The 557519-nt window shown below is 42.6% G+C and overlaps 3 protein-coding genes across 8 annotated transcripts; 1 reads left to right on the top strand and 2 right to left on the bottom strand.

Moving 5' to 3' along the window:
- Window positions 1–74017: 74017 nt before the first annotated feature.
- Window positions 74018–250462, bottom strand: prdm6 (PR domain containing 6). Its single transcript, XM_067982195.1, has 7 exons — window positions 249982–250462; window positions 243735–244039; window positions 153296–153423; window positions 132621–132745; window positions 114260–114596; window positions 104994–105170; window positions 74018–74632 (listed from the first exon to the last, which is right to left on the bottom strand). The coding sequence occupies exons 1-7, from the start codon at window positions 250460–250462 to the stop codon at window positions 74518–74520; spliced, it is 1668 nt and encodes a 555-aa protein (XP_067838296.1). The 3' UTR covers window positions 74018–74517.
- A 13491-nt stretch (window positions 250463–263953) lies between these two features.
- On the top strand, window positions 263954–297514 carry LOC137320978 (peptidyl-prolyl cis-trans isomerase C-like). Of its 3 annotated transcripts, none has more exons than XM_067983034.1 (5): window positions 263960–264173; window positions 270276–270389; window positions 277133–277226; window positions 277660–277844; window positions 296236–297514. In XM_067983034.1, exons 1-5 carry the CDS (start codon window positions 264075–264077, stop codon window positions 296365–296367), a joined length of 624 nt encoding a protein of 207 aa, XP_067839135.1. In that variant the 5' UTR covers window positions 263960–264074; the 3' UTR covers window positions 296368–297514. The 3 variants fall into 3 exon arrangements, with proteins under 3 accessions (XP_067839138.1, XP_067839135.1, XP_067839136.1); XM_067983035.1 differs by lacking the exon at window positions 263960–264173 and adding an exon at window positions 264397–264563; XM_067983037.1 differs by lacking the exon at window positions 270276–270389 and having other exon boundaries at window positions 263954–264173.
- A 5539-nt stretch (window positions 297515–303053) lies between these two features.
- Window positions 303054–549374, bottom strand: LOC137320977 (sorting nexin-24). 4 transcript variants are annotated; one of them, XM_067983030.1, is made up of 8 exons: window positions 549093–549366; window positions 496953–497003; window positions 440562–440645; window positions 437827–437931; window positions 330598–330692; window positions 324530–324562; window positions 319375–319439; window positions 303054–303601 (listed from the first exon to the last, which is right to left on the bottom strand). In XM_067983030.1, exons 1-8 carry the CDS (start codon window positions 549162–549164, stop codon window positions 303531–303533), a joined length of 576 nt encoding a protein of 191 aa, XP_067839131.1. In that variant the 5' UTR covers window positions 549165–549366; the 3' UTR covers window positions 303054–303530. The 4 variants fall into 4 exon arrangements, with proteins under 4 accessions (XP_067839131.1, XP_067839134.1, XP_067839133.1 ...); XM_067983033.1 differs by lacking the exon at window positions 496953–497003 and adding an exon at window positions 531481–531634 and having other exon boundaries at window positions 549093–549179; XM_067983032.1 differs by lacking the exon at window positions 496953–497003 and having other exon boundaries at window positions 549093–549362.
- Window positions 549375–557519: the final 8145 nt, after the last annotated feature.

Here is a 557519-nt window from a genome sequence, read left to right as displayed (position 1 = left end):
GAGACTAGTAAAGATTGGTGATAAACAAAAGAAAGAACTTGCATTTATATAGCACCATTAGTTCCTCAGGGTGTCCCAAAGGGCTTCACTGCCAATTAAGCACTCTTGAAGTGTAATCACTGTTGTAATATAGGCTGAATTGCATCAGGTTGAGACTGGAAAATGTGATCCAATTAACTGGCAAAAGAATGAGGTAGTGGACACATTGAATGTTCCTCCCTTGACCTCTTATGGCACTTGTGCATACTAGTATCATTTAGCAGAAATTCTTAAAATAGCTGAAAGTTTCAGTGCTTTAATGTGGGGTACTGAAATCCAATTAAATAATTTACCATGTTTTGACAAATAAACTGCAGTAAAACAATATGCTGGTAAGATGGACAAATAAACTCCCTGCAGATTCACATTAGTGGAAGTGAGAGCTTTTGATGTTTTTCCTGGATTTACCTTATCTATGCTATTTAATATTTTATATACTTCAATTTATTCCAACCTCTTCTGTCCATTGATGCCAGTAACTAGATTTAAGAGTTGCATATCCTGCCTTGAGGCCTTTCCAATAAAAGATGGCCACCAATCATGCTTCAGATTACAAAGCTTTTTTTGAGTGCATAGGTTGTTCCAAACTTTGCAACGTGTCTAGTCAGACAAAAAAACTGAGTTTGGGACATTGTAGTTGGTTTATGCTATCTGCTCCAGAAGCAATGATTCATATTCTACATTAACTATATTGGGGTGAAGTGTTAGAGTAGTTCACAGAACCATCTTGCAAAACTATCTTTCAGTCCCTAGCGTTAAGCTCCTTGGAGATCATATTTGGTCAGTCCTCTGATATAGGAACTTTCATTGCTGCTTTAACCAGATTGTTGGCTGACGTACTTCCTGCTTCAGATCCAGTCTTGGTTGTACGTCAACTAATCACTAACTGTTGCAAATCAGAGATTGTGCTTCCTCCTTTTCTACATGTATAGGTGTCAACATTTAACTACACCAATGTAAATTCTAAGTGTCTTCAGGTGAGAAATTGGAATTCTCTCCTTTGAAAATTTCTGAAGGCTCTGACTTTTTGATTGGGGTTATTAGGGATTGCAGAACGCAAGCTGCCATACTTTTATATGCAAGTTGACAGAATTGGAAGAATTAATTACCTACATTAGAATTTACAGCACAGAAATAGGCCGGTTTATGCTCCGCACGAGCCTTCTCCCTCCCTACTTTATCTAACCCTATCAGCATATCCTTCCCTTCCTTTCTCCCTCATGTACTTTTCTAGCTTCCCCTTAAATGTATCTGCTATTCACCTCAACTACTTGATGTGGTAGCACTTTCAATATGGTTTTCATTCTTACACTGTACGTCATCCTCCAGGTAGAAGTTCCTTTTTATTATCCTCCAACCTGGAATATAAACTTTTCATGTTTTATGTATGTTTGTTTTTCTTGTAGCAACGTAGTTTTTGTTTCTCTACTTCCACTTCCGTAACATCGCCTGTCTCCACCCCTGCCTCAGCTCATCAGCTGCTGAAACCCTCATCCATGCCATTGTTACCTCCAGACTTGACTATTCCAATGCCCTCCTGGCCGGCCTCCCATCTTCCACCCTCCATCGACTTGAGCTCATCCAAAACTCTGCTGCCCATGTCCTAACTTGCACCAACTCCCGTTCACCCATCACCCCTGTGCTCGCTGACCTACATTGGCTCCCGGTCCGGGAATGCCTTGGTTTTTTTTTAAAATCTCATCCTTGTTTTCAGATCCCTCCCATGGCTTCGTCCCTCCCTATCTTGAACTTCCTCCAGCTCGACAACCCCCCGAGATCTCTGCACTCATCCAATTCTTGCCTCTTGTGCATCTCCGATTTTAATAGCTCCACCATTGGCGGCCGTGCCTTCAGCTGCCTAGGCCCTAAGCCCTGGAATTCCCTCCCTAAACCTCTCCGCCTCTCTAGCTCTCCTTTTAAGATTCTCCTTAAAACCACCTCTTTAACCAAGCTTTTGGTTACCTGTCCTAACATCTCCCTCATGTGGCTCGGTGTCAAATTTAATTTGAAAATCGCTTCTGTGAAGCGTCTTGGGAAGTTTTACTACGTTAAAGGCACCATATAAATGCAAGTTGTTGTTGTAAACAATTTTACAACACCAAGTTATAGTCCAGCAATTTGATTTTAAATTCACAAGCTTTCGGAGGCTACCTCCTTCCTCAGGTGAACGATGTGGAAATGAAATCCTCGAAATGAAATCGCATTTATAATTCACAGAACAATGCTTGGTGATTACAGACAGTTTTTTCAACTGCCCGTTGCCAAGGCAATCAGTGTGCAGACAGACAGGTGTTACCTGCCAGGTCTCAGAATATACAAATCACCAAAAAAAACAACAAACAAAAAAAAAACAGAGATAGAGAGGTAGAAACATAGAAAAGACAGCAACTGACCCGTTATATTAAAAACAGATAACATTTGTTCGCTGGTGGGGTAACGTGTAGCGTGACATGAACCCAAGATCCCGGTTGAGGCCGTCCTCATGGGTGCGGAACTTGGCTATCAATTTCTGCTCGACGATTTTGCGTTGTCGTGTGTCTCGAAGGCCGCCTTGGAGTACGCTTACCCGAAGGTCGGTGGATGAATGTCCATGACTGCTGAAGTGTTCCCCGACTGGGAGGGAACCCTCCTGTTTGACGATTGTTGCGCGGTGTCTGTTCATCCGTTGTCGCAGCGTCTGCATGGTCTCGCCAATGTACCATGCTCTGGGGAATCCTTTCCTGCAACGTATGAGGTAGACAACGTTGGCCGAGTCACAGGAGTATGAACCATGCACCTGGTGGGTGGTGTCCTCTCGTGTGATGGTGGTATCTGTGTCGATGATCTGGCATGTCCTGCAGAGGTTACTGTGGCAGGGTTGTTCTCAATTATAGAACTGAGATGTGAACAGGCCCTTTGAGGACAAACGGGCTAGGAAAATTCTGTAACTTGTATGGTTACCATGAAGATGAAAAGTTCTCCATTCTACCTTGTTAGAAAAGTAAAAGATTTGCATGTGTTTATCAAGCACACTAAATAACCAGTCAGCCTGTTGTCAACAAAGCACAACTACTGACATATAAAGATATCTGATTATTAATTGAAACTGGTTAGTTTAACCTGTATAACTTTTTGTTAAGGCACTGTTTGGAACATCATATGTAATTTTGGGAACTATGCTTTCAAAAGTGCATCAAAGCATTGAAGAAAAGTCAGAAGAACCATTTGATTGGTTTTGGAATTAAAATTGCAAGTTAGAAGGATTAGTTGACCAAATAGAACTTGTTTTTCCATTGAGGTCAATGCCAGTGTTTAAGAGTATAAAAGCATAGTTGCAGTGGATATAATTTATTTTTAGGAACAGGAGTAGGCAATTCAACCCCTCGAGTCTGTTCCACCATTCAATTAAATCACTTTTTTTCTTTCAGTGAAAGTGCACAGAATTGAAGGTAACCTTGTGACATGGATTGGAAAAGAATGTATGTTTTCTTTGGTAAGTAACCAAAGGAAAATATCCGCAAATATCTTGTAGATTATTTTCTTTAGTTACTTACCGTCCTCAAGTGATTTAAGTAAATTTGGAGAGAATTTATTGGAAGGATGGCTGGATGAGCTGCATGGCTTTTCTTGTTCCTTACTTGGTTATGTTCTTAGACAAGTGTATTGGGATGCTGATTGCATCTGTGCAATTGAACCATTGTATTAAGGATACAAAGCAAGTCAGTAATTCAATAAACCTTCAAAAACAAAAGTACAATAAATGTAGAATGCAGAGTCTCAAACAAGAAATGACAAGGGGAAAAATAGAAAAAATAAACAAGAAAATAAAACTGGGATGGGTAAAATGAAAATTAGCAAAGGAATGAGCCTTGCAATAAAATTAAATGTTACAATAGAATTTTTTTTAAAAGATGCAATAATATGGAAGGAAAAGACATGTTAAGCAGCTAATGAGGGATATGGCAAGCCTCCTCATTTTAGATCATTTTCACAATGCTGAATGCCAACTAATGGAACTAGCATTCCGCATGGTATGGGTTGAATCTGTGCTGTGGTCAGGAGGTTGCTGGCAATATATCTGCACAATTAATGGTGAATTGTGCTACTTCACTACTCAGGAGAAGTTCCTGGATGACTAGGAAACCTTTAATTGTTAATTGACCAGCTCGAGGCATCCTCCAGGGTGCATTAAGCTAGAGTAGAGTTGGTTATATCTGGCGATAGGAGATTGGAACCAAGCTGATCCTCTGATAGACTAAATCACCCAATACCTGAGTTAGGTAGTACTCTAGACCACTCTTGATGATTGACGAGCTGTCCTAGCTCAGTGGTGAGGAATAGACCTGTTACACGGAGCAAAGGTTCTTCCACATGGCTCCAGATAGCCAATACCATTACAGGTACAGTTATCCACGCTGGATGATGAGCGGGATTGTTCATAAACCTTTGCTGTTGTCAACCTACGCCTTTGTCCTTGCAATACAGCCCATGTGGGGCAAACATAAACGACTTCTGTGGAATTTGTAGTAGTTTGGTTTAGAAATGTTATATTTTAGGGTATCTGTTTACTTTTTTCTTAACTCGATAATTTTGGCTTGTCACAAGTCACCATATGGTATAACCCTCACACTTCCACCAAATAATTTGGATTTACAGCTTTGCAGAGTTTGCCTTGAAACTCGAGCAAATAAATACTTCATTTAAAGTGTCAGACTTAGCTCAGTGATAGCACTCTTGCCTCTGAGTCAGAAGGTTGTGGGTTCAAGCCCCACTAGCACTTGAGCACATAATTCAGTGCAGTACTGAGGGAATGCTGCGCAGTTGGATGTGCCACCTTTCAGTTGAGATGTTAAATCAAGGTCCTGTCTGCCACCTAGGGTGGACGTAAAATATCCCATGACACTTTTTAAAGCAGAGCAAGGGAGTTGTCCAGTGTTTTGGTCAACATTTATTCCTCAACCAACACTACCAAATAATTTGGATATTTCGCCATTTATTTCATTGCACATTGTGGGACCTTGTGTGCAATATGACTGCATTACAACAGTAACTACACCTCAAAAATATTTAATTGGCTGGGAAGTGCCTTGGGATGACCTGAGATTGTGAAAGGTGCTAAATAAATGCAAGTTCTTCCTTTCTAATAGGCTTGAACACTCTATGTACGTGTATATAACCATTTAATTTACAATTTCAAGGAATTTCAAAAAGATTAGAGTTAGTTTTTAATCCAGGACAGTGTCATTATTCCCTTAAACTATACCTAACACATTTCTTTTATCATTAAATATCAAAGCAGCTAATGACAAAAATGAAGGAAATACAGATCAGAAGCACTCCAACACTTTTTTTTCTTTTTCTCGGAATTAACTGTATTGTAGTAGTACATCTGTTTTGCTGGTTCCAAACTTGCACTACACTAGTTGATTTCCTGTGGCGTTGCTCATGTACAATTGGGAAAAGTAAAAATTTGTGTCTTTGTTCCTGTAACAGTTTTTTTGTATATCTCCCACTCATCAATCCTTTTCATCTTTCTTTCTCCGTCCTCCACGCTGTCTCCGTCTTTCACTCTTTGGGGGTAGTTTTAACTTGAGGTGATAATGCCCTGAGGGGCAAGAACTCTACTTGCCAAAAAAAACCAGCCATGGACAACTAAAGAGGTAAAGGACAGTATAAGACATAAGGAAAGGGCATACAAAAAGGCAAAAAATGGCAAAGACCCTGGTGAATGGGAAAGATACAAAGATCAACAAAGGGTCACAAAACGGATAGTAAGAGCCACAAAAAGAGTATGAAAAGAAACTTCCAAGGGATATCAAAACCAATACAAAGAACTTTTATAGTTATATTAGGAAAAAGAGGGTGGTCAGGAGCAGTGTTGGCCCCTTAAAAACTGAAAGTGGGGATATTGTCATTGACAATGGGGAAATGGCGGACATGTTGAATAATTACTTTGCGTCAGCATTTACAGTCGAAAAAGAGGATAGCATGCTGGAAATCCTAAGAAAATTAATATTGAATCGTGGACAGGGACTTGATAAAATTAATATAAGTAAAGCAACAATTATGAAGAAAATAATAGCACTAAAGAGTGACAAATCCCCAGGACCAGATGGTTTCCATCCCAGGGTTTTAAAGGAAGTAGGTGAGCACATTGCAGATGCTCTAACTATAATCTTTCAAAGTTCTCTAGATTCAGCAACTGTCCCTCTGGATTGGAAAATTGCACATGTCACTCCGCTTTTTAAGAAAGGAGAGAGGGAAACCGAGGAATTATAGACCAGTTAGCCTAGCATCTGTTGTGGGGAAAATGCTGGAGTCTATAATTAAGGATAGGGTGACTGAACTCCTCGAGGAATTTTCAGTTAATCGGAGAGAGCCAGCATGGATTTGTGAAAGGTAGGTCATGCCTGACAAACCTGATTGAATTTTTTGAAGAGGTGACTAAAGTAGTGGACAGGAGAATGTCAATGGATGTTATTGATATGGACTTCCAGAAGGCATTTGATAAGGTCCCACATAAGAGACTGTTAGCTAAGATAGAAGCCCATGGAATCGAGGGAAAAGTACGGACTTGGTTAGGAAGTTGGCTGAGCGAAAGGCGGCAGAGAGTAGGGATAATGGGTAGGTACTCACATTGGCAGGATGTGACTAGTGGAGTCCCGCAGGGATCTGTCTTGGGGCCTCAATTATTCACAATATTTATTAACGACTTAGATGAAGGCATAGAAAGTATCATATCTAAGTTTGCCGATGACACAAAGATTGGTGGCATTGTAAGCAGTGTAGATGAAAACATAAAATTACAAAGTGATATTGATAGATTAGGTGAATGGGCAAAACTGTGGCAGGTGGAATTCAATGTAGACAAATGTGAGGTCATCCACTTTGGATCAAAAAAGGATAGAACAGGGTACTTTCTAAATGATAAAAAGTTAAAAACAGTGGATGTCCAAAGGGACCTCGGGGTTCAGGTACATAGATCATTGAAGTGTCATGAACAGGTGCAGAAAATAATAATGCTAATAGAATGCTGGCCTTTATATCTGGAGGACTGGAGTACAAGGGGGCAGAAGTCATGCTGCAGCTATACAAAACCCTGGTTAGACCGCACCTGGAGTACTATGAGCAGTTCTGAGCACCACACCTTCGGAAGGACATATTGGCCTTGGAGGGAGTGCAGCGTAGGTTTACTAGAATGATACCCAGACTTCAAGGGTTAAGTTACGAGGAGAGATTACACAAATTGGGGTTGTATTCTCTGGAGTTTCGAAGGTTAAGGGGTGATCTGATCTAAATTTATAAGATATTAAGGGGAACGGATAGGGTGGATAGAAATAAACTATTTCCACTGGTTGGGGATTTTAGGAGTAGGGGGCACAGTCTAAAAATTAAAGCCAGACCTTTCAGGAGTGAGATTAGAAAACATTTCTACACACAAAGGGTGGTGGAAGTTTGGAACTCTCTTCCGCAAACGGCAATTGATACTAGCTCAATTGCTAAATTTAAATGTGAGATAGATAGCTTTTTGGCAATCAAAGGTATTAAGGGATATGGGCCAAAGGCGGGTATAGAGTTAGATCACAGATCAGCCATGATCTTATCAAATGGCGGAGCAGGCACGAGGGGCTGAATGGCCTACTCCTGTTCCTATGTTTCCTTATGTAAACAGGGCGATATCGGATCGGCCGGCCATTATATAGTTCTCCTGATTTTCGTTTCCATTGTAAATATTGCCCCGTTTACACTCGCCTAAAGTTAACATTTCTCTCTCATTTTCTCCCATTGTTCTTATCTCTCTTTATATCTATTTATATCTATACATTTCATGTAATATATAGTGTATTTATATATTTTACTCATCACTTTTCTCTCATCCCTTATTTGGAGTCAAACTCAAGCTCTGATAGGTTCTCAGACCAATTGGGTCACCAGAAGATGACAGCTTCAAAAACATTTTCAATATTACAGATGTATGATCTATTTGAGGCACGAATCACTACCGGCAATACTTTGTTCTTAGTGAAGCTTATGATGAGGTTAAGGTTTTTTTGCATAGATGAAATTAATAACACCTTAGGATCAGATTAGGATCAGATCAGCCATGATCTTATTGAATGGCGGAGCAGGCTCAAGGGGCCTATTGGCCTACTCCTGCTCCTCTTTCTTATGTTCTTAACACAATTTATAAAAGATGTTTATTCAAAGTTTATTATTTAAATTATTTAAACATTTTTGCTGGTTATTAACCCCCAAGGACTGGATTGCTCTGCTAAACAATGGAAAATCTGGCTTCTTTCTCCTCAATGGCTGTTTCTCAATTTAATCCACTATTCCTACCGATCTGCCTCTCATTCTTTCCTCATCTGTTTTTTTTCCCCAACAAAAGGATTTTTCACTTTTTAAAAAATCTTTCCTTCTGGCTGAACTTCCTTTTGAAAAAAATTTTCTTGCACTTTCACCACTTTTTTAAAAAAAAGTTTCAAATTATTTTATGCATTTCTAATTTTCATGCTATTTCCTTCCCTTTTCTCATCCTTTTAATCTATGTTGATCTTTCTATACAATCTTTTGGCACAGTTCATTCTTGCTCCATGATTTACACAACAAGCCATGCTCTTGGACCAAGAAGCTTGAACACTACAGCACTGCAACTAAATGCATCCTAGCACTGCCAGCTTGTAGTTTGCCTCAGCCAGATGTCCTCTATGATTGTACCCAGTCACTTTATTTTCTGCCTTTTGAATAGCCTACTTCATGCCAGCTATGTAAATTCAAATAAAATGTACAAGAATTTTAGTTGTTAACTGAAAAATAAAACACTGACTGTGTCAGTCCGCATAATGCACATAATTTTCAGGCACAGCTGCTTGCTTTTGGTACCTCCAACCAGATTGGGTATCCTCTATATCTGTGATTCTTGCTATTTTAAATAAATACTGCATTTGGATATTGAGGCCAAACAGAGTTAAGATATTAAAAACAAGAAACCTCCACAGGGAATTTCAGTCTTCCAGTCCTGTTCCTTTCTATCGCCAAGGTTTTAGGCATGTAGAAACAAAATTTCATTTATAAGTTTATCATTTTTTACCCAATCAAATAGTTTCCTGGTACAATAACTGTGTATGGAATGAAGAATTGCTCTTGGATTTATATTAAATAGCTTTAATTTCCCTGAGTGGCCATATCTGAATTGTTTTCTCTGGAAATATTTTCACAGATGTTTACTTACCACATATGAAGGCTCTGTGAGCAGGAGTGGCTCTGAACCTTGGCATTCAGGGTAAAAATAAAATGGAGGGACTGTTTATTGTTCTGAAGACTGTTTTACAAGGATGGAATTTATTGGGTTGGTGATATTTTATTGGCAAAAATATTGCATGTGGTAAATTTGTTTTTCTACTAGTTTAACATTTTTTAATTTGCACATTGAAAGGCAATTTTGCTTCTCATTTATTTTAGAGGAGTTTTCGGACACAGACTGCATTAATGACTTTCAAATCAAGCTGAACAAAATTTCCTTCACTGTCTGTCGTCACCCAGTGATGTATTCTAAGTGTTCTGGTGCATAGATGAAGGAAGCCATTTCTACTAATTAGAATGGTTATTTAAAGTATCTGGATCAAATAATGATGATGTCATTACTGCAGCAAGGTTGTGCAGTTTATAAGCATCTGTGCCAATTTAATCTGACTAATGTTACCTGTTATGCTGCATTTCATTGTGTAGTCCTAAAACAAGTTGTTAGCATATCTGAGTAGATATGCTAAAAAATGAGTTTATCATTCTAATAAAAGGGTTTCAAGGCCCTGTAAGTTTTTTGGGCCAGAGTTTGCTGTCAAAATAACAGCAAGGCTAATGGCGCACTCTGTTATTTCTGGGTAAATGGTACAGCAATTTCAGGAGGAGCAGATGCGCGGTTAAATGTGAATATCCAAAAGTTGCTGTCCGAGTTGTGGCGCTCCACTGTTAGCTTTGCGGAAATGGCATCTCGCCTTTGGTCTCTTTTTTTAGGAACTTGCTGTATTTGCCCATTAATTGCCCATCAAACTCACCACAAAGTTAAGTCTGTCATTACAAACGTAAGTACCCTTTTAATGACGTGATGTGTTAATGACTGCCAATCAACCTCTCTGGCACCAAAAATTAACTGTTAAAAGTATGAAGTCGCAGTCCTTCAGGATTTGAATTTTTCAGTGAGATTTTAAAAATGTCAAATTTTATAGTTTTTTTTCTTTCTTTTCATTTGTCTCTTTTTCTCCCTCTCTTAATCCAATCTTTCCCTCTCTTTTTATTTCTCTTTCTGTACCTGAATTGACTCTGATTCACCTCTTTTAATTCATCCTTCTCCTCAGTCCTTCCTGTGTTTATTTCCTAAGCCTTCAATCTGATTGGTTAAGGAGTTGTCCTGTTCTCTCAGATCCCAGATGCCCTGTTTCCCTCGTTGTGCGGTTATCAGCTTGCATTTTCAGCAACTTTGTGGCAAAAATTTTTTGAGCTGAAGGGTGTAACCAATGGCAGACACCATGAGATGCCATACTACAGCAAATTCTGGCCCCATGATGCTTCTCCAAAAGGCAACAGAGATCAATTTAATTCGATCTCGTGTTGACTCTTTAATATTTTTATTCCGTCACATCATTCTTCTTTATTTTCCCCTATTCTTTCATTTTAAATGCTTCTGTGTAATGCAGCATTACCCATATGAGGGTATAAGCAAGAGGCCTGCCCCTAGTCCTCATTCAAATGTGCTCTTTAGCTAGCTGTCCAGAAGTGCACAAGAGAAGCTCTTTCTCATGTATTCTTCTGATAAAATTAATAACATTTATTTTTTTAAAAATCGGCAACCTTACAGTAGCACATGTGAAAACAATGTTACTTTTCAGCTTGATGCCTATTCACTTAAGGTGTGCTCATGGCAATTGATACCATGTCCATTAGTTCCTTCAAAAAAAAGCTGAACAGCGTATGTATGAAGTGTATATATGAGATGTTGGCATTATGACTCAAAAGAGGATACCCTCTTAACACTGGCATTGTCCCAAAATCTCTTCCTTTTGGGAAGCAACAATGGATAAAATACACACACACACACACACACACACACACACACGTGTGTATATATAAAATATGTATATGATGGAATACCATCGACAAGGATCCTAACATATGTTTGTTAGAATTATGTGTGGAGGTTAAACTTCACTATATTTACACAGAATGATTCTGCCAACATTGTTACAGGTAAAGAGCTTTATTATTCTACAGTGAGGGTTGCCTACATACTCCACTGGAGAACACAGCCCTTGAATATGAACCTGGATCTTAGCATTCCATAATGCAGAAAAGATGGGACTGTACCATGAATTTGATAAAGGATTAGGAAAATCCTCCACAGGTTGGGGTGAGTAGGAAACCTCAATATGTATGATACTTCAGTACTAATCCTTCCTATTAATTGTAGCTTTTTGGCTTCAGTACTAATTGTTATTGCTTTGTTGTTGCACAGCAGGGTGCAACTGGAGACAGCTGTAATGAAGACAGGTTTCTCAAATTTGATTCTGAAAATTGCTGGAAGCACAGAAAAACTTTTGTAAACAATGGGCAGGTCATACATTTTCCATAGTGTCTAATCCCTCTTCCATCAACTCTGTTTCAGCAAGTGATGGCTAATCTGCATTTAAATTTTGACATGCAAGAGCCAAGGCAGAGATTTCTTGGGAGAGAATTCAACATATGAAGCTTTGCTGCTGGTGTTCTCGACAGACTTTTTGGATTGATGCAGAATGTTGAGGTGCAGCTGCCACAGCACTTGTTTACCTGGCATAAATATGGAGATTTGGCTTAAGTTCTGTTACCTCTTGTGGTAATACTCCAGTCATCATCAACATCTTAAGTAGGCATGCAAACTTCCAAAACTTAAAACTACATGCAAAATTTTACTGTAATAAGTTAAAGATCACTTTTATCCCTTGTATAATTTTATTTTAATCTTCCATCCAGTTCAATACTGTTTCTCATAATGCTTTCCTTGCAATTTTATCTACAAAATGTAGAGTTTGCAAACTCAATTCTTTTGGATTGATAAAGAATTCTCACTTTTTGAATTTTTAAAAAAAATTGCAAACCACATTTTGTGATACTTGCCTGCGCCATCTCATAATGTCGAAATTTTGAGATCTTTCACTGAAAGAGGAAACAAAAAATCTATAAGAATTAGTGCAGTTACAATAATTTTTTGAAGAAATGAAATGCAATCCGTTGCAACATCCTCATAGACTTACTGTGCAAATTTGATTTCTGATTTCTGACTGAGTACTGCATTCCTGCTTCTGAAGTACTTGCAAGCTTGTACTGTTCCCATTTGAAATTATCTTCTGTACACTTAATAAGTTCTATGTGGTGTTAAAAAAAAATCTTTGGGACACATTAGAAACATATATGTGGTCCCCAAATTGATTAGGACTAGTATGTATGTGTGTAAATGCTTCAGCCTTGAGGCTGTCTTACAGGTTCTAAAATCATCAAGGGACAGTTACTTCTTTCTTTTTAAAATGCTAAGTGCAGTGCTTTCTGATGGCTCAATGAACAAACACAGTGCATGTTATGGGAGTTGGCCACACAGACAGGGAAGGTTCAGGTTTGTTGAGTCAGTCTGGCTCAGTGGTCGCACTCTCACTTCTGAGTCAGAAGGAAAGTGGTCAAGGTTCCTGACTCTGTTCATAGTCCTTGATTGAAAATGTATACGTTTGTGGAAATCAGGTGCGAATAGGACTAAACTTGGCTGAGATGCTCCTTATAAGTAAATGCCCTAAGGACACTCGCTGTGTGGGTCACCTGCAGTGAGCAGCCACACTAGCGAGGTATTGAACGACTGCTGGCATCCATGCCAACACAAATCACCTCCCCCCTCTCCTCCATATTGGGAGAGAAGGGGATACAATTGCTGAAAAACATTGTGATGTGTGAACATTAGATGAGTCATTAGTTTGATTATAAAATGGAGGTGTGAGTTGTAAGTAATTGATCCATGACCTCTGAGGTATAAAAATAGATGCACTAAAGTTGCATTTCATCCTAATGATGGAATATACCGAATACAAGCTTTTGTAGAGTGTGGAGATTGAGGAGAGTAGCAGATTTAATATCCTGTATGTGTTATATATTATAATAACATACTTTCTGAAGGACTTCTAAAGCAGAATGCCTGGTTGGGTTCCAGTTAACCTGGAATTGACAGTATCTTGTAAAAATGGTTTGTCACAGCTTTAACTGCTATAATGATTGAAGTAATAGTAATAAAAACAGTTGTCAGATCCTCCAGGCAACTTTGTTCATAGTTCAAAAAAAAATTGCTCGAGAAAAAGAACGAGACTCCCTCAAAGCCACACACATACAGAAAACATCAGCACATTTAAATCCAGCTCTAGGGCTATAAATTTCATTAACTGACCTGGAGCTCAATGTAAACAGTCTGAGAGACTGCTGGACCACAGACTCAGAATGTTCACTCCTGGCAGCTGCTCGATTCCATGGCATGTTCTCTATCAGCTGACAAATCACAGCACTGTCAAACGACTGCACAGAGCAGCGGTTGGCTGGAACATCAGTACTGGAACGCATGCATCTTTGCAAGAGCTTGTCACTGATTCGCTTTATCTTTTTTAAACTACTTTTTAAAAGAAATATCATTTTTAATGGTTATATGGGTACTTTTTGAATTCCAAACTGAACACGACAGAAAACCTTGCCAGTAGTAATCCAACCCTGTCTCCTGGACATTGTTTTGATTTTGTGACCTGAAATACAGCTAATAACTAAATTAGGAGCTTTATGTGTAGCCCTACATTAGTCAATGCTAGTAAATGTAGGAAAGGGACAAGAAAGTGCAAGAGTTAGATACAGCAGAGACAGTTATTGCTTTTGAGATTTTGTAATCTATGTAGGACAGCCAACAAAAACTAATAAATATATAGTTTTAAAGTAAGCTATCTTTCTTTTGTTATGCATTCTTTTTAAGTACTGTGTTTTTTTTAAAAAAAAGCTTGCATGGCTTTACTTTTTAATAATTAGCGCTGGAACAATGTATAGTGCAAGACAGGTTTATTCAACATTTGGAGGGACAATGACTTTGCCAGATTAACTTTACTTGATCTCTTTTGTTTTTTATTCCTATTATGGCCATGATTGTTAATGACCCCTTTCAATGCAGTTTCTTTCATCCCAATAATATTTCATAAGACAAAGGGCCTGAATACCGCCCAATCAAACGCATTAGTTGTAGACATTAATCTCCTTTTTATGGATTTAACAATGTTCTTAATGTGTGTATTTTTTTTCAAACATTTTACAGCAAAGTGGATATGTCTATCATCTGGCCACCGTACATGGTTCACTATCTAAGTAAATGTCAGTGTTATTCTATACAACTGTTTACATCAAAATTTTGGATAAATGAGATTTCCCTAATTAAAACATTTTGTCATGCTATGTGTTAGATTCCCAACCAGGCTTTTTAAATTATTGCTTTTTATGTTGCAAATATATCTGGTACTTAATGGCTGTTTACAGTAATAGAGGTGATCATTGACAGTTAATGCATCTAATCCCTCCAGTCCCATTTGGTTTATAAGACAAACTGCAGACTAAAGCCCTCCCTACATCTGAGTATAAGAAATCCTTTGCAGGACAAACAGAGGAATTACTTCTGATAAACAGAACAAAGCTTTAGTTTTACAGACCAGCATAGGCCCCAGGACTGGGAGGAATATTGGTATAAATCATTTGATTCTCAAACTGTGTTGTATGGCTAAATTCCATTACAGCAGACATTGAAGGCTTTCTACAATCTTTTTGTCTACAACAAAACAGGATCTTACAACTCAGTAAGATAAGATGTTTAAGGTACATATATTTTCCTTGCCTCACACTGTGCATGTGCAATTAAATGTTTAGTTTTTAAACAATTTGTCAAAGAAAGCCTTGTAGCTAATATATACAAATGTGTCTCAATATCCACAGACCTGGATAGACTTCAGACCAAATGGTTTGATTTATTTGTTTCAGTTATTTTGTTAAGTACAACATACCTCAGACTCTACAAAACCACTTTAAAATGATTGTAAACTTTAAGATAGTAAAGGATAACCTATATTGTACTTTTATCTCATTGGATTCTGCTGTTTTGATTCTTCATCTTCATCAAAGTCTGCAGCACTGCACAGTGTACTCACTTCCCCTCATTGTGATTAACGTTTAAACAGCGGAGGCATGTTCGTAGTTATCCGCTTAGAGAATGACATTTACAGCCTTGAACAACTTTCGAAACCTTTTATTCCCATCACAATGACTTTTATTTTTTTACTTTGTTTTCAGCTACTGCTGACTTGAAGCACACTTTAACTGAGGGCATCTCCAGTTAACTCAGGTAACATGGTTTTATAACCAGTGATCACAATAGTGAAATAAAAGCTAACACTCAGATCCATCCACATTTCCTCACGTATTGAAATTTGTCAAAAGGACACAGAGCATTGGCTTGTCATTTTCAGGTCATAAACAGCTTAATTGTTTGTCTCCTTAATCATGGGAGAACTAGAACCAAGATAGTCCATTAAGGGATGCGTGGAAATTGATTACGCAGTGGGGTCCCACTGGAATACAATATTTACTTAGCAGAGCCAATCAAAAGTACAAGTTAGATGAATAGTAAGAATGTGTAAATATCATATTCACTTTCTGTTTATACCATTGTTCATTTTCTTTGAGAAACCTAAGTGCAGGGTGAAGGCTGATAGTGCAGGATGCCAAGATTGAAAAGATGGGACAGAAAATGAAATAAACCAAAAAGTAGCATTGGGTGATACCGAGCTTTGGATTTTGGAATGTTGTAGATCGTGGGAGGTAAGGAGTTTTAAAGTTTGGAGATCCTGGGACATGAGTTGGCGTATAAGACGATTTATTATTTTTTGGTCGGCTGGCTGTATGATGTACAGGAAAACCCAACACAATGTTTGAGTTTCCATCCAAGTTACTGAAAAACCTACATGTGGAGTTTTTGGGTGCTTGATGTAGAGTGTATATTCACTTCCCATAAGGACACACACCACTTACCCAAGTCTGGAAAGCTTTGGTACAATTGGCCGATCCAAGGTTTCGGGACCCCGAGTGCACGCAAGGTTGCTACTTGAGTTTAACCAGCTAAAACTGTGCAGCCTACCAGCACTCTAAGCTGCTTGTTGTTTGTCCAACCAGGACCATTCTACTCACCGGGGTACTAGCTTGCAGGGTTATCTTGGTCTGAGTGAAAAGAATCTTAGCCAACCCCTCCAGGTTCCATTAATAAGCCAGGCTGGCTAGCCAATTAACCAAAGAGTACTACGTAACTGCTGGGCTGTAATATCGGTTTACCAAGCATGCTATGAAGGGTGGATGTGTTTCCGAACTGCCGTCACCAGGTTTGTCATCTTGAGGTTGCCTCAACCACAGAGGAGGAGAGAGCTAAGTGGAGAATTCCAGACGGCAGAAGCATATTAGCTGAACAAGTGATTGCCAATGGTGCAGCAGAAGGAGTGAGAGGTAAGACAAGGTCTGATTTTACAGAAGTGCGTGTGGGAAAATGAGGCAAGAAATAATCACAAAGGGTGGTGTGAGGCCATGGAGAGACTTGAAAACATGAGTCAGACTTTTGAAATTGACACACTGTTGTATAGGGAACAAGAGGAACTTGGAAGAGGTTGGTGGTGATGGGAGTGTGGTGTTGGGTGAGTTGAAGCTTTTTGGGGGGCGAAATAAGAAGGCCAGACAGGTAGCCATTGGAGAAGTTAAGCCTCGATCATGAAGACATGGACTGAGGTTTCAGCTGGGAAAGGAAAGAGATGGGGTGGCAGTGAGCAATATTGTGGAGGTGAAAGAAAGTAGTTTTGATAATTGAGCTGATGTCTGAAGGAAAGTTGAGCTTGGGATTGAGTAGGATGCTAAGGTTCTGCTGGTCCTGACTTGGCTCAAGATAGCAGTTGGGTTGCTAGAGTCAAGGCCACAGTTATGAAGGCCCTGACGGGTCCAGGGTAGGGCCATCTCTGTTTCATTGATTTGGTTCGTCTGGATCTTGAACATCAGGAATGCAATTTGAGACCGTGGCAATAACCCTTCAATCAAATTAGGAGGCGATAAGTTTTAGAGCTGGGAGCCGTGGAAGCTGACCTGGATAATGTTGCCATGGGATAGCTCGCCTCTATGGAAGAGAGTTCAGATGGAAGGGGGGGGGGAAGGCATGGGCAAGGATGGACCCCTAAGAAACATCAGAAGTGATTGTGAGTAGAGGCAGAGAAGATTTTGGAGGCAATGTAGTGTCTGGGGTGTTTCAGGAAGAGTAGAATTAGGAGAGAACAGTGCCTTGGCGATGGACTGTAGACGAAGATGGAGAGCTCAATGAAAATGCAATGGCAGTCTCGGTAGAGCCAATGAGCGATGTTGCATAAAACTAGTATTTAATTAATGTATTGTTTTCAAAGGTAGGTGGCCTTGTCTGTGTGGCAGCCTGGCTTTGAATAGTTAAGTATTCAAATTTCATTTGTTCTGTTCATTTATACATTGTATTTAAGCATTCCTATGGAATAAATCACATTAAGTGACTAGATCATAGAATAAAAATCTTAAGTCTGTGCACAATTCCTGTCCACAAAACCTTACTTTTTGACACACATTTGTGTAAACCTTCCTCTGTTGTAAATTCTATGGCCCAGAATTTGCTGAAAAAATAATGGCATGTGAACGACGCACGCCATTATTAATGTGCAAATCAGCCAGCAACTTGTGGCAAGGAAGAGATAACCCGTGAACTGCGAATCGTTAGAAGTTGATGGTCGATTTGTGCCGCTCCGCCGTTAGCTTCGCGAAAACGGCACCTCGCCCTTAGCCTCCTCGTGATTTTTATTAAGTTGCTGCATTTGCACATTAATTGCCCATTAAACTCGCCACAGAATGTCAAATCTAGTAATTAATAGTGTAACTACCCTTGACGATGTGATAATTGTTAATGACTGTCAATCAACCTCTCCACCAGAAAGTGAACAATTCAAAGTGTGGTGTCTCATTCCTTCAGGTAGTGAATTGGTGGTGGAGATTTAAAACATTTTTTTTTCTTACTTTTCCTTTCTGTCTCTTTTTTTTCTCTTTCTGTCCTGGCCAATTTTTATCCCTCAACCAACATCACTAAAACAACAGATTATCTGGTCATTATCACATTGCTGTTTGTGGGACCCTGCTGTGTGCAAATTGGCTGCCACGTTTCCTCCATTACAACAGTGACTACACTTCAAAAATACTTCATCGGCTGTAAAGCGCTTTGTGACGTCCTGAGGTCGTGAAAAACACTATATAAATGCAAGTCTTCCTTTCTCTTAATCCAATCTCTTTCCCTCTTTTTGTTTATCTTTCTGTACCTGATTTGACATTGATTACACCCTCCTTCTAAGTCCTTCCTCTATTTATTTCTCAATCCTTTAATCTTATTGGTTAAGGAGATACCCTTTGTCCCGTTCACCAAGGTCCCAGATGCCCTGTTACCCTCGCTGCGCCGTTATCAGCTCGCACTTCCAGCAACCTTGTGGGCAAAATATTTTTGAGCTGAAGGGTGCAGGAGCAAGTCTAACTAATCGGGCATGCCATGAGATGCCCTGCCCCTTCAGCAAATCCTGGGCCTGTGTCTGCATTTATAATGTAAACTTGCCACCCTGTAATTGCACAAACTGACCACTGGGTGGTGCTGCATTTTTATCTCTACGTGCCATCTGATTCTGTGAAACACGATGGACTGGGGAAGATTCTTCTAAAGTTCAGATGCTCTGGCAGATTTGTGAACATTGATTAGAAATTACACATTGGTACGATGGCTCGAGTAATAGGTCAAGGTCCCGTCATCACTATTTGTAGTTACTAACGGTGTCCAACACGGTTGTGTTCTTGCCCCAACCCTGATCAGCATAATGTTTGCTTTGGTACAGCTCAAGGTGTTCAAGAGCTGTGATAGAGGAATCTATATTCAATACCGCACAGACGATGGTATTATCAACCGTCGTCAGCTGTGAGCAAAACAAAAGCAATGCAGATAACCGTGCAACTGCTTTGCTCAAATGGCACAGCGTTTCCGCTTTACAGTCAATTTAAAGACTCAAGCCCATAACTGGTCATCCAGTCGCACCCCCTGTGTTTACAATCAATAACATACCACTTAAGGTCATGGATAAATTCTGCTACCTAGGTAGCATCCTCTCATGGAACGCCATTATCGATGATTACGTCACTCAGCGGATTGGCATGGCTAGCTCCACCTTTTGCAAACTCGAGCAGAGACTCTGGCAGGAACGAGGGTTTAATCTGCCAATAAAAGTCACTATATACCAAGTTGTTGTCCTTATCACCCTACTATATGGATTGGAGTCGTGGATTTGCATCACATCAGCAAATTGACATTTTCCACTTGCACTGTCTACTATGTATCACTGTGGCAGGACAGGCGATCTAACACTGATGTCCTCGAGCACTGCAATATAACTGAAATTGAGGCCACGATAAACAGTCCAGTTGTGTTGATCTGGACATGTTGTTCAAGTGCCTAATTATAGAATTCCTAAAACTGTCCACAGCAAGCTGTAGTCCGGATATCATTAACAGAGGTGGATACTATAAAGACACTATAGGCCACTTTAAATTCTTGCAATATTAACTTCCATACCTGGGAAGATACAGCCACAGACAAACCATCATGACATCATACATGCCAGGTCGGTTTGAATGAATTTGAGGCGCTGAGCTCCAGATCTGGCTGCCAAGCGCTTGGCACGCAAGAAAACTCATCTATCCGGCTTCCAGCGCGGTATATGTGGCCATATATATGCATTCAGAATCGGGCTCCTATCCCATTAGCACACCTAGAAGAACTGAGACTCATCTGTTAACTCAACAGGAGATGCCATAATATTCTCTACAAATTGCTCAAAATACTTTGAATTATTTACATTTTTTTCTCAATAATTGAAATTTCTAATTTTTAAAGTAAAGGTTTAAACAAAATGAAAAGAAAATTCCAGAAATGTAGTTCTATTAATGACTCGTTAGTTTTTATTTGAAGGCCTCAGCCTCTCCCAAAAGGCTGGGCTTGGACTTGATATTTTTGCCCAGAGCTTTGATGCTATCAGCTGAACTTAGATTGTGCAGTCTGAACATATACAGTGTACCTAATTTTCCAGGATGCATCAGTACTATTCAGTCAGATGCACTGAGAGAGTATTTTACTTCAGTTTATAGCAGATTTTAATCAGTTGTCTTTCAAAATTATTTCAATAACTTTATTCAGATAAAGTTTATTATGATTTTTTTTTTAACCAGAGGCTCTGTGTGCGTCTGTGAGAAAGAGAGAGGCAATTAAGTTTTCTCATTACACACCTGCACTAGCTTCTTGCTTTGTGTTTTATACATTTCAGAAAGTGTATTAAGCTGAAAAAGAGAAAGACTGGAGTCGAAGAGAAAGTGGGAGCGAGGGTCTTGTGCTTACAAAAAAACACCAGTTGACTTGAAGCCATCTAATTATCTCACCTGTATTTTGATAACAATTAGAAAAGGTAAATACAGCTATTATATAGAGAAGCAAACAGAGTATGTTTCCTATTTTTAATTTGATTTTTTTTTGAATTTTGAAAACAAACATCCTTCTTGGGGGAAGCAAATACAAAAAGTGGGTAGGAAACTGACTGAAGGGTCTTTCAGAAGTGGATGAAGGTGAATGACAGCCGAGGGGAGATATAGGAGTTGAGTGGATACTTGAAATGGGGAAGAGGTAGGAGTGAGATAGTGGGAAGGAGCACATGATTGGGAGAGTGGATAGGAAAGGAGCTGGTGAAGTCCACATTTTCCCTGCAATGTCACCCCAAACACAGCCATTGGTGACTCCTTTCTGCATACCACCATACCACCTGCCACCTTCCAATCAAAGAAAGAAAAAGATGGAAAGAAGCGCAAAATGAGACAGACAAACAGCATTACAAAGACAACAGAGACAGGTGAGAGAGACACCACATTATCTGACTTACCCTGTGCAACACCATGGGAGATTGACTACTGATATATTTATACATGTTATATATTTATACAATGGATGTTTGGACGTTTTCTGTACAATAAAATATAACCACGCCCCAGTGTGATAATTTTTTAATGAATTTTATGTTTATGAAGGATGTTAGTGCTGGGAATTGGAAAACTTTATTTAAGGTAAACAGTGTCAGCATCAAGCATTCCCAGATCAGTTATAACAGACAAATGCACAGTATAGCTCCCTATACTCTGCCACAATAATATGCCTCAGCCCCGAACTCAGAAGAGCATCCTCTATTGCACGAGTGCAACATTTTTTTGGAAAGGAAATGTATTAAGGGTTATGGTAAGAAGAGGAAGTTGAAATTATCCAAGAAGGGGCATGCTTGTTGGGCCAAATTACCTTTTACTACTTAAATTTTCTAAGCAGCCTCAATGCTTATAATTCCTATTACAATTAAATATAAAACTTTTTTTATTTAAAACAAAATTCTGATATACTAATGTTATATAATGCGTACATTATTCCATACTGTGGTATTCCCAGTTAATCCACATATAAAGGACACAAATGTGACTGTCACTGGTCCGTTATCAGATCTTCCACATATGGAGTGCACTGGATATGGCATTGCTCTGCACTGTGTACCTTCCCTCACTGAATGAATAATCTTGTTCTGTGGTTATTAAGTTCTTTGTCTGTAACCTGCAGTTTAAAGGTTTCTGCTCATAAGTGAGAGAGGACAAAGCCAGAGAATGACAATGCTTCAGTTTACAGCTTCAATACATACCCCAAATTCTTGAGACTAGTGATATTTAATCTGATAATTTTGCATATCTGAAATAAGTGTCCCTATTTCTCAGACTCCAGTGTATTCAGAATTATTTCTCTGTCATGTCTTAGATGTAAATGGGCATTTTACCTAGACTAGACTGATTACCAGTTGGTGACTGCAGTCTTTCCAGTACTGGCTGCATCTTTACTGCTAGAAATCACAGTTAGCTATTAGATGGTCAGTTGAGGTTGAGTAAAAAAAAAATGCAGACAAATTGTGACATTACTATGGTTATCTGGAAAGGAGTATCTGCTTTACTAAAACTCCCATTTGTGGTATTGCGCTCGTATCTTGCTCAGCCAATGCAACTTGGCCAATACCAATATAAAAAGTGTGTACAAATACTCCGTGTCATGAAATGGTAATAGAAAATTTTCCCCTCACCATTGCCAATACCAAAGGTTTGCAATCTAAGCATCTGTGTTGTTACAAGAATGCCAACTAGAGGAAAGGAGAGCAAACCATTTGGCAACTCACTAAGTCGTTTGTGATCACCTTCCAAAAGCCAGTAATGACGACAGAGTAGGTCATCTGTCTACACCCTGCCGGAGATTGGTGGAAAAACCTAAAGAGGAAATAATTTAAAACAAGGACATAGTATGCTGTTATAACATTTCCTATTAAACTCTCAGAAATGTTAGACAAATTAAGTATCAGTTGTAGAGTTATTCTTTTGCTTTGGAATACATATTCGGATTAAACAATGAGGAGGGAAAGAATATTTTATTTCCCTTCCTGGAAAATAATTGGAACCCATTTTCTTGAGTCAAAGGATGGGGATGGCGATGGAAAATGATTTAACTCGGCTGCAGTGAGGACAAATGACTGAACATTGGCCTCAGAGAGCTAACACCACTTTTCTGTAAATATTACTGGCTTCATAGGACACAGAAAGCAAATTATATAAACAGGCGCAAAGATTTTTTTTTAAATAATTAATTAAGGCAGTGTTCACGTGGACACTTTCCAACATTTCACTTTGCACACTATTTCTCTAAGTAATGACATGTCATACTGCAGTACCTGCTTGAGCAGTGATTTCAAAAATATGTTCAAGGAAAGACATACATTTTCAGTTTTAAACCAGATTTCACGTACAGAATTAATCTAATTTTTTTTTCCATTTAATTGTTATTTCCTAATTTGAACTAGTTTTTATAGCTCAGGAAAGCCATCCATTTATGGAATAGTTCAACTGAATTTATGCAGACCTACAGAAAGCAACACTGAATATGGCAATATGTCAGCTGTACTGTCACTCAGATGTCTCTCTGTCGTGAAGGACTATCATGGGGAACATCACAAAGACATTCTTGTGTGCCTCTTATTGGCCTGTTTGTTCAGCACTGGTGGAGTTGCAGGATAGGTCACCCACCTGTCCTCTTGTCACAGGAAGTGCATGGTCCAAAGGAGAGAACAATACAGGAAAGAGAATGTGGCAGCACAGCAGCCAGCGTACTAATGTGTCTTTAAAAAAAAAGTAGGCAATAGTTTGCCCCTTTTGATTCCCTACGAGATGAGTGAACTTGGTTCTACCACCAGTGGAATGCACTGAGCAAAGACCAGATTCTTTTCCTTAAATGAACTAATGGATAACCTGAAGATGAGTCCCTCCACATGCCCTTGTTTATCTCTTAGCAGCTGATTCAAAAATCCTGCCAGAAGTGGGTCGCCTACCTATTCTATCCTGGGGAGGGGGTAAGAAAGGGAGGCTTTTTTTTTAAAGTATCACTTATACGTAGTAGTTTTTTATGAATACTATGTATTGTGGCTGAGCTAAATTTTGTTCTGCATTAGGAACATAGGATCAGGAGTAGGCCATTCAGCCCCTCATGCCTGCTCCGCCATTTGATAAGATCATGGCTGATCTGTGATCTAACTCCATATACCTGCCTTTGGCCCATATCCCTTAATACCTTTGGTTGCCAAAAAGCTATCTATCTCAGATTTAAATTTAGCAATTGAGCTAGTATCAATTGCCATTTGCAGAAGAGAGTTCCAAACTTCTACAACCCTTTGTGTTTTCTAATCTCGCTCCTGAAAGGTCTGGCTCTAATTTTTAGACTGTGCCCCCTACTCCTAAAATCCTCAACCAGCGGAAATAGTTTCTCTCTATCCACCCTATCTGTTCCCCTTAATATCTTATAAACTTCGATCAGATCAGATCACCCCTTAACTCCAGAGAATACAACCCCAGTTACATACATATCCAATTAAAAAGTACATTTGATAAAGTGATGTACTGGGCTCTATTAACATATTAAGGAAGATCATTTAGGAAAATAATGTTGGAATGTTTTGTGCTGCCATATATGAAGAACTATTTATCAAAGAATATCAAAGTATAAATGCATCTAGTCATATGATTTGTTTACTTGACCCTGTAACTGTCAAGCATATTGTCAAATCTTCATTATATGTCACACCTTCACACAGGCTTTATGACTTGCGCAGCTAAGGAGGGGTTGATTTACAGCCAGTTGAATTTGGTACTTGACAAATTGTTTCAAACATATACATTAATACAGATATTGAAAAGAACTTGAAAGGTGTGTTGTAACAATTGAATTGCATCTCTCTTTTCTTCCTCAATCCCCTTGAACTGAGAAGGCGGGGCTGGCTTGCCCATACAGTAGCTATGAATCCTGCTCTGAGAGCAGTTGACAGAAGGCACAACCTAAGAGTGTCAATTTTTGCCTTCCTCTTTGCTCCCAAAATGATTGCCTCCCTTCTGTATGGTGTTCTCTTTAAAAGCCCGCCCGCCCTCCCTCCCAGGAACTGTTGAAACTTGCAGAGCTGAGAATACAAGTTCAAGTGAGACATAGACGAAAACTGAACTTCTCTGACCTTTTGGGTGGGAGTTAAGCACTTACAGTTAAAGTAGCAGGCTGCCACTTTAGAAAGTTAATTAGGATTGTCCCAAAATAATAAAATAGCATTGTATTTGCCTGATGGTATGTCTGAACATTGCCATCTGGATGTTCCATTTAAGTGTATAGCTTAAACTACAGACAAAGGCACAGCTTGAGCAGGCACTTATTTAGCTGGAAGAGAACAGCCTAGAACTGAGCAGCTATGAACAGGAGGGTAAAAAAAGAGACAAAAATGGTACGCAAGAAGTACTGAATTTATCACTGAAATCCCTAGGGGAGCTGACTTTGAAGAGGTTAAATAAATATTTTTATTTCTCTAAGAGCTTTTCAGCTGCATGTTTCCAATTATTCACTTACATGTAACTGAGGAGTCTGCAGGTCACTAATTGTTTTTGATGCTTTGCCTTTCCACCCTTAACATTTCTGTACAGTTTTTCCCAAAAGGAAATTCCACAACATTTCAAACATCACCATCTGTCCCCTTGTAGACCACATTCACATGTGAGTTGAATTTTATTTTATTGGAATCATTTTATGCCTAAGAGTAAAATTACAGTTCACAGATCCTCTGTTCCCATGACAGGGTTGTGCCAGATTGCTGGCAAAAGTCAAAATTCTATTTGCATTACAAATTTATTTTGTATCGCAAGGGAATTGTTCCAACAAATCATTGGTGGTTGATTCTTCATAAATTATTTACAAGTTGTATCTTAACTGTTCTTTGTACATTAGCTTAAGGATAAAATTCCAAATTGGGACAAAGCAAATGCAATTTTGGCACACATGACCACAGGCATACTGTACCCATTTGAAGCAAGTTTTCCCTTCCTGGTTTACCTCCCTGAGCTTTGCTTAATAACCACAGAATATTTGATTTTTATTTGAAAAGACAGTGTGAGGTAGGCATTTAACTCATCGTGTGGACAAATAATGTACGTAAAGATCTAAATTTCCCAGGGAGAAAATCTCCACTTTCTGTCTTCAGTCCTAATTGGAACAGGAAGTCAGGATGGCAGCTGGCCCTGGACATTGGTCCAATACCAACTTCTCGAAAAAAATTGCAATTAGAGGAATGGTAACTGAATAGTTTGATTTGGCCATTCCTCCTATTTACACCATTATTGCTGCACATTGTGCATGCTTCAATACTCATGCATCACATTTCCATGTCATTTTGGTATGAGTCCTATGGATCAATTCTATTTTCATACATAGATATAAACCAACTCCATTTCTACATGGGTCTGTACCCAAACAGCCGAAGGTAGTTCAGTGCTCTTAAACAAAACCTCTTTCAAAATTGTGTTTTCTACATTTGCATTGGAATAGGTTAGAAAGGAAATGTGTGCAGAATTTATTTATATTTGAAGGGGTATTCTCCTTTATATTCTTCTGTCATTTAGTTGGGTACTTTGAATCCCTGCGATATAATGACCACTGTTTATACTGTTGCCCATCAGCCAGCTGGAGTGCAGTTCTTGATCAATGAACCAGATGGTGCAGCTGCCTTGTCAACTCATTCTGCATCCCACCTCCCCTTCCTTTGACCCTTCATCCATCATGGCACCGCTGCAGCTGTTAAACAATTCCCTCACTTTTGCTTTTGACCCTGTCTACCCAGCGTTTCCTCCCATCTTCCACCAAAGTTACAACAGCGGATTGGGAGAACCACCGAGGAATTTCTTGGCGAATATTTTCCAGCTTTCTCCTCCGTACCCTAAAGTCAGAGTGTCATAGACTAGAGTGCACTTGGTGCATGGCTGGTATTATTCTGTCTAGTATTACTGTGTTTCCCTCTCTATATGGCTAAACCTTAAAAACTACACTACGATCATCTGAAGGACAATCCCTGATCACTATTCTCTACAACAAACCATCTCCTTAAAGCCCTTCCCCTTAACCCCTTTATCCTCACCTCCAATACAAGTGCAAGGACTTTTTCATCTCAGAGATTGAGACCATCCACGCAGCTGCCTTTGTCACCATCTTTCCCTCATTCCCACCTCCCCCCCCACCCCCCATTCCTCTGCCTGTTCTCCAGCCCTCAATAACTCCTGTCACTCTGCAGCTTCTAACCCAATTCCCCCAACCCTCTCCAAGCTCATCTCTTCCAATAGACTGTGCATCTCTTGGAGTCCACCAATTCTGTCCAATATCTAATTATATGATAGCAATAGGACTCCCTTGTCATCCGAACTAGATATTGAGTCCTTCGCACGTGCCCTTGCATGTGATTCTCCAATCTTGCGGCATATTCACTGATTAACAATTAGTGAGACAAGGCCGGGTTTAAATTTGTAAGCCGTTATATTTTAAACAGCAAGTGAGGTTGTGAAATTCACATCTATGGTTAGTGGTTGAGGCAGAAGCAATGTCAATGTTTAAGATTAGATTGGATAGCTGGATGAAGGAAAAGGGGTTGAAGGGATATGAGTGAAGAATGGATAAATGTGATTAGAACTATTTGCTCGTGTGGAGGGTAACTACCAGCATAGACTAGTTAGGCCAATAAGCCTGTTTTCGTGTTATAAGTTCGATCGAACTTATATCTATAGAGTGACAGGTGTAAAAAATCTTTCTTGCTCCAATGAACTTCAGTTCTCTCCTCCCTCGTTCCCTTTCCCGCAGGAAGTTAGGGAGAACGATTCGTGATCCCTCCCTTTGTCCAGTGGTTGACCAGAAGAACTGCCAATCGAGCCAGCTACTGCACCCCCTTTTGAAACTGGCTTTATGCCAAGCTCAATAGGAAGGGACATTCCAACCCACTACGCTGTGAACGATTGCTGAGACATCTGAGACAAAATAATTACTGCCCACATTCCCAAATCATCACGGGTCACAATTGGTATTACATGTTGGTACCAACCTTTTTCACTACGGTATTGTTCACATACGTTGTAACCTTACAATACTAGCCTCTGACTCCATCCCTCTCCCTGGCCACTGTCTGAGGCTGACTCAGACCATTCGCAACCTTGGCATCCTCTTTGACCCTGAGGTGAGCTTCTGACCACATAACTGTTCTGTTACCAAGACCGCCTACTTCCACCTCCGTAACATCACCCGTCCCTGCCTCGGCTCATCTGCTGCTAAAACCCTCATCCATGCCTTTGTCACCTCTAGACTTGACTATATTAATGCTCTCCTAGGCGGCCTCCCATCTTCCACCCTCCATAAACTTGAGCTCATCCAAACCTCTGCTGCCCATATGCTAACTCGCACCAAGTCCCGTTCACCCATCACTCGCTGACCTACATTGGCTCCCGTTTCAGCAAGGCCTTGATTTTAAAATTCTCATCCTTATTTTCAAATCCCTCCGTGGCCTCTCCCCTCTCGAGGTTTGTAACCTCCTCCAGCCCGACAACCCTCCGAGATCTCTTTGTTCTTCCAATTCTGGCCCCTTGCGCGTCCCCAATTTTCATCGCTCCACCATCTCCGGCAGTGCCTTCAGCTGCCTAGGCACTAAGCTCTCGAATTCCCACCCTTAACCTTTTCATCTTTCTACCTCTCTCGCTCTCCTCTAAGACACTGCTTAAGCTTTTGGTCACCTGTCACCTGTCCAAATAGTTCTTTATGTGGCTCAAATTTTGTTTGATAACACTCCTGTGAAGTGCCTTGGGACGTTTTACTATGTTAAAGGCACCATATAAATACAAGTTGTTGTTGTGCTAGATATTATGTCGATCCAACAGAAATCTAAAGTACAATTGTGCATTGTGGCCTATCTTTTTCTTTCTGTCGTGACTACATGATTATTATGTATGAAGGTTAATTGTTTCTGTCCTTCAATCTCTGTTATTTGCTCACAGAATTGTGATCATGTCTCTCCTGCAAAGCTTTCAGTATCGGGTTCCATCTCCGTATTCAACAGAGTATATTCCACAAACCTGCATTCGAAGGGAGGGTAGGTTAGACATGGGGCTGCAACACTGCAAAGCTGAGACCCATGCTCCCTTTGTAACTCCCCACTGGGATCACTGAATGTTGCATGTTCAAGCCATGCCACTTGATTGAGGGTATGGTTTCCAAGCATTCGGATTAGTTCCATGTTCCGTTGACAGTGCTATTGACCAGTAGCGTGAAGGGCATGACAGAGGCCCAACCAATCTGAGAAGTTAGGTTAGCCTGAGGTTTCATTGACCAACTTATGGGCCAATTAGGCAGTGGGTGGGTGGGCCTAGAACTAAAAAAAAATCACCCTCCATTACAGTCCTTGTATCTTACAAATTTCAGGAAGGAGCTGTAAACTGAAATGCCCATTGTTGAGGTCAGTGCGATTTAAAGACAAAACTACTGCTGAAAGTGTAGGGTCATGTTTGAAAAGTATCTCCCAGCCTAAAATACTTGGGTCTAGATTTATAAACAGTCACATGAAATATTTGCAGATGTCAAATCCAATTTAATATTCAACACTTGTCTGTGAGCAAAGCCACATATTAGTTTCCTTTAATAAGATTATATCTTTTATTATTCATTCATGGGATGTGGGCATCGCTGGTAAGGCCAGCATTAATTGCCCATCCCTAATTGCCCTTCAGAAGGTGGTGGTGAGCCGCCACCTTGAACTGCTGCAGTCCGTGTGGTGAAGGTTCTCCCACAGTGCTGTTAGGTAGGGAGTTCCAGGATTTTGACCCAGCGACTATGAAGGAACGGCGATATATTTCCAAGTCGGGATGGTATGTGACTTGGAGGGGAACGTGCAGGTGGTGGTGTTCCCATGTGCCTGCTGCCCTTGTCCTTCTAGGTGGTAGAGGTCGCGGATTTGGGAGGTGCTGTCAAAGAAACCTTGGCGAGTTGCTGCAGTGCATCTTGTAGATGGTACACACTGCAGCCACGGTGCACCGGTGGTGGAGGGAGTGAATGTTTAAGGTGGTGGATAGGGTGCTAATCAAGTGGGCTGCTTTGTCCTGGACGGTGTCGAGCTTCTTGAGTGTTGTTGGAGCTGCACTCATCCAGGCAAGTGGAGAGTATTCCATCACACTCCTGACTTGTGCCTTGTAGATGGTGGAAAGGCTTTGGGGAGTCAGGAGGTGAGTCACTCGCCTCAGAATACCTAGCCTCTGACCTGCTCTTGTAGCCACAATATTTATGTGTTAGTTTCTGGCCTGAGGAACTGCTGCAGAGATGTCCTGGGGCTGAGACGATTGGCCTCCAACAACCACTACTATCTTCTCTTGTGCTATGTATGACTCCAGCCACTGGAGTGTTTTCCCCCGGATTCCCACTGACGACAATTTTACTAGGGCTCCTTGATGCCACACTCAGTCAAATGCTGCCTCGATGTCAAGGGCAGTCACTCTCACCTCACCTCTGGAATTTAGTTCTTTTGTCCATGTTTGGACCAAGGCTGTAATGAGGTCTGGAGCCGAGTGGTCCTGGCAGAACCCAAACTGAACATCGGTGAGCAGGTTATTGATGAGTAATGCCAATTGATAGCACTGTCGACGACACCCTCCATCACTTTGCTGATGATTGAGAGTAGACTGGGGCGGTAATTGGCCAGATTGGATTTCTCCTGCTTTTCGTGGACAGGACATATCTGGGCAATTTTCCACTTTGTCGGGTAGATGTCGATGTTGTAGCTGTACTGGAACAGCTTGGCTAGAGGTGCAGCTAGTTCTGGAGCACAAGTTTTCAGCACAACGGTCAGAATGTTGTCGGGGCCCATAGCCTTTGCTGTATCCAGTGCACTCAACCATTTCTTGATATCACTGTAGTGAATCGAATTGGCTGAAGACTGGCTTCTGTGATGGTGGGGATCTCTTCAGCCTTGTATTTTGCACTCATGTGCTCGGCTCTGCCTTCATTGAGGATGGGGATGTTCACGAAGCCTTCTCCTCCCGTTATTTGTTTAATTGTCCATCACCGTTCACGACTGGATGTGGCAGGACTGCAGAGCTTTGATCTGATCCGTTGGTTGTGGAATCGCTTAGCTCTGTCTATAGCATGTTGCTTCTGCTGTTTAGCATGCATGTAGTCCTGAGTTGTGGCTTCACCAGGTTGGCACCTCATTTTTAGATATGCCTGGTGCTGCTCCTGGCATGCTCTTCTGTGGCGGACCATGAGGTTTCAGATTGTGGTGCAATACAATTCTGCTGCTGATGGCCCATAGCGCCTCATGGATGCCCAGTTTAGAGCTGCTAGATCTGAAAAGAATCTATCCCATTTAGCACGGTGGTAGTGCCTCACGACACATTGGACGGTGTCCTCAGTGTGAAGACGGGACTTCACTTCCAGAAGGACTGAACGGTGGTCACTCATGGACAGATGCATCTGCGACAGGTAGATTGGTGAGCTTGAGGTCAAGTAGGTTTTCTATACTGCATCTGGAATTCAGAATAGCAGTATAGCAGTCATTAAATTATTAGGCCTGCCGTCTTTCTTTAAAACTTTAATAGTGGTACTAAATAATGGTAATGTTGGTAGACTTGAAATTCAATAGCTCCAGAGTTCTGTGTTTTATTCGTTTTGGTTTTTTTAAATGTTCGACAGGCTTTCATAAAGTTTAGGGAGTGTTTTCAAACAAAATTGAAGCTAACAATTATTTTCAAGTAGCAGTAATTTAGTGACCAGAAAAGTTCAAAGCATTCACTGATGGACTGCTGATGACTACTTTAATGCCTCCATACCCTGATTTCCCTATTGCAATGGGGTGTATTTGCAAAAGTGTACTGGAGCATTTTACACGATGAGGATGCCTTGAGAGGATATTTATGCTGTCGGAAATTATGCAGCACAGGTTGTATGACTGAGAATGAAACATTCCATGAACATCTAGATGTTCACTCAAGTATTAGAATGAGCTTTGTAGTTGAGGTTGAAATCTTGAAAGCTGGGGACTGGCAGATTTCATGAACTCTATTAACAATACATTTGTATGCAGCTGTTGCTGCATGGTAGTGTACATCTTGCTGCATTGTACCCTGATATGGTCTGCTCTGAGTGTGCAGCAAGCCTCTTGTTGAATAGCATTTTGCAGAATAGGCACATCTTGCAGCAACTGAAGATGTGTTCTGAGGGCAGGTTTTCTTCAATTTTTCCTTTAAAGAGTCAGCCATGCCTGGGGAAAAATGGATGAACTTGCATTTGTGGAGCACCTTATCATATCTCGGGATGTCCTAAAATGCTTCAAGAAGTAGTCATTAATAGTCAGATGATTGCTTCTACCTGTAGATAGAAGTGATTAAAGTGGAATTTGTTAACAAGATGTACTGAAATCCTGCCCTGTATCACCTTTGATCCCCCTTTACCCCACATAATATTTGTCTTGTCATATAATCATTGGCCTGAACTGGGACATTTCAATAATTTATTTTATTTTACAGAATAAATTTTATTAATGACAAAACCAAGCTCCTTAATATAAATTAATTCCAAAGTGACTATATTCACAATAGTCTCTGGTGTCAATCACATAAGACAAAAAAAAAATGTTCAATAAAAATTTGTTTTTAAATGTGAAGGACCTTAATTGCGCCAATTCATTGACCATCCAATTTTTTTTTTATTCGTTCATGGGATGTGCGCGTCGCTGGAAAGGCTAGCATTTATTGCCCATCCCTAATTGCCCTTCAGAAGGTGGTGATGAGCCACAGCAATCCGTGTGGTGAAGGTTCTCCCACAGTGCTGTTAGGTGGGGAATTCCAGGATTTTGACCCAGTGACGATGAAGGAACGGCGATATATTTCTGAGTCAGGGTGGTGTGTAACTTGGAGGGGAACGTGCAGGTGGTGGTGTTCCCATGTGCCTGCTGCCTTTATCCTTCTAGGAGGTAGAGGTCGCGGGTTTGGGAGGTGCTGTCGAAGAAGCCTTGGCGAGTTGCTGCAGTGTATCCTGTAGATGGTACACACTGCAGCTACGGTGCGCCGGTGGTGAAGGGAGTGAATGTTTAGGGTGGTGGATGGGGTACCAATCAAGCGGGCTGCTTTTCCTGGATGGTGTCGAGCTTCTTGAGTGTTGTTGGAGCTGCTCTCATCCAGGTAAGTGGAGAGTATTCCATCACACTCCTGACTTGTGCCTTGTAGATAGTGGAAAGGCTTTGGGGAGTCAGGAGGTGAGTCACTCACCACAGAATACCCAGCCTCTGACCTGCTCTTGTAGCCATAGTATTTATGTGTTGGTCCAGTTAAGTTTCTGGTCAATGGTGACCCCCAGGATGTTGATGGGGGATTTGGCGATGGTAATGCCGTTGAATGTCAAGGGGAGGTGGTTAGATTATCTCTTGTTGGAGATGGTCATTGCCTGGCACTTATCTGGCGCGAATGTTACTTACCACTTATCAGCCCAAGCCTGGATGTTGTCCAGGTCTTGCTGCATGCGGGCTCGGACTGCTTCATTATCTGAGGGATTGTGAACAGAACTGAACACTGTGCAGTCATCAGCGAACATCCCCATTTCTGACCTTATGATGGAGAGAAGGTCATTGATGAAGCAGCTGAAAATGGTTGGGCCAAAGAAACTGCCCTGAGGAACTCCTGCAGCAATGTCCTGAGGCTGAGATGATTGGCCTCCAACAACCAATACAATCTTCCTTTGTGCTCGGTATGACTCCAGCCACTGGAGAGTTTTCCCCCTGATTCCCACTGACTTCAATTTTACTAGGGCTCCTTGATGCCACTCTCGGTCAAATGCTGCCTTGATGTCAAGGGCAGTTACTCTCACCTCACCTCTGGAATTCAGCTCTCTTGTCCATGTTTGGACCAAGGCTGCAATGAGGTCTGGAGCCAAGTGGTCCTGGCGGAATCCAAACTGAGCATCGGCGAGCAGGTTATTGGTGAGTAAGTGCCGCTTGATAGTACTGTCGACGACACCTTCCATCACTTTGCTGATGATTGAGAGTAGACTGATGGGACGGTAATTGGCCGGATTGGATTTCTCCTGCTTTTTGTGGACAGGACATACCTGGGCAACTTTCCACATTGTCGGGTAGATGCTAGTGTTGTAGCTGTACTGGAACAGTTTGGCTACACGCGCGGCTAGTTCTAGAGCACAAGTTTTTAGCACTACAGCCAGGATGTTGTCAGGGCCCATAGCCTTTATTGTATCCAGTGCACTCAGCCATTTCTTGATATCACATGGAGTGAATCGAATTGGCTGAAGACTGGCTTCTGTGATGGTGGGGATCGTGGGTGGAGGCCGAGATGGATCATCTACTCAGCACTTCTGGCTGAAGATGGTTGCAAACGCTTCAGCCTTTTCTTTTGCACTTGTGCTGGACTCTGCCGTTAATGAGGATGGGGATGTTCACAGAGCCTCCTCCTCCTGTTCGTTGTTTAATTGTCCACCACCATTCATGACTGGATGTGGCAGGACTGCAGGGCTTTGGCTTGATCCGTTGGTTGTGGAATCGCTTAGCTCTGTCCATCGCATGTTGCTTCTGCTGTTTAGCATGCATGTAGTCCTGTGTTGTAGCTTCTCCAGGTTGGCACCTCATTTTTAGGTTCTCCTGGTGCTGCTCCTGGCATGCTCTTCTACAGTCCTCATTGAACCAGGGTTGATACCCTGGCTTGTTGGTAATGGTGGAGTGAGATATATGCCAGGCCATGATGTTACAGATTGTGCTGGAATACAATTCTGCTTCTGATGGCCCACAGCGCCTCATGGATGCCCAGTTTTGAGCTGCCACATCTGTTCTGAATCTATCCCATTTAGCACGGTGGTAGTGCCACACAACACGTTGGATGGTGTCCTCAGTGCGAAGACGGAACTTTGTCTCCACAAGGACTGTGCGGTGGTCACTCCTACCAATACTGTCGTGGACAGATGCACCTGCGACAGGTAGATTGGTGAGGACGAGGTCAAGTAGGTTTTTCCCTCGTGTTGGTTCACTCACCACCTGCTGCAGTCCCAGTCCGGCAGCTATGTCTTTCAAGACTCGACCAGCTCTGTCAATAGTGGTACTACCGCGCCACTCTTGGTGATGGGCATTGAAGTCCCCCACCCAGAGTACATTCTGTGCCCTTGCTATCCTCAGTGCTTCCTCCAACATGGAGGAGGACTGATTCATCAGCTGAGGGAGAGCAGTAGGCGGTAATTAGCAGAAGGTTTACTTGGCCATGTTTGACCTGATGCCATGAGATTTCATGGGGTCCGGAGTCAATGTTGAGGACTCCCAGGGCCACTCCCTCATGACTGTATATAACTGAACTGCCACCTCTGGTGGGTCTGTCCTGCCGGTGGGACAGGACATGCCAGGGATGGAAGAGTCTGGGACATTGGCTGAAAGGTATGATTCTATGAGTATGGCTATGTCAGGCTGTTGCTTGACTCGTCTGTGGGACAGCTCTCCCAATTTTGGCACAAGTCCCCAGATGTTAGTGAGGAGGACTTTGCAGGGTCGACTGGGCTTGGTTTGCCTTTGTCGTGTCCGGTGCCTAGTGTCCGTCTGGTTTTATTCTTATTGTGACTTTGTGTAGTGAGATTGTACAACTGAATGGTTTGCGAGGCCATTTCAGAGGGTGATTAAGAATCAACCACATTGCTGTGGGTCTGGAGTCACATAGGCCAGACCAGCAGGTTTCTTTCCCTAAAGGACATTAGTGAACCAGATTGGGTTTTTACTGATACTAGTTTTTTTTAATATTTCCAGATTTCTTTTTTATTGAATTGAATTTAAATTCCCCCAGCTGCCGTAGCGGGATTTGAACTCATGACTGTGGAGTACTAGTCCAGCAACATAACCACTATGCTACTGCACCTGTATTAATTGAGACTCAAACATTGCAGGGTTACAAGAAACAGAGATAAGGAGAAAGACCACCGAGAAGAACAGTGCTGGAGAGTGGGTGAAGGCAGCTAATTCATATTTTAGTCCATTTATTGTCTTCCTGAGCTACATCCCCCCCGGCCCCCCCACCCACGGTGAGATTGCAGCCAATTGAGCTGTTCACAGGCCTCTGCTTATTGCACTCTGTATCCAGCTGCTCGGGAGTGGTCCATGAAAAACTCTGCTTTCCTATGGGAAGGGAAGCTATAAAAGCAGAGAGTCACAAAGCAGTATATTGATCTGAGCTGCTTCACCCTCCCAGACAATTTTCACACTACAAAGCAAGTGTCCCAAGACTGCTAGGTTTGAATCCTCTATCTTTCATTTTAGGAATCTGTACATTTTTTAAGTTAAACAACAAAATAAATATTATTTTTCTTTAAAAAAGAAACTTGACCTAAATTAGTTTATTTTTTGTTTCCTTTTTCTAATTTTATTTCTTCTCTACCTCCCTGCCCAAATTAGAAGCCCAATCTGCTGCTATTTGAGGGAACATGGGGGAGAGTTACCTTGTTTGAATTTTTTTTAAGTATAAAAAAAGCTGAACTAAATAAAGCAATACTTTGTCATAGTTGATTTTTAAAAAATATTGAATTCTCCTACTGGTAGATGGGACAATCAAAGCAAATATATATCTCGTACAGTAAACTTCAACTTAGCTGGAGTTACCTTTGAACAATACCCCAGAAGAGGCTTGCAACACAAAAATGCTGGTGAGACCAAGAAAACACACTGAAGAGGGATGGCAAATAGATTCACTCTAAGACCAACAAAAGGATTGTCAAAAGAGACAAAAAGATTGCTGAGATCAGAGAAAGATCATGGAGAAAAGGATTTGGAAGTGCCAAGAAAGTCCAGAGAACAAACAGTGAGAAAATATGCTACACAAGTGGACAGAAATTAATTTTCCCACATTTATTTTAAAATAAGTTAATGAAGTGGAGAGTGTACATGACACGCTCTGATGAGGGAACCATTTTCAATGATGGGGCCTTCAGGAGGAAAATGATGCCCTCTGGTAAATCCCTACTGTATATAGAAACATAGATTTCTCAGTATCTGGAAAAAGGATTCTACTGACTCCCAAAGACAATTTATGTAGGCACAAAAGGTTCAAGTAAGGGATTCAGCATTTTTATTTGAGTTATGACTTCTTATTTTTCTATATATAGAGTTGTTCTTCAGATAGCTGGATATTGTTTGCCTTTGCTGCTTTCAGGAGACATCTATGAGGATTTAAACAAGTAAATGTCAATACATTATTGAACTTCCAAGCCAAATGTATTCCCTATGATTCAGCAGAATAACAGGGAAGAAAATTGGAGCAAAGCTTTTGGCAAGCTGTGTAAATGTGTGAATGGGCACGAATGCTTGTATCTCCTTTACATACATATATCCATGGTGTTGCTCACAGTGAGTCAGAGGGTATTGTTTTATAGCACTACGGGTGTTTATGCCATGTAGGGTAACATCAGGGCTACTGATTTACAGTAGCAAATAAGTCAAATCTCATTTTATAAAATGTATTCTGGGCTCTTTTCTGGTGTTTTGGGATTAAATTTCACATCTGTCGTTATTCAATGAAAACTGTAAATGAGTGTTTATATTTTATGTATGATCCTTTACCCACATATTAAATTTTTAGAGGTATTTATGTATTTTCTGAGGAATTTAATACCAGGAGCTTAGCTCCCAGGGCTGTAATGTGAGGCCATTGAACTTCTTTCGACCAGAGTTGTCAAGGTAAGAATCCGACCTCTCACATCGCCTACTCTCTCCTCGTACCTGCACCACCTGCAGCCCCACTGCTCACAATACTCCCCTCCCTCGCTTCCCTTCACTCTCCTACCATCACTGCATTACACTTCACCTCCTTCTCCTCCTGCTCACACACTCTGCACTTCCCATGCTCACCACTGTTGCAACCCTCACTTCTCCACATCTCACATCTTACACACCAGAAATTAACTATTCGATGATGACAAGCACATTCTCTAAACACTTCACAACGATGTCACTAACACACTCCCTTCTTGCAGGAGAAGTCGGGCACAACTTGTAACAGGAGGCCATGACCGGAGGAGGTTGAGCCTGCCTGCACATCCTCTTTGCTGTGGAAAAAAACATTTGGGCCTTCATGGGCAGGGGGAGAGTTTTGGCCATGGCAAGCAGCAACCCTGAAGGCAATGTCGTGCAGGGTATCTTCACACTTTATCCTCTTTTCTTTCTTCTGTTAGTTTGCAACCATCTTCAGCCAGAAGTGCCAAGTGGGTGATCCAGCTCGGCTTCCTCACAATATCTCCACCATCACAGAAGCCAGTCTTCAGCCAATTCGATTCACTCCACATGATATCAAGAAACGGCTGAGTGCACTGGATACAATAAAGGCTATAGTGCTGAAGACTTGTGCTCCAGAACTAGCTGTACCTCTAGCCAAACTGTTCCAGTACAGCTACAACACTGGCATCTACCCGACAATGTGGAAAATTGCCCAGGTATGTCCTGTCCACAAAAAGCAGGACAAATCCAATCCGGCCAATTACCACTCCATCAGTCTACTCTCAATCATCAGTAAAGTGATGGAAGGTGTCGTCGACAGTGCTATCAAGCAGCACTTACTCACCAATAACCTGCTCACCGATGCTCAGTTTGGGTTCCGCCAGGACCACTCGGCTACAGACCTCATTACAGCCTTGGTCCAAACATGGACAAAAGAGCTGCATTCCAGAGGTGAGGTGAGAGTAACTGCCCTTGACATCGAGGCAGCATTTGACCGAGTGTGGCACCAAGGAGCCCTAGTAGAGTCATAGAGTCATAGAGTCATACAGCACGGATAGAGGCCCTTCGGCCCATCGTGTCCGCGCCGGCCATCAGCCCTGTCAACTCTAATCCCATATTCCAGCATTTGGTCCGTAGCCTTGTATGCTATGGCATTTCAAGTGCTCATCCAAATGCTTCTTGAATGTTGTGAGGGTTCCTGCCTCCACAACCCTTTCAGGCAGTGAGTTCCAGACTCCAACCACCCTCTGGGTGAAAAAGTTCTTTCTCAAATCCCCTCTAAACCTCCCGCCTTTTACCTTGAATCTATGTCCCCTTGTTATAGAACCCTCAACGAAGGGAAAAAGCTCCTTAGTATCCATCCTATCTGTGCCCCTCATAATTTTGTACACCTCAATCATGTCCCCCCTCAGCCTCCTCTGCTCCAAGGAAAACAAACCCAATCTTCCCAGTCTCTCTTCATAGCTGAAGCGCTCCAGCCCTGGTAACATCCTGGTGAATCTCCTCTGCACCCTCTCCAAAGCGATCACATCCTTCCTGTAGTGTGGCGACCAGAACTGCACACAGTACTCCAGCTGTGGCCTAACCAGTGTTTTATACAGCTCCATCATAACCTCCTTGCTCTTATATTCTATGCCTCGGCTAATAAAGGCAAGTATCCCATATGCCTTCTTTACCACCTTATCTACCTGTTCCGCCGCCTTCAGGGATCTGTGAACTTGCACACCAAGATCCCTCTGACCCTCTGTCTTGCCTAGGGTCCTCCCATTCATTGTGTATTCCCTCGCCTTGTTAGTCCCTCCAAAGTGCATCACCTCGCACTTTTCCGGGTTAAATTCCATTTGCCACTGTTCCGCCCATCTGACCAACCCATCTATATCGTCCTGCAGACTGAGGCTATCCTCCTCACTATTTACCACCCTACCAATCTTTGTATCATCAGCGAACTTACTGATCATACCTTTTACATTCATATCCAAGTCATTAATGTAGACCACAAACAGCAAGGGACCCAGCACCGATCCCTGTGGTACCCCACTGGCCACAGGCTTCCAGTCACAAAAACAACCTTCGACCATCACCCTCTGCCTTCTGCCACTAAGCCAGTTTTGTATCCAAAGTGCCAAGGCACCCTGGATTCCATGGGCTCGTACCTTCTTGACCAGTCTCCTGTGGGGGACTTTATCGAAGGCCTTACTGAAATCCATGTATACCACATCCACTGCGTTACCCTCATCCACACGCCTAGTCACCCCCTCAAAAAATTCAATCAAATTAGTCAGACATGATCTTCCCTTGACAAAGCCATGTTGACTATCCCTGATTAATCCTTGCTTCTCCAAGTGGAGACTAATTTTGTCCTTCAGAATTTTTTCCAATAATTTTCCTACCACTGATGTTAGGCTCACTGGCCTGTAGTTCCCCGGTTTTTCCCTACTCCCCTTCTTGAATAATGGTATTACATTAGCGGTTCTCCAGTCCTCTGGCACATCCCCTGTGGCCAGAGAGGTTCTGAATATATGTGTCAGAGCCCCCGCAATCTCCTCCTTTGCCTCACACAGTAGCCTGGGATACATTTCGTCCGGGCCTGGGGATTTATCCATTTTTAGGCCTGCTAAAACCGCCAATACCTCCTCCCGCTCGATGTTAATATGTTCGAGTATATCACAGTCCCCCTGCCGTATTTCTATGTCTACATCGTCCTTCTCCATAGTGAAAGCAGATGCAAAAAATTCATTTAGAACCCCTCCTACATCTGCCGGCTCCACACACAGTTCGCCATTTTTGTCCCTAATGGGCCCTATTTTTTCCCTAGTCATCCTCTTACCCTTAATATACTTATAAAACATCTTAGGATTTTCCTTTATTTTGCTCGCCAGTGTTATTTCATGGCCCCTCCTTGATCTCCTAATTTCTTTTTTAAGTATCCCCCTGCACTTTTTGTACTCCTCTAGGGCTTCCTCCGTCTTTAGCCTTTTGTATCTGCCAAAAGCCCTCCTTTTTTTCCTAATCCATTCTCGTATATCCCCTGACATCCAAGGTTCCCTGGAGTTCTTGGAACCACCCTTGACCTTTACGGGAACATGTTGCCATTGTATGGTCTCAATCTCCCTTCTGAAAGACTCCCATTGCTCCGATGCGGATTTTCCTACAAGCAGCTGATCCCAGTCCATTTTGGCCAGATCCTGCCTTATCCTATTAAAATCGGCCTTCCCCCAATTTAGAACCTTTATTTCCGGCCCCTCCCTGTCCTTTTCCATGACCACCTTAAATCTCACCGAATTATAGTCACTGTCACCAAAGTGCTCACCTACTAGCACTTCTTCCACTTGGCCGGCCACATTCCCTAGAATTAGGTCCAGTACCGCCCCCTCTCTTGTAGGACTTTCTACATGCTGGCTCAAAAAGCTCTCCCGGATGCACGTTAAGAATTTTGTACCCTCTAAGCCTTTTACACTCTGAGTATCCCAGTTAATATTGGGGAAGTTGAAATCCCCCACTATTATTACCCTATTATTTGCACAATTTTCTGAGATTTGCCTACATATCTGTTCCTCGATCTCCCCCTGACTGTTTGGGGGCCTATAGTACACTCCCATCAAAGTGCTTGCCCCCTTTTTGTTTTTAAGCTCCACCCATATGGCCTCATTAGAGGAACCTGCTAATACATCATCCCTCCTTATGGCAGTAATTGATTCTTTAATTAACATTGCGACCCCCATTGAAGTCAATGCAAATCAGGGGGAAAACTCTCCAGTGGCTGAAGTCATACCTAGCACAAAGGAAGATGGTAGTGGTTGTTGGAGGCCAATCATCTCAGCCCCAGAACATTGCTGCAGGAGTTCCTCAAGGCAGTGTCCTAGGCCCAACCATCTTCAGCTGCTTAATCAATGACCTTCCCTCCATCATAAGGTCAGAAATGGGGATGTTCGCTGATTATTGCACAGTGTTCATTTCCATTCGCAACCCCTCCGATAATGAAGCAGTCCGAGCCCGCACGCAGCAAGACCTGGACAACATCCAGGCTTGGGCTCTTAAGTAGCAAGTAACATGCGCGCCAGATAAGTGCCAGGCAATCACCATCTCCAACAAGAGAGAGTCTAACCACCTTCCCTTGACATTCATTGGCATTACCATCACCAAATCCCCCACCATCAACATCCTGGGGGTCACCATTGACCAGAAACTTAACTGCACCAGCCATATAAATACTGTGGCTATAAGAGCAGGTCAGAGGCTGGGTATTCTGCGGCGAGTGACTCACCCCCTGATTCTCCAAAGCCTTTCCACCATCTACAAGGCACAAGTCAGGAGTGTGATGGAATACTCTCCACTTGCCTGGATGAATGCAGCTCCAGCAACACTCAAGAAGCTCGACACCATCCAGGACAAAGCAGCCTGCTTGATTGGCACCCCATCCATCACCCTAAACATTCACTCCCTTCACCACCGGCGCATTGTGGCTGCAGTGTGTACCATCCACAGGATGCACTGTAGCAACTCGCCAAGGCTTCTTCAACAGCACCTCCCAAACCCGCTACCTCTACCACCTAGAAGGACAAGAGCAGCAGGCACCTCCACGTTCCCCTCCAAGTCACACACCATCCTGACTTGGAAATATATCGCCGTTCCTTCATCGTTGCTGGGTCAAAATCCTGGAACTTCCTAACACCACTGTGGGAGAACCTTCACCACACGGACTGCAGCGGTTCAAGAAGGTGGCTCACCACCACCTTCTCAAGGGCAATTAGGGTTGGGCAATAAATGCTGGCCTCACCTGCGACGCCCACATCCCATGAGCGAATTTTAAAAAATTACTTACGCTTATGAAACCGAGATTCTAATTTCTAATATCTGAGACAAAAGTACACAAATAGAGAGAAAAGCAGGGTCTATCCTTATGCCTTTTTAAAGTTAGATTTTGAAAGCAAACTAAGCTTCTTTGTAAGAGGGAGGAAGGAGGAAAACTGGTTGAGATGAGGAGGACTATGGTCTCTTAACTACCATTAGGAGGAGTAGATGGAGGATTAAGGGTGAAATACAGCACAGCAAAGAGAAGAAATTGAGTGGGTAGTTCAAAGGGGAAGAGGAAGCGGGTGTGATGAAATGATAGGAAAGAGAATAGATTGTGAGCTGGTGAATGGGTAAGAGAACAATGGAAAGAAAGTAGAGGGAGAAGTGTGAGTAATTGGGGCGGGGAAGGGATGGGAAAGGAATGGGTGAAGGCCACATTTTCTTACAACCCCCACCCCAAATGTCATCAGTGGCTCTTTTCCCCTCCATACCTCCCACCTGAAAGGAAAGAAGAAAAGGATGAAGAGAAGCAGAAGACAGCAGAGAGAGAAGTAAAAAGAAGTGTTGCAGAGAGAAAAGCAGAAGAAAAGACAGAGGCAAAAGAAAAATGACAGAGAGAAACAGCAACCCAAAGTCAGCAGAGACAGGCAAGAGAGTAACCATATTCTCCAACTTACTGTGTTCAATGCCACAGGAGATCAACTACTTGTCTAAAATAATTTGATATAAAATTGTCAATCTCACTCAAAGGGACCACAAGTTGGAAATTGGAAATGTTTCCCTGTAGTGGGAGCTGAATCTGTTTTAAGATTGACCTGGGAGTACTTTATGCTGACACACTGTACAAAGATTGTACACTGTACATTGTGTGCAAAAGCAGAAAATAATCCATTCCCTAGCACTGACATCCTTCACCTAAGTGAACACATATTTATTTCCTTCTCGCCACCCAAAAAGTGATTTAAAAAAAAAGGGACTATGACAAAGCTCAAGGTAAGTAACCACTCATCATGTCAGCTGAAGAAGGAAATGTTTTGGCAGTGGAAGAATCCCAGACTTATTTGGCAATCCTTCAAGTTAAGAAACCATAATGGCAGCAGGAAAATAAATGTTAAAACATTCAAAGCTAAATATGACTTTGTGTTCATACAACATCTTGGATCTAATACACAGAACATTTCTGCAGTTTCTATCTAGTTTTCATTTGCCATGTAAATTACATTGTCATTTGACAACAGGCTCCAAGTCAGTTAATGGCTGCTATCGAGCAGTACAGTGTGCACTTGAGAATTCTTTATTGTTTAGTTCAAATGATAAGAAATTGGTTCTGGGAGCGAGTTGTAGAGGAGGGTACTACATAACATGTAAATGCTGTATTACAGTCTGCAGTTTTCCTCAAGTATATTTTTAAACAACGAAGAGCAACAGCCTTTTGTGGACATAGTGCTAAAATTGTTTCCATCCCCTGTGACTGCAGTAAAGACTTTGTCAAAATAAGGTTGGAGCAGATCGATGTTTAAGAAGTTGTAATTGAGTACAAATGAAATATAACTAATTCATAATACATTGTCAATTCAACCTATATTGATACAATGAAGTTCTGTGCACACATTTGATCTCGGCCACTCAAATACTGATGTTGTTGCAATCAGAAAACAAACAATGCCACTTATGTTAGCTGAAGAGTAAAAGCTGGAATCTATTCTAACTAATGCCAAAACAGTCCTGAGCAAGATACTAGATCTGCATTTAACTGCAACACTCAACCAATGTTTACCATGTTTTAATGTATCTGGTTAAATGTAATAGCTGATGACTCATTCTAAACACTGAGAGAATATTATAATATCTAGTTATCACAACATGACTCCAGACTGCCAATTCAGATTTCAACAAGCTCTGTGCTTGTTTTAAGCGCATCACTGGATGTCAGGTGAAGACAAAATAATTTGGGTTAAAATCAGAATAAGAAAACAACCGATCAATTGTAAATTTATGGTAACATAGAAAAGACATGAATAAATAAGGATTTCTTATTAACAGATTATCACTGTTTTATATTTACTCTATTTCTGGCAAGAGGACTGGAAAATGTATTTTTTCTGTGAACATGTGAAAAGAAGGTTAGAAAAAATCCTCGGACGCACAAATGCTTACCCTATCCATTCGATAGTGTAACTGTGTACATCACCCTCCCCAGTCATTAGTAATGCTTACTCTGGGGGAAGGGGAAAAAAAAGGTTCAAAAAACTATGGCCAATTTCAGGTGTAGCTCAGGGAAATTGCTCCCTGAGTCCCTAAAACAATCGAACAAGCTACAGTAGATTGCTACACATGACACATCACTGGTCCCAGTGGCCATAGGAACCACAGGAAAAGAATATTTTCATCTATTGGGCCAATTTCATTGGTCACATATTCCACTTTCTCTCTTAATAGCTCTGTCTGCTGCAAATTTATCCAACACCCTCTTGAAATGTGTAACATCCTCTACTTGCACGACCTGTCTGAGTTGGCTGTTCTGCAAATTCACTGCCCACTCTTGAGTGAGCCTTTGGCTTAGTGGTCGTATTCCTGCCTCTGAGTCAGAAGGTGCAGACAGTCCCAGCGAGTGGAGACTGGAGCACTAGCTCTGAATTCTGGGTTGACATCCAGCAGTAACTTATGTCTGGCGGGTATGGGTGGCTCCCCTCTCATCGTATGGGTTGTGAGAGCCTATAAAACCCTTCCTTTATATAGGACGCTATAATGGGGAATGAGGAAATGGCAAAGCAATTAAACAAATACTTGTGTCCTTTTCCATGAAGAAAGAACCAAAATAACTTCCCAGAAATGCTAGGGAACCAAGGATCTAGTGAGAAGGAGGAATTAAAGGAAATTAGTATTAGTAAAAAAAAATAGTGCTGGAGAAATTAATGGGACTGAAAGCCGATAAATCCCCAGGGCCTGATAATCTGCATCCCAGAGTACTAAAAGCAGTAGTCATGGAAATAGTGGATGCATTGGTTGTCATCTTCCAAAATTCTATAGATTATGGAACAGTTCCTGCAGATTGGAGGGTGGTAAATGTAACCCCACTATTTTTTTTTTAAAAAGGAGGGAGAGAAAACAGGGAACTACAGATCGGTTAGCCTAACATCAGTGGTAGGGAAAATGCTAGAGTCTATTATAAAGGATGTGACACTTAGAAAACGAGACACTTAGAAAATATTAATGAGATTAGACAAAGTCAACATGGATTTATGAAAGGGAAATCATGTTTGACAAACCTACTGGAGTTTTTTGAGGATGTAACTAGTAGAATAGATAAGGGAGAACCAGTGGATGTGGTGTATTTGGATTTTCAGAAGACCTTTGATAAAGTCCCACATAAGAGGTTAGTGTGCAAAATTAAAGCACATGGGATTGGCGGTAATATACTGGCATGGATTGAGAATTGGTTAATAGACAGGAAATAGAGAGTAGGAAAAAATGGGTCTTTTTTTGGGGTGGCAGGCGGTGACTAGTGGGGTACCGCAGGGATCAGTGCTTGGGCCCCAGCTATTCACAATATATATCAATGATTTGGATGAGGGAACCAAATGTAATATTTCCAAGTTTGCTGACGACACAAAACTAGGTGGGATCATGAGTTGTGAGGAGGATACAAAGAGGCTTCAAGGCGATTTAGACAAGTTGAATGAGTGAGCAAATACATGGCAGATGCAGTATAACATGGATAAATGTGAAGTTATCCACTTCGGAAAGAAAAACAGAAAGGCAGAGTATTCTTTAAATGGTGATAGATTGGGAAATGTTGATGTACAAAGGGACTCGGGTGTCCTTGTACACCAGTCACTGAAAGCAAACATGCAGGTGCAGCAAGCAGTTAGGAAGGCAAATGTTATGTTGGCCTTCATTGCAAGTGGATTTGAGTACAGGAGCAAGGATGTCTTACTGCAATTATACAGGGCCTTGGTGAGACCACACCTTGAGTATTGTGTGCAGTTTTGGTCTCCTTACCCAAGAAAGGATATACTTTCCATAGAGGGAGTGCAGTGAAGGTTCACCAGACTGATTCCTGGGATGGCAGGACTGTCATATGAGGAGAGAATAGGTCGACTAGGCCTGTATTCACTCGAGTTTAGAAGAATGAGAGGGGATCTCATTGAAACGTATAAAATTCTGACAGGGCTAGACAGACTGGATGCAGGGAGGATGTTTCCCCTGGCTGGGGGGGTCTAGAACGAGGGGTCATAGTCTCAGGATACCATGTAGGACATTTAGTACTGAGATGAGGAGAAATTTCTTCACTCAGAGGGTGGTGAACCTGTGGAATTCTTTACCACAGAAGGCTGTGGAGGCCAATTCACTGAATATATTTAAGAAGGAGATAGATAGATTTCTAGACACAAAAGGCATCAAGGAGTATGGGGAGAGAGCGGAAATATGGTATTGAGATAGAGGATCAGCCATGATCATATTGAATGGCGGAGCAGGCTTGAAGGGCCGAATGGCCTACTCCTGCTCCTATTTTCTATGTTTCAATGACTAAGGATCCTGTCGGCTGGTATAAAGACGGTTATGGCCATGGAAGGAGCATTCATGTCAGACTGTTAATCAGTCTGTAAATCCTTCCACCACTTCATACTATTCTCCATGGGAAGAGTGTGAAGATACGACAACAACAACTGTCCACTCCATAAAGAAGTTATTTACCTTTTCTCATCTAAGTTTGAACTATGTCCCCTTACTCTAGAGCTTGTTGAACGTTGTTCTGAGATCTGGTTATCTAGTCTGCTTGGAATCTTAAATACCTCAATAAGGCCCTCCAAGCTGCCTTTTTTTCAATGTAAACATTCCTAGTATCCATAGTCTTTCCTCATAGCACAGATGTCCAATCCCATTAGTTTTTGATTTTTTTTGTACTCTCTCCTAGTCCAAGATTTTCCTTCCTGTGCTATGGTTGCCAAAACTGTACACAATGCTCAAGGTGGCACTTGTACTCTACCCCTCAAGCTATACATCCAAAGATCCTGTTTGGCTTTTTTTTTGCTGCACATTGTGCTGATGGTTTAAAGGTGCTTTCCACCAAAATACCCAGATCCCTCTTCTATTTCATTTCCTGTAGACTGTTACCATTTGTTTTGTATTTCCACTGTTGTTCCCTTCCCCAGCTTCATGACTTTGTATTTCTCTACATTCCATGACATCTCCCACTTTTTGGTCTAATCTCCCAACCTGTCCAATTAGCAGTGCAACTGATTCACTCATTTGTCACTATTTCTGATCCCTCCCAATTTGGTTCAATGCAAACTTGAAAAGCTTTGTTACTGTCCCTTCCTCCAAATTATATATTGAAAACAACAGAAGCAAGTTCTGCAGTACCCTGCTAAGAACTATGTTCATAGAATAGAATCATAGAAAGGTTATATCAAGGAAGGAGGCCATCATTTGGCCCATCGAATCCGCGCCGGCTCCATGCACGAGCAATCCAGCTAGTCCCACCCACCCCCCCTGCCCTATCCCCATAGCCCAGCACATTTTTTTGGTTTCAAGTACTTATCCAGTTCCCTTTTGAAGGCCATGATTGAATCTGCCTCCATCGCCCCCTCGGGCAGTGCATTCCAGATCCCAACCACTCACTGTGTAAAAAAGTTTTTCCTCACGTCACCTTTGATTCTTTTGCCAATCACTTTAAATCTATGCCCTCTGCTTCTTGACCCTTCTGCCAATGGGAACGTTTTCTCTCTATCTACTCTGTCTAGACACTTCATGATTTTGAATACCTTCATCAAATCTCCTACCAACCTTCTCTGTTCCAAGGAGAACAATCCCAGCTTCTCCAGTCTATCCAGGTAATTTAAGTCCCTCATCCCTGGAATCATTCTAGTAAATCTCCTCTGCACCCTCTCTAAGGTCTTCACATCCTTCCTAAAGTGTGATGCCCAGAACCGGACACAATACTCCAGTTGTGGTCAAACCAGTGTTTTATAAAGGTTATCATGACTTCCTTGCTTTTGTACTCTCTGCCTCTACTTATAAAGCCCAGAATCCCATATGCTTATTTAACCGCTTTCTCAACCTGCCCTGCCACCTTCAATGATTTGTGCACATATAGCCCCAGATCCCTCTGTTCCTCTACCCCTTTTAGAATTGTACCCTCTAGTTTATATTGCCCTTACTCATTTTTCCTACCTAAACGCATCACCTCGCATTTTTCCACGTTAAACTTCATCTGCCAAGTGTCCGCCCATGCCACCAGCCTGTCTATACCCTCTTGAAGTCTATCACTGTCCTCCTCGCTGTTCACTATACTTCCAAGTTTTATGTTATCTGCAAATTTTGAAATTGTGCTCTGTACACCCAAGTCCAAGTCATTAATATATATCAAGAAAAGCAGTGGTCCCAGCACCGACCCCTGGGGAACATCACTGCACACCTCCCTCCAATCTGAAAAACAACCGTTCACCACTACTCTCTGTTTCCTGTCATTTAGCCGATTCTGTATCCATGTTGATGCTGCTCTTTTTATAAGTGCCCTTTGCAACCTCTGACTCAACCAGTTGGTTATCCATTTCAAAAGCTTTCCTCTATTCTATGTCTCTCCACCTTTTAAAGTAAGCTCCTGTGTGGTACTGTGTCAAAGGTTTTGCTAAAGTCTATGGAGATGCATATCTACAGGGGTTTTCCCATTTGTCTGCCATAACATTGGCGGAAAAGTCGCAGAAACCCCGAAAAAATGGCATATGTACAGTTTCCATCATTTTTCCAGGGTGACCACATCTTTTCCACCAAAGTTACAGTGGATAATCAGAATCTCTGCAGAAATTCACCCCCTATATATGTTAAATCTACTAAGTACCCCTTCAACTATCTTAATTCTATCCTCAAAGAACTTTAGTACATTTGTCAAGGAAGATCCAGCACTTGTAAATGCTGCCTACTTGTGTTTCTCCTGATGCCTCATTATTCTCTCTTTCAGGTTACTTTTATTGTTTCACCCACTGTCAATGTCAACCCCACAGGTCCAGAGTTCCTTGAATTAAATTGGCACTACTTTTGCCTCTCTGCAATCCCTTGACATAATTCCCATGTTCATCAATTTGCTTAAATATTCGTTGCGATGAAACTAATTTCAGTTGCCATCTCCTTTTAATATTCTGTTATGAAATACATCAGCAGTGGGTGGCTCATTTTCATTTAGTGTCTTTAATCTGTCTGTAACCTTTTTGTGACATTTCAATGTCCTTTTTTTTCTCTTTCCCTTCAAGTTCTAATCCTGTGTGGGAAAGGCAGTTCTCAGAATAATTTGTAAACACTGACACAAAGAAGCCATTTAGGACAAATGTCATACTACTACTACGATCAAACAAAAGCAACTAAACAACAACAGAAACAAGCATAAAAGCAAATGTATTAAGGGTTACGGAACCATGGCGGGTAGATGGAATTAAGATACAGAACATCTATGATCTAATTGAATGGCAGAACACGCTCGAGGGGCTGAATGGCCTTTCCCTGTTCCTATGTTCATAAATAGTGTCTTTACCGTAGGAAAAACATCCCAGGGACGTTACAGAATCATAATCAGAAATAAATGGGCACCAAGCCAAAGGATGAGGCAACATGGTCATAGATGTAGGTTTTAAGTAGGATCTTAAAGGAAGAGAAGGAAATATTGTGGGGGGAGGACAATAATACTGTGGGGGAGGAATTCCTGGAGTGCGTACGTGATGGTTTTCTAGACCAATACGTTGAGGAACCAACTAGAGAACAGCTGATCCTAGATTGGGTATTGTGCAATGAGAAAGGATTAATTAACAATCTTCTTGTGCGGGGTCCCTTAGGGAAGAGCGACCATTACATGATAGAATTCCTCATTAAGATGGAGAGTGAAGTAATTGAATCCGAAACTAGGGTCCTGAATCAACATAAAGGAAATTACGAAAGTATGAGGTGCGAGTTGGCTATGATAGATTGGGGAACTTTACTAAAAGAGATGACGGTGGATAGGCAATGGCTAATATTTAAAGAACGTGTGCAGGAATTACAACAATTATTCACTCCAGTCTGGCGCAAAAATAAAACAGGAAAGGTGGCTCAACCGTGGCTTACAAACGAAATTAGGGATGGTATTAGATCCAAAGAGGAGACATATAAAATTGCCAGAAAAAGCAGCAAGCCTGAGGATTGGGAGCAGTTTAGAATTCAGCAAAGGAGGACAAAAAGATTGATTAAGAGGGGAAAAATAGAGTATGAGAGTAAACTTGCAGGGAACATAAAAACTGACTGCAAAAGCTTCAATAAATATGTCAAGAGAAAAAGATTAGTGAAGACAAATGTAGGTCCCTTACAGTCAGAAATGGGGGAAATTATAATGGGGAACAAAGAAATGGCAGAACAATTAAACACATACTTTGGTTCTGTCTTCACAAAGGAGGACACAAATAACCTCCCAGAAATGTTAGGGAACCAAGGGTCTAGTGAGAGGGAGGAACTGAGGGAAACCAGTATTAGTAAAAAAAAAAGTGCTAGGGAAATTAATGGGGCTAAAGGCTGACAAATCCCCAGGGCCTGATAATCTACATCCCAGAGTACTAAAGGAAGTGGCCCTGGAAATTGTGGATGCATTGGTGATCATCTTCCAAAATTCTATAGACTCTGGAACAGTTCCTACAGATTGGAGGGTGGCAAATGTAACCCCACTATTTAAAAAAGGAGGGAGAGAAAAAACAGGGAATTACAGACCAGTTAGCCTAACATCAGTAGTGGGGAAAATATTATAAAAGATGTGATAACAGAACACTTGGAAGGCATTAACGGGATTGGACAAAGTCAGCATGGGTTTATGAAAGGGAAATCATGCTTAACAAATCTACTGGAGTTTTTTGAGGATGTAACTAGTAGAATAGATAGGAGAGAACCAGTGGATGTGGTGTACTTGGATTTTCAGAAGGCTTTTGATAAGGTCCCACACAAGAGCTTAGTGTGCAAAATTAAAGCACATGGGATTGGGGCGAATATACTGGCATGGATTGAGAATTGGTTGACAGACAGGAAATAGAGAGTAGGAATAAATGGGTCTTTTTCCGGGTGGCAGGCAGTGACTAGTGGGATACCGCAGGGATCAGTGCTTGGGCCCCAGCTATTCACAATATATATCAATGATTTGGATGAGAGAACTAAATGTAACATTTCCAAGTTTGCAGATGACACAAAGCTGGGGTGGAATATGAGCTGTGAGGAGGATGCAAAGAGGCTCCAATGTGATTTAGACAAGTTGGGTGAGTGGGCAAGAACATGGCAGATGCAGTATAACGTGAATAAATGTGAGGTTATTCACTTTGGTTGTAAAAACAGAAAGGCAGATTATTATCTGAATGGTGATAGATTGGGAAAAGGGGAGGTGCAACGAGACCTGGGTGTCCTTGTACACCAGTCGCTGAAAGCGAGCATTCAGGTGCAGCAAGCAGTTAGGAAGACGAATGGTATGTTGGCGTTCATTGCAAGAGGATTTGAGTACAGGAGCAGGAATGTCTTACTGCAGTTGTACAGGGCCTTGGTGAGACCACATCTGGAGTATTGTGTGCAGTTTTGGTCTCCTTATCTGAGGAAGGATGTCCTTGTCATGGAGGGAGTGCAATGAAGGTTTACCAGACTGATTCCTGGGATGGCAGGACTGACTTATGAGGAGAGATTGGGTCGACTAGGCATTTATTCACTACAGTTTAGAAGAATGAGAGGTGATCGCATCGAAACATATAAAATTCTAACAGGACTAGACAGACTAGATGCAGGGAGGATGTTCCGAATGGCTGGGGAATCCAGAACCAGGGGTCACAGTCTCAGGATACGGGGTATGCCATTTAGAACCGAGATGAAGAGAAATTTCTTCACTCAGAGGGTAATGAACCTGTGGAATTCTCTACCACAGAAGGCAGTGGAGGCCAAGTCATTAGATATATTCAAGAAGGAGATAGATATATTTCTTAATGCAAAAGGGATCAAGGGATATGAGGAAAAAGCGGGACCAGGGTACTGAGTTAGACAATGAGCCATGATCATTTTGAATGGTGGAGTAGGCCCGATGGGCCGAATGGCCTACTCTTGCTCCTATTTTCTATGCTTCTATGTTTAAATGGTGAGGTGGGGGTGCTCACATAGGGATTTTCAGAGCATGGGGCCTAGGTAAAGGCACAGCAGGCAAAGGTGGGGCAAAGGGAAGGAAGTGCAAAAAAGCCCAGAATCAGAGGAATTGAGTTCTGTAGGTGGGTGGGGGGTGGAGGAGGGGATTACAGAGATGGGGTGGGGAGATGGCTGTGAAGGGATTTAAACACAAGGCTGAGAATTTTAAATTGGTTGCACTGGGGTATGGGAGTCAATGTAGTTCAGCAAGGACGGGATGATGGGTGAGCAATATTTTAGTGCGGGATAGGATATGGGCAGCAGAGTTTTGAATGAGCTGATGTTCATGGAGGTTGGGAGGTCAGCCAGGAGAGCATTGCAATAGTCAAGTCTGGAGGTGAAAAAATGTGGATAAGTGTTTCAGCAGCAGGTGGGCTGAGGTAGAAGTAGGCAGTCTTTGTGATGGAGAGCATATGTGGTCAGAAGCTCAGCTCGGGAACGAATAGGACGCCATGATTTTGAAAAGTCTGGTTCACCTGAAACAGTAGCCAAGGAGGCATTTGGAATCGCTGGCAAGGTTATGGAGTTTGTAGCAAGGGATGAAGATTATGGCTTTGGTCTCCCCAATGTTTATCTATCTGGAGGAAATTGCAGGTCATCCAAGACTGGATATCAGACAAGCAGTCTGACAACATGAAGGCAGTGGAAGGTGATAGAGTGTCATCAACGTAAATGTGGAAGCAGATGATGTTGCCAAGGAGTAACATGTAGATAAGCAAGAGGAGGGGGCCAAAGATAGATCCTTGGGGGACTCTGGAAATAATGGTATGGGGGTGGGAAGAGAAGCCATTGCTGGAGATGCTCTGGCTCTGATCTGATAGGTAAGAGTATAACCAAGGAAATGTGGTCCCACTGAGCTGGACAACAGAGGAGAGGCATTGATGGAGCACTGTTGTGATTGACCACGTCAAAGGCGGCAGAGAGGTTAAGGAGGATGGAGAGATAATGTACCATGGTCATGGTCACAGAGAATGTCATTTGTTACTTTGGTTAGAGCTGTGATCATTTATTATCATGTCTCTTGTGAGATCCCTCTGGGCTCACATTGATTCCTTTTTGTTTTGTTGTCTAAAATGTAGTTTTCTGCTATATGTAAATATAAAAAAGAAGCATTGTTCATCATTTCTTTTCTTGTGTAGCATAAAATCAAAAAAGAGTGATGTGATATGGTGAGCCCCATTCTCATTCATGCCATCAGAAGGAAGTACAGAGACAATGTTAAATGCTTTTCCAGTGGGAGGAGGGGAAAGTCAGTGGGTCAGAAACCCACACACATCCTTGTTCAAAAGTAGCATTGGCCAGAGGCCTTTGAGCAGGTTTCTTGTCTGTGCTGTAAACCAGGGAATAGTGTGGGGGATAGGGGATATTAAAACAAAGAATGTAAGACACAAGATTGTGACCTTTCTATGGAATGTGGTATTGAAACATCCTCTCTCCAATACAAACAATCTGGAGCAATATTTGAAGAAGGAGCATGAAATCTTTATAACACGAAATGTTGTCACAGGAACGTGCCAGATCTATAGAGACCTTTTAAATCTCAAACCCAAACCTAAAATATTAATAACAGTGCAAGGCACAGAAGTCACACAAGTTGGTATCAGTAGCTTACTGCAGTCAAACATCGCTGGATAGAAATAATTTATTCCTTAGACTCAAAGATTTAAAAATATAGGAGATTGCACACTTTTATTTAGCAAATCTAAGAAAAAGCCGCCATCAACACATTGATTATAGTGTTAAGGTCCTCATATATGAAAACTGCTATCAGATGTTGCTCACAAAAGCAACTACGTATTAGATAATGAAACAGAGTTTGTCATTACCTGTGCATTCAGGTTAGCACATTTCAATCAATAATCAAACCAATACAAACTATCATTAAAAACAGAAAATGCTGGAAATACACAGCAGGTCAGTCAGCAACTGAAAGTGAAAGATAGGGTATTGTTTCAGAGCCTTTGGATCTTTTGAGGAGTATTTGTTTTTGCAAATATGCAATGGAAAAAGAAAAAAAATGGAATCCTACATTTAGTCTTAAGAAATGCCAATCGCACTGACATTAACCAAAAGCAAAATTCTACGTATGCTGGAAATCTGAAATAAAAACAGAAAATGCTCAACATCTGTGGAGAGAGAAACAGAGCTAACATTTCAGGTCGATGACCTTTTGTCAGAATTGGAAGCAGTAAAGATTTAACAGTTTTTAAGCACGTACAGAGCCAGGGAGAGGGTAGGAAAGAACAAAAGGGAAGGTCTGAGATAAGGTGGAGAGCAGGAGTGATTAAATGACAAAAGGGATGATGGTGCAAGGCAAAGGGGGTGGTAATGGGACAAGTAAAGAAACAAAAGATGGGTCTAGAGGAGCTGTAAATGGCAAAAGCTGAACTATTACTAGCACCTGCTGTCCAAAAAAATGGGAGCAGTGGTTATGATCTTAAGTTATTGAAATCAATGTTGAGTCCGAAAGGTTGTAAAATGTCTAATTGAAAGATGAGGTGTTCTTCCTGAGAGGCTGAGGACAGGGAGATCAGAGTAAGAGTGAGGTGGCGAATTAAAATGGTAAGCGACCGGCAGGTCAGGGTCACGCTTGCAGACTGAGCAGAGATGTTCAGCGCAGTGATCACCTAATCTGCGTTTGGTCTCCCCAGTGTAGAGGAGACCGCATCGTGAGCAGCGAATACAGTATACTAAATTGAAAGAAGTACAAGTAAATCGCTGTTTCACCTGGAAGGAGTGTTTGGGCCCCAAATGGTGGGAAGGGAGGAGGTGAAAGGGCTGATGTAGCATCTCCTCTGCTCGCACAGGAAGGTGCCGTGTGAAGAGAGCGGATGTTGGGGGTGATGGAAGAGTGGACTAAGGTGTCATGGAGGAACGGTCCCTTCAGAGTGCAGGGAGGGGAGGGGAAGATGTGTTTGGTGGTGGCATCGCGCTGGAGGTGGCGGAAATGGCGGAGGATATGTTGAATGTGGAGGGTGGTGGGGTGGAAGGTGAGGACAATGGGTTCCCTATCGTAGCTCTGGGAGGGAGGGGAATGGGACGGACACGGTCGAGGGGCCTGTCAACTACAGTGGAGGGGAATCCTTGGTTGGGGAAAAAGGAAGACACATTGGAAGCACTGGTGCGAAAGGCGGTATTGTCAGAACAGATGCGACAGAGATAGAGAAACTGGGAGAATGGAATATAGTCCTTACAGGAAGCAGGGTTGGGAGGAAGTGTAATCAAGGTAGCTGTGGGAGTTGGTGGGCTTAGAATAGATATTGGTTGACAGCCTAGCCCCAGAAATGGAGATAGAGAAGTCGAGGAAGGGAAGGGAAGAGTGGGAGATGGACCTTGTGAAGGTGAGGGTGGGGTGGAAATTGGAAGCAACGTTGATTAAATTTACCAGTTCGGGGCAAGAGCAGGAAACGGCACCAATACAGTCATCAATGTACCGGAAAAATAGGTGAGGGAGGGGACCTGAGTAGGTCTGGAACAAGGAATGTACCACATATCTTATGAAAAGGTAGGCATAGCTGGGACTCAAATGGTTTCCCATAGTGACACCTTTTATTTGGAGGAAGTGAGTGGAATCAAAGGAGAAGTTGTTCAATGTAAGAACAAGTTCAGTCAGGCGGAGGATGGGGATTGGTTGGGCCTCTGTTCAAGAAAGAAGCGGAGGGTCTACAGGCCGTCCTAGTGGGGGATGGAGGTGTAGAAGGACTGGATGTCCATGGTGAAAAGGAGATGGTTAGGGCCAGGAAACTGGAAACTGCTAAACACTGGCACTAATGTTAGGAAGTGGACATTCTCCAAGTGCATCTTGTTTGCTTTGTCACCTCACTGTTCAGTGTGGGCAAAGAGTGGAAGTGGGACTGTTTGAAATATAGCTTAATTACCCAAAAATTACATACCTAGAATCATCCTAAAGGTAACTACTTGGTCAATAGTAGCATTTACCCCACAAGTTGCCTTCCCTTTTATCGAATGACGAGCCGAAGTAACACAAATAGGAAGAACAGACAGTGCAAACATTTTAGTGAGGTATGATAAGCCATCAGTTGTTTAAAAATAGCACAGTACAAATATCACAATTACAGATGAAAGAACCATGCCTTGCTCATCTTTCTATAGAAACCTACAGTACCCCCATCATAGCAGCCAACTCTGCTAAAACATACTTTGTGTTAAATGTTTATGAATGATAAGAATTGTTTGGTAACTGGAGGAAATCAAACCTTATATTTCATAAATAATCCAAATGATAACATTTGTTGGACTTTATCGGTGCAATGAGGGACACTAGGGTAGATTTCCTTATTTTCAGGGAGGTACTGGAGATCCTGCTGCAGGAGGTGCAGTAAAGGAGGGTCTCCCTCTTTGGAACAGACCTCCTGTTACACCACAAGCCCATTGTGCATAAGTGTGGAGTGACTTAATGTTGCACCCATTGCGGTTGGATGTGGGAGCAAATGTGGAAGATAATGGCAAAAAATCCAGGGGGGAAATGAGGAGAATTTTTTTTACACAGAGAGTTGTTATGATTTGGAATGCAATACCTGAAAGGGTGGTAGAAGCAGATTCAATGGCAATTTTCAAAAGGGAATTGGATATATACTTGAAAAGGAGAAATTTGCAGGGCTATGGGGAAACAGCAGAGGAGTGGGACTAATTGGATAGCTCTTTCAAAAAGCCGGCACAGACACGATGGGCGGAATGGCCTCCTTCTGTGCTGTATGCGTCTATGATTCTATATTATTAGTAGCAAAAAAAAAGTGCCAAAGTAAGCGTATTCACCTTTGCACACGTTAATACTATTAAGTCGTGGTAAATGTTCAGCTGTTGCACCATCAGAGAAAGATAGCATGCAAAGCACGGAGATAATCTTTTCACAATTTCTGCAGGATCCTTTAATGCACTAAAGCTGTGGTCACAATACTAGTGGGGCAGACTAATTTCTTACATATAACAGTTCAAAGTAGTGCTGTGAAGGAGTAGTGCTACCACAAGTAGTATGCATGCTGCTTTATAATGCCCTCGGACAAGGAGGGAAGTACTCGGGCAGTTTCTAGCATCTTCATAAATTGTTTTCACTCCCAAGCTAAAGCTGCCTACAAACACGTGGAGCAAAGCAGGACAGGCAGTAAGCCAGCTAGGTTGTAACTGTTTTACCAATTCAACTAGAATGGTCATGAATCTGCCGTGCCACCACCCAGCAAGTCTCCTCCTTTTATTATTATCCTTCCTGTCCTCTATCATTTTCTCAATTATTACTGCAGAGCCAAACTGTAAACAGCAGAAGCATGGTGCATAATATGTTTTGCAATATTACCTATTTTTGAAGGCATTGCATCAGGGATCTTATCTAATTCTTCTTCCTTTTCTCTTCCTATGGGTTCTTCCCAAGATGATTATAGAAGACAAAGTGACACCATGGAGCAATGCACATCACAGCAGGTTGCAACAAGCATTCCAGCTGTCCCAACCACTATCACAGATCCTAGGAGCCTGAAGACCCTGATAGTGAATTTAAGGAACGAGCACCAGGTGTTGCACCACTCATAACTGAGACGGCAGGAAAGGAACAGCAACGAACAAGCAAGGCAGAGAGCCCAAGGTATTCCTTTACTGTCTGGACAAGGGATTGGTATCCTACTGAGCCTGCTTTCAGACTGATATTGTTGTCGGAGCAAAAGGGCTTCCTGGCATCCTTTGATACAGCCAGGAACGTCTACGCGTGCTTATTTAGATATCTTACAGCAGCATGCTTTTCCAACAAGCCAAGAAGTCCTTGATTAGATCTAGCAAGCTACCAATCTCCCATAATTAGCAGCTATCAATCTCCCACGATGGCCAAACTAACGGGTTGCGAATATCAAGACGAGGGGGAGTCCTTGATTAGATCTGGCAAGCTATCAATTTCCCACAATAGCTAGACTGAAAAGAATGTGAACAACAAGATAGGGCAAGTTATAAAACAGTACAAGAGTTCCACATGTTGAGGCAGAGAAGGAACAGTCCTGAGGTCAACGTGCCACCCAACAGGGTCGGGTAACATCGTTTCTGTTGTAATAATCGCTTTAACTTGTTGGAATTACTGGACTGTTCTTGAGCATAAAAATTGTGCTTTGCCAGTGAGTCAGCTTGTTAACTCTTTGACTGCTCCGTGCTCTTTTAAATCTATTAATAAAATATACTCGCCACATACCATATTGGTTCGGTCTCCTTCAGAATCTCTTACAAATTGGGGAGTGCGAGCAGGAGGAGACTGTGTAGTGGGTTAAGGATTGAAAAGACGCACAGATGTATAGGGATCCCAGGGTGATCTGTTGATACCAGGGATAGGAGAACTGTGATCCAACCACCGGAGTGAGGGTTCCGATCCTCCGATTAAGTTGACCATGGAGGTGACAAAAGTTTTGAAAAGAGGCTATCGGGGATATCAGGAAAAGTGGAAATCCAGAATTATCTGTCTGCGATTAAGGGAATTGAGGAGTTCTTGCCCCTGATGGAGGGAGAGGAGCTATTTAAAACAGTGAGAGACCATGTGGATCGTTCGGTAGAGCCTAAAGTGTAAAGTCGAGGAAGTGCGGAAGCTGTTGTGCTATGCTGCTCACTTCTGTGCGGAGAGAACTGCAAATGATGTGGCCAAGGTATGGTGACATATGGGAAAATTCTCATTAGAAAATCAGATAGACTGGAACCAGGTAAAATCCTGTTGGACCGCAACGGGTCAGATGCAGTCAATGGCTGCTACTGCCTCTGGGGGTTTTAAAAAAGAGATTGTGCAGGAGGACGCCGAGCTAATAACAGCAGAGTTAATATCAGGTCTTTCACAGAAGACAAATGGAAAAGAGTTCCATTAAAAAAAAACCTGGGTTGGACACTTGAAAAGTAACAAAAGTGTTAAGAAAAAGAGAGAGAATTAAAAGCCCACAGCAATAAATAAAATTGCTGTGAGAAAGAAGTATGATAAGTGTTTTCAGCATTTTCTGTTTTATTTAAATAAGAAGAGGCTTCTGGATTTTGTTTTCAGCCCCTGAAAGTATGTGTGAACATGTGACAGTTTGCTGCTGGCTACATGATCTTGAAAGTTAACGGTGATGCTATCAACTGATAACCTGATTAGCAGAAATTGCTGCTGTTTTCTGTTTTTGGTTTTGAACTGATTTGGAGTAATTCATAGTATCATAATAGGTGCAGCACTGGAGGAGGCCATTTGGCCCATCGTGCCTGTGCCGGCTCTTTGAAAGAGCTATCCAATTCATTCCATTCCCCTGCTTTTTCCCCATTCCCCTGTGATTTTTTTCCCCTTCAAGTGTTTATCCAATTCCCTTTTGTAAGTCACTATTGAATCTGCTTCCACCACCCTTACAGGCGGTACATTCCAGATCATTACAACTCACTGTGTAAAGAAAGTTTCCTCATGTTGCCTCTGGCTCTTTTGCCAATCACCTTAAATCTGTGTCCTCTGGTTACCGACCCTTCTGCCACTGGAAGCAGTTTCTCCTTATTTACTCTGTCAAAACCCTTCATGATTTTGAACACCTCTATCAAATCTTCCCTTAACCTTCTCAGTTCTAAGGAGAACAACCCCAGCTTCTCCAGTCTCTCCACATAACTGAAGTCCCTCATCCCTGGCACCATTCTAGTAAATTTCCTCTGCACCCTCTCTAAGGCCTTGACATCCTTCCTAAATTGTGGTGTCCAGAATTGAGCAGAATATTCCAGTTAAGGCCTAACCGGTATTTTATAAAGGTTTAATATAACTTTCTTGCTTTTATACTTTATGCCTCTTTAATAAAGCCCAGGTTGAGAGGGTTGTCCTATGAGGAGAGATTGAGTAGAATGGGCCTGTACTGTCTGGAATTTAAAAGAATGAGAGGTGATCTCATTGAAACATATAAGATTCTGAGGAGGCTTGACAGGCTAGATGTTGAGAAGTTGTTTCCCCTGGCTGGAGAGTCTAGAACTAAGCAGCATAGTCTCAGGATAAGGGGTCGGCTATTTACATAAGAACATAAGAAATAGGAGCAGGAGTAGGCCAATTGGCCCCACGAGCCTGCTCCGCCATTCAATAAGATCATGGCTGATTTAAGACTGAGATGAGGAGGAATTTCTTCACGCAGACGGTTGTGAATCTTTGGAATTCTCTACCCCAGAGGGCTGTGGATGATAAGTCATTGAGTATATTCAAGGCTGAGATAGATAGATTTTTCGACTCTGGGGAATCGAGGGATATGGGGATTGGGCAGAAAATTGGAGTTGAAGTAGAAGATGAGCCATGATCTTATTGAATGGTGGAGTAGGCTTGAGGATCCATATGGCCTACTCCTGCTCCTATTCCTTATGTTCTTATGATCCCATGTGCTTTTTTAACAGCCTTCTCAACTTGTCTTGCTACCTTCAAAGATTTGTGTATGTGCACCCCCAGGTCTCTCTGTTCCTGCAGCCCCTTTAAAATTGTACCATTTAGTTTATATTGCCTCTCCTCATTCTTCCTGCCAAAATGCATCACTTCACATTTCTCTGCATTAAATTTCATCTGCCACATGTCCGCCCATTTCACCAGGCTGTCTATGCCCTTCTGAAGTCTGTTACTATTCTCCACATTGTTTACTACATTTCTGAGTTTTGTGTCATCTGCACACTTTGAAATTACACCCTCTATACCCAAGTCCAGGTCATTAATATATATCAAAAAGAGTAGTGGTCCTAATACTGACCACTGGGGAACACCATTGTATACTTCCCTCCGGTCTGAAGAACAACCATTCATTGCTAATCTCTGCTTTCTGTCCCTTAGCCAATTTTGTATCTATGCTGCCACTGTCCCTTTAATCCCATGGGCTTTAATTTTGCTAACAAGTCTATTATGTGGTACTTTATCAAATGCCTTTTGAAAGTCCAGATACACAACATCAACTGCACTACCCTCATCAACCCCCTTCATTATTTCATCAAAGAACTCAATTTTCCTTTAACAAATCCATTCCGACTTTCATTTATTAGCCCGTACTTTTCCAAATGCCAATTAATTTTATCCCGGATTATTGTCTCGAGAAGTTTCCCCACTACCAACGTTAGGCTGATTGGCCTGTGATTGCTGGGTTTCTACCTCTTCCCCTTTTTTGAACAGGGGTGTAACATTTGCAGTCTTCCGGCACCATCCCCATATCTAAGGAGGATCGGAAGATTGTGGCCAGAGCTTCCACAATTTCCACCCTTACTTCCCTCAGTAACCTAAGATGCACCTCATCTTGACCAGGTGACTTTTCTACTTTGAATACTGCCAATCTTTTAAGTTCCTCCTCTTTATCTATTTTTATCCTATCCAATATCGCTTTACTGCTAGAAGGGCAGCATCTGTTGTTTGATTAAATTATTAAATTATGAAACTGGTTTTCTGTGGATGGCCACCACAGTTAGTAATGTAAATTAAGTGGCTAGTCCCTAGGTGTGCACCTTGGGATTATCATGAAAAATTTGTCATTTTCAGAGTTTATTACCCATTACAGGAATCAATATTTTTAAGGTATATGAAAGCATGAATTTGGTTGTTGAGTGTGTTCATTTCAATTTAAGATTGTGCCCCCAGAATGTGGGAGAGTTAAGGTGGTGATGTTAGGAAAAAAAGGGTTTGAAAATTGGCTTTATACATTTTAAATTAAAGACGTGTGATGTGGATTTACTTTGACTGTTAAATACAGAGTTTTTAGTCTGAAAAGAAGCAGCTTTGGAGAATCATGTCTGGAAACTGCTATTGTGTGATTCGCTCCACCCCCACACCCAATGTTTTACACAAGTAAGAAGTAATTAACCCTTACTTCTGGTAGTCAAATTGCATTGCTGAAGTTAATTACATTTACTAGTTTTTTTTAAGAAGTTGGTTTCACATCCTTTGAGCTTCCAGCACTCCAATCTGCTGAGTCATAGCTATCCAATTGGAAAGAGCAGTCACTGTATAAACAGTTCCACTGTTCCTTAACAAAAACAATGACATTCATGATGGCCCTCTGATTCTTGTAGTTCCTAGAGTCCTGCACCACAAACTCATTCGGACAGTCCATGATATTATTAGACAATGGCAAGATAAGCACTGATAAATATCCCTTAGTGATTGACAGCCTTTGAAGGTACATGGACAAAAGAGCTGAATTCCAGAGGTGAGGTGAGAATGACTGCCCTTGATATCAAGGCAGCATTTGACCGAGTGTGGCACCAAGGAGCCCTAGTAAAATTGAAGTCAATGGGAATCAGGGGGAAAACTCTCCAGCGGCTACAGTCATACCTGGCACAAAGGAAGATGGTAGTGGTTGTTGGATGCCAATCATCTCAGCCCCAGGGCATTGCTGCAGGAGTTCCTCAGGGCAGTGTCCCAAACCCAACCATCTTCAGCTGCTTCATCAATGACCTTCCCTCCAACATAAGGTCAGAAATGGGAATGTTCGCTGATGATTGCACAGTGTTCAGTTCCATTTGCAACCCCTCAAATAATGAAGCAGTCCGAGCCCACATGCAGCAAGACTTGGACAACATCCAGGATTGGGCTCATAAGTGGCAAATAACATTCGCGCCAGACAAGTGCCAGGCAATGACCATCTCCAACAAGAGAGAGTCTAACCACCTCCCCTTGACATTCAATGGCATTACCATCGCTGAATCCCCCACCATCAACATCCTGGGGGTCACCATTGACCAGAAACTTAACTGGACCAGCCATATAAATACTGTGGCTGCAAAAGCAGGACAGAGGCTGGCTTTTCTGCAGCGAGTGACTCACCTCCTGACTCCCCAAAGCCTTTCCACCATCTACAAGGCACAAGTCAGGAGTGTGATGGAATACTCTCCACTTGCCTGGATGAATGCAGCTCCAACAACACTCAAGAAGCTCGACACCATCCAGGACAAAGCAGCCTGCTTGATTGGGACCACATCCACCACACTAAACATTCACTCCCTTCACCACCGGCGCACAGTGGCTGCAGTGTGTACTATCCACAGGATGCACTGCAGCAACTCACCAAGGCTTCTTCAACAGCACCTCCCAAACCCGCTACCTCTACCACCTAGAAGGACAAGAGCAGCAGGTACATGGGAACAACACCACCTGCACGTTCCCCTCCAAGTCACACACCATCCCGGCTTGGAAATATATCGCCGTTCCTTCATCGTCGCTGGGTCAAAGTCCTGGAGCTCCCTTCCTAACAGCACTGTGGGAGAACCTTCACCACACGGACTGCAGCAGTTCAAGAAGGCGGCTCACCACCACCTTCTCAAGGGCAATTAGGGATGGGCAATAAATGCTGGCCTTGCCAGCGTCATCCACATCCCATGAATGAATTTAAAAAAAACTAAATTCATCAGGGGTTCCTAGAACCGCCAATGGTATTGTTCTGTTTTCACAGGTGTGATACTTCTAAGCCTAGCAGTGGGTGCTGGTATTAAGAATGAGGAGGTCAGGAGCATTGTTTACAATCTAATGAATGCAGACCTGTTGGTTCTTGTGTCATCATCTCTGGCCAAGACCTGCAGGCAGATCTGGATGTGGCATTCTTTAAAAAAATATGAATACTGTAGGAAACAGTACTACTGATATCTTGGATGGCAAAACATTGACAAATTAGGGATTCCGTACTTAAAGGAATGATAGGCAGACTGGGAATATCAGAACAAGGAGTGTCCCTGGTTTTAATAAAAGAAAAGGCAGAAAGATTAGGACAGGTTAGGGATAATGGCAATAATCAATTGGAACAACAAAGACTATGAAGAACAATTGATCTCAAAGGTGATTATGTAGTGAGGGTTTCTACTTAAATCAGATTCAAAAAGGAATTAAATGGCAACAATTAAATCCCAAATTTTATATTAGACAAACAAATGAAAATCAGATGGAAATATGGTTTGGTGTGAGGTGCGAAGATTTGGATGGGTATGTTATGCCCGGAAGCCTTGCAAGCAAAGTGACATTGTTTTGTGACTGATTCCTGTGATTGTGGCAACACCATTGCTATCTGCTGATGATAAACTGATGGAAATATTTAAAGTGGAATCAATATGCTTGTTGGAGGATGATATACACAAGGAATTTGTGAATTATCTGAAGATATTAGTGAGGGAAAAAGAAGTGTTCTGGTTTGCATCAGACACTTCGTGCACAGTTCCAGGAAAAGTGGTGTCTGGCTATACGGCTGTGATGTGCTGTTAGCTTATGATTTCACCCTGGATGAAGAATCCCGCGGGGGTCCGATCACAGCGGGTCGGCTTGTTGGGCCTGGCGGAAACACTCCTGCTCCTCTTGGCCCACGAGCAGTGCAATAAAAGCACGTACTTGTTGATCTCGGCTTTCTTGTCTTTTCTTACGTGGCATCATTACGTGACAACGGATGAACGGACACCGCGCAACAATCGCCAAACAGGAGGGTTCCCTCCCAGTCGGGGAACACTTCAGCAGTCGTGGACATTCATCCACCGACCTTCGGGTAAGCGTACTCCAAGGCGGCCTTCGAGACACACGACAACGCAAAATCGTCGAGCAGAAATTGATAGCCAAGTTCCGCGCCCATGAGGACGGCCTCAACCGGGATCTTGGGTTCATGTCACGCTACACGTTACCCCACCAGCGAACAAATGTTATCTGTTTTTAATATAACGGGTCAGTTGCTGCCTTTTCTATGTTTCTACCTCTCTATCTCTTTTTTTTTTGTTTGTTGTTTTTTTGGTGATTTGTATATTCTGAGACCTGGCAGTTAACACCTGTCTGTCTGCACACTGATTGCCTTGGCAACGGGCAGTTGAAAAAACTGTCTGTAATCACCAAGCATTGTTCTGTGAATTATAAATGCGATTTCATTTCGAGGATTTCATTTTCACATCGTTCACCTGACGAAGGAGGAAGCCTCCGAAAGCTTGTGAATTTAAAATAAAATTGCTGGACTATAACTTGGTGTTGTAAAATTGTTTACAATACGTGGCATGAAGCAGAAGGCCAGGGAATCCCGGCCCCCAGGAGTTAATTGTACTATTGAATTTGAAAAGGATGTTGTTAATTCGGAGAGAGGAAGGCATTGCATTACAACAAATACCTGCAAGGTGATACCATGGGGTAACTTTAAACGTTGAGCTGGGAAGAGAGCGGTGGAGGGGTGGGGGGAATTTCCGGACAGGAAGCCCGGAAGTATGGGTTTCCCGAATGTTCTTACGATTTTGACGTAAGGACGTCTTTCAAATATTTTCTGTAGGTTACCAGCCAGATTAACAGGCTGGCTGTCAGTCGGACAGGGGAGCAGCAGAGGAGCGGATGCCAACAGGTAAGTCTGAGATGGAAGCGGGGGGGTGGTCAGTCATCACGGTCGTCAGTCATCAGAGGGTCATAGGGCTCTGGGGTCATCGGGGGGTCATGGGGCTCGGTGGTCAATGGGGCTTGGCGTTCATCGGGGGGTCATGAGGATCGGGGGTCATCGGGGGGTCATGGGGGTCGGACATAGGGGCTCGGTCATCAGGGGGTCGGAGATCGTGGGGGGCGTTGGATATGATGGGGGGGTCCGCCAATCGCGGGGGTCCGATGGCGGCAAGTAAGCTTGTTGGGCTTGGAGGAAACACTCACTCCTGCTCCTCCTGGCTCACAAGCGGTGCAATAAAGGCATTTCCCTGTTGATTTGGGCCTTCTCACCTCCTCTTATGTGGCGCAAAGCAGAAGACCTGGGAATCCTGGCCCCCAAGAGATAAAAGTAAAAATGCTGTTAAAATGGAGGCCTGCAGCCTCCTGAAAAGATTTTACTGACCGACCCGCCTCCTGAGGGTGGGTTGGTCGCCCACCCCTTAACCCGCATCTGTTAAAACCAGAAGTGGGCGGGTTGGAGTTGGGTTTTACTTTTTTACAATTTTTACCTTCCCACCCATCCCCCACCCACCCATTCTTGGGGTTAAAATTTACCCACATATGTCCGGTTTGGCAGTTAACATTTTGCCTCACACCAACCAGAATGACTAAATTGGGGACAAGATATTGGTGCCTGTTGGGGCCCACAAGTAAGCATTACCCTCTAGACAGGAGCCTTATGGGTGGTTGTAAATTTTGGTCGCCCCTCGTCTTGTTATTCACAGCCCGTTCGTCTGGCTATTGTGGGAGATTGATAGCTGCTAATTATGGGAGGTTGGCAGCTTGCTAGATCTAGTCAAGGACTTCTTGGCCTGTTGGAAAAGTATGCTGCTGTAAAATATCAAATAAACACGTTTAGGTGTTCTAAGCTATATCTTACAGTATCTTACAGGGGCTGATGAAGAATGTGCAGCAGCACACTTCTAACATCACTGCAGTCATGTGTGAGGGATTTACTTAAATGCAGAACACGATGGAATGATTCCCATCTTTAAGAGTCAGCCATAGGGGAGTCACAAAGGACTAATTGTTCACGGCAATTTTTGGAATTAAAAAAAAACTTGTGAATATATTTTCTCCTAACAGCATATATGGTTCGTATAGAAACTAAAATAGCTGAATTGTCTGCTAATTCACTGGAAAGTCAACTGTAATTGAAGCAGAACAGGGACAGCCCCCCAAAAAAAGCGTCATTAAAAAGCATCTCTTGTGATACAAACTTTCATTGAAGCTCAGGGAACAACAAGGCATCTAAGTGAAGATTCTTGGGGTAGTTGGTAAGTCAAATTAAAAGTAATAATGGGGTTGGCTTTGAAGAACCACAAATACAGTACTTTGCAGTTGAAGTGATGCAAGATGAAAGAAGACATGGCAGGGAGATCAGCAGAACCAGAACTGGATGGCACCTGCCATTATGCCTCCAGCCAGACCTGCAAGCCCCGGTATACTTGCTTGTTGACAATTATGGCACATGGACTCCATAGGCTGCAGGTCAGAACAGAGTTAGTTGAAGACCTGTGCCAGCTACTGCAAGGATGCCTGCAGCCAACCTGTACAATAGGGTCCGAAATGCCAATTGCATTCATTATCACTTTATCCTTCAACTTTTCTTTTTCTCTGCTTCCTTCCAGGCTTGCATTGGGAGCATCTGCTGTATTCGCCAAAAGTGCAGTTCACAGATGTACAAAGATGACTGATGCATAGATCAGTATAGCCAGCACTTTAATCTCCTTTCCTACTGAATAGCAACAGCAGCATGACTTGGCTGCCCAATGTCACCACATTGCTCCATTTCCCAAATACAGGGACCATTGATGACAGCCATATAGCCATCCTACAACCCATCCAGTGCGTCAATGCATTATGTAGGTAGGTTATGTTACAATGATTTTATGTGTGAATTCTTCAGAGGATGTGACTGTGCCAAGGATGTCAGTTGTAAGTTGCTGCTTAAATGTGTACCGCACTGGCATTTGGGTATGCACGGTCAACAATAAAAGCACTGTAAGGTTGCACGAGTAATTGGCATGGGCAAATGTGGAACAGGCTGATGGGCAACACTTTAGACATGAGTAACAAGTGAAATTTTGCATTGCTTATTTATTTTGTAATATATTCTGAGTAGCTGGGGTAGCTGAATCTCTTTTATTTATGTATATCTGTATGTATGTGAGAGAGAACAGAAAAACAACATGAGAGAGTTAACTTAAAGGAGGGAAATCTTGGAAGGGCTGTGCCATCAATCAAGTAAGGAAAGAGATTTCTATGTAACAAGTCCTGAATTTAGACATGGTCTACAAGCAGCAGCTCTTTGGTAACAGTAAGTACCATCGCAAAGATTTTTGATGAAGGAGGAAAGCTGCAAATTAGTGTAAACTTTTCTTAAGTTTGGAGTTTTTGGTTCTCACTATAAGAACTTATCCTGTAGCAGATGGAGGAGTTATTTGATAATTTTATTGTGGCTAACTCAATGAAATAACTTAGGTGGCAAATAAAAGTTGTTTTTAACCACACTCGGTTGACTCTTGTGCCTAATTGAGGTATAAAGAGGCACCATAGAGGCAGGAAAGGTATCAAATATAGACACACACCGTATCCATTCAACCCAAGCAGATTTATAGTGGAATGTCAAAGTACCTAATTCCTGCAATCCACGTGCATACTGGGCCATCTACCTGCTAGAAGGTACTGGTGTGTCATCTTACTTTAAGGTGTCCCGTCTTCTTCTGCATCTGTTCCTAGGCTGTGCACATATTATGCGTAACATTGACCCTGGCTGCTACCTTGCCAGGTATGGCGCACTGCTGTCTTCTAGGGAAGTTACCCTGGAATGTCAAGCAGGGCAATCCTCCACATACCCATTTCATGCAGTGGCACATCCACTTCACCAGCCATTAAAGAGCAGGTTCAGCTATTGCATTCCCATAGATAGGTTCAGCCACTACATTCCCATAGACACTCTTTCCTGCCTCCATGTTTATTTTACTTCTCCTTGAGTTTTGTCATGCATTTCTTTTGGAAATCCTGAAACAATGTCTTTCCCACAGCACACTTTATGTGCCATATCCTGTTAAATTTTGGCTGCAATCCTTCAAGGGCTGCTCACATGTGAAATTTCTACCTTCCACCTCTGGGAAGCTCCAGCTCCTGGTAAAATATGGGCTGGGAGCTTACTATAACTAAATAATTTGGTCAGACCTTGGGAAATCATGCAGATCCAGCCCATTACAATATCAGTGAGCTTTAAACCTGCTGCTCAGGGGCCTCACCATTTTAATGGCTATGTAAAAAAAAAATTGCTTTATTTTTGCTGGTGAGTTTCTGAGGAATTTAACACTTATTCACTAAGGCAGGTACAGTGCCTTTATTCTGTCTCAATAATGTCTATGGGCCAGATTTTGCTGTGAAAATAACACTGAGGCTAACTGCGCTCACTGTTATTTCTGTGCAAATCGTACAGCAACGTCCGGCGACCGCACTTGCGCTGTTAAATGGGGAAATCCGGAAGTTGCTGTCCCAGATGCCCTGCTCCTCCGTAAACTCCGTGAAGACGGCATCTCGCCGGCTGGCTCCCCATTCAAATGAATGGAACAGCGTGAAGTTCCTGCACTGACGCCATAGATACGGACTAATCTCACCTGAAAAAGTTACAGCATGTCCACTCTGATGTAAATACCCTTTTAATGGTGAGGTAAGTCTTACTGACTGCCAACAACCTCTCTGGCACTGAAAATTAACTTTAACAAATGAGTCTCATTCCTTCAGATTTTAATTGTTGTACATTTAAAAAAAATTAAATATATTTTTATTTTCTTTCTGTCTCTTTTATCTTTGTCTCTTAATTCAATCTTTCTTTCCCTCTCTTTATTTTGCTTTCTGTACCTAATTTGACATTGAATTCACTATTCTAACTTCCACTTCCTGGTTCAGTCTCTGCGTGGCTTATTAACGATGCTTCAATCTGATTGATTAAGGGGATAGACAGCTGCTTGCCCTGTTCACACAGGTCCCAGATGTCCTGTAAAGGGTGCCGTTCTTTTTGGTTTTCTAATTTAGAGGAACTTGCTGTGCAAAAGCTTATAGAAAGTCTATGGGCAAGTGCAAGTCTAATGAACAGCGAGTACTGTTCATTCACCGCTCACAGCAAAATCCAGCCCAATATTATTGAAAAATCTTCCTGAATGCATTTGACTAAACAAAGTCAGTGAGGATAATTTTAACCTTCACTGTCTGGGCAGTAATCTGGTGGAGCGAATTGCTCACCCATTGTCGAACTTGACCGATTGACATCCCATTGAAATCAGTGCGATGACAATTGAGCAGGTTCCACAATGGGCAGGTGATCCAATTTGCCAGATTTCCACCAAGGCGGTGAAGGTAAAAATTACCCCCAGTCTCTCTAGCACAAAAATATCTGTCGTTGTGTTATTGTGAATGGAAAGCCCTAAAGATATTCCATTTGAAACCAATGCAGAGAAAATATTTGTGTGATGTCTACAATGAATAATTATATTTTTGACAGTCACTTTAGCCAGGAGCGTTGTACTACTTAATTCAAAAATTGGTTCATAATTAGTCAATAAATCTAGAGATTTCCAGTTAGTGGGTCTGTTGCAACCAGATAATATAACTTCACACAGTTATGTACAGAAAGTTAGAGTTAATCGTATAAAATAAAATGAATGTACAGAGGTTACAACAGCAACAGTATGAAATAGGCGTACGATATTGAATTTCAATTGACTGATCTCAGTCACAAAATCTTTTCCACCTTTATTATTTGATTTCATAAATTCTTTCTAAAAATTGCTTTGATTGAATACCATGTTTAAGCTAATCAAGAAAGAAAAATATAAAAGAGGATTATGTGTTGATAATATTTCCCATTATATCTATGCAAAATATTAGCTATAGCTATTTTTGGCATATTGTTTTTAAAATTCTGATTAATAAACTACAACCATATTCAATACATAAAGTAAATGAATGTCATTTGTGTCTAAGTTTTTTTGCCCACTTACATTGAGAAACTTCCATATAATAATTAAGATCTCATTAAAGTAAAACTACTCTGTAAAAGGATAATGCAATACTGGTTTACAGTATTAAAATAGTTATATGAGGTTCTGTGTTAATTTGATAGACATTGGAAAAGTTTATTATTGAAGTTTTTGGGTTGATTATGCACATCATTTTTCCTGCAGGTATGACTGTGCAAAATGAGGCAGAAAGACAAGAAAAAAAGGGGGGACTGTTTGAAAAGGAAATGTTTATTGATCAATAAATCACAGTCACTCTCTGTGACTCCCAGAAAGTTATCATTCTCAGGGCCATAAAAAGACCTCTTCCATGCTGCAGCTTCTCCTCCTGGTTTACCATCTCAATCAAAGCCACTGGGCTGTCAAGTAGTCAAGAATTCAAGCCGTTAGTTATTAGACCAGTAATAGAAAAGCTTTCTCTTGGTTTGCTTATGAAGCTGTCTGTGTCACTGAGTCCACACGATGCATCCAAAATTGGGGTGGCCATCTTCAAGTCACTCAATGCTTTAGTTTTATTTGGACAGAAGTTGTATCAAAAAATAAAAAGTATTCATCTTTGAAATGGTAATGTCTAGTCCGTATGTATATATTAAATTTAGCTTTCTTTTTATTCATCTAACCTTTCTATAGAATGACATATTAAAACATATGTACATCATACAAGTCATATTAAAAACACTTGACCTTATCTTTTTTGGCACAGATTAGTACAGTGCGTTGATTTTTTTCTGTGACTTAGTTCTTAGGGAACTGCATTAAAGGCAATGAGGTTGCTTTGAGCTAGAATTCATCCTGGCCATATTTGTTTAACAGTACAAAAAAGAACCCTCTGTATATTTCAATAGAAAATGTTCAGAAAATAGTTTGAGGTAATAAAATGTACTCAGGAAAAGCAACAGTTGAATGAAAATTGATTATGAACCATTAAACAAAATTGGTCCATAATAATACTTGTTGCATCCTTATACCTCTAGCGCAGCTATCAGTGACAAAAGATGTAGTTTGTGCTATTTATATGAATGGTATACCACTGTTTTTAATTACTTCTAGATTGGTCATTGGGTAGTTCTTACATTGTCAATGCCACAATTCAGGATTAATATCCAAAGCCTAATGCTGCAATTGGCGGGCATGGATATTAGTTGGAAGTTGCATATCAGCAAGAATAATTCCACTTTTGTGGTGAGCTAAACATTGTATTTTTCACACATGACTAGTTTTATTTTTGTGTTTTTTTATTTGTAACAGCCTTACATATGACAACCATCATGCCAAGCCAGCTCCAATACCAACTTTTGAGTCGTTCAGAATGTGGTACTTTATGTGGTACATTGTGACTATGTCATGTATTTAGTACTTGTATCCAGCATAGGTATGGAACCATGATCAATTGTTAATGGGTGGCCGAGTAGTATCTAAAATTCTGATTGGTTAGCCAGTAGTCATTAATTCATGGCACAAATCAACACATTAAAAAAAAGTTCTTAACATAAAAAGCACAATGAAAAAAGTGGCATTACACAAGATAGTTCATAATTCCTGTCCACAGAAAAATGCAGAAGAGAAATGTTTGCAGAAAATAAATGTATAAAAGGTATAGCCTCAGTCATTTTCATAGTGGCTGTAATGTGGTAAGGAGGTGCCACAATAGGACAGTCAATACTTGAAAAAGAATTGAAAAGCTTTGTGGCTTTCAAAATACAGTGCTTATTTCCTACCATATGCCATCTATAGAAAATATTGTCTTTGTGTTTCCCATGCTGAATGATCAAATTTAGTCATGTAAAATTGTACTGTCACAAACATTTCTTAATTCATTTGAAGTAAACTTAAAAAAAAAATAAACAATAGTGCAGAAATACCATGGCAGCCACCCAAAGGGATAAAACACAGTGCCATTGCCTTGTGATTTAAAAAGCCCCCTGGATTTATTCCAGCACAGAGTGCTCTCAGTCATACAATATTGCTCAACAGTCATGCAGAAAAAAGATGCCTTCTGAATATCACTCCTGTGGCCAGTGCAGTGGTGGTTCAGGGACGCTGGTGTACTGCGTGTACCTTTAAGGCACATTTATCCATCTTGATTTAAAGTATTCAGAGTATAAATAACCATGGTTTTTTTTTGGTCTGTAGATTTTGCTGTGATTAAATTATTTTTTTGTTTATTGGCTGATGTGTCAAATATCAGTCCTACAGTGTGGCCAGAAGTAAATGGAAATACAAATATGCAGTATTTAATAGAATTGGGTGCTATCAATTCAATTTTTTGTCTGTAGATATATAAACATTTTCATGTGTACTTCTATACGGCCCATTGTAGTAATGTCAGAGATATCGATGAAAACTTGTACGTGAAAGAAATGGCGAAAAATGTTAATGGATAAACAACATTTGTTCTGTGCAGAGGATGTACATCTCAATGACTCTTAAACATTTATAATGTTATTCAATAGGCTAGACAATTCTTTCTGAAGGTGCTGTTATGCTGCAAGAGCAGGACAAGCATGCCAATGCCACGTGAATGAAGTGACAGAACAGTGAAGCTTCTCTCACACCAAGTGTATTATGCATTATTCGAGTTTCAGATGAAACCAGAGTGATCAGTTAGTGTGGCTCATTTTTTCCAGCCACACAAGTAGCAACCTCAGTACTGGGAGCAGATCCATACCGGTAACATGATTGACCAAACTTCATTCACATTAGGTTGACTCCGGCTGTGATAACGGAGCTCACACAATATGAAAGTGTAGTCAGACCCTCTTGTTTGGAGGGTGTGAGAGGAAATTGTTATACTACAAACTCGGTGTTGGCTTTACCCTGCAACTAGATTGTACTGGTACCAAATTGCTAGTTTAACAACAGTGTTAAACACTTTTTCATTAGTTTTACATTAATTTTAGTGCTCAAAAGTAATAGACGTGTTTATAAGAATGAATCATGCAGGATAATGTAATCAAAAGAAGCATTTCGCCATTAACCCAAACACAGGCTGAATTATTATTCAGCCAAAGAATATATGGCCAAATGTTTGTTCCAACTTACTTATGTGCCTCTGATATAGTGGCTCTGCTGGCAGACAGGTTGGCAGCTGTCCTGCAGCAGCAATACATTTTCAATTAATGTTGCTTTGATGCAGTTTTACGTTTTGAAATATCTGATCAGTAAATAGGAAAATTTGTCTGCTTTGTTTTTGAAAGGTCTGTAATACTAAACAGCACAGAGAGCTCGAATTGAACAAGGAAAAGATACTGAACATACCTTTGTTTGTATTTTACAATGAATCTGGGGCTCTTTAATTCAAAATGCAAAGTCTTGCTTTTCATGTTATCATGTAGACATTACCACTGGAAAAAAGAAAGGAAAAAGGATCCTTGTTCCTCAAGTCATGCTAAAAAGGTGCAATAAAACAATGTGCATTCTCAGTCACAATTGTGGGTTGCTGAACCCACTAATTAATAGTTTTTCTTGCTTTGGTATTAAATAACAATTAAAAGGTTCTTAGAAATGTAATATATTCTGGGCATAAGAATCTATGCAAGTCTCCCATTATTTGACTTTGTCCACTGAAATGAGTTGTACTTCTAATCATAAATAAATAATCTTTTTTTTCTGGGCTCTTTCTCTCTCTCCCATGCCAAGATCAATATCTTTTAACATCTTACTTATTTTATTACTGCTTTTGGTTTTCTGGGACTGATTGAAAGTTGCTCAGAGGAAATCTTTGGTTTTGCTTAAGTGTCCATGACATTTAATCATGACTTTCCTTGCAGTTTAATTCCAGCCAGTCAATCAGTTAATCCACTTCAATTGATTCTGTGCTCTCTGTTATTGGCTTGCACTCGTTGGGCATCCGCTGGTGTCGACTCAGCTGCGTGGCTTGTGTGAAGCTCCGATCGCACTTCTCGCACCTGTGGAGGCAATGAGAAAATTGAGACAGGGAGCTACATTTAAAGGATGATGGGCATTTTCTCATCCCGACTAATCTGAACAGACACTTAAAAGTGGCTCCAGATTTTACAAGGCTCCCGGGGTCTAATTGGTGGCTACTCCCCAGCCTTGATGCAAGTGACGGGACAAGGTCTGCTTGATTCAGAACAGAGGAATCTGTCAATAGGCAGGGAGGAAGGTGATTTCTCAAGAGATGCCTGTCCTGTTATGGCCCTGATCACTGTCAGTTCAAATAGATAAAGAACAAAAAGAGATTTTCAGGAGCATGCCATCAAAGGAGCAGGCCTGTCAGATGCTCAAGAGCCCTAGGAGAAATTGATGACAGACTGAATCTCACCTTTCACTAATTCAAAATCACATGGAAGGGGCTGTAAATGGCACATCAGGCTCAGGAAAATACTCTCAACGCTTAAATACAGAATGATGCTTTAGATATCTTGGTAGTCTTGAAATCAGAAGCATAGCTCCTTTCAGCAGCATCCAAGAATCCCTCATTGCTGGAAAATGCAATTTAATGTCAGATTTTCAGACTATTCTATCAGCTGAAAACTGCCAAAAAATCAATTTTTTTTTTAACAGATTGTACATTCCAAAGAGCTCCTAGGCAGCACTGTTTGAAAGGCAGCAGTTGTTTGTATGTAAATATTTAATAAATGTCCAATTCTTACATTCTATCACATTGTAAAAGCATATAAAAGGGTAAATGAATGTTGGAATTGGCCAGGGTTTAATGATATTTTAAAAAGCTGCACCTAATCACCTTACAGCACAAGTTAAAAGGTTTGTGCTCAAAATATGGAAACAGAATATTATTAATTGTGTGTGTTGCTAGATGCATTTTGTGTCCATTATATTCAAAGAAGGCATTTTTCACCTGTGACAATTTCTTCTCCTACAAAGGAATTGTAAACAAAATTTTATATTAAATCAAACTAGTTCCTGGTAGTGTGGAAATGGAATTTGGATTATACAGGTGCAGAATCTGACAATGGAGCTGGGCTAATAAACCAACATCATGCAATTCCAGGGAAAGGGTATTTAAAGCACCAGTGCTCCACAATCTCTTTTTTTTTACAAAAGGCTATAAGTCCCAGCAAGTCTGTCCCTTTTTCAATACCTCTCAAACCTATCATCCTCATCAACAACCCATCATCAACACATGCACCAATCCCTTCTCTATCCAGAAGCACATCTTACTGCCTTTGAAGCCAATATATACTATCAGCTTCAGTAGCTCCTGTGGTAACTTGTTCCACAGTTTTATTAACCTTTATGTAAAAATGGTTCTAATTGAATTCCATTCTTACTCCTAATTTGTTAATTTTTAAACTTGTAAGAAAAAGAATGCCTCAGTTGGAAGTGAACAGCGGTGCTGGCATTGCCCATATTTTAATATCCACAGGTGATTATGTTCTTACTGTTAGTTTCATCATGACAGGAAAACGACTTAAAAATTGTGCAAATGTAAGGAATCTTACAACACCAGGTTATAGTCCAACTGTTTTATTTGAAAATCACAAGCTTTCGGAGGCTTTCTCCTTCGTCTGGTGAGCAAGTGCTCACCTGACGAAGGAGAAAGCCTCCGAAAGCTTCTGATTTTCAAATAAAACAGTTGGACTATAACCTGGTGTTGTAAGATTCCTTACATTTGTCAACCCCAGTCCATCACCGGCATCTCCACATCATAAAAATTGTACATCCTGCTTCCCCTCCCCTCCTGAAATAAACAGAATGTAACGCAGACATATTATTCATGACGACAAATTCAGAGCTGAGTTTCCTAGTTTATGAACCCTTTATCATAGTAATCAATTTGCTTGGATTATCTTTGTCTTTAGAATCTTCAAAACCTCAATCGGGTACAAAAAAATTTAAAAGGAGTCTACCTTGTAAAACTGAGATTTTAAAGGACTGATTTTCCTGACCTTTGCTACTGGGAAACAGCCGTATCCTGGGCGCAAAGTACATGAAAGAGGATGGAGACCTGGTTCACTGGGTCTCTTCCCCTCCCCACTCCCCCTGCCAACTTTTATGTTGCCCCAGGATTTCTGGGGCTTTCCTGAGGGCACAGAGCTTGGCTTTTGTTAGGTGCAGACCTAACCAAGCCATTTAAATGAGGCAGGAGAGGGTCCTCTTAGCATAATTTTCTTCATTGAATGTCAGCTGGGCATCCAAGTGCAGGACACCAAGAAAATGTGGTGCTGCGACCTGCCCCCAGAACCTGGCATACTGGAGCGTTTGCCGGGGTCCTGGGGGCAGGCTGAAGATGGTCAAGTAGGTTCTTCAGGTGGAATCAGGATCTTTTGGATGCCGACGGAGAGGCCTGCAGCTGTACCCGACTTTACTTTCCCTTCAACTGGCACTAGGCCCTGCCAGTGGTCGTCACTTTGGATGCACTGCCCCTGTACAGTGCTGGGATGGGTGGGTGGAGGGAAAACATAAATACCCTATATTCTCCTTGATTTTGAAGCTAGGTCCATTTGTGCATATTTAAATATATGTATAAATTTTACACCAGAGCTTACAAAAGCCGCAGCATTTTTAGAGTGAAATCTATGATCAAAAAAGGGTGAAGGTAGACAACCAAAATGTTGACATATCTCATCAAATTCTGAGGAAACCTGCTATATATTTCTGGCATCTTGTGTTGTTATGATAGATCACCGTCCCATTTAAACATATGGAGCTGCGTTATTTCTTCAGAGCAAGCTGCATCAAAAGTGCATTTTTATACCAAAATAACTGAGTTTAACTCCAAAGGCTGTACTACACAGTGAAAACACTGAACAGCTGCTCTCTATCTTCTCACATATAAAAACCATCACTTCCAAAAAAAAGGATGTCATCGAGGGGCTGTAATAGAAAGGTCACAGAATAGCATCATATACAAGGAGTTACAGAGCCTCTGTGCGGAATTGTTAAGGAAAGATTCATTCTAATGGTAACAAATCCAAGAAATTCTTTATGGAATTTACTCTAAATAGCCCAAAAGATCAGTCAGAACTGGAAAGGCCTCCCCTCTCTGTGCAGTTCATGGAACTATATGTACCTCAGACTAATGGGGTGGAGCCTTGTTACTTGTCTGAAAGAACATCAAAGAGCAATAAATCCTAGCTGCACTAAACCCTCTGCCTTAGCCAAATGGTTTTTAAGAGGCAATATCAGATTGATTGGGAAGCCATAAGATTCAATAGAGTAATGAGAACAAAAGCAAATTTATTGAATCTTGTATAGGATGCACTAATAGGATAATAAACATGGCAGAAACATTCAGCCCACTTTCTGATGCCTATAGGCCTTAAAAAGAGGAAGACTCCTAATCCAGAGGAAAAACTGTAGACATCACATTTTTTATAGAATAGTAGAATCACCCTAGAATTATGCAGCGCGGAGAAAGGCTATTTGGCCCATTGAGCCTGTGCTATCTCTCTGAAAGAGCTATCCATTTAGTTCCATTACCCAGCCCTTTCCCCACATACCTTTTTATTTTCTTCTTTCAAATATTTTTGCATTTCCCTTTTAAAAGCTACAATGGATCTGCTTCCAATAATGTTTCATGTTCCATGTTCTAACAACTGCATAAATATTTCTCCTATTTGCTCCCTTTGTTCTTTTGCTGTTGAACCTAAATTTATGCTTTCAACTCGCTACCCAATGAAAAGCCTTTCTTAACCTTCCCTTTTCTAGTGAAAAAAAGCCTTCTTTTCTCTAGCCTCTAACCTGTCTATATCCCTTTGCACCCTCTTTGCGTCCTCCTCACAGCTTACTTTCCCACCTAGCGTTGTATCATCAGCAAACTTGGATACATCACACTCGGTCCCCTCATCTAAGTCAATGACATCCTTCCTTAAGGAGAGTGCCCAAAACTGGATATAATTTTGATATAAAGGTGGAAAACTGGGTGGTATATTGGGTTAGACTCTGCCCCTTCACCTCTGCGACTTGGGTTCAAATGAAAGCCCAGACGAAGAGGATGAAAGCAACCTCTGTTTGCTGGCTGCGGGGGTCCAATGTGAAATGAGTTTGGGTGGTCTCAATCCAGTTGTTACTGGACATGGCCCTACAGCACAAAACTCTGCCTAATTGGGCACTAATCACTCAGAGATGGCTGGTTTGGGAAGATGTGCGCTTCTGAGGTTGGGGCTGAGGCAGGTTGCTGGGCCAGAGTACAAAGAGCTGTATACTGTATCTTAATTGTAAACAATTTTACAACACCAAGTTATAGTCCAGCAATTTTATTTTAAATTCACAAGCTTTCGGAGGCTACCTCCTTCCTCAGGTGAACGATGTGGAATTTTATTTTAAATTCACAATTTTATTTTAAATTCACAATTTTACAACACCAAGTTATAGTCCAGCAATTTTATTTTAAATTCACAAGCTTTCGGAGGCTACCTCCTTCCTCAGGTGAACATCGTTCACCTGAGGAAGGAGGTAGCCTCCGAAAGCTTGTGAATTTAAAATAAAATTGCTGGACTATAACTTGGTGTTGTAAAATTGTTTACAATTGTCAACCCCAGTCCATCACCGGCATCTCCACATCATGACTACTGTATCTTACTGTGCTTTACCTGACCTGCGAGTGCTTGATGCTGACACTGGGTGCCTGAAATTGGAAGGTTTCTGTAGCCCAGCACTAACACTCATCATGAGCACAAAAATAAATGGATAGGGAAAAAATGAAGGACATTAAAATTAAAGTGAAGTAAATCATTAAAAAGGAGGAAAGTAGAGTTAAAATATCATGGAAGTCTTGCAATGTGAACAACTTCCCAATACTTTTATTTCTGCTCACTGAAAAGGTCAGCTTCCATTGGTAAGCTCATGCTTCCTATAAACCGAAACTTGACATTATGGGGGTAATTTTAACATTGGGTGATGGTGTAAAACGGCCGATATCAAATTAACCACCCATTATACACCACATCCGATTTTCCCGTCCACTGACTTCAATGGAAAGAAAAATCAGGCGAACATAAGAACATAAGAAATAGGAGCAGGAGTAGGTCAGTTGTATAATGGATAGCTAATTTAATATCGCTCGTTTTACACCATCGCCCAAAGTTAAAATTACCTTCTATGTGTGATGTATCTGGGATAGTGTGATACAGGACAAACAATCTAACCTTATGTGCCCGATGTTCTTGGCGGGGGGGCTATCGGGCGCGTGGGTAACGCGCCCGGTGAAATCAGTCAGCTCTCCGCGCGATCGTAGCCCAATTGGATCCACTTACCTGTTCTTCCGGGTTCCCCACTGCTGATCTGCGCGTCGGGCGGGCTGCGCATGCGCGGTAAGATGTGTCAGCTGGAGGAGCTCTATTTAAAGGGGCAGTCCTCCACTGACAGATGCTGCAACAAATAGAAAAAATTACAGCATGGAGCAGCCCAGGGGGAAGGCTGCTCCCAGTTTAATGATGCCTCACTCCAGGTATCAATACATGGGGTGAGGAGGAGGGGGAGGCCCCGGGAAGAAGCGGCCTGCCTCTGCCACCAAGAAGGCCTGGCTCGAGGTGGCAGAGGAGGTCACCTGCACCACCAACATATCGCCCACCTGCATACAATGCAGGTGGCGCTCCAATGACCTCAGTAGGTCAGCCAAAGTGAGTACACTTACTCTTTCCCCTACACTCCGTCTGCCACATCACCGCCCCCACCCCACATCTCCTTCTGCACTGCCAACACTACTCTGTCACATCATCCCTCATACCCACTCAAACCTCATCCTCATCTTACTGCACCTACTCACCTCGCCAGTACTCATCCCGCCACTACCACTCAACCCAATCCTCATACAATCTCATGGCTCTATCTCATACTCACCCTCTCGTGCATCCCTTTCACGGTCAGCCTCACTCAACCTGCCACTACCTGTGCTGCAGCCACAGGGCATGCATCACATGTGTGCAGTAGGCAGCGTAAGGCAAACATGTCGTGAGCATGAAGGGGATGCACAAGGGTGTTTGAGGGTTTGTCATGGTTGTTACTTATATTGAATTTCTGACCTACTCACATTACATATTATATTGGCACCACTACTGCCATGTCTTCGCGAATCTTGTCTGGTTTGTGCAATAATGCCCTTTCCTGAGGATCACTATGAAGACCCACAACTGATGACACCCATTGTGTCACTGCAGAGTGGGTGTAGGTGTATTTGCAGGGCTCTTTTGTGCAGACGGCTGAGAGACGTCAGCGATGTCCCCGGTGGCACCCTGGAAGGATGCGGAGGAGAAGTTGTTGAGGGCAGTGGTGACTTTGACAGCGACAGGTAAGAAGATGGTGCTCGGGCCATCCAGGAGCAGCTTGGCATGAAGGAGGCTGCAGATGTCCACGACTACATGTCGAGTGAATCTGAGCCTCCGTGTGCACTGCTGCTCAGAGAGATCCAGGAAGCTGAGCCTCGGTCTGTGGACCCTGTGGCGAGGGTAGTGCCCTCTGCGACGCATCTCTCTCTGCGTTAGCCCTCCCTCCTGCTGTACAGGTGGATGTGTCACAGCACTCTGTTGTGGAGCACCACGTGTCAGAGGTGGACGGCGTGGATGGCGAGGCTGGTGATGCTGTTCGCTCTCCGAGGAGGTCATGACTGCAGCTACGGCGGCCCCCATCCGGAAGATGTACATCTGAGGGAGTCCGCAAGGTAGGTACATGTCTCTGGACCCCGGGGTAAGTGTTGGTGACTTTGATTGTCAGGAGGAGGGTGGTGGAGGCCAAACTTTGTCCCAAGTGACTGAGTGGTCTCCTGCAATGAGTGAGGGTCTCCCCCCACCCCCCCCCATCCCACCCCCATCCCACCCCACCTGTCAAATGGACCTTTGCAGCTGCCACAGGCTGACAGCTGCAACAGGTCCATTTGAACTTGGGAGTGTTTCCCCCAGTGTGGGAAACAGTCCCAGTTTGCTTTAAATTCCCACCCCTCCTCACATAATCCCTTAATCAGGTCAGTTAATGACCTGAACAAGCAAAGTAAATAGCGTCAAGTAGCATCCCACTGGCTTTAATTGCCTGTGGGATTCCCACCAGCGGGGGCTGCGCGCACACGCTGGAGCATCAGTGGGGAACCCGGAAGTGCGCGGGTTCGAGGTGGGCTCTGGTCCCGCTCCGGGATTTCCCGATTTTCGGGGCCCCCCCGCCAGGAACGCATCCGATAGCGGGTGCTAAAATGCTGCCCTATAATGTTGGGTTACCATGGTGCCTGGTCTATGCTAACCATGTGATTCCACAATCAACAACACTAGAGGGACTCAATTATCTTACAGTATCACATTCTTATATATTAACTTATAGATAGATGGAGTGTACTACAATTATCCCACATTGTTTGTAATTTTTGATAACAGTGAGTATTTTGCATGTGTATTAAAGAAACCAATAATTATGGTTTCTTGTTAATCTATGTACTTTTTGTATTAGTATAAAAAAGGATGACAGCAGTTCTGCAAAAAATGTTATAATTCTCATTTAAAATATTAAACTTTGACAAAAAAATATAGACTCAGTAATGAACTACCAGGTGCTTATTATTAGAGAACAGCATAATTAAGAATTAGATTATACTGTTCAATGATATTGGGCTAGATTTTTATTAATTGCCACAAAAATGCTGTTCTGTCTCCCCAACAAATCACATACTTATCAACCTGTTAACATTAACCAGGTCTTCTGTGAAACCTTTTCTCTTTTTAGCCCTTCAAAACATCACAAGCCCTTTAGTTTAATTTTCAGGCTAGTCAAGTTGACATAAACCTTTGGCTTTATGGAATCAAAATGAAATTAATTCTATTTCTGAAAATCTGATGGAATGTGTCTGCTTTCTTGTACTTTGCAGCCCAGCAAGATTTGTTATCGGCTGGATTTAGAGCAAGAGCTAGAACATTAGCAATAACAATTTCAGAGTATAAACAAGGGCTGTTAGTGAGGGGAAAGGGGAAGGGAGAAGGTTAAAGTTGCTTACTGGACATTGAATATTACTGCCAGCTTAAAACTACTATTGATTTGTGAAACCTTGGTCTGAATGGGTTAACGGCACAATCATCTTCGGTACTATGGCATAATAGAGTAAAATCTTGTCAATTGAAAAACACCATCCTTGATACATCAAACCGATCTGTTCAATGAAAGGGACCCCAAGAGCATTGTTCACATAAAGATTTCTGTTTTATTCATTAGTGCATGTGTGCAATGCTGTCCCCTCTCAGGGGTTCCCAAAGTGCTGATGACATTAGTGCAATGCTGAGCGTTTATTTGAAAACTGATTAGATACTGAAGCTGTTTTTAAAACCCACTGTCTTCCATCAGGGGATCTTCAAATTCTCAAACTGCAATCTTTTTTTAAATGTAACATGGTATCTGAAACAAATGAATTAGTTCCGGTCGCAAATCAAGTATAAGGGGCAGACCAGACATGATGGCCTAGAAATCACATTGTACTGTGCCTGTTTTCTGGGTGGAAAATGGATGCAAAGAGGTCCAATTTAGGGAGCCAGCCTTCCCTGCCAAATAGCGATGGAAACACGTCCAATGCCATACCCGATCATGCACTGTAGAGGCGTCCCTGGTGGTACCCTAAAACAGCCGTTGGACCCCTTGAATAAGCTGAGGGGCTTAATGCCTGTTTTAGGGCCCAAACCGGAAATTGGTTTACACTTGCGTTCATGATTACCTGGTCTACATGCGGCCTAAGCAGCATTCCTTAAAGGGACTGCTGGAGGCTGCCATCAAAAAGGTAAGTTTAAAAAAAACTACTAACCTGAATGTGGAGCCGGGTGGAGCTTGCCTCCCTTCCAATTTCTGCCCCTCACCTTAAGGTGTCACTGGTCTCACCTTAGGTTCTTGCTGGCATCTCAGGTGGTCAATCATGCTGCGTCCAGTGACCAGCTGTGACTGGCCCCCCTCAGCTCATGGTGGCTAACAAATAAGACCAGCGGACCAGTTTGCTGTGGTCCTGCTGCTGGCCTCTTTAGGCACATGCACCCTGATTCAATTTCTAGGCCGATGTATTGATGCTACAGGATTATAGGAATGAGATAAGAAGCATCAGGTTTAAGAGTAGCCAACTGTAGATGTGCAGGTCTCCCTCCATCAGCTGGTCTCCATGGTATAAATAACCCTGGCTTTCTTATCCCGATAACACCATAGATCCCCAAAAATGTAGGCCTTTAATTGCCATCAGGACAAGGGAATCAGTTTTACTTCTGTGGATAGTTCAGTGATAGTGCTGCTAATAAAAGATCAGGGACTTGACATGAAAGGTGGTAACAGAAAAACTGAGTCCATCATGATTTTTACATTAAATGTAGCTTTGGATGGTCTAACTGGCAAGATCATTATAAAAATACATTTTGTAAGAGGATGCCACTTTTAAAATTGTTAAAAGAAGTTCAAATCGGAAATTGGCATAAACTTAATCTGTCATCCACTGCCTTTGCAGTTTATGACAATTCACTTCCCTAGCTGCATTGCACTATGTAATAATATTTCTATTAGTAGAAACTTCAGGCTGTTCTAATAATTTCTAATGACACAGGACATTCAAGACATAACTATACAGATTCAGGGTTGTGAAGGGCAAACAGAATTCAATATTTCTTTACACAGAGCATATCTTACAGCTGGAACAGGTTTCCAGGATGGGTGGTTGAGACTGGAACACTGGACTCATTTAAGAAACAATTAGAAGCTGCAACTAAAAGCTGACATGTTCAGCATTGTGAAAGGATGAGATCAAATGGGCTGAAGGGCAGACTTCATCTTATCTGAACCTATCTTATGGTCTTATCATCCTGCTGGGCTGTGATGCCCCTACCCCATAATTTAATAACTTGCCAACATTCACTGTCCAACCTCACACATGAATAATGGCCCCTGGGGGGGTGAGTTAGTTGAGGGAGGACATAATTTGTGTAACTACTCCCCAGCATAAGTCAATGTCTTCAGGAGAGAAGGGGAAAAAAATTGGAAGACAAATGTCACTTTGCACTTATACAATTATTTCATATCGATTTATTAACAATCTCCTCAGTGCCCAAAGACTAGGGCAGAATAATATTTTTGATGACTTGCATTCATTTCTAAAGTAATAATTTTATACTCTGTGTAACAGAATAGAGTGTGACCGCATTCAACTTATTGCCAGTTTTACTGCATTTTGAAACCAGAGTGACTTCCAAGTCACACTATGTCCAGTCCCCGACATGTACAACTGTTTCATTGTGAACAGGGCAAAATTGGAATGTTGATGTTATTCTATTTGCGGTATGGTTTGCAAAGGATCCTTTTGCAGTAACCACAATCCAAATTGCAATCATGCTAGTGTACTCCAGATCATGAAATGATGCAAATCATGCCAATACATTTTAGGCTGATTCATGAACATGGTAATATTTTAAAATAAATTTCACTGGACTTTTACAGCCATCATAACTTGAAGAGATCTACTTGTGGTGGAATCAGGATCAAACTGAAACTGAGTTGAAATTTTTCAGGATTCTGGTACTAGAACCAATTTGAACAGGGTAACAGTGATTGAATTTGCTGTTCCTGCTGCCAATCCTTATCAATGCTATCTTGTATCTCCCACAAAGGTTTCTTAGTCTCCTTCCATCCTAATATCGGATCACTCTTGCCTGTGTAATTGCTCTTTCTCTCCTCCACTGCATCACTCCCTCCTACTTATCTTAACTCCTGACACCACGCCCCCCACCCCAACCCAGCATCCAATAATTCTTCTTTAGCTTGCTATTTCCTAGCATCTGAACACTGCTTGTCTCCCCCAGCATCACATCACTCCTGCCAGCATCAAATGCCTCCCTGCAGCCTAGGATAATCCTGACAGCTTCTCTTACCTCCTAGTCATTTCCTGTAAGTGAACACAAATGACAAAGAAAAAGAGAGAAAAGAAATTAAAGACAAAACAGCAAATAAGAAATAAAATGGGATTTATTTGACTGAATGAATTGTTAGAATCCACATCGCAGTTTCTGATGTAATTTTGATTAACAAATAAACCATGACTCCTGCTCCTGATTAGAGTAGTGGTTATGTTACTGGACTTGTAATCCAGAGGCTTTAACTAATAATCCAAGAGAATGTGAGTACAAATCTCACGACAGCAGTTTGAGAATTTGAATTCAATTTTTTTAAAATCTGGAAATAAAAAGCTGATACCAGTAAAAGTAACCATGAAGCTGTTAGATAATCATATAAACCCAACTGATTCACTAATTTTCTTTAGGGAAGGAAACCTGCTACCCTTACCCGGTCTGGCCTACACTGACTCCAGTCCCGCACCAATGTGGTTGACTCTTAACTGTTCTTTGAAGCAGCCTAGCAAGCCACTCAGTTGTAAGGATAGGCAATACATGGCAGCCGTGCCATTGATATCCACATCCCGAGAATGAATTTAAAAAGTGTAATTACTAATATATGTGTGAACAAAATATTTGCGTTTTTTAATGTTCAATTATGAATGTCAGAAAAAATTATACATAACATTTTTACCATTAACCTTTCTTCAGTCTTTCTAACATTACATCAAAGAAAGACCAATAAAATCACACACCAACAGAATGTTAAATTACTCACGTTAATTGCTGAAATGTGATAATTGTTAAATTTGTAAAATGGAACCTTCTTCCTCCTTTAGTTTAGCAGGCAGGACATTCTGGCTGTGGATTTCTCTACCACTTCAGTCAGTGCCAATTTTAACACCCAACAGGAGCTGTGCCTTGTGGATCAGCTAAATCACTCTTGTAGTTTTACTTATCCCTCTCCAGTCACTCCAGCTCCTCACCAGGAGGGATGTTCTGCTGGCATTTGGTGCTCTATCTAGAAGCCAGTCAGATTGTGGATGGTCAACTCTCAATGTCTGTAAAGACTGCCATTTTAACCCTAGGTGCCCCAACATTATGTTTGTCCAACAATGGAACTGAAAAAAAAGATTCAGATTGATTTGTTAATAAAACTTTATGAGAAGGCTTATTGTTCAAATATTAACTGTTCGAAGCAAAATGGGGATGCAAAAAATCATGTCAGGGAGCAACCAGAGACACTCAGGACTAGTATGTCTCAGACCTGTGGAACAGCAGAAAGGGAAACTGTAATTATGGTGGCACCTCATCATGACATTTGCCCCCGTGACAGGAGGCAGCAGGTGAAGGCTGTCACTTCTTGTTCAATGAAATGATTTTCCTGTGACTCTCTTAAATGCGAATGAGATATTGCATTTCTCTGGCAATGTGCAATATTTCAAAAAGTACCATTTTTGAATTATAAAAAATGGTATAATTACTGCCACTGATTTTATCGAAAAGAATACAAATAGAGAACAGAACACAGATTGAGATATATAATAGTCTCTAGTGTGTTAGTGACTTGTTCCTGATGAAATTGTGATTATACAAGTCTTTGAGACATCGTCACTTCATTCATCAAAATATATTCAACAACAACTACTTGCGTTTATATAGCAACTTTAACATACTAAAACGTCCCAAGGCGCTTCACAGGAGCATCATCAAACAAAATTTGATACGAAGCCACATAATGATATCTTGGGCCAGATTGTGCTGTCAAAATAACGGTGATGCTAATGGCGCTTGCCGTTATTTATGCATAAATGGTATAGCAACTTCAGGCGAGGAGCAGATGTGTGGTTAAACGCAGATATCAAAAAGTTGATGTCTGAGTTGAGCTGTTCCGCCGTTAGCTTCACGAAAACGACACCTCACAGGCGATAGATATGAACTAAACTTGCCAGAGAACATTAAGTCTCATCATTATAAGTGTAAGTACCCTTTTAACGACGTGATAATTGTTAATTACTGTCAATCAACCTTTCTGGTATTGAACATTAACTATTACAAGTACGGAGTCTCATTCCTCAGGTATTAATTATTGGAGATTTTAAAATGTCAAATTAAATTTTTTAAACATTTTACTTTCCCTTTCTGTTTTTTTTTCTCTCTGTCAATCCAATCTTTCTTTCCCTTTCTTTATTTTTCTTTCCAAACCTGATTTGATCTTGAATTCACCTAATCTAATTTACAATTCCTTCTCAGTCGTTCCGCTATTTATTTCTCAATTCTTCAATCTGATTAGTTAAGGAGATACACAGTTGGTTTTCCTGCTCACATAAGTCCCAGATGCCCTGTTTCTCTCGCTGCACCATTATCAGCTCGCACTTATAGCAACTTAGTGGGCAAAAATGTTTTGAGCTGAAGGGTGCAGGGGCATATCTAACTAACGGCAGACGTCATTAGATGCCCTGCTACAGCAAAATCTGGCCCATTAGGACGGGTGACCAAAAACTTGGTCAAAGAGGTAGATTTTAAGGAGCGGCTTAAAGGAGGAGAGAGAAGTGGAAAGGTTTAGGCAGGGAATTCCAGAGTTTAGGGCCTAGACAACTGAAGGCACAGCCGCCAATGGTGGAGCAATGAAAATCGAGGATGCGGAAGAGGCCATTCAAGATATTTTCTTGTTATTGTAGTGTTCAGCCCTGCAGGATGCCATGATAGGTTAGGATTAAAAAGTGGCTGGGGTGAAATTCAATTTTGGCAGGGGTGCAAAACGGGCGGTAGTGGATCAGCCGTCCATTATATCCCGTCTGATTTTCCTTTCCATTGAAGTCAATGGAAATGAAGATGAAAATTGGGCAGGATGTATAATGGGCAGGATGTATAACAGGCAGCCAATCCACTGCCGCCTGTTTGGCGCCCTACCTAAATTGACTTTTAATCCCAATGTATTTTTGATTAGTGGTAGTATACCAAGAGCAGAGAAAGACAAAGACAAGCAGCCAGAAGTATTCCCACTGAATCACTCACCCATCACATCTGTCCTCACTGACATACGTTGGCTCCTGGACCCCAGCATCTCAAATTTAAAATTCTCATCCTTACACTTAAATCCCTCTATCGTCTCGCCCCTCCCTATCCCTGTAACCTCCTCCAGTTCTACAAAGTCCCCCAACCGAACTCTCCACCCCTCTGACTCTGGTGTCTTGTGCATCCCTCTTCTTTTTGCCCCATCATTGGCAGCTGTGGCTTCAGCCACCTAGTTCCCAAGGGAGCCTCTTTAGTTCAGTGAGTACAGGTATGATGGGCGAGTGGGACTTGGTACAGAATAGGATATGGGTAACAGAGTTTTGGATAAGCTGAAGTTTATGGAGGCTGAGGAAGGGAGGCCAGCCAGGATAGCATTGGAGTAATCAAGTCAGGAGCTGACAAAGGCATGAATGAGGCAGATTGGCTAAGATAGGAGTGGAGGCAGAGGATGTTAGAGGTGGAAGTAGATGGTCTTTCTGATGGAGAGAATATGAGGTCAAAGCTTTGCTCAGAGTCAAACAGGACACTGAGTTTACGAGCAGTCTGGTTCAGCCTGAGACAGTGCCTGGGGAGGAACGTTCAGGCCAGGAGCTCTCAATGAATATGTAATGAGGACAATCTCAAGAAATCCTGTAAGATTGACGTAGCTGCGTTAGTACCAGGATGGAAAATGTAACCTTTTAGTTGAAGTGTCCTACTCCCCGTTTTCCATTTGTTTTCTCAGAGGCAACGATCTAGGAATTCTCCAATTCTGTATCTGTAGAATTTGTTTCCTTCCATTGATTGTCAGGAAAAGAATGGAAAATTGATTTTCTTTAAATTTTTGGCAGCAACAGTGGTAGCACAGCTCCTTTGGGTTATTTTCTGTAGAATTCTTTTAGGCAATTAACTTTGTCACTTCCCAATTGTTCCCCTCATTTTGTAATGAATGGCAAGTGATTAAACCATAGCTCAGTTTGGAGGAAACAGAGCAATACAGGCAGCCTTTTTTTCAGGTGGAGGGGTGAGGAGTTGATTTATATGGCTTTAAAAGGTTGTGATGTTGTTTTCACTTTTTCTGCTACAAGCTACTAGCTTGAAAGGTAAATTGTACTCCTGGCACGGACCCTCATCTACTGGGATCACATATCAGGCCTGCTACCCACAATTTTCTATTCAATTAAGGGATGGAGAATTGTGGTGAAGCGTTCCCACGATTTCCCCACATGCACTCCCAGTAGACGAGACTCCATGCCGGGAGTGCACATTCATAAAATTTACCCTAAATGTCCAACATGCCTGAAGAATGTATGGCAGAAAATGCATACCAGAATGAAGTGCCAAGAAAATTATGAAAAATAGATATTGCTGCAAACATATCTGGTCAATAAGTAAAGAGTACATGTTGATTGAAACTCAGCTTAGTTGTAGTTCCCTTTTTACTTTTGATTGATGATTCTGGACAACAGAGTGCTGCTTTGAAAAGGCCCAGAGGTCACACACTTTAATTTGTACATATTTTACCCATAAAACAAACTTTCTGAAATGTTGCTGGATTTGGATTTTCTACTGCAGTATTAGAAAAGCCTTGCCACAGAATTCCACCTTCGTTTGCTATAGAATCCCAGGGGACTTGCTCATGCTGTGCAAGGCGATTATCTGTTTTTATTGGCCTACAAAGACCATAATTTAAAACTCCCCAACATTAAATCTGCTGAACGTAGCATTTAACATGTACAAGTCTTTTCAAAAGCTTCAGCCGATTTTCTAAAAAACATTTCTTCACAGAGATTGATATAGTTCTGGGAAAGCAAGAATTTTACAGCATCACTAACATTTGCTGTTTACTCACTTTAATTCTACGACAAGATTGAAATAAGCTAAATGATGTGTAGTTTACCCAAACAGTTATGCACAGGAAAAAAATATGCTCTTATCTATGGCATTTTTAATATAACTCAAAAAGGCTTAAGATTCATGGAGATGGAATAGAAGTTATGTAATGATGTGTTGATGACTTAAATATGAAATTGTTATCAGCGGCATAGCTGCTTAAGGCAGTAAGTAGTTGAGCTACACCAATCAAAAGGATGTCAAGTTCAATCTTGGTCTGTGCTGTTAATCACAGGACGGTGATAGATGCTACCAGTGCCGTTGGGTTATGGAGGGGATAATTGCTCAGGGTTCCTGGTTCTGATCACATACATTGCCCCCTGGAGAAAGCTGGCAGAGTTCTAGTGCTGAATAGAGCAGGATATATTCAAAGAAATAAATAACTTGCATTTATATAGCACTGTTCACATCCTCAGGATGTTCCAAACTGTTTCACAGCCAAATAATTATTTTTATTGTGTAGTCGCTGTTATATAGGCAAATACGGTAGCCAATATGCATACAGCAAGATCCCACAAATAGCAATGAGATAAATGACCAATTAATCTGTTTTTGGCGGTGTTGGTTGAAGGATATATCTTGGCCAGGAGACTGAAAAAACTCCCCTGCTCCTTTTTAAATAGTGCCATGGGATCTTTTACTAAAGCAGGTGGATGGGGCCTCCGTTTAATGTCTCTTTTGGAAGATGGCAGATGCGGTAATAGAGTACTCCCTCAGTACTGCTCTAAAGTGTCAGCATGGATTATGTGCTCAAGCTCTGCAGTGTGGCTTAAACCCACAACCTACTGACTCAGAAGCAACAGTGGATTTATCTTGAATCCCCATAGCTTTGAGTTTAACTCTGCATAACTCTTTTGGGTAATAATAGAGGTCTAAATTGAGCCATGTAACGCACATTCTGTAGGTGCTATGCTGACACCTAAGCCCTGAAAATGGTATCCGAGATGCACGCACACACTTCCAGATTAACATGCGCAGGACGCCATCTTGGTAAAGGCGTTTGCGCTCGCGCACCTAATGAACGCCGGCAGCAATTAGGGAGATTATGACATTAATCAGTGCGCACCGCTGATTTGAAGTAGCCGGTGTTGAACTCCCCGCTCCAGCTGATGCACTGTCCTTACCTCACACTGCTGAACAGGAGTTAAAGGGCATGAAGGACCCCTGACCAGCTATTCAAAGGGAGCATGCAAGAGTTACATGTTAGTTGTTGAATTAGTTATTCTGGCTGCCGGTACAATTATGGGTATTTGTGAAGTTTCCTATACTTGGAGAAAATTGCAATTATTACATAGAGTGTACTGGCCGGTCATATTCTCGACAAGTATACATTCCATTGAGAAATAAAAGCTCCATGGGAAAAATGATCCACCCATGGCTAACTAAAGAAGTTAAAGAGAGTATTAGATTGAAAGAAGAGGCCTATGATGTTGCTAAGAAGAGTAATAAGCCTGGGGATTGGGAGAGTTTAAGAAACCAACAAAGGATGATCAAAAAATTGATAAAAAGGGAGAAAATAGAATATGAAAGTAAACTGGCAAGAAATATAAAAACGGATCATAAGAGCTTCCATAAGTATGTAAAAAAGAGAGTAGCAAAAGTAAACATTGGTCCCTTAGAGGCTGAGACAGGAGAAATTATAATGGGGAATCAGGAAATGGCAGATGCATTAAACAAATATTTTGTATCTGTCTTCACAGTAGAAGACACAAAAAGCATACCAGAAATAGTGGGAAACCAAGGGGCAAATAAGAGTGAGGAACTTAAAATACTTAATATCACTAGAGAAAAAGTACTGGACAAACTAATGGGACTAAAAGCCGACAAATCCCCTGGACCTGATGGCCCACATCCTAGGGTTCTAAAAGGGGTGGCTGCAGAGATAGTGGATGCATTGGTTATGATCTTCCAAAATTCTCTAGATTCTGGAATGTTCCCAGTGGACTGGAAGGTAGCAAATGTAACACCGCTATTCAAGAAGGGAGGGAGGGAGAGAGAAAACAGGGAACTACAGGCCAGTTAGCCTGACATCAGTCGTCAGGAAAATGCTGGAATCTATTATTAAGGAAGTGGTAACAGAGAACTTAGAAAATCATAGTATGATTAGGCAGAGTCAACATGGTTTTATGAAAGGGAAATCATGTTTGACATATTTATTAGAGTTTTTTGAGGATGTGACTTGCAGAGTAGATAAGGGGGAACCAGTGGATGTAGTATATTTGGATTTTCAAAAGGCATTCGATAAGGTGCCACATAAAAGGTTGTTACACAAGGTAAGGGCTCATGGGGTTGGGGATAATATATTTGCATGGATAGAGGTTTGGTTAACGGACAGAAAACAGAGAGTAGGGATAAACGGGTCACTTTCGGGCTGGCAGGTTGTAACTAGTGGGGTGCCGCAAGGATCGGTGCTTGGGCCTCAGCTATTTACAATCTATATTAATGACTTAGATGAAGGGACCGAGTGTAATGTATCCAAGTTTGCTGATGATACAAAGCTAGGTGGGAAAGTAAGCTGTGAGGAGGATGCAAAGAGTCTGCAAAGGGATATAGACAGGTTAAGTGAGTGGGTAAGAGGGTGGCAGATGGAGTATAATGCGCGGAAATGTGAGGTTATTCACTTTGGTAGGAAGAATAGAAAAACAGAATAAGTTTTTAAATGGTGAGAAACTATTGAATGTTGGTGTTCAGAGAGATTTGGGTATCCTTGTACAAGAAACACAAAAAGTTAGTATGCAGCTACAGCAGGCAGTTAGGAAATCAAATGGCACGTTGGCCTTTATTGCAAGGGGGTTGGAGTACATGAGTAAGGAAGTCTTACTACAGTTGTACAGGGCTTTAGTGAGATCTCACCTGGAGTACTGCGTACAGTTTTGGTCTCCTTATCTAAGGAAGGATATACTTGCCTTGGAGGCAGTACAATGAAGGTTCACTAGATTAATTCCTGGGATGAGAGGGTTGCCCTATGAAGAGAGATTGAGTAGAATGGACCTATTCTCTCTGGAGTTTAGAAGAATGAGAAGTGATCTCATTGAAACATATAAGATTATTAGGGAGCTTGACAGGGTAGATGCTAAGAGATTGTTTCCCCTGGCTAGACAGTCGAGAACTAGGGGGCATAGTTGCAGGATAAGGGGTCGGTCATTCAAGACTGAGATGAGGAGGAATTTCTTCACGCAGAGGGTTGTGAATCTTTGGAATTCTCTACCCCAGAGGGCTGTGGATGCTGAGTCGTTGAATATATTCAAGGCTGACATGAATAGAATTTTGAACTCTAGGGGAATCAAGGGATATGGGGATCGGGCAGGAAAGTGGAGTTGAGGATGATGATCAGCCATGATTTGATTGAACGGCGGAGTAGGCTCGAGGGGCCATATGGCTTACTCCTGCTCCTATTTCTTATGTTTTTATGTTCTTGCAGTACTGTTAGTAGCATTTAAAATAGTGTGCTGAACAAGGTTGCTGTCAGATATGGGCGGCCTGCTCGGGCTTCCTCTGGGAATTGAACATGACTGGGAGCATGCAGAGAGGAGGGCAAGCTGTGAGAAGAGGGAGGAGGAGGAGGCACAGGGCACTCAGTAGGAGGCCATATCCAAGGGACCAATTCTCTTACCTCAACTTCAGTGACGACCAGTGCATCAGACGTCTGTGGTTCATGAAAGAGGTCGTGACTGAGATTTGTCAACTGCTGCAGCCACAACTGCAGCCTCCGACCAGGGCAAGGACAGCATTACCTTTGTCATGGTAACTGTGGCGCTTAATTTTTATGGCTCTGGCTCCTTTCAGGCTGCTACTGGCGATATAAGCAACATCTTGCAGTTTGCAGAGCATTGCAGTATAAGGAAGGTCAATGAGACTCTGTACGCACTCCGAAACAGATTCATCACATTTCCTCTTGACGGACAAGCAGCGGGAGTGAGCATGAGGGTATGCTCGCTTAGCAGGCTTCCCCATGGTGCAGGGTGCCATTGACTGCACGCATATTGCCATGTGCGCTCCACATCTGAACTCGGCCGTATTCATGAACAGAAAGGGATTCCACTCCCTCAATGTGGAGCTGGTGTGCGACCACACGCAGCGCATCATGGAGGTCATGCCCGCTATCCTGGCAACAGTCATGACTCCTTCATTCTGCAGTCGTCCAACACGTGCAAAGCAGGCGTTCTCAAGCAATGCTTCCGTTGCCTGGACCGCTCTGGAGGAGCCCTGCAGTACTCCGCTGCGAGGGCATCAAGATTTGTTGTTAAATGCTGCATGCAACACAACCTGGCCATTATGAGGGAACAGCCCTTGCCACTGCCTATCCGGCAAGAACCTGAGCCAGAGGAAGAGGCGGAGGAGGAGGAAAAGACGGAGGAGGAGGAAGTGCAGCAGAAAGTGGAGGAAGAGGCAGGGAAGCTACAAGGTAGATAGGCACTGTCTGCCAGGGCTCTGATGATCAGATGATTAATGGGCGATACCAGTAACCTCAACGACACCTCCCCATTCACCAACAGTCCCACACTCCTTACCTTTCCTCTCTCATATGACCATCAAATCATCCTCCTTATGATTACACATTGCTTCCTCCCTCAGCTCATCGCAGAAATAAGAACCACCATCAAATGCAAAGTCAATTCCAAATTTATAAATTTATACATGTAATGTTTGAAACAACATGAGACTATTCACCCTTTGTGCATTCACTTAGTGCCTGTCGTTTGTATGCTTTTACCTATCGTGGTGTTCCTACGAGGTCTTCCCAAGTGGCTGGAGCATGGGTGGTGCAAGGCTGCTGACCTTCAATTGAGAAGCGTGCAGATGGCCTTGGAGGACGGCCTCGAGCAGCTCTGGGCCGGGAGGGCCCGGCTTCAGACTGCACCATCTCGGTCTGGGCTGCAGCAGTCTGGCCTGGCTGGCTGACAGGCAACAGAAAGGGCACTGGCAGAGTGGCAGGGGCGGGAGCAGGAACGCTGTCATCCGGAGAGAGGACAACAGGTCCGACTGCCACGGCGCCACTGCCACTCTCCCGGGGCGGCACCTCAGCAATCCTCAGTGATCTACTGGAGAACAGATGGCTGAACTGCTGTGATGCCCTGGAAGCCCCTTTCAACAGTGGCATCCAGAGCCACGTTGGCAGCAGTCTGAGCTTCCAAGGCAGCAGTCAGACCTTGGATGGCAGATGTTTGTGCTGCAATGGAAGCTGTGACATCGGCCATCACATGCTACATCATGGTGGGTTCCACAGGTGTGCTGACGGAGGTGACCACCCGTTCCATGTGGGAAAGGATGGGCATCAAGCTCTGCGCAAAGTCCTGTGCCCCTTGACATTGTGCGCAGGCTTTCTGGCAGGCTTTCCAGTGCACCAAGCATTTGGCTGTGTACATCCATCAGCCTTCTTCTGTAGCTTGGCCCATCAACGTCATCTTCTGACTGCTCTACCGTTGAACTAGTGTGCGACCTTGCCCTCCGGCGAACTGGCACCTGTGGTATCTGTTCCCCCGTCCCAGTTCCTGTGCACTTGTGCCCAGTGTCTCACCACATGCAAATCTCTGCTGTATCCTAGCCTCTAAAGTACGCGCAGTGTCAGTATCTGAGTTGGTGGCTGTGAGTGTAAGATCAAGTGATGGTGTGTTTGCAATCATTACTGTCACCTCCTCTGACTGGGCCGGCTCCAGTTCCTGGGTATCTGAAATGACAAAGGGACACGGGTTGAGTTGTGGTGAGGGGAGAGGAGAAAGCAAGTAGTGCATGTTTACACCATCTGCAGCACGTGAGTCAGAGAAGATTGTGGGATGCGGGAGAAGTGGGAAGTGAGGAGGAGGATTAGGTATGCAGAGACCCTCATCATCGATACCTCCAGCACTGCTAGTGGCCACGGCTGCAGCGACGGCCCGTCCAATGATAGACAGCACTGTCTCCTCCATGAGGGTGAGGATGTGTACCCGCGCTGTCCTCTCCCAGGTCTTTCCTGCTGCCTGCTGGTGGCTGTTGTGCGCCACCTTCTCCTGCAAGAAAGAGGGAAATGTGTCAATGAATGTCCTGCAAGATGTTTGGGTGATGTGGCTGTCATGGTTGAATAGCTGCCAGTTTGTGTGACCTGTGAGTTGTGGGTGTGCGGCTTGCAAGAGTGGTACTGTGTGAGGGTAAGATGCAGCATCTGATTTGAAAAGTTGCAAACTGATGGAAAGAGTTTATTGTTAGGTGGGTGATGGGGGTGTAGCACGTGGTGCAGTTGGTAAGATATGCCATTTGACAGTTGAACTCACTGACCTTGACCACTCGTGTCAATTCATTGAACGTCTTCCTGCACTGCTCCTGTGATGCTCCTGGCATTTATTTTGTGCGCGACTTCCTCCCACAGCATGTGCTTGGAGGGCCTCCTGCCCCTCCGTGCATCCACCTCTTGCACCAAGGCCTCTAGTGCGTCGTCTGAGAACCCTTTTTGCAACCTCTCTCGCAGGCGCAGCCATTCCTCTTTCCTATAGCATAGGACGAACAAATTCAACTCTCCCTATAGCTATAATGCACCTCCCCTTTAAGAGGTACAGGCTGCCTTTAAGTAGCGCTAGCCACTCTCGATATCGGTGTGCCCTGTTGGTGCGTGTAGCCAATCAACAGCGCAGGTAGAACTGGCTGCACGGAGCAATCATTGAAATCACCAGGCACACCAATGTTATGTGTTGCCCGTGTCTCAACGACTGGGTGCGGGTTAATCGCGCAACGCGATCCTAGCGCCCATTTTCGGGGGTTAACCAATTTAACCCCCATAGTCTTTTGTGTGAAATTTTGTTAAATGCATTTTGGAAGTCTAAGTACCTCATGTTCCAGAGAATGCAGCTAGTGAAATTCGGAATTAACACCAGGTGTGTCACATTGCACAGATGAGGAGGAACAAGTGGTGTTGCTAGAGGAGAAGCAGGACCTGCCTGCCCAAGTGGCCATGTTACACCCAACATTAAATCCCTGTACTTTGAGAAATACAACAGTGTAGTGAGGTTGGGCAACCATGTCATGCTCTGTTGTTATTCAGTGAGAAAGGATAATGAATTGCTGGCTATGCTGACCAATGCCTTGGTCATATGTTTTGATATATTTGTGGGCAGCACATATACTGCAGATGATCAATAATGTAGCCTGGAAGAAGGCAGAAAAGTTAAGGGTGGTCATGACCTTGACTGCTAATGGTAGTGCTGTCCCTATGATGCAAGTTGGTGGCACAGCTTTGCAAGTGCTTCTGTGCTGGCCCAGAGCCTATGGAGGCAATTGTTGGTGATTATAATGTAGGTGTGCCAGGGCCTGCAGGTATGTGGGTGCAGGCAGTCTAGTTTAGGTGCCAACTCATCCCCGGGCATGCCTTCTTTGACGCCTTCAACCATAAACTACTTTATTTGGGGCTCTTGAAAGCAATCTCATCACTGGCCAACAGGTATGGAACTTTGTGGTTTCTCGTTCTGAGTTGCAGTGCAAGTTTGTATTGTAAGAGCCCCTTATCATTCATGAGACAAAGAAGACTTGACCCATTTAACAATTCCTTTCTGAATGGAACTTCTTTGTTTTTTCACTTAAGATGGCTAAGCAGAGCTCATAGTGCAATTCCATCCTAAACAGACAGGGAATCACACAAGGGACCATAAACATCTATTGTCATATTAAAATGAATCTCTCATACATTTTGTGCAAGAACACTAATGCCACTATAACAGGCCGGCTGGAAGATGTTGCGCTGTGCGGATCAAGTGGGGATCTGGTAAAAGGGATTCCCAACTGATTTCCTGGACCTTGCCCGTCAGCCAGAAAATTGAGCCAATTTTTCAGGACAACTAGCTTTTTCACTAACATTAGCAAATAGAGGAAAATATATCCAACCATTCCTGATGCTTGCTTCTACACTGGAAACCCCACTGTGTTTAACAATCAATCATTGGGTATTGTTAGCACATAAATAATTAAAGATGCCTATAATCAATCAACCTAGCAGTTCTTTTTCTAATAAGAGAATGAAAATAATAATTTATCTCACCTGCTCACAGACCCCCAGATGATGCTGTCTGTAATCAAATGCCAGGCAAGAGCATCTGGGGTGACCCTGTCTCTGATTTTCCTTCCCTTTCCATTATATCTGAGTACCACATGGTATTTTTCTTGAATGGTCAGAATTGGGAAGTCACTCTATGGGGAATTAAGGTTACAAATCCATGCCTTACTTCCCACTTATCTGGGTTGGTGCAGTGTGATCTATTGCACTGCACCTATGCTAAACATGCAATAGAACACAATTTCTCATTAATAGCTTAGATCACCCGAAAGATATCATCTCACTAAGCTGATCCTGCATAAATACAACTACAGCCCGATTTCATTTAGTTTTGGTCATTAAGACATAAAGGAAACATTTACATTATGTAGATGATACAGAGAAATTAATCCCTGGTGTAAAAGACTGGCTTACAAAGAAACATTGGAAAACTGGGCCACTTTAGCCTTTAAAGTAACCACTGGGAGGGGGCCCTGTAGAATATACAAGATATTAAATAGTATAGATATAATAAATCCAGTACTCTACTTCAACATATGCCAAGATAGCAGAAGACTAAAGCTGTGAAAGGACAATTTATTCCAGATGTCAGGGAGAACCTCTTCACACAAAGAGTGATCAACACTTGGAATAGTCTCCTGAGCAGGATAGTGGAGGCAGAATCATTCAAAATACCATTAGATAACATGGCAGGAGAAATGTAACCTTTTTTTGGATGAATGAGCAAGGATGGACCAAAAGTCTTCCCTCATCTGCATTTATCATTTGATATTGTACCAAGCATTTATTGTGTACATTCCAGTAATGGATGATAATCAACAGCAGGAATTCTGGCCAATTAAATGTCCCCACTGCTACCTCAACTGAGATCAGCCTAACTCAGTACAGACAGGGGACTGAATCTAGAACCTGCTATCATCTGTGTGGCTTGATATCATTATTCCTAAGCATTTACCCAGTAAACCATTAGGGAAGGCTATTTTTATATGGTCAGAGGTCAGCGCACCTGATTTGTGGTGCTCCTAATTTTCTGCTGATTAATTTTAATTACCAAGAAATCAGGTATGTTGTGAATTGAGCATGCTAAGCTCTGCTCCTCATTCTTCATCCTAGAACACACCTCACAAAACTATATATTATTAAAAATCGTATGTATTCATGTACTTTTTTTTATTGATTCTCAGATTGTAGGTGACATTGGCATGGCAAACGTACTGGTGAGCTTTCTTGAACACTCCTATTCTACTTTAGCCCTACTGGCTTGGCACCTCTGCTGCTAGACCTCCCCACCCACCCCTGCTCCTGATACTGCCCTGCTTGGTTCAGTTCTAGCACTGGCTTCTTTACAACATTCCTCTCTCCCTCACTTGCTCCCAACATTATCTAACTCCCACTCTCCCTTCTAACCTAGTTTTTGATGCCAATACTGGTGTAGGACTCTCACCAGCAGATGCAGAAGGAAAAGATATCTGTTAAAAGACTCTAGAGAATGCTACCATACAATGAGGCCTCAGGAACCATACATTGAGAGAGTGACCAGCAAGGTGAAGGGATAGTACTTAACTCATTGCAGGATAAAGAATTACAGTGCGTAAGGGCACGAGAGGGAGAAAGTGATGTGGACTGCAAAAATTATGCAGGGAGGGGGCTATGACAATAAGTGTAATACTTATCTATCTGCTCCAGAACTCTAGAGAATGTTGCCAAAGGATGAGGCTACAGAAAACACAAGATGAAAAAATGGTAACTGAAAGCACAGTGCTCAACTTATTGCAGGACATTAGGGGACAGGATAGTGAATTATAGTGCAGGAAGCAATAGAAAATCACAGGACACCAGATAGGGTTAAATGCAAGGGAGAAAATGGATATGGGGGATACAAGGCAAAGGCAGCAAGCCATTACAGTACAACGAAAATGCATAGACGAATTTCTACTGAATCTCAAGAAAGGCACCAAAACCTACAAGCCATATTTTCTCCATACTAACCAGCAGAACATGCAACTTGTAGCCCTCTACAGCTCCGTTCTCTTCCATGCCACCTCCCACCTCCCGCCATGAGGAAAGAACAAAAAGAGAAAGAAAAACAAACAAAAGACCACAGAGAGAAAAGCAACAAACACAGCAGAATTAAAAGAGACATGAACACAACATAGACAGGTAAGGGAGAGCCAGTGTCCTCCGACTTACCGTGAGTCACACCACTGAAGATCTACTAGTTACTTTAATACATGTTCTGGTTTCATTCTTGATAACAGGAAGACTTATACCCTGTCTAAAGGAGAGTTTTTTTTAATAAGTACATCACTGAATTTCATATTTTTCTTTGCCAACATGTGCAATTTATTTTCTTTATAATCACAATTTAATAAGAATTTCTGTATTGCCAATTTGTGTCCTGAACTAGTTTATTTCCAGAAGAATGATAATATTTTGATGCATGTCAAAGATTAGGGATGAAAACTATTACCACCTTAAAAGACATCAGGTAAAATTGTCACTGGCTTTGCCAATTAAAGTCCCTATTGCATCGCAACCCTTTCCTAAAGATGACAGGAATAAGGTGTTAAAAAAAAATTAAGTAGAGCCAACAAGGTCACTCGTAAGTAACGCCTTTAGATTAAAAGAAATCTATTTTCCATTCTGACCCCGAAACCTCTTCAATTAATTACAAAAATCTATTTACACAGTAACCTAGGTAAAATCAATCAGATTGTTGAAGTGTTTCCATGAATCTTCCTAAGGTTTACAGTATAGCAGTAGCAGATGTCTGCAGTGTATCGGTACTTGGAACAGGTAAGAGTGTATTAGCTGAGTTCTATAAAAGTTTATTTTTTGGATTTTGTTCCATGGAGCACAGCTAGTACTGGAGGATATAGGTAGCGACCTCAGGTCCATTTTGTCTGTACGAGCTCTACCAAATACTTTTGGGACAATGCATCATTTAAAGCTTCAGTGCCCCTATAAACATAAGGGTAAATATTCCCGGCTTGGCGTTGAACTGGTAGGACTGGAGTGCAGTGGGTTTAATGCTGGGCCAACTATGCCAAAATTTACAAAGTCAACCTAATCAATTATGCATAGCCAACTCCCGGCCTGACAGCGACAACTCGCGGGGGAGGGGGATGATTACATCTCTTAAAGCCTGCAGTTGCCATTTAAAGTGATTCCTAAATTCTTGCTGGCCACAAAGCTGGAAAGGGCGGTAAAGGATACGGAGCACTGCTTTTTGTGATGTTGTTTTGGAAGTGCTTGTGGAAGAAATTCTGCAAAAGAGGGTTACCACGTTTGGAATCCCAAGGTACTCTGCCCACAATAGCTCCATTGGTCTGATGCATATGAGGTTATGGACAGAGCCTGTGCTGTGTCCAACAGCTAAATGACAAGGGAGCTGATGAGGATAAACCTTAACAGCCTGAGAAAATATGCTACAGAGAGGCTAGCTATTATTTCATTATACCAGGTGGATGGGCAGATTATATATGCCACAAAGTGTTTCCTTTCACCCTGATAAACCCTGACTGACACTGCAAGATAAAGATTCACAAAACAGTTCTTTCCAGGCTTCACATATATGACCATACTGCATCAGGCACACCTTATTACTGCCACTTCAAACTGTAACTGCAGTCATAGTGCCATTTGGAAAGGTGAGCCAACAACACAACCTACCAACGAGATGCATGTTCATTTACTCTCACACAAGCTGGGGTGCGGGGTGGTACGTGGATCTCACTTCATGTGCTCTTCACACTTCTAACATCTCAACGCTACTTCTCTGTTTGCAGGACAAGGCAGCGCATAACAAAGGAGCAAACCCGAACAGAGGGAGGCCCTCTAATTTTAGATCTTTAAGTTAGTTTGAACAGGCCATGCTTGACATCCTGGAGTGTGAGAACATGCAGGGAGTAGGCCATGATGAAGCTGGAGGCCTCCTCAAAGCTCCGGACTAGTACCACCCTTTTCATGTTATTCTTCCTATTCACTGACTTACCCCCACCCAGTCACCCATTCAGTTGTATGCATGATTCGAGCACACCATCACATTATTAGTTAACCCTTGTTTGAAAGGGGGGTCTTTGCAGCCAGCATTTCAACATATGTTCCTCTTTTGTCAAACAAAACAAGGAGAAGCACCAGGGCATAAAACACAATATCCACATACATTCCTCACTTGTACTGAATTACATTTGATTGCACTTTATTTCAACTATGTCCAGAGAGTTTTCTCCCAAGATAAGGTATTAGCAAATGAAAGGATTTGCATCCAAGGTATTTGAATTAATGCAGAGATCAGCCTGAAGCAGCATTTCAGATGCCTGGAAGATCAAGCAGCATCCTACAATATAGCTCTGCCAGAATCTCTGGTAGCTGTATGGGCCTTATTGTACCTTTGCTCAATTGGTCTTCATGGCTGTCTCAATGGTGTCATGAGCCAAGGCTGAAGAAGGTAGCTTTGGTCTCCAAGAAGTCATCCTTGCTGCCTGCCTTCTCCATTGAATAGGAATAGGTATGCAGGAATGTCTTAAGATTAAGACGTCATGACTGCTGCATGGGAAGCAGGATTTCACCTGCATGATTCTACTTTGCTGATCACTGACCACCTGCACATCCATGGAGTGGAATCCCTTGCCGTTCATGCCAGGTCCCATGTAATAGTTTGGAATGAGCCTGAGGCAAAGCTCAAGGCTGTGGTGACATTGACTGCTCCTTGCAATGCCTTCCCAAAAGGAGGTTGTCTAAACATCACTTGCAGCAGATGTCACAACTTTGTCTCTGCCATCCTGGTGAAGTGCAGCCTGTAAGGCAATTTTCCTTGGATGTTTCCAGGTAAGTAGACCTAGCTGTGTGGATAAGGACAGGTCGGGCAATCTGCCTCTCATGCAATTGAGCCTGCCTTTCTATCCTCTTTTTCCTCCTCCAAATAATACAAAAAGAGAGGCATGCCCATTGGAATTCCTACATCCAAAATTCTGCTTGTAGCAATGATAAATCCTGCTGGCAACAAATTGGGCCAAAAGCCTCAAAAACCAACAATGATGAACAGCCCAACTGTCACAAACCCAAAGTTTAAGTCCATTTCATATGTGCTCCAAAAAAGCTCCTGTCCCTTTAAGCAACAAATTCCTCAGGCCAAAATATGTTTGACCTCGATTGCCTGTTTTATACCAATGATCTGAGGGCACAGTGCATTCCCTGCAAGATCAGGAAATCGTGCCTTTGTTAATTGTATTATTAAAATGAAGCTTTCACCCATTTTGAATGAGCACAGTATCCTGGCCTAAAAGGCTGACCAGAAGATGCTGTGTGAAACACAATAGGTGAAGATCTGCCAATGGTTTTTCCAGCCCTTGTTCGCTAATTCTCCACTGGTGCTACCGACCATGCAGAACAGAAAATTCACCCTATTATTAATCTGTTTCAAATACTTTGGAGGAATACATGTTTCATGCCAAAGTCTGTATTATGAGATCTTCTAGGTGCGAGTAACCGTTTGAGTGGAGCATGTCCATGATGTGTCCTACCCCCCCTGCTTGAAACTCACCAACACATTAGTTTTTAGTGGGGAAGAAGGGCTTCTGCAATATTAAAAATTAACTGCTACTAAGAAGTTGCAGCATAGCACATGGACCTGTATGCTAGAATTTTCCCAATTGATTGAGGCAAATTCCTGGATTGCTCAGATAAAGGATTTTTAAAGTATGTTGTTCATTGCCCGTAATGCCCATTTTTGTCTACAGATGCACATCAGTTTGAGTTATTCTGAGTCTGCTGTAATGTTACAGCTCTATTTTCAGCTCCCCAGCACCTACCCACAGATTTCCAATCTGAACAGAATAAAAATGTAAGCCACCATGCTCCCAAATTCTGGTATGGAGTTCTCGGTCACTAGGGAGTCACCCAGTGAATGCCATACCCTGTGCTCCACTTGGACCTTTATCCTGACCTGTGTTAGAAAGACTGGAAAGTATGCTAATTGGATGGATTAGCAATATTGGTTAATTGTTTCCTAAAACAATAACAAGAAACCTTGTTTGTTTTGTAAGAAGAAATAAGATTCAAGAGAAAACATGCTGCCGCTATTTCCATCGGTTACATTAAATGACTCTGGTTCACCACTGGGGAACTAGGACCTGCACCTACTACCAGCCTGAAGAGGAATTAAAAGTGCCTTCATCATCATCAGGGAATTTGGACCTGCACCCACTACCAACAGGGAACTTGGACCTGCACCATTTATTAGCAAAGATCTACACACACAATACCTGAATGGAATTCAAATGAAAATGAAATTAATTACAGTGCACAGAAATTTGCTGTGACTACAGAGAGACTGTTGTTCAGCCATAAAAAGGAAGAACCAGTAAATTATCCTTCTGCCCAAAATGGCACCATTATTAAAAGGATAGCTCAATTTAAATTAAAATGAATAAACTGGGGCAAAAGCCTTTCTCAAATATCTGAATCCATGTTTCTAGACTTATTCAAAATATCTCAAAATAAGCACTGTAACTGGCCATGATAACATTTGCTACACTGAATTCTTCAGGAGATGCTGGTGATAGTTTGGCCTAAAGCAGGTAATTGATGTAACTTGTTAAGATTACTTACTTAAATGGTTTTTCCCCTGTATGTGTCCGAATATGATTGTTCAATGTTGTAGCTCCAGCAAAAGCACGACCACAGTACCCACATTTAAAAGGTCTGTCGCTGGAGTGGGTGACAACGTGATTCCTCAATTCTGAAGGCTGGGAGAAGGATTGCGAGCAGTGTCCACATTGGTAAGGCCTGGAAGACAACCAGTCATTTGTCAATACTATTGTAGTTAGATGTGATCTGTTAAAAAAGTGTCTTCTACAGTCTATCATTTATCAAATTAAACAAAGCAGTTTTTATTGTATTAAAATTAGAAATATGTTTTTATTTATCTGGTGAAGCTTTCAATATTGTCTAATATTCAATTCCTCTTACTCATTCAGGTACTGTTCATTTGCTGTTCTCTAACTGGGCCATTAGCTGAAATTACGTACAACTCCCATATAATCAAAATAAAGCTGTCATATTCCTCTGTATCATTCAGTTAACTAATTACTGATATCACTGCTTGTCAAATCGTGTGATTCAATCACGGGCGAGGTACAGATAGCTATGCCCTCCTCACTTGCAATAACTAGGAAATGGTAAATGAAATATTTAAAGAGTAACACACTCCAAGTGACATAATAATAGTGCTAGGCATCGAGCACTAATGTATGCCACCACAATTAGTTATGGGATGCAAGTTCAAATTTCCTCTGCTAAAATTTCCAGACTCAACCTTATTTTTGGGGATAAAGACCAGCTTCCTCCCTATGAGAGGATTGGAAACTGGTGTGAGAGTCCTCACTCAGCTGCTATATCCAACTCCCACTCCCTGGCTCAGAGCAGCAATAATAGAGGCTTGAGACCAGGTCACGTGGCCTCCTTCTCACCTAAATTTTGCTCCTCCTAAGAAATTATGGGATACTATGAATTTTCATTTCTTCACACTGTCACTGGAGGGCAAGCTTACACTGGCAACATTTCAAAACTTTCATCCAAAAATTTTTAAAAAATATTTGTATAATCTCCAAATCTGGTTTAGGTACATTTCAGTAATGGAGTATTAGTACTACTCCCAGTCAATTTATATGATGCTGTGGGATGAATTATGATTAAATGTTATGATTAACTGCGGGATGCATTATGATTTTTTTTATCGTATTCTATTGCATTGGCTTTTTATATTACAGTTTACTTATAAAAGTGCTTAAGGCAATAAAGCACCTCAAGTTGACAGAATATCAATGTAAATAGGCAGTGTATACTTTAGAGAACAAGCTTTTGTCACTCTTCTGTAAACCTTGTGGACCTGGACAACACTCAATATTTGCATAAAATTGCCCATAATTTGGACGTAATCAACACTGACAGTGTCATTCGAGGAGGCCCCAGATCCTCTAACAAGGTTTGACAAGCAATGTAATGAAATACAGTATAACACTCAGCTGATAATCAAGCATAAACGTGTCATTTTAAAATATAAAGTTTGAAAGAGCTGCACTGCAATATTGCTTACTTTTGCTTAATACTGTTAAAAATATTGCATGCTACATTGTGGTGAACTTGGATAAAGCCAGCAAATGTGTCTCAGCATTGTGAGCTCAGGTAGCTTCACGTACGCCTACAGTCACTAGTTTGGTTCTAAAGAGCGTCAGGAATGTGTACGCATTTTTGATTGCCAGACTATTTCAATGATGGTAATATTATACAACATTGTTATCTATATTGCACACTGTAAATCTCCAACCATTACAACACTTAATCATATTTTTCTGCAGAGCATTGCCAGGGAGAGATTGGGAGTAAAATCCAAAACTATTTTAATGGTGCCAATTTTACATCATTATCACTATGTATTATAAAAAATACTTCAAGAATGTGGTACATAGGGGATTGGTCTAAAGAAACTGCATAATAAAAAAAGATCCAGTTCAGTACATAGCCATCTAACTTTGGTTCTTTTACTCCAACAAGGAGCCCGAGGTTTAGTGCTGCATCATGGGAGTGGAGGATCCTCTTAGTGTACATAGAGGCACTTAGAGACCAATACATATAACATTAAATAAGAATGGTGGAGACGATGAACCAGAACCTCTTCTTGGAGGAACTGTCATCTGGTCAACTAACTGTTACAAGCATGAGGCAACATGGCCAACGTGCAACATGTATTGGAAATATTTTGAGTATATTGTTTAAGCATAATTTGTCAATATATTTGCAATATACTTTGCATTGTGTTCAATACTGGATGAATGACTGCAAATTCATTATTGACATCTGTGTTTTCATCCTTTTGTTCCTACATATCTATCGTTTTGCTTTCATCTGTAAAAACACCAGCAATAGTTTGGTCTATAATAGATATACAATAAGCTACACAGTTCTATCTCTGGACGGTACTTCAATTAGCCAATAAGCAAATTTTTAAAAGCTTTAGTTAGGGAGGAGGTTTGGTTGATCCCCATCTTGTACTGGGTCCCTATACCTTGGGCTTCAGTGCTTTTAAATCAGCAGGGTATCTGAGATCGTCAGAACCTCCAGAGAAATGGGGTAAATAGTTAAACATGGCCATTAACATCATTTCTCTTGGGGCATCACCAATGTCCCATCAAAGTTGTGGCCGGAGATCAGGAGAACCCCACAAAAATTCAGGGGCCATGGTTTTTACTTGATCTTCTAGGTTTGCTATGGGATTAGAATTGCATGATCCTCTACAGTTTACTGTTGGCAATGTGCAACTCAGACAATGTTTTACCTTTTGAATTTGTGAATTCTTTCAAAGAGTGTTACACACTGGAGATTTGCATTACTTGGATTGGCTATGTTCTGCTAAATTTAGTTTGATAATGCCATTTACAAATTTTATCTTTTCATGTAAGAAATGAAGTGTTCCATTTTCCACATGTCTTATATTCCACTGCTAAATATTTTATAGGAAATTACATCAAAATCTAATTTACACTGATACTACAGGATTCTAATTTTGAACATCCTTGTTATTCAACTACTGGTTTGTCCATTTAAATTCTGAAAGTTCTGTTTTCATAAAAATGATTGAAACAAACACAGCACAAATGCAAATGTTGCCACATTAATGCAAATTCCCAAAGTGACTCAGTTGCTAGTTCTTTGTGTTTTATCCATTCACATTGAAAGCATTAGTCCCAAGCTTTCATTTTCCTGTTTATAATATTCAGACAATTATGAGAAATAGCAACTCAGATGGGAACTGAGAAAGAAAGACAAATACAGATAACTTTAAAAAATAAATATTCAATCAACATTCAATCCAGTGAGTAAAGATCTAGTTCAGCTAAATCTCATCCACACTTCAAAGCCATAAAATTTGATATTGACAAACTTTCACACCATCTTTATCCCCTGTGGAATCCAAGGTATCCAGGCAACATTCATCTTCTGTATATATCTTAAAGGGATTCTTTCACTGAATCTGAAATAAGTTATACCAGTCAGCTTACACCTAAACATTTAAAAATAATGTTTATATCTTATCTGTATCAAGAAAAATTTTTTATGTTAAGTTTCTACAGTTGTACTTTATTTCATGGCTTTTCTGTTGTCCTGGAATGGGCTGTGAATGTGACATTGGTTGGGAGTATAACAAATTCAGAATGGCAGTATATTCAGTAGCAATACTGCATTCAGAACGTTTTATCAGGAAATTACGATTTTCCAGTTTCAAATTCTAAATTTAGATCAATCCTATAAGATTTTATTTAAACTCACTCTATATAAAGGAGAAATTAAGGAGGGAAATTTTTAATGGCATCTGCCCATGTTATGGTTAAATTCATTCTTCATAGCAAATTAAAGAAACAGTTTTGTCAGTGCAGGATCAATGTAGGTGCACCAAAAATAATTTACTTTTACAGTAAGGCATAGAAGTTAGAGATGTAATTATTTTAGATTCACTGAAACAATCCCTTTAAGACACTGAATGATTGGCAGCAATATTCCTCAATGTTATTGAGCAGTTATTTCCTTCTGACAGTCCCACTGGATTGATGATTGTATATGCATTAAAAAAACAGTACTAAGCAAAATTCACAATTCATTACCTACTAGCAGTTAATTAGATCTAGATAGTGCATTACACATCAGGAATATACGAACAGGAGTAGGCCATACAGTACCTCAAGTCTGTTCCACCATTCAATTAGATCATGGCTCATCTGAACCTCAGCCCCATTTACCTGCCTTTGCTCCATAACCCTTGATCCCCATACCTAACAAAAATCTATTGATCTCAGCCATGAAAATTTCAACTGACCCAGCATCCACAGCCTTTTGAAAGAATTCCAGCTTTCCACTACCCTTTATGTGAAAAGGTGCTTCCTGATTAAACTCCTAAATGGCCTAACTCTGATTTTAAGATTATGCCCCCTTGTTCTGGGTTCCCCCACCAGAAGAAATAGTTTCTCCGTATCAACCAATCAAATCCCTTCATCATTTTGAAGACCTTGAATAGATCACCCTCAACCATCTAAACTCGAGGGAATATAAACCACATTTGTGCAACTGTTCTCATAATTTAACCCTTTAAGCCCTGGTATCAGTCTGGTGAATCTGAGCTGCACCCCCCCCCAACGCCCCACAAGGCCAATTTATCTTTCCTTAGGTTCATTGCCCAAAATTGAAAGCAATATACCAGATCAGTTCTGACAAGACTCTGTACAATTGGACTATCACTTCCTCCCCTTTGTATTCCCCTTGAGATAAAAGCCAACATTCCATTAGTCTTTTTAACTATTTTTGTACATGTGCACTAGCTTTGAGTGATTTTTGTACTTGGATACCTAAATCCCTTTGCTCCTCCAGAGCTCCTAGTCTTTTTTGGATCCAAAGCAAATGACTTCACACTTCCCCACATTGAACACCATCTAGCATACTCACGAAGTCTGTCTATGTCCCTTTGTAACTTCCTGCTCACATCTACACAACTTACGGGGCCTCCTAATATAGTGTCATCTGAAAACTTGGATTTACAACACTCAATTCCTTCATCCAAGTCATTAATATTTATGATGAAAAGCTAAGGCCCCCATACAGATCCCTGGGGAACACCACTTGTCCTATCCTGCCAATCAGAGAATGTTCCATTTATCCTACATTCCATCTCCTACCTCCCAACCAATTATCCACCCATGTCACAAGGTTACCTCCAATTCCATGTGCTTCCATTTTTGCTAATAATCTCTTGTGCAGATCCTTATCAAATGTCTTCTGCAAGTCCATATAGATAACATCCATAGACCCTCCCCTATCCACCATGCTAGTGACCGCCTCAAAAAATTCAACTAGATTAGTCAGACATAACCTCCCCTTCACAAATCCATGCTGACTCTCTTTGATCAGTTAATGCTTGACCAAATACTCAGTCTCTCTGGCTGAATTAAACGTGAGAGAATCTTTTACAGAGACAAAAGCATGACTTCCTTGAGATATGATATTAACATTTGACTAAAGATATTTTCTTCTAAAAATGATGCATCATGTAAAGCATCTAAACTATGTCAGAGGCTTAAAGGAGCAAAATTCCTTAATCAGCACTCTTGACTGCTCAATTCCTAGCACTGTGATCACTAACTGCCTCCAAATTGAAACTTAGAACTCCTGCAAACTTGCCAGAGCCTGTGTTGCCCATTCCTCTCCACCGACAATGCAACCCACACCACCGAACACACATTTCACCAGTTACTCATAGTGACTCTGATAGATGCCACAGGCTCACTTGCCTGGATGAGTGCAGCTCCAACAACACTCAAGAAGCTCGACACCATCCAGGACAAAGCAGCTTGCTTGATTGGCACCCCATCCGCCAGACTAAACATTCACTCCCTTCACCACCGGCGCACTATGGCTGCAGTGTGTACCATCTACAGGATGTATTGCAGCAACTCGCTAAGGCTTCTTCGACAGCACCTCCCAAACCCGCAACCTCTACCACCTAGAAGGACAAGAGCAGCAGGTACATGGGAACAACACCACATGCACGTTCCCCCTCAAGTCACACACCATCCCGACTTGGAAATATATCGGCGTTCCTTCATCGTCGCTGGGTCAAAATCCTGGAACTCCCTTCCTAACAGCACTGTGGGAGAACCTTCACCACACGGACTGCAGCGGTTCAAGAAGGCGGCTCACCACCACCTTCTCAAGGGCAATTGGGGATGGGCAATAAATGCTGGCCTCACCAGCGACGCCCACATCCCATGAACGAATTAAAAAAAAACTGATATGGAAGGAAGCAGGAAGATGTACCGATTTTAAAAATACCTACAAATAAAGGTGATTGACAAAGTTAATCCACACTGTTCACCATGGTAAAGCACTCACCAGGTAAAACAAATTAAAAATTAAAAATTTGGCAGTGAGAAAGGGCATCAGATGGAATTTTGTTACATAAAGGATGATAGAATTGTGTAATAAGTTAACAGAAAAGCCTATTATGAGTTCAAAAACAACAACTGGATTTGTTTCTAAAAGGAGAAAGGATTGAGACCTATGGTTAAAGGTCAGATAGATAGGATTAAGAGCAATCCAAAGGGATAGGTTGCTGAACCTCATAGCCTTTCCCTGTTCCTGAAAGTTTTCCGGTTATATTCTGCTCTGTGTAAAGTTAAAGGGAAATTATTTTAATAAACTGTCATTGTAAGCCTCCCTAGTGTAGTTAAAATAATTTTTTTTTAGCTTTACATAGAGAGCAAAATACATCCTATGTTCATATATCTCACTTAAATGTTACTGTCATATTTTGCTTGAAACTGAGCCTACTTTCAAAATGGATGCCAATTACTTAAAAACACATGATTAGTATCCTATCCAGTCATAAATCCTTGGATTGATATAGTTGAATGGTTTTACTGTTTCTTGTACATTCACGTGTGCAAAGAAAAAAACTATGAACACAGAAATAAATAAGCCATTTTTGAGAAATGTTTGATCATGAGCTGGGGCATCATGTTACACTTTAAATACACGTAAATTAAATATACATCTAACATCATTTTTAGTAAATAGTTTTAGAGTTAGAACATTTGTCTCTAACACTAACATTTTATAATGCCTTCAAATGACACTGTGAGATACTACTATAACAACAACAACTTGCATTTATATAGCACCCTTAACGTAGTAAAATGTCCCAAGGTGCTTCATAGGAGCATTATCAGACAAAATTTGGCACCAAGCTACATAAGGAGATACTAGGACAAGTGACCAAAAGCTTAGACAAAGAGGTAGATTTTAAGGAGCGTCCTAAAGGAGGAGAGAGAAGTATAGAGGCGGAGACGGTTAGGGAGGGAATTCCAAAGCTTAGGGCCTAGACAGCTGAAGGCATGGCCACCAATGGTGGGGCGAAGGAAATCGAGGATGCGCAAGAGGCCAAAATTGGAGGAATGCAGAGTTCTCAGAGGGTTGTAGGGCTGGAGGAGGTGACAGAGATAGGGAGGGATGAGGCCATGGAGGGATTTGAGCACAAGGATAAGAATTTTAAATTTGAGTTGTTGCTGGACCGGGAGCTCATGTAGGTCAGCAAGCATAGGGGTGATGGAAGAACGGGACTTGGTGCGAGTTAGGATATGGACAGCAGAGTTTCGGATGCATTCCAGTTTACAGAGGGTGGAAAATGGGAGAAGGGTTAGGAGAGCATTAGAATAGTCGAGTCTGGAGGTAACAAAGGCATGGATGAAGGTTTGAGCAGCAGATGGGCTGAGGCAGGGGCAGAGACGGGTGATATCACGGAGTTGGAAGTAGGCGGTCTTGATGATGCAGCGGGTATGGGGTTGGAAGCTCAGCTCAGGGTCAAATGGAATGCTTAACATATTCAAATAAAATTACATCCTCTTCTATTTTATTTTAATGTTAAAATGACAAAGGCAGGTATTCATACACTTGTACAGTCTAATACTCTTCATTCAAAATCACTTAATTTGAATTATCTGTTAATTCAAAGTTTTGGGGGGCACTAAATTTCTGCTTTGCTGTGCTAATTACATTGCTTAATTTGAATAACTGGTTAATTTGAATTATTTTAGCATAAAAACAACTTCAAACTATCGGGACTAAACTTTTTCCCAAATCATAATTTCAAGGTTTAATTTATTTTTACTTGTGTGGTTTGAAAAATCCAATGAATTCTTAATACAGATTCATTTATTAAAATAATACAGAATAAAAGTCATAGGGGTAAAAATTTGCATGAATTGCACCTGTTTTTTTGGGCGGACAATAAGCGCAAAGCATATCAATTTTCATTGTCTTATCTGAGCAGGAGTTGGTTCCACTGCTAAATTCATGGAGATCACTTATTAGGCAAATGCCTAAAACGAGGCACAAGGCCTCTTAAATATCTAAATTAGGGGCCTAATGTCCGTTGAAGAACCCCTCTACAAAATTTGTTCCCGATGCAGGCCTGCCCCACTCAACATTCTTCAGCGGATCCCGTGGCCGCCAACAAATGTTACGTTTTTAAAACATTTTTGTTCTTTAAAAAAACCTTTCTGTAGAGCCAGGAGAAGCATGAGTACTCCCCTGACCCTGCAGTGCTGGTGATCGCCCCTCCCGGAACTCATTCAAGGACTGCTGCTAGCGGCCCAAAATTCATTTCTCTCGTGGGGCAAGCTGCCTGTGGACGGCCTCGGGCCTCTCTGTTTGGGCGCTTGCTGCTTGTGCAGTGCGAGTCTGCTAATTTCTACCCCATAACATTTAAACTACACATGTTCCTGTTTTTCCCATAAACTGCGCCCTCATCTCGGATTTTAATAATCTCATGTACAAGTTATGTGAGATGATTGTTGACACTTCTTTTTGTGTATGGACTACGACCCCCTCCCCAAGCCACTGAGTAAAGTACTTGACACGGGAGCAGCCTCCAGACAACCAGTGAATGCTCGGAAGGTGAAAGCACTATTTACTTAACCCCAGTTTGCAAATTTTTAATAAGCATAAGGAATGTTACATGGTTATTAGGCCAGGTGTTGAAAAATGTACCACTCAAGTTAGCTGTGGTTCTCAACTTCACTTAAAGTAGCTGCACTTTAATTCTTGGACTGATTTGTCCCCTTTGTTTCAATTGGAAATAGTGCAAAAGTCTCACAGATTGTCAACAAAATTCTTCTAAAATAATATGTTTGGAGGCGCATCTGATGCTTGCGTTCCTCGTTTGAATCATAAATAAATGGGGACTGATCTCTCTACAAAAGCAGAATGTTTCAACTTTAAACTATCAGTTCAGTGTGTGATTTCATGACGTGTCTGTGTTCGATTCAGATTACCTGTCTGGGTTCTGTGGGCACACGTGCATCTGTAGAAGAATCCGCTGGGTAAAGGTCTTAAAGCACTGTCCACACTTCCATAGGTGCCAGTCACTGAATTCTCCACTTAAATGGCTGGTTGAGGTTGGACTTGCCAGTACTCGTTGGTTCTTCATATTGATGTGGTTAGTTATGGAGTCATGCGGCCCAGGTTTGTCACACAGTGATTTGCTGCATGGTGTTTGTGGAAACCTCAGGGAACGGTATACACCCGTAGGTGGCATTTTGCCAGTTTTGTTGAACGATTGTAACGTCTCATGCCTGGTCATTACGTCAGCAAGAGATGATGGGACATTCACTATGGGAATAAAAAAAGAAACATCCTTTGCTTAAAAAAGATGAAATTCGCAACTTAAGTATTGAGGCAACACAATTGCAAACAATTATATCCAAACTTTACCTTTCAAGTTATTTAGCTCTTTCAATATCTATAGGTAGGTTTTACTGTTTATTTTTAAAAGAAAGCTATTAGAGAAATATATCCTCAAATGGCTGCCCTACTCACCTCATTGGTCTGCCAGAATCAGGTAAAGGGATAGATGGGGGAGTTAACCTGTTACGTCTGTCCCTATCTACACATCACTAGGAAAACTTAAGTCAAGCAGAAAGAGGGGAAGGCCCAGCTGCAATTCTTTATCCTGGCTCAGTTCCAAGATAATAGAATGAGATAATAGACTGGCAAAGCTCTAGTCATTTTTATTTTGATTTGATGAGGTACATAATAGATAAAAATATATTTAGTAACACCTATGCTTACACATTATTTGTGATGGGAGATGTTTATTATTGATTCTATTACGAAGAATTGAATCTTCATGCTGAAGTAGCTTGTGTTGGTTTTTTTTCAGGAAAGAAACAGTTTTAGGTAAATATCAGAGCCATTTTCTTAATCAGTCTGAATTGAAAAACATGAAATTGGGTGTTTGAAACATGGCTACTAATAGTGATAGTTATGAAAAGATTCATTTACAGTCTTGACTTAATGAATAAAATGCGGTTTCATAGAGACACAGAAAATAGGTGCAGGAGTGGGCTATTCGGCCCTTCGAGCCTCCTCCGCCATTCAATATGATCATGGCTGATCTTCTATCTCAATACCATATTCCCACTTTCTCCCCATCCCCCAAGATGCCTTTTTTGCCTAGAAATCTATCTATCTCCTTCTTAAATATATTCAGTGACTTGGCCTCCACAGCCTTCTGTGGTAGAGAATTCGACAGGTTCACCACCCTCTGAGTGAAGAAATTTCTCCTCATCTCAGTTCTAAATGTCCTACACCGTATCTTGAGACTGTGACCCCTCGTTCTAGACTCCCAGCCAGGGGAAACATCCTCCCTGCATCCAGTTTGTCCCGTCCTGTCAGAATTTTTATACGTTTCAATGAGATCCCCTCTCATTCTTCTAAACTCTCGTGAAAACAGGCCCAGTCGACCCAATCTCTCCTCATACGACAGTCCTGCCATCCCAGGAATCAGTCTGGTGAACCTTCGCTGCACTCCCTCTATGGCAAGTATATCTTTTCTTAGGTAAGGAGACCAAAATTGCACACAATACTCCAGGTGTGGTCTCACCAAGGCCCTGTATAACTACAGTAAGACATCCTTGCTCCTGTACTCAAATCCTCTTGCAATAAAGGCCAACATACCATTTGCCTTCCTAACTGCTTGCTGCACCTGCATGTTTGCTTTCAGTGACTGGTGTACAAGGACACCCAGGTCCCTTTGTAAATCAACGTTTCCCAATCTATCACCATTTAAATAATACTCTGCCTTTCCGTTTTTCCTCCCGAAGTGGATAGCTTCACATTTATCCATGTTATACTGCATCTGCCATGTATTTGCCCACTCACTCAACTTGTCTAAATCGCCTTGAAGCCTCTTTGTATCCTCCTCACAACTCACAATCCTGCCTGGTTTTGTGTCATCAGCAAACTTGGAAACATTACATTTGGTTCCCTCATCCAAATCATGGATATATATTGTGAATAGCTGGGGCCCAAGCACTGATCCCTGCGGTACCCCACTAGTCACCGCCTGCCACCCCGAAAAAGACCCATTTATTCCTGCTCTCTGTTTCCTGTCTGTTAACCAATTTTCAATCCATGCCAGTATATTACCCCCAATCCCATATGCTTTAATTTTACACACTAACCTCTTAGGTTGGACCTTTTCAAAGGCCTTCTGAAAATCCAAATACACCACATTCACTGGTTCTCCCTTATCTATTCTACCAGTTACATCCTCAAAAAACTCCAGTAGGTTTGTTAAACATGATTTCCCTTTCATAAATTCATGTTGACTTTGTCTAATCCCGTTGATATTTTCTAAGTGTCCTGTTATCACTTCCTTTATAATAGACTCTAGCATTTTCCCTACTACTGATGTTAGGCTAACCGGTCTGTAGTTCCCTGTTTTCTCTCTCCCTCCTTTTTTAAATAGTGGGGTTATATTTGCCACCCTCCAATCTGCAGGAACTGTTCCATAATCTATAGAATTTTGTAAACAATTTTACAACACCAAGTTATAGTCCAACGATTTTATTTGAAATAAATTTCAAATAAAATCGTTGGACTATAACTTGGTGTTGTAAAATTGTTTACAATTGTCAACCCCAGTCCATCACCGGCATCTCCACACTATAGAATTTTGGAAGATGATAACCAACGCATCCATTATTTCCATGGCTACCTCTTTTAGTACTCTGGGATGCAGATTATCAGATCCTGGGGATTTATTGGCTTTCAGTTCCATTAATTTCTCCAACACTTTTTTTTTACTAATACTAATTTCCTTTAATTCCTCCTTCTCACTCGACCCTTGGTTCTCTAGCATGTCTGGGAAGTTATTTGTGTCCTCTTCCATGAAGAAAGAACCAAAGCATTTGTTTAATTACTCTGCCATTTTCTTGTTCCCCATTATAAATTCTCCTGTTTCTGACTGTAAGAGACCTACATTGTTCTTCACTAATCTTTTTCTTTTTACATACTTGTAGAAGCTTTTATAGTCCGTGTTTATGTTCCTTGCTAGTTTACTCTCATGCTCCATTTTTCCCCTCTTAATCAATCTCTTGGTCCTTTTATGCTGAATTCTAAACTGCTCCCAATCCTCAGGCTTGCTACTTTTTCTGGCAACTTTATATGACTCCTCTTTGGATCTAATACTGTCCTTAATATCTTTTGTTAGCCATGGTTGGGCCACTTTTCCTTTTGTATTTTTGCGCCAGAAAGGAATGTATAACTGTTGCAATTCATGCATTCATTCCTTAAATGTTAGCCATTGCCTATCCACTGTCATGCCTTTTAATGAAGCTCCCCAATCTATCATAGCCAACTCACTCCTCATACCTTCGTAGTTTCCTTTGTTTAGATTTAGGACCCTTGTTTCGGATTGGACTACTTCACTTTCCAACTTAATGAAGGATTCTATCATATTATGGTCACTCTTCCCTAAAGGACCCCGCACAACAAGATTATTAATTAACTCCTTCTCATTGCACAATACCCAATCTAGGATAGCCTGTTCCCTACTTGGCTCCTCAATGTACTGGTCTAAAGAACTATCTCGTACACAATCCAGGAATTCATCCTCCACAGTATTATTGCCAATTTGGTTTGGCCAGTCTATATGTAGATGAAAATCACCCATGATTACTGTAATTAGAGATTATTGTTACAAGAATCTCTAATTTCCTGTTTGATGCCATCCCCTATATTACCACTACTGTTTGGAGGCCTACAGACAACTCCCACCAGTGTTTTCTGCACCTTGGTACTTCTTAACTCCACCCAGACTGATTCTATATCTTGATTTTCTGAGCCAATATTCTTTCTCATTATTGCTCTGATTTCATCCTTTACTAACAACGCTGACCCACCTCCTTCTCCTTCCTAAATATCGAATACCCTTGGACATTCAGCTCCCAGCCTTGGTACCCTGCAGCCATGTCTCAGTAATCACAATTATATCGTGCAGCAAGACCTGGACAACATCCAGGCTTGGCTCATAAGTGGCAAGTAACATTCGTGCCAGATAAGTGCCAGGCAATGACCATCTCCAACAAGAGAGAGTCTAATCACCTCCCCTTGACATTCACTGACATTACCATCGCCGAATCCCCCACCATCAACATCCTGGGGGTCACCATTGACCAGAAACTTAACTGGACCAGCCATATAAATACTGTGGCTACGACAGCGGGTCAGAGGCTGGGTATTCTGCGGCGAATGACTCGCCTCCTGACTCCCCAAAGCCTTTCCACCATCTACAAGGCACAAGTTAGGAGTGTGATGGAATACTCTCCACTTGCTTGGATGAGTGCAGCTCCAACAACACTCAAGAAGCTCGACACCATCCAAGATAAAGCAGCCCGCTTGATTGGCACCCCATCCACCACCCTAAACATTCACACCCTTCACCACCGGCGCACAGTGGCTGCAGTGTGTATCATCCACAGGATGCACTGCAGCAACTCGCCAAGGCTTCTTCGACAGCAGCTCCCAAACCTGCGACCTCTACCACCTAGAAGGACATGAGCAGCAGGCACATGGGAACAACACCACCTGCACGTTCCCCTCCAAGTCACACACCATCCCGACTTGGAAATATATCGCCGTTCCTTCATCGTCGCTGGGTCAAAATCCTGGAACTCCCTTCCTAACAGCACTGTGGGAGAACAGTCACCACACGGACTGCAGCGGTTCAAGAAGGCGGCTCACCACCACCTTCTCAAGGGCAATTAGGGATGGGCAATAAATGCCGGCCTCGCCAGCGACGCCCACATCCCATGAACGAATAAATAAAAAAAAAATCGTATCCGTTTACATCTATTTGCGCTGTTAATTCGTCTACCTTATTACGAATGCTTCGTGCATTCAGATACAGTGTCTTTAGATTTGTCTTTTTAACATTTTTAGACATCTTAACATCTGTTTGTACTCTGGCCCTATTTTTCTTATTACCATTTTTTCTTACCCTATTTGTTAGTGCACTCTTTTGTTTGTATGTTCTGTCCCTTCCTGACACAACCTGGTTATCCTTACCCCAATCACTTTCCTGCACTGCTTCCTTGTCTTTTCTCTTTCGCATTCTAAATTTCTCTCCACCGGGACCCCACCCCCGCCTTATTTAGTTTAAAGCCCTATCTACCTCCCCAGTTATTCAATTCGCTAGAACTCTGGTCCCAGCATGGTTCAGGTGTAGTCCGTCCCGAAGGAACAGCTCTCTTTTTCCCCAGTACTGGTGCCAGTGCCCCACGAATTGAAACCCACTTCTCCCACACCAATCTTTGAGCCACGCATTCATCCCCCTGATCCTATTGACCCTATGCCAATTTGCTCGTGGCTCAGGTAATAATCCAGAGATTATAGTTTCTTTGACTATAATCACGATCACATGACAGTTATGGATAAGGAAGGCCACTCAGCCCATCTTAATTAATCCAGCCAGACAGATCCTATATTCCCTCCAATTCGTCAGAAGCAACATGGATACAGAATTGGCTAAGAGACAGGAAACAGAGAGTAGTGGTGGATGGTTGTTTTTCGGATTGGAGGGCAGTGTACAGTGGTGTTCCCCAGGGGTCAATGCTGGGACCACTGCTTTTCTTGATATATATTAATGACTTGGACTTGGGTGCATAGGGCACATTTTCAAAATTTACAGATGACACAAAACTTGGAAAGGTAGTAAACAGTGAGGAGGATAGTGATAGATTTCAAGAGGATATAGACAGGCTGGTGGCATGGGCGGACACATGGAAGATGAAATTTAATGCAGAAAAATGCAAAGTGATACATTTTGGTAGGAAGAATGAGGAGAGGCAATATAAACTAGAGGGCACAACTCTAAAAGTGGTACAGGAACAGAGAGATCTGGGGTATATGTGCACAAATCGTTGAAGGTGGCAGGGCAGATTGAGAAAGCGGTTAAAAAAGCATACGGGATCCTGGGCTTTATAAATAGAGTCACAGAGTACAAAAGAATGGAAGTCATGATGAACCTTTATAAAACACCAGTTCGGCCACAACCGGAGTATTGTGTCCAGTTCTGGGCACCGCACTTCAGGAAAGATGTGAAGGCCTTAGAGAGGATGCAGTAGAGATTTACTAGAATGATTCCTGGGATGAGTGATTTTGGTTACATGGACAGACTGGAAAAGCTAGAGTTGTTCTCCTTGGAACAGAGATGGTTGTGAGGAGATTGGATAGAGGTATTCAAAATCATGAAGGGTCTGGACAGAGAGAAACTGTTCCCATTGGCGGAAGGGTCAAGAACCAGAGGACATAGATTTAAGGTGATTGGCAAAAGAACCAAAGGCGACACGAGGAAAAACTTTTTTACACAACGAGTGGTTAGTATCTGGAATGCATTGCCCGAGGGAGTGGTGGAGGCAGACTCAATCATGACCTTCAAAAGGGAACTGGATAAGTACTTGAAAGGAAAAAATTTGCAGGGCTACGGGGATAGGGCGGGGGAGTGGGACTAGCTGGATTGCTCTTACATAAAGCCAGCACGGACTTGATGAGCCGAATGGCCTCCTTCCATGCTGTAACCTTTCTATGATTCACCATCCAATTGTTTCTTAAAAGATTCAGAGTTTTCGCTTCCACTACTCTTCTTGGAATTCTATTCATAGGAACATAGGAACACGAGTAGGCCATTTAACCTGTTGAGCTTGTTCCGCCATTCATTGAGATCATGGCTGATCTGTGATCTAACTTATATATTCGCCTTAGCCCCATATCCCTTAATACCTTTGGTTAACAAAAATCTATCAATCTCAGAATTAAAATTAACAATTGAGCTAGCATCAACTGCCATTTGCAAAAGAGAGTTCCAAACTTCTACCGCCCTTTACGTGTGGAAGTGTTTCCTAACTTCACTCCTGAAAGTCCTGGCTCTAATTTTTAGGCTATGTCCACTAGTCCTAGATTCCCCCATCAGTGGAAAAGGTTTCTCTCTATCTACTCTATCAATTCCTTTTTGATTATTTTCTGTACCTTTCCATGACATTTTAATGATCTATGTACATGGATCCCTAAGTCTCTTTGGACCTCCACTGTTTTGAGCTTTTGACCATTTAGAAAGTACTCTGATCTATCCTTTTTAGGTCCAAAGTGGATGATCTCACACTTGCCTACATTGATATCCATTTACCATAGTTTTGCTCATTCACGTAATCTATTAATATCTCTCTGTAATTTTATGCTTCCATCTACACTGCTTACAATGCTGCGTATCATTGTGTCACCGGCAAACTTGGATATGTCGCTCTCTATCCCGTCACCTATTTCCTTGGGGTGTCCGGCATGCTATCCTCTTCCTCTACTGTAAATACTGACGCAAAGTAATCATTTAACATGTCCGTCATTTCCTTATTTTCATTTACAGTATCACCATTATCAATTTTTAAGGGGCCCATATTACTCTTGTCCACCATCTTTTTCCTAATATAATTGTAAACATTTTTTGTGTTGATTTTGATATCCTTTGTAGCTCTTACATTGATGATGTTTGTGTGAAGAAGAATTTCATGACATCAGTCCTAAATTTACCTTTTATTAGTTTCAACCTATGCCCCCTTGTCTTCCTCTTGCAATTTAATTTAAAATAATATTCCGGATTTATCTTTTCCATATCATTTACTATCATAAATGATAGTGACTTACCTCCTGACTCCCCAAAGCCTTCCCACCATCTACAAGGCACAAGTCAGGAATGTGATGAAATACTCTCCACTTGCCTGGATGAGTGCAGCTCCAACAACACTCAAGAAGATCGACACCATCCAGGACAAAGCAGCCCGCTTGATTGGCACCCCATCCACCACCCTAAGTATTCACTCCCTTCACCACCGGCGCACAGTGGCTGCAGTGTGTGCCATCTACAGGATACACTGCAGCAACTCACCAAGGATTCTTTGACAGCACCTCCCAAACCCATGACCTCTACAACCTAGAAGGACAAGGGCATCAGGCACATGGGAACAACACCACCTGCATGTTCCCCTCCAAGTCACACACCATCCCAACTTGGAAATATATCGCCATTCTTTCATCGTCACTGGGTCAAAATCCTGGAACTCCCTACTTAACAGTACTGTGGGAGAACCTTCACCACACGGACTGCAGTGGTTCAAGAAGACGGCTCACCCTCTCAAGGGCAATTAGGGATGGGCAATAAATGCTGGCCTTGCCAGCGATGCCCACGTCCCATGAACGAATTTAAAAAAAAATAAACTTCTCAGATGCCTGCTTTCCAGACTGAAAAGCCTAACGCTGGAATTTTCTCAGGGCTTCCCCTGCTCCGTTGCCATAATTTCGATGGAAACTCCATTTACGCCAAAATACAACCAGGCCCTCTCAGGCCCAAGCTCCTAGAGGTCCCTGACCACAAGAATCTCAACAGCCCTCACCTTAGCATCAGCAACCTTCCATCTCCCACGCTGAAGCCACCAGGGAAGAACCTTGTAGAATTAGTAGAGGACCAAAAAATCATTTAACGCTATGGCTAACACCATGGTGCTAATTTTGTTTTATGACATTAGTGTAAGCCATTAAAATGTAATATCGTTTGCAATTATGAATTTGTCTGCAGAGTATTTGGGTAGTAGCTGCTGACCCTGCAGTGTTGGGTGTTTGTTTGGAGGTCCTTTATTGGAGGGTGGAAGGACTGATACAGATGTTGTTCGGGAGTGTTAATCGGGGCAGGAGGCAGGACTAGTTCAAGTGAAGTGCTGATCAATTAACTGTTGATGAAGAGCTCTGACTACAGGCTGCTGTTGGTGCCCTCTTGCTTCCGCACCATCCTCGCTGTCATCAGAATCTTCCTCATCAGGTGGCAAAAAGTCTTCATCCAATACAGGCTGTATTTGTTGTCCCTGTTACACAGCAAAGCTATAGATAATCCAATAGATGACCACGATGCAGGGTACTCTTTCTGGGCTGTATTGCAGAAAGTCCCCAGACTTGTCCAGACAGCAGAAACGTTGTTTCAGCACTCCAATTGTCTGCTTGATGATGCCTCTTGTGGACTAGTGGCTATGGTTATTTCACATTCCAGCCGGCAAGCATGGGTTTTGGAGAAGTGTCGTGAGCCAGTGTGAAGGGGCTAGCCTTTGTCACCAAGAAGCCAGCCTCTGACTTGCTGTGCTGGGTCAAAGGGTGGGGGGGGGGGGTTGGGAGTGGAGGGGAGATGGAAGACTAGCGCTGTATGAAGGCATCATGACAGCTGTCGGGAAAGCAAGCATAGACCTCTGTGATACACTGGTGGTGACCACACAAAAGCTGAACATTAAGAGAGTAAAAGCCCTTATGGTTCCTGAAAGCTGCTGGGTCGTGGTCAGGAGCCCTGATGGTTATGTGGGTGCAGGTAATGACACCCTGCACTTGGTGCAAGCTTGCAATGTGATCAAAGCCCAAAAAGGTTTCCTACTGGTTCCAGATGTTAATGGGGAAAGTAATGCACTGGTTGCTTTTGCAAACAGTGGGTCAGTCATCTGCTTGATGCAGACATGAACTGCGGATTGACTAATACGGTCTCTCACCACTTAAACCGGCCACGTTTAAATTGGGCAATTGTTTAAATCAGCCAAAAAGCGCTAACCATTTTCCATTTCCATTATAGACAATTACAGCATGTTAAGCGATCCCTGTATTTCGGGCAGAAACAGGTGTCCACTCAGTAGTTCGCATAGAATCATAGAAGTTACAACATGGAAACAGGCCCTTCGGCCCAACATGTCCATGTTGCCCAGTTTATACCACTAAGCTAGTCCCAATTGCCTGCACTTGGCCCATATCCCTCCATACCCATCTTACCCATGTAACTGTCCAAATGCATCTCGTTAAGGTACAATTCCCTTGTATACTTGTAACTGGTATCAGGTTACAGCTTGCACTACTAGGCACTGACTTCAATAACAAACATGCTCAATAAGCAAAAAGCACCTTGTTAAGATCCAAGTACCTTGTACTTAATCCCCTCTAAGAGGTGTGGGGTTACAGCTTCAATAGTGATTTGCTACAGCCTTGTTCAATAGTTATAGCGCTACCCCTTTAAACCGTCCAAATCATATAGAGGGCAAATAGCTATAAACTGTGAGGACTGTATTACTACTAATCCCTGTTGGAGCCTGAAAAGAGCCCGAAATAAAACGGTTGAGAGCTGTTGTTACTTTCACTGTTGTGGACCATGTAGTATCAGGTGTGGCAATGGGTTGCAGGTCTTGCTGTAAGAGGCTACACGGGTATCTGACAGCATTCCTAGAGATGCACAGCTTCCTTGCACGCTGCTCCTCAAAAAACTGGAGGTAGGTGACTGGGCCTGTCGATCATCTGGGTAAGTAAGGAAATTTGCAGGCTGCTTTCCTACTGTGTAGACTTCTTGCAGATCCAACTGCAGCTCCATAAGGTTCTCCCTCCTGTTGCTACTGCTGCTTCTCTTCCTCCTCTTCATTCAACTAGAAGAGAATGACCAAGATGGAATCCCATATTCTCGCTGAAAACGGGTGGTAAAGAGACCAAAATCGGGGCCACTGGATCACCAGGTAAAAGCGCTACACTCTGGTTTGATTAGGATCACCAGCTCTTTTCTAGTTTCACGAAAAGAAACAATTATTTGGCACTAAATGATGATTTTAGTGTTCTGCAGAAGTGAGCACACTCACAATCCCGGCAAGTGCAGTGCACGCACTTCATTTACAGTGAGAATGTTCCAACTCCTTGTCCACAGTGGAGTATCTGGCCTATCGTGCATACAAATTGGAAATTTGTAGTTTTCTGATATGTGCCTGTTTTGGGCCAAGTATCTTGCCACAGGTGAGAACTTGGGAAAACTACCCCAATTTGTTTGGACAATTGGGCAAACCAAACAAACCACACCCAAAGAAAGCAAATGCAATAGCACATGACTAACTTCTTTGTTTGGCCTCTGACAGTCTTTTTAGTCAAATGTAAAATATCAAAGAAATTCGGGCATAGCATAAGCATATGTCTTTTATGCGGGAATTGGCTTAATGCCGCGATTATGTATGTCTTTGGGTGCAAATTCAAAGAAGATTCCAGCCCTAGATAATTCTTCTAGCTTTGTGAGTATTATCCTTGTTGGGGAGCCTGGTGAAATGAATAAATTGAGAATGCTAGGGAGATGCATGAGTTGAAGAGGGTTCAGAGACCAATGAGTTGGGGAGGCTGGAGAGAGCACTGAGTTGAGTTGCAATTTACCTCATTTATCTGGTTACAACGGATACCAGGTACAGTAGAATGCAAATCAGTTCGCTATAAGTATGCTGCACAGGTATATACAGAACTATATACTTGGGCTAAAGATTCAAATGACAAAAGCCAGTGTACAAATGTAATAATATTCACAGTTATGCTAGTATGTCATAAAATTTTAGTTTATAAAGATTTTCACAATGTGACATCAAGGACCTCAAATTCTGCTCAGAGTCCAGGTGCAAAATGGTGGATCTTCGGTCAGGAAACTGGCAAAAGCTTCCCCGGGAATCTGCTCTGTTTGTGCTCTTATGAGATGTTCCTGTGTGGAAGGTCCTGAGTGAAAAATCCGCCTGCCTCCTCTATTCAAGGGGGAATGTTTAGGGGAGTTTCCTGCCTATCCCAAGAATTTCATCTTGTATACCCTCAGCAAGCTTCAGTAGAATTCACACCCAGGAGCTGATGTGAGTTCTTCGGAGGCCCCAGAAAAAGCCCCAAAACTCTTTCCGTCAAAAGTAATTAATTCTGGACCAGTAGCTCAGGGCAGGCATCATCAATAAGCCTGACTCCTAATATGCAAATAACCATATCTCTATAATTTGAGACACTTAAGGCCCACTCCATCACACGTCCCTTGGTGGAGTGGACCAATCAGAATTTCGGCCCCCAAATGTATAGTTCACTAACAGATTTGCATTTGGTTCCAGTTTATTTGCCTAACTAAAATTACAAAGTTTATGTAGCCTCACTTAGATATTAATGATGACTCATGTGGAATTTTTAAAAATTATATTATTGTGCAGATTTGACAATTTTTTAGGTAATGTATAAATCAAATGTTTTATTTTCTTTGGTTCTTATAGTACCCTTATAATTAGATGGAGGAGGTGGAAGTAATAAATAAGTATATGTGCCTGGGAAGTTTTATTCCTAACAAAAGGGAAAGTGAGCAAGAGGTGAAGAGGTGCATTGCTTAAGCCGTAAATGTTCTTGACAACTAAGGACCCCTCTGGAAAAGGAGAGACATATCATTGGATGTGAAAAAATGAGGCAAATGTTTAGTCAACATTTCTGTATAATACTAAGAACCGTACCTTGATGAAGCACAGAAGTAAAGGCAGGGTTTTTTGGAAAAGGCTGTAAAAGAAGGATTTGGCTATCAGGTAGTGTGGCCAATACTAGTGAGAAAGAGCAGCCTGCGAACAGTAAAAGAGTATGCTATGGCAAGATTCTAATCAGCAGGATATGTACTCTATGGTTGAAGATCAGTGCTCTTGGAAGATGATGGAATGGGTCCCAGCTGGGCAAAGACCTGATGGAATGGATCCCATCTGGGCAAAGACCACACAGAAGGCCAAATGGTTTGAATGGAAGAATAACTATGGGTCATTGCACGAAATGGCAGAGTTGACAGAGGATGGCAAGTTTGTGTGGTGTTTATGACCAGCCTGATTGTGATGACTGACTGATATAATTATGATGTTCAATTTTGAACTATATAATATAAAACATATAGTTGCACTGTAAATTAAAGATGCAAATGTTTATTGCACAGGGATGAGGAACTTCAGCAACACAGTCTAACGTGATCAGTAACAAGAGGCTGCACCAGATGGAAGGCACTGTAAACAATGCAAAATACAGAGGTGCTTCAACTCCATTTTCAATCCTGTCAAATATTAGAAGTGACTCAACATAAATGGAATCGAGTATTCTAGTATAGAAGTTTTAAACAGCAGTGACACTCACTACATGAAATCAATACAAGCCAGATCTTGCCGGAGATACCTTGTCAGGAAAGAAAAAAAACTAAATTATACAATTACACATTTAACATCTGAATCATCAGACATGCAGTCAGAATCTGTTAACTCCCTGGAACACTTAGAAACCCTGGGCTGTCTGACTTGAATACCATTAATTGGGGCAAAATGCCATATCTGAGGTTTAAATTAAATCTAATTTGAAAACACGTTCAACTGCATCTCTTTCAAAATGATAAAAGAATTGTCTAGCTGCACAGAAACTATTAAGAATATGAAATAAGTGGTAGGACTGCACACAGTAAACAGTAAAAACAGAAATACAATAAAACAATATATAAACTATAGCCTACGTCCTCAGGCCTGTCTAAATCTTTATCTTTACCAAAAATACTTGCTATGTTAGAAACATCAATGGACCTAAACGGAACGCTAAAGCATGACTTAGGTCAGTTCTAATGAATTGAAGCCAATCATAATATTATTACAGACATTGAAAGAAGTTACTAAGTATGGAATATCAGGCTGTTACAAGTGACTAAGTGTTATGGGAGGCAGAGGGGTATTTAAAGTCCCTGTACCCCACAGTGTGATACTGCTATAAAACAGCATCGTTCAAACTGTTGCTTTCAAACAGGATACATAAAATTCTACGCAAAGCTGCTATTCCTCAAATATGGGCTGAGTTAACATAAAACCAGCTTCTGGGTTGCCCATAGGACTTAGATCACTCTTCTGTACAGTATGAATTTTGTGGCAGTGAATCAGGTAAGTGAAAATATTGGTGTAAATGCTATTGGATTGCACACTCCAAAGTCATTAAGCCCATTATCTCTTCAAGGTACAATGCCAGAAGAACAATAGTTTAAACTGTCTTTGAATTTCAATGCGCAGTTTGGACATTGGCAATGGTCGCAAACAAGATCACCCTAGCTGTACCCGATCTGCTTCATTTAGTGCCTCCCAGTCTTGCACTCAATACCTGCAGTTAGCAAGTGATTTTTCTGTTAGTACTTTGAATGGACTGTTTTGGTTTTGCTTTACGTGTAAACATTAACATGACTTTTGTGTTCAGTTTGGTCACACATCTTGGTCTCCACTATTCATCTATACAATTTGTTTTACTTTTTATTTATAAAGTTGTACAAAATTTACTCGCTTTCTCAAATCATGGTACAATACAGGATAAATACTATGGCCCAGAATTTCCTGGAGATTTGCACCATTGTAATGGCACAGCTATGTCGGTAAAGTCCCAGGAAATTATGGTGTAAGTAACTTTAGCCATCATTTACGCCACTCCATAATTTCCTGAGACTTTTGCGCCACTCCCTTGCCGAAACAGTTGGGCAGCTAATTATCATAGCTCCGACCTCATTAAAATCAATGGCGAGATTGAGTTTGCTGAATTAATGCCACTGTGAGCCACAGCCACTTAGACTGTTGCAGGATGGCGCTGGAGGGCTGAGTATGTTTGGCATAATAATAGGAATCTTATGTTTGTGTACAATATGCAGATATTTCAAAAAAACTTGGGATTATTCTTAACATAAACTTCTCCCAGTGATAATGTTAAAAGTAAATAAATTAGCATTTGCAAATATTATTAGGTATAGTCGATTTCTGAATGTTTGCACAGTCTCAGGGATCAAAGGTTCTTGCCTATTAAGATTCTAAAGAATAAAATGAAGATTAATTTTGAAACAATGTATGCTAACATTGTAGTTGGTATACTAATGATACTTCCATCAGTGATAGGAATCTGACGGGTATGGGTCTGATGTCGACACGCACTGATTACAGCTTCAGACTTAAAGCCTATTTGTAAGCATGTAAAGTTATCTGTAAAGGATGATTTCATTACATTTGTGGTATCTCACATTATTTGTTATGGATTGATTTTTTCATAGCTGCATAATTTTTAAAAATTAAATTCTAATGAAATCTACTGCAACATAGGATGTATCAAATTCAGCTTGAAGTCGTAGTGCACCCACAACTAAAGGAACTATCCCGAACCTGCGTATCCATAAATTTGTATTTGTTTGTTATTGTTTATATCTACATGGAGTATAAATTGAATTAGTGGAAGCTTCATTTATTAGGAGCGGGGAGATCTTCTATTCTTTAAAATATGTTCAGAACCCTGACACCAAACTGCATGTGATGGGGAACACTGATCTCCATCTCCCTTCAGTCATTGGCTGCGCTGCTTCCAATTCGCTACTATGCTTGCTGCAGCGTATCTTAATCAATTTCCCAGCAAATTTTGGTATACATTGGGCACTGGAGGATCAGGCCGCACAATGGTCTAACTTATGCCCCTTGTGGCCAAATACACCAATCCAGGAAGTCCAAGTCCTACATTATTAATTATATGAACTTTGCTGTGAAACTTTTCTGGGGTGGGAGCCGAGATTCTGCTTGTTCCTTGGTTAGGCCTAGGGCTCACTTCTTTTTTGGGACTTGTGGAAAAGGGATGGGGGCTGTGGGGTGGGGGGTGGTGAATGCAGTGGAAATATTGTTTTCTTATAGCTACAATCAAAAACAAGTTTCTGTAGCAAAATTATCTGTCACCTGTTGGTTTTCATAGAATCATAAAAATGATAGTACAGAAAGAAGCCATTTAGCCCATCATGGGATTAAAGGGAAAGTGGCAGCATGGATACAAAATTGGCTAAAGGACAGAAAGCAGAGAGTAGTGGTGAATGATCGGTGTGCCCCAGGGGTCAATATTAGGGCTACCGCTCTTTTTGATATATATTAATGACCTGGACTTGGGTATAGAGGGTATAATTTCAAAGTTTTCAGATGACACGAAACTCGGAAATGTAGTAAACAATGTGGAGGATAGTAACAGACTTCAGGAGGACATAGACAGACTGGTGAAATGGGCAGACACATGGCAGATGAAATTTAACTCAAAGAAGTGTGAAGTGATACATTTTGGTAGGGAGAATGAGGCGAGGCAATATAAACTAAATGGTACAATTTCAAAGGGGGTGCAGGAACAGAGAGACCTGGGGGTACACATACACAAATCTTTGAAGGTGGCAGGACAAGTTGAGAAGGTTGTTAAAGAAGCGTATGGGATCCTGGGCTTTATTAATAGAGGCATAGTGTATAAAAGCAAGGAAGTTATTCTAAACCTTTATAAAACACTGGTTAGGCCTCAGCTGGTGTATTGTGCTCCATACTGGGCACCACACCTTAGGAAGGATGTCAAGGCCTTAAAGAGGGTGCCGAAGAGATTTACTAGAATGGTACCAGAGATGAGGGACTTCATTTATGTGGAGAGACTGGAGAAGCTGAGGTTGTTCTCCTTGGAACAGAGAAGGTTAAGGGGAGATTTGATGGAGGTGTTCAAAATCATGAACGGTTTTGATAGAGTAAATAAGGAGAAACTGTTTCCAGTGGCAGAAGGGTCGGTAACCAGAGGGCACAGATTTAACGTGATTGGCAAAAGTGCCAGAGGCGACATGAGGAAACATTTTTTTTTACACAGCGAGTTGTAATGATCTGGATTGCACTGGCTGACAGGGTGGTGGAAGCAGATTCAAAAGTAACTTTCAAAAGGGAATTGGATAAATACTTGAAGGGAAAAAATTTCCGGGCTATGCGGAAGAGCAGGGGAATGGGACTAATTGGATAGCTCTTTCAAAGAGCCTGCACAGGCACAATGGGCCGAATGGCCTCCTCCTGCGCTGTACCTACTATGATACTATGCCTGCGACATTGCTAGCTCTTCAACTGAACCTATCTACGCTAATCCCATTTTATGGAACAGATTTAAAAAGGTTCTTAATTTATAACCTAGAATAATAACCAAAAAGGTATACTGGAATTATTCAGGCAGTGGTTATGGAGACACTGCACCCAAACTACATGTCTTTGGAAGGATAATTGATTTTATTGGAAGTCTTGTGTTTCAGTTTTGTTTTTAATTTGGCAGTGTTAAAATTTCCAAAGCAACCACACTGTTCACAAAAAAAGTTACCCAAGTGTTAAACATTGTGCATATTGTATATTCTTAAGTTACAGAGAGAAACCCCATTTCACACATCCAGGAATGCATACTGAGGTAATTTGAAGTGAATGTTTGCAATTTTGCAATGTCCATTATGCAATTAATCCTCAACTGCACAACACAAATGTTTTCCTATAAATAATTTATTTATAGTTCATTTTCATTAGGTGCATCATTAGTGGTAACTAAATGCATGTATTTCAAATCATTAATAGCACTTTTCATGGCATAAAATGTCTATGAAGTTGAACCAATGTTTTTTTTGTAAAGAAATATCTTTCCAGTGCCTGCATCTGTCAGTAATGACCCACATGTGTAGTAACACTTTGTAAATATGCAGCAATTGCCACTTTAATGCTGTACTATATGAGGGATGTAGCAAACAAATATGATTAGTTTGAATGCTTGAATACATTTGCAATATTCACAGAATAATTTTATCTTGTGCCTATTCTTAACAGCCTCGCTGGCTCAAGCCTACTGCTTATAATGATTTGGACATGTGTGTAAGGTGGCATTAAACTACACCTAAAGGAGAGGTCTAACTTCTTTTATAAAGAAATAAGTAATTCAACAATATACCCAGAAATAAATCTACTTTCATGTATTCTGTACTACTAGCTGCCTAATTATAGAGCTATCAAGCCCCACAACCAACTTGTTCTCTTTAGCTGAGCTCCACTTAATTTCATGTATTTTTCTACACCAAGGTAGCACAAACTGGCTACAGTGATGCCATCCTACCCAGAATGCACCACAGGAAAGAGCAGTAAGGTCACTGCCAAATGCTGACAAGATGCAATGTTACAAGTTGGATTTTCCAATATTGCAATACAGGATTCAGAACACTTCACAGCGCATTTGTTTACCACTCAACGATTTGGTGCTGCATTTTCTTCCTTTGTGCAACTAATAGAATCTGGAACAATTCTTTGAATAAAGGAAACCTGATAATAATGCAGATCAACAAATACTTCAACAGAAATATTTGCAAAGCTACAAAACTACAAGCATAACTTTATGACAATCATAATTCAATACCACACCTCTCAACTGTCCCATTTAATCAGGATGTCCTGAGATTAAACTGTCCATCTAAGAAAAACAGCATTTACATGCAAGATTTTCAGCTGATTTGCCAGTTCTACAGAAAACAATGCCTCCACGGCCAAAGGCCAACCCAAACTCCACCCGTTCAACACATGCAGTGCCATATGGAGAGTTTGTTAGCAAATCTGGTGTGGCAGTGAAAGGGGTACATTCTATGTTCAGATTACTTTAAAGACACTAAAGGAATTCCTATGGTGAAATTCTTACAATTGTCATCTTGTGCGATACACTGAAAGGGGATCCCAAAGAATGATGTGTAGCTATCGTTGTACCAGACCAAAAGCTCCACTCCTCTCGGGATGTCATCACAGGCTCTGTAGAATATGCATGACCTGATAAAGAGCAAATAAGAGGTTTTGGTAAAATGCATAAATAAAGTGATATCAATTTTGCTTTACTCTGCATCTGGCAGTTCTGTACCTGGGCCAGGAATGCTTGATGTTAATATTGAGGGACAAATAGAAAGTGTCCCATTCGTGACAATGATATCACTCACCCCAATGATCAGAAAGTTTCAAAAAATAACATGAAGGAACAAAATAATGAAATGTTGATATTTAAAAATCTATTTTCACAGGAGGCCTGATGGTTCAGTGTGCTAGTGCATGACCAGGTTGTGCCAGAGAATGCTAGGACATGGGTTGAGAGAAGAGAGATTTAAAGGTGAGTTGCCCCATGCTGCTTTGGGTCATTCTCTGGTGGCCCATTGCGAGATAATATTAGAAAAGGCTTCTTTTTTTCTTGCCAGTTGTCACTGCTTACCACCCCTGCATGTACTCCTTGGTAAGATGCAATTCCATGGGCATTGGGCACTCTTCATTACCTTGCCCAAGTGGCAATAATTTAAGAACCTTGTACCTCGAGAGTAAGTGGCCTCTCAAGAGATCAAAGGGTAGAAATTCCCATTGGGAGTGGGGGTGGAACTGCAGGGTAATCCTGGCTGTGGGTGGGAGGTGGGGGAGGCGGTGGTGGGCAGAGCTGCAGGAATGCAATTTGGGGTGGAACTCGGATCTTAGAGATTCCCAAATAAACTGTGCTCCAGAAGACCCGGGTGCTTCTTCGGCCTGCTTCTGTTAGGTTGCTGACTGACCTCAGAGGCGCGTCTGGGGCTGTTTCTAGGCTACCTCAGGAATTCTGCCATGCTTTCTCCTGATAGACTTTGTGGGAGCCGAAGAAGGCCCCCATGAATGCAGGAAAGAAATATAATCGAGGAATTTCAAATAATTTTCTGGCTCTTATCTTCAGCTTGAGTCAGGCCTTAGGTCCCACCTCTAGGAATGGCAGGATGCCACTCACAGTATCACCTCCTCAGCAGGGACGGCAACCCTATTGCACCACTACGGGCATGAGCACACAACTTGAACATTCTAATAACCCTGTTCCTAGAATTTGGGACTGGGTTAGCAGAACAGAAAAGTAGTGGGTGGAAGTCCCGTCCGATCACATTTCTGTGCCCTCAAAAGGATCTGTGGAATTTTTAGGCTCAAGAGTAGGGGCCCTGGCTGATCTCCCCTTTCCTAATATCCAGGATTGCTGAGGCCAATCATAACATCCTAACCGCCAGCCCTCTGAGATCAGTTAGCTCAGCACAGACCATGGATCAAACATGGGACCTTTTGGGTCCATATGGCACAGCTTCTCACTGGAAAACTTATTGGAAAACTCTTATAGCTTGAAAATGGAGCACACTACTGGGGACATTAAGAGAGAAGTGAAAAAACAACTTTTGAAATGTGAGTTTATCCTCTTTTGGCTGAAAGAAATATGTAGCACCAACCAAGTCACATGATGAAGATTTGTTTGTGCCAATGCAATTTGTTCCTTGCTTAACACCACAGACATCGACACATATTCCCTAATAGTGAGAAATGCACTTGACCACATATTCTGTCATTGCCAAGAGGCTCTTGACAACAGGATCACGAAGATCAATACAAACAAATAGAAGAATCTCTAAGTTTCACTTGCAATTGCAAAAATTTCATTTTTTTTTTAAACTGAGCATTCTGCCATCCAGTTTGACTGGGGTGCTGCTGGCTAAGCAGAATGCTTTGGTGCATCTGACAAAAACTATGTCCTGGCTAATCCCTCTCTTTGCAAAGCCTGTGAAATTTTAATAATTCTTTCCAAAGTTTCACAGTTTCAAACAAGGCATTTCAAATGTCTGATCACTTGGGGGGAAATGGGGAAATATTTTTGACCAATTTCACCTCTCGGTTTGACTTCTTGCAACATAAACATTGCTGGACTGTTCAAAGTTCTGTATGTAAAAAGGCCTATGCTAGACATAAATGTATAGTTTCTGCTGAAAGCACAGGACTGTTTTAAAGCAATGGGTGGTCTCAGAGGCTCCTAGAAAGACTACAAATCTATAAGCATACACTGTTTCTTACAAGGGGGCAGCAGTTTCAGGCCCTGCACAAATCACTGCATGCTGAAGTACATCAAAGGCATTTTTTCCTCTCGACTAATATTTCCTTTGCTGACATGTATTTAGTATTGTGTTTGGATGACTCATAAAGATAACTGCATGATGTCCTGTCTCTGTTGTAGCAGAACTCGTGCCAATGAACATTATTGTCAGCACAAAATAAAAACAAAGTGTTGGGGATGGGGTGGTCGTGGTCGTCAATCAATCTTAAAAATTCTTTGAAGAGAATTCCATTAAGATATCACAAATCAAAACACACAGAATTCAAACCAGCTGACTTGCACTAGGAGTAGGTGTTTATGCACAACATAAGTGTTTTACCATTACCGTATTCTTATATGCTGTATGGTATTTTTGCTACACTCACTGTCAATTTATAGTCAGTCACAATTGTTGGATCAGACAATTTGTTACGTTCCAAATGCTGAATATTTTGGGAATGTCTTTTTGCACCCAAGGTGATGGATGTTACGGTTAATGTGAAGCAGCTCCCCTTTTTCCTTGTCCATATAAATTGAATATAAAAGCTTCAAAATACAAAGTATTCTCTTTCATTTGTCTCAGCACTATCAAGAAATTTTAAGAACAAAAACTCAACTGCAGCAGGTAAAAAGATACTTTGAATAACTCATAGTACATTGAAATTTTAACTATCCAGTGAATAGCTGAGCCAGAGACATGAAGGTGCCAAGTTAGAGCCCCACTCTGTGCAGAGTCATCTGCTCTCAGCCAGAGAGGCAGTAAAGGGGCTACAGCCAGGCCTTAGAATCGCAGACTGCAGAGAAGGAAATCAGCCAACATTCCTGCTTCTGATTGCTACCCAACAGTCCCTGCTAGAAGGATTCAGCTGTGATGCCCCTCCCTTTCCCCATGTTAAACAGCCTGCTGACTCCCACTGACATGGCTCATACATCAGGAATGGCTACATGTGAAGTACTAGAGGCGATCATTGCCCATTGAACCATAGCCAGCAAGGAGTTCAATATCACTATCGACATTAAGCACTCGAACAAAAAGAGTATTGTCTCACTTATAAATCCATAGGCCCAGAAAACGTGTGAGCCAGAAATCCCTGCAAGTATTCCAGGAGCGCAGCCACTGGGACCCCTCTACCACTGGACCCCATCAAAGTCATCCCTTCATGTGTAAGGGGCCTGCATTAAAAATTATTTGTTAAAAAGATTACCATTTTTCTTCAGGGACCTAAGCCATGATCCAGGCCTGGACTCCAAAGTAGTCCCTGCATCCATTCAGTTGGTACACGTTGTTTCACTGGGTGAACTAACAGCCAAGGATCCACCGGGCCCCCGAGAGGCCAGGAATATTGGAACTCTCTGTGCGTTAATGGCCTTGTTTGGGTCAGGTGGAGGCTATACCTCCAACAAAGGCTACATTAAACTCCTGGGCAAGGTCAGGACCCGATCTATCTTCTACCGCACTTCAACAAAGGCCGAGACTTTTCAGACCCCTGGTTATGATTTAATGATTGTATTCCTTTTAAACAAAAAAATGTGAGGGTTAAATTGGTGAACCCCCGAATCCGGACGCGGGTAATGAGATGCGCAATCAGCCCACGCCTGGTGGTACCTACGCAGCTAGCACATTAGATTGGTGCTGCAACTTCATTTACCTGATAGATGCGCAGCGTGGAGCCCTAGCTGCATACGTCTCTCCATTTTCTCCGTTCTCTCCAATTCTCACCAGCAGTGGGGGCCCAAATCTCGGGTGAGTTGCTCACACCTCTTAAAGGCAGCCTTCACCTCTTATTTGCAAAAATAAGATACGGAGTCTGAACGGAGATCAGACATTGCACACGTAAAACACAGATGCAGATCCTGTCCCTATGTTTACAAACTGTTGAGTTATGTTAAAACATTGAATAAAGGTTGCGCACTACTAAATCCCACATCCTTCAATCTGCCGATCTGAGTTTGTACCAGGCCGGAGAGACAGCACGCACCAAAGTTCTAGCACTAGCGGCCTTGGTGCAAGAGGGGACAGCAGGAGGGGTATCCTATATCCGCAGGGGAGCAAGAGGCCCTCCAGGCATATGCTCCCGAGGCAGCGGGAGGCAGTAGGGAACAAAGTCAATGCCAGATGCATAGTACCACAAACATGGATGCAGTGCAGGAAGAAGTTCAGTGCTTTGGCACGAGTGGTCAAGATGAGTGAGGTCAACTGTCAAGTGGCATCTCCTACCAACTGCACAACTAGCCTCATCCACTGCTCCACGCACTACACCCCCATCACCCACATACCAACAAACTCAATCAGTACTCAACTCTTCCAATCAGATGCTTCCTCTCACCCTCACACATTACCACCATTGCAAGCCGCACACTCATAAGTCACACGTCACACACACTGGCAGCTATTCAACCATGATAGGCACACCCAAATATCCTTACAGGACACTCACTGACACAAGTCCCGCTTTCTTGCAGGAGAAGGTGGCACATAACAGGAGGCAGTGAGTGGCTGTGGCATTTAGCCCCTCGAGCCTGTTCCACCATTCATGTAGATCATGGCTGACCTGTGACATAGTATTACACAGAATGTACAGCATAGAAACAGGACATTCGGCCCAACAGGTCCATGCCACACAAGCCTTCTCCCTCCCTACTTCATCTAACCCTATCAGCATATCCTTCTATTCCCTTCTCCCTCATTTGTTTATCTAGCCTCCCCTTAAACTGCATCTATGTTAGTCGCCTCATCTACTCCTCATGGTAGCAAGTTCCACATTCTAATCACTCTCTGGGTAAAGAAATTTCTCCTGAATTCCCTATTGGATTTATTAGTGACTATCTTATATTTTCAGCTCCCAGTTCTGGATTCCCTCGCAAATCTCCCTCTCTACGCCTACCCTATCAAACCCTTTCATAATCTTAAAGACCTCAAGCAGGTCACCCCTCAGTCTTCTCTTTTCGACAGAAAAGAGCCCGCAGCCTGTTCAATCTTTCCAGATAGGTATAACCTCTCAGTTCTGGTATCATCCTAGAAAATCTTTATTGTGCCTTCTCCAGCACCTCTATATCCTTTATATAACATGGAGACCAGAACTGGGCACAATACTTCAAGTGTGGTATAACCAAGGTTCTATACAAGTTTAACATAACTTCTCTGCTTTTCAATTCTATCCCTCTAGAAATGAACCCCAGTGCTTTGTTTGCTTTTTTATGGCCTTATTATCCTGTGTCACTACTTTTAATGATTTGTGTATCTATACCCCAGATCTCTCTGCTTCTCTGCCCCATTTAGACTCTTATTTTCCAAGGAGTATATGGCTTCCTTATTCTTTCAACCAAAATGTACCACCTCACACTTATTTATATAGAAAGCACACTCCTTAACTTTCCAGTTCCAGGCTCTGATCTTTCTCAGGCGGATGCTTATCTTAAGTAAAGCTTCAAGGCCTTCTTTCTAATGAATAAAATCTCTTTCTCTTTCTTTGGTACAAATTGAGCTATCTTGTCTCCTATTAACTTTTCTCATTATCAGGTGGTTACCACTTTAGAATTTCTGTATACTTGTAACTATTTTAAGATTGTACAATTTAAGAATCATACTTCCCTACTTAACAACTCCATATACCCACCCTAGCCCCATATCCCTTAATACCCTTGGTTAACAAACATCTATCAATCTCAGACTTAAAATTAACAACTGAGCTAGCATCAACTGCCAGTTTTCAAACTTCTCGCATCCTTTGCGTGTAGAAGCATTTGCTAACTTCACTCCTGCAAGTCTTGGCTCTAAATGTTAGGCTATGTCCCCTCGTCCTAGTACTCAAGTACAGGAGACCTCCAAAAACAGTTACAAATGCATTAGCAGCCAGAAGCAATATCCAGCAACTAACCTGTAAATCCTGCAGGATCCCTTTAAATAGCACTGGTGGGGGGTCCTCCAGGCTGCCTAGGACATGTTTAGCTGGTCGTGGTTAAGACCACGTGTGTTGGCTGCAGCGTTAAGTACCAAAATGGTGTCTGTGCCTTTAAATCAGTGTTGCACACTCATCTAATGCATATTCTCCTAACTTTACATGCTGCCAGCGTTCGCTCTCTGCACCTGCGCAAACCCCTTTACCAAGATGGCGTCTGGCGCACGTCACACTAGAAGCGTGCATGCGCATCCTGGAGGCCATTTTAGAATTTCAGGAGGCCATGTAGCGCTGAAACAACGGGTGCTACACATCCGAATTTCTAGCCCTGTATAATCCTTTATGGAACTACATAGATCATATAAGAAAGAATCTAAATTAGATTTTATCAAATACAATGTATTTGTCTTAATAGATCTTTTTAACCCTTCTTATAAAAGTTCTATTAAAGCTCACCTTTCTCATGAGAAACTGAATGCATGCATTAAAGTAATGCACTTAAGAGCACAAATACCCTCATGGAGAGATGGAACTTGTGTTTCTCCACACACTAACCCAAGGGTGCCAGGTACTTCCTCACAGAGACCGATGATAAATTGAATGGATGCTACCGTAGGCTGTCCTTGTGGACATCCTAATGCTGGTTGCAGATCAGGACTGGTGGAGGTTTGGCAGTCCACTTGCCTTCTCTGCTGCACAAAGCATGGGGAACAGAAAAAAAATAAAGAAGTAACTTTTAGGGTGAAAATAGTAGTGTGCTTACCACAATTGTGCTTGCAAGTGGTTTATTCTTAACTCTCACCAAGGATGAATTCATTTAATCAAGTGCAGTTTATTTTTGTGAGATGCCAAGGAGTTTATTCAGCTTTCAGCATCCCTCCTAGGATGACACTTTTTATTTTACAAGTTCAGCATTGACCTAGTTTTTCAGTTGAGGCATTAAACCGAGGCTCAATCTGTCCTCTTGGGTGAGCATTAAAGATCCCATGGCACTATTTGAAGAACAGCAACATTTATCCCTCAACTAATATCACTAAAACAGATTACCTGGTCATTTATGTCATTGCTGTTTGTGGGATCTTGCTGTGCATAAGTTGGCTGCCACATTTGCCTACTCAACCATAGTGATTACACTTCAAAAGGACTTCATTGAGTGTGAAGCAATTTGGGATGTCCTGAAGACATGAAAGGTGCTATATAAATATAAGTTCTTTCTTTTTTCTGTGAGCTAATGTTCCATCTTTGGGCTTTTAATTGCTGAAAACCTGCCTGTGGAGATCATTTTCAGACAATGAAATCCCAAATTTTTTGGCAGTTGCACCAAGCTCCAAAGTGGATAGTGGGAAAACAGGTTAAGAAGTGTTTTATAGCTTGTTTTCAGAAAAATGGAAACAAAATAAAATGAAAGTTAAAATAATAAAACAGGACAGGCAATGGAGAAGAATTAAAATATTTGACTTTTTAATTTTTATTTAAAATTGTTTCTTGGGTATTTACTTCTGTAGTTTAAGGGTAACATTGCAACAATAAAACTGTTATTTAAGTGCCTTTATTATTATAATATTAATGATTGTCTCAGTATCACTCAAAACTTTGAAACTTGGCCAGCCTGGGGAGATAGTCATTCTCCTGGACATGCCAGCAGCCGAAGGTTTAAAGATATTTCAGGATAGTTTTTTGGTTCAGGAGGTCAACACTTTTCAATCATGACTATTTAAAAGTCAAGGAGGCCTTGGTTCTATATTACTACTACCTCCCAATCACAGAGCCTGGAACTATGTTGGAGTATTAAGTCACTCAAACTTGTCATACAAAAGAAATTTCAAATATATCAAAGGGTAATTTCATGAGATTCAGCTGCTGACATGAATGTGGATCAACAATGGCCTATAACACTATTGCCCTGATTCTCCAACCAGGGCTTGTTGCTGCCAAACCTCCACATCCACAGCAGAGCCTTGTGAAATTGTCCCTCAGAAATCTGTTAATGTGAAGACTCTACTGACAAGCAAATCTTTACCCAACCATTTCCACTGAACCAAGACCATTATGTTTGACATCATGGGAGTAATTTTGTGAAGCTCTGCTACTGGTGCGAGCCTCGCAAGACCTAAGCATAAAGTTCTAACACTATAACCCCAATTATATAACCTGTGCTTACCATCAGCAAGGTTCTGTGTAAGTGGCAGAGCTTTGCAGAATTACACCTCATGTATTACTGATCCTAAATAGCAGGTAAGACCTACAGTCATTAACTCATCTCTAAAAATGTGTCCGTGGTAGTAGATAAAAATAAATCCATTTGTGCACATTATGACTGCATCTATTATGTAGCAATGGTTGGAGAGGGGAGATTTATAAAGCCTATGTAAGTAATCACTCACTATATTTCTTTGTTCACTGCACCAACAAATTCTACTCCCACAATGGAGTCATTGGAATGCTGTCCGAGAATCACATGTGCAAGGTAAAAGTCCCAGCAATCTTTCTGTCATACAATAACACAATGGAGACTTGTGAATAATTACAGGCAGCGATGTTTTCCACCATGCTTTAATATCCCTATTTTTGGATTTATTCGTACTAATGTTCTTTTTGAGGTCCCATGCATTTTCCACTGGTAGCAGTGTTTCACCACCTTGGTGTTATTGTTAATGCCAGAAACCTTACCAATCCCAATTTGTCTGCTAATGGAATCATACAATTTTAATCACAGAAGGCAGCCTTTCAGCCCATCAGGCTTGTGCTGGCTCTGTGAAAGAGCTACCCACTTAGTCCCATTCCTTCGCCCTTTCCCCATTTCCCCTTTTAAATTTTTCTTCTTCAAATATTTATCCACTTATCTTTTAAAATCTATTATAGATTCTGTTTCTACCACTGTTTCTGGTAGGGCATTCCATGTCCTAACAACGCATTGTGTAACAAAAATGCTTCTCACCACTCCCTTTGTTCTTTTGGTATTGATCTTAAATTTATGCTCTCGATTCACCGATCAGCAGAAATAGCTTTTCCCTATTTAACTTATCAAAACCCTTCATAATTTTGAACACCTCTCAGATCTCCTCATAACATTTTCTGTTCCAGGAAAAAGAGGCCTCGTTTCTCTAGTGTCTCCTTACAACTAAAGCCTTTTATCCCTGGTAAGTCTCTTCAGTACCCTCTCCATGGCCTTCACTTCCTTCCTAAAGTAGGGTGATTTTAGCTCAGCAGCTATTAACATTATGTTCTTCTCTCCCCCTCCCCCCCCCTTTATACCTGCATCGTGTGCAGGAACGACAGCAAGTTGGGCCTTGTTTGAACGGCAACGAGTTGATTTCAGAAGACCCAGCAAGTGATGTCATCGGACCAGAGGCGTCCCACGCATGCACATCATCGGACGTCCCAAAAACTGGAACCTAGGACCCAATGTCACTATTCACTTCAATTCTTTTTAACACAGTAGATTACTCAAATTAATAATAAACCATCACTTGATGCTGTTCACACTGTTTTCCTGGCTCTCTGACCCTTTTACCAGCAAACCCCATGGGCTCGAATTTACCAGGCCTGCGGGTTCCCAGCGGGTGGTCCTCCGGGAGCGTGGTCAACACGCTTGGAGAAATTAGTGGGTTGCCCGCGCGATCGTAGCAGGCAACCCACTAATAGGAATCAATTACCTGCTCCTCCGGGGTCCACGGCGCTGGCCTGCACGTCGGGCGGGCTGCGCATGCGCAGTACGATCTGTCAGCTGGAGGCTCTCTAGTTAAAAGGGCAGTCCTCCACTGACAGATGCTGCAACCAATGGGACAAATTGCAGCATGGAGCAGCCCAGGGGGAAGGCTGCTCCCAGTTTAATGATGCCTCACCCCAGGTATCATCAGATGGGGTGAGGAGGAGGGGGAGGACACAGATCTTCCCCCTGGCGGGCGGGAGGAAGCTGCCTGCCTCTGCCACCAAGAAGGCCTGGCTCGAGGTGGCAGAGGGGGTCACCTGCGCCACCAACATATCGCCCACCTGCATACAGTGCAGGAGGCGCTGCAATGACCGCAGTAGGTGAGAACACAAAGTCTTTCCCCTACACTCCGTCTGCCACAACACTGCCCCCACCCCACATCTCCTCCGGCACCGCCAACACTACTCTGTCACATCACCCCTCATACCCACTCAAACCCCATCCTCATCTTACCTCCACCTACTCACCTCGCCAGTACTCATCCTGCCACTAACACGTGACCCAATCCTCATACAATCTCATGGCTCCATCCCATACTCAACCTCTCGTGCATCTCCCTCACGGCCAGCCTCACTCAACCTGCCACCACCTGTGCTGCAGCCACAGGGCATGCATCACATATGTGCAGTAGGCAGCGTAAGGCAAACGTGTCGTGAGCATGAAGGGGGTGCACAAGGGTGTCTGAGGGTTTGTCATGGGTGTTACCTATATTGAATTTCAGAGCAACAAACAGCACACATTATATTGACACCACCACTGCCATGTCTCCGCGAATCCTGTCCGTTGTGTCCAATAATGCCCGCTCCTGGGTATCACTATGAGGACCCACCACTGATGCCACCCATCGTCTTACTGCAGAGTAGGTGCAGGTGTATTTGCAGGGCTCTTCCGCGCAGACGACTGAGAGACATCGGCGGTGTAGCCGGCTGCACCCTGGAAGGATGCGGAGAAGTTGTGGAGGGCAGTGTTGACTGACAGCGACAGGTAAGCAGTTGGTGCTGGGGCCAGCCAGGAGCAGCTCGGCATGAAAGAGCCTGCAGATCTCCACGACTACATGTCGAGCGATTCTGCGCCTCCCTGTGCACTGCTGCTCGGAGAGGTCCGGGGAGCTGCGCCTCGGTCTGTGGACCCTGCGGCGAGGGTAGTGCCCTCTGCGATGCGTCTCTCCCTGCGGTAGCCCTCCCTCCTGCTGTGCAGGTGGGCGTGCAACAACACCGTGTTGGGGGGCTCCACGTCTCTGCGGCGGACGGCGTGGACTGCGAGGCTGCTGGGGCTGGTCATGCTGTTCGTCCTCCGAGGGTGTCCACGCACCACCCATCTGGCAGGTGTTGGTCTGAGGGGTTGTGCAGGGTAGGTGGGTGGTTCCTCGCACTAGTGCTGCGGTTTCGTGTCGGTCTGTCCTCTGGCTTGGCGGGGGGTGGTGGAGGGCAGGGGTTGCCCTATGTGACGTGGTGGCCTCCTGCGTGGGTGAGGGCTCTCCCCCGTGGAGTGCACCTTGGCACCTGCCACAGGCTGCTGGCTGCAACACGCCTGGTTGGAGAGAGACTGTTTCCCCCAGTGTGGGAAATTCACTGCCTTGAACCCAAAATCCCACACTTCCTCTTTTAACAGCTGCTTCAGCTCATTAACTGACCTCAACAAGCAAGGTAAGTACTCTCAAGTGGAACCCCGCTGGCTTTAATTGCCTGCGGGATTCCCACTAGCGGGGCCTGCGCGCGCAGCCCCGCACGTCAGCGCGGTACCCGGAAGTGGGCGGGATTTCGGCGCGATCCGGTCACGTGAACGGATATCGGGATTTTCGGGGCCCCCCCGCTGGAAACCCGACGCGAAAATCGAGCCCCATGTGTGCTAGCAGCAGAAAACAACCTGAAGGAAGTAGTCTAATTAAGGAATTCAGACATGATAAAACAGAAGAGTTTCAGTCACCTGTGCTGTGAGAATAGAATACTGGCTTGAATTGCTGAGACCATGAAAATGTAATCTTAAACAGTTTGTCTAGGAAATATAATTTAAGATTAAGCTGAGCTAAATATTCAAAGTTTTGCTTGATTTACATTTTGGGACCAAGAAGAAGCTGTTCCAAGAGATTAAGTGGGATGAGTTCAGTCTATGATAAAGCAGATTGCATGGAATTTGTGGAAGGAATGAGCTAGATGGGCTAAATAATCTTTTCTCATTCTATTCTTTCTCACGATATGTATTTTTTTGGGATTATACATTGCTAACTTTATGGGCAGTGCAGAGGGAAAATGATAGTATCTTTATGATTTTGATACATTATGACATTCACACTAGAAGCTTAATGAACCATAGGAAACCGTTACAATTTGGGTGTGTTATTCCTCTGTAACATGCAGTGAAATAAATACTTATGTTGCTACTTGACAAATCATGTGCAAATATCACCCCGGGTCAAATTATGCAGTACAATATGAGTTCTGGAGAAATCTTGCGATCTGTTTGTGGGAGCTTCCTGTTCATTGCTGTCTGCCATGATGCCTGCACAGTCAAAGACAAATTGCCAAAACCAAGTCAACTGACCCACAAAATCCACCTGTATGTATTATAAAGAATAACACAGACTGGAGTGTGCTTCAAGGCAGTAGTGTAATGCACCAAGGGCCTGAAATGACATTGATAAACTACTCAGGCTTTGGTCTCCCAGTTTATGATGTTGTCCTTGATCTGTTACTGTCTCGTAACATGCTCCAATATGTGCACTGCCCTACATTTAATCTGTGCCTCAGCACATGCTCCCATCAACCAAACATTTCCTTTAGCAGAGTGCCCTTTAACTGATATGTTGTAACTTTAAAACTGAAGCAATGCTAATATGTATTTGGCCCATCTGATATTTCAATAAAGTAATCTACAACTAAACATAATTGTTTGTGAAGCAGAACAACTTTAGATGTGAAATATGCCTAGTTACTACAATGAAGTATTTTTATATTCCCCTGTACCTGGCTTTACAATATATATTACTGTGATAACATGAAACTAAAAACTTACTCTATCATCCTAAACATCTAAATCACAATAAATCAGTTACTTGCTGTGATTTAACTTACATAGTAACTTACATAGCCCAGAGGCTATGTGGCCGGGTCCTGCTCCGACTTCTTGTGTTCTTTAGATTTGTGGTTGGGATCAGATCAGCCATGATCTTATTGAATGGCGGAGCAGGCTCGAGGGGCCGATTGGCCTACTCCTGCTCCAATTTCTTATGTTCTTATGTTCTTATGTTAAAACATTGCAACAAATATTAGAAAAGTTTAACTCCTGTTGCTAGCATGCCAGTGATGTCATTGTGTACTGGCTCACTGTGATGGATAAGGTCTTTGCTACCCACTGATTTCCCTGAAAAATTGAGGACTTATATAATAGTACTTGTATCTAGTGTCAGATGTTGCTTTGGCTGCACTGAGTTTTGTATGTTAAGTAAAATTAATAGCATATGGCAGGGGCCTTGCTTACATTCCACACTTAGCTTTCCTATGGCTCAGTGGGTAAATATACCATTCAGTGTTGTACTGGGATATGCAGACCAGAAAGGTCCCAAGTTTGATCCTTGGCCTGTGTTGATTTAGCCAATCTCAACCAGGGTGTTTGTGGGGACACTACAACTGGGCAACAGAATGAAAAACATCAGGCAGAGTACCTGGTTCTGATCACTATCTGTTGACCCCTAATGGGTACTGCACACGTGGATGACAGGTGGAATGAAAATTGAACCACGCTGTGATGCTCCCACGCCCCTCCCCTTTCCCCACTGTCAAACAGCTTGCTGACACTTTCTGTCTAAGATCACACATGAACAATGGGACTGAGGTCAGCCTGCACCCTTGGAATCAGCACTAATCTGTACCTTCAGCAATCTTCCAATCCTCTTTAGATATGGGGATGGTGCTGGAGGATTGCAAATGTTACACCCCTGTTCAAAAAAGGGATGAGGGATAAACCCGGCAATTACAGGCCAGTTAGCCTAACGTCGGTGGTGGGGAAACTTTTAGAGACAATAATCTGGGACAAAATTAATTGGCACTTGGAAAAGTATGGGTTAATAAGTGAAAGTCAGCACGGATTTGTTAAAGGAAAATCGTGTTTGACTAACTTGATTGAGTTCTTTGATGAAGTAAGGGAAAGGGTTCATGAGGGTTGATGTTGTGTATTTGGACTTTCAAAAGGCATTTGATAAAGTACCACATAATAGACTTGTTAGCAAAATTACAGCCCATAGAATTAAGGAACATTGGCAGCGTGGATACAAAATTGGCTAGGGGACAGAAAGCAGAGAGCAGTTGTGAACGGTTGTTTTTCAAACTGGAGGGAAGGGGTCAGTATTAGGACCACTGCTCTTTTTGATATATATTAATGACCTGGACTTGGGTATAGAGGGTATACTTTCAAAGTTTGCAGATGACACAGAACTCGGAAATGTAGTAAACAAGGTGGAGGATAGTAACAGACTTCAGGAGGCCATAGACAGACTGGTGAAATGGACAGACACATGGCAGATGAAATTTAACATAGAGAAGTGTGAAGTGATACATTTTGGCAGGAAGAATGAGGAGAGGCAATATAAACTAAATGGTACAATTTTAAAGGGGGTGCAGGAACAGAGAGATCTGTGGGTGTACATACTCAAATCTGTGAAGGTGGCAGGATAAGTTGAGAAGGCTGTTAAAAAAGCACATGTAATCCTGGGCTTTATTAATAGAGGCATAGAGTACAAAAGCAAGAAAGTTGTGCTAAACCTTTATAAAACACTTTTAGGCCTCAGCTGGAATATTGTGTTCAATTTTGGGCACCACTCTTTAGGAAGGATTCAAGACCTAATAGAGGGTGCAGAAGAGGTTTACGAGACTGGTACCAGGGATGAGGGACCTTCAGTTATGTGGAGAGACTGGAGAAGCTGGGGTTGTTCTCCTTAGAACAGAGAAGGTTATGAGGAGTTTTGATAGAGGTGTTCAAAATCATGAATGGTTTTGACAGAGTAAATAGGGAGAAGCAGTTCCCAGGGAGAAGCAGTTCCCCCTAACCAGAGGACATAGATTTAAGGTGATCAGCAAAAGAGCAGAGGCGACATAAGGAAACATTTTTTTACGCAGCGAGTTGTAATCATCTGGAATGCACTGCCTGAAAGGGTGGTGGAAGCAGATTCAATCGTAACTCTGAAAAGGGAATTGGATAAATACTTGAAGGGAAAAAATTTACACGGCTATGGGGAAAGAGCAGGGGAATGGGACTAATTGGATAGCTCTTTCAAAGAGCCGGCATAGGGGGGAAGAAAATTGAGCAAACAGATTTCAATCCCTCTGGTTCCATGGCAACATTGATGATGTCGCCAGCTTGTTGCAGGTATGTTCAGGGGAGATTCCAGGCAATAAAAATGGCTACTAGCAGGGTCAGGGCAGCCAGACTTGCCTCTTAATTGACAAAGATTGTACCCTCACAAAAGAGAAACTCCAAAAAAAAGGAAAATCAAAAAATCATTTATGATGAACACCAAAAAAATAAGCAATCACCAAGGTTGATTGAAAAAGCACTCACATGTTATTATGTTTATACACTTTACGCTGAATCACTTAAAGAATTTTAATGATCACTTTTGGAGTTTTTGGTCAGGCTAAGTTCTTGATACAACTTACTTCAGAGTATGACTTTTTTCCCTTTCTTTTCCCAACAATTGACTCACTCTTGTTCTAAGTTGTTGACTCCCTGCTGGGCTACATTCTGCAATGCCTGTTTCTCCCAAGTAACCATTCTTCATTTGTAAGCCGGATGGGTGAATGAGGCAGGCCTTTCTACTGGGGGAAAAAAAAATCACAGCCAAGCCTAATCCTGTCCTCACCCAATGTTCAGGGCTCACTGGAGTGTGATCAAGAATAAAACCCCTGGCCAATTTTCCCCTCTCTAACCCAAGAACACTGAGGCTAGTTGTAGCACCTTTACAGCTGCCCTGACTGAGATCAGCACAGATTGGGGATCAAACCCGATACTTTCCTGATCTGAAAGTATCAGCTGCTCAGTGCCATAACTAGCTGAAAGGAAATCACTTTAATATCTGGCTGCTTTACGCATGTTAATGGTCTCCAGTGCACAATGAGATCCCTGAAGGACGAGGGGAGTGACAGTAGAGAAAGCTCATCAGTATAGCAGAATGTTCCATTGATGTTTTCACAATACTTGGCAGTACAGAAAATGTCAGAATAATTCCCAGTCAGCTAAATAAAGTAATAAGTGATGTACCTGAATTAGTAGGGAAAATAGAGGACAGCAATGCTTAGAAACTGAAGCAGATGAAGGCTCATAAGAAACCAGGCTCAGATGGAATTCAACCAAGAATAGTAAAAGAAAATAGGACAAGGTTGGTATGCTGACAGAAAGCCATGGCACTAATGGACATTCGAGGACTGGAAAATTGTTAATGTTATTCTGATCTTCAAAAAAAAAGTCAGAGGCACGATCCTTGGATTAATAAGTCTATTAACCTGATGTGTGCAGTGATAAAAGTTGGTTATAAAGGAAAGAATTCAAGAGCACTGAGCAAACAGAAAGACAAGCCAACTGGTTATGAAAGGTAATCTGTGACCAGCAAATTTATTAAAGTTATTTCAAAATGAGAGTTGTGGCATAACATTAAATATGGTAATTATTATAAACTAAAATTCTGCAGACCCTTTCAAGGAGTCAGAAGTGCAGTGAGGTGGGACTTCTGCCTGTCGCTTTGCTGTGCTGTTGACCCTGTCCCAAAACCCAGGGATGAGATCATTTGAAATCTTGGGTGAGGTGCATGTGTCTGTAGCAATGAATCAGAGGTACCTGCCCCACTAACTGTAGCCTGCCACTCCAAATAGGAACAAAGAAATTAGACATTTTTTTTAGGACCCCCCCTCAGGGAGCAAGCACAGGACCAGCCTTGTGCTTTTTATAGTCTTGGGGCCTATACCTGAGAAACACAAATACAGCTATGATTGGAAATAGTTTATGCTCAGTATAGGAATTGTTATGCATGGATCAGGAATTTGATATAGTGGTTAGTAATCTGATCCATATGTTTTCTGTGTAATGGAAGTGAATGAAATTCTACATACAATCCCTAATATTATTGTTTTTTCAACCATGTATAAAATATGCTAACTCCTGCAGGGTGGCCAATGAAACATTAGCACTGATTAAGCAGCTAAGCAATATTTAAATGACTTAGGCCATCATTTAAATCATTGCATTTGTGCAGGGAAAGCAGGCCCAGCATGGCATGAATACAAATAACAGCTTAGAACTAAAATTGTTATCAGACAGAAATTACATAGAATTTACAGCACAGAAACAAGCCATGTGACCTAACTGGACAATGCTGGTGTTTATACTACACATGAGCCTCCTCCCACTCAAATTATCTCTTCCCATCCTGCTCCTGTATCCCTCTATTTCCTTCTCTCTCATGTATGCAGCAAGCCTCCTCTTAAATGCATCAATGCTATCTGCTTCAACCACTCAGCGAGTCCCACATTCTCACCACACTCTATAAAGAAATCCCTCCTAAATTCTTTATTTGATCTGTTGATGGCTTTCTCATATTTATGCCCCCTTGCTCTGGACTCATCCAAAAATGGAAATAGTTTCTCCATGTTCACCCTATTGAATCTCATCATAATTATAAAGACCTCTATCAGGTCTCCTTTTTTCCCCCAAAGAAAAGAGTCCCAACTTGCTCCATCTTTCCTGATATTCACATTCTCTCAATTCTGATAACATCCTTGTAAGTCTTTTCTGCACTTTCCCCAGTGCTTCAATATCCATTTTGTAGTATGGAGGCCAGACTGCACACAAAGCTCCATGTGTGGTCTAACCAAGGTTCTATGTAAATTTAACATTATCTCCCGGTTTTTGTATTCTTTCCACTAGAAATGAACTTTGCACTCTTTATAGCTTATCAACTTGGATTGCTACTTTCAGTAATTTATATGTCTGTATTTCAAGATCCCTTTGTTCTTCCACCCCTCCAAGGAATAAGTAGCATTCTTATTCCTTCTACCAAATGAACCACCTCATACGTCACTATATTGAATTTCATTTGCCCATTCTGCAAGCCTGTTTCAACACCATACCTCAAATTCCTGAGTCCAAATCATTTATGTATATGGTAAACAACAGTGGTCCCAGCACGGACACCACTTCTCACTTTCTCCAGTCTGAAAAACTTCCCTTAACTTCTACCCTTTGTTTTTAGATTTGTAGCCATCGTTCAATCCATTTGGCTACCTGGACCCTGATTCCACCTTTGTCATGGGTCTCTTACCGAAAGCCTTTCTGAAAGTCCATGTATACTACATCCACTGTATTGCCTTTGTCTACTCTTTCTGTTACTTCTTCAAAAAATTAAATAAGATTGGTTAAAGATAATCTGCCCTTTAGAAATCCACACTGACTATTATATTATTATATTATCCATCTCTGGATGTTTTGTTATCTGTTCATTTAGCATTGATTTGGTATCTTTTCTGCCACTGAGATTAAGCTAACTGGTCTATAGTTCCAGGGATTAGTTCTATCTCCCTTTTTGAAGATAGGAATTACATTTGCTGTCCACTAGTCCTCTGGCAGTATTCCTTTTTCTATTGAATTTTTATGTATGGATATTAGTGCCTCTGCTATCTCCTCCCCGGGTGCAATCCCTCCAGATCCGGAGCTTTGTCCTCCTTAAGTTAGGCTATCTTCACTGCTTTAATATCCCTCTTGACTTCTACTTCTACCAATATTTCCTCTTTATTAGCCTCTTCAGTGAAAACTGAGGCAAAGTATCTATGAAGTATCCCTGCCGTATCAGTATCATTTCCTATGAGTTTATCTTGCTCATCCCATAGTAGCTCTAAAGCTATATTAATTCTCCTTTTGTTACTATACAATACTTTACTGATTCTTTTTATATTCTTTGATATTTTCATTTCATACTTCCTCTTTGCCTTTGCAATGGTATTATTTACCACTTTCCTAAGCTCATCGTATTTCTTTTTGTCATCCTTTCCCTTTTTGTTTATATACATTGCACGCGTCTTTTTCTTTAGATTCAATTTTGTCCTCACCTCTTTATTTAGGACTGGCATTCTTCACAATCAGCTTTAGGTAAGGTACCATACAGTAGACTCATGACTAAGGTCAGAGCATGTAGAGTCAGGGGACAAGTAGCAGAATGGATAGCAAGCTGGCTACAAAACAGAAAACAGACAGTAGGGGTTATAGGTAGATACTCAGACTGGCAAAAGGTGGGAAGTGATGTTGTGATGTTCCACAAGGATTGGTGCTGGGATCATGGTTGTTCACCGTTGAAAAAACATATTAGGACACTTATTGCCTCTGTCCTCCCGCTACAAAAAGGTCAAACATTTCTACATTAAGCAGTTTGCATGAATTTGGAGGCTTCATGAATAAAGTTTTTTATTTGTTCTTGGGATATGGGTGACACTGGCAAAGCCACATTTATTGCCTATCCCTAGTTTCCCTGAGAAGGTGATGGTGGGCCTTCTCCTTGAACCGCTGCGGTCTTTGTGGTGATGGTATGCCAATGATTGTGTTCGGTAGGATTCTGACCTAGCGACAATGAAGGAACGGCGATATATGTCCAAGTCAGGATGGTGTATGACTTGGAGGGCAAGCGATCCTACAACGTTACTGGAAGTTGTTCACTAAGTAAGTTTGGTGAATTGCTGTAGATCATACACACTGCAGCTATAGTGCACCAGTGGTGTAGGGGGTGAATATCGAGTCCAGTAACAGGCTCTGATCAAGTATATCAATGTAACTGAGATCATCAGCTGAGTTTTTTAAAAATTTGTTCCCGGGATGTGGGCAACGCTGGCAAGACCACATTATTTATCCATCCAAAGCTGCCCTGAGGAGGTAGTGTTGGGTCTTCTTCTTGAATTGCTGCAGTCCTTGTGGCGATGATGCTCCAACAATAGATAGGAGATTCAAGGATATTGACCCAGAAACAATGAAGAAACAGTGATCATGTCCAAGTCAGGATAGTGTGAGACTTAGAGGAGAATGTGGAGGTGACGGTGATCCCAAGACATCATTGCTCTTGTCCTTCTCAGTGATAGAGGTTGCAGGGATAGGAGGTACTGTTAAAGTAACCTTGGTGAGTTGCTGCAGTGCATCCTGTAAATCGTATATACTGCAGTGAAGTGCGCTGGTCATGGAGGGGGTGGATAGTGAGTACAGTGACAGAGGTACTGCTCAAGTGAACTGCCCTGTTCTGGATGGTAGAGAGCTTTTTGAGTGCTGTTGCGGCTGCACCCATCCAGGTAAATGGTGAGTATTCCATCTACACTTGACTTGAGCCTTGTAGATGGTGGAGAGGTTTTTAGGGGTTAAGAGGTGAGCCACTCATCACAGAATACCCAGCCTCTGCCCTGTTCTTGTAGCCATGGTGTTGATATGGCTGGTCCAGTTAAGCTTCTGGTCAATTGTGATCGCGGGTGGCCTCGGGGATTATGGTGCCATTGAAAAGTAAGGAGGAGAAGGCTGGGATTTCTCTTGTTCGAGATGGTCATTATCTGGCACTTATGTGACATGAATGTTACCTGCAGTTTGTCAGCCCATATTATCCAGGTCCTACTGAAGGCTAGCATGGGCTGCTTCATTATTGGTGGAGTTGTGAATGGAGCTGAGTGAACAGTCTCACTCCTGACCTTTGATGGAGGGAAGATCATTGATGAAGCAATAGATGTTAATGAAGCCAACTGAGGTAAATATGCATACAGTGGTTGCCTAATTTCATTTTACTTCTGAACTCAACCCAAAAGTTGGGCTAAGCATCACATTGATCGGTCAAAAATTTAAATATCCCCTACCTGTACTGGACCACTGTCATGTTCTGCTCCCCACAATGTCTTGCACATCGGATATACCTCATCCAGTTAGACTTGCTGGGGTCACTGCCATCAATGAAGTGTTGTAGGGATCCTTCCTGATCATATATCTGAGAAAGAGGTCAAAAGGTCAAACAGTTGATTGGATCATCAGTGATCACTCTCTTGCTGCCCAGGTGTATTCTCTGCTGGATGTCAGACCTAGAAATTTATAGCCATGCAATTTGTCACTGACTTGTGACATTTTGAGGAATCTCACAATTAAAAAAGACTGATGATTGTTGATTTTAACCTGCCCTTTATATCAGATTTCATTATTCCACTGATAGTCAACATGCTGAAATGATGACATTGAATTTCAAACAAAAAAGGCACCATTTTGGGCCATATTTTCTTCTGGATGTTAAAGATTTAACAAAAAGTAGATGCAAGACCAGTGGAAAATAAATGGATTTTTGGTGCATTTGAACTGCTATCTGATACCTGATTCTGTGTTAAAATGGTTTAATATAAATTAGTAAAAATTGCTTTATTGCAAACCAAACATGAGAAACCCTAGCAGAACTGTGCAAGGTTTTTCTTTACTCTGGGTGAGAATAGTGAATTGTCTAAAGGAAGGGTAAAATTTTGAATGAACAGCAGTGTTAGTACTAATTGTTTGAAAATAATTTAACTATAGAGGTGTCCAGTAACAATACAATGGTATAAATGATTCAGATATGTTTTACAAAAATGTCATTTATTACCAAAACAATTTAATGCAAATATTTTTTTAAGCAACCATGCAGTTTTTATGTACCTGGCACACTGTCAAATACAGTTGGGTTGAAGAAAATGTATAAAAGAATCACTTGCAGAAATGTGAAATGATTTAACAATTAATTGATTACAGCAAATTTATTGGTAACTTTAAATAAATTGAAAGCCAATTCTTTCTTATAAATAAATACGTCATTTTAAATAGTGAGAAATATATTAGAACGTGTCATACACCAGTCTTTTGAGCATTCAGGAATTTGCGTTCTTTTGTTATCTTTATAGAACATAGGGATTGAATTTCCGCTAGTCGCGTACTGGTTGGATTGTTTGCATAAAATTCCTTTGTGTGCCATTTTAATGCTGTCAGTAAGCCTTTTAAAATTATCAATTAACTGGTTTATTGCAAACCAAACATGAGAAACCCTAGCAGAACTCTGCAAGGTTTTTCTTTACTCTGGGTGAGAATGGTGAATTGTCTAAAGGAAGGGCAAGATTTTGAATGAGGGATTTGAGGGAGTCACACTGCATGCCTCCACCACTCCACTGGAAAGTCCATTCCAATTGTTGAGAAGGAGAATTTCCTGATAGCGGTCCTAAAGTCACCTTTTACTAGTTTGAATCTGTGTCCCCATGTCCTACTCCCACAATTTAACTCAAAGTAATATTCTGGATTTACCTTTCCCATACCATGGGTAAGATGGGTATAGAAGGATATGGGCCAAGTGCAGGCAATTGGGACGAGCTTAGTGGTATAAACTGGGCGACATGGACATGTTGGGCCGAAGGGCCTGTTTCCATGTTGTAAACTTCTATGATTCTATGATTCACCATCATAACATGATCTTCATTCAGGCTAGTTTACTACAGCACCAAGCTCCACACTCTCACTGAGTCTCTCTTTTCTTCAGCAGGCTGCAGAAAGAGAGAGTTGAGGGGCTGTTGCTTCAGTGATGTGTATATTGCACAAGAAAATTATCTTGGAGAAGGACAGAATCTTAATCATTCAGCTATAAATGTCTCAATTAATTATAGCAGCAAAATTGTGATTCATTACCAACAATAACCGCCATCACCCACAGTCGCAGTGAAATCTTTCATTTAGTATTCTTTTTAAAAACCACTGAAATGAACATTGAATCTGCAAATCTGCACTGTGAAAAGGATCACGTTCTCTCTGTTAATAGAAATGCTGCTCCTCAGGCAGCATGATACACTCCATTTATCACTCTCTTATGCAGAATATGACATGCATGTCTTTCTCCTGTAAACCCATATTTTGTTAGGATTTTCAGGCCTGAATTCAGAAGAATCCAAGGTGAACTGCACTTGAAATGAAAGTGAAGTTCGCAGCTGAATGATCAAGATTGTAAAAGACTCTGACAACAAAGATCACATCATGAAAGGTGGCCTTGTTGACATCCCATTGGGCTTTCACGATGGGTTGGCACCAAGACTAATAAGGCCCATGTTTTATGGTAAATCATGGACTCTCAGTTTGAGTTCAGCTTCAAGATTATGAACAAAACGTGGACTTACAAAACACTAACACATTCAAGGGGTTTGGATAATATTATAACCTACACAGTAGAATACAGTCCTAGCTCTCGTTTATAGTCGTCACTTCTTTATGTTATTAAGTTGTTCCATTCAAATTTTTCTGCTGGATTTTGTACCTTGTGTTACTGCCGCTAATTTCTCCTTTAATGGTAATACCAGTCATGGTTTATCGTACAACTTTGCATTGAATGACAAGGAACAGACTGTTTTACTAAAAAAAATAATATGGAGCTCCAATACAATAAGCCATCAACCTGTCAACTTAACAAAAATGTATTTACCATTCAAAAATATTAGAAATATCAAGTGTATTTCATAAAGTGCATTTCTCAGAAGTCATCTGAACTATTAAGAGTTCATCTCCTTTTCTTGTAATAATATTCAAGAATATTTCAACAGGATCCACGTACATCCTTATTGTCATATTCACAGGTTAATTCATTAAATCAGAAAAACAATGTTAGGAAAAAATCAAATGTTAAAAAAATACAGCCCAACATATTTCAATGGGAATTCCTATGAGCTGCATTAGCATCAAAAATAATTTTGAAGTTTTGCAAATTAGTCCACCAGGATGCATCCATATCAATTTTAAAAAATCAGTGTCTATTTACAGAAACAGGAATTGGAGGTTAACCACTGTTTCCCTGGTCTCTTATTTGGTTGCTGGCTTTTCTGCCCCAAATTCTTTCACACCCATATGCACTGTCTCTTCCTTATAGAATAGTTTTGCACAAAAGGCAACTTTACACCTAATAAAGAGATGTCTGTTACAGGGCTGAGTTATGAAGAATGGTTAGAAAAACATTGACTCTTTGTCCTTGAAAGGCGATGAATGAAAGGCAACCTTACAGAGTTATATGATACTAAGTAGAATAGAAAAGATTAATCCTGAGAACTTTTTTTAAATTTGTCCTTGAGATGTGGGCATCGCTGGCAAGGCCAGCATTTATTGCCCATCCCTAATTGCCCTTGAGAAGGTGGTGGTGAGCCGTCTTCTTGAACCGCTGAAGTCCGTGTGGTGAAGGTTCTCCCACAGTGCTGTTAGGTAGGGAGTTCCAGGATTTTGACCCAGCAATGATAAAGGAACGGGGATATATTTCCAAGTCGGGATGGTGTGTGACTTGGAGGGGAACGTGCAGGTGGTGTTGTTCCCATGTACCTGCTGCTCTTGTCCTTCTAGGTGGTAGAGGTCACGAGTTTGAGAGGTGCTGTCGAAGAAGCCTTGGCGAGTTGCTGCAGTGCACTACTTCAAGTTAAACCATAACAGTAGGATTGGAGGACACATTGGCAAAAGGCCATTTCACAGCTGATGTGAGGAAGTATTTCTTTATGCCAAGAGTGATCAATATCTGGAATCTCCTGCCAGGTAGAGTAGTGGGAACGACACTGGAGTCATTCAAGGTTCAGTTAGATTCCACGAGGGGAAACATCATAGGTTTCTATGGAAGGATGATCTAAATGGACTGAATGACCTCTCTGATATGAACTTATATTTTCAAAAGTTTATATACTTTAACACTCATTCCATCAAAAAATGTATAAATATATTTTTATAATCAAAGTAAAGCAAAAATTAAATGCGATACCTTGGGGAAATAGGTGGTGCCATGTTCCAGTTACAAGAATAACATATTTCTCCCAGATAAGTGTAAAAAATTATACCATAGAAAGTCTGAAGTGACTAATGTCAGAAATTTTGGATATCTCTAATAATCCAGTCAAACTCACCTATATACAAATTGTACAAGTAGAATTTTCTTTGAGGTCATGATTTAATTGAAAACTAATTGAGGATAGCATAGTTCAGTGGGATCAACGTTATGTTTGCACCTCTGGGCTCAATTCCAGCCCAGACTGATGTAATGATATTCTCTTCTATTTGCTGTCTGTAAGGGTCATGTTTGAAATTAATTTAGGTAGTCTCAACCAGTTGCCAGTGGGCATTGGCTCAAAACTGCCTGTAATTTTACCTTAAATTGGCAATCTCACTCAGAAAGGTCATAAGATGGCTGGTGTTGGCAATACAAACAGTGTCAAATGGGAGCAACAGTAGTTGCACTGCTGAGTTTGGGGCTGAGGCAAAGTGGAGGAAGCTACACCAGACTTAATGCTCACAATGTCTGCCTGAAATGGAAAATGTTCCATTCCCAAGCACTTACCTCCTTTACTTTAATAAGTAGAAAATTTCACACAAAAAAAGTCATTTAATAAAGTCTGGGTTCACCCCTCACCCCCCCCGACATACTTTAAATTAAAACGTTTACAGCCCTTATAGAGTAAATGTAGGTGGTAACATCATAGTCCATCTTTCTTAACAGAGTTATTGACTTGGACTTCTCAACACTGAAGAGAATCCATGATTTGCCTGCCCACTGTCCAGCTATGTCTAAATCTGCCAGGAGTGACTCAGTCACTATGTGCCTTTCAGATGGGGAGGTGGAGAGGGTGGTGTAATCGGCAAAGAGATCAATGCCAGTTATGATTTAAAAAACCACCATATCACCAATGAAGATGAGCAACAGAGTGAGGCCAAACTTGCTTTCCTGCTTGCCATATAAATGTTGCGATTGATGCTAAATATGCACTTATCATTACGCAATGCTTCTGTCCTCTGAGAAAGTTACATATTTAGTTTGCTACATATACCATAAGGTCAATAGCTTTCCCAGAGTCAAGTATTTGAAGGAGGTGTTTAGCTTTCTTGTACCAGATTTTGATTCAGCTGATTGGGTAGCCACTATCAATGGGATTTCAGCGCCTGATCTTGGACTTTCACCAAATATGGTGCTGAACAATTCTGTTTTATCCATACGGGTGCAGCACATGAATCCATGACTCTGTTCTTCTCAAGGTGAGGATTCTAGATTGGCCTCATTTCTGAAACAGAATTAACCACCAGACCTTCGAGCTTGTCTGATTATCGTAGAGTTTGAAGCTGATCTTAGACCTGTACCTCTGATAATAGCAGAGTCCTTTCACATTGGAACGGTGTGAGAGAGGTTTACTTATCCTATTGCATGGTCTTATCAACCTTGCTATCTACTTGGTTAATGATGCAGTACATCTCTTGTTAAACATGGCCGTGAGATGATGGCAATATTTAGCTGTTTCAATGGATATAATGCTCTGCAGCATTAAAATATGATCTGCTGTATCTCAGCCTGAATATTTTGATTGCTAATTCATAGAATAATAGAATTTTACAGTACAGAAGAAGGCCATTTGGGAAACTATTCCAATTGGTCCAGTCAATCCAACTATGCATCTGGTATTCCACTGCAGACTATTGACATATTGACTGAATAACATGCTTTCCATATGAGGAGAGCACAGCTCGGCCTGACGGAACTTGAATGAGCATATGTGTGCAATCTATGGCCTCCTGTGCTGCAAACTTCATGGTTCTATTATGCCCCACACACTTGAGAACTAGCAATATCAAAGAAGCCTTGTTGCCTGAATATGAGTTGCTTCAACTTGCTGCCAAACTGTGCACAGGGCTATAGTTACTTTAAGAGTCACAGGCAGTAATACGCTAATGGTGGCTTGCCCCTCAACTTGGGTCTCACATGATGCCATAATTCAGTGACCATGGGTACGTAATGCCGGGGCAGCCAGGGGTCTATGTTCCCTTTCAACCTCTGCCCTTATGTACTAAATGCAAACATTGGCAATGCTGTTCATCCTGTAAACTCCAGTTCAAAGTGTAGGCAGACAATGACTGGAGCACTTTCATACAAACCAGTGGGAGGCACCACCAGCGGTAGCGATTGTGCAACAAAAATGCCCAAATTAAGCTTAATAAATTTGGTATTACAATGAAAAAAAATTCTGTTTGGAAATGAGGGAGAACTCCATATTCCACATGCAGTGGCAGTTGTTGCTATTAACTCAATTTTTGCTGTTCTGCATTGGGTTTAGTGTCAATGGCAGTAGTCATTAGCCCCAAATTGGAGTGGAAACTTAGCTCCTGATCAAAAACAAATAACCATTGGAAATACAAACAATACAAGAGGTGATAATATGTGCATTCTGCCAAACTGTATTGAAGGGGCTTACAACTTAACAAAGCCAGAAGGTACCAGAAATTTCTTTGTGTATACTGTGGTTTCTTTTTTTATCTTATTATTTTCCACTAGCCATGACAATAGAATATTACAGCTTGAATTGTATCACACACTGTTGGTCAGATTATCAGCTTTCATTTGATTTTAGGTAAAAATCAACTGGCTTGTCAAGCAATATAATCAAGTACTTTAACACAGGGACTAAAGCTGGGCTCTATCATCTTTGCAGACATATGCCCTTTCACCTTTTCAAACATGTACCCTATCATCTTTGAAGACATGTTCCCAATCTCCCACTGTTGCTGGAGTCTCTAACAAGTACACTTTACCATGCCACGTAAACATTACAACGTGTTTACATTCTATCTACTCCAAAGATAGCAGAAACCCACATTTCAACAGTGGCAGTCTGCTGACATCAGCTAATGCTACATCACTCACAAAACACTGTTTTTTGAGCTCAACTCCATGTGAGGTAAGACTACTCAAAAGAAAACGGTGTGCAGATGTATGACGGGGAGAAGGTGAATAAAACAGGAGGGATCTGATGATGCTACTGACCTAGGCTTACATGATACCAAGATGATTACTCCTGTCACTTGATCCAAAATGACAGTTCCATTTCACCTGCACAGTCATCTCTATTCTTAACAATAACCAAACTACAAAATGTGCAAAGTGCCAGATGTGCCAGATCCGGTACCATATTGACATGCATAAGAACTTGCAAAAGGCTGCACTTCCAACTTAAACAGTCTGCCACTTCTGAAAATACATGACTTTGTGCAGGATATTTTTGGTAAACTACCAATAAAATAAATCAATAGAACACAATAAAAATGAAACCCATTACTCTAGAGATTTACACCTGCAGTGCTATATCTTTGTCAAAAACTCTTTGAAATTGTTTTATTATAGTGGAGATGTATTTAAGTCTGACCCTATACTAACCTCTTAAGCACTCATTATAATTGCTCTCAATTACAAGTAAAAGGTCTTTAGGTCATCATTAGTAAACATTAAAAGATAACAGATCAGTGCTAACAGCAGTGGCCAACCTATTTAATACTTAATAGCAAAATCTCAGCAAAATTAATTAAGATTACATCCCTTTGATAGAATATTCTTGTAATGTGTATTGAAGCACTAAGTACTTAACAGATATATACATTGAGTTATGAGCTGTACAGGCAGAACAACTACCCAGCACATGTTCACAATCATTGAAATAACAATCCTCAGAAAACTCAGACTGCATATCACATTCAATTCTTAGCTCAGGAATGTTTGAACAATGTTTTCTGGGATTGCATCAGATCTTGGACATTGTTTTCTGTACATTTTCCTCAGACAGTGAAAAGTGCATTTTATGCTGATTTAATTGTTAACTTAATGGGCTCGATATTAGGAGGGAGGCGGGTTAGCAGCGGGGGGTCGACTGGGCGCATGGGTAACGTGCCCAGTGAATTCGGGGTGCTCCGCACGCGATCGCAGCCGAAATGAAGGCACTTACCTTGGCTTCCGGGTTTCCCGTTCTAGACCTGAACAGCACTGCACACCGCATCATAGGCTGTCAGCAGGAGGGGCCTTATTTAAAGGGGCAGTCCTCCAATGCTCCTCCTGCAGCAAAGAACCAATTTAGGAGTATGGAGCAGGCCAGAGGCAAGGCTGCTCCAAGGTTCTCTGACCCCTCACTCCAGGTGCTGCTCAATGAGCTGAGGAGGAGAAGGGAAATTTTTTTCCCATTGGATGGGAGGAAGTGTCCTCCCTCCACCACCAAGAAGGCCTGGCTGGAGGTGGCCGAGGAGATCACCAGCAGCGGCAATGTGTCCAGAACATGGGTGCAGTGCAGGAAGCGATGTAATGACCTAACCAGGTCAGCCAAAGTGAGTATACTTACGCATTCTCCCACACTCCGCCTTCCACATCACCTCCACCACCACACAACTCCTTCTGCACTGCCACCACAACGCTCTCGCATCACTCCTCACATCCACTCAACTATCATCCTCACCTTGTCTGCACGTACTCACCGCCCCAATTCCCATTTGAACGATACCACACAACCCAATCCTCATACAATCTCATGGCTATGTCTCACATGCAACCTCCCATGCATCTCCCTCACGCTCACCCCCACCCACACCAATGCATGCAGCGGGTCACCATGCAACCATCACTCAATCACGCCTCTGTGTTTTGCCTTGATAGGAGAGGAGATGCCAGAATGCCCGGGAGAGGGCAAGGACCGGAGGGGGCCCGCCACACCAGGTAGCCTTAACAGATGCGGAGCAGCAGGCACTCGAAATAAGCCGGACGCTGGAGTGCCTGTGCATGGCGGACACCGAGAATGGGAGCGCACAAGCGGCTGGTGACAGAAATCCAACACTCAACACTCATGCTAGCAAATGATCTTAGCATCACTTGACAACTGCAGCACCTCAACATCTGTCCACATGCTTAATATTGTTTTCTGTTCTCTTGCAGGGACGTGAAGGCATCTCTGAGATAGTGTCGCGAGTAGGTGCGGGAATGTCTGCGATGGAGGAAAGGCTAGCCTCCATCGAGTGTCAAGCACGGCTCAACAATGAGTCCATTCGGGCCCTGACAACGGCCGTTTGGATTCAGAGTGAGTAACATTCTGCCGCCTTAAACAGCCTGACAGATACCTTACAGCTGGCCTTCCAAGGCTTCACACAAATCCTCCAAACTGTTGTCCAGCAGGATGGAAAGAGTGATGTAGGCCTGGGCCAGGAGAGGGATGATGGTGAAAGGGGACATGGAAGTGGGGACGCTACTCAAAGCACTCCCATGTCTCACCCGTTGCCCCCCTCTCAACCAGTACCCGCAGTGCTGCCCCCTCTCCAAGTGGCAGGTGCAGGTGGAGCAGTCTTTGGAGGGATCCTCACGGGCACCGAAACCCAGAGGGCATCCGCGCAAAGCATCTCATCGGTCAGGGCATGGACAAGAGCAACCTGCCACTACCTCTGCTGAAGCCACAGGGGTAGCACCACGTAGGGGTTCCCGTAAATGTAAGGCGAAGGTTTTGTGAGCACAAAGGGGATGCACAAGGGTGTAAGACGAAATGTCATGTTTTTGATTTATTTTGATTTGTTTTGCAAAAATTCATTAAAAATTGTTATCACCACTACTGCCATGTCTTTGAAAATCTTGTCTGGTTTGTGCAATAATGCCCTTTCCTGAGCATCACCATGAAGACCCACACCTGATGCCACCCATTGTGCCACTGCAGAGTGGGTGCAGCTGTATTTGCAAGGCTCTTTTGTGCAGACGACTGAGAGACGCCGGCGATGTCCCCAGTGGCACACTGAAAGGATGCGGAGGAGAAGTTGTTGAGGGCAGTGGTGACTTTGACAGTGACAGGTAAGAAGATGTTGCTCGGGCCAGCCGGGAGCATCTCGGCATGAAGGAGGCTGCAGATGTGTACAACTACATGTCGAGTGACTCTGAGCCTCCATGTGCACTGCTGCTCAGAGAGGTCCAGGAAGCTGAGCCTCGGTCTGTAGACCCTGTGGCGAGGGTAGTGCCTTCTGCGACACATCTCTCTCTGCGGTTGCCCTCCCTCCTGCTGTGCAGGTGGATGTGTCACAGCACTCTGTTGTGGAGCTCCACATGTCAGAGGTGGACGGCGTGGATGGCAAGGCTGGTGATGCTGTTCGTCCTCCGAGGAGGTCATGACTGCAACTACGGCGGCCCCCATCCGGAAGATGTACATTTGAGGGGGTCCGCAAGGTAGGTAAATGTGTCTGGACATCGGGGTAAGTGTGCAAGTTTGTGAATGTTATTGTTAGGAGGAGGGTGGTGGAGGCCAAACTTTGTCCAAAGTGACAGAGTGGCCTCCTGCAATGAGTGAGGGTCTCCCCCCCCCCCTCCCCACCTGTCAAATGGACCTTTGCAGCTGCCACAGGCTGGTGACTGCAACGCGTCCATTTGAACTGGGAGTGTTTCCCCCAGTAGGGGAAACAGTCTCAGTTTAGATGAATATCCCACCCCTCCTAAAATATCCTACAAATCAGGTCTGCTAACGACCTGAACTATCAAATTAATTGGTTTAAGTGGGATCCCATCAGCTCGCCCCGGGAATCCCCGATTTTCGGAGCCCCCCCCCGCCACGAACCCACCCACTCGGACGTCCAAAAATCGAGCCCAATGTGTCACAATTACACTTTCTGCTACACAAACCAAAACCCTTCACTCTGATTGTGAGTCCGTTATAAGGATGTGCATTGAAATGAATTCAAACTCAAAGTGACTTGAGTTTAACTATTCCTGGTTTACTCATAAACATCTCCATCAGTTCCTACTCCTTTTAGTCTATCCCCCACTATAAATGCTTCATCATTAGTTTCCCACCACCATGGCAGATGAAAGGACAGTCCTTGTCTCGCTTTGTTATAATTACAGTAACAATTATTACCTGGATGTTATTTTCGATAGCCTGATGTTGAGAATGCTTCTGTTTTTCCATGTGACTAATGGGGAGCCTCTGATCTCTGGTGAACTGGGGTGATGTTTGATTAGTGACTGTCTAATGAGGGGTGGAGAAATACTCTGATCCATGGCAGTGTGTGGGGTACCTCCAATCACTGATGGTCTAGTAACATGCCTAGCCTAGTGGGTGAGTGTGAATTTTCGTGATGGGGTTGGCGGACTGATTGATCTGGGGATGGGGCAAGAACGATCTTATAGAAAGAAAGGAACAACTTGCACTTATATAGTGCCTTATCATATCTTCAGGTTGTCCCAAAGTGCTTCACAATCAATTAATTACTTTTGAAATACAGTGCTCTGTTGTTATATAGGCAAACGCAACAATTCTTTGTGCACAACAAGGTCCCACGAACAGCAAATGATATAAATGACCAGTTAACATTCACCAGGACATCAAGGGTACTCCCTGCTCTTTTTCAAATAGTGTAATGGGATCTTTTAAGTCCATCTGAACCACGGGAATAGGCCGACAGGGCCTCATTTTAACAACTCATCCGAAATAAGTCACCTAAAAACTATATAGCACTCCCTCGGCCTAGATTGTGTGCTCAAGTCCTGGAGTGGGGTTTGAACTCACAACTTTCTGACTGAGAGACAAGAGGGCTACTACTGAGTCAGGTGGACACTATGCTGTATCAGTATGTGCTTAGTTGCTGCTATAGTAAACATATCCATGTTCCCATGACAAGCTTGCATACCCACTGCCACTGTAACTTTGCCTTTTGAAATACCTAAATATTAGAACCTCAGAAGCCAAAATCAAATATCCAGGAAACACAGATTCTCATCCCTGGTACTTGCTGCATGGCAGCCACGCATAATAAGAGTGAAGAAGATATAAAATTTATCTTCCCAATATTGGAGAGTCACCAAGATTCTGCTAAGTCTGACTTTCTAAATCACTCGTAGGATTGGAGATAGAGGAGGAAGTGATACAGCATCACAATAATACAGTTCAACCATTGAATAAGCCAGCCAGTGACAGAACCCGGTGCCTACATTCTGGAACAAAAGTGTGGCATTCTGAATCTGAAGAACATCAGGTGGCCATTTCAAGGAAGACATCAACTGGTAGGTAAGAAAAAAAAATCATCCATTGTACTAAAATCACCTTGAAAATAACAAGTTTGGACCTGTTATTACAGAAATTTGGACACTTCCAGATGGAGATTGACAAACATGCTAGTGATGGAGTCTTGGTGCTATGCACACGATGACATATTGCAATATCGTACAATTTTAATTATGACACATTCACTGGGAATTTCCTTGGGGGTTGTCCTGATCGCCCACCATAACTTCAGCGGACGATCGATGGAATTCTCGTTTACACTTCTATCCAATGTTTCTGCCAATTTCCCATCTAAGTTACGACAGCCAATTGGGAGAACTCTTGAAGAGATTCCTGGCAACTGTTCTCAAGCACAGATGCACGTACAACCTTATCTGACTCAAGAATATCTGGGAAAAATGGTACCTGCCATATGTGCTACGATTGTCTGCTTCTGAGGTGGTATTGTACTTGTGAAATGCTGGTGCTGTGGAAAAACTTGTGATTTTTTATATCTGGAGACAATGAAACCCCTCTTAAATGAAAGCTCTGGTTAATCTATGTGTGACACTATACTATGAGAATTATCAGCTTTCTGATAATAGTGAACTCAAGCTTTATGGCACAGAAGACATTTTGAAATGAAAGCCACTTGGTCAAAGTGGGTTCAAATTAGACATGTGTCCTTTAATTTAGAAATAGGCCTCAGATGGACCTGATCTGTTGCTTTTTCTTTCATCACGACTCTTCTTGCTGTAATCCTAAATTTACTAGAGGATTTAGCTAATTTCCCACTGAGGGAACTTTATTTTTCAATGGCTTGCACTTTTTAAAAGGGGTTAGGTCCTTTAAACGCTTGGTGTTTTTACTAGAAATATGGGACTCAACATCCCTAAGGCAGAAGATTACAGAAGCTTGATTTATGCCCGAGGGGGTCCGAAATATGAACCTGGTTCTGCCAAGATTCTGCCCTGTTTAGACTGGACCTTTAAATTCCAGTAGGGGACGGGAAAGGCAGATCTTCAATTCATCTCACTACATCAAGAGGGCAAATCAGGGTGAGTTTCTGGGCTTCCCTGGGTAATTCCTCCCTTTATACTCTTGGAAGGCCTCAGCGGAATTCATGCCAGTTGAAACTTGGCATGAGTCCCTTTGAGGCCTACTGAAGGCTCCAAACTTTCACTGGAATAAGGTCATTGATTCCTAGTGGAAGAATGGTCCCAGGGGAAGCCAAAACTTTTCTTCAGCCAAGGTGGATCTCAACGGACCTCAGGCAGAGCAGGGCGGGTTGGGTTGGGGTGAGGTGGGCGCCATTGATCTGCCTCTGTCGGTGCCGGCGGTCTATCCCAGCTATACAAATGATGCATTTTGGTCAGGGTCTTCAGCCTGGGGCTAGGGCGGGTGGTGGTTCCACTCTGCCACACTTATGCCAGTGAAGTGGGCCCCCAGAAAACTCAGGCCACTGCGTCTATAGGGATTGCAAGCAATGACCTGATCATCAAATCTTAAAACAAATTGTGATGCAGTCCACAGCAACAAAAATCATGCCTGTCTTGCAGACAAAAAATTCATTTGGTATTTAGATTTTTAATTTTGACTTTGGAAATGAAACACAGGAGATGTATATTACACATGTATAATGGGCGTCTGAATCGATATTGCTTGTTTTACACTATCACCCAAAGTCAAAATTACCTCCTGTGTCTTTGTAATTTGCTTATCAACCGTGCTTTAAAAGGACAAAAATGATTTTTGTTCCACAACAAAATGAACATAACTGTTGCAGGGTTAATAGAGGAGATAATCATGACTTAGAAAACATAACACCATATAAGCCTCTTAAAATAAACAATTGTGATCAAAAATAGAAAATGAAAACAACATTCTCCATATGAGGTCAACATGGTGGCTCCAACACTGACATATTCCTGAACACTTCTGGGAACCAAAGAGCAGAGTAATGGATCGCAGGCAGAGCTGTCAACATTAGGCAAGTCCTAGCTGTGAGATTTTCAGTTGTGAGTCAGCTGCATACCTGAAACATCTTCTCATGCCAAAAACTTAAACATGTTAAAAGCGGGAAGCTTTGCCCATCATGCAGGCTGCAGGGACAATCTGTCTGTGCTTTAATCTGAACTTGCTGTCGTATTACAGCTGATGCAGCATCGATATGATTTAGTAGCTGTTTACCTATTAATCTATGAGACATAACCTGAAAGGGAAGGCCTCACCCTGGGAAGGAAAGGTACTGGAAATCTAAGATCCAGGTTGCAGACCGGAGAACTCAGGACATGACTGTCGTGCTGTCTTCAACCTGTCTCGCCAGGCAGACTAAATAACATGCTTCTCTGTAAGGTTACCCAGGTGCCTTTCAACATCCACTGCTATCCCAACTTCAGAGCTAGTTTTTACCTCTTTTTCAATAGGTCATGCTTCCAAGTTCAGGCGCAGTAAATTTTGTGCTGATGGTTCAGAGGATTGAGCAATATTGTTCTTTCAGTGCAACCCAATGCTTTGACTTGAAATATGTGCCAGTAGGCCAGACAATGTAGCTGTTCATCACCTAGGCTCAGTGGAGGATATACTCGTTTCAAATGAGGCTTCTGTGCTCATTTCAGACCCAGACTCCAAAATGTTTGCCCTAGTCGGAGCTTGCAATGCACAAGCTCCGAATAACATTTACAGCGGTCCTTAAAGGGATTGCTGGAGGCCACTCAAAAAAGGTCAAAAACATGGAAAATATTTCATATTTTGTGGCGTCGTAAGGAGCGAGTGCATCTCCTGGCATGACAAAACAACTGTGGGCCGCTATCGGTCTGCCCTCGCTCCCCCCTTCCAATCACCTCCACTCCCGGACTTATCTCTGGGCCTTGGCACGGGACAAAACTCATAAAGCCCCGACAATCAAGCTGAGTCGGACTACCTTATTGGTGTCCGCAGCTCGTTAGATTTATTTTGATGAGGCTCAAAGCCGAACTTATTTTGGTCTTCAGGCTTCTCCATTCCAGCACATCTTTGCTGTCCATTACTGGAATCACCCTGGGTTTGGGCGCTAAGTCATTGAGTCTGAGCAGCCTGATACCAAGGAGACTGCCACCCATGGTCATGTCACCTGACACTGGGAAGAGCCATCATGACCATGCTGCTCAACAAGGAAGTCACTACTATGACTGAGAAGCCCAATGAATGGGAGAAAATACCACAACTGAGTGGCCCAACAACATGGGAAACAATGCTGCTACTGAGCAACCCAACACTAAGGGAGACAGCACTGTGACCGAAAAACCAGGCAACCAGCAAGACAGTACCATAACCAAGCAGCCAATACTAGAAGAGACAGTACTGAGAACAAGAGGCCAGAAAATGAGAGCAGCCAGCACTGTGTCTAACAACCAGGCAAGGCAGCCTGAAAACCAAATAAATAACAACTTGTATTCATAGCACCTTTAAGACAGTGAAATGACCCAAGGTGCTTCAATGTGGGGGATGGGGGAAGGCCGTGGAGCCCAAGGGCTCAAAATTCCTGGATTGAGGGAGGGCATAAATTATCATTCTCACCCAGGGGGGCAGGAATTTGGGGAGAACCTGGTTCTGCTGTGATTTTGCCCCATTTACAGTACCCCTTTAAATTCCAAGGAGGCATGGGTAAATCTTCCACATGCCACCCCCCTGTATCTGAGGGAGTTGCTGGGCTATCCCTGGAAATTCTGTCCAGTACCTCCTCATAAGGCTTCAGGAGAGCTGGTGTTAGTCCCAATGAGGCTTTTGAAAGACCCGACAGGTCTTTTACCAAGTAAAGGTAATCAATCTTCTTGGAATCAATTAATTTCCCAGAAGCCCAGCTGGCTCCATTAATATCATAGTATCATAGTAGGTACAGCACAGGAGGAGGCCATTTGGCCCATCATGCTAGTGTCGGCTTTTTGACAGAGCTATCCAATTAGTCTCATTCCCCTGCTCTTTCCCCATAGCCCTGTAAATTTTTTCTCTTCAAGTATTTATCCAATTCCCTTTTGAAAGTTACTATTGAATCTGCTTCCACCACCCTTTCAGGCAGTGTGTAAAAAATGTTTCCTCGGGCTCTTTTGCTGATCACCTTAAATCTGTGTCCACTGGTTACTAATCCTTATGCCACTGAAAACAGTTTCTCCTTATTTACTCTGTCAAAACCATTCATGATTTTGAACACCTCGATCAAATCTCCTCTTAACCTTCTCTGTTCTAAGGAGAACAATTGTAAACAATTTTACAACACCAAGTTATAGTCCAGCAATTTTATTTTAAATTCACAAGCTTTCGGAGGCTTCCTCCTTCCTCAGGTGAACGATGTCGAAAAAAAAAGGAGAACAAGGAGAACAATCACAGCTTCTCCAATGTCTCAACATAACTGAAGTCCCTCATCTCTGGTATCATTCTAGTAAATCTCTTCTGCACCCTCTCTAAGGCCTTGACATCCATCCTAAAGTGTGGTGCCCAGAATTGAACACAATATGCCAGCTGCAGCCTAACAAGTGTTTTAGAAAGGTTTAGCATAACTTCCTTGCTTTTGTACTCTATGCCCCTATTAATATAGATCAGGATCCCATAGGCATTTTTAACAGCCTTCTCAACTTGTCCTGCAACCTTCAAAGATTTGTGTACATACACCCCTAAGTTTCTCTGTTCCTGCACTCCCTTTGTTCCATTTACTTTATATTGCCTCTCCTCATTCTTCCTGCCAAAATGTATCACTTCGCAATTCTCTATGTTAAATTCCATCTGCCGTGTGTCTGCCCATTTCACCAGTCTGTCAATGTCCTCCTGAGGTCCGTTACCATCCTCCACATTATTTACATCATTTCCGAGTTTCATGTCATCTGCAAACTTTGAAATTATACCCTCTATACCCAATTCCAGGTCATTAATATAAATCAAAAAGAGCAGTAATCCCAATACTGACCCCTGGGGAACACCACTGTATACTTTCCTCCAGTCTGAAAAACAACCATTCACCACTACTCTCTGCTTTCCATCTCCTAGCCAATTTTGTATCCACACTGCCACTGTCCCTTTAATGGGCTTTAATTTTGCTCACAAATCTATTATGTGGTAGTTTATCAAATGTCTTTTGAAAGTCCATATACACAACATCAACCGCACTACGTTTCAATAAGATCTCCTCTCATTCTTCTAAACTCCAATGAGTATAGACCCAACCTGTTCAATCTTTCCTCATAAGACAACCCTTCCATACCCGGAATCAACCTAGGAGGATCTAAGGAGGATTGGAACATTGTGGCCAGAGCCTTCACAATTTCCACCCTTACTTCCCTCAGTAAACTAGGATGCATCTTATCTGTTTCGGGTGGCTTTTCTACTTTGAGAACTGCCAATCTTTTAAGTACCTCCTCTTTATCTATTTTTATCCTATCCAATATCGCTACTACCTCCTCCTTTACAGCTACAATGGCAAAATCCTCTTCTCTAGTGAAAACCGATGCGAAGTATTCATTTAGTACCTCAGCTATACAAGAAGATCTTTTTTGTCCCAAATCGGTCCCACCATTCCTTTGACTACCCTTTTACTATTTATATGTTTATAAAAGACTTTTGGGTTCCCTTTTATGTTAGCCGCTAATATATTCTCATATTCTCTCTTTGTCCCTCTTATTTCCTTTTTTAGATCTCCTCTGTACTTTCTGTATTCAGTTTGGTTCTCTACTATATTATGAACCTTACATTTGCCGTAAGTCTCCTTTTTCTATTTCAAAGTTAGGAGCCGAAGACAAGAAAAACATTGTTTTGTTGGGTCCTCCCCATGCCTCCTTTTTGCCCTCACAGTGGCATGGCACCGCTCCGATTTTCTTGGCCTCCATCAGAGGTGGCAACACTGATAAGCCCTTGCAGGCACCGGCAGCCCAGCCCGACCATGCAGATGATCCCATCCTTGGCATTTAGACAGGGTTTACATCAGTTTGTTTGAGCAGCTGGTGGACCTGTTTAGTCGCATTTGCCTTGACAAAGTGGGACTCCAGGAATTTCAGCTCCTAGGTGAATCTGGGAAAAGAGTTACAGGAGGGGACCGAAGATACGGGAGAGTCAATTTCCGTGGGAGCTCTCCCATTCATCCATCATAACTTCAGTGGAAGAGCCACAGAAACCCAAGAAAAAGGGCATAAACTGCTGAAGTTACAGCGGTGAAAACCCCCTTGGAAATTCACACCTATAGTTAAAGAGGTAGGTTTGGGTAGGCTGCAAAACACAGGAGAGATGTGGCAAAGTGGACGGATTTAAGAAAAGAATTCCAGAGTACAGAAGCATGTTAGGTGACAGCTTAAAATTCTGCCACTGATGTGGAGTGGGAAGGAGGCATGCCTGGAGTAAGGAGAACTTTAGAGAAGCCAAGCATGGCGGTGATTAAGGAATGAATGAGGATTTCAGCAGTGGTGGGCCTGAATAATGTGGAGGTGAAAATACAAACGGCAGGGGGTGGGGGGGGGGGGGGAGAAGAAATTCGACATAATTGTGTCCGTTTTACGGTCATTAAATAGGTGCAACAATGACAAATCTAGCAGTGCAACGGCCCGCGCCCAATCTGCCCGTGTGTCCGGGCAACTGCTAAATTCAGCAGGATTTTTTTTCAGGCAGCCCTATTGAAATGAAGGTCCTGCGCCCATTTTAGGACCTGCTTGTTAAATTCGTTAGAACTAGTTTGTGCTTGCGTTCTAACAAGTTTTTCATGATCTACAGCGGCCTAAGCAACAGTTCTTAAAGGGACCACTGAAGACCGCCGAAGAGACAGGTAAGTTTTTTATACTTACCTCAATGGTGTTAACAAATTTACCCCCTAGGAAGTCTTAGTGATGAACTAGATGTGAGATTTCACAGGACACTAAGGTTGCACACTATTGAGTTCAGTTGAGACAGTAGCTGGGAAGGGGGATCGAATCAGGGGCTAATATAATGGGCCGGATTTTCCTGTGAGCAGTGAACGAATAGCACATGCCCATAGACTTTTCATGGGCTTTCGCACAGCAAGTTTCTCTCATTGGGCGCTCAATCCAACACTGCGCCCTCTACAGGGCATCTGGGACCTGTGCGGACAGGGCAAGCAACTGTGTACCCCTTTAACCAATCAGATCGATGCATGTAAATAAGCCATGCGGAGACTGAACCACGAAGTGTAAGTTAGAATTGTGAATTCAATTTCAAATCAGGTACAGAAAGCAGAAAAAGAGAGGGTAAGAAAGATTGAATTAAGACATTAAAAGTAAAAAATTTTAAAATAACATTTTTAAAATGTCCAACAACAATTAATATCTGAGGGAATGAGACTCCACACTTGTTAAAGTTAATTTTCAGTGCCAGTGAGGTTGTTTGGCAGTCATTAAGACTTACCACGCCGTTTACAGGGTGCTTAGACTTAAAATGACTTGACGTACCTTTTTTTGGCGAGATTAGTTCGCATCCATCAGGTCAGTGCAGGAACTTTATGCCAGTCCATTCATTTGAATGGAGTGCCAGCCGGCACAGCTTACGGAGGAGGGTCGCATCTGGTACAGCAACTTCCGGATTTCCGCGTTTAACTGTGCATGCGCGGTCGCCAGAAGTTGCTCTACTATTTGCACAGAAATAACGCGAGCCCTTATTCTTGCAGGAAAATCCGGCCCGTTATGTTTCTGGCAGGACCTGAACAGTCCTCCCAATGTTAAGTCCTGGGGAGACAAGTGGGCTAGAGAGTAGGGGTGGGGAGGGGGAGGGGAGGAAATCAGATATTGAGACCAGAAGGCCCAGTAGGGGAAGATAATCTTCAAGACTGGGAGATGGAGGGGAAATCTGGCATTGGTCAGCTGGTATGGGGAGATAGCCACCAAGACAAAAGTGGCAACTCTAACACAAGAAAAGGCCACAAGGATCCATCAGTTATTACCCATTAAACAGAACTGAGAAACAGGTGATGATGCAGCTTGGTATGCAGGAAGCTTTTGTGATAATTCAATGCTGTAACTCCCTTCACTCAGTTGTCTACAAGAACAGAAGACCCGTAGAAGATCTTAGCTGTGAAATTACATTGTGCAATACTAATGTACAGACATTAAATGCCTTCATCTGAAATTACTCACTCTGCTATTTTAGTGAACGCGTTAAGTGCCCGTATGTTAGTATTCCATGATATAATTTCAGGGCGCTGTAAACCGGTAGTACTTCAACTATTCCTTCTTTAGTACTTCATACATGTCTGTTCAGTAAAGCAATATGTCGTTCTCAGGTGTTTCAGAAGATCACATTCCTGGAACCATCAGGCATCGCCTGCTTTGAAAGTCCAACTTGTTGGCCACCAGGTTGTAGCAGATGTTGGATTTGCTGCACAGTGAACCTTTTCCATAGTGTTTCATTTTGTATTTGTTGATTTCTAATTAAACATAAAAATCTTGCGTAGCAGACGTGCCATTCAACCATGCTTTGTTTTCAATTCTAGTAAAAATATCTTATTAGACATATCACCAGATTGCAAGGCTTCTCAAAGTTTGAAAAAAATAAAAAGCAATATTTAATTACATAAGGCATTTACTCACACATTCTGCATACCATAGCAGTGATTTTTTTAAAAATGTGTATCATTCCTCACTGTACCTAAGAAATAAAGTATATCTTTTTAGCAGCATCTTGTGTATTGTATCTATTTTTGATAATCAAATAAAACAATGTTTATTTTCTCCCCAAGGTAAGTATTGTCTCTTTAAATAAATAGGCTAACACAAATAAGTACATTGAGCCCATTAATATAGAAAACTGACACCTACTCTATAAATTTGTTGAAAGACAGCATGTACTGAGACTTTGTCAAGTAAAACCAGTTACCATCATGGCATGTCCATATAGACTGAACAGCATCATCCCCACCTTCAATATCTCACTTATCTCCAAGGCTGGCAGGGGTTATCAATAGAAGCAGGACTATCAATCAATCTGTGGACTTCTTCAGGCATGTCATGCTTGCTGATCAGAGAGACGTTTGTGGGATCAGCTTTACACTATCAGGACAGGGTCTGTGATCAGAACAAGCCACTGAACCTTTTACTATTTACTTGGAAAACTTATCCACTGGAAAAAAAGTACTGACAGTTCATTCATCGTGCAAGGTTTTGGAGCCAGATGGCATTTGACTGGCTGAGACCCACCCCTTTGATGCTGCTGAGTTTCTGGAGTCCCCTACTGTGAGTAATATGTTATTGCTCTGTATTCTACAGAAGTATTTCTGCACCCAGCTGCTAAATATAACATTTGTTATTTTTCAGTTTATTGGAAAGATGCCAGTAGAATGCTTTGTTATAAACGCATCCTTAAAACTTTCTTTGGTTGCCCACAAATGTTTTTTGATGTGTCGCAGTTGTTTTGTCTTAATTAAAGCGTATTACTAATATTAAACAATATGCTTAAAATAATCTATAAAGCAAGAAGTTAAAACTATTGCAAGTTTTAAAGCAGGAACCAATTAGGTACAAATAAGTCCCATCTCGAAATGTTAGTGTAAAATTGTACTCTATGGCCTTTAATCATTGAAAATGTTTTCTTCAACTTAACAGCAGAAGACTATTTAATACAATCCATAAAGATGGACTTAGCTTATAAAACAAACAGTGAGGCCACCAAAATGAGTTTCTAATCAGAAATGACAATGAACATAAATCTTATGGAAGACTGTCCCCATTAGCTAAATGCTGTAGAATCTATTATGCGGGCCACTTAGCTGTTACTTTTTATTTGAATAACCTTACTTCTTTACTAATTACAACACTTCTGACAGAAAATATCCTCAGATTCATTGCAAAGAAACAAATCAATGCAGAGCAATTTGTTTCAAACAACCGTGGGTGAAAGATCCCTACCAAAAATTACAGTTGACTTCGACATTGCTGTCATCACCAGTGCTGCAAATGCTAACAAAAACTGTTTGGATCACCAAAGATAGATGAGCTGTTATAAGGGAGCTTTGTATCACACATTTGGATGGTTTTGCAACTGGATTGTGTGAGTCAACAATAAGAGAGATACTGCAGGTTTGATACAAGGGATTCCATTTCAATGTTTTTTTATACTACCATCAGGACACAAAAATATAAAATAGTCAATGACACCTGAACAAAGTTATTGGTTTAATACACATATGTAGAAAGAAAAACTGTGGTTTCTGATAACTCAACACACATGGCAACAGGTGATAAAATATAAATGAAAGCAATTAGAGTATTTTTCCAAAATATGTGGTTTAATTATATACTTACATCAAACAATATTCCTTTTGTGATGACAGCTTTAATAACCCATCTGTGTCTATCTGAGGTATCAAAGTTAGACCCAGTTCTGTGGGATACTGCTTGTGAATCATTGCTCTCAAACATGCATCTTCTGTTTAAATTGTAAAGGGATGAAATTGGGCCGTTTAGCGCCCATTTTATAGGCGCCATGCGGAAACCTAAGTACCGAAAATGGCATCCGAGATGCATGTGCACACTTCCAACGGGAAATGTGCAGGACGCCATCTTGGTAAAGGGGTTTGCACGCGCACCTAATGACCGCCGGCAGCATGTAGAGTAGGAAGACGATGACGCAAATCAATGTGCCACGCTGATTCGATGCAACCCGTGAAATTTTGGAACTCCACACTCCAGCCAGCTAAACATGATGTTAAATGGCATGAAGGAACCCCCTATTTAAGCTATTTAAAGGGGTCATGAAGTACTTACAGGTTAGTTGCTGGATTATTTCTACTGGCTGCTGGTGCAATTGTATGCATTTTGGAGGTTTCCTCTACTTGGCTAAAGTTTCAATATTCTACAGAAAGTGGTCTGGCTGGTCTTGCAGTACTTTTTGTGTCATTTAAAATACTTTGCTGAAAAAAGTTGCTTCCAGACATGGGTGGCCTGGTAGGGCTTCCTCTGAGAATTGAACATAATTAGGAGAATGAAGAGAGGCCACGCAGAGCAGGACAAGCTGCTAGAAGAGGGAGGAGGGGGAGGGAAAGCAGGGCACTCAGCAAGAGGCCATATCCAAGGAGGGTCTTCAGGGACCAATCCTCTTACCTGAATTTCAGGATGACCTGTGCATCAGATGTCTTCGGTTCACTAAAGAGGTCATGACTGACATTTGTCAACTGCTGCAGCCACAACTGCAGCCTCAAATCAGAGCAAGAACAGCATTGCCGGTGGCTGTCAAGGTGACCGTGGCTCTTAATTTTTATGCTTCTGGCTCCTTTCAGGCTGCTGCTGGAGATGTAAGTAACGTCTTGCAGTTTGCAGTGCACTGCAGTATAAGGGAGGTCACTGAGGCTCTGTACGTACTGAGAAACGGATTCATCTCATTCCCTCTTCCCAGAGACAAGCAGCAGGAGCGAGCACAAGGGTTTGCTCGCATTGCAAGCTTCCCCATGGTGCAGGGTGCCATTGACTGCACACATATTGCCTGCAGCACATCATGCAGGTGAATGCTTGACATCCTGGCAGCGGTCATGGTTGCTTCATCATGTGGCAGTCCTTTATTCCACCTGTATTTCAACTAGCACAGCAAGTCAAAGGCTGGTTTATGGGTGACAAGGGTTATCCCCTCATGTCATGTCTTATGACTCCAGTCAGGAACCCACGCACACGTGCACAGCGGGCCTACAATGATAGCCATGCTGCCACAAGGAACATCATGGAGCACACCATTGGTGTCCTCAAGCAATGCTTCCACTGCCTGGACCGCTCTGGAGGAGTCCTGCAGTACTCAGCTGAGCAGATATCAACATTTGTCATTGTATGCTGCATGCTGCACAACCTCGCCATTATCAGGGAACAGCCCTTGCCACCACCTATCTGGCAAGAACTGAGCAAGAGGAAGAGGCAGAGGAAAAGGAGGAAGAGGCAGAGAAGGAAGTGGAGGAGGAGGAGCACCTACTGCAACAGGAAGTGGAGGAAGAGGAAGGGAGGCTACAACGTAGACAGTCCCTTTCTGCTAGGGCTCTGTGTGATCAGATTATCAATGAGCCATACCAGTAACCTCACCTACACCTCCCCATTTACCAACAGTCCCACATTCCTCACCTTTAATATAAACCACTATCAAATTAAAACACAAAATGCATGTTTAGAAATTAGCACATGAAATTATGCAAACAAAATGAGACTATTCACCCTTGTGCATTCCCTTAGTGCCTGTCTTTCATGTGCCTTTACCATAAGCAGCTCTGGGCTGAGCGGGCCCGGCTTCAGACTGCATCATCTCAGCCCGAGCTAGGCTGGCTGTCTGAAAGGCAACAGCAAGGGTACTGGCAGAGTGACAAGGGTGGGAGCAGGAATGCTGTCATCCTGAGAGAAGACAGCAGGTTCATGTTCCATGGAGCCACGGACACTCTCCCGGGGCGGCGCCTCAGCAATCCTGGTGATCTGTTGGTGAACAGATTGTTGGACTGCTGTGATGCCCTGGAAGCCCCTTTCAACAATAGAACCACAATAACAGCAGTCTAAGCTCACAATGCAGCAGTCAGAACTTTAATGGAAGATGTTTTTGCTGCAAAGGAAGTTGTGACATCGGCCATCAGACGCTGCATCATGGTGGGTTCCACAGATGTGCTGATGGAGATGACCACCCATTCCATGTTGGAAAGGATGTGCTCCAAGCTCTGCGCAAAGCCCTGTGCCAAGTTGGAGCTGGTCTCTTCCATGCTCCTTGAAATTGTGCACAGGATTTCTGGCAGGCTTTCCAGTGCACCAAGCATTTGGTTGTGTACGCCCATCAGCATGCCTCTGCAGCCTGGCCGATCGGAGTCATCAACTGACTCCTCTGCAGCAGTACTAGTGTGTGACCTCACCCTCTGACGAGCTTGCACCTGTGGTATCCATACCCCCCGCCCCGACTCCTGTGCACTTGTGCCCAGTCTCTCACCACGTGCAGATCCCTCCTCTAACCTAGCTTCTAAAGTATGCACAGTGTCAGTCTCTGAGCTGGTGGCTGCGAGGGTAAGATCAAGTGACGGTGTTTCTTCATCATCACTGTCGTCTTCCTCTGCCTCCTCTGACTGGGCCAGTTCCAGTTCTTGGGTATCTGAAATGACAAAGGGAAAAGGGTTGAGTTGTGGTGAGGGGAGAGGAGAAAATAAGAAGTGCGTGCTCACACCATCTGCAGCATGTGAGTCAGAAAAGATTGTGGGATGAAGGAGAAGTGGGAAGAGAGAAGGGCGAATAGCTATGCAGAGATCATCATCGATCCTTCCAGCACCGCCAGTGGCCGTGGCCTCAGTGATGACCCTTCCCAAGTTGGCCATCACTGTCTCCTCCATGGGAGTCAAGTCGTGTGGGTGCACTTGTCTTCCTCCAGTTCTTTCTTGCTGCCTCCTGTTATGCACCACCTTCTCCTGCAAGAAAGTGCATCAGTGAGTGTTCTGCAAGATGTTTGGGTGATGTGGCTGTCATGGTTGAACAGCTGCCTGTGTGTGTGACCTGTGAGTTGTGGGTGTGAGGCTTGCAACAATGGTAATGTGTGAGGGTGAGATGAAATATATGATTTGAACGGTTGAGTATTGATTGAAAGAGATTGTTGGTAGGTGGGTGGTAGGGGTGTAGTGCATTGAGCAGTGCATGACGCTAGTGGTGCAGTTAATAGGATATGCCATTTGAAGATTGAATTCACTCACCTTGACAACTCGTGTTAAATCATTGAATTTCTTCCTGCGCTCCATCCTTGAACTTGGCGCTATGCTCCTGGCATTTACCTCCTTTGCTACTTCCTCCCACTGCCTCTTAAGCATATGTCTGGAGGGCCTCTTGCCCCCCCCCCCATGTATATAAAGGATGCCCCTCCTTCTCTCCACCTCTTGCACCAAGGCTTCAAGTGCATCATCAGAGAACTTTGGTGCACGCTGTCTCGCAGACTCAAACATTCTTCAATCTATTGCAGCACAGATTCACTTCACAATTGACTTCCACCACAATGCACCTCCCCTTTAAGAGGTGCAGGCTGCCTTTAAGAAGCGTGAACTACTCGCAATATTGGGGCCACTTGCTGATGCGTGCAACCAATCAACAGTGCAGGTAGCGCTGGTTGTATGCATCTGCAGGGGGCCCTGATTAATTACGGTTAATTACATACCGCGATCCCAGGGCCCATTTTCAGGGGTTGTCCAATTTAACTCCCTATGACTTTAACAGGGACAAGATTGCAAGCACATGTTCATATGACTGCAAATTTAGACATTAGCGAACCAGCAACTATTTTTGAAAAAAGAAAATAATTAATAAGGGAGTCAGTGAAAATAAAGGGCTAGTTATTTAATATCGCCTGTAAACTGTTCTCATGTGCTAATCATAGGCAAACTTTGGATTGTTAAAAGCCATTGGGAGAATGTGCTCTTGCTGGTTTATGCATCATATTGCTGTTTTCAATTTGTGGGCAAAACAGTGAGAATTCTCGCCCACGTAGTATACTAGCCAATGAGAAGGGAGTAGCACTAATTCCTCTTAATCAACTGTGAGCTACAATGAGGATGTAGTTAAGTACCTGAAAGAACACTTGGTAGGCAAAGCTAACTGACCACTCACCAAATTTCTGTTGATTCGAACATTACTGATGAAGATAAAGTTTGATTGGCCGATTGACGAGCTACAAACACTTCTGCAAGGACTAAGGGAAGAGAAAGCACACAATTTAAGCTACTAATAGCCACTCTCCCAGGAGCACGTTGTGAACCAGACATGGGAGGATATAACTCAAAGCAGGCAGCACCAGTCAGCCACCACAGTCCTGGAACGGGGCTGGTCCACATGGAGGACCCTTGCAATATATAGCTCAGGGAGGTCTAGGTTCAAAGGCATTCCAGGTGGCTGTCAGTGAAACCCTGCAGATCCAACACTCTTTATATTTCCACAAGGGAATCACTTAGAGTGATAGGTTAGGTGTCACATATTTGAAATAAAGCACAACTACCAAAGGCAGTGACCCCACCAGCTGCCAACCAAAGATAGGGAGTGAAATTTGATTCATTTAAAAAAAAGTTCCTGTGGAGCCGGAGGAGCAGAAATGCCCCCCCCACCGCCGACTCCACAGGAGTCGCGATAATCGACATCCTTCGTAGCCCACTCCAACCCCACCCTCCTGGGAATTACCTGAGGATCACTGCCGACAAGGCAGGCAGCCCAAAATTAAAGTCTTTGCTCGGGCGAGCTTACTGTGGAGGTGCCAATAGCTGATGAAGCCCGAGGATGGATTTCCATCGATTCTCGGGCCTCTTGGTTCAGACAGCGCTAGTCACATAGCACCGTCTGGGCCTGAAAACATGCCCAGACCAAAATCCATCCTTCCATCTTCTGCTGCAAGCAATACAGAGTGCAATGGTCAGCAATTAGGAACAGTATATTAAGTCACACTCAAGATTTTGCAGTGGCTTCTCCTGCACTTATCGCTGCTGTAATGCTTCACACCAAGAGTAATTTCTACACTGATATTATTTGCTGAAGCATGCATCAAATGGGTTTTTTAAAAAAAAATTCTGGACTATTTTATAAATACATTCTCAAGAACATCACGGTTGTCGTTTCAAACTGAAATTCCAGTGCAGTACTAAGGGAGTGCTGTATTGTCGAAGGTGCCATCTTTCGGATGAGCCCTATCAGACGGACGTAAAAGATCCCATGGCACTTTTTTCGAAGAAGAGCAGGGGGAATCTCCCCGGTGTCATGGCCAATATTTATCCCCCAACATCGCTAAAACGGATTATCTGGTCATTATCTCATTGCTGTTTGTGGGACCTTGCTGCTGCGTGTCCTACACTACGACAGTGACTACACTTCAAAAGTACTTAATTGGTTGTAAAGCGCTGTGGGATGTCCGGAGCCGTGAAAGGCACTAGATATATGCAAGTTCTTTCCTTTTTAAAAATTTTTTTGAATTCATTCATGGGATGTGGGTGTCGCTGGCAAAGCCAGCATTTATTGCCCATCCCTAAGTGCCCTTGAGAAGGTGGTGGTGAGCTGCCTTCTTGAACCGCTGCAGTCCGTGTGGTGAAGGTTCTCCTACAGTGCTGTTAGGAAGGGAGTTCCAGGATTTTGACCCAGCGACGATGAAGGAACGGCGATATATTTCCAAGTCAGGATGGTGTATTGTACTTCTCTGAATCACCTTAGAACACTGTTTGATTTTACTTTAAATATGGTGAGATATGTTAGGAGATATGTGGCTAAAGATCTTTTTCTTCTTTTAATTGGTTTCTTTTTAAATTGATCTTAGATTTAAGGATGCTGGAACCCTACTCTACCGCTACCTGGTAAACAAAATTCTTTAATTAAAGTACCTGGCAAGATCCAGCTATTTCCAGAAAGCTATTCTTTTCTTCTGGAGAGACTTAAATCTCTCTTGAACATGAGGATTATAAACGATTTTCTTAAAGCCTAGGTTGTCAAACTGGATAAGATATATTGGACAGTTGCCCACAGGAATATCCAGCCAGTAAGTACTAAAGTAGATGTTTGTTTAAATTAAAATCCTGTACAAGGCCTAACTTAATCCATCCAGATTGAGGAGATATTTTTTCCAAATGAGAAATGTTGGTGATGCCAGTATGCCACAGATCAGCATCTGCTGTGAAAAATTCTTGGTGTTCCAACAGCTATGACAAGCACACTGAATCATTGTGTTTTATTTGTTGGGCTCCAGCTTGTGTATTCTGAAATAACCAAAACTAAACACTTAAAGACAACAAGACCAGGATGATATCAGAACTGAGAGGTTATACCGATCAGGAAAGATTGAACAGGCTAGGGCTCCTTTCTCTAGAAAAGGGAAGACTGAGGGGTGACCTGTTGGAGGTTATGAAAGGGTTTGATAGGGTAGATGTAAAAATGTTTCCACTTGCGGGGGAGACCAGAACTAGGGGCTATAAATATAAGATAGCCATCCAATAGGGAATTCAGGAGAAACTTCTTTACCCAGAGAGTGGTTAGAATGTGGAACTCGCTACCACAAGGAGTAGTTGAGGTGACTAACATAGATGCATTTAAGGGGAAGCTAGATAAACACATGAGGGAGAAAGGAATAGAAGGATATGTTGATAGGGTTAGATGAAGAGGGGTGGGTGGATGCTCATGTGGGGCATAAACACCGGCATGAACCTGTTGGGCCGAATGGCCTGTTTCTGCGCTGTACATTCTATGTTATTCTATGTAATTCTACAAAAAGACTTTAACATACTGTATGTTTCTCTTCATGGTCTATAGCCCTGCAATTCTGAGGCAGTGGGAGGGCAAAGAGGAGTGGATCACCCGTTGGGGTGGCACTATTTGGGTGGAAGTACCAGGTTTCTGTCCCGTGTCAATGATTAAGTCTTCGGCTCACCCTGGGGCCCCATATTCCCAGGCATGGATAATCAATCCCAGAGGAGATCGGTTACCTTAAAATTAAATCCCACGTTTCACTTCAAAGAAAATAAGAAAACGGCACATTCTATTTGCCCTATAAGGTCCCCTCACTCTGCCAGGTGCCACTCCGAGTTTCTGGCTAGCAGTTAGGGTGGGCATCTCTGTTGCACCTGAATAGTTGCAGCCTGTCTGCCCCAACTATTTAAATGATCCCATATCTGCATTTGGGACAGGGTCCACATCCTCCACTGTAGGCGGCTGGACGGCCCACTCTGAAGTACTTCCAATGGTGGAGCAGGTATCCTGGAAGTTCAGGACCATGTATTTTAGCATTAGAATGGAAATTGGTGGCTTCGCCCATGGCTCAGTGGGCATATGTACTATTTAGTATGGTGCTGAGCAATACAGATCACAAAGGTGAAAAGGTCAATCTACGGCCTGTGCTGAATTAGCCACTCTCAGCTGAGACAATAGTGAGGACAATATGATTGTTTTAGCTTTGGCAGTCTGATATGGGGAAAACAATCAACCAGGATTGCTGCTCCTATTCTCTATCCAGACTCCCACCCTCAATCCCCCAATGAACGTGCATTTCTGTGAATGTTGGGGAAGGACGGGATCAAGTCCATCTTGGATGGCCTTTAGGTTAATTAACCTATCAACAATCACTTCCAGTTGTAGCATATTTTGTGCAATTACACAACTCATCATCATTAGTGTTGATCAGTGGAGTGATGTGTCAATTGTATTATAGGAGGAGTAAATACATACAGCCAGATTCAGTTAAAGAATTATAGAAATTACAACACAGAAGGCAACCATTCACCCCATCACATAGGTGATGGTAATATTTTTGAACCCTGTCCCCGTAACTAATATCTTCTTAAATTATGTTATCTACAGGACTCTGTTGGGGTTGCTCTTACTTACTACACACATAAATGATCTGGACTTGGGAATTGAGGGAAAATTAAGCTCAGAAAAAAAGCAAACAAAATCATTTGCTTTGTATCTAGAGGCATGGAGTACAAAAGCAAGGAGACAATGTTGAACTTGTACAAGACATAGTAGAAGTACTGTGTACTTCATGTGCTATTTTTGTCACCTCGTTATAGAAATGATCTAAAAGCAATGGAAAAACTGCAATGTAGATTCACTGGAATGTAGCCAGGAATGAAAGAGTTACAATTATGAAGAGAGACTTGAGAAGTTAGGATTTTTTCAGTAGAGTTGAGAAGGTTAAGGGATGGAGGTCTTCAAGATTGTGATGGGTTATGTTTAAGTAAATAGTATGGGCCCTGAAATTACATGGCCATTCCGGTCGACTCCTGCTATAACCCAGCAGGAATGGCTACAAGCCTCAACACGCCAAGTCCCGGATTTCTGCCTGTGAGAATCCTGCAGCCTCTACACGCTCCAAACAAGACCACTAATGCAGAGGGGGCATGGCCAAGGATGGGGACTCCATATGCTGGGAGTTCCCACTTCTTTGCCTTCAAAAGGACATGGTACAAGTTTGGAGGCTGGTACATGGAGTGAAATGAGGCATGTTGGCCTCCTGATGGGTGGAAGTGGGTCCCATGGTGGGGTCTAAACTGGGATTATGGTGTGGACCAAAAGATTAGAAGAAATTTTGAAGTGGCCCCTGCCATGATATGCAACTTTCTGGGGAGGGGGGGAAAACTCCCCCACTTCTCTCATTCCCTGAATCCCTTCCCCCCACCCCACCCCCGCCCCAAACCTAAGATAATTACATTTTGTGGTAGCTTATTGGAAAAATCTACTTTTAATCTCATTTGATATCTCTGACCCTCCTTGTGCCCCTGATTCTCAATGCTTGATGATTCTCACTTTTCTGATTCTAAATGCTTGTTACCCTACATCCCTGTCCATGGAGGTGTCTTCAACTCTGCTGCCAGGGAAGAGACGATCATTTGTCCTTTATAGAACCAGCCCAATTTTTGTTCCATTAATTTCAATGGAATGAAAATTGTGCAAGTTCTACAACAGGCGGGTGATCTGCTATGCCAGATTACCACCCAGGTGGCAAAGTTAAAAATGATTTCCCATGCCTCCCTTTCTCACCAGATAAATTTGTCTCCTATTTTCCCTCTTGCCCACCTAATACACATCTCGTTCCCTTCCCCTAGTCCCCATCCTACCCAACCTCTTCCTTGTCCATCTCCCACTCACCTATCTGCCTTCTTAAACACTTGCTTCCTTCTGCTCTTGCTTTTGAGACAGTCAGGGAAAGCTACTGTGAGGTTCCACTATCCCATTCTCCCCTGTGCTGTGTTCTCACTACACGGAAAGACCAGTTTCAGACCATAGGGAGATACTCATTTGAGAGCAAGAGCAGGAGTATCAGGTGCCAGAAAGATAGGGAGACACACCAGGCTAGAATTCCATTGAAATTAATTTTAAATAAAGCTTTTCCTAGATCCCATATTTGAGGGTCAAAGCCCCACAAAACATGGTGAGGGAGAACTGCAGATTTATGTTGATGTGATGCATCAATCTAAACGTAACTCTACACAATATATTTGTGACCTTCAGGCAATGTTTTAGTACGTTTGTAATTACAATCCCACTCTTTGCAACATGTTATCTAAACATGAACAGTTCAGCTTGGAACATAAACAGGTAAATTATGAACTATAGTTGAAGTACAGTGTATAATTATGGTAAAGTGTGTCTTGAGTGCAGCTGTTTCACATGGAGCTGAAACTATTTTGAGTTATAAATGTGTTGTGTATTCCAAATAACTGGCCAATGTTAATTTAATTCTGTGTGAACATTATAACTTTGACATTATCAAAGTTATAATGTAGAAGTTGCTGTTACGTAATGCATTCATATGACATTCCTTTGTCTGCTACTTTAACGCAAGTGTTGAACCATTAATCTTTGGTAAGCATTTATTTAAGCATTTTCTAATATAGTAACAGTAATTTCTGTAATATTTATAATAGGACAGTTATACTGCTATACATATATAGAACAGGTTTCAATCCACTATTTATCCACATATGGAAGCTAGATTTTTTAACTCTCACATATTTAACCTGAATAAGATTCCCTTTCACTTGCATTTACCTTATTTTAACATTCAAGGCTCCTTCAGCGGATTCAAATGTTGACCACATATTATTCTACGTATCAGCTGATACTTTTGTGGGTTAGTAAGAACACTGTGTATTTTTCCTTTCAACAGAAATTTCATTGCGCTTTTCCCCAGAGAAATTCCACTTTAATAATAGAATATTTAACATAAAATTTGATAGCTTTGAACCAAAGCCTAGATAGAAAGGCAAAGAAAGGGGAAACTGTAGAAAGAAATATTTACCCATGTCCCTGATGCTACAGGTCAGCCCAACATAGTGACATCGTCGAGATGCCCAAGCACAGCAAATGGGTAAAGAAACAAACCTTGGTGACTAACAATCAGAAGTTACACAGATGTAAACTAGTGTTTATTGGGGTCGATTTTGATTGCCTTTGCCTGGCGTTGATGGGGCTGTAATGGCCTTGAAATAGGATCGGTGGCCTTACCGGGCTTCTGGGGCTGTGGGGAACAATCCCAGCCAATCCCAGCCACTACTCTCTCAACCTCATCTCACTCGGGGAGCACCTCATAGGTTTAGTAGATTAGGAACAACAGCAAGTAAATTAATAAAGGCTTGATGCGGTGGTAAAAAGTAGTTACAAATAATGAGTGTTATTGTTGCCACCTTTTGTTGAATGTTGAAAGTCAACCCTGTTGACCGTAGAGTTCAGAATTCATTTCTTGCTTACTTTTTGAACCTGGAAGATGGCAGGGGAAACATAGACTAATGGCTTATGAAGGGAATAGGCTGAAGTCTCTGTCAGTAAAGGATTTTGTGAAGGGAGAGAGAAGGCAGATGTGAACTGACTTTATTTGCTGTGTCAACTTTTATTCATTGAAAGCACTGGGCTATAAGTTGTCTCTTCCTTGCTCTGGCTGCTGGCTAGTCTGTTCCGTGGGCTCTTCTTCCTGTGCACACTCCTCATAATGTGGGGATGGAGAACCTTCCCTCTAACTCCCTGTCTTCATCAACATTTGTAAACAATTTTACAACACCAAGTTATAGTCCAGCAATTTTATTTTAAATTCACAAGCTTTCGGAGATTTTCTCCTTCCTCAGGCAAATGTTTCAAGAGCTCCTTGAAGCCTACGCATTTATACATATAGAACAATACATGGTGTTTACAGACTGCCCCTGCAACTGCCCGTTGCCAAGGCAATCACCGTGTTCAGACAGAGAGGTGTCACCTGCAGAACCCCCGAATACACATTCAACAAAAAAACATACAGGGAAAAAAAAAACAGAGAAAAAAAAAAACAGAGAGAGGCAGAAACATCCGGAAGGCAGAGAGAGCCAGCAAATGACCCATTATATTAAAAACAGATAACATTTGTTCGCTGGTGGGGTAACGTGTAGCGTGACATGAACCCAAGATCCCGGTTGAGGCCGTCCTCATGGGTGCGGAACTTGGCTATCAATTTCTGCTCGACGATTTTGCGTTGTCGTGTGTCTCGAAGGCCGCCTTGGAGTACGCTTACCCGAAGGTCGGTGGATGAATGTCCATGACTGCTGAAGTGTTCCCCGACTGGGAGGGAACCCTCCTGTTTGGCGATTGTTGCGCGGTGTCCGTTCATCCGTTGAACGGACACCGCGCAACAATCGCCAAACAGGAGGGTTCCCTCCCAGTCGGGGAACACTTCAGCAGTCATGGACATTCATCCACCGACCTTCGGGTAAGCGTACTCCAAGGCGGCCTTCGAGACACACGACAACGCAAAATCGTCGAGCAGAAATTGATAGCCAAGTTCCGCACCCATGAGGACGGCCTCAACCGGGATCTTGGGTTCATGTCACGCTACACGTTACCCCACCAGCGAACAAATGTTATCTGTTTTTAATATAATGGGTCATTTGCTGGCTCTCTCTGCCTTCCGGATGTTTCTGCCTCTCTCTGTTTTTTTTCCCTGTTTTTTTTCCTGTTTGTTTTTTTGTTGAATGTGTATTCGGGGGTTCTGCAGGTGACACCTCTCTGTCTGAACACGGTGATTGCCTTGGCAACGGGCAGTTGCAGGGGCAGTCTGTAAACACCATGTATTGTTCTATATGTATAAATGCGTAGGCTTCAAGGAGCTCTTGAAACATTTGCCTGAGGAAGGAGAAAATCTCCGAAAGCTTGTGAATTTAAAATAAAATTGCTGGACTATAACTTGGTGTTGTAAAATTGTTTACAATTGTCAACCCCAGTCCATCACCGGCATCTCCACTTCATCAACATTGCCTTCAGTTTCTGGAAGCAACAAGCCTTTCTTCATCACAATGTAGTACAAGCGTGCTACAGTGATTCTGGAGACTCTGGCTGTGCTGTATTACAGAGCTCCACCAAATTTATACAAGCACCTTAAACAAGTCTGCAAATGTCTATAGTCTGCTCTATCATACTTCTTGTATTGGCATGGGCCATATTTTTTAAAAAATTCATTCTTGGGATGTTGGCATCGCTGGCAAGGTCGGCATTTATTATCCATCCCTAGTTGCCCTTGAGAAGATGGTGGTGAGCCTTCTTCTTGAACCGCCACCGTCCGTGTGGTGAAGATACTTCCACAATGCTGTTAGGGAGTTCCAGGATTTTGATCCAGGGACAATGAAGGAACAGTGATATATGGTCCAAGTCAGGACGGTGTGTGACTTGGAGGGTAATTTGGAGGTGATTGTGTTCCCATGTACCTGCTGTCCTTCTAGGTGGTGTACGTCGAGGGTTTGGGAGGTGCTGCCGAAGAAGCCTTGGCAAGTTGTTGCAGTGCATCCTGTAGTACACACTGCAGCCAAAATATGCAGGTTGTGGAGAGAGTGAACGTTTCAGGTGGTAGATGGGGGTGACGATCAAGCGGACTGCTTTGTCCTGGATAGTGTTGAGCTTCGTATGCTGTTGGGACTGCAGCCATCCAGGCAAGTGGAGAGTATTCCATTACACTCCTGACATGTGCCTTGTAGGTGGTGACGAGGCTTTGGAGAATCAGAAAGTGAGCCACTCACTGCAGAATAGTCAGCCTCAGACCTCCTCTAGTAGCCACAGCATTTAGATGGCTGGTCCAGTTCAGTTTCTGGTCACTGGTGACCCCCAGGATGTTGATGGTGGGGGACTCGGCGATGCTAATGCTATTGAGTCAGGGAGAGGAGGTTATGCTTTCCCTTCTTGGAGATGGTCATTGCCTGACATTTGTGTGGTACGAATGTTACTTGCCACTTATCAGCCCAAGTCTGGATGTTGTCCAGGTCTTGCTGCTTGCGGGCATGGACTGCTTCGCTATCTGAGGAATTACAAATGGAGCTGAACATTGTGCAATCATCAGTGAATAGCCACACTTCTGAACTTATGATGGAGGGAAGATCATTGATGAAGCGGCTGAAGATAGCTGGGCCTAGGACACTGCCCTAAGCAGCCCCTGCAGCCATTTCCTGGGCTGAGATGTTTGGCCTCCAATGAGTAGAACCATCTTCCTTTGTGCCAGGTATGACTCCAGCCACAGGAGAGTTTTCCCCCTTATCCTCATTGACTTCAGTTTTACCAGGGCTTTTTGGAGCCACACTCGGTCAAATGCTGTCTTGCTGTCAAGGGCAGTCACTCTCGCCTCGTTGTTGATTGTGCATATACGGTTATAAAATAAATACCTTCTAAACAAATGTCTAAGTACCTCCAATCTAGCCTCTTCCATATCCTCATCCTCCCCCTCCTCATAACACAGGAATAGAGGATTCCCACTGTTCCCAGTCGAAAACTGCTTTTTTTTGGAGCTGACTTAAAAATAGCAGCAAAAGTCCTGACAGAACCACCAAAATAGGGGAAGATTGATAAATGGGGTTATCCACCAAAATGCATCCTGTTGGGCCTTAAAAAGGATTGGCAATTCTTTGAGAGGATAATTCTGGTGCAATTTTAGACTGGCGACTTTGAGGCAATAGCTACTATCTCCCCATTCAACTCTACCACCCTGAAACAACCTGAAAACAGACGGTAATTTAGAGGAAAATCCAGCCCATAATATTTCTACAGCAGGAGTTTACCATGCATACAAAAAGACCTCATAACAAGGTAATAAATATGAATTTGTGTTACATTAAAATATTTACAATTTTAAGCAATTTGGCATATTGATTTAGTTCTTGTCTGAATATGTAGCAAATCAGTATCAATTAATATAGAAAATAAAAGTTTTCTGTAAGAGAAAAGGTCATAGCTCCCCTTAAATAAGTGCAATGATTCCACAGTCTGTGTCACATCTGTGACAGATAGAGCTCCCTGTTACAATAACACAGCTTTAGACTGTGGGATTGATGCCAGTGACAATAGGAACAATGGGGCTGGGCCTGAGGGAGGCCAGTTATCACTGGCAGTAATTCAACCCCTCTGTACATTAGCATCCTTTCCTTTTTACTCTGAAAATGTTAGAACACAAAGCATGCTTTTGGGACAGAACTGATTTCCAGTAATCCTGTTTTTTTTTATTCGTTCATGGGATGTGGGCGTCACTGGCAAGGCCAGCATTTATTGCCCATCCCTAAGTGCCCTTGAGAAGGTGGTGGTGAGCCGCCTTCTTGAACCACTGCAGTCCATGTGGTGAAGGTTCTCCCACAGTGCTGTTAGGTAGGGAGTTCCAGGATTTTGACCCAGCGACGATGAAGGAACGGCGATATATTTCCAAGTCGGGATGGTGTTTGACTTGGAGGAGAACGTGCAGGTGGTGTTGTTCCCATGTGCCTGCTGCCCTTGCCCTTCGAGGTGGTAGAGGTTGCGGATTTGGGAGGTGCTGTCGAAGAAGCCTTGGCAAGTTGTTCAATAAGAACTTCACCAGTTAATTCTTTCCATACAGTAATATTGCAGACCAGTTGCACTACATAATTAACACTGATACAAAATGGATTTGGCTTCATACTGATACAGAGGGGTAAAAAATGGACCTCATTATGGGTCAATTTTGGGGAACAACGTTCCCGCGCCCAAAGGACACCTGAAAGATGTCCGACCTGATATTGTAAATGAGAGGCCACATGTCTCTGCTGCTAAATTCAATATCACAGAGCTGAGCAGGAGCCGGGCCTGCCCTGCTTGGGATCCTTAAGCAGTCGCTAGACGATCACCGCCAAAAGGTCAATTTTTAAAAAAATCAATGCCGTGGAGCCAAGAGGAGCAGAGGTGCTCCCCTGACTCCACAGTATCACCCTCCCCATAATGGTTCCACCCCTTCCCCCGGGACATAGCGTCCGGCCGCTGCCGGCGAGGTGAACGCTTGATATTTGTTTCTTCAAGTGGGTGAGCTGCCTATGGAGACGCAACAGTTTGCCCACTTAATATTAATGAGGCCCGAGGTCCAATTTCGGGCCTTCCAGTTCGGGCGTGCGTTGCGGCCGCATCGCCGCCATCATGCCTGAAAACAGGCGACGACAAATTTATAGCCCAGATGTTGTATTATAAGTCAGGAGTGAAGTCAGCCAGATTGAACGAGGAGATTGTCTCAACACAGCTATGGCTTCAGACTGGATGCAGCATGAGTACCTCTTCAGCTGCAATATTACTGCAGTTAGCGTAAAGCCACTTTAAAAACATCTCAGGAGTTCGGCTGGATCACCTAGAGACTTGTAAAACTGTTCTTCACTAAAATTAAAAATGTAACCATCATTTGGGAAACAGTGAATGGAGCTCTGCTCATTGATATGCACCCAGCTCTTCCTCTGGCCAGAGCTTGGAATATAACTTTGGTCTGCCAGCTCTGCATCATTTTAAGCAGGAACCAATCTATGTGTCTGTAAATTATTCAGTAATTCTGACAAACATATCAGGTGCTAGTTTACAGCTCCTTAAATGTCCCACATTTCACAGAATGCACCTTTGTTTGTGTTGCATTGCCCTCAACTACAACTACTTTTACACCATATTTTCAGTCATTTTCATAGACTGGGGACAGGCCATCAAATAACAAGACTTTACAGGTGCCTGTTTGGTTTTTTAACCAGCTCCCAAGTGACTCCTCAATAAATGCTGGACGAAGCTCAACTTTAATTCTCCATCGAAGCTCTGTTCACCACCACATACAGAAGACTGATGTATGCAGTATAAATTTATACGTAAAGTAGGGTGATTTGTACTGGTCCAATTCAGCTGAGATTGTTGTTTTGCTCAAATTCTGCTCCTTTAAGAAATATTTTGCAAGCTTTTAGCTTCACTTCTTGTCGCATCATCTTTGTGACTACTTTTCAATTTGGTTAACAATTGCATTACTTGCCCAATGACTTGGTAAATTAGTCTAGTGAGTAGCTGAGCCATACAGAAAAAGAAGGCACCATATTTGATCCCTGGTTAGTACTGAATTAACTGATCTCTGGGGCAGCATTAGGTGTACTACAATTGCCCTCAGCGCCAAGGTAGGAGCAAAAAAAAATTAGCCACAGGTTCCTGCTCCTACTTGCTATTCAGTATCCGTTGCTGAAGTATGGATGTTGAGTGAGGTGTGGTTTGAGCTTAACTGTGGTGCCCCTCATATTGAATTAGCTTGTTGACATTCACTATCAACGCTTACACACGAAGATTGGCAAAGTAACGGAAAGCGCGCCTAACAAGGAATCAACGGGGGTAACTTTCAACTTTGGCGGGGGCGTAAAACTGGAGGTATCGGATCAGCCATCCATTACATACCCCTCCCAATTTGTCTTTCCATCAATGGAAGGGAAAATCAGGCAAGGTGTATAACAGGCAGCCAATCCGATACCCCAGCCAAAGTTCAAAGTTACACCCAATAACTTCAGAAGAGGAGGGAAGTTGGAAAACTGCCAGAGGAAAAAAGGACCTCATACATTTTGACCACATAATATGAAAACTGGTATTATTATATATATAAAAGAACCCCGTTTAATTGAAAATATTATTAAAATTGAGGGAAAAGGCGGCCAGGGTTCCTGGTTTTGACTGGCATTAGTGATACCCTGTGGAATGTAAATGTGTACGGACACCAATTAAGGACAAGATTGCGCTCCCCTCCCAACCTCCCCAGTATCAAATAGACTGCCAAAATACACTGTGTGGATTCACATTCATATGATAACCACTTGGGCACCACCAGAAGATTGATCGTGCCCATGACACTGTCCCCCTGCAAACATTACCACTTCAGTATCTATAGCAAATTATGTCTCTGATCAGTGTAAAAACAGAGGATAAAATAAAGTGTTGAATTGGTCTGGGCTAACCATTGCACTAGTCAACTAATGTTACAAAATATTGTAATGCATTCCTGAAAAACTCTTAGATTGATTACTGTTGCAACTTCCTGTGTCAGATGATGTAACAGCTGCGAGGCCAGTCTGCCTGCTACAATCTGTGCTAAATCCTTATCCCATTAGAGCATTTAAATAATTCTAGTTACTTTGACAGGAAAACCATAGCAGTTCACATCACCTTTGACACTCAAGGACTATATCATCTTGTCAATATATAAACAAACAAATGGCAAGTTATATTTTCACAGATTCTTTAAATATCTGATACAATTTATCACTAGTTAAGTAATGTGACAGCAGGATCTCTGGAAAGTATTCTGCATGGTAACTGTTAACATATATGACACTAAATATTTACAAGTGGCATTAAGAGATGTAATCAGTCAGCCAAAGTGATTCTTATGTATGTCTTACTGAAGTATAACATATAGGCTTATTGGAATAAAGAGAACAGGCTGGCTATAGCAATGAGCCATATATTAGTAGACAACGCGCCCCACTGCCTACAAGCACAGCTCCTGTCAGATGATAGGGTAGTGTAATATCTTGGTGTTCAGAGAGAGGCCCATAGCTCAGACCAGGGTTACTCACTAACTTGTTTGTTGAGGGATACTATTTCCCTCTCTCTCTATCAGTTTCACCTCTCCCTCTCTCTCTCTTTGGTGGTGGACTGTGCATGGAGACCCAGAGACACATGAAGCAGCAGGTCTCTTGAGAGTAGCAGGAGTGAAGTGGAAGTGGTAAATGAGGTACATGTGGTCCCAAAGTCATTTTATGAGTATTAAAGGCCTAGACCATCCCTATCTTTTTGACATGAGGGGGTCTCTAAGATGACGAGAAACTCACTTGGGCAGATTCGAGGGGAAAGGTTGAGGATTAAAAAATAGAATGGTATCCACATCTTTTATCCACAACTGAAAGAATTATTAACATCTGTAATTGTTTGGATTATTTATCAGTGCACACATCACAAACAATAGAACAGGCAAAAATGATCTATCGCAGTTCTCAATAATGTCACAATAATCTGTATGTTCCTTCTTCCTTGTTTATTACAATTCAATATATTAATTGATTTATTTTATAGGATTCATACAGAAATCTGCTCTTGGAACATCCTGATGTTTCCATAAGCAGTTTTTCTTTTAATCAACACGCTCTGTTTCACTGAGAGTTGTCTATCCACATCGCAAGATGGATACACTGTCATCGGCTACTACTGGGATCCATTGAGCTGCTTCAAGGTAATCAATTTTGTAAATGATTGCAATAATCAGGGAAACTGCCTAATTTATAAATCCTTGCATACAGCATTTTAATTGACCTCCACAATTAATGCTGATGTTTGTGCATCTTAATGAGTTATTTTCCTAGCTGACATTTTGATACAGAATATTCTTCATTTTTTTTGGTTTAAAATTAAAATCAAAGTAATGTTTACATGGGAATCAAGAGCAGTCTGGAATTTTAATGTGCTTCTCATTAAAACATTACTCAACTAACACTGGGTGGTACTACATTCTGGCTCAGCACCAGCAATTACTAGACGAAGTGAGCTGTGAGCCAAAATGTTCACTTACTTCAGCTGAGAAAATACTGTCGATCTGATAAGTGTGCAAGATTGTGGTAGAAGTGGCCCGTACCTCATGTGTCATTTCATTTATCACTTGCACAGCAGGAGAGAGCATTTACCTAAATGTGCAAACTGGATGCTTTAAGGGCTAAACATACAGTTCTTGATTATCTGTTAAGGATACATGAAACCTGAATCACATTGGGCTTCCCTGAACTCAGTTGGTACAGGTATATTGAAAATAGTGTTGCCACCCGTCCAGATTGGATTGGACAATCCAGTTTATGAGTGGGCTCTAAAAATTTCTAAACTATGAACACTATGGCCTAGCTTCCCCCTTCGCAATTGGGGCACATCTCCAGCAGGGCAGTGTGTTCGTCTGCCCTGAGATGCCTCCCGACCCTAACCTTATTTCCAGCCCCACAGTTTATTAACATACAGGATGCAGGCTCCGCTGAGGAGTCACACCAATATTGGGGCTGTGTCTTGCTGTGGCAGGAAAAAGAGGTGGCTAGCATGCTGTCTGTTTTTGTGCTTTTAAGGTTCTCTTTTACATGATGGGGCCTGTGCTGGGCCATGCTCTGAGGGCAACTCTTCAAGTTTTCCCCCGCTGTCGACTTCTAAACACCAAGGCTAACAGGCCTGTTCAACGTTCATGAGTGAAAATGACAGGAAAGACAGCAGAGGCTATGCTTTGGTATTTACATGTCTTTGGCGTGCACTGTCCATTAATGGATAGGTGTAGTTTCTCCAGCCAGACTGGCTACCAAAAGCAGCAGGATGGCAGGAGCACAGTGGAGCATTTCCCTGAGTTGCTTTCTACTTTCATCTGCCCCAGATCCATTGAAAAATGGGTAGGGGATAGATGAAAAACATAGGCACCTAAAAGTCTGATTTTAAAATATAAATTATTTTTACCACTTACTTCATTGGCCTGGAATTTCCTGGAATGGCGCATTTGGCCACAAATGCTGTGTTAGGTCGTTGTGCGTTCTGATCTTCCAGTGGTGAATTTAAGCCCATCTTTACTAGAGAACTCATTAGAATACATCACAGCGAGGACATTGGCGATTCGGAAGCAGCGCAGCCAATGGCCAATGTTTCGATCCCTTACGCTAACCGCTAAAAAACTAAAACGATGCATCAATCTCCAGCTAGGATATTATACTGTATTAAATGAATTATTTGGGTGTTCATCCAAAGTTAAATGTTAAATGTTAAAGCATAAGTGTTTAAAGAGAGCTGGATAATCGGGGATCTGCCATGAACTGCAAGGGTGATCAGGAAACAGCCATTGGATACCTGGAGACCAAGTACCAACTTATTTCAAATCCTATGACCCTAGACAGGGTGAATGGGCCGTTAAGCTAAAACAACTATTGTTGTCTTTTAAAAAGTTATTGTCAAGGGACTTGATATTTGCAAAGGGTAAAAATTCTGCTTCGCGTCGGCCATGATCTTCAACAACAGGGTGTTCGATCGGCTCAGCTATCAGTTAGTTTGACATTTACATGGGGGACCTTGATTAAAATGTTACCATTAAGCCGAATTTAGCTCTCAAGGGGTTAAATTCACAGGACAGCAGGGCTGGAGATTAAATTAAGTTTCAGACAGAACCAGTGTGTCTCAGACAGTGAAAGTTAGTTTGGATATTTCATTGTTCATTCACACTTACACTTGTTGAGATAACAATTCATTTGAGTTCAGCAGGGATAGTTTCCAGGGGTGGTATGATGAGATTTCACATCCTGGAGTTGGAATTAACAAAAAGTAATTTAAAAAAACAATTGTTCAGGGACAGTAACAAAGGCTGCAAGAAGGCAATCTGGGTCTGAGCTAGGAATTAAGGTAGAGCAGATCAATTTTCTCCGTTAGAACTTACGCAAAAGGAAATAAAAGAAAAAGCGAATATATCGTTCACTATTCAGGATAGCATAGCATGTTTTTGTTGTTTTGTGTTGTTATGGGAAGCATTCCAGGAGAACTTTAAAAAAAGTCTGGATGACATCATCGGAATGCAAGCTCCATTTTAACCGCGGGATCGATTCCAGGCCACGTTCCCTCCGGCACGCTAATGAAAACTGGAGGAAGCAAGAATCCAGGCACGTTCTTTTACAAAAAATTAAAGGTTGCATGTGGGACAGGAGGAGCAGGAATGCTCCTCCTGGCCCCACAATGATACCTTGGGCCTTCCATATCTGGGTTTCTGCTCCCCCAATTTGTACTTGTCTTGCTGGGGACCTTTTCCGTGGGTCCCCAGCAGCAGCCTGGCCACCCACCAAATTTGACTCCCGCCCACCGGCAGTAAATGAGACCCAGGAGTTAATATCTCTCGGGCCTCATGCTCCAGGGAACTGGATGGTCACCGCCCGCTTCGGCCCCTGCAACCCTGATTCCTGCCCTGAGTTAAAATCGGCCCTACAGTCATAGGAATTACCTTATTTTGTATTAATGATTTTCCAGTGAATACGTTTACCACTTTTAGTCAAACCTTCAGCGACTGATTCTAACCAATAGTGTGCTGTCAGTACTTTACTTACTGCTCAATCTCACTAACCTGACATTTATGGTGTACTGATTGGTCTCTGTCAGTACTGCTGGTTGTAAATTCACTTTGAAAAGCTTCATGTTAACAGCCTCCAACCAGCTCCGAAGAGAGAATGTACAGGCAAGCTGACAATTGCTTGACCTTCTGCCCTTATTACAGTGAGTAAATCAGACTTTAGGCCATTAGGCTTCAGCCTGAGGCCTAAGCAAAATGCACTGACATGACAAAAGGTCAACCTCTGTCACACATATCCAACAATTTGGATAATGGAATTCTGTAACTTATCTGACAAATGTAGTAAAAACCTTAAATGCTTTCAGCTTAGAGACTTCCACAATGTTAATAGTTACAGTGAAAGTGTCTTAAATGGGATGTATCATCTTGAATTCCTATCTTACAAGACAACAAGAAAGACATTAGAAAGTGTCGCTGGAGGCATAAAGGAATTGCAGGCTGATGTTGCACACACTGCATAATCATCCAGTGGCTAACAAGGCAAATGGCTTTTTAAAAATGTCCTATTTGTTTTTTTAATGAATAAATGTACTTGAAGAACAGAAGTGCAGGATTCCACCAAGATTGAAGAGTAAAAGAAAAGACAAAATGAATCAAAAACGTGTGGTGAGGTGATACCAGGCTTGCATTTTAAAAGCCTGTGGATTGTAGGGAGAAGGGAAGACGGAGGGGAGTAAGATGTTCCAGTATTGAGGTCCCAATAAAGAATGATACGGCACCACATGTGGAAAGAAACATCAGTTTAGCTATTTTAAGTCTCTTTGCTTTTATTTTATCATATAGGTAACATTGTGGATTCACGGAACATTCAGAATGAAGAGCAATGGAAAATCAAATTTGTTGGTGAAGGGGTGAAGAAGATTATAATCCACAAGTGAGACAGCAGAAATTTGAATTTTAATTGTTACCCACTGCATAATCTGTTTATATCAATAGTAAAAATTTCAATACACGAGCTAATTTTAGATTTATTTTTAAATATTTTAGGCATCTTGAGATGGTTTAACACTGAAGACAGGTCATTTGATGAAGTCATCAGAAAATAATACCGTGCCAACATAAAGAGTTATTGTTGCTTTCTCTGTAAATGATGAAATATGTATGTATTTTATTTAATATGAACTCAGTTTTGTTTATTTCAGTAACAGTCGATCTTTAACCCATGTTATTTTGTTCTTATACCTATGGCATAATTCAAGATAAATTCCAGCACAAACAGGCTTTCTGGTCATCCTAGGTCAGGTACATGCAGCTCAGTATTAACTGCAAAATAGGCCTGACAGTAACCTTGAATACAAACACCAATCATTTGGTATCAATATTAGACCACACCCTGCAATGCTTCAGGTAATATCTGCCTTGTTAGCATTTTCATTCAGGCCTTTCATAGGGTTGCCAAGCATTTGTGGACTAACATCCAAGAAAGCCTATAAACTATTTTCATTTTGGAACCATTAATGTAAAGATCAAAAATAATCAATCTTTATTACAGCATTCTTAAGTTTGGAATCAAGCCCAACTCGACAAAAGTAATGGATGTGATCTAAAATTATTATTATTGACGACTGTGCCATTCAGCACTTGAATACACACATTAAGTAAAATATTAACAGAGAACATGCACTGATCAACCACTGGAGGCCTGTAACACAGTCACATAAAGTAAGATATCCTCCAATTTATTCACCAATATACTCCCACCTTTAGTTTTTGTTGTACATTTTTAGAAAGACATATCTATAAATGTCATAACCGCTTTACTTTAAACCACTAATAACTGCGACCCTCCACACTTCACATAGTTTCACTATGTGTGAACCACATTCTGGCCAGAGTCCATCTGCCTCAAGAGTGGAATCATATTAGTTCAAGTACAAGTAATTGTTTTTCAAACATGCACATTTTATTTAGGATGAAGTTGTAATCCATTGAGAATTACAGTAAGATGACACGCATTGATCCATTTTTATTAAGAAGCCTAGATGAAGGACCTAAACCCATTTTAGAGAACACTATGAAGATTAAAATGAGTCATCGAAAAGACAAGATAAATCAGAAAGCGGGTCTGTATGGTAGAATTCATTCCTTTACAACACAGAATGCTAGCTCACGTGATAACTTGCTAGAATAATTGTGTAAATACAACTTTTTTATTGAACTTTTTCATGAAATAAATATAGAAACTAAACAATGTAGAAAACCAATCAGTTAACCACTAATAAAAGTTGTCAGGTAAGGTTTCAATTAGTGATAATACAGAAAACAGAGTCACTCTAAGGGCAAATTCAATTGCTTAAATATTATGGACATATTTTTATAAATCAAAACTGCCAAAATATCTTAAAAAGTAGATGATGGATTGTTTGAGAAACATAATTTTACATTTACTGGGACTGTGCCATGTACATATTTGTTTCCCCCTGTGCTTTGCTATATTAGTTCCAATTTGAACTGAAGTTACTGGTTAAAATGTTTGATATGAATTATAAAGATTATGGTTGGCAGAGTGAATGCTTTAAAATGTTTTTTAAAAAAATGGGAAAATATGTTCGGGTTGTTGCAGTATAAAATGTGGCAGCGTCATTCATCATCATTTACGTTGAAGAGACATTGGAGCTGAAATAATAATACTAACCCACATTTAGAACATTACTGCATCCAGATCTGTACTTTCCAGTTCGTGGGTGAAATCATTTGGCTCGTCGTGAATAAAATACTGACGGCAGTGCTATATTAACAGGGCAGGTTCAAAGTATCTTTTTTTTTGCGAGGTGAAGAATGGGGCTGGAGATCCAGGACTTCTGAGATCTGAATGTTTGTACATGACAGCTTGGTGCACCTGTGTCTGAGGCTGATGGAAACATAAATGGCAAGAAACCGAAGTGAAATCTCCAAAATGAGCAGATTCAGGACTGCTCACTACTAACTTTAGAAAAATGCAAGAAATAAAAATTTTATTTCCTTTCATAGGAACATAAGAATTGCTAGACTGAAAAAGACTAAGGTCCACCTAGTTCACCTTCTACCATGATACAATGATAATGGAGTTTTTGACTAATCATAGCAAAAAATCTCAACAACCGATCCAGAATTGACACAAGGAAAACCCCAGCGGTGGAGAGCTTTGGGAACCATAGGTCCAAAGACACTTTTTTCCTCCCAAGCATGCTACACTTACCACATGTCACAACTCAAATTACTTGTATTCTGTATCCCAAAATGTTATTTTCTGAAAGAAATCTGTCTAATTTGCATTTACTAACTGCTTCCACCATATCCATAGAGAGTCTGTTCCATAGATTGACCACTCTTTTTCAGCTCACAGATTGACTATCAAGTAACTCTTCTTCAAGCTATTAACTGGGAAAATTTGCAATTCCGCTCCACCGCCATTAACCACAGCAGGCCAGGACTTCTGCCCCCTGAATCTGTCGGAGTTCCCAGGTTAGGATGTTTGAATAAAGTGGGCAGGCACCTTTGCCAGTATCAATGCAGCTTTAGAGGGGAGAAGATAGTGATGTTGGCCATCCACCGGACTCAAGTGCCAGCAGGTCCGGACAAAGAAATATTGGATTTATGAGAACTGGACCTTTTCCAAGAAGGACACTTTCCTTATAGCAGCCAATTGCCTCAGGATCAGGAGCCATAAGGAAACCAGCCTTTCCAAATTTAATGGGGCCCACTTAGGTCACCTGGCAAGTACTGTATACTTGCTTCCTGAAGTTGTGTAGTATGCTGGGAGTGCTAGAGGCAGAATTGGTGGGAATTCCACTGGATGGCATCATTCCATCAGTTTCTGATGTCACCAGCAAAGGGGATGGGTGAAAGATCCACCCGCCCCCACTTCCGAAAGAAATAACAGTGCAACAATAACGGGGTGGAGATCTGATGTAAACAGATCCTTCAATGGTTGTCCTGTTAATCTTGTATACCAAAAGTTATCCAACCACTGACTACTATATACCTATTTACAAGCACGACAGTAAAAATGTTATTGCACTAAGCAACTGTCAGCCTCTCAAGCAGCTAAACACTCAACTCCCAACTAGAAGGTTGGAAGTTCAAAACCCATGGCTAGTTGTCACAAAAACTTGCTCACTTGTAACTCTGATATCTAAGTTTTGTCAGTTTTTAGCTCAGAAGTCAAATGACTAAATGAAGGAACAGGGGAGGAAAAGCCAATTTCAAATGGTTTATCCCTCTCTTTGAACAATATTTTAAAGCATTTGATAATAGAGCTATATTGACAGTGATTCCAGAGAAATCCACAGAGCAACTCATCCCACTATCCTGAGTAGAGGAAGTATAAAAGGCCTTCAAAGGCAGAAAATTATTTTTTCTTATATGTACAAAATAAATTGTAACTCATTAACCTGGCAACACAGAGCAACCGTCTGCTATGAGTTTGAATCACTGCTTTGATTGTCATTTGAATTTGCCTGTTCCCTAGGAGTGAGTTTTGTTAGCTCCTGTCTGGGCCAGTAGATCAAGCAACACTCTTTCGGAGAGATGGTGAGAAGACGCAAAACTGGCAGGACCAACCCCATTTCATAGAAGCACAGGGCACTTAGGGATGGGCAATAAATGCCGGCCTTGCCAGCGACGCCCACATCCCATGAACGAATAAATTTAAAAAAAACTTATTTAGTGGCCACAGAGACATCAATGGCCCAGATCTGGCACCAGATGCAAAGCCGTAGGAAATTTAAAAGGGAAAAAGTATAGTGGAGGGGGAAGTAGTGATGGGAATATAGGTTTTAAAAGGCAATCAAGATCATTACAAAAATTCAAAGAGATAGAGTAATGTACTTAATTATAGATTCAATTTATGCCAATGGATGAAACATTAACTCTACAGTAATGAAGCAATTCAATTTGTGTCACCTCAGTGCATTGGTCTACCAACAAGTGTAAATTTGGGGGCTGAAATTTCTCAGGTGTTCCATTAGTCTGCTATAACTCTGAAGGGAGACAGCTGGTGCCCTTCAGAAAACAGTGGAGAACTACTTGCGCCAGGAGCAGGGACCCCCACTCTACTGGGTCAGTTAGAACCCATGTATCTGATGGGGCTGGTATGCCAAATGAATTGAGGTGTACCAGCCTCCAGATGGGTGAATGTTGGTCCCATCAGTGGACCCCTGAAGAAAAGAGAGTCATTTTTAAACAAATATTTTTGATCAGCTCCCTTACATAAGGTGCCAAGGAGGACATGGCGGAGGCAAAGAAGCCCCCCACCCTCGCCCCCACCCCCCATCCCCCACAAATGGTGAGCTGATGCTGTATTTTTCAGCAGTATGGGGTGGGCAGGCAGCGGAGAGAGGTACTTGCACCCACCTGCCCCATGCAAATTTGGTGCCCTCCCAATGATCCTGCAAACTTTAGCAGAGTTGGCATTGGAGGGCACCAGCAGGCCCAATCCTGGTGTAAGCAACTGGGATCCCATCCTGAGGAAATTCAGACTCTCTACTTTTTACTTATAAGTACACTACAGAGAAAAAAAAATCCTTCTGATGTTTGACCAAGGACACTAATTATTTTAACCTCCTGCTTTAAATTTTCCCAGACTTCTACTGTATTTTCGTTACATTTCTGATTTGGATTCCTCCAGTCTAAGCTTATTACATTTTGACATGAAACAGGAATGAGAACCATTTTGTGGCCAGATAATCTGTCCCTGGAGAATGGATACATTAATGTGCTAGGTAATTTCTCATTAATGTTCTAATCGCAACTACAATAAGGAAGAAAATTAGCTTGATGACATAACGTGGATTAATTATTCAGAAAGCGTTCTGTTTTCCTTATAAAAACAGTTGGAAAGGATTGCCCATAGAACTTCAGTCTGCCTAAATTATCGGATTTATTTTTAATCGCACTTTTCACTATTATTGGAAAAAAAAACTTTTGCCAAATGGAATGTTTTGTTAAAGAATACCAGGATCCTTTTCAAAAACAAATTGGGCAACTGCTGTACACACAAAAGAGCCTGGGATCCAAAATGAAATGGGCCATGAAATAACTGAAATGACTAATTATGTGGCTTTCTAACTCAGTGAACCAATGCTAAACTTGTCACCTTTCCTCTGATTCATGTCACAGGAAGAATTAACGTGGTCTGTGGTTCAGACAGTTTATCATTTCCCATGAACACTCACAGGTGACAAGACATGGTGTGAGGTAATGGAATGATATCTGATCCAGTCTGAACTGTAGTACAGTGGAGCACATGGATCAAGTACAAGACAAACAGTGCGCAAAGGCAGTCGAGGACAGACCTGTGATTATTTGTGTAGTAATGTGGCGCTAAAAGTTAAACAGCCTCTGTCATTGTCCAGAAAAAATAATGATTTAACACAAATGATAAAAATCATTTACAAATAAAAGATCTGGTTGTGTTCGGAATGTTATATTTGGATACAGTACGTATGGAATAATACACAAATGGGGAAAGTAACTGGAGATAAATGGAAATTATTAACAGAAGATAAAGTAACCGGAGAATTAGAGCAGCTATTATTTAACACTGTACATTGTTTATTATATTGATTTTTGTTCAAAATGTCATTGAGTCAGTCTTTATTTTAGTACTCTATAGGCTTACTACATTAACATTTAAAATATGAAATAAATTATAACCTAAATTAAAGCTCAAGGAATTGGCATGTCTTCAAGGGTAACTATGTGTTATTTAGAAATCAGACCCATAACAGATAAAAATCTGCAGAGTCATTACTGAATGAATTAAAAAAATCTGTTGTGAAACAGTGAAAGTGTAATGTATAATTCAGACAGGAATTTAGGACTTCAATTTTCCTATGGCAGACAGCAGGCACCTTCTTATGAAAACCAACACCACACAAATACATTTTGCACTTTTTAATTAAACGATAGGACAGAGTGATTACAGACTTTTAGCCTGGGTTTTATTCTACAAAATTTGTAACGCTTGTTGGGCTGTTGTGTTTCATTGAATATTGACTGACTTGTCTCTGGGTGGCGCACTGGGGACGATTTTAAACTGCCGGTCACCCATTTCTGGCCTGAAAAGCAGGTGGTTGGCAGCTGAAAATCAGGGGAGCAGCTCGGCCAGCCCGTTGATGCCCAAGGCTCCACCTGATGCAATTTTCAGGCAGGCCTGTAAATGGGTGAGCAGCACACCCACCTGTTTCGGGCAAGAGGCTGTTTATGCAAATCAAGATCCTGTGCCAGTCGTAGGACCCCGACTGTAATTTTCAGGTCCAAATGGGCAGAGTATGCACGAGCAGCCTAACCAGTGGTCCTTAAAGGGATCACCGCAGGCCGGTCCACAAAAGGTCCAGGGATTTTTTTTTTGGGTGGGGGAGTTTTTGTGGGGCAGGGAGGGGCAGGAACTAGCCACAAAAGTACTGAGGTCTGCTGCCAGCCCTGGCCCCACACCCCCAGCCCGGAATCAGCACCCCTCCCCCCATGGCCTGACTTGCCGGGCGGCTCAGCGTAGGAGCTGGCCGATTTCCCAACCTCCCACCACCGGTGAGCTGCGCAAGATGCCCATTTGGTGCCCATAGTTTGCCAATTATATTCCAATAAGACCCGAACCAGAAAATGTTTCAGGCCTGCCAACACCGGCTTTGGGTGGGCGGATGGGCGGCTTGGTCGCTCCTCCGACTTCACACCCATTTCAGGCAGAATTTGAAGTTCTCAGTCACTGTCCTTTCACCTCTGGGACCTGAATTTGAATGAACACCAAACTGGAATAAAGGAACTTTGGGATGTACAGGCCTATGTGTGTTCCCAGTGTCTAGGAAATATCATATCCCATGATATCCTTGATACCTCTATCAAATTTTTCACCAGGCTCCCAACTCTCTCTTTAATTTGTTGATAGTTAGCCCCCACTGCCTCCCTTGGCAATTCATTCCATACATTCACCATCCACTGTGCAAACTCGTTAAATCTAAACTGTCTTTTCACCTTCCCTCTTCTTGTGGTTGTGGTCTGTTGTTGTATGACTATGTTAAAAGCATTGTCGTTTATCTTGCCTATACCCTCTAGATCTTGAATACTTCTATAAGATCCGAGTGGTGGCCATACCTAAACTGATGGGCAAGAGGACCATGCGATATTGATCCTCTTCCGTCATCAGAAGGTGATTCACGTATTGCAGGTGCTAGTTGTGCCCCAAGAGGCATTTCACTAATCACAGGGAACAGCAAAATCGGCCGGCGCCTACAGTTCAGCACAAACGTATACGCACCTAGTGTATACCAATTACTGCCCCATTTTAAATGTAATTGCTGCCATTTTTTGAGGCACTTGACTAAGTGCTTCCTTTTTCCCATTCTTATGTATCAAACAATTTGATTTTAAATTAATTTTACAATAAATATATTGACTGCAAACTTTACATTGCTCAACATTTGCTTTTATTAACTTAAGCATATGGCTCAGATATACCTGGAGTCTTGCGCCAATAGAACGGCGTAAGTACGGCATAATGCTCATTTTCAGTGCATAAGATCGATGAAGTTTCAGTGTAAGCGACTTTCACCACTTTATTATGCTACCCTAGAATTTTCTCGCTTTTTTGTGCCACTACCACGAACCCTCTGCTAAGAGCCTCGGTTCCTGATTAACATAGCCACGCCCCCAGGGAAAAGACCGGAGAATGCGATTTTCCTGCATTTACACCAGTTTTCTAGTGTTGTCAGACTTACGCCGAGAAATCTAGGTGCAGCAGGGCCTGAGGTCACCTGACACTGGCATAATTTATGACTCTCAGCCTGGGAGGAAGCGCAAACTTTGCAGCTTCATCTTTGGAGTTCAGCAGTGATCTTTTTTCCCTGTAATTTTTAAAAATTGTTTCTTACTGACATCTGTAGCTTTCCTCACCAAAGTCCTGTGAGTCTCTGAACTTGAGATTTTTTAGACCCCCATTCCTTTCAAAGCATTCAGAAGGACAGAGGAGCAGCAATGGCCTAACCAATGGGTATTTCCCCTATTCAGCATTTTAATGGAGGAGGAAGGGGAGCAGTAATGGCAGAAGGCTGCAGTGCACTCGCTAATACGCACTCCCGCCCCTCCCCCCGAGAGCGTACAGAGTGCGATGATCGTACCAGGAACTGCTAGAGGAGCAGTGCATGTGGAGACTGCACTTCATGACAGAAGCAATTGGCAACCTGTATGAAATTCTGCAGGAAGGTTGGTAATTGGTTGGGAGGTAGGAGATGGAGATAAAGTGTACTTGCTCTGATTGGCAGGATATGACAAGTGGTGTTCCCCAGGGACCTGAATTGGGGTCTCAGCTTTTCATCATGTGTATTAATGACTTGGATGAAGTAATAAAGAGTTGTATATCCAAGTTTACAGATGACACTAAGTTAGGTGACACAATAAGTTGTGTAGATGGGAGCAGGAAGTTACAAAGGGACATAGACAGGTTAAGTGAGTGGGTAAAACTATGGCAGATGGAGTTCAATGTGGGGGAATGTGAGATCATCCACTTTGGACCCAAGAAAGACAAATCAGAATATTTTCCTAATAGTGAAAAATTAGGAACTGTGGAGGAGCAAATGGTTTTGGGTGTCCAGGTGCACAAATTGCTAAGAGCTAGTGCACATGTACAAAAAGTAATCCAAGCGGCTAATTGAATGTTGGCCTTATATTCCAATGGGGAATAGAATCCAAAAGTGAGGAAGTGATGCTTCAGTTGTATAGAGTCTTAGTGAGACTCCATCTGGAGTACTGTGTTCAGGTTTGGGCACCACACCTCAGGAAGGATATTTTGGCCTTGAAGGGAGTATAGTGCAGATTCATCAAAATTATACCAGGGCTTAAAGGGTTAAATTATGAGGCCAGATTGCATGATCTTGATTTGTATTCCTTTGAGTTTAGAAGGTTGAGAGGTAATCTAATTGAAGTGTTTAAAATGATAAAGGGATTTAATAGAGTAGATACAGAAAAACTATTTCCTCTGCTGAGGGAATCCAGAACAAGAGGGCAGAATCTAAAAATTAGAGCCAGGCCATTCAGAAGTGAAATCAGAAAGCACTTTTTCACGCAAAGGGTAGTGAAAATTTGGAATTCTCTCACCTGAAAGGGTGCTGGGTCAAATGAAATTTTCAAGACTGAGATCAACAGATTTTTATTAGATAAGGGTATCAAGGGACATGGATCAAATGGAGTTGAGGTTCAGATCAGCTATGATCCAATAGAATGGCGGAACAGGTTCGAGAGACTGAATGGCCTATTCCTGTTTCTATGTTCCTAAGACCTGAGTCCACAGTTTACCTCCCACCACACCTTATCAGTTTAGATGAAGGTCTCCGGATCTTTCTAATCATCCACCAGAGATCTTTGCAATGCCAGCCAGGGAGAATTATTTGCCTACATTCGACAGGTGACATATGCCCTTATCTGGAGGGCATCTGACTTTATCCTATATGGAACATTCCCTGCGGAGGACAGAGACAAGGCCAGTAACTTCTGCAGGCTCACTGGCTTCCCATTCTGAGTTCAATTTCCTCCAGGAGGAACTGCAGTTTTCCCTCCAAAAAATTGCTGGCCCTCTTCCTGGCTGCTCTCTCCTCTGAGCACATCTCCTCAGTGGACATTTCTGTGAAAATGGAGATGCTGTTGAGAGTCTGGAAACAACTTTAAAGTTACTTTTATCAAAAAAAATTGAAGAGAGAAAAGCATGCTGCCACTTACCTACAACTCCCAAGTCTCACTCTGAGGAATGGTGTCTGTTCTGAGCTTTTATACTGCATGCTCATGATTCCCAGAGCCCACCACTGGTTACGCCTCAAACAAGCTCCTTGTTTCATGCTGTTCGTACGTTGTGATGAATTAAAATTAGTCTCTCAGAAAAGTTTGCAGAAGTCCCCGTCGGCAGGATCGGCGTGGCAAAAGTCCAGAATTACAGCATAATTTGCTAGTTATGCCAATCCAAGAAAATCCAGGCCTGTGTGTGTAATATATTTAACATCATGCCCCACTGTGTTATCCTGCGTTCATGGTGTGCTAGTGCACTGTGTTATTTCTCTTATATTACTTCTAAGTGATGCTCTATTGAAAAAATTAGGTATAGAGGATTCTTGTCAAGTTACCTGATGACCAGCCTGTGATTTTGCTGGCCACCTACGTCCTATATGTTGCAGATTGAGATGGTCCTGCCTATGGAGCCTGCATGTATTAGATTGGTTCTCCAGTCACTTGCCTAGGGGTAGGTGTTGGTAAGATATTGGCAACAATTTAAGAGCCATTTACCTGTCCCTGTGCTTCTGCACACAAGTCACCTACTGGATACCAAGTCCTGACTGTAGCCCCGATCTCTGTTTTCAGAAGTCTTTGCACTACTTAGAGGTCTCTGATTCCCACCTCGATGCTGTCCCTAGTGTGTTTCTGGCATGTCAAAACCAACTTTTATTGCAAACATGGACTATGGACCTCAACATCTCAACATCATCAATGGCAACATTCCTGAGAGATGCTCCAACTTTGCTCATGGCCTATGTGGCTGAGACCTTCGTGTAAATACCATGAAGTTGCATGCTACTCAATGGCAGTCTGTAGAGCAGACAACCCTTGATGCACAACTTTGGCCAACTGGATAGTATAATCCATGACTCTATCCAGATTACCTTCCATCATTTAATGCAATGAAGCAAGTGGCTTGCTCAGCAGTTTATGATTGTGAGGTATCTTCCATTCCTTTGGTGATCCAGTAAGATCAGAATCGTGATCATAGCCCATGGCTATGTTGCACCTCCACAAAGCAACAATCAGTCCTCCTTCATCTGCCAGCCCCATGATCAGTCACTCACCCTGTGTTGACACGTCAAACTCAGTAATACCCTCTTAAGTGTGTGCCTGGACTATTGTTCAAACGATGTAGATAATGAGCACTGAGGTGTGTGTGATGCCCCTGTGGTAACAGCTTGCTTCTCCTAGGCTTGTGGCTTTTCTGTGAAAAAAGGTGACACAGCATGAGCAAATGGGCATTTTTATGCATATTGTTACAATGACGGTCTGCTATGTTTCGGCTAGAAGCATAAAGGCTGATTTAATTCTGACAAAAGTAAAAATTATTGTCCTGGTGAATGTATATGATTATCATTGTACAAACCAAGCATGTTACTGTCTCCACAAACTTCAGCATCACCCCACGCCCCCCCACCCCAGGCCCTGTGTGGCTTCCCAACGTGCAACTATCATAATAGCCTGCTTGCAGCAAATCATGGCATCGCCATTCCTGGCATAATGCCATCTGATAAAGGAAAAGAACCACATGCACTGCTTGAGGTATAATTTTGCAGAGAGGCAAAAATTGCACGATAGTGCATATGTTGCCACACCCAGTAATATCAAATATAAAATATTAGCAGACGATGGAAAAGCGAAGTGAATACTTTTGTCAGTTCTATCTGTACCTAAGGATAGTTAGTGAATAATCTTTCTCTGCTGCTATAAGTAGGTCTGATTTTCTGGCATTTGCAATAGTTCAGAAATTTCTCGTTACCTCTTGTTTGTGCTTCAGTTCCAACAAGGTATGAAGTAAATTTGGATTAACAATATTCTTGTATGAAATTATTTAGACAAACATGATTGACACCTGCAACCTCCTTGGATAGGCATTTGCACCAATGTAAGATAATTGTTACTCATACCCATATATAGCAATGCAAAGAACTTGACAGTCACACCTACATGTAGCACTGTGAGATTATTGACAATGATCCTATTGCTTACCTTGGGAATGTTCTTCAAATAAGACTCCTTCTTCCAGCCATCCCTCCAACGTGGCAGGTTGTGGAGACCACGTTGACCTCTCACTCGATTGCCTGATGCCTAATGGACCCTCTCTTTATAGATGGGCCGTCCTTCTCACTCATTGAGGGGATTTCTCTATTCTTTCATGCTGACTACAATTATCATCAGTAAGACGTACTTTTCGACACCTTACTGTGCTCCCTTTATCAGCACTCCAATTTGAACACCCTGCAGGTGGATTAATATTGGGGTGGAATTTCATGTGGAGACGTAATCGGGAAGTTACACCCGAAATTACACCCAGTCATGCTCCCATTTTATCGATGTCTATTTACAGCCAAATTTCCAGCCAATCTCATTGCCATACACTGAAACGTCAAAATGGACGTAAACAAGCGGAAATCAAGGCTTGAGAAAAATGACACAGAAAAATTACTTTATTTCTTGCTGCACCGAAAATTCTGGGCTTAAATTTATGTCCATTTGAACCAACATAATTGCAGGAAATTCGCAAGTATGAATCTTTAGCGTGGGGGCGAAGCCATTATAATGAGCCGTGATGCATTCCAATGCAGGGATCGAGAGCAGGCGCAAAAGAGTGAGGTGTAGAGTAATTACATAAATAACACACTTGCGTCCGATCTTTTATGCCGGGTATTTGCTTTACGCCCCGGTTACACAGGGAATTCCACTCATTATGAGCATTATTTAGACTGCAAAGTTGCTTAATAATGGAGTTAAAAGATGATTCAGCATTATTATTCTAGTTTTTGTCTGACCCACTGTTCAGTTGTGCATTAGTTGTAACCCATCTGAGCTCCAAGAATGGGCTATGAATAAACCTGTGTGTTCCTGCAAGTGCATTAACAAAAATAGATCAAAATATTAATTTTACTTTTACACACAATCAGTGTACTAAGAGCAAATTAAAACCCTAGATTGGTAGTCAGATTCAGAGAGGCCATTTGGATAGATTGGATTGGAAATGGATATTTTCATTTTAGAGCAGTATTAGGTGCTGTATTAGGGACATTGTAGGGGAAGACTAGAGATATGAGTGTAAAGAGAGTATTACTCTGCATTTCCTGTTATGGCTGACTTGAGAATGCTTGATGATGAACTAGATGCAAAAATAGGCCATTCGGCCCAACTGGTCCATGCCAGTGTTTATGCTCCACACGAACCACCTCCCACCCTATTTCATCTAACCCTATCTGCACATCCTTCTTTGATTTATATGATTTTGTTCAATGTTTAATTTATGGGTGGAACTTTGACGTGGGTGTAAAAAGCCGTCCGTTATACAACCACACTCCGCCCCCCTCCCAATTTTCCTTTCCATTGACGTCAATAGAAAATCAGATGGGGCATGTAACGAGCAGCCGATCCAATAGCACCCATTTTATGCCCCCATCAAAGTTGAAAGCTTCTTATTTGTGGCCTTCAAATACTCTGCTATGGATCATGCTATTTAAATGAGATGCGGTAGCAGTAAACCAAATCTGTCTAGGTTGGGTGGGCCCAAAATCCTAAAGTCCCCTCTGGTCTCAAACACTGATGGAAGTTATAGAGGAAGTTATACTGAATAAACGTGTATACTTTGTGGTAGTATCGGGGGGTTGACGATCCCAGGCAGCAGAGTCTCTCAGGTTAAGGCTCCCCTGTACATGGATGATGTCGCCGTTTTTTGCTCTGATCAGCAGTTAGTCCACAGACTGATGGGCATCTGCAACCGTTTCGAGCTGGCTTCAGGGCCAGAGTGAACCAAAGTACGAGTGAGGCCATGTTCTTTGGCAGGTGGGAGAACAGATCCTTTGTTCTCTTCACCATCAGGTCCGACCACCTGAAGTTGCTGGGGATTTGGTTCCGGGTGCTCCAGGCCTGCACCAAAAACTGGGAGGAGCGGGTTGCCAAGGCCAAACAAAAGCTTGGTACATGGGTGGGGTGCTCCCTCTCCATAACCGGCAGGAGCCTGTTGATATGGTGTGAGGTACTCACGGTGTTGCTCTACGTGGCCAGGGTCTGGCCCATTCCCCACAACTCCGCCCTCACAGTCACCCGAGCTATATTCCACTTTCTCTGGAGGTCCAAGGTAGAACGCGTCCGCAGGGTCACCATGTACAAGCCCCCAGACAAAGGGGGGAAGAGTGTCCCCAATGCCGCTCTGATCCTGATGGCCACCTTTGTGTGTGGTTGCCTCAGGATGTGTGTAGAGCCCCAGTATGCAAACACCAACCATCGCTACGTGCTGAGTTTCTACCTGCCCAACACACTGAGAAGGCTGGGTCTGGCCACGCTGGCCGAGCAGACGCAGGACGTCCTGTCCTAAGGAGGAACCTCTTTGACCACAAGGCCATCAGACAGTGGTCAACACGGAACGTTCTGAGAGTCCTGCAGGGAAAGGAGAGGGTGGATCCGATCCGGCAGTTCCCCGGCCAGACGGTCGATGCCATTTGGCAGAACATGTCGTTGCCAGAACTGACCAACAGACACCAGGATGCAGCCTGGATGGTGGTGAGAAGGGCCCTCTCAGTGCGGTCCTTCTAGCATGCATGGAATCTCAGCAACACCGCGAGCTGCCCTCGAGGCCACAGCGGGGAGGAGACCGTCGTCCACCTCCTGATGGACTGTCCCTTCGTGCAGATGGTGTGGAGAGAGAGGCGTTGGTATCTCTCCCGGTTCATCCCCAACAGTTCAGTAACATAGGACGCTGTGCTCTACGGACTGTTCCCTGGGACACACACCGAGACAGTTATCAACAACACCTAAGAAGCTCGACACCATCCAGGACAAAGTAGCCTGCTTGATTGGTACCCCATCCACCACCCTAAACATTCACTCCCTTCACCACCGGCGCACAGTGGCTGCAGTGTGTACCATCCACAGGATGCACTGCAGCAACTCGCCAAGGCTTCTTCGACAGCACCTCCCAAACCCGCGACTTCTACCACCTAGAAGGACAAGAGCAGCAGGCACATGGGAACAACACCACCTGCACGTTCCCCTCCAAGTCACACACCATCCCGACTTGGAAATATATCGCCGTTCCTTCATCGTCGCTGGGTCAAAATCCTGGAACTCCCTTCCTAACAGCACTGTGGGAGAACCGTCACCACACGGACTGCAGCGGTTCAAGAAGAAGGCGGCTCACCACCACCTTCTCAAGGGCAATTAGGGACGGGCAATAAATGCTGGCCTCGCCAGCGATGCCCACATCCCATGAACGAATAAATAAAACTGCGGCTGGAAGACCATTAACTCGGTGAAGGAGGCCCTTTGGTCTGCCCGAAACCTGCTGGTCTTCCAGCTGAAGGAGCTGTCTACAACTGAGTGTTGCCGGCTGGCACACTCCAAGGTCCAGGAGTATGTGCTACGGGACGCACTGAAGTGAAGTACGGCCTACGCAAAGGCCCTATGGGGAAAGGCCACCGTGTAAGGCCATCCCACCTGGTATTGTACAACTTATATTATAGGATAGGTACAGTGTTTAAATTGTAATATTGGAATCATATTGTGTATGATCCTTGCTGTATTGTTCTGAATTTCATCGTCTTGGAATTGTAGTATGTTTAAATATTTTGAAATAAAGTATATCTTGAAATTAAAAAAAATATACTTTGTGGTACTTCTTTGAACTTTTCAAAATGGATGCCAGTTATTTATAAATAAATGCCACAGGTTCAATGACCATCTCCAAAAGAGAGAGTCTAAGCACCTCCCCTTGACATTCAACGGCATTACCATCGCCGAATCCCCCACCATCAACATCCTGGGGGTCACCATTGACCAGAAACTTAACTGGACCAGCCATATAAATACTGTGGCTACAAGAGCAGGTCAGAGGCTGGGTATTCTGCGGTGAGTGACTCACCTTCTGACTCCCCAAAGCCTTTCTACCATCTACAAGGCACAAGTCAGGAGTGTGATGGAATACTCTCCACTTGCCTGGATGAGTGCAGCTCCAACAACACTCAAGAAGCTCGACACCATCCAGGACAAAGCAGCCCGTTTGATTGGCACCCCATCCACCACCCTAAACATTCACTCCCTTCACCATCGGCGCACAGTGGCTGCAGTGTGTACCATCCACAGGATGCACTTCAGCAACTCACCAAGGCTTCTTCGACAGCACCTCCCAAAACCGCGACCTCTACCACCTAGAAGGACAAGAGCTGCAGGTACATAGGAACAACACCACCTGCACGTTCCCCTCCAAATCACACACCATCCCGACTTGGAAATATATTACCGTTCCTTCATCGTCGCTGGGTCAAAATCCTGGAACTCCCTTCCTAACTGCACTGTGGGAGAACCTTCACCACATGGACTGCAGCGGTTCAAGAAGGCGGCTCACCACCACCTTCTCAAGGGCAATTAGGGATGGGCAATAAATGGTGGCCTTGCCAGCGACGCCCACATCCCATGAACGAATAAAAAAATACTCTGCCTTAACGTTGTAATGATGTGGTTTAAAACTGTTAACAAATCTGTTTACATTTTGCTCCTTTGCACTCCAGAAACAAAATAGTTAAACTTTAAACTAAAAATTAAAGGAAAAATAATATAACAAACACAGGTTATTTTCCGGCCAACAAGTATTTTAAAGAGTGGGTGTACCATATGGATTGCTGTCAGCCTGGATTGGAAGATTACACTGTAAAATGACTAAGAGTGGCAGCATGTTAACGGACTACATTACTGATCCCATGTGCAGTGTCATGAAAAGACAGAACACAGAGTTGCTCCTGCAGTTTTCTACACAGCTGTGCCAATAGGCAAGGGCATGATTGGAAAGCTGGATACTTCCCCAAAGGAAAGGGAGAGAAAGCTGACAGGCAAGTCACTGTGAACCAGAGTTGCACATCCCCCAACATCAAGAATAATATTGGGCTAAGAGCAAAACTCTTACCTAACCTCTTCACTTCAGACAGTGCATGGGTAGGACTGAGGGATGAAAATGACTTTGGAAAGAAATGGAACAAAACAGAAAGGAATTAGTTTTTTATATTATATAGTGGATCTAAATCCATCAAGTTCTGAAGGCACTGAAAATATTCTTTTGTCAACTGAATTTTTGCTTTAAATATTTTTCACAAAGATGTTGAGCTGCCACGTGAAGGTTACACCTCCGTTCTGATTTATGACAGGTGCTTTCAAAGGTATTTTTGTATATCTGGGGCCTTAGCCCCATTTATAGAGTGGGATAGTTTGTTCAGCTGAAGGTTAATAGTGATGAACCCAAAAGATGGTTTTCAAAAAGTCAGACTAAATACAATCCTGCCATTATAGTGGCAAACAGGAGTCAAATAATTTTTTGTTCATCTCCCAAATGCTACGATAAACAGGGTACTAATCTTGTTTTTTATTTCAAATTATTTTCTGATTTTCTCCCCCCCTGATGGTGCTGACTTACATGGCTGCCAACCGCCTTCTAACTCCTTACCTAAATGACCATTCCTCACTGCAAATTTAGACAGTGAACATCAGCACTGAGGGCATCATAGGCAAGACCAATCCTGAACTCACCTGAAATCCACACACATTCACATTCTGGTAGAGAGTCACTTGATAGCAATCTCCACACAAAGAAATGTCTCCGAATCTCCCTCATCACTCTCAGTGACAATTTTCCCTGACTCTCCAGCCAGAGGAAATAGTCTTTCCCTCTTCACCCTATCAAAGTCCATCATAATTTAAAAACCTCAGTTAAATCTCCTCCTAGCCATATAGTGAAAATAGCCTCAGTATCTCAAATTTCTCTTCCAGATAATAGTGTCTCATTCCTAGCATCATCCTAGTGAACCTACACTGTACTCGCTCTATAGCTTTAATGTCCTTTCGATAATGTGGTGCCCAAAACTGCACACAGTACTCTAAATGTGGCTCAACAATTGCCTTGTACAAATTTATCATTTGGTTGGAATTTGCTGCAATAGCGATAATGGTGACGAACGCCATAAGTTAGACTGCTGAGCTCCCCGATCCTCCAGTGGCAAATTTACGTCACAATTTGCTGGATAAATAATTCGAATTTGCCTCAGCGAGTACTGAGGGGGATTGGGAGCGGCACCACCAATGGTTGGTTAAGAATTCATTTTGCTTGTTGATTTCTGTGGGAATTTCAACATAATTTATTTGTTTATTTATTTATAACCAACAGCAAATTACTGAATTATTGAATAAATAATGGCATAAGAATGAAGACTATTAAGAAAATAACCGTTATTCTGTAACTCTCACAGTGTCACGAGGCTATGGCTGGGAGTTGTGGATTTTAAGAAGAGTGCTGTACATCACTCTGATTAACATCAGAAAGTGATTTCAGAAGCAACGCAGAAAACAGTCACCCTAACAGGCCATTCCACCGTGTTTCAAGGATTACCCTAGTTTGTTACGGTATCTAGCATTGCAACAAATAAGTATAAATAACATTCGCATATGCTTTACATTAAACCTTCACAAAGCTGGACCTTGCTTTGATCAATCTGAGCAAGAAAATTTAGAATTCAGATAGTAACTGTATTATCGTGCCCAAAAGTGATGTTACCAATTTTAAATGCATTCTAATTGTTACAATTCTTGTTACAATGGCCCACCAGCACCATTTTGCAACAATCACACCATTGATTTTAATGGGGGTGGAGCTATGATAATTAGGCGCTTAACTGTTTTGGCAATGGAAATGGCGGAGTGGCACAAAATCTCAGGAAATTATGGAGTGGCACAAGTAATGGCTGAAGCTACTTACACAATCAATTCCTGGGACTATTGCACCGTAAATCGGGCCCAGTGATGTAGCTGAGCCATTACAAGGGTGCAAATCTCCAGGATATTTAGGCCCATTTATCATTATCTCTTCGCTCTAGCACTCTATGTCCTTCTTTAAAACCCAACTGTTATTGTAGCTTAGATCAAATATCTCAGCGCAAACTGCGACTTAGCCTGGCACCTTGTGGTCTTTACAACTAGTAACAAACCACTTACCCATTGGGGCAACAGGAGATTTCAATCTTGGTTTTGAATCAGTCAGCTTTCCCGAGCTGTTACTGTGACTCACCAGCTAAAATACAGAATACAAGAGGAATTGTGGCTTTTTCCACCATAGTTTTGTTGACCAGGCTGCCCCATCGGTTGCGTAACAAGTCTGTAGTATCTTTTACACACAGGGTTAATAGGACATGGAATGCCCTATCAGAAACAGTGATGGAAGCAGAATTTCTAATAGCTTTTACGAGGGAAGTAGTTTACATATTTGAAAAAGAATAATTTTAAATGGTTTGGGGAAAGAACATGGGGGGGTGGAACTAAATGGGTATCTCTTTCAGAGAACCAGCACATGCACGATGGGCTGAATGGTCTCCATCTGTGCTGTAAAAGTCTATGATACAATGATTAAGACTATCCATGTGGCTACCTTTCTTCCACCTCCTGTCCTTTCTCTTTTGTCGTCAACCACCTTTCAGTCCCTGACACACCTAACCTCTGATCCCTGTTACTGCAGAATGGCATTAAGTGGACAGCTCTTTCAGAGAGCCAGCCCAGGTACAGTGGGCCAAATGGCCACCCCTGTTCTGTAAAAATCTGATTCTATTGGGGGGGGCGCTTTTAACTTCTGCCCAAAATTGGCCTGAAGCCGGCAATGGGAGACCTGCACCATTTTCAGGTTCGGGCTTCATTTGAATGTAGCCGGCGATCTGCAGACACCAATGATTGCTCCACGGCAGCCCGCCGGTTTTGGGAGGGTGGGAATTCGGTCGGCTCCTACGGTGATCCAGCCTATAGGTCAGGCCTGGGGAGTGGAGAATTGATCTCAGGATGGGGGGGGGGTGGTTGGGTGAGCACAGGCCAGCAGTGAGGCACAGTGATGCGTGCTCCTACACTGAGCCATCCTCCAAATCAGGCAGGGAGGGGCGGGGGGAAGACGGTGGTGGACCGACCTGAAGCGGAGGCAAGCACGAGCTGGAAGCGGGCCAATATTTTTGTGGAGCACTCCTGTTCATAGTATCATAGTAGGATACAGCTCAGGAGGAGGCCATTTGGCCCATCGTGACTGTGCCAGCTCTTTAAAAGAGCTATCCAATTTGTCCCATTCCCCTGCTCTTTCCCCATAGCCCTGTAAAATTTTTTTCCCATCAAGTATTTATCTAATTCCCTTTTGAAAGTTACTATTGAATCTGCTTCCACCACCCTTTCAGGCAGTGTATTCCAGATCGTTACAACTCGCTGCCAATCACCTTAAATTTGTGTCCCCTGTTTACTGACGCTTCTGCCACTAGAAACAGTTTCTTCTTATTTACTGTATCAAAACTGTTCATGATTTTGAACACCTCTATCAAATCTCCCCTTAACCTTCCCTGTTCTAAGGAGAACAACCCCAGCTTCATCAATCTCTCCATATAACTGAAGTCCCTCACCCCTGGTACCATTCTAGTAAATCTGTTCCTCCTGGCCCCACAAAACTTAGCCCTCCAAACATTCCTGGGCCTTTTGCAGAGTGGCCACCAGCAATCCCTTTAGGTCCTCTGATTGGGCTGCTTACTGTTTGGTACAAATGGCAACTGCTCTGTTCATTTGCAACAAAAACTAGCAAATGAGATCCTACAATCAGAGCAGGCCCTGGATTTACCTGTTCATGCAACCTCCCACCCGAAATAGGTGAACATGCCACTCGCCCATTTACAGGCCCACCTGAAAATTGTATCAGGCAGGACATGGGAATCCATGCGACGGCTGAGGTTACCCCTCCCCCTTCCAATTTTCAACTGCCAGCTGCTCATTTTTCAGGTGAGAAACAGGCGGCCCGCTATTGAAAGTTGCCTCCTATGCCTTGTGTCTGCGACGTATTGTGGCATTGGCTTCTTTCTTTCTGTCATGCTACATAGGGGGTTAAAAATCAGGAACGCTCATCGAAAATGGCCCAGCTTGTTTTGATACTCAATAGCCACAGAATAGATGTTTATTTATTCAGGTGACCGAGGGAGGAGCCAAGTCATTCAATTCCAATACAAATATCTTGTGGATTTTGTTTTGAATATACATATATGATAGCTCTCCTTGAATTTAATATATTAAGTTTTCTTTATTCATAGTATCTTAGTAGGTACAGCACAGGAGGAGGCCATTCATTCATTCGTACCTGTTAAATTTTGATATTCCTGTCTTGTTCTAATTGTACAGTCCATCTGACGCTATCAGACTGAGTTAGATAGGCTAAAGAGACATTATAAATGGTCAGCAGCAAATGCCACATAAACGTTAATATTCAGGAATCTTGTATCCAGTCCAGTTTACATGTTGTTCAGTGTAGCAGAAGCAACTGTTTATTATTTTCCATCTTGCACATTAAGGATAGTTAAGCCGGTAACGACAGAAATTGAACAGGGTGTCACTGAATCTGTTCACTTATTTATTTACTGTTTAATAAAATTGTTTGGAAGCTTATAACTGAAGGAATATTTATCCTATTGCCTTCCAAAGTTGAGGAAAATCTTGTGAGGTCATGTAATAGAACCAAAAAGTCAAAAAACAGCAATGAGGGTTTTCTGTTCAATCTCTGGGCTTGCTACAAATGACTCAGATATTGGTCAGGGAAAAGCACACTCTGGGTCATAAGGAAGGGTTCACCTATAGGAGTGGTCTGAGATGCTGAACCAAAGAAAAAATACCTAGAGTGAAAACCCAAAAACATAACGGGTTGGTCAGTAGAAAAAATGCCTTGTTTAAATATAAGTGTGGATGAGCTAGATCCTCAGCTCTTGCAACCTGTCCATGATTAGATTTTTCATGTTGAAACTATAGCAGGCTATAAGTTGTCCAAAGTAACCACTTAAAACTGAGTCTGAGACAAAATGGATTCACCTTAATTCATCAGCTGAAATTGGAGCTTTATTCAAAGCTCCTAGCAGCACAGTAAAGGAATCCCTGCAGTGAGCTTCTGAATATAATTTCCTCTTGGAAAAAAAATTGATGGGTCAGAGACCTGCTCACAAAGTAGGGTGAGAAAAACTAGAAACAAGTATAAGAAAAACTATTTCAACTCATTTCAAAACCAGATGATCCCTCTCCCATACCCCAGTGCCTGTTTAATAAGGAAACAGTGGGTTGATATCATACTGTGCAATATTAGTCACAAACATGTTAACACATTTGTAAGAAATTCCTTCATCTGCTATATTTACATGTGCATTAAATGGGTTAACGCTTTCATTAAATATGAAGGAATTAAATATGAAGGAATTAAATATGAAGAAATAACGCTTTCATTAAATACGCAGCAAACTACCTAGCTTTCAAGAGAACAGCGTCCACGACGCCACACAACCCTGCCACGGTAACCTCTGCAAGACATGCCAGATCATCGACACAGATACCACCATCACACGAGATGACACCACCCACCAGGTGCATGGTTCATACTCCTGTGACTCAGCCAACGTTGTCTACCTCATACGTTGCAGGAAAGGATGCCCCAGAGCATGGTACATTGGCGAGACCATGCAGACGCTGCGACAACGGATGAACGGACACCGCGCAACAATCGCCAAACAGGAGGGTTCCCTCCCAGTCGGGGAACACTTCAGCAGTCATGGACATTCATCCACCGACCTTCGGGTAAGCGTACTCCAAGGCGGCCTTCGAGACACACGACAACGCAAAATCGTCGAGCAGAAATTGATAGCCAAGTTCCGCACCCATGAGGACGGCCTCAACCGGGATCTTGGGTTCATGTCACGCTACACGTTACCCCACCAGCGAACAAATGTTATCTGTTTTTAATATAATGGGTCAATTGCTGGCTCTCTCTGCCTTCCGGATGTTTCTGCCTCTCTCTGTGTTTTTTTTTTCTCTGTTTTTTTTCCCTGTTTGTTTTTTTGTTGAATGTGTATTCGGAGGTTCTGCAGGTAACACCTCTCTGTCTGAACACGGTGATTGCCTTGGCAACGGGCAGTTGCAGGGGCAGTCTGTAAACACCATGTATTATTGTTCAATATGTATAAATGCGTAGGCTTCAAGGAGATCTTGAAACATTTGCCTGAGGAAGGAGAAAATCTCCGAAAGCTTGTGAATTTAAAATAAAATTGCTGGACTATAACTTGGTGTTGTAAAATTGTTTACAATTGTCAACCCCAGTCCATCACCGGCATCTCCACATCATTAAATATTAGACAGCATAAAATATGTGGATGCGTTAAGCTTTTGTCTGCTATTATCACCAACAGTATTGTGTGTAAGTAAACTGCCCATTTGTGTCTGTCCATTATTGCCATCTTGTTCTAACCCAGCTCTGCTCAGTAGTTATGCTGCTTGTACAGTGCCCATGTTACGCAATACCATACATCAGTATCTTGTAGAGGAATGAGATTCTCCACATGTAATTTGATCAAACGATCAGGTTTAGAAATGTTGGGTTCAAGTACTGAAGGCAGTACCTAGAAGAGCAACAACGTTGATTCCTAGCTTGACTACAATTTTTGACCGAGCCCAAATGGGGCAGAAACCTCACAGATGCAGGTTCCACCCAAATTCCAACCTCCCTGCAGGTAATCTGCCCAATTTGCACCCTCCCCCACCCCAGGAATTTCAAGTACTTGTGCTTTTCAGCTTTGAAAGAAGGTGCATGAGAGCTAATCTGATAACGATACATAAGATAGTTAATGGTATGGAAAAGGTAAATCTGGAAAACTACTGTAAAGTAAATTGTGAGAGTAGGATGGGGGGGCACGGATTCAAACTAATAAAAGGTAAATTTAGGACTGAAATCAGGAAATTCTTCACACAATAAGTGATCAATACATTGAATGGACTTCTGCATAGAGTACTGGAGACAAAAACCTTAGAATCATTTAAGAAACAATCAGATGCTACAATGGGAGGAACTTTCAGATCTTTCTGGAAGGATGAACTAAAGTGGACTGAATAGCCTTCCTCATCTGGAATTATCTTGTGAATGCGACAATGACACCAACCAACTTTAGGATGAAGATTTTAAATGATGCTTATCAAAAAAATATGTGTTTGAAATATCTTTTTATGATACAAAATGTAAGGCATTCAAAACAAGCCAGATGCCATGGGCCAAAAATCTGCAGCCCTTCAAATGCATTTCAGCTGTAAATCTAGTGGGAGTGCAGCAGAAGGGCAAGAGGTTAGGCAGGGACCTGGGTACACCGGGTCCTAGCCTTCCCCACCAGTTTCCACGGGGCCTTATTTGGGGCCGAACCTACGTCTGTTCCCAAACAAGGCCACCCACATCAGAGGGGGCGTAGACAGGGGACGGGACTTCCAGGGTGGTAGTTTCTTTGCCCCTAGCCTGGGATTCCACTGGCAGGCTGATATGCCGGCTGACATATATAAGCCCACCAAGGGCTCCAGGCCTGAGTTGTAGCCATGAGACCCTCAAAGATTTTTAAAATTGTTCAAGGTTTTTTCAGCTCCCTTATAAGCTGACGGGGCACATGCATCATGTTTCCAGGGGTCCCCAAGCCTACAGCATCCATTGGAATTACCAGCATCCCTCGACTGACAGACGACAGAGATGCATTCTAGTGGTGCCGGCCCCCTTCAGGATTATTATAATGAGGGAACCTTCTCCCGACTCTGGAAATTCCAGCAGGTTCATGAGCGGAGGATCCCAGCAGGCCAATCCCAGCACTGATGCTAGGGTCAAAGGCCCACAGATTTTTGGGGTCCATAATAGCTGCAGCAAAGAATCAAACAATTTCATCAGTTTTGAAGCTCTCATCCTATTCAGCTGATCATATAAATATATCTATTGGTGCTGACACAGCATAAATGAAATGACGGCGAAGAAACATCTTTTTATTTTTATCGTTACCCCTCTTAACCTGAAGGTAGCAACTGCCTCTGAAGTATTTCACCCCAGTGGTCATTCTTCATGTATGAGCCTGGTCAATGAGTGTTGGCAGGTTATTCAACTGTGCAGAGCATCAGAAACAATCTCCATCCTGTCTTTATGTGACAAGAATCAGGAATAGGAAACCCTGACTGGGATCAGCTATCTCAACATAAACCAGGGATTGAACTTGAGATCTTCCTTATCTGTACATCATAGCACATCACAGCAATGTGACCTTCCAATGACTGTTTTTAAATAATATACATAATTTACTATATCCATTTAATAGGATGCACTTTACTCCTTTTACTGCATATTATAGGGTTACTTGGAACAAAAAAAGACACACAAAACTGGTGAGACACTTTGATATTCTATAAGCCATTAACATTACATTTGTTTCATGGAGATCTACTCCAACAATTGAAAAATAATATATAGCCATGCATAATGGGGTAAAAACCAATGCCCTCTTTGAAGAAACTAGTATTGAAATATAAAAGAAGAACTTCTGCTCCTTTTGGGGTGAAAAGTAGGAAGTCTGGGAGTGGAGGGGTCAAAAATTGGTGTTTCTGCTTCTTCCTTGCTGCACCAGGAACTTTCAATGGTGGGAGGAGATGCTTCTTTCACTTGCAGCCCTCTATCCCATTGGCACTTTTGGGTGGGAGGGGTGGTGTTTGGCAGAATCCTGGGCTCCTCCACAAATCCTACTAGTTACACCATGTACACAGCCTGTGGTAAGTACATTGTATGAAACAGGCATACTTACTGTACAGAGCCCTATGCGGACCTACAATGCTGTATTCAAATGTCAATCAATCCAAGAGAAATCAATTGCCATTTGAATATGGGGCCCAGCAGGGAGAAAGTAGCAGCCAAGAAAAAGTGGAGTCATTGAAGCTTTTGGCCAAATTTTCTTGATTCCCACCCCATCCCCCCCACCCTAAAGGAAAGTCGCTGCTGCAAAATCCCACCAGCTCCATCTGTACTAGCACAGATGCCCATCTCCGATACGTAAATGATCCCATCCCTGGTATTTGGGATGAGGTCACAGTGAGGACAGACAGGTGGGTGGAAATTCCGGCCCACAACACTTCCAGTACACAAGGACACTGCCGGATTTTCTAGGCTACACTTCGCTCAGTGAAAATTATACAGATTTTTCCATCTCTTCATGGTGAAAGTATCTCATTCCACTGCACTCACATTTAGAATGCTTTAATCGCAATTAGTATGTTTTAGAATTCAAAATAAAACTTATAAGCTCAATGGCATTATGAGTTGAAGTGCTTACATGCTGACACATTGGGCCAGAAATCACTCCCAAAATAATGGAGGAGCTCAACAGCGCTCTCCGTTTTTAGTGACATATTGAAGGAGTAAGTTCCGGCATTAGCACATGCACAGTGAAACATGGAAATTCGGAACTTGCTCCTAGTGGTTCACCGGCGATATGACAGCTTTGAACTTAGGGGCCATCGCATGCTGCAATCATAGAAATCATTGAAAAGCGCCAACTTGCTTATCTGCCCAGCTGGAAAGTAACTAATTACACCACCAAACAGGTACGTGCAAAAATACCAGGTCTAAACTAAGTTTTAACAGTAAGTCTTAATGACTGCCAAACAACTAAAAATTAACTTTTAAAAATGTGGAGTCTCATATTACTCCTTATTTTAATAGTTTTTGGTCATTAAAATTTTTTTTTACTTTTCCCTTCTGTCTCTTTAATTCAATTCAATTACTTCTCTGGCTTTTATTTAAAAAAATAACATTTTTATTTGCAATGACATACAGAATATTAACTTTAAATGAATGAAGTCTGCTTGCCTGCTTGAGCAATGCAGGATGAATCTGTGGGCGTGTCTTCTCTTCCTGACAGATTTTGTGGGTGTGTCTTCTCCTCACAGACTTTTCCAACCGCGCGGTAACTCACACTGCTCAGAGACTGGGTTGATAGCGCACATATTTTTAAAGTTCAAATTCAAGCAATTCGACGCCACAGAACCCGCAGTAAATATTTTTGTTAATTTAATTCGCAGGAGCTGCGGTGAGTGTTGCCTTGGCGCTCTGCGCAATTTCTGGCCTAATGTGGTAGAACACAGACTTAAACCCAGGATTCAGACAAGGAGATTGAAACCTTAGCTGAAGCCATCTGGATAGATACTGAGAAAGTATGAAGTGTTCCTCCGAGAGGAGGAGAGAAAATTTGATGGAAGAATTGATTTGTGTCATACATTCACAATCCTTATTATCTGATTACAAAGTAGCACAGCAGGATCTGGGAGCAGGCTGCTGCCAATGTTTCAACAAAGATAGCTCTAGAGATATAATGCAAAATGGAACAAAAATAATAATTAATAATACCTTATTAAGACTGATTAACCAAAGTTGTTTATAGGAACTGTCAGTGTTGTGACTGTCTCTATCAGATGGGTTTGTGTCATTTTCTTTTTTAAATTCTTGGGAACGAGGATCCTGCTGTCGATTATCTTACTGAAAAAGTAGACATAAGTACAAAATGGGAAATGGCATTTTGTATATGCTATATTATTGACAGCAGGAATTTCATCCTATTAGTGTTTACAATACTCTGTTTCATTGGTAAGAGGTAATGACAGAGAATACTGGATACCTCTCAGTCAATTACAAGACAGCAATCCAATTGAGGGCTTCTGACATTATAAACCACAAGAGTGATACTCAACAGTTTACATATGTCATCATTGGGAGCCTCAGGATGGATTTCTGACTTTAATTCATTACTGATTTAGGATCCCTGTACTCTGCCCCAGCAAAGTGCCTTAACCCCAACCTCACAAAAGCCTCCCCCCATCCCTGGAAAAGTATAAATGTTTCTATTTCGCAAGCCAAATGTGCTTATGGCCTCTCTGAATGAGTGTGTCATTTTAATGCTAATATGCACCAAGCTTGGTGCAATTTTATACCGTGACCCATGGCAACTGGGAACTAGGTTGAAGCTCAATTTACATCAGAGCCTTTGAACTGGCAGAGGATTAGAAAGAGGAGATGTTACTTTGTCATTCTAGGCTACATTAAAACCAGGTCTGAAGATACTAACCATTGTGTCATCTAGCTCCTTTATAAAATATGTTTTTTATATTTGTAATGTGTGTGTGTTTTCATCATCATTGAACAAATGTGTAAGGAGAATTAGTTCTATTTTCAGTGGTCATAGCATACACCATAAGATCAGGTTATATTTTATACTCAGTTGTGGGAAAAAAATCCATGTTATGTGTTTGATATACTTTGCAATTTTTATGTGCATTTTGCTCAAAATATAACAAGTGAGCTAGGAAATTCAGTGAGTTATCACATATCTTTTCATACCTAGAACCAGGGATTGAATCCAGCCCAAGTTGAATGGCTGATGGAATGAAAATATCATCTCTACACCAGCTTTAAGGGTTTGAAGTACAATGAACGTTGGGCACTCTTAGCCCAGTTCCAAATGATCACAAGCCTGTAGCACAAAACTGCTGATACCTGGGGACTAATCGATCCAGCATCCTACATGACCTGCAGATGTCAGCACCTGACTTTCTGATATACGCTTTAGGCGTCTGAAGTTCTGTGCTAGGATCACAAATTCGTAAAATCTACCTTCGTGATCCATTCCTCAGCAGTAAGATTCCTCACCTTGTTGAACACAAAATGGACACAAAAAAAATACTAACTCCCAGTCACATCCCCATTTAGTTCTTTCTGGAGAACCATTTACTCTTTCATTAATATTGTAACACTCATATTTATTTTAATATGTAGCACATAAATACCTAAAACAGTCTTTCGTTGTACACAACATGCTTTATATAATGACTGGTATATATAATAAAGTCTTTACTGTCTTTACTGGTTCCTGCTTTTTGAACTGTTTGAGTGATCATTATGTTGTAGTACACAATATAATTGTTGACAACTGATCAAAGAGGCTTTCTTGCAAATTATCAGTATAACACAATACTTTAGTTGTAATGCATTTGTTTTAATATGGGAAGTATTTTATAGTGAAATAACTAGCTTCAGGAATATCATTCCCAAAAGGTCTATAAATTACCCATTACTCTGTACAATGGTGACTGCAAATCTGTGTGATAAATCATGACTTTCCCTCAGTTTTACATCGTTGAGGCCTAAGCCAACAAAAACAGGAGCTGGGATTTTCCTATAAATTGCATCTTTATTGCATATACCATTCATGGTAAAGCAAAGGATCGCATTTCTTGCAATAATAAAATGCCAGCAGCAGCAAAAGTGAACATATTTCAATGAGTTCCTAATGCTTTGAACATTATAATACAGTTTGAACTATTTGAAGAAAGACAACAAACAACTATCATCATTCATACATTACAAAACCCAAACATCCTTGAGAGCAGCATTTGCAGTGTTTCTTGTTTTTTATGATTAGACTTTTAGTTCTGGATGTGTAATGCTCGTATCAGGTTTATAACAATGTGTACCCATAAAGAGAAAAATTATGATTACAATCAAACATATATGTCAATCAAAGCAAAGCAAATGGAAATACGTCATTTTTAGGTCCATAAATATTTTACAAGGAGGATAACACTATGTTTAATTAACTGTTCAAATTTCACAATTAAACTTTTTTTTGTCAGTTTTCTTCCCTCTTCTTCTGCCATCTCGCCTGAAGGCAGTGACCCCTGCTGGTGCGCAGTTTCATGCGTGCCAGGTGTCCTCTAGCACTTCACCCAAATGTCCATTCCTCATGTGTGTGCCTAGACAGGGTGGGGTAGGTTTTAACATTCACCACTGGGTGGTAAACTTGCCGTTTCGTACCAGCTGCCCGTTATACACCCGTCCGATTTTCCTTTCCATTGACGTCAATGGAATCGGGTGGGGTGCATAGCAGACAGCCGATTCGCAACTCCACATTTACCATCCGACAGTGAAAGTTAAAATGTAAAATCGGTGTGTTGGAAGGCTAATCAACTGTGGGGCAATCCTATTCTCACCGTGGATCCCTATGTGCATAATTTCAAGCAGGGATCACTGGTTGCAAACAGGAACAGGAACTCTGTTGAATTATCCTCTCACTAGCCAGGGGCACTGAGGCCTATAGTAGCTCCTCTATTGCTACTCTGGCTGAAATTAGCACAAACCAAAGATCAAATCTGGGAGCTTCTGGGCTTGAAAGGTTCAGCTTCATATAGGCCAGTGCATTTGCCAACTGAGCCTTTGGGGAATTTAGTCTAAATTTAATGCAAAACACACTGGACTAAGCAGTTGCACTGTTCATGAAAAATGGTATAGTTAGAATGAAATGACAAACAGCACCAGAAACTGCCTTGCAAAAAAAATATGTTGCCTGATAGATTTAGAAATAGTTTCTACTCTCTCTGACACTGTGGTTTTACATTTTATAAATGCATCATTATAAAATGATATTATAGTCCTATATTTTTTGTGTATGACTATTGGAATCAAAAAAAACATTCTAGCAGTGGATTTCTAGGATTACAATTTAGATTTTGTGTACGTCATAGGCTTTCAGTATAACACATAAAGGAGAGAATCTCTTGTGATTGCAACTGCACAAGCACTCCAAGCAATAACTCCCACTGGAATTTGAATGTGTACATCAAACTAATCGTACACTGAAAGCAATCCATATTTGCATAACTGCACTGTCAATTTGCACAGTCTCGGTGAATGTTTTGTTTTTGCTTATACTTATTCTTAATACATTAGCACTGATTATAAATATGAATTTAGCATTTGCTAATCCAATTTCTTAACTGTAATTATAACAATTTATGCAAAGTAGTTAACTATAATGATAATTTGTCAAACTTCCAGCATTTGTTGAAGATAAATTATGCATGCCAATGTTACTGGGGAAAAAAATCCATGCAAGGACAAAGGTGATAGTGGAGGGTAGCATGGTCAACCATATCAGGTGATATTCAATGTAGATATAGATAAATATAATGTAATGCATGTGGGTACATGTAATTCCAAGCATGTGTATATAATGCTGGGGTTTGAACTAAAGTCTGTTGAGAGGAAAAGAGACCTGGATGTTATAATGCATGAGTCTTTAAAGATCCACGACCAGTGCCGAGAGACTCAGTGAAAGGAAATAAAGTATTAGGATATATAGCCAGGACGATTCAATATAAAATAAAGAGCACGATAGTGTCCTTGAACAATACCTTGGTGAGGGATAACAAGAGGACATATGCACATGTCAACCCCAGTCCATCACCGGCATCTCCACAACATGTTACATGAGCATTGAAGTAGGTTAGATGTCAGGGGATTTTTCTTTCCCCAGAGGATCACTGACCTTTGGAATCGGTTTCCAAATCATGCAGTGGGTGGAAATTCACTGCAAACGTTCAAAAAGGAGCTGGAAGAGTTCCTGAAGGAGACTGATATTGCTGCGTACAAAAGATAGGTGGGATCCAAGGCGGGCCATTTAGAAGTGAAACCACGAAGCATTTTTACACACAAAGGGTAGAGGAAATCTGGAACTTGCTCCCCCAAAAAATTATGAAAGCTCGGTCAATAGATATTTTCAAGACTGAGATCAATAGATTTTTGTTGGGTAAGGGTATCAAGGGATATGCAACTAAGGTGGGTAAGGAAGTTGAGGTACAGATCAGCCATGATCTAACTGAATGGTAGAACAGGCTCGAAGGGTATAATGGCCTACACAAGTTCCTATGTTCCTATGTTATTATATTGAGTGATAAAAGAAAGACTTGCATTTATACAGCAACTTTCAAAACCTCAGGAAGTCCCAAAGCGCTTTACAGCCAATTAAGTACTTTTTGAAGTGTAGTCACTGTTGTAATATATGAAACGCATAACCCCTCCACCCCTCAATTTGCGCTCAGCAAGCTCCCACAAACAGCAATGTGATAGTAATGTTGGTTGAGGGATAAATATTGGCCAGGACACCAGGGAGAACTCCCCTGCTCGTCTTCAAATAGTGCCATGGGATCTTTTACATCGCCCTGAGAGGGCAAACGGGGCCTTGGTTTAAGGTCTCATCTGAAAGACGTCACGCCCAGCCCTTCTTTTTCATTTCGGGTTGCGTTAATGGGGCTTACATTGATATTGCACCAAAGTTACGGTGGCCAGTTCAGAAAGCCCGCCGAGGAAATTCCCAGCATGTATTCCTTTCCTTTTAAGAATTTATTTTGTTTCTATCAATTTCTTACTTAGCACATTCGTAAAGTGTCAAAATTCACCTGGTCACAAAGGATTCACAGTGTGATTTAAATAAAAGTAGAGAGAGTACTCTTGTCAGCAGTAAGAGCATATTCCTCAGGGGCGCATTCCAGGAGCCCCAACTAAATATGGGTCCTTTATATCCAATAAGCAGCCCACCCGTTAAGGTGCTCGGACTCCCTGCCACCAATCCCATTGGAACAAGAATCCACCCACCAATGCCCACGAGTCCCGGTGTCAGAGAACAGCAGCCCAGCCTTCTCCCTTGGGGTAGGTTTTAATGATCGGGTGGGGGGGTCATACGGAAGGGTTTCTCAGAGGGTGCGGGGTTGGGGGTTTGTGAGGGGGGTGCGGAGGGGCCCCGGATGTTCTTGGTGAAAATGGGCCCAAGAATTCTTAATTCAGCTCTAATATTCCTGATAAGTTAATATAACTGTTCTACGTTACAGGAAAAGATACTACACATGCAGGATGAACAAGATAATCGTGGAGTAAAGACAACCAGTCTTTGAACATATAGCCCATTTAAATTGGCCATAGCTGTTCTCCCTCCCTCAATGAACTCAACCCCAAATTGACCAAACTTATTGCTCTAGTCAATAATCCAATGTAATCTTGGTTCGGCTAAAGCTTTTCTTAAGAATCTGGGGTTCCAATTTATTTGTAGTTTCAGAAAACTGCTATTTTACATAAAATATGAATCTGAACCTCGCCAAATTTAAGTAGGTTTAACTTTGTTGCCCAGAACAGCATCAATAGCTGGTAATATCTATCAGGAGGTGAGATATTCTGCTTCCACATAAGTACTGGGAGTACAGTAGGAATACTAATTGATGTGGCTGTATTTTCCTATAGTAATTTAGGTGGCATGTCAATCAACGCCATCAGTAGTGGTTTGCATGTTCAAGTTGATTGATCAAATTCTATGCCACTCAGAACACATTGGTGAACAGCTATCACTGAATACTGAGAGTCTGTACAAAAAATACTGACACCTTTTCCAAACATCCCATCTTCACTGAAAGCCATTCAGTTATGTTGCAAATAATCCCTCATTGAAGACTTTAGAGGACATCATAAACCACAACATCAAAGTATCTTAACCCCATTGTGAGTTTCCTGTATTATAATCATTGCCAGGAATCTGTTATGTTTTTCTTTCTATGACTGAATATTGCTTTTCTAATATGGTTCAAGAGGACAGTCTGTTTTCTGTCCAGTTTTGATTTTTGCTGTTGGCAGGTGTCATAACAAAATCAACGGACAAGAACATTCCATGCACTTAGTACTTGACAATTTCTACACTGGATAATTAATAATTGTGTTGTGATGAGACAGATTTCCCTGTTCCTGTACCTGGACACAGCACATAGAGGAATACTGAGCAGGTAGGAACACAAGCCCGTAGGGGAGCCCACCTGATTTTTTTGCCCATTAATTTAAATAGAAAGAAAACTGGACAAGCTCCTTTATGTGTACCTGGAGGAATTGTGTTCTTCCCTGACCAATTTTCTTCTATGCCCTGCACCCTGGCATATCAATATATCCAGGTGCAAGAACAGCAAAATCTGTCCCAGTTACTCTACACTTATCAGGATGTGCTGGGAAAGTACAATTGGGTGTCATCAGCACATACATGAAAACTGACCCTGAGTCAATGGATGATGTTGCTGAGGGGAAACATGTAAATGAAGAAAGGGAGGATGACAAGGAAGGAACCTTAGGGTATTCCAGATGACAGCGTGCAGCAGCGGGAGCAGATGACAATTTCTAAAGAGCTGCGCTAGCTGCAGAGGGAAAAGTAGGAGTGGGATCAAATGAAGATGGTCCAGTGGAAATAGATCACAAAGGAGAGGCAGTGAGCAGCCACGTTGAATGCAGTGGAGCGATCAAGGAAGATTTAAGGTAATAATGCACCATGGTTGCAGTAACAAAGGATGTCATTTGTGACACTGGCCAGAATAGTATCAGTACTGTCCATGAGACAGAAGCCAGAGTGAAAAGGTTCGAATAGGGAATGGTGAGAGAGTGAATACAGATGATGTGGTGATGTCTCATTCAAGAATCTTGGACATAAAACGGAAATGAGCCTAGTGAGGGCTGGGAAGCAAATGAGGGAGAAATTACAGATATAGGGTTGGGCCTAGGAACATGGAAGAAGGCAGAGGAGGATGTAATGGTTCAAGTAGCCATGCAAATACCCTTGAACTTTGAGGCAAAAAGATCCATAATCTCTCTCCATTGGGCATTAGAGGTAAGGATGGAAGGAATGGGGGAGAAGGGTTGGAGGAGACAGTTGGTCATCCTTATCCATCAGGATGATACAGGACTAGTAGGATGATTTGGCTGTGGTGGGGGAGAAGTAGTGAAGCATAAGATGGTAAATCCAGATCTGCAAGTGGGCAAGGAGGCCAGTTGTGGGTCAGGTGCCCTTAAGTCTATAACCCTCAGACCTTAGAGTACAAAAGAGAGAACTGTACCAGGTGAACAGCCAGGGTAGGACCCTGTGAGTGGCTTGATGGGAGCAAGAGGCATTAAAAGAAAACCAAGGAAGCTGTTGAACAGATGCACAGAGGAAGTTGTGATGAATGGAGGTCCAGAGAAGAGGCAGTTGGCATTTAGACAGTCTGTTTATGAGGGACTTGAGGGGAATATGTTTCTAGGGCTGGAGAATGAGAATAGTAAGGTTGGAGGTGGGTAAGAGATGTGGATGGTGAGGGCAAGGAGGAATTCAGCAGAAGTGACCTTATCAATGATTGAGGTCTCTGAGGTGATGTGATTTTGCATGTTGGTGACATCAAAGGAGTGGGTGTGGATGGGGAAGTTTCAGTACAGGGTGAGGTTAAGTAATGACATGATGACAGTGTAGTAAGAGGAATGGGGGTAGAGGGAATTCAGATGGAGGATGAAGTCATGGAGGGTGAGGAACTGCTCAGTGCAAAAGCTAAGGGAAGAGAATAGAAAGGCGATCTTGTGAGGTTTAGGAGGATGGTAGGAAATCAGTATATTAAAGGAGATATGGAAGGGTTAAAAGGAAACAAGGAAAAGATGTCAGAGGAGTAGGGAAGAGGCCAAATGGGAACAAGAGATGAAAGTCATATTGCCATCACGGCAGTATGAGCATGAAATGTGGTGGAATGTTTAATCTGGTGAGGGGGAAGGAGCTACTGTCCATGGGTCAGGTTTCAGTCAGGCCCAGACCATTAGCAGACTTTCAAGATTGAGATCGATACATTTTTATTAGGTATTGGTATCAAGGGATATGGAGCAAAGGCAGGTAAATGAAATTGAAGTACAGATCAGCCATGATCTAATTGATTGGCAGAACAGGTTCGATGGGCAGAATTGCCTACTTCTATTCCTATGACTCAGCCAACATTTGGTCATGGATGGAGAGGGCTTTGTTTGCAAGTGGGCAAATGTTCTGGAGGTTGACACAGGCGGGGCCAGGAAACAGAGGAGGACAACGGTTGGAGACCCGCCGTAGGAATCAACGAGGAGGTGCAGAAGTAGGAAAGGAAAAGAAAGGGGCGAGGGAGGAGGTCAGAAAAATTAACTCCAGTGAATGAGCTAGATGAGATATTCACTAGGGGAAGAGGATGAGGCAGTTGGGGTTGCTAATCTGAGAAAGCCAGCAATGAGTGCAGTGGTGGGAGCAGCAGAGCATGCTATAGGGTGAAGCAGAGAAATGCTGTGAAGCGACAGCAGTGGCGGTGCAGTGAAGTGAGGAACTCACTGGAGAGAACAATTTCAGCTGGCAGAGGGGTAGAGGGGCAGGGGCCTGCAACAGCAGCCAATATGTACATACAAGTGGTCACAGCGATAGTGACTCATGATTATATAAGCAAATAGCAGATGGAAATAAAATATAGATAAGGAATTAGCAGTCGGAAATCTGAGGCTAAACTGAAAGGTGGAATATCGTAGACGGACCTTAACAAAGCAAGATTCCCAACTAGTAGTCAAAAGCTGGAGAAGACAGAATCAATAGATAAGTGAATTGGACAAGCATTTCTGCATTATCAAAATAGAATTCCATTTTTTTCTAAAATCTTTGATAAACTCAGATACATCTAAAGATCTAAAGATAAATACAGAGTCTTTCGGCCAAGCTTAGTTCAACCATCTCAAAGAAAAGCATCTACAATCGTCCCATAACTGCATCTAACTCATTATGAATCATTTGAAGGTTTTTGCCTTCGTTACTTTAAGTTGAGAGAATAGAATGAGTCAGTGAACCTGCCATATCATGCAAGCTCATGGAATTACATATTATCTTACTTTTCTTTTGCATTCTTGTCCTTATTTCTAAGTTAAAAACATATATAAAACTTTTATCTGGTGATAACTGATGTCCCAGTCCAAGCCATTATTTCTACACTGTTTCTGAGGCTAAATGGCTGGCCTTGATCTCCCCTCCTTCCAATCAGCTCCGCATCTTAATTCAATCAATAAAGCATCTTTGAGATACATTGAGATACCCTCAGAGAAGCACAGCTTCTAGAGATTTTCTGCCCATTAAAAGTCAATGGATAAAAACTAAAGCAGTTTTGTGTACTTCAAAAAAACTGTTAGATGCAAACTGTTGAAGGAGCCTCCTAGTTTCCCTTTATAACTCCTGATACTTTTAAACTCTCATTCTACCAGTTAAAAATACAGGGTTACTTTGTAGGTAATAACTACAAACATTGGAAAAGCAATATAATGCCAGAATATTCTCAGATGAGGTATTTTTGGACCCTATCCTGTAGTATTTCTTTGAGTGAATAGCAAATATACTTAAATATACTGAAGACAATATTACATATAAATAACACTTTTAACAGCAATAAATATACTAGCAAAATTATGAAACTGCAGCATATGTTCAGAAGCTTAGAAAACTGAAAAAGCACTAAGAAAAAGTACTGCTCATCCATTGTATTCTGCCCTAGGGCATGTCCTAACTCAAGTCTCACACATAAGATTCTGGCACCAATTTCTAGGGAAGAGCAGCTGAAATGGTTTCCATTGCCTTCATCACAATTTTTATCTTCGGGCTACCTTCTCCTAGGTGAGCTGCAACCAAGGCTAAAGAGCCCCACCTACCGTTTACGATAGGTGAGCCACCTGCACCCATCAGACACAAGTACCTCCGCTGGATGTCAATCCAGTATTCAGAGCCAGCACTCAGGGCTCCGCTCACCGGGGCTGTATGGAGTGGGGCCGAAACCCAACCCTTCTGACTCAGAGGCGGGATTACTACCACTGAGCCAGTGGTCACTCCATTTGAACATGAATATCCCACTAGATGTGAACCCAGTAATTAGAGAACATATTCTAATCTCCACTCATCGGGACTATTTGGAGTGGGACTCGAATCCTTCCCTTTCTGACTCAGAGGCGGGAATGATATCACTAAGCCAAAGGCTCACTCCATAGTTACTGTAATGCTATATAAATAATTGGCACTAACTGTGAGCTATATATATAAACTTAACAGGGTAACTAGGGGCCAAATTTCCTCAGAGGCTCTGCCGCTCTCCCACCATAACTCCGACAGGCAGAGACCCAGTTGTGCCACTGTTTCCAGGAGTTTCCAACTTGCCTTGTAAAGGGCGAAACTTCCACCTGCTCGTTACAAGGCATCAGGAGGACTTCCTAAATTGAGGGCTCTCGCTCTGCATCAGTTAAGGCCCAACATATCTGTGGAGATCTGTGTGCTGATTGAGTTGAGGAATACCAGCCTCCAGATGGGCACATGTGGCCCCCACTGTGGTGTCCAGGCCAGGGTAGCAGCCCGGACCCCCTCAAGAAAAGTGGTTCTTTTCTTTAATTTTTACTGATTGGCCCCCTTATATAAGGGGCTGAAAAGGACATGGCTGGGGCTGAATAAATCGCCCACTCTAATGGCAGGCAGGCACCAGAATTTCCAGCCGCATGGGGCAGTCGAGTATCAGTGATGCTAACTATGCCCATCTGCCCTATCCAAATGAGGTGCCCTCCTACTGACCCTATTCTTTTAATGCCTTCATCAGCATAACCATGTATATAGCCAAACCTTGTTACTGCAAGCCTGCGGGAACCAAAAAAATCCTGAAGAGCTCCTCTATTGACCATAATAGAGTTTCAGTCAGAATCAGAGTAAAAGTTTATTATAATAAGAGGTTGCAATAATAAAACGTATAACTATAAGGCTCCATCATACAGGAATGAAATGCAATCTGAACAATTTAAACATAAAAATAAATTTTAAAACATGAGTTTGGTCTCAAGAACTCTGGGGTATGACTTTTGCTGGCACAATTTTAATTTCATTTTTTATTGAGAAACCAAGCTGAAGGGTCATGGCCCATAGTGTGGGCACCAACAAGGTTGAAAAGAGTAAAAGCGAAGGCAAGATAAGTTAGGAAGTAGTGATTGTGTGACACCAAGATTGGATCTTAAAAGATTGAAGATTGTAGAAGGAAGGAAGGACTTAGGGTGGCAAGTAGTCTGACAGTTTTGAGGTCTGAAGAAAGAATAAGTTGTAGCATTTGTTTGAAAATTTCCTACATTTTTGCTGTTAACACATATTGTGCTCCCTATGCTTAAATCCAATATCAAAATCAAACGTGGACCCAGCACATACCCCTGGGTATACCATTTCTGCCCCTTCTCTAATCTGAGCATTTACCCTAATGCTTTGTTTCCTGTCATTAACCAACTTTCTATCCATGCTGCTCCATTTACTATTACACTATAAGCCTTTATTTTTGAAGCAACCATCATGTGAGACATCTTATTGAATGCCTTTTGAAAACCCACACACAGAACATCTGTGGTTATCTCATGTACCTTAAAATGCTTAAATGAAATAATTAATTATTTCATTTAATAAATGAAAATCAGAGTCCCATGATGTACATGGAACCCCAATGGCACTTTATCCTGTTCCTGAGCAGGAGGCCGCCCCACCATGTAAAGCTGTCAGGAAGCCAGCAAAGCCACTGTAAGTAAGTGAAAAAACTTTCCTTAGTGAGGCTAGGAAGTGCAGGACTCTAGGCCTCTGCTGCCCTGGGTTCTCCCCTCACCCCAGCTGCGAGACCTCCAGAACACTCCCCCTCCTGTGACTTAACTTGCTGTTGGTACCCTGATACTTGGGGATGGCCTCTGGGCCACCCAATCTTTGTCCTTCTCTGCTGGCTACCTACCGCTTTCTGCCCAAAACAGGCTGACTGGTGGCATTCAAATGAGGCCTAGTAGTTAAAATCTGCCAGTACTCCGACTCAAACTCCCTGGTTTCCCACTGGAAGTTAAAATCGGCCTGTAAAAATTTGCTCACAACTGACTGTAGACTAACAAGTCTAAAGTTCCCTCTCTTCTTGAACAGAAGTACTACATTGGCAACCCTACAGTACAGCAGCATAATTTGCTTTTCTGAGGATTGAAAAATTATGGTCAAGGCATCTGCTACTTCCTCTCTAACTTTCTTCAGCTTTGTTATGAACTGCGCTTTTGCCTTTAAGTCCGTCCATGGGACCAAGCCCCACTCTAGACTGACACTCCAGTGCAGTTCTAAGAGAGTGTGGCATTGTCAGAAATGTTGTCCACTGAATGAGACATTATCCTGTCTGCATATTTCTTTGATTTGGGTGGATGTGAAAGATCCCACAGCACTATTCAAAGAAGTACAATGAGTTCCTTTGGTTTCCTGACAAGCACTCCTCCCTCAACCAACATAACCAAAAACATATTAATTGGTCATTTATTTCATTGTTGTTTGTGGGATCTTGCCGAGTGCATATTGGCTGCTGTGTTTGCCTACAGAGCAACAGTCAATGCATTTCAAAGTAATTCATTGTGAAGTGTTTTGAAACATTTCTAAGAGACATGATAAAGCACTATATAAGTGCAAGCTTTTTTCTTCTGCTTTCAACAGAGATGGACGAAATGGCCAACAGTCCGTATATGCTATCACTTAGCACAAAACTGAGATAAGTCACTGTGGACCAAAAAAGAGCTCAGTGGAATATTATTCAAGTATTCACTTAATGAAGCAGCCCATGCCCTGGACAACATCCAGGCTTGGGCTGATAAGTGGCAAGTAACATTCGCTCCAGACAAGTGCCAGGCAATGACCATCTCCAACAAGAGAGAGTCTAACCATCTACCCTTGACATTCAACGGCATTACCATCGCCGAATCCCCCACCATCAACATCCTGGGGATCACCATTGACCAGAAACTTAACTGGACCAGCCACATAAATACTGTGGCTACAAGATCAGGTCAGAGGCTAGGTATTCTGCAGCGAGTGACTCACCTCCTGACTCTCCAAAGTCTTTCCACCATCTACAAGGCACAAGTCAGGAGTGTGATGGAATACTCTCCACTTGCTTGGATGAGTGCAGCTCCAACAACACTCAAGAAGCTCGACACCATCCAGGACAAAGCAGCCCGCTTGATTGGTACCCCATCCACCACCCTAAACATTCACTCCCTTCACCACCGGCGCACTGTGGCTGCAGTGTGTACCATCTACAGGATGCACTGCAGCAACTCGCCAAGGCTTCTTCGACAGCACCTCCCAAAACTGCGACCTCTACCACCTAGAAGGACCAAGGCAGAAGGCACACGGGAACACCACCACCTGCATGTTCCCCTCCAAGTCACACACCTTCCCAACTTGGAAATATTTCGCCGTTCCTTCATCGTCGCTGGGTCAAAACCCTGGAACTCCCTACCTAACAACACGGTGGGAGAAACCTTCACCACATGGCCTGCAGCGGTTCAAGAAGGTGGCTCACCACCACCTTCTCGAGCGCAATTAGGGATGGGCAACAGATGCTGGCCTCGCCAGCAACGCCCACATCCCATGAACGAATAAAAAAAAGTCTTGTGGCATTTGCTAAAGCAGCAAATAGTTGCCACCAAGAAATTCTTATAAGTCTGTCGGCTACACAGTTGCAAGATTTGTTTTAATAGACTCTCTTTCTATAACACCCTTGGTTTATGTCTTGCAAATGTCTAAAAATAGCAAGCAATGTTACTACTTACCATAGTCACTACAACTGCAATTTTATGTACGCAAGAGTACACTTATTTATAAGATTGGAGTTGTAATTGAGATTGATATCCTAAAATGTTATAAATGCCTATTCAATTATCTTTTTGATAAGGAATCTTCTTAAGGGTCATACCTGTGAGAAATAAAAGCAGAAAGTACAAGGACTCAGCACCGCAGTAGGTTAAGATATACTTCATTCTCTGGGACCTCAGTTTGAATCCAGCTCAGACAGGCAGACTGATTTGCTCTATTAGCTGTAAGTATCCGAAGTGAAATGACGTTGGGCAGTCTCAATCTAGTTTCCAATGGGCACAAGAGGACAGAGAGCAAAATTACACTTAATTTGCCACAAATTGACACTAAGGGCTCAATTTTAAAAGGGCAGCGGGATGGCAGCCGGGGCGGGGGGCGGGGGGTGTGATTTGCAGGCACCAAACCCGGAAGGCAAGTAGGCGGGTTGCGATCTCAACACTAATGGGGCCAATTAAAGCCTTTTCTGGGTTTCGTGACAGGCTGGCTGCCGACAGGAGCTACAAATCTGAGAGGGGGAGGGGAGTAAGAGAGAGAGGAAGAGACCCCATCGGCCGGTGAGAGAGAGAGTGGTGGGGGTAGAAAGAGAGAGAGAGAGAGAGACCTCATCGGCCATTGTGAGAGAGAGTGGGGGGGGGTAGAAAGAGAGAGAGAGAGAGAGAGAGACCTCATCGGCCGGTGCGAGAGAGAGAGTGGGGGGGGTAGAAAGAGAGAGAGAGAGAGAGACCCCATCGGCCATTGTGAGAGAGAGTGGGGGGGGTAGAAAGAGAGAGAGAGAGAGAGACCTCATCGGCCATTGTGAGAGAGAGTGGGGGGGGTAGAAAGAGAGAGAGAGAGAGAGACCTCATCGGCCATTGTGAGAGAGAGTGGGGGGGGTAGAAAGAGAGAGAGAGAGAGAGACCTCATCGGCCATTGTGAGAGAGAGAGTGGGGGGGGAGAAAGAGAGAGAGAGAGAGAGAGAGACCCCATCGGCCATTGTGAGAGAGAGAGTGGGGGGGGAGAAAGAGAGAGAGAGAGAGAGACCTCATCGGCCGGTGAGAGAGAGAGAGTGGGGGGGGTAGAAAGAGAGAGAGAGAGAGAGACCCCATTGGCCATTGTGAGAGAGAGTGGGGTGGGTAGAAAGAGAGAGAGAGAGAGACCTCATCGGCCATTGTGAGAGAGAGAGTGGGGGGGGTAGAAAGAGAGAGAGAGAGAGAGACCCCATCGGCCATTGTGAGAGAGAGAGTGGGGGGGGAGAAAGAGAGAGAGAGAGAGAGACCTCATCGGCCGGTGAGAGAGAGAGTGGTGGGGGTAGAAAGAGAGAGAGAGAGAGACCTCATCGGCCGGTGAGAGAGAGAGTGGTGGGGGTAGAAAGAGAGAGAGAGAGACCTCATCGGCCGGTGAGAGAGAGAGTGGTGGGGGTAGAAAGAGAGAGAGAGAGAGAGACCTCATCGGCCATTGTGAGAGAGAGTGGGGGGGGTAGAAAGAGAGAGAGAGAGAGAGAGAGAGAGACCTCATCAGCCGGTGCGAGAGAGAGTGGGGGGGGTAGAAAGAGAGAGAGAGAGAGAGACCTCATCGGCCATTGTGAGAGAGAGTGGGGGGGGGGAGAAAGAGAGAAAGAGAGAGAGAGACCTCATCGGCCATTATGAGAGAGAGTGGAGGGTAGGAGACAAAGGTCGGTGGGGGGGGAAGAAGACATCGGAAAGGGGGCTGTGCAGAAGACATCAGACATCGGAAGGGGAGGGAGAAGACATCAGACATCGGAAGGGGGGATGTGCAGAAGACATCGGACATCGGAATGGGGGGAGAAGGCATCGGACACGGAGAGACATCAGACATCGGAGCGGGGGGGGGTGCAGGTGACATCATTTGCAAGGTATGTTTATTTATTTTTTTACAATAGGAAATGTAATTTTATTTAATTTATTTACTTTATTTTTCATTGATCCAGGCGTGTATCGGAAGCCATGGGAAAGCCGCCCAGGTAAGTTCAAAATCGTTTTAAGTGGCCAATATGCCAAAAATAAAGTACGTTAAGTACCTCAATGGGATACATTCGCTTGCTTAAATATCGTCCCACCAGCATTAATTGCCACTGGGACTTCCAGGTTCGGGAATGGCCCGCGCATCCAGATGACTCTGGGTCGTGCGCGTTTTTCAGCGGGTTGGAGCTGGGAATCCTGCCCGCTCTGGATTTCTCTGATTTTCTTTGCCCCCCCCACCCCAACCCGCACCCTCCCACCCTCAACTCACCCAGACTTTCATTTTAAAATTGAGCCCTAAGTTTGTCAATCTCACTCAGAGAGACTCCTATAAGAATGACTAGTGTAGGAAATGGAAAAAAACATAGTGGCGCACTCCTCTGAGGAATTAAGCACATTGGAGGAAAGTTTCCTCTGGCTACTTTGTGTTAGCAACACTGTAAACTTAGCTGAAGGATTTTCTCTGATAGTTATTTTTAGTAGAATGCTTTTACAATTTTGCCAGAAACAGAATCCATAAGCAATCTTCCCCATCATTGGGGCAGAGTAAAGAAAGCTTTACTCTGTAGAAAGCTTTACAGATGTAGAGTAAAGAAAGCTTTACTCTACATCTGGCCATTGCTACAAATGATCAGGAGATGACAGATGCTGACATTAGGTGATAAAAGTGGAAAAGGTATTCCGTTCTATAACATTACTATTTTGTACTTTAATTAGTTCAAAAATACTAATAGTACAAAGTTCAAAATAGAAAATAAAGAGCCACCCTGACAACTGGACGGTGATGAGAATATATTACTGGCTTCACAACCATATAGTCACAGGTTCAGTTCAGGATTAAGAACATAACAGAGTGTGGAGCATGAAAAGGACATTCAGCCCATTAAACCCAGCACTTCTACAGACCATATACAATCTATCATATCATAGATTCTACCTCACCTTAGGAAAAACTATGAGGAAGAATTAATGAAACTGCACTGGTTCATTTTGCAAATAGATTTCAAGATGACATAATTGAAGTTTTCAAGATTATGGAGATGATTGAAAAAATTGATCCTGGCAAAAGATTCAGATACCAGGAGAAACATTTTAAAAACATTTCATATATCCACTTACTCTATGAGGAAAAAGCTCTTCCAACTTCTCTAGTCTTGTTTGAAGATTGTTAATTTTCAAACTATGTCCTCTAGTTCTTCAATCACAGTCTAGGTTAAATACCTGCATACATCTAAATCATCCAAGTATTTTAAATACCTGAATCATAAAACATTTCCAGTGAAGGATCAAGGTTTCTGCTTCAGAAGTAAATCTATACTCAGAAAACAACACTATTGAGCTAATAACCTTTTATTTAATCTATTGTCCCAAAAGTCCTTCTTCATATTGGTCTTTGTCAAATGTCAGAATAAAGTTTGACTTGTTGATTTTTCACCTACAATACAAGTAATATTTTATGATGTTATTCCAGATATACTTTCATGTTGGAGAGTTTTTGGGGTAGCATCGGTTCCTAGACAGGAATAAGTTGAGTTTCTGTTATAATAACCACCAGTAACAGTTGGATTTCCAGGAAACACTATATTTGTTGCAGATTCAATTTTCTTTGGTCTATTTTTTCAAAATGTCAATTCCCTTAAGTTGTGTCAATAGTTCTTATGATCTGATGATATCATCACAATTATGTTAACTCAAACCCTCTGGTTTATAAACATAGCTTCTCATTTTTAAAGAATTTTTATGTATAAATGTGACACATTTATTATATAATTTACAAATGCACTATTGCTAATAGATATCAATCAGGTGGGAAGCGATTTTTGTTTATATCAAAAAGCCATTCAGTGGAGATTGTTTTTACCTGGTGATACATCGTCCAGGAAATTAATTTACAAACACAAAGGGATAACTCCTAAACAATCAAGATGCAAAGGATTATTTTTGATGAAATAGTTAGCTAATATGCAAAGAACAGTCAGGAAGACCTTATGTTAGTTACAGATTCATATGTCAGTACCAGCACTAAATACACCAACCACATATGTGAAAAGATCAACGTTTCTTATCTGCAGGCCCCATTTATATGTGAACAATACTAATGAAAATAAAAATCATATTTCTACAGTTATGACTGTAAATGATAAAGTAACATTAAAAACAATTTCAAACTGCTTGAGATACAACAACTACAAAAATACACATTACCATTTTTTTCAGTACAAAATATACTGCAAGCATAAAAAGTAGAAAATATCATGGCCAGTCACAGTATATGATGAATCGCTCCTAAGTGACCAGAACTCATTGCTGATGAATTATCTGGTCAGCCTCACAAAGAGATATAAAGGATGCATTGTGAAGGCCCATGTGATATGATTTATATATCATAAATGCGCTGATATGTTAAACCGTGAAGGAGCTAAAGAAATTCAAAAAGATGAGTTTAACTGTACATTGTATTACTTGGTAATTTGGTTCTAATATACCTGGGGGCAGTGTGATTTCCAGTCTGTTTAATGTTGTGTGATGTGACCTTTAAGGCATTTTCTCTTTGAATGTTCTCTTTAAAATAGATTTTCATGGGAAAATTGTTCCAGTAATTCGAATGTGATAGAATGTGATGTCATATCAATGAAAAAGGAAAATATATTTCATGGAAATGATTTTGTCGCATGTGGTAACATTTTATCCTATATCATGGCTGGTCATGTTGTAGCCTTTATGTAACATTTAAGTCACAAACTAATTCATGAGCTCTACAGAATATATTGATGTTCAAGTGTTTTAAGGCCAGTTGCTTCTTACCTCCCAGAGGTGACGACTGTTCCTGAGAGCTCCCAGCTGCACCTTTTCCCTGGAGATGGCAGCTCCCTGGTAAGGTCCAAGCCAGGTTCCTTGTGGGATGCGTTGTGCTGCACAGATGCCATAGCCCAGGCCTGGCACAGTGCTCGTGCACAGGCACACCTCCCGTGGCAGCTCACGCAGCCCACATGGCACATCGGGTGGCGCTGTGACTGCACTGCTGCTTGTACCCACGAGGCGACGCAGTGAGTGAAGTGGCCCATGCATTGGGCACTCGCCATTCCGATTGTCAGCACACATGTCACAGCCTGAGGAGAGAACGACAATTTAGATTAGGTGGCGAGGGAAGGAACAGCTTAGACTATGTGACAGCAGAGTAGGCATAGATTAGACTGGGTGACCAGGATGAGGTCATAGGTTAAGCTGGCAGCAAAGGGAGAAGGTTAGACTGAGAGGCAAGGGAGGGAAATAGATTAGACCAAGTTGTAAGTGAAAAGACATTAGACTGAGCAGCAAGAAGAACAGATAAGTTTCAGTGTGTTACGAAGGAAGGAGGGAGGAAGGGAGGCAGGTTAGTCCAGGCAGCAAGAAAGAAGAACTGACAAAGGAGAGGCATAGGCCACTAGACTACTACAGTGCTAATAATAATACTTAGATTTATACAATGCCTTTCATGTTGAAACATCTCAAAGTACTCCACACAATGAATTATGTTTTAAAGTGTAGTGGATGTTGTTCTGTAGGCAAACTAGATAATGAGAAAGAGGGCCAGACTTGAGCGGGTGGGAGGTAGGGGAATGGACAAGGTAACCTGGGTGCCAAGGGAGTGAAGACACTTCATTCGGTACTTAGTGTTAATGCAGAGGGACAGGTTAAACTAGACAGCAACGAAGAAGGACAGATTAGAATGACTGGTTTGGGAGAGGAGACAGGTTTGACTGAGTGGTGAAGACGATATGAGGTTAGAATGAGTGGCAATAGAAAGGGCTAATGGAAAGAGTTGTGAGGGGAGAGACAGAGGCAGTCGATTAGTGAAAGGAGTGGGCAGGAAACAGCAAGTGGCAACCCATAACTTACTCATCTTATTACAATTTACAACGAGGGTTAAAGACTTTATTTATTGTGCAGACTTCACCAGTGCAGATACAGGAAAAAATAATTTTGTAAAAGTATTTTGTAAAGGATTTGTAAAAAGGCAAAAATTGAGCCATTGTGTATTTTTGTTTTATTTTCTTCAAGCGAATTTCTTATATTTTTACTATAATCGTCCCTTACATAGTTCACTAATGGAAAGAGAAAAGGGGTAAAATAGAATGGAGAGCTAGTCCCCATTCAACATATTAGAACCTAAATGCAAACATTAAAAAGTTACAAGCATTAAAGCTTTTAAAAATTCATTCTCAAAACTTGTCTTAGCTAATTGTTCTTTAATTGATTACTTATGTATTATTTAAGTGCTTAAATTTGGATTTAAAGGTTTCTGTTAGTGACGCCCGGCTATATAAGCTGTTATCTACCTATCGTTATATAATAATTTATGTAGTAAATTTAATAAGTACCCTTTTTATACTGAGGTAGTGCAATTTGCATATTTTTCTGTTTCATTGCGCGGTGATGCCTGAAGTACTGTCCATAGTTGCAGTCAGTGTACGAACTAACCTTTAGTGTCCGTACCGGGGTGTTGTCGCTAGTGATTCTACGCATCAACGTCATGTTACCACTCCCTCCCCGAGTTATCTGCATCTTGAGTTCTACCCTGTTTAAAACTTTCTCATTTATTGTATTTCAGAGCACCTTGAGTCTCATATTTGAGTCTTTTTAATGTAATTGATGGTGGCAGTCACTAATGGGCCGATGCCTCCTGACTCGATTTTAGCTACCGTTTATTTATGTTACCCAAGTCGATTTTGTGCTTTTCGCTTGGTTTTGAAACTTATGAATGTGCACAAAACAACGGGAAAATGTTACGATCCACCGCAATGTCTCGGGGAGACATCTTAGTCCAAATAATCTTAAAGTATCGAGAAATTTGCATCACTGCAACACTTGTGTTATGAGACAACAGTATGAATTCAGCAACAGATTCGGATACAGAAAGAGGGTGTCAAATGAGTGAGAAATAATTCTGGAACGTCCCATTGCCCAACATTAAGTACCACGGAAAATGAATAATCTCATTATTATTTTAAATAAATGTTATAGATAGCCACTCGATTTAATTCAGTTCCAAAAAATAAATAATCTGGAACTGATGACATTCTTCCAAATGCGACAGTTAATTTTACTTTTGAAATACAATCTAACCGACAAATTTATAACTATTTTAATCCCGATCACTTATGAATCTCGGTGGGAATGGGATGGGACTTGTTTGTAACAAGTTGTCTGGCAAAAATATTCTTCAGACACGAACTGTGGAGACCATGGGGTATATAAATAATGCTTTATATCTATATTTTTAAAATACACATTTTATGAGTTAAGAAATTCAGGGTGTCTCAAAACATACAGTGAAAAAGGCGGTGAGGTGCGCGATGCTGGGCTAACAATTTAACGCGCTCTGCAACAAAACTTGCCATTCAATTTCGACTCTGAAGATTTGTTGGTCTGTCTGCAACGTGTCTGATGGATGGAAACTCATTGGAGTGGCCGTGTCGAGCTACTGAGGGTGTTTTTATGACTGGCGGAGGAAGAGGGATTGGAACAAATTGAAGTTTGCAGCCACCCCTGCACTCGTCGCTTTCCACTTTTTTCACAGGACAGAGCCTCTTTTCCAAACAGCTCGTCCCGTTCACATCAAACAGCACAGCGTCCACCCGACTGTTCCTTCTCAACTCAGTCAAAGTTTACAGCGACCGGGCCACTTTCAGTTTCATTTAAGCCACTGGATTGAACTGGGGTTTTCGGTTATTGTACGTGCAAGTAAAATTTCCCTTTTAAAACATATTTTTGACTTTCATTAACAAATATTGTAAAAGATTTTTTAAATAGTGTTAAATATATTTCACCAAATTTTATCCAACATTGTGAGATATTTTAAAATATTATGTTACTTTGTAACAAAGGGAGAGAGGTGGAGATAAGCTGATAAACCAATCTTTTAACTGGACTCGTTTAACATGCTACACTCAGCTTAATGTGTGCATGCTGATACCGTTCCCATCGTACTGTCCTTACACTCCTCTGTCTAAAAGCCACATACAAGAAACACTAACAAATCCCAATTTCGAAGCTGGAAGTTAAGCAGGCCTACACAGTAATCTGTCCGCTTTAATGCAATCATTGAATAGCGTTTGAAAAGACGAATGTTCAAAAAGTCCAAGCATTTCAGTAGGGCGGAACTACAATTTTGGCCAAGTCTAAAACTGCGCTGACAATATTCTGTGTATTTGGTTTATTGCGGTCAAAATGGCTTAAAAGTTATAATACATTGTACACCTTGAGATACCACCCTCGGTCATATAATTAATTATCTGCTGTTCAGGAAACCAATTACATGTTTCAATTGAATTAAATTCCACGATTGTGGGTTCTTGTATGAACTTCTTGTTAAACTTTTTAAAAGAGCCCTGCATTTTGTCACCAATCACTTGGACGTTTCCTTGTAACAATACAGAAAAATAGGAATTATCTGAACTACTCATAAAATTGTTCTAATGCCGATAGACTGTGTCACTTATATTGAAAAAAAGTTCAATCGTTTCCCATTCGTTTGCTTACAAACAAGGCGGCTTTCCGAAATACTCCCGTGACCAATTTTAAGTTCATAAAATAACACTTGGCGAAGTTCTTATATTTTACGTTTAATCATTGGTCGCCGTTATCCGCATCCACCGTTTAACTTGCAGAGCACACTACAAGTGAAATATTTGAACAACAATATCGAATATTCTTACCTATTTTAAATTGCCAACTACAGATGTCACACATGCTTTATGATTGATCTGAGCCGCCAGGAAAAATACCCAGAATAAAATACATACAACGTACGCTAGCATTTGTCTATAATATAAGATATACATCTTTCCAATTACTCCACATTAGAAAGTCATTCAATTATATAATAATTTTGTTTTGTTGTCAATATAAGATTGCATTAAAATGACAGAATAGTGTATTTGCGACCTCTGCACGCACGTATCTGCACATTGGGCACTGGTACATACCCAAATGCATAGATTCTAAAGTGTTCGTCACTTGATAAGTTCCTATCATAATATGAATATATCAGATGTGAAATATGTTGCATTAATTCTATCGTCTATACATATATATATAATATGTTCTCTGGAATTGCAATACAACCAAAAAACACAGTTGTCATGTGAGTACTTCTCCCTCACTCGGCTGTGACTTGCTGTATATTTCTACCAATACTCGGTGTGCTCCTTGTTACAAAGATGAAGACTGGGTCTGCATGGCGCCGTTGGGCAGCTGATTGGATTTTACCAGGCTGACGGAGTTTGGGGGAAGACAGATAGGATTTTTAGATAAAACTGCGGCTGGTCCCTAAGAGACCCAAACAATACCGAGATGATGAATAGCATCTCTGAGGCGATCGATCGGTGCCCTGATACAGTCGATTCGGCCAGCTTTCTCCAGAAAACTAGTGGCAATTAATTGTGTCTTGTCCGCTCATCGCTCATCTTTGTGTGGCAGTTATCGATGGAGATTAGTGCTGATGGACCATTTTATCACGTTAAATAAACATTCACCACCTTTCAACCAAAGGAAATATGGATAATAAAGCTATAGTTAGAGGTGGTAGTCACTCTTGAAGCGACGGTTTAGATTATGGAGGATATGTGCTAATTTGACATATTTGATCTTTTGGGATACTTTATTTGGAGATTTTGAAAGAATACGGATCGGGAAGTTAGGTGACGTTTATCAGTTAATTCTATAACTCCAGCATCTCTCTGTCTTACAGTGAAACCTTTCACTGGTTTCTGTTTACCTCAGCATCTGTAAAGACCTTGCCCATTCATCCAAGCTGCTCTATATATGAAATGAGTTATCTCAGCTTAGCTGTTGAAAAAATATCGATCAAACAAAAAAGTATCTATGGATTCCAGAAAACAAATGTTTTGCCTGAGTCTGTCGATGATAAAATCATATTCCTGCATCCCCGTCCCTGTCAACGAGTTTAAATGTTTAACTGTTTTTAACTAAAAAGTTACAGCACAATCAATGGGTGCCTTTCACAGCGAGTGCTTTTTAAGTCCATGCCTTTACGTTATGCCGCTCAAGACTGAACTAAAATCACGTTTAGTTTTGCAGTATGCAATGTTTTCAAATGCATATTTAAACCATCGCTGTAATTAAGATACTAATTAGACACAGCTAAAAAGTATGTGTTCATCCCCATCACTGTCGTATTGACGGCTTGCCATGTCTATCACATCTGGCTCAGCCATGTTCTACATAAAGTTGTGCATTACAGTATCAGGATTTTAAAATAGCCTCAATGCATTCTACCTTTTTTTAGTTTACTGAAGAACTCTTTTGATGTTCCAATGAGTTGATCTCTATTGCCGAAAAAAACATTTTTTGTACAGTTGGCTGAAAATACTTTAATACTGAAGATAATACTCATATTGTCCGCTTCATTGATTATAAGGAAACGTGTGTGTAATTTGAACAAAAACTAAGGATGCGATAACTACAAGCACAGCCAGTTCTATGGAACAACCTATGTTGCTTTGTAATCCTTTGTTATTGATTCCAACAAAGGAAACGTTTGATTCAGTACAGTTACAAACCAAATCAAAACAAAACCCACAATGTACCAGTGTCAGGCATTATCGTGTTCCGTGTTTTAAAAGAATGGGTTTGTGTTGTATATTTATTACATGTCATTTTACTCCATACCAGTCGCCTTTGTTATCGGGGGAGGGGGAAGTGAAAACTTTATATAAGCTTTTTGAAAATCAAAAAAAAACTTCTGTACATCTGCGACTGGGAAGAGGATAGTCTAGGAGACGTGTATTGACGCAAGAAACTGTGATCCTGCTTGTGACTAATGTTATCTCAGTGGGGAAACTACAATTGTATGTTGGGGTGAGCATTCTGCTTGGGATACTCAAATGTTATACACCTTACCTCACAATATGCTTTGCCTACACTGTCTACAATTTGAAATCTATTTCCTTTATTAAAGTTATGTTGGGGGAAAATATGCCAGAAAAGCAATATTTTTTGACATAATATATTGGTTTACTGTTGGAGAATGAGGATATGATTTACTCACGGTTATTGGGATCGGTTGTATGGTTGTTGAGAGGGATGATCTCCATTCTCTGCTGTCCGTACAGGTAATAGTCCAGATCCTCTGTTGTGAAGGAGAATCTCGCCGTTCTCTCGGTCCCGGATGAACACAACTCTTTGCTCTGATTGCCGTTGAGCGCCAAGGGCGGATCGGAGCCCGGGCGCTGCCCCAACACCGAGATCTGCGGCACAGAAACCGGGGTCAGGACGGAGAGGGACAGAGAACACGCCGAAGAAGAGGACGAGGAGGCGGATGAGGACGACGAGGTGGTGAGAAGTCCCGAGTGCTGGCGGAGGCTCTCGGTCGCCGGGCCAGCTCTATCGAGCGGCTGCAGCTGGTTGGGAATCACTGTCAGGGAGCCGACTTTCAGCTGGGTCTGAGGGAAAAGCTGCTTCCAATGTTGGATATAGGCGGGATCGACCTTCAGGAAAGCAGATCCACTGGGCTCGCTGGGTTTCATCATCTCAAAAGATTTCCAACTTTAATAATTAAAAAAAATTACCGTTAGCTAATTACTAATTATGTAATGCATAAAACAAATCTTTATAAGTTATTCAAAGTTAAGCTTTTAGGCAAATTTAGGCACTCCTAAACATTTATGATAAGCATGTTGTTTAATAATGTGATCTCATCAATGTAGAAACACATTTTAACTTAAGCGATTATGAATTGAAAGCTGTATTGCACACAGGTTGGCAACCTGGTAGAACTGAACTTAGTTGGAATCTATGTTCAGTCGACCACAATTGAAGAGACATGTCAAGTAATTACGAAAAAAATTTAAAATTTTGCAGCACGACACACAACAAAACCCAGAAAAATATAATTGTAAGAACCTGCCGCTTTTACATATGACAAATGAACATTTTGGAAATATATATATTTAGTTTTTCTTTTGCCAGTAAGCTTCTAGATACCGCGTGAATATCGTAACATGGCACCAACTATCTGTTCTCACCGGATCTTTCTTAGAAGTAAATTCATAACGTAATAACTTGCAGAAAACTTGCAGGACTCCTCGATCAGCTGCCCAACTTGGAACTGACGTCCTTCTGTACAATTACAGTACTGAATAACGCCGTGGGATACCGTTTTGACACTACTTACCTACGATGTTATTCCAATCAGACTTCGGATCGTAGAACAGGGGCTTCTTGCTTTCTTTAAATTTGTTTACTCATATCCGAAAAGCATGGTTCTTGTGTGGGATGTCGGCGTGTGTTAGATCCGAGCCACAGGATTCTGTTCATCTATGAGGTTCCTATAACGTTTACAAGCTGACTTGGAGCAGGACACGTGGTTTTTACGACAGCACAGATTAGAGAGTGGACGGGGGAGGGGGGAATGTAACATTGATCAAAACTATAAAGCAGCCACACCCCACTACATACAATCTCCATCCATGTCCACCACATGTTATCTCATTTCTGTAAAGATAACACCAAAACCTAATAACACAGCAATCATTAATAGGAGTGTCATAACGTATCTCAATGTGATAAATTGTTTATTTTTGTGATCTACAACTTGCATAATCTATTTCAACAATGTGTATATATAATATATTCCCTGAATTACTGGGGACCTACTAAACATGCTCTATTTGTTTGCTCCTATAATTGCAATTAACAGAAAAGTGCGAAGAAGTCACTTGGGTGGATCAGAAGTAGAGAAGTCAGACATGAAGGGTAAGCGAATGGCATGTTATAAAATGGTTTAGATAGCTATGGCCAGAATATAACTGGTAGAGTTTTTTAAAAAGTATATATGCTTTCCGCTTCCAGTCATTAGCCCTTACTATTACCATCGTTTGTGTTTCTGTCCCTATCTCCCTATCCTTTTTTGTCACGAATGTCTTTCTGCGCCATTTCCCTCATCTTTGACAACTTTTCTTTCCTGGTTCCACGTTTCATTGTTACTTTTTGACTATTATCCTTTCCGCATACACCGTCGTGTGCGCAATGTTTTCCAAAGCACCATTTAATTCTTTCAACGCGCGGTTGTTCCGCAGGTAATGGGAATATTCAGGTTAGAGTTTCAGTGGCTGGTCATTCATCCCACTACCCCCCACCCCCCCCACTCCCCAATCGGAGCAGATTCTGAGAAAGTAGCTGGTGTGTTTGGATTGTGTCTCTATCTAATGCGGTGCATATTCTACTAACTCCAGTGGGGCAGCGCTGGAAATGTTTTGACTGGCGTCATTTTGACAAGGTCGTCCGTCATCTAGTCCATAGATTGATAACACACAGCGAAAAGACAAACACAATCACGCGGAAAGGAATTTTGGTGCGAAATAAAGTTGACTATGAAAAATTTGCTTCACTTAAAAGAATGTATTATACCAACGTGATTCCAAAATACTTTGAACTCTGAACTTCAGATTATTAAAGCAACGACTAATGGTGCGTACTGTATTATTACACTGTGCTAGACACCACGAGTATTGAGTTCTGCAGTAGTGATCGTTATTTATGTAACACTCAAATAGCTGGTGATATATTGGCAGTTCATTGTGGACAGATCTTATAGAGTTCATGCGGTTTATTTCACATTCCTTTTATATTATAAAATAATACACTGCGCGCTAGAACCAAGCATGTGAGGCACATTTCCATGAAAATACCATTAACGACACTGGGCAAAGCCGAAACAAAGTGGGGCTTGGTAATAAACACTCTCCGAACCAGAACTTTGTAAAATTACATTGTCATGTTCATTAGGTATGTATGAGCGTCTAGATTATTGGAATAAACGGAATAGACTGAACCCAAAGAAAATAGGTATGGTCACTGGTTGCTTTGCAATATTTATTTAGTATCTGCGACTATTTACATTATTTGCGATTGATTTGGATATCGACTGTGATACTACGTACTGAGATACACATAAAGACAGGAAAGTGTAATATGTGCAGCAGCATGCTGTAGTATATATAGTTAAAGATGCAGCGTGTCGAGGTATTCATTCACTTGAGACATACTAATTACACAATAAATATTTCAACAATTGAGAGATAGGGAAAGGGCGTCAACCAAATACTTAAGAACAGTGTGTTACTCTGTAATATCATTGTCAGTCTGCTGCCCATAACATTCAGTTTTGTCACCTTAACAAATCCGATTTCAATTAAAGAAAATAAAAGAACGATATAGTGGGGGAAAATAAAAACTGTTTTCACCAGGGACTTTTTGAACTTGAGAGGCAAAGAGCAATAAAAGAGCTCACTAGCTGTCTGATTAAGAGGAGTCCTCTGGGAGAAATTGCAAAATCTTACATGTCCGTCTGTTTGTCAAAGTGCCCAACAACAGCCAGGTCAGTTTGCTAATGCATTCTGTCGATTATAGCAAAAAAATGTAAATTTATTTAAGCAAAGTCTAATTGCTGCAATGAATCGTATTCCTCGCATTTAGCAACACGCTGACATTTACTTGATTGATGAATTCTGCTAATATGCAATGTGTTTAACCGATCTGATAACTTAACGTGAAATTAATATTCAGATTATATTTCGTTTATTGTGCCTGGCTGTTTTCTGTAAACAATCATGCAAAAAGGGAAAAAAATCCAGCATTTCCAAAAATTTTCTACATTATGATTTCGGCTAAGTGTATAAGTCAAAAATAGACTGGATTTTGAAAACAATCACACCTAGTATTTCCTATAAAACTATTAGATTATGAGATGTGTGTATATGTGCGTGTATATAAAAATCTGGACCAGCGGTCGATGTGGATATTCTAAGCAAATTTGTTGGACTGAAATAAGGCGCAGTGTATTAAATGCAGAGAGCACACTCATGTTTTTCTTCATTGATTAATGACTTCTAAAATAAAACATGCGGGAATGGGAGCTGCGATCGATAAATTAACTACCGAAATTCATCATTTTCTCGCGTAAAATATCCAAAGCAAGTCACAATTTTTTGACATGTCCCACAAGGTAGAAGCGAGGCAGGGTTCGATCTGGATTGCTGGTTATTAGGAAATCTGATTCCATTTGACACCCAATTAAAAGTTTGCATTTCTTGTTAATTAATTCTCTTGATCGGGCAAGACAAATAGACGGTTCATTTTGACAGGAGTCCGATAAAGAATTCAACAGCTTTTCTTAGCCGGGGTGTCTCCTGATTATAGTTTTAAGGTCACGGCTTCATGGGTTTATAATTCATTAATACAGACATTTATTCAGGCGGGATTAATGAAGATCACACTCTCTTGCATCATCTGGACTTATTTTGGGTACAGAAAGGAAAGAGAAAGTGTAACAGATTGTAAACTTGCCAGTCAATGGTTCGGGACTATAATTACGGTCCGTATATAAATCTAATGAGCACATTGTAACGATCCACTCTAAAAGCTGACGGATTTGTAAACAATTATACAAGCATTCTGCTCTTCATTATCATTAACACTGAACTTTAAAAATAATATGGATCTTTTAAATTTTACATACATGGTTTGAATCAACACTTTTCACTAACTTTCCCATCCTTAAAAATCTGGGGGAAATACTACATGGTACTATCACTTGCATCGATAATGTTTGGCATTCAGCCAAGCATGCTTTCAAAAATAAATGAACATAAACTTGTTTTAGTAGAATTATCGGCAGCAGCTTATTTGAAATAATGTCGGGGCGGGTACTGGTGCCGTCTTCTATCCGGTTCAGTTTTTCTTTCTAAATGTGCGCTTCATATAATTCTGAAACATTTGCGCATTCATCATGCGAAATATTTTAAACTTTTTCCTGTTGATGGAAAGTTCAATACCCGTTGGAAACACTAGAAAGAATTAACTGTACGATAAGCGATCAATATTTGTGAGGGAAATGTAAGATGGAAACATTAAATACCAAAAATTATCGCAATCCATACAAGACCAGTTACAGCAGAAAAAAAATCTTTCACTAAACGTATTAGAATTTATAATGTCCAGGCGCATATTCGGGACACGGTATTGACAATAAAACAATGTAACGCCATTGTCATAAAGACACTTCACATCGGTTACATTTCAAGTAATCCCTGTTTAATTGGGAGGACTGTAATGTATTGTAGACTATAAAAATGATCAGAAAGAGCAATGCTTAAACCCACGTTCATGAATATACGTTTACTATACGGTATGAGGTTTTAAAATGAGTGATAGTCCCAAAAAATGTAGACTTGTGGCTCTTCATATATGCTACATTGCAGTTGTATTCAGAATTAATGTTAAAATGCTGCAAAACTCGTGTCACTGAATGATGTGTTACAGTAGTAACGCGATCAATAAGGACATTGGAGTAATTCGTCACCATCGAATTTATAAGCCTTTCACGTGCAACAATATCAACTGTAAATGGAATCATAATTATCGGGTGTGACTCCCCCGGTGTTTGCTTCGACTTATTTTCACACTATTACAAATCTTAGAAAGCGCGATCTAACGTAATAAATGTGTGAAATACACGAGGAGTTGTAAATATGTTTAGTAGATTGCACATTGCAGCTGGAAAATCGAATTACAGATATTTAACAAAACTGTTAACGAACTTAGTGCGTCGAAGGCTGTTGGAAGTCGTTCTTTTGAAAACACAGTGACTTATCCAGCTCCCAAACTCCGTGATTTTCGCCAGTAGTCACTGAACAAACCCAAGGGGGCGCAGCTCCTCACACTTTCATAGCCTCACCCACTCGACATCTTAAAGAGACAGCAGCACTCTCTCTCCACCTGTCCGCCTCATACTTCAAACTCCAAGAAAACGTCACCACGACACTTCCTGATCAACGTGTGTGGGATTGAATCAGTTTTATACACAAAGGCGTTTGAATGGCGATCTGTTTTGACTTGTAAGTAAAAATAGTGGGTGATTCTAAAGTCCTTTAGCTTGATGACACGACTGGGCTTTGTAGACTAGAATATTCCTCTATGAAGTTTGTTATTTTAACCGAAGTGGATATTGGCATGGCTGTGCTTCGATGGCACCCTTCTCGTTAGGGTCAGTAGAAACCTGCACAAGAGACAATATGCTGGAAACTGTAGCGTGGCCTCCATAGCCAGACAGGTTTAATTGTCTATTAAGTCCTTTAGCTTAGACTGATAGAAGTAATATCAGCAATAAATAGTTATTAAGTGAATATTTAAGTTGTTGTTGTCCTTAATGCATTTGATTTCTCCTTACACATTATCCATTAATTAATAGCATAGCCTCTGGCAACCAAATGGGCCCATTCTTGGCTCAAGTAGGCTGGATTCTATAGCTGTCTAGATCATGCAGCATTGCCTTTTCTTGTTCATTTCACTCGATGAATTAAACTCACATTTAAATGATTAATATCGCAAACAGATGGAGTGTAAGAATCAGCCACAAGCATTTTAGGAGTCCAGGGAATTACTTGGAACTGTTCAGACCGAATCTTTTCGACCACTTTAAGTAAACACGAAGTTAGTGCAGACGTGAAATGGATTGTATCTACTGGCAGTTCTGAATAAAAGTCCGCAGGCCCACTAAAGAGGCTGTAGGACTGGATAGCCACTGGGTAGCGATGTACATTGGAAACACATTGGCTAGCAGTATCTGACCGGAGCAGTTGCTGGGAGATCTTACATCCTTTCTACATCTACAACGATAAACCATATCTATCTAGTTGTCCAATGCTTATTATACTTTAGAAATTGGGTGTTCCTGCCTCCGTGGAGAGATATTTGACAAATGTGACGAATGTGTCCACTAGTAAATTCTGTTATGGTGTATATTATGAATAGACTTGTTAAACTCAACGGAAATATGTTGCTTTTGATCATTACGTTATAAATAAATAATGATATATAATTTAATTCTCTAAATAATTTGAATATCAGGAAAATCCTATGGTTATTCATTGAGGAGTATTCTTAGATGTGGTGACTGTAATCATATACAATCCTGCGTCTACTACTAATGCTGCAGGGGAGAATTTTATTGCAGATGTGTTCTCAATAGTACGTTTTAGGAAATAGGTCCATTTTACTGAAGTCAGCGTGATCACAGAGACACAGCGCGGTAGTCCATAATGGTTGGACAGTTCACTGCTGTACCAGGTGTAACACCTGAAGTTTTAAATGGAGACAGGCTATGTTTTAATAGCATGCAAAGACATTTGATATTACACACGTCACTCTAACGTGATGGTATTGCACTACAGATTGGAGGAAATTATCAACATTACGAAACAGGAAAGGGTCTGTGATGGTAGCTGGAAAAGGCATAATGTAATATGGATTCTGTAGGATATTTAAGGTTAGGATTTGAGTTGTCACAAATTACAGCGAACGTATGGTTATCATTCAGGACTTCTTAGGTACCTACAATATCAGCACAGGTTGCTTTTAATATTGTTTCTGGTTCACCCAAATACAATTTAGAATTCAATCAGGTATTACACCATCGTAGTCAGATATCTGATACATATCGAGCTGGTTTACTTTACGCGTGGCATTTCTGGACAAACAGCCATCAGGAAAGGTATCAACTATATACTACTAAACAGTTTCTTGGGTAGAAATGCCCCTTTCCGGCTGGCCGATATATATCCCACATGCGAATATCTTCTGGAACTATGTCGAAACATGTTCATCCCAACCTCCTACACGCCGTTTTTGTATTGCAGTTCAATCACGTCCACTCCGTGAAAATTAATACATTCAACTGTGGCATTTGAACGTTTCAATTTTCTTTTTTTTAAAACGAGTATCACATCCAAATTATAAATCCAATGTGCAAAGCGAAATACGGCACGTTATGTCATTAAAAAGTGAGATTAATATGGTGTGAATGTTGCCGGTTTTAGCACAGAGATCAGTGTAAGTTGAGAAGATGAAAATAGCTAGTAACATCAGTAATGAATAGAATTGCACACTTACAAATCCGGAAACACGGAAAGGTCCACGCAGCCGCAAGTTGGTGTTCAGACATAACGACTGCCATATTAAACATTGTACTACAAAGAGAACTTACTTAACTTAAGTAAGAGTTTACCGCATAAAAGGGATCCTATGAGAAATGAATATGTGCTAAGTGTAGCCATTTCCTGGCAGGTAATCTGTCCCGCCCAAGTTCCAGAAATGACAACTTGAATAGGCTCGGTGTGAAAATATCGAATAAATGTCCTTTATCACAACAGCTGAATGCCTGTAAATTGAATTTTCAGACACTAAACTCTCCCACAAATTTAACACATTTTATTGGGATCATTGCATACTATCATTTCGATTCTGACAATGTCCCGGTCTTGGGCGCGTTCTTCGTGTCAAGTTTTCGTTCCGCCTTGCCAATAAATTGAATTTAAATCTATATTTGGGGATTATATACCACAACACGATTTTGTTTCGAGTTTTAATTTATAAGGAAAAATAGGTTTCATTTATATTTATCGAGAAACCAAGGTGAAGGGCGACGGACACCGTCAAGTTTGAAAAGAAAAAAATGAAAAGAACAAAAATTACTGACGTCTTGTTTGGATTTTAAAGCTTGAAGAAGGAGGGAGAAAAGGCTGAATGATGCAAAGAGTTCCATAGTTCACGGGTCCTTGGGTCCTTGGAAAGAGTGAGTTAGAGTAGTAGATTCAGTGCTCATCTGACTTTCAACACTTTGGATGTGGGAGCGAAGAACAGCGCATAGGGTCAGATTTAGGGGGGTTAGATGGAATAACAGAGAAATGTTAAGAATACTGTGGACCTGCTTGGCTCAGATATCAGATTACTGTGTCTCTACAGAAGTCCAGTTTCCCATTGCCAAGTGTGTCATGCTGGAGCCAACCTGACCCTAAAGAGTCCCCATTTTCCTCCTTCCCAAGGAGCTCCTCTTACTTGTGATCTTCCTACTAAGGACTCAAACCTCCACTGGTTAATAGTCTAATGGTCACCCAGTGACTATCCTCTCCAGAAACGGGAATAGTATTGAAGTCTCAGAAGAGGCTTGTGAGAAACGTATAATGTGTGAGAAAAAAATGGCACCAAACTGGAAAGAGAGCTTCATAAAGTGATACATACAAATAATACTCTATAATGTAATAGTGAATTTCGAACACAGATTTAAAACAGGGGTTTGTAACATTAGGATCTCCAGCTTGAGATGGAAGTGCATAAATCAAGTGTGCAAACAGGGATAATCTAAGTAAAATCAATGACTTTGATATGAATGAGATGGAAATCCTAGACTAGTTAAAATGGCACAAAACAAATAGACATACGTTTTTTTATTTTAGAGTGCTGAGACCTTTGTGTGACACTGACCACTATTATGAGGAATTATTGGAAACTGGGTTGGCACCAGTAGATTGGAAACAAGCTAATGTACCCATATTAAGAAAGGTTGACAAATCAGACACAAACCCATTAGTCTCAATTCAATTCCATGTACAATAATGGAATCTGGAGTAAACCTAATGCTTATCTTTTCAATAATAACATAGCAATCAGCAGTTAGCATGGATTCAGAAGGAGAAGATCATGCCTATTCAACTTCTTTGAGGAAATAACAACCCAAATGGACAGTGGAAAGCCCTATGACTTGGTGTACTTAGAATTGATAGGTTAATGTTTGGGTATAGACCATTGGTTAGAACTGAAATATGATATCTAAAACTAAAGTGTCGGTAAACAAAAGTTAACACTTTTGTTTCATATATTTTTGAATGAACACAGTTATCAAAAACAATTGGAAGGGCTATAGGAAAAAGGGTCTATAATGGCACATGTATGTGTCATAGATAAAACAGAGTACACAATATTTAAATGTGCTATTTGGTAAATAAAAAGTGGAGATGCACTTCTACTTTTTGTTTACATATCATAACAATTCAGGGCACATAATGCATATAAACAGCGTCGATTATTTTCAGTAGAAATAATTCACTGGTAGACCATTTCATATGTAACTTATTTCCTTGAATGGCACATCTTTAATCGAGTTACACCGAAACTACAGCACAGAAACAGGCCATTCAGCCCAACTGGTCTATGCTGGCGTTTATGCTCCACACTAGCCTCTTCCCTCCCTATTTCATCTAACCCTATCAGCATACCATAGAATCATAGAATACAATCATAGAAAGGTTACAGCGTGGAAGGAGGCCATTCAGCCCATCGAGTCTGCGCCAGCTCTATGCAAGAGCAATCCCACCAGTACCACTCCCCTGCCATATCCCCGTAGTCCTGCAAATTTTTTCCTTTCAAGTACTTTTCCAGTTCCCTTTTGAAGGCCATGATTGAATCTGCCTCCACCACCCCCTCGGGCAGTGCATTCCAGATCCTAACCACTCACTGTGTAAAAAGGTTTTTCCTTATGTCACCTTTGGTTCTTTTTCCAATCACCTTAAATCTATGCCCTCTGGTTCTTGACCCTTCCGCCAATGGGAACAGTTTCTCACTATCTACTCTGTCTAGGCCCATCATGATTTTGAATACCTCTATCAAATCTCCTTGTAACCTTCTCTGTTCCAAGGAGAACAACCCCAGCTTCTCCAGTCTATCCATGTAACTAAAGTCCCTCATCCCTGGAATCATTCTCGTAAATCTCTTCTGCACCCTCTCTAAGGCCTTCACATCTTTCCTAAAGTGCAGTGTCCAGAACTGAACACAGTACTCCAGTTGTGGCCGAACCAGTGTTTTCTAAAGGTTCATTATGACTTCCTTGCTTTTGTACTCTATGCCTCTATTTATAAAGCCCAGGATCCCATATGCTTTTTTAATCTCTTTCTCAACCTGCCCTGCTACCTTCAATGATTTATGTACATATATCCCCAGATCTCTCTGTTCCTTTACCCCTTTTAGAATTGTGCCCTTTATTGCCTCTCCTCATTTTTCCTACCGAAATGCATCACCTCACATTTCTCTGCGTTAAATTTCATCTTCCATGTGTCTGCCCATGCCACCACCCTGTCTATATCCTCTTGAAGTCTATCACTGTGCTCCTCACTGTTCACTACCCCTCCAAGTTTAGTTTCATCTGCAAATTTTGAAATTGTGCCCTGTACACCCAAGTACAAATCATTAATATATATCAAGAAAAGCAGTGGTCCCAGCACCAACCCCTGGGAAATGCCACTGTGCACCTCCCTCAATTCCAACAAACAACCGTTCACCACTACTCTCTGTTTACTGTTACTTAGTCAATTCTATATCCATGTTGCCCTCTTTATTCGATGGGCCGCAATCTTGACGCCAAGCCTACCATGTGGCACTTTATCTATTACTTTATCCCCCATGTGATTATCTAGCTTCCCCTTAAATGTATCTATGCTATTTGCCTCAACTATTCCTTGTAATAGCACTTTCCACATTCTTACCACTCTTTGGGTAAACAAGTTTATCCTGAATTCCCTATTGGATTTATTAGTGACTACTTTATATTGATGACCTCTAGTTTTGGACTCATCCACAATTGGAAACATTTTCTCTACGTCTACCCTATCAAACCCTTTCATTATCTTAAAGACCTCTATCAGATCACCCCTCAGCCTTCTCTTTTCTAGAGAAAAGAGTCCCAACCTGTTCAGCCTTTCCTGATAAGTATATCCTTTCACTTCTGTATCATCCTTGTGAAACTTTTTTGCACCCTCTCCAATGCTTCTACACCTTTCCTATAGTGTGGAGACCAGAACTGTGCACAATACTCCAAGTGTGATCTAACTAAAGTTCGATACAAGTTTAACAGAACTTCTCTGCTTTTCAATTCTATCCCTTTAGAAATGAACCCTAGTGCTTGAACTTTTTTGTGGCCTTATTAACCTGCCTCCCTACTTTTAGTGATTTGTGGATCTGTACTCCTAGATGCCTTTGCTCCTCTATCCCATTCAGACTCTTATTATTCAAGCAGTATGTGGCCTCCTTATTCTTCCTACCAAAATGCACCACCTCATATTTAACTATATTGAAATTCATTTGCCAATTACACGCTCATTTTGCAAGTTTATTAATGACCTCTTGCATTTTGACCCATTCTTCCTTTGTATTAACTATACCCCCCCCCCAATTTGGTGCCCTCCACAAATCTTATTAGCTTGTTTTGAGTCAATTTCCAACCTAGTAATATTAATAAACCCATTTAAATTCTGATATGTTATTTCGTGCTTATTAAAAACATGGGCAGAATGTCCACGGAAATTCTCCGGAACTCCCTCATCAACTCGGGCGGAAGATCGGCGCAAATCCCGTAGCTATGCTTAAATCAAAGTTACGGCGGGAAATCGAGGATTCCCGCGGAAATTTTTAATGTTCAAATGTTTAGAACCCTTAATGCACTGCTACAATGCCATTGTCAAGTTAATGTTGCTCCCAGAATTTTCATTGGGCTATTGCAGCGATTACGTCATTGGCTCAATATCAGGCAACTTCGTGTCATTCATTTTGTCCTTATCCCATCCAAAGTAGCAGTTCACAAGAAAAGGGAGGAGCACCCGTACTTTCCCAACAAAACTTAACGTCTTAGCTTAGGATTTCGACCCACTGACAACTAAGTTTTAATAGGGACTGCACTTGTTGTCCATATGAAAAAAAAAGTAATAGTGACGATAATTCAATTAATCGTAAACTAAATAAAAGTGTATTCAAATACTCCGACCAGGTAGTTAAGTGATACAGACATAGCTGCCATTTCGAGTAGTAAACAATTTTACAACACCAAGTTATTTCGAGTAGTGTGTTAACAGATATCTGACAATTTTAACCTAACACTATCGTTTCTACAGAGCGTACACCTAATTATAACATTGGCATTCAGACATCAGCCAGCCAATATCCACTTCCATGTAACAACAGAAAATAGAAAATATAAAAATACAGTCTTACTGTGAATAAAGCGAATCTTTGGGCACTTGGTATATTCCGTTTATGTAGTCTAAATAAATGTTAGCCAAGATAATACTTCAGTTACATCATCATAACATTTTCTGAATGTATAATTGTTTTACATCTTATATTGTTTCTTTTTGTGGTTCTGTTTGTATGACGTGGTATTTCATGAGGCCCATGGTTTATTCAGTGTGGCTTTAGTTTAGAACTGATCAGTGTTTTTGATCCTTAGTGCTGTAGTTAACGCTGAAGTTATCATTGTCCCAAATAAGAATTTACAACGCCAGCAGCCAAGCGTATCAGAACCAGAATAAATTACAAAAGCAATTCTCATCTCTGACCCAATCGTCATTAAACTCACCTCTGGCAAATTAAATGGCAATTGTTGTAGTTCACGGTAACCTAGAAATAGACGCATTACCTATATCTTAGTCTACTTTCAGTTCTGAACAGCCCGAAAAGTACACAAAGTTGTATTTGTGTGTTCGGCCATCACGTGCTCCTGTTGAAATTAATCTGTAGCGTTTCGATTTCTGACATTTCATCAATCGTCTCTTTTTGAAAAAAACAGTATTATACTCTGAGTATACATTTAAGCAGAATGCACACATTTATTAAACTAATGGAATCGCTGACTATCCCAAATAGGTACTGCAGTCTTAAGTGATGACCGTGTTTTGCTATCTGCAGACTTTGCTGACAAATAATGCAATTTTTCATTCAATGGGTAAGATATGTAAAGATTTGACTTCATATCACACACGTTTCACTGCTACAATAAATGTTAATGCTAAGTAAAAACGACGTGGCCATGGTGATGGGGTGAAGTTGTCTGAACTTTATTTCTTATATTATCGGGGCTGACGATTCTGTTCTGCATTTAAAAGACTGCGTGTAATATTATTGATAGGCGCTTACGGTCGAATTGTTCCTGAGATTAATGAACACTTCCACATAAAATCATTGGGTTCGGAGGGAAAAAAGAACAAGTAAGCAGGGAATGATGTTAAACTACCCTCTATTTGTGGCGCATCGAAAAGATCATGGATTGTGAAGTGGAAAAATAAACAGATGCGAGATTTGAAGGCTAGGCGTAAACATGCTTTGCCATACATTCTTGATTTGGGTCCCGGAAAGGGCGGTTGACTCCTTTTCCACTCGCCACGTTTCTGCTGTTTTCTTACAGTAAGAGGCGGAGTCAGATTCCCTACGTGTGTTTGTTGGTGACTGTACGAGAGCCACTGAAAAGTTTATTTTCACAGGATGAAATCGCAGCTGCTTTTGTTTCTCTTTGCCGTGTTTCTTCTAGACGAAGCCACCTGTGTGATCGGGAAGAAGCGGGGGCCGAAGGTGACAGCCAAGGTAGCTACACGATGTGTTCAGTGAGTGCCGGAGTCGGGGCGCAGCCACAACCACCCCATTCCACTTCGCCGAACCTGATGCTGACGAGATTGACACCAGATCTGTCCAATAGCACGACGCGCTGAAAGGAAACCCGTTCAAAGGCCCAGGGCAACTTCCAATCAGCATCGGCAGAGGGCGGGTCTTCAGATGTCACGATCGAATGATTCGACATTATATTGTTACACTGGGGCAGCAGTTTAGTTACAATGTAGTTCCCGATAGGAGGGACAGATAGGGACAGCGGTACAGCTTCCCCGCCTTTGGAAAAAAAACATGTTATACGTGTGGGACATGAGGAAAAACACAAGAGTTGTGGATGTCGCAGACATTTGCCACGTAACACTGCAGGTCCAGACATTCTGCGACTTCGTCTGTAAAACCATTATTTAAAATATTTCCGTTAAAGCAACATAGGATTAATTTGCCCGAAATAGTCAGCCGTTATACTGGGACGGGTGTTGCTTTGAAACCCTGGCTCCTGTAATTTGCGGATATATTAATTGAATGGTTTGAGAGAAAAATAGTCAGCCGTTTTTAAAACGATACCACCCTCATTTTAAAAAAACAGGTATTTGGCAAATCAAAAGTCATGTTCAAACACCCATTGCATCACTGTTATGATTAGTCTTCCCTTTCAGACAAACATTTGCAAAATACTTCTTAATGAGCAATGTGGCGTCCTTTATGAGGCAACCGCTCACTTTAGCAATTCTTGGGTTTCGGTGCTACATGAATCTCTGTTGAGAGATCTGCCAATAGCACTGTGAAACATGTAAGAGTGGGATGGGGCAACTCTATTTTCCCTTTCTCCTTGTGGGTATCCGACCTGTGTTAAGTATTTCTTCATGGCCACGTGGTTGATATTAGGATCTCTTGGAGGAATTACAGTTACAAGCCGCCATGTGATCATTCTATGACAGCTTGTTGATGCTGTAACAAATTGCATTATGCACTGCTACTGTTATCATTCTGTGTGAAATGTTATTACTGTAGACGTTACTTGTGGAGGCTGGAGGATATCGTTGAGGTAGGGCATGATAGGGAAGGATTTGAAACTAAGGATGAGAACTTCACTGGGGCACAAAGAGATACTGAAGTTTAGAGTGGATGGAGGTGATGGGAGTATGGGACTTTGTGATGGTGAGGTTGTGGGCTGTGGCGCTGTCATTTGTAATTTACGGAGGGTTGATGCAGGAGAGCATTAGAGAAGTTGGGCTTCAAGGTCACGAAGGCGTGAACGAAGGTTTTAGCAGCAGTGGAGTAAAAGTTGTGTGGGTGGGCAATGTTGTGAAGATGTGTGACAGGACAGGTATCTAACAACTCACTGCCACCAATTAGATGTAAATTTAGGGTATTTAAATGAGCCATTTCCTCTTGCAGTGGACTTGCGACATTACCTGTAAGTGGACCCTATGCCCCCCCCCACCCCCATGAACCTGAAGCTGCAACCTTTGAGGAGACCTTCTATGTCTTAGAACTCTCATAATCCTAGATCTCTGGTGCCCTCTGTGCTTTATTGCTCTGCGAGCCCCCCAGAAGATGGTATTATGAACACACCATGCTCAAACGGGGCTCAGGTTCTTATTTAGCTAACTGAATTTATTTGCAGATATTAAACAAGTACAACATATACAAAATTGCACAAGCTTATGTACAATGAAAGCAGTAAAGGGCCTGATCTTTTAAAACTACATTTTGCTTCTGAAAGCAGCCAAGAGGCCTAATACACATTCCAGCACTTGCTTTCAGTTCTGTTTCACAAAAGAATACCCTGGATTTCATGCTTTTGTGGTTCTCTCAATCTCTGTTAGACGCTTAAATGTTCCATTGGCCTTTGACTGCAGACTTCATGGCAAGTTCCAGGTAAACATAAAATAACGTCTTTAGAAGTTACATCACGTTGAATGATCAACCTCTCAATTTTAGTACTCCTGGCTTAGTTAACACATTAATACTGTTTGAAAGTTGAAATCAAAATAATCTTCTTAGAGCCATGTGACCATCTTAGACCACCCCAGCCTTAGCTTTATATTTGTACAGAGTACAACGTACTAATTTATATTTACTAGAGATCATCTCATGACATTCTCAGTTTGTTGGAGGGATTCAGAAATAGATGCTTAGAATTTCCGTAGGGGTTTTGTTTCGAGCTCCTGCAGTAACTTTGGTGGAATCCCTGGAGAAAAGGCATAAACAACTGTTAACATTGTTTCTCTGGCATTCTGCTAAGGTTATGGGGGGAGATTGGAATACCATGCAGAAATTCATATTGTTTTGCTTTTGTTCTATGTGTGTTGTCAGTGTCATTTTGCATTGATGTGTATGTAATGTGTTAATTTTGTGTCTGCCTGAACTAGGACTCTGCGTGTGAATGATGCATTTTTTAAGTGGATCTGTCTCTTTCAGCTATCTCTGTATTTCTGTAATTGTCTGGTTATATTTCTTGTAGATATCTTTTTTTGACTTAATGTTTCAGTGAACATATGAAAATGACGGAGAAGGAAAGGCCAACTGCTCCATCTAGCCCATGGACCAGTTGATCTCTTCCCGGTGAATCTGTGTCCCGGTTTCTGTTTCTGCACAGTCTGACTCAATGCTTTATTTGTGTGCTTGTATATGTGTTTTTGTATATGTGTTTTTGTATATGCTCTGATCTTTTGTAGAATGTGTACTTTTGTGGCTGCTGTTAGGGGCAAAGAAATAGTAGGGGAAGTAAAGCATGAAATTATTTTTAAATTATGGCCAGCGGAAGAGATGGAGTGAACAGAAAGTGAGGAAGAAGGTTGCAAGGTAGTGAGGTAAAGAAAAAGTATAGGGAATGCGGCTCAACAATATTTTGAAATTATGACTGATAGAGGGGATGGATTAAAAGGGAAGCGGGGAAAGAGGTAACAGGCTGACAGGTGGAGCGTAATTGGTGCTGGAGCAATTGGGATAGGTGGGAGTAGGCCCAATTGAGGGGAACAAGAGAGGAAAGTGTGTAATGGAAAGTGTGGGGGGAGATTGAGTGCCAGGAAACAGAATGGCCAGAGGTGAGGGACCCAGAGAATGGCTGGGGCCAATGGCTTGGTAACAGCAGGACTAAAGTGTGTGTCAGCCATGGCTCAGTGGTAGCACTCTCGCCTCTGAGTCAGAAGGGTGTAGGTTCATAGTCCCACTCCAGAGATTTGAGCATAAAATCCAGGCTGACACTCCCAGTGCTGCACTATCAGAGATGCCGTCTTTCGGATGAGACATTAAACCGAGGTCCTGCCTGCCCTCTCAGGTGGACATAAAAGATCCTATGGCACTATTTCGAAGAAGAGCAGAGGAGCTTTCCTCAGTGCCCTGGCCAATATTTATCCCTCAGCCAACATCACTAAAACAGAATATCTGGTCATTATCACATTGATGTTTGTGGGATCTTGCTGTTTGCAAATTGGCTGCCTTGTTTCCTATATTACAACAGTGACTACACTTTGAAAGTACTTCATTGGATGTAAAGTGCTTTGGTAGGTCATGAAAGCTGCTTTATAAATTCAAGTCTTTCCTTTTTAAAGTAGAGTAAAATAAATGTTTAAAGCTATATATAAAGTAATAGCTTTACATATTCAGTGGCCCAGAATTTGCTGTAGCTGGTCAACGAATGGCGCCCGCCGTTTGTTAGACTTGCCCTTGCTCATTTAATTTCCAAGAGATTTTGCACTGGAAGTTGCTGGAAGTGTGAGATGGAAATAGGGCGTCTGAGTGAACAGGGCAAGCAACTGTGTATCTCCTTAACCAATCAGATTGAAGGATTGTTAAATGAACAACGCAGAGTCTGAACAAGGAAGTGTAAGTTAGAATAGTGAATTCAATGTCAACTCAAGTACAGAAAGAGAAATAAAGAGAGGGAAAGATGGATTGGATTAAAAAAGAGAGAAAAAAGAGATAGAAAGAAAAAGTAAAAAAAAATTTTAATTTTAATTTTAAAAAAATCTCCAACAACAATTAAAACTTGAAGAAATGAGACTCCACATTTGAAACAGTTAATTTTCAGTGCTGGAGAGGTGGTTTGGCAGTAATTAACACTTATCACGCTATTAAAAAGGGCACTTAAGACTGAAATGGACAAACCTTGACTTTCTGTGGTGAGTTTAGTTTGCATTTACCACTCAAATACAGCAACTTCACGCTGTTCAATTTATTTCAATGGTGAGTCAGACAGTGAGGTGTGGTTTTCGCGAAGCTAATGGCTGAGCATCGTATCTCAGAAAGCAACTTCCGGATTTTCGCATTTAACGGTGCATCTGCCCCTCACCTGAAGTTGCTGTGTGATTTGCGCATAAATAACAGTGAGCGCCATCAGTCTCACTGTTATTTTGACAGCAAATTCTGGACCAATGTAGAAGGAAGCAGAAAAACAAGATGGCAGATTGAGTTAGGAGACCGACTTTGGAAATATGCTGCAAAGAGTCACATAATGGCTAAAGCTTGTAATCGTAATAGTTGACAGAGCAAAACTTAATTTACAATGGGGAAAAACTGACAAAAAACAGTGCCCAAAAATTGTGACAATAGGAAGTAAAGTTTATGGACAAGAAGTGCCTATCCTATGTAAGCCTACGTTAAGATTTTTAATGTATAGATAATGCACTGGATGGGTTGGGGGGGGGGGTGGGGGTTAAACTGAGCTTGGGGCCGAGCAAGACGCTGAGGTTCAGCATCTGGTGATTCAGCCTGAGGAGGCTGACAGAATCAAGGCCAGAGGCATTTAAGTGCTGGCAGGAGCTGAAAAGGTTTGTTTTGGCTCATCCGGGTCTTTATATCAGCCAGGCGGTTGGAGTGTAGCAACAGCCTTTGGAACTTGTAGAGGAGGCTGAGAAGTACTGAGTGTTGTCTGTGTATATGTGGAAGTTGACTGAATATTTCCAGTTGGTGACATGTAAGTGATGAAGAGGATCGTGGATGGACACCTAGGATACACCAGAGAGGCTGTGCAAGCAGAAGACACACTAGTGGAAGCATTGTAATGCCTGCATTGCAACCAGTATGACTGGAACCAGGAAACGGTCATACCGTGAAGGAATACTGCAGAAGAGAGTCATTCGAGGAAGCTGAAGCGGTTAACTGTGTTGAAGGCAATAGGGAGGCTGTGGAAGATAAGGAACGATAGTGAGCCATAGTCACAGTCAAACAGAACACCATTTGTGATCTATTATCTTCGCCATAAGGTTGTCCAGATCTATATTTAGATTTCCTAAAAGCTCACCAATTATCTGTTCAGTTGTAACATTGATATTCCAATTTCAGCCCTTACTAAAGTAGATAAAACGTTCACACAATTCTCCAGCCTCCAAATGATGATTCAGAGTAGAGTCAGCAAACATGTCAATGTAGAAAATTAGTAAAAGCTCAACAATGGCTTAAAAAGCTGATACAGCCCCCAAAAAGCTGACAATTTAAAGTCCTGAGCATCAGCTAAAGATGTGTGTAACAAGGAATTAAACAGAAAGTGCAGTGGGACACAACTTTTAATTTAACCTGTCAGTTTGTCTTTAACTGAAGGAAAAATACATGGCCTAGGCTTTTGCTGCCCCCTTAATTGGGGCACATCTCTGGTAATGTGGGACTTCGGCCTGCCCCTGATCCAGGTTGTATTTCCAGGTGAGCGTCATTAACATTCAAAAGGTGTGCTCCCCAGCTTGCCTTGCCACTGTGGTAGAAAGAGGCAACCACAAATCATACATCTTGATATACCTCTCTATATAAAATTCTTTGTTTTCAGTTTTTATGGATTTTTACTTATATGTTTTTTTTAAAAAAAACCGTGTTACTACATTCTACAATTCAAAGTTGCTTAATTTCAATCATTGGTTAATTATATAAAAAAGCCTCCTGTGCTATTATATTAAAATTGTTTAATTCATACTACTGGATAATTTGAGCAAAAATGACTTCAAATTAACAGGTGTAGACTGTATTTGCCTGTGTAGCATTTTTGAGGGGTGTTTCAGGCAGATGGAAATATTGTAATTCAGACCATACTCATCTCATTAGTTTGTAAGGTACAACTCTGATGAAGGTTTTCTACAATTTTAGGTATTCTTCGATATTCAAATTGGTGGTAAAGATGTAGGAAGGATTGTCATCGGTTTATTTGGTAAAGTTGTTCCATTGACTGTAGACAACTTTATCATCCTAGCGACAGGCGAGGTAAGATGGTGTTATGTTGCCATGAGTAACTAACTATTTATAATACAAATAATAAATACAATTTATTTCAGTATTTTATTTAGTACTCGTCACTTTTCCCAAATCTTTGAGCCAGTCTGATATTCCTCCTACCTATTTTGTCCAAATCTTGGTAATGTTGCAGAATTGTGTGTATGAATTGTTGTGACAATTTTTAAATGGCTAAATGCATCTAAATTTATATTTATTCAGACTTTACATCAATTCAAAACAGTTTTCATGTTGCAGAATCTGTAGTATCACTGTGGTTTAAGTCATGTAGTCCAAGAGTTAATTCACGGATGTGAGACCACCTTTAAGAGGTATTCTCACACTGCTTCTGCTTCATGCAAGTTGTGGTAGAAACATAGAAAATAGGAGCAGGAGTTGGCCATTCGGCCCTTCGAGCCTGCTCCGCCATTCAATATGATCATGGCTGATCCTCTACCTCAATACCATATTCCCGCTCTCTCCCCATACCCCTTGATGCCTCTGTGTCTAGAAATCTATCCAGCTCCTTCTTAAATATATTCAGTGACTTGGCCTCCACAGCCTTCTGTGGTAGAGAATTCTACAGGTTCACCACCCTCTGAGTGAAGAAATTTCTGCTCATCTCAGTTCTAAATGTCCTACCCCATATCCTGAGACTGTTACCCCCTTGTTCTGGACACCCCAGCAAGGGGAAACATCCTCCCTGCATTCTGTCAGTCTAGCCCTGTCAGAATTTTATATGTTTCAATGAGATCCCCTCTCATTCTTCTAAACTCGAGTGAATACAGGCCGAGTTGACCCAATCTCTCCTCATACGACAGTCCTGCCATCCCAGGAATCAGTCTGGTGAACCTTCGCTGCACTCCCTCTATGGCAAGTATATCCTTTCTTAGGTAAGGAGACCAAAACAGCACACAATACTCCAGTTGTGGTCTCACCAAGGCCCTGTATAACTGCAGTAAGACATCTGTGCTCCTGTACTCAAATCCTCTTGCAATGAAGGCCAACATACCATTTGCCTTCCTAACTGCTTGCTGCACCTGCATGTTTGCTTTCAGTGACTGGTGTACAAGGACACCCAGGTCCCTTTGTACATCAACATTCCCCAATCTATCACCATTTAAATAATACTCTGCCTTTCTATTTTTCCTTCCGAAGTGGATGACTTCACATTTATCCACATTATACTGCATCTGCCATATATTTGCCCACTCACTTAACTTGTCTAAATCACCTTGAAGCCGCTTTGCATCCTCCTCACAACTCACAATGCTATAATTAATACTTTAACGGCATCCAGGTGGTCACATGGACACCTTCAAGTATCTAATCTTAGAAAAGAGCCAGCCGCCAGCCATCAGCATCAAACTTGATGTCAAACTGCAGCGTAAATTTTACCCCCCCAATCACAATAAACAATGGACTGTATCCCAGTAGTTAATAATTGCATTAGATACACAAGGAAACAGATTGGAGTAAAGTATTGTTTTAAGCTTCTGTAATTCTTTTTCATTATTTTTAAGTACTGGTTTGTCATGTATTGTCTCCTCATTGCACATATAATTCCACCTAAGAGAACGGGCTGTTCCCATGCTTTCACCAATGCACTAGGAAATACGCAAAGAGTCACTGGGATGTTTGGCCCTCCTGTTTTCCCTCCCTCCCTCTCTGTGAAGAAGTGCCTGGCCTCCTCTTTGCTTTCCCATATGGCACAGCTGAGACTAGTGAGGAGTGTAAGAAATTGAGCAAACCTATGTCCTACTACTCTGACATATCACATCAGAGCAGTTTATACCTCATTTTAATTCTTTCTTTCCCTCTTTAAGTCCCCCTTCATAACATACCATCATGTAGCCTCCAGAATGAGCAGGTGACCTTTTCTCGGGTCTCTGCAAGTGGTGCTCACGAGCTGATTGCTAAGTGGTACATGCTAATGTGCTGGGTGACTCTCCCTGATTTATTATTTTTTCTCCTTGCTTCATCTCCCTCTCGTCCACAGGCAAAACTGAAAAATCTCTGTGGAAAAGTGTACCTGGTCTCAGTCTCAGGAACATACAAGATAATAAAATAGCTTACTTTAACTGTTTATCTTGTAGAATTGAGTCCGATAAACTAATGCAAATTGACAAGAAATTGTTATGCTTGGATCAGGTATCTATTTATTCAGGCCTTAGTGTATATGCTAAAAATCAAAGCCCTGACTCTAATCTAGATGAGATTCTTAGTTCAGTACAGGTTGCCAATGTTGGTATTTGAAGATTTTTTGTGAATATTTTCAAAAGGCATTTAATACATGGAAACATAGAAAATAGGAGCAGGAGTAGGTCATTTGGCTCTTCGAGCTTGCTCTGCCATTCAATATGATCATGGCTGATCCTCTATCTCAATACCATATTCCCGCTTTCTCCCCATACCCCTTAATGCCTTCTGTGTCTAGGAATCTATCTATCTCCTTCTTAAATATATTCAGTGACTTGGCCTCCACAGCCTTCTGTGGTAGAGAATTCCACAGGTTCACCACCTTCTGAGTGAAGAAGGAAGATAAAAGGACATTGATGAAAAGAAAATATGCACATTCTTCCTATTGTAAAATATTTGATGGGCCTATTTTTGCTTTCTCCTCAAGCGTAATTTACTTTTATGTGGTTACAGCAGGACTTTTAGAAAGTTTCGCAATAATCAAAATCTCAATGTCTAAAGAACTGTACCATAAATATATATTATGAAACATCCTACCATTCTTTCTGAACTCAAAAAAAATTAAACAAGTATCCTTTGAATCCCCCACCCACTTTAAATTGGACTCCTAATTTGAATTTCCTGTTTTATTTATCTAGCCTTTGCTCATATTTTTAACCTTCAGTTTATTTATTTTTTGCAGTCACATATCACTAGTACTAGATCTAACCATACATGCAAGTAACCAGTGGATGATTCCAAACTAAACAATTTGTCAATATAATGAAAGTAAAGTTTAGTGCAGTAATGATGTTGTGTCACTAGGGCCTAAATTTTAACAATGAGGCAGGGGGTCAATAAGCGGGTGGGAAACCCGGAAATTCTTTTCGTGTGTGTTCCCGAATGATCGCGACTCAATTGAAGCCACTTAATTCAAGTTCTGGGTTTCATGTCCTCAAGCAGCGCAGCTGGTGTACTGTACTCCCACATGATGTAATTTAAAGCCCACTATTTAAAGGGCCAATGCAACAATGCATTTTGAAGGAGAAAGGAGTAAAAAAGCAGAATGGAATGTCATAGAGGAAAGGCAGCACCCAGGTTCTCAGACACCGCCCTGGAGATACTACTGGCTGCTGTGAGAAGCAGGAGGGTGGTGTTATACGCACCTGACAGGAGAAAGAAACTGGATTCTGCCACGAAGAAGACATGGCTGGGGGTGACAGAACAGGTCAGGAGCACAGTGCCCCGGTCTTGGCTGCAGTGCAGCAAGCGATTTAATGACAATGATGCCTGCGACCACTTGCCGACTCAATCTCAGCCTTCGTAGGCACTACTCCTCAGAGAAGTCCAGGAAGCTTAGCCTCTGCTTGTAGACCCTCTCACGATGGTAGTGCCTCCTGCAACCTTGGCCCCTCCGTTAGTCTCTTCTCTGCACTTCTGCAGGTCCTTGTGGCACACCTCTGTCTTGTGGAGATGCAACTCCCAGAACTGCACACCGTGCCTGCCGCAGATGCTGATGTGCCTCCTCCTCAGATGTACTCCTGAATGCATCCACTGTGCCCCCAATCCTGATGTTGTCAGTTTGAGGGGATCCAAAATGTAGGTAAATATGTGCGAACACAAGAATTCTGAGTGTGAACGAAGAAATCTCAGTCTAAACACAAAGGTTTGTCTGAGAAAACTGATTGTCCTGCTGCACAAACTCACCTTTTCTTCACGTGTCAATCACTGGTTTCAAGGTCCAAATGGCTGCCGGCTGCTACTCGCTCAGTTTCCATGCCGTGTTTCAGAGGCCACGGGAGACACGTTCAGGTAGAGTTAAAATCGTTTGTCTGCCTCAAATGGTTAGGCTCTGAAATGCACTGCCCGAGGGGATGGTGGAGGCAGATTCAAACATGGCCTTCAAAAGGGAACTGGATAAATACTTGAAAGGAAAGAATTGGCAGGGCTACAGGGAGTGGGACTAGCTGGATTGCTTTTGCACAGAACTGGTGTGGACTCGATGGGCTGAATGGCCTCCTTCCGTGCTGTGACCTATGATTCTATGATTCAACACACTATTGTGACGTGAGGTGAGAGTGACTGCCCTTGACATCAAGGCAGCATTTGGCCGAGTGTGGCACCAAGGAGCTCTAGTAAAATTGAAGTCAATGGGAATCAGGGGGAAAACTCTCCAGTGGCTGGAGTCATACCTAGCACAAAGGAAGATGGTAGTGGTTGTTGGAGGCTAATCATCTCAGCCCCAGGACATTGCTGCAGGAGTTCCTCAGGGCAGTGTCCTTGGCCCAACCATCTTCAGCTGCTTCATCAATGACCTTCCCTCCATCATAAGGTCAGAAATGGGGATGTTCACTGATGATTGCACAGTGTTCAGTTCCATTCGCAACCCCTCAGATAATGAAGCAGTACGTACCCGCATGCAGCATGACGTGGACAACATCCAGGCTTGGGCTGATAAGTGGCAAGTAACATTCGCGCCAGACAAGTACCAAGCAATGACCATCTCCAACAATCAAGAGTCTAACCACCTCCCCTTGACATTCAACGGCATTAACATCGCCGAATCCCCCACCATCAACATCCTGGAGGTCACCATTGACCAAAAACTTAACTGGACCAGCCATATAAATACTGTGGCTACAAAAGCAGGTCAGAGGCTGGGTATTCTGCGGCGAGTGACACACCTCCTGACTCCCCAAAGCCTTTCCACCATTTAAAAGGCACAAGTCAGGAGTGTGATGGAATGCTCTCCACTTGCCTGGATGAGTGCAGCTCCAACAACACTCAAGAAGCTTGACACCATCCAGAACAAAGCAGCCCACTTGACTGGCACCCCATCCACCACCCCAAGCATTCACGCCCTTCACCACCGGCGCACAGTGGCTGCAGTGTGTACCATCCACAGGATGCACTGCAGCAACTCGCCAAGGATCTTCGACAGCACCTCCCGAACCTGCGACCTCTACCACCTAGAAGGACAAGAGCAGCAAGCACATGGGAACATCACCACCTGCACGTTCCCCTCCAAGTCACACACCATCCCAACTTGGAAATATGTTGTCGTTCCTTCACCGTCGCTGGGTCAAAATCCTGGAACTCCCTTCCTAACAGCACTGTGGGAGAACCTTCACCACACGGACTGCAGCGGTTCAAGAAGGCGGCTCACCACCACCTTCTCAAGGGCAATTAGGGATGGGCAATAAATGCAGGCCTCGCCAGCGACGTCCACAATCCATGAACGAATAATAAAAAAAATAAATGAATTCCCTTAACTACTTCAAATATCTTAATTGCCCCTTTGAATGTCATCCTGCCAGCTTTAAATGCCAGCGGGACTTCCAGGTTTCTGAAGCGCGCGCGCACCCCCAGATGCATTTGGGTGAAACGCGGAAGTGGGCAGGTATGAGACAGGATTCGTTCCCGCTTCAAACTTTTAAAATTTTTACTGCCCCTCCCGCCCCCAACCCACCTGTCCGTTGGGGTTAAAATTTACCCCTAGGTGTCACTAGCACCTGTTTAAAAACTGTACCATATTTACAAAGGATGCTAAGGACATCTAGAGCAGGTCATTATTACTGCATAATCTTACCCCTCTCCCACCCCATTCCCATTCCGCCCTTTGAATCCAGAAAGGTCTTCTAGATTCATAAATCTAGATTAAGAATGATAGTTTAAAGAAAAACCTTGCAGTTATATATTCCCCTTCATGACTCCAAGACACCCCAATGTGCTTCACAGCCACTGACGTACTTTTGAAGTATTGCACTGTTGTAATATAGGGAAACACGGCACCTAATTTGCGCGCGAGGTCCTGCAAACATCAATGAGATGAATTACCAGATAATCTTATTGAGCTGGTGTGGACTCGATGGGTCGAATGGCCTCCTTCTGTGCTGTGACCTTTCTATGATTCTATGATTCAATACACTATAAATGAATTCCCTTAACTACTTAAAGTACCTTAATTGCCCCTTTGAATGTCATCCCGCCAGCTTTAAATGCCAGTGGGATTAATCTTACTGATGTTGGCCAGGACACTGGGAGAACTCCCCTGATCATCTTCGAATTGTGTGATGAGATCTTTTACATCCACTTGAGAGGACAGACAGGACCTTGGGCATCTTATAGGGAAACGTAATCCTATTTTTTTTATAAAGTGACATATTTTCATAGTTTATTCTAAAATGGGATCCTTGGCCAAGGGTTCTGAACCACATTCGGCCAAGAAGAAATCCAGCTTGTAATTTTGTATGTGGGCAACTGTATTCTCCTTCCTACAGTTGATGACTGACTACATTTAGATTAGTTCTTTAATTTTCCATGGAATTTTTATTCCTAAAGAGAAAATATCTAAATCAGTGTTTTATAAAATTAATGCTCATCATTTTCATTCATGTGCAAATTTCATATATTGATAAAGCTTTTCATTAAGTTTTCTATTTTGGACACTGCAGGTGTTCTATTTCCCTTCAAGTTGGATTAAGATCATACCTGAACTCAAATTAATGGATTAAAGGGTTCCTTAGTATTTTATTGAAAAATATTTATTTTTTCAGAGAGGGTTTGGTTACAAAGGCAGCACGTTTCATCGTGTGATCAAGGATTTCATAATACAGGGCGGAGACATTACTTCAGGAGATGGGAGAGGAGGTAATGATTGTCTTTGAATTTTAAGTTTTCTTTGTAAAATATACTGCAAATACTTTTCAGTTTTTGTTATAACTTTTTAATGTTTACAGTGATGTTTTACATGAGAAATTGGTTTTATTTTATCAGAAAAACTGGAGTAGGGATTGTGATTTTTTTTGGTTTGCCATGTCCCAGAAGTTCTTAAAATCAAAACAAGTACCATTTTTTACTGATACTTTAACTTTTCTTGTCATATCCACTTACTGTATCTGCTAATCATTTTGTTTGACTTACATGGTGCCATTGAAAGAATATAGGACTAGTGGTCAGAGCTCAAACTAGAGACCTTTAAACAGATATTGCTATATCGTTACCTTTCTGTAAATAAAAGTGAAATACTGTCAGATTAATGCACATTGTGTAATGCACTTTACACTGCTCTTTGACGTTCTAGGGATAAGCATCTATGGAGAGACTTTTCCAGATGAAAACTTCAAGCTGAAACACTATGGAATTGGATGGGTCAGCATGGCCAATGCAGGACCAGACACTAATGGCTCCCAGTTTTGTATTTCATTGACAAAACCAAAATGGCTAGATGGAAAGCATGTGGTGTTTGGCAAGGTCATAGCTGGAATGGTAACGAACCGTTTACTTCTCTGAGTGACCAATTATTATACTGCATATAATTGTTTCCTAAAACCTTTTCTCTTTAGAAACAGTTGGTACATGTCCAAGTAGATACTATCCCATTAAACTGAGGACAGGCTAGCCAACTGAGCAGCAAGACAAAAGGTGATGGCCACAAACTTTCCAGCTATCTTCAGTTTTAGACTAACTACATCCATATCAATAACTGCTATCCAATCAGACGTTTAAGATCTTTTCTTTTCATTTTATTTGTAAATTTCTAAAGTATATTACTTATACAATGACCTAATAATTATAGGGAATCAAATCATCACATCAAGTCATCTTCGATGAAGTTCAACTATCTTCTATTAAATAATAAGGACTCTTTATACTTACTCACATGTTCTACATACACATTAAAGTTACATCCAGTACTCTCTTTGATGGCTTGCATGTGGACATGAAATAGAGGATTGTTTATATATTCAGGGAAGAAATGGCCTGCTCTCCATAAGTGGGAGTTCATAAACTATTTAGTCCCGTGCAACAACAGACAGCATTGAAACTCCCAGCAGCTGAGAGCAGGCTATGTTTTTATCTGAACATGGCCACAATACTTGTAAAAAAAATCCAGAAAAGAGCATGAGCATGAAGTGGCAGATAATTATGTGGCTTGAGCACAGCAATGCGGAGCTGAAAGATCAGGAAACAAAGTTGTTTTTCTGGTGCTTTATTGCGATTTTTTTGAGCGATTTAAAAAAAAATTATCCTCACTAAAGCCTGCATTGTATTTTCTGTTTCTTTGAATGCATTTTTATGGTATCAATCCAAGTTACATTTAAAAAACTGAAAAGCTTCCATGATTGCATGTTCTTAAACATGCTGTGCCTAATGTGCATGAATGATTGTTAGGTGGCTTGATTCTTTAATTTTCATACTTAAAAGAAATATATAGTGTGAGTTTGGCGCTTTCCTCGGGCCCCAGTTGTTTACACTAATTTCCACTGGTTAACACCCATTTTTACTTTCTGGCGTTTGTTCATCAGATTGGCAGGAAATTTGGATGTGAATAGATATCGACAAAATGGGCGCATGAATGGGCATAATTTAGGGTGTAACTTCCCGATTACATCCCCACAGGAAATTACAACCCTCTGTTGTCAACATCTATGATAAAGATAGAGACACATGGTAGAATAATAAAGTGAAAAATTAGTCATGATAATATGGTAGCTGTGGGGACTAGACACCCGGTTTTGCAGCCGGGGCCTGGAATGGTATACTGCCTCCCTGGAGCAGGTTAAGGGACATAATGGATCAGGTCAAAAAACTTCTCGAAAGGGATGGAAACCAGCCAGAAATTGTGGTTTACTTAGGAATGAATGATATCGCAAAAAATAAGATGGAGGTCTTGCAGAAAGAGGTTATGAGTATACGAAAAAGTCAGGAGCAGCTGGTTCATCGAGACTATCCTATCCCAGCATGGTGTAACTTCCATACACCATTACTCCCTCCCCATGCAATCTCCTAGGAGCCGGGAGGAAAAAGCTTAGGCCAATTTAGGAAATTCCTCTCCAACTCCCCCCGCCCCTCCGAGGGTGATCAAACAAGCTACAGAAAACCGCAATGACTGAGTGGCACAACCCCCAGTGGCCTACTTACCTTCTGTGTGTAGGTATGTTTGCACTCAGAAATTCGTTCAATTTCCTTTTGAATGCTTGCACTCATTGCATGTGCCAGCAACTTATTCCAGAAGTCAACAACTCTGCAAAAAGAAGTACCTCCTAGTATCTAACCTAATTCAATGCCTTTGTATCGTATACATGTGTCGCTGGTGCTCCCTAACCTATCTAGCTCTAATCCTTCATTATGTCGGTGAGCGGGGGGAAAGAGCGAGACCAGAGCGGGGATATAAACAGCGCGGAGAGAGCGAGAGTTCAGTCGGTGAGCGGCGGGAGAGAGCGAGACCAGAGCGGGGATATAAACAGCGCGGAGAGAGCGAGAGTTCAGTCGGTGAGCGGCGGGAGAGAGCGAGACCAGAGCGGGGATATAAACAGCGCGGAGAGAGCGAGAGTTCAGTCGGTGAGCGGCGGGAGAGAGCGAGACCAGAGTGGGGATATAAACAGCGCGGAGAGAGTGGGAGTTCAGTCGGTGAGCGGGGGGAAAGAGCGAGACCAGAGCTGGGATAAAAACAGCGCGGAGAAAGCGAGAGTTCAGTCAGTGAGCAGGGGGAAAGAGCGAGACCAGAGCGGGGATATAAACAGCGCGGAGAGAGCGAGAGTTCAGTCAGTGAGCGGGGGGAAAGAGCGAGACCAGAGCGGGGATATAAACAGCGCGGAGAGAGTGAGAGTTCAGTCGGTGAGTGGCGGGAAAGAGCGAGACCAGAGCGGGGATATAAACAGCGCGGAGAGAGCGAGAGTTCAGTCGGTGAGTGGGGAGAGAGTGAGACCAGAGCGGGGATATAAACAGCGCGGAGAGAGCGAGAGTTCAGTCAGTGAGAAGCGGGAAAGAGCGAGACCAGTGCGGGGATATAAACAGCGCGGAGAGAGCGAGAATTCAGTCGGTGAGCGGGGGGAGAGAGCGAGACCAGAGCGGGGATATAAACAGCGCGGAGAAAGCGAGAGTTCAGTCAGTGAGCGGGGGGAAAGAGCGAGACCAGAGCGGGGATATAAACAGCGCAGAGAGAGCGAGAGTTCAGTCAGTGAGTGGGGAGAGAGAGTGAGACCAGAGCGGGGATATAAACAGCGCGGAGAGAGCGAGAGTTCAGTCGGTGAGCGGCGGGAGAGAGCGAGACCAGAGCGGGGATATAAACAGCGCGGAGAGAGCGAGAGTTCAGTCAGTGAGCGGGGGGAGAGAGCGAGACCAGAGCGGGGATATAAACAGCGCGGAGAGAGCGAGAGTTCAGTCGGTGAGCGGCGGGAGAGAGCGAGACCAGAGCGGGGATATAAACAGCGCGGAGAGAGCGAGAGTTCAGTCGGTGAGCGGCGGGAGAGAGCGAGACCAGAGCGGGGATATAAACAGCGCGGAGAGAGCGAGAGTTCAGTCGGTGAGCGGCGGGAGAGAGCGAGACCAGAGCGGGGATATAAACAGCGCGGAGAGAGCGAGAGTTCAGTCGGTGAGCGGCGGGAGAGAGCGAGACCAGAGCGGGGATAAAAACAGCGCGGAGAGAGCAAGAGTTCAGTCGGTGAGCGGCGGGAGAGAGCGAGACCAGAGCTTACTCTGAGAGCGAGACTCTGAGACCAGCAGCAGTTCGAGGTGACGTCACCAGTCAGAAAGTGACGCGGCACAGGGGAAGCAGCTGATTGGTGAGTAGGTTCAGGTGAGTATTTCTACCGTTTTACTGTAAGTAAAGTAATAAGAAAGGGAAGGTCTGCAGGTTTTATAGCAGGTAGTGTGTTTTTTTTAGTGAACCTAGGTCCCTAGTATAGTTAACATTTTCTAATTTCAACGTAATTTAAAAGGGGTAACTAAGCTAAGGCAAGTCATGGCAGCAGACCTCGCACCAGTGATATGCCCCTCCTGCAAGATGTGGGAAGTCATGGACACTACCAGTGTCCCTGCCGACCATGTGTGCAGGAAGTGTGTCCACCTGCAGCTACTGACCGATCGTATCTCGGAGCTGGAGCTGCGGGTGGATTCACTGTGGAGCATCCGCGATGCAGAGAAACTCGTGGATAGCACGTTTAGCGAGTTGGTCACACCGCAGGTAAAGGGTATACAGGCAGGAAGTGAATGGGTGACCACCAGGAAGAGTAAGAGGTGCAGGCAGGTAGTGCAGGGGTCCCCTGTGGCCATCCCCCTCTCAAACAGATATGCCACTTTGGATGCTGTTGGGGGGGATGACTTATCAGGGGAAGGCAGCAGCAGCCAAATTCCTGGCACCACGGATGGCTCTGCTGCACAGGCTGGGAGGAAAAAGAGTGGAAGAGCTATAGTGATAGGGGACTCAATTGTAAGGGGAATAGACAGGCGTTTCTGCGGCCGCAACCGAGACTCCAGGATGGTGTGTTGCCTCCCTGGTGCAAGGATCAAGGACGTCTCGGAGCGGCTACAGAACATTTTGGAGGGGGAGGGCGAACAGCCAGCTGTCGTGGTGCACATAGGCACCAACGATATAGGTAAAAAAGGGGATGAGGTCCTAAAAGCAGAATATAGGGAGTTAGGAGGTAAATTAAAAAATAGGACCTCAAAGGTAGTAATTTCAGGATTGCTGCCAGTGCCACGTGCTAGTCAGAGTAGAAATAGGAGGATATTTCAAATGAATACGTGGCTAGAGGAATGGTGCAAGGGGGAGGGATTCAAATTCCTGGGACACTGGAAACGGTTCTGGGGGAGGTGGGACCAGTACAAACCGGACGGTCTGCACCTGGGCAGGGCCGGGACCGCTGTCCTAGGAGGAGTGTTTGCTAGTGCTGTTGGGGAGGGTTTAAACTAAAGTGGCAGGGGGTTGGGAACCTGAGCAGGGAGACAGAGGAAAGCGTAACAGGAAGGGACAGAAGGTATGGAGTAATAGGTAAAGTGTTAAAAAAGGAAAAAGCAGGAACTAAGTGTCACAAAACAGATTTGAAAGTTCTTTATCTGAATGCACGTAGCATTCGTAATAAAATGGACGAGTTAACGGCACAAATAACTACGTATGGGTATGATCTTGTGGCCATTACAGAAACATGGTTGCAGGGTGACAACGACTGGGAATTAAATATGCCAGGGTATTTAACAATAAGGAGGGACAGGCAGGAAGGAAGGGGAGTTGGGGTGGCTATGTTAATAAAGGAAGGAATCACTGTAATACAGATAAATGATATTGGGACAAAGCATCAAGATAATGAAACAGTTTGGGTAGAGATAAGGAATAATAAGGGGAAAAAACACTAGTGGGCTTAGTATATAGGCCTCCTAATAGTTGCAACTCTGCTGGAGGAAGTATTAATCAGGAAATAGTCGGGGCAGCTATAATTATGGGGGATTTTAACTATCATATTAACTGGACAAATCAAATTGGGCAGAGCAGCCTTGAGGAAGAGTTCATTGAGTGCATCAGGGATGGATTTCTTGAGCAGTATGTAACTGATCCTACAAGGGGGCAGGCAACCTTGGACCTGGTCCTGTGCAATGAGTCAGGATTAATTAATAATGTCCTAGTTAAGGATCCCCTTGGAATGAGTGACCACAACATGGTTGAATTCCATATCCAATTAGAGGGTGAGAAGGTTGATTCTCAAACAAGCGTACTGAGCTTGAATAAAGGAGACTATGATGGTATGAGAGCGGAATTGATTAAAGTGGACTGGGAAAATAGATTAAAGGGTAAGACGGTACATCAGCAGTGGTGTTCATTTAAGGAGTTATTTTACAACTTTCAAAATAAATATATTCCACTGAGGAAAAAAGGGTGTAAAAGAAATGACAGCCATCCGTGGCTAAGTAAAGAAATCAAGGATAGTATCCGACTAAAAACAAGGACGTATAAGGTAGCCAAACTTAGTGGGAGGATAGAAGATTGGGAAGTTTTCAAAAGACAGCAAAAAGTAACTAAAGGATTGATTAAGAAAGGGAAGTTAGATTATGAAAAGAAATTAGCAAAAAATATAAAAACAGAAAGCAAGAGTTTCTATAGTTATATAAAAAGAAAAAGGGTGGCTAAGGCAAACGTAGGTCCCTTAGAGGATGAGACCGGGAAATTAATGGTGGGAAACATGGAGATGGCAAAAATGCTGAACAAATATTTTGGTTCAGTCTTTACGGTAGAGGACACTAAGAATATCCCAACACTGGACAAACAGGGGGCTCTCGGGGGGGAGGAGCTAAATACGATTAAAATCACTCAGGAGATGGTACTCAGTAAAATAATGGGACTCAAAGCGGATAAATCCCCTGGACCTGATGGCTTACATCCTAGGGTCTTGAGGGAAGTGGCAGTAGGGATTGTGGATGCTTTGGTGATAGTTTTCCAAAATTCCCTGGACTCAGGAGAGGTCCCGGCAGATTGGAAAACTGCTAATGTAACACAGTTATTTAAAAAGGGTAGTAGGCAGAAGGCTGGAAATTATAGGCCAGTTAGCCTAACATCAGTGGTGGGTAAAATTTTGGAGTCTATTATTAAGGAGACAGTAACGGAACATTTGGATAAACATAATTTAATAGGACAAAGTCAGCATGGCTTTACGAAGGGGAAGTCATGTCTGACAAATTTGCTTGAGTTCTTTGAGGATATAACGTACAGGGTGGATAAAGGGGAACCAGTGGACATAGTGTATTTAGACTTCCAGAAGGAATTCGACAAGGTGCCACATAAAAGATTATTGCTTAAGATAAAAAATCACGGGATTGGGGGTAATATTCTGGCATGGGTGGAGGATTGGTTATCGAACAGGAGGCAGAGAGTTGGGATAAATGGTTCATTCTCGGACTGGCAACCAGTAACCAGTGGTGTTCCACAGGGGTCGGTGCTGGGTCCCCAACTCTTCACAATCTATATTAACGATTTGGAGGAGGGGACCGAGTGCAACATATCAAAATTTGCAGATGATACAAAGATGGGAGGGAAAGTAGAGAGTGAGGAGGACATAAAAAACCTACACGGGGATATAGACAGGCTGGGTGAGTGGGCGGAGATTTGGCAGATGCAATATAATATTGGAAAATGTGAGGTTATGCACTTTGGCAGGAAAAATCAGAGAGCAAGTTATTATCTTAATGGCGAGAAACTGGAAAGTACTGCAGTACAAAGGGATCTGGGGGTCCTAGTGCAAGAAAATCAAAAAGTTAGTATGCAGGTGCAGCAGGTGATCAAGAAAGCCAACAGAATGTTGGCTTTTATTGCTAGGGGGATGGAATATAAAAACAGGGAGGTATTGCTGCAGTTATATAAGGTATTGGTGAGACCGCACCTGGAATACTACATACAGTTTTGGTGTTCACACCTAAGAAAAGACATACTTGCTCTCGAGGCAGTACAAAGAAGGTTCACTCGGTTAATCCCAGGGATGAGGGGGTGGACATATGAGGAGAGGTTGAGTAGATTGGGACTCTACTCATTGGAGTTCAGAAGAATGAGAGGCGATCTTATTGAAACATATAAGATTGTGAAGGGGTTTGATCGGGTGGATGCAGTAAGGATGTTCCCAAAGATGGGTGAAACCAGAACTAGGGGGCATAATCTTAGAATAAGGGGCTGCTCTTTCAAAACTGAGATGAGGAGAAACTTCTTCACTCAGAGGGTGGTAGGTCTGTGGAATTTGCTGCCCCAGGAAGCTGTGGAAGCTACATCATTAGATAAATTTAAAACAGAAATAGACAGTTTCCTGGAAGTAAAGGGAATTAGGGGTTATGGGGAGCGGGCAGGAAATTGGACATGAAGCTGAGCTCGGATCGGTCAATGCCCTGTGGGTGGCGGAGAGGGCCCAGGGGCTGAGTGGCCGGGTCCTGCTCCTACTTCTTGTGTTCTTTAGATTTGTGGTTGGGATCAGATCAGCCATGATCTTATTGAATGGCGGAGCAGGCTCGAGGGGCCGATTGGTCTACTCCTGCTCCTATTTCTTATGTTCTTATGTTAAAGGCAATAATCATATCTCCTCAGAGCTTATGCTTTTCTAAACTAAAATTTCCCAGCTTGTTAGGCCTGTCCTGGAAACTGGGGGCTCTTAAACTACTTATCAATCTAAAGATCCTCCTTTGAACATTTCCCAGGGCTTCTACATCTCTATTATGTATCATAGTAGGTACAGCACAGGAGGAGGCCATTCGGCCCATCGTGCCTGTGCTGGCTCTTTGAAAGAGCTATCCAATTGGTCCCATCCCCCTGTTCTTTCCCCATAGCCCTGTAATTTTTTTCCCTTCAAGTATTTATCTAATTCCCTTTTGAAAGTCACTATTGAAACTGCTTCCACCACCCTTACAGGCAGTGCATTCCAGATCATTACAACTCGCTGCGTAAAAAAATTGTTTTCTCCACATCACCTCTGACTCTTTTGCCGATCACCTTAAATCCGTGTCCTCTGGTTACAAACCCTTCTGCCACTGAAAACAGTTTCTCCTTATTTACTCTGTCAAAACTATTCATGATCTTGAACACCTTTATCAAATCTCCCCTTGACCTTCTCTGTTCTAAGGAGAACAACTCCAGCTTTTCCAGTCTCTCCACATAATTGAAGTCCTTCACCCCTGGTACCAGTCTAGTAAATCTCTTCTGCACCCTCTTTAAGGCCTTGACATCCTTCCTAAAGTGTGGTGCCCAGAATTGAACACAATACTCCAGCTGAGGCCGAACCAGTGTTTTATAAAGGTTTAGCACAACTTCCTTGCTTTTGGACTCTATGGGCTCGATTTTTGGACGTCCGAGCCGGCGGGTTCGTGGCAGGGGGGGCTTTGAAAATCGGGGATACCCGGGGCGGGTCCGGAGCCCAGCTCCAACCCGCCCGCTTCCGGGTTCCCCAGTGACGCGCTTAGATGCGCGCGCAGCCCACGCATGCGGGACTCCCGCTGGCAATTAAAGCTGGCGGGATCCCACTTAAGGCAATTAATTTAATAGTTCAGGTCATTAGCAGACCTGACTTGTAGGATATTTTAGGAGGGGTGGGATTTTCAACTAAACTGAGAGTGTTTCCCCTACTGGGGGAAACACTCCCAGTTGAAATGGACGTGTTGCAGCCACCAGCCTGTGGCAGCTGCAAAGGTCCATTTGAAGGTTGGGGGGGGTGCGGGGGAGACCCTCACTCATTGCAGGAGGCCACTCTGTCGCTTTGGAAAAAGTTTGATCTCCACCACCCTCCTCCTAACATTAAATTCACCAACTTGCAACCTCAACCCCAGTGTGCAGACAAATTTACCTACCTTGCGGACCCCCACAAACATACATCTTCTGGATGGGGGCCGCCGTAGCTGCAGTCATGACCTCTTCGGAGGACGAACAGCCTCGCCGGCCATGCTGTCCACCTCTGACACGTGGAGCTCCACAACACAGTGCTGTGACACATCCACCTGCACAGCAGGAGGGAGGGCAACTGCAGAGAGAGATGCGTCGCAGAAGGCACTACCCTCACCACAGGGTCCACAGACCGAAGCTCAGCTTCCTGGACCTCTCTGAGCAGCAGTGCACACGGAGGCTCAGAGTCACTCGACATTCATGCCGAGCTGCTCCTGGCTGGCCCGAGCACCATCTTCTTACCTGTCACTGTCAAAGTCACCACTGCCCTCAACAACTTCTCCTCCGCATCCTTTCAGTGTGCCACCGGAGACATCGCCGGCGTCTCTCAGTCGTCTGCACAAAAGAGCCCTGCAAATACAGCTACACCCACTCTGCAGTGACACAATGGGTGGCATCAGGTGTGGGTCTTCATGGTGATCCTCAGGAAAGGGCATTATTGCGCAAAACAGACAGGATTTTCAAAGACATGGCAGTAGTGGTGATAACAATTTTTTAATGATTTTTTGCAAAACAAAGGAAAATAAATCAAAAACATGACATTTTGTCTTACACCCTTGTGCATCCCCTTTGTGCTCACAAAACCTTCGCCTTACGTTTACGGGAACCCCTACGTGGTGCTATCCCTGTGGCTTCAGCAGAGGTAATGGCAGGTTGCTCTTGTCCATGCCCTGACCAATGAGATGCTTTGCGCAGACGCCCTCTGGGTTTCGGTGACCATGAAGGCCCCTCCAAAGACTGCTCCACCTGCACCCGTGCAGGGGCAGACTCGGCCACCTGGAGAGGAGGCAGCATTGCGGGTACTGGTTGAGAGGGAGGCAACAGGTGAGATGTGGGAACGCTTTGAGTGGTGTCCCCACTTCCATGTCCCCTTTCACCATCATCCCTCTCCTGGCCCAGGCCCACTTCACTCCTTCCACCCTGCTGGACAACAGTTTGGAGGATTTGTGTGAAGCCTTGGAAGGCCAGTTGTAAGGTATCTGTCAGGTTGATTAAGGCGGCAGAATGTTGCTCACCCTGAAATCGAACGGCTGTTGTCAGGGCCTGAATGGACTCATTGTTGAGCCGTGCTTGACGCTCGATGGAGGCTAGCCTTTCCTCCATCGCAGACATTCCCGCACCTACCCGCGCACTATCTCAGAGATGCCTCCACGTCCCTGTGACAGTATTCCACTCATGCAGGAGTTGGACTCCTCCATCCTCTGCGCAATTGTGGAGAGTGCGCGTGGCAACTGTTCCAGTACCTCGGCAATGTGCTGCTGGCCCTCGGTGACTCTCCTTTTCACGGCTGGCCCCCAGGGTTCAGCATCTGGGTCCAGCTGAGCAGAGCCTGGAGAAGAGTGCTCCCACCGACGCGGATTCTCCATGGCTGCCCCTGCCACCAGGGTCTGCTCGTGCTCACGTGCGTGGTGACTCACCATGTGCAAGCCCAACTAAGTGAGGACGGGGACCCACCGAGGTGTGTGTATCTGTGCTGGTGGATGCATGGCTCAGATGTGATGATGGACCCTCAGAGGCCGGCAGGTCCTCTGAGGAATTGCCCTCCGCAGTCACGGCAGTCGCAGATGGCCCTGCAAGAGAACAGAAAGCAATATTAAGCATGTGGACAGATGTTGAGGTGCTGCAGATGCCAAGTGATGCTAAGATCATTCGCTATCATGAGTGCTGAGTGTTAGATTTCTGTCACCAGCCGTTTGTGCGCTCCCAGTCTCGACATCCGCCACTGTCAGGCACTCCAGCGTGCGGTTTATTTTGAGTTCCTGTTGCTCCGCATCTGTTAAGGCCACCTGGTGTGGCGGGCCCCCTCCGGTCCGTGCCCTCTCCCGGGCATTCTGGCATCTCTTCTCCTATCAAGGCAAAACACAGAGGCGTGATTGAGTGATGGTTGCATGGTGACCCGCTGCATGCATTGGTGTGGGTGGGGGTGAGCGTGAGGGAGATGCATGGGAGGGTGCGTGTGAGACATAGTTATGAGATTGTATGAGGATTGGGTTGCGTGGTACTGTTCGAATGGGAACTGGGGCGGTGAGTACGTGCAGACAAGGTGAGGATGATAGTTGAGTGGATGTGAGGAGTGATGCGAGAGCGTGTGGTGGCAGTGCAGAAGGAGTTGTGTGGTGGTGGAGGTGATGTGGAAGGCGGAGTGTGGGAGAATGCGTAAGTATACTCACTTTGGCTGACCTGGTTAGGTCATTAAATCTCTTCCTGCACTGCACCCAGGTTCTGGACACATTGCCGCTGCTGGTGATCTCCTCGGCCACCTCCAGCCAGGCCTTCTTGGTGGTGGAGGGAGGACACTTCCTCCCATCCAATGGGAAAAAAATTTCCCTTCTCCTCCTCACCCCATCGAGCAGCACCTGGAGTGAGGAGTCAGAGAACCTTGGAGCAGCCTTGCCTCTGGCCTGCTCCATGCTCCTAAATTGGTTCTTTGCTGCAGGAGGAGCATTGGAGGACTGCCCCTTTAAATAGGGCTCCTCCTGCTGACAGCCTGTGATGCAGGTGCGCAGTGCGCCCGTTGCGCAGGTCTAGAACGGGAAACCCGGAAGCCAAGGTAAGTGCCTTCAATTAGGCTGCGATCACGTGCGAAGCACCTTGATTTCACTGGGCGTTTTACCCACACGCCCAGTCGACCCCCTGCTGCCAACTCGCCTCCCTCCTAATATCGAGCTCTATGTGTCTATTAATAAATCCCAGGATTCCATATGCTTTTTTAACAGCCTTCTCAACTTGTTCTGCCACCTTCAAAGATTTGTGTATGTGCACCCCCAGGTCTCTCTGTTCCTGTACCCCCTTTAAAATTGTACCATTTAGTTTATATTGCCTCTCCTCATTTTTCCTACCAAATTGCATCACTTCACACTTCTCTGCGTTAAATTTCATCTGCCATGTGTCTGCCCATTTCACCAGTCTGTCTATGTCCTCCTGAAGTCTGTTACTATCCTCCACATTGCTTACTACATTTCCGAGTTTCGTGTCATCTGCAAACTTTGAAATTACACTCTCTATACCCAAGTCCAGGTCATTAATATATATCAAAAACAGCAGTGGTCCTAATACTGACCGCTGGGGAACACCACTGTATACTTCCCTCCAGTCTGAAAAATAACTGTTTACCACTACTTTCTGCTTTTTGTCCCTTAGCCAATTTTGTATCCATGCTGCCACTGTCCCTTTAATCCCATGGGCTTTAATTTTGCTAACAAGTCTGTTACGTGGTATTTTTATCAAATGCCTTTTGAAAGTCCAGATATACATTAACAGCACTACCTTCTTCAACCCTCTCTGTTACTTCGTCATAGAAATCAATCAAGTTAGTACTTCTAGATGTGCCCTGACATAGGCCTTATATAAAGAAATGATTGTGTGTCTCGTTTTATACTTAATTGACTTGGCATTACATCCTAATACCCTATTGTTTCACAATAGCCTTACGTCACTTGCCATGAATGTTCAATGACTCATGTTTGAGGAGTTAGTTTCTATTGCCTTCTATTGCCCCTTTCACATCCTCAAGATGTTTCCAAGCACTACAAAGCTAATGATTCATTTTTTGGAGTGCAGTTATTCTTGTTTTGTGGACATCACAGCAGCCAATTTACACACTACAAACAACAATGAAGTGAACGACCTGTTGATCTGTTTTGTTGGTGTTGATACCGGAACTCCCCGTTCTTCTTCAAAAAAGTGCCATCGGATCAGAGCGGGATTTGAGCTCACAACCTTCTGATTCAGGGATCTTGCACTCACAGTGCCAAGCACTGGACAAATTTTGGAGAAGCAGATTAGATATATCAATGTTTGGATTGAAAAAGGGAGTAGAAGGGAGGGTTTCAGATACCTGGGACATTGGGCCAAGTTCTGGAGCAGTGGGAAGCTCTAAAGACCAGAGGAACTGCACCTGAATCAGAATGGTACCAATGTTCTTGTAGAGAGAAATAAGATGGTGGAGGAGGATTTAAACTAGTAAGATGGAGGTGCAAACAGAGCAGAACCAGAAAAAGCAAACAAATAGAGTGTTGGAGGTAGAAAAGATACAGAAGCTGGATGTTATGGTGCAGGGCAGGGGTTGGTTGCTGATGCACACAGTGAAATAATCACAAAATAAATGATAATGTCTGGGGGTTGGAGAAATGGATGCCTCAAAGGTCTTCATATGAATTCTAGGAGTCTCAGGAATAAAATGTGAGACCTGAAGGTCTTTGATGGATTGTAAAGCTATGATATCATAAGCATTACAGAGACCTGGATTAGCATTGACACGACTTGTATAAGTGTATAGGGGTACAGATTACTTTGTAAAGATAGAAAAGACAAACTGGGAGGGTGTACAGCTTTTTATGTGAAAGGAAATGAGCTAGACTTAGTTAATAATCTAATAGTAAGGGAACATTTATCTAACAGTGATCATAATATGATTGAATTCAATGTTAGGTTTGAAAAGGAGAAATGTAACACAGTTACTAAGATTCTAGATTTTGGTAAGGTTAACTTTAACGGGATGAGACAGAGACTGTCGACAACCAACTGGTCAGAACTGTTATCGGGTAAAACTACAGATGAACAATGGGAGGTGTTCAAAAAAGAATTTAGCTTAATACAGGACCAGTATATAGTCTAAGGGGCAAGAGCTCTACTTAGCAAATAAAACAGCCATGGTCGACAAAAGAGGTGAGAGATAACATAAAACTAAAGGAAAGGGCATACAAAAGTGCAAAGAATAGTGTAGATCTAGGGGACTGGGAGAGATATAAAGAACAGCAAAGTAAAACAAAAAAATAGTAAGAGCTGCAAAAAGGGAATAAGAAACTTGCGAGGGATATCACGATTAACACAAAAAGTTTTTACAATTACATTAGAAGAAAAAGGGTAGTCAAAGGTAATATGGTCCCTTTAAAAACAGATGTGGGTAATATTGCAAATGAAAATAAAGAAATGGCAAACTTGTTGAATAATTGCTTTGTGTCAGTCTGCACAGTAGAGGAAGAAGATAATATACCTGACATTCCAGGTAAACTAATAATGAATCAATGACTGGAATTCACTAAAGTTAACATAAGGAAGATAACAGTATTAGAAAAAATAATGGCACTAAAGACTGACAAATCCTCAGAACCTGATAGTTTCCACCCCAGGGTTTTAAAAGAAGTAGGTGAGGGAATTGCAAATGCTTTAGCCATAATCTTCCAAAGCTCTCATGATTCAGCAATTGTCCCTTTAGATTAGAAAATTACAAATGTAACTCCATTATTTAAGAAAGGTGAGAGAGAGATAAACCAGGAAATTATAGACCTGTTAGTCTAACACCTGCTGTGGAGAAGTTATTGGAATCTATAATTAAGGACAGGATGACTGAGCACTTAGAGAAATTTGAGCTGATTAGAGAGAGCCAACATGGATTTGTAAAGGGTTGGTCATATCTAATTGAATTTTTTGAGGAAGTAACTAAAATAGTAGACAGAATATCTATGGATGTAGTTTATACGGACTTCCAGAAGGCATTCGATAAGGTTCCACGTAAGAGACTGTTAGCTAAAATTAAAGCTCATGGAATTTAAGACAAATTATTGACCTGGTTAGGATATTTGTTAGGCAGTAGAAGTCAGAGTAGGGATAAATGGTATGTACTCAAATTGTAAGGAAGTGACTAGTGGTGTCCCACAAGGATCTCTGCTGGGACCTCAACTATTCATTATATTTATCAATGACTTAGTTAACACAATAGAGAACCATATATCCAAGTTTGCTGATGACACAAAAATTGGTGGCATAGTAAGTAGTGTAGACAACAACAACTTGCATTTATATAGCACCTTTAACGTCGTAGTAGACGGGAGTATAAAATTACAAAGAGACATTGATAGATTAAGTGAATGGGCAAGATTGTGGCAGATGGATTTCAACGCAGGTAAGTGTGAGATAATCCATTTGGGATCAAAAAAGGATAGATCTGAGTATTTTTGAAATGGTGAAAAGCGAAGAACAGTGGAGGTCAAAAGAGATTTAGGGGTCCATCTTCACAGATCACTAAAGTGTAGTGGTCAGTTAAAAAAAATCAAAAAGGCTAATGGACTGTTAGATTTATATTTAGAGGGCTAGAATATAATGGGAAGTTTTGCTACAGCTGAACAAAGCCCTGGTTAGACCACATCTGGAGTACTGTGTACAGTTCTAGGCACCACACCTTAGGAAGGATCTATTGGCCTTGGAAGCAGTACAGCGCAGATTCAGCAGAATGTGACCAGGGCTCCAAGGGTTAAATTATGAGGAGAGAGTACATAAACTAGGCTTATATTTCCTGGAATATAGAAGGTTATGGGGTGAATTGATTGATGTTGTTAGGATTTTGAAAGATATTGATAGGGTAGAGAGAAACTTATTTAGCTGGTGGGGCAGTCTCGGACAAGGGGACATAACTTTAAAATCAGAGCCATGCCATTCAAGAGAGAAGTGAGGAAACACTTCTTCACAATGGTGGTAGAAGTGTGGAACTCTCTCCCACAAAAAGCAGTGGATGCTAGCTCAATTAATAATTTTAAATCTGTGATCGATAGATTTTTGCTATTAAGGGATATGGAGCCAAGGTGAGTAAATGGAGTTAGGATACAGATCAGCCATGATCTCAGTGAACGGCAGAACAGGCTCGAGGGGCTGAATAGCGTACTCCTATTCCTATGAAACTTGATTATAACAGACATGGACCGAGCTGATCTACATAAGTTGGAGACCTTGTGGATAGGGATGAGAGAGATACAAGGGGAAATTCTGGGTGTCTGCTACAGATTACCAGGACAGGAGGACCAAAAACTTTGTTGTCAAATAAAGGTCAGAAGCAGTTGTTACAGGTGACCTCAATTTACCAGGGATTGATTGAGAAATACGTAAAGGCTGCAATAGGAATGAAAATATGATGCGACATTGGATTATTACATAGAATAATTGGCCAAAGAACCTAAGTAAGCAGGGTGTTATTGAACCTGATATTAGTAACATCTAGCAGATGGTGGGTCAGAGTTAGAGAATACCTTGCCAGCAGTGACCACAATATGGTTGAGCTTATGGTTAGGGCTTACTATGGAAGAAAGAATAAATACAAAAGAAACATTCAACTTTAGGTAGGCAGATTTTGAAGGGATGATGAGTAAGCAAAGGAAATTGGACTGGAGAGCACCGTTAGAAGAGAAAAACATGGGAGAAAATGGATTATGTGTAGGAATACTGTACAAAGAGTATAGAGTAGCTATATACCACAAGGAAAGAAAGGAAAAGGCTGATGTGGGCAACAATAGAAATAACATGGGATTAAGGGCAAAATAAATGTTTCTAAAGTATAAAACTATGGGTAGCATTGTGGACGGAGCCAGATATAAAAAACAAGCTAAAGGAGGTTAAGAAACTAAAAAAAAGGTGAGGACGGGGTAACAGAGAATATTAAGAAATGTCAAGCATTTCTATAAATATGTTTGCAGCAAGCAGAAATAAAAGAAATGGTGGGGCCATTGAAAGATCCCCAAAATAACATTATCAGTGGCCAAGGAATAACAAACATGTCAAATGAATACTGTACTACTTTTCTGTATTCATGGAACAGACTGTAAATTTTATGGGAAGGAGGCGGTACTGAAAGAATTAGAAATTTCACATAAGGCAGTCACTAATAAGATGAGGAAATTAAAGAAAACAAGAGTCCAGGCCCGATGGGATTCATACAAGGATACTTTAAAGTGGCCTGCAAAATTGGTCATGTCCTTGCCACTATCTTCACAGAACTCTTAGAAATGGGAGTAGTGTCCAAGGATTATAAAGTGGCTAACCTGGAAATAAGTTTTCAGATGATACCAAATTGGGTTGGAGTTAAACAAGACATGACAGGCAAACCAAATACAAATGAATTTGGATAGATCAGGAAGATGGCTGAGGAGTGGAAAATGGCATTTAATGTGGACAAGTGCAAGGTAGTGAGGCTAGGGAAGAGCAAGAAACTAAATTGCTCTGTGTTACAGGGCACAACATACAGAGGGATCTGGGGGCACTGGTGAATAGCTTATTGAAACCAGCAGTGCAGTATGCAGCAGTGTTAAGGAGAGCCATCTAGATCTTGGGATGTATAGCCTGAGGAATAGAGCACAATTCCCTGGAGGTGATCATGATTTTGTAAAAGGCATCTGAATAGCAGTTGAATGACCCCACAAAATTATAAGGGGTTTTGACAGAGCAAGTTGGGAGAAACCATTTCCTCTGGCAATTGGGTCGGTAACCAGAGGTCATAGAATTAAAATAATTGGCAAAAGAACTAGAGGGGAAATTAGGAGAAATGTTTTCACATGTAGGGTTGTTAAGATCTAGAATGCGTTAACTGAAAGGGTGGTGGAATCAGATTCCATAGGAAATTTAAAAAGGCAATTGGACATGTACTTGAAGAGGACTAATTTGCAGGGTTATGGGGAAAAAGCTGGGGCGTGGGACTAAACTAGTAAGCTCTTTGAAAGAGCCGGCACAGGCATGATGGGCTGATTGGCCTCCTTTCAGTGCTGTAAGATTCTATGATTCTATCTGGTATACTGTGTACAATTCTTTTTGCCATAATACAGCAAGGACATCCAGGCATTGAAAGCAGTACAGAAAATGGTAACCAAATTGATACTTAGCTTATGGTACCTGAGCTATGCTGAGAGGTTGAAGAGCCTTCAGTTGTCTTCTCTGAAGAGAAGGCTCAGAGAAGACATTATTGAAGTATTCACAATCTTTAAGGGAATAGATAAATTGAACCTCAATGTGTTTGAGATTCCCATATACTCTATGAAAGGCTCAAGCTCAGAAGAGAAAAAGTGTAGACATTTTCAGTTTCACTACTGTATATAGAGGGCAATGCATGTGGGAATGGACTGCCCAGGGAGGCAGTATGGAAGAATTGAATTGGATAGATATGGGTGAGATATTAGTTTTTTGGGATTGGCCAGATAGCTTTTCTGGTTCTATGAACCTCTGGTAGATTTGACAAATCACGAAGCAACTAATTGAATAAAATGATCATGAGGTTACCAGCAATCAGTCAGATTGCTAGAAGGAAACACCACACCAGGGAGTAATCAGCTTGCTGGAAGATGGTTCATGTGCACACTGATTTTTTTTTAACATTGATCTTTAAGTAAAACTGTCCTCTTAAAAAAAACTTACATTGCTGCATACAGTTATAATATCTACGATCAGGCTTTTGTAAGAACTGGTGTGTTTAATAAGTATATGTCAGCTATAATACAAGGCGCTAATCACACAGTACAAATGATTCATTATTTTTCATCAGAAGATTGCACAGGTGACCTTCAGTTGAACTTCTGAAAATGGTAATCACTGGCGATAACTCAATGATTCATGGGTGTTGCATATAGAATTCTGGCAGTAACTTCAACTGTTGAAAATGTAAATTTAATAAATCTTCTAGACTATTACTAACAGTTTTTCTTATTGTGTTTCTAGCCTGTGGTGTACATGATAGAACTCCAGGAAACAAACAATGAAAATCGACCTATCCAAGACTGTGTGATAGTAAATAGCGGCAAGATAGATGTTAAAGAACCTTTTGTGGTTGAAGTAGACGATGACGAGTAACAGGATAGCACACCACAGAGTCTCTTAGGAATAACAGATGATGTGCAAAGATGACAGTTTGTGGTTACTCTGATCAAATGTTTATGTTAATGATGATATACCAAAGTGTTCTTTTCCTTTTTATGTCCGACTTCTTAAGCAAAAAATGACTTGGTATGTTTCGAAAAGTTACCGCACAATACAGAGGCCTAGAAATTGGTCCGCACAGCGCCCGTTTTTCAGCAAGTAACTTAACTGAATGTGGAGCTGGGAAGAGCAGGGGTGCTCCTTCCACCGCACGTTAAAGGAACCGATCAGCGATTTCCCTCCCCCCCCCCATCGCCACCGCTCCCCTATTTCTCCCACTCCTGACCCCCAAGCTCTACCGTTCCTGATCCATTTACCTGAGGGCCACTGCGACACTAGCAGCGGCCTCATCTTGACTCCTCTTCGCTGACAGGCTCTCATCATCTCCAATGAAATAAGGACAGAGACCCAATTTGGGGGAGCTTCGGGCCTCAGCATGCAGGCACAAGGAATTCAAAAATGGGTGCCCCCGAATTTCTGGGCCTATGTGTTTAGTATGTTTAGTACAACTATAAGCTTGCAGAAATATTTTCTACTGTTCCCAGTTGTATACACTATTCATCACTTTGTTGTAGTTAAGCTTTTATGAAAATATATTTCACAAAAACAAGTATGCTTCTTGTAAAACACCAAGATAATTAAAGTTACATTTGCAAACTAACAGATCAACTACAATGAAAAATGTTTGGTCTCAGCCAAACATTTTAAATAAAATAATTGCAAAAGTTATTTAACTGTTGGTCTCAAAACTGCTAGTTGAGTGGAAACATCTGTGGTGTATTTGACCTGGGATAAACCTGACTACTAAAGAAATTAAACTGAACTTTTGTCATCAATGTTAAACCTTTTAATGTGTTCAGGTCTGATAACACACATGTCAGAATGAGTTTCTGAATGTAATGTTAGTTAAGTGTAAATAAGTGGTCTGTCTTTGGTTTGCGATGAACTTATCTGCTGAAATTGGATTGAATTTTTGTTGTCCATGTTAGCTCTTTACTGTGATCATTCCTGACAACGCTGGTGTATGACTTTCTGAATGATAACAGAAGCCCATTTGAATAAAGGAGTATTCATTAAAATATGCACTTGTAATTCTAATTGTTTAATATTTCAGGGAAAGCCAACCCAAAAGGAACTTTCTTCCCCCAAAAGGCTGTGGATGCTGTGGTTCAAGATTGAGATAGATAAATTTTTGTTAAGTAAGGGTATTGAGGGATATGGAGCAAAGGCGGGAAAATGGAGTTACGGTGCATGTCAGCCACGGTCTAACTGAATAGCAGAACAGGCTTGAGGGGCTGAATGGCCTACTTCTGTTCCTAATGTTCCTATGTACTTTTAATGGAGGTGATGAACCACAGATTAAACTTCCAAGAAAATAATGCCTTGAAATGTCTCTTTGACTTTCTAAAAATTCAAAACCTCTAGGATATCAGTCTACTATTACAACCCTTTGAGGCCCTTTCTGCCTGTTCAGGTGGACATTTAGGATCCCATGGTACTACTTGAAGAAGAGCAGTTCTCGCATTATCCTGGCCAATATTCATCCTTCAACTAACAGCACCACAAACAGAAATAAATCTCATTTACTGTTAGTGAGGTTTACTGTATACAAATTGACTACTTTTGTTCGCTTACATAATAACAGCTCAACATTAATTCTAATGCTATGAAGTGCTTTGTGATGTGAAAGGTGCTATAAGAATGTAAGCTCTTTCTTTACAATGTACATTAGTTAACCTTGTAATATTTCAAAAATGACATTTCCAAGGTCTCGGCAGCAAAGCACTCATCATGTTTCATAAAGTATTTGGATAACTTTGTCTATACTTAAATCCATAGTCTTCAATTCCATTCTTAACCACCTATTGATCCAACTCTTTTTTTAAAAGTAGTTAATTGAAATAGCATTAACTATTTTTGATTGGCATTTATTCCACTTATCTGCTGTTATTTTGGAGAGAAATTAAATTTCTCTTAATCTCTCATCTTGCTTAAGCATTGTTAATTTTGTGCTCAGATCCCCAAGTACTGCATTTACAGTATATGTTAAATAACTTGTTTCGGAGATACAATACAATGCAAATAAGTTCAGTTCTGCTGGTGTCTCCTCGTAACAGAGAGTTTTAAGTCCTTGAATCATCCTCAATACTCTTCTCTTCATTAAACCAATGTCCTTTTGAAGGCCCACAATTTCTAAATATGCTGCACAGTTACAATAACTTGTTTTGACTTAAAATCAAATGCCTTAGAAATACATCCCAGTATTTAATTAGCCACATTGATAATTTGCTTTCATTCACTTTTAGTGACTGGTTGATGAAGTAAAACAGACAGGTAATTCACATTTTATGACAAAGTTCAGACTATATTCTTTGATCCTAGATCTGATTGGTTTGCTCAGTTTAAACTGCAGATGGCTGTAATGACATAAATACCAGGGTTTTCTGTGACAGAAAACTTCCTGCACCACACATTGTGGAGATTTTGATTTGATTATCTATGTGAATTGTACTTAACAATTTGGTTTTATAGCTCCACAGACAAATATATATTCCTTATGTATATAATGCCCCTGACCTTCTAAGTTTAACTGGATTAATATAGGAAGTATGGTTTGGTTTGATTGTTCAAGGAACCACCTATATCTAATTGGAATGTTGCATGATACATACGGTTGATTCCTGCTTGTAGCACACCTGTACTGGTGGAGTGGCCTGTTGACCATGCTGGATTTGACAGGATCAACTGATTTAATCTCAGTATGTTCCCTGCGTTGCTTGAGCCTTCCGGGGTGGGGGGGGGAGCAGATTGACTCATAGAATCAGGAGCATGCAGCCCTTAAAGAGTTGCTGCTCAGAATTAATGCGATGTGGCTACTGACAGGATGGGGGGTGTGGGCTGTAAAATTCCCCCAGCCCTTATAAAGGCTTGTTGGCCAGGGGCTGCAGTAACCTCAGATTCCCAGCTGCTGACACACAGGCAAAAGCAACTTTTGAACTGAAGTAATCTGAGTTCAGTCACTGGCCTGAGCTGGCTGGAACCGGTTTGAATTAGCTAAGTTTTGTGAAAGACAAAGGAGATGTGATAAGACAAGTCCTTATTTAGAAAAGGAGTAATGAGGTAATGCTACCTAAGTCCTTGGGACAGAGCCAATGAGGAGAAGACACAGACTAGGGGAGCACGCCTAAACCAACGGGAGAGAGACAGCACAGCTTGAAGAGATAAGATTCGGAAAAAGAATGAAGAATCTGGGGCGTGGAGCCAGAGCGAAGACTCCGGAGACCAACCATCGCGGAAGTGGAAGAACCTACGTTAGGGATGTAGAGATGACGTCGAGAGAGAGAGAGAGAACGGAACGCCTGGCCAGCGTCAGCTCTCCTTTTCGGGTATTATCCTTTATATTGTGACCACTCAGGGAGTGTCAGAGAAACCTAGTGGGTGTGCGTTTAGATCCTAGTTTGGGTATAAAACTGTATAACCTGGTGCAAACTGCATGTCTATATCTAACCAGACATATAAACTATATGTATATGATCTAACGGCGTGAATAAAGCGAATTGAGAGTTAAGAGAGAATTGACTCTTCTCTTTGTACTAAGCCAATAACCGTAACCGGTGACTTCCGGTCAACAGGCTGAAATTGGTTTTGTCTTGTCATAAAACTTTCTGTATCAGCTCAAGCAACAGAAAACAGAATCAAATATTTGTTAGCCTTTCTAAAAGCTGTATGGGGGTGGGGGCAATGGTAATCAAAAAGGAAGGCAAATTCAATGTTGAGCTAAAAAAGAGTCCATCGGCAAATGCTGAAGCCCCCAATCCTGTCTGATGGCTGGTGAAGTAAATATTTTGGTGCATGACGTGGGTGCGAGGGGGCTTGCTCTGAGTAGCACTCCAGGGCACCCTCCCCAGAGGACAGTAGTGCATCATGTTTGGTCATCGATGTCATGGCATTGAGTGGAAAAGGAGATAAAAATGCTGGGCATGCTGACTAATGAAGCAGTTACCTTTTTGATGGATGTGGGCAGCCTGGTACCTCATATTGGAGTGCTAACCAGGAATGAGCCATAGGCATAATAACTGAAGGCAGTGTTGATCTTACCAACCACTGGTAGTGCTGCCCCTTTGTGGCAAGGTTGCTGCAGGTGTCTTTGCTGCAGATGGCACGGGTCTGTCTGGTTGACCTATCGCAAGTTGAGGCAATTGTTTGGATTACTGGTATGTATCAAAGTCTACAGATTGATTTGGGGCCTGCTGACCGTCATACACTGGCATACACCTTCTACCACCTCCACTATTAAATTGAGGTGCTTTACAAATAAATTTCTAATCATGAGTGAGAAAAAAATGGCCTCCAAAAAAAATCAATTTGCAATACAAATTCCAGAAAAATGGAGAACGTGCCTAACAAAAACACTACACTATATAGACACTGTAAATAAAGAAAAAAACCTCCAAAGATTATTTAGGAACTCCTGCACCAATTGAGCTCTTTTCCCATTCCAAATAAGCTTACAGTGAAAATAGCAAACAAATACAAATACCAGGGATTTGGATTTGTTGTTTATTTAAATATTTTTGCATTAAATCTAGAGCCTTAATGAGGCTCCTGCAGGATATGGGTACAAGCACTTTGGCTCACAAATAATACAAGAACTTGTAGCCCAGAAAGATGTTGGTGCACGGTCCTCTCTCCCACTTGTGTACCTACTGTCCTGGCACATAGGACTGGAGGATCGTCATATGCTGAAATAATTTTCACAAAGACTGCACTTCAAAGCAAACAATCAGTTTAAGTTGAGGTTTGTGATTTATATATTCAAATTTAGTTTTTTTCTCTGGGTGGGGGGGAAGAGTTCAGGTTAAGGGTGCTAATTTGTTTAATGAGTCAACAGAAATGTTTATATTCTATCTGAAACATTAACCCTTTTTTTTTCTTTCAGACCATGTGTATTTGCACCATTTGATGTTTATTTCAGATTTCCAGCATCTACAGTTTGTCTTTTACATTGCTTGGAGGCATCATCAAATTTTGTAGGACTAGAATTACCCTCCTTAATTTTGTTTATAATTTCTTTATGCAGCAAAGGACCAAGAACAAGCCTCTGGGAGCAACACTAGTCACTGCTCCACAGAATGCTTTTTGTTTTATCAATTTCTGCTTTTTATTGCTAATCCAGATATAAATTGAGTTAGCTAATTTGCCATTAATTTCAAGAGTCTTCATCTTCTTCAAAAGAATCACATGTGGAACTTTACTGAATATCTTAATGTTCAAATAAATTATATCTACTGTGTAGCCCACTTATGACAATTTAGTTACTCCGTCAAAGAATTCTAATAAACTTTTCAGGCATGATCTATTGCTTTTGAAACTATACTACTATCAGTATTCATCGAAATGCTATGTCCCATAAAATGGATGTGAGCATTTTCCTGACTAGTGATGCTTACCGGATTTGTCTCCATTTGACAAGTGTTCCCTGGAGGAACTGAATTTAGGTTCTTTGTCTGGTATTTTTTTTAAATTCGTTCATGGGATGTGGGCGTTGCTGGCGAGGCCAGCATTTATTGTCCATCCCTAATTGCCCTTGAGGAGGAGGTGGTGAGCCGCCTTCTTGAACCGCTGCAGTCCGTGCGGTGAAGGTTCTCCCACAGTGCGGTTAGGAAGGGAGTTCCAGGATTTTGACCCAGCGACGATGAAAGAACGGCGATATATTTCCAAGTCGGGATGGTGTGTGACTTGGAGGGGAACATGCAGGTGGTGTTGTTCCTATGTGCCTGCTGCTCTTGTCCTTCTAGGTGGTAGAGGTCCTGGGTTTGGGAGGTGCTGTCAAAGAAACCTTGGCGAATTGCTGCAGTGCATCCTGTGGATGGTACACACTGCAGCCATGGTGCGCCAGTGGTGAAGGGAGTGAATGTTTAGGGTGGTGGGTGGGGTGCCAATCAAGCGGGCTGCTTTGTCCTGGATGGTGTCGAGCTTCTTGAGTGTTGTTGGAGCTGCACTCATCCAGGCAAGTGGAGAGTATTCCATCACGCTTTTACTTCCAATATTCCTACTGGCCATTTACACCACAACATTACAACATCTTGGTCATTTCCTGAAAAGGTCAGCAGATTTCAGAGGCCACAAAATTATTTTCTGAAGTGAGTCACTGAAAACACTCATTTTAAAATAAACGGAGAGGTGGGCAACATAGTAAAAACCTGAAACAAAAACTTAGGGCTCATGTTCTTAGCTGATGTTTTGCCCATTCTCAATCAGGCTGTTGGATATGGTTCTTTATAACATTGGGATGTTCTATCTTGGCTGAGGGGGCAGTTTGGCTCATCTACAAGAAAAGCAGCTAAGGCTGTCCCATGCAGCTTCTAGCTATCACATTAACTGCAGCTGTGGAGAAATCTGTAGTGAAGATTCCCAGTCCCATAAACAAAATTGAAAAAAAAGTCCAAAGTAAAATTTAAAGTATGCTCACACTGAAAATGAACCAATAGGATGTAAATCATTCATATATTGTTTAGTGCTGTTCAAATTTATTACATAAAACAACTGATTGAAAAAAAGATATGCTTTACTTATTCAACGAAGCTTTAACAAGATTACAAACTTAAGTATAAAGGGCTGCAGTGTAATTTACAGATAAATATTTTTTCATTTCTACATAATTAAATGCAACTAACATTTCTAGCTGAAATGTTTATTTACAATAACAGTTTTGTACTAATTAGAGTTTTTCCAATGGAAAAAAAAGCTAAGACATAAAGTGGAAACAGTTTCCAAACAATGAAGTTAATGCTCTTGACTTTAAAATTCAAAAAGTATGGTTTTTACATTATTAAATAACGGGTTCCATACTCTCATGGTTCACAATGAAATTTGTCACACATTCAATGGTAAACATTTACACATTTAATATATAGAAGTTAATGCAATGAGTTATGCAAAAGTTAAAAAGTAATTAGTGTATTAAGCTTCAAATGTACATCCTGCCAAGGAAAATCAATCAGAACTGACAGCTTCTTATAAAAAATGTGCACCTCTAATAGTTGTTACTGTTGTGGTTGGGTCTCTTGAAATGCCTTTTTGTTGTAGATTCTGCTCTACCTTAGCTGAAGGTATGGATAGTATATCCCATGTAGAACACCTTCAATAACTACATTTGGGAAGTCATCTAAGAGATCACAAGAGAAAGACAAGTCAGGTCCATAGTTAACACCATTACTATCAAAATCAAAGTTATGCTTGAGTTTTGTTTACTTCAATGTATTGGCGAGGTTGTGGGACCATTGCTCAAGATGATAACTTGAATAATCAACAAAGCAAAGCAGAGTGTTGAGCTGCATTGTCAAATCAGCACGGTGTAAGTCTGGGGCCGTCATGCTGAAGCTGTATAGTGCTCTGGTCTGGTTGCATCTTGAGTTCTAAGTTTTGTTATGGTCACAGGCACAAAGGAAATAATCCTTCACTTCTGAATAAAACACACAGTTTGATTTTTAAGACCAATCAAGGTTTATTAGCAGGCTTGTAGGCCCATTGTTCAGTCATTCATTTGAGTGCTTGAGAAATTATTTTCAAAAATAATATCCTCAATGGCTCCATTTCCTTGTCATTTGGGATTTGAAAATTATTACTGCTGTAATAATTCCTTCAGCCAATAAGAATATTGTAGCAGAAGTGAAACATTAAAAATGTCTTTGAAATTCTGCAACTGACCCAATTTATTAAATAGATTTAAAAAAATTTGGGATGACTTAGGCCATCAAGGATATCCCTCTAGTTTGATAACTCTCCGTCATTGTATCTAATTGTATTTTAAATAATCCATTATTTTGTCTTGTTTTTACTATAATAAAGATACACAGTGGAGAGAGAAAATATATAAAATTAAAACTATCACCCAGTTCTGCTCCTTCTTCACCTCCGTGGATCAGTGGCACAGTGTGGGACCAAAAAGGTCTCAGGTTCAATACCTGGCCTGTGTTGATTTAACTAAACTCTGCTAGGGTGGATCCTGGATGACACAATTTACTTCATCACCCCTGAGATAGGGAGAGTGGGGGGGGGAAATCAAACATGTGGGGCATGATTTTTACCAGGAGCCGGGAACTCAGCGGGTGGGTAGATAATCGCGTGGGAAACCCGGAAGTAAAGTCAGCGCATCGGAATCTGCGATCGCAGCTAAATTGAAGGCACTTAATTTTACTTCTGGGTTTCGCGTCTCCAAGCTGCACAGTGGGCGTACTGAGCACCCACATGACGTGATCTGAAGTCCATTTTTTAAATGCAAAAATGAATTTTGGAGGAGAAAGGAGGAAATACAGAAATGGATTCAAGGAGAGCAAAGGTAGGAGCCAGGTTCTCGGATGCTTCACTGGAAGTACTGCTGGGTGCTGTGAGAACCAGGAGGGAGGTCATTTACCCAAGTGATCGGAGGAAGAAACCTGGTTCTGCCACCAGGAAAGCATGGCTGGAGGTGGCAAAAGAGGTGAACAGCAGGAGCATGGTGCCCAGGTCTTGGCTGCAGTGCAGGAAGGGGTTTAATGACCTAACCGGGTCAGGAAAAGTGAGTACATTTGCTGATTCACCCACATCCGGTGAAATGCAACAACACCCCCATTCTCATTCTGTGTTAGCACAGCTACTCCATCTCATCATTCCTCACACCCACTTAAATTTCAGCATCAATCATCCTTCACTTTCTATGCACTTCCTCACCTCCCCATTTATTCACCGACCACTGCCACTCACCCGAATCCTGATGCAATGTGATGCATCTGTCCGATAGTCACCCTCTGATATATCTGTATTATAGTCAGCCTCACCCATAGCAATGCAATCATAGGGTGAAAACGTCACCTTCAGTCACTCACGGGTCTGTTCTTTCTCCCCTTGTAGGAGAAGAGAGCGCAAAACGCAAGGGAAAGGAGGAGGACTGGAGGTGGACCACCACAAATAGTCCAGCTCACAGGTGCAGAGGAGGAGGCCATGGAAATAAGTTGCACCGTTGCATGCCTATCCGTTGGAGATGGAGAGACTGGCAACCCACAGATGGCTGGTGACAGAACTTTAACATTTTTCACGGACATTATGAATTGATTTTATCAATGATTGAAATGTACCAGACCTCAGTATGGTCACTGGAAAGATTGTCACTTTTCCGATGAATAACTAATATCTGTTTTCTTCCAGGGCCTTCACGCCTTCAAAAGAAAGGAGCCCAGATGGAAGAAAGCGATTCCTCAGAGGATTCCATTCCTTCTGAGGGTGCACCATCACATGACATACAGCCATGCACCAGCGCAGATACTGGCACTTCGGTGGGTTCTGTTAGGCAGATAGTTGGGTTGTCACTTGGTGATTCACCACTCGCAAGCAAGCACGGGCCAACACTGGCAGCAGGGACAGCTGTGGAGAGTCTGCATGGGGCGGGGGGCACACTTCTCTCCAAGCTCTGCTGAGGTGGACACATTTGCTGAACACCGGGGGTCATTGTTGAGAATGAGAATGATTGAGGTACAGCTCCACCTTTGCGAGGTATTGGAAATGGTACCACGTCCACTTTCCACAATAGCGGATAGGATGGAGGAGTCCAACTCCATCGCTAGTGGATTGGTAGAGCAGGTCAGTGTGGGAACATCTTTGATGGAGAGAACGGTAGCCTCCACTGAGCTTCAAGCACAGCTCTCAACTGAGACCATGCAGGCCATGACAACGGCCATGCGGGCTCTGGATGGCAACATGTCTGCCTGCTTACTTTCGCTGTGGCCTTACAACGCAGCACATCTGCTCACCGGCAGAGTGGTGGGAATGATGTTGCACTGGCCTGGGAGAGGGATGATGGTGAAAGGGAACATGGAAGTGGGGATTCATCCGTTGCCCCCTCCTCAACCAGTACCAGCAATGCTGCCTCCTCTCCAGATGGCCAAGTCTGCCCCTGCACAGGTGCAGGTGGAGCAGTCTTTGTCGGGGCCCTCATGGGCTCCAAAACCCAGAGGTCGTAGGCCGAGAGCATCTCAGCAGTCAGGGCATGAATTTGAGCAACCTCTGCTGAAGCCACAGGGGATGTACCACATAGAAGCAGTAGAAAGAGATAGGGTAAGTAATTGTAATTCACCAAGACTATGCAATTTAATAATTATCACAACCACTGCCACGTTTTGGCCATTATTGAGTCCCTTTTGTGAATTTTCCCTTTCATGTGCTTCATCATGAATGTCAAGACATGATGCCATCCATTGGGCACGTGTGCAATGGGTGCATGTGTGGTTGAAGGACTGTTTTGTGCAAAGGGGTTGGTGGTGGTGCTGGTGGTTGTTCCAGGCAGCCTGAGTAATTCGAAGTCTTCAATTTACACATCTCATTATGAGAAACTTTTAGAGATGAGGAAATCCCTGGCATCACGGGCAGCAATGTGCACTGCTGCTCTGGCGCTTGGTTCCCTATCTTCATTCTCTTCCTCCTTCTCTTCTTCAACGTTGCTGTCAGATGAGGATGCTTGAAGAACACATTCGACATCTTCCACCTGTAACACTCTCTGCTGCACTATGTAGTGCAGGAGGCAGCACACGACGATTATTCTGCACACACTCGCTGGTGAGTACGGAAGGGCTCCCCCAGATCTATCCAGGCACCTGAAGTGCATCTTCAACATTCCTATGGCTCACTCAATGACAGGCCTGGTGGTGATGTGGTTCTGGTTATACTGCTGCTGTGTCTTGTTGGTGGGGTTTCTCACAGGTGTCATGAGCCACGTCTGCAGGGGGTAACGCCTATCTCCAAGGAACCAGTCGTTAAGTCTGTCTTGTTTGTGGAAGAGGGCCGGGATGTTGGACTCGCGCAAAATGAATGAATCATGGCAGCTGCCAGGGAATCTGGCACACACCTGCAGAAATCTCTTCCGATGGTCGCAAACCAACTGTACATTGATGGAGTGATATCCCTTTCGGTTTATGAACAGTCCTGACTCGTGAAGGTCCTCGGATTGCCACGTGTGTGCGATCAATTGCGCCTTGCGCCCGTGGGGAGCCAGCCAGAGTTGAAACCCACTGCTCTCGTCGCGGGGGAAGTTGACGTAGTCGGATGCCCTGGCAAACAATCCATCTGTCACCTATCGTATACACTTATGTGCAGATGACTGAGAGATCCTGGAGATGTCACCGGTGGCGCCTTGGAAGGATCCTGAGGCAAAGAAATTGAGGGCAGTTGTAACTTGAACTGCGACAGGCAATGCATGGCCACCAGATCCAGCCAGGAGCAGTTCTTCCTGAAGGAGGCTGCGACCACCTACTGACTCAATCTCAGCGTGCACAGGCACTGCTCCTCAGAGGTCCAGGAAGCTCAGCCTCTGCCTGTAGGCCCTCTCACATGGGTATTGCCTCCTGCGACGTCGGTCCCTCTTGATCCCCTCTCTGCTCTTCTCCAGGTCCTTGTGTTTAGACTGAGATTTCTTTGTTGAGACTGAGAATTCTTGTCTTCAGACAAATTTACCTACATTTTGGAGTCGCTGAAACTGACAAGATTAGGATGTCATAGGAACATAGGAACAGAAGTAGGCCATTCAGCCCCTCCTTTTTGAAAGCCACGATTGAATCTGTATCCACCACCCTTTCAGGCAGCACATTCCAGATCATAACTACTTGCTGCATAAAAAAGTTTTTTGTTCCCTCTGGTGCACCTGCAGATCCCAGAACTGCATGACATGCCTGCCGTGGATGGTGATGTGCCTCCTCCTCAGATGTACTGTGGAATATGCCCCCGACAAGGGATATGGGCCAAAGGCAGGTATATGGAGTTAGATCACAGATCAGCCATGATCTTATCAAAGGGTGCAGCAGGCACGAGGGGCTGAATGGCCTACTCCTGTTTCTATGTTCCTATGACATCCTAATCTTGTCAGTTTCAGCGACTCCAAAATGTAGGTAAATTTGTCTGAAGACAAGAATTCTCAGTCTCAACAAAGAAATCTCAGTCTAAACACAAAGAATTCCCAGCCAAATGTTTGTCTGAGAGAACTGAGTGGCCAGCTGCAATACCTCACCTTTTATTGAGATGTGGTTTAAAGGGCCAAATGAGCTTCAGCTGCAACTCACTTCAGTTTCAACAGTGTGTTTCAGAAGCCATAGGAGACACGTTCAGTTAACTCTGTTTCTGTTGCAGAATCCACAAAAAGTTAAGCACCTAAAGTGTTTCAATTACCTGAATTGACTCTTTAAATATCGGCCCAGCAGCTTTAAATGGGGACGGGACTTAGAATCAGAGTCGTTACAGCACAGAAGGAGGCCATTCGGCCCATCGAGCCTGTGCCAGCTCTTTGTAAGATCAATCCAGTTAGTCCCATTCCCCCGCTCTTTCCCCGTAGCCCTGCAAGTTTTTTCCCTTCAAATATTTATCCAATTGCTTTTTGAAAGCCATGACTGAATCTGCATCCACCACCCTTTCAGGCAGCGCATTCCAGATCATAATTACTTGCTGCGTAAAAAAGTTTTTTGTTACATCGCCTTTGGTTAGAATTATAAAATAGAATCATAGAATGGTTATAGCACAGAAGGAGGCCATTCAGCCAGTCGAGCCCGTGCCGGCTCTCTGCAAGAGCAATCCAGCTAGTCCTACTCCCCCGCTCTTTCCTCGTAGCCCTGCAAATTCTTCCCTTCAATTACTTATCCAATTCCTTTTTGAAAACCATGATTGAATCTGCTTCCACCAGCCTTTCAGGCAGTGCATTCCAGATCATAACCACTCGCTGCGTAAAAAAGTTTTTCCTCATGTCACCGTTGGTTCTTTTGTCAATCACCTTAAATCTGTGCCCTCTGGAACTCGACCCTTCCACCAATGGGAACAGTTTCTCTTTATTTACTTTATCGAAACGAGTCATGATTTTGAACACTTCTATCAAAACTCCTCTCAACCTTCTCTGCTTTAAGGAGAATAATCCCAGCTTCTCCAGTCTATCCACGTAACTGAAGTCCCTCATCCCTGGAATCATTCTAGTAAATCTTTTCTGCACCCTCTCTAAGGCCTTCACATGCTTCCTAAAGTGCATTGCCTAAAATTGGACACAATACTCCAGTTGTGGCCGAACCAGTGTTTTATAAAGGTTCAAAATAACATCCTTGCTTTTGTACTCTATGCCTATATTTATAAAGCCCAGGATCCCATGTGCTTTTTTAACTGCTTTCTCAACCTGCCCTGCCACCTTCAAAGATTTGTGCACATATACCCCCAGGTCTCTCTGTTACTGCACCCCCTCTGGAATTGTACCATTTAGTTTATATTGTCTCTCCTCGTTCTTCCTGTCAAAATGTATCACTTCGCACTTCTCTGCATTGAATTTCATCTGTAATGTGTCCGTCAATTCCACCAGTCTATGTCCTCTTGAAGTCTATTACTATCATAGAATCATAGATAGAATCATAGAAGTTTACAACATGGAAACAGGCCCTTCGACCCAACATGTCCATGTCGCCCAGTTTATACCACTAAGCTAGTCCCAATTGCCTGCACTTGGCCCATATCCCTCGATACCCATCTTACCCATGTAACTGTCCAAATGCTTTTTAAAAGACAAAATTGTACCCGCCTCTACTACTGCCTCTGGCAGCTCGTTCCAGACACTCACCACCCTTTCAGTGAAAAAATTGCCCCTCTGAACCCTTTTGTATCTCTCCCCTCTCACCTTAAATCTATGCCCCCTCGTTATAGATTTTGACTATCTACCTTATCTATGCCCCTCATTATTTTATAGACTTCTATAAGAGCACCCATAAACCTCCTACTCTCCAGGGAAAAAAGTCTCAGTCTATCCATCCTCTCCCTATAAGTCAAACCATCAAGTCCCGGTAGCATCCTAGTAAATCTTTTCTGCACTCTTTCTAGTTTAATAATATCCTTTCTATAATAGGGTGACCAGAACTGTACACAGTATTCCAAGTGTGGCCGTACTAATGTCTTGTACAACTTCAACAAGACATCCCAACTCCTGTATTCAATGTTCTGACCAATGAAACCAAGCATGCTGAATGCCTTCTTCACCACCCTATCCACCTGTGACTCCACTTTCAAGGAGCTATGAACCTGTACTCCTAGATCTCTTTGTTCTATAACTCTCCCCAACGCCCTACCATTAACGGAGTAGGTCCTGGCCCGATTCGATCTACCAAAATGCATCACCTCACATTTATCTAAATTAAACTCCATCTGCCATTTATCGGCCCACTGGACAATTTATCAAGATACCGTTGCAATCCTAGATAACCTTCTTCACTGTCCACAATGCCACCAATCTTGGTGTCATCTGCAAACTTACTAACCATGCCTCCTAAATTCTCATCCAAATCATTAATATAAGTAACAAATAACAGCGGACCCAGCACCGATCCCTGAGGCACACCGCTGGTCACAGGCCTCCAGTTTGAAAAACAACCCTCTACAACCACCCTCTGTCTTCTGTCGTCAAGCCAATTTTGTATCCAATTGGCTACCTCACCTTGGATCCCGTGAGATTTAACCTTATGTAACAACCTACCATGCGGTACCTTGTCAAAAGCTTTGCTGAAGTCCATGTAGACCACGTTTACTGCACAGCCCTCATCTATCTTCTTAGTTACCCCTTCAAAAAACTCAATCAAATTCGTGAGACATGATTTTCCACTCACAAAACCATGCTGACTGTTCCTAATCAGTCCCTGCCTCTCCAAATGCCTGTAGATCCTGTCCCTCAGAATACCCTCTAACAACTTACCCACTACAGATGTCAGGCTCACCGGTCTGTAGTTCCCAGGCTTTTCCCTGCCGCCCTTCTTAAACAAAGGCACAACATTTGCTACCCTCCAATCTTCAGGCACCTCACCTGTAGCTGTCGATGATTCAAATATCTCTGCTAGGGGACCCGCAATTTCCTCCCTAACCTCCCATAACGTCCTGGGATACATAACGTCCTGGGATACATTTCATCAGGTCCCGGAGATTTATCTACCTTGATGCGCGTTAAGACTTCCAGCACCTCCCTCTCTGTAATATGTACACTCCTCAAGACATCACTATTTATTTCCCCAAGTTCCCTAACATCCATGCCTTTCTCAACCGTAAATACCGATGTGAAATATTCATTTAGGATCTCACCCAACTCTTGTGGTTCCGCACATAGATGACCTTGTTGATCCTTAAGAGGCCCTACTCTCTCCCTAGTTACTCTTTTGCCCTTTATGTATTTGTAGAAGCTCTTTGGATTCTCCTTTGCCTTATCTGCCAAAGCAATCTCATGTCCCCTTTTTGCCCTCCTGATTTCTCGCTTAACTCTACTCCGGCAATCTCTATACTCTTCAAGGGATCCACTTGATCCCAGCTGCCTATGCATGTCATATGCCTCCTTCTTCTTTTTGACAAGGGCCTCAATCTCCCGAGTCATCCAAGGTTCCCTACTTCTACCAGCCTTGCCTTTCACTTTATAAGGAATGTGCTTACCCTGAACCCTGGTTAACACACTTTTGAAAGCCTCCCACTTACCAGATGTCCCTTTGCCTGCCAACAGACTCTCCCAATCAACTTCTGAAAGTTCCTGTCTACTACCATCAAAATTGGCCTTTCCCCAATTTAGAATTTGAACTTTTGGGTCAGACCTATCCTTCTCCATAGCTATCCGAAAACTAATGGAATTATGATCACTGGTCCCAAAGTGATCCCTCACTAACACTTCTGTCACCTGCCCTTCCTTATTTCCCAAGAGGAGGTCAAGTTTTGCCCCCTCTCTAGTTGGGCCATCCACATATTGAATGAGAAATTCCTCCTGAATACACTCAACAAATTTCTCTCCATCCAAGCCCCTAATGCTATGGCTGTCCCAGTCAATGTTGGGAAAGTTAAAGTCCCCTACTATTACCACCCTATTTTTCTTGCAGCTGTCTGTAATCTCCTTACTTATTTGCTCCTCAATTTCCCATTGACTATTTGGGGGTCTGTAGTACAATCCTATCAAAGTGATCTCTCCCTTCTTATTTTTCAGTTCTACTCATATAGACTCAGTGGGCGAACCCTTGGATATATCCCCTCTCACTACTGCCGTGATGTTCTCCCTAATCAAGAACGCAACTCCCCCTCCTCTCTTACCCCCTGCTCTATCTTTCCTATAGCATCTGTACCCTGGAACATTGAGCTGCCAGTCCTGCCCTTCCCTTAGCCATGTTTCAGTAATAGCTATAACATCCCAGTCCCATGTACCCATCCATGCCCTGAGTTCATCTGCCTTGCCCATCAGACTTCTTGCATTGAAATAAATGCAGTTTAATCTAGACTTCCCTTGGTCTTTGCCCTGCTTTCTCAGACCATCTGTCCGGTCATGTTTTGTACACTCTCCCTTCGTGCCTTTTGTTTCTGTCACCACTTTACTTCCCACTGACTTCCTGCATCGGTTCCCATCCCCCTGCCACATTAGTTTAAACCCTCCCCCTAGGACATTGGTTCCAGTCCTGCCCAGATGCAGACCGTCCAATTTGTACTGGTCCCACCTCCCCCAGAACCGGTTCCAATGGCCCAGGAATTTGAATCCCTCCCTCTTGCACCATCTCTCAAGCCACGTATCCTCCTCACTGTTTACTATACGCCCAAATTTAGTGTCATCTGCAAATTTTGAAATTGTGCCCTGTATATCCAAGTCCAAGTCATTAATATATACCGACTCTGGGGAACACCACTGTACACCTTCCTCCAGTCCGATAAACAACCATTCACCACTACTCTCTGTTTCCTGACACTTAGCCAATTTTGTATCCATGCTGCCACTGCCCCTTTTATTCCATGGGCTTCAATTTTGCTGACAAGTCTATTATCTGGGACTTTATCAAATGCCTTTTGAAAGTCCATATACACAACATCAACCACATTGCCCTCATCAACCCATTCTGTTAGCTCATCATTAACTCAATCAAGCTAGTTAAACACGATTTGCTTTTAAGAAATCCTTGCTGGCTTTCCTTTATTAATCCACACTTGTCCAAGTGATTATTAATTTTGTCCCAGATTATCATTTCTAAAAGCTTCCCCACCACCGAGGTTAAACTGACTGGCCTGTAGTTGCCGGGTCTATCCATACATCCTTTTTTGAACAAGGGTGTGACATTTGCAATTCTCCAGTCCTCTGGCACCACCCTCATATCTAAGGAGGATTGGAAGATTATGGCCAGCACCTCTGTAATTCCAGGTTTCTGTTGCGGGCGGCATCCTACCCTGCCTGCATTAAACCCGGAAGTGGGCGAGTTGGAGCCAGGATGCTGTCCCGCTCTAAAAAGCTGGTAGTTTAATCTCCCACTCACCCCCAACCCACCCGTTCTTGGGAGTTGAAATTACCCCCATGGTCACTATCTAGCAACGTCTGCTGGAGTTCCAGGATATGGATATTGGATGAAGGCAGCTCAACAATGACCCCCCACATTCCTTTTTCAGGAGAGGAGAAATAAATGGAGCAAATTAAAGGGAAAAAATTGATATCCAGCATGAAATTTTTTTAAATGACCCAATTCTTCACTGTAGGTTCAAGCGCTACTATTCAAACCATTGCCGTTACACATTCAGTGAACAGCATCACTCCTCCCCCACCTTTCCTTCTGCTTTCCTGTTATATCTTTTTCAGTCGGTAATCCTGTAAAAATTAACCTGATTTACCAGAAGAAAGAATCCAGATTGTATTTTAAACATTAAAACAATTGCATTTTTGTAACAACTTTTGAAACATTTATAAATTTTGCACACTATTTGAAACCCTCTTCTAAGGGAGCATTTTACTGCAAATTTAGCAACGCTATGAGGTGGTTTCCATTTTAAAGCGATTCTATCATAACAGTCTTACTCTGGAGGCTGGGACTTGATTGCAGTGTCACTTCAGCTTTGCAACAAAGTGGAAACCACTGCAATAAAGTTGCAGTAGAAATGCACCCTAAATTATGTTGAGAACAGAAATGTAAGTGAATCTCATTTATTTGTTTAAATTCTTGAATTGTCAGCTGACGTAATTCTTGTATTTGTACTCTTAAGTATCTTGGTTAAACACAATATTTTCACAATAGGCAATATGAAAAAGGAGGAAATATAACAAATCTGCATTTTGAGAATTCTTAATTTTAAAGGACTAGATGGGAAGAACACTTTCCATTTAGAATCCATTCTTCCAAGAAAGATGGAGTTCCATGAGCTTCAAGGAATATCCATGTACTGCAGTAGTTTGCATTCTCATCCATGTTAAGTTTAAACAATCTATAAAATTTGAAGTTCCTGCCAAGCTGCTACCGGGTACCATTATTTGGGCACTGATTACATTAAATGTTACTGGTTACACGATTAAAATGTTGACACAAAACTTCTACTCAGATTGACCACTGATCAATATTATCAATTATATTACAATTAAAAGCTTTTCTAAGTAGCAGTGTAGTTGCACCAAAAAGAAAACAAATAATAGAAAAATAAAAGAACAAAAACATAGAGCAAGCTTCAACTCAATACAGCATCATTGACCCACAATCCTCAAGTAATACTAGGCCATTGCCTAAGGAATTAATTTTCTTATTTAAAAAGTTATATATTTAATACATTGCTCATAATCCATTGATTTCTTTCATTCATTTACTTGCAACAGGCTAAAAGGATAATCTGTACAATAAGCAATTGGCAATCACATAGCCAGATGGGGATTCACTTAAACTAGATGGGAGGGAGATGGGAGCTAACACTTCAGTAAACAGATGAAACAAATCTTTACTCCCAATCAAGAGGTAAAAAAGAATAATGTTTAGGGTAAAAGGGAGAAATGCAGATATTATAAAAGATACAAAGCTTATTAGGAACAAACTGCTGGAATTAGATATGGCCAAATTGTACCACAAGTATCAGTGAAATATGGCTATCAGCAGAAAATGGACAAGGAATGGGGCTAAGAAGGTGTTGAATATTTTACTAATATAGGCCTATTAAGCTTTGTGGAGTAATGTCATTATTGGTAAGGGCTGATATAAAAACTATTAGCAGTCTAGATATAACTGAAGCAATTTATGTAGAAATTAGTAATTAGATGAGCAAGTAATAATGGGTCAATATAATCACTTTAAGTTGAGTAAATAATTAGTGAATGATTGTGGCGAGCAAGAGAAGCCACATGTGATAATGATCAATTGGATTGCTTTAGCAAAGAGCCAGCACAGACACAATGAGGGGGCTGGGGAGAGGGGGGATTTTCAACCTCCGTAAAAAACAGGCGTGAAGCCGGCGTTGGGAGGCCCAAACTTTTTTCCGGTTCAGCCTTATTTGAATGCAACCGGTGAGCTATGGGCACCAAATGGGCACTCCGCTGCAGGTTGCCAGTTGTGAGATGGTGAGGAATCGGCTGGCTCCTCCCATAAGTTGGCCCAGGGGATTGGACCTATCCCAGGTTAGGGTTCGAGCATGGTCCGGCAGTGAGCCAAAGTATTTTTGTGAAATTAGGAGGAGCACCCTTGCTCCACAGAAGTTTTAAAAAGGAATGGTTTGGGGCTTTATTCCGGAGTGGCCACCAGTGGTCCCTTTAAGGACTGCTGATTAGGCCGTTCACCATCTACTAAAAATGGGCGGAGCAAGTGGCATGCACGCTCCATCTATTTGTATGACAAAATTTAAACAGCTGTTGGCCCAAAAAAAGCAGGTGTGCTGTTCACACATTTTCAGGTCTATCTGAAAATCGCATCAGGAGGGCCCTGGGTGCCAAGGGGCATCTGAGGTTCTCCCTTCCTCCCGATTTTCATCTGCTGGCTGGCTGCCCATTTTTCAGGCAACAAACAGATGGGTGCCAGTTGAAAATTGCCCCCAATAGGCCAAATGGCCTCCTTCTGTACTGTAAACCTCTATGGTTCTATGATGGAGATTTTAATATCCAAGAGATGCAGTGGACAGACCAGGAATAACCAAAATAAAGGGTTCAAAGTACATAGGTTATAACTTTCTTGATACAACATGTGAAGCAAAGTACTAGGACCAGATTTAATATTTGGCAATTTGCTGAAATAATTTTTAAAAGTGGAACAGGGTGAATACTTGGGTGTTCTAGCGATTGCTGTAAAATTAATCAACAAGCTATAATAAAAGCTAATGCCAAAACCAATATAAATTTATACAACTTCTGGAGGAACAAACACTGAAGCTACGAGAAGTGCTCCAGAAAAGAATAATTGGAAAAAAACTGGACGGAAATTGGAAAATTTAAAGAATGTACAAAGGAAGTGCTTGTCTATGTGAAAAATATTTTATAACTGAATGTTATCACTACACACATATTGATACTCTGAATTGTGAATGAGGAAATGATTGTCATTGATGTTTAGTCCTGGACAGAACATACCTGTGACGATGAACGGTCAGAACTGTGTCAGGTTAATAGTTGCAAAGGATGTAGCAGCACATAACACGCTAAAGCTTTAAAAATATTTTCACGTATATACAGGCATGTAACATTACTAGTTTCAGTACTATATTGAAACTTTGTTTTGTAATGGCTATCTGTGATTAAGCTCATAGACCACACTTGTAGTAACCAAAAATTAATGTAAATTTTCAGAAAAATTAATTTAAAAAGACACCAGGAATCAGATTAATAATATGTCTCTCATAATGGAAGAAATCCAAGTAAGATAAATGACCTCAAGATCAATGTGATGGAAGTTCCAAACAGGCTATTCGAGCTCAATACAAACAAATCCCTTGGGGTGGATGATACATATCCAAATTTGTTGATAACACAAATATGGCATTGTAAGCAGTGTAGATGGAAGCATAAAATTACAGAGAGATATTAATAGATTAAGTGAAATCACAGCAAAACTGTGGCAAATGGAATTCAATGTAGGTAATTGTGAGGTCATCCACTTTGGACCTAAAAGGGATAGATCAGAGTACTTTCTAAATGGTGAAAAGCTCGAAAGAGTGGAGGTCCAAAGAGACTAAGGGGTCCATGTACGTAGATCATTAAAATATCGGACAGGTACAGAAAATAATCAAAAAGGTTATTGGAATTTATATCTAGAAGACCAGAATACAAGGGAGTAGAAATTATGCTACAGCTATACAAAGCCTTGGTTAGACCATACTTGGAGTACAGTGTTCAGTTCTGGGTACCATAATTTAGGAAGGATATATTGGCCTTAGAGGGAGTGCAGCATAGATTTACGAGAATGATATCTGGATTCCAAGGGTTAAATTACAAGGAGAGATTACACAAACTAGGGTTGTATTCCCTGCAATTTAGATGATTAAGGGGTGATTTGGTCGAAGTTTTCAAGATATTAAGGGGAACTGATAGGGTAGATGGAGAGAAACTATTTCCGCTGGTTGGGGAGTTTAGGACTAGGGGACATAGCCTAAGAATTAGAGCCAGGACTTTCAGGAGTGAAGTTAGGAAACACTTCTACACGCAAAGGGTGGTAGAAGTTTGGAACTCTCCTCCGCAAATGACAGTTGATGCTAGCTCAATTGTTAATTTTAAATCTGAGATTGATAGGTTTTTGTTAACCAAAGGTATTAAGGGATATGGGGCTAAGCTGGGTATGTAGAGTTAGGTCACAGATCAGCCATGATCTCACTGAATGGCGGAACAGGCTCGAGGGGCTAAATGGCCTACTCCTGTTACTATTTTCCTATATTTACTTTTAGATGCTAAGAGAGCAGAGGGATATGTTCTGTGAGGTGTTGATAGCCATCATAAAGGAGTCCAACACTGGGAAGATCCCACTGGGTTGGAAACAAGCTGACGTGGTACCATTTTCAAAAACGGTGACAAGGTAAAACCAACTGTCTATAGACTAATTCATCTTACATTAATACTCGGCAAAATAATGAATCAATTATCAGAAGTAAACTTGAGAACTACCTGTGTGATAATCACACAGTAAACGGCAACTAACATGGGGAAGAGACCTGTCCTGTTTTGAATCATAAGAACTTTGATATTTCATCTTTTTATATTCATTTTCAAACTAGGTTAAGATGGGCAAATTTAAGAATAATTTCTAACGATACTAGCTAACAGGGACTGGTTCCATCCACTTTTTTGAGATAAGGAGGATGCTTCCTGGTATGAATGCATTAACTGGCTTTACTTCAGCATTACCATCCACTTGCAGAATTGCCAAGGTTTGGAAATAAAATAAGGAATGGAGTTACAGTAATGAGCTTTACTTACTTTAAAAAAATTATACCAAGATTCCCATAATTAGGAATTTACTGCAGTGTACTACTGCCAGTGAGGTAAGTGGCCCTATAGTCAACAGTGTAAAATTATGTTGATTAAAATGGTAACTTTGCAAACTAAACTACAAAAACAAAGTTGCAAATCAATAAACTTCAACAGTACTTCCTCCTTACAAGTCCAAAGACTGATGGAGAGAATTTGAACTATTTGGTAGCAACTTTTTTCTGCTGCTGAATACTAATCAGCTGCAAAAAAACAGGCAACAACTAATGGTGCACTCCAGAAAAAGACCTAATATACAGAAAAATTAGGAAAATCACTTGACTCTCCAGTGCATAAATTTCTTACGGGAAAGCAGCTGAGGTGATTTCCCCCCAGGTCTTGGGATGACAACAATTTCTTTTGACGTTAAATGAATGAAGATCCTTATTTCTCTGTACTAGAAGATCAAAATAAAAGAAAATATACCCAAATGGGGTATACTCAAATAAAAATGAAGATCTCACTCAGCACTCAACTAGGTTACTCTGGAATTGGCATGTCAATAACAATTCAGTATAGAAACTTGAACAAATTCTTCAAGACAGTGAAGGGGGAGGGGAATGGTCACATCTCCTTTTAGAACTTTTCTGACCAAATCTTAATCTAGTGGGTTGATGTTACTCTTCAGTTTCATTTTCACATAATGTTACAGGGTTAAGGACTGAAACAGTAAAGAGCTGTTAACAGATGACAGATTTGATTACCGGTGGCTGTGGGCAAGACGTATGGATCCCTCAGGAAAAGCAGCACTGGCTGGTGGGATAGTTTGCTGGAAAGGTCAAGGGCAAGAATGTCAGTATCCTGGAACTGCAAACAGAAAATAATGTACGACATATTCCGCGCTGAATTGTTTTTAACCACAATATAATGAACTATGTAACAATAAAAAGCAGACAGGAACATTTCACTTCTGGCCCTAAAAGGGGCAATTTTGTGAACATGTTCACCATATAACGTGATGTATAAATAACATTATTTTGCTGGTTCATATTGTAGATAGTGTTTATATCTACTATAAACAACAGCAATCACTGAATCAAGCAACTTTTTAAAAATTACTTTAACAATCAAAGTTTTTTTTTAGTAAATTATTTCCACAAAATTTCTGATGTTATCCACAAGGATTCAGTTGAACCTCAGGTGTCAAAGTGTTTTTCTAAAGGATATTTTTTGATATTTCAGCTTGGATCCCTGCAACTGAATCAGGAGATTTAAAAAAAAACCCACATCCCCAGCAGTGACTGTCTTTATTCTACCAGGTTATGCAGGTGAAATCGGATTAATCTCCACTCGAATTCATACTCTCATTTTAAAAGATTTTAAACAAGGATAGTTATCTGCCTAATTAAAACATTACCTTGATCTGATCCAAGAGGGTCAAACCCCAAAGGTGCCAGATTATCTGCAAAGACTCCAGTAATAATTTAGAGATAATTATCACAAACTCATGGATCATAAGAATTCTGATGGTCACTCCTCTGCCAATCTTGCTTCCTAACTACTTTTTGCCTCAGCGAGTTGTTCAGGTGTGGGTAGAAATATCCCACCTCTAAGGAGATCCATAGCAATGATACTTAAAAGTTTTGTGGAAACTCTAAGGATTGAGAACAAGGCAAAGGGAAGAATACTTTACTAAGGTTGGTCATGATGGTTGGCATATTTTAATAATTTGATGTTTCAGATAATTTAAGTATATGAAAATGATGCATCCTCGAATATCAAAGAGCACAGAACATCCTGCAGTGGATTAATGGTAACGGTCTCCAGATAGATGTAACATTTAGGATTAATCAGTTAAATTTTCTTGATCCAAGTATTGGCCTGAAAACCCTAAACATTTATTGCCAGAGTATCTCACTTCCCTTGACATTCCCCTGTGGCCATCCACCTCTCAAACAGGTATACCGTTTTGGATGCTGTTGGGGGAGATGGCTCACCAGGGGAAGGTGACAGCGGCCAGGTTCATGGCACCGTGGCTGGCTCTGCTGCACAGGAGGGCAGGAAAAAGAGTGGCAGAGCTATAGTGATAGGGGACTCGATTGTAAGGGGAATAGACAGGCGTTTCTGCGGACGCAACCGAGACTCCAGGATGGTATGTTGCCTCCCTGGTGCAAGGGTCAGGGATGTCTCGGAGCGGCTGCAGGACATTCTGGAGGGGGAGGGTGAACAGCCAGTTGTTGTGGTGCATATAGGTACCAACGATATAGGTAAAAAACGGGATGAGGTCCTACAAGCTGAATTTAGGGAGTTAGGAGTTAAACTAAAAAGTAGGACCTCAAAGGTAGTAATCTCAGGATTGCTACCAGTTCCACGGGCTAGTCAGAGTAGGAATGACAGGATAGCTAGGATGAATACGTGGCTTGAGAGATGGTGCAAGAGGGAGAGATTCAAATTCCTGGGCCATTGGAACCGGTTCTGGGGGAGGTGGGACCAGTACAAATTGGACGGTCTGCATCTGGGCAGGACTGGAACCAATGTCCGAGGGGGAGGGTTTAAACTAATGTGGCAGGGGGATGGGAACCGATGCAGGAAGTCAGTGGGAAGTAAAGTGGTGACAGAAACAAAAGGCACTAAGGGAGAGTGTACAAAACATGACCGGACAGATGGTCTGAGAAAGCAGGGCAAAGACCAAGGGATGTCTAGATTAAACTGCATTTATTTCAACGCAAGAAGTCTGATGGGCAAGGCAGATGAACTCAGGGCATGCATGGGTACATGGGACTGGGATGTTATAGCTATTACTGAAACATGGCTAAGGGAGGGGCAGGACTGGCAGCTCAATGTTCCAGGGTACAGATGCTATAGGAAAGATAGAGCAGGAGGTAAGAGAGGAGGGGGAGTTGCGTTCTTGATTAGGGAGAACATCACGGCAGTAGTGAGAGGGGATATATCCGAGGGTTCGCCCACTGAGTCTATATGGGTAGAACTGAAAAATAAGAAGGGAGAGATCACTTTGATAGGATTGTACTACAGACCCCCAAATAGTCAATGGGAAATTGAGGAGCAAATATGTAAGGAGATTACAGACAGCTGCAAGAAAAATAGGGTGGTAATAGTAGGGGACTTTAACTTTCCCAACATTGACTGGGACAGCCATAGCATTAGGGGCTTGGATGGAGAGAAATTTGTTGAGTGTATTCAGGAGGAATTTCTCATTCAGTATGTGGATGGCCCGACTAGAGAGGGGGCAAAACTTGACCTCCTCTTGGGAAATAAGGAAGGGCAGGTGACAGAAGTGTTAGTGAGGGATCACTTTGGGACCAGTGATCATAATTCCATTAGTTTTAGGATAGCTATGGAGAAGGATAGGTCTGGCCCAAAAGTTAAAATTCTAAATTGGGGAAAGGCCAATTTTGATGGTATTAGACAGGAACTTTCAGAAGTTGATTGGGAGAGTCTGTTGGCAGGCAAAGGGACATCTGGTAAGTGGGAGGCTTTCAAAAGTGTGTTAACCAGGGTTCAGGGTAAGCACATTCCTTATAAAGTGAAGGGCAAGGCTGGTAGAAGTAGGGAACCTTGGATGACTCGGGAGATTGAGGCCCGAGTCAAAAAGAAGAAGGAGGCATATGACATGCATAGGCAGCTGGGATCAAGTGGATCCCTTGAAGAGTATAGAGATTGCCGGAGTAGAGTTAAGCGAGAAATCAGGAGGGCAAAAAGGAGACATGAGATTGCTTTGGCAGATAAGGCAAAGGAGAATCCAAAGAGCTTCTACAAATACATAAAGGGCAAAAGAGTAACTAGGGAGAGAGTAGGGCCTCTTAAAGATCAACAAGGTCATTTATGTGCGGAACTACAAGAGATGGGTGAGATCCTGAATGAATATATCACATCGGTATTTACGGTTGAGAAAGGCATGGATGTTAGGGAACTTGGGGAAATAAATAGTGATGTCTTGAGGAGTGTACATATTACAGAGAGGGAGGTGCTGGAAGTCTTAACACGCATCAAGATAGATAAATCTCCGGGACCTGATGAAATGTATCCCAGGACGTTATGGGAGGTTAGGGAGGAAATTGCGGGTCCCCTAGCAGAGATATTTGAATCATCGACAGCTACAGGTGAGGTGCCTGAAGATTGGAGGGTAGCAAATGTTGTGCCTTTGTTTAAGAAGGGCGGCAGGGAAAAGCCTGGGAACTACAGACCGGTGAGCCTGACATCTGTGGTGGGTAAGTTGTTAGAGGGTATTCTGAGGGACAGGATCTACAGGCATTTGGAGAGGCAGGGACTGATTAGGAACAGTCAGCATGGTTTTGTGAGAGGAAAATCATGTCTCACGAATTTGATTGAGTTTTTTGAAGGGGTAACCAAGAAGATAGATGAGGGCTGTGCAGTAGACGAGGTCTACATGGACTTCAGCAAAGCCTTTGACAAGGTACCGCATGGTAGGTTGTTACATAAGGTTAAATCTCACGGGATCCAAGGTGAGGTAGCCAATTGGATACAAAATTGGCTTGACGACAGAAGACAGAGGGTGGTTGTAGAGGGTTGTTTTTCAAACTGGAGGCCTGTGACCAGCGGTGTGCCTCAGGGATCGGTGCTGGGTCCGCTGTTATTTGTTACTTATATTAATGATTTGGATGAGAATTTAGGAGGCATGGTTAGTAAGTTTGCAGATGACACCAAGATTGGTGGCATTGTGGACAGTGAAGAAGGTTATCTAGGATTGCAACGGGATCTTGATAAATTGGGCCAGTGGGCCGATGAATGGCAGATGGAGTTTAATTTAGATAAATGTGAGGTGATGCATTTTGGTAGATCGAATCGGGCCAGGACCTACTCCGTTAATGGTAGGGCGTTGGGGAGAGTTATAGAACAAAGAGATCTAGGAGTACAGGTTCATAGCTCCTTGAAAGTGGAGTCACAGGTGGATAGGGTGGTGAAGAAGGCATTCAGCATGCTTGGTTTCATTGGTCAGAACATTGAATACAGGAGTTGGGATGTCTTGTTGAAGTTGTACAAGACATTAGTAAGGCCACACTTGGAATACTGTGTACAGTTCTGGTCACCCTATTATAGAAAGGATATTATTAAACTAGAAAGAGTGCAGAAAAGATTTACTAGGATGCTACCGGGACTTGATGGTTTGACTTATAGGGAGAGGTTGGATTGACTGAGACTTTTTTCCCTGGAGAGTAGGAGGTTTATGGGTGCTCTTATAGAAGTCTATAAAATAATGAGGGGCATAGATAAGGTAGATAGTCAAAATCTTTTCCCAAAGGTAGGGGAGTCTATAACGAGGGGACATAGATTTAAGGTGAGAGGGGAGAGATACAAAAGGGCCCAGAGGGGCAATTTTTTCACTGAAAGGGTGGTGAGTGTCTGGAACGAGCTGCCAGAGGCAGCAGTAGAGGCGGGTACAATTTTGTCTTTTAAAAAGCATTTGGACAGTTACATGGGTAAGATGGGTATAGAGGGATATGGGCCAAGTGCAGGAAATTGGGAATAGCGTAGTGGTATAAACTGGGCGACATGGACATGTTGGGCCGAGGGGCCTGTTTCCGTGTTGTGACTTCTATAATTCTATGAATTGATTGCCACTGGATACTTGAGACTACACAACCATACTGATGTTCACTACTTTAAAAGTTGCTTCATACTAATAAGTTGGTGGAGGAGGGCGTATTGATGAGCTTTGTGTGGCTTTGTGCTTCTGCTTCCAATCAACTGTTGCCCTTGTTCCCAAAGTAACAGATAGATTGGAGAAATGTTTTTTTTTAAATTCCTGGATATGTGATTTTTTAAAAGATCTAATATTAATTTAAACTATAGCCCAAAATGGCATTGTAAGAAGCATTAGAAAGGAAACATTTTTTTAAAAATGGGTTGTAGTCCTTTATATCCTGATAAAGGTCTTACCTGAATTCTTCAGATTCATAGTCATCAATGGAGCTAAAAATAAAAATTATTTTGACACATTAATGTTGTACTTAATATTTTGTCCACTGTATGTAATACCTATATGGTTACTGAAAAAGTTATCCAGAGATTTAATAAATTATGGTATGTCAGTTTTCCCTGCAGACTTTCAATTGTCCCACAAACACTGTCCTTTGACAAGAGGGCAGAGAGTCCAAGATACTAACATCTCCTCATAGTCAAAATTCTTTCTTGTTGATCTGCCATAACTAATTGTTGCATAGTTCCCTGGTCATCCAAGACAGCCAGAGGGGAATTGGCAAACTCCTATTCGGAGATCATCTCTTACAAAAGGTAGGTAATGTAATGCCAGAGTGATCTCCTGGACTAGCTTCGATCGCCAAAGGGGTCGGAGAGGAATTTCCCAGATTTTCTTCCCCCCAAATTGGCCTGATTTTTACCTGTTTTTTTGCCTCTCCCAGGAGATCATGTATGTGTGGGGTGGGGAGTGTATATATTGAGATACACAAGGTATCACGATTGTGTGGGACAGGCTGGATGGACCAGCGGGTCTTTTCCTGTGTGTCATTGTTTGATTGTTTGTATGAGTTTGTATTGTTTCAGGAGTTCAGTAAAGCATGATGTTGGGGACAACTACCAGCAGGCTTACAGTTTACTTTTTCCTTGATCATGTTTTTTCTTGCTTCCTTTTGTTTACTTTATCTTTACATTTTGAAAGAGAAAAAACTTATCCACACTGCTTAATTTCCATTTTTGCACTTTATTTTATTTTGTTTTCTCTACTTTTTGCCTATTTTGTCTTTCTCTTACAAAGGAGGTAAATGCCACCTCTACCCAGGTGAAACTGCCTGACAGTAATGCAAACCATCCTTTCATCTTAGTTGCAGCTCTGATCAAGAATCATAATAGGAGTGGTTATGATTTGGGCTCTCTCCCAACACTTTGGTCTTGTGTTCATGCGAAAAGGCAGTTTCCATAAGCAGACAAGATTTTCCCATGTACCCTTTACATGTGCAGGTTATTATGCCCAGACTTAATAGTTAACTGCCAACTGTGGAATATTGTTTATCAGAGGTCACATGGGGGTGCTTACCATGTTCTGTTCTTTTCTATGTCAGAATTTATTTACAAATTAATTAATACAGAAGCCAAATGGTACAGCAAGATACTAAATTAATGTACACAGTAATGTTTTGTGCAGCATTCTCACCCACTTCCTTCTGTGTCCGTCCCTGGAAAAAAACTCTTCCCCTAAGTCACTTACAGCGGCACTTTCAAACTTCCAACTTTCTAGTCTTTGGCTTCCCATTTGCCACAATACTACTGCAGTTATTGATCTGCTCAATCATATCTTTGCTCTGTCTTTGATGCCCTTGTCCTCAGTAAAACCCTTACTCTCTCCCATCCTGGTCATTCCCCCTGATACGGCCCCCATCTTCGATCCCTTAAATCCAATGAGTGCAGATTTGAACATATACAGCATACAACTGGTTTAACCATTCATTGCCAGATCTGACTGGAGTACATCAAGTACTATCCGGCACTGCTCTCCTCTGACAAAACTGCTCACTACATCAGGATTATCTTAGAACGCAAAGATAACCCCGGTTTCTTTTTTCTACTACCAAATGTCTCCTTAAACCCCTCTCCCTTGCCAGAACAGGTGCGAGGAGTTCATGGACATCATTGTCACTAAGACTGAGACCATCCATTCAACTGCTTCTGCTGCATCCCTCCCTTCCTCTTGCCAACCAGGCCAAGCTTCCTCCAAGACGCCCCCTGCCCTAGCTCTGAACTCGCATCTTTATCTAGTTTCTCTCATATCTCTCCTCATTCCCTTTCCGAGCTCATCTTGTCCATGAGACCTACTTCCTGCCCTTTCGATCCTATTCCCACTAAACTGCTGACCACTTCCACGCTAGTTGAGATTGTAAACGGTTCCCTTTCTTCAGGTACTGTCCCCCACCCTTTCAAATCTGCCGTCATCAAACCCCTCCTCAAAAAACCCATTCTTGGCTCCTCTGTTCTTTCAAACTACCGACCCATCTTCAACCTCGCTATCCTCTCCAAAGTCCTTGAATGTGTTGTCGCCTCAGAAATCGGTGCCCATTATTCCAGCAAATCCATGTTTGAACTTCTCCAATCAGGGTTGTGACCCTGCCACTGTACTGAAACGGTCCTAATAAAAGTCACAAATCATATCCTCTGTGACTGGGGTGCACTATCCCTCCTCATCTTTCTCAACCACAGCCTTCGACACTGTCGACCACACCATCTTCCTCCTATGCCTCTTCTTCATTGTCCAGCTGAGTGAGAGTGCCCTCGTCTGGTTCCACACTTACCTATCCAGCCATAGCTGAAGAATCTCCTGCAATGGCTTCTCTTCCTACCTCTGCATCATACCTCTGGAGGCCCCCAATGATTTATTCTTGGCTTCCTCCTATTTCTCATCTACATGCTGCCCCTGGGCGACATCATCTGAGGACATAACATTAGCTTCCACGTGTATGCTGACGACAACTAGCTCCACCTCACAACCACTTCTTTCCACCCCTCCCCCCCACTGCGTCTATTCTGATATCCAGTCCTGGATGAGCCACAATTCCCTCCAATTAAACATTGGGGAGACTGAAGACATTGTCTTCCGCCCCTGCCACAAACTTTGTGCCCCCGCCACCGATTCCGTCCCCCTCCCTGGCCACTGTCTCAGGCTGATCCACACTGTACAGCAACCTCAGCATCCTATTTGACCCTAAGCTGAGCTTCCGATTCCATATCCTCTCCATCACAAAGACTGTAACATCGCCTGTTCCACCCCTGCCTCAGCTTATCTGCTGTTGAAACCCTCAGCCATGCTTTTGTTACCTCCGGACTAAACTGTTCCAATGCTCTCCTGTCTCTCAGCTTCCACCCTCCATAAACTTGAGCTCCTCCAAAATTCAGCTGAATGTATCCGAACCTATACCAACTCCCGTTCACCCATTATCTCTGTACTCACTGATCTATGTTAGCTCCCGGTCCACCAACACCTCAATTTTAAAATTCTCATTCTCGTGTTTAAATCCCTTCATGGCCTTGTCCTTCCCTATCTCTGTAACCTCCTCCATCTCTACAACCCTCCCAGAATTCTTTGTTCCTCCAACTCTGGACTCTTGTGCAACCCCCACTCTCTTCACCCCACTATTGTTGGCCGTGCCTTCAGCCATCTAGGCCCTAAGCATGGGATTTTAAATTGGAAACGTTGGGGGGATGGAAGTCAATGTAGATCAGCAAAGTGATGGGTGAGCAGGACTTTGTACAGGATAGAATAAGGGCAGTTTTGGATGATCTGAAGTTTACAGAGCTTCGAGGATGGGAGGATAGCATTTGAATAGTCGAGTCTGGAGGTGACAAAGGCATGGATGGGAATTTTTAAAAATTCGTTCATGGGATGTGGACGTCGCTGGCGAGGCCGGCATTTATTGGTCATGGCAGAGAACATTGCATCTTTTAAGGGAAAACTGAATAATTCTTTGAAGCAAAAGAAGGTACACGGCTAATGATTCTGTGGAGGCATCCATTGGAAGATTTGTTTCCCCCAACCTTAACAGAGCGACCATTCCCCTGCAAGATCATGATTATGCCATTTTTTAAAAAGATGTCGGAATTATGCATTATACCTTTTTTACCACCCCCGTATCCAGAGGACTGGAGAATTGCAAATGTTACACCCTTGTTCAAAAAAGGGTGTAAAGACAAACCCAGCAACTGCAGGCCAGTCAGTTTAACCTCGGTGGTGGGGAAACTTTTAGAAACGATAATCCGGGACAAAATTAACAGTCACTTGGACAAGTGTGGATTAATTAAGGAAAGCCAGCACGGATTTGTTAAAGGCAAATCGTGTTTAACTAACTTGATTGTGTTTTTTGATGAGGTAACAGAGAGGTTCGATGAGGGCAATGTGGTTGCTGTTGTGCATATGGACTTCCAAAGGCGTTTGATAAAGTGCCGCATAATAGCCACATCAAAGTTGAAGCCCATGGAGTAAAGAGGGCAGTGGAAGCATGGATACGAAATTGGCTAAGTGACAGGAAACTGAGAGTAGTGGTGAACGGTTGTTTATTGGACTGGAGGGAGGTATACAGTGGTGTTCCCCAGGGGTCGGTACCAGGACCATTACTTTTTTTGATATATTTTAATGACTTGGACGTACAGGGCACAATTTCAAAATGTGCAGATGACACTAAACTTGGAAGGGTTGTGAACAGTGAGGAGGATAGTGATAGACTTCAAGAGGACGTAGACAGGCTAGTGGAATGGTCGGACACATGGAAGATGAAATTCAATGCAGAAAAGTGTGAAGTGATACATTTTGGTAGGAAGAATGTGGAGAGGCAATATAATCTAAAGGGTACAATTCTAAAAGGGGTGCAAGAACAGAGAGATCTGGGGCATATGTACACAAATTGTTGAAGGTGGCAGGGCAGATTGAGAAAGCGGTTGAGAAAGCATACGGGATCCTGGGCTTTATAAATAGAGGCATAGAGTACAAAAGCAAGGAGATTATGATAAACCTTTATAAAACACTGGTTCGGTCACAACTGGAGTATTGTGTCCAGTTCTGGGCACCGCACTTTAGGAAGGACGTGAAGGCCTTAGAGAGGGTGCAGAAGTGATTCCAGGGATGAAGGACTTCAGTTATGTGGATAGACTGGAGAAGCTGGAGTTGTTCTCCTTGGAGCAGAGAAGGTTGAGAGGAGATTTGATAGAGGTATTCAAAATCATGAAGGGTCTAGACAGATTAGATAGAGAGAAATGTTCCCTTTGCCGGAAGGGTCAAGAACCAGAGGACAAAGATTTAAAGAGATTACCAAAAGAACCAAAGGCGACATGAGCAAAAACTTTTTTACACAGCGAGTGATTGTGGTCTGGAATGCACTGCCTGAGGGGGTGGTGATGGCAGAATCAATCGTGGTTTTCAAAAGGGAATTGGATAAGTACTTTGCAGGGCTACGGGGATAGGGTGGGGGAGTGGGACTAGCTGGATTGCTCTTGAAGAGAGCCGGCACGGACTCAATGGACCGAATGGCCTCCTTCTGTGCTGTAACCATTCTATGATTCTATGAGGAGAGCACGGGGTAGTGGGATTAGTTTTGGATTGCCCTAGCAAAGAGCTGGCACAGAAACAATGCACAAAATGGCCTCTTTCTGCACTGTAAACTTCTACAGTTCCCCAATTCCAGTCATGTGATTTTACCTTGTTTCATAGTATGCTAAGTATGCTGTAGAGTCTGTTAATTTGATGATGTATGTAAACATATAACTTTTTAGCAGATATTGTAGTTTATTGCCTGATCTCAAGAAGTTAATGGAGAAAAAAAAACACAACTTGTTTAATTTCTAATAGCCGAAACTCAGCTGATTTCAGCCTTGTTCTCTTGCAACATACAGAGTAGATTCTGCTATATTAAAGGAACATAGGAACAGGAGTAGGCCACTCAGCCCCTCGTGCCTGCTCCGCCATTTGATAAGATCATGGCTGATCTGTGATCTAACTTCATATACCTGCCTTTGGCCCATATCCCTTAATACCTTTGGTTGCCAAAAAGCTATCTATCTATTTAAAGTTAGCAACTGAGCTAGTATCAACTGCCGTTTGCAGAAGAGAGTTCCAAACTTCTACCACCCTTTGTGTGTAGAAATGTTTTCTAATCTCACTCCTGAAAGGTCTGGCTCTAATTTTTAGATTGTGCCCCCCACTCCTAGAATCCCCAACCAGCAGAAATAGTTTCTCTCTATCCACCCTATCTGTTCCCCTTAATATCTTATAAACTTCGATCAGATCACCCCTTAACCTTCTAAACTCTAGAGAATACAACCCCAATTTGTGTAATCTCTCCTCGTAACTTAACCCTTGAAGTCCGGGTATCATCATATTATTTTCTAACCTGTTGCTACACCGAAACAAATTACATTTGTTGTCTTTGGAACTGGAAAAAAATCATACCTCCTGAGGAGATATGTGCTGTGTTGGATGCTGTACATTTTAAAGTAAGTATTCAACTTACCCACAACTTTCAACCTTTGGTAAAGAAGGAAGATGACGAATGTTAAGAAAATCTAGAAATATCTTGGGTAGTTCTTCATTCTCAATCAGAATAGCCTGTCAAAAGGCATATAAATGAATAACAGCCTTATTCAAAACTTACTGAAATGTAGCTTTCACAGTGTATTATTGCATATACGTGTGCACATGAAAACAAATGCATTTCTACATTGCTGACATTGCTGGAAACAGAGGAAGAAGAATTTAAGTTAAAATGCATGCTATAAGCTTTACAACAGAATAACTGATCCACAGAGTGAGTTTTTAAATTCATTCTTGGGATGTGGCCGTCGCTAGCAAGGAAGACATTATTGCCTATCCCTAGTTGCCCCGAGAAGGTGATGGTGGGCCTTCGTATAACTGAGTGGCTTGCTAGGGTACTTCAGAGGGCAGTTAAGAATCAAGCACGTTAGTGTGAGACTGGAGTTACACACAATCATAGAAAGGTTACAGCACGGAAGGAGGCCTTTTGGCCCATCGAGTCCGCACCGGCCCTATGCAAGAGCAATCCAGCTAGTCCCACTCCCTCGCCCTATCCCCATAGCCCTGCAAATTTTTCCTTTCATGTACTTATCCAGTTCCCTTTTGAAGGCCATGATTGAATCTACCTCCCCCACCACATATGGGCCAGATTGGGTAAGGACGGCAGATTTCCTTCCCTAAAGGACAGTAGTGAACCAGTTGGGTTTTTATAACCATCCGACAGTTTCATGGTCACTTTTACTGAAACCAGCTTTTTTAAAAAACTGAATTAAAATTCTCAAACTGCCATGGTGGTATTTGAACTCACATTCTTTGGATTACTAGTCTAGGCCTCTGGCTTACTAGTCCAGGCCTCAGGATTACTAGTCAAGACCTCTGGATTACTAGTCCATAACATAACTAAAAAAACTACTGTACCTTGCTATACATTACCCAGAGTTCTAATGGCATTACACAAGGTGAGTGAGAAGCCTGAATTTAAGAGATTAACAGAAAAGTGAAACTGAATTAGTCTTTTCTTTCCCCTTACTAATTATCTACAATAAAAACAGAAAATGCTGTTAATACTCAGCAAGTCAGGCAGCTTCTGTGGAGAGTTAAGGTTTCAGGTCGATGAACTTTCATCAATACTGGAAGAAGTAAAGATTTAACAGTTTTTAAGCAAGTACAGAGCCAGGGAAAGGGGGGGGAGGGGAGGGGAGGAAAGAACAAAAGGGAAGTTCTGTGACAAGGTGAAGAGCAGGAGTGATTAAATGACAAAAGGGATGAGGGTGTTAATGGGACAAGTAAAGAAACAAAAGATGGGTTTAGAGGAGCTGTAAATGGCAACAGCAGAACCATTACCAGCACCTGCTGTCTGAAAAAATGGGAGCAATAGTTATGATCTGAAGTTATTGAAATCAATCTGGAGTCTGGAAGGTTGTAAAGTGCCTAATCGAAAGATGAGGTGCTGTTCCTCGAGCTTTCATTGGAACAGTGTAAGAGGCTGAGGACAGAGAGGTCAGAGTGGGAGTGGGATGGAGAATTAAAATGGCAAGCAACTGGAAGTTCACGCTTGTGGACTGAGCGGAGGTGTTCAACAAAGCGACCACCCAATCTGTGTTTGGTCTCCCCAATATCAAGGTGACTGCATCATGAGCAGTGAATACAGAATACTAAATTGAAAGAAGTACAAGTAAATCTCTGTTTCACCTGGGAGGATTGTTTGGGGCCCTGGATGGTGGGAAGGGAGGAGGTGAAAGGGCACATGTTGCATCTCCTACGTTTGCACGGGAAGGTGCCGTGGGAAGGGCAGCGGGTGTTGGGGGTGATGGAAGGGTGTCGCAGAGGGAACGGTCCCTTTGGAATGCTGAAAGGGGAGGGGTGGGGGGAGATGTGTTTGGTGGTGGCATCGCACTGGAAGTGCCAGAAATGGCGGAGGATGACACGTTGAATGTGAAGGCTGGTGGGGTGGAAGGTGAGGTCAAGGGGGAACTCTATCATGGTTCTGGGAGGGAGGGGAAGGGATGAGGGCAGAAGTGCGGGAAATGGGATGGACACGGTCGAGGGCCCTGTCAACCACAGTGTGCAGGAATCTTCGGTTAAGGAAAAAGGATGACATATCGGAAGCACTGCTACGGAAGGTGGCATTGTCGGAACAGATGTGGTGGAGATGGAGAAACTGGGAGAATGGAATAGGGTCCTTACAAGAAGCGGGGTGGGAGGAAGTGTAACCTGGGTAGCTGTGGGATTCCGTGGGCTTAAAATAGATGTTGGTTGACAGCCTATCCCCAGAAATGGTGATAGAGAAGTCGAGGAAGGGAAGAGTCGGAGATGGACCATGTGAAGGCGAGGGAGGGGTAGAAATTGGAAATAAAATTGAAAAAATTTTCTAGTTTGGGGTGAGAGCAGGAAGCGGCACCGATACAATCATCAATGTACCGGAAGAAGAGGTGAGGGAGGGTGCCTGAGTAGGACTGGAACAAAGAATGTTCCATATATCCCACAAAAAGGCAGGCATGGCTAGGATTCATATGGATTCCCATAGTGACACCTTTTATTTGGAGGAAGTGAGTGGAATCAAAGGAGAAGTTGTTCAATGTAAGAACAAGTTCAGCCAGGCGAGGAGGGTGGTGAATGGGGACTGGTTGGGCCTTTAGATAATTATCTACAATGCCTTTCCTGCAGTAATAAAACAAGAACACATTTCACAGGTAAGCGTGCAGTATCTACAACAAAGTGATTTTGGACCAATAATTCATAGGCTTGCTTCACTAGTAGGTTTCATAAACTAAATCCTTTTGCATATCCCATTTGTGTCACATATTGCTGTATTATGCCAGATATAAAAATTATTGTTTCACGTCAACATGCTAATTTTTAAGCACAAATATGTTACAGGAATAACTAAGTGTTGATTAGCATGCATCTGACATTGGACAAAAAAAATCAAGCTTTAATGTGCTTATTATGCAAAGACACGAGATATAAACTTGACAGGGGAGCATGGAGAAAAGGGCAGCCATTAGCAGTGGGTAGATAACATTCCAAGTTTAAAGTCCTAGGACCAACTCTGTCTCTAAGTGTAGCAGAGCGGGAATCCCGCTGCACCTGAGACCTCTGCTATCGACTCTGCTGGAGGATCATGGGTCAGGACAGGGTCACCTCACCTGAATAACTCTAGCGGCGCATCAGTATGGGGGAAGGAGAGGTAAAAGCAGTGTTTTGAAGCCAGTTGGCAGGCCAGGCTTCATAGGCCACTGAAAACCCTTTTTTAAAAGAGGTTTGGTTAAAAGTGGGGCTTCAGGAATCTTTGGAGGTCTTTCAGGCCATGAACCTGTCCTGGAGGCCCCTGGGGGCCTCAGTACCGACAAACCACGGATCTGGACACCAGTAATTTACTGGCATCCAGGCCACTCAGTGCAAACGAGGTGGGAACAATGGGAAATCTGGTGGGGAAAGCCATCCTGCTGGTCCCGGTTTCTTGTGACATAATAGGCTTTGTATGGGGCAGATGAAACTTCCACACGCTCCAGACCCCAGCGGAAATCATCACTAGTAGTTCCTCTGGCTGGAAGCCTGGCGTTTCCAAGTCCCATCTAATTTTCCGCCACTTCTGCTGCACTCCTGTTGGTTTTACACCAAATACATGTCCCAGCCTTTGAAGAAATTTGGGGCTGATATGTGCCTAAAAACAGCGATCCACTGGCTTGCAGTATAGATGTATGGTATTTTGTAAATTGTGATTATACCCATGAATGAACAATAGTAACAATAGTAATTAGTCAAAGGTCAGTTTGACCACCAATATTCAACACTGCAGGTTCACAGATGAAGAATGGCCATTTGGGAGGGAATGTAAGGTGGGGCAGAAGGAAGCCTGTAGCCTAACATATTTCAGCACTGCGCACATTGTAAAAATGATTGCATTTTTAAAAAAATTTAAGTTTTTCCTGCCGTTGAGTAATTGGGAAGTACAAAATCTGTGGGGTTTCTTTTCCCCCAGTACTCATTGTAAATGGGTATAATAAAACAAATTCTGACAGCAGTTTTCAGGTGATAAATAAAACACCGCCTCTTGAGTGCCGGAAGTGACCGAGCGCTCAGTTATGAGGCATTAGAACACACCATGGATCACTTAGTCCAAGTATTTTAAGTTATTGCTGTACTCCTTAACCACAGTCAGTATTTATAGACTATATGCAGACAGTTTTCCAAGTATTCAAACTTGCTCAGAATGCTTTCTTAAAACTTCTGTTTAAAAGTTTTCTTTCTGTTAAGAAAAATAAAACGTACACCTCGATTCAGGCTTGGTTACAAACATGATCGTAAACTTATTGGATTTATCACAATACCACCTGGTACCAGGGTGAGGGTCTCTACAGTAGGAATATCCCCAAGATGGCATAGTTCTTAAATCTTAAACCATGCAGTGGAAATGCATTTAAAACACAAATTAAATATAGTTCAGTGTAAGTTTTTGTCATTTTATCTTGACCAAGTACCTCAGCAGTCACAGAATTGTTTTATTCCCACAATTAGTTGTAGGTTTGAGTCGTAGTGCTGCTTTTTTCTCAAACTCACTTGCTACAGTTGTGACAAGTTTAGTAAGTTCTTTGTCTGACTGCTGAATAGAGTTCCGCTTGATAGCAACGCATATAAATTGGCAGGAGGGGGAAGGGAAAAAAGTCTCCAAAAATGTGCACAGTCACGGAAGAACAGTGCAGCGTGGGAAACCTGTTTCTTCCAGCCAAAGAATGTTACATGGAGAACTCTAAGGTGCTTTTTAGAGGTTGTGGGGGGAGGGGGAGGGAGATTGATCAGAGCAGGCAGAAAATAGATAAAAATTGCAGAAGGACAATACATACTTGATATAATATACTAACGGTTGTCACAACCAATCATAATTATAAGAGACCCATTCAAAAGGTTAACTATTACTGGCAATGTTATCAGCCATTAATTACAGAGAACAATCTACCAACCACTGATGAAACTGTTAAATAAACAGAATTTGTACTAAGTATAGATCAGTGCCTACCTTTACCATTGCCAAATGTATTTACAGCCAGTAGTTCTTGCCTTTCTCGAGTTGCACTGAATCATAGAATCATAGAAGTTTACAACATGGAAACAGGCCCTTCGGCCCAACATGTCCATGTCGCCCAGTTTATACCACTAAGCTAGTCCCAATTGCCTGCACTTGGCCCATATCCCTCTATACCCATCTTACCCATGTAACTGTCCAAATGCTTTTTAAAAGACAAAATTGTACCCGCCTCTACTACTGCCTCTGGCAGCTCGTTCCTGACATTCACCACCCTTTGAGTGAAAAAATTGCCCCTCTGGACCCTTTTGTATCTCTCCCCTCTCACCTTAAATCTATGCCCCCTCGTTATAGACTCCCCTACCTTTGGGAAAAGATTTTGACTATCTACCTTATCTATGTCCCTCATTATTTTATAGACTTCTATAAGATCACCCATAAACCTCCTACTCTCCAGGGAAAAAAGTCTCAGTCTATCCAACCTCTCCCTATAAGTCAAACCATCAAGTCCCGGTAGCATCCTAGTAAATCTTTTCTGCACTCTTTCTAGTTTAATAATATCCTTTCTATAATAGGGTGACCAGAACTGTACACAGTATTCCAAGTGTGGCCGTACTAATATCTTGTACAACTTCAACAAGACATCCCAACTCCTGTATTCAATGTTCTGACCAATGAAACCAAGCATGCTGAATGCCTTCTTCACCACCCTATCCACCTGTGACTCCACTTTCAAGGAGCTATGAACCTGTACTCCTAGATCTCTTTGTTCTATAACTCTCCCCAACACCCTACCATTAACGGAGTAGGTCCTGGCCCGATTCGATCTACCAAAATGCATCACCTCACATTTATCTAAATTAAACTCCATCTGCCATTCATCGGCCCACTGGCCCAATTTATCAAGATCCCGTTGCAATCCTCGATAACCTTCTTCACTGTCCACAATGCCACCAATCTTGGTGTCATCTGCAAACTTACTAACCATGCCTCCTAAATTCTCATCCAAATTATTAATATAAATAACAAATAACAGCGGACCCAGCACCGATCTCTGAGGCACACCGCTGGTCACAGGCCTCCAGTTTGAAAAACAACCCTCTACAACCACCCTCTGTCTTCTGTCGTCAAGCCAATTTTGTATCCAATTGGCTACCTCACCTTGGATCCCGTGAGATTTAACCTTATGTAACAACCTACCATGCGGTACCTTGTCAAAGGCTTTGCTAAAGTCCATGTAGACCACGTCTACTGCACAGCCCTCATCTATCTTCTAGTTTACCCCTTCAAAAAGCTCAATCAAATTCGTGAGACATGATTTTCCCCTCACAAAACCATGCTGACTGCTCCTAATCAGTCCCTGCCTCTCCAAATGCCTGGAGCTAATAAAACAACCCTGTGCCCTTTCAGTTTATTCCTGACTAAAGAAAAAGAGTGAATGTCAAGATACCTAGTCATTTTTGTATAATGTTACGATCTGTCTCCTCATATACTCCACCATATATGTCTGATTTCTGTTGCATTTCACGGTCTCAGATAGCAATTAAGGCAAACAATCTCATTGTCTTTATTTAGAGATAACTCTCATTGCCTTTCTTTCTCCCACTATTGTTGGTTTCCTGTCATTCAACCAAGACCATCAGGTTGGAATAACTGGGCACCAATCCCAACATATCAGCCCTACAAATAAACCCACCCCATAAAATACACACTTGCAATTTCCTACTGCAGCTAAGATTCACCCGTTTTAGTTTACCTGCCCTAAAACAATCAGACACTACTATCACATTCAAAATGGTCAACAAACAGCAGAATCATTTCACCCCACATCACAATCCAATTACTCCGCACCTTCGCAAGACCTCAATAATGGCAGAATAAATAAAGTACAAGTAAATTGAATCTACTTTTAGTCATTCAGCTATCATTCATAACACATGGTATAAACAGAATGCACCGTGATAATAAAATGGAAAATAAACCAATTATGGCAGCAGGCACTTCATTCGCGTCTGCAGTACCCATTGCTTAAATAATCTAATTACTTGAAGGGATGGTATCCTGACTTACCCGCACCAAGGCACTTTTACAGTTATGATGTGGAGATGCCGGTGATGGACTGGGGTTGACAAATGTAAGGAATCTTACAACACCAGGTTATAGTCCAACAGTTTTATTTGAAAATCACAAGCTTTCGGAGGCTTTCTCCTTCGTCAGGTGAGTGTGGGATTCGGATTCCATGGAAGGTTACCGCATTTATAGTCAGAGAACAATACCTGGTGATTACAGATAATCTTTCAAACTGCCCGTTGTCAAGGCAATCAAAGTGTTCAGAGAGATGTTACCTACAGGACCATCGAATACACAAACGGCCAGAACAAAAGACAGAGAGAGAGAGAGAAACATCCGAAAGGCAGAGAAAGACAGAGAATGACCCGTTGTATTAAAAACAGATAACTTTTTTTTGCTGGTGGGGTTACGTGTAGCGTGACATGAACCCAAGATCCCGGTTGAGGCCGTCCTCATGGGTGCGGAACTTGGCTATCAATTTCTGCTCGACGATTTTGCGTTGTCGTGTGTCTCGAAGGCCGCCTTGGAGAACGCTTACCTGAAGATCGGTGGCTGAATGTCCTTGACTGCTGAAGTGTTCCCCGACTGGGAGGGAACCCTCCTGTCTGGCGATTGTTGCACGGTGTCCGTTCATCCATTGTCGCAGTGTCTGCATGGTCTCGCCAATGTACCATGCTCCGGGGCATCCTTTCCTGCAATGTATGAGGTAGACAACGTTGGCCGAATCACAGGAGTATGAATCATGTACCTGGTGGGTGGTGTCCTCTCGTGTGATGGTGGTATCTTTGTCGATGATCTGGCATGTCTTGCAGAGGTTGCCGTGACAGGGTTGTGTGGTGTCGTGGACGCTGTTCTCCTGAAAGCTGGGTAATTTGCTGCGAACGATGGTCTGTTTGAGGTTGGGTGGCTGTTTGAAGGCTAGTAGTGGAGGTGTGGGGATGGCCATAGCGAGGTGTTTGTCGTCATCGATGACATGTTGAAGGCTGCGGAGAACATGGCGTAGTTTCTCCGCTCCGGGGAAGTACTGGACGACAAAGGGTACTCTGTTGGTTGCGTCCCATGTTAGTCTTCTGAGGAGGTCTATGCGATTTTTCGCTGTGGCCCGTCGGAACTGTCGATCGACGAGTCGAGCGTCATATCCCGTTCTTACGAGGGACACTCACCTGACGAAGGAGAAAGCCTCCGAAAGCTTGTGATTTTCAAATAAAACAGTTGGACTATAACCTGGTGTTGTAAGATTCCTTACTTTTACAGTTAGTTATGGGGGATAACTTACTACCAAACTGGAAATTCCTCAAACTCCCGCATGCATCTTCTTAACTTACTACAGTCGGCAAGTTAAGGTATCCAATCAGAAGTTAGTTGGAATCACCCAATAACGCTGCCTCAATGAGTGTGAACAAAGCGTTACGCTAATGAATGCGACGTTACAAGACTAAGCTGCAAAGGTTTCGTTCAAAAAGAATTTTTTTGGCATAAAATGACCCTTCAAACCACAAAAATGCAAACAGATATATGGACCATAATATTTTAAAATGAGTAACATTTCCAAAATTCTATAAATGCCGCATCATTTTTAGAAGATTAATGATATCAAATGATTTTTATAAATTCATTAAAAAAATTGTATTATTTTTTTATTCAGGATGTAGGTATTGCTGGCAAGGCCGGAATTTTTTGCCCATCCCTAGTTGCTCTGCGAAAGTGGTGGACGGCCTGCTTCTTGAAGCTGTTTGATACAACTGAGTGGCTTGCTAGGACACTTCAGTGGGCAATTAAGAGTCAACTATGTTGGTGTAGGACTGGAGTCACACATAGGCCATACTGGGGAAGGACTGCAAGTTTCCTTCCTTAAAAGAACATTAGTGAACCAGTTGGGTTTTTACAACAATCCGACAGCTTCGTGGTCACTTTTACTAATACCAGCTTTGTATTTCCCAGATTTATATATAATGAATTCAAATTCTCAAACTGCCATTTGAACTCATGGAGCTCAATATTGCCAGGGCTGCAGGTTCACGGCGGGGGGGCTATTGGGCGCGTGGGTAACGCGCCTGGCGAAATCAGTCTGCCCCCCGCCCGCGATCGCAGCCTAATTGGATCCACTTACCTGGTCTTCCGGGTTCCCCGCTGCTGAGCTGCGCGTCGAGCGGACTGCGCATGCTCAGTAAGGTCTGTCAGCTGGGCGAGCTCTATTTAAAGGGGCAGTCCTCCACTGACTGATGCTGCAACAAATTGGAAAAAATACAGCATGGAGCAGCCCAGGGGGAAGGCTGCTCCCAGTTTAATGATGCCTCACTCCAGGTATCATTAGATTGGGTGAGGAGGAGGGGGAGGACAGAGATCTTTCCCCCGGCGGGCGGGAGGAAGCGGCCTGCCTCTGCCACCAGGATGGCCTGTTTCGAGGTGGCAGAGGAGGTCACCTGCACCACCAACGTATCGCCCACCTGCATACAGTGCAGGAGGCGGTGCAATGACCTAAGCAGGTCAGCCAAAGTGAGTACACTTAGTCATTCCCCTACATTCCGTCTGCCACATCACCGTCCTCACCCCACATCTCCTTCTGCACTGACAACACTACTCTGTCACATCACCCCTCACACCCACTCAAACCTCATCCTCATCTTACCTGCACTTACTCACCTCGCCAGTACTCATCCCGCCACTACCACTCAACCCAATCCTCATACAATCTCATGGCTCTATCTCACACTCACCCTCTCATGCATCTCTTTCACGGTCAGCCTCACTCAACCTGCCACTACCTGTGCTGCAGCCACAGGGCATGCATTATATATGTGCAGTAGGAAGCGTAAGGCAAATGTGTTGTGAGCATGAAGGGGATGCACAAGGGTGTTTGAGGGTTTGTCATGGTTTTTACTTCTATTGATTTCTGACCAACTCACATCACATATTATATTGGCACCACTACTGCCACGCCTTTGCGAATCTTGTCTGGTTTGTGCAATAATGCCCTTTCCTGAGGATCACTATGAGGACCCACACCTGATGCCACCCATTGTGTCACTGCAAAGTGGGTGTAGGTGTATTTGCAGGGCTCTTTTGTGCAGACGACTGAGAGACGTCAGCGATGTCCCCGGTGGCACACTGAAAGGATGCGGAGGAGAAGTTGTTGAGGGCAGTGGTGACTTTGACAGCGACAGGTAAGAAGATGGTGCTCGGGCCAGCCGGGAGCAGCTCGGCATGAAGGAGGCTGCAGATTTCCACGACTATATGTCGAGTGACTCTGAGCCTCCGTGTGCACTGCTGCTCGGAGAGGTCCAGGAAGCTGAGCCTCGGTCTGTGGACCCTGTGGCGAGGGTAGTGCCCCCTGCGACGCATCTCTCTCTGCGGTTGCCCTCCCTCCTGCTGCGCAGGTGGATGTGTCACAGCACTGTGTTGTGGAGCTCCACGTGTCAAGAGGTGGACGGCTTGGCTGGCGAGGCTGGTGATGCTGTTCGCCCTCCGAGGAGGTCATGACTGCAGCTACAGCGGCCCCCATCCGGAAGATGTACATCTGAGGGGGTCCGCAAGGTAGGTACATGTCTCTGGACCCTGGGGTAAGTGTGCAAGTTGTTGAATTTGATTGTCAGGAGGGGGGTGGTGGAGGCCAAACTTTGTCCAAAGTGACAGAGTGGCCTCCTGCAATGAGTGAGGGTCTTCCCCCCTACCTGTCAAATGGACCTTTGCAGCTGCTACAGGCTGATAGCTGCAACACGTCCATTTCAACTGGGAGTGTTTCCCCCAGTATGGGAAACAGTCCCAGTTGTTTCTAAAATCCCACCCCTCCTGACATATTCCCTTGATCAGGTCTGTTAATGACCTGAAATAGCTAGATTAATATTGTTAAGTGGCACCCCGCTGGCTTTAATTGCCTGCGGGAGTCCCACATGCGGGGGCTGCGCGTGCACGTCGGCGCGTCTGTGGGGAACCCGGAAGTGGGCGGGTTGGAGCCGGGCTCCCGACCCGCTCCAGGATTCCCCAATTTTCGGAGCCCCCCCCCCCCCCCGCCAGGAACGCACCCAATAGCGGGTGCTAAAATGGAGCCCATGTTCTCTGGATTGCGAGTCCAGTAACATAACCACTACATTATCAAATAAAGAGGAAAGTAGAATATAATACACAAAAGCGCACAATCACCAGGCAGTTCCACCTATGAGGCAGAATAAATTTCAAGGTCTGATTTTAACTCCAATGGGAGTGGATGACAATTCTGTGCGGGTGTGTGAGTCAGAGGCCCAACAGATTTTAACTGCTGGGCCTCAATTGACTGCCGCCGGTCAGCTGCTTGGCCGTTTATGACAGATAGCGGCAGCTGGCCGGCAGGGAAGACCTGGGGGGAGTGTTCCAAAGATCTCGCGGCTGAAGAGTGGAGGAGCCTGAGGCAGCAGAGGCACGGACTTTCCTCGTAGGTCCCGTAGGTGCAAGAATGCTCCTGTGGGAGCTACTAAGGAAAGTTTTTTCTTAAACTTACGTTGGTGGGCCCCACCAGCTTCCTGCCAGGTTCACCTGGCTGGGTGGCTGCCTGCTCAGGAGCAGATTAAAATTCCATCGGGGTCCCATGTATGTATGGGACACCGATTTGCATTTATTAATGAGGCTCCCACCAAAACCAGCGGCATTAAAATCGCAGATCGACAGGAACGGAGCGGGAAATAGAGTTGCTCTATTTTAACTACTCCCCTGCTTTATTCCCACCAATCAGGTGGAGTTAAAACTGCCCTGTCAGTCTCTGAACAGTTTGCTATCTTAAATACAAGATTTTTAAAACAATTTCCCTATATAGTATAATCCTTATGCACATTTTTGCCATCCCTAGACTCTTTTTCTCTTCCTTTGCCTGAGCACGACCGTACAATAATTCATCTAAAGCTTTGTCGTCTATATTCTGTCCCGCATCAAGTCCCACTTGCCCATCACTCCTGTCCTTGCTGACCTTCATTGGCTTCCTGCCCCACAACGGACTGAATTCAAAATCTTTAACCTCATTTACAAATCTCTAAATGGCCTTGCCCTTCCACACTTCTGAAATCAACAACTTGCATTTATATAACACCTTTACTGTAGAAAAACATCCTACTGTGCTTCACAGAGGCATGAGGAAAACAGAAGTGGTCCCAGAACAGAACCTCATGGGTCACTGTTACTTCCAAGCACTCTGAGAAGCTGCCCTGAACTCCTACTGTTTCCTCCCTTCTAACCTGTTTTTAGCCCAATTTGCTACCTTTCCCTAATTCCATATCCTTTAATCTTTTTCAATATTTTTCTATGTGGTGCATTGTCAAAGGCTTTCTGAAAGTCCACGTATACCACTTCTGCTGCATTTCCCTCACCCACCATATCTGTCATCGCCTCAAACAACTTATCAGGTTTCCCAAGCATGATTTTCCTTTTTGAAATCCAAGTTGGCTGTTTCATCTAGATATTTAGCAATTTTATCTTTAATTAACAATTCTAAAATTTCCTCTACCACAGAAGTTAAATTAATGGGCCTGTAATTACCTGGGTTAGCTCTGTCTCCACTCTCAATAGAACCCTGAAATTTTATTTCTAGGGTCTCTGCTGTTTCTTTCCTCATTTCCCCCAATATCAGCGTTGTCAGGTGCTGTCAGAATTCCCATTTCAGTCTGTCCCTCTGTGACAGAACTGCACCCCCGATTTGCCATTAGGGTCGAGGAGTTTCAGGCCACTGTCGTTTTTATGAGAGTGCTGAAAGAAATTTGCATATGAGCCGATCAGCTGCAAAAAATTTGTCCAGAAAAGATATCTCGATTTTCTCACCAATTTTTGACCACTCCTGGAGTCCTTGCTAGGATTTGGATCCAAGTGCATCATCTGGGGCCTTGACAATGAGCTTTATCAGGCTGTTCAACCTCAGGGAGAATGCAGCAGAATCCTCTTCTGACATTCACACTCAGGCACTTTCAGCAGAGATTTCTAATTGATGATCAAGAGTGAGAAACCTGCTTGATCTTCTCAACACTAGCCCATGGGTGCAGAGGCTAAATCTAGCACCTGTATTGGCATTCCAGCTGAGGGCAGTTATCCTAGCATAGGCATGGCATCAAACTGGATTCCTTACTGCTTTGTACGGTTGAGCTATTTTCTATGGATCATCAATGTCCCCTGTATAAGTCCCCAAAAGGGAAGCCTTCAAAGCAACCTTAGTGTCTAAGGTTCATCTGTCTGCATGGCAGTAAGTCAGCATAAAAATAACTGAATATATCCCCATTTTTATTTTCTGTTAAGTACCACTCAATGGCCATGCATCCACTTTATCGCATTAAAAAAGCATACACAATCTGGAATCCAGAGGGTTTTTTTCTTTTCATGTGTTAAGGAGACAGAAAAGCAACAGCAATAAAACCTACAGTTTTTTCCCCTCTCATTTTATTTGGGGAGGGGTTGTTATTTTATTTTCCAGGGTGCAACCTCATCCATCATGGCAACAAAGAGAAAGTCTAGTGAGTGTGTGTTCAGGGATTTACTTTGGGTTATTAATGCAGGATTTAAGGAATGTTAACAAGGTGGGCTGTTTGTTAAGCTTGACAGATCAGCTTAGAATGCACTGGTCACATACTCCATCTGTACACTAATGACAATGAGCTGGCATAAGAACTGCTGTTCCATGCCTAACACAAAGAGGAAAAGAAAGAAAAAAATCATCATTAGGATCACCACCTCTTTTGTTGCATACTTTGTAGTGCAGTGCTGCAGACAACCATTTGGGATTGCTTAACTTTTGGGGACTTTTCAGGGGACATTGATGATCCATAGTTTACTGCATACTACGGGATAAAATGTTTTAACCAATTGCAAAAGACTGTTTACATCGTCTCTAAAGTTTCATTAATATTGTTGCATGTAACCTTAACACCTCTTTGTTCCAGTATTGAGATTTTTTTAGTGTGTGCATACTTGTGCCGTTGTAACAGCAGAAGTAATTGCTTAGTAACAGTGCCACTTCATATAATTCAATAACTAAGTGCCCTCCACATCTCCCAGATGGATGGACATTTTACACAAATGTTATACGAAAGAACATTTTACATCAGCTTCATTTTTAGGGAAGCATTCAAATCAGACTTGTTGTCCAAACACAGTAAATAATTGAGAAATCAAAAATGTTTCCATGATCGTTTTTCCATTCCTAATGTTATAGAACAGATCCACTCCATTGGCATTCCCTATTCCTAATCGATATTACTATTGTCCTAATGCCCCTATTCTTGCATTCGCAGGATAAACTAAAGGTTATGTTGGGCTAAGATATTTTTAATCTAAAAAGGTAATATCGTTTTTAAAAACAAACAAGCAGTAGGGAATTCCCTCAGGAGGTCTCTACATCAGCCACTATAACTTCAGCAGAAGATCGGCAGCAACTCCGTTTACACGTCTATCTGGGGTTTCCGCTGATCTTCTGTAGTTATGGCGGCTGATCGGGAGAATCCTCAAGGAAATTCCGGGTGTAGGTATTTACCTACAGAACTACTATTTCTTGCAGGGATTATTTGACATCATATGATCATGATGAATGGTTTTACGGTCTCCTGAATTTCAGAATAAAATAGATTTGAAAACTTAGTAATCTGATTTTTAAGAATTTCAAGCATTCAAAATTGTTGAGAAGGTGTGCAGTGTAATAATTTATGCACAGGCTGCAATGTTTTAAAAGGCAGAGGGGGTCAGAGGACATGAAACAAAGAGTCAATGAAGTTCAAATGGTTAACCAGTGTCATCTGAACCCCTTGATATATAACATCTTCAAAATACACTCAAGAAAGTGTTATTCTTCAAAATATAAATAGATGAGTTTGTGGACAAAAAAAATACCATTTTTACTAATAGAAGGCTCACAATTTTGGATGTCATCAGATCTGCTGAACTGAATCACTGCCAGTTATTTTTTAATCATATAATATATATATATACATACAAATAAACATGTAACATATTATCATGAAATATAATAGAATACAGCTGCTATCATGTTCATAAGTCAATTCAGTACAATAAAATAGATTTGAAAACTTAGTAATCTGATTTTTAAGAATTTCAACCATTCAAAATTGTTGAGAAGGTGTGACTATTGTAATGGAAGCACTTCAAAAAATACATCTTAACAATTCTGTAAAGGAAGGGAAAAGGGAAAAAAGAAAAGGGTACATTCTTAGAATATTGATTTCTACTCCTCTCCCCACCATAACCTTAGTTCTACCATATTGATTTTTTTTTCTTTAGTGTGGCCACTAAAAGCCTCAAATTTTTAAGAATCTGCCTCTTAACTCTACTCTCCCTGTGGAAGTCGCTGATTACTTGCACATGTCCCTTCACTGACATTCCCTACACCTAATTGTCAGTTTTCTTTTCTGTTTCAGTGAGTAAAATGCAGTCACCATATTACAGAGGGACTTGTTCTGCCTTAACCTCAGCTAGATGCCATCATGCAGGAGAAAATACGTTAAAATATCACAGGATAACTCTGTCCGACAAGGGAGAGGCATAAACAGTGTAATGATTTCCCTCGAGTTTCACTGCTAGAGAATTGTCACTAAAGTCAACATAAATGTGACAGATCTTCACTAAGGACACTGGGAAATCGAATGTTGGCATTATATTTAGGCTCAGGCCTTCTCATCAGCCAATTATAACACTAACCATCTTACTGAAAACTTGGACAAGACAACTCCACTAACCTTCTGAGAATATAATACACATCAGCATTTCCGTACCAAAACTTTAGGTGTGAAATAGTTTTCAATATCTGGAGTTACTATATCCATCAATTAACACAAAATCCATCTCATGTTGAAGAAATATATTAGGAACTCAATGTGTAAAAATCATTCGTGATTTGACAAGCACCATTAAATTGCTAAGTCGGAAAATGCTTCCAGAAAAATCCCTAATTTAATTTTTGCTGTAGTCTACCTTGAATACAATTATGAATTATTTCATCACAAATAGTTCTGTGACTATTTGAATAAATAACAATCTAAAATTGCAACCAGACAAAACAGCACATTTTCTCCTAAATTGAGCACCTCTCAGATTCCTGTGATACACACAAATGCTGCAGTCTCCATTGGTTTCACCTGCCCAAAATAGCTGGTCGATCAAGCTAGCTAACCTTGCAACTCTTAACTTGTTTTAAATTTTAGTTCTGGATTCTCTTTCAAAAATAAAAAAGTGTTTGAACAGTATGGTCAAAATTCTAGGTTAACATTTTACATTAAAATACACCAAAAATGTGATTTTTAAAAACGCTATTAATGAAATCTGACCAGATTTCTTACATTTAGGAACCAACCGCTCAAAAACTCTGGGAAAACACAGTCGTCAATATCCAAATATATACATACCCAACAAGACAAAGAGTTACACATATGTTATATCCTTTTATTTTAATTTTATTTTATTGCAGCATTCAGGTTGTAAAATGACCTGAAGCATCACTTGGTAAATTTATCGGATGTTAAGAAACCACAAGACCTAAATGGTTGCAACATCCATAGGTTAAGTTAATGCATTGTTTCCCATCATCATCTGTCACTCTGAAATCACTGCCACATTGAAGAATGTTCAATTATGCAATAAGTTTTCGCGATTTTTGTCTTGGTGATATTTTCTTCATATCAAAGGCTAGGGGTCAGAGAAAGCCCCTGAGAGCACTGCTGACATTCCCAATGAAACTAATTACTCTAAACATCAGGTGCCTTCTCCAAGTCAGAACAGAATACTGCAGTTAGCGAAGGGAATTCAATGTACCCGGGGTTAATGCACTTGTTTCTGTGCTGCTTCTTCGAGCTTTGAAGAACACAAATATACTAATTGCATCATTTGCAAAAAAGGATTCTGTGCAATCTTTCTGCTGGAAGATAGCATCTAAACGCTGACTTCATTAGTTACATGAAATTGATCTTAATACAGCACAATGAAAATCACAGAAAAATCAACTACCTCAAAAGCTTAGTGAAGAGGAAAAAACATTTTACTGTGAAACTAAAACTAAATGCAGTTTTTAAAATATTACACCTCAGACAAATCTTGTGCAAATTTCAAACAGCAATTAAAGTAGATGAGGGCAGGGAGCAGCAAGACCAACACTGTCTGGGGGGTTCCGATTATATCCAAGAGAACAAGCTGACATGTTGAACCCAGACTATGTAACAGTTTTAACTCCCTCTCAACTTCTGATCTAATTTTAGAGTAATGTAGATTAGGGTTCAGGATTTAAGGCTAAGAATGTCTACAAGATAGTCCAAACATTTCTCCTTACAACATTACTGTTATCTACTAAGCAGTACTTAACAAAACACAATGCTATATCTGCTGCAGAACCAATACAGTGCACCAGTAAACTGTTCTACCTAGATTCCTGAATTTGTAAAATCTTGTGCTAAACACTTTTAATAGATATGTACTGTGACTTCTCAATTTGCAGATCAAATCTTGATAAGAAAATTTACGTTTTTGCATACATGTCGGTGCTGAGGAAAGCATAGAAAGTTTAGTTAAATCCAGAATTATGCATTTTGAAAAGGGATTATCAACTTTTAATATGTACAAGTTTACCAGTAGATGATCAGTTTGAACCATAACTCGATAAAATCCTTCAAAATATTCTCTCTGTCTTTGGATCCGAACCAAAAAAAAAGTTAAAAAAACCTAGATCCACTGGGCACGATTTTAACAGTGAAAAACGGGTGGGTTGGGGGAAGGGGGGCATTCAAAATTGTAAACATTTCAGACCCACTCCCAACCCGCCCATTTCTGGTTTTCACCAGGGCAGGACGAGTGACGGGCGACCAACCCACTCTCAGGAGGCGGATTGGGCCTTAAAACCTTTTAGGCCTCCATTTTCCCGCAATTTCCGATTTCAATCCCCGGGGGGCTGGGATTGCCGGGGCCTTCTCTTTTACGCCTCGTGAAAGGAGGCGAGAAGGCCCGAGACTAACAGGTAGGTGCCTTTCTGGCTCAGCTTGTTGGCCCGGAGGAGCAGAGGTGTTTCCCTCAGGCCCAACTAGCCTACCTGCAGCAACCACCCCCCACAACGATCGTGGAACAACCCCCCCGGACTGTGGACCCCCGATACCCGATTTCCCCCCCACCAATGATCGCGGACCCTTGCGATGACCCCCAATCCCAACACCGTGACTGATCCCTGATCCCTCCCCCCATGACTACCGACCCCCGTGCCAACCCATGCCCCCGTGCCAACCAATGTCCCATGCCAACCCATGCTCCTGTGCCCCCTATGTCCCCATACCTCCCCCCCATCCATACAAACAAAGACTTAACTGAAGACTTACCTGATTATGTCCTCTCCTGGCTGGTCTCCCGTCCGACTGAGACCAGCCTGTCAGGCCGATCAGTCGGACGGCAAACCTACAAAAAAAAAGACGTCCGGGTAACCCGTACTTCCGGGTTTCCCATCTGTAATTTGAACCCCCCCCACTCTGGCTCGGGGTCAAAATCATGTCCATTGTGTCCCGGCTTGATATACCTGTGAAAAAGTAGCCTTTGTTTGAATTCAAAGTACGTAAAAAACTAAAAGATTTCTAAATTACCCAAATATAATCAATTTACCACATTATCTAGACTGACACTACTGTGCAGTATTGAGGGAGTGCTGCATTTTGAAGATACGATATTTTGGATGACTGAGCTGATTTTCCTGGGTGGGCGCTGTTCAGGGGTAATGTGTGTGCAGCGCACTACCCAGGAAGAACCGGAGTGTTCCACTGAGTTACATTGCGGGTTGGGGGCTGGTGGCAGTAAAAATAGTGGATTTTTGGAGTGGGACCAACTCCCAGCTCCAACTTCCACGTTTGACCCAGGCACGTTTGAATGCGTGCGTGCAACAGGCACCTGGAAGTCCTGCCCCCACTTAAATCTGGTGGAAGACACTTAAAGAGGTAATGTATCTCACTGCTATAGTTGAGGTACTTAAATTTTTGTGTATTGCAAAAGTAAACCGAGTTTAATCGTAACTATTTGGGTTTCCCATCGCATTCGATTCACGTCAGGTGAAAGCAGGCGGGAAGGGCCGGATCCATGAGGTGAGTGCCATTATTGCACTGCTTGTGGGCCAGGAGGAGCAGGAGTGCTTCTTCCAGGCCCAACAAGCTCACCTGACCAACAGGACATTCGCGATTGGCTGATCCTCCCCCACCCACCCCATCCCCATGCTAGACCCCACCGAACTTATCCTAGGCCCATCCAATGTCATCCACGTCACCCCAACTCCCCACACCCTTCCGATTTGTTCCAGGGCCCACGATCTCTTTCCCTCCCTCCCCCTCTCTCAAATTTGTGGCTCCTTTCCCTCCTGACAGGCAGCCGACCTGTCAATCTGGATGTCTAGCATGTGGGAAAAGCAGAAGCACAAATACTTACCTTCAATTGAGTTGCGATCGCAGATTGCAACGCACTCATTTGGCTTCCGGGTTCCCCACGTGAATATCTAAAGAAGGGCTGGGTTCCTGGCTCCGAGCTAAAACCATGCCCATTGAGTCTACAGCACAGAAACAGGCCATTCGGCCCAACTGATCTATGCTGGTGTTTATGCTCCACATGAGCCTCTTCCCTCCCTACTTCATCTACCCCTATCAACAGATCCTTCTATTCCTTTTCCCTTCGTATGCTTATCTATCTTCCCCTTAAATGCATCTATGCTGTTGTTTGTTATTTATATTAATGATTTGGATGAGAATTTAAGAGGCATGGTTAGTAAGTTTGCAGATGACACCAAGATTGGTGGCATTGTGGACAGTGAAGAAGGTTATCTAGGATTGCAACGGGATCTTGATAAATTGGGCCAGTGGGCCGATGAATGGCAGATGGAGTTTAATTTAGATAAATGTGAGGTGATGCATTTTGGTAGATCGAATCGGGCCAGGACCTACTCCGTTAATGGTAGGGCGTTGGGGAGAGTTATAGAACAAAGAGATCTAGGAGTACAGGTTCATAGCTCCTTGAAAGTGGAGTCACAGGTGGATAGGGTGGTGAAGAAGGCATTCAGCATGCTTGGTTTCATTGGTCAGAACATTGAATACAGGAGTTGGGATGTCTTGTTGAAGTTGTACAAGACATTAGTAAGGCCACACTTGGAATACTGTGTACAGTTCTGGTCACCCTATTATAGAAAGGATATTATTAAACTAGAAAGAGTGCAGAAAAGATTTACTAGGATGCTACCGGGACTTGATGGTTTGACTTATAGGGAGAGGATGGATAGACTGAGACTTTTTTCCCTGGAGAGTAGGAGGTTTAGGGGTGATCTTATAGAAGTCTATAAAATAATGAGGGGCATAGATAAGGTAGATAGTCAAAATCTTTCCCCAAAGGTAGGGGAGTCTATAACGAGGGGACATAGATTTAAGGTGAGAGGGGAGAGATACAAAAAGGTCCAGAGGGGCAATTTTTTCACTCAAAGGGTGGTGAGTGTCTGGAACGAGCTGCCAGAGGCAGTAGTAGAGGCGGGTACAATTTTGTCTTTTAAAACGCATTTGGATAGTTACATGGGTAAGATGGGTATAGAGGGATATGGGCCAAGTGCAGGCAATTGGGACTAGCTTAGTGGTATAAACTGAGCGACATGGACATGTTGGGCCGAAGGGCCTGTTTCCATGTTGTAAACTTCTATGACTCTATGCTATTTGCCTCAACAACTCCTTGTGGTAGCGCATTCCACATTCTTACCACTCTTTTGGTAAAGATGTTTCTCCTGAATTCCCTATTGATTTATTAGATTTATTAGATCTTAGATTCATGACCTCTAGTTTTGGACTCCCCACAGGTGGAAATATTTTCTCTATATCTACCCTATCAAACCCTTTCATTATCTTAAAGACCTCTATCGGGTCACCCCTCAGCCTTCTCTTTTCTAGAGAAAAGATCCTCAGCTTGTTCAGCCTTTCCTGATAAGTATATCCTCTCAGTTCTGCTATCATCCTTGTGAATCTTTTTTGTCCTTCTCCAATGCCTCTATATCCTTTCTATAATATGGAGACCAGAACTGTGCACAATACTCCAAGTGTGGACTCACCAAGGTTCTGCATAAGTTTACATAACTTTTCTGCTTTTCAAATCTATCGCTCTGGAAATGAATCCCAGTGCTTGGTTTGCTATTTTTATGGCCTTATCAACTCGCATCGCTACTTTCAGTGATTTGTGTATCTGTACCCCGAGATCCCTTTGCTGCTCTACTCTATTTATACTCTTATTATCTAAGCAATATAAGGCCTCCTTATTCTTCCTACCAAAATGCTCCATCTCACACTTATCTATATTGAAATTCATTTGCCAATTACACTCCCATTCTGCAAATTTATTAATGCAATCTTGCATTTTAACACATTCTTCCTTTGTATTAACTACACCCCCAATTTGGTGTCGTCCTCAAATTTTGAAATTGTACTTCTGATTTCCGAGTCCAAATCAGGTTGATGTAAATTGTGAACAACAGTGGTCCCAGCACTGATCCCTGTGGAACACCATTTCATACCTTTTGCAAGTCTGAGTAGCTACCCTCAAACGCTACTCTCTGTTTTCTGTTTTGTAGCCAGTTTGCTATCCATTCTGCTACCTGTCCCGACTCCACATGCTCCGACCTTAGTCATAAGTCTACAATGTGGTACCTTATCGAAGGCTTTTTGAAAATCCAAATATATTACATCTCCTACATTACCCTTGTCTACTCTTTCTGTTACATCTTCAAAGAATTCAATAAGGCTGGTCAAGCATGACTTTCCATTCTGAAGTCTATGCTGACTATTCTTTATTATATTTTCGATTTCTAGATGTTTTTCTATTAAATCTTTGAGTAAAGATTCCATTATCTTTCCTCCTGCCGATGTTATGCTAACTGGTCTATAGTTCCCTGGACTTGTTCTATCTCCCTTTTTAAATATAGGAATCACATTAGCTGTCCACCAGTCCTCTGGCACTATTCCCTTTTCTAATGAATTTTTATAGATATGTAATAGTGCCTCTGTTTTCTCTTCCCTTCTTTTAATATGCGCAGATGCAATCCATCCGGACCAGGGGTTTTATCCTCTCTAAGTTTGATTAGTCTATCAATTATCTCCCCCCTTTCTATCTTAAATGTTATTATATCTTTTTTGATCTCTTCTTCTAATGTCATGCCCACCTTGTAAGTCTCCTTGCTAAATAATGATACAAAGTAACTATTCAATATTTCTGCCATTTTGCTGTCATTATCTGTGAGTTTATCTTGTGCATCCCTTAGTGGCCCTATCACTATTTTGATTTTTCTTTTGTTATTTATGTGTCTGTAGAATACTTCGCCATTTCTTTTTATATTCCTTGATAATTTATTTTCGTAGTTCCTCTTTGCTTTCCTAATTGTTCTTTTGACTTCTTTCCTAACCTCTTTGTATTCCATTTTGTTTCCTCTCCTTTATTGTCTATGTACTTAGATTTCTTGATTAAAGGGGCACGGAACATAGGAATAGGAGTAGGTCATTTAGCCCCTCGAGCTTGTTCCACCATCCAATGAGATCATGGCTGATCTGTGACCTAATTCCATATACCCGGCTTAGCCCCATATCCCTTAATACCTTTGGTTAACAAAAATCTATCAAACTCAGATTTAAAATTAACAATTGACCTGGCATCAACTGCCGTTTGCGGAAGAGAGTTCCAAACTTCTACCACCCTTTGCAGGTATAAGTGTTTCCTAACTTCACTCCTGAAAGTCCTGGCTCTGATTCTTAGGCTATGTCCCCTAGTCCTAAACTCCCCGACCAGCGGAAATAGTTTCCCTCTATCTACCCTATCAGTTCCGCTTAATATCTTGAAAACTTTGATCAAATTACCCCTTAATCTTCTAAATTCCAGGGAATACAACCCTAGTTTGTGTAATCGCTCCTCGTAGTTTAACCATTGGAGTCCAGTGAATAGTTGAGGCCCCAACACAGATCTCTGTGGGACACCAGTAGTCACACCCTGTCAATTTGAATACCTGCCCATTATCCCTACTCTCTGTCTCCTGCTGCTCAGCGAATTTCCTAACCAGGTCAATTATTTGCCCTCAATTCCATGAGCTTCAACTTTAGCTAACAGTCACTTATGAGGGACTTTACTGAATGCCTTCTGGAAGCCCATACAAACAACATCCATAGACATTCCCCTGTCCAGTACTTTAGTAGCCTCTTCAAAAAATTCAATCAGGTTCGTCAGGCATGATCTACCCTTTACAAATCCATGCTGGCTCTCTCTGATCAGCTGAAAATTTTCAAGATGTTCAGTCACTCTATCCTTAATTATAAAAAAAAGGGGGAAAAAAAAAAGGGGGGGAAAAATTTATATGTTTTTAAAAATTCTCTCTCTCTCTGCCATTTTGAGTTTCTTTCTGCCTGCCTGTGTAATAGACACAATGTATATCGAGTGTACTGGGACGTGCTGTTCTCCGTGACTGGCCTGTTTGAATAACAACGACACCTTTTGATTGGTGTGATGCTGTCCCAACATAGTATAAAATATGCGATTTGAGAACCTTTTCATTCATTCATCTGACGAAGGAGATAATCTCCGAAAGCTTGTGATTTTAAAATAAATTTGTTGGACTATAACCTGGTGTTGTAAGATTCCTTACATTTGTCCTTAATTATAGACTCTAGTAATTTCCCGACAACAGATGTTAGGCTAACTGGTCTATAGTTCCCTGGTTTCCCTCTCTCACCTTTCTGAAATAGCAATTGACATGTGTAATTTTCCAATCTAAAGGAACAGTTCCTGAATCGAGAGAACTTTGGAAGATTATAGTTAGGGCATTTGCAATGTTCTCACCTACTTCCTTTAAAACCCTGGGGTGGAAATCATCAGGTCCTAGGGATTTGTCACTCTTTAATGCCATGATTTTCTTCATTACTGTTAATTTGCTTACGTTAATTATGGTGAGTCCCCGTCCCTGATTCAAAATTAGTTTCCTTGGGGTATCCGGCATGCTATCCTCTTCCTCTACTGTAAACACTGACACAAAGTAATTATTTAACATGTCTTCCATTTCCTTATTTTCATTTACAATATCACCATTATCAGGTTTTAAGGGGCCCACATTGGGGACCACCCTCTTTTCTCCTAATATAATTGTAAATATTTTTGTGTTGTTTTTGATATCCCTTGCAAGTTTCTTTTCATCCTCCCTTTTTGTAGCTGTAGCGATCTGTTTTGTCACTCTTTGCCGTTCTTTGTATCTCTCCCAGTCACCAGGATCTGTGCTATTTTTTGCATTTTTCTATGCTTTTTCTTTTAGTTTTATATTGTCCCTTACCTCTTTTGTCAACCGTGGCATTTTTTTTGGCAAGTAGAGCTCTTGGCCCTTAGAGGTATAAACTGGTTCTGTATCACATTATATTCTTTTTTGAACACCTCCCACTGATCTTCTATCATTTTACCCATTAACAAATTTGCCCAGTTTACTGTGGACAGTCTCTGTCTCATCCCGTTGAAGTCGGCCTTACCTAAATTTAGAATCTTAGTAACTGATACGGGTTTCGCCCTTTCAAACACAATGTTGAACTCGATCATATTATGATCGCTATTATATAAATGTTCACACACCATTAAGCTGTTAACTGAATCTGGCTCATTATGCATTATTAAATCTAATATAGCCTGCCCCCTTATTGGTTCTAGGACATATTGTTGCAGAAAGCTGTCCTGAACACACTCAAGAAATTCGCTACCTTTCTGACACGAGCTCGTCTGTTTATCCCAATCAATACGAAAGTTAAAATACCCCATTAAAACCACCCTGACTTTGCTACATGCTTGTCTAATCTCTGCGTTTATACATTCTGTCACTTCACAGCTGCTACCAGGGGCCTACACACAACTCCCACTACAGTCTTAAATCCTTTTCTATTTCTTAATTCTACCCATAAAGTCTCCACTGCCTGCTTACCTCTCGTTATATCCTCTCATATCATTGAAGTAATTTCATCCTTAATCACTAAGATTACTCCTCCCCTTCTACCAGTTTCCCAATCCCTCCTATAGACCTTATAACCTCGTATATTCAGTTCCCAGTCCTTACTATATTGCAGTCATTTCTCAGTAATGGCTACCATGTTGTACCCTCTAGGTTGAATTTGTGCCTGCAATTCATTCAATTTCCCTTAGAACAATCATAATTGATTGGCCTTGGGATACTTGCAAGGAGGTAAGTGAATATTTTGGCTCTTTTGATGGTTTTGAAGTTTAAAAATTGAAGCACGGTGAAAGTCTAGTGTAAAGTCCTTTCAATGTATTAAACTGAAGTGTGCCCTGAATTGTAATGCTCTTGCTGTTTTCAATCCCTCAATACTTTTGTAAGCTTCTCTGGCAGGATAGGATAGAAGCATGAAGAAGAGGAAGGCAAAGGGCACTGGCAGTTTGCACAGAAGTATTGCTGCAGGTTGCGGAGAGGCGAAACGTACTGCTGTACCCTGCATTGGGCAAAAGGGTCTCAAGAACGGTTGGACGGAACATGTGGCAGCCGACAGCAGAAGAACTGAACTACACCGTCCAACACACATAGATACAGTACAAATGTCTTACTGATCTCATCACATGGGACAAGGAAGAGCACTAGCTGGTTATGCGTCTGCCCCTCATAATCTCTCTTTTTCGGCACATGTCCTGAAAGTCTCCTGTCTTCACTCCTCTAAATCTTCTTTCAGCACCACTTATCCTACAGCACAAGCTTGCCCACTAAATGCTCCCAAACCTTTAATGTCTCCTCATATGCATGAAAGACCCTTTCCTCTTACCAATGTCCGTTCCCCTCCTTCCCCCCCATTCTGACACGAGCTTCTTCAATGTAATTTCTCAGCATCTTATAACCCTCATTCCAATTTCATTTCTTACAGGAATAGAAGGCAGTGCTTGGCAATGGAAGGAGGGAAATCCTCCTTAAGGGACTGTACACCTTTGAAGAGCAGGCCATCTCCATCCAACGACACTGAGTCCTGGAGATTGCAGGAGATGGAGAAATAGGACGGCAGTCTCAGCAAGAAGCTAGTATCCCAAGGCTACTTCCACATCACTGCAATATAACATTCTAACTGAAGGGCTTACATAATATTTCTAAGAGCACTGGAAACATGTGAAATGCTTGTCAATGCCATGTTAGTATAATCGTTCTAAGTTCCTTGTAGTTGCTCTGACCTTTGTGTGTTTGCAGAATCACCTCAGGCATTAAGGGTCAGCCCTTCCTAGCACTTGTCTGACAGCAGCTCCTGAAGAAGCAGTTGTAGATTTAGCACTCCTGTCACTGCACTTACCGTATCCACCCACCAGCTCAAAGTGTAGATAGACAGCAGGAGGACAGCACAAATGGTGAGTCACTGAGCATAGATGGGCAGGTGCACAAACAGGTGGAGGAGGAGGAGTAGAGAGCTCTGCGCAGGAGGCTGAAGTCAGCTCCTTCTCCAGTTGTAAAGGTCAGGGAACCAGATTTCTGGGGCCCAGCTTTTAAGAGAAGGATGCTTTGAATAGCTTGTTGTGGTCAATGGTGGATCTGCCCTGAAGCTTCCAACAAATGGCACCTAGTACGGAGGAGCTCAGCAGTCACGAGTGGAGTGCGAAAGGTCGGCTTACAGAACCTGCAGACATCCTTGGACAGAGTGTCAATTCGAGAGCCGACTGCAATGCTGTCCTCGACAGAGAGGTCTCGATGACAGCTCAAACAGTTATCATCCATGTCAGGGGCTGCACTATCACCACATCATTGAGCACAGTTATAGATAAGCTTTCGTAAATAAGGCGTGAAATGGGTCCAGGCTTTCACAATGTCATGAAAGGCATCAGGTCTATGCAGTCGCAGGTCAGAGGGCATAGTGACACGGAGGGTCCAAATAGGATTGGGATGGATGTGGCCATGGAAGATGATTCTCTCTCTCAGGATAGCGGCACGTCCACATTATTCTTCTGCCCACTACCCATGAATATCCAAGAGCCAGAAGGGAGGCTGGAGCAGACTGTCCCTGCATCTGTGAAGAATTCAATCTGTAGCAGGATCATCCTGAAGTCTGTGCTTGATGATCACCTCATTCCCAGCACTATATTCCAAAGATACAGTTTAGTACCTTCTCCTGTCAGTGGGAGTCCACTATAGGATAGGTAGCTACGTACCTAGAATGTCACCATGGAATAAAGCAGGTGAGAAGGAAGCACCGTGATCATAAAGAGTAGGCAGTCACATACCCATTATTTTTTAATAAATCACACCGTTGGAACTGGATCACTGTTCTATGTGTGCCTTTTTACTGTAGATGAACAGGATAAGCAAGTGTGGGTGCATATAATGAAGATTTGGGCATAGGAGGAGAGTGGAGGCTTGACGGGAAGGATTCTCTTTGTATTGTTTGCTGGAGCGGGCCAGGCAAATATTTACAACAGCTGTCAAAGGGACTTGTGGTTGTTGTTCCTCCTCTGCTTACAGATAAGCTATCTTACAAAGAGAGTGGGGAGGGGAGGGAATCACTGTACCAAACATGGCACCCATCAATGAGTGAAAGAAAGTTACAGCACTATGGTGCTACAGCAGGAAATGTGAGTGCACAGGTCTCGGATACTTGTGCGTGTAATTTACATTGGTGAACCCTCAGGTACAGTCAGGTACAACCACATGAAAAGCAATACAGAAAATTCAGATGCAGTGCTATCCAGGCACAAAGGATCAGCACCCATTTTTACTCTACATAGCACAAGGGTAAACCTAGGAAAACCGAACCTGAGATATTAAATCAATGCCCTCCCCATATTTATCCCTTAACCCACACCACCAAAACAGATTAATTGGTCATTTATCTTATTGCTGCAAATGGGACCCTGCTGTGCGCAAATTGGCTGCCATGCTTGCCTACAAAACAGTGACAGCACTTCAAAAATAATTAACTGACTATTAACTGCTTTGGGATGTCAAAGGCACTATATAAATGTAAGTTCATTCTTCCATGTACAAGCAAATCTATATATTAAAACTCTTAAATCTATATGAACTTTCTGTCAACTTTTTCCATTATATATAAAAAAAACAGCTGATGTAGTTCGAAAGGAAACAAGTTTATGGCATGTAATCTGAATTTCTTCAATCTAAAGGAAGCATAGTTCTAATGAAAGGTTAGTGATTTAGGCCATTTCTGACATAGTGAAACTGTTCGGTAAAAATGCTGACATAGCAAGCATTATTACAAAGTCTGTTCCACTGTAGAAATGTCATCAATGCCTCTTTAAAGAAATGCTGCTATTGGATGGAAAGGATTGCAAACATAAGGTGAGGAACAGGATTCATGACTCTCCCTCACAACCAGAGAAAAAAATTGAAATGAGCATGCCCAGCTGTGTACTGCTCCACAACTACAGGAGGAAATCAATACCAGCTGAATGCCATCTGCTTGGGGCAGCAGAATTGTACCGATAGTATGACCCATGCATCTTTTCTTATTGAAAGGTTATTTTTGTGCCTGTAAACAGTTCAACTTCACTTCATCCACATGATGCTCATTTACCAGCTTAAAATCAATAAAATATGCAAAACAAGAAAAAAAATGAATCTGGACAGTGGCCCTCATGCCAAAGTGATTGTTAATCAATGTCCTTGCTGAGTCTCTCAGCAAGATACATTTTTGATTTTGAGGAACTGAGATGCTATTAAAGAGGGCCTGTAATCCTAATCTGAAAATACAACTGTTAAACAAAGTGAAACACAGCTTTAAAATTTAGAATTTCAAAATATTTCAATAACGTTTTTTAAAAAAAAAATCCACATTAAAGTATGAGAGGGAAACTTCCTTCCAAAAAGTGGGTAGCAGTAACTACACGAGGTTTTTAAAAATTGGAATGGAGGAAAAGGGAAGCTATTTGCTGTTTCTATGAATCCTCTCTTCCTATTAATAATCTATAGATGTAGTGATTCTTGTTCTTGGAATAATGTCATCTACTTATGTGAATGGTGGACTATGCAGCTAGGAAATCAGGGACAATCCCTTAAAAGAGATTTTCCTGCCACACCCTTTCTGTTTACTATATCCCAAGAGTAGTGGCATATGGCCAGGTTCTGTTCTTTTGACCAAAGGAAGCAGAGCAGACAGACCAGAAGGAAACTAATGTGCCAATTAAAAAATATCACATTTTAAAATGGAATGTAATTATAAGAAACAAATATCTTGAAACAAATGTAATATCATAGCATAGCATAATAAAATGCATGTGGAACTCAAAGCTACATCTTGCATCAAACACTGAGAATCCAGATATTGTCCCACAACATCCTGAAGCAAGGTATGTAGAAAATATGGAACATAAAATCATACAGCACAGGAGGCCATTTGACCCATCGTGCCTGTGCCGGCTCTCTGAAAGAGCGACCAATTAGTCACACTCGCCTGCTCTTTCCCCATCGACCTGCAGATTTTTCCTTTTTAAGTAGAGATCACATTCCTTTTTGAAAATTACTATTGAATCTGCTTCCACCACCAAAACATGAAGGATAAAATAATTTAAAGAACTAGTCAATCTCTTGGGGTACGGCACACAATGGGCATGATTTTAACATGGAAGCGGGAAGGGACCAGGGGGGAAGATAATCGGCCGCGAAACCCAGAAGGTAAGTTGGCGCATCGCCATCTGCAATCGTGACTTTGACGAGGTCAATAAATTTTACTTCCCGGTTTTGCACCCAATAGCCAGATGGATTAACAGGGTAGCTGGCTGTTGGGCAGGAAGGCCCGGGATCGGAGAAGAGGGAGGATGGGACTGTGGGCTGTGGAGGACATGGGGTGGGGGGGGGTGCTGATGCAGGGAAGAGATCAGATGTCGCTTGAAGAGGTTAGAGATCGGAAGACGAGATCGGAGATCGCTCAAAGAGGTTGCAGAGATCGGAGGTCAGTCGCAGATTGGGAGAAGAGATCGGAGGTCGGGTGAAGTCGGAGGTGGGGGGCCACCATCTGGGGGGGGGGGGGGGGTGTCAAGCATCGGGGGATGGGGGGAATGGGTGAGCCAGCATTGGGGGGGTGGGGGGAGATCGGCTGATCGTGGGGTTGAGTCGCGCCAGGTGAGCTTGTTGGGCCCAGAAGAAGCATTCCTGCTCCTCCTGGCCCACAAGCCGTGCAACAAAGGCACTCACCTCATGGATCCGGCCCTTCCCCTCTGTTTTAACCGTGAATCAGAAGCGATGGGAAACCCAAACAGGTAAGGTTAAAATAAACACAGAAAATGCTGGAGAAGCTCAGCAAGTCAGGCAGCATCTGTGGAGAAAAATACAGAATTAACGTTTTAGGTCGAAGACCTTTCGCAGAACTGGTCTTCAACCTGAAGCCCATGGAATCGAGGGAAAAGTACGGACTTGGTTAGGAAGTTGGCTGAGCGAAAGGCGACAGAAAGTAGGGTTAATGGGTAGGTACTCACATTGGCAGGATGTGACTAGTGGAGTCCCGCAGGGATCTGTCTTGGGGCCTCAATTATTCACAATATTTATTAACGACTTAGATGAAGGCATAGAAAGTCTCATATCTAAGTTTGCCGATGACACAAAGATTGGTGGCATTGTAAGCAGTGTAGATGAAAACATAAAATTACAAAGTGATATTGATAGATTAGGTGAATGGGCAAAACTGTGGCAAATGGAATTCAATGTAGACATTGAATGTGAGGTCATCCACTTTGGATCAAAAAAGGATAGAACGGGGTACTTTCTAAATGGTAAAAAGTTAAAAACAGTGGATGTCCAAAGGGACTTAGGGGTTCAGGTACATAGATCATTGAAGTGTCATGAACAGGTGCAGAAAATAATCAATAAGGTGAATGGAATGTTGGCCTTTATATCTAGAGGACTAGAGTAGAAGGGGGCAGAAGTTATGCTGCAGCTGTACAAAACCCTGGTTAGACCGCACCTGGAGTACTGTGAGCAGTTCTGGGCACCGCACCTTCGGAAGGACATATTGGCTTTGGAGGGAGTGTAGTGTAGGTTTACTAGAATGATACCAGGACTTCAAGGGTTAAGTTACGAGGAGAGATTACACAAATTGGGGTTGTATTCTCTGGAGTTTCGAAGGTTAAGGGGTGATCTGATTGAAGTTTATAAGATATTAAGGGGAACAGATAGGGTGGATAGAGAGAAACTATTTCCGCTGGTTGGGGATTTTAGGAGTAGGGGGCACAGTCTAAAAATTAGAGCCAGACCTTTCAGGAGCGAGATTAGAAAACATTTCTACACACAAAGGGTGGTAGAAGTTTGGAACTCTCTTCCGCAAATGGCAGTTGATACTAGCTCAATTGCTAAATTTAAATCTGAGATAGATAGCTTTTTGGCAATCGAAGCTTTTAAGGGATATGGGCCAAAGGCGCGTATATGGAGTTAGATCACAGATCAGCCATGATCTTATCAAATTGCGGAGCAGGCACGAGGGGCTGAATGGCCTACTTCTGTTCCTATGTTCCTGTATTGGTGCTGCAGGCAGCTCCCATCCATGGTTACCCTCCGATTTCCTTATCTTCCAATCTACAACTAGGAACAAATATTGAATCTGGAATGATAAGGTAAACTATCCTGAATCAAGAAAATTGGAATTGTTCAGAAAAATCCAAATTTTTTAAAAATTCGTTCACGGGATGTGGGCGTTGCTGGCGAGGACAGCATTTATTGCCCATCCCTAATTGCCCTCGAGAAGGGAACAAAAGTAGTCTCTATTGGGAACAATACTTTGGAAGACTAGTTCCTTAAATAAAAACACTGTAGGGTTTTATTTTTGCTCTGGCTGGGCAAAGAAATGACTGAAAAAAGGGGTTAAAAAATTAAATTTTTGATAGTGGGTTGGATCCATTGTCCCCTAGGCTTACATATACATAGTGCTGAAATGCAGTCAAAATCCCTGGTTATAAAGTAGTTTCATTGATCTAATTGCTTTTTAAAAGCATTAGAAATTATCTCTTATAGATTATGTTCTCCAGATTTATCACTACTACCATAAATTCCAAAATCATCTCTTACTACATAATTTACAAACCACAATTAACCTTCTTTTAGGTCACTCCTGAACCATACACCATTCTACAGGCAAAAAGTCAGACAAATGTCTGCCTGCCACCTCCCCCCCTTCAGTGGTACAGCTGAGATCAGAAACTCGCTATATGCTCAATAGGGGGAAACTACCAGTATACCACCAATTAATGGTGCAGCAACTCAAGTCTCATCATATGCCACGGCACAACCTCCTAGCCCTTCTTAAAAATACCTTGGGCTCGATTTTCAAAGGGCAGCGGGATGGCAGCAGGGGTCAATGGGCGCGCGGGTAACCCGTCTAATAAAATCCTACCGTTTCCCATGTGATCGCAAGTTAATTGGTGGCCCCTAACGTGGCTTCCAGGTTTGCAGTCCGAAAGCTGCGCAGTGGGTGGACTGCGCACCCGCATGACAGGCTATCAGCTGGAGCGGCTCTATTTAAAGGGCCATTGCTTCGAAGGTTTTTACTGCAGCAAACACCAAAAGGCACAATGGAACACCACAGGGGCAAGGCTGTTCCAAGATTTAATGACGCCTCACTGCAGCAGCCACTGGCTGGGGTGAGCAGGAGAAGGGAAGTGTTTTAGCCCACGGACGGAAGGAAGTGCCATGCCTCTGCCACCAAGAAGGCCTGACTCGAGGTGGCTGATGAGGTCACCAGCAGCAGCAACATCTCCCGCACCTGGGTCCAGTGCAGGAAGTGCTTCAATGACCAAACTAGGTCGGCAAAAGTGAGTACACTTATTGATTCTCCTACATTCCGTGTTCCACATCACCCCCTCCCCCCCAACTCATTCTGCATTGCCAATACTACTCCATCACATCTCTCCTCACACCCACTTAAGGCTCATCCTCAACTTACCTGCACTTCCTCACCTTCCCATTAGTCACCCCACCACCAGCACTCACCCCAATCCTCATCCAATGTGATGGCTCTGTCTCATACTCACCCTCTGATGCATCTCTTTCACAGTCAGCCTCATCCAAAGCAATGCATTCATTGGTTGGCCACTTCACCATCAATCACTCTTTCTCCCTTTCTAGGAGAAGAGAGTGCAAAATGCACATAAGAGGGCGAGGACTGGTGGGGGCCACAGAAAATAGTGGTCCTCACAGATGCGGAGCAGGAGGCCCTGCAGATCAGCTGCACCCTCGAGTGCCTGTCTTTCGGGGACACTAAGACTGGCACCCCACAAATGTCTGGTGACACAACTTCAACATTCATCACACACAGCATGAATTGATGTTAACAATGCTTGCCATATTGAACACCTCAATATGCTCATCGCAACATGATACATCTGTGATGATGTATCATATTGCCTTCTGTTCTCTTACAGGCCCTTCAGCGGCAGCAGTAACGGGAGAGGACGATTCCTCAGAGGAGCTCCTGGCTTCTGAGGATGCACCATCACATCTTAGCGAGCCATCCACCAGCACAGATACTCACACCTCGGTGGGTCTTAGTAGTCAGTCAGTTGGGTTGGCACATGGCAAGTCACCACACACAAGAGAGCACGAGCAGACACTGGTGGCAGAGGCAGCAATGGAGAGTCCGCGCCGGTGGGCGCTGCTCAGCTGGAAGCAGATGCTGAGCCCCGGGGGCCATCCTTTGAAAGGAGAATGATTGAGGGACAGCAGCACATTTGCGAGGTACTGGAACAGGTGCCACGCACACTCTCCACAATAGTGCAGAGGACAGAGGAGTCCACCTCCTGCATTAGTGGAACAACGGCACAGGTAAGTGTGGGAATGTCTGCAATGGAGAGAATGGTAGCCTCTGTTGAGCTTCAAGCACGGCTCACATATTAGTCCATTCAGGTCCTGACAACGACCGTTTGGACTCAACATGAGCAACGTTCTGCCGCCTTAAACAGGCAGACAGATACACTCACACTGGCCTTACAAGGCATCACACATGTCCTCCAAACTGTTGTCCATCAGAGTGGTAGGAGTGGTGTGGGCCTGGCCCAGAGGAGGGATGTTGGCGAAAGTGGATATGGAAGTGGGGACGCCACTCAAAGTGCTCCACCGTCTCACCTGTTGCCCCCCTCTCAACCAGTATCTGCAATGCTGCCTCCTCTCCAGTGGCCAAGTCTGCCCCTGCACAGGTGCAGGTGGAGCAGACTTTGGTGGGGTCCTCACAGGCTCCAATACCCAGAGGGCATAGACCCAAACCATCTTAGCAGTCAGTTCATGAAAATGCACAACCTGCCACTACCTCTGCTGCAGCCAAAGGGGATGCACCACGTAGAAGCGGTAGGAAGAGAAAGGCTAAGGATTTGTGATCACGAAGGGTATGCACAAGGGTGTCTGACAGGCTGTCATGTTTCCCATTTATATTTGGTTTTTGTTATAATCACATTAAATGTTATCATTCTCACCACTACTACCACGTCTTGCCCATTCTTGACTGGCTTTTGTGATAGGATGCTTTCATGAGCTTCACCATGAACTGTAACACTTAATGTCACCCAGAAGGTCACTTTACAGTGGGTGTATGTGTAGTTGCAGGACTGTTTTGTGCGGGGGGCGGGGGGCTGGTGTTGGCACAGCTCTTCCCAGGTGGTGTGAGGACAGGACTGTTCACACTTTCTGATGTTAGGAGAACTGTTCACATATCAGTGACTCCCTGGCCTCACGAGTAGCCAGATGAGCCGCTGCTCTGGCCATGGGTTCGCCCTCCACCTCCGCCACCTCCTCGTCCTCCTCCTCAATGTGGATGGCAGATGTGGATGGGGCCTCCTCAAGCAGCACCCCTCTCTGTTGCGCCATGTTGACTATTATAATGCGTCTCACTCTGTCTGGTGCGTATTGAAAAGCTCCCCCAGAATGATCAAGGCACCTAAATCGCATCTTGAGCAGCCATATAGCATGCTCAATTGTAGACCTGTCGTTGTATTGACGCTGTTGCTCGGTGGTGAGGTTCCTCAGAGGTGTCATGAGCAACGTGTGCAGGGGGTATCCCTTGTCCCCGAGGAGCCAGCCCTTAAAGGTATTCGGTGCATGGAAGAGGGGCGGGATGTTGGATTCCCTCAGAATGAAGGAATCGTGGCAGCTGCCAGGGAATCTGGCGCACACGTGAAGGAATCTTTTGTGGTGATCAGAAATGAGCTGAGCGTTGATGGAGTGATACCCCTTTCTGTTGATGAACAGTCCTGGCTCGTATGGAGGTGCTCGTATTGCTATATGGGTGCAATCAATTGCACCCTGCACCCTGCACCCTTGGGAAGCCAGCCACAGAGTGGAATCCCACTGCCCTCTCCGTCTGGCCAAGGTCATCCATGGGGAAGTTGACGTATTGCGAGGCTCTGTGGAACAAGCCGTCGGTGACCTGCCTTATACACTTGTGTGCAGATGACTGAGAGATGCCGGCGATGTCCCTGGTGGCACCCTGGAATGATCCGGAGGCGAAGAAGTTGAGGGCAGTGGTGACTTTGAAGTGACGGGTAATGAGATGCCGCTTGGGCCAGGCGGGAGCAGCTCAGCTTGAAGGAGACTGCAGGTGTCTGCGACCACATGGCGGCTCACTCTCAGCCTCTGTTTGCACTGCTCCTCAGAGAGGTCCAGGAAGCTGAGCCTTAGTCTGTAGACCCTGTGGCGAGGGCAGTGCCTCCTGCAACGTTGCTCTATCTGTTATTGCCCTCTGTGCTCTTGTGGCGGTTGCCTGTATTGTGGAGTTCCAAGTGGCAGAAGTGCACGGCTGGTGATGTTGCTCGTACTCGGATGTAGTGGTGAATGCAGCCATGGCGCCCCCCACCCCATCCTGATGGTGTCAGTTTGAGGGGGCCAAAAAGTTGGTAAATAGGTGTCAACAGAACAATTCTGAGTGGAAACTAAGAATTTTCAGAGTAAACACAAAGATCTCCTGGCCAAAAGTTTGTCTGAAAGACCAGACTGCCCTGCTGTAATAACTCACCTTTTAACCTCATCTGTCAAACAAGCATTTCAATATCCAACCGACTGCTGGCTGAAACACGTCTCCTAAAACATGGAGTATTTCCAACAGCACAGGGAAACACGCTGAGGCTGAATGAAAATCGGTCCCTTGCCTCAATCAGCATGAAATGAACTCCTTCAAATACTTATACTATCTAAATAACTGTGTTAACTATCATCTCGCCAGCTTCAATTGTCGGTGGGACTTCCGCATTCACGAGGCGCGCGCGCACACAGACGTGCCTGTGGGGAACCCAGAAGTCGATGGGTTGAAGCCGGCTTCTTTGCCCACTCTGGATTTCCCCGATTTTTGCAGCCCCCCCCCCCCCCGCCCCCAACGCACCCTCAATTTCCTTTGAAAATCGGGGCCTTTATCTAGCTTTCAGTTCTTCAATTCTAAATGGGGGAATGAATACTTCTCTGAAGGCACCTATATTTTCTCCTCAATTCTCTTAAGACTCTTTGATGCATATTGTCAGATAACATATTTACTCTTAAAGTCTTTTTTTAAAAAAATCGAAGGACCCTTTATTTTACTGTTATTTAGTGTCTCTGCACATTTCCCAGATGTCAGACATTTTTCTTGCTGGATCAGGGATAAGTCCACAATTCTTCTTCATGGAGATCAGGAAGAAATGTTTAAAACTAAAGCAAAACATGGATTTTCTGTGACTCAATCTACAATCTAATTCTTGAGAATCCTTTAATCAAATTTGATGTGAGGCAGCTGCTCAAGAACGTTTCCGAGAACTTTAAAATTTACGTACAGGCAACAGGCCCATAGATGCCAAAGAATTAAACGCCAGCAGAGGAAGATCAAAGACATCAACGGGAACTGTGAATATTGTAAGAGAAAAAAAGGACTGTTCCACTCACGTAGGCCCTTCTATCGGTGCAAAACTTAAAAGGACATCATAAATTGAAAAGAAACTCACAGCCTGGTGGTAGTGCATGTAGGATGCAACCATACAAGGGCCTTAAAAGCAACTTACATAAGGATCGCTGTAAAACTCAAAGATAGGGGATTCAAGGTAATGTTCTCCGCTATACTTCCAGTGTTTGGGAAAGGAGAGTTCACTGAGAAAATTCAGGATGTAAATGAATGACTGGCATCATGGTGTAAAAACAATGTAACTTTCATAGGTAATTGGCCTCTTTTCAAAACAAAAAGGACAGGTAGAGGAGAGACAAATTGCATCTAAACCAAATATAGAGAAACACTTGCAGGTAACATTGAGGCAGCAATTGAGAACCATTTAAACGAGATAGGGAGTGGTGATGATAATGGTGATGGTGATAGATGGTGGGGGGGTGGCGAGGAGACGGGACCCCAGACGAGATTGAACATGGGGTAGAAGGTCTTCAGCAGGCAGGTACAGGACACTGCAACTCAGAGATACATACACAAACTGGAGAGCAGGAAAAGGCATTCATAGTGGGTCATGAAAGGACGTAAATCTACATTAAAATATATTTACATGAAGCATTATAAATAAGATGCAGAATCTGGAGGCTGTTGTGGCAGCTGGGAACTACAACATAGTTGGAATATCAGAAATATGCCTAACTCCAGAGGATTGAATAAATACTATATTCAGGGGTTATAAGCTGTTCAGAAGTGTAGACAGAAAAGACGTAGCATAGCCAAATGTCAGAAAACATCTGGGAGGTAAAAGCTTGTTTCAGTGGGAGGTCGAAAACTACACAATAAACTGCTCTGGGTAGACATCTCTAACACGAGAAAATTGAAGCTAACACTTAGGGGTATGCTTTAGACCTCCTAATCAGCACAGGAAGGAAGATAATTTGCTCTATGAAGAGATAAGAAGGGTATTTGACAACAGGAAAGTTATTTTAATGGGTGACTTCAATCAACCAAATATGATCTGGGATATCCCAAATGGTTTAGAGTCAAAGCTCGTAGATGTAATGCATGACAGCTTCATGGCCCAGTATGACAGAAGCCAAGAGAGTTAGGGCTTATCTCAACCTGGTATTCGTAAATGATCCAGACAATGTACAAAAAATGTAAGTCATGGCACCTATGGGAAACAGCAGAAACAGATTAAGTTCAGCATGATCTAGGATTCAGAAATACCAAAGACTAGGAGCTAGCTACTTAACTTTAACTTTAAAAGAGGTCAATTCAACTTAAGCAAATTGGTTGTGAGATGTTCAACAACACTTCAGTACAGAAGCATTGGAACACCTTTAAAAGTATAAACAGAATCAGAGAAAATTTACGGCACAGAAGGAGGACATTCGGCCCATTGTGTCCGTGCCGGCCAAAAATGAGCCACCCAGCCTAATCCCACTTTCCAGCACTCTTGTAAGTTATGGCACTTCAAGTGCATATCCAAGTACTTTTTAAATATGATGAGGGTTTCTGCTCTACCACCCTTTCAGGCAGTGAGTTCCAGGCCCCCACCACCCTCTGGGTGAACATTTTTTTCCTCAGCTCCCCTCTACCAATCACTTTAAATCTATGCCCCCTGGTTATTGACCTCTCTGCTATGGGAAATAGGTCCTTCCTATCCACTCTATCTAGGCCCTTCATAATTTTGTACACCTCAATTAAATCACCCCTCAGCCTCCTCTGTTCCAAAGGAAACAGCCCCAACCTATCCAATCATTCCTCATAGCCAAAATTCTCTAGTCCCAGCAACATCCTCATAAATCTCCTCTGAACCCTCTCTGCAGCAATTACATCCTTCCTGTAATGTGGTGACCAGAACTGTACCCAGTATTCAAGCTGTGGCCTGCTCTTATATTCTGTGCCTCGGCTAATAAAGGAAAGTATCCCTTAGGCCTTCTTAACCACCTTATCTACCTGTCCTGCTACCTTCAGGGATCTGTGGACATGCACTCCAAGATCCTTCACTTCCTCTACACCTCTCAGTATCCTCCTATTTACTGTGTACTCCCTTGCCTTGTTTGCCCTCCCCAAATACATTACCTCAGTGAATTTCATGCCACTTTTCTGCCCAACTGACCAGTCCATTGATAGCTTCCTGCAGTCTACAGCTTTCCTCTTCACTATCAACCACACGGCCAATTTTTGTATCATCTGCAAACGTCTTGATCATGCCCCCTACATTTAAGTCCAAATCATTAATATATACTACAAAAAGAAATGGACCTAGTACTGAGCCCAACGGAACCCCACTGGAAACAGCCTTCCAGTCACAATCAAGTCACCATTACCCTTTGCTTCCTGCCACTGAGCCAATTTTGGATCCAACTGGCCACTTTTCCTTGGATCCCATGGGCTTATGCTTCTTTGACCAGTTTGCCATGTGGGACCTTGTCAAGAGCCTTGCTAAAATCCATGTAGACTACATCAAAAGCACTACCCTCATTGACCCTCCTTGTTACCTCCTCAAAAAATTCAATCAAGTTAGTCAGATATGACCTTCCCTTAACAAATCCATGCTGACCTTGATTAATCCGTGCCTTTCTAAGTGACGGTTTATCCTGTCCCTCAGAATTGACTCCAATAATTTGTCCACTACCGATGTTAGTCTGACTGGCTTGTAATTACTCGGTCTATCCCTCTCTCCCTTTTTAAACAATGGCACAACGTTAGCAGTCCTCCAATCCTCCAGCACTATGCCTGTATCCAGGGAGGATTGGGAAATGATGGTCAGAGCCCAGGCATAGTGCTGGAGGATTGGAGGACTTCGGCTACTTCCTCCCTTGCTTCTTTTAACAGTCAGGGATACATTTCATCCGGGTCTGGTGATTTATCTACTTTCGAAAATACTAATCCCCTTAATACTTCCTCTTTCACTATGTTTATCCCTCGTACGTATAATATCAAGCATGCAAGTGAAATACATATCTAAAACCAGCAACCTAAAAAGCTAATTTTGAGGGGATGAGAATGGAACTAGGGAATGACAGACAAAGAGAGATAGTACAGCAGTAGGAAATATTTAAAACAGTTACCAATAGAGTTCAGGAAAAAATATATTTCTCTAAAAAGCAAGAACAAACTAGCCAATAATGAAACACCATGGATGAATAAAGAGATATGGGTAAAATTGAAACTAAAGAAAAAGGCATACTCTCAGTGCTTGGGCAATAAAGGAGAGGAAACAAAAGGGAATACAAAGAGGTTAGGAAAGAAGTAAAAAAAACAATTAGGAAAGCAAAGAAGAACTACGAAATTAAATTATCAGGGAATATGAAAAGAAATAGTCAAGTATTCTACAGACACATAAATAACAAAAGAAAAATCAGAATAAGGATAGGGCCACCAAGGAATGCACAAGATAAACTCAAAGGTAATGACAGCAAAATGGCAGAATTATTGAATAGTTACTTTGCCTCAGTATTTACCAGGGAGACTAACAAGGTGGGCACGACATTAGAAGAAGAGATCAAAAAAGATATAAAAACAATTAAGATAGAAAGGGAGGAGATAATTGAAAAACTACTCAAACTTAGAAAGAATAAGACCCCTGGTCCGATGGATTGCATCCACGAATATTAAAAGAAGTTAGAGAGAAGATAGCAAAGGCACTATTACATATATATAAAAATTCATTAGAAAAGGGAATAGTGCCAGAGGACTGGCAGTCAGCTAATGTGATTCCTATATTTAAAAAGGGAGATAGAACAAGTCCAGGGAACTATAGACCAATTAGCTTAACATCGGTGGTAGGACAGATATCAGAATCTTTACTCAAAGATGTAACAAAAAAACTAGAGGAAGAAAATATAAGAGTAGTCAGCTCGGATTTCAGGAGGGAAAGTCATGCTTGACCAACTTTATTGAATTCTTTGAAGAAGTAACAGAAAGTTTAGACAAACGTAATGTAGTAGATGTAATATATTTGGATTTTCAAAAGGTCTTCGATAAGGTACAACATTATAGACTCATGACTAAGGTCAGAGCATGTGGAGTCTGGACAGATAACAGAATGGATAGCAAACTGGCTACAAAACAGAAAACAGAGATTTGAGGTTAAGGGTAGCTACCCAGACTGGCAAAGGTGGGAAGTGGTGTTCCACAGGGATCAGTGCTGGGACTACTGTTGTTCACAATTTACATTAATGATTTGGACTTGGAAATCAGAAGTACAATTTCAAAATTTGCCGATGACACCAAATTGGAGGGTGTAGCTAATACAAAGGAGGAAAGCATCAAAATGCAAGATTGCATTAATAAACTTGCAGAATGGGCATATAATTGGCAAATGAATTTCAATATAGGTAAGTGTGAGATGGTGCATTTTGGCAGGAAGAATAAGGAGGCCACACGCTGCTTGGATAATGAGAGTCTAAATTGGAAAGAGGAGTAAAGGGATCTAGGGGTACAGATACACAAATCACTAAAAGTACCGATGCAGGTTATTAAGGCCATAAAAAAGGCAGATCAAGCACTGGGGTTTATTTCTAGAGGGATAGAATTGAAAAGCAGAGAAGTTATGTTAAACTTGTATCGAACCTTGGTTAGACCAATCTTGGAGTACTGCACACAGTTCTGGTCTCCATTTAATAGAAAGGATATAGAGGCATTGGAGAAATGCAAAAAAGATTCACAAGGTTGATACCAGAACTGAGGATATATACTTATCAGGAAAGGCTGAACAGGCTGGAGCTCTTTTCTCTAGAAAAGAAAGAGAAGACTGATGGGTGAACGGATAGAGGTCTTTTTTTTTATTCGTTCATGGGATGTGGGCGTCGCTGGCGAGGCCGGCATTTATTGCCCATCCCTAATTGCCCTTGAGAAGGCGGTGGTGAGCCGCCTTCTTGAACCGCTGCAGTCCGTGTGGTGACGGTTCTCCCACTGTGCTGTTAGGTAGGGAGTTCCAGGATAGGGTAGACATAGAGAAAATGTTTCCACTTGTGGGAAAGTCCAAAACTAGAGGTCATAAATATAAAATAGTCACTAATAAATCCAATAGGGAATTCAAGAGAAACCTCTTTATCCAAAGAGTGGTAAGAATATGGAACGTGCTACCACAAGGAGGAGTTGAAGCAAATAGCATAGATGTATTTAAGGGGAAGACAGATAAGCACATGAGGGAGAAAGGAATAGAAGGGTATCCTGATAGGGGTAGATGAAGTAGGGAGGGAGGAGGCTCGTATGGAGCATAAATGCCGGCATAGACTGGTTGGGCCAAATGGCCTATTTCTATGCTATAGTTTTGATGTAGCTCGATGTAACCTCATACTAAATAGGCGAGAATCTAAGTGGGTTAAAAAACAAATCAAAAGTGAAACAAAGAGAAAAAATAACATCTACAGGGAGAAAGTGGATGGGGTTCACTGGGATGAGTCTACGAAGATGCAGAAATATGTTTAAAAAAGTGACTAGAAAGGCAAAGAGACACCTAGAAAATAGCAGATGCAAAATATAACGTAAGAAATTCTTTCAGTATTTCAGACTGGCTAAAAGGGCTCAAAAAACAATAGAAGGGATAGATGGTATTTATCTCAGAGTGCTATGAGACCTGGGAGGAGATTTGTGAGGCACTGAAAATCATTATGAGGGAGTCACTGGAAACTGCGGAGGTATCAGTGGATTGGCAACAGGATAACACGGTGCCCACATTCAAAAAAGGTGACAAATCAGACTTGGGCAACTGCAGACTCATTAAACTTACTTCAATCTTGTGTAAAATAATGGACTCAATTATTAGGTATAAACTTGAAGAGTATCTGTACAATAATAACTTAATTAACAGCAGTGAACATGGATTCAAAAAAGGAAGATCCTGCCTGACCATACTCCTTGACTTTTTTGAGGAAGTGATATCCTAAGTGGACTGTGGGAATCCCTACAACATGTTGTAACTAGACTTCCAGAAGGCATAGGACCAAGTTCCATACAAAAGGCTATTGGTCAATCTCAAAGCTGTGGAGATTCAGAGTAAACCCTGGGAATGGATAAGAAATTGGCTGTTAGAAAACAATGGGTACTAGGCGTGTTGCCTCAAGGAATTGTGTTGGGAACATTACTGTTCCTAAGTTACATAATTGACTTGGAGTCACAAATGCAACACCAATTGGTCAAATTTGCATATGATACTAAACTAGGAGGGACAGTGAAAATGGAAGAGGCAGCTCAGGAATTACTGGACAATATATGTAAGAGGGCAGAAAAATGGGAGATGAAATTTAATACAGGGAAATATAACACACGATATATAAGAAGAATGGCAACACATTACTCCATTAAATGTTGAAAGAGCTAAGGATGATGTTGAAAAAAAACAAGGCGTCATAGCGGATTCAATCCCCAAAATGTCCAACTAATGTAGAGCAGCAATCAACAAAACCAACAGAATGTTAAACTATATAACCAGAACAGTCAGATACAAATCAGAGGCAGTCTTGAAACTGTACAGTGCTCTATTCAGGCTGCACCTTGAGTACTGTCTCCAGTTCTGGTCACAAGGGAACACAAGAAAGAAACACAAGCTGATTTTAATGCCCTGGAGGTGATATAAAGAAGAATCACCAGGATGATCCCCAGTCTTAGAGGTCTCAGTTATGAGGAAAGACGAGAGAAACTTGGACTCTTCAGCCTTGGAAGGAGATATTTGAGCGGTGATCTTACAGATTTATGCAAGTTTGCAAATGGTATGGAAAAGATCCAACAAACTGAATTAAATTCTGAGAGTGGAACATGTGGTCACAGGTTTAAACTTGAAAAAAGGCAAATTTAGGACTGATATCAGGAAGTTCTTCTTCACACACACATGATCAACATATGGAATAGACTCCCAGATGCAGCAATGGAGGCGAAAACTTTGGAATCATTTAAGAACCAATTGGATGCTGAAATGGGTTTGGGGGGAAGGGTGGTTGGTTAGGATCATTCGAGTTAAGATGAGCCAAATGGCCATTTTTTCATTTGTAATTGTGATCCTCTTGATTGACACAAATATAGCGCAGCCACTCAATTTATCTGTTTTACTGCCCACTGAACTTAATTTTCTCTTTACCAATTGTCACCTAATAACTCGCACCTGCCTTTTGTCTGTTTAATGTGGAAAACTGTTCAGTTAATTCTTCATTTTTTAAAATTCCAAGTCAAGATACTATTTTTTTTCTTAGTCACATGTATTTTCCACTTGATGTTTCTAAAATCATGCCATGTCTACAAAGCTTTCACTCCCAATATACTGTCTCAATTAACCTTTGCTAGCTCTTCCCTCATAGCATGAACATGTGCTCTCCAGAAGTCCTGCCCAGTTCTACGACTGCTGGCACTTATCACCACTAATGGATGAAACGTGATAATGTGATCACTTGTGTCTAAAAGAACTATCATCTCTTGTTCACTGATCATTTCTGAATTACCACTAAATACAACAAGACATTTGACCTGGTGCACTGACTCGTAAGCTATAACGAGACACAATCTTCGACTAACTGCATAAATTTATTTCTTTCTCTCTAGGGTGACCCCTGTTCCACTCACTTTATTGCCAGATAATTGAAATTGCACACCATTACAACTCTACCTTTTCCGACAGCCTCCCATAATTATTTGAACGGATTAACAACAGTTTCTTCAATTTGCACCAGTAATGTACAAAACAGTAGCAGAACAGCTTGAATAATAATGCACAAAATTTGTCACCCTCCATTTCCAAGAACATTATTTGGGTATAAATTATTTGCGGACACAAGTGGCACATAAGGTGCTCCTTGCTTGAGTATTTTTTTTAAAAGAAGTGAAGACAGTGAAGAAGGTTATCCAGGATTGCAACGGGATCTTGATAAATTGGGCCAGTGGGCCGATGAATGGCAGATGGAGTTTAATTTAGATAAATGTGAGGTGATGCACTTTGGTAGATCAGGACCTACTCCGTTAATGGTAGGGCATTGGGGAGAGTTATAGAACAAAGAGATCTAGGAGTACAGGTTCATAGCTCCTTGAAAGTGGAGTCACAGGTGGATAGGGTGGTGAAGAAGGCATTCAGCATGCTTGGTTTCATTGGTCAGAACACTGAATACGGGAGTTGGGATGTCTTGTTGAAGTTGTACAAGACATTAGTAAGGCCACACTTGGAATACTGTGTACAGTTCTGGTCACCCTATTATAGAAAGGATATTATTAAACTAGAAAGAGTGCAGAAAAGATTTACTAGGATGCTACCGGGACTTGATGGTTTGACTTATAGGGAGAGGATGGATAGACTGAGACTTTTTTCCCTGGAGAGTAGGAGGTTTATGGGTGCTCTTATAGAAGTCTATAAAATAATGAGGGGCATAGATAAGGTAGATAGTCAAAATCTTTTCCCAAAGGTAGGGGAGTCTATAACGAGGGGGCATAGATTTAAGGTGAGAGGGGAGAGATACAAAAGGGTCCAGAGGGGCAATTTTTTCACTCGAAGGGTGGTGAGTGTCTGGAACGAGCTGCCAGAGGCAGTAGTGGAGGCGGGTACAATTTTGTCTTTTAAAAAGCATTTGGACAGTTACATGGGTAAGATGGATATAGAGGGATATGGGCCAAGTGCAGGCAATTGGGACTAGCTTAGTGGTATAAACTGGGCGACATGGACATGTTGGGCCGAAGGGCCTGTTTCCGTGTTGTAAACTTCTATGATTCTATTCTATCTCTGTCACAGCAGCAGCCCTGATAATTACTGGCTTTTAACACTTGGTTAACAAGAAGAAAGAGCAAAAAACAATCACAAAATATATCCACAAAGGTGGTTTTATAAATCAGAATTTCACAAGAAGTATGAATACACAATATGCAAAAAGTATGATAAAGTGAAAAGATCAAAGATATTCCACTTTTAGTAATGCAATGTTGATTTGCGGATGCAGGTAATATTGCAAATGAAAATAAGGAAATGGCAGACTTGTTCAATAATTACTTTGTGTCAATCTTCACAGTAGAGGACATTTGTGCCAGACAAGTGCCAGGCAATATACATTGCTACAGGAGCTCCTCAGGGCAGTGTCCTGGGCCCAACCATCTTCAGCTGCTTCATCAATGACCTTCCTTCCATCATAAGGTCAGAAATGGGGATGTTCAATGATGACTGCACCGTGTTGAGTTCCAGTCGCAACCCCTCAGATAATGAAGCAGTCCGTTATTAATTAGAGATTAGTTAGAGGGTAGAAGACAGAAAGTAGGGATATTGGGTATATATGCTAATTGGAAGGAAGTGACTTGTGATCTCCCACAAGGATCTGTGCTGGGGCCTCAACCATTCACTATATTTATTAATGACTTAGATAACACAATAGAGAGCCATATATCCATGTTTGCTGATGATACAAAGATTGGTGTGACAGTAACTAGCGTAGACAACAACAACTTGCATTTATATAGCACCTTTAACACCGTAGTAGACAGGAGCATAAAATTACAAAGAGACATTGTTAAATTAAGTGAGTGGACAAAACTGTGGCAGATGGATTTCAACGCAGGTAAGTTTAAGGTCATCCATTTTGGACCAAAAAAGGATAGATCCGAGTATATTTGAAATGGTGAAAAGCTAGGAACAGTGGAGGTCGAAAGAAATTTAGCGGTCCATGTACACAGATCACTAAAATGTAGTGGTCAGGTATAAAAAATAATCAACGCGGCGAATGGAATGTTAGCCTTTATATCTAGAGGGCTAGAATATAAAGAGAAGTTTTGCTACAGTTATACGAAGCCTTGGTTAGATCACATCTGGAGTACTGTGTTCAGTTCTGGGCACCGCACCGTAGAAAGGATATATTGGCCTTGGAAGGAGTGCAGCGCAGATTCATCAGTGGCAGTTGGTCACCTAGTTAATTAGGTGACTGGTTAGAATTGGTAATCTACTGTCAGCTGGGGCTGACTCAAGTGATTGGCATTCTAGCTAGCATAAATTCAGAAGGGTTTTGCTAACGCACGGAGTGAGGGAGCATGGAGTAGCAGCTATCAATGGAGTCTGGTTTCGGCAGAGTCTATAATTGGGAATTTGGTGAGTGAGGGGATTCCGTGCAGTAAGGGGTGAGGTGCATTTGTTTAGACAGCGGAGAGGAGCCTACCGAGAGCGGGTCACAGCAACAACAAAACCAAACTGTAGTGTAACGTCACAGGTAAGGCAGGTTGGTGGTGAGTATCTCTTCTGTTTTCTTCTTTCTTAAGACTGTGTGCTAAGTAACTTATTGCATAAAACTAAATTAAAAAAAAACTAAACTTAATTTAATAAATTAAACAAGGCCAGTACTTGGTTCAACCCAAAAATAATTTGATTGGCATTGTAGTAATCAATTAAATAAATAAAATAGTTATGACAGGGCAGGAGATGTGTTGCAGCTGCAATATGTGGGAGCTACTGGACAGTTTTGTCCAGGGCGACTACATCTGCGGTAAGTGTCTGCAGCTCAAGGAACTTCGGCTTCAAGTTGAGGAGCTGGAGTCCGAGCTGCAGACATTGCAAGGCATCAGGGAGGGAGAAAGTTACCTGGACACTTTGATCCAGGAGGCAGTCACGCCCCTTAGACTAAATACTGTAGAATTGGCATGTGGTCAGGGACAGGAGGGTGTGACTGCAAGTGAGGCAGGTTCGGGGATCCAGGAGGGAGCATTGCAGGAGCCTCAGCACTTGTCCAATAGACACGAGGTTCTTGCAGCCCTTGTGGACAAGTGCAGGGACTGCAGGGAGGATAAGCAAACTGGCCACGGCACTGTGGTTCAGGGGGTTATTCAAGTGGGGGGAGTAAAAAGGAATGTGGTTGTAGTAGGCAACAGTATAGTTAGAAGAATAGATACTGTTCTCTGCAGCCAAGAGTGAGAGTCCCGAAGGCTGTGTTGCCTACCCGGTGCCAGGGTTAAGGACATCTCCTCAGGGCTGGAGAGAAACTTGGAGTGGGAGGGGGAGGATCCAGTTGTCGTGGTCCACGTAGGTACCAATGACATAGGTAGGACTAAGAAAGAGGTTCTGCTGAGGGAGTTTGAGCAGCTAGGGACTAAATTAAAAAGCAGAACCACAAAGGTGATAATCTCCGGATTATTAACTGAGCCACGAGCAAATTGGCACAGGGTAAATCAGGTCAGAGAGACGAATGCGTGGCTCAAAGATTGGTGTGGGAGAAGTGGGTTTCAATTCATGGGGCACTGGCACCAGTAGTGGGAAAAGAGGGAGCTGTTCCATTGGGACGAGCTTCACCTGAACCATGTTGGGACCAGTGTTCTGGCAAACCGAATAACTAGGGCGGTAGAGAAGTCTTTAAACTAAATAGAGGGGGGGAGGGCTCAGGTGGGGCGAAGTTTAGATTGATTAAGAGAAAAGACAAGGAAGTAGTACAGGAAAGTGATGGGGGTAATGATAAACAGAGTGTGTCAGGAAGGGACAGAGCATACAAACACAAGAGTGCACTAGCAAATGGGGCCGGGGTAGAAAAGAATGGTAAAAAGACAAAATTAAAGACATTGTAGTTGTTGTTAAGCTAACTTAAGGGTTAAGTCATGGCAGGAGATCCCAGAGCCGTGTCATGTTCCTCTTGTGGGATGTGGGAATTCAGGGATCCTTCCTGTATCCCTGATTCCTTCACCTGCGGGAAGTGTGTCCAGCTGCAGCTACTGTTTGACCGCTTGACGGCTCTGGAGCTGCGGATGGACTCACTTTGGAGCATCCGCGATGCTGAGAAAGTCGTGGATAGCACGTTCAGTGAGTTGGTCACACCACAGATAAAAATTACTGAGGGAGATAGTGAATGGGTGATCAACAGATAGAGGAAGAGTAGGAAGGCAGTGCAGGGGTCCCCTGCGGTCATCTCCCTCCAAAACAGGTATACCGTTTTGGATTCTGTTGGGGGAGATGGCTCACCAGGGGAAGGTGGCAGTGGCCAGGTTCATGGCACCGTGGCTGGCTCTGCTGCACAGGAGGGCAGGAAAAAGAGTGGCAGAGCTATAGTGATAGGGGACTCGATTGTAAGGGGAATAGACAGGCGTTTCTGCGGACGCAACCGAGACTCCAGGATGGTATGTTGCCTCCCTGGTGCAAGGGTCAAGGATGTCTCGGAGCGGCTGCAGGACATTCTGGAGGGGGAGGGTGAACAGCCAGTTGTCGTGGTGCATATAGGCACCAACGATATAGGTAAAAAACAGGATGAGGTCCGACAAGCTGAATTTAGGGAGTTAGGAGTTAAACTAAAGAGTAGGACCTCAAAGGTAGTAATCTCAGGATTGCTACCAGTTCCACGGGCTAGTCAGAGTAGGAATGACAGGATAGCTAGGATGAAAACGTGGCTTGAGAGATGGTGCAAGAGGGAGGGATTCAAATTCCTGGGCCATTGGAACCGGTTCTGGGGGAGGTGGGACCAGTACAAATTGGATGGTCTGCATCTGGGCAGGACTGGAACAAATGTCCTAGGGGGAGTGTTTGCTAGTGCTGTTGGGGAGGGTTTAAACTAATGTGGCAGGGGGATGGGAACCGATGCAGGAAGTCAGTGGGAAATAAAGTGGTGACAGAAACAAAAGGCAGTAAGGGAGAGTGTACAGAACATGACCGGACAGATGGTCTGAGAAAGCAGGGCAAAGACCAAGGGAAGTCTAGATTAAACTGCATTTATTTCAATGCAAGAAGTCTGATGGGCAAGGCAGATGAACTCAGGGCATGGATGGGTACATGGGACTGGGATGTTATAGCTATTACTGAAACATGGCTAAGGGAGGGGCAGGACTGGCAGCTCAATGTTCCAGGGTACAGATGCTATAGGAAAGATAGAGCAGGAGGTAAGAGAGGAGGGGGAGTTGCGTTCTTGATTAGGGAGAACATCACGGCAGTAGTGAGAGGGGATATATCCGAGGGTTCGCCCACTGAGTCTATATGGGTAGAACTGAAAAATAAGAAGGGAGAGATCACTTTGATAGGATTGTACTACAGACCCCCAAATAGTCAACGGGAAATTGAGGAGCAAATATGTAAGGAGATTACAGACAGCTGCAAGAAAAATAGGGTGGTAATAGTAGGGAACTTTAACTTTCCCAACATTGACTGGGGACAGCCATAGCATTAGGGGCTTGGATGGAGAGAAATTTGTTGAGTGTATTCAGGAGGAATTTCTCATTCAGTATGTGGATGGCCCGACTAGAGAGGGGGCAAAACTTGACCTCCTCTTGGGAAATAAGGAAGGGCAGGTGACAGAAGTGTTAGTGAGGGATCACTTTGGGACCAGTGATCATAATTCCATTAGTTTTAAGATAGCTATGGAGAATGATAGGTCTGGCCCAAAAGTTAAAATTCTAAATTGGGGAAAGGCCAATTTTGATGGTATGAGACAGGAACTTTCAGAAGTTGATTGGGAGAGTCTGTTGGCAGGCAAAGGGACGTCTGGTAAGTGGGAGGCTTTCAAAGGTATGTTAACCAGGGTTCAGGGTAAGCACATTCCTTATAAAGTGAAGGGCAAGGCTGGTAGAAGTCGGGAACCTTGGATGACTCGGGAGATTGAGGCCCTTGTCAAAAAGAAGAAGGAGGCATATGACATGCACAGACAGCTGGGATCAAGTGGATCCCTTGAAGAGTATAGAGATTGCCGGAGTAGAGTTAAGCGAGAAATCAGGAGGGCAAAAAGGGGACATGAGATTGCTTTGGCAGATAAGGCAAAGGAGAATCCAAAGAGCTTCTACAAATACATAAAGGGCAAAAGAGTAACTAGGGAGAGAGTAGGGCCTCTTAAGGATCAACAAGGTCATCTATGTGCGGAACCACAAGAGATGGGTGAGATCCTGAATGAATATTTCACATCGGTATTTACGGTTGAGAAAGGCATGGATGTTAGGGAACTTGGGGAAATAAATAGTGATGTCTTGAGGAGTGTACATATTACAGAGAGGGAGGTGCTGGAAGTCTTAACGCGCATCAAGGTAGATAAATCTCCGGGACCTGATGAAATGTATCCCAGGACGTTATGGGAGGTTAGGGAGGAAATTGCGGGTCCCCTAGCAGAGATATTTGAATCATCCACCGCTACAGGTGAGGTGCCTGAAGATTGGAAGGTAGCAAATGTTGTGCCTTTGATTAAGAAGGGCGGCAGGGAAAAGCCTGGGAACTACAGACCGGTGAGCCTGACATCTGTAGTGGATAAGTTGTTAGAGGGTATTCTGAGGGACAGGATATACAGGCATTTGGAGAGGCAGGGACTGATTAGGAACAGTCAGCATGGTTTTGTGAGAGGAAAATCATGTCTCACGAATTTGATTGAGTTTTTTGAAGGGGTAACCAAGAAGATAGATGAGGGCTGTGCAGTAGACGTGGTCTACATGGACTTCAGCAAAGCCTTTGACAAGGTACCGCATGGTAGGTTGTTACATAAGGTTAAATCTCACGGGATCCAAGGTGAGGTAGCCAATTGGATACAAAATTGGCTTGACGACAGAAGACAGAGGGTGGTTGTAGAGGGTTGTTTTTCAAACTGGATGCATGTGTCCAGCGGTGTGCCTCAGGGATCGGTGCTGGGTCCGCTGTTATTTGTTATTTATATTAATGATTTGGATGAGAATTTAGGAGGCATGGTTAGTAAGTTTGCAGATGACACCAAGATTGGTGGCATTGTGGACAGTGAAGAAGGTTATCTAGGATTGCAACGGGATCTTGATAAATTGGGCCAGTGGGCCGATGAATGGCCGATGGAGTTTAATTTAGATAAATGTGAGGTGATGCATTTTGGTAGATCGAATCGGGCCAGGGCCTACTCCGTTAATGGTAGGGCGTTGGGGAGAGTTATAGAACAAAGAGATCCAGGAGTACAGGTTCATAGCTCCTTGAAAGTGGAGTCACAGGTGGATAGGGTGGTGAAGAAGGCATTCGGCATGCTTGGTTTCATTGGTCAGAACATTGAATACAGGAGTTGGGATGTCTTGTTGAAGTTGTACATGGCATTGGTGAGGCCACACTTGGAGTACTGTGTACAGTTCTGGTCACCCTATTATAGAAAGGATATTATTAAACTAGAAAGAGTGCAGAAAAGATTTACTAGGATGCTACCGGGACTTGATGGTTTGACTTATAGGGAGAGGTTAGACAGACTCGGACTTTTTTCCCTGGAGAGTAGGAGGTTAAGGGGTGATCTTATGGAAGCCTATAAAATAATGAGGGGCATAGATAAGGTAGATAGTCAAAATCTTTTCCCAAAGGTAGGGGAGTCTATAACGAGGGGGCATAGATTTAAGGTGAGAGGGGAGAGATACAAAAGGGTCCAGAGGGGCAATTTTTTCACTCAAAGGGTGGTGAGTGTCTGGAACGAGCTGCCAGAAGCAGTAGTAGAGGCGGGTACAATTTTGTCTTTTAAAAAGCATTTGGACAGTTACATGGGTAAGATGGGTATAGAGGGATATGGGCCAAGTGCAGGAAATTGGGACTAGCTTAGTGGTATAAACTGGGCGACATGGACATGTTGGGCCGAAGGGCCTGTTTCCATGTTGTAACTTCTATGATTCTATGATTCTAAAGGATCTTTATCTGAATGCGCGCAACATTCGTAATAAGATAGATGAACTGACGGCACAAATAGAAACAAATGGGTATGATCTCGTGGCCATTACAGAGACGTGGTTGCAAGGTGACCAAGGTTGGGAGCTAAATATTCAGGGTTACTTAACATTTCGGAAGGATAGGAAAACAGGTAAAGGTGGTGGGATAGCTTTGTTAGCAAAGGATGAAATTGGTACAATAGTGAGAAATGATCTTGGCTCAGAAGATCAAGATGTCGAATCAATTTGGGTGGAGGTAAGAAATAGCAAGGGAAAGAAATCACTGGTGGGAGTAGTATATAGGCCCCCGAACAGTAGTTACACAATAGGGCAAAATATTAATCAGGAAATAAGGGGGGCTTGTAAAAAAGGTATGCAATAATCATGGGCGATTTGAACTTTCACAGAGATTGGACAAATCAAATTGGCCAAAATAGCCCTGAGGAGGAGTTCATAGAGTGTATTAGGGACTGTTTCTGAGACCAATATGTCGGGGAACCAACCAGGGAGCAGGCCATTTTGGATCTGGTAATGGGTAACGAAACAGGATTAATTAATGATCTCAAAGTAAAGGATCCCTTGGGAAGCAATGATCATAACAAGACAGAATTTCACATCCAGTTTGAGAGCGAGGATCTTGGGTCTGAAACTACTGTATTAAACTTAAATAAGGGCAATTATAAAGGAATGAGGGCGGAATTGGCTAAAGTGGACTGGGTAAACAGATTAGATGGTATGATGGTGGATAATATAGGAACATAGGAACAGGAGTAGGCCATTCAGCCCCTCGTGCCTGCTCCGCCATTTGGTAAGATCATGGCCTTTGGCCCATATCCCTTAATACCTTTGGTTGCCAAAAATCTATCTATCTCAGATTTAAATTTAGCAATTGAGCTAGTATCAATTGCCGTTTGCGGAAGAGAGTTCCAAACTTCTACAACCCTTTGTGTGTAGAAATGTTTTCTAATCTCGCTCCTGAAAGGTCTGGCTCTAATTTTTAGACTGTGCCCCCTACTCCTAAAATCCCCAACCAGCGGAAATAGTTTCTCTCTATCCACCCTATCTGTTCCCCTTAATATCTTATAAACTTCAATCAGATCACCCCTTAACCTTCAAAACTCGAGAGAATACAACCCCAATTTCTGTAATCTCTCCTCGTAACTTAACCCTTGAAGTCCGGGTATCATTCTAGTAAACCTACGCTGCACTCCCTCCAAGGCCAATATGTCGTTCCGAAGGTGCGGTGCCCAGAACTGCTCACAGTACTCCAGGTGCGGTCTAACCAGGGTTTTGTATAGCTGCAGCATAACTTCTGCCCCCTTGTACTCTAGTCCTCTAGATATAAAGGCCAACATTCCATTTGCCTTCTTGATTATTTTCTGCACCTGTTCATGACACTTCAATGATCTACGTACCTGAACCCCTAAGTCCCTTTGGACATCCACTGTTTTTAACTTTTTACCATTTACAAAGTACCCTGTTCTATCCTTTTTTGATCCAAAGTGGATGACCTCACATTTGTCTACATTGAATTTCATTTGCCACAATTTTGCCCATTCACCAAATCTATCAATATCGCTTTGTAATTTTATGTTTTCATCCACACTGCTTACAATGCCACCAATCTTTGTGTCATCGGCAAACTTAGATATGAGACTTTCTATGCCTTCATCTAAGTTGTTAATAAATATTGTGAATAATTGAGGCCCCAAGACAGATCCCTGCAGGACTCCACTAGTCACATCCTGCCAATGTGAGTACCTTCCCATTATCCCTACTCTCTGTCACCTTTCGCTCAGCCAACTTCCTAACCAAGTCCGTACTTTTCCCTCGATTCCATAGGCTTCTATCTTAACTAACAGTCTCTTATGTGGGACCTTATCAAATGCCTTCTGGAAGTCCATATAAATAACATCCATTGACATTCCCCTGTCCACTACTTTAGTCACCTCTTCAAAAAATTCAATCAGGTTTGTCAGGCATGACCTACCTTTCACAAATTCATGCTGGCTCTCTCTGATTAACTGAAAATTCTCGAGGTGTTCAGTCACCCTATCCTTAATTATAGACTCCAGCATTTTCCCCACAACACATGTTAGGCTAACTGGTATATAATTCCCCGGTTTCCCTCTCTCTCCTTTCTTAAAAAGCGGAGTGATATGTGCAATTTTCCAATCTAGAGGGACAGTTCCTGAATCTGGAGAACTTTGAAAGATTATAGTTAGGGCATCCGCAATGTGCTCACCTACTTCCGTTAAAACCCTGGGATGGAAACCATCTGGTCCTGGGGATTTGTCACTCTTTAGTGCTATTATTTTCTTCATTACTGTTGCTTTACTTATGTTAATTTTATCGAGTCCCTGTCCCCGATTCAATATTAGTTTTCTTGGGATTTCCGGCAAGCTATCCCCTTTTTCTGCTGTAAATACTGACGCAAAGTAATTGTTCAACATGTCCGCCATTTCCCCATTGTCAATGACAATATCCCCACTTCCAGTTTTTAAGGGGCCAACACTGCTCCTGACTACCCTCTTTTTCCTAATATAACTATAAAAGTTCTTCGTATTGGTTTTGATATCCCTTGCGAGTGTTTCTTTTCATACTCTCTTTTTGTAGCCCTTACTATCTGTTTTGTGACCCTTTGTTGATCTTTGTATCTTTCCCATTTACCAGGATCTGTGCCATTTTTTGCCTTTTTGTATGTCCTTTCCTTATGTCTTATACTGTCCCTTACCTCTTTAGTTGTCCATGGCTGTTTTTTTTGGCAAGTAGAGTTCTTGCCCCTCAGGGGTATAAACCGATTCTGTATCACGTTAAATGTTTCTTTAAACATTTCCCACTGATCATAAGCAGTGGCAAACATTTAAAAAGATATTTTATGACTCGCAACAAGAATATACCCCTGTGAGGAGAAAAGACTCCACAAAAAGGGTGAACCAACCATGGCTAACTAAGGGAGTCAAGGATGGCATCAGGTTAAAAGAAAAAGCATGCAACATGGCAAAGATTACTGGTAAGCCCGAAGATTGGGAAAACTGTACAAACCAGCAAAGGATGACGAAAAGAATAATGAAGAGGGAGAAAATAAATTCTGAGAGTAAACTGGCAAGAAATATAAAAACTGACAGTAAAAGCTTCTACAAGTATATAAAAAGGAAGAGGGTAGCTAAAGTAAACATTGGCCCCTTAGATGATGAGACTGGAGGAATAATAATGGAAAACAAGGAAATGGCAGAGGAATTGAACAGATATTTTGTATCTGTCTTCACAGTAGAAGACACTAATAACATACCAATAATAGTAGAAAATCAAGGGGCAAAGGGGAGGGAGGAACTGAAAACAATCACTATCACTAGAGAAAAAGTACTAGGTAAACTAATGGGTCTAAAGGCTAAGTCCCCTGGAGCTGATGGCTTGCATCCGAGGGTCTTAAAGGAAGTGGCTACAGAGATAGTGGATGCATTGGTTGTAATCTTCCAGAATTCACTAGATTCTGGAAAGGTCCCAGGGGATTGGAAAACCGCAAACGTAACACCCCTATTCAAGAAGGGAGTGAGACAGAAAGCAGGTAACTATAGACCAGTTAGCCTAACATTTGTCATTGGGAAAATGCTAGAATCCATTATTAAGGAAGTAGTAGCAGGACATTTGGAGACTCATAATACAATCAAGGAGAGTCAACATGGTTTTATGAAGGGGGAATCGTGTCTGACAAATTTATTAGAGTTCTTTGAGGAAGTAACGGGCAGGGTGGATAAGGGGGAACCAATGGATGCAATATATTTGGATTTCCAAAAGGCATTTGATAAGGTGCCTCATAAAAGATTACTGCACAAGATAAGAGCTCATGGTGTTGGGGGTAATATACTAGCATGGATAGAGCATTGGCTAACTAACAGAAAACAAAGAGTCAGGATAAAAGGGTCATTTTCAAAATGGCAATCTGTAACTAGTGGGGTGCTGCAGGGCTCAGTGCTGGGGCCTCAACTATTTACAATATATATCAATGACTTGGATGAAGTGTCTTGTGGCCAAATTTGCTGATGATGCAAAGATAGGTGGAAAAGCAAGGGATATTGACAGGTTAAGTGAATGGGCAAAAATTTGGCAGATGGAATATAAGGTGGGAAAATGTGAACTCATCCACTTTGGAAGGAAAAATAAAAATGCAAAATATTATTTGAATGGAGAAATACTACAAAATGCTGCGGTACAGAGGGATCTGAGTGTCCTCGTACATGAAACACATAAAGTCAACATACAGGTGCAGCAGGTAATCCGGAAGGCAAACGGAATATTGGCCTTTATTTCTAGGGGGATCGAGTATCAAAGCAGGGAAGTCATGCTACAGGGTGCTGGTGAGACCACAGCTGGAGTACTGCGTACAGTTCTGGTGCCCTTATTTAAGGAAGGACATACTTGCATTGGAGGCAGTTCAGAGAAGGTTCACTAGGTTGATTCCGGGGATGGAAGGGGTATCTTATGAGGAAAGATTGAACAGGTTGGGTCTATACTCATTGGAGTTTAGAAGAATGAGAGGAGATCTTATTGAAACATACAAGATTCTGAGGGCACTCGATAGGGTAGATGCTGAGAGGATGTTACCCCTCATGGGGGAATCTAAAACCAGGGGGCATAGTCTCAGAATAAGGCGTCGCCCGTTTAAGACGGAAATGAGGAGGAATTTCTTCTCCCAGAGGGTCATGAATCTTTGGAATTCTGTGGAGGCTGAGTCATTGAATACATTCAAGGCTGAGTTAGACAATTTTTTGATCAGCAAGGGTGTCAAAGGATATGGAAAAAAGGCGGGAAAGTGGAGTTGAGGTCAAAATCAGATCAGCCATGATCTCATTGAATGGCGGAGCAGGCTCGAGGGGCCGAATGGCCTACTCCTGCTCCTATCTCTTATGGTCTTATCGGAATGTTACCAGAACTCCAAGTGTTAGATTATGAGGAGAAAGTACATAAACTAGGGTCACATTCTCTGGAATATAAAAGGTTAAGGGGCGAATTGATTGAGGTTTTTAGGATTTTGAAAGGAATTATAGGGTAGATAGAGAGAAACATTTTCTGCTGCCTGTGGAGTCAAGGACAAAGGGACATAACCTTACAATCAGAGCCAGGCCATTCAGGAGAGAAGTTATGAAACACTTCTGCATGCATAGGGTGGTAGAAATGTAGAACTCTCTCCCACAAAATTCAGTAGATGATACCTCAATTAATAATTTTAAATCTGAGATCGATATAATTTTGCTAGCCAAGGGTATTAAGGGATATGGAGCCAAGGTGGATAGATGGAGTTAGGTCACAGATCAGCCATGATCTCACTGAATGGCAGAATAGACTCGAGGGGCTGAATGGCCTACTCCTGTTCCTATGATGGAGAGGAGAAGATTAATATTAACTGGGAATAGAGGGTGCAGAATTCTTAAATTGCATTCAGGAGAACTTTTTTAGCCAGTACTTAGCAAGCCCAATAAGAGGGGCAGTTCTAGATTTAGTTTTAGGGAATGAAGCTGGGCAGGTGGAAGGAGTATCAGTGGGAGAGCATTTTGGTGGTAGTGATCACAATTCAGTTAGATTTAGCATAGTTATGGAAAAGGACAAAGATAGAACAGGAGCAGAAGTTCTAAATTGGCCAATTTTACTAAGCTGAGAAGTGATTTAGCAAAAGTGGACTGGAAACAGCTACTTGAAGGTAAATCAGTGTCAGAGCAGTGGGAGGCATTCAAGGGGTTCAAAGTAAACATGTTCCCACAAAGAAAAAGGGTGGGACTGCCAAATCTAAAGCCCGCTAGATGACAAGGAGCATATAAGGTAGATGAGGCAAAAAAAGGGAAGCTTATGTCAGACACCGAGAGCTCAAGACTGCAGAAAGCCTAGAAGACAATGGAAAGTGCAGGGGTGAAATTAAAAGGGAAATTAGGAAAGCAAAGAGAGGGCATGAAAAAATACTGGCAAGTAAGTGAGAGGTATAGAGGAACAAAGGGGCTTTGGAGTGCATTTCCACAATCCCGGAAGGTAGCAGGACAGGTAGATAAGGTGGTTAAAAAGGCATACTGGATACTTTCCTTTATTAGCTGAGGCATAGAATATAAAAGCAGGGAGGTTATGCTAGAACTGTATAAAACGTTGGTTCGGCCACAGCTTGAGTACTATGTATAGTTCTGGACACCACATTACAGGAAAGATGTGATTATCACTAGAGAGGGTACAGAGGAGATTTACGAGGATGTTGCCAGAAGAATTTTAGCTATGAGAAAAAATTGGATAGGCTGGGGTTGTTTTCTTTGGAACAATGGAGGCTGAGGGGAGATTTAATTGAGGTATATAAAATTATGACAGGACTAGACAGAGTGGAAAGGGAGGACCTATTTCCCTTAGCGGAGGGGTCAGTGACCAGGGGGCACAGATTTAAAGTAATTGGTCGAAAGATTAGAGGGGAGCTGAGGAGAAATTTTTTTACCCAGAGGATGGTGGGGCTCTGGAACTCACTGCCTGAAAGGGTAGTAGAGGCAGAAACCCTCAATTCATTTAAAAAGTACTTGGATGTGCACTTGAAGTGCCGTAACCTACAGGACCATGGACCAATTGCTGGAAAGTGTGATTAAGCTGGATAGCACTTTTTCGGCCAGCACGGACACAAGGGCCAAATGGCCCCTTTCTGTGCCGTAACTTTTTATGATTCTTTGATTACCTGTCACCCAGCTACACTGCATGCTAAAAAATCAAAGAAGGTGAAAGGGCGGGGGGGTGGGGGGGTGGTGTCGTCAATATAACCTCCACAAAATGTTCACGTTTATGTATAGGAACATAGCAACTGGAGTAGGCCATTTAGCCCCTCGAGCTTGTTCCACCATTCAATGAGATCATGGCTGATCTGTGACCTAACTCCATAAACCCGCCTTAGCCCCATATCCCTTCATACCTTTGGTGAACAAAAATCTATCAAACTCAGATTTAAAATTAACAATTGAGCTAGCATTCAACTGCCGTTTGCGGAAGAGAGTTCCAAACTTCTGCCGCCCTTTGTGTGTAGAAATGTTTCCTAACTTCACTCCTGAAACTCCTGGTTCTAATTTTTAGGCTATGTCCTAGTCCTAGAATCCCCAACCAGTGGAAATAGTTTCTCTCCATCTACCCTATCAGTTCCCCTTAATATCTTGAAAATGTCAATCAAATCACCCCTTAATCTTCTAAATTACAGGGAATACAACCCTAGTTTGTGTAATCTCTCCTTGTAATTTAACCCTTGGAGTCCAGGTATCATTCTAGCAAATCTACGCTGCACTCCCTCCAAGGCTTCCTAAGATGCGGTGCCCAGAACTGAACACAGAACTCCAGGTGTGGTCTAACCAGGGCTTTGTATAACTTCTACCCCCTTGCATTCTAGACCTCTAGATATAAAGGCCAGCATTCCATTAGTCTTTTTGATTATTTTCTGTACCTATCCATGACATTTTAATGATCTATGTACATGGACCCCTAAAGTCTCTTTGGACCTCCACTGTTTCGAGCTTTTCGCCATTCAGAAAGTACTCTGATCTATCCTTTCCAGGTCCAAAGTGGATGATCTCACACTTGCCTACATTGAAATCCATTTGCACAGTTTTGTCCATTCACTTAATCTATTAATATCTCTTTGTAATTTTATGCTTCCATCTACACTGCTTACAATGCTGCCTATCTTTGTGTCATCGGCAAACTTGGATATTTGGCTCTCTATCCCGTCATCTAAGTCGTTAATAAACACAATGAATAGTTGAGGCCCCAACACAGATCCCTATGGGACACCACTAGTACAATTTGAGGACCTGCCCATTATCCCTATGCTCTGTTTCCTGCCGCTCAGCCGATTTCTTAACCAGGTCAATAATTTGCCCTCAATTCCATGAGCTTCAACTTTAGCTAACAGTCACTTATGAGGACTTTATCGAATTCCTTCTGAAAGATCATATAAACAACATCCATAGACATTCTCCTGTCCACTACTTTAGTCACCTCTTCAAAAAATTCAATCAGGTTCGTCAGGCATGACCTACCCTTTACAAATCCATGCTGGCTCTCTCTGATCAGCTGAAAATTTTCAAGTTGTTCAATCACTCTATCCATAATTATAGACTCTAGTAATTCCCCGACAACAGATGTTAGGCTAGCTGGTCTATAATTCCCTGGTTTCCTTCTCTTACCTTTCTTAAATAGCAATTGACATGTGTAATTTTCCAAGCTAAGAGAATGGTTCCTGAATCAAGAGAACTTTGGAAAATTATAGTTAGGGGATCTACAATGTTCTCACCTACTTCCTTTAAAACCCTGGGGTGGAAATCATCAGGTCCTGGGGATTTGTCGCTCTTTAGTGCCATTACTTTCTTCATTACTGTTAATTTGCTTACATTAATTATGGTAAATCCCCGTCCCTGATTCAAAATTAGTTTCCTTGGGGTGTCCGGCATGCTATCCTCTTCCTCTACTGTAAATACTGACGCAAAGTAATTATTTAACATGTCTGCCATTTCCTTATTTTCATTTACAATATCACCATTATCAGTTTTTAAGGGTCCCACATTGCTCTTGACCACCCTCTTTTTCCTCATATAATTGTAAAACTTTTTGTGTTGATTTTGATATCCTTTGCAAGTTTCTTTTCATCCTCCCTTTTGTGGCTCTTACTATCTGTTTTGTCACCCTTTGTATCTCTCCCAGTCGCAAGCATCTGTGCTATTTTTTGCAATTTTGTATGCTTTTTCTTTTAGTTTTATGTTTTCCCTTACCTCCTTTGTCGTTCATGGCTGTTTTTTTTTGGCAAGTAGAGCTCTTGGCCCTTAGAGGTATAAACTGATTCTGTATCACATTATATTCTTTTTTGAACACCTCCCACTGGTCTTCTATCGTTTTACCCATCAACAGATTTGCCCAGTTTACTGTGGACAGTCTCTGTCTCATCCCTTTGAAGTCGTCCTTATCTAAATTTAGAATCTTAGTAACTGATACGGGTTTTTTCCTTTCAAACAAACACAACGTTGAACTCGAGCATATTATGAAGGGTAGAGTGAGGATGGTAGATCATTGTGTTGCCACCCAACATGTAATATATTGGTCCAATTTTATACATACAGATCTAGTGATCTCCAAGGTAAAAATATGCAACAAGGTCCTGGCGGGGTGAGGATCTCGGATAATGGAGGGGTGGAAAGAGGGAAGAAGGTCCAGGGGATCTGAAATAATGGGAATGAGGTCCTGAAGGATCTAGGATAATGGAAGGGAGAGAAAAAGGTCCTGGGGGATCTGGGATAACAGAGGGGAGGGAAAGAGGTCCTCGGGGATCTGTCACCCTCTTTTTCAAGACTGATGTCAGAGCTCCACTCAAAAGATCCATCCTGGATCTGTCTGTCATCACTATGCACTGCCCCATCTCCAACTTCCCTTTACACCCCAAAATCCTTGCCTCCCCGATTCATGTCAATCTCTCCCGCAACTCCATGCTCGCATCTCTCCAATCAGGTTTCCGCACTCCCACAGCACTGAAACTACCCTAACCAAAATCACGAATATTGTCCTTTACATGGGACTGCCTCTGCTTAGTTCCACTTTTACCCATTCATTCGTAGCCATAGCATCTCTAGCTATGGCTTCTCTTCCCAACCCTACACTGTCACCTCAGGAGTTTCTCAAGAATCTATCCACGGCCCTCTCCTCTTCCACATATACATGCTGTCTCTTGGCAGCAACTTCTGCGGACATGGGGCCAACTTCCATATGTACGCTGATGATACCAGGATCTACCTCTCCACTACTCTCTCAACCCCTCTACAGCCTCTGCTTTCAGACTGTTTGTCCAAAATCCAGTCTTGAATAAGCCATTATTTCCTCCAGATAAACATTGGGCAAGCCAAAGACATTGTCTTCAGCCCTCGAGACAAACTCCTTATCCTTGCCGCTGATTCCACTACCTCCCCGGCCACTGTCTCAGGTTGAACCAGATTGTTCACAATCTCCGTACCTTCTCCACCAACTCCATCACCCTCCCTGACTAATATTTCAAACTGAACCAGACTATTTGCAACCTCAGCCTTGGTGAACCTAAGCTGAGTTTCCGACCCCATATCCCCTATATCACAAAGACTGCCTACGTCCACCTTTGTAACATTGCCCATTTCCACCCCTACCTCAGCCCATCTGCTGAACTGTCCGTTCCTCTTTCAGCGTCTTGTGTATGCCTCCTCCCTTTGTCCCACCATTGGCCATGATGCTCCCCCAACACAACCCAGCCATTTCTTTTGGCCCAACTTATCCTAGATACTTCAGCTTCTTTATTTTAAATGAATCTCATGGGTGATATTTAGCTAAGTTCCTGGTAGCAAACACAGGGTAACAAACAGGAAATCTTTTCTGTGAATTGCTTTAGCTGCAGAATCTATCCTTTTGTTTTCACAGGAACTTGCTTCCATCTTTGAAAAGAAGCACAGCATCACAACGTCAGACCTCATTTTAGACTTTAGCTAACAAGTGAATTTATTGAACAAAAGATGAACAAGCAAATATATAATAGTAATAATAGATAATACATATTCACAGTAGATATTATAATAACCAGCTTCTCGAATGAAAACAAGAGGGTTATATTGGATAATCCCCAAAAACGGGCACTGGGATCGCGGTGCATGATTAACCTGCGCTCGTTGGTTGCGATGCAGGATGCAACATTTGTGCTGCCTGATGATTTCAATGATAGCTCGGTACAGCCAATGCTACCTGCGCTGTTGATTGGCTGCATGCATCAACAGGGTGCCCCGATATCGGGAGTGGCTAGTAACACTTAAAGGCAGCCAGCACCTCTTAAAGGGGAGGTGCACTGTGGCTGCAGGAAGTGGTGTGAGAAGTGATTTCTGGGCTGTGATAGTTGGAATAATGGCTGCGCCTGCGAGAAAGCATGCACCAAGGTTCTCTGATGATGCACTAGAGGCCTTGGTGAAAGAGGTGGACAGAAGAAGGGGCATCCTGTATCCACAGGGGAGCAGAAGGCCCTCCAGACATATGCTCAAGAGGCAATGGGAGAAAGTAGCGGACGAGGTCAATGCCAGGAGCAGAGCGCCAAGAACATGAATACAGTGCAGGAAGAAGTTCAATGATTTGACACGAGTGATCAAAGTGAGTGAGTTCAACTTTTAAGTGGCATATCCTACCAACTGCACCATTAGCCTCATCCACTGCTCAATGCACGTTATCTCCCCGTCACCCACCTACCAACAAACTCTTTCAATCAGTACTCAACTCTTCCAATCAGATGCTTCATCTCATCCTCATACATTACCACTGTTGCAAGCTGCACACCCACAACTCACAGGTCACACACACTGGCAGCTATTTAACTATGACAGACACATCACCTGAACATCTTGCAGGACATTCACTGACACACTTTCCTCTTTCTTGCAGGAGAAGGTGGCACTAACAGTCGACAGCAAGAAAGAATTGGGGGAGGACAGGCATGCCTACATGTCATAACTCCCATGAAAGAGTCAGTGCTGGCCATCATTGGAAGGGCCATCGATGAGGCCATGGCCACTGGTGGCGCTGGAGGTATCGATGATGAGGGTCTCTGCATGCCTAATCCTCCTTCTCGCTTCCCACTTCTCCCTCATCCCACAATCTTTTCTAACTCACACGCTGCAGATGATGTAAGCACGCACGTTTTACTTTCTCCTCTCCCCTCACCACAATATTTCGGATACCCAGGAACTGGAACCGGCACAGTCGGAGGAGGCAGAGGAAGATGACAGTGATGATGAAGACATGCCTTCACTTGATCTTACACTCGCAGCCACCAGCTCAGAGACTGACACTGCACGTACTTTAGTGTCTAGGATAGAGGAGGGATCTACACGTGGTGAGGCACCGGGCACAAATGCGCAGGAGCCGGGGCGAGGGGAAAGGATACCACAGGTGCCAGCTCGCCAGAGGGCGAGGTTGCACACTAGTTCTGCTGCAGAGAAGTCAGATGATGACTTCGATGGGCCAGGCTACAGAAGAAGGCTGATGAGCGTGCACAACCAAATGCTTGGACTGGAAACCCTGCCAGAAAGTCTGCACACAATGTCAAGGAGCATGGAGGAGTCCAACTCCAACTTGGCACAGGGCTTTTCACAGAGCTTAGAACCTATTCTTTCCCATATGGAACGGGTAGTCACCTCCATCAGCACACCTGTGGAACCCAACATAATGCAGCGTCTGATGACCAATGTCACAGCTTCAATTGCAGCACAACCATCTGCCATCATAGGTTTGACTGCTACATTTGAAGTTCAGACTGCTGTCTTGGAAGCTCACACTGCTGCTATCATGGCTCTGAGTACCACTGTTGAAAGGGGCTTCCAGAGCATCACAGCACTCCAGCAATCAGTTCTCCAACAAATCACCAGAATTGCTGAGGTGCCGCCCCACGGAAGACGATCCTGCTGTCCTCTCTCAGCTCTTGCAGTTGCCTCTCAGCCAGCCAGCCCAGACTGCTGCAGCCTGGGCTGCGATGGTGCAGTCTAAAGCTGGGCCCTCCCAGCCTAGAGCTGCTCGAGGTCGTCCTCCAAGGCCATCTGTACTATTCTCAATTGAAGGTCAGCAGCCTTCCACCACCCATGCTCCAGCCACTGGGGATGCACCTCGTCGGAGCACTAGGAAAGGTAAAGGCACATAAACGACAGGGCACTAAGGGAACGCACAAGGCTGAATAGTTTCATTTTGTTTGCATCATTTCATGTATTCATTTATAAATGTCGTTATGAATTTGTATTTGATGGTGGTTTTTATTTCTGCAATGTGTAATCATAAGGAGGACGATTTGATGGTCATGAGAGAGAGGAAAGATAAGGAGTGTGGGACTGTTGGTGAATGGGGAGATTTCATTGAGGTTACTGGTATCACTCATTAATAATATCACACAGAGCTCTCGCAGACATGGCCTGTCTACCTTGTAGCTTCCCTGCCTCTTCCTCCACTTCTTGCTGCACTTCCTCCTCCATTTCTTCCTCCGCCTCTACCTTTGCCTCTTGCTCAGGTTCTCGCCTGAGAGGTGGTGGCAAGGGCTGTTCTCTCATAATGGCGAGGTTGTGCAGCATGCAGCATACAACGACAAATCTAGATACCCCCTCAGCTGAGTAGTGCAAGGCTCCTCCAGAACGGTCCAGGCAGCGGAAGTGTTGCTTGAGGATGCCTATGGTGTGCTTGATGATGTTCCGTGTGGTAACATGGCTCTTGCTGTAGGCCTGCTGTGCACATGTGCGTGCTTTCCTGACCGGAGTCATGAGCCATTTCATGAGGGGATAATCCTTGCCAGCCAGTAGCCAGCCTTTGACTTGCTGAACCGGTTGAAATACAGGTGGCACATCGGACTGCTGCAGGAATAATGACTGCTGCCAGGATAGCGGGCATTGACCTCCATGATGCGCTGCGCGTGCTCACACACCAGCTGCACATTGAGGGAGTGGAATCCCTTTCTATTCATGAATAGTCCCGAGTTCAGATGTGGAGCACGCATGGCAATATGCGCACAGTCAATGGCATCCTGAACCATGGGGAAGCCTGCAGTATGAGCAAACCCTCGTGCTCACTCCTGCTGCTTGTCTCTGGCAAGAGGGAATTAAATTAACCTGTTTCTCAGTGCGTACAGAGCCTCAGTGACCTCCCTTATACAGCAGTGCACTGCAAACTGTGAGATGTTGCTTATATCGCCAGTAGCAGCCTGAAAGGAGCAAGAGGCATAAAGATTAAGCGCCACGGTTACCTTGACTGCCACAGGCAATGCTGTCCTTGTCCTGCTTTGAGGCTGCAGTTGTGGCTGCAGCAGTTGACAAATTTCAGTCACGACCTCTTGAGTGAACCGCAGCCTTCTGATGTACTGGTCGTTGCTGAAGTTGTGGTAAGAGAATTGGTCCCTGAAGACCCACCTTGGAAATGGCCTCCTGCTGAGTGCCCTCCTCCTCGTCCCTTTTCTAGCATCTGAACCTGCTCTGTGTGGCCTCTCTTCATTCTCCCAGCCATGTTCAATTCCCAGAGGAAACCCTAGCAGGTCACCCATGTCTGGACATTTTTCAGCACCATATTTTAAATGCCACTAAAAGCACTGCAAGACTAGCCAGACAATTCTCTATTGAATATTGAAACTTTAGCCAAGTGTAGGAAACTTCCAAAAACATATACAATTGCTGCAGCAGCCAGAATAAATAATCCAGCAACTAATCTGTAACTCCTGCATGATCTCTTTAAATAGCGCTGGTGGAAGGTCCTCCATGTGGGAAGAGAAGGCAGTGGCCATGAACAGGCTAGTATTTTTGTGGGGCCAGGAGAAGCATTCTTGCAATTCTTGGTTCCTCTGTAGATCATAGGACCTTGATTTGCATCTTAAAAGTGGCCTCCCGCCTGGGCCAGGCGGCTGCTATGGTCACCCATCTGAAAGCCCCAACCAAGATAGTGGCAGCCGGATCACCAGCGTAACAGAACGGTAAGTGACCCAACGTCATTTTCAGACTGCTAACACCCTATTTATGCCAGGTGACCGCAGTTAACATAAATACCAAGGAACCTAAAGTCAGTTTCAGTCAGAATCATGTCCCCAGATGAACTTGATACAAATGTTGTGAATATTTGTCAACTGTCTCCAAAGCTACAAAAAGCTTAAGGGAGCAGCCAAGCCACATTCAAACAAAAAACGGTGGTGTGATTTACTCGGTAATGTGTATGAGTGGTATTTTCTTTTTCCAATTTTGCTGACAGTTATTCAAATCCATGACTGAAGAGCAATGATGAACTGACACAGTTCATGTCTGGGAGTAACCGTTCAGTTTTGTCACAAGTAGTTCATTAGCATAGTTACAGCTGCAGATTTGGACAGGTTTAGGGAGCACACAAGTGGCCTGAGTGGAAATTTAAAGAAATGGAGGCAATCAAAGGGAAGTGTTAAAATAGAGGGGCAAACATTCTGAAAGACTTTGGAGAGTTCCAAAAGGCATGAAAACCCATTAGCAGTAGGGTGAAGCAGCAGTGGACTGAGAGGAGACAAGCAAAAATGAAGGGAATTAAAATGTAAGGTGTAGGTATAAGTCTGCAGGTAAGTGACAGAGAGGATCAGCACCCAACCCTAGTTGAAGGCTACTGAAGTGGGTTAGTGTTGGGACCATTGCTGTTCTCAATCTATACACTATTAAAAAAAACAAAATGCAAGATCTTTCTTTAAAAATCTTGCATTGTGCATTCACTTCCTGTCCAGAAATGTTACTCCCTGTTGTCAATTTTGTGTCAACATTTACCATTCAATTTTTCCACCTCAACTGTCACAAACTTGCAGGTTCTGCCCAATTCTCCCCAGTTGTTATGTGGAGTGAGTTTTGCCCAACTTCAGCACCATCTTGTACAAAAACAAAACTTCTATTCATCACCTGAATGTTGGTAACACCATAGGCAAGTTACTAGTATATATAAATGTCCTGGACTGGGTATAAGGGGCACAGTAACAAAATTTGGAGATAACACACAAAAATATGGAACATAATTAACTGTGAACAAGACTGGAAGTGACTGGAATGAACCGTGTAGCTGAAGCGGCTTTGAGGGGTCAGGATGCAAGCCACTCATTACAGAGTACCCAGTATCTGTGGTACAATGTTTCTCTTCAGTCTCTTAATTGTTTTGCTGTTTTATAAAATGGTTTGAAGAAAAGCTGGATGGAAAATTTCAAATGGTTTATTCAGGTAAAGTTTATCACAAGACTGGATAGATACCATCATCCCAAAACATAACGGCCTGGAAACTGCTCATGAAATAATGGCGAGGCTAACAAGGCTCATCGTTATTTCAGGGCAAATGGAAGAGCACATGCGCAGTCAAATGCGGAAATTCGGAAATTGCTCTACCATTTGCCCTGCTCGTTTGAAAGCTGCGCAGGAAGGACAGCTCGCCAGCTGAATGAATGAACCAGCTGAATTTGCTGTCCTGCTGTGCTGGAATCAAACTAACTGCTCCCTAAAAAAGGTCCGCTCGTTTTTTTAGGTCTAAACCAACCTTTAACGGCATGGTAAGTATTAATAACTGCCAAACAACCTCTCAGGCACTGAAAATTAACTTTTAAAAATGTGAAGACTTATTCCTTTCTATTTTAATAGTTTTTGGACATTTTAAAAAAAATAATTTTTAATTTTTTTACTTTATCTTTCTGTCTCTTTTATCTCTGTCTTTTAGTCTTACCCTCTCTTTATTTCGCTTTCTCTAACTGATTTTATAGTGAATTTACTATTTTATCTGACACTTCCTGCTTCACTTCCTGGTTCACTGTGTGGCTTGTCAATGATGCTTCAAGCTGATTGGTTATGGGGACAGAGAGATCCTTTCCCCGCTCACACAGTGCAGAGAAGCCCGGGAAAGAACGCTGCACTTACTTAAGCTCATCATTGAAGGCAGTTGCCGCCGAAAAGCACACTGATATTTAGTGGGTGAGATTTAAATCTAATGTGCAGGAGGCACTGTTGGTTCGCCGCCCAGAGCAATTTCCAGGCCAACAACATTCCCAAATGTGATTATGACATCAATAAGTAAGCTTTGGGCAAGTTCATTTCTCCTAGGTCTAGGGATATATTGTCTAATCATTTTAATATGTACGTTAACATTGTGATTGCCATCAAGTAAGATTTTGCAGCTGGTTGGAACCAGGAATGACAAAATGGGAAACTGCAGTTTGCCCCACCATAACAAAGCATCTTCCCTTGGTACCACCTTGCACAGGAAGAACAGAATTTTTATGAAGAATGTGGAGTCATCAAGACGGTGAAAGCTTTAAGAAGCATTCTCACAGATGCTTCTGTCCAAGTAAAAGAATCTCAACCTGTATTGCGCAGGGAACATAATCTCTTCACCAGCTGTGCATAACAATATTTCAGATACCATGGGGTAGATTTTGACTTTGTGCATAAGTGTAAAACGAGTGATAGCGAATCGGCATTTTTATTTCCATTGACTTTAAAGACAAATTCCATTGGCACTAAGTCAAAATATACCTCATAGTCTCTCACTCCTCAGGAAGTTACATGTTTTTTCATCTACAATGAAAGTCTGTCCCACCTCTATCCCCTAGGAGGTTTGCCAGCTAAAAGCCGCCAGGTTGGTTTGCATATGCTGGATCCTGGGCAAAAAAAAACCTGGAATCACATCAGTTCGCAAACCTTATTCAAATGTTAGCCTGTAAGCGCTCAGGCAGATGCTGCCGGGTATAAGGAATTACAAATACAAACAAAGACTTGAAAAATTGGGCCTTTTTTTGTGAGAACAACATAGATTATGGGGTGAAATAATAGAAGTCTTAAAAATTATGAAAGGATGGGACAATATTAAGGGGTCAAGGATGAAGGGCCAATGATTCTAGATCAAATGTAAGAGATTTAGAGTATAGAGGGCAGGAGAAACTTATTCTTCAATTGCAAAGCTGTGGAATTCACTTCCAGGGTTAGTGGTTGAGGCAGAAACTATGTCAACATTCAAAATTAGATTGTACAGGTGGATGAAGGAAGAGGAGTTGAAGCTTTATGGGAACAGGGTGGGTAAATGAGATTAGAACTATTTGGTCGTATGGACTGGTTGGGGCAAATGGCCTGTTTCCATGGTGTAACTTCTGTTTTTTCTATTCATTTCTAGGTGGATCGTGATTCACAATCAATGTGACACTAAATATTCCCCACCCCAATGCTTCTCCTCTTTAGTTAAAATCTTAATATTATATAGTACAAGGTTTCACTATTTGTGATCAGAGTGTGCGTTACTGTAAATTCAATCAGCATTTCAAATTAAGAACATAAATTATTTTAGAATCAATTGAACCATTTTGAGAAATGTTCAGCAACAAAGGAGTACAGTCGTAGCTTTAAATGTAGTGAACATGGGTTCAATTATCCACTCACAGTAACTTCTATTATTTACATGGTTCGAAGAACTAACTCAACATATTATCTCAGCTCAAAGCAACTATCTCATCAACAGCCACTTATCTTATTCTGCTTATGTCTGCAACTTCTGTACCATCTGGAACATTTTGAGAATTTTACAGATGGTTTAACTCTACCCTCCCTTGATGTCCATCGCTCAATACAATAATTAACCGGTTTTGTAGGAGTTAAGCTTCCCTCCTGAAGGAGCAAAATTTAAAAATGCCTCCTTTTCCTTGCCTAGCAAAATTAGATTAGTCTCTTATTCATAGCTTAGCTAAATTCTGTCCCATGTGCTCATTCTGACCAATCCATAAATTAATTCTGATGGGGGGCGAGGGGGGGGGGGGGGGGAAGAGACAGGCATTTTTGGGTCGACCCTGGATGAAAGGTTTAAATGCCAGTACAATGAAGCAACACTTGTTTGTTTTAATGGTGCACAAGCACTTTACTTTTACATGGGTAAGAATAAATTTATTAGTGTTTAAATTTACTACATGTTGCAATGTAACAGTGCCTTCCAGACTCTCTGTATCTATAAACATCAGTACATTTTTACTCTCAAAAACCAAAAGTACATTATTCTACAGTGCAATTTGTTTTTTGGTTCTTCTCTGTGGCACAGCTCTTTATTCCATCAACTCTCTTTGCAACATTCTATGAATATTTACTTAAATCGAGTACATTTTTTTTTGCCCACAATCAAATCATTCCATACATGTTTTTGATGGTGTAGGACTGTTGAGTAAAATTATACTGCCAGCACCAAGGGTATTATGTAAAGTCAGAAATTTCCACTACATGCAGTTTGCTGTACTGAACCAGTTACAAATCTTGAGGGAATTGCTTGCCTCTTATTAGATTTTCTACAGCACAGCCATAAGTGATAAATGTACTGCTGAATTCAATGTCAAGTTAATCAATGCTGCCAAAGTTTTGTTGACCAAATGGCAATCCATAAAGCGAACAGCATTTCTGCAGCCTTGTGACATCTCAGTCTACAAAGGGTATGAAGTTCGAGCCTTCCTGGTTGGTAAGGGGATTCTGAAAAGCTGTCAAAAAAAACAGCTACTTGTTTGGATCCCATGCATGTCTGAAGGATTGTTTAAGAATCTGCAGTCACTGAAATGAATCCAGTTTGATGGTTAAAACGCTGGCAAATCGATAACTTCACAGATGATGAACTCTTGTCAGGCAAAACATGTAGTAGCTTTAAGGCAGAATGCTACAGATTTATGCATGGAGTGTCTGTTTTTCTACGAGTTACTGCTCCCACACCTTTAAACTAACAGACATTGGGAGAAAATTGAAGTAAAGCTTCTATGCTCTCTCATTTGCTGTCATTCAGAACAGCTGGCAGGAAAGTCGAAACAAGAGCAGCCCTCTAAACAAACTGCTGCCACACTTTCAGAAGCAATTATAGTCTTATGAAATATGAATTGCAATTGATTTTTTCTTACTGGGGTTGTTCCGTTACATGTTTTATGCACCCTAGACATTTATTTAGACAGTAATCTGACATATTTTTGCTACGAGAGGTGAAAAATGCAATCTTTGTGTAATCTTGAGTACTTTATTTTGACTTCCTTTAACAGACACATAACCCGCCCAGAGATGTGCTTTGATAAAGACACCAAACACTACAATTATTGTAAATAAACAATCAAACTTGTTTGTTGAATACTGATTAACCTTTTTCGTGCCAATGACAAATGAACACAATCAAAGCTGCTAGACTGCATTCATCACTGCCATCCAGCAGTAGATTCTCCATTTTGTAGCAACATTCATTCTTAGTACTAAGTGGAAGTGTAAACCAATGCTACATATTAGCATATTTTCTTTAAAATTAGAAAGATTGCAAGAACCTTCTCAGGCTAGATGAGTATTTTAATTCAAATCACATGTTAATTTATTCTATTCACAATGAGAGGAAAAAAAATCAAGACACAAAACATGCAACATTGCACATTATCTATCACCTTCCTATGTTCCATTGGCTAAAATTTAAATAACTGTCTACTTTATATTGTTTTAATAGGGTATTAAACATCTCGGGGTCGAGTTTCCGCTAGTTACATCAGCGGAATCGGCCGAACCAGGGCAAAAGATTGGGGAATTTTAAACGTGAGTTACACCAAAAACTACTTACGCTCTTGTTTTTCACAATCTTTTATGCTAGTTCAAGATTCAATTCACCCAGATCAGGTCACAGAACTGACCACGCCCCCAGGTCGAAATTGTGAGATCCTGCCGATTGCGCTGGTTAGGGAAGGCTCTTCAAATTGCGCTCATTTTCTTAGACACACAGGCACTAGTAGAAAACGTTTTAAAAGATTTTTCATATCAAAGAATATTTAATTTACTATGAAACTGACTAGTGTACACCAACGAAACTATTAAATGGTTCAGTATAGTTTTTGAAGTCATTTTTAGTGATTTTAATTCAGATTACTCACAGGGGGAGGACTGGACATCCTTACTAACAACACTTATTTTTGGTGATAAACCCATTTTCAGCTGTATTAATAAAACTACATCGGGTTACCACTCTTAAATACATCAAGGAATACTTTTTAATAAAAAGGGAAAAAAAACGATTACGTTCTATTACACTGCCATATTGCGTGGATTCATGGAAGATTTTATGTTTGTGATTATGTAAATAAAGTTTAGCAGAAACTTGAAGCCCAGTGCAATTTCAAGCACATTTTGGACAATTTCCCAACTGTGCCCAAAGCAGAAACTCTACACTTTGTGCATTCTTAGTCATTACTACAACCAAAAGTGTCTCCAGCCTACAATTAAAGTAACCACATTGCGAGTGCTCTATAACAACAGCATACTGCACTAACCGTAGTGTATAGGCTGAAGGAAATATGGGTTTTTATTACATAGATACTTAAAGCTCTTCCATTAATAGCTATGCCAATTTCAGGTCAGTTCTAAACATTCAAAGTGAAAAACTACGAGTGCTATTTACCGTTTGGTTGTTTTGGAGGTGCACAGAATGTTGCAGTGAGACATTTCCATTATATTCACAACTGAAAACTGGTTTCAATATCGAACATGAACTATTTTTCTTTTAAGTTACTGGATGTTTAGACTAGTGCATGAGGTGCTGATCATGCGGATTGCTTTGTCCTGGATGGTGTCGAGCTTCTTGAATGTTGTTGCAGCTGCACCCATCCAGGCAAGTGGAGAGTATTCCATCACACTCCTGACTTGTGCCTTGTAGATGGTGCAAAAGCTTTGGGGAGGCAGGAGGTGAGCAACTTGCCGCAGAATACCCAGCCTCTGACCTGTTCTTGTAGCCACGACATTTATCTGGCTGGTCCAGTTGAGTTTCTGGTCAATGGTGACCCCCAGGATGTTGATGTTGGGGAACTCGGTGATGGTAATGCCGTTGAATGTCAAGGGGAGGTGATTAGGCTCTCTCTTGTTGGAGATGGTCAATGCCTGGCATTTGTGTGGTGCAAATGCTACTTGCCACTTAAAAGCACAAGCCTGGATGTTGTCCAGGTCTTGCTGCATGCAGGCATTGACTGCGTCATTATCTGAGGAATTATGAATGGGGCTGAACACTGTGCAATCATCAGCGAACATCCGCACTTCTGACCTTATGATGGAGGGAAGATCATTGATGAAGCAGCTGAAGCTATCTGGGCCGAGGACACTGCCCTGAGGATCTCCTGCAGCAGTCCTGGGGCTGAGATGATTGGTCTCCAACAACTACAACCATCTTTCTTTCTGCTAGGTATGACTCCAGCCACTGGAGAGTTTTCCCTCAATCCCCAATTACTTCAGTTTTACCAGGTTTGCTTGGTGCCACACTCAGTTGAATGCTGCCTTGATGTAAAACGCAGTCATTTTCACTTCACCTCTGGAATTCAGCTTCTGTCCATGTTTGGACCAAAGCTGTAATGAGGTCTGGAGCCGAGTGTTCCTGGCGGACTCAAACTAGGCATCAGTCAGCAGGTTAGTGGTGAGTAACACTGTTGACGATTCCTCCCATCACTTTAGAAACATAGAAAATAGGAGCAGGAGTAGGCCATTCGGCCCTTCAAGCCTGCTCCACCTTTCAATATGATCATGGTTAATCTTCTACTTCAATACCATATTCCCACTCTCTCCCCATACCCCTTGATGCCTCTGTGTCTAGAAATCTATCTAACTCCTCCTTAAAGATATTCAGTGACTTGGCCTCCACAGGCTTCTGTGGTAGAGAATTCCACAGGTTCACCACCCTCTGCGTGAAGGAATTTCTCCTCATCTCAATCCTAGATGTCCTACCCCGTATCCTGAGACTGTGACCCCTCGTTCTGGACACCCCAGCTAGGGGAGACATCCTCCCTGCATCCAGTCTGACTAGCCCCGTCAGAATTTTATATGTTTCAATGAGATCCCCTCTCATTCTTCTAAACTCGAGTGAATACAGGCCGAGTCGACCCAATCTCTCCTCATACGACAGTCCTGCCATCCCAGGAATCAGTCTGGTGAACCTTTGCTGCACTCCCTCTATGGCAAGTATATCCTTTCTTAGGTAAGGAGACCAAAACTGCACACAATACTCCAGGTGTGGTCTCACCATGGCCCTGTATAACTGCAGTAAGACATCCTTGCTCCTGTACTCAAATCCTCTTGCGATGAAGGCCAACATACCATTTGCCTTCCTAACTGCTTGCTGCACCTGCATGTTTGCTTTCAGTGACTGGTGTACAAGAACACCTAGGTCCCTTTGTACATCAACATTTCCCAATCTATCACCATTTAAATAATACTCTGCCTTTTTGTTTTTCCTTCCGAAAGGGATAACTTCACATTTATCCATGTTATACTGCACTTGCCATGTATTTGCCCACTCGCTCAACTTGTCTAAATTGCCGTGGAGCCTCTTTGCATCCTCCTCACAACTCACAATCCCACCTAGTTTTGTGTCGTCAGCAAACTTGGAAATATTACATTTGGTTCCCTCATCCAAATCATTGATATATATTGTGAATAGCTGGGGCCCAAGCACTGATCCCCACAGTACCCCCACTGCCTGCCACCCCAAAAAAGATCCATTTATTCCTACTCTCTGTTTCCTGTCCGTTAACCAATTTTCAATCCATGATGATTTGGATAACCAATAGAGCGGTTATTGGCCAGGACGGATTTATCCTACCTTTTGTGGTGGGACATAGAATCAGAGAATCATACAAAGGTTACAGCACAAAAGGAGGCCATTCGGCCCATTGAGTCTGTGCCGGCTCTATGCAAGAGCAATCCAGCTAATCCTACTCGCCCGCCCTATCCCCGTAGCCCTGATTTTATTTTCCATTCAAGTACTTATCCAGTTCCCTTTTGAAGGCCATGATTGAAAGTGCCTCCACCACCCCCCCTGGCAGTGCATTCCAGATCATAACCACTCGCTGCATAAAAAAGATTTTCCTCATATCACCTTTGGTTCTTTTGCCAATCACCTTCAATCTACGTCCTCTGGTTCTTGACCCTTCTGCCATTGGGAACAGTTTCTCTCTATCTATTCTGTCTAGACCCTTCATAATTTTAAATAACTCTATCAAATCACCTCTCAATCTTCTCTGTTCCAAAGAGAACACCACCAGTTTCTCCAGTCTATCCACGTAAGTAAAGTCCCTCATCCCTGGAATCACTCTAGTAAATCTTTTCTGCACCCTCTCTAAGGCCTTCACATCTTTCGTAAATTGCGGTGCCCAGAACTGGACACACTACTCCAGTTGTGGTTGAACCAGTGGTTTATTAAGCTTCATCATGACTTCCTTGCTTTTGTACTCTATGCCTCTATTTATAAAGCTCAGGATCCCGTTTGCTTTTTTAACTGCTTTCTCAACCTGCCCTGCTGCCTTCAACAATTTGTGCACGTATACCCCCAGATCTCTCTATTCCTGTACCACTTTTAGAGTTGTGCCCTCTAGTTTATATTGCCTCTCCTCGTTCTTCCTAGTGAAATGGATCAATTCCCATTTTTCTGCATTAAATTTCATCTGCCATGTGTCCGTTCACTTCACCAGCCTGTCTATACCATCTTGAAGTCTATCACTATCCTCCTCACTGTTCACTACATTTTCAAGTTTTGTGTCATCTGCAAATCTGGAAATTGTGCCCTGTACACCCAAGTCCAAATCATTAATATATATCAAGAAAAGCAGTGGTCCTAGATACCTGGGGAACACGACTGTACACTTCCCTCCAGTCCGAAAAACAATCGTTCACCACTACTCTCTGCTTCCTGTTGCTTAGCCAATTTTGTATCCATGCTGCTACTGCCCCCTTTATTCCATGGGCTTCAATCTTGATGACAAGCCTATTATGCGGCACTTTATCAAACACCTTTTGAAAGTCTATATACACCACATCAACCGCATTGTCCTCATCTACCCTCATCAAAAAACTCTACCAAGTTAGTTAAACACGATTTGCCTTTAACAAATCCATGCCAGCTTTCCCTTATCAATCCACACTTGTCCAAGTGACTGCTAATTCTGTCCCGGATTATCGTTTCTAAAAGTTTCCCCACCACCGAGGTTAAACTGACTGGCCTGGAGTCGCTGGGTTTATCCTTACACCCTTTTTGAACAAGGGTGTAACATTTGCAATTCTCCAGTCCTCTGGCACCACCCCCGTATCTGAGGATTAAAAGATTATGGCCAGTACCTCCACCCTTACTTCCCTCAGCAATCTAGGATTCATCCCATCCGGACCGGGTGACTTATCTACTTTAAGTACAACTTGTCTTTCTAGTACCTCCTCTTTATCAATTTTTAGCCCATCCAGTATCTCAACTATATCTTCCATTATTGAGACTCTGGCAGCATCTTCTTCCTTGGTACTTCACCTTTACATTTAATACCTCGGCCATCCCCTCTGCCTCCATGAATAGATCTCCTTTTTGGTCCCTAATTGGCTCTACCTCTCCTCTTACTACCCGTTTACTGTTTACGTGCCTATTGAAGACTTATGGATTCCCTTTTATGTTGGCCACCAGTCTATTCTTATACTCTCTCTTTGCCCCTCTTATTTCCTTTTTCACTTGTCCTCTGAACTTTCTATATTCAGCCTGGTTCTCACATGTGTTATCAACCTGACATCTGTCATACACCCCTTTTTTCTGCTTCATCTTACTCTCTATCTCTTTTGTCATCCAGGGAGCTCTGGCTTTAGTTGCCCTACCTTTCTCCCACATTGTCAGGTAGATGCCAATGTTGTAGCTGTATAGGATCACCTTGACTGGCGCACGGCTCGTTCTGAAGCACAGATCTTCAGCACTACAGCCGAGATGTTAGCCGGGCCTGTAACCTTTGCTGCCTCTAGTGCGCACAGCCATTTCTTGATATCATGTGCAGTGAAATGAATTGGCTTAAGACTGGCATCTGCGATGGTGGGGATTTCCGGAGGAGGCTAAGAAGGATCATCCACTCGGCCCTTTTGGCTGAAGATGGTTGCAAACGCTTCAGCCACATATTTTGCACTCACGTGCTGGGCTCCACCATCGTTGAGGATGGGTTGTTCATGGAGCCTTCTCCTCCAGTTAGTTACTTAACTGTACACCATCATTCACACATATGCCTCAACACCAATATAGAAAAAACATCCCAAAGTGCTTCAAAGAGGAAGAAATGAATAGACTTTAAGCTTTTGTGGGGACTTGAAAGGTAACTGAAAGCTTTATCAAAAGAGATCTGTTTTAAGGAGACTTTTAAAGAAAAGTAGAGAGGGAGATTTTTAGGGAGAGTTGGGCAAGATGGCTGAAGGCTCTGCCACCAATGGTGGAGCAGAGGGCTCCCCATTCTTTCTGTGCTGCTCACTGACATAAAATGGGCACTTCTCAGCTTCCATGCTATTCACTACCAGGCTTCCATTCCATAGGGTTACAAATTTCTTTGCAAGCCTGACTTTGCTACCTTGACTGGTCATACTTCTGTTTCTGCAGTATTTTTTGCATTACTTTTTTCTGCCGTTTACTGTTGAATTTTGACAATCCAGGACTCCTTTTGCAAAGACCTCTAGCTGCATCATTGTTACTGCCAGCAGCTGCCAACCTCACTTGTATCTATGACACTCGGTCCAGGTATTCTACTGGGCCTGTCATTGGGTGACCTTCATTTAGAGGACAGAGCAGACTTCAGGCAGAGGGAAGGCAGACAGGTGAACATGCGTCTCAGCATCTGGAGCCTAATTGGGCCAAGTTTTCACACCATGAAACAATTACTTTGGCATGGCTAAGGAGGCCTGCCTTTGTTGTATCCACTGCATAAAGGAGGCTGCGACAGAGTTGTGCTATTTACTGGCCTGAAGGTAGTATCTAGCACAGGGACAGCTCTTCTCATTGCTGTGAACGTTACCGCAACATTGATCTTTTATGGCATTGGATCCTTCGAAGCCATCACTGGTGACAATTGCTACATTAGTCAGACTTTGGTCCACCAATGCATCAAGCAGGTCACAGAAACCTTGTTTGCCAAAAGAAACAGCTTTGATTCCTCACTGAAGGGAGGCAACAAGGCAAAAGGGTGCAGCATTTTTGGCATGGCCTCATTGATGGCAAAAGATATAGCCATCAAAACCCTTAACATCCCATGGCATAAATGCATAGGAAAGGCTTTCACTCCATTGCTGAAGGGGGACGAGAAAGTGGTTGAATATGAGGGGGCTTCTGGCCACACACCTGTGTGAGGAAAGAAAGAGTAGATCATAGAATCATAGAAAATTTACGGCACAGAAGGAGGCCATTTGGTCCATCGTGTCCGTGCCGGCCGAAAATGAGCCATCCAGCCTAATCCCACTTTCCAGCACTTGGTCCATAGCCTTGTAGATTATTGTAAGGAGTCGCACAACACCAGGTTATAGTCCAACAGCTTGTTGACGAAGGAGCAAAGCTCTGAAAGCTTGTGATTTCAAATAAAGCTGTTGGACTATAACCTGGTGTTGTGCGACTCCTTACATTTGTCCACCCCAGTCCATCACCGGCATCTCCACATCATGGCTTGTAGATTATGGCACTTCAAGTGCATATCCAAGTATTTTTTAAATGTGATGGGGGTTTTTGCCTCTACCACCATTTCAGGCAGTGAGTTCCAGACCCCCACTACCCTCTGGGTGAAAATTCTTTTCCTCAGCTCCCCTCTAATCCTTCCCTGGATGGAGGGTTAAAGGTGAGATGAATGACAGCAGAGCAAGGGGGAAGGGGGGAATACAGCATTTGTGTGAGTAGCTCAAAGGGGAAGAGGTAGGGGTAGTGATGGGAGTGAGAGGGTGGTAGGAGGGAGAATGGACAGTTATAATGTGAAGGACAGGGGACAAATGAAAGTGGAGGGGGAGGGGGGAGTACGAGTGATGTGGAAGGGATGAGAAGGGAGCTGCTGAGGGCCACATTTTGCCCCATTACCCCCACCCCAAATGCTCCTTTCCCCACCATACCATACACCCACAAGCTTCCACCAGGAAGGAACGAAAAAAAGGATAGTGAGACAAGCAGAAGATAGAGAGAAGCATAAAGAGCTAAGAGAAGAGAAACAAGAGAGAGAAACGAGAGAGAGCGAAATAGCAACACGAAAAGAGCAGAGACAGGCAAGAGAGAGGCTGTATTTTCCTACTTACCATGTGTAACGTCAAGGTAGATCAAAGCCAGTGGGCCGATACTTAAAAGGGCAATGTACCTCATTGCGATAGTTGAGGCACCTAATTTTTTGTGTTTTAGAAATGCCAAACAAATTTAACCTTACCTGTTCAGGTTTCCCATCGCTTCTGATTCACGTCAGGTGAAAGCAGGCGGGAAGGGCCGGATCCATGAGGTAAGTGCCTTTATTTGCACTGCTTGTGGGCCAGGAGGAGCAGGAGTGCTTCATCCAGGCCCAACAAGCTCACTTGGCGTGATCGGCCCACTACCCGATGGTGGAGCCCCCCCGATCTTCTCAAAGGCCCACCTTTGTCGTCCACGTCCCTCCACCTACAATTTCAACAGATGCCTGATATGGAAAATGTTCCAATTGCAAGCACTAACATGCCTCATCTTGATGAGCACAGCAGAAATCACAAAAATGTCAGAATACAAGTTGCCAGAATTTAGACTTTCATATAGTTGATAAAATTCGGACCTTGATTTCGGTGATTCATTTCCCAGCACCAACATCCCTCATAAATAATAAGCAAAAGTGGCCATGTATTGCAGCTGCTTGCGGTTTTAAGTGGAAATATTTCCTATCTAAATAAAGGCACTTTTTGAGGATTGCTGCTGTTTCAATAAAGTTTGAAGAGTAAACTAATATTATCATGAATCTGCGATATGAAATATATAACCTGGATTGACTTGAAAAGTGGGATTCCAAACCTAGTAATATTGTAAAATTAATATAGATTTCTTCCAGAGCCCACGATCTCTCTTTCCCTCCCTCTCCGATTGGTGACTCCTTTCCCTCCCGACAAGCAGCCAGCCTGTCAATCTGGCTGCCTGGCACGTGGGAAACTTATCTCCAACTGAGTTGAGATCGCAGATTGCGACGCACTCATTTGGCTTCCAGATTCCCCACGCGAATATCCATGGACGCACTGGGTTCCCGGCTCCGAACTAAAATCATGCCTTGTCCCAACAATGTGCTTCAGCTCCAACCTCTTCAGAGCAACCCCTACTGCATTAGGGTGATATTTTTCATTTTCCATACAAGCCTTCCTGTGGCTTCTCTAAGATTGCCAATTTAATGCTGAATTAGGGTGAATTTTCTGCTGTTACCCCAAGCCCACTGGGAACTGAAGCCCAAACTGATTCACATAGAACCCTTACACTCAGGCAGAAGATTTACAAAGAAATGTTCCTCTTGATCATCAGATGAGGATTAGGAATCATGATTAATTTTATATAAAGTAGAACTATTTTGATGACCAATATAGCAGAATTTGATTACTGGTTATAGTATATAAGATTTTATAACAGTAACCGGTGAGGATTAATGCAAATTTTTCTGGTTATCTTGCTAATTATCTGATTGTCCAATTCATATTAATTACTAGTTATATTATCAATTTTAAATGTTCCTGTTTGCATAACTAAAGCAAGCTTCTCCCCGCCCCCGCCAATGTGTGGATAGCTAAATTAACTAGTGCTCAGATCCAGTCAGCACAAACAGGAACTGCAAATTTAATTTCATTAAATAATTTGTAACCAGTAAACTCTGGAGATTAATGTAGTTTCTCCTGTTTGGTTCGCTTGCTAATTCTCTGATCGTCCAGTTCATATTAATTCCCAGACCTTGTTAATTATTTTGTAGCTGTTTAGTCATTTAAAAATATATATATATTTCCAGTGTAGGGTCCATTAACAGTATGACCCTACCCCTGCCAGAAACCCTCAGCAGATTAAGGTCTCTGACTGGAGCCCATTCATTTTCAGTCCAAGTCTAATTACTGCAGTCTGCTTGCTAACAGGTACCTCTGCTATCTTACATTTGAGTTCTGTAGTTGCTTCAGAGGACAAATACAGAAAGATTAATTGTTCGCTTTGTTTCATCCCTGGAGAACCGTGGGCGCTTAATCAAGAAAAATAATTCCTTCTAGTGTTGATGTGGTGATTTGAGAAGACTATAATTGTATAAAATAGATGTAGGAAGGTGCACTTTGTAAGAGCAATTCCTTTTTAGCTGTGTAGTACCAAGAATATAAGTGAAACAAATGTAAAAAAATCTGGAAAATTGATGAGCCTTGTTAACATTTCTCAGAGTAGGTAATTTGGCTGTTGTGTGTTTTTTATATTCTGACCGATAATGTTAGGTAGTACTGTCATTTGTAATGTCTGGTAGTTCAGAAATCCAATCAAGGAGACAATAGTAAAAACCGCATTTCCAAATTGTTCTTAATTGCGAGAGCACAGGCAGTGGTAAGTGCTGCGATGCCTCCAATTAAAAAGAACCTCCTTTCTACCGAGGGCCATTAGTCCACATTTCACCTATCTGATAAGTAAGTCATCGAATAGTGAAACAGATTAATTGCATTCAATTAATTGTAGAATAACTGAAGGTCAAATAAAGCTAACAATAACGAATGCAAATGGAATAGTAACTGCACAATGAACTCTACACTTGATCCAGTCAAGTACATATGGAATAATGAGTGGTCATGGTAGAGTCACAAAGGTTTAATAGCACATGTGTGTTGATTCTAGTAATAATTTGGCATGCTGCTGCTAGAAATACATTGAAACATTACGTAGAATTACACAGAATGCACAGCACAAGAACAGGCCATTTGACCCACTGATCCATGCTGGTTCTGGTGCCATAACCACTCAGCCCCATATATTTCTGAAAAGAATTGATATAGAATCAATGACAGTTCAAATAAATATCATTCAAAAAATATTAAACCAAATTAAGGAATTTTTGAAGAAAATTTTATGCCTTTTTGCCACCCTTCAGGCAGCAGGACAGACTGGTTTAGGCTTCTGACTTCTCTGTCAGCTGTCAGTCTCACTTCTTATCAGCTGATCAAACAACACAAAATACAGAAAAATAATTTTATGCTTTTAGCTATTGATAAAACTTATTTTAAGGTAAATAAGAATTGAATTCAGACCCTGGTTAATTATGCATTTTTGTTCAGTTCAGTACGTTAATGACTAAAGTAATTGCAACATAAAGTCAATTAAAGAAAAAACAGAAAGGCAGAGTATTATTTAAATGGTGATAGATTGGGAAATGTTGATGTACAAAGGGACCTGGGTGTCCTTGTACACCAGTCACTGAAAGCAAATATGCAAGTGCAGCAAGCAATTAGGAAGGCAAATGGTATGTTGGCCTCCATTGTAAGAGGATTTGAGTAGGATGTCTTACTGCAGTTATACAGGGCCATGGTGAGACCACAACTGGAGTATTGTGTGCTGTTTTGGTCTCCTTACCTAAGAAAGGATATACTTGCCATAGAGGGAGTGCAGCGAAGGTTCACCAGACTGATTCCTGGGATGGCAGGACTGTCATATGAGGAGAGATTGGGTCGACTCGGCCTGTATTCACTCAAGTTTAGAAGAATGAGAGGGGATCTCATTGAAACATATAAAATTCTGACGGGGCTAGACAGACTGGATGCAGGGAGGATGTTTCCCCTGGCTAGGGGCTCCAGAACGAGGGGTCACAGTCTCAGGATACAGGGTAGGACATTTAGGACTGAGATGAGGAGAAATTTCTTCACTCAGAGGTTGGTGAGCCTGTGGAATTCTCTACCACAAAAGGCTGTGGAGGCCAAGTCACTGAATATATTTAAGAAGGAGCTAGATAGATTTCTAGACACAAAAGGCATCAAGGGATACGGGGAGAGAGCGGGAATATGGTATTGAGATGGAGGATCAGCCATGATCATATTGAATAGCGGAGCAGGCTCGAAGGGCCTATACTTCTATTTGTACACATTCCTTAAATGTACAGTAATTTGAGAGAAAGATGTCTACGGGAGTTACTGTAATGTACTCTTATTTTGGAAACTCTTGGCAAAAAATGGCTTTGGAAAATGTTAGGGCAAACTACTTGATTGCAGGGAAAATGGTCACAAGATTGTGGTGCATACCTGTGCTCCCACTCTGGGAGAGTAGTGAACTGACCTCACTAGATTCAATGAGATCAGCTCATTATGATAATTGCTATTTTATCCTGTGTACAAGATGTGCTACGGCAACAGATGAGTGGGGAATCTAGAGCGTAGCAGCTTTCAAAGTGTTACTGCTGATTTCTTCTCGTGCAGACTGTTGCGATTGACAGTGGTTAAAAAGATTGTAGTTGCCAAGTGCCAGAGCCAGATCCTCCCCATTTCTGTCCTTGCGAACTACCGCCCCATCTCCAACCTCCCTTTGCTCTCCAAAGTCCTTGAACATATTGTCGCCTCCCAAATCCAAGCCCATCTTTCCTGCAACTCCACGTTTGAACCCTTACAATCAAGTTTACGCCCTTACACAGCACTGAAATGGCCCTTATCAAAGACACAAATGCCATTCTACGTGACTGTGGTAAACTATCCCTCCTCTTCCTTCTCGAGCTGTCTGAAGCCTTTGACACAGTCGACCACATTATCCTCCTCCAATGTCTCTCATCCGTCGTCCAGCCAGGTGGGACTGCCCTCGTCTGGTTCCATTCTTATCTACCCAGTCGTACTCAGAGAACCACCTGCAATGGCTTCTCTTCCAGCTCCCGCACCGTTACCTCTGGAGTCCCCCAAGGATCTATCCTTGGCCCCTTCCTATTTTTCATCCACATGCTGCCCCACGGCGACATCATCCGAAAACATGTCAGGTTCCACATGTACACTGACGACACCCACCTTTACCTCACCACCATCACGCTTGACCCCTCCAATGCTTCTGATTTGTCTCGCTGCTTGTCCGACATCCAGCATTGGATGAGCAGAAATTTCCTCCAACTAAATATAGGAAAGACTGAAGCCATTGTCTTTGGTCCCCGCCACAAATTCCGTTCCCCAGCCACCGACTCCATCCCTCCCCTTGGCCACTGTCTGAGGCTGAACCAGACCGTTCGCAACCTTGGCATCTCATTTGACTGAGATGAGCTTCCGACCCCATATCCTCTCCATCACTAAGACTGCCTACATCCACCTCCATAATGTCGTCCGTCTCCACCTCTGCCTCAGTTTCTCTGCTGCGGAAACCCACATCCATGCCTTTGTTACCTCTAGACTCGACTATTCCAATGCTCTCCTGTAAGGCCTCCCACCTTGCACCCTCCGTAAACTTAAGCTCATCCAAAGCTTTGCTGCCCATATTCTAATTCGCACCCAAGTTCCATTCACCCATCACCCCTGTGCTTGTTGACCGACATTGTCTCCCGGCACAGCAGCACCTCCATTTTAAAATTCTCATCCTTGTCTTCAAATCCATCCATGGCCTTGCCACTCCCTTTTTAAGCCAGCCTATTTCAGGAGGCTGAACCTCCTCCAGCCCTACAGCCCTCAGATATCTCTGCACTCCTCCAATTCTGGCCTCTTGCACATCATTGATTTTTATCGCTCTACCATTAGCAGCCGTACCTTCAGCTGCCTAGGTCCTAAGCTCTGGATTTCCCTCCCTAAACCTCTCCATCTCTCTACTGCTCTCTCCTCCTTAAAGGCACTCCTTAAAACCTACCTCTTTGACCAAGCTTTTAGTCACCTGTCCTATTATCTCCTTATGTGGATCAGTGTCAAATTTTGTTTGATAACGTTTCTGTGAAGCCCCTTGGGACGTTTTACGACATTGGTAGACGCTATATTTAATGCAAGTTGGTGTTGTTTATTGAACACAAAATAAAAGCTACAACAGGTGTACAATCAGAAGTGTCATTTTTTCCCCCACACAGCTTATGCATTTTTTTTAAAATATATAATTTTTACCTAAAAGCTTTTGAAATTTGTCTTCTTGTTTTTCAAAATTATGTGAATAAAATCTACTGCGTAGAAAGCGCTAGAACTTAAGGTAAAATATTCTGTATGTGACTGAACAGTATTGATGCATCATAAGAAATTGTGTGCATACTGCACATGTTCAGACAGTGCAACCAAATTCAGTTCACAGCCACAGTTCTTCGGAAAAATATCGTCCCAGCCCAGACTTCTGGGGGGTGATTTTAAACCCCAAGAACGGGTGGGATGGTGGCGGGTGGAAGTTGAAAATAGTTTGTTTTTTTGGATCACAACCACAAAATTTTTGGACTTTGCATTCCCAATGCAAAGCTTGTACTTTTCCGCGCCATCGGAAATAAAGCCGGGTTGCGGTCGCGACCCAAAAAACTATTTTCAACTCCCACCCACCCCCAACCCACCCGTTCTTGGGGTTTAAAATCATCCCCTTGGTAAAGTCTGAGGTGGATAAATTTAACCAGTTTATTGTGAAATTTATAATTTCTTTCAATAAACTTCAGCAAGTATATTAAGTTGCGTGTGGGAAGAGAGAAAGTGCTTATGTTAATGTTAGTTCAATTTTATTTTGGACATTAGAAATTTCAATTACTGAGAAAAAATGGTGGCAGGTGAAAAAGAAATTGCAGAAAGCCTTTTGAGCACTTTGTGGGAGCACAGTGGCTAGATTGTGTAATCACAAATTATATACTTTCACTATAAAAAAAATAGCAGCCATTGTGTGTTGCACAATGTGACACCTTTAACATTGAAAATACCTACCACTGAACTATTTACATAAGTAACAGGTACGAGAATTCACTTATGAGTTTTCAATAAAACGTGTGCACCATACTCCAAATTTAATAACTAGTTGATCCCTCATGGCGGTGCACACTGTAAATCAGAGAGCATGGTCACTCTCTTACCGGTCCCTAATGTCTTTGTGTTGCTGTTTCTATCTCTCCTTTTCCACTTCTCTTCCCTTTATCCATGATAAACTATAAAATAGCTGCTATTGTGTAAAAAAAGTGACATCTTTAACATTGAAAAGGTCCACTACAGCACCACATCCATAAGTAATTGATACTGCAAGTACATAATGAAAGACCTTATTCAATGAAACCTACACCTCGTGTACCAAATTTAATACATAATAGGTAGATCGGAGTTGAACATTTTTATTCCATTCTTGCTGCAAGTGTAACCAACCTTTTGATTGACAGGTCTGTTGATTCAGTCTTGGATAGAATCTTTTCTTCATCAGTTTCTCTCTGCAGTTGGTTCTCTTGTTTCGGAGATACAAGATTTCCTTTTTCTGTGGTAATAATCCACATTTATATCCAGTTTTTTTCTAAAAAAAGTTGGAAATGGTTCGACTTTACCTACTTGCTTCTCAATTTTGTTCTTCCTAAGATCACAGTATTTTTCCTTTAATGTTCCAGGGCAACAGAAATCAATACTGCAACATTTCCCCTGTGTTATACACAGTCCAGTACTTCAGGGCTATTACCTATTCATTTTCTGCTGTGTGGTTTGTTTGTTTAATTAGTTTTTGTGGGACAGGTGTGCATAGTTTAATCTTGCTTATCTCCACAGTTTCCTTTTTTCAATTTATTGGTTTTGTTTTCTCAACTAGAATCACCGCTATAAGCTGTTTCATGTTTAGGTGTCAGCCTTGGCTCTGTGGTAGTACTCTCATCCCGAAGTCAGAAGGTTGTGGACTCAAGCCCCATTCCAGAGACTTGAACACATAATCTAGGCTGACACATCAGTGCAATAGGGAGCAGTCCTGCACTGTCGGAGTTTCCATCTTTCAGATGAGATGTCAACCTGAGGTCTCGTCTGCTCTCGCAGGTAGACATAAAAGATCCCATGGTACTATTCGAAGAAGAGCAAGGAAATTCTCCCAGTGTCCTAGCCAACACTTATCTCTCAACCAACATTACTAAAATAGGTTATCTGATCATTTATCTCATTGCTTTTTGTGGGACCTTGCTGCGCACAAATTGGGTGCCACGATATCCTAGATTACAACACTGACTACACTTCAAAAGTACTTTTTCAAAAATGCTTAACTGGAGGAGCCATGATGTGGAGATGCCGGTGATGGACTGGGGTTGACAATTGTAAACAATTTTACAACACCAAGTTATAGTCCAACAAATAATTTTTAAATATTTTTTTCCTCTTTTTTTGGGGGGGTTTGTATATTCGGTGGCCTTTTAGGTGACACCTTTCTGTCTGCTCACTGTGATTGCCTTGGCAACGGGCAGTAATCACCAGGCATTGTTCTGTGATTTTCAAATGCGAAGGATTCGAAAATTTCATTTCCACACCGTTCACCTGAGGAAGGAGGAAGCCTCCGAAAGCTTGTGGAATTTAAAATAAATTTGTTGGACTATAACTTGGTGTTGTAAAATTGTTTATAACTGGAGGAGGACAGATTTCAGAGAGTTAAAAAGGGATTGTGCCCAGTGGGATTGGAATCAAAAATTGTTAGGTAAAACAGTAATTGAACAATGGGAGGCCTTCAAGGAGGAGTTGGTTTGGGTACAGAGTAGACACATCCCTACGAGGGGGAAAGGAAGGGCATCCATAGCTAGAGCTCCCTGGATGACTAAAGATATAGAGATTAAAATGAAAAAGAGAGGGGAGGCTTATGTCAAATGTAAGGTTCATAATAAACAGTAGAGAATCAGGCTGAATACAGAAAGTACAGAGGAGATCTAAAAAAGGGAATAACAGGGGCAAAGGGAGTATGAGAGAATAGATTAGCAGCTAACATAAAAAGGAACCCAAAAGTCTTTCATAAACATATAAATAGTAAAAGGGACAAAAAAAGCTCTTGTGGAGGCAAAGGGCATAGCTGAGGCACTAAATGAATACTTTCCATCAGTCTTCACTACAGAAGAGGATGCTGCCAATGTAGCAGTAAAGGAAGAGGTAGTAACAATATTGGATTGGATAAAAATAGATACAGATTGGCAGTACTCAAAGTAGAAAAGTCACCCGGTCCAGATGGGATGCATCGTAGATTACTGAGGGAACGGTTGTTTTTCAGGCTGGAGGGAAGTATACAGTAGTGTTCTCCAGGTGTCAGTATTAGGACCACTGCTCTTTTTGATATATATTAATGACCTAGGCTTGAGTTTCGCGTCATCCGCAAACGTTGATTTATATTCAAAGTTTTTTGTATAATTTCAAAGTTTGCAGATGACACGAAACTCGGAAATGTAGTAAACAATGTGGAGGATAGTGACAGACTTCAGGAGGCAGACAGACTGGTGAAATGGACAGACACATGACAAATGAAATTTAATGCAGAGAAGTGTGAAGTGATGCATTTTGGTAGGAATAATGAGGAGAGGCAATATAAAATAAATGGTACAATTTTAAAGGGGGTGGAGGAACAGAGAGAGCTGGTGGGTGTACATACACAAATCTTTGAAGGCGGCAGGACAGGTTGAAAAAGCTGTTAAAAAAACATATGGAATCCTGGGCCTTAGTAGAGGCATAGAGTACAAAAGCAAGGAAGTTATGCTAAACCTTTATAAAACACTGGTTAGGCCTCAGCTGGAGTATTGTGATCAATTCTGGGCACCACGCTTTAGGAAGGATGTCAAAACCTTAGAGAGGGTGCAGAAGAGATTTACAAAAATCGTGCCAGGGATGAGGGACTTCAGCTATGTTGAGAGATTGGAGAAGCTGGGGTTGTTCTCTTTAGAACAGAGAAGGTTAAGGGGAGATTTGTTACAGGTATTCAAAATCATGAACGGTTTTGATACGGTAAATAAAGAGAAATTGTTTCCAGTGGCAGAGGAGACGGTAACCAGAGGACACAGATTTAAGGTGATCGGCAAAAGAGCCAGAGGCAACATGAGGAAACATTTTTTACGCAGCGAGTTGTAATGATCTGGAATGCACTGCCTGAAAGGGTGGTGGAAGCAGATTTAATAGTAACTCTCAAAAGGGAATTGGATAAACACTTGAGGGAAAAAAAATTTGGAGCTATGGGGAAAGAGCAGGGGATTGGGACAAATTGGATAGCTCTGTCAAAGAGTTAGCAGAGGCACGATGCGTCGAATGGCCTCTTCCTGTGCTGTACCTACTATGATATTTAATTGCCGATTTCATTTCCACATTCACCTGAGGAAGGAGGAAGCCTCCGAAAGCTTGTGAATTTCAAATAAAATTGCTGGACTATAACTTGGTGTTGTAAAATTGTTTACCATGATATTTAATTGGCTGTGAAGTGCTTTGAGATGTCTGGAGGTCATGAAAGGAACTATATAAATAAAATTTCCTTTTTTCTTATTGGGAACTTTTCCTGAGCTATGGCTGATGATGATATACTGGCTGGTGCATTGATGCAGTTACTATTTTAGCAATGTAGTTTCCATACAATGCACATAATGGAATTTTAAAAAATCAGTGTATTTCAGGAGTAGCTGATTTTATTTTTTATTCGTTCATGGGATGTGGGCATCGCTGGCAAGGCCAGCATTTATTGCCCATCCCTAATTGCTCGAGAAGGTGGTGGCGAGCCGCTGCAGTCTGAGTGGTGAAGGTTCTCCTACAGTGCTGTTAAGTAGGGAGTTCCAGGATTTTGACCCACCGACGATGAAGGAACAGCGATATATTTCCAAGTCGGGATGGTGTGTGAGTTGGAGGGGAACGTGTAGGTGGTGGTGTTCCCATGTGCATGCTGCCCTTGTCTTTCTAGGTGGTACAGGTCGCAGGTTTGGGATTGCTGTCGAAGAAGCCTTGGTGAGTTGCTGCAGCGCATCCTGTAGATGGTACACACTGCAGCCGTGGTGCACCGGTGGTGAAAGGAGTGAAAGTTTAGGGTGGTGGATGGGGTGCCAATCAAGCGGGCTGCTTTGTTCCGGATGGAGTCGAGCTTCTTGAGTGTTGTTGGAGCTGCACTCATCCAGGAAAGTGGAGAGTATTCCATCACACTCCTGACTTGGGCCTTGTAGATGGTGGAAAGGCTTTAGGGAGTCAGGAGGTGAGTCACTCGCTGCAGAATACCCAGCCTCTGCCCTGCTCTTGCAGCCACAGTATTTATGTGGCTGGTCCAGTTAAGTTTCTGGTCAATGGTGACCCCCAGGATGTTGATGGTGGGGGAATTCGGCAATGGTAATGCTATTGAATGTCATGGGGAGGTGGTTAGACTATCTCTTGTTGGAGAAGGTCATTGCCTGGCATGAATGTTACTTGCCACTTATCAGCCCAAGCCTGGATGTTGTCCAGGTCTTGCTGCATGCGGGCACAGACTGCTTCATTATCTGAGGGGTTGCGAATGGAACTGAACACTGTGCAATCATCAGCAACCATCCCCATTTCTGACCTTGTGGTGGAGGGAAGGTCATTGATGAAACAGCTGAAGATGGTTGGGCCAAGGGCACTGCCCTGAGGAACTCCTGCAGCAATGTCCTAGGGCTGAAATGATTAGCCTCCAACAACCACTACCATCTTCTTTTATACTAGGTATGACTCCAGCCACTGGAGAGTTTTCCCCCTGATTCCCATTGACTTCAATTTTACTAGGGCGCCTTGGTGCCACACTCGGTCAAATGCTGCATTGATGTCAAGAGCAGTCATTCTCACCTCACCTCTGGAACTCAGTTCTTAGCAGAGACAATACTATAACATTGCACCTTTCTCACAGTGGCTTGTTCTACAATTCTAGGGATATATGGTTCATTTATAATGGAATCATTTCCTGAAGTGTTTATATTGCAGGGCAGTTTCATCAGCTGAACGGAACAACTTTGAATCTTTGTATGCAGGAGCAAAACAGGCTGGTGGTGACGGGGGTGGGATTTGGGGAGGTGGTGAGGGAGAGGAGTACTCTTAAAATTCAACTCACAGGTAAGCATGGATTTTTGTTACTTCTGCTTGTAGCAACTGTTTACAGTATAGCTTACTTTCCCTTCAATCAGATGTATGGCTGAAAAACACTCATTTGGGTAGTACGCACCATGAGCCACTGATTTTAAAAGTGCAGTCAGCAAGCTGCAGATATAAATGAGTCACAAAACTTTTCCTATAGCTCTTCCCCCCCACCCACCCCCCCAACTTCATGGGGACTTCAATTTTTTTAAAAAAAGTGGATTACACATTCTGCGACTAAGCTGAGATTTGAAGTCTCCATGAGCCTGAAATTGCACTGTCGGCAAAGGTGCAGCATCAGGGGAGCAAAAAATTTGGACTTTCATCCCTGCACCAGTTCTGGTCAACAGTAGGACTTGTGCTGGGTCTGTCAGAGGTGCAACAGGCAATGTGCTGGCCCATGGCGCAAGCCTCATTTAAAATATGTATTAGGGAGCTTCCATAAATTGGGCATCTTCATGCCACTGATGCAGTGCCGTTCTAGTATGCCAAACAAGCTAGAAAAGAGGGCAGATCAGTTGACACATCAACCGCCAGAACCTCTTAAAAGGTATATAGATTGCCTTTGTATCTAACCTGTTGCTTTTTGTGTAAGTTTTTAATTTTACTTTTTTTTTAAACTTAAGTGTCTTAAAATGTGTGCGTGCTTTAAATGTGGAGAGGGGTGGCTTTCTGTATATATTTGTTCGGAAACTTGACTTTCCCAACCAAAACATCCAGCCATCTTGCCTGCTGAAGGCAACTTGACCCACACACCATGGGCATTCTTTTCAGGATTTCAATGGCTCAAGGTGGAGGATAAGGAGGAAATAGAACAGCATCAACAGCAGAAGAGGCCACAGCTCAGACAGAACCAGAAGCACAGCATGTGGATGTTTCAGTACTCCTTGAACAGCAAATGCTCGTGATGTGAGACAAAGGTTAATTTGAACCCACTTCCCTTCAAAAGGTCATTACCCCCTGCAGAAGTATTTCAGGATCAGGTTTTCTCTGGCCTGACACATTCCATGCTGAACCCCAACTGTCCCTCAGTCACTATCACTGAACAACCAGGCATATACTGCAGCATAAAGAGCAGTATCCTTCCAAGGTGGTTACTGGATGACCCCAAGGGATTCCTGGGATGTGACTGGCTCCTAAGTTCTTTTGGCAGGGTCATCAACAAGTTACAGGGTTAGCCCCTAAAGGAGTGTCACTATTGGGAGACTTGGTGGTGTTAGGGGGGCGGGGGGGCTCCAGTTTTTAGTCACTCTCTTCTGCTGCATGCTTCTTTGCCCTGTAATGAAAAGACAGTAATGAATGATTGTTTCCTGAGGGCTAACAGAGCTAGGCATTTGGACATTTTGCTTTCTTAATGAGAAGTTCAAGAACAGATAGCATGCAGAAGGGTAGCGAGGGATTCTGTAATAGGCCATCTAACCATCAGTGAAAGGGTTCTAGGTGAGGGGCGTTTAAAGAAAACATTCCATTTGAGTTTTGCGGCTAATTAAAAAAGGTGAAAATGAAATGTTAGAGGCTTGACTTTGTGGACTACTACAAACAGATAAGCAGAGGGCTCTCATACCTTGGCAAACTTCTTGAAGCCATTTCTTTCTCATCTGGAGGGCTGTCCAATTAACTTCAGAAACTCCATCACCTGCTATGCCACCTCTTCCCATGCAGCCATCACTGCATTTTGTTAATTGTAAACAATTTTACAACACCAAGTTATAGTCCAGCAATTTTATTTTAAATTCACAAGCTTTCGGAGATTTTCTCCTTCCTCAGGCAAATGTTTGACATTTGCCTGAGGAAGGAGAAAATCTCCGAAAGCTTGTGAATTTAAAATAAAATTGCTGGACTATAACTTGGTGTTGTAAAATTGTTTACAATTGTCAACCCCAGTCCATCACCGGCATCTCCACATCATGCATTTTGTTAAGAATCATACCCCTCATAACCAAAGATGAGAGGCCTGCTTGCCTGCACCTCCTCCAATGTGAATTTCAAGACTCTCTCAGTAAAGGAAGCATTCCTGCCTGCACCATAGGAATTATCAGATTTTTGTACTCATTTTCCAACACTTTCACCAAAGTTGCTCTCTAAACCAACCTTCTTCTGTCCCACAGGAAGTGCAAGTAAATCTTTAAGGTGATGCATTTACACTTTTAAGGACTCTGCTCTGGAAATTGCATCCCCCGATCTCAGCATTCCCAGTGAGCCACACAGAGCAGTGGGAAATGTGCAAAATCTGACGAGGTCCCCTCAATGCATCAGCGGCACAAGCACCCCTTTTGATTTGGATTCTTCTTGATGCAAGGGGAAAAAAATACCTGCTAGTATTAGCCTGCAACATATTAGTTTTATGTACACTCTTGTCTGGACTGCATCACTGGTTCTCTGACAGTTGTGTCCAACTGTGTCCTGTTCTTCTCCATTTCAGCTGTGAACTGCATCTTCAGGGAAATATTAATTTACTAGAGAAGATCTTGAAACTGTTCTGTTAATATGTGCATCATCCCAAAACTTCTGTACAAATTTAGCTTTTTGTACATTTTCTTGTGTTTTTGATGTAAATGTGAGATCTGTGATAATGCAAATCAGCACTGTCTGCTTGTTGATATAATGTTGGTTTAAGTAAAGCATGCCTTACTGCTAGATACTTGCATAATTCTATAACAGAACCAATAACAAAGAAAAGCTAACGTGACAAACAAACTAAACGGCAGTAGATTCGATTTCTTTTTCTGATAGGTGATTAATGACTCACCTAAATAGTCATGATATAGGGGAGGGGAAAGGGTGTGATAATAAATGGCTTAAAAACAGGAATCAGAGGGTAACCATGCATAGGAAATATTACAACTGGGAAAGGGGTTATATGGGGGCGGCCCAGGTGTGACCCTTCCTATTTATCATAAATGAAGCACTCCAGCAAGAGTATAGTAAGAAACTCTCCAAGTTTGGAGATAACACCAAAATAGGAAGCAGCATAAATGATGAGGGACAATGCAACATCTTCAGAAGGATTCACATCTTTTAGGTATTGGGCCAAGTAGATGACAAATAGAGTTTAATGTGGATACATGTCTAATAATTAATACAAGATCCATGTGTTAAATAGAAAATTCATATATACCACACTGTTCAGGAAAGAAACATGGGGATTAAAACAGATACATCAATTTACCCAATACTTGTATGCAGTAAAAAGGTACTGCAATAGCAGACAAATATAGAGTACAAATCAATATTGTTGCTATATAAGTTTAATCTGGAGTGCTGTATGGATTGCTAATTATAAGGAAATCATTGCCCTTGAGAGGGTATAGAAACAAGCAACCAAGATTATTCTGGGATTGAGGAATTTAAATTTTGAGGAAAGATTAAAGAAATTAGGCTGGTTCTTTTTGGGAAAATGCAACTAAATGATTTTTTTTTTCAAGATTATGAAAGGGATTGACAAAGCTGATCAAGACAAATTGTTCACTATGGTGAAGGGCATAAAGACCAGAAACAGAAATTTAAATACTGGAAAGTTAAATGGAAGAATGGAAGTCAAACATCTCTCTGCTAATAAATCTAATAGACTTGTGGAACAAATTACTAGGGAAGACCGAAGTAAATATGTGTTTATAGAGCAGCTGGATGGACTTCTGGACAAGGGATTGAGAGAAGAAAGTAGGTAAGTGGGGTTTGAGATTAAATCAAAATGGAATGGTTGTGTCCTCACCTGCGCCATGGTTTATATATCGGTCACCATGATCCTCGTTGGGCTGCACTAGCCCTCACCGTCAAATTCCTCAATGGTCTTGCTCCTCCCTAATTACCTTTGTAAACTGCTCCAACCTTATGTCCCCGAACATACCCTCTAATTGTCTAACATTGGCCTGCTTCTCATTCTCTGATCTACCATCATTGGTCACTCCTTCAGCCCTTTGAACACCCTGGGGATAATTTCAACGCCAAAGAACGGGCGGGTGGGAGGTTAAAGTAGCAGCTTTTTGAAGCGCGACCGCAACCCGGCTTCAACGCGCCCACTTCCAGGTTTAACCCAGGCGCGTTTGGATGCATGCAGCTTCCGAACCCAGAAGTCCCCTTCCCTATTAATGCCGGCGGGCAGATTATTAAAGGGGCAATTTACCTCATTGAAATAGTTGAGGTACTTAACTTGTTGTGAATTCTCAGTCTGAAATGAATTTATCCTCACCTGCACGGGTTTCCCATGGCTTCTCAATCGCCAATGAAACGGAGGTTCATGCAGAAGTTCATCTGGCCCTTCAAACCTGTGATTGACACATCTGAATAAGCTCAAGCTTTGCAGCTGGTCTCTCAGGCAAACATTTGTCTGACTGTTCTTTGTTGAGACAGCTTTAGGAAGACTTGGAGCCTCACAAACTGACAAGATCAGGATGGGGGGCGCAATGGATGTATTCAAGAGGACATCTGAGGAGGAGGAAAATGACCATCCACGGCAGCCACTTTGTGCTGTGTTGGGATCTGCTGGTACACAAAACAGAAGTGCGCAACAAGGACCTGAAGAACAGCAGAGAAGGAACCAACAGAAGGGCCGACATCACAGGAGGCACTACCCATGTACTGGGTCTGCAGGCAGAGGCTGAGCTTCCTGGACCTCTCTGAGGAGCAGTGTCTACGCAGGCTCAGATTGAGTCAGCAGGTGGTCGCAGACATCTGCTGCTTCCTTGAAGAGCTGCTCCCCACGTATTGCCCGTCGCATTAAAAGTAACCACTGTCCTCAATTTCCTCACCTCTGGGTCCTTCTAGGGCACCACCGGTGACATCTCCAGGGTGTCTCAATTGACTACATATAAGAGTATACGACAGGTGAAGGATGGGTTGTTTACCAGGGCATCCGATCACGTGACCAGCCCCCGCAACGACATCAGCCAGAATGAGAGGGCAGTGGGTTTTGCCTCTCAGGCTGGCTTCCCACGGGTGCAGGGCGCAATTGATTGCACACATGTGGCAATCCGAGAACCACCACACGAGTCAGGAGTCTTCATAAACAGCTGGTGTGCGACCACAGGAAGGGATTTCTGCAGGTGTGCGCCAGATTCCCTGGGAGCTGTCATGATTCCTTCATTTTGCACGAGTCCAACATTCCATATCTATTCCAGACAGGAAAGTGACTTTATGAGCTGGCTCATCAGAAACAAGGGATACCCCCTGCGAACGTGCCTCATGACACCTGTGAGGAATCCCACCAATGAGGCATAACAGTAATACAACCAGAGCCACATCACCACCAAGTGTGTCACTGAACAAGCCATAGAAATGCTGAAGATGCGCTTCAGGTGCCTGGATAGGCCTGGGGAAGCAGAGAGGGTTACAGGTGGAAGAGAACAAAGGTGCTTGTCAAGCAACCTCCACTGGCGGCAAAATTGAAGAGGAGGATGAGGAGGAAAATGAAGATTGGGCATCCATTGCCAGACCATCCACGCTCATTGCTGCTCGTGATGCCAGGGATACCCTCATAGCTCGCAGGTTCTCATAATGAGAGTTGCAAAATAAAGAAATTGAGATATGCAAGCCCCCTGTCACAACCAACACCACCGCCAGCCCACTCCCCTCCCTTCGCACAAAATAGTCCTTTAATCATGCATACGCCAATTGCACATTCGCCCAGTGGGTATTGTCATCTATTGGCATTCATGATGAAGCAAACGAAAGAGACTCGACACTGAGGATGCAATAATAGGCAAGACGGGGAAGTGGTGATAATCAATAAACAATGTGCCAATACCAAAAAAAAGAGAATGAACAACATAACATTTCTTCAAACACCCTTGTGCATATGCTTGGTGAACTACAAATGGATTAATTTACGCTTTCTACCGCTTCTACGTGGTGCATTCCCTGTGGCTTCAGCAGAGGTAGTGGCAGGCTGCTCAGATCCCTGCCCTGACTACTGAGATGCTTCTGGCCACAACATCAGGACTTTGGAGCCCGTGAGGGCCCTGCCAAAGACTGCACCACCTGCACTGGGGCAGACTTGGCCATCGGGAGAGGAGGCTACATTTTGGGTACTGGTTGAGGTGGGGGAGCAACGGGTGAGACATGGGAGTGCTTTGAGTGGAGTTCCCACTTCCATGTCCCCTCTCGCCATCATCCCTCTCCCGAGCCAGCGCCACATTACTCCAACCATTCTGGTGGACAGCAGCTGGTACAGAACAGTGCCTTGTAAGGCCACAGATAAGGTATCTGTCATCCTGTTTATTGCAGCAGACATGTTGGCATCCAAAGCTCAATGGAGGCTGCCACTCTCTATTGCAGATATTCTTGCACTTACCGCGTCAACAATCCACTAGCGATGGAAATGGACTCCTCCATCCTCTCTGCTATTGTGGAGAGTGTGCGTGGCATATTTTCCAGTACCTTGCAAAGGTGCAGCTGTACCTCAATCATTCTCCTTCTCAACGATTGCCCCCACGGTTCAGCACCTGTATCCAGCTGAACAGAGCTTAGAGAGGAGTGCGCCCTCCAACGTGGTCTCTCCACAGCTGCCCCTAGCACCAGTGTCTGCTCGTGCTCACTTGTGAGTGGTGAATCACCAGGTGACAACCCAACTAACTGTCTAACAGGACCTACCGAAGTGCCAGTATCTGCACTGGTGCAAGGCTGTATGTCCTGTGATGGTGCACCCTCAGAAGGAAGAGGTCCTGTAAGGAATCAATGTCTTCCATCACGCCACATTCTTCTTGTGCGCGTGAAGGTCCTGGAAGACAACAGAAAGCGATATTAAGTTTTCATCGGCAAAGTGACAACCTTGCCAATCAGCATACTCAGGTTTCTCATAATTCAGTGATTGATGAAATAAAGTCATCATGTGTGTGAAAAACGTTAAAGTTCTGTCACCAGGCATTTGCGGGTTCCCAGTCTCTCCATCTCCAATGGATAGGGATGCAGCTGTCCCACTTATCTCCATGGCCTCCACCTCCGCATCTGTGAGCTGGACTATTTGTGGTGGTCCACCTCCAGTCCTCGTCCTTGCATTTTGTGCTCTCTTCTCCTACAAGAGGAGAAACTACAGACCTGTAAGTGACTGAAGGTTCCGGATTTACCCAATGGATTGGGTGAGGCTGACTATGAAACAGATGCATTAGAGGGTGATTGACAGATACATCACGATTGCATCAAGATTGCAGTGAGTGGCAGTGGTGGGTTCACAAATGGGGAGGTGAGGGAATGCATAGAAGGTGAAGGATGATTGATGCTGAAACTTAAATTTTTTTTTATTCGTTCATGGGAAATGGGCGTCATGGCAAGGCCAGCATTTATTGCCCATTCCTAATTGATGGAGAAGGTGGTGGTGAGCCGCTGTCTTGAACTGCTGCAGTCAGTGTGGTGATCTTTCTCCCACAGTGCTGTTAGGTAGGGAGTTCCAGGATTTTGACCCAGCGACAATGAAGGAATGGCGATATATTTCCAAGTCGGGATTCTGTGTGACTTGGAGGGGAATGTGCAAGTGGTGTTGTTCCCATGTGCCTGTTGCTCTTGTCCTTCTAGGTGGTAGAGGTCACGGGTTTGGGAGGTGCTATCGAAGAAGCCTTGGTGAGTTGCTGCAGTGCATCCTGTAGATGGTACACACTGCAGGCACGGTGCGCCGGTGATGAAGGGAGTGAATGTTTAGGGTGGTGGATGGGGTGCCAATCAACCGGACTGCTTCGTCCTGGATGGTGTTGAGCTTCTTGAGTGTTGTTGGAGCTGCACTCATCCAGGCAAGTGAAGAGTATTCCATCACACTCCTGACTTGTGGCTTGTAGATGGTGGAAAGGCTTTGAGGAGTCAGAAGAGTCACTCGCCGCAAAATCCTGGAATTCCCTACCTAACAGCACTGTGGGAGAACATTCACCACACGGACTGCAGCGGTTCAAGACAGCGGCTCACCACCAACTTCTCGAGCAATTAGGAATGGGCAAAAGATGCTGGCCTTGCCACGACGCCCATATCCCATGAATGAATTTTAAAAAAACTTAAGTTTCAGCATCAATCATCCTTCAATTTAGTTGCGATCGCAGATTCCGATGCGCTCACTTTACTTCCGGGTTTCCCACGCGATTATCTACCCACCCGCTAAGTTCCTGGCTCCACATAAAAATCATGCCCCCAATCTTAGCAAATCAGTCTTGTCACCTCCCTCCCTTCCTTCAAAAGCCTCTCTTCTTTTAGAGTAGAATAGTCAGTATAATTACACTGTTCTCCCTCCTAATTATCTAATTTTTAAATTTCTGTTTCCGGTATTTGTAGCTTTCACTTCTGCACTCTCTCATGGGCATCAACGGCCTTACGATTAGGTGACCAGAACTCAATACAACGCTAGATTTTAACCACCGCTCCCATTTTCTCGGACAACAGGTGCTGGTAATGGAGGATGGCTGCACCAGAGCCACTGGGAGTGGAGGAGATGTGGGCTGGTGCTTGGGGTGGGGGTCCCCTATCGGTACACAGCCCGTGGGGTAGTCCACATCCCTGGGATTTACCTACCTTTCTCTGCCACATTCCCAGGCCAAGGGAGCTTTCTACTCTTTGCCAGGTTTTCCATGCTTCCCTCCCCCTCTGCTATTCTGCTGTAACCATTCACAACTCCTTTGGACCCATCTTTTGTTTCTTTACTTATCCCATTACCACTCCCTTTTGCCTTGCACCATCATCCCTTTTGTCACTTAATCACTCCTCCTCTCCATCCTATCACAGACTTTCCCCTTTATTCTTTCACCACCCCGCCCCCTTTTCCCCTGGCTCTGCACTTGCTTAAAAACTATTTATCTCTTACATCTTCCAGTTTTGATAAAAGGTCATCAATTTGAAATGTTAACCTTGTTTCTCTTTCCACAGATGCTGCCCATCCTGCTGTGTGTTTTCTAGCATTTTCAGTTTTTATTTCAGATTTCCAGCACATTTTGCTTTTGTTTATTCCAGGTGGGGTCTGATTAACGCATTATACAGCGGCAATATTGATTTGCACTCTTCCTGTTCTGCACATCAAGCACGAATTCTCCCAAATTTTCCTCCCCCCTCCTCTCTTTCTCCTCCCCACCCCCCCACCAGTTAGACTTTAAATATACCTATACTGGTAACAGAAGCAAGTTCGTGAAAAATGCATGTGAAAAATGCCAAGTCTGAGGGATGGAGCAGGCAGAATATGTGCAGATTTTCTACCATTTATACTGTTCAAATTTCCTATGCTTCCAAGTCGACCTTAGTCACAGACTATTACTTCTGGTGGGATTTATTGATCTACCAATTCAGAAATGGTAAACAGTGGTAGATTTGGTTCCTGGCACTACTAAATGGGAGTATTAGTGTGAATCTAATTTGGCACTATGAAACAATACTAATATAGCCATGGAGAAGCTTATGGCTCACATTGTTCAATCTTCCTAATTCAAGCGCAGCAGAGGGATGGGACAAAACAAAATATGGATAAATTAGATGGGGGGGGGGAATCATAAAAACAAACTTAGAAACTTCTGATGTGTACAACACTGGATACTAGGCACAATGAGCTGAGGGGTATCTACTGAAAATTAATTTTACTAGCTTGAAGCATTCTATAACCCAGCTGTGGGAGCAGGGACTTGTGTCTCCTACACAAAATAGATAAGTGAATTTTCTTTTTATATGTCTAGAATACATTTGTTCTGTTGCATATTAGTTTGCTGTGAATTACTGATAAAAAAAATTGGACCTCTGAGGTTTGTCTTACATTGATCATGGAGAGGATCTGCTGAATCTAATTTAAACCAAACAAACTGTCAAAGAACTAAATTTGACACAAGTGCAAATGGCTTATTTTGTCAAGAGACACACTTATAAATGTTTGATTTTAGGTGCATTAACTTGTAACATACATAATATTTGCTTGGGGAAATTGGCAGTACTGATATTCCAATATAGAAAATTAAATAGAACTGGAGTCCTAGTTCTGCAATATCAATTTTAAATAGGAATAGGGAATCTCTCCAACAATTTACCTTTATATATTAAAAAAGATGACTGTTAAAAAACACACAAGTAAAGATAGCATGTCTTTTAACCAGTAAATATAACAAAATCTGTGAATTCAGCAATGTATTATAAAATGATCGCTGAGCTGAGGGTTAACAGACTACTTCTCAAAACTATGTCAATTTCCAAAAAGAATATATTGTTTTACCACCATGTGTGACAAGCAAAAAAAGATGAGTCCAGAGCTGAAAGAACTGAAGTAGTTCCTACCACCTACACTTCTGAATCCAAATTAAAAACCACTATGACAATTGAGCTTTGAGTTTTGCCACTGGAGGGAAAATTGCTGTGGTTCACTTAGGCCATTACCAAAAGCCTGAAGACACAATGGGATCTGAAACCAGCAGATAGAAACAGTGATGGATTTAAGTTATTAGCACAAAGGAAAATGATGGATGGTACTCTGCTTTTCTTAATCTACATCATCATCTAGATCTACCAAAATATACTTTTGTGCACTAATAAACTTAGTTAACGTCCAGATAAAATCAGAGTAGAATAATCTGACTGTTACGCTGCATCCATATCGATCAATAAAATCACTTGTACCAAGGAAAGCACAGTTACATTCTGACAATCCTAGTCATTAATATTATTTAACAGCACTAAGTCGACATTCAGAGAAAGAGTGATTTTAAGTCCCTTTAGCCTTACGGTACTTTTGTCTTCATAATAGGTTTGTAAATACAGTAGTAATGGCCTCAAATTAGAATGATTACTGCTGAATTAGTGGCACTTACAGTCCATAAAATATTTTGAGTGTCACAAAATGTGGTTTTGGACAGTACTTTAAAATGAAACACAACTTGCGTTAGATTCAAGAATTTGATAAATTAGCAATTTTCCAAAAATATTTAGGACACAATATTGCTTTAGCAGCTTCTTTACGGAAATAAATCCAATTAATTGAAAAATAAGTTTTATTTAAAATATTAAAAACAGCACATTCAGAATCGCAATCTTCTTGTCTGAACTACTACGGAATAAAAGTGATCAAGTATAATGGTCAAGAAGGCAAGGCGAGCTAGCTGGGAGTGGGATGTCTGCTGATTCTCACCATACAAAGACTATTTTCCATGGCTTCAAAATAGAGACAAAATAGGAAGGAATCATTGAGTTATATCGAAACTACAGCTCGGAAATAGGCCATTCGGCCCAACTGGTCTGTGCCGGCAGAAGAGTTATTTAACTTGTTTATTCTTGTTCCTTTTTTTTCCCCACAAAAAATTCAATAATATTATTGGTTGAAAAAATTTGCCAGCAGCAAAAAAACAAGTTATCTACTGCAGTAGGTGAATATTATACTAGTGACTTCATAAGAGGAGTTCTTATATCAAGGTAGAATACCAAGAGAAGCAAGCAACATTGATTTATTGCATAAGAACACCCCCTGCAACACCATCAGTTGTGTATTATACTGTTTATACATTTTTTAATTTTAAAAAGTCACTCTGAATTAAAATCATAGTCTACATTCAAATTCCAAACATGAAACATCATCAGGACCAATAATTTATGAAGACCAGGTCAAATTCTATTGTCTATTACATAAAATTCAGAGGTTTTTATCTGTATTCAGATAAGCCAATTTCTAATACCTGTAATCTATTGTTACTGATAGAAAGCAAATTTCAAGTACAGCAGTATGAAGTTAAATGACTTTGAATAATCAGCAAGAATTTTTTTTGAAATTAAACATAATCATCAGTGTATGATGAGTCTGATACATAGGATAACCAAACAAGCACATTTAGCTTGGGAAGTGGGGTGGGATTTATCTCAGAATTTTCAAGTCACCTGCCTTAATAACATTGTTTACATGCACGACAGAAAATATTCCACTAACCCATTTGAAGTAGTTTGCTCAATAACCTGGCTCCTTTGCTGCTGAATCCGTCCCATTTATATTGTGAGATGGATTTGGCAACAGAACCGTACATGTAGAAAGAAAATTACTTTCAGACTTTGCCAGTCTGGCCAGTGCCTTCCATGGTACCTGTCTGTACGAGCAAGCTGAGGTCAGCCCACTCAAAGTCTGACCCAAAGTAGAAAACCTTGTCTTTATGCCACCAGTGAGACCTGTCACTTTGTGCAGTGGCTGGAATTCAACCGTTGGAAGCACCAAACTTCCCAAAAGGGAGTCTTGTTACCTACGATGGTACCACTTTGCTTACTTTACAAGGTTACCCTGCAGAACCTTTAGTGTCAGAGGCAATTCTTTAAAGTAAATAGATAATACGGTAATATCAGGCCTAAATCTGAATGTCTACGATCAACAGTAACAGGGGGCCTTCTAAACAATCAAAAGAGAACAGGAGCCGAACAACTTCAGATTTTAGAAAATTTCAAAATGACGACAACAGGGCTAACTGTGATAATATTACCACCACAGAATGGTTTCAGTAAAAATTGGTAAGCTGGTAAATGGGTTTCCTCCACTTTCCTCTCCATCAAACATACACATGGGGGGAGATTTTAACACCTAACGATGGGCAGGAAAGGGTCGGGGGGCCAAAAGGTTAAATTGGCAAATATGCGAAACACGACCACAACCCACTGCGAAAGTGCCTGCTTCAGTTTTAACTGCGGCAAGTTTGGGGGCGTCTGAGTAACCCACTCTGGAGAGGGTTATTCCGGATATTTTGGCAGCCACTTAAATGGTTGTGGGCCGGATTTCCCAGGGCTTGGGAAAGGGAGGCGGGAGATGCTGGATCCAGCAGGTGAGTGCTTTTTAAGAGCACTGCTTGTGAGCCAGGAGGAGCAGGAGTCCTTCCCCCCCGGTCTTCAAGCGAATCTTCTGCCGCGATTGGCCGACTCTCTCCTGATCCTGCCTCCCTCCCGAATGCCGGTCTGACTCCTCCCCCCACTCACCGTCCCCAAAGGTCTCCGACTGCAACCTTCTTCCGCCCAGCAGCCGGTCAGCCTGTCAATCTGGCCGGCTACTGAGTGGGAAACAGAATTTAAAAAATGAGAGAGGTCACACTGTTAAAGTCGGCAGGACCTCTGCATGGCCGGCATTTCCCCCCACTCCCCACCCGTAAATATCGGGGCCTTGTATTCAGTAAGCCATAAAAGATTCACCAAATGTATAACAGATGTGTATTAATAGTCAGTGTCATCATGTGTTGTTCCAGAATTCATGTAAAAGACTAATTTTAACTTCTGCCAGTAGACTCAAGTGTATAGAACAAATAGACAAGTAAAGACAACCTGTTCTAGGTGTTACATTATCACTCTTCCCTCATGGACTCACATTTTATGTTGAGGCAGCAACATTGCCATTTTCAGGGTTTCATCCAGTTTTGTTAAACCAGAGCTGCAACCAGGTTTCTAATAAATTCCTGTCAAGATTCTTTTATATCACATCAACATCACAGTAGTCAGTTTATTTAGGGCAGTGTCCTAGGCCCAACCATCTTCAGCTGCTTCATCAATGACCTTCCCTCCATCATAAGGTCAGAAATGGGGATGTTCGCTGATGACTGCACAGTGTTCAGTTCCATTCGCAACCCCTCAGATAATGAAGCAGTCCGAGCCTGCATGCAGCAAGACCTGGACAACATCCAGGCTTGGGCTAATAAGTGGCAAGTAACATTCGCGCCAGATAAGTGCCAGGCAATGACCATCTCCAACAAGAGAGAGTCTAACCACCTCCCCTTGACATTCAACGGCATTACCATCGCCGAATCCCCCACCATCAACATCCTGGGGGTCACCATTGACCAGAAACTTAACTGGACCAGCCATATAAATACTGTGGCTACAAGAGCAGGTCAGAGGCTGGGTATTCTGCGGCGAGTGACTCACCTCCTGACTCCCCAAAGCCTTTCCACCATCTACAAGGCACAAGTCAGGAGTGTGATGGAATACTCTCCACTTGCCTGGATGAGTGCAGCTCCAACAACACTCAAGAAGCTCGACACCATCCAAGATAAAGCAGCCCGCTTGATTGGCACCCCATCCACCACCCTAAACATTCACTCCCTTCACCACCGGCGCACTGTGGCTGCAGTGTGCACCATCCACAGGATGCACTGCAGCAACTCGCCAAGGCTTCTTCGACAGCACCTCCCAAACCCGTGACCTCGACCACCTAGAAGGACAAGGGCAGCAGGCGCATGGGAACAACACCACCTGCACGTTCCCCTCCAAGTCACACACCATCCCGACTTGGAAATATATCGCCGTTCCTTCATTGTCGCTGGGTCAAAATCCTGGAACTCCCTTCCTAACAGCACTGTGGGAGAACCGTCACCACACGGACTGCAGCGGTTCAAGAAGGCGGCTCACCACCACCTTCTCGAGGGCAATTAGGGATGGGCAATAAATGCCGGCCTTGCCAGCGACGCCCACATCCCGTGAACGAATAAAAAAAATTTTAAAAAAATTTATTAATATAGAATACATACAGGTCCTTGGAGCAAAACTATTAGTGTAGAAATTTAAAATTCTCTGGAACATTATTGAATATTAAAAAAGCAAGAGCTCTCCTCTAAATTCTCTTTCATAGACCACCAAATCTTTTCTTGGACGACTTTATTTATTAAACATACCAAAGGGCTGGCCTGAAATACTCAAATGATGTATTTTTTTAAAGATAAATGATGATAAAAACCATGGACAAATAAGTAGTTAAACATTTTTTTACAGCAACGTGGTAACTTGATAATGGCCTGAAACCACGTCGAGGCTAAAATCAGAGCTCTTCACACACAAGTGTACAGAGCTATTTTTACATTTGACTAGTCTCAGCTCAGTCTACTGCCCCGGTCATTAGCAGTTTACATCTCTGACTGATCCAAACCTTTGACTCTGAGAAATCAGTTTTCATTTCTATGAATTGAGATGACATCTTAAATTATCACCTTGGCTTTATAAATCATTTCATTCTTACAAATAAAAAGGTCACAACTCACAAGATCAAGGTTACATACGTTTTTCATACTTGTGAAACAACTGTCACAACTAATCACCAGGGATATATCCTGCAAAGAATTTTGTAGAAGACTAAAAAAATTGTGTAATAGTAATAAGGAGGTGGGAAAATTGATGAATTTCTAACAGATCAGTTAGGAACGGCTATTCCTACAACAGCGCGTATGGAAAGCATGGATGGGCCCACAGACTCTTACTGCTATGACAGTGACAGAAATGGGCTATTATCTTTGTGTAGTCTGTATGTCGGAATTCTTGGCATCAACACTCTGCGCTGTGAAGTGCCCTGTGATCTGATAAATCAATATTTCATAGCAAAATTCATAGGTGTGTGACAGTATGACAGAATAAAGCTGAAACATGTAATGTGGGTCGAAACCCATGATATATTTAACAGGTTAAACACCTTTGAGGGCAACTCAGCATATAAGCTCATTTACACAAGATAGAAAGGAACTCCCAATGCAGAACACATTTAAGCAACTGGGCTACATAATCTTGATTTATGAGGCAAGCTGTTTTTTTAAAAAACACATTTTGGAAGAATCACACTTTACCTGAAGGTAAGCTTCCAAACCATGGCGTCGTTGTTCCAAGACTTTAGGTACCCAGTTTCTCACGTGTTTTGAAGGCATTTCAGGCGTTTTAATGCTTTTCTTCAGCTTTTCAGAAAAAAAGTAATTTATAAATTATATTTAACAAAAATCAAAACCACTTTAATTTAATACTAGCTGACTTGCTAAATAGTGCTCCTCTTCCTCCCATCTTAATAGATTATACAGAATAATACATAACAGAAAGATCTTTAATTTCACAGCACTAATACAAGTTTAAATACAGATGGATTTTCCAGATTTGCTACCACTGGAAAAAAGTTTAAGGGACATTCACTGCCCAGTGTCTGACCAAACTGCTGGTCAGCTTTCATGTTGTCATCTGCCACTTTGCCACCTGTCAGGCTTAGATTCATACTAGATTTGATGGCTTTAAAAAAAAGACAATCGCCAAGGAGAAAAAATACATATAAAAAAAAGACAAAGATAAGCCAGCAAAATATAGACCAGCTAATTTTACTTTCGTTGCTAATAAACTACTGGAATCTATAACTGAATTAAAATTACTACGCACTTGTACAAACATGAACTAATCAGGGCCAGTCAGCATGGATTTCTAAAGGGCAGGTTACGCTTGACCAAACTTATAAATTCTTTGAAGACGTAACAGTGGCGACAAAAAAAAAGAAATGCAGTATATAGGGTTTATCCGAATTTTCAAAAAGCATTTGATAAAAGGTACCACAAAAAAAAGAGACTTAAGGCAAAGATAATGGTACCTGGAATAAAGAGGAATTAGGTGACAAGAAAGAACAGATGGTTGAAGGACAGAAAGCAAAGGGTTGGGGTAAAGTGAAGTTTCTCAGAATGGAAAAATGTGCTGAGCGGTGTTCCACAGGGGCCATGGTTGGGTGTCTCTTCTTAGGTACATAAATGATCTGGACTTTAGAATCGAGGGAACAATATCAAAATATGCTGTTAACACCAAATTGGGGAGTTTGGCAAATTATGATGAAATCTATGCAGGATGAGAAGATAAATGGTAGATGCGTTGCAGAGAAATATGAAGTAATCCATTTTGTAATTACGAATAGGGGAAGGAAATACATCTTACGTGGTAAGATTTTAAATGAAATAGAGGAGCAAAGGGATCTTGGTGTGCAGGTTCGCTGATCGTTAAAAATGAAAGTTGCGACCTCCCTTACCCTGGACCCCCACACCCCCCACCCCACCCCACCCCTTTCCTCCTGCGAAACCTGCTAAAATCCACCCCAATGTTTCAGTAAATTGCTGTGTACTATTTGACTGAAGTAGAACAATCAGAGATTACAAATTTTCCTCACTTAAAATAGTGTTCTATACAAATGTGTTCATATGCAAGATTCTGCATTCTATTTTAATAAAATTAAACGGCCAATTCTTTGATTAAAAGTCAGATGTTAAAAATTTAAAAACACAAACTTTTGTTTAAACTGGAATTTTTTTTTTTAAGTGCCAGCAAAAACCCTGTACTGTCATCAGTTGCTGGTCAGTAATGTTAGTTATTCACTGAAAGCTTGCTGATGGAACTGATTTATCAACAATATTTTAATTTCAAATGCACATTTTGGTAAACACATTTTTTCCCAACTTCTATCAACAATTATTTTGGAAGCTTATGGCCTTAAGGGAAACAAAATACTCTGGAACTGGGGCCTCAAAACAAAAAAAAAACCTAGTCCATTGGGGACTGAATAGTGCACACCTTTCACCTCTGGCACCTAGGTTCAAATCCAGCCCAGACAAGTGGAATGAAATTGCATTTTCTCCAACAGCTACAAGGGTATTAACATGAATTTGGGAAGTTCCTGGTGGAAAAAGGTTCACAGCACAAAACTACCCACAATTTGGCACAAACTGGGAATCTCAGGTACCAAAAGCTTTGCCGATTTAAGAAGCAAAAGAATTAACAAAAGTGCAGTAAGGGGTATTCTGCTGAGGTCGTGGTTAAGGCACATTGTTGGGGTACAGTAGATGGAACACTACTCTGCAAGCAGCTTGTGGCATATCTGGCCCAATGGTGAATACTGGATGCCAGAAATGAAAACACTGTTCCAAACAACCTCATCATGAGTATGGGGAAAAAAATTAAAGCACAAAAACCCTCTAAACAGTAAATTTAAACCAACTCTGATAATACAGTATCACTAACTGACAGAACAGTGCGGAAGTATTTTCAGTGTCCATACAGCAGTGGGGGTCTCCATCCTTGCTGTGAAAAGGGTAAATCTGACAGCCTTAACAAGATAGCCAAGATAACTGATTTCAAAAATATGGCTGCGTGCAGCTTACTGTACAAATGGCTACAATGTAGTGATTAATTGGGTCTGCAGCCAACCAAAGTGTTACAAATGTTGTACTCAGCATCAGCTCAGAAAACAGCATTTGTGAACAATATTTCGATGAGGATTCCTTCCATCAACAGCAGTCAAGGAGTCATCATTGCAGCTGCCTCCTTCCATGACAGCATTGCCAGGTGAGTAATGAACTCTTCAGATGAATGGAGACAAATTCAAGACAATTCAAGTTTCCAGTAGGGCCAAGCTGCTTACTAGATAAATACTCTAAGGGTGCCACTTCAGCTGATGATTAACAATCCCACTTGCTCCATGGCCCTGTAGCAGAACCCTACAGTGGATAGATATGGGGGGGGGGGGGGGGGCGGGGAGGGGGTGAAATAGAGAAATGAAAGAAATTACCTTTTTGTGCAGTGCATGAAATTCACTGTACCGTTTCTCCACAAAGTGCTTCCTTCTACTCATGAGTACTTCAATTTTAAATACCTGCCAAAGCAAAATATTAATATATATATTTTAAAACTGTACTTTTCAGTTCATCTTAGTGGTGTGGCCACAATATTGCTACTATTTTTAATTACATGATTTACACACAAAAAGCAAAGATACCTAAACGTAGCATTGATTTATGATGACTCTGCTAAAAGCTCACCTGATAAGTTTGTTCAGCAAACTGATTCAACAGCAATTATACTCTGGGTTATTTATGTTTTGAATCCTTCCCATCTTCTACAAATTGATGAGTCATTAAATATATTCCACTAACTTTACTAAGCCAGTTTGGAATTAAACCAGTTAACTGACCACAAACAAATTGGGAGGTGTAGTTAATACAAAAGAAGAATGCGTCAAAATGCAAGAAGACAATAATAAACTTGCAGAATGGACAAGTAATTGGAAAATGAATTTCAATACAGATAAGTGAGGGGTGGTGCATTTTGGTAGGAAGAATAAGGAGGCCACATACTGCTTGGACAATAAGAGTCAAAATGGGGTAGAGGATCGAAGGGATCTCTGGGTACAGATACACAAATCACTAAAAGTAACGACACAGATTAATAAGACCATAAAAAAAGGCACACCAAGCTCTGGGGTTCATTTCTAGAGGGATAAAATTGAAAAGCAGAGAAGTTATGTTAAACTTGTATAAAACCTTGGTTAGACCACACTTGGAGTACTGTGCATAGTTCTGCTTTCCATATTATAAAAATAATATAGAGGCATTGGTGAAGGTGCAAAAAATATTCACAAGGATGATACCAGAACTGAGAGGAAATTAGGAAAGCAAAGAGAGGGCATGAAAAAGTATTGGCAAGTAAAATCAAGGAAAACCCAAAGATGTTTTATAAATACATCAAGACCAAGAGGATAACTAAGGAAAAAGTGGGGCCTGTTAGAGGCCAAAAAGGTAATCCATGTTTGGTGGCAGAAGATGCTGATATGGTTCTTAATGAATACTTTGTGTCTATCTTCACAAAAGAGAGGGACGATGCAGACATTGTAGTTAAGAAGGAGGAGTGTGAAATATTGGATGGGATAAACTTAGAGAGGAAGTATTAAGGGGATTAGCATCTCTGAAAGTAGATAAATCACCAGGGCCAGATGAAATGTATCCCAGGCTGTTAAAAGAAGCAAGAGAGGAAATAGCAGAGGTTCTGACCATCATATTCCAATCCTCACTGGCTACAGGTGTGGTGCCAGTGGATTGGAGGACTGCTAATGTTGTAGCATTGTTTAAAAAGGGAGCGAGTGATAGACCGAGTAATTACAGGCCAGGCAGTCTAACCTCGGTGGTGGGCAAATTATTGGAATCAATTCTGAGGGACAGGATAAACCGTCACTTAGAAAGGCATGGAGTAATCAAGGACAGTCAGCATGGATTTGTTAAAGGAAGGTCGTGTCTGACTAACTTGATTGAATTTTTTTGAGGAGGTAACAAGGAGGGTTGATGAGGGTAGTGCATTTAATGTAGTCTACATGGATTTTAGCAAGGCTTTTGACAAAGTCCCACATGGCAGACTGGTCAAAAAAGTAAAAGCAGAGTGGCAAGCTGGATCCAAAATTGGCTCAGTGGCAGGAAGCAAAGGGTAATGGTCAATGGGTGTTTTTGTGACTGGAAGGGGTTCCGCAGGGCTCAGTACTAGGTCCCTTGCTTTTTATGATATATATTAACGATTTGGACTTAAATGTAGGGGGCATGATTAAGACGTTTGCAGGCGATACAAAAATTGGCCGTGTGGTTGATGGCGAGGAGGAAAGCTGTAGACTGCAGGTAGCTATCAAAGGACTGGTCAGGTGGGCAGAAAAGTGGCAAATGGAATTCAATCCGGAGAAGTGTGAGGTAATGTATTTGGGGAGGGCAAACAAGGCAAGGGGATAAATGGGAGGATACTGAAATGCGTAGAGGAAGTAAGGGACCTTGTCCACAGATCCCCAAAGGTAGAAGGACAGGTATATAAAGGTGGTTAAGAAGGCATATGGAATACTTTCCTTTATTAACCAAGGCATACAAGAGCAGGGAGGTTATGCTGGAATTGTATTAAACACTAGTTAGGCCACATTATAGGATGTATTTGCACTAGAGGGTACAAAGGAAATTTACAAGGATGTTGCCAGGACTGGAGAATTTTAGCTATGGGGAAACATTGGATAGACTGGGGTTGTTTCCTTTGGAACAGAGGAGGCTGAGGGGTGATTTAATTGAGGTGTACAAAATTATGAGGGGCCTAGATAGAGTGGATAGGAAGGACCTATTTCCCTTAGCAGAGAGGTCAATAACCAGGGGGCATAGATGTAAAGTGATTGGTGGAAGGATTAGAGGGGAGCTGAGGAAAAACTTTTTCACCCAGAGAGTGGTAGGGGTCTGGAACTCACTGCCTGAAAGGGTGGTAGAGGCAGAAATCCTCAACTCATTTAAAAAGTATCTGGATGTGCACCTGAATGCCGTGACCCACAATTCTATGGACCAAGTGCTGGAAAGTGGGATTACGCTGGGTGGCTCATTATCGGCCAGCGCAGACACGATGGGCTGAATAGCCTCCTTCTGTGCCATAAATTTTCTATGATTCAATGATACTTATCAGGAAAGGCTGAACAGGCTGGGGGTCTTTTCTCTAGAAAAGGCTGAGGGGTGACCTGATAGAGGTCGTTAATGAAATGGCTTGTTAGGGTAGATGTAGAGAAAATTTTTTCACTTGTGGGGGAGTCCAAAACTAGAGGTCATAAATATAAGATAGTCACTAATAAATCCAATAGGGAATTCAGGAGAAATTTCTTTACCCAAAGAATGGTAAGAATGTGGCATGCACTACCACAAGAAGTAGTTGAGGCAAATAGCATAGATATATTTAAGGGGAAGCTAGATAAGCAGACGAGGGAGAAAGGAATAGAAGGATATGGTGATAGGGTTAGATGAAGTAGGGAGGGAGGAGGTTAGTGTGTAGCATAAACGCTGGCATAGACCAGTTGGGCCGAATGGCCTGTTTCTGTGCTGTAGACTTAATGTAACTCGATGTTGCAAATGTGCAGCAAGTTGATGAACATCTAAAAAAGTGAGAAGTAAGTTTATGTTTTGTCACTTAAAACATTAATCCATTGTTTCCTTTCAGATGATCAACTTGCTATGCAATTCTGACATTTTCTTTATCTCAGATTTCTAGCATTTGCAGTTCTCTTTAAATTACTTTACTATGCACATAGGGAAGATACATGTTTTTAATTTTGTGGGTTCTATGTACCGTACACCTGACAACAAAAACCATTAAGATCTTACAAGTATTGCAGAGACATGCAACCACTCCTGCTGCAGGTTATTTTCTTTCTAACCTACATATATTCATTTAAAAAATCTCAGCTGGATATTTTCAGTCTGCTGTAACACGATGAGGCATGGCAAAAGTTCACTTTCATTACAAGACAAATATGACAGGTTCTATTGCTTTCACTGGCCTGTGGAAGGTTGAAAGGCCAGGATAACAAGTCTCTGGGTGTGCTAATTAATACCCTGCACAGTGCCTCTGCCTTGAATCTTGGGTCACTGATTTGGTCTGGAGAATGGATGATAAAGAACATAGGAGAAAGAAGCCAACAAAGCATAGGTATTCAGTATAGAACCTACACACTGAACAGTAATGGTTGTTGAACAAACTTCTTCTAGTAGCAATGTACTACAGTATTGTGACCAGGAGAAAATCAGCATAAATGTAGTGCAGTAAATCATATCTACACACATTCTCAACTTACTACTCCCAAATAAACCTTCTTGGTGTTGAACAGTATGCGACTTAAGTAAATGTTATTTTAAAAAACAGAAATCCAGAGCCAGCATTCGAATATTTTTGTCTTTCAGCAAGTAACATTTAGAGAACATGGGGAAAGATGGATTTTCTGATTTACTTCATGTCTCATAAAAAAAGAGCAATGTATTTTTCTTTTCTGAACAATGTTTTCATAAAGTTACTGAAAACCATTAAATTTCATTTAAAAAGACTGAATATAAAATATGAACAGAAAGGATAGAAATGTGCTTTAATATCCAAAAGCACATCATTGTAAATGCAAAATTATGACCAAAAAAGAAACTTGAAAAAAGATTACAAATTTTTAACATTTCATTATTTTCAAAGTACAAATGGCTTGCCATTCTATTGTTTCTAACACTATTTGTGTTTTCATTAACTGTTTAATTATATTTAATCTTGGGCAAAATTTAGCATCTCCCAACAATATGAAATTCAGAACATCCTAATTTATTTTTTAAAAAGCCTCCAATGAATCAATACCACTTGCCCATTTGCCCATTAAAATCTAACAAAGGCCAACTTAGAGAATGCCCATTTTTCAATTTACTTAATAGTTTAAAAAGATTATGCAACAGTTTGACAAATAATCCATCATAAAGTTTGCTGTCGTTAAGTCACTACAGAACAAATTAATGTTGAAATAAGAAAACAAATTGTTGGTCAAGCAAAAACCATCTGACTAATTTAGCCTGCTCCTTCCAATAGGCACATACAAAATAATGTCCACATCCAAACGCCAATTCAGCTGGCATTCCTATGTACTCAAGACGACTAGATCCCTAGCATTCTGTAAAATATTTGATCACCTATGTGTATCCTCATGATACTGATTCCTTCAGAAGATCATGTACAATCTGCTTGATCAGATTCTATCCAATCTAGGTAATCTCATGAGAAAAGGTTCGTGTTGACATAACTTTTGATCTTGTTCAGAGGGCGAGACTCATCAGTCCCACTGATCAGCAGGGAAGCAGACTGAAGGAGATGAGTGACTCCTTGAAAGCCCCTATTTATTCGGTCCATCAGTCTCTTCAAGGTGCAGTCCAAAGTTTGGATGGCAGATGTTTAAGCTTTCACCAAAGCTGCAAAGGCTGGTAACATAGACTCCTATTATGGAGGCCTGGCTGAAGCATCCCTGGAGCTGGCCACATGCTCCAAGGCAGACTGTAGAGTGGTGATGCCATGCAGTGAGACCACACGAGCTGGAAGCAGACTGCTCCATTGCTTCAACCATGATGCTGAAACTCCTGGGCAGGTCTTCCAATACCTGGTATAACAAGCAGTTTTCTTTTCATAGCTGGGCCCCTGAAGTCTGCATATCTGTTCTCCTTAGCAGAGTTGGGAGAGGGCGTCACCTTCTGGTGAGCCGTCTCCTGCCCTGTCCCTGCCACCACTACCACTTTTCAGTTCAGCCATGATCTTATTGAATGGCGGAGCAGGCTCGAGGGGCCGATTGGCCTACTCCTGCTCCTATTTTTTATGTTCTTATGTACCTGCTCCTGTTCACTTGTGCTGGGTGAGTCACCACTTGCAGACCCCTCTACCTCACTCTCTAATCTAGCCATGGTGCCAATCTCTGTGCTGGTGCTTGGGTGGGATAGGGCAGATAATGGTGCCTCCTCAGAAGGACTCTCCTCCTCAGAGGTCTGTTCTTCTGTAGGGTCTTACTGCTGAGTAGTAGAACAAAGAGGAAAGGGACAAGAGTTAGGATGGCACCGACAGGCTGCGTAGCAGCAAAAGGCAGGCTTCACAAAGCAGCTTAATGTTATTAAGCTGGCTGAATGTGCGTTTTTCTGATCCTCCACCAGAAATTACACCCAGAAAGTGGCCATGCTTCTCGTTCCCAACACAATCAAGTGTCAAACGCACTAGTCAAATTTAAATGAAGCCCAGAAGTTAAAATACACAGAGTCTGATATCTAGGTCAGCGAGAGAGTTTGGCACTTGTCCCACCCTCGCTCGCCTGAAACCTGCTCTGGGTTAAATTTGACCTCATAGTCTAATTTATATGGAAATGATGACAGAATTGAATAAGTTGTGGAATCATCTACGGCACTCTTTTCTGAATTGCTGCAATACTTCAATGGCATTTTGAAGGTAAGGTACCCAAAATTACAATCAATAGCCCTAGATCTATTCCAGTACTTGATCAGACTTTTTACTGATAGCTTCACATTTACTGAATACTTTGAGTGAATGGACAAGAATCACATTTAAATCCTTTTCAAATAGACACCAATTCATTTAAGGTTTCTTTTTCCAATATGTATAATCTTACATTTAAATCTATCTAATTCGTAACCCATCCACTTGATCTGTCCGGTTCCCTTAGAGTGTCATCAATCCTCCTTATACTTGACACCCAGCCACATAGCTTGGGGCATGGGCAAAGGTTATGTTACTAGAAATTAACTCCCCAATATCATTTACAAATAGTTTGAAAAACCAGATCAGCCCCCTACAAAATTTTTCCAGTCACTTTCCTGCAATACTCCGCCTCCACCCCCGCCAATTCCAGATAAAGCTCTGTCCATTTATTAACCATTTTCAGTTTGTACTGCCAAAGCAGATTTCAATCCAACAAAAGCAAGTCAACTAGCTTAATAATTCCATGTAAGATGACACGTTTCACACATTTGTCTGAAAACAGTGTGAAATCACACAACATATTTTTGAAGGACAGGCTTGCATTTATGTAGTATCGCATGTCTCAAAAACACTTCACAAACAATTAATTACATTTGAGTGCAGCTACTGTTTTTTTCTCATTATTTGCTTTTGAGATGTGGGAAACACTGGTAAGATTGCACTTATTGCCCATCTGCAGTTACCCAGAGAAGGCGATAGCAGGCCTTCTCCTTGAACTGCTGCAGTCCTTCTGTTGATGGTGTTAGTTTAATTGTAAGGAATTCCACGATTCTGTCAAGATTCCAGCATCAATGAAGGAACAGTGATATATTTCCAATTTAGGATGGTTTGTGACTTGGAGGTGGTGTTCCCACGATACTGTTGTTCATGGGAAGGGAAGTGCTGTCAATGTAACCTTGCTGAGTTCCTGCATTGCATTCTGCAGATCATACAGACTGCAGCCAGTGTGTTGTTGGGGGAGGGGGTGGATACAAAGTCCAGTAGCAGGGGCACCGATCAAACAAAGTGCTGTGTCCTGGATGGTGCCAAGCTTCTTGAGTGTTATTACAGCTGCAATCATCCAGACAAGTGGTGAGTATTCCATCACATTCCTGACTTGAGCCTTGCAGATGGTGGATAGACTTTAAAGAACTAGGAAGTGAGCTACTCGTCACAGAGTACCCAGCCTCTATCCTGCTCTTGTAACCATGGTGTTGATCTGAGTGGTCCAATTAAGCTTCTGGTCAATGGTGACCGCAAAGATGTTGATGTTGGGGAAAGTGCAATGATGAAGTCATTGAAGGTCAATTGGAGATGGCTGGGCTTTCCCTTGTTCAAGGTGGTAATCACCTGGCACTTATGTGGCGTAAATGGTATTTGCCACTTGTCAGCCCAAGTCTGGATGTTATCCAAGTTTTTTTTTTATTCGTTCATGGGATGTGGGCGTCACTGGCAAGGCCAGCATTTATTGCCCATCCCTAACTGCCCACGAGAAGGTGGTGGTGAGCCCCCTTCTTGAACCACTACAGTCCGTGTGGTGAAGGTTCTCCCACAGTGCTGTTAGGTAGGGAGTTATAGGATTTTGACCCAGCGACGATGAAGGAACGACTATGTATTTCCAAGTCGGGATGGTGTGTGACTTGGAGGGGGAACGTGCAGGTGGTGTTGTTCCCATGTGCCAGCTGCCCTTGTCCTTCTAGGTGGTAGAGGTCGTGGGTTTGGGAGGTGCTGTCGAAAACCTACAGAAAATCTTGCTGTAGGCTGGCATGAGTTGCTTTAATATTATGAATGGAGCTGAACACTGGATGGATCAGCTAATAGCCCCACTCCTGACCATATGATGGGGGAAAGGCAACAGACGAAGCAGCTGAAGGTGGTTGGACCGAGGACCCTTTCTCTGGAGAACGCCTGCCGTGAAGGCCGGGGGCTGTACTGATCGGTGTAACAACTGCAACCATCTTCTTTTGCGTCAGGTATGACTCCAGCCATTTGAGCGTTTTCGCTTTGGCCCCCAGTGACCTCATTTTTGCTAAGGCTCTTTGATGTCATACTTGGCCGAATGTTGCCTAGTTGGAGGCAGCTACTCTCGCGTCTCCTCTGACATTCAGCTGTGTCCACGCCTAAAGCTGAGTGGTCCTGGCGGAACTCAAACCTCACTTTACTGATGATTGGGAGAAGACTCGCACTAAGTCCCTTTCACCCATCAGCCCTGTGTTCGCTGACGTAAATTGACTCCCAGTCCCCAAACGCCTCAATTTTAAAATGCTCATCCTCAAATTCAAATCGCTCCATGGCCTCGACATTCCCTATCTCTAACCTCCTCTAGCCTTATAACCCTCAGATCTCTGCTCTCCTCCAACTCTGGTCTTGTCTGTCCCTCCCCCCTCTCCCTTCCCTCACACCACCATTGGTGGCCATGCCATCATCTGTCTAGGCCTTTCCACTTCCTTTAAGACACTCCTTAAAACCTACCTCTTTCACCAAGCTTTTGGTCACGTCCTAACTTCTTCTTTGGCTCGGTGTTAATTTTTGACTGATTATGCTCCTGTAAAGCACCTTTGGACGTTTTACTACGTTAAAGGCACCATATAAATGTAAGTTGTTGTTGTTAAGCAGTAATTGACTGGGTTAGATTTATCCTCTTTTTTTAAAAAAAGATAGGACATACCTGGTCAACCTTTCACATTATTGGGTAGATGCCAGCGACTTAGCTGTACTGGAATACCTTGGCTAGGGGAGCAGCTGGCTCTGGTGCACAAATCTTCAGCACTACAGCTGGGATGTTGTCAGAGCCTATATCCTTTACTGTATCCAGTGTATTCAATTGCTCCTCAATGTCACATGGAGTGAGCTGAATTGGCTGGACACTAGCATCTAACTGCTATTTATGGACTACAAAATCACAACTTAATGTTAAACATCGAGTATACGAGAAATTAATAGATATAAAGAGATGTAATCAGTGTTATCTAGCAGTTGAAATAGCAACAAATAATGGACATTTACTTAACAGAATGAGTAGTAGAGACTATAAAGGCAAGTCAGTAGTGTCATTGTAGTTCAGCGTTAACAGAACCACTGACTGTTAAATTACAGTTGAGACCAGTGTCCGAGACGATTCAAAATTGGTGAGATTACTTTTAGGGGCAACTCTTGAGATAGCTGACAAGTTAACAGCCTTGGAGAGCCAGTCTACTGGATAGATTAATGTCTCGATGCTGGTGGCTAGCAATGTTCCAGAGCTTATACAGTCTTGTCCTTAAGAGCGGCATGGTTGAATTTATCTCCTTCCTTCTCTGGGATGCAGGAGTTAGCTTCTGGAGCATCGAGGCGATGAGCCCCTTCAGCAACGGGGTTATCTGTTCCACTTGGATCCACAGTTCTAGCTGCCCACCCTCGCAGGAGCAAAGATGTCTGCTAACTGGCTGGTGTAGCCATAATTTAAGTTCTTCCTCTGACTCTCCGTCCTGAAGGTGCCTTGTACTGGTACGGGTACCTTTTCACTTGTGCTAGGTACAGATTACTATGACTGACTACTCCAATCTAGACTACCAAGTACTTCCCATAAATTCAAGGAAAACCCCCCTCCATACAAATGACCAATCTGAGTGACACAATTCAGAAGGCCCCACCCCATTTTCTGTCAATCACTTCTAACAAACAAGGAAAGTTCCTGTGCCTCTGAATCAGTAAAGCCTGAACATCATCAAGACTGAGTGTCTCCATTTTACAACCCACCTTGCCTACCCATCAAGGTGTCTCACACAAATATGAGGGGATGTGACATGTTTATGTCCCTCTAGAAGCTTCTTATCTGTACCCGAGTCTTCCAAATAGCATTATAACACTAATAAGGAATGTCTTGTTTATATACTCAAGCCTTCATGGTGTAATTAGAAGTTTATGACTTAATTAGCTTAAAAGCCCATGGTTTAATTAGCTTTGAAGCCTGTGGGTGATTAGCTTTGCTTCACAGCTACTTGCCAGTATTCAGCTCAATTACGGTTCCATCTTGTATGGACATTTTTAAGCTAAACTTCCATTTTGAGAGCACATTTCAGGCAGTTTACAGGACATTTCCCCATGAACCTCGAAGGCATCCTTCAAGCAGTTTACAGAGTACCTTTTCTACACAATGCTGTCATTTATGTGGGCAAACCCAGCAGCCAAAAAAATCCTACACATACCAATGAGAAGAATGTGCAGTTAATCGGTTTTGGTGGTGTTCGCTAAGGGATGAATGAATATTTGCCAGGATATCTTGTGAACTCCCTGCTCTTCTTGAAATAGGGCCATGGAATCTTTTATGTTCACCTGAACAGCTAGATGGGACCTTTTGTTTAACATGTCATTCAAAAGACGGCACCAGAGTCCTTAGTACCGCACCAGAGTGCCATCTTAGATTACGTGCTCAAGTCCTGGAATGGGGCTTGAACTCATGACCTTTGACTCAGTGGGGAGAGCGCTACCACTGGGTCAAGATGATACTTTGATTAATCCACAGAACGGCAGCCTTCACTAGACCCCTTTTACTCCTAGTCATAATGTATTTAACCCGTACCACATCCATCTCACATTTCTCACAATATCTCCCACTGCTGCAGTATTGTTCTGCCATTTTTTAAATAAAATTATTCTGGGTTAGGTTCCCCTTTATGCTATGAAATTAGATAATTTCCACACCAATACTTTTACCTTTGATTCTTCCTTTTGTTTATCTATTTTCAATATTATAGGAGGTAGAATCTACTTTTCCAAGTAATGAAGTTAAACGTTTATGTGGAAAAGCAAACTAGATTCTGTTGAAATAACAGAATGTTAAAAAGTAATTGAGAATTTTTGAGCCTCAAGTACAAATAAACATTATATAACCTGATAATATACCATAATATGTAGCTCCAGAAAATATACAATATAAAATATATACATGCAGTTCAGAAGGCCAACTCTGATACTTAAAATTACAGGCACAATTACTACATAAAACTGGTCACCTTTCACTTTTAGAAATTTACTCTATTCAAGAACTGAACCATCTGGAATTTTACTTAATTTTAGAGTTTAGTGTATTTTATCATAGGACATATTTTAAAGAGAACTGTCCCTATTAATAATCTTACAAACAAAGATAGCTTGGATCATCAACTTTGCAATGCAGGTATGGGGGAGGGGACTATTCTGATAGCACACTGTGTAACTTAGGTAATGGACCGCCAACCCTGGAAAATGCAAAATGTTTCAATTTTTTTAAATATCCAATTAGCATGATGTGCTCCCAAGATAAATTATGAGCCTGATGCAGCGAAATGTTTCTTCTAAACTTCCCCTAACAACACACCTTGACCCAAACCCCAGAACAAGTTATGCATTAGTGAACTTTAATAGAATTTGCATTTCTAAGGAAGATTACCAGTTTAATGTTCAATTGTGGATGGGCAGTTTCGTGCAGCAGACCTGCAGCCAGTTAAAACTAGGATATGACTACCCAGATTATTCGAATTAAGACTCAAGGTGGTCCATCCCATCAATTAAATTTTAATATGAAACCAGACTTGAAAGAACAGTGTTGCCATTCAATCTATCACCCAACATTTGTTTAATTCTACACAATATCAAGTAAGAGTTGTTAGCTCTTTTCTTAGACAACTGCACACTGTGTAACTTAGGTAAAGGACCTCCAACTCTGGAAAATGCAAAATGTTTCAATTTTTTTTAATATCCAATTATCACGATGTGCTCCCAAGATTCAAATGGGTTTGAATCTTATCCCTGATTGGATGAGTTTAGTCACTTTCTAACTAACCCATTAGATAGAACACTGGTTAAAATATATGAACTCATACAATCACTGTTTCCTTGCCAAAAGACATTTCCTGATGGCTAGGCGATAGTACGGGATGGCATATACAGATAAGTTTCTATCCTCACTTTTTTTTGCTGAGGAAATCTAAAGAAATCACAGTCCTAAAAAATAACTTTTGTTGCATTTTTAACAATTTCAGTTTTTCGCAAGGCAGGATGATCTGGTTCACAGGATTATTCATAACTAAGGTTAATAAATCAGCCAACTGGAACTTCAGCAGAATTGGCTCCCAGTACTAATCTCCCCCACCTATACTGCTAGATCCTCCAACCAGCAGCAGTCTAGATTGCATATAATTTAGTACGGATGAACGGACACCGCGCAACAATCGCCAGACAGGAGGGTTCCCTCCCAGTCGGGGAACACTTCAGCAGTCAAGGACATTCATCCACCGACCTTCGGGTAAGCGTACTCCAAGGCGGCCTTCGAGACACACGACAACGCAAAATCGTCGAGCAGAAATTGATAGCCAAGTTCCGCACCCATGAGGACGGCCTCAACCGGGATCTTGGGTTCATGTCACGCTACACGTTACCCCACCAGCGAACAAATGTTATCTGTTTTTAATATAACGGGTCAATTGCTGTCTTTTCCTTCCGGATGTTTCTATGTTTCTGCCTCTCTCGCTCTGTTTTTTTAATTGGCATCTCCACATCATCTGTTTTTTTAGTTCTGGCCATTTGTATATCCGGTGGCCCTGTAGGTAACACCTATCTGTCTGAACACTTTGGTTGCCTTGGCAACGGGCAGTTGAAAAGACTCTCTGTAATCACCAGGCATTGTTCTGTGATTTATAAATGCGAGAAGTTCGAGGATTTCATTTCCACATTCACCTGAGGAAGGAGGAAGCCTCCGAAAGCTTGTGGATTTTAAAATAAAATTGTTGGACTATAACTTGGTGTTGTAAAATTGTTTACAAATATAATTTAGTCACATTGAAGACTACAATAACAACAACAACTTGCATTTATATAGCACCTTTAAAGTAGTAAAACATTAAGATTAGAAATATTAACTTAAGCAAGAATGGGACATAGTCTACTACCAATTGGATTACCACCTCAATTTTAGGATTTTTAAAAACAGATTATATTAATTTCCTGTGCTTTTGCATAAAAATGTGATTTTAATAAATATCTACATACTGTAGTACTATAGATACACTATTGTGCAGTTAAGGTATATCCCCTTTACCTCTCTACCTACAACTAGAATCCAAGATTCCTTAACCTTTTCCAAAAGTCATGCATGAAATGTCAGCTGAAGGCCCTCAGGTATAAGTTAGAGACCAGAATGGACAGCAAGATGGTATGAATCACTGTCGCTCTAAATGTAGAATCAGCAGTTCCAAACCCTTTCTACCTGGACATCTAAAAGGCAAAAAAGCTGTTCCAAGAGGTTTAGTATTGATTTTTTTCCGAACAAAGAGACTTTCTCGGGTTACATGATACATCATAATCAGGTAATTTGTACTAGTGCTTCAACAGCTGAAGAACACCACACGCAAAAAAAAAATGTCGACTTGCAGAAAAGTGCAGAATACTTCAGATATTGAGATTTTAACAAAAACAAAAAACCTTCTTCTGAAAAGATCAGATGTCAGCTTTTTTTTGTGAAAGTATTATTTTGCAATATGTTACAGTATTCTAATCAATCAGTGTTGACCTCTTGCCTCCCACTCCCCCACCTAAGGTTATATATAATTAGAAGAAATGTGCTCTCTAAAGTGAATTGGCCTTACTACACTGTATTTGCTTTAAAGAAAATTTACACTTCCCAATCAAAAATCAATAGGATCTTGACCCAACATACTACAGACATCCTAAATAGAGCCAAGAAAAGCCAATTAAATAGAAAGACTGCCAGCGTGAGGCAGTAAAACAAATCTAAAATACATCAGAACTGGAAGATATTGTACAACTAAAGCAACACCAACGCAGAAAATGGACTCTCCGATCGTTCAGATCTTAAGTAAAATAAAATTCTGCAGCATTGATCAATCTACTCCCCCGCACCCCCCCCTCACCTCCATGAAAACTAATAGATAATTTATTTCCTCGCCCCCCCCCACCCCAGTCAGTTCATGTTAAAGGGCATTAAAAAGTACAGCAGTATGACTGTCCCCATTGCATTACCTACAAGGAGTGAGACAATCCAAAATGAAGGAATTTGCAGCAGAATCAAAGGGTTGGAGCAAATTAAAAGTACAGATGATTGCAAGAACTATAATAAATAGAAATGAAAAATATTTGCAAATATAACCCTTGTAACAGTACACAGTAACGGGTCTGATACCAATTTTTTTGTGAAACAAAAATCATAGGAAATTAGGTCAAAATACCTGCATCATTTATGCACATTATAGACAGAGCAGTTGTTAATTATGATCTAAACCAAAATAATTTTTTCTTCCCAAATATGCAGGTAACAGGTTAGACAGATATGCATAATGTGACTAGACACTAGGTTTTCAAAATAAATTGTGGAAATATGAAATGCGTTATGAACAAGAAGTTAAAATAACACGTCCTCTCACCTGACCAAAGCCCATGCCAAGAAATAAATTCATAATAAGCAATACTACCAAAAGTCCAGAACTACAGGAGACTCTCAATGTATACATTTGCAAGTGCATGTAAATCTACAGTATGCCACTTATTCTGTTTTGTATCATAATCTAATAAAGTGCATACATTTTACACATCTCTATTAAAAAAAATCAAATTCTGTAAAACTAAAAAGGTCAATAAAAAGTTACAGAATTTATTAGACACACAGTAAACATCCTAAATTCATACTGAGCATTTACAGAAGAGTTCAAGCAGATAACCAAAAGTATATAAGGACTAGCTTTTCAGTAGGCTTTTGAAAGTGGGGAGAAAGTTATCAACATGGAGGTGTTTGAGGAGGAATGGAATTCCCTCCCTAAACCTCCCCGCCTCTCTACCTCTCTCTCCTCCTTTAAGACGCTCATTAAAACCTACCTCTTTCACCTGTCTTACTATTTCCTTACGTGGCTCGGTGTCAAATTTTGTTTGATAATTGCTCCTATGAAGCGCCTTGGGACGTTTTATTATGTTAAAGGCGCTATATAAATGCAAATTGGTGTTGTGGGAGGGCAAGATAGCTGAAGGCTCTGCTGTAATGGTGGAGTGGTGGGGGGTGGGGAAGAAGAGGGGTAGATAAAAGGACAGTCAGACCAGAGGGCACATGGGGTAACCAGGGATCATTGGCAAACAGAACTGGATGTTGGTGGTGGAGTTTTGGACACATTGGAGCTTATGTAGGGTGGAGCTCGGGAGGACATTGGAGAGGTTGAACCTGGAAGTAGCCACAAAAAAAAGTGTAATAAGGTCTTCAGCTGTAGTGGGGTGAGATAAGGGCTAATGTGAGCAATGGTTCAGAGATATATGTAGTCTATCTTCAGTAATGGCTTCTCCTCCTATTCATCAGAGATGTGCAAACTGTGTTGAAATAGATAGAAATGGAACCAAGCAATTGGCAACTGTAGTTCCACAAAGGATAGAAGGACATGAGGATGGAATGGTCGACTGTGTTGAATGCCGTGTATAGGATAATGATAACAATGAGGGATAATACACCCTGCTTACAATCACTGAGAAGGGTCATTGGTAACTTTGACTAAGATTGCCTTGGTGATGTGGACATGGCAGAACATGTCCACATCACCAAGACAAATACGAACAGGGGGTGGTGAGCATGGAGCTGGATGGCGATAACTGAAGTAAATGTATCCATGAAGCAAAAAAATCTTCAATATAATAGCTCAATGCAAACAATGTTCAACAGCTCAACAATAAAATATTTTGATGGGAAATTATAGGCAGCACATTCACTGCTATTTTTCTTTTTAAAACAAAATAAAAGTGACATGTTCATTGGCTTTGCAGTATGCTATAAAAGGAGGGGTTGCAGTGATAATTAACTGATGAAAATTAAAGCCAAAAATAGGTTATTTGTAGTGAAAGCACACACTAGCACATTTGGATAAGATAGGAGCTATGCCTTCAAATCAAAGAAGAAATGGTCCCAGGATCTGAATTGCTTTACACAAGGCCATTTTCTCCAATATTCCCCTCTGGAATTCCAGTTGGTAGATATTAAAAGGTACTACAGATAAATGTGAAATATCCAACACTTTTTGCTACATATTGTGGAACAGAATCAAAATATTATCTTAAAGTGTACAAAAAATAAATTCTTAAAGCTAAAGCCCAGTGAATATCTGGTCTTCTGCTCAGTTAATAGTAAGTGGCACTTCCAGAGGTTTTTATACCTGATTATGATGAAGGCAGGCTTACACAGAAATGCTTAAAAAGATCTAAACAAAACTTCCGTAACTGTGATGGGTTGGACAACTAATCTGGATCACCCTAGGACGCAGGTTCTGTACACATCATTGATACAGCATTAATCCTGTACTGCTTGTGGCTTTCACTCACACTCCCTTATTCCTCCCCAAAACATTTCAATTGTTAAGACAATAGATTTTGCTTTTTAAGTAGATTTCCATGGCTGTGCTACAGGAATTCTCTCAGCAAATCTCATAGCTCTTGTCAAAAGGATTTAAAGGCAACTGGATACCTTTAATAGATTAGAGTGCAATGCTGCAATTTGTTCTAAAAGTTACCTCTATTACCTAGATGTACGAACAGATCTAATACAGCCACAACATTCTTATTTAGTTTTACATTTGGAAACAATTAATTTTACTGCAGGTGCATTTTTCTAATCTCTTTATATAAAGATGGTGTATTAGAATTATTATGAAAGCTACTGCTAATTATTTTCAATAAACCTGAAGTAATGATACCACATCATCCAACCTAAATCCTCAACTCTTCCAACACCCCCTGCCACTTTAACTGTTTCCGGTTCCCCGGCCCTAACAGTCTCCTTTTCACCATGGACATCCAGTCCCCCTACACCGTCATCCCCCACCAGGGCGGCCTGACGGCCCTCCGCTTCTTCCTTGAACAAAGGCCCAAACTGTCCCCAACCATCACCACCCTCCTCCACCTGGCTGAACTTGGTCTTACATTGAACAACTTCTCCTTTGACTCCACTCACTTCCTCCAAATAAAAGCCATATGGGTCCTAGCTATGCCTGCCTTTTCGTGGGATACGTGGAACATTCCTTGTTCCAGTCCTACTCAAGTCCCTTCCCTCATCTCTTTTTCCGGTACACTGATGACTGTATCAGTGCCGTTTCCTGCTCTCGCCCTGAACTGGAAAATTTCATCAACTTTGCTTCTAATTTCCACCCTTCCCTTGCCGACTCCCAAGGTCCATCTCCGACTCGTCCTTTCCCTTCCTTGACTTCTTGATCTCCATTTCTGGGGATAGGTTGTCAACCAATATCTATTATAAGCCACCGACTCCCACAGCTACCTTGATTACACTTCCTCCCACCCCGCTTCTTGTAAAGACTCCATTCCCTTCTCCCAGTTTCTTAATCTCTGTCGCATCTGTTCTGACGATGCCTCCTTCCACACCAGAGCTTCCAATATGTCTTCCTTTTTCCTCAACCGAGGATTCCCCTCCACTGTAGTTGACAGGGCCCTCGACCGTGTCCGTCCTATTTCCCACACTTCTGCCCTCACCCCTTCCCTTCCAGAACCATGATAGGGCCCCCCTTGTCCTCACCTTTCACCCCACCAACGTCCACATTCAACATATCATCCTCTGCCATTTCCACTACCTCCAGCACGATCCCACCATCAAACACATCTTCCCCTCCCCTCCCCTTTCAGCATTCCGAAGGGACTGCTTCATCCGCAACACCCTGGTCCACTCTTCATCACCCCCAACAACTGCTCTCCTCCCCACGGCACCTTCCCATGTGAGCGCAGGAGATGCAACACCTGCCCTGTCACCTCCTCCCTTACCACCGTCCAGGGCCCCAAACGCTCACTCCTTCCAGGTGAAACAGTGATTTACATGTACTTCGTTCAATTTTGTATGCTGTATTCGCTGCTCTCGATGCGGTCTCCTCTACATTGGGGAGACCAAGCGCAGATTGGGTGATCGCTTTACTGAACACCTCCGCTCAGTCCACAAGCGTGACCATGAGATGCCCGTCACTTGCCATTTTAATTCCCCGTCCCATTCCCACCTCTCTGTTCTCACCTCTCAGTGTTCAGTTCCATTCACAACTCCTCAGATAACGAAGCAGTCCGTGCCTGCATGCATCCTGGACAACATCCAAGCTTGGCCTGATAAGTGGCAAATAACATTCGCGCCAGACAAGTGCCAGGCAATGACAATCTCTAACGAGAGAGTCTAACCACTTCCCCTTGACATTCAACGGCATTACCATCACCGAATCCCCCACCCACGACATCCTGGGGGTCACCATTGACCCGAAACTTAACTGGACTAGCCACATAAATACTGTGGCTACAAGAGCGGGTCAGAGGCTGGATATTCTGCGGCGAGTGACTCACCTCCTGACTCCCAAAAGCCTTTCCACCATCTACAAGGCACAAGTCAGGAGTGTGATGGAACACTCTCCACTTGCCTGCATGAGTGCAGCTCCAACAACACTCAAGAAGCTCGACACCATCCAGGACAAAGCAGCCCGCTTGAATGACACTCTATCCACCGCCCTAAACATTCACTCCCTTCACCAACGGCGCACCGTGGCTGCAGTGTGTACCATCTACAGGATGCACTGCAGCAACTCGCCAAGGCTTCTTCGACAGTGACCTCTACCACCTAGAAGGACAAGGGCAGCAGACACATGGGAACATCACCACCTGCACGTTCCCCTCCAAGTCACACACCATCCCGACTTGGAAATATATCGCCGTTCCTTCATCGTCGCTGGGTCATAATCCTGGAACTCCCTACCTAACAGCATTGTAGGAGAACCTTCACCACACGGACTGCAGCGGTTCAAGAAGGTGGCTCACCACCACCTTCACAGGGGCAATTAGGGATGGGCAATAAATGCTGGCCTTGCCAGCGACGCCCACATCCCACGTACGAATATTTTTTTTTTAAATCGCACTGTTCGCTCAACGGAAGCTCGAGGAACAGCACTTCATCTTTCAATTAGGTATTTCACAACCTTCTGGACTCAACACTGATTTCGATAACTTTATATCATAATCACTGCTTCCACTTTTTCAGACAGCAAGTGCTGGTAATGGTTCCGCTGTTGCCATTTACAGCTCCTCTAGACCCATCTTTTGTTTCTTTACTTGTTCCATTACCACCCTCCTTGCCTTGCACATCATCCCATTTTATCATATAATCACTCCTGCCCTCCACCCTATCAGAGGCCTTCCCTTTGGTTCCTTCCTCCCCTCCCTCGCCCCTTTCCCTGGCTCTGTATTTGCTTAAAAACTGTTTAATCTTCAACTTTTCCCGTTCTGACTAAGGGTCATCGACCTGAAACGTTAACTCTGTTTCTTTTTCCAGAGATGCTGCCTGACTTGCTGAGTATTTCCAGCATTTTCTGTTCTTATTTATTATTAATGATGCCACAAATGTCCTATCTAGGTTGATCAGCATTGCATGGAGACTTAGAACGCATAAGCTGCAGGGAAACATCCCAAAACGTTCACAAACAGCAAAAATTTGGAATTAAAATTCCAATTACTTAAAAAAAAATACAAATATGAGATGAATACTGTAAAACTAAATCTTGAGATATTTTGACTTGTGCAAACTTTTTGAGCTGGTGTCAGAACAGGAAGGCCCAGTCCCTTGATCATGTGTAAAAAGCAAATGGATGTTCAACAGTTCTATACAAGTGTACTTTTTTGTTAAAAGCAGATAACCTCATGGAGCAGATTGTAGAAGGCAGTGCAGACAAATCCAAACAGCCCAGGTACAAAAGCTGGGGGCGAGGGGGAAATAATCAGAAAAACACTGCTATACATCCCCCTGAGCATGTACTGTTAAGGTTTAAACAAAACCTTTCTGACAAGAACATTAACGTTTAATGTTTTCAAAACTGATGCAATTTAGCAGAAAGAAAAGTTTAAAGATAACAGTGCAAAAAGTATTCTGGAAGAGTATGGAAGTGTTAGGATGTAATACACCCTTTTTAGAATGGTGTTTAAGTCTGATAGTAACTGGATTATTGGAAGCAGCAGCTAGCTCTAGACAGGTCTTCCAAGATGAGAGATTGCATATGGATAATGCAGCGTTCAGTTCAGTCACAGAGTTCAGATGCCTCTGCCACAACCCAAGCTGTGATTTATGCCATAAATCTTTCATGTTAGAACCATTTCTTTGAGTTCACAAATGGAGTCGAACAGATCTTGCACCTTGTGAGGTGAGTAATATCTGATACTGTTTACTACATACACTTTTCCTAGATGAGGTTTTGCCATCATAATGAATTCCCCTAATGGCTCTGTATTCGATAATAGACTAGAATCATCCACACCACTGTCCATCAATCCAGCCACCAAAGCAACTTTTGACTTAATTGGTTTCAAAACAAAAGTATTTGCTGCTTTTCCATATGCAAAAATCTGCAGTCTTCCATTTTGAATATGGGTGAGGGCAGATTCTATTTTAACTGTAGCTATTTTAAAAACTGCATGAATTAATAAGAGAAATTTATTTGCCACACATCAAGCAAGTTTCATACAAGGATGATTTCAATGTCAATAATAGTCTCCGATTTCTATTTTGCTCACTAATAAAAGCTATTGGGAGTCTATGCCACAATAAGAACTGTAAACAATTTTACAACACCAAGTTATAGTCCGACAAATTTATTTTAAATTCCACAAGCTTTCGGAGGCTTCCTCCTTCCTCAGGTGAACGGTGTGGAAATGAAATTTTTGAATCCTTCGCATTTGAAAATCACAGAACAATGCCTGATGATTACTGCCCGTTGCCAAGGCAATCACAGTGAGCAGACAGAAAGGTGTCACCTAAAAGGCCACCGAATATACAAACCCCCCAAAAAAGAGAGAGAGAGAGAGAGAGAGAGAGAGAAGGAAGACAGTCAATGACCCGTTATATTAAAAACAGATAACATTTGTTCACCGGTGGGGTTACGTGTAGTGTGACATGAACCCAAGATTCCGGTTGAGGCCGTCCTCATGGGTGCGGAACTTGGCTATCAATTTCTGCTCGACGATTTTGCGTTGTCGTGTGTCTCGAAGGCCGCCTTGGAGTACGCTTACCCGAAGGTCGGTGGCTGAATGTCCATGACTGCTGAAGTGTTCCCCGACAGGGAGAGAACCCTCCTGTTTGGCGATTGTTGCGCGGTGTCCTTTCATCCGTTGCCGCAGCGTCTGCATGGTCTCGCCAATGTACCATGCTCTGGGGCATCCTTTCCTGCAACGTATGAGGTAGACAACGTTGGCCGAGTCACAGGAGTATGAACCGTGCACCTGGTGGGTGGTGTCCTCTCGTGTGATGGTGGTATCTGTGTCGATGATCTGGCATGTCTTGCAGAGGTTACCGTGGCAGGGTTGTGTGGTGTCGTGGACGCTGTTCTCCTGAAAGCTGGGTAATTTGCTGCGAACGATGGTTTGTTTGAGGTTGGGTGGCTGTTTAAAGGCGAGTAGTGGAGGTGTGGGGATGGCCATAGCGAGGTGTTCGTCATCATTGATGACATGTTGAAGGCTGCGGAGAACATGGCGTAGTTTCTCCGCTTCGGGGAAGTACTGGACGACGAAGGGTACTCTGTTGGTTGCGTCCCGTGTTAGTCTTCTGAGAAGGTCTATGTGATTTTTGGCTGTGGCCCGTCGGAACTGTCGATCAATGAGTCGAGCATCATATCCCGTTCTTACTAGGGCGTCTTTCAGCGTCTGTGCATGAAAATGTTGGTGTTCCCTGCATGATGGGTTTCAGGGTGCCCTCGATGTATCCAGAGAGGTTCTCACACAGGGTTCCGTTGCCTGATACGATAGGACGTCCGGGTGTGTTGGCTTTGTGTATCTTTGGGAGGCAGTAGAAGTCTCCCACGCGGGGAGTACGTGGGATGAGAGTGCGTAGGATGTTTTGAAGGTGCAGGGATCCCCCAGCTTCTGTCGCGACACTACAGACTTTCTACAAAAACTCAGTACCCACGGACCTGTTGAACCAGGAACACTTCTCACCACGATGGACGTCTCAGCACTCTACACCAGTATCCCCCACGATGACGGCATCGCTGCGACAGCATCAATACTCAACACCAACAACAGCCAATCTCCCGACGCCATCCTACAACTCATCCGCTTCATCCTGGATCACAATGTCTTCACCTTCGATAACCAGTTCTTTACCCAAACACACGGAACAGCCATGGGGACCAAATTCGCACCCCAATACGCCAACATTTTCATGCACAAGTTCGAGCAGGACTTCTTCACTGCACAAGACCTCCAACCAACACTATACACCAGATACATCGACGACATTTTCTTTCTATGGACCCACGGCGAGGAATCACTAAAGAGACTACACGATAACATCAACAAGTTCCATCCCACCATCAAGCTCACCATGAACGACTCCTCAGAATCAGTTTCCTTCTTGGACACACGAATCTCCATCAAAGACGGGCACCTCAGCACCTCACTCTACCGCAAGCCCACGGACAACCTCACGATGCTTCACTTTTCCAGCTTCCACCCTAACCACGTCAAAGAGGCCATCCCCTATGGACAGGCCCTGCGAATACACAGGGTCTGCTCAGACGAGGAGGAACGCGATGGACACCTACAGACGCTGAAAGACGTCCTAGTAAGAACGGGATATGATGCTCGACTCATCGATTGACAGTTCCGATGGGCCACAGCGAAAAATCGCGTAGACCTCCTCAGAAGACTAACACGGGATGCAACCAACAGAGTACCCTTCGTCGTCCAGTACTTCCCCGGAGCGGAGAAACTACGCCATGTTCTCCGCAGCCTTCAACATGTCATCAATGATGACGAACACCTCGCTATGGCCATCCCCACACCTCCACTACTCGCCTTTAAACAGCCACCCAACCTCAAACAAACCATCGTTCGCAGCAAATTACCCAGCTTTCAGGAGAACAGCGTCCACGACACCACGCAACCCTGCCACGGTAACCTCTGCAAGACATGCCAGATCATCGACACAGATACCACCATCACACGAGAGGACACCACCCACCAGGTGCACGGTTCATACTCCTGTGACTCGGCCAACGTTGTCTACCTCATACATTGCAGGAAAGGATGCCCCAGAGCATGGTACATTGGCGAGACCATGCAGACGCTGCGGCAACGGATGAACGGACACCGCGCAACAATCGCCAAACAGGAGGGTTCTCTCCCTGTCGGGGAACACTTCAGCAGTCATGGACATTCAGCCACCGACCTTCGGGTAAGCATACTCCAAGGCGGCCTTCGAGACACACGACAACGCAAAATCGTCGAGCAGAAATTGATAGCCAAGTTCCGCACCCATGAGGACGGCCTCAACCGGAATCTTGGGTTCATGTCACACTACACTTAACCCCACCGGTGAACAAATGTTATCTGTTTTTAATATAACGGGTCATTGACTGTCTTCCTTCTCTCTCTCTCTCTCTCTCTCTCTTTTTTGGGGGGTTTGTATACTCGGTGGCCTTTTAGGTGACACCTTTCTGTCTGCTCACTGTGATTGCCTTGGCAATGGGCAGTAATCACCAGGCATTGTTCTGTGGTTTTCAAATGCGAAGGATTCGAAAATTTCATTTCCACACCGTTCACCTGAGGAAGGAGGAAGCCTCCGAAAGCTTGCGGAATTTAAAATAAATTTGTCGGACTATAACTTGGTGTTGTAAAATTGTTTGCAATTGTCAACCCCAGTCCATCACCGGCATCTCCACATCACAATAAGAACTGGTTAACTAAAACATTATAAACAATTTTAATATTTGAGGGCAATAATTAATGGCAGTACAGAAAAATCCAGCTAAACTGTCTGAAGTTCATATGGAAACAATAGGTTTCCCATCATAATACCCTTTCAATAAAAAGGAAATTGTCACCCTTGCTATTTTGTTCTCTGATTTGATTCCAAAATTTTACAAAAGCAATTGCCTCCATTTGCAAAGTTCAGGCTGCTTCACTGGCCTGGATCCCATGGGGCTCATTTTTGCCCATCTGAAGGCTGGTAAACATCAGCATGCCAGCCTCCATCACTACACTGCACCTGACTCTGACAGAAAGCGGGAAATCCCAGTATTGGGAGTTCTTTCCCGTGGCTGCGTCCCCCTTTCCGAACAATGTTTTTCTGCTAAGCAGCGAGCAACGATTCTGTCCCTCACAAGGTATGTCCGAAAATCTTGAAAATGTCTGACACCTGGTGCAACTAGGTCCCTGCTGCTTTCCAGTGGGTTCCGTTACAGTAGAACCCCAATGGATTTTTGGGGCTCAGATGTCCCTTTTATGATGATGATGGTTTGTCCATTGTTGTCGATGATGACATCCGATGATTTTTTTTTCATCTCCAATAATACAGGTTGTAGGTTCTCATATGACTGTAAAGTCCGGTTTTCATGAGAAATGTTTTCCCACACACAGGGCATCGGATGTCAGATTGACCTGAGGGATGATCTTTCCTCGCTTTCCTCTGGGCTCCATTTTCTTTGGCTAACTGAATACGACTTTCTTCAAGCTTTGCCGTACCATCGTGAATCGTTTTTTGCCATTTTTTCCTGTCACAAACATCATGCCCCCATGCATTAGTTGAGATGACACATTATCTGGATTGGACTTTAGGCAATCCTTATACACCACAAGAGCATTTATCAAGCTTCTGATGTGGTGAATGCAAGTGGTCCAGCTATTGCATACTTACAGTAAGGATGCTATAACTATTACCTTGTAGACCTTAAGTTTTATTGCCCGTTTAATGCCCCTTTTATACTATAACCTCACACGGAGCCTTGCAAAAGCACTACTGACTACTAAACAATCTGCGGTTCGTTTCACCATCTAGGAGTGTATCACGTGACGTGGTGCTTTCTGGTGGGTGAACCTATCCACTACAGTCAGAGTATGCACGTTGATGTTAATATTGAGTGACACATACAGTTTTCCCGGGGCAGGCTGGTATATAACTTCCATCTTCTTCTAATTGATAGTGAGGCCAAATTTCTTACAAGCTTCTGAGAAATGGCCCATGATGATTTGGAGGTGTTCTTCTGCATGGGCAACAAGAGCACAGTCATCAGCAAACAAGAGTTCATGAACAAGAGTTCTTCAAAGGTCTTAGTTTTGGACTGCAGGCGATGGAGATTGGACAATTTGCTATCTGTCCTTTATCCAAGTTCCTGAAGGCATAAGTAAACATAGAAGCAAGCAAGGTATTAAACAAGGTGGGAGCTAAAATGCAATCCAATTTAACTCCATTGGAGGGAACAGGTTGGAAACTTCACCTTCCATGATTATGGCAATCATGCGATCATGGATGGTGGATCATCTGGATAAATGTTTCTGGACAGCCAACTTTGGCCAGTAGTTTCCAGAGGCCCTCCCTGCTGATGGTATCAAAAGCCTTTTTATACACTAAGCTAGATAATAGTGGAAACACCCCAGCATTGTGAAACTAGCATAGGTATCACAGTAGTTACTTTCTGCTCCTCTTGATGGCTACATTCACACAAATGTATCAATTAGAGCTGCGCCACTGTTAAGAGAATAATGCTATGATTATTTTAGTTACAAATTCAACTGAATTAAATTAGGTGTCATTATCTTGTGCTGTGATCACAATTGGCAATTGTATTTTTAACATTAAAAAAAGAGCTTATGTAAAATAAAGTGTCAGAAATTCACTGACTGCGTAAGAGTCTATCAACTTTCACCTGGAGAGAAGCAAAGGTGTTGTAAATTGTCTGAAATCCAAGTCCAATTGTAGTCACATCAATTGACACATGGCAGTAGAACAAAATGAAAAACAATAATAAATTCAATTAAAATGTCTTATGTCAGAGGTTGTGAAGATACTGATAGAGACCATACAAAGCAAGAAGCTGATCCAGCCACTGGAATTCATCTTATCTAAACCGAAGGGAGAAAAGATTACTAGAAATGGACTTGAGCTAGGGAATCACACTGTTAGAAGACATGCTTGTAGAAAAGCTGTCAAAAAAGGAAGGCCAGCTTACTGTGCCTTTAAAAAAAGACAATACTGTTAAGATATTTATTGAATTCCCTTGGTATTCATTTTGGACCAAGACTTTAATAGACAAGAGCTCTGAAATACCTCTGTTCAGCTGCCCAAAGTCACAGTTACCCAGGCGAGTACAGTTGGAATTTGGAATGGGACCTGTTTGTGCAGAGTCCTCATTCCCTTTTTAACCCCATCAGAAATTCTGTAGGTCTTGCAGCCAAGGCCATAATATACCCACACATAAAATGATATTAGGACAGCATGCAATTGAGCTAAATCACACAAGATATTTCCCTCATGTGTGTCTTTAGCAACAAAGGCCACATAGGAGGCCTGTACATCCCTGGCCTCCAGGGTTGCTAGGGCAGTAGAGGCATTTAAATTTAAAAAGGCTGGGCTTTCCCTATTGTAATTGGGAACATAACAGGAGTAGGCCATTCAGCCCCTCAAGCCTGCTCCACCATTCAGCGAGATCATGGTTGATTTGTATCCTAACTCGCTCCATCTACCCGCCTTGGCTCCATATCCCTTAATACCCTTGGCTAGCAAAAATATATTGATCTCAGATTTAAAATTATTAATTGAGCTGGCATCTACTGCTTTTTGTAAGAGAGCTCCACACTTCCACCACCCTTTGCGTGAAGATGTGTTTCCTAACTTTTCTCCTGAATGGCCTGGCTCTGATTTTAAGGTTATGTCTACTTGTCCTAGACTCCCCCACCAGCGGAAAAAGTTTCTCACTATCTACCCTATCAATTCCTTTCAAAATCCATAAACCTCAAACTAAATCACCCCTTAACCTTCTATATTCCAGGGAATACAAGCCTAGTTTATGTAATCTCTCCTCGTAATCAACCCCTTGGAGCCCTGGTGAATCTGCACTGCACTCCTTCCAAGGCCAATATATCCTTTCTAAGGTGCAGTGTCCAGAACTGTACACAGTACTCCAGATGCAGCCTAACCAGGGCTTTGTATAACTGTCGCAAAACTTCCTCCCTTTTATACTCTAGCCCTCTCGTTATAAAGGCTAATATTCCATTAGCCTTTTTGATTATTTGTTGTACTTGACCATGACATTTTAGTGATCTGTGTATATGGACCCTTAAATCTCTTTGGACCTCCATTGTTCCTAGCTTTTCACCATTTGAAAAATACTCTGATCTATCCTTTTTTGGTCCAAAATGGATGACTTCACACTTGTGTTGAAATCCATCTGCCACAGTTTTGCCCACCTCATTTAATCTATCAATATCTCTTTGTAATTTTATGCTCCCATCTACATTACTTTCTATACCACCAATCTTTGTGTCATCGGCAAACTCGGAAAAATGGCTCTGTATTGTGTTATCTAAGTCATTAATAAATAGTGACTAGTTGAGGTCCCAGCAGATATTCTTGTGGGACACCACTAATCACTTCCTTCCAATTCAAATACATACCCAGTATCCATAATCTCTGTCTTCCACTGCCTAACCAATCTCCTAACCAGGTCAATAATTTGCCTTCAATTCCATCAGCTTTAATTTTAGCTAACTGTCTCTTATGTGGAACCTTATCAAATGCCTTCTGGAAGTCCGTATCAACCACATCCATAGACATTCCCCTGTCTACGACTCAAAAAATTCAATTAGGTTCATTAGGCATGACCTACCCTTTACAAATCCATGTTGGCTCTCTCCAATCAGCTCCAATTTCTCTAAGTGCTTAGTCACCCTGTCCTTAATACAGATTCCAATAATTTCCCCACAACAAATGTTAGACTAACAGGTCTATCATTTCCTGGTTTCTCTCTCACCTTTCTTAAATAATGGAGTTACATTTGCAATTTTCCAATCTAAAGGAGTAATTCCTGAATTGAGCACGCTATGGAAGACTATGGCTAAAGCATCTGCAATTTCCTCACCTAAGTCTTTTAAAACCCTGGGGTGGAAACCATCGGGTCCTGGGGATTTGTCACTCTTTAATGTCATTATTTTGATTGCAGCTCAGAAACCCAGGGCATAATTTTAGCCCAGAGCCTGGAAGGGGGCGGGAGTTGAATTGTGGACGGGAAACCCGGAAGTACGAGTTTCTAAGACGTCCTTACGATTTTGATGTAAGGACGACTTTTATTCTTTTTTGGCGGTTTCCCACCCGACAGGCCGGCCTGATTGACGGGCTGGTCTCAGTCGGACGGGAGAAGAGGTTGGAAAGTTCTTTGAATGTCTAAATCTGTCACTATTACTAGACAGATAGTTAATGACAGATTATTTCTATAATCTGTCACTATTACTATCTGTAATAGTGATGCTTTCTCAACCTGCCCTACAACTTTAACGATTTGTGTACATATACTTCCAGATCTCTCTGTTCTTGTACCCTTTTTAGAATTGTTCCCTCTAGTTTATATTGCCTCTCCTCGTTCTTCCTACCGAAATATATCACTTCGCATTTTTCTGCATTAAATTTCATCTGCCACATGTCCACCCATTCCACCAGCCTGTCTATATCCTCTTGAAGTCTATCACTATCCTCCTCACTGTTCACTACATTTCCAAGTTTTGTGCCATCTGCAAATTTGGAAATTGTGCCCTGTACACCCAAGTCCAAGTCATTAATGTATTATCAAGAAAAGCAGTGGTCCTAGTACCAACCCCTGGGGAACACCACTGTACACCTCCCTCCAGTTCGAAAAACAACCGGTCACCACTACTTTCTGTTTCCTGTTACTTAGCCAATTTTGTATCCATGCTGCTACTGCCCCCTTTATTCCATGATAACAAGCCTATTATGTGGCATTTTATCAAACGCCTTTTGAAAGTCCATATACACCACATGGCTAACCACCACCTTCTCAAGGGCAATTAGGGATGGGCAATAAATGCTGGCCTTGCCAGCAACGCCCACGTTCCATGAACAAATAAAAAAAATACACATCAACCTGCATTGCCCTCATCTACCCTCTCTGTTACCTCATCAAAACACTCTACCAAGTTAAGTTAAACACAATTTGCCTTTAACAAATCCATGCTGGCCTTCCCTGATCAATCCACCTCGTCCAAGTGACTGCTAATTCTGTCCTGGATTATCGTTTCTAAAAAAGTTTCCCCACCACCGAGGTTAAACTGACTAGTCTGTAGTTGCTGGGTTTATCCTTACACCCTTTTTTGAACAAGAGTGTAATATTTGCGATGCTCCAGTCCTCTGGCACCACCCCAGTATCTACGGATGTTTCGAAGATCATGGCCAGTACCTCTGCAATTTCCACCCTTACTTCCCTCAGCAACCTAGGATGCATCCCATCCAGACTGGGTGACTTATCTACTTTAAGTACAGCCAGCCTTTCCAGTACCTCCTCCATCAATTTTTAGCCCATCCAGTATCTCAACTACATCTTCCTTTACTGAAACTCTGGCAGCATCTTCTTCCTTGGTAAAGACAGATGCAAGGTACTCATTTAGTACCTCGGCCATGCCCTCTGCCTCCATGAGTAGATCTCCTTTTTGCTCCCTGATCGGCCCCACCCCTGAACACTGTGCAATCATCAGCGAACATCCCCATTTCTGACCTTATGATGGAGGGAAGGTCATTGATGAAGCAGCTATAGAAGACTTTTGGATTCCTTTTTATGTTGGCCGCCAGTCTATTCTCATCCTCACTCTTTGCCCCTCTTATTTCCTTTTTCACTTCCCCTCTGAGCTTTGTATATTCAGCCTGATTCTCACTTGTGTTATCAACCTGACATTTGTCATATGCCCCATTTTTCTGCTTCATCTTACTCTCTTTCTCTTTTGTCATCCAGGGAGCTCTGGCTTTAGTTGCCCTATCTTTCTCCCACGTGGGAATGTATCTGAACGATTTCCTCCTTAAAGGCTACCCATTGTTCAATTACAGTTTTGCCTACCAATCTTTGATTACAATTTACTCGGGCCAGATCTGTTCTCATCCCACTGAAGATGAGGAAATCCCTAGCATCACAGGCAGCAATGTGCACCGCTGCTCTGGCGATGGGTTCCCCATCTTCATTTTCCTCCTCCTCCTCCTCCTCCTCAATGTGCTGTCAGATGAGGATGCTTGATAAGCACATTCGACCTCCTCCACCTGTAACCCTCTGTGCTATGCTATGTAGTGCAGGATACAGCACAACAATTACTCTGCACATCCTCACTGGTGAGTTCTGAAGGGCTCCCCCAGATCTATCCAGGCACATGGAGCGCATCTTCAACATTCCTATGGCTCGCTAAATGACAGACTTGGTGGTTATGTGGCTCTGGTTGTACAGCTGCTGTGCCTCACTGGTGGGCTTTCCCACAGGTGTCATGAGCCACGTCTGCAGGGGGTATCCCTTGTCTCCAAGGAGCCAGCCTTTAAGTCTGTCTTCTGTATGGAAGAGGTCTGGAATGTTGGACTTATGCAAAATGAATGAATCATGAATGAGTGACTGCCCTTGACATCAAGGCAGCATTTGACCGAGTGTGGCACCAAGGAGCCCTAGTAAAATTGAAGTCAATGGGAATCAGGGGGAAAACTCTCCAGTGGCTGGAGTCATACCTAGCACAAAGGAAGATGGTAGTGGTTGTTGGAGGCCAAGCATCTCAGCCCCAGGATATTGCTGCAGGAGTTCCTCAAGGCAGTGTCCTAGGCCCAACCATCTTCAGCTGCTTCATCAATGACCTTCCCTCCATCATAAGGTCAGAAATGGGGATGTTCGCTGATGATTGCACAGTGTTCAGTTCCATTCGCAACCCCTCAAATAATGAAGCAGTCCGAGCCCGCATGCAGCAAGACCTGGACAACATCCAGGCTTGGGCTGATAAGTGGCAAGTAACATTCGCGTCAGATAAGTGCCAGGCAATGACCATCTCCAACAAGAGAGAGTCTAACCACCTCCCCTTGACATTCAACGGCATTACCATCGCCGAATCCCCCACCATCAACATCCTGGGGGTCACCATTGACCAGAAACTTAACTGGACCAGCCATATAAATACTGTGGCTACGAGAGCAGGTCAGAGGCTGGGTATTCTGCAGCGAGTGACTCACCTCCTGACTCCCCAAAGCCTTTCCACCATCTACAAGGTACAAGTCAGGAGTGTGATGGAATACTCTCCACTTGCTTGGATGAGTGCAGCTCCAACAACACTCAAGAAGCTCCACACCATCCAAGATAAAGCAGCCGCTTGATTGGCACCCCATCCACCACCCTAAACATTCACTCCCTTCACCACCGGTGCACCGTGGCTGCAGTGTGTACCATGCACAGGATGCAGCAACTCGCCAAGGCTTCTTCGACAGCACCTCCCAAACCCACGACCTCTACCACCTAGAAGGACAAGAGCAGCAGGTACATGGGAACAACACCACCTGCACATTCCCCTCCAAGTCACACAGCATCCCGACTTGGAAATATATCGCCGTTCCTTCATCGTTGCTGGGTCAAAATCCTGGAACTCCCTTCCTAACAGCGCTGTGGGAGAACCTTCACCACACGGACTGCAGCGGTTCAAGAAGGCGGCTCACCACGACCTTCTCAAGGGCAAAAAAAAACTGCCAGGGAATCTGGCACGCACCTGCTGAAATCTCTTGCATCACACACCAGCTGTACATTAATGGAGTGATATCCCTTTCAGTTTATGAACAGTCCTGGCTCACGTGGAGGTACTTGGATTGCTCCGTGTGTGCAATCACTTGCGTCCTGCACCCGTGGGAAGCCAGCCAGAGAGTTGAAACTCACTGCCCTCTCAGTCTGGTTGATGGCATCGTGGAGGAAGTTGATGCAGTCAGATGCTCTGGCAAACAAGTGTATTTGACAGGAGATGGATGGCTTACGTGCATACGACTGACACACCTTGGAGATGTCACTGGTGGCACCCTGGAAGGATCCGGAGACAAAGAAATTCAGGGCAGTTGTGACTTTTACTACGACAGGCAATGTGTGGCCACTAATTTCAGCCGGGAGCAGTTCTTCATGAAGGAGGCTGCAGGTGTCTGCAACCACCTGCCGACTCAATCTCTAACTGCGCAGTCACTGCTCCTCACAGAGATCCATGAAGCTCAGCCTCTGCCTGTAGACCCTCTCACATGAGTAGTGCCTCCTGTGACTTCGGCCCCTCAGTTGGTCCCCTCTCTGCTAGTCTACAGGTCTTTGTGGCATGCCTCTGTCTTGTGAAACTGCAGATCCCAGAACTGCACGATATGCCTCCCACGGATGGTGATGTGCCGCCTCCTCAGATGTACTGTGGAATACGTCCATTCCGCTCCCCCATCCTGATCTTGTCAGTTTGAGGGGCTCCAAAATGTGGGTAAATTTGTGTGAACACAAGAATTCTTGGTCTCCACAAAGAAATCTCAGTCTAAACACAAAGAACTCCCAGCCAAACATTTGCCCGAGAGAACAGAGTGCTCAGCTGCAATACCTCACCTTTTATTGAGATGTGTCAATCACTGGTTTAAAAAGGGCCAAATGAGCTTCGGCTGCAACTCACTCCGATTCTATGGTGTATTTCAGAAACCTCGGGAGACACATTCAGGAGTAGTCAAATCCATTTCTGTTACAGAATCCACAAAAAGTTAAGTGCCCAAAGTGTTTCAACTACCTGAACTGGCCCTTTAAATATCGGCCTGCTGACTGAGTGGGGAACGTGACTTTCGGGTTTTTGTTGTGCGCGGGCATCATAACGTGACTGGGTTAAACCCGGAAGTAGGAGCGTTGGAGCCGGGATGCGGTCCTGCTCCAAAAAGCTGCTACTTTAACCTCCCACTCGCCCCCAACACCAGCCCCCCCACCCCCCCCCCCAAAAAGTGTATACCACTTGAACAGATTTTTTAAAAATGGAAAACAACTAAAACCACTCTGCACACACACTGCAACCACCAGATGGAGTCTTTGTGTTACTTAAAAAAAAGTTTAAATAAAATTAGTCTATGCTAAATAAAGAACACTTCCTATTATTAAACTAGAAAGAGTGCAGAAAAGATTTACTAGGATGCTACCGGGACTTGATGGTTTGACTTATAGGGAGAGGTTGGATAGACTGAGACTTTTTTCCCTGGAGAGTAGGAGGCTTAGGGGTGATCTTATAGAAGTCTATAAAATAATGAGGGGCATAGATAAGGTAGATAGTCAAAATCTTTTCCCAGTGGTAGGGGAGTATATAATGAGGGGGCATAGATTTAAGGTGAGAGGGGAGAGATACAAAAGGGTCCAGAGGGGCAATTTTTTCACTCAAAGGGTGGTGAGTGTCTGGAACGAGCTGCCAGAGGCAGTAGTAGAGGCGGGTACAATTTTGTCTTTTAAAAAGCATTTGGACAGTTACATGGGTAAGATGGGTATAGAGGGATATGGGCCAAGTGCAGGCAATTGGGACTAGCTTAGTGGTATAAACTGGGCGACATGGACATGTTGGGCCGAAGGGCCTGTTTCCATGTTGTAAAATTCTATGATTCTATGATTGTGTCAGGAAAAACACCATGCAAGACAAAGTTCAAATGCACATGTAGACCAGATGCCCAGACAAACACCACTGCCTGGGGTCCAATTCTGTATGCTGTACATATTATTGATTTAAATGTTTGTCATCTTCCATGTTCAGTTTGTGGTCTTTTGTGCCAACCACAACATACAAAGCACTAGGAATGGCATAAAACAAAAAGATATAGCAATCATCTTTGCAGAACAACCATCATACTTTCTCTTACCATATACTAATTGGTATTGTAGCTTTCAAGATAAACCATAGCAATTTGAAAACTCAAGATGCTCTAATTGAGCCGATACCAGATTTTCAAACATACAGGATGAAGAACCCTTGATTCCTCCACCTGTAAATTACGCTAACTTTACAGAGAGCTTTCTTCATTCAGATTATGGGAAAGAAAGAGATAGCAGGAGTACTACAAAAACAAAAGCTGTAAAACAAAATCCCACAATTTTACATTTAATCCATTTAGGGAGATTTTGATGTAGACATTTTAAGATTTAAAAAATTGAAATAAAATGTCCAAAAATAAAGTGGATCAGTAAAAAATGGGTATGTGAAAGTTAAACAACTACAGGCTAATCAGTTTAACTTCGGTGGTGGTGAAACGTTTAGAAACGATAATCTGGGACAGAATTAGCAGTCACTTGGACAAGTGTGGATTGATTAGGGAAAGTCTGCACAGATCTGTTAAAGGTAAATCGTGTTTAACTAATTTGATAGAGTGTTTTGATGAGGTAACCATGATGTGGAGATGCCGGTGATGGACTGGGGTTGACAATTGTAAACAATTTTACAACACCAAGTTACAGTCCAGCAATTTTATTTGAAATTCACAAGCTTTCGGAGGCTTCCTCCTTCCTCAGGTGAATGTTGTGGAAACATTCACAACATTCACCTGAGGAAGGAGGAAGCCTCCGAAAGCTTGTGAATTTCAAATAAAATTGCTGGACTGTAACTTGGTGTTGTAAAATTGTTTACAATTGATGAGGTAACAGAGAGGGTTGATGAGGACAATACGGTTGATGTGGTGTATATGAACTTTCAAAAGGAGTTTGAAAAAGTGCTGCATAATAGGCTTATCATCAAGATTGAAGCCCAGGGAATAAAAGGGGCAGTAGCAGCATGGATACAAAATTGGCTAAGTAACAGGAAGCAGAGAGCAGTGGTGAACAACTGTTTTTCCGACTGGAGGGAGGTGTACAGTGGTGTTCCCCAGGGATTGGTACTAGAACCACTGCTTTTCTTGATATATATTAATGATTTGGACTTGGGTGCACAGGGCACAATTTGAAATCTGAAGATGACAAAACTTGTAGCAAACAGTGAAGAGGATAGTGATAGACTTCAAGAGGATATAGACAGGCTGGTGGCATGGGTGGACACATGGCAGATGAAATTTAATGCAGAAAAATGCGAAGTGATACATTTCGGTAGGAAGAACGAGGAGAGGCAATATAAACTAGAGGGAACAATTCTAAAAGGGGTACAGGAAGAGAGAGATCAGGAGGTATATGTACATAAATCGTTGAAACTGGCAGAGCAGATTGAGAAAGCGGTTAAAAAAGCATACGGGATTCTGGGCTTTATAAATAGAGGCAGAGTACAAAAGCAAGGAAGTCACGATGAACCTTTATAAAACACTGGTTCGACCACAACTGGAGCATCATGTCCATTCTGGACACTGCACTTTAGGAAAGATATGAAGACCTTAGAGAGGGTGCAGAAAAGATTTACTAGAATGATTCCATGGATGAAGGACTTTAGTTACGTGGAGAGACTGGAGAAGCTGGGGTTGTGTTCCTTGGAACAGAGAAGGTTGAGAGGAGATCTGATAGAGATATTTAAAATCACGAAGGGTCTAGGCAGAATAGATAGAGAGAAACTGTTCCCATTGGCGGGACAATCAAGAACCAGAGGACATAGATTTAAGGTGACACGAGGGAAAACTTTTTTACGCAGCGAGTGGTTAGGATCTGGAATGCACTGTCGGGAGGGGTGGTGGAGGCAGATTAAATTGTGGCTTTCAAAAGGGAACTTGATAAGTACTTGAAAAGGTAAAAAATTGTAGGGCTACGGGGATAGGGCGGGGGAGTGGGATTAGCTGGATTGCTCTTGCATAGAGCCGGTATGGACTCAATGGGACGAATGGCCTCCTTCCGTGCTGTAACCTTTCTATGATTCTATAAGTTACTCAACCAAATATGTGGCTGCTTTGAAATATGTATCTTGTTGTCAAGTGCCTCAGATGGATTTAGCATTGAATGTTTGGTTTTGGTTTGTAGATAGAGTTTTTTTTTAAAAAGTCAAAACTTAATTATGGTTTTCAAATCAGATAGATTTTACACCACACCACGGTCAAGAACCCATCTTACTCTTCTTCCATGGACAGGCAAAGACACTACTAGATTAAAAATTAGCACCTCACTATACACATTTGCTTTCAACTGATTAGAAATTAATTGCTGAAGTTATTGCTCAAATAGTCAGATTAGTAATTTGTCAATGGATTGATCAACATCTAGCCGACTTCATCCAAGGAAGATATATATTGGCAGACTTTTAATCAAGATTATTAATGCAACTGAGTGAGAATATTCCTAGTGCTGCAACCTTTCTTAGAATTGGAAAAGCATTTGTGTTTTCAAAGTGCTTTTCTTTTGGGTTCTGTATGAACATTTTTGAATTTTGGTGAATTTTACAACATTATCAGTTTTGTAATAAAATACAAGGTCTAGAATATAATTTCTATTCCTACATAAATAAGGCTGTGCGCGTGGAAATATCTTGTTTAAAAAAAATCTGTACATCAGGACTCTATTGTCCCAGTAATTTAGTTTTTGTGAATTAGATAAATTTAGACCTTGGCACAGTCCACAAATATAAAGGATAAAGATACACAGATATATCAGAATTCAAAATTATTTATTCCTTCCATGCCTTATTTAAATAGATATAGCATAACTTTAGGTTATAAAATTAGTTGATAATTAAACCAGAAAAATGTGGCTTGGTTTTTAAAAAATCACCCTGTTGTAATGGACCAACATTAAGTTGTTAAGGATAATCCGGTCAGTAATCTATTTCTACTGACATTGCAAGTCGGTTACAAGATTTGTTTTTGATGAATTTTGTGTTGAATTGCAAAAAATAATACCACTTTCCCCATGTCAGGCACTCAGGCCTGGATTTTTAAACTTGGAGCCGGGAAGAGGTGGGGGGAGGGGGGGGGTGGTTGGTGGATGGGAAACCTGGAAATAAGGGTTTCCAGCCCGATAGCCAGCTTGATTGACAGGCTGGTTGCCGATGGAAGGTAAGTCGAGGGTTGGATGGGGGAGGGGGTTGTGAAGTCGGATGCCGTTGTGGGGGGGGGGGGGAGGAAAAAAGGAGTCATTCACCATCCGGGGGGGGGTCTCTGACACCGGGGTGGGGGGGTGGAGGGGAGAGATGGGACGTTGGACTCCTAGGATGGGGCGGGTTTCAGACACCGAGTGGGGTCTCAGACACCGGGGCTAGTCTTGGACATGCTTGTTGGGCCTGGAGGAAACACTCCTGCTCCTCCTGGCCCACAAACAGTGCAACAAAAGGCAATTACCTTATGATCCGGCCCTTCTTGCCTTGTTTTCATTGGCGAGATTCATGAGAGCCCCAGGAAACCCGCGCTGGAGGCATTAAATTTAAAGGTAATTAAAATTCAATTTTAAAAGACCTAATTAATGGATCATTAAGGACGTTAATTGCTGCAATAACTACCCGCCCACCTGAACAAATTAGGGTCCCGACTCTGACGAGTAGGTTACTCGCACATATCCAAACACACCTCGGTTAAACCTGGAAGTGGGCACGTGGAGCCGGGTTGCAGTCTTGGGGTTAAAATCCACCCCCCCCAACCCCCCAAAGTGTCAGCATCAAACATCCCCTCAAAACCAGTCCCAACAATGTGCCTATAGCCCCTGTAAGCTCAGAAGAGCACCTCTTACTGCACCAGAGCCAGTTTTTCAATAATTCGTAATAATCTTTCTTGTGGTCTCATGGGGTTAGCTAAGTTGAAACTGCTCAAACTCATTTCATATTAACATTGTAGGCCAGAATCAAATCCATGTCCCAGAGGCAAAAGAACAGTGTACTGAGTCCTCTAAAGAAATTTTCTTCATTAAACAAATGTGTTGTAGTGAACATAATAATTGTTGCAATTTCCTATTCAACCTCTGTGATATCCAGATAGTTATTTTGTAAAATTAAACAGGATTTTAAATTGATGCAAATCAACAAATCAGCTTGACTTCAAAGCCTTTAGACCCCAAAACATTTTTGCCCTTTTTAAAAAAAAGTCAGAAATTCACATTCCCCACCTACACCACAGCCCTAAGCTTTTTTTAAAAAAAAACATATCTATACCATTACGTTATCACACAAAAAAAATGCATTTCTTGCACAATCCTATAATTCATGCTTCCAACATATCATTAATAGCAACACGTGTAACCATTAGTATTTTACCAGACTGTTATATAGCTCAAAATTCCCAATCCGGGCATTAGAATTCTGGAAGGCCAAAATTTTTGAATGCACTGCTGGGTGTGTTTTTTTTTAAAACAACTAAAATGGATGCAGTACAAAAATTTCACGCATCCACCATTATGCTTTACCTAAGCCCTGCAGGTAATACTTGTTATTTTCCTCATTCTTTGATTGTAGCTCACCTTCAACATACAATGGATGGAGATGGATGTATTTGGTCCTGTATTCCAAAGGAAATGGAGACATTTGCTTAAGTACACTCAGAATCTGATATTATGGCTTGGCATCAATCAAAATGATACATGTACCTTCACTAACATCTTTCATGCTTGGAACAATGCAGACTAGAGCTAAAGATTTGCTCGCAACGCCAAAAATTTCAGCTAACACAAAGGGCTCAAATTTAGGGGGCAATTGCGAGTGCGTTGGGGGTGGGGGGGCTCCAAAAATCGCGGAGATTCTGTTCGGGTTCGGAAGTCGGCTCCAACCCGCCAACTTCCGAGTTTCCCAGGGACTCACCCGTGTGCACGCGGGCGACCCGAAACCGGAAGTCCCGCCAGCAATTAAAGCTGGCGGGTTGACAGTTAAAGAGCCAAATGTACCTCAATGAGGTACTTAAGGCATTTTACCTGTGGCAGATTAAGCAATTATAACAATTTTTAAACTTAGCTGGGCGGCTAGCCCACCGCTTCTGATTCACGCCTGGAAGGGCCGGATCAGGGAAAAAGAAACTAAATAAATTAAAACACCCTAGAAGGAAGTTAAAACACAAAATGAACCTATCTTTGCACCCTGCTCCAATGTCCGATGTCTCCCTCTCCAATCTCCCCCTCTCTTCACCCCCAGATCTTCCACTCTTCTTCTTCTTCTTCTCCTCCTCCTCCTCCTCCCCACCCCCCTCTCCCTCCCCCAGGGTCTTCCATTCCAGCGCTGGATGACATCTCTCTCTCTCTTTTTCTCTCCCCCCACCCCCCACGAAACCTGGAAAGGACATTAATCATCAGCAATCAACATGCGAACGCGTCGGAAACTGTAAGTTTTGTTCGTGCGGGTTTGCCTCGCGCACCTTCACCCCCCCCCCCGCTGCTGCCAACCCGCCACCATTGCAAGATTGACCCCTAAATGTCTGTATATTTTGGCAGTCTTCTCTCCTTATGAAGTACCAGTTGGGCTTCCATGAGCTACTGTAAAAAAAAAGTGCTACAAGTGAAGATGCAGGAAGGATGAAGAAGATCGTGCATTGAAAATTAACAATTCCTTCAAAGATCATTCTTTTTAAAATTAGGGAAGAATCTGGTCTTGATCCAGTAAAAAGTCCCAGTTAGACTTTTAAAGTGTAGATATAGAGTAATACAATTTTCACAGTACTTTTGATCTATTAAATAAAAACTTACTTAAATGGTAAGGCACTGATCATCTTCTCTGAAAAACATTACAGTACTGAAAGCACAATAAGAAACTAGAACACGTCATTAGAAAAAGTGCAAGATAATTTTACATTTTTGAATTTTGTCCTGATTTGGAAAGGTTTTGAAACATGCTTTTTTTTGAAAAGACAAATAAAAATGTACGTGCATTAAAATTTGCTTAGTTTACAGATACATGGAACTGTACCAATATGCCCACTTTGTTGCACATAAGCATTTTCAGCTAGGCTCTCTAGTCATAAATTGTTTCTAGTCTGTGACAGGGCTACTTTCTATCAGCTATCATTTGCACTGATCCTTCTAAAGCCATCTTTTCTATGAAGTTTGTTATAGCATTTCTACCTCCATAAAATGTACATGCCATTGTACATCAAGCCTCTGTTTCCTTCCTCGCATGGACAGTCCAAAGCAGTTTTCCTGATCTCTTTCAACTTGAAATGTTGTCAATATATAGATTCACTTGCTTTCTAATTCAGTGAAAAATCTAGTTTTCCATTAGTCTCTGCCTTTCTAATTTTCAGTACAGCTTTACTAGGTGTAATTATTAAAGGCAGATTCAAGAAAGCAATTACTAAGCTACTGGTTTGTATCTTCAAAGTCTTAATAAGCAGCAAGAAGTTGTTTTGACACAACCAGAAATGGAGTTCGTTTAAGAACTGAATGAACAGTACTTTGAAAGTGATGAGTGGTCGCCTTCACATTTTCCAAAAAGGATTTTAAAAATTGTTTTAAACAACAACAAAAAACATAAAATGTAGAATTTTAAGAGGCGCACAACTTCTCTTCATGGAAAAAAATAAATTTGAAACCGTGGATTTCTAAAGTTCAAATGTTTCTTTTAACATATTGTTCTTTTCCAACCATTTTACAATGAAATTTTAATTTCGGCAGAAAATGTAACTTTACAAGGTATACACATTCACCAACCTGATGGGATTACATTAGTACCATCGGCATAACAACTAAGGTACAAGAATATTACTGAAATTAAGACTCATTGCATTGTCTGTCTCCCAATTCATTCTTTCCTACCATCAGCCAGGGATGTTGGACTTCAGTTGTGGGGAGGGACTGGAGAGGCTGGGATTGTTCTCCTTAGAGCAGAGAAGCTCAAGGGGAGATTTAATAGAGAAATTATTCGGTACAGGCACGATGGGCCAAATGGCCTCCTTCTGTACTTTAAGATTTTCTCTCAAAACTGTAGAAGTTCTTACTTCCTTCAATTTCCCTTTCCTCCTAAATTTTCAGGCTTTTAAAAGCTGACTTTGCTAAGCACAATATTTTTCCCCTTCCCTCCTGAAGTTGTTGACTTCTTGCTTGGGTATAGCTCTACGTGTACCAGCACTCTCCGTTACACCTCACCCAATTGGCCATTACTCACATCTCGCATGAATTTTGACAGTAAATATTGTACAGCGGGGAATCTTCTCACCCAACATGCCCCACACAGTTTTAACAGGGGTCACTGGAAAGCAGTCCACAGTGAAAATTTCCTTCCCAAAACCAGGGACTCCAAAACCAATTGTAGCGACAACCATATCAACTCAGCATGGACCAGGGATGAAACCAGAGGCCTTCTTGGTTAGTTTCTTGATTTATGTCGTCTCCTCTCCTATTCTTTTCAAACTTGATTGGATTTGACCAATGTTAACCGGCCTGGACACAAACAGATTTTGACATTCCATACACAAGCTCATAGTCCTGTGGCAGGAGGGTGGGAGATTGCAAGACTCCTGAAGGCAACAGGCTTTAGAGGCCAGACTGATGCTCCGAATTGTAGGTTTTGGCCTTTCATCCAGGTTTCCCATTAAGAAAAACCTTCAACTCTTGACTCAGGTCCAATCAACTCTTTTTGGGCAACTAAATGCTCCCAGTCTAAAGATAAAAACACAAATATATTGCGATCGATATTCACTATATAAACATTACTATCATGGCTCACAGCTGAAAGGATTATTAGGTACTGAGATTAGCTTCCTCAAAAGTTTTCTGAGCTCAAGGGGGTATTTGACAAATACACGATTCTGCTCCTCTGCTGAACTACCCAAGGCTCCCCGGGTCAAAAGAGAAAAAGAAAAAAAAAAATCGATACTTCAGTGCTGCTGAGGTTAATTGTGTTCTAAAGCACAGTAGCATCCAAAATCTCAAAACCTCTGCTCTCAAACTTTCCCTGCACTTCTTGCTACTTGGCTACTCCTGGTCTTCATAGCAAATGGTCCCTGCGGCAGTGATCTTCAGTCACATCCCAGGTATTCTCCACTGCTCTGCCTGCCTGGTTTCTCTACAGCTTAGCTGTCCAGTCTTCTCGTGCAGCACCTATTTCAGGCTCACCTTTCAGCCTGGTTTATTCTGCAGCACAGCTTCACCTGACACTCGCAGACCACAGCCACCTTGAAACCTCTCAGACTGTGGACTTGCTCCAAGCCAGTCACAAATCTGCTCTACTTCTGACCTGATCTTCTCTAACCAGTTTTTGTATCCTCAACGACTGTGCCAGGTATTTATTGATCTTTCAGACCACTCCAGACACTCATATCGCCATCCCACACTCAAACTCAACTGCTTCAACCCCCCTGACTGCCTACCTGAACATGGTCACTCTGACAAGTTGTCTTGGTTACTGACTACCATGCCAGGCACAGATACCATCCACCTTTGTCTAGACTCTTCCTAACCGGGCTTCCCCTTTTCTTGTACCTGAACTTTTGTTTCAGCTAATGCTATAACTTTGCTTTATTCCTGCTCCATTGTGTGCAGATTAAAGCTGTCACCCCAAAGTAGAGCAGCCCTGCTACCCCAGTGACCTCCTTTCAGCCTCGCCTTTTTCTACCTTCACACCTTTGCCTCGATCACTTGCTACAAGCCCCAGCTCTCACCAATAAACCACCCCATATCCTCTTACCCCACAGGCCCACCCTCCGCTACTGCTCCAATGAATCCCGCGCTCTGCCACTCCAGGTATGTCTCCGCCTGGACCATCTGCTTCAGGCTGGGCATCTGCAACCACGCTCATCATGGCACTCACTGCTAGCTCAACCCCAGTTATGGCCTCAGTTCCCTCTCTTGGCACCTCCCTTGTCCATCTCAATCTCCTAAATCTCTTGCCCATCCCATCATCCATCTTGTCATTGTTTCTGATCTCCCCAGTCCTATTCAGAAATCTGCTGGTCACCCCCTTATTCCATATTGACCTGCAAAATGTTTAATCACTCAGAAGCAAGGCCCTGCTCATTCATAACCTCATCCTGGGGCAACACTTCAACATCCTGGCCCTGACTGAAGCATGACATTACTGGTGATTACTTCACCTTCAAGGCTACCGTACCTTGCTTTATGTTGCATTATGTCACCCACCCAATTTCCACAAGGTGCTTGGAGACGCTACTTCAGCCTTTCCACTTATTCCTCCAGCCTCAGCTTCTCATTCAAATTCATCCTTTACCTCCTCTTCAAGATTCGACTCATCTATCATCCCAATCTGGCTCCCAGGCAACTTTCTCACCAAATCTCCTCCCTCCTGCCTGACCTCTGCCTTTGCGCCAAGCAACTCCTCATCCTTGTTGATTTCAATCTTCACTTGAACTTGCCCTCTTCTGCCTCCAACTTCCTTGCCTTGATCCACTTTCTCAACCTCATCCTCTAAGTCAATTCACCCACCACACACTTGATCACACCTTCAATCTGATCACCTACAGTATAGAGTTTCCATCATTGGCAAGGCACTCTGACCACTTCTTTACTTCCATTCTCCTAAACATGCATCTACTTGCTCCTAGCCCCTAACACATCCAAATAATTCACACTCAAATCTATTAGAACCTACATAGACAAATGCATGGCCAGGTGAAAAGTGCGGCTGTCACAAAAAAGCAAAGTTTTTAAAATTCATTCTCGGGATATGGGTGTTGCTGTCAAGGCTGGCATTTATTGCCCATCTCTAGCTGCCCTCGAGAAGGTGGTCCTTCTTCATGATCTGCTGCAGTCCCTGTGAAGAAGGTACGCCCACAAGCTGTTATGTAGTTATGTTCTACAATAAGAAAGTCTAAGATAGCAAAGAAAAAAAAGGTGACTTTCCAAAAAAACCTTTTAAAATAAATAAAATTATATATAAAATAAAAGCCATAACTCCGATAACGTCCCATAAAAATCACAGCTGGAGCACAATCTACTTCTGGGTTAAATCAAGATCTCACATGCTTGCAGTGCTTACAAATTACATTGACATCGATCCTGTGACGCTAGTTCCTGCACTGTGACTGGGATGAAATAGTAGTGCAAACTCAAAATCAGAGTAATTTGTCAATACTGCACACATGAGATTGCGATCGCAACAGAAAAATGGAAATGATCTCAGAACAGATAGTGTTGTCAACTGTTTTTACTTTGAAACCTGAAAATGCAGAAATGAATCGGTACTGCATTACACCTTTAAATTGTATCACAAGATCTCTTTCAGAAAGATAAGCTGGTTATAAGTTGCATATTAATATCCTTCGCCCATTCCACTCTAATTATCCGCCAACAACTTTCATTTATATTATGCTCCTCACATAAAAATGTCTGTGCTCAACAAGGCAGAAAGAAGGAAGGCAAAAGAAAAAAGGAAAATAAAAGGAAGGAAAAAGAAGAAAAAGATAGAAAGATTGATTTGGGAGTAGGCGGAATGAAGAAAGGAGGTTAAAGGTGCAGTCAAAAACAAGGGTTTTAGAAAGCCTTTGAAGACACATAGCGAAGAAATGTGGTTTAGTGAAAGAATTCCAGAGAGTTGAGGCAGTGACGAAAGAACAGCCTTTGAAGGAAGAGTGGAGGGAGTGTGCAACTGGCAATAATCTGGTGCCAGAGGTTTAAAGGCTGCGTGTATGATTAGAGGAGCTGGCTCAGAGAAAGTAGAGTGTGACCAATGAGAGATCTAAAAACAAGGAAAAGCATCTTAGAGTCAAGTCACAGGCACAGAAGCAAGTGGAGTTGGGTAAGGATGGGTTGATGGATACGCAGTACATTGTGAGGTGATGTGGATTTTTGAATAAGTAGGAATTTGTAGGGTGGCGACAAGGTAGCCAGTGAGAACAGTGTTGGAGAAGTCGATCCTTCAGGTAATTAAAAGAGTGGATTATGATTTTGGCAGCTGTGAGGGAGAGGTCTGGGTGCTGGCCGGGAACACTGGTCGTGAAAGAAAGTAGGCTTGGCAATGAACTTGGCGTAGAAAATTTACCTCGTGGTCGAACTGGACATCAAGGTTCCATAGCTCTAAATTTAACCTAAGGTGACAAACAGGAAAATTGAAGCACATAATTGCTGACAAAAGCCAAAACGGATGCCTTTTTTAAAATTTTGAGCTGAAATAAATTGCAATTTACTAGAACCTGATGTCAGATAAGCAGTCAGACACTATAGCAAGAGCTTTAGAGTTGACTGTGAAGATAAAAAGTTAGACATGGCGCTGGTTTACATGTTGAAGCTGACACCTTCTTGTGAACAATACTACCAAGGAGATAGTGGGGGTTAAACTGAATAACCCCTGAAAACGGGCGCAGGGAGTGTGGTGTGCGATTAACCCACGCCAGTTCATAGCGATGCAGGCAACACGTTACATTCGTACTGCCTGCTGTTTTAAGTGATAGCTGCGCGCAGCCAGCGCTACCTGCATTGTTGATTGGCTGGTCGCATCGCTGGCGATATCGCGAGTGGCTCACGCTTCTTAAAGGCAGCCTGCACCTCTTAACGGGGAGGTGCATTGTGGCTGCAAGGAGTGGTGGGAGTGGTTTCAAAACTGAATCTGTGCTGTGATATTTTGAAGAATGGCTGTGCCTGGGAGAGAGCGTACACCAAGGTTCTCGGATGATGCACTGAAGGCCTTGGTGCAAAAGGTGGAGAGAAGGAGGGACATCCTGCATCTGCATTGGGCAGCAGGAGGCCCTCCAAACACATGCTCAAGAGGCAGCGGGAGGAAGTAATGCCAGGAGCATAGCTCCAAGAACACGGATTCAGTGCAGGAAGCAGCTCAAATGATTTAAAACGTGTTGTCAAGGTGAGTGAGTTCAAGCTTCAAGTATCATACATTGTACCATCTGCACTGATGGCTTAGCCACTGCTCAATTCACTACATGCCCATCACCACCTACCAATAGTCTCTTTCAGTCAGTACTCAACCGTTTAAATCATATGCTTTATCTCACCCTCACACACTTAGCACTGTTGCAAGCCTCACACCCACAAATCACAGTTCACACACACTGGTATCTATTCAAACATGACAGCCACATCACCCGAACATCTTTTAGGACACTCACTGACACACTTCCTTCTTTCTTGCAGGTGAAGGTGGCGCATAACAAGAGGAAGCAAGTGGCAGTAGCTCCATGGAGCACGAACCTGCTGTCCTCTCTCAGGATGACAGCATTCCTGCTCCCACCACTACCACTCCGCCATTGCCCTTGCTGTTGCCAGTCAGCCAGCCAGCCCTCTCCTTGTAGAGTATTGAAACTTTATCCAACTATAGGAAACCTCCAAAACACCAATGCACCAGCAACCAGAAGACATAATCCAGCAACTAACCTGTAACTCCTGCATGATCCCTTTAAGCACTACTGGTGGGAGGTCTTTCATGCCCTTTAAGTCATGTTCAGCTGTGTGAGGTTAAGTTGGATGGAGTGTGGAGTTCCAAAATAGCAGCAGTCCCTTTAAATCAGCATTGTACACTGATTCGCGTCATGATATCGCTGCTCTGCAGGCTGCCGGCGTTCGTTTGGCATGCGCGCAAACCCCTTTACCAAGATGGCATCCTGCACACTTCCCGTCGGATGTATGCGCACGCATCTCAAACCCCATTTTCAAGGCTTAGTTGGTTGCGTAACGCCTAAGAAATGGGCGCTAAGCAGCCCAATTTCACCTCCAGTATATAAATGATGAAAAGGATGAGGAGGACCAAGAGTGGAACCTGAGATACACCATAACTGACCACGTGATCACAGAAAGAGACCATTTAACGAATGTCATAATTGAGTTTGACCAGATATATGAATGGAACCACAAGAGAATGAAGAAAGGGGAGGTGGGCTGCTGAGGAGAAAATGGAATGGTAAACATCATAGAACTCAGAGGTTGAGGATGACGAGGAAGAACATGAGGCATGGTCATAGTCACACAGAATGACATTGGCTACTTGCACTGGGAAGCCTGGATTATTCACCCGAATATTTGGAACCCAAAGCCTTGCACCAAAGGTCGCTGAACATCCCCCTAATAATCTTCTCGTGTCTAAATATATGTAATTTGTCTTCATTCCCATGCCAAAGGATTCATGCTGTACTCCAAGTGAAAAACAAAATTTGGGGGCCAAGTATACACAAATTGTTCCATTTCATTATGCCAAACAATGGAGGTCCCGCCTCTATATTTCTCACGATTTCCAAGAACTTTTGGTATCAATCTGAATTCCAACAACATTACAAGGAAAACTGGCTTGGAGGAGTTGCATGAAGAAGGGAAGAGAATCACACAACAAACATGTGAGAGTGAAAGTCTGTGAAGGTAAAAGGAAGAGCAGGACTGTATGAAAAAGGGAGAGGAGCAGCACATACAAGTGTGCAGAATGGAGAGGGTGTACATGCACAAAAAGGGAAGGGAGGGAGGGAAGGAAAAAAAGGAAGGAATGTAGAAACGCACAACATTTCTTCACTTGTAATGGAGGAATGAAAATGCAAGTAGTTAAAAACCTGAAGAGGAAATACAAATACTGAAAGCATAATATTGGTGCGTGCTTTTTTATTTGGGGGGGGGGGGGTTGGAAAAGAGGGAAAGTTTGCAAAGACACTGCATCCCATTCAATTACCCACTCTTTCAGAGACATTCTCTTCTACAACCCTCCCCAGTTCATATTCGCACTCATTCTTTGTCAATTCGACCTGCCACTCTTCTCACCCTGCAACCTAGTTAAGCTGGTTTACTTCTTCCACTTTCCCCAGCTTAAGCTGGTACTCTTCCCTCCCACTCACAGTTCCTGCAACTTCGCATCCCCCTCCAGTTCATGTTAGCACTCTACCCCACCCCCTCCATTAATATTGATAATCCCCTTTGTCCCCCATGTCAAAGTATCACAAACACACTTTTCTTCTTCCACCACCACCCCCCCCCAAAATACCACTCTTACCTTTTGCCCCTTTCACTCCCATTACCATCATTTTACCTCCTCCTTCATTGCTATTGATTTCCCTTTTCACTTGCCCCTTCCTGCGATCCACTCTGCTCCCATCACTGCCATCTAGTCCCCATTTTCCCTCTTCCCTCCCCATCAATTTCCTCCTTGCCATACATTCCACCCCCTTTCCTTCAGCATGCATTCCTTTGCCCTCCCCTTGTATTCCTCCACTTTGCCCTTACCCTCCCATTCTCTCCATCGACCAGCATTCCCACCTCCAGTATTCAGAGGCAGCAATCTGGGCCAGAAGTGCTGGGAGCACACAGAGGAACAGTGGGCCCTGTCAGGTACAACGATCACCGGACTTGAGAACAGGAGGACAGGGTACAGAGGGGAGCCCAGTTTTGAGGTGCCCGGTTAGCATATTATTTGCTGACTATCAGCATAAAATACTGTTGGCGAGTATTAAGTGTTAACAACTGAGCCAAGCTGTCAACTTGAACAGTGCTATTTTACATTAGATGTGAGCATGTACTGGTAAGTCAATAAGTTTTCATTTCATTGGGTGGTGAATCCAAATCAAAAGCTCAGTTTATACATACACGTGGCATTTACCATAGGATGAGGCCACCTAAAGAAAAAATAATCCACCAGCAATATTTGTACAAAGCATACTTCAGTTCCATCCAACAAAGTTTAGTTACAATTCCCTGAAAATAAACTCTAGGACGCTTACATGCAGAGTTTTTAGTCGATACATTTGATCCCCTCCCACTTAAGACTGTATTGGCCTGGAATTTCCTGAAAAGGTTACGCAAAATTTCCTGAGAATCTCATTAGATTACGTCGGAACGAAGAAACTGGCGCAAAACAAGTGGAAATCAGTGTAAACCATCACAGCCAGAGGCAAGAATCAAACTTATGCCATATTCGTTCTTTTCAGTCCTTCTTTACGCATGAAAATTAAAGTTTGAAGCCATTAAACTATCAATAATACACATTAGGCACAGCATATTTAAGAAAATGCAATTGTGGAAGTTTTTCAATTTTTAATACAAATCTTCTGATGTCATAAAGATGCATCCAAAGACACAGGAAAAGAAATTGGCTTATGAAAACAGCCACAAAACACCAGAAATATAACTTTGGGACCTGTTACACCAAAAATTTTAGGCATACACTTACAGCCCATTCAGAACTGGCATGAATTCAGGAAATTCGTGTCAGCTGTACTTTTGCATGGGGGCGGAGCTATGTTAACGAGCAGCAGGGGGGTTTCGGCAGAGGTTTTGTGGAATCGGCATAAAAGATCGAGCAAATTCAGGCATAACATAAAAACAGATGCGTCACTTAGCCAAATCTCCTCAATATTTTACACCAAAAATTGGCATTAGGCTGTATTTACACTGTTGTTTTTACACGTTTTCAGGAACTTCCGGGCCATTTTCTGAAGTTTTTTTTTGAAGTATCTGGGTTGGAGTGTGCTTCAAGATTCAACATAAACCAATAGGTTCTGACAACATCTTGAACAATGAGAGCTGCACTCTTACAGTTTGTGTCATCATTAGAACCCCAGTATTGCACTATAATTCACACAATTATAACAGATGCAACCCAGGTAATTATCTCGGGAGTGTTTCTGCTTCTGTGAAGTCATTTAAAAAAAAATCATCCTCCACTAGGAAGAGAGAGAGAGTGCAATTAAGATTAAGTGAAACTCCTTTGTCACAGCATGTAACAAGAATGGTTAATGACACAGGAAAATATTGGTTAATATTATACTGGATGAATTTGTAAAATATCTGGTTGAATTCGTAAAATAATGCATGAACTTGCAACCGCCAATAAAATGAATTCTCACTCAAATAAAAATTTCAGGAAACTGTGCCAAGGAATGGAGAAGAAAACTGCAGGACGTTACATCCTGGGCCACAATTGTTTCCACACAATGTTTAAAAATGGATGAATTGAGAAAGAATCAGTTTATTAAGCTTTGTGCTTCCTTGCATAATCTACCTTTATCATGGACTTTTCTGCACCCATTTGATCTTGAATGAAATACGTACATAAATATTCCACGAGCCCCAAAGATAAAAATCAAGCAAAACTTCAAATATTCATCCTCCCCATTATTAAATCTTGGACTGCAGCCCCCATCTCAGTCCAACACCACAGGTACCACTGGGGGCAATTTTCATCTTCAAGTTCTATTCTAACTTACACTGTTTTAAAATCTGCCAAAATCCCGAATGCTAATAGCTAATTTTTGTGCCTCACCTTATTTGCATAATGACTCAATTCCTGGTGCAAACTGTGCTGTTTCCAGGATTGACACCACTGGTAGGAGAGAAAAACTGTGTGAGTCCCAGCCTCCCCCCGATCGCCGAGAAACCCCCAGCACCCCCCCCCCTACCCTGGATCACATCTGCACCCCCTCACCACTATTCCCGATCACCTCCAGCCTCTACTCCCACTGACTGCCGGAAACAGTTCCCATGGGTCCCCAGCTGCGACCTCCTGTTGCCAAATTCTAGCTCCCGCCCGCCAGCCAGGCTGTGGATCTGGCCGGGTGTCGGGTGGGACTCCAGAAATATTTACATTAATGAGGCCCTGCCATTAAGATCAGCGGGGCCTCCATGTCCCCGGAAGTGCTGCCCTCTTTGGTGCATGCACTATTTGCACCGCCTTTTAAAATCAAGGCTAAAAAGAGTTGGGGAACAATTAAAAGGGGAGTGTTACCAGGAGAGGGACAACGATTTAGAGAGCTTCTGGAGAGCATTAAAGGGCATTTCAATCCATCAGCAACCTTTGCCAAGGCTGAAATGGCATGGGATCATAAAAATAAAATAACCCGCTTGGACTGGGCTGTTCTAAGTTCTAGTATTGCTTTGCTTGGTTATGAAAACTCTAATCTTATATGGCCCTCCCTACACCTTGGGAAATTCACTGTTGTTTGCAGTTTATTTCTCTGCATCGACCATACACCATACTACGGTAGCTATTTTTTTCCTGCTATGGCCATGTACTCAGTTTGCTCTACGTATTATATTAGCTCAATAGGTAAACATATAGCCTGGTGTGGTACTCAGATTTAATCCCCTTTTTGTACTGAGTTCTGTGATGGGGTGCTACAAATGGCCTTCATTCCCTTGGACTGAAGAGGGAAGGGCAAAAAAGAAAAAGCAGCAAGGGCTTCTGCTCCTTTTGGTATCCAGCAAAATATCACCTAAAATGTGTGTGGAAAACATACACAATGCTGTTCTTGTGAATAAGTCTGTACATCTAGATTCTGTAAACACATGCTTTGAAAAGCAACAAACTAACATTTTGTGCAGAAATAGACTATGTACAAAAATTCTAAGATCAGATTCTTGAATTTTCCTCATTTACTGATAGCCGAGTACAAAATGAGATATTATTGTAGTGTGTACTAACAAAATTGAACCCAACTGCTACTCCTGCTTCCACTGTGGAAGAAAAAAAATCTATATAATTTCTCAAGCAACATCAAATTTGTTATAGATGCAAGCTGTCACTGGCATCATCTGTAGTGATTTTTTTTCCTCGGGAAAGGCAAGCTGTCAAGCTGCTATTCTGACGTCCATTTACATCATTCAATGACATCTGACAGCAGTGAAAGGCCACAGAAAACTGCTTATTGATTAGAAGAAAACTATTTGAGGCTGCAGACGAGGTGATATGATAGGGATACCATGACAGAAAGGGTGATGACATTATGCTTGGCTGTACACAAGAGTTCAATGGAACACAACTTCATTATCCCATGCCTCTAGTTTTTGAATCACTTGAAAGATCTCTTGATCATTCTGCATGTATAGTGCTGAGTACAGTCCTATTCAATATGTTAGAAACCTCATCCTCCCAAAATCAGCTGCACATCAGCTGCCATGGTGTCATGATTGAAATACCCTCTGTTGAAATGTTAAATGCTACTGAATACTAATAAGTGAATTTTTGAAGAGGACAAGATTTTGGAAATAGATTGACTAACAATTTTTGTCTCAAGGTTGGTAAAATTAATTCCAGAAATAGAAAATAAAAAAGTGCAAAATACGATTAATTAATGCAATTTTTTTTCCAACGAAACATAATAGAAGCTAGAGCAGACAGAGGCCTAATTTGTCTCGGCCCTCTCAAGTCTAACCTATGATCCCTTAGCAGTATGTACTCAACCTCAGGGGCCAAATTCATATTTGCAGTAAAGCACAAATGTAGCACACACCCCATATACAGGAATTACTACATAATACACATACATATTATGCACATGAAACAGGAAGGCTACAAATACAACATAAGATTTTAAAATGCACACTGTGCTGGCAGTTATCCGGGGAAAAAAACATTTTGGAATCTATGCACAACATACACCTACAGCAGCTAAAGGATTTTTTAAATGAATGATTTTTAAATAGCAAGAATTATGAACAATTGTTCTTTTCTTGACTAATTTATTTATAACCAAAAGCTATAAACTGCATGTTGGGGAGAATTTTGAGGATATAGCACCAAAATAAAATTAAATTAAAAATTAGGTTAAATTAGCTAAATTAGATTCTCATCTCTTCCCCCTCTCCCAGATCAGGTAACAAAGTCTACACCCAAGCAATGAGCAAGCTATTACACTGAATAGAAGAAAAGCCGACAATCATCGATAAAACAGGTCATTTTGATAGGTCCTTTCCCATTCTTGATTATTACGATGCAATGCCATTAAAAACAAATTTACAGTACCTATATCAAATCAGCAAAATCTATATTTCCTGGCTCATCAGTATTGACTTGCAAAGTACTCTCATAAAGAGGCTGATTTAATTAGTCAAATGCAGAGTTTTGTTACCAGAGCTTTTTAAACTGCAGGAATATACAACGCAACTCAGTTTTGTTTAATAACCTGGCACACTTTATCGATTGTTATTTTTTCTTACTATACTGCAGTGATCAGAACACAGAGTAATACACAACTATAAATACTAACCGAAATTCTAAATTGTGCCTGGTTATCATCAATAAATGGCAAACAAGTTAACAGATAACTGTGTAATCTGCAGGTAGATGGAAAAGGAAACAAAAGAATGTCTTTAACATCAAATACCTCTGAAGAATTATCTTAAAATTGCATCCCCAGCAAGGTTTCCCAACTTTGACAAACCACGATTCAATATGCCAACATTTCCCAGTAATCAATTTCTCCATTCTATACAGTTGTTCTTTAATTAACAAGCAAGCTTGGATTCCAAGTAATGGATTTCTTCCATTATTCCCTTTAGCTGTTGCTATCTTGTGAAAGTTGTCCAAAACAGATAAGCTTCCTTGGGAGCTTTAGGAGGTTAAATCTGAAACATGATAATGCACAGTCAAACTTGTTATGATAACGTATACTTTTTTAGACAGCCAATTTCTTTTCTAGCATTACTGGACAAAGTAATGGAATATTTAGTAATTAACCCCTTTTGTTCACAACATATACTGGCATAGAAAATACAAAATAGTAAAAGAATGTTTTGAAAAGTCAGTCCTAATGTTATAATGCTCTACAGTTAACGGAATTTTTTTCCCAATATGCTGCAAGAGTAGAAGTGAAAGAAAACCATCCATTACATTAGCTTCAGCATCACTCATTGCAATGGCATGAAGAGATTACCAAACTCGGTACAGTCTTCATTTTTCTTCTATGAAGCATCCTCCATGTATTGCTGTGTGAGCATCACAGCCCATTGTTTGTGAAAAGTCACCATAACAGACTCGCTTCCTTTGAAACGTTTGCGATATTGTAGGCATCACATGAGACTCTTCCTGCTCACTTATTCTGTCCCTTCATTTTCCTATCACTCTCCTCTCCTTCAAAAAGATCTTCAAAACATACCTCTTCAACCATGCATTTGGTTACCCCCTTTAACTTGTCTCCTATGGTCTGATTGGTGTCCATTGCTTCTCCTGTAAAGTACCTTGGGACATTTTGTGCAAGAATTATATAAAAAGTGAAGTAGTTGGTTGTAGTAGTCCAAAAAAACTTGAGAATTCCAAAAAAAAATTTGAAGAAGACTGTAATTTGTTTTTAAACAGAACAAAGAACTAATAAATGGCAATTACAACTTTTTCATGTGGAAGAAAGCAAGATTGGTGATTGACAACAGGAGAAAAAGTCAAATGTTCACATGCACACAAATAGGTTTTCAGTTGTTGATTGTGCTCTAGTATTGCAGTGGAGAGAGGATAGGATGCTCTGTGGACCATACTCAAGAGTGGAGGGTGTGTGCTAGGAAATATGCCTGGAGAAGATTTCAAAAGGTAGGGTGGAGTGAGACAATGGCATGATTCAAAGTCAGGGTTTTGAAGTCAATACGCGGGAGAAAAGGGAGCCTGTGGAGGCTGGTGAGGACAGTGGAGATGAGCGTGTGGGACTTTTGAGTAATTGTTTCATTTATAAAGAAGTCATATATACAATGAAATGGGCAATCATCTAACCACACAGAAACTACTTTCTTAAAAGCATCCTGGAGTATTTTCCTCTGTGGGATGATAGCAGTATCCTATTTGTACGTGGAAGTTAAATGAACGAGGAAGAACCTAGTGTTGGTATAACATGCAATTAGAAATAAATATTAATGCATAATGAAAAGCAGAAACATCTATACAAAAATATATTTTTGCACTAGAGAGAAAGAACCTAAAGTCATCTAACCTCTGAAATATCAAAAAAAAATACAAATATTGCAATTTAAGACAAATAAGGACACAAACAGACAGGATGCAAGTCCAGCCAAAGCAAGAAGAAATATTTCATACTTTATCACACTTTACCAAATCCCAAACTAAATCCAAACTTACTTAAATTATGTAGTCACTTTTTATTCACAAGTGCAAATACCACTACAACCAATTCAAAACATAGTACTCAGCTCATGGAATATGAATTTATCCAACCATCAGCACACTATTAAATAATCTGATTTTGTTGTTTCGTCCAGGTGGCATCATGCATACAAGCAGGTTTTCAGTTGTTGATTTCTGCACAACAGCATGTAGTAACATCAGATTCGAGTGGGAGGTAGTAAGTAGTATGATGTGGCATGGCAGGAAAGGGAGCTGCCAAAGGCTGAATTTTTCCAGTGGCAGATGTGGAGCACCAGTCAGGAGTCGAGACCAGGTGGTGACCAAGCAGGCCCAAACCTGGTGGCAGGTAGCAAGGAAGAGAAACCAGGGCTTGGCGGTTGCAGAGAGTGCAAGCTTGAAGCCTCATTTTTTCATAGTGGTGGCAAGTGCAGGATGCCATCTGGGGAGATATCGGACAGGGCTGAAGGCAGCTTATGGGCCGCTGGTTGTGGCTGTGGTGGTGGTGGGGGGGGGGGGGGGGGCGGGAGGGGCGGTGTGGAAGCAAGATAAAAGGGGTGGTACTGCAGGGCATAGCATCACCTATCTTGCAGATACAAATCAGCAAACTGATGGGACGGTGTAGTCGACAGTGCTATCAAGCGGCACTTACTCACCAATGCTCAGTTTGGGTTCCGCCAGGACCACTCGGCTCCAGACCTCATTACAGCCTTAGTCCAAACATGGACAAAAGAGCTGAATTCCAGAGGTGAGGTGAGAGCGACTGCCTTTAACATCAAGGCAGCATTTGACCGAGTGTGGCACCAAGGAGCCCTAGTAAAATTGAAGTTAATGGGAATCAGGGGGAAAACTCTCCAGTGGCTGGAGTCATACCTAGCACAAAGGAAGATGGTAGTGGTTGTTGGAGGCCAATCATCTCAGCCCCAGGACATTGCTGCAGGAGTTCCTCAGGGCAGTGTCCTAGGCCCAACCATCTTCAGCTGCTTCATCAATGACCTTCCCTCCATCATAAGGTCAGAAATGGGGATGTTCGCTGATGATTGCACAGTGTTCAGTTCCATTCGCAACCCCTCAGATAATGAAGCAGTCCGTGCCCGCATGCAGCAAGACTTGGACAACATCCAGGCTTGGGCTCATAAGTGGCAAGTAACATTCGTGCCAGACAAGTGCCAAGCAATGACCATCTCCAACAAGAGAGAGTCTAACCACCTCCCCTTGACATTCAACAGCATTACCACTGCCAAATCCCCCACCATCAACATTCTGGGGGTCACCATTGACCAGAAACTTAACTGGACCAGCCACATAAATACTCTGGCTACAAGAGCAGGTCAGAGGCTCGGTATTCTGCGATGAATGACTCACCTCCTGACTCCCTAAAGCCTTTCCACCATCTACAAGGCACAAGTCAGGAGTGTGATGGAATACTCTCCACTTGCCTGGATGAGTGCAGCTCCAACAACACTCAAGAAACTCGACACCATCCAGGACAAAGCAGCCCGCTTGATTGGCACCCCATCCACCACCCTAAACATTCACTCCCTTCACCACCGGCGCACTGTGGCTGCAGTGTGTACCATCCACAGGATGCACTGCAGCAATTCACGAAGGCTTCTTCGACAGCACCTCCCAAACCCGCGACCTCTACCACCTAAAAGGACAAGGGCAGCAGGCACATGGGAACACCACCACCTGCGCGTTCCCCTCCAAGTCACACACCATCCCGACTTGGAAATATATCGCCGTTCCTTCATCGTCGTTGGGTCAAAATCCTAGAACTCCCTTCCTAATAGCACTGTGGGAGAACCTTCACCACACGGACTGCAGCGGTTCAAGGAGGCAGCTCACCACCACTTTCTCAAGGGCAATTAGGGATGGGCAATAAATGCTGGCCTTGCCAGCGACGCCCACATCCCATGAACGAATAAAAAAAAATTGAGGACTAGAAGCACTTAAAGTATAATGCTAAGTATCTGAGAAATTTAAACCTTACCAGCTTACACCCAATACTGAAGCGTGATGGATATAGCATGATGCGACCTTCCTGTAAGCACAGGAAGTGCACACAATAAGTAAATTTTATACTAATCAATAAATTTTCTTTTAAGTTTAAGACCACCAACAGTTAGTGTGTGCAATTAATGCATTCATTTTTTGTCAATTAATATTTTTAATTACGGAAGTTACATGGAACGTAACTATAAAGAATACCAGGTTTCAAAAATAATGCCATGGAGCTCAGATGTTCAGTACACTGTTTTCAAATGCCCAGCCATTATTCTTTGGAACAATACACCACATGAATGATTCAAAATAAAAAATTATTTCAGCTTATTCATCTGACACTGAATGCGCTGGTGCCTGCCCTCGTCACTACTGCTTCAGAGGCATCGGGCCCCTAGCAGCAGGAAGTGTCGGAACAGGTGGCAAGAAAAACAAAAGTCGACCTGGAGTCCGTCAGTCAGGGAGCAATAGTGCTCGCCACTTAATGTTGGGTGGTTGGGGAATGCGATTCCAGGTCGGGTAGTCAGAAAGACACCAGGTTGGGTTGGGTGGAGCAGGTAGGATGTTGCAGAGCAGGGCAAAGAGCCATCCTTAAAGAAAGGGAACTAAAAATAAAGTAGAAAATTAAAAAAAATGAGGCTTTGTGTGATTTGTTTGCTCTGTGCCATCATATGGTGAATGTGCACCAATATTCAAACAGAAAGCAATTGAAAGAAAAAAAAAGGTAAAGCATTATGCAGCATAGCACTAAAAGTGAAGGGCTTGTGAATGGGAAATTTATTTTTAAAAATCTTTGACAGTTAATTGGATAGAAAGACAGTTACTTTTATCTACTGAAAAGCAAAATACTGCGGATGCTGGAAATCTGAAATAAAAACAGAAAATGCTGGAAATACTCAGCAAGTCAGGCACCATCTGTGGAGAAAGAAACACAGTTAACGTTTCAGGTCGATGACCTTTCGTCAAATCTTTCACTTCTTCCAGTTTTAACAGTTTTTAAGCAAGTACAGAGCCGGGCAATGGGGTGGGGGTGTGGGGGCGGAGGATGATAGGTTGAATGTGGACGCTGGTGGGGCGGAAGGTGAGGACAACGGGGACCCTATTGTGGTTCTGGGAGAGGGGAAGGGGTGGGGGCAGAAGTGCGGGAAATAGGATGGACATGGTTGAGAGCTCTGTCAACTACGGTTGAGGGGAATCCTCAGTTGAGGAAAAAGGAAGACATATCGAGCACACTGGTGTGGAAGGTGGCATCGCCAGAACAGATGCAACGGAGACAGAGAAACTGGGAGAAGGGAATAGAGTCTTTACAGGAAGCGGGGGGAGGAAGTGTAATCAAGGTAGCCATAGGAGTCGGTGGGCTTATAGTAGATATTGGTTGACAGCCTATCCCGAGAAATGGAGGCAGGGAAGGGAAGTGTCGGAGATGGACCATGTGAAGACGAGAGATGGGTGAAAATTTGATGCAAAGTTAATAAAACTTTCCAGTTTGGGGCGAGAGCATGAAAGAGTCAATGTACCAAAAATAGAATACCAGCAGTTCCCTTTCTTCCTTTCAGGCGTCAAGGACCACAAGCTTCAACAATTCTTCGATACCAACACCCCTCCTGATCCTTCTTCTCCTTCACTTTCCTCTGAGCCTATTCCTCCCTCCAATCTCACCCTTTGTTGTGTTTTCACTATCCCCTCTCTGACCCTGAACGATCAGTCCTCAGCAAAAGCTTCCGCTTCATCCCCTTATGCCCCCATTTCAATGAATTTCGAGCTTGAACGATGCTGAGCTCTTCTTCCATCCCCTTAGTCTCCGCGCCCACTTCTTTGCTCAGGAGCTTTCCCCCTGCACAGCGGACCCTTTCTCCTGCCTTCAGAATTCTCATTCCCCCTGGACCCCTCCCTCTGGCCTCTTATTCCCTCTTGATCTTTTCATTGCAAACTGCCGGCGTGTCATCGGCAGTCTCAATTTCTCTACTCCCCTTACTCACTCTAGCCTACCTCCCTCTGAACTCGCAGCACTCCGTTCTCTCAGGTCCAACCCTGACATTGTCATTAAACCTGCTGACAAGGGCGGTGGTGTTGTTGTTTGGCGAACAGATCTCTACCTTGTGGAGGCTGAACGCCAACTCTGACACCTCCTCCTACCTCCCCCTGGACCGTGACCCCACCACCGAACATCAAGCCATAGTTTCCCAAACTATCACTGACCTCATCTCCTCTGAAGATCATCCCCCCCATGGCCTCCTACCTCAAAGTCCCCCAACCCCGCACAGCCCGCTTCTACCTCCTTCCCAAGATCGACAAATAGGACTGCCCCAGTAAACCCATCGTTTCAGCCTGTTCTTGCCCCAAACTTATTTGCTCCTATCTTGACTTTTTTTTGTCCAGTCTCTTCTGACCTACATCTGCAACTTTTCCGCCGCTCTCTGTCACTAACAGTTTCCAGGCCCCAACAGTCTTCTTTTCACCATGGACGTCCAGTCCCTCTACACCTCCATCCCCCACCAGGACGGCCTGTGGGCCCTCCGCTTCTTCCTTGAACGGAGGCCCAACCAGTCCCCATCCCCCACCACCCTCCTCCGCTTGGCTGAACTTGTTCTTACGTTGAACAACTTCTCCTTTGACTCCACTCACTTCCTCCAAATAAAAGGTGTCACTATGGGAACCCATATGGGTCCCAGCTATGCCTGCCTTTTTGTGGGATACGTGGAACATTCTTTGCTCCAGACCTACTCAGGTCCCCTCCCTCACCTCTTTTTCCAGTACATTGATGTCTGTATCAGTGCTGCTTCCTGCTCTCGCCCCGAACTGGAAAATTTCATCAACTTTGCTTCTAATTTTCACCCTTCCCTTGACGACTCCCGTGGTCCATCTCAGACTCGTCCCTTGCCTTCCTATCTCCGTTTCTGGGGATAGGCTGTCAACCAATATCTACTATATGCCCACTAACTCCAACAGCTACCTTGATTACGTGTCCTCCCACCCAGCTTCCTGTAAGGACTCTATCACATTCTCCCAGTTTCTCCATCTCCGTTGCATCTGTTCTGGCGATGCCACCTTCCACACCAGTGCGCCCGATATGTCTTCTTTTTTCCTCAACCGAGGATTCCCCTCCACCATAGTTGACCGGGCCCTCGACCATGTCCGTCCCATTTCCCGCACTTCTGCAGTCACCTCTTCCCCTCCCTCCCAGAACCACGATAGGTGGAAGATGGAGGCTGGTGGGGTGGAAGGCGAGGACAACGGGGACCCTATCATCCTCCGCCATTTCCGCCACCACCAAACACATCTTCCCTTCCCCTCCCCTTTCAGCATTCCGAAGGGACTGTTCCCTCCACGACACCCTGGTCCACTCTTCCATCACCCCCAACATCTGCTGCCCTTCCCACGGCACCTTCCCATGCGAGCGCAGGAGATGCAACACCTGCACTTTCACCTCTGCCCTTCCCACTGTCCAGGGCCCCAAACACTCCTTCCAGGTGAAACAGCAGTTTACTTGCACTTCTTTCAATTTAGTATACTGTATTCGCTACTCACGATGCGGTCTCCTCTACTTTGGGGAGACCAAACGCGGGTTGGGTGATCGCTTTGTTGAACACCTCCGCTCAGTCCGCAAGCATGACCCTGACCTTCCGGTCGCTTGCCAAGTTAATTCTCCGTCCCACTCCTACACTGTTCCAATGAAGCTCAACGGAAACTCTAAGAACAGCACCTCATCCTTCTGGACTCTACATTGATTTCAATAACTTCAGATCATCACCACTTTCTCAGACAGCAGGTGTTGGTAATGGTTCTGCTGTTGCCATTTGCAGCTCCTCTAGACCCATCTTTTGTTTCTTTACTTGTCCCATTACCGCCCTCCTTGTCTTGCACCAACATTTCTTTTATCATTTAATCACTCCAGCCCTCCACCCTATCAGAGACCTTCCCTTTTGTTCTTTCCTCTCCTCCCCACTTTTCCCCAGCTCTGTATTTGCTTACCCGCAGATCCGACCAAAGAACACACCCACCAGCTCAACAAACTGATCAAGACCTTCGATCCAGACCTTCAAAGCATCCTACGCACTCTCATCCCACGTAATCCCCGCGTGGGAGACTTCTACTGCCTCCCAAAGATACACAAAGCCAACACACCCGGACGTCCCATCGTATCAGGCAACGGAACCCTGTGTGAGAACCTCTCTGGATACATCGAGGGCATCCTGAAACCCATCGTACAGGGAACCCCCAGCTTCTGTCGCGACACTACAGACTTCCTACAAAAACTCAGTACCCACGGACCAGTTGAACCAGGAACACTTCTCACCACGATGGACGTCTCGGCACTATACACCAGTATCCCCCACGATGACGGCATCGCTGCGACAGCATCAATACTCAACACCAACAACAGCCAATCTCCGGAAGCCATCCTACAACTCATCCGCTTCATCCTGGATCACAATGTCTTCACCTTCGATAACCAGTTCTTTACCCAAACACACGGAACAGCCATGGGGACCAAATTCGCACCCCAATACGCCAACATTTTCATGCACAAGTTCGAGCACGACTTCTTCACTGCACAAGACCTCCAACCAACACTATACACCAGATACATAGACGACATTTTCTTTCTATGGACCCACGGCAAGGAATCACTAAAGAGACTACACGATAACATCAACAAGTTCCATCCCACCATCAAGCTCACCATGGACTACTCCTCAGAATCAGTTTCTTTCTTGGACACACGAATCTCCATCAAAGACGGGCACCTCAGCACCTCACTCTACCGCAAGCCCACGGACAACCTCACGATGCTCCACTTTTCCAGCTTCCACCCTAACCACGTCAAAGAGGCCAGCCCCTATGGACAGGCCCTGCGAATACACAGGGTCTGCTCAGACGAGGAGGAACGCGATGGACACCTACAGACGCTGAAAGACGCCCTAGTAAGAACGGGATATGACGCTCGACTCATCGATCGACAGTTCCGACGGGCCACAGCAAAAAATCGCATAGACCTCCTCAGGAGACTAACACGGGACGCAACCAACAGAGTACCCTTTGTCGTCCAGTACTTCCCCGGAGCGGAGAAACTACGCCATGTTCTCCGCAGCCTTCAACATGTCATCAATGAGGACAAACACCTCGCTATGGCCATCCCCACACCTCCACTACTCGCCTTTAAACAGCCACCCAACCTCAAACAGACCATCGTTCGCAGCAAATTACCTAGCTTTCAAGAGAACAGCGTCCACGACGCCACACAACCCTGCCACGGTAACCTCTGCAAGACATGCCAGATCATCGACACAGATACCACCATCACACGAGAGGACACCACCCACCAGGTGCATGGTTCATACTCCTGTGACTCGGCCAACGTTGTCTACCTCATACGTTGCAGGAAAGGATGCCCCAGAGCATGGTACATTGGCGAGACCATGCAGACGCTGCGACAACGGATGAACGGACACCGCGCAACAATCGCCAAACAGGAGGGTTCCCTCCCAGTCGGGGAACACTTCAGCAGTCATGGACATTCATCCACCGACCTTCGGGTAAGCGTACTCCAAGGCGGCCTTCGAGACACACGACAACGCAAAATCGTCGAGCAGAAATTGATAGCCAAGTTCCGCACCCATGAGGACGGCCTCAACCGGGATCTTGGGTTCATGTCACGCTACACGTTACCCCACCAGCGAACAAATGTTATCTGTTTTTAATATAATGGGTCATTTGCTGGCTCTCTCTGCCTTCCGGATGTTTCTGCCTCTCTCTGTTTTTTTTCTCTGTTTTTTTTCCCTGTTTGTTTTTTTGTTGAATGTGTATTCGGGGGTTCTGCAGGTGACACCTCTCTGTCTGAACACGGTGATTGCCTTGGCAACGGGCAGTTGCAGGGGCAGTCTGTAAACACCATGTATTGTTCTATATGTATAAATGCGTAGGCTTCAAGGAGCTCCTGAAACATTTACCTGAGGAAGGAGGAAGTCTCCGAAAGCTTGTAAATTTAAAATAAAATTGCTGGACTATAACTTGGTGTTGTAAAATTGTTTACAATTGCTTAAAAACTGTTAGATCTTTCACTTCTTCCAGTTCTGACGAAAGGTCATTGACCTGAAACATTAACTCTCTTTCTTTCTCACAGATGCTGCCTGACCTGCTGAGTATTTCCAGCATTTTTGTTTTTACTTTTATCTACTGTCAAACTGAGTTCCAGTATCACAGAAGTACATCTAATTTACTGTACCATTTGTCTGCTAAACATGCCTTTACTTCTCAAAATAAACTTTCTAGCTGTTCTGCGACAGGCAACAAATGAAATCAGTTTCAATAGAGTAGTCTTTTAGAAATTCAGGATCGTTGCAAGTCCAAGAATCGAGCTAAGTACAATAACATAACCACTGCTATTGCAAAGCGATAGCCACCGATTGCAGACCCGTTAACATTGTAAGCGACACAGGGCTAAGAGAAGTTAGTCAAATAGCATCTTCCAATCAGTCGTATACTCTGCCTTCCAGAAGAACCATCGTTATCGCGAATAGACAATCTATATAATGGCGAAAAGACTACATAGTCGGTGCTACTGAAAAACGCCACTTGTTGCTTTGCTTTGACTGGTGAATACTGGACGTCTGTGAGCAATCAGAACTATCATGCAATCACGGCGGACCTGATTGATGCTGCTTGTACACGGCAGTTTCTTGCATTGGAATTGGTAGACGAGAAAAGAACAAGGTCCATCTAGTTCGCCTTCTACCATCCTGGTAGTCGCATGAAAACAGTAAAGCATACCAAAGAGAGACACTATCCTGAAACATGAGCAGAGCTTTTCTTGGATGTTGCAAAAGAGTGGGATATACAAGGGCAAGGTAACAACAATTGGTACCGACAATGCACGCAATATGACAGCAGCAGTCAATTTGTTGCCATTTGGACACATGCTGTGCATTGCTCAGCCTACAGCGATCAAAGTAGCTTAATAATACAGATTTCAAAAAGTTACTAGCAAAATGTAGAAAACACATGGGCCATTTCAAACATAGCCCAGCTTATAGTGCAGAACTAGAAATACAACAGGCCACAAATAGATAAAAACAAGAATCTCTTATACAAGATGTTTCAACTAGATGAAACACCACATTGCAGAAACAGATTCGCCATCACAGCCACATTAGCTCCTCAGAAGCAAAATCTAACTGTGTCCACTCCTGCTAAATTTAAACTCCAAACGTTGGAAGCCCTACTAGTGCACTGCAGGTTATGTGACTGAGCTCCTCGGGAAAGAGATGCATATTTCCTGCTCCATGGTTTTACCCACATTGTGCCATTAATTTTGTGTTATGGCCATCTCAGATGATGACCCAGTTTACGCTGTTCAGTTTAAGAACTCTCACTGCAGACTTAACTAAATGCAAAGAAATCACCAGGGTCACATGGTTAAAGGTAGCGATACTGCTGGATCCAGGGTTTAAGAATCTGAAGTGCCTTCCAAAATAGGGGTAGAAGTTAATTCTTACCTTACTGAAGGTTGTCTGAAGTCTCACAAGACCAGTGGCCTGGTGCATTAACTGCAGAAGCTGAACTCCAAAAAAGAAAAAAAATGAACCTCCTCTTAGCGACATCTGATTCAAAGGACGAATACGAGGGAACGAAGTCAACCAACACCGCTTTGGGTCATTATAAAGCAGAACCAGTTAGCAGCATAGAAGATGGTCTTCTGGAATGATGGTAGAAGTGTGTTGGTGTCCAAGAAAATCTAGCAAAGCTAGTGTGTAAATGCTTAGCAATGCTGGAAACAACAGTGCCACGTGAATAACTTTTCTCAATTTCAGGTCAGATTGCAAATAAGCGAGCAATACATAAAAAAAAACTTATCTATCTAAGCAACTGACTAAATGGCAGCAAAAACAGAAATTAAGATCTTTTAAATCCAGAAATAGGAAAACAAGATTTTTTTATACTGGGTTGTGTTTTAGATGATAATAATAGCATCAGTAGTCAAACAAACAAGAAATGGATGCACCAATTATATCAATTAAATATGCAATTAAAGCCAAGATTAACAGATTTAATTTTTTAATCGAAAGATTAATCACGATTTTTTTTTAAATCACTTGACTGCTCTAAAATTATCATATTATACATTATACATAATCTGTGCTTCCTACTGGGGCAAATACACATCTTCTTAAGCTGTGCTGTGCAGCACAAGAACTGATATCTGGGGGGAATTTTAACCCCCAAGAACGGGTGGGCAGTAAAAATGGTTGGAATTTGGAGCAGGACCATATCCAAAATTTGCGCACACAACAGACACCCGTAAGTCCCGCCCCCACTTAAAGCCGGCAGGCCGAAACGTAAAAGGGCAATGTACCTCATTGAGATACTTGAGGCACTTAATTTTTTGTGTATTAGCAACTTCAAACAACTGTAACTTTACCTGTTCGGGTTTCCCATCGCTTCCGATTCATGTCAGGTGAAAGCAGGTGGGAAGGGCCTAATCCATGAGGTGAGCGCCTTTATTGCATCGCTTGTAGGCCCGGCCCAACAAGCTCACCTGGCCGACAGGATCCCTGAGATTGGCTGCCCCTCCCAATATTCTGCAAGGCCCACCCAATGTGTCCACGTCCCCCCAACTCCCCGATGTCTTCCATGGCCCAAGATCCGGCTCTCCCTTCCTCCTCCCGCTCCAATTCGCGGCTCTTTTCACTTCCGACATGCAGCCAGCCTGTCAATCTGGCTGCCTACCGCGTTAGAAACCCCAAAGCACAAATACTTAACTACAATTGAGTTGTGACCGCATATTGCGCCACACTCATTGGGCTTCCCGGTTCCTCAGGTGAATATCTGCAGACGTGCTGAGTTCCCAGCTCAGAGCTAAAATCACGCCCCTGGAGCCATTCAAGGCAGTTAATTGCTGTATTGGGGGATCGTAGCTTTACAAGGATGGATGAGCTAGATGAGTCGAATGGTCTTCCTTTGTATATTTTTGTGATACTGAAGCATCCCATTCAGATATCAGCAGCACAAGCAGCTGGAAGAACGTTCAAAAATAAGCTTGCACAGTATTTCTTGCAATACTGGGAACAGAACCCTACAACCTGAATGGTTAAGTTCTTCTTTGCAATTTGAAAAGATACATTTCGGACATCTTTTGTTCATTACTCACTAAAATTATTTGGCATAATCTTGTCTTTTTGCTATACAGCATTACGAACCGTACTATACCCAGTTCTTGAATATGTTGCACTTAGTGAAGTCATGTAGCTGAAAGTGACCACGTCATTTTGGCCTCTGATCACAGTGGACTATCACAAATTCTGTTGCATTTAGTTTAAAATTAAATGAATAAACCTCCATACCAAATGTACAAGCAAATACCTGTATTGATTAATAAACCTATTCTAAGTTTGTAAAATAAAAATATTGGAATTGGTGGCATCCATAACTCTGTTCACTTCTGATAAGCTAAAAAGATCCTTGCCTGCCTGCCTGCCTACTCAATGTTAAATGACAGTTACAAAAAATTACACATACATTGGAAACACTTGCTTGCAAAATGAAAATCACCTTTAAAGACAATACTATCTGTACATAATGTAACACCTTCACAGTATATTCTGCCAAACCATAAAAACTAGGACTGAGGCCAGGTGCCTGGCTGGTGACACCTGCTGGACAAACTCCACTTGTAAAAAGCATCCAAAGTGTAAACCAAAAATGAATAAAATACCCTCTGTTAAGATAGTTTTTAGTTTCTCAGCCCAAATGACTAAACCAGGTGCGATCATGAAATGCAACAACAAAGCAAATACGGCATTTAAAAACAGAGCTGAACTCCCAAGTTTGTCATAATAAAAGTAAAACTCTAGTGCAAAACAAACCATACAAAATCAAATCCCACTGTCCCACCACAACTAGTTCAGTTCAAGCATATTTCACTCAAACTTGTTTTCTTGCCCAATCATGCTACTAACAAAATTAATCTGTTGCAATTAAAAATATCTATTACATGAACCAACTAGATATACTGCAAATCTGATTCAAAATCTTGCTTTCCAACAGATAATTCATTTGAATGCTGCAAAAGACCAACTGGCCCTGTCCTCTAACCAGTCTGGTCATGATTTCCAGCCAGCTGGTCCCTGGACACTGACCACAGCCTGACTCCTGACCACGATGGCTCTCCTCTAGGCATTCATTCTCCAGCCTGCCCATTGGAGCTAACACCGTTAGCTCTCCAAAAGCAACAATAAATAGGCACAAAGCCTATTTATCTCTTCTCCTCCCTTCCAGGAACAAAGCTATCCAATCTCCTCTCTGTCACTGTGAAGTGATGCATTTTGGTAAAAATATAACAGCAATAATTATACTGTGAATAGAAATAGACTCTGTGTTGTGGAAGAGCAGAGGTACTCGGGTTACAGGTTCACAGAACATTAAAGGCAGCTCTTCGGATTGATAAAGCTGTAAAAAAAAAGTTAACAGAATTCTATGTTTCATCTCAAAAGGCAGAGGAATATAAAAGCCAAGAAGTGATGCTGAGCCCACATAAAATCTTAGCAAAATCGCAGTTAGAGTACGGTGCGGAGTATTGGGCTGCACACGAAGAAGGATATTAAAGCTTTAGAGGGGGTGCATTCTAGATTCACTAGAATGCTGCCTGGTATGAGAAAAATACAAATATGAAGAAAGACATAAAAAATTAGGTCTTTTTTCATTAGAACAATGCAGACTACGAGGCAATATTATAGAAGTGTTTAAAATTATGAAAGGATGGAACAGGGTAGATAGAAGCAGACTGTTTCCAGTAGTTGTGGGGTGAAGAACAGGGGGCCATAGATACAAAATCAAATGTAAGAAATTTAGAACAGAGGGCAGGAAAAATTTCTTCACAAAGAGTTGTGAGGCTGTGGAATTCACTTCCAGGCTTAATGGTTGTCGCAGAATCTATGTCAATATTTAAGACTAGATTGGGTAGGTGGATGAAGGAAAAGGGGTTGAAAAGATATGGGTAAATGTGATTAGAACTATTTGCTCATGTGGAGGGCAAACCCCAACACAGGCTGGTTGGGTCGATTGGCCCATTTCTGTGTCATAACTTTTATGTATGTCTGTGCTGCCTCGTTGTCCAACCCTTGCTAATGGTTTAAAGCATACTTAACGTGAAAGTTGCACAGGGGAAGCAATCGGAGAAGTGAGAATGACTCTGATGAATGTAAGGAGTCTTACAACACCAGGTTATAGTCCAACAGCTTTATTTAAAATCACAATGACTCTGATGAGTTAGCAATGTGGAAGAGGACACACCCGAGTGAGTATACCTCCTTGAATATATCGCACCACCACCTATAAACATACAGACACACAATACCCACATACATTATGTATACACACACATACCAGCTTAGCATAGGTTTAGGTAACTAGCACCTGCGCTATTCAAATTTCTTAACAAATTTTGTTTTTTTTTAGCCCTGAAGTGCCATTGAACAGCTCCAACATGCCTCAGCCACCAGAACTCTGCTGTTCCTTATTTTCAAAACTGAAAGTGTTTCCCTTGACCCACAAGCTTCCAAGAACTGCATGCTAAACAGTTATTTGCAATCACACTACCCTAACCCACATACGTCCCCAAGCAATTAATAAACTACTTCTACACTCAACTACCTTAATTAGTACACCTTGAGATTTAACAAAGGGGCAGAAATTGCTCGGAGCGACGAACCAACAGTGCTCGCCGCTCTACAGATTTATAATAACCCACTGTAACTTTGGGCACTTCCTCGAATAGGAAGTGGAGAAGAGCCCAGCGTCAGTTCAGGCGAAGCTAGGACCCCGAGAGGAGAGGATCGATCTCTCCTCTGAACCAGATTGCAGCATTTTTGACAAGCTGCATAACACTCTGCGGGCTTGGAACATTAAAACCAGGAAGTGAAAGGTACAACATTAAAATCATTGTAAAAACAGTTATAGACAGAAAAAAAAAGGATAAGAAATAATTGAATTAAATAAGAGACGGAAGGGAAAAGTTTTTAAAAATGTAATTTTAAAAAAATTTTTAAATGACCAAAACTATTAAATTGAGTAATGAGATTCCACATTTTTAAAAGTTAATTTTTAGTTTCATTAAGACCAACCACACTGTTAAAACTTAGCTTAGACCTGGTACTTTTTAAGCATATTTGTTTCGTGGCATAATTAACTGTTTTCCAGCACGGCCATTAAGCAAGTTTGCGCTTTTTCCAATGACTTTCCGGATTACAGCATGCGATATACCTTTAATTCAAAGCTATCATATTGCCGGCGACCTTGTAGGAGCAAGTTCTGGATTTCCACATTTCAATGCACATGTACGAACAGCGAAACTTGCTCCTCCATTTCGCCACTAACAACGGTGGACACTATTGAGCTCACCATTATTTCGCAAGCAATTTTTACCCCAAATGTTTTGTTACATTTCACTTCACATCAAATTCACTACTTTTTATACCCAAAGTATAAAGGTAGAATACGCTCTCCCAATTACAACAAGCATCATGCAATTTCCCAAAGCAGATGTTCAGTATCCGACTAACCACATTACTGCCAAAGGACAGACAGCATGTTTACAGACCAATCTAAATTTGAAATTATATAAATGCAAGTTATTGTATTACTGTGCAGATAATGGAATAGATATTAGGAGAATTCATTAGTCTGCTACAGTGCCATACTTCGCTTGCTGTATATTCTGAGAACTACTAACAGAAAAGCTACATTGGAAAGCAATTATTGCACTGTAGGTAGGCGATGGTAATGGACAGTGTGAAGTTGTTCCACATTGAACTTGATCAGAGGCAATGTGAACAAGGCTATTTCTTACTTTATATAGCTATCATAAATAACTGAAATTGTAAAGATTGTTCAGATTACTGACACAGTTCCAAATATTAGAATGACAGAATCCTTAAATAAGCCATTCCACACTAATCGTTTTGTGTCAGCAGAATTCTGAAAATCGAACTTCACATCACAAAATTAATCAATTAAGAAAGTCATTTGAAAAAAAAATTGCACCAATGATGCTTTAAACAGTTTGCAAATCCCATTTAGGGCGTCAGCAACAGTGGGTGAAGTAGAGATATAGGTAGGTGATGATCTGGGGGTGAAAGTAAGCATTCTTGTAATAGACCAAATGTCAAGTTTGAAGTTCGGATCAGGTTTGAACAGGACAACAGCTGTGCGCCTGGGAGTTTAGAACGAGTGAGCAGTTGGAAAGGGAGAGAGAATTGGCTCCTGAGTGCAAAGTTTCTGCTGAGAGTTCAATAGGGTGTCTTTATTCTAGCCAATGTTGAGCCGTAGAGATTCTGGCTCCTCCAGGACTTGATGTCAGACAACCACAACAGTTGTGGTACTAAGTGTAGAGCCAGAGAGGAAGTTGGCCCCATGTTTGTGGAGGACACTGCTGAGAAGCAGCATATAAGTAATAGGAGGCGATCCACAGATGGAGTTTTGGGCACACTTGAAAAGGACTATGCAAGCACAGAATAATCATTGTGGTCAATAAACTGACTGCATAGGAACAGGTAGAAATGGAACCAGGAGGGGGAATGCCAGAGGCAGAGCACAGGATACAGGAGGATTGTTGACTTCAAGTTGCAGAGGAATGGAGTGTCCTGGTTACATGATGTTGATCAGATGTGATGTTGTGGGCCAACAAGAAGAAAGGAACCAGAATGGAAGAACTGGAAAGAGGGAGTGTTTGGAGGGATGGGCATGAAGATGGGTGGCAGTGTCACATCCCAGGATCTTGAGAGGAAGGGGAGATTGCAGAGGGTCAGTAGCTCAAGGGGACAGAGGGATCAGGGGAGATCATTTTAAGAAATGGGTTGATGACAGCAGTTTCCAAAGGGAAAACAGATACCTGAAGAGATGGAAAAGTTAGTGATGTCAGTAAGCACTAGTTGAATAGTGAGGTGCTGGATTTGGAGGATATTGAAAGAGCAGGTGGTGGGTCTCATGGAGGAAATCAGTTGTGAGGACTGGGGAAGAAGCTACGATGTAAAAGGGTAACAGTTGGCTCAGAGGAGGCAGAAGCAGCCAAGTGGGTAACCTCAACTTGAGGCGAGAATGGTGAAGGAGATGAGTAAATGGTTGGAAATAACTGTGGGGGTGAGGAAGCCAAGCATGACAAAGCCATGGATACCATTGGTGTAGATTTGAGAGCTTTTGCGCAGGTTAAGGTTGAGTGAGGCGAGGGGAGCAGAGAAGTCAGAAGGACGGGTGCAGGGTAAGTTTTGGTACAATTAAATTCATCGCTGAGTGCAGGGATCAGATTTTGGTAAGGACAGTGGATGTTGAGATCATTGTATAAGTGACACAAGGGTGATAAGTGATAAGTGATATAGGGGTGATACAGAATGATGCACTCAAATGCAGGGAAAGCACCAGAATAAGGGAGAACAGTGTGAACCACAAGAGAGACTTGGAGATTGGGACCTAACTACCACAACAGTACTGCAAGACAAACAATGGAATGAGTAGCAGAAGGAAGGGGAGTTGGGGGGGTGGGGAGCAGTCACTGGGAATGAGCCAAGTTTCAGCATTCATCTAAGATGAGGTCACTGGCAGGAAAGCAGCAGACATTTTGCACGGTAATATCAGATGGATAGATTGATTGTAGGTGACCTGCTGAGGGTTTGAAGGAGATGGGAAATAGAACGGAGGACATGGAGGAGGATAGGGAGAGAGAAATATGGTAGCTTGAATAACTGCAGTACGAGAGTCAGTGGCAAATGAGAGAGTTGATGCAGCAGCTGATGACCAGGTTAGAGCAAAGAACACCATGGGGCAATCCAAGAAGAGCTTAAGCCTGGGATGGTGGCTGGCTAGGACATCAGCCAAGGAGTAGTCACGGGTGAGGTATACGATTGAAAGAAACATGATGCAATTAAATGGGGGAAGGGGGCAGAGACAAGAGTATGAATAACAGAGCAGGAAAACAGGGGAGACAAAGGAAAAGAACCAGAGGAGGTCTAGGAAATGGTCGACAGGCAGATGAACTGGAGTCCACAGTGGCAATCAATATGCACACATGTATGTACATAATAGCTCTGAGTTCCATACAGACTGTTAGATAACCAATACATCACTGTAAACGCCCTCTAGAACAGCTCAAAAATAGTGGTTAGAACCCCAGGACTGAGGTAGGGGTCCATGACATCCCCCGGGCTGGCCGTGAAGGTTAGACTGGGGTGTGTAATCCAGGACTACCCTAGAGTCAAAAAGGCACTACCTGTGGGTGAGGGATTGTCAGAGTTTGTGCCTGCCTGAGAGTTATGGTCCTGGACCTGCTTAGGGATTATGTGACAATAATAGGAGCCAACATTCCACGTCTAGATACCCAAAACCCATGGAGGATCAGTGAAGGAAGATTTGGTGTGTTCTCGGATCACAGCAGAGTAGCTGTCATATTATTATTTCTCTGCTTTTTTGATATTTGCTCTTTATTCCCGTAGTATTTACTTGCAAGCATTTTCCCTTTTGATGTGAGCATTTACCTCTCTCGCTGACATGGACTGATAAGCCGTTTCGGTGTTGTACTTTTACCCCACCCAGTCCAAAAAGAGCAGGTCAGTTGGTAATCATTTCAGCCTCAAATGCTATTGTTGGGAATTTATTTCACATATCCATTATTCGGTCATGTGAATAAAAGATTTTGTCTCCTACTTTGATGTGGTCAAACTGGCCATGGAATATTGGAAAACAGAATCAATTCTCTGTGGCTGACTTCATAATTGGATATCTGAGCCAGAAAAGTCCACAGCATTATAGTAGGTACTGCACAGGAGGAGGCCATTCGGCCCATCATGCCTGTGCCAGCTCTTTCAAAGAGCTATCCAATTAGCCCCATTCCCCTGCTCTTTCCTCATAGCCCTGTCATTTTTCTCCCCCTTCAAGTATTTATCCAATTCCCTTTTGAAAGTCACTATTGAATCTGCAGCCACCACTCTTTCGGGCAGTGCATTCCTGATCATTACAACTCGCTGCGTAAAAAAAAAGTTACCTTATGTCACCTCTGGCTCTTTTGCCGATCACCTTTTATCTGTGTCCTCTGGTTACTAACCCCTTCTGCCACTGAAAACAGTTTCTTCTTATTTACTCCATCAAAAATCAGTCATAATTTTGAACACCTATCAAATCTCCCCTTAACCTTCTCTGTTCCAAGGAGAACAACCCCAACTTCTCCACATAATGGAAGTCCCTCATCCCTGGCACCATTCTAGTAAATCTCTTCTGCACTCTGTCTGAGGCCTTGACATCCTTCCTAAAATGTGGTGCCCAGAAATGAACACAATACTCCAGCTGAGGCCTAACCAGTGTTTTATTAAGGTTTAGCATAAGTTCCTTGCTTTTGTACTCTATACCTCTGTTAAAAAAACATATGCGATCCTGGGCTTTATTAACGGCCTTCTGAACTTGTTCTGCCACCTTCAAAGGTTTGTGTATGACACCCCAGGTCTCTCTATTCCCGCACCCCCTTTAAAATTGTACCATTTAGTTTATATTGCCTCTCCTCATTCTTCCGACCAAAATATATCACTTCACACTTCTCTGCATTAAATTTCTTCTGCCATGTGTCTGCCCACTGTATACGTCCCTGCATTCTGAAAAACAACTGTTCACCACTACACTCTGCTTTCTGTCTCCTAGCCAATTTTGTATCCACACTGCCACTGTCCCTTTAATCCCCTGGCCTTTAATTTTGCTAACAAGTCTATTATGTGGTACTTTATCAAATGCCTTTTGAAAGTCCAGATACACATCAACCACACTACCCTCATCAACCCTCTCCGTTACTTCATCAAAGAACTCAATCAAGTTAGTCAAACATGATTTTCCTTCAACAAATCCATGTTGACTTTCATTTATTAGCCCATACTTTTCCAAGTGCCAATTTATTTTGTCCCAGATTATTGTCTCTAAAAGTTTCCCCACCACTGACATTAGGCTGACTGGCCTGGGTTTATCTCTCTTCCCCTTTTTTGAACCGGGGTGTGACATTTACAATCCTCCAGAACTATCCCCATATCTAAGGAGGATTGGAAGATTGTGGCTAGAGCCTCTGCTATTTCCACCCTTACTTCCCTCAGTAACCTCGGATGCATCCCATCTGGATCAGGTGACTTTTCTACTTTGAGTACTGCCAATCTTTTAATTACCTCCTCTATTTATTTTTATCCTATCCAATATCGCTACTGCCCTTCCTTTACTGCTACAATGGCAGCATCCTCTTCTCTAGTAAAGACTGATACGAAGTATTCATTTAGTACCTCAGCCATGCCTTCTGCCTCCACAAGATGTAAGGAATCTTACAACACCAGGTTATAGTCCAACAGTTTTATTTGAAAATCACAAGCTTTCGGAGATTATCTCCTTCGTCAGGTGAAGTGTGGGATTCCTTGAACGTTACCGCATTTATAGTCAGAACTCAATTGCTGTTTTGCCTGCCAATCTTTGATTCCAATCCATCTGGGCAAGAACACTTTTTAACGCACTGAAATTAGCCCTCCTCCAGTTAAGTATTTTTACGCTTGCTTGTTTCTTGTCCTTTTCCATAACTATTGTGAACCTGATATCATGATCACTGTTCCCCAAACGCTCCCTCACTGAAACATGCTCCATCTGTCTTACTTCATTCCCCAGAACTAGATCCAGCACTGTTTCCTTCCTCATTGGGCTGGAAACACACTGGTCCAGAAAGTTCTCTTGTACACATTTCAGGAATTCCTCCCCCTCTTTGCCCTTTACATTGTTACTGTCCCAGTCTATATTGGGATAATTAAAGTCCCCCATTATCACTACTCTATAGTTCTTGCATCTTTCTGTAATTTGCCTGCAAATTTGCTCCTCCGTCTCCTGCCCACTATTTGGTGGCCTATAGTATACACTCAGTAGTGTAATAGTTTCTCTATTGTTCCTTAATTCTAATCAAATAGATTCTTGTCTTTGGTCCTTCAACTGCTTGTGGGACCTTGCTCTGCACAAATTGGCTGACTACACTTCAAAAATACTTCATTGGCTGCAAATTGCTCTGGGGCATCCTGAAGTCATGAAAAGCGCTACAGAAATATATTTCTCTCTTGTTGGGGCTGGTGCACTTCCTACTTTAACTCCAGATAACTCTATAAGCCAATACCTTGAAGGGTATGGGGGGTATTGCTTGGACAAACAGCAGAAAGCTTACTCGTCCTCTATGCTGGTGAACTATACAGTTAACCTCCAGCAGCGTCCCTAAATACATTTGGTGATCCAGAGGCTTTGGCTCTTGCCAACCTGTATCTAAGCTCTCTGGACTTGAGCGATTTACATCCAAATGGAGAGAATGTACACCCAGATCAGACAAACTCCATATGTGAATTTCTCAGTAGTTTGATTTGGAGACTTAACCACAGTGATGGGTTTCCATGCATGTCAGACACCCGGCCAACCCAAAATAAAAACCACTTGTAAAGAATAGTTACTTGAGCAAAGTACTGAAAAGTGATTGCCACTTAATGATCCGTACCTGGTCTCTGCTCAGTACTATCTTGCAACCTGCGTTGTGCCACACTGTGGAGTATCACAACGATGCCATTGCACTGCTTCATACCATCTTTCATTATTGAAAAAAATAAATCAATGTAACTTAAAAGCAAAATATCTTCAGCTATATTTAGCAAATGGACAAGATCCAACAAAAGTTTTAAATAAATGATACTTGGTGATTACAAAATAGATAAACACAAAATTGACTTTCAAAAGGCATCTGGATTCACAATTAAAATGAACATTACAAGCTCACTGTTTACACATTAACTTGTCTCTTTAATGCTACTAAATAGGATGCTATCAGTTCATATAAAGCATGTTTTACAATCTGAATGAAAACCTCCTCCACTCTGATCTGTTGGGCTTTCATCAGTGTTGAAGACTTAGCACAATATATATAGCAAAAGCTGACACAATTTACATTCCTCTATCCCACAAGCAAACCATCAGAATCTATTAAAATTACTGTACACCGATAGGAAGAGAGACATGACAAATCACAGGGCAGAAGTCAGATACCAGAGAAAGCGTCTAGGGGCTTCTCACCAGGACCCATTTGCAAGCAAATGATATTGTTCGGAGGCTGCATGCTGAGTACATGACAAACTGATGCAATTTCAGTACTGTCGGAGAACATGGGCGATATTTGTCTGATGTTAGCTAAGGTTAGTCTGCAGAAATGTGCAGATTTCTTTAGATTTGAATCAGTGGGCCTAAGGGCATCACTTGACAAACCACAAATAATTACAGTATGCTGTTTCCATTGTACTCCATTATTTTCCTGTTCTTATCTAGGGGTTTTGGACACTAGTGATGATGCAAGGTCATATCGTCTTTGACCAAAACATGGTAAAATATTGTTCATTCTTGTGTGATAAATAAAACAAGGCCTTGCAGATTAGGAAAACAATTTTTCAGCATTTTTTGAGTTTTATTTTAATAGACAAAATTATTCTGTGTATTCTTTGTATCCTAGCAACCATTGAGGTCACACCAAGCAGCATTCACTCATGGGGTGATAACATTATCAAGTTATTGCAAAAACTCTTGACAAATGGATTGTTAACTTCTCAGCTCCTAGCAGATAAAAACATGGCTCCGCATTTGCTTCTTCACAGTTCAGCTTTCTAAAATGAACTAGTGTGGATACATTACTCTGTCATGCCAGAAAAAGTGATTGGAATCTGTCTCCTGTCAGCAACACCCTCAGAGATTTTCATGTTCCCATCATCAAGGCCACAGCATTATGACGAATAATAAAATGAAAACACTCCCACTCTTGTACAACGAGAAAACTCATCACTTCAGTAGTCAAAATAAGTCAGCAATTCCATTATTTCTTTAAATTTTTATGACATTTGTGCTGTATTATACTCCTCCACACCGATTGTAGCTTTGACAAAAGAGCCACATTTTCTGAGGGAGGGACGGGTGAGTATGAATGCTATGCGTTGGCTTTAATGCTGCATTTTAGCCTGTATTGGAGCAAATCCTCTGAACTCAAATCAGGTCTGAGTATTCCCACTTGCAAAACTAGAGAGACAAGAAAGCTATTGTACAGCTTTAGTGAACTGAAATGCATACCAACTTGGAATCTTTCAAGTACTACCAATAAATTTATTCTTATACTAACAATCCTTCATTGTTTCCTTCATTCCATTGCTGCTGCGTCTGATGCTTTGTGGCCTAGTTCAGAAGGCCAAAATAAAAGGATCCACCACTATTGTGAGCATAAACACGTAATTTGTGAAATAGATGCCACCCAAGTGTACTTACTGGAGTAAACACAATGGGCTGGATATTAAGGCAGAGGTGGGTTCCAAGCCGGTGGGGGGGGGGGGGGGGGGGGGGAAAGAGGGAGGCCTGTGTGAAACCCGGAAGTAAATTTAGCGGGTCGGAATGTGCGATTTCACATGGCTGCCTAATTATAATTTTACTTCTGGGTTTCGCGTCTCCAAGCTGCGTCAGCGGGCATAATGCGCACCTGCAGGACATGATCTAAACTCCACTATTTAAAGGGCCAATGCAAATATGGCATTTGGAGGAGCTAGGAGGTTTTGGAAGGAGATAGTGAGAGTTATTGAAGATGGATTCAGGATGAGCAAAGGCAGCACTGAGATTTGACTATGTTTCCCTGAGTTACCGATGGGTGCAGTCAGGAGCAGGAGGGACATAATTTACCCCAGCAATGGGAGGAAGAAACCTGTTGCTCTCACCAAGGTGGTGTGGTTGGAGATGGTTGAGGAGGTGAGCAGCAGGAGCACTGTATCCAGTTCTTGGATGCAGTGCAGGAAATAGTTTAATGACCTAACAGGGCAGGAAAAGTGAGTACAGTTGTTGATTCACCTACATCCTGTGGTATACAACAACCTCCCTCTCAATCTGTCTTGTCAAGCGTACTCCATCACATCATTCCTCACACTCACTTAAGTTTCAAGAGCACCGATCCTTCACTTTTTATGCACTCTCTCACCTCCCCATTTATCCATTCACCACTGCCACTCACCCCAAACCTTATCCAATCTGATGCATCTGCCTCAGTCACTCTCACTGAATGCACTGCATCCATCAGGGTGAATACATGAATTACAGTCACTCAGGCCTGTTCATTTGCCCCTTGTAAACAGAGCACAAAACACAAGGGAGAGGGAGAGGACTGGAGGTGGCCCACCACAAATTGTGCAGCTTACAAATGAGGTGGAGGCCGTGGAGACAAGTGGCACCTCTGCATCCCTTATAATCGGAGATGAAGAGACTGGGAACTCGCAGATGCCTGGTGATAGAGTTAAAAATATCTGGCACACACGTTGACTTTATTTCATCATTGACTGAACTATGAGAAGCCTGAGTATGCTGATAGTCAAGATTATTACTTTGCCAGGACAAATTCATATCTGTTTCTTTTGTATTCCAAGACCTTCACACGTAGAGCAACAATCTGTAGACATGCCCGACGACAATTCCTCAAAAGGAGCTCATTCCTTTGGAGAGTGCACTATCACAGGACATATAGCCATGCACCAACGCAAATACTCGCACTTCAGTGGGTCTAGTCAGTTAGTTGGGTTTTCACCTGGTGATTCACAATTCACAAGCGAGCACGATCAGACACTGGTGGCAAGGACAGCTGTGGAGTGTCCATGTCGGGAGGCGCACTCCTCTCCAAGCTCTGCTCAGTTGGACAGATGCTGAACCCTGGGGGACATTGTTGAAAATGAGAATGATAAGGGGGACAGCAGCAAATTTGTGAGGTACTGACAGACATGCCATGCATACTTTCCACAATAGTGGAGAGGATGTTTAACAAAATGGTATGTTGTGAAGTTTCCTTTTTTTAAAAAAAATAACTGCACATAAAATTTAATGATTTGCAACACTTCTCCGTCTTGCCCATTATTGCATCCCAAGCGCCAACTTGCCCTTTCAGTTGTTTCATGAGGAATGTGAATACATGATGAGACCCATTGGAGGATATGCAATGGCTGTATGGTTGGTTGAAGGACTGTTTTGTGCAAAGGTGTGGGGGTGGTGGCACAGGATTTCATTTTTTTTTAATTGTTTCCGGTCTGACAAACTAACTGAACCTTCAAACCACGAGGACATCCCTGCAATGCCAAGCAGCAAAGTACACAGCTGGTCTGGCGATAAGTGCTCCATCTTCACATTGCTCCTCGTCCTTCTCCTCCTCCTCTTTTTCAATGATCTAGTCATGTGATGAGCACCTTTGTTGTCCTCCACCTCTAATCCTCACTGCTGCGCAATGTGCAGAACACAGCACACCACTGTGATTCTGGAAACCCTCGCTAGCGAGTACTGAAGGGCGCCTCCATACCTGTCTAGGCACCTGAAGCACATTTTCAACAAGTCGATGGCTTGCTCAATGACACATCTGGTGGTCATACAACTCTTGCACCTCATTGGTGGGGTCCCTCACAGACGTCAAGAGCCAAGTTTGAAGGGGGGTATCCCTCGTCTCCTATGAGCCATCCCTTAAGTCTGTTTCCTGGTACAAAGAGGTCCGGGATGTTGGACTGCCGCAGTATAAATGCATCATAACAGCTCCCAGAGAATCTGGCACACACCTGCATGGGCCTCTTTCTTGTGAGCTGTGCATTGATGGAATGAAATCCCTTGCAGTTGATAAATACTCCTGGTTGCTCTGCTGGTCCTCAGGTTGCCACGTGCATACAATCGATGACATCCTGTGCCTGTGGGAAGCTAGCCAGAGACCCGAATCTGACTGCTCGCTCATTCTGGTTATTGTCACGGGAGAAGTTGACGTTAAGTTGACGCCCTGGAAAACAACCCATCCGTGATCTGCCATATACATTTATAACCTGCCGACTGAGAGACCCTCGAGATATCGCTAGTGATGTCCTGGAAGGAGCCAGAGGCAAAGAAATTGAGGTCGGTGGTGACTTGGATAGCGACTGGCAATGCGTGGCCACCATGTCGTGCAGGGAGCAGCTCTTTTGTAGGAGGTTTCAGGTGTCTGCGACCACCTGACATGACAATTTGAGCCTGCAGAGGCACTGCTCCTCAAATAGGTCAAGGAAACTGACCTTATGTCCAGACATAGGTAATGCCTCCTGCGACCTCGGCTACTCTGTTGCTCTCCTCTCTCCTTCACCTTTCTCTTGTACACCTCAAGCTCCCACCACAGCACGACCTTGCTGCCGTGGATGGCGATGGTCTTCCTCATCCAAATTCCAAATCGAAAGCATCCATGGCACCCCCCCATCCTGATTTTGTCCGCTTGAAAGCCTCCAAACTTCTGCAACACGTGTCTCACCACAAGAACTCTCAGCAAAATGTTCGAACTGAGAAAGCAGCTGTAAGCACTGAGCCTTTAATGATATGGGGGAATGAGAAGTTTAAACATCCCCATGAAGTGCCACTCAGTCTCGCCTCCATTTCACTGACGAGTTTCCCAAGCCCTGGGAAACCAGTACTGGAGGCGTTAAGTTTAAATCCTGTTGAAAGCTCTTCAAATGAGCCTTCCTACCATCTAATAATGACCCACCTCCAGCAAGCAGGTTACTCACATACCCAAATGCGCCTCCTTTAAAACCGGAAGTGGGTGCTTTGGAGGCTGATTTGAGAATTTTAACATTTTTATCTTCCCACAAGCACCCAACTCACCTGTCGTTGGGGGTTAAAATTACTTCCCCCCCAATATATTAGATGTATCCAAGTCAAATATGCATTTTGCATAAGCTCACTCCTTCCCCACATCTACTTGGAAATTGCTACAAGGACAGTACCATGTTGCTTCTGGTCAGACTGAATGCATTCCATTGCCTGACTTGGAGGTTATTACAAGTTTTTCTCCATGAAATTTAAGTGCACTGAGTGTTATTTTAAGAAAGGGTGAACCCAAAACAAAGAAAAATCAACTAATACCCAAACTAATGGTATTACTCAATGCTGTAACAAAATGAGTTTCTTGATCAGAAAATGCTACGCAGTAAACCAAGCACAGTCAACTGGGATTCATCCAACTTCTATAATCTCCCCTTCAGTTAACAAAACGACGTAGGAAGGATTTACTGGCTCTGTCCACTTAGCTTTTACCAACGATGGAAGGAAAACAGCTCGGAAGGTTGTTTCACAACACTTCACCAAATTTTATGGCCAAACTCCCCTGAAGTGCAGAGGACAATACAAAGCTTGTAATCTACCCAGTGATGGAACATTTCAGCCCTGTTTAGTAGGCCAAGAAGAAAAATCCATCTTTTATTCCTGGGCTCAGGCAGGCCAAAGATGAGGATGGCCTACTCCATGTCACAGTCCATCTTCTACTGTATTGGAGAAAAATGGCTAAGCTGCCAGTCCTCTAAGATTATGACTGGGGCAGCAACACAAGAGTTTGACCCAGAGGTCCATGCTTATGCCATAAACATAACTGATGATGTAGTTGTATCTCAGTAAATAGCAATAGTTCACTTCTGCCGATGGAACTTTCTCCAGGACATCACCACCACCTGTCTCTTGTATTCAGAAATTCAAATGCAGTTAACGATCACTAACCAAACTGAGATGTTAAAGCATACATTATATTATGGAAATTTAAATTGCCTTTTGGTATACAGCACTCTTTCTCCTGGTCTTCATATGCTTTCAGCATCCAGTACAGCCAATTTCATGGGATATATGTACTTGTTTCAGTTGCACAACTTGACTTCCAGTTCTAACATTTTTGTCACACTGCGCCCCCCCCCCCTCAACCCCAATTATAAATTCTTATATCCACATTTATAATGGGTTTTGCCAGTGTAAAATCGTCACTGTGATTGTACAATTTGACTACTAGGTTCCCAAAAATTTCTCAATGATTTCTGAAATATTTTTTCTCTTCAGTAACTAAGATTCTAATGCCCCAAATATGAGTTTAAACAAAATAAAAAAACATTTAAGAAAACTACATATTTCACAATAACATAAGAACATAAGAAATAGGAGCAGGAGTAGGCCAATCGGCCCTTCGAGCCTGCTCCGCCATTCAATAAGATCATGGCTGATCTGATCCTAACCTCAAATCTAAATTCATGTCCAATTTTCTGCCCGCTCACCGTAATCCATAATTCCCTTTACTTCTAGGAAACTGTCTATTTCTGTTTTAAATTTATTCAATGATGTAGCCTCCACAGCTTCCTGGGGCAGCAAATTCCACAGATCCACCACCCTCTGAGTGAAGAAGTTTCTCCTCATCTCAGTTTTGAAGGAGCAGCCCCTTATTCTAAGATTATGCCCCAAAGTTCTAGTTTCACCCATCCTTGGGAACATCCTTACCGCATCCATCCGATCATGCCCCTTCACAATCTTATATGTTTCAATAAGATCGCCTCTACTCAATCGACTCAACCTCTCCTCATATGTCCGCCCCCTCATCCCCGGGATTAACCGAGTGAACCTTCTTTGTACTGCCTCGAGAGCAAGTATGTCTTTTCTTAAGTATGGAGACCAAAACTGTGTGCAGTATTCCAGGTGCGGTCTCACCAATACCTTATATAACTGCAGCAATACCTCCCTGTTTTTATATTCTATCCCCCTAGCAATAAACGCCAACATTCCGTTGGCCTTCTTGATCACCTGCATACTAACTTTGATTTTCTTGCACTAGGACCCCCAGATCCCTTTGTACTGCAGTACTTTCCAGTCTCTTGCCATTGAGATAATAACTTGCTCTCTGATTTTTCCTGCCAAAGTGCATAACCTCACATTTTCCAATATTGTATTGCATCTGCCAAATCTCCGCCCACTCACCCAGCCTGTCTATATCCCTATATCATGTCGATTACATGATGAATTTTATCCAGTGAATTGTCTTGTGTGTCTTTCAACAACTTCATTATTGTTTTTACTTGAAGGCCTCAGCCTCTCCTAAAAGCCTGACTTGATATCGCTGTCCGGAATTTGGATTGTGCAATGTATCTAATTTCCAGTCAGCTATACTAATGGAATATTTTTCTTTAGTTTCTAGCATTTTCTGCTCTGTAAATTTTATTCAAAATAATTTTGAAAAACAACAGAACAAATTTCAAAAAAGTGTTGTAAGGTAAAATTTATATCGAGGGTTTTTTTTTAAAAAGTGCTAAGAGGAATGGAGAGAGGCACTGAGAGGGTGCACGTGCACGCAACACAAGACAGCAAAGACAGGCAAGAGCGACTATATTTTTCAACTTGCCGTATGCATCACCACAGGAGATTAACTTTTTTTTTTAAATGACAGGAGCAAAGTATGCAATTCATGAGCAGTTTCAAACATCATAGTTAACATGTTTCCAAAATGTGTTAACATTTTCACAGTTATTAACCGCATTTCAGAGCTGGTGTTGCGGGTGGATTCGCTGTGGAGCATCAGCGATGCTGAGATTATCGTGGATAGCACGTTCAGTGAGGTGGTCACACCACAGGTAAAGATTACGCAGGCAGAAAGGAAATGGGTGACCGCCAGACAGAGTAAAAGGACTAGGCAGGTAGAGCAGGAGTCCCCTGGGGCCATCTCCCTCTCAAACAGATATTCTGCTTTGGATACTGTTGGGGGGAGATGGCTTATCAGGGGAAAGCAGCAAGAGCCAAGTTTGTGGCACCACGGGTGGCTCAGCTGCACAGGAGGGGAGGAAGAAGAGTGGCAGGGCTATAGTGATAGGGGATTCAATTGTAAGGGGAACAGATAGGCGTTTCTGTGGCCGCAAATGTGACTCCAGGATGGTATGTTGCCTCCCTGGTGCTAGGGTCAAGGATGTTGCGGAATGGCTGCAGGATATTCTGGAGGGGGAGGGTGAACAGCCAGTAGTCGTGGTCCATATCGGTACCAACGACTTAGGTAAAAAAAGGGATGAGGTCCTGCAAGGTGAATTTAAGGAGTTAAGAGATAAATTAAAAAGCAGGACTTCAAAAAGGTAGTGATCTCAGGATTACTACCAGTGCCACGTGCTAGTGAGTATAGGAACAGGAGAATAGACCAGATGAATGCGTGGCTGCAGCAATGGTGTAGGAGGGAGGGATTTAGATTCCTGGGACATTGGGACCGGTTCTGGGGAAGGTGGGACCTGTACAAGCGGGACGGGTTGCACCCGAGCAGGACCGGGACCAATGTCCTCGCGGGGGTGTTTGCTAGTGCTGTTGGGGAAGGTTTAAACTAGAGTGGCAGGGGGATGGGAACCTGAGAAGGGAGTCAGAAGGGAGTAAAGTTGAGAGCAGCAAGAGAGGGCAAGACCCAGGGAAAATTTACAATACAAATAGTAGAAATAGTTGTTCAAGAACAAGTGAAGTGAAAGGGAAAAGCGTAGAGCAGCAGAAAGAACGTGTACTTTAGGCACTTCAGATAAAGTGAAAACTAGAAGGTGTAAGGCGATTAACCCAGCATCAAAGCTGAATGTCAGGCTAGGGTGTGTGGCCCAACTAAGAGTTCTATATACAAATGCACGGAGTATAAGGAATAAATTAAATGAACTACAGGTTCAAATTCAAATTGGAGGGTATGACATGATAGCTATTAGCTATTACTGAGACATGGCTACAGGATGGTCAGGATTGGGAACTAAAAATACCGGGTTGTAAGGTCTACAGGAGAGATAGGGAAAATGGAAGAGGGGGAGGAGTAGTCTTAGTGATTAGAGATGAAATCACTTCAATGATAAAGGAGGATATAACAAGAGGTAAGCAGCCAACAGAGACCTTATGGGTTGAATTGAGAAATAGGAAAGGATCTAAGATTACAGTGGGAATTGTGTATCGGACCCCTGGCAGTAGCTCTGAAGTGCTAGATTGTATAAATGCAGAGATTAGACAAACGTGCAAGAAAGGCATAGTGGTCTTAATGGGGGACTTTAACCTTCACATAGATTGGGAAAAGCAGACTAGCAACTGTCATAAAGGTAGTGATTTTCTTGAGTGTGTTCGGGATAGTTTTCTACAGCAGTATGTCCTGGAGGCAAGCCATACTAGATTTAGTAATGAGTAATGAACCAGATTTAGTTAACGGCTTAACTGTACGCAAACATCTATCCAATAGCGATCATAACATGATCAAGTTCAATGTAGTGTTTGAATGGGGAAAAAAAAAGTGATTCTAGACTTGGGTAAGGCCGACTTCAAAGGGATGAGACAGAGACTGTCCACAGTAAACTGGGCAATGTTAATGCATAAAACGACTGACGATCAGTGGGAAATGTTTAAAGAAACATTTAACGTGATAGAGAATCGGTTTATACCCGAGGGGCAAGAACTCTACTTGCCAAAAAAAACAGCCATGGACAACTAGGGTGCCTTGGCACTTTGGATACAAAACTGGCTTCGTGGCAGAAGGCAGAGGGTGATGGTCGAAGGTTGTTTTTGTGACTGGAAGCCTGTGGCCAGTGGGGTACCACAGGGATCTGTGCTGGTGCCCTTGCTGTTTGTGGTCTACATTAATGACTTGGATATGAATGTAAAAGGTATGATCAGTAAGTTCGCTGATGATACAAAAATTGGTAGGGTTGTAAATAGCGAGGAGGATAGCCTCAGTCTGCAGGACGATATAGATGGGTTGGTCAGATGGGCGGAACAGTGGCAAATGGAATTTAACCCGGAAAAGTGCGAGGTGATGCACTTTGGAGGGACTAACAAGGCAAGGGAATACACAATGAATGGGAAGACCCTAGGCAAGACAGAGGGTCAGAGGGATCTTGGTGTGCAAGTTCACAGATCCCTGAAGGCGGCGGAACAGGTAGATAAGGTGGTAAAGAAGGCATATGGGATACTTGCCCTTATTAGCCGAGGCATAGAATATAAGAGCAAGGAGGTTATGATGGAGCTGTATAAAACACTGGTTAGGCCACAGCTGGAGTACTGTGTGCAGTTCTGGTCGCCGCACTACAGGAAGGATGTGATCGCTTTGGAGAGGGTGCAGAGGAGATTCACCAGGATGTTACCAGGGCTGGAGCGCTTCAGCTATGAAGAGAGACTGGGAAGATTGGGTTTGTTTTCCTTGGAGCAGAGGAGGCTGAGGGGGGACATGATTGAGGTATACAAAATTATGAGGGGCATAGAGAGGATGGATACTAAGGAGCTTTTTCCCTTCGTTGAGGGTTCTATAACAAGGGGGCATAGATTCAAGGTAAAAGGCGGGAGGTTTAGAGGGGATTTGAGAAAGAACTTTTTCACCCAGAGGATGGTTGGAGTCTGGAACTCACTGCCTGAGAGGGTTGTGGAGGCAGGAACCCTCACAACATTCAAGAAGCATTTGGATGAGCACTTGAAATGCCATAGCATACAAGGCTACGGACCAAATGCTGGAATATGGGATTAGATTAGACTGGGCTTGATGGCCGGCGCGGACACGATGGGCCTCTATCCGTGCTGTATAACTCTATGACTCTATAACTAAAGAGGTAAGGGACAGTATAAGACATAAGGAAAGGGCATACAAAAAGGCAAAAAATGGCACAGATCCTGGCGAATGGGAAAGATACAAAGATCAACAAAGGGTCACAAAACAGATAGTAAGAGCTACAAAGAGTGTATGAAAAGAAACTTGCAAGGGGTATCAAAACCAATACGAAGAACTTTTATAGTTACATTAGGAAAAATAGGGTGGTCAGGAGCAGTGTTGGCCCCTTAAAAACTGAAAGTGGGGATATTGTCATTGACAACGGGGAAATGGCGTACATGTTGAACAATTACTTTGCGTCAGTATTTACAGTAGAAAAAGAGGATAGCATGCCGGAAATCCCAAGAAAACTAATATTGAATCAGGGACAGGGACTCGATAAAATTAATATAAGTAAAGCAACAGTAATGAAGAAAATAATAGCATTAAAGAGTGACAAATCCCCAGGACCAAATGGTTTCCATCCCAGAGTTTTAAAGGAAGTAGGTGAGCACATTGCAGATGCCCTAACTATAATCTTTCAAAGTTCTTTAGATTCAGCAACTGTCCCTCTGGATTGGAAAATTGCACGTCACTCTGCTTTTTAAGAAAGGAGAGAGAGAGGGAAACCAGGAAATTATAGACCAGTTAGCCTAACATCTGTTGTGGGGAAAATTCTGGAGTCAAAATTAAGGATAGGGTGACTGAACACCGAGAATTTTCAGTTAATCAGAGAGAGCCAGCATGGATTTGTGAAAGGTAGGTCGTGCCTGACAAACCTGATTGAATTTTTTGAAGAGGTGACTAAAGTAGTGGACAGGGGAATGTCAATGGATGTTATTTATATGGACTTCCAGAAGCATTTGATAAGGTCCCATATAAAAGAATGTTAGCTAAGATAGAAGCCCATGGAATCAAGGGAAAAGTACAGACTTGGTTAGGAAGTTGGCTGAGCAAAAGGCGACAGAGAGTAGGGATAATGGGTAGGTACTCACATTGGCAGCATGTGACTAGTGGAGTCCCGCAGGGATCTGTCTTGGGGCCTCAATTATTCACAATATTTATTAATGACTTAGATGAAGGCATAGAAAATCTCATATCCAAGTTTGCCGATGACACAAAGATTGGTGGCATTGTAAGCAATGCAGATGAAAACATAAAATTACAAAGCGATATTGATAGATTAGGTGAATGGGCAAAACTGTGGCAAATGGAGTTCAATGTGGACAAGTGTGAGGTCATCCACTTTGGATCAAAAAAGAATAGAACAGGGTACTTTCTAAATGGTAAAAAATTAAAAACAGTGGATGTCCAAAGGGACCTCGGGGTTCAGGTGCACAGATCATTGAAGTGTCATGAACAGGTGCAGAAAATAATCAATAAGGCTAATGGAATGCTGGCCTTTATATCTAGAGGACGAGAGTACAAGGGGGCAGAAGTTATGCTGCAGCTATACAAAACCCTGGTTAGACCATACCTGGAGTACTGTGAGCAGTTCTAGGCACCGCACCTTCGGAAGGACATACTGGCTTTGGAGGGAGTGCAGCGTAGGTTTACTCGAATGATACTTGGACTTCAAAGGTTAAGTTACGAGGAGAGATTACATAAATTGGGGTTGTATTCTCTGGAGCTTCGAAGGTTAAGGGGTGATCTGATTGAAGTTTATAAGATATTAAGGGGAACAGATAGGGTGGATAGAGAGAAACTATTTCCGCTGGCTGGGGATTCTAGGAGTAGGGGGCACAGTCTAAAAATTAGAGCCAAACCTTTCAGGAGTGAGATTAGAAAACATGTCTGCACTCAAAGGGTGGTAGAAGTTTGGAACTCTCTTCCGCAAACGGCAATTGATACTAGCTCAATTGCTAAATTTAAATCTGAGATAGATAACTTTTTGGCAACCAAAGGTATTAAGGGATATGGGCCAAAGGCAGGTATATGGAGCTAGATCACAGATCAGCCATGATCTTATCAAATGGCTGAGCAGGCACGTGGGGCTGAATGGCCTACTCCTGTTCCTATGTTCCTAGTTGCTGAAAGAAATATTGCAGTGAACTTGAAGATAACCGCTGAACAGATCTAACCCAGGACACTATTCCAGAACAATCTACAAACATGAATTTTAAAAAAGCCAGAAATTTACATAAATTACAATTATCTTGTATGTTCAGTACTCTGGAGTAATAGAAACATACAGGGAGTTAAATTGGGCCATGTAGCGTCAGTTTTTTTTTTAGGCGCTACGTGGCCACCTAAGAATTGAAAATATGGTCCGAGATGCACACTTCCAACAGGAAGTACGCAGGATGCCATCTTGGGGTTTGCACGATCACATCTAACGACCGCCAATAGCATGCAGAGCAAGGAGATGATAACACGAATCAATGTGCAACGCTGCTTTGAAGATACCGCTCTCATTTTGCAACTAGACGCTCCAGCCAAACTCGCACAGCTGAACACAATGCTAAACGGCATGAAGGACCCCCACCAGCGCTATTTAAAGGGATCATTAAGTACTTACAGGTTAGTTGCTGGATTATTTATTCTGGCTGCTGGTGCAATTTGTGTGTGTTTTTGGAGGTTTCCTATACTTGGCTAAAGTTTCAATATTCTACAGGAAGTGGTCTGGCTGGTCTTGCAGTACTTTGTGGCATTTAAAATATTGTGCTGAAAAAAGTTGCTTCCAGACATGGGTGACCTGGTAGGGCTTCCTCTGGGATTTGAACATGAGTGAGTGGAGACCATGCAGAGCAGGATAAGCTACTAGAAGAGGGAGGAGGAGGAGGAGGAGGCAGTGCAGGGAACTCAGCAGGAGGCCATATCCACGGAGGGCCTTCAGGGAGCAATTCTCTTACCTCAACTTCAGTGATCAGCAGTGCATTAGACGTCTTCAGTTCACAAAAGAGGTCGTGACTGAAATTTGTCAACTGCTGCAGCCACAACTGCAGCCTCAAAGCGGGACAGGGACAGCATTGCCTGTGGCTGTCAAGGTAACCGTGGCTCTTAATTTTTATGCCTCTGGCTCCTTTCAGGCTGCTGCTGCTGCTGGAAATACAACTAACATCTCACAGTTTGCAGTGTACTGTAGTATAAGGCTCTCTATACAATGAGAAACACATTCATCGCATTTCCTCTTGTCAAAGACAAGCAGGAGGAGCGAGCACGAGGTTTTGCACAGATAACAGGCTTCAACTTGGTGCAGGGTGCCACTGACTGCACGCACTGTCTGAACTCGGACATATTCATCGACAGAAAGGGAGTCCACTCCCTCAATGTGCAGCTGGTGTGCGATCACAGGCAGCAAATCATGCAGGTGAATGCCTACTATCCTGGCAGAAATCATGATTCATTAATTCTGCGGCAGTCCTCTGTTCCACCTGTATTTGAACCAGCACGGCAAGTCAAAGGTTGGCTACTGGACGACAAGGGTTATCCCCTCATGGCATGGCTCATGACTCAGTTTAGGAACTCACGCAAACATGCACAGCAGGCCTACAATGAGAGCCATACTACCATAAGGAACATCAAAGAGCATAGCATCGGTGTCCTCAAGCAAAGCTTCCTCTGCCTGGACCCCTCTGGAGGAGCCCTGCAGTAACCGGCTGAGCGGGTATCAAGATTTATGATAGTATATACTATGTTGCACAACCTGGCTATTATGAGGGAACAGCCTTTGCCACTGCCTATCAGGCGAGAACCTGAGCAAGAGAAGGAGGAGCAAGAGGGAGGCAACAATGTAGACAGGCTCTTTCTGCGAGGGCTGTGTGATCTGATTATTAATGAGCGACACCAGTAACGTCAACTACACCTCCCCATTCACCAACAGTCCCACACTCCTTACCTTTCCTCTCTCTCATGACCATCAAATCGTCCTCTCTATGATTACACATTGCTTCCTCCCTCAGCTCGTCACAGAAATAAAAACCATCAAATGCAAATTCAAGTCCACATTTATAAAGTCACTCATTAAATAATGCATACAAATTCAAACTATTCAGCCTTGTGCATTCCCTTACTGCCTGTCCTTTGTGTGTCTTTACCTTTCCTAGTGCTCCTACAAGGTGCTTTCCCAGTGGCTGACGCATGGGAGGTGGATGTCTGCTGACATTCAATTGAGGAGACTGCAGATGGTCTCGGAGGACGACCTCGAGCAGCTCTGGGCCGAGAGGACCCGGCTTCAGACTGCACCATCTCGGCCTTGGCTGGCTGGCTGACAGGAAACAGCAAGGGTACTGGTAAAGCGGCAGGGGTGGGAGCAGGAATGCTGTCATCCTGAGAGAGGACAGCAGGTTCATCTTCCACGGAGCCACCGCCACTCTCCCGGGGCGGCGCCTCAGCAATCCTGGTGATCTGTCAGAAAACAGATTGCTGGACTGGTGTGATGCCCTGGAAGCCCCTTTCAACAGTGGCACCCAGAGTCGCAATGGCAGCAATCTCAGCTTCCAAGGCAGTAGTCAGACCTTTGATGGAAGCTGTGGCATCAGTCATCAGATGCTGTATCATGCTGGGTTCCACAGATGCGCTGATGGAAGTGACCGCTCGTTCCATGTTGGAAAGGATGGGCTCCAAGCTCTGCGCAAAGCCCTGTGCCAAGTTGGAGCTGGACTCTTCCGTGCTCCTTGACATTATGTGCAGGATTTCTGGCAGGCTTTCCAGTGCACAAAGCATTTGGCTGTGTACACCCATCAGCCTTCTTCTGTAGCCTTGGCCATCAAAGTCATCATCTGCAGCAGAACTAGTAAGCAACCTCGCCCTCCGGCAAACTGGTATCTGTGCTATCCGTTCCGCCCCCACCCCACCCTGTCTCACCACGTGCAGATCCTTCCTCTATCCTAGCTTCTAAGGTACACGCAGTGTCAGTCTCTGAGTTGGTGGCTGCTGGTGTAAGTTTGAATGACAGTGTCATCATCACCACTGTCTTCTTCCTCCTCTGATGGGGAAGGTCCCAGTTCTTGGATTTTTGAAATGAAAAAGGGACAAGGGTTGGGTTGTGGTGAGAGGTGTGGAGAAAGTAAGAAGTGGGTGCTTACACCATCTACAGCTTGTGAGTCAGAAGAGATTGTGGGATAAGGGAGAAGTGGGAAGAGAGGATTAGGTATGTAGAAACCCTCACCATCGATCCCTCCAGTTCCGCCAGTGACCATGGCCTCAGTAATGCCCCTTCCCATGATGGCCAGCACTGTCTCCTCCAAGGGGATTAAAACGTGCAGGTGTGCTCATCCTCCTCCAGTTGTTCATTGCTGCCTCCCGTTATGCGCCACCTTCTCCTGCAAGAAAGCAGGAAGTGTGTGAGTCAGTGTCCTGCAAGACGTTTGGGTGATGTGGCTGTTATGATTGAATAGCTGCCAGTGTGTGAGGGTGAGGTAAAGCATATGAATTGAAGGATTGAGTACTGATTGTTGGTAGTTGGGTGATGGGGGTGTAGTGAATTGACCAGTAGATGAGGCTAGTGGTGCAGTTGGTAGGATATGCCAACTTGTGTCAGATCATTGAACTTCTTCCTGCACTGCATCCATGTTCTTGGAGCTTTTCCCAACTGAAGCAATTTTAGAAATCACTCAGTGCAGTGGCTCCTATATTGAGCAATTTAAATATGAAGCAACAGGAAGTATGCTTTTAAAGTTACTTATCTTTTTATATCGTTACTTCACCAGATTTAAGCAATTCAGCACAGGAAACATGTTAGCGAGTCATTCCCAAATTTCATTTGTTGGTAAATTGCCCTGCACTACAAATGGCACAGTTTTACTAGGAAGAAAATGAAGCCAAATGTACAAAGCAACTTCTAAAACAGTTCTATACTGAGTGGCCACAAGCAACAACTGTTGTGAAAAATGGCATATAGGTGCAGCTGGAAGCTCACTCAGAATGTTTGATGCAGATAATGCATGCTAAGGATTCAAAAAAGAAACATTCCCTATAATTGTCTTATCTTGAATTTTGGCTGAGCTTTGGAAAATTTAATCCTTTGAGCATTCAATTTTTTGAGGTGTTCAAATATGCACATATTCTGACATGTGCAGAACCTTTACCATGACTTTAGTTTTACTTAGTTCCTGCATAGAGAACCAAATCTAGCGAAGTCCTAAAAAGTAACTCAGCATTACTGCATCATAGCAGTATTAGTTATGATGTATTTCTGATATATGATGCAGTTGTACTGTATCTCTGCCAAAACAGCAGCCCCTCTGGCAGCCAAGTCAGGTGAAAAATTGTCTGATCACTTTTCACACAACAGACATTCCATATAATCAATAAATACTCACCAGCAGTCATTGATTACTTTGCTCAGTAATCAACATTTTTGATTTGTGCTTACGTATTACTTGAAGACTAGCCATTTAATTTAGCTATTCATTAATTCATGAGATGCCACAAAATATCAGATCGTAGAAGTCAAATACAAGGAGATTCTCCAAAATATCCTCAGTCTCAATATATAGATTAAAGTATGGGGGCGGGTGGGGAGAATTCTGATGTTAGATACTTCCATGGTTTGACATTACAGAATCATCAGCATAGTTTCTCACAATTTCAGTTCAGTCATTAGGATATCATGGCAGAACACCACCCAAAACCCAAGATCTCATGAATGAGTTACTTAATTTGGACTAATATTTGTGTCTACTTATTATTAAACATACATATATATTTCCAGAACTCTTACTGATTATTAATAGACAACAATGATAGGGGGAGAGGGGGAACTGTCCATCTCCTTTTCATGGGCTTTATTCAAACAACAGTCCCCAGAAGTGAGGGTAAACAACAGACATCAGCACAATGTACACAATTATCTATTACTATCAAAATTAGGAGGCAATAACAAACAATTTTATCACTATACTACTGATCGAAGAGATATGATTATTGGCATCATAAATCACAAAAAAACTGTAAGCATATACAAAATATACATTGCGTTAATCCACCAAATACATACGTGACCTTGCCGTTATCTTGAACAAATAACCTTAACCCTGAGTACATAGTATTTATTACACAATGGCTACTCTCAGGGGCAGGGTTCACTCTGGTTAAGATCACACAAATAGTTTGAAGACAACAAACTTGCAGCATCTCTCCAAAGTTCCATTCAAAGGTCCCAGGGCCTCAGTACTACCTGTGTACTTCAATGTCTACATGCTTTACCTGATAAATGCACAGCTCAAGATATATGGTGGTTATCAGAATTGCAGGTTTAACTCAGTCTCAGGTTTTTCTGGGTTGCCTCGGGGCCACTTTTGAGGTACTCAATCTGATTATATTCTCACTTATAAACAGTAATCCTTTTCACTGACCTGGACATGTTGCTAAATATAGATATTAGTAGATCTCCTGTGCCATTGCTCACAGAGTCCTTTGCTCCCTTCTATCCCTATAACTTGTGATTCTCCCCATCTCATCTCTCTTCAGTAAAGTTTCTATGTTCCTAAATCTCTTCTCACCATGTCAGTGAGCCACTCTGTTCCCTGTATCTCTCGTCATAAGTTCATTATTCTATGTGTGTGTGTGTGTGTGTGTGTGTGTGTGTGTATCTTTCCCCATATATTTCTAGTCAGCTGATTTCAGTCTCTCTAATGACGTGTCTTTGTGCCCCCAATCTATTAGATCTGATCTCCTATCTCTGTCCTCATGTGTTCCCTGCATTTATCGCTCTACAATAACTTGTATTTATATAGCACCTTTAACATGGAAAACATCCCAAAGCACTTCACAGAAGCGTAATCAGACAAAAATGGACACAGACAAAGAAGGAGATATTAGATGGGGTGACTAAAAGCTTGGTCAAAGAGGTGGGTTTTAAAGGATGGGCTTAAAGGAGAAGAGGGAGATGGAGAGGCAGAAAGGTTTAGAAACTGAATTTTGGAGTATACAGCCTAGATAGCTGAAGGCACAACCTCCAACAGCAGGCCGAAGGGAGGGGAAATTACACTAGAAGGCAGAGGCGTAAGAAGGGAGAGTTCTGGGAAGGGTTGTAGGGATTGGGAACGTTAAAGAGATAGGGAGGGAGGAGAGATGAGAATCAGAATTTTAAGTTGGAGATGTTGGGGGACTGGGAGCCAAAGGACATCAGCAAGGACAGGGGTGATGGGTGAGTGGAACTTTGTGCGGGATAGAATACGGGCAGCAGAATTTTGGATGAGCTAAAATCTATGGAGGCTGGTGGAGAGGAGGCCAGCCAGTCTACGTGCACTCATCCAAAGGGGAGAATTTTAACCCCCCCCATGGTGGGTGGTGGAGGGGCAGGCGGGTGGGGGGGGGGGGGCGGGGGGAGGGTTAAAAATAATAAAGTGGGCAACCAGCCCCCAACCTGCCTCCAACACACCCATTTCCAGTTTTATGGAAGGTGGGTCGGGCGACCAACACGCTCTCAGAAGGCGGGCCTCCATTTTAACTGAAGTTTTATTTTTAACCACCTGCAGGCTCGGTAAACCCGGTAGATGAAAGGAGGCGGAAGGTCCAGATCCATCAGATAAGTGCCTTTACAATGCTTGTGGGCCAGGAGGAGTAGGACTGTTTGCCCCTGGTTCCTCAAGCTTCCCTGTTTACCCCCTGCGTTCGGCCAACCTGCCCCCCACCCCGGCGATGTCTGACCCCCCCACCCCCACCCTCGCGACCAATGTCTGACCCCACCCAAGTTATTGGACTTAACTCCGATCCGCTCCCCAACTGCTTTCCAGCCCGACAGCCAACCAGCCGGTCAAGCTGGCTGGCTGGCGGGTGGGAAACCTGTTGAAAATATTTAAAACAGGTCCTGCCATTAAAGTCAACAGGACCTGTGGAAAACCCTTACTTCCGGGTTATCCGTATGCAAATCCTCACCCTGCCCCGCTCTCTTCCCGCCTCAGAGTTATTATCAGGGCCAAGAAATTTACAGTGCAGAAGAAGGCCCTTTGGCCCATCGTGTCTGTGCCAGCTGAAAAAGAGCCATCCAGCTTAATCCCACCTTCCAGCCTTGTAGGTTACGGCACCTCAAGTACACATCCAAGTACCCTTTAAATGTAATGAGGGTTTCTGCAATGAGTTCCAGACCCCCCCCCCCCCACCCTGGGTGAAATAATTTCTCCTCAACTTCCCCTCTAATCCTCCGACCAATCACTTTAAAATCTATGCCCCCTGATTATTGACCTCTCTGCTAAGGGAAATAGGTCCTTCCTATTCACTATCTAGGCCCCTCATAATTTTATACAGTTCAATTAAATCTCCCCTCAGCCTCCTTTCTTCCAAAGAAAACAGCCCCAGCCTATCCAATCTATCCTCATAGCTAAAATTCTCCAGTCCTGGCAACATCCTTGTAAATCTCCTCTGTACCCTCTCAAGTGCAATCACATCTTTCCTGTAATGTGGTGACCAGAACTATATAGTTCTGGTGACCACAGTTCTAGCATAATCTCCCTGCTCTTATATTCTATGCCTTGGCTAATAAAGTATCCCGTATGCCTTTTTAACCACCTTATCTACCTGTCCTGCTACCTTCAGGGATCTGTGGACATGCACTCCAAGGTCCCTCTGGTCCTCTCCACTTCTCAGTATCCTACCATTTATTGTGTATTCCCTTGCCTTGTTTGCTGTCCCCAAATGCATTACCTCACACTGCTCCAGATTGAATTTCATTTGCCACTTTTCTGCCCACCTGACCAGTCCATAGCTTCCCTCCTCACTATCAACCACACAGTCAATTTTTCCATCATCTGCAAACTTCTTAATCATGCCCCCTACATTTAAGTCTAAATCATTGATATATACCACAAAAAGCAAGGGACCTAGTACTGAGCCCTGTGGAACCCCACTGGAAACAGCCTTCCAGTCATAAAAATACCCGTCGACCATTACCTTTTGCTTCCTGCCACTGAGCCAATTTTGGATCTAACTTGCCACTTTCCCTTGGATCCCATGGGCTTTTACTTTTTTGACCAGTCTGCCATGTGTGATCTTGTCAAAAGCCTTTCTAAAATCCATGTAGGCTACATCAAACATGCCACCCTCATCGACCCTCCTTGTTACCTCCTCAAAAAATTCAATTAAGTTAGTCAGACACAATCTTCCCTTAACAAATCCATGCTGACTGTCCTTGATTAATCTGTGCCTTTCTAAATGACGATTGATACGGTCCCTCAGAATTTTTTCCAATAATTTGCCCACCACCGAGGTTAGACTGACTGGCCTGTAATTACTCGGTCTATCCATTTCTCCCTTTTTAAAAAAAACAGTACAATGTTGTTGATCTCTCCTAGTCCTGGTCCTACATAGAAGAAAGGAAAGTTTTGGAAAGAGCACTCCTAGCAAAGTCAGGTCAGGTCAGTACTCAGTGAGGGGTCAGGGTTGAGTCAGCAACAAACAGGGACCTCCGGTTGGGAAATCCAATGGTCAGGTCATCAGGCAGTAAATGAAAAGGGTAGAAGTTGAGTCACCACCAGGGATTCCGGGCATGCAAAGGTGAGGTGGTGGGAATGGCACCAAAGCAAATGGCAGGCGCGGCCAAAAGTGTGTATGCGGTTGTGGAGAGTCTCTTTCCCTATAGGTTTCTACTCAGTTGACTTCTGGCTCTCTAATGATTTGTCTTTCTGCCCCTAATCTGTTCTCACCTCACTGTCAGATCTGACCCCCTATCTCTGCCGCCATTTGTTCCTTTAATATATCTTTCCACCACAACTTGCATTTATATAGTGCCTTTAATATGAAAAACAGCGCAAAACACTTCACAGAAGCATAATTAAGCAAAAATGGATGCAAAGCCAAAGGAGGAGATATTAGGAAGGGCGACTGAAAGCTTGGTGAAAGAGGTAGATTTTAAAAAGAGGGCTTTAAAGGAGTAGAGGCATGGCTGACAATGACAGGTCAAAGGGAGGGGAAATTACACAGGATGCCAGAATCAGAAGAATGGAGCGTTCTGGGAGGGGTCTCAGCCTTTTCTGGGTCATCTCAGGGTTACTTCTGATGTACAGCAACAGCACAGCAGCAAGTGAATGGTTGGGGGGCAGTGTATATATTATACACACACACATATACACACACAAATCAATAAACACCTGCATATGCACACACCTGGGAGCGATGAAAAATGCAGTAATACGTTAAGGGCTCAAGTAGCATTGTAAACCACAAAAACAAAATGTGTACTTTATGCTCAACTAAATTCTTTATCATTTTACAGAAGAATACAGGTTCTGGACTGTTACAAGGCACTTTCTACAAACAGTATTTTGCTTGATCAGCACCTGACATTAAAGAAAGACTTGCATTTATATAGCAGCTTTCACAGCTTCAGGACATCCCAAAGCACTTTACAGCCAATTAAGTACTTTTGTAGGAAATGCAGCAGCCAATCTGCACACAACAAGGTTCCATAAACAGCAATGTGATAATGACCAGATAATCTGTTTTAATAGTGTTGGTTGAGGGATAAATATTAGCCAGGACACCGGGAAGAGCTCCCCTGCTCTTCTTTGGAATAGTGCCATGGTATCTTTTACATCCAACTGAGGGGGCAGACAGGGAATCGGTTTAATGTCTCACCCGAAAGATGGCCCCTCCTACAGTGCAGGACTCCTTCAGTACTGTCCTGGAGTATCAGCCAAGATTTTGTGCTCAAGTCTCTGGAGTGGGGCTTGAACCCATAACCTTCTGACTCAGAGATGAGAGTACCACCACTTAGCCAAGGCTCAGTATCCATCTCCTCTGCCACCTACATACTGTGGCTGCCATAGGTACAGGATGCATTGCAGCAACTCACCAAGTTTACTTCAAAAGAACCTCCCAGCCCCAAGACCTCTACTGCAAAGAAGGACAAGAGCAGCAATGTCATAGGAACATTATCATCTCCAGGTTCCTCTCCAAGTCACACAACAACCCGACTTGGACATAGATCATTCATTTCTTCAATTTCACCAGAATGTCTATTGACACCACTGTGTCAGCCAATGAGTTGGAGGTGGGGCGGGACTTAAGGCAGGACTCACAGCAAACAGTCTATTTTATGCAAACAAAGTCTAATTACTTAGCAAACAATTTCACTGGGTCAAAATGCTGGAATTCCCTACAGGACACCATAATGGGAGCACCATCAGCACAAGAACTGCAATGGTTTAAGGAGAATGCCCACTGCTACCTTCTCAGAGAAACAAGGGATTAGCAATAAGGCCTTTAAAATAATTTTTAAAACCAATTTCCACAGGCAATGTCCCAATTTTTTACTTTTTAAAAGCCCAAATTCTCCTGCTCCTTGTGGATTCCAAGATGGATGCATGTCACACTGGTAAGATCATTAAATACAAGGATTGCATTGCATGCATACGCCATCACTTAATGATGTCACTAACGCAATACATGCGCATTCCAGGACTGACTTTCAGAGCCACATTCTGGAGGCGAGTTTGTTTGTTGATATTGTTTAACAAGCTACTCTCTTATTGCTTATGCTGAGGTAAAGCAGCTGAGAGTAGAGGCAAAGTGTATCCTTGGAGATCACCACCAGCTGAAGTATGACCAATCAAAAAGTTGATCAGTGGATGAGGTATATAGAATGACAGGGGATCTAAAGAGTGCCTTAAAAACTGAACTTATCGATCTGTCATAGAAGTGGTGTTTGTGAATTGTGTAAATAATTGTGGCTTGTCATTTAGTTTAACTGTGCCTTGTTAATCCTGTTTGTTCTCATGAGGTTTAGTGATATTCAAAATAAAAACATCATTTCATTAATTTTCTCCACATTTACCTGATTTTTTGCCCTCCATTCCCCAGTTTATGAATAAAACACCCAAGAATAAAAAAAATAGGTTTTTAAAATCAGCAACAAAAACTAACTTTAATAAGGTTCTTAGCAATAAATGAGACCTTGCTGGCATCACCCACGTACGAAGACCAAATACAAAAAAAAGTGTAGATGATGTCAAACTGAGTGGCTTTATTATCCCATAATTTGTTGCACCTTCGAAACTTGTTCCAATTTGTGTTACTTTAAATATATAAAATGTATGGAGTTTATTATTTAATAACAGAAATTTCAGCACGTTAGATCATTTGGTCCATCCTACCTGTGTGCAGTCCACATCAGAGCTATCTAGTTTAATCTCATTGCCCTGCTGTTTTCTGGCACCCTTTAATATTTTTCGCAAGTGCTTATCCAATTCCCTCTTAAATGCCACATTTGACTCAGGTTTAGTAACTCCATGCATGAAAATATCTTCTAACCTCCTCCTTTATGCTTTTAGTACTAATCCTAAATTTATGCCCTCATTATCGATTCACTACTTATCCTCTCAAACCCTTTCAAAACTTCAAACAGTTTTATTAGATTCTCCCCTTAACCTTTCTTTGCTCCAGTGAATGCAGTGCTAGTTTTTCCAAGTCTCTCATCATCTTTACCCTGTTGTTGGCCAGGGGCTGCAGAAAGTAACCTGAGACGTCAGCTGCTGACACTCACTGACAAGAACAACTTTTGAACTGAAGTAACCTGAGTTCACTCGCTGGCCTGAGCTGGCTGGAACCAGTTTGAATTAGCTAAGTTTTGTGAAAGACAAAGGAGATGTGATAAGACAAGTCCTTATTTAGAAAAGGAGTAATGAGGTAATGCTACCTAAGTCCTAGGGACAGAGCCAATGAGGAGAAGACACAGGCAAAAGCGAGCAGGCCTAAACCAAAGGGAGAGAGACAGCACAGCTTGAAGAGATAAGATTTGGAATAAGAATGAAGGATCTGGGGCGTGGAGCCAGAGCGAAGACTCCGGAAACCAACCATCGCGGAAGTGGAAGACCCAGGACGTAGAGACGACGTCGAAAGAGAGAGAGAACGGAACACCTGGCCAGCGTCAGCTCTCCTTTGCGGGTATTATCCTTTATATTCTGTGGCCACTCGGAGTTTAGATCTTAGTTTGGGTATAAAACTGTATAACCCGGTGTAAACTGCATGTCTATATCTAACCAGACGTATAAGCTATATGTATATGATCTAACGGCGTGAATAAAGTGAATTGAGAGTTAAGAGAGAATTGACTCTTCTCTTTGTACTAAGCCAATAACCATAACCGGTGATCTCCGGTCAACACTGTGAACATACATTGCTCATTTTCCATGGCTCCAATATCATATAATGGAGTGCCTAAAACCACACATCGTACTCCAACTGTGTTCTAGCCAATGTCTTGTGCAGATTTGTAATCACTATGTTTTTGTATAAAACCCAGAATCACATCTGCCTTTTTAAAAAAAAAGACTTTTTCCATCCACAATCCTGCTTTAAAGATCGACATAACTGCACTTCTGGATCCCTCTCAAGCCCCACTAAGAATCTTACAATACCGTTAAATGCCATTCTTTGATCTTTTTACCTAAAATGTACTACTTTACATTTATCTACACTGAATCGCATTTGCCACATATATAGCCACCCCCATAGCCTGTCTATGTCCTCTTGCAGTCACTCTCATTCTTTGCTTTTACTATTGCTGTTGCATCCCCCACTTTGGTATCTTCAACAAATGTTTAAATTACTCCCGAGAGGTCCCAAGACAAATCCCTGGACACATCAATACCTACATAATTGCATACCTAGCAATTGGATTTATGTTGGTGGATGTATTCTATGTTTGTGTTGATTGCTTGTATTTAACATTATTGTAAACACTGAGGGGGGAAAAACAAGCTTTTGGAATGGAATCATGCGATATGAACTGAAATGCTATTCTGTACTATTTTATTGTAGGCTACTGGGAAATATTACACTTTTCAAATATATATTTTAGAGACCAGTAATAAGCTGCTATATATAAATATTATATATACACAGGGCCAAAGTTCACTTTTTTTGGTATTTTTTTAAAATTGTGATCATAGTGACATGAAAGCTGCCTGAGGAGTGTTGTGGTGAGCAATAACGGACTGCACTGAGCAAGAATCTGTAGCAGTAGATCTGTGGCATTGTATTGGAATAACCTAAAAATTGACGTGGTCACATTACTCATACTTCGCAATGACATACGAATGTTCAATCAGATCATGGCTGATTTATACCTCAAATCCATTTACTCAATTCATTGTGTCTTATATTGTGGCCATCTTCCAGGAAAAACTATCACAATCTTCACTGGTGGAATTAAGAAGCTTCTGTTATAAGAGGTTTGTAACTCCACCAGCAGAAAAAGAGGCATGCATCCTATTCACCACAATTTTCCACCTCAGTAACTGCACTTGTCTTATATACTGGTTTTGCTGACGACAAAACTGATATAAACTATACAAGGATGGTCATGTGATAAGGACATTCTTTAAATGTATACAGTGTATTAGTCAATAAAATAAATATATGCCTAATTCATTGGGAGGGACATTACTACAGACATCACAACTTCAAATTCTGGAAACCTCTCTGCTGACGCCTGGCATTTCACTACACACCAAGTGATCTCAAGCACACTCACTATGAAAAAGGGAGAATGCTTGGTAGCAGACTACAGGAACAAAAAACTCCACCTAATCTACTATGCTTTAATATTGTATCATGTGCTTCTTGTATGATATTCCTAATTCATCACCAGTTATAGATCTGTAACTACTAGTACTTCACCTTAGTTATATAATTGAAATACACTATCTAATCACAACTCAAGTATGGAAGGGTAAAATCTTTAATTATATTGCTACATATTTTTCCACAGTTCATGTGGCATAGTATGTAAATTCCTCATCATGCTTTACTGAGAATCCTAGTGATAACACTACATTCTGTGGCTTTTTGAGATGTTTATATTACTGATGTTTTGTTACACAGCCTCTAACCCCCACTCCCCCCCCCCCCCCCGCAAAAAGGTAATGTTTTGAACTGGTTTTGCTGTTCCACAAAACTGATACAAGCTTATTTGGAGGTGGCTTTGTAAATTTGTAAAAGATATTGCTGTGCACTATTCTCGTGTCTTTGACAGATTCAATGATATAAAAAGCTTTTCGTTGGATTCTGAATGGGGAGAAAGTGAGAACGTTCAGGTAGGTGCTCATGTTTTGAATAGGGTGACTTAATTTCAGTAAACAAAAGTGAATCAGTTTACTGTGGCCAAGTGATTTCGTTGATACTTGACCTACAATGCTGTAAATTACAGGGGAAGGGGCGGAGGGAGTGGAGTTTCCAATCCAAATTGACAAAACAAGAGTCTCTTTTCCCTGCACTGTCTTGAAATCACACCATGTCGCTTGGTTATTGCAAATCTGATTTATAGTTTAGAGTAAGGCTAATATATTTACGTGACCTACAGTCACCAGATCAAAAATGTGGTAAACCTAACTTTTGTCCGCAGTAGCAAGTTTTGGTACAAAATAACAGAGCATAAATGCAGCCCTGTTTCATAGCTTCCCCTGGTACCACGGTTCCAGGGGAAGCTATGGTACCAGGGTACCATAGCTTCCCCTGGAACCGTGGTACCAGGGGAAGCTTCCCCTGGTACCACGGTTGCAACCACAGGGAAGTCTATTGTCAATTTATCCGACCACACCCTTCAACCAGACGAAATCGAAGTTCTCAGCCGAGGGCTCAATTTCTGCCCCACTACCAAAATGGACCCCACTAGTCTCGCGGCGGACACAGAGGAATTCATCAGGAGAATGAGGCTCCGGGAATTCTACCACAAACCCCAAGATTTCAGCAGCGAACCCAATGAGACAATCGACGATCCGGAACAGCAGACAGAGGGATCCGCGGTACAGCAACCGAAGAGGAAAGAGTCAAACTGGACTCCTCCGGAGGGTCGCTGCCCTCAGCTGGACATGTATGCTCAAGCTGTCAGGAAATGCGTCAATGCCAGATTCATCAGCCGCACTCAGAAGACAGTCCAGAATGTCACCCGAGCACAACGCAACGCCATCAACGCTCTCAAGACCAACCGCAACATCGTCATCAAACCAGCGGACAAAGGAGGAGCCATAGTCATACAGAACAGAACAGACTATTGCAAAGAAGCATACCGACAACTGGACAACCAGGAACACTACAGACGGTTACCCGCAGATCCGACCAAAGAACACACCCACCAGCTCAACAAACTGATCAAGACCTTCGATCCAGACCTTCAAAGCATCCTACGCATTCTCATCCCACGTAATCCCCGCGTGGGAGACTTCTACTGCCTCCCAAAGATACACAAAGCCAACACACCCGGACGTCCCATCGTATCAGGCAACGGAACCCTGTGTGAGAACCTCTCTGGATACATCGAGGGCATCCTGAAACCCATCGTACAGGGAACCCCCAGCTTCTGTCGCGACACTACAGACTTCCTACAAAAACTCAGTACCCACGGACCAGTTGAACCAGGAACACTTCTCACCACGATGGACGTCTCGGCACTATACACCAGTATCCCCCACGATGACGGCATCGCTGCGACAGCATCAATACTCAACACCAACAACAGCCAATCTCCGGAAGCCATCCTACAACTCATCCGCTTCATCCTGGATCACAATGTCTTCACCTTCGATAACCAGTTCTTTACCCAAACACACGGAACAGCCATGGGGACCAAATTCGCACCCCAATACGCCAACATTTTCATGCACAAGTTCGAGCAGGACTTCTTCACTGCACAAGACCTCCAACCAACACTATACACCAGATACATCGACGACATTTTCTTTCTATGGACCCACGGCAAGGAATCACTAAAGAGACTACACGATAACATCAACAAGTTCCATCCCACCATCAAGCTCACCATGGACTACTCCTCAGAATCAGTTTCTTTCTTGGACACACGAATCTCCATCAAAGACGGGCACCTCAGCACCTCACTCTACCGCAAGCCCACGGACAACCTCACGATGCTCCACTTTTCCAGCTTCCACCCTAACCACGTCAAAGAGGCCATCCCCTATGGACAGGCCCTGCGAATACACAGGGTCTGCTCAGACGAGGAGGAACGCGATGGACACCTACAGACGCTGAAAGACGCCCTAGTAAGAACGGGATATGACGCTCGACTCATCGATCGACAGTTCCGACGGGCCACAGCAAAAAATCGCATAGACCTCCTCAGGAGACTAACACGGGACGCAACCAACAGAGTACCCTTTGTCGTCCAGTACTTCCCCGGAGCGGAGAAACTACGCCATGTTCTCCGCAGCCTTCAACATGTCATCAATGAGGACAAACACCTCGCTATGGCCATCCCCACACCTCCACTACTCGCCTTTAAACAGCCACCCAACCTCAAACAGACCATCGTTCGCAGCAAACTACCCAGCTTTCAAGAGAACAGCGTCCACGACGTCACACAACCCTGCCACGGTAACCTCTGCAAGACATGCCAGATCATCGACACAGATACCACCATCACACGAGATGACACCACCCACCAGGTGCATGGTTCATACTCCTGTGACTCGGCCAACGTTGTCTACCTCATACGTTGCAGGAAAGGATGCCCCAGAGCATGGTACATTGGCGAGACCATGCAGACGCTGCGACAACGGATGAACGGACACCGCGCAACAATCGCCAAACAGGAGGGTTCCCTCCCAGTCGGGGAACACTTCAGCAGTCATGGACATTCATCCACCGACCTTCGGGTAAGCGTACTCCAAGGCGGCCTTCGAGACACACGACAACGCAAAATCGTCGAGCAGAAATTGATAGCCAAGTTCCGCACCCATGAGGACGGCCTCAACCGGGATCTTGGGTTCATGTCACGCTACACGTTACCCCACCAGCGAACAAATGTTATCTGTTTTTAATATAATGGGTCATTTGCTGGCTCTCTCTGCCTTCCGGATGTTTCTGCCTCTCTCTCTGTTTTTTTTCTCTTTTTTTTCTCTGTTTTTTTTCCCTGTTTGTTTTTTTGTTGAATGTGTATTCGGGGGTTCTGCAGATGACACCTCTCTGTCTGAACACGGTGATTGCCTTGGCAACGGGCAGTTGCAGAGGCAGTCTGTAAACACCATGTATTATTCAATATGTATAAATGCGTAGGCTTCAAGGAGATCTTGAAACATTTACCTGAGGAAGGAGAAAATCTCCGAAAGCTTGTGAATTTAAAATAAAATTGCTGGACTATAACTTGGTGTTGTAAAATTGTTTACAATTGTCAACCCCAGTCCATCACCGGCATCTCCACATCATGACTACCATCGACACCACAAACTGCCGGCTCACAGTGGAAAGGATATCCAAGAAGATCGCGCATTTAGACACAGACATCAAGTTTTTACAGAGCTGCAAGAAAGCAGACAAGATCCCGAAAGGACTCCAGATCACGAACCCACTCAAGTCCACATACAACTCGGATTACGCTGAGAGACTCTGCCGCCGTACCTCTCGCACACTCCGCAACCATCTCATACACCAACTCTACAGCAGACGCCACAACCTCGAAACCAAGATAGAGTCCATACTCTCAACCTGTACTCAGGACACAGCAGACCAGCTACGTTATACCGCCAAACAGACGAGGCAACGGAACTACGCTGCCTACATGAAAACCAAGAGCAGGAAGCTTGAGAAACTCGGCATCACCACCAGCAACGACCAAGCTTCCCCTGGTACCACGGTTGCAACCACAGGGAAGTCTATTGTCAATTTATCCGACCACACCCTTCAACCAGACGAAATCGAAGTTCTCAGCCGAGGGCTCAATTTCTGCCCCACTACCAAAATGGACCCCACTAGTCTCGCGGCGGACACAGAGGAATTCATCAGGAGAATGAGGCTCCGGGAATTCTACCACAAACCCCAAGATTTCAGCAGCGAACCCAATGAGACAATCGACGATCCGGAACAGCAGACAGAGGGATCCGCGGTACAGCAACCGAAGAGGAAAGAGTCAAACTGGACTCCTCCGGAGGGTCGCTGCCCTCAGCTGGACATGTATGCTCAAGCTGTCAGGAAATGCGTCAATGCCAGATTCATCAGCCGCACTCAGAAGACAGTCCAGAATGTCACCCGAGCACAACGCAACGCCATCAACGCTCTCAAGACCAACCGCAACATCGTCATCAAACCAGCGGACAAAGGAGGAGCCATAGTCATACAGAACAGAACAGACTATTGCAAAGAAGCATACCGACAACTGGACAACCAGGAACACTACAGACGGTTACCCGCAGATCCGACCAAAGAACACACCCACCAGCTCAACAAACTGATCAAGACCTTCGATCCAGACCTTCAAAGCATCCTACGCATTCTCATCCCACGTAATCCCCGCGTGGGAGACTTCTACTGCCTCCCAAAGATACACAAAGCCAACACACCCGGACGTCCCATCGTATCAGGCAACGGAACCCTGTGTGAGAACCTCTCTGGATACATCGAGGGCATCCTGAAACCCATCGTACAGGGAACCCCCAGCTTCTGTCGCGACACTACAGACTTCCTACAAAAACTCAGTACCCACGGACCAGTTGAACCAGGAACACTTCTCACCACGATGGACGTCTCGGCACTATACACCAGTATCCCCCACGATGACGGCATCGCTGCGACAGCATCAATACTCAACACCAACAACAGCCAATCTCCGGAAGCCATCCTACAACTCATCCGCTTCATCCTGGATCACAATGTCTTCACCTTCGATAACCAGTTCTTTACCCAAACACACGGAACAGCCATGGGGACCAAATTCGCACCCCAATACGCCAACATTTTCATGCACAAGTTCGAGCAGGACTTCTTCACTGCACAAGACCTCCAACCAACACTATACACCAGATACATCGACGACATTTTCTTTCTATGGACCCACGGCAAGGAATCACTAAAGAGACTACACGATAACATCAACAAGTTCCATCCCACCATCAAGCTCACCATGGACTACTCCTCAGAATCAGTTTCTTTCTTGGACACACGAATCTCCATCAAAGACGGGCACCTCAGCACCTCACTCTACCGCAAGCCCACGGACAACCTCACGATGCTCCACTTTTCCAGCTTCCACCCTAACCACGTCAAAGAGGCCATCCCCTATGGACAGGCCCTGCGAATACACAGGGTCTGCTCAGACGAGGAGGAACGCGATGGACACCTACAGACGCTGAAAGACGCCCTAGTAAGAACGGGATATGACGCTCGACTCATCGATCGACAGTTCCGACGGGCCACAGCAAAAAATCGCATAGACCTCCTCAGGAGACTAACACGGGACGCAACCAACAGAGTACCCTTTGTCGTCCAGTACTTCCCCGGAGCGGAGAAACTACGCCATGTTCTCCGCAGCCTTCAACATGTCATCAATGAGGACAAACACCTCGCTATGGCCATCCCCACACCTCCACTACTCGCCTTTAAACAGCCACCCAACCTCAAACAGACCATCGTTCGCAGCAAACTACCCAGCTTTCAAGAGAACAGCGTCCACGACGTCACACAACCCTGCCACGGTAACCTCTGCAAGACATGCCAGATCATCGACACAGATACCACCATCACACGAGATGACACCACCCACCAGGTGCATGGTTCATACTCCTGTGACTCGGCCAACGTTGTCTACCTCATACGTTGCAGGAAAGGATGCCCCAGAGCATGGTACATTGGCGAGACCATGCAGACGCTGCGACAACGGATGAACGGACACCGCGCAACAATCGCCAAACAGGAGGGTTCCCTCCCAGTCGGGGAACACTTCAGCAGTCATGGACATTCATCCACCGACCTTCGGGTAAGCGTACTCCAAGGCGGCCTTCGAGACACACGACAACGCAAAATCGTCGAGCAGAAATTGATAGCCAAGTTCCGCACCCATGAGGACGGCCTCAACCGGGATCTTGGGTTCATGTCACGCTACACGTTACCCCACCAGCGAACAAATGTTATCTGTTTTTAATATAATGGGTCATTTGCTGGCTCTCTCTGCCTTCCGGATGTTTCTGCCTCTCTCTCTGTTTTTTTTCTCTTTTTTTTCTCTGTTTTTTTTCCCTGTTTGTTTTTTTGTTGAATGTGTATTCGGGGGTTCTGCAGATGACACCTCTCTGTCTGAACACGGTGATTGCCTTGGCAACGGGCAGTTGCAGAGGCAGTCTGTAAACACCATGTATTATTCAATATGTATAAATGCGTAGGCTTCAAGGAGATCTTGAAACATTTACCTGAGGAAGGAGAAAATCTCCGAAAGCTTGTGAATTTAAAATAAAATTGCTGGACTATAACTTGGTGTTGTAAAATTGTTTACAACTGTTTCATATAATCAGTGAAGAGTGCTCGCTAGGGCAACTGGATAAGAGCTGGTCCAAAAAGTGCAAGACTTCTGTGTGACTGAGTTAAATAGCATCTAACACTTAGCACAACTCAGTGCCAATGCTTAGTAGCAAATCCCACAATGCCATCCTCCCCTGTGTCTGGGTCCTGCCTATGTTTGTAAGTCATGATGTGGAGATGCCGGTGATGGACTGGGGTTGACAATTGTAAACAATTTTACAACACCAAGTTATAGTCCAGCAATTTTATTTTAAATTCACAAGCTTTCGGAGGCTTCCTCCTTCGTCAGATTTTTCACATCGTTCACCTGACGAAGGAGGAAGCCTCCGAAAGCTTGTGAATTTAAAATAAAATTGCTGGACTATAACTTGGTGTTGTAAAATTGTTTACAATTATGTTTGTAAGCCCACTGACAGACGTGTATGATTGAGGTTTGTGTATTTGCAGGTGCGAGATGAAACACGGGAAGAGGAAGCCCCGTTGCCACCTTTCAGTGATGTAGGCAACTATGCGGCGGCCTCGTAAGGGCGCGCCTGTCCTTACCGTGTATCCTCTCTCGAGATCGCTCTCTTCGTATCTGAAGGACGGAATGGACACTTCTATCATGTGGTCCATGGTGCTGAGGACCTTCCAGCCGCAGGATAAGAATTACTTGACCAAAATAAAGAGCCTCGACTGCCACTTTTTTTTAAAGCAGCGTATGCGAGAGGACGGGCTGCTCGCTCTCTCTCTCTCTCTCTCTGTCGGGAGCTTCTTCCCGCCTGGATCAGCACAGAAATTCTCAGTGCAAACCAAAAGCCATTTGTAAAAAAAAAGCCACGTGAGCGCTCCGCCGCGTCACGTGATCCCGGGATTGGAATGCTGCGACTCTGGCGGAGTTCCATTGCGTTGTGCAATAGTTTGGGGAGGTTGAAGAGTTGGTCTCACTTCAGCTTCAAATTTATTCTTAATTTGAAAAGCACAAATCAAAGGTTGAGCTCCAGTGTAGGACAAAGTAGGAGTAGGCACCAAGCAGCAGCAATCAATAAAGCAAAAAAAATGCTGAGCAGCCGGATACAATTACGAGGGTGTGCTGCTAAAACTGCACTGTACAAACTACTAAGAGGGCACCTGAGATAGGTATGTAACATAGTGAACTACACAGAGAAAGTAAATCCATAACACTATTTCAAATATCAGCTTGGCTTAGTTGGTACCACTTATGCCTCTGAGTGAGGTATGGGTTCAACCTCAAACCCCTTGCAGGATTTGAGCACATAATCTAGCGTGACAGTTCAGTACTGAGGGAGTACTGTATTGTTGGAAATGCTATTGGTCAGGATTGTTCATTTGTTTTCAAGAGCAAAATGAATACTCCAGGTTAAAGTAGATGCAAGCTTCTCATAGATTCTGAGGCTTGACCTAAAATATGACAATTCATTACTTTGCCTTTGCTCCCAGCACCCCTGCTGCTTATTAAAATCATTTTAATAGCCTTATTTTCCTAAATGGGAAGATAATGTACGAATTTCTTTCCCCCTTTTTTGTCCCATTCTATTTTCTCTGGCACTCCTACAACCACGAGGAGAACTGTGTGACCTGTTCCTGTGTCTACCTCTGATCTTGAGCTGCCCGCCACAAAGTGTGTAAGGGAAGCCTGTGACAACTCATCCTCTGACGTTGTACCCTCCCTGTACATGATTTTTGCTTGCTGTCTTGCTGTAGCAACATCGTTGAGATTGGTAACTCAGCATATGGGTAACCATTCTGTATCCCAACATTTCATGGTGTCACATATATATGTTCAAATGTGCAGTATCACTGTGCTAATCATAGTGATCACAATTTGTCATTTTTATTCATTTCTGAAAAGTTGAATAATAAACTCAACTCTTATGAGAGACTTTAGTTATGAGGACAGACTAGACAAGCTGGAGGTCTTTCCATTAGAAAAGAGAAGGTTAAGAGGAGATCTGATAGAGCTGTTCAAAATTATGAATGGTTTTGATACACAGGTAAAACTATTTCCACTGGTCAGTGAGACAGTAACTAGAGACATACATTTAAGATCATCACCAAAAGAATGAAGGGGGAGGTTAGAAGATTTTGTTATGCTAAGGGTTGTTAGGACATGGAATATCCTAACAGGAACAATGGTGGATGCAGAATGTATAATAGCTTTTAAAAGGGAAGTGGATTAATATTTGAACGAAAAATGATAAGAGTGTGGGAAAGGGCAGGGAAATAGAACTAAGTGGTAGCTCTTTGTGAGCCCTAGCGTAAGTGTGATGGGCCAAATGGGCTCTGATTGTGTTGTACAGTTCTATAACTGTTACACAATATGAACATTTAAAAAAAAATCATATTACACATCTAACATAATGGGCTCGATTTTCGCACCCCTGAGCGGGTGCGTTCGTGGTGGGGGGGGTTCCGAAAATCGGGGATTCCGGGGGGGGGGGGGTCCGGAGCCTGGCTCCAATCCGCCCACTTCCGGGTTTCCCACAGACGCGCTTACATGCGCGCGCAGCCCCCGCATGTGGGACTCCCACCGGCAATTAAAGCCGGCGGGGTGCCACTTAAAGTAATTAACTAGGTACTTCAGGTTGTTTACAGAACTGATTGACCTGATATTTCAGGAGGGGTGGGATTTTCAAGTCAACTGCAACTGTTTACTGTACTGAGGGAAACACTCCCAGGTGAAATGGACGTGTTGCAGCCATCAGCCTGTGGCAGCTGCAAAGGTCCATTTGACAGGTGGGGGGGGGCGGGGGAGACCCTCACTCATTGCAGGAGGCCACTCTGTCACTTTGGACAAAGTTTGCCCTCCACCACCCTCCTCCTAACAATAAAATTCACAAACTTGCACACTTACCCCGGTGTGCAGACACATTTACCTACCTTGCGGACCCCCTCAAACGTACATCTTCTGGATGGGGGCCGCCGTAGCTGCAGTCATGACCTCTTCGGAGGACGAATAGCATCACCAGCCTCGCCGGCCACACCGTCCACCTCTGACACGTGGAGCTCCACAACACAGTGCTGTGACACATCCACCTGCACAGCAGGAAGGAGGGCAACCGCAGAGAGAGATGCATCGCAGAGGGCACTACCCTCGCCACAGGGTCTACAGACAGAGGCTCAGCTTCCTGGACCTCTCTGAGCAGCAGTACACATGGAGGCTCAGAGTCACTCGACATGTAGACGTGGACATCTGCAACCTCCTTCATGCCAAGCTGCTCCCGGCTGGCCCGAGCGCCATCTTCTTACCTGTCGCTGTCAAAGTCACCACTGCCCTCAACAACTTCTCCTTCGCATCCTTCCAGGGTGCCACTGGGGACATCGCCGACATCTCTCAGTCGTCTGCACAGAAGAGCCCTGCAAATACACCTACACCCACTCTGCAGTGACACAATGAGTCGCATCAGTTGTGGGTCTTCATAGTGATCCTCAGGAAAGGGCATTATTGCACAAACCAGACAAGATTCGCAAAGACGTGGCAGTAGTGGTGACAATATAATATGTAATGTGAGTTGATCAGAAATCAAATATAAGTAAAAACCAGGACAAACCCTCAAACACCCCTGTGCATCCCCTTCATGCTCACGACACGTTTGCCTTACGCTTCCCACTGCACATATGTGATGCATGCCCTGTGGCTGCAGCACAGGTAGTGGCAGGTTGAGTGAGGCTGACCGTGAAAGAGATGCATGAGAGGGTGAGTATGAGATAGAGCCATGAGATTTTATGAGGATTGGGTTGAGTGGTAGTGGTGGGATGAGTACTGGCGAGGTGAGTAAGTGCAGGTAAGATGAGGATGAGCTTTGAGTGGGTGTGAGGAGTGATGTGATAGAGTAGTGTTGGCCATGCAGAAGGAGATGTGGGGTGGGGGCAGTGATGTGGCAGACGGAGTGTAGGGGAACGAGTAAGTGTACTCACTTCGGCTGACCTACTTAGGTCATTGAAGCGCCTCCTGCACTGTATGCAGGTGCACGATATGTTGGTGGTGCTGGTGACCTCCTCTGCCACCTTGAGCCAGGCCTTCTTGGTGGCAGAGGCAGGCCACTTCCTCCCGCCCGCCAGGGAGAAGATCTCTGTCCTCCACCTCCTCCTCACCCCATCCAATAAGACCTGGAGTGAGGCATCATTAAACCTGGGAGCAGCCTTCCCCCGGGCTGATCCATGCTGTAATTTTGCCTATTTTCTGCAGCATCAGTCAGTGGAGGACTGCCCCTTTAAATAGGGCTCCTCCAGCTGACAGCCTATGCTGCACATGCGCAATTCGCCCGCTGCGCAGCTTTCCAGCGCGAAACCCGGAAGCAAAGGTATGTGCCTTCAATTAGGCTGCGATTGCGTGCGGAACACCCTGATTACACTGGGCGCATTACCCACGCGCCCAGTCAACCCCCCGCTGCCAACCCGCCGCCCTCCTAATATCGGGCCCAATGTATTGGCATCAGAGCACGAACTTGTGAAAAAGCAAAAACTCATTAAAGAATTTTACATTGGTTCAAAACTAAATAACACTTACATCACTCAAACTATATTGATAGAGTTCAAATAACTGTAACAAGACAATTAGGATACCTGGGATAATGAGGTATTTTAAGATTAAGAATTGGGTACACATGAAAACAGAAATAAAATTCAATAATAAAACAAAGTTACAGACTATGATTCAGTTAAACTATTACAGACAAAGGTAGCTTACTCCATTGTAAGGTTGGCTTGAATTTAGGTTAAAATGTTCTGGATAGAAGCCTGTTAAAAGATTCTGCTCCAGGTTGAAGCATTTAAAAGTAGACCTTTGTATTTGCCCTGTCTCCCCAGTTAGTAGGCTGACAGTCTTTTGGACAGTCTTCACATAATCTCTTTTCTGTCCCATGTCAGGATTTCTTATAATCCTTTCTAAACAGAATCAATAAATATTCATTAAACCCACAATACAAGGGGTGTTTTTATCATATTTGTCATGCTATGACAAGAAGTTAAATATTGGAACAGCCCCCTAATATTTATACCTCATGAGTACATCAACTTAAAGCCTCCTCAAAACTTAAAAACATATTTTTCTGAAGTACCATAAGCCCCTTTTATGACAGTATTCTATTCATATATTTGTCTTAAATGCAATCTTGGACACCTTTATAGACATACTGGGGGAGGACGGAAAACTGGCGGTACCAGATCAGTGAACCATTATACACACTGCCCGGTTTTGCTTTCTATTGATTTCAATGGAAAAGAAAATCGGACAGCCTGTACAACCAGCGGCCAATCCGATACCGCCAGTTTTTCGCCCCGATTGAAGTTGAAAGTTTCTCCTACTGTTTCCAGATATTTCCTTAGAGCTCTGTTACTATTCCAAGATTGAAATTTTCAAGATTATGAAGATGATTGACAAAGTTGATCAAGCCAATTGTTCGCTACAGGAAAAGGTTCAACTATCAGGCACTATAAATTAAAATTAGGAAGTTAGGAATAACAAAGGAAGTCAGATGGATTTTTCACACAAATGGTAGTATATCTGTGAAACAAGTTACTAGGGCTGATGGGAACAACACCACCTGCACGATCCTCTCCAAGTCACACACCATCCCAACTTGGAAATATATCGCTATTCCTTCATCGTCGCTGGGTCAAAATCCTGGAACTCCCTACCTAACAGCACTGTGGCAGAACCTTCACCACACAGACTGCAGCGGTTCAAGAAGGCAGCTCATCACCACCTTCTCAAGGGCAATTAGGGATGGGCAATAAATGCTGGCCTTGCCAGCGACACCCACATCCCATGAACGAATATTAAAAAAATTATTGAATAGGCTCACCAATATTTAAGAGAGGTCTGACATAAGAGATTGTGATGTCCCTGTGATGAAAACAAGACTTTCATTCTTTATGTTATATATCATTTCTAAAATATCCAGAGTTAAAATGGAGGGTGTTTCTTCTTCATTAAGCATCTAAATGGAAGACGGAAGATTATCACTCTGTAAGTAAGCAGAAAATGCCTTTTCTTCAGAATCAATTAAGATAAGGATACCTTGATGGTTAACAAATTTAGCATATTGTCAAATAAAATGTAATTTCCAGTTACAGTCAGGTGTCAAAACAAACAAGTTGTTCCATGTAAGGAAGCCATTGGTTACATCATAATTATTTTTTCTGCCAAGGTGTGAAAACTGTTAAAATATTGATTGCTAGACTACTGCAAGGAAATTATGATGTGGAGATGCCGGTGATGGACTGGGGTGGACAAATGTAAGGAATCTTACAACACCAGGTTATAGTCCAACAATTTTATTTTAAAATCACAAGCTTTCGGAGATTATCTCCTTCGTCAGGTGAGTAGTGAATGAGAGGTTCTCAAATCGCATATCTTATATTAGGCTGGGACACCATCACACCAAAGGTGTCATTGGTGTTCAGACAGGTTAGCCACGGAAAACAGTAGGTCCCAGTATACTGAATACACAATGTGTCAAATTACACAGACAGAGAGAAAGAGACCCGAAAGGCAGAGAGAGAGAGAGAGAATTTCCAGTTGTATTAAAAACAGATAACTTATTTTTTCCTGCTGGTGGGGTTATGTGTAGCGTGACATGAACCCAAGATCCCGGTTGAGGCCGTCCTCATGGGTGCGGAACTTGGCTATCAATTTCTGCTCGACGATTTTGCGTTGTCGTGTGTCTCTAATTGTTGGACTATAACCTGGTGTTGTAAGATTCCTTGCAAGGAAATTAAGCTTCAGAGGAAATGACACCCTTATAATCCAGACTTTCCCATGGTCTTCAATGTTTTATTCATCATGTGAAGAGGATGATAATGGCCTATTTATTTCTAAGAACTTGCTGAGATGAGCTGTAAGAACTTTGGTTGCTGTATTTTTACACAGTCAACCTAGTTTACATATCATGCAAGTTTAACTTTTGTGTTACATTGTATCACACCTCTTTCTGTTTCTGCTTATTATTTTATCTATAAGTAAAATTGGACAGGTAGTTTTAGTCGGTATGCAGTGATCTAAATGTATTTTTTAATCTTCTGAGGTAGCCTGGGGATATAGGAAGCATCCCCTGTATCCTCCTGTAAGTGATTTAGTACAACTTGGGGTTAATTGTGAGATCTGGACTATGTAAACCCATGCCCACCACCAGTGTGAACCTTAATGAGACAAAAGAACTGAGAAGATTGGCAGCTTTTTTAAAAATCCTTAAAATGTCAAATGTGGTTCAGTGGGCTGCTGGAGTTGTTTATCTTTTTTCTGAAAAGGCTTTACATCAACTACTTTTATATTATGATTGAGACCACCTCTTCCAAGTGATTGCTGATTGAAAGATCCAAATTTGGGTTATTGTAGTATTAACTGAAGAAAGTCAGAAGCTTGGAGGGATTGAATCAGTAGTGATAGAACAGTAATGTTGGGTTAAGAGAAAGAAGAACTTTAATTAATATAGCACCTTTCATGACTTCAGGATGTCCCAAATCATTTTTGAAGTGTAGTGCATGTTGTAATTTAGGGAAATGAAGCAGCCAATTTGCGCACAGCAAGGTCCTGCAAACAGCAATGAGATAAATAACCTGTTTTAGTGATTAGTTGAGGGATAAATATTGGCCACTGGGAGAACTCTTCTACTCCTCTTCGAATAGTGTCATGGAATCTTTTATATTCAGCTGAAAGGGCAGATGGGGCCTTGGTTTAACATCTCATCCAACAGTGCAGCACTCCCTTAGTACTAAACTGAAGTGTCAGCCTAGATCATGTGCTCAAATCTCAGGAGTGGGGCTTGAACCCAAAACCTCTAACTTGGAGGCAAGAGTGCTACACTGACACCTTGGAATAAAGCATCAACAGGTGGACTGTGATGTGTGTGATTGACACAGCTGCTACCTTTAATCACCTTTATGGTTGTGGTGGAAAACAACATGCCAGGTGTACAGCTTTCAATTGAAAATCTTACAACTAGGATTACTCAACTTTACCATTGAAGCTAATATAAAAATTGTTTCAAGAACAACTAGATATGTTTCTGGATAAAGAATGGAATGATATGGTGAGAAGGCAAATAGGTGGGATTGGTATCACTTACAAAGGGATGGGCTTGTTGGGTCTACTGGCCTTTTCCTGTTCCTAACGCATACTTATGTCCTTATAAGTCTACCTATTTTGCCTACATAACAGTGGTGATTGCATTTCAAAAATAATTTGTGTGAAGAACTTTGAGACATTTCACAGAGACATGACAAGATGCTTTATAAATGCATCTTTCTTTTCTGGTCCATAGCCTTTAAATTACAATCCATAGCCTTTAATTACAGTGAAACCTGTACAAACGGAGACCCCCAAAACGAACACCTGCAAAAAATGGACACTTACCGACAGTCCCAAATAACTTACATTGTAACAGATACAAGCTGCACCTTGAAATCACGGACACTCGCAAATTACGAACTACGAACAGCCTTCAATGTACCATCCGTTTACAAATTAAAACGCAGGGCGTTCAGGTAAGTGCGAGGCAGCAGCGATGTGAAAGAAACAGCTTTTGTGGAATGGAGATCTCATTAGTGGTAAAAAGTATGAAGCTGTCGGATTGTCATAAAAACCTAGCGGGTTCACTAATGTTCTTTAGGGAAGAAAACTTGCCATCATTACCCGGCCTACCCTATATATGCCTCCAGTCCCACACCAACATGGTTAGCGGTTAACTGCCACTTAGTTATATCAAACCGCAATGGGCAACTAGGGATTACATACTTGCCTTGTCCACATCCCAAGAATGAATGAAAAAAAAAATTAGCCATTGAATTGTCTTGTACTTCTTTAAATATCCTCATTAAAGTTTTTACTTGAAGGCCACAGTTTCTCCCAAAAACCTGGACTTGGAGTTAATATTTTTGCCCAGAGCAGTGATGCTGCGTGTTGAATTTGGAACATGCAGGCTAGTATGAGTGATGTAACTAATTTTCCAAGATACATCAGTACTATAC

The sequence above is a fragment of the Heptranchias perlo genome, chromosome 4, assembly GCF_035084215.1.
Source record: "Heptranchias perlo isolate sHepPer1 chromosome 4, sHepPer1.hap1, whole genome shotgun sequence".
Taxonomy (NCBI): Eukaryota; Metazoa; Chordata; class Chondrichthyes; order Hexanchiformes; family Hexanchidae; genus Heptranchias; species Heptranchias perlo.
The sequence above is the reverse complement of the archived record's forward strand: the minus strand, read 5'-3'. Positions and strand labels throughout refer to the sequence as shown.

Excerpts from the sequence above, each read along its gene's own strand:
- prdm6 (XM_067982195.1), bottom strand. The coding sequence starts at position 250,462 with ATGATGAAACCCAGCGAGCCCAGTGGATCTGCTTTCCTGAAGGTCGAT. Across the intron at positions 132,746-153,295 it reads ATGACAGTGGTCCAGTACAG|GTCATGCATATTCTACAGAG; the intron begins GTAGGGGATATT and ends GCTCTTTATCAG. Across the intron at positions 74,633-104,993 it reads ACAGGGGAAAAACCATTTAA|GTGCGAGAAGTGCGATCGGA; the intron begins GTAAGTAATCTT and ends TTGCCTCCACAG.
- LOC137320978 (XM_067983034.1), top strand. The coding sequence starts at position 264,075 with ATGAAATCGCAGCTGCTTTTGTTTCTCTTTGCCGTGTTTCTTCTAGAC. Across the intron at positions 270,390-277,132 it reads TCATCCTAGCGACAGGCGAG|AGAGGGTTTGGTTACAAAGG; the intron begins GTAAGATGGTGT and ends TTATTTTTTCAG. Across the intron at positions 277,227-277,659 it reads TTCAGGAGATGGGAGAGGAG|GGATAAGCATCTATGGAGAG; the intron begins GTAATGATTGTC and ends TTGACGTTCTAG.
- LOC137320977 (XM_067983030.1), bottom strand. The coding sequence starts at position 549,164 with ATGGACCACATGATAGAAGTGTCCATTCCGTCCTTCAGATACGAAGAG. Across the intron at positions 497,004-549,092 it reads ATCTCGAGAGAGGATACACG|GAAGGTCGCATCATGCTATA; the intron begins GTAAGGACAGGC and ends CTGTGCTTACAG. Across the intron at positions 440,646-496,952 it reads TCAGTATTGGGTGTAAGCTG|GTATTTAAAATTGAAGTACT; the intron begins GTAAGGTTTAAA and ends TTGCTTTGGCAG.